The sequence below is a fragment of the Phyllobates terribilis genome, unplaced genomic scaffold (assembly GCF_046119375.1).
Source record: "Phyllobates terribilis strain yellow unplaced genomic scaffold, ASM4611937v1 Scaffold_25__1_contigs__length_18738178, whole genome shotgun sequence".
Classification (NCBI taxonomy): domain Eukaryota; kingdom Metazoa; phylum Chordata; class Amphibia; order Anura; family Dendrobatidae; genus Phyllobates; species Phyllobates terribilis.
This window is the reverse complement of record NW_027362785.1, coordinates 9,673,872-10,250,587: the sequence shown is the minus strand read 5'-3', so window position 1 is coordinate 10,250,587 and position 576,716 is coordinate 9,673,872. Positions and strand designations below refer to the sequence as shown.

Here is a 576,716-nt window from a genome sequence, read left to right as displayed (position 1 = left end):
GAAAACTCCAGTAAGAAGTCAGAAGTTTCTTGAAGGGAGAAAAAGAAGCGCTGTGATGGTCCCTATTGAGAGGAACAGAAGCCGCTATCTGCCGACCGGATATCGCCTCACGAGAAGTGTGCTGCTGTCTTCCAGGTGCCCAAATTAAAGATGTGTCTGATAGGCCAAGTTATTATACTCCTTGCATAACATACATTCTTTCCTTCTTTTCTCATGCAACTTTCCCACACTAACCTTTTCTCACAAGAACATTCAGTGAGACACTCTGCTCCTGGTCTGAGCCGGGATGTGTACAACCTTGTAAATTTCCACCATGCATCGAACTAACGATAATATGACCATATGTGTATTTCCGTAATAATTGTACTAACATTGGTTCAAGCCTGTAGTATGGCTGTAGGTGATTGGCTATTGATATACTCAAAACAATATAAAATGCTAAGTAGAAATAAACGAGATTAGAGATTCTCCGAATCCTCCCATACAGAGCACTGCCTCCGTTTGGTTTTCCGTTGGATTGCGCAATCAACATAATAATTTGACACTCACTTGGTCAACCGTGAAGGGACGTTGGTGCCCTCCCTCAACGTCTTCAGTGCTCCAGACGACCACCTATGTGTACTAATACACGTAGGAACAAATGTCACCGCAAAAAAGGACCTAGAAACTATGTGCAGAGACTGAAGACCTAGGCCGGAAAGTGAAGGAACTGGAAGCGCAGGTTGTCTTCTCATCCATCTTCCTTGTGGATTGATGTGGACCAAGGAGATTGAACAGGATTCTACAGGTGAACAACTGGCTGCGTCAGCAACGTTTCGGATTTCTTGACCGTGGAGTGAATTACCTGTATGATGGACTCCTTGCTAGAGATGGGCTGCATCTTAGGAAAACACTTATTTGGAAGACGCCTTGCTACACTCATCAGGAGGAAAAGAGATATGATGTCATAGGCATCACTGACACTTGGTGGGACGATACACATGATGGGAATACAAACCTAGAAGGCTACAACTTATGTCTAAGAAACAGGCTTAACAAGAGGGGAGGAGGTGTTACATTGTATGTTAGGAAAGCGTATACCTCCACAGAGATCCGAGCATCAGAGAATGGTAGCTCTGCAGGAACTGTTTGGGTAAGAATACAAGGAGAGGAGAACAGAAAGGATAGTATTGTAGGTGTTTACTATAGGCCACCTGGACAGACTGAAGATATGGCTGAGCTCTTTTTACATCAGATGTCTTTGTTCTTAAAGTACAATACAGTGATCATGGGAGAGATGTCTTTGTTCTTAAAAAAGTATGACATAGTGATCATTGGAGATTTTAACTATCCAGATATTTGTTGGGAATCTGTCTCAGGCAAAAGTAAAGGGTCCAGGAATTACAGGCCAGTGAGCCTTACTTCTATACCAGGAAAAGGCTGTGAACAAATTATTAAACAGCATGTATGTAAGTACTTGGATAAGACAGTAATTAACCAGAGCCATCACGGGTTAGTAGCAAACAAGTCATGCCAGACTCATCTAATTTCCTATAATCGAATCACTGACTGGGTGGATCAGGGAAATTAGTAGATATCAAATGCTTTGCTGAAGTCAAGATATACTATAACATAGCTCATACTATCCTTACTGAAAAAATGACCAAGTATGAGATTGCCAAGGCTTCGGTTAGGTGGATTCATAACTGGCTCAGTGATCGGACCCAAAATGTGGTCCTAAATGGTTGCACATCCAATTGGAAGAGTGTTTCTAGTGGGGTACCACAAGGCTCTGTCCTGGCCCCAGTGTTGTTCAACATCTTTATAAATGAGCTTGATGAGGGAACTGAAGGTAAACTAATCCTCTCTGCAGACGATGCGAAGCTAGAAGGGATAGCTAACACTAGAGAAGACACAGAAAGGATTGAGAAGGATCTAGATAAGCTTCAACAATGGGCAGTGACTAATAGAATGGTATTTAACAGGAAGAAATGCAAGATTCTACATCTGGGCAAGAAAAACAAAAATTAAAGCTACAGAATGGGAGGAATAGAACTAAGCAACAGCACGTGTGAAAAAGACTTGGGTATACTAATAGATCACAGCCTGTACATGAGTCAACAGTGTGATGCAGCAGCAAAAAAGGCAAACCCAATTCTGGGATGTATTAAGAGAAGCATACAGTCTAGATCACGTTAAGTAATTATCCCCTCTACTCCTCCTTGGTCAGTTCTCATCTGGATACTGTGTCCAGTTCTGGGAGGTATTAGGAGAAGCATAGAGTCTAGATCACGTGAAGTAATTATCCCCTCTACTCCTCCTTGGTCAGACCTCATCTGGATACTGTGTCCAGTTCTGGGAGGTATTAGGAGAAACATCGAGTCTAGATCACGTGAAGTAATTATCCCCTCTACTCCTCCTTGGTCAGACCTCATCTGGATACTGTGTCCAGTTCTGGGAGGTATTAGGAGAAGCATAGAGTCTAGATCACGTGAAGTAATTATCCCCCTCTACTCCTCCTTGGTCAGTCCTCATCTGGATACTGTGCCCAGTTCTGGGAGGTATTAGGAGAAGCATAGAGTCTAGATCACGTGAAGTAATTATCCCCCTCTACTCCTCCTTGGTCAGACCTCATCTGGATACTGTGCCCAGTTCTGGGAGGTATTAGGAGAAGCATAGAGTCTAGATCACGTGAAGTAATTATCCCCCTCTACTCCTCCTTAGTCAGTCCTCATCTGGATACTGTGCCCAGTTCTGGGAGGTATTAGGAGAAGCATAGAGTCTAGATCACGTGAAGTAATTATCCCCCTCTACTCCTCCTTGGTCAGACCTCATCTGGATACTGTGCCCAGTTCTGGGAGGTATTAGGAGAAGCATAGAGTCTAGATCACGTGAAGTAATTATCCCCCTCTACTCCTCCTTGGTCAGACCTCATCTGGATACTGTGCCCAGTTCTGGGAGGTATTAGGAGAAGCATAGAGTCTAGATCACGTGAAGTAATTATCCCCTCTACTCCTCCTTGGTCAGTCCTCATCTGGATACTGTGCCCAGTTCTGGGAGGTATTAGGAGAAGCATAGAGTCTAGATCACGTGAAGTAATTATCCCCCTCTACTCCTCCTTGGTCAGACCTCATCTGGATACTGTGCCCAGTTCTGGGAGGTATTAGGAGAAGCATAGAGTCTAGATCACGTGAAGTAATTATCCCCCTCTACTCCTCCTTAGTCAGTCCTCATCTGGATACTGTGCCCAGTTCTGGGAGGTATTAGGAGAAGCATAGAGTCTAGATCACGTGAAGTAATTATCCCCCTCTACTCCTCCTTGGTCAGACCTCATCTGGATACTGTGCCCAGTTCTGGGAGGTATTAGGAGAAGCATAGAGTCTAGATCACGTGAAGTAATTATCCCCCTCTACTCCTCCTTGGTCAGACCTCATCTGGATACTGTGCCCAGTTCTGGGAGGTATTAGGAGAAGCATAGAGTCTAGATCACGTGAAGTAATTATCCCCTCTACTCCTCCTTGGTCAGTCCTCATCTGGATACTGTGCCCAGTTCTGGGAGGTATTAGGAGAAGCATAGAGTCTAGATCACGTGAAGTAATTATCCCCCTCTACTCCTCCTTGGTCAGACCTCATCTGGATACTGTGCCCAGTTCTGGGAGGTATTAGGAGAAGCACAGAGTCTAGATCACGTGAAGTAATTATCCCCCTCTACTCCTCCTTGGTCAGACCTCATCTGGATACTGTGTCCAGTTCTGGGAGGTATTAGGAGAAGCATAGAGTCTAGATCACGTGAAGTAATTATCCCCTCTACTCCTCCTTGGTCAGTCCTCATCTGGATACTGTGTCCAGTTCTGGGAGGTATTAGGAGAAGCATAGAGTCTAGATCACGTGAAGTAATTATCCTCCTCTACTCCTCCTTGGTCAGACCTCATCTGGATACTGTGTCCAGTTCTGGGAGGTATTAGGAGAAGCATTGAGTCTAGATCACGTGAAGTAATTATCCCCCTCTACTCTTCCTTGGTCAGTCCTCATCTGGATACTGTGTCCAGTTCTGGGAGGTATTAGGAGAAGCATAGAGTCTAGATCACGTGAAGTAATTATCCCCCTCTACTCCTCCTTGGTCAGACCTCATCTGGATACTGTGCCCAGTTCTGGGAGGTATTAGGAGAAGCACAGAGTCTAGATCACGTGAAGTAATTACCCCCTCTACTCCTCCTTGGTCAGACCTCATCTGGATACTGTGTCCAGTTCTGGGAGGTATTAGGAGAAGCATAGAGTCTAGATCACGTGAAGTAATTATCCCCCTCTACTCCTCCTTGGTCAGACCTCATCTGGATACTGTGCCCAGTTCTGGGAGGTATTAGGAGAAGCACAGAGTCTAGATCACGTGAAGTAATTATCCCCCTCTACTCCTCCTTGGTCAGACCTCATCTGGATACTGTGTCCAGTTCTGGGAGGTATTAGGAGAAGCATAGAGTCTAGATCACGTGAAGTAATTATCCCCTCTACTCCTCCTTGGTCAGTCCTCATCTGGATACTGTGTCCAGTTCTGGGAGGTATTAGGAGAAGCATAGAGTCTAGATCACGTGAAGTAATTATCCTCCTCTACTCCTCCTTGGTCAGACCTCATCTGGATACTGTGTCCAGTTCTGGGAGGTATTAGGAGAAGCATTGAGTCTAGATCACGTGAAGTAATTATCCCCCTCTACTCTTCCTTGGTCAGTCCTCATCTGGATACTGTGTCCAGTTCTGGGAGGTATTAGGAGAAGCATAGAGTCTAGATCACGTGAAGTAATTATCCCCCTCTACTCCTCCTTGGTCAGACCTCATCTGGATACTGTGCCCAGTTCTGGGAGGTATTAGGAGAAGCACAGAGTCTAGATCACGTGAAGTAATTACCCCCTCTACTCCTCCTTGGTCAGACCTCATCTGGATACTGTGTCCAGTTCTGGGAGGTATTAGGAGAAGCATAGAGTCTAGATCACGTGAAGTAATTATCCCCTCTACTCCTCCTTGGTCAGTCCTCATCTGGATACTGTGTCCAGTTCTGGGAGGTATTAGGAGAAGCATAGAGTCTAGATCACGTGAAGTAATTATCCTCCTCTACTCCTCCTTGGTCAGACCTCATCTGGATACTGTGTCCAGTTCTGGGAGGTATTAGGAGAAGCATTGAGTCTAGATCACGTGAAGTAATTATCCCCCTCTACTCTTCCTTGGTCAGTCCTCATCTGGATACTGTGTCCAGTTCTGGGAGGTATTAGGAGAAGCATAGAGTCTAGATCACGTGAAGTAATTATCCCCCTCTACTCCTCCTTGGTCAGACCTCATCTGGATACTGTGCCCAGTTCTGGGAGGTATTAGGAGAAGCACAGAGTCTAGATCACGTGAAGTAATTACCCCCTCTACTCCTCCTTGGTCAGACCTCATCTGGATACTGTGTCCAGTTCTGGGAGGTATTAGGAGAAGCATAGAGTCTAGATCACGTGAAGTAATTATCCCCCTCTACTCCTCCTTGGTCAGACCTCATCTGGATACTGTGCCCAGTTCTGGGAGGTATTAGGAGAAGCACAGAGTCTAGATCACGTGAAGTAATTATCCCCCTCTACTCCTCCTTGGTCAGACCTCATCTGGATACTGTGTCCAGTTCTGGGAGGTATTAGGAGAAGCATAGAGTCTAGATCACGTGAAGTAATTATCCCCTCTACTCCTCCTTGGTCAGTCCTCATCTGGATACTGTGTCCAGTTCTGGGAGGTATTAGGAGAAGCATAGAGTCTAGATCACGTGAAGTAATTATCCTCCTCTACTCCTCCTTGGTCAGACCTCATCTGGATACTGTGTCCAGTTCTGGGAGGTATTAGGAGAAGCATTGAGTCTAGATCACGTGAAGTAATTATCCCCCTCTACTCTTCCTTGGTCAGTCCTCATCTGGATACTGTGTCCAGTTCTGGGAGGTATTAGGAGAAGCATAGAGTCTAGATCACGTGAAGTAATTATCCCCCTCTACTCCTCCTTGGTCAGACCTCATCTGGATACTGTGCCCAGTTCTGGGAGGTATTAGGAGAAGCACAGAGTCTAGATCACGTGAAGTAATTACCCCCTCTACTCCTCCTTGGTCAGACCTCATCTGGATACTGTGTCCAGTTCTGGGAGGTATTAGGAGAAGCATAGAGTCTAGATCACGTGAAGTAATTATCCCCTCTACTCCTCCTTGGTCAGTCCTCATCTGGATACTGTGTCCAGTTCTGGGAGGTATTAGGAGAAGCATAGAGTCTAGATCACGTGAAGTAATTATCCCCCTCTACTCCTCCTTGGTCAGTCCTCATCTGGATACTGTGTCCAGTTCTGGGAGGTATTAGGAAAAGCATAGAGTCTAGATCACGTGAAGTAATTATCCCCTCTACTCCTCCTTGGTCAGACCTCATCTAGATACTGTGTCCAGTTCTGGGAGGTATTAGGAGAAGCATAGAGTCTAGATCACGTGAAGTAATTATCTCCCTCTGCTCCTCCTTGGTCAGTCCTCATCTGGATACTGTGCCCAGTTCTGGGAGGTATTAGGAGAAGTATAGAGTCTAGATCACGTGAAGTAATTATCCTCCTCTACTCCTCCTTGGTCAGTCCTCATCTGAATACTGTGCCCAGTTCTGGGAGGTATTAGGAGAAGCATAGAGTCTACATCACGTGAAGTAATTATCCTCCTCTACTCCTCCTTGGTCAGACCTCATCTGGATACTGTGCCCAGTTCTGGGAGGTATTAGGAGAAGCATAGAGTCTAGATCACGTGAAGTAATTATCCCCTCTACTCCTCCTTGGTCAGACCTCATCTGGATACTGTGTCCAGTTCTGGGAGGTATTAGGAGAAGCATAGAGTCTAGATCACGTGAAGTAATTATCTCCCTCTACTCCTCCTTGGTCAGATCTCATCTGGATACTGTGTCCAGTTCTGGGAGGTATTAGGAGAAGCATATAGTCTAGATCACGTGAAGTAATTATCCCCTCTACTCCTCCTTGGTCAGACCTCATCTGGATACTGTGCCCAGTTCTGGGAGGTATTAGGAGAAGCATAGAGTCTAGATCACGTGAAGCAATTATCCCCTCTACTCCTCCTTGGTCAGACCTCATCTGGATACGGTCTCCAGTTCTGGGAGGTATTAGGAGAAGCATAGAGTCTAGATCATGTGAAGTAATTATCCACTCTACTCCTCTTTGGTCAGACCTCATCTGGATACTGTGTCCAGTTTTGGGAAGTATTAGGAGAAGCATAGAGTCTATATCACGTGAAGTAATTATCCCCTCCTCCTTGGTCAGACCTCATCTGGATACTGTGTCCAGTTCTGGGAGGTATTAGGAGAAGCACAGAGTCTAGATCACGTGAAGTAATTATCCCCTCTACTCCTTGGTCAGACCTCATCTGGATACTGTGTCCAGTTCTGGGAGGTATTAGGAGAAGCATAGAGTCTAGATCACGTGAAGTAATTACCCCCTCTACTCCTCATTGGTCAGTCCTCATCTGGATACTGTGCCCAGTTCTGGGAGGTATTAGGAGAAGCATAGAGTCTAGATCACGTGAAGTAATTATCCCCTCTACTCCTTGGTCAGACCTCATCTGGATACTGTGTCCAGTTCTGGGAGGTATTAGGAGAAGCATAGAGTCTAGATCACGTGAAGTAATTATCCTCCTCTACTCCTCTTTGGTCAGACCTCATCTGGATACTGTGTCCAGTTTTGGGAGGTATTAGGAGAAGCATAGAGTCTATATCACGTGAAGTAATTATCCCCTCTGCTCCTCTTTGGTCAGACCTCATCTGGATACTGTGTCCAGTTCTGGGAGGTATTAGGAGAAGCATAGAGTCAAGATCACGTGAAGTAATTATCCCCTCTACTCCTCCTTGGTCAGACCTCATCTGGATACTGTGTCCAGTTCTGGGAGGTATTAGGAGAAGCATAAAGTCTAGATCACATGAAGTAATTATCCTCCTCTAATCCTCCTTGATCAGACCTCATCTGGATACTGTGTCCAGTTCTGGGAGGTATTAGGAGAAGCACAGAGTCTAGATCAAGTGAAGTAATTACCCCCTCTACTCCTCATTGGTCAGACCTCATCTGGATACTGTGCCCAGTTCTGGGAGGTATTAGGAGAAGCATAGAGTCTAGATCACGTGAAGTAATTATCCCCTCTACTCCTCCTTGGTCAGACCTCATCTGGATACTGTGTCCAGTTCTGGGAGGTATTAGGAGAAGCATAGAGTCTAGATCACGTGAAGTAATTATCTCCCTCTACTCCTCCTTGGTCAGATCTCATCTGGATACTGTGTCCAGTTCTGGGAGGTATTAGGAGAAGCATATAGTCTAGATCACGTGAAGTAATTATCCCCTCTACTCCTCCTTGGTCAGACCTCATCTGGATACTGTGCCCAGTTCTGGGAGGTATTAGGAGAAGCATAGAGTCTAGATCACGTGAAGCAATTATCCCCTCTACTCCTCCTTGGTCAGACCTCATCTGGATACGGTCTCCAGTTCTGGGAGGTATTAGGAGAAGCATAGAGTCTAGATCATGTGAAGTAATTATCCACTCTACTCCTCTTTGGTCAGACCTCATCTGGATACTGTGTCCAGTTTTGGGAGGTATTAGGAGAAGCATAGAGTCTATATCACGTGAAGTAATTATCCCCTCCTCCTTGGTCAGACCTCATCTGGATACTGTGTCCAGTTCTGGGAGGTATTAGGAGAAGCACAGAGTCTAGATCAAGTGAAGTAATTACCCCCTCTACTCCTCATTGGTCAGACCTCATCTGGATACTGTGCCCAGTTCTGGGAGGTATTAGGAGAAGCATAGAGTCTAGATCACGTGAAGTAATTATCCCCTCTACTCCTTGGTCAGACCTCATCTGGATACTGTGTCCAGTTCTGGGAGGTATTAGGAGAAGCATAGAGTCTAGATCACGTGAAGTAATTACCCCCTCTACTCCTCATTGGTCAGACCTCATCTGGATACTGTGTCCAGTTTTGGGAGGTATTAGGAGAAGCATAGAGTCTATATCACGTGAAGTAATTATCCCCTCTGCTCCTCTTTGGTCAGACCTCATCTGGATACTGTGTCCAGTTCTGGGAGGTATTAGGAGAAGCATAGAGTCAAGATCACGTGAAGTAATTATCCCCTCTACTCCTCCTTGGTCAGACCTCATCTGGATACTGTGTCCAGTTCTGGGAGGTATTAGGAGAAGCATAAAGTCTAGATCACATGAAGTAATTATCCTCCTCTAATCCTCCTTGATCAGACCTCATCTGGATACTGTGTCCAGTTCTGGGAGGTATTAGGAGAAGCACAGAGTCTAGATCAAGTGAAGTAATTACCCCCTCTACTCCTCATTGGTCAGACCTCATCTGGATACTGTGCCCAGTTCTGGGAGGTATTAGGAGAAGCATAGAGTCTAGATCACGTGAAGTAATTATCCCCTCTACTCCTCCTTGGTCAGACCTCATCTGGATACTGTGTCCAGTTCTGGGAGGTATTAGGAGAAGCATAGAGTCTAGATCACGTGAAGTAATTACCCCCTCTACTCCTCCTTGGTCAGACCTCATCTGGATACTGTGTCCAGTTCTGGGAGGTATTAGGAGAAGCATAGAGTCTAGATCATGGGAAGTCATTATCCCCTCTACTCCTCCTTGGTCAGAGCTCATCTGGATACTGTGCCCAGTTCTGGGAGGTATTAGGAGAAGCATAGAGTCTAGATCACGTGAAGTAATTATCCTCCTCTACTCCTCCTTGGTCAGACCTCATCTGGATACTGCGTCCAGTTCTGGGAGGTATTAGGAGAAGCATAGAGTCTAGATCACGTGAAGTAATTATCCTCCTCTACTCCTCCTTGGTCAGATCTCATCTGGATACTGTGTCCAGTTCTGGGAGGTATTAGGAGAAGTATAGAGTCTAGGTCACTTGAAGTCATTATCCCCCTCTACTCCTCCTTGGTCAGACCTCATCTGGATACTGTGTCCAGTTCTGGGAGGTATTAGGAGAAGCATAGACTCTAGATCACATGAAGTAATTATCCCCTCTACTCCTCCTTGGTCAGACCTCATCTGGATACTGTGTCCAGTTCTGGGAGGTATTAGGAGAAGCATAGAGTCTAGATCACGTGAAGTAATTATCCTCCTCTACTCCTCTTTGGTCAGACCTCACCTGGATACTGTGTCCAGTTTTGGGAGGTATTAGGAGAAGCATAGAGTCTATATCACGTGAAGTAATTATCCCCTCTACTCCTCCTTGGTCAGACCTCATCTGGATACTGTGTCCAGTTCTGGGAGGTATTAGGAGAAGCATAGAGTCAAGATCACGTGAAGTAATTATCCCCTCTACTCCTCCTTGGTCAGACCTCATCTGGATACTGTGTCCAGTTCTGGGAGGTATTAGGAGAAGCATAGAGTCTAGATCACATGAAGTAATTATCCTCCTCTAATCCTCCTTGATCAGACCTCATCTGTATACTGTGTCCAGTTCTGGGAGGTATTAGGAGAAGCACAGAGTCTAGATCAAGTGAAGTAATTACCCCCTCTACTCCTCCTTGGTCAGACCTCATCTGGATACTGTGCCCAGTTCTGGGAGGTATTAGGAGAAGCACAGAGTCTAGATCACGTGAAGTAATTACCCCCTCTACTCCTCCTTGGTCAGACCTCATCTGGATACTGTGTCCAGTTCTGGGAGGTATTAGGAGAAGCATAGAGTCTAGATCACGTGAAGTAATTATCCCCTCTACTCCTCCTTGGTCAGTCCTCATCTGGATACTGTGTCCAGTTCTGGGAGGTATTAGGAGAAGCATAGAGTCTAGATCACGTGAAGTAATTATCCCCCTCTACTCCTCCTTGGTCAGTCCTCATCTGGATACTGTGTCCAGTTCTGGGAGGTATTAGGAGAAGCATTGAGTCTAGATCACGTGAAGTAATTATCCCCCTCTGCTCTTCCTTGGTCAGTCCTCATCTGGATACTGTGCCCAGTTCTGGGAGGTATTAGGAAAAGCATAGAGTCTAGATCACGTGAAGTAATTATCCCCCTCTACTCCTCCTTGGTCAGACCTCATCTGGATACTGTGCCCAGTTCTGGGAGGTATTAGGAGAAGCATAGAGTCTAGATCACGTGAAGTAATTATCCCCTCTACTCCTCCTTGGTCAGACCTCATCTGGATACTGTGTCCAGTTCTGGGAGGTATTAGGAGAAGCACAGAGTCTAGATCAAGTGAAGTAATTACCCCCTCTACTCCTCATTGGTCAGACCTCATCTGGATACTGTGCCCAGTTCTGGGAGGTATTAGGAGAAGCATAGAGTCTAGATCACGTGAAGTAATTATCCCCTCTACTCCTCCTTGGTCAGACCTCATCTGGATACTGTGTCCAGTTCTGGGAGGAATTAGGAGAAGCATAGAGTCTAGATCACGTGAAGTAATTATCCCCTCTACTCCTTGGTCAGACCTCATCTGGATACTGTGTCCAGTTCTGGGAGGTATTAGGAGAAGCATAGAGTCTAGATCACGTGAAGTAATTATCCTCCTCTACTCCTCTTTGGTCAGACGTCATCTGGATACTGTGTCCAGTTTTGGGAGGTATTAGGAGAAGCATAGAGTCAAGATCACGTGAAGTAATTATCCCCTCTACTCCTCCTTGGTCAGACCTCATCTGGATACTGTGTCCAGTTCTGGGAGGTATTAGGAGAAGCATAGAGTCTAGATCACATGAAGTAATTATCCTCCTCTAATCCTCCTTGATCAGACCTCATCTGGATACTGTGTCCAGTTCTGGGAGGTATTAGGAGAAGCATAGAGTCTAGATCACGTGAAGTAATTACCCCCTCTACTCCTCCTTGGTCAGACCTCATCTGGATACTGTGTCCAGTTCTGGGAGGTATTAGGAGAAGCATAGAGCCTAGATCATGGGAAGTCATTATCCCCTCTACTCCTCCTTGGTCAGAGCTCATCTGGATACTGTGCCCAGTTCTGGGAGGTATTAGGAGAAGCATAGAGTCTAGATCACGTGAAGTAATTATCCTCCTCTACTCCTCCTTGGTCAGACCTCATCTGGATACTGCGTCCAGTTCTGGGAGGTATTAGGATAAGCATAGAGTCTAGATCACGTGAAGTAATTATCCTCCTCTACTCCTCCTTGGTCAGATCTCATCTGGATACTGTGTCCAGTTCTGGGAGGTATTAGGAGAAGTATAGAGTCTAGATCACTTGAAGTCATTATCCCCCTCTACTCCTCCTTGGTCAGTCCTCATCTGGATACTGTGCCCAGTTCTGGGAGGTATTAGGAGAAGAATAGAGTCTAGATCACGTGAAGTAATTATCCCCTCTACTCCTCCTTGGTCAGACCTCATCTGGATACTGTGTCCAGTTCTGGGAGGTATTAGGAGAAGCATAGACTCTAGATCACATGAAGTAATTATCCCCTCTACTCCTCCTTGGTCAGACCTCATCTGGATACTGTGTCCAGTTCTGGGAGGTATTAGGAGAAGCATAGAGTCTAGATCACGTGAAGTAATTATCCTCCTCTACTCCTCTTTGGTCAGACCTCACCTGGATACTGTGTCCAGTTTTGGGAGGTATTAGGAGAAGCATAGAGTCTATATCACGTGAAGTAATTATCCCCTCTACTCCTCCTTGGTCAGACCTCATCTGGATACTGTGTCCAGTTCTGGGAGGTATTAGGAGAAGCATAGAGTCAAGATCACGTGAAGTAATTATCCCCTCTACTCCTCCTTGGTCAGACCTCATCTGGATACTGTGTCCAGTTCTGGGAGGTATTAGGAGAAGCATAGAGTCTAGATCACATGAAGTAATTATCCTCCTCTAATCCTCCTTGATCAGACCTCATCTGGATACTGTGTCCAGTTCTGGGAGGTATTAGGAGAAGCACAGAGTCTAGATCAAGTGAAGTAATTACCCCCTCTACTCCTCATTGGTCAGACCTCATCTGGATACTGTGCCCAGTTCTGGGAGGTATTAGGAGAAGCATAGAGTCTAGATCACGTGAAGTAATTATCCCCTCTACTCCTCCTTGGTCAGACCTCATCTGGATACTGTGTCCAGTTCTGGGAGGAATTAGGAGAAGCATAGAGTCTAGATCACGTGAAGTAATTATCCCCTCTACTCCTCCTTGGTCAGACCTCATCTGGATACTGTGTCCAGTTCTGGGAGGTATTAGGAGAAGCATAGAGTCTAGATCACGTGAAGTAATTATCCTCCTCTACTCCTCCTTGATAAGACCTCATCTGGATACTGTGTCCAGTTCTGGGAGGTATTAGGAGAAGCACAGAGTCTAGATCACGTGAAGTAATTACCCCCTCTACTCCTCATTGGTCAGACCTCATCTGGATACTGTGTCCAGTTCTGGGAGGTATTAGGAGAAGCATAGAGTCTAGATCATGTGAAGTAATTATCCTCCTCTACTCCTCCTTGGTCAGACCTCATCTGGATACTGTGTCCAGTTCTGGGAGGTATTAGGAGAAGCATAGAGTCTAGATCACGTGAAGTAATTATCCCCTCTACTCCTCCTTGGTCAGTCCTCATCTGGATACTGTGTCCACTTCTGGGAGGTATTAGGAGAAGCATAGAGTCTAGATCACGTGAAGTAATTACCCCCTCTACTCCTCCTTGGTCAGTCCTCATCTGGATACTGTGCCAGTTCTGGGAGGTATTAGGAGAAGCATAGAGTCTAGATCACGTGAAGTAATTATCCCCCTCTACTCCTCCTTGGTCAGACCTCATGATACTGTGCCCAGTTCTGGGAGGTATTAGGAGAAGCACAGAGTCTAGATCACGTGAAGTAATTACCCCCTCTACTCCTCCTTGGTCAGACCTCATCTGGATACTGTGTCCAGTTCTGGGAGGTATTAGGAGAAGCATAGAGTCTAGATCACGTGAAGTAATTATCCCCTCTACTCCTCCTTGGTCAGTCCTCATCTGGATACTGTGTCCAGTTCTGGGAGGTATTAGGAGAAGCATAGAGTCTAGATCACGTGAAGTAATTATCCCCCTCTACTCCTCCTTGGTCAGTCCTCATCTGGATACTGTGTCCAGTTCTGGGAGGTATTAGGAGAAGCATAGAGTCTAGATCACGTGAAGTAATTATCCCCCTCTGCTCTTCCTTGGTCAGTCCTCATCTGGATACTGTGCCCAGTTCTGGGAGGTATTAGGAAAAGCATAGAGTCTAGATCACGTGAAGTAATTATCCCTCTCTACTCCTCCTTGGTCAGACCTCATCTGGATACTGTGCCCAGTTCTGGGAGGTATTAGGAGAAGCATAGAGTCTAGATCACGTGAAGTAATTATCCCCTCTACTCCTCCTTGGTCAGACCTCATCTGGATACTGTGTCCAGTTCTGGGAGGTATTAGGAGAAGCATAGAGTCTAGATCACGTGAAGTAATTATCCCCTCTACTCCTCCTTGGTCAGACCTCATCTGGATACTGTGCCCAGTTCTGGGAGGTATTAGGAGAAGCATAGAGTCTACATCACGTGAAGTAATTATCCTCCTCTACTCCTCCTTGGTCAGACCTCATCTGGATACTGTGCCCAGTTCTGGGAGGTATTAGGAGAAGCATAGAGTCTAGATCACGTGAAGTAATTATCTCCCTCTACTCCTCCTTGGTCAGATCTCATCTGGATACTGTGTCCAGTTCTGGGAGGTATTAGGAGAAGCATATAGTCTAGATCACGTGAAGTAATTATCCCCTCTACTCCTCCTTGGTCAGACCTCATCTGGATACTGTGCCCAGTTCTGGGAGGTATTAGGAGAAGCATAGAGTCTAGATCACGTGAAGCAATTATCCCCTCTACTCCTCCTTGGTCAGACCTCATCTGGATACGGTCTCCAGTTCTGGGAGGTATTAGGAGAAGCATAGAGTCTAGATCATGTGAAGTAATTATCCACTCTACTCCTCTTTGGTCAGACCTCATCTGGATACTGTGTCCAGTTTTGGGAGGTATTAGGAGAAGCATAGAGTCTATATCACGTGAAGTAATTATCCCCTCTACTCCTCCTTGGTCAGACCTCATCTGGATACTGTGTCCAGTTCTGGGAGGTATTAGGAGAAGCATAGAGTCTAGATCACGTGAAGTAATTACCCCCTCTACTCCTCCTTGGTCAGACCTCATCTGGATACTGTGTCCAGTTCTGGGAGGTATTAGGAGAAGCATAGAGTCTAGATCATGGGAAGTCATTATCCCCTCTACTCCTCCTTGGTCAGAGCTCATCTGGATACTGTGCCCAGTTCTGGGAGGTATTAGGAGAAGCATAGAGTCTAGATCACGTGAAGTAATTATCCCCTCTACTCCTTGGTCAGACCTCATCTGGATACTGTGTCCAGTTCTGGGAGGTATTAGGAGAAGCATAGAGTCTAGATCACGTGAAGTAATTATCCTCCTCTACTCCTCTTTGGTCAGACCTCATCTGGATACTGTGTCCAGTTCTGGGAGGTATTAGGAGAAGCATAGAGTCAAGATCACGTGAAGTAATTATCCCCTCTACTCCTCCTTGGTCAGACCTCATCTGGATACTGTGTCCAGTTCTGGGAGGTATTAGGAGAAGCACAGAGTCTAGATCAAGTGAAGTAATTACCCCCTCTACTCCTCATTGGTCAGACCTCATCTGGATACTGTGCCCAGTTCTGGGAGGTATTAGGAGAAGCATAGAGTCTAGATCACGTGAAGTAATTATCCCCTCTACTCCTCCTTGGTCAGACCTCATCTGGATACTGTGTCCAGTTCTGGGAGGAATTAGGAGAAGCATAGAGTCTAGATCACGTGAAGTAATTATCCCCTCTACTCCTCCTTGGTCAGACCTCATCTGGATACTGTGTCCAGTTCTGGGAGGTATTAGGAGAAGCATAGAGTCTAGATCACGTGAAGTAATTATCCTCCTCTACTCCTCCTTGATAAGACCTCATCTGGATACTGTGTCCAGTTCTGGGAGGTATTAGGAGAAGCACAGAGTCTAGATCACGTGAAGTAATTACCCCCTCTACTACTCATTGGTCAGACCTCATCTGGATACTGTGTCCAGTTCTGGGAGGTATTAGGAGAAGCATAGAGTCTAGATCACGTGAAGTAATTATCCTCCTCTACTCCTCCTTGGTCAGACCTCATCTGGATACTGTGTCCAGTTCTGGGAGGTATTAGGAGAAGCATAGAGTCTAGATCACGTGAAGTAATTATCCCCTCTACTCTTCCTTGGTCAGACCTCATCTGTATACTGTGTCCAGTTCTGGGAGGTATTAGGAGAAGCATAGAGTCTAGATCACGTGAAGTAATTATCCCCTCTACTCTTCCTTGGTCAGAGCTCATCTGGATACTGTGTCCAGTTCTGGGAGGTATTAGGAGAAGCATAGAGTCTAGATCACGTGAAGTTATTATCCTCCTCTACTCCTCCTTGGTCAGACCTCATCTGGATACTGTGTCCAGTTCTGGGCGGTATTAGGAGAAGCACAGAGTCTAGATCACGTGAAGTAATTATCCCCCTCTACTCCTCCTTGGTCAGACCTCATCTGGATACTGTGTCCAGTTCTGGAAGGTATTAGGAGAAGCATAGAGTCTAGATCACGTGAAGTAATTATCCTCCTCTACTCCTCCTTGGTCAGATCTCATCTGGATACTGTGCCCAGTTCTGGGAGGTATTAGGAGAAGCATAGAGTCTAGATCACGTGAAGTCATTATCCCCTCTACTCCTCCTTGGTCAGAGCTCATCTGGATACTGTGCCCAGTTCTGGGAGGTATTAGAAGAAGCATAGGGTCTAGATCACGTGAAGGAATTATCCCCTCTACTCCTCCTTGGTCAGACCTCATCTGGATACTGTGCCCAGTTCTGGGAGGTATTAGGAGAGGCATAGAGTCTAGATCACGTGAAGTAATTATCCCCTCTACTCCTCCTTGGTCAGACCTCATCTGGATACTGTGTCCAGTTCTGGGAGGTATTAGGAGAAGCATAGAGTCTAGATCACGTGAAGTAATTATCCTTCTCTACTCCTCCTTGGTCAGACCTCATCTGGATACTGTGTCCAGTTCTGGGAGGTATTAGGAGAAGCATATAGTCTAGATCACGTGAAGTAATTATCCCCTCTACTCCTCCTTGGTCAGACCTCATCTGGATACTGTGCCCAGTTCTGGGAGGTATTAGGAGAAGCATAGAGTCTAGATCACGTGAAGTAATTATCCTCTCTACTCCTCCTTGGTCAGATCTCATCTGGATACTGTGTCCAGTTCTGGGAGATATTAGGAGAAGCACAGAGTCTAGATCATGTGAAGTAATTATCCCCCTCTACTCCTCCTTGGTCAGACCTCATCTGGATACTGTGCCCAGTTCTGGGAGGTATTAGTAGAAGCATAGAGTCTAGATCACGTGAAGTCATTAACCCCCTCTACTCCTCCTTGGTCAGACCTCATCTGGATACTGTGTCCAGTTCTGGGAGGTATTAGGAGAAGCATAGAGTCTAGATCACGTGAAGTAATTATCCCCTCTACTCCTCCTTGGTCAGACCTCATCTGGATACTGTGTCCAGTTCTGGGAGATATTAGAAGAAGCATAGAGTCTAGATCACGTGAAGTAATTATCCCCCTCTACTTCTCCTTGGTCAGACCTCATCTGGATACTGTGCCAAGTTCTGGGAGGTATTAGGAGAAGCATAGATTCTAGATCACGTGAAGTAATTATCCTCCTTTACTCCTCCTTGGTCAGACCTCATTTGGATACTTTGTCCAGTTCTGGGAGGTATTAGGAGAAGCATAGAGTCTAGATCACGTGAAGTAATTATCCCCTCTACTCCTCCTTGGTCAGACCTCATCTGGATACTGTGTCCAGTTCTGGGAGGTATTGGGAGAAGTATAGAGTCTAGATCACGTGAAGTAATTATCCCCTCTACTCGTCCTTGGTCAGACCTCATCTGGATACTGTGTCCAGTTCTGGGAGGTATTGGGAGAAGTATAGAGTCTAGATCACGTGAAGTAATTATCCCCTCTACTCGTCCTTGGTCAGTCCTCATCTGGATACTGTGTCCAGTTCTGGGAGGTATTAGGAGAAGCATAGAGTCTAGATTACGTGAAGTAATTACCCCCTCTACTCCTCCTTGGTCAGACCTCATCTGGATACTGTGTCCAGTTCTGGGAGGTATTAGGAGAAGCATAGAGTCTAGATCACGTGAAGTAATTATCCTCTCTACTCCTCCTTGGTCACACCTCATCTGGATACTGTGTCCAGTTCCGGGAGGTATTAGGAGAAGCATAGAGTCTAGATCACGTGAAGTAATTTCCCCTCTACTCCTCCTTGGTCAGACCTCATCTGGATACTGTGTCCAGTTCTGGGAGGTATTAGGAGAAGCATAGAGTCTAGATCACGTGAAGTAATTATCCCCTCTACTCCTCCTTGGTCAGACCTCATCTGGATACTGTGTCCAGTTCTGGGAGGTATTGGGAGAAGCATAGAGTCTAGATCACGTGAAGTAATTATCCCCTCTACTCCTCCTTGGTCAGACCTCATCTGGATACTGTGTCCAGTTCTGGGAGGTATTAGGAGAAGCATAGAGTCTAGATCACGTGAAGTAATTATCCGCTCTACTCCTCCTTGGTCAGACCTCATCTGGATACTGTGCCCAGTTCTGGGAGGTATTAAGAGAAGCATAGAGTCTAGATCACGTGAAGTAATTATCCCCATCTACTCCTCCTTGGTCAGACCTCATCTGGATACTGTGTCCAGTTCTGGGAGGTATTAGGAGAAGCATAGAGTCTAGATCATGTGAAGTAATTATCCCCCTCTACTCCTCCTAAGTCAGACCTCATCTGGATACCGTGTCCAGTTCTGGGAGGTATAAGGAGAAGCATAGGGTCTAGATCACGTGAAGTAATTATCCCCTCTACTCCTCCTTGGTCAGACCTCATCTGGATACTGTGTCCAGTTCTGGGAGGTATTAGGAGAAGCATAGAGTCTAGATCACATGAAGTAATTATCCTCCTCTAATCCTCCTTGATCAGACCTCATCTGGATACTGTGTCCAGTTCTGGGAGGTATTAGGAGAAGCACAGAGTCTAGATCAAGTGAAGTAATTACCCCCTCTACTCCTCATTGGTCAGACCTCATCTGGATACTGTGCCCAGTTCTGGGAGGTATTAGGAGAAGCATAGAGTCTAGATCACGTGAAGTAATTATCCCCTCTACTCCTCCTTGGTCAGACCTCATCTGGATACTGTGTCCAGTTCTGGGAGGTATTAGGAGAAGCATAGAGTCTAGATCACGTGAAGTAATTATCCTCCTCTACTCCTCCTTGATCAGACCTCATCTGGATACTGTGTCCAGTTCTGGGAGGTATTAGGAGAAGCACAGAGTCTAGATCACGTGAAGTAATTACCCCCTCTACTCCTCATTGGTCAGACCTCATCTGAATACTGTGTCCAGTTCTGGGAGGTATTAGGAGAAGCATAGAGTCTAGATCACGTGAAGTAATTATCCTCCTCTACTCCTCCTTGGTCAGACCTCATCTGTATACTGTGTCCAGTTCTGGGAGGTATTAGGAGAAGCATAGAGTCTAGATCACGTGAAGTAATTATCCCCTCTACTCTTCCTTGGTCAGAGCTCATCTGGATACTGTGTCCAGTTCTGGGAGGTATTAAGAGAAGCATAGAGTCTAGATCATGGGAAGTAATTATCCCCCTCTACTCCTCCTTGGTCAGTCCTCATCTGGATACTGTGTCCAGTTCTGGGAGGTATTAGGAGAAGCATAGAGTCTAGATCACGTGAAGTAATTATCCCCTCTACTCCTCCTTGGTCAGTCCTCATCTGGATACTGTGTCCAGTTCTGGGAGGTATTAGGAGAAGCATAGAGTCTAGATCACGTGAAGTAATTACCCCCTCTACTCCTCCTTGGTCAGTCCTCATCTGGATACTGTGCCCAGTTCTGGGAGGTATTAGGAGAAGAATAGAGTCTAGATCACGTGAAGTAATTATCCCCTCTACTCCTCCTTGGTCAGACCTCATCTGGATACTGTGTCCAGTTCTGGGAGGTATTAGGAGAAGCATAGACTCTAGATCACATGAAGTAATTATCCCCTCTACTCCTCCTTGGTCAGACCTCATCTGGATACTGTGTCCAGTTCTGGGAGGTATTAGGAGAAGCATAGAGTCTAGATCACGTGAAGTAATTATCCTCCTCTACTCCTCTTTGGTCAGACCTCACCTGGATACTGTGTCCAGTTTTGGGAGGTATTAGGAGAAGCATAGAGTCTATATCACGTGAAGTAATTATCCCCTCTACTCCTCCTTGGTCAGACCTCATCTGGATACTGTGTCCAGTTCTGGGAGGTATTAGGAGAAGCATAGAGTCTAGATCACATGAAGTAATTATCCTCCTCTAATCCTCCTTGATCAGACCTCATCTGGATACTGTGTCCAGTTCTGGGAGGTATTAGGAGAAGCACAGAGTCTAGATCAAGTGAAGTAATTACCCCTCTACTCCTCATTGGTCAGACCTCATCTGGATACTGTGCCCAGTTCTGGGAGGTATTAAGAGAAGCATAGAGTCTAGATCACGTGAAGTAATTATCCCCTCTACTCCTCCTTGGTCAGACCTCATCTGGATACTGTGTCCAGTTCTGGGAGGAATTAGGAGAAGCATAGAGTCTAGATCACGTGAAGTAATTATCCCCTCTACTCCTCCTTGGTCAGACCTCATCTGGATACTGTGTCCAGTTCTGGGAGGTATTAGGAGAAGCATAGAGTCTAGATCACGTGAAGTAATTATCCTCCTCTACTCCTCCTTGATCAGACCTCATCTGGATACTGTGTCCAGTTCTGGGAGGTATTAGGAGAAGCACAGAGTCTAGATCACGTGAAGTAATTACCCCCTCTACTCCTCATTGGTCAGACCTCATCTGGATACTGTGTCCAGTTCTGGGAGGTATTAGGAGAAGCATAGAGTCTAGATCACGTGAAGTAATTATCCTCCTCTACTCCTCCTTGGTCAGACCTCATCTGTATACTGTGTCCAGTACTGGGAGGTATTAGGAGAAGCATAGAGTCTAGATCACGTGAAGTAATTATCCCCTCTACTCTTCCTTGGTCAGAGCTCATCTGGATACTGTGTCCAGTTCTGGGAGGTATTAAGAGAAGCATAGAGTCTAGATCACGTGAAGTAATTATCCTCCTCTACTCCTCCTTGGTCAGACCTCATCTGGATACTGCGTCCAGTTCTGGGAGGTATTAGGAGAAGCATAGAGTCTAGATCACGTGAAGTAATTATCCTCCTCTACTCCTCCTTGGTCAGATCTCATCTGGATACTGTGTCCAGTTCTGGGAGGTATTAGGAGAAGTATAGAGTCTAGATCACTTGAAGTCATTATCCCCCTCTACTCCTCCTTGGTCAGTCCTCATCTGGATACTGTGCCCAGTTCTGGGAGGTATTAGGAGAAGAATAGAGTCTAGATCACGTGAAGTAATTATCCCCTCTACTCCTCCTTGGTCAGACCTCATCTGGATACTGTGTCCAGTTCTGGGCGGTATTAGGAGAAGCACAGAGTCTAGATCACGTGAAGTAATTATCCCCCTCTACTCCTTGGTCAGACCTCATCTGGATACTGTGTCCAGTTCTGGAAGGTATTAGGAGAAGCATAGAGTCTAGATCACGTGAAGTAATTATCCTCCTCTACTCCTCCTTGGTCAGATCTCATCTGGATGCTGTGTCCAGTTCTGGGAGGTATTAGGAGAAGCATAGAGTCTAGATCACGTGAAGTAATTATCCTCTCTACTCCTCCTTGGTCACACCTCATCTGGATACTGTGTCCAGTTCCGGGAGGTATTAGGAGAAGCATAGAGTCTAGATCACGTGAAGTCATTATCCCCTCTACTCCTCCTTGGTCAGACCTCATCTGGATACTGTGTCCAGTGCTGGGAGGTATTAGGAGAAGCATAGAGTCTAGATCACGTGAAGTAATTATCCCCTCTACTCCTCCTTGGTCAGACCTCATCTGGATACTGTGTCCAGTTCTGGGAGGTATTGGGAGAAGCATAGAGTCTAGATCACGTGAAGTAATTATCCCCTCTACTCCTCTTTGGTCAGACCTCATCTGGATACTGTGTCCAGTTCTGGGAGGTATTAGGAGAAGCATAGAGTCTAGATCACGTGAAGTAATTATCCGCTCTACTCCTCCTTGGTCAGACCTCATCTGGATACTGTGCCCAGTTCTGGGAGGTATTAAGAGAAGCATAGAGTCTAGATCACGTGAAGTAATTATCCCCATCTACTCCTCCTTGGTCAGACCTCATCTGGATACTGTGTCCAGTTCTGGGAGGTGTTAGGAGAAGCATACATTCTAGATCACGTGAAGTAATTATCCCCTCTACTCCTCCTTGGTCAGACCTCATCTGGATACCGTGTCCAGTTCTGGGAGGTATAAGGAGAAGCATAGGGTCTAGATCACGTGAAGTAATTATCCCCTCTACTCCTCCTTGGTCAGACCTCATCTGGATACCGTGTCCAGTTCTGGGCGGTATTAGGAGAAGCATAGAGTCTAGATCACGTGAAGTAATTATCCCCCTCTACTCCTCCTTGGTCAGACCTCATCTGGATACTGTGTCCAGTTCTGGGCGGTATTAGGAGAAGCATAGAGTCTAGATCACGTGAAGTAATTATCCCCCTCTACTCCTCCTTGGTCAGACCTCATCTGGATACTTTGTCCAGTTCTGGGAGGTATTAGGAGAAGCATAGAGTCTAGATCACGTGAAGTAATTATCCCCTCTACTCCTCCTTGGTCAGACCTCATCTGGATACTGTGTCCAGTTCTGGGAGGTATTAGGAGAAGCATAGAGTCTAGATCACATGAAGTAATTATCCTCCTCTAATCCTCCTTGATCAGACCTCATCTGGATACTGTGTCCAGTTCTGGGAGGTATTAGGAGAAGCACAGAGTCTAGATCAAGTGAAGTAATTACCCCCTCTACTCCTCATTGGTCAGACCTCATCTGGATACTGTGCCCAGTTCTGGGAGGTATTAGGAGAAGCATAGAGTCTAGATCACGTGAAGTAATTATCCCCTCTACTCCTCCTTGGTCAGACCTCATCTGGATACTGTGTCCAGTTCTGGGAGGTATTAGGAGAAGCATAGAGTCTAGATCACGTGAAGTAATTATCCTCCTCTACTCCTCCTTGATCAGACCTCATCTGGATACTGTGTCCAGTTCTGGGAGGTATTAGGAGAAGCACAGAGTCTAGATCACGTGAAGTAATTACCCCCTCTACTCCTCCTTGGTCAGACCTCATCTGTATACTGTGTCCAGTTCTGGGAGGTATTAGGAGAAGCATAGAGTCTAGATCACGTGAAGTAATTATCCCCTCTACTCTTCCTTGGTCAGAGCTCATCTGGATACTGTGTCCAGTTCTGGGAGGTATTAAGAGAAGCATAGAGTCTAGATCATGGGAAGTAATTATCCCCCTCTACTCCTACTTGGTCAGTCCTCATCTGGATACTGTGCCCAGTTCTGGGAGGTATTAGGAGAAGTATAGAGTCTAGATCACATGAAGTAATTATCCTCCTATACTCCTCCTTGGTCAGACCTCATCTGGATACTGCGTCCAGTTCTGGGAGGTATTAGGAGAAGCATAGAGTCTAGATCACGTGAAGTCATTATCCCCTCCACTCCTCCTTGGTCAGAGCTCATCTGGATACTGTGCCCAGTTCTGGGAGGTATTAGGAGAAGCATAGAGTCTAGATCACGTGAAGTAATTATCCTCCTCTACTCCTCCTTGGTCAGACCTCATCTGGATACTGCGTCCAGTTCTGGTAGGTATTAGGAGAAGCATAGAGTCTAGATCACGTGAAGTAATTATCCTCCTCTACTGCTCCTTGGTCAGATCTCATCTGGATACTGTGTCCAGTTCTGGGAGGTATTAGGAGAAGTATAGAGTCTAGATCACTTGAAGTCATTATCCCCCTCTACTCCTCCTTGGTCAGTCCTCATCTGGATACTGTGCCCAGTTCTGGGAGGTATTAGGAGAAGAATAGAGTCTAGATCACGTGAAGTAATTATCCCCTCTACTCCTCCTTGGTCAGACCTCATCTGGATACTGTGTCCAGTTCTGGGAGGTATTAGGAGAAGCATAGACTCTAGATCACATGAAGTAATTATCCCCTCTACTCCTCCTTGGTCAGACCTCATCTGGATACTGTGTCCAGTTCTGGGAGGTATTAGGAGAAGCATAGAGTCTAGATCACGTGAAGTAATTATCCTCCTCTACTCCTCTTTGGTCAGACCTCACCTGGATACTGTGTCCAGTTTTGGGAGGTATTAGGAGAAGCATAGAGTCTATATCACGTGAAGTAATTATCCCCTCTACTCCTCCTTGGTCAGACCTCATCTGGATACTGTGTCCAGTTCTGGGAGGTATTAGGAGAAGCATAGAGTCTAGATCACATGAAGTAATTATCCTCCTCTAATCCTCCTTGATCAGACCTCATCTGGATACTGTGTCCAGTTCTGGGAGGTATTAGGAGAAGCACAGAGTCTAGATCAAGTGAAGTAATTACCCCCTCTACTCCTCATTGGTCAGACCTCATCTGGATACTGTGCCCAGTTCTGGGAGGTATTAGGAGAAGCATAGAGTCTAGATCACGTGAAGTAATTATCCCCTCTACTCCTCCTTGGTCAGACCTCATCTGGATACTGTGTCCAGTTCTGGGAGGAATTAGGAGAAGCATAGAGTCTAGATCACGTGAAGTAATTATCCCCTCTACTCCTCCTTGGTCAGACCTCATCTGGATACTGTGTCCAGTTCTGGGAGGTATTAGGAGAAGCATAGAGTCTAGATCACGTGAAGTAATTATCCTCCTCTACTCCTCCTTGATCAGACCTCATCTGGATACTGTGTCCAGTTCTGGGAGGTATTAGGAGAAGCACAGAGTCTAGATCACGTGAAGTAATTACCCCCTCTACTCCTCATTGGTCAGACCTCATCTGGATACTGTGTCCAGTTCTGGGAGGTATTAGGAGAAGCATAGAGTCTAGATCACGTGAAGTAATTATCCTCCTCTACTCCTCCTTGGTCAGACCTCATCTGTATACTGTGTCCAGTACTGGGAGGTATTAGGAGAAGCATAGAGTCTAGATCACGTGAAGTAATTATCCCCTCTACTCTTCCTTGGTCAGAGCTCATCTGGATACTGTGTCCAGTTCTGGGAGGTATTAAGAGAAGCATAGAGTGTAGATCATGGGAAGTAATTATCCCCCTCTACTCCTCCTTGGTCAGTCCTCATCTGGATACTGTGCCCAGTTCTGGGAGGTATTAGGAGAAGTATAGAGTCTAGATCACGTGAAGTAATTATCCTCCTCTACTCCTCCTTGGTCAGACCTCATCTGGATACTGCGTCCAGTTCTGGGAGGTATTAGGAGAAGCATAGAGTCTAGATCACGTGAAGTCATTATCCCCTCTACTCCTCCTTGGTCAGAGCTCATCTGGATACTGTGCCCAGTTCTGGGAGGTATTAGGAGAAGCATAGAGTCTAGATCACGTGAAGTAATTATCCTCCTCTACTCCTCCTTGGTCAGACCTCATCTGGATACTGCGTCCAGTTCTGGGAGGTATTAGGAGAAGCATAGAGTCTAGATCACGTGAAGTAATTATCCTCCTCTACTGCTCCTTGGTCAGATCTCATCTGGATACTGTGTCCAGTTCTGGGAGGTATTAGGAGAAGTATAGAGTCTAGATCACTTGAAGTCATTATCCCCCTCTACTCCTCCTTGGTCAGTCCTCATCTGGATACTGTGCCCAGTTCTGGGAGGTATTATGAGAAGAATAGAGTCTAGATCACGTGAAGTAATTATCCCCTCTACTCCTCCTTGGTCAGACCTCATCTGGATACTGTGTCCAGTTCTGGGAAGTATTAGGAGAAGCATAGACTCTAGATCACATGAAGTAATTATCCCCTCTACTCCTCCTTGGTCAGACCTCATCTGGATACTGTGTCCAGTTCTGGGAGGTATTAGGAGAAGCATAGAGTCTAGATCACGTGAAGTAATTATCCTCCTCTACTCCTCTTTGGTCAGACCTCACCTGGATACTGTGTCCAGTTTTGGGAGGTATTAGGAGAAGCATAGAGTCTATATCACGTGAAGTAATTATCCCCTCTACTCCTCCTTGGTCAGACCTCATCTGGATACTGTGTCCAGTTCTGGGAGGTATTAGGAGAAGCATAGAGTCTAGATCACATGAAGTAATTATCCTCCTCTAATCCTCCTTGATCAGACCTCATCTGGATACTGTGTCCAGTTCTGGGAGGTATTAGGAGAAGCACAGAGTCTAGATCAAGTGAAGTAATTACCCCCTCTACTCCTCATTGGTCAGACCTCATCTGGATACTGTGCCCAGTTCTGGGAGGTATTAGGAGAAGCATAGAGTCTAGATCACGTGAAGTAATTATCCCCTCTACTCCTCCTTGGTCAGACCTCATCTGGATACTGTGTCCAGTTCTGGGAGGAATTAGGAGAAGCATAGAGTCTAGATCACGTGAAGTAATTATCCCCTCTACTCCTCCTTGGTCAGACCTCATCTGGATACTGTGTCCAGTTCTGGGAGGTATTAGGAGAAGCATAGAGTCTAGATCACGTGAAGTAATTATCCTCCTCTACTCCTCCTTGGTCAGATCTCATCTGGATACTGTGTCCAGTTCTGGGAGGTATTAGGAGAAGTATAGAGTCTAGATCACTTGAAGTCATTATCCCCCTCTACTCCTCCTTGGTCAGTCCTCATCTGGATACTGTGCCCAGTTCTGGGAGGTATTAGGAGAAGAATAGAGTCTAGATCACGTGAAGTAATTATCCCCTCTACTCCTCCTTGGTCAGACCTCATCTGGATACTGTGTCCAGTTCTGGGCGGTATTAGGAGAAGCACAGAGTCTAGATCACGTGAAGTAATTATCCCCCTCTACTCCTTGGTCAGACCTCATCTGGATACTGTGTCCAGTTCTGGAAGGTATTAGGAGAAGCATAGAGTCTAGATCACGTGAAGTAATTATCCTCCTCTACTCCTCCTTGGTCAGATCTCATCTGGATGCTGTGTCCAGTTCTGGGAGGTATTAGGAGAAGCACAGAGTCTAGATCACGTGAAGTAATTATCCCCCTCTACTCCTCCTTGGTCAGACCTCATCTGGATGCTGTGTCCAGTTCTGGGAGGTATTAGAAGAAGCATAGGGTCTAGATCACGTGAAGGAATTATCCCCTCTACTCCTCCTTGGTCAGACCTCATCTGGATACTGTGCCCAGTACTGGGAGGTATTAGGAGAGGCATAGAGTCTAGATCACGTGAAGTAATTATCCCCTCTACTCCTCCTTGGTCAGACCTCATCTGGATACTGTGTCCAGTTCTGGGAGGTATTAGGAGAAGCATGGAGTCTAGATCACGTGAAGTAATTATCCGCTCTACTCCTCCTTGGTCAGACCTCATCTGGATACTGTGCCCAGTTCTGGGAGGTATTAAGAGAAGCATAGAGTCTAGATCACGTGAAGTAATTATCCCCCTCTACTCCTCCTTGGTCAGACCTCATCTGGATACCGTGTCCAGTTCTGGGAGGTATAAGGAGAAGCATAGGGTCTAGATCACGTGAAGTAATTATCCCCTCTACTCCTCCTTGGTCAGACCTCATCTGGATACTGTGTCCAGTTCTGGGCGGTATTAGGAGAAGCATAGAGTCTAGATCACGTGAAGTAATTATCCCCCTCTACTCCTTCTTGGTCAGACCTCATCTGGATACTGTGTCCAGTTCTGGGCGGTATTAGGAGAAGCATAGAGTCTAGATCACGTCAAGTAATTATCCCCCTCTACTCCTCCTTGGTCAGACCTCATCTGGATACTGTGTCCAGTTCTGGGCGGTATTAGGAGAAGCATAGAGTCTAGATCACGTGAAGTAATTATCCCCCTCTACTCCTTCTTGGTCAGACCTCATCTGGATACTGTGTCCAGTTCTGGGCAGTATTAGGAGAAGCATAGAGTCTAGATCACGTGAAGTAATTATCCCCCTCTACTCCTTCTTGGTCAGACCTCATCTGGATACTGTGTCCAGTTCTGGGCGGTATTAGGAGAAGCATAGAGTCTAGATCACGTGAAGTAATTATCCCCTCTACTCCTCCTTGGTCAGACCTCATCTGGATACTTTGTCCAGTTCTGAGAGGTATTAGGAGAAGCATAGAGTCTAGATCACGTGAAGTAATTATCCCCTCTGCTCCTCCTTGGTCAGACCTCATCTGGTTACTGTGTCCAGTTCTGGGAGGTATTAGGAGAAGCATAGAGTCTAGATCACGTGAAGTAATTACTCATCTCTACTCCTCCTTGTTCAGACCTCATCTGGATACTGTGTCCAGTTCTAGGAGGTATTAGGAGAAGCATAGAGTCTAGATCACGTGAAGTAATTATCCCCCTCTACTCCTCCTTGGTCAGACCTCATCTGGATACTGTGCCCAGTTCTGGGAGGTATTAGGAGAAGCATAGAGTCTAGATCACGTGAAGTAATTATCCTCTCTACTCCTCCTTGGTCAGACCTCATCTGGATACTGTGTCCAGTTCTGGGAGGTATTAGGAGAAGCATAGAGTCTAGATCACGTGAAGCAATTATCCCCTCTACTCCTCCTTGGTCAGACCTCATCTGGATACGGTCTCCAGTTCTGGGAGGTATTAGGAGAAGCATAGAGTCTAGATCACGTGAAGTAATTATCTCCTCTACTCCTCCTTGGTCAGACCTCATCTGGATACTGTGCCCAGTTCTGGGAGGTATTAGGAGAAGCATAGAGTCTAGATCACGTGAAGTAATTATCCTCTCTACTCCTCCTTGGTCAGATCTCATCTGGATACTGTGTCCAGTTCTGGGAGATATTAGGAGAAGCACAGAGTCTAGATCATGTGATGTAATTATCCCCCTCTACTCCTCCTTGGTCAGACCTCATCTGGATACTGTGCCCAGTTCTGGGAGGTATTAGTAGAAGCATAGAGTCTAGATCACGTGAAGTCATTAACCCCCTCTACTCCTCCTTGGTCAGACCTCATCTGGATACTGTGTCCAGTTCTGGGAGGTATTAGGAGAAGCATAGAGTCTAGATCACGTGAAGTAATTATCCCCTCTACTCCTCCTTGGTCAGACCTCATCTGGATACTGTGTCCAGTTCTGGGAGGTATTAGGAGAAGCATAGAGTCTAGATCACGTAAAGTAATTATCCGCTCTACTCCTCCTTGGTCAGACCTCATCTGGATACTGTGCCCAGTTCTGGGAGGTATTAAGAGAAGCATAGAGTCTAGATCACGTGAAGTAATTATCCCCATCTACTCCTCCTTGGTCAGACCTCATCTGGATACTGTGTCCAGTTCTGGGAGGTATTAGGAGAAGCATAGAGTCTAGATCACGTGAAGTAATTATCCCCCTCTACTTCTCCTTGGTAAGACCTCATCTGGATACTGTGCCAAGTTCTGGGAGGTATTAGGAGAAGCATAGATTCTAGATCACGTGAAGTAATTATCCTCCTTTACTCCTCCTTGGTCAGACCTCATCTGGATACTTTGTCCAGTTCTGGGAGGTATTAGGAGAAGCATAGAGTCTAGATCACGTGAAGTAATTATCCCCTCTACTCCTCCTTGGTCAGACCTCATCTGGATACTGTGTCCAGTTCTGGGAGGTATTGGGAGAAGTATAGAGTCTAGATCACGTGAAGTAATTATCCCCTCTACTCCTCCTTGGTCAGACCTCATCTGGATACTGTGTCCAGTTCTGGGAGGTATTAGGAGAAGCATAGAGTCTAGATCACGTGAAGTAATTACCCCCTCTACTCCTCCTTGGTCAGACCTCATCTGGATACTGTGTCCAGTTCTGGGAGGTATTAGGAGAAGCATAGAGTCTAGATCACGTGAAGTAATTATCCTCTCTTCTCCTCCTTGGTCACACCTCATCTGGATACTGTGTCCAGATCCGGGAGGTATTAGAAGAAGCATAGTCTAGATCACGTGAAGTCATTATCCCCTCTACTCCTCCTTGGTCAGACCTCATCTGGATACTGTGTCCAGTTCTGGAAGGTATTAGGAGAAGCATAGAGTCTAGATCACGTGAAGTAATTATCCCCTCTACTCCTCCTTGGTCAGACCTCATCTGGATACTGTGTCCAGTTCTGGGAGGTATTGGGAGAAGCATAGAGTCTAGATCACGTGAAGTAATTATCCCCTCTACTCCTCCTTGGTCAGACCTCATCTGGATACTGTGTCCAGTTCTGGGAGGTATTAGGAGAAGCATAGAGTCTAGATCACGTGAAGTAATTATCCGCTCTACTACTCCTTGGTCAGACCTCATCTGGATACTGTGCCCAGTTCTGGGAGGTATTAAGAGAAGCATAGAGTCTAGATCACGTGAAGTAATTATCCCCATCTACTCCTCCTTGGTCAGACCTCATCTGGATACTGTGTCCAGTTCTGGGAGGTATTAGGAGAAGCATAGAGTCTAGATCACGTGAAGTAATTATCCCCCTCTACTGCTCCTTGGTCAGACCTCATCTGGATACCGTGTCCAGTTCTGGTAGGTATAAGGAGAAGCATAGGGTCTAGATCACGTGAAGTAATTATCCCCTCTACTCCTCCTTGGTCAGACCTCATCTGGATACTGTGTCCAGTTCTGGGCGGTATTAGGAGAAGCATAGAGTCTAGATCACGTGAAGTAATTATCCCCCTCTACTGCTCCTTGGTCAGACCTCATCTGGATACTGTGTCCAGTTCTGGGCGGTATTAGGAGAAGCATAGAGTCTAGATCACGTGAAGTAATTATCCCCCTCTACTCCTCCTTGGTCAGACCTCATCTGGATACTGTGTCCAGTTCTGGGAGGTATTAGGAGAAGCATAGAGTCTAGATCACGTGAAGTAATTATCCTCTCTACTCCTCCTTGGTCAGACCTCATCTGGATACTGTGTCCAGTTCCGGGAGGTATTAGGAGAAGCATAGAGTCTAGTTCACGTGAAGTCATTATCCCCTCTACTCCTCCTTGGTCAGATCTCATCTGGATACTGTGTCCAGTTCTGGGAGATATTAGGAGAAGCACAGAGTCTAGATCATGTGAAGTAATTATCCCCCTCTACTCCTCCTTGGTCAGACCTCATCTGGATACTGTGCCCAGTTCTGGGAGGTATTAGGAGAAGCATAGAGTCTAGATCACGTGAAGTCATTAACCCCCTCTACTCCTCCTTGGTCAGACCTCATCTGGATACTGTGTCCAGTTCTGGGAGGTATTAGGAGAAGCATAGAGTCTAGATCACGTGAAGTAATGATCCCCTCTACTCCTCCTTGGTCAGACCTCATCTGGATACTGTGTCCAGTTCTGGGAGATATTAGGAGAAGCATAGAGTCTAGATCACGTGAAGTAATTATCCCCCTCTACTCCTCCTTGGTCAGACCTCATCTGGATACTGTGCCCAGTTCTGGGAGGTATTAGGAGAAGCATAGATTCTAGATCACGTGAAGTAATTATCCTCCTTTACTCCTCCTTGGTCAGACCTCATCTGGATACTGTGTCCAGTTCTGGGAGGTATTAGGAGAAGCATAGAGTCTAGATCACGTGAAGTAATTATCCCCCTCTACTCCTCCCTTGGTCAGACCTCATCTGGATATTGTGCCCAGTTCTGGAAGGTATTAGGAGAAGCATAGAGTCTAGATCACGTGAAGTAATTACCCCCTCTACTCCTCCTTGGTCAGACCTCATCTGGATACTGTGTCCAGTTCTGGGAGGTATTAGGAGAAGCATAGAGTCTAGATCACGTGAAGTAATTATCCTATCTACTCCTCCTTGGTCACACCTCATCTGGATACTGTGTCCAGTTCCGGGAGGTATTAGGAGAAGCATAGAGTCTAGATCACGTGAAGTCATTATCCCCTCTACTCCTCCTTGGTCAGACCTCATCTGGATACTGTGTCCAGTTCTGGGAGGTATTAGAAGAAGCATAGAGTCTAGATCACATGAAGTAATTATCCCCTCTACTCCTCCTTGGTCAGACCTCATCTGGATACTGTGTCCAGTTCTGGGAGGTATTGGGAGAAGCATAGAGTCTAGATCACGTGAAGTAATTATCCCCTCTACTCCTCCTTCGTCAGACCTCATCTGGATACTGTGTCCAGTTCTGGGAGGTATTAGGAGAAGCATAGAGTCTAGATCACGTGAAGTAATTATCCGCTCTACTCCTCCTTGGTCAGACCTCATCTGGATACTGTGCCCAGTTCTGGGAGGTATTAAGAGAAGCATAGTGTCTAGATCACGTGAAGTAATTATCCCCATCTACTCCTCCTTGGTCAGACCTCATCTGGATACTGTGTCCAGTTCTGGGAGGTATTAGGAGAAGCATAGAGTCTAGATCACGTGAAGTAATAATCCCCCTCTACTCCTCCTTGGTCAGACCTCATCTGGATACCGTGTCCAGTTCTGGGAGGTATAAGGAGAAGCATAGAGTCTAGATCACGTGAAGTAATTATCCCCTCTACTCCTCCTTGGTCAGACCTCATCTGGATACTGTGTCCAGTTCTGGGCTTTATTAGGAGAAGCATAGAGTCTAGATCACCTGAAGTAATTATCCCCCTCTACTCCTCCTTGGTCAGACCTCATCTGGATACTGTGCCCAGTTCTGGGAGGTATTAGGAGAAGCATCGAGTCTAGATCACGTGAAGTAATTATACCCCTCTACTCCTCCTTGGTCAGTCCTCATCTGGATACTGTGCCAAGTTCTGGGAGGTATTAGGAGAAGCATAGAGTCTAGATCACGTGAAGTAATTATCTCCCTCTGCTCCTCCTTGGTCAGTCCTCATCTGGATACTGTGCCCAGTTCTGAGAGGTATTAGGAGAAGTATAGAGTCTAGATCACGTGAAGTAATTATCCTCCTCTACTCCTCCTTGGTCAGTCCTCATCTGGATACTGTGCCCAGTTCTGGGAGGTATTAGGAGAAGCATAGAGTCTACATCACGTGAAGTAATTATCCTCCTCTACTCCTCCTTGGTCAGACCTCATCTGGTTACTGTGCCCAGTTCTGGGAGGTATTAGGAGAAGCATCGAGTCTAGATCACGTGAAGTAATTATCCCCCTCTACTCCTCCTTGGTCAGTCCTCATCTGGATACTGTGCCCAGTTCTGGGAGGTATTAGGAGAAGTATAGAGTCTAGATCACGTGAAGTAATTATCCTCCTCTACTCCTCCTTGGTCAGACCTCATCTGGATACTGTGCCCAGTTCTGGGAGGTATTAGGAGAGGCATAGAGTCTAGATCACGTGAAGTAATTATCCCCTCTACTCCTCCTTGGTCAGACCTCATCTGGATACTGTGCCCAGTTCTGGGAGGTATTAGGAGAAGCATAGAGTCTACATCACGTGAAGTAATTATCCTCCTCTACTCCTCCTTGGTCAGACCTCATCTGGATACTGTGTCCAGTTCTGGGAGGTATTAGGAGAAGCATCGAGTCTAGATCACGTGAAGTAATTATCCTCCTCTACTCCTCCTTGGTCAGACCTCATCTGGATACTGTGCCCAGTTCTGGGAGGTATTAGGAGAAGCATAGAGTCTAGATCACGTGAAGTAATTATCTCCCTCTACTCCTCCTTGGTCAGATCTCATCTGGATACTGTGTTCAGTTCTGGGAGGTATTAGGAGAAGCATATAGTCTAGATCACGTGAAGTAATTATCCCCTCTACTCGTCCTTGGTCAGACCTCATCTGGATACTGTGCCCAGTTCTGGGAGGTATTAGGAGAAGCATAGAGTCTAGATCACGTGAAGCAATTATTCCCTCTACTCCTCCTTGGTCAGACCTCATCTGGATACGGTCTCCAGTTCTGGGAGGTATTAGGAGAAGCATAGAGTCTAGATCACGTGAAGTAATTGTCCCCTCTACTCCTCCTTGGTCAGACCTCATCTGGATACTGTGCCCAGTTCTGGGAGGTATTAGGAGAAGCATAGAGTCTAGATCACGTGAAGTAATTATCCTCTCTACTCCTCTTTGGCCAGACCTCATCTGGATACTGTGTCCAGTTCTGGGAGGTATTAGGAGAAGCATAGAGTCTAGATCACTTGAAGTAATTATCCCCTCTACTCCTCCTTGATCAGACCTCATCTGGATACTGTGTCCAGTTCTGGGAGGTATTAGGAGAAGCATAGAGTCTAGACCATGTTAAGTAATTATCCACTCTACTCCTCTTTGGTCAGACCTCATCTGGATACTGTGTCCAGTTCTGGGAGGTATTAGGAGAAGCATAGAGTCTAGATCATGTGAAGTAATTATCCACTCTACTCCTCTTTGGTCAGACCTCATCTGGATACTGTGTCCAGTTTTGGGAGGTATTAGGAGAAGCATAGAGTCTAGATCACGTGAAGTAATTATCTCCCTCTACTCCTCCTTGGTCAGACCTCATCTGGATACTGTGTCCAGTTCTGGGAGGTATTAGGAGAAGCATAGAGTCAAGATCACGTGAAGTAATTATCCCCTCTACTCCTCCTTGGTCAGACCTCATCTGGATACTGTGTCCAGTTCTGAGAGGTATTAGGAGAAGCATAGAGTCTAGATCACATGAAGTAATTATCCTCCTCTAATCCTCCTTGATCAGACCTCATCTGGATACTGTGTCCAGTTCTGGGAGGTATTAGGAGAAGCACAGAGTCTAGATCAAGTGAAGTAATTACCCCCTCTACTCCTCATTGGTCAGACCTCATCTGGATACTGTGCCCAGTTCTGGGAGGTATTAGGAGAAGCATAGAGTCTAGATCACGTGAAGTAATTATCCCCTCTACTCCTCTTTGGTCAGACCTCATCTGGATACTGTGTCCAGTTCTGGGAGGAATTAGGAGAAGCATAGAGTCTAGATCACGTGAAGTAATTATCCCCTCTACTACTCCTTGGTCAGACCTCATCTGGATACTGTGTCCAGTTCTGGGAGGTATTAGGAGAAGCATAGAGTCTAGATCACGTGAAGTAATTATCCTCCTCTACTCCTCTTTGGTCAGACCTCATCTGGATACTGTGTCCAGTTTTGGGAGGTATTAGGAGAAGCATAGAGTCTATATCACGTGAAGTAATTATCCCCTCAACTCCTCCTTGGTCAGACCTCATCTGGATACTGTGTCCAGTTCTGGGAGGTATTAGGAGAAGCATAGAGTCAAGATCACGTGAAGTAATTATCTCCCTCTACTCCTCCTTGGTCAGACCTCATCTGGATACTGTGTCCAGTTCTGGGAGGTATTAGGAGAAGCATAGAGTCTAGATCACATGAAGTAATTATCCTCCTCTAATCCTCCTTGATCAGACCTCATCTGGATACTGTGTCCAGTTCTGGGAGGTATTAGGAGAAGCACAGAGTCTAGATCAAGTGAAGTAATTACCCCCTCTACTCCTCATTGGTCAGACCTCATCTGGATACTGTGCCCAGTTCTGGGAGGTATTAGGAGAAGCATAGAGTCTAGATCACGTGAAGTAATTATCCTCCTCTACTCCTCCTTGGTCAGACCTCATCTGGATACTGTGTCCAGTTCTGGGAGGAATTAGGAGAAGCATAGAGTCTAGATCACGTGAAGTAATTATCCCCTCTACTCCTCCTTGGTCAGACCTCATCTGGATACTGTGTCCAGTTCTGGGAGGTATTAGGAGAAGCATAGAGTCTAGATCACGTGAAGTCATTATCCCCTCTACTCCTCCTTGGTCAGAGCTCATCTGGATACTGTGCCCAGTTCTGGGAGGTATTAGGAGAAGCATAGAGTTTAGATCACGTGAAGTAATTATCCTCCTCTACTCCTCCTTGGTCAGACCTCATCTGGATACTGCGTCCAGTTCTGGGAGGTATTAGGAGAAGCATAGAGTCTAGATCACGTGAAGTAATTATCCTCCTCTACTCCTCCTTGGTCAGATCTCATCTGGATACTGTGTCCAGTTCTGGGAGGTATTAGGAGAAGTATAGAGTCTAGATCACTTGAAGTCATTATCCCCCTCTACTCCTCCTTGGTCAGTCCTCATCTGGATACTGTGTCCAGTTCTGGGAGGTATTAGGAGAAGCATACATTCTAGATCACGTGAAGTAATTATCCCCTCTACTCCTCCTTGGTCAGACCTCATCTGGATACCGTGTCCAGTTCTGGGAGGTATAAGGAGAAGCATAGGGTCTAGATCACGTGAAGTAATTATCCCCTCTACTCCTCCTTGGTCAGACCTCATCTGGATACTGTGTCCAGTTCTGGGCGGTATTAGGAGAAGCATAGAGTCTAGATCACGTGAAGTAATTATCCCCCTCTACTCCTCCTTGGTCAGACCTCATCTGGATACTGTGTCCAGTTCTGGGCGGTATTAGGAGAAGCATAGAGTCTAGATCACGTGAAGTAATTATCCCCCTCTACTCCTCCTTGGTCAGACCTCATCTGGATACTTTGTCCAGTTCTGAGAGGTATTAGGAGAAGCATAGAGTCTAGATCACGTGAAGTAATTATCCCCTCTACTCCTCCTTGGTCAGACCTCATCTGGATACTGTGTCCAGTTCTGGGAGGTATTAGGAGAAGCATAGAGTCTAGATCACATGAAGTAATTATCCTCCTCTAATCCTCCTTGATCAGACCTCATCTGGATACTGTGTCCAGTTCTGGGAGGTATTAGGAGAAGCACAGAGTCTAGATCAAGTGAAGTAATTACCCCCTCTACTCCTCATTGGTCAGACCTCATCTGGATACTGTGCCCAGTTCTGGGAGGTATTAGGAGAAGCATAGAGTCTAGATCACGTGAAGTAATTATCCCCTCTACTCCTCCTTGGTCAGACCTCATCTGGATACTGTGTCCAGTTCTGGGAGGTATTAGGAGAAGCATAGAGTCTAGATCACGTGAAGTAATTATCCTCCTCTACTCCTCCTTGATCAGACCTCATCTGGATACTGTGTCCAGTTCTGGGAGGTATTAGGAGAAGCACAGAGTCTAGATCACGTGAAGTAATTACCCCCTCTACTCCTCATTGGTCAGACCTCATCTGGATACTGTGTCCAGTTCTGGGAGGTATTAGGAGAAGCATAGAGTCTAGATCACGTGAAGTAATTATCCTCCTCTAATCCTCCTTGATCAGACCTCATCTGGATACTGTGTCCAGTTCTGGGAGGTATTAGGAGAAGCACAGAGTCTAGATCAAGTGAAGTAATTACCCCCTCTACTCCTCATTGGTCAGACCTCATCTGGATACTGTGCCCAGTTCTGGGAGGTATTAGGAGAAGCATAGAGTCTAGATCACGTGAAGTAATTATCCCCTCTACTCCTCCTTGGTCAGACCTCATCTGGATACTGTGTCCAGTTCTGGGAGGAATTAGGAGAAGCATAGAGTCTAGATCACGTGAAGTAATTATCCCCTCTACTCCTCCTTGGTCAGACCTCATCTGGATACTGTGTCCAGTTCTGGAACGTATTAGGAGAAGCATAGAGTCTAGATCACGTGAAGTAATTATCCTCCTCTACTCCTCCTTGATCAGACCTCATCTGGATACTGTGTCCAGTTCTGGGAGGTATTAGGAGAAGCACAGAGTCTAGATCACGTGAAGTAATTATCCCCTCTACTCTTCCTTGGTCAGAGCTCATCTGGATACTGTGTCCAGTTCTGGGAGGTATTAAGAGAAGCATAGAGTCTAGATCATGGGAAGTAATTATCCCCCTCTACTCCTCCTTGGTCAGTCCTCATCTGGATACTGTGTCCAGTTCTGGGAGGTATTAGGAGAAGCATAGAGTCTAGATCACGTGAAGTAATTATCCTCCTCTACTCCTCCTTGGTCAGACCTCATCTGGATACTGCGTCCAGTTCTGGGAGGTATTAGGAGAAGCATAGAGTCTAGATCACGTGAAGTCATTATCCCCTCTACTCCTCCTTGGTCAGACCTCATCTGGATACTGTGCCCAGTTCTTTGAGGTATTAGGAGAAGCATAGAGTCTAGATCACGTGAAGTAATTATCCTCCTCTACTCCTCCTTGGTCAGACCTCATCTGGATACTGCGTCCAGTTCTGGGAGGTATTAGGAGAAGCATAGAGTCTAGATCACGTGAAGTAATTATCCTCCTCTACTCCTCCTTGGTCAGATCTCATCTGGATACTGTGTCCAGTTCTGGGAGGTATTAGGAGAAGTATAGAGTCTAGATCACTTGAAGTCATTATCCCCCTCTACTCCTCCTTGGTCAGTCCTCATCTGGATACTGTGCCCAGTTCTGGGAGGTATTGGGAGAAGAATAGAGTCTAGATCACGTGAAGTAATTATCCCCTCTACTCCTCCTTGGTCAGACCTCATCTGGATACTGTGTCCAGTTCTGGGCGGTATTAGGAGAAGCACAGAGTCTAGATCACGTGAAGTAATTATCCCCCTCTACTCCTTGGTCAGACCTCATCTGGATACTGTGTCCAGTTCTGGAAGGTATTAGGAGAAGCATAGAGTCTAGATCACGTGAAGTAATTATCCTCCTCTACTCCTCCTTGGTCAGATCTCATCTGGATGCTGTGTCCAGTTCTGGGAGGTATTAGGAGAAGCACAGAGTCTAGATCACGTGAAGTAATTATCCCCCTCTACTCCTCCTTGGTCAGACCTCATCTGGATGCTGTGTCCAGTTCTGGGAGGTATTAGAAGAAGCATAGGGTCTAGATCACGTGAAGGAATTATCCCCTCTACTCCTCCTTGGTCAGACCTCATCTGGATACTGTGCCCAGTACTGGGAGGTATTAGGAGAGGCATAGAGTCTAGATCACGTGAAGTAATTATCCCCTCTACTCCTCCTTGGTCAGACCTCATCTGGATACTGTGTCCAGTTCTGGGAGGTATTAGGAGAAGCATGGAGTCTAGATCACGTGAAGTAATTATCCGCTCTACTCCTCCTTGGTCAGACCTCATCTGGATACTGTGCCCAGTTCTGGGAGGTATTAAGAGAAGCATAGAGTCTAGATCACGTGAAGTAATTATCCCCCTCTACTCCTCCTTGGTCAGACCTCATCTGGATACCGTGTCCAGTTCTGGGAGGTATAAGGAGAAGCATAGGGTCTAGATCACGTGAAGTAATTATCCCCTCTACTCCTCCTTGGTCAGACCTCATCTGGATACTGTGTCCAGTTCTGGGCGGTATTAGGAGAAGCATAGAGTCTAGATCACGTGAAGTAATTATCCCCCTCTACTCCTTCTTGGTCAGACCTCATCTGGATACTGTGTCCAGTTCTGGGCGGTATTAGGAGAAGCATAGAGTCTAGATCACGTGAAGTAATTATCCCCCTCTACTCCTCCTTGGTCAGACCTCATCTGGATACTGTGTCCAGTTCTGGGCGGTATTAGGAGAAGCATAGAGTCTAGATCACGTGAAGTAATTATCCCCCTCTACTCCTTCTTGGTCAGACCTCATCTGGATACTGTGTCCAGTTCTGGGCGGTATTAGGAGAAGCATAGAGTCTAGATCACGTGAAGTAATTATCCCCCTCTACTCCTTCTTGGTCAGACCTCATCTGGATACTGTGTCCAGTTCTGGGCGGTATTAGGAGAAGCATAGAGTCTAGATCACGTGAAGTAATTATCCCCTCTACTCCTCCTTGGTCAGACCTCATCTGGATACTTTGTCCAGTTCTGAGAGGTATTAGGAGAAGCATAGAGTCTAGATCACGTGAAGTAATTATCCCCTCTGCTCCTCCTTGGTCAGACCTCATCTGGTTACTGTGTCCAGTTCTGGGAGGTATTAGGAGAAGCATAGAGTCTAGATCACGTGAAGTAATTACTCATCTCTACTCCTCCTTGTTCAGACCTCATCTGGATACTGTGTCCAGTTCTGGGAGGTATTAGGAGAAGCATAGAGTCTAGATCACGTGAAGTAATTATCCCCCTCTACTCCTCCTTGGTCAGACCTCATCTGGATACTGTGCCCAGTTCTGGGAGGTATTAGGAGAAGCATAGAGTCTAGATCACGTGAAGTAATTATCCTCTCTATTCCTCCTTGGTCAGACCTCATCTGGATACTGTGTCCAGTTCTGGGAGGTATTAGGAGAAGCATAGAGTCTAGATCACGTGAAGCAATTATCCCCTCTACTCCTCCTTGGTCAGACCTCATCTGGATACGGTCTCCAGTTCTGGGAGGTATTAGGAGAAGCATAGAGTCTAGATCACGTGAAGTAATTATCCCCCTCTACTCCTTCTTGGTCAGACCTCATCTGGATACTGTGTCCAGTTCTGGGCGGTATTAGGAGAAGCATAGAGTCTAGATCACGTGAAGTAATTATCCCCTCTACTCCTCCTTGGTCAGACCTCATCTGGATACTTTGTCCAGTTCTGAGAGGTATTAGGAGAAGCATAGAGTCTAGATCACGTGAAGTAATTATCCCCTCTGCTCCTCCTTGGTCAGACCTCATCTGGTTACTGTGTCCAGTTCTGGGAGGTATTAGGAGAAGCATAGAGTCTAGATCACGTGAAGTAATTACTCATCTCTACTCCTCCTTGTTCAGACCTCATCTGGATACTGTGTCCAGTTCTGGGAGGTATTAGGAGAAGCATAGAGTCTAGATCACGTGAAGTAATTATCCCCCTCTACTCCTCCTTGGTCAGACCTCATCTGGATACTGTGCCCAGTTCTGGGAGGTATTAGGAGAAGCATAGAGTCTAGATCACGTGAAGTAATTATCCTCTCTACTCCTCCTTGGTCAGACCTCATCTGGATACTGTGTCCAGTTCTGGGAGGTATTAGGAGAAGCATAGAGTCTAGATCACGTGAAGCAATTATCCCCTCTACTCCTCCTTGGTCAGACCTCATCTGGATACGGTCTCCAGTTCTGGGAGGTATTAGGAGAAGCATAGAGTCTAGATCACGTGAAGTAATTATCTCCTCTACTCCTCCTTGGTCAGACCTCATCTGGATACTGTGCCCAGTTCTGGGAGGTATTAGGAGAAGCATAGAGTCTAGATCACGTGAAGTAATTATCCTCTCTACTCCTCCTTGGTCAGATCTCATCTGGATACTGTGTCCAGTTCTGGGAGATATTAGGAGAAGCACAGAGTCTAGATCATGTGATGTAATTATCCCCCTCTACTCCTCCTTGGTCAGACCTCATCTGGATACTGTGCCCAGTTCTGGGAGGTATTAGTAGAAGCATAGAGTCTAGATCACGTGAAGTCATTAACCCCCTCTACTCCTCCTTGGTCAGACCTCATCTGGATACTGTGTCCAGTTCTGGGAGGTATTAGGAGAAGCATAGAGTCTAGATCACGTGAAGTAATTATCCCCTCTACTCCTCCTTGGTCAGACCTCATCTGGATACTGTGTCCAGTTCTGGGAGGTATTAGGAGAAGCATAGAGTCTAGATCACGTGAAGTAATTATCCGCTCTACTCCTCCTTGGTCAGACCTCATCTGGATACTGTGCCCAGTTCTGGGAGGTATTAAGAGAAGCATAGAGTCTAGATCACGTGAAGTAATTATCCCCATCTACTCCTCCTTGGTCAGACCTCATCTGGATACTGTGTCCAGTTCTGGGAGGTATTAGGAGAAGCATAGAGTCTAGATCACGTGAAGTAATTATCCCCCTCTACTTCTCCTTGGTCAGACCTCATCTGGATACTGTGCCAAGTTCTGGGAGGTATTAGGAGAAGCATAGATTCTAGATCACGTGAAGTAATTATCCTCCTTTACTCCTCCTTGGTCAGACCTCATCTGGATACTTTGTCCAGTTCTGGGAGGTATTAGGAGAAGCATAGAGTCTAGATCACGTGAAGTAATTATCCCCTCTACTCCTCCTTGGTCAGACCTCATCTGGATACTGTGTCCAGTTCTGGGAGGTATTGGGAGAAGTATAGAGTCTAGATCACGTGAAGTAATTATCCCCTCTACTCCTCCTTGGTCAGACCTCATCTGGATACTGTGTCCATTTCTGGGAGGTATTAGGAGAAGCATAGAGTCTAGATCACGTGAAGTAATTACCCCCTCTACTCCTCCTTGGTCAGACCTCATCTGGATACTGTGTCCAGTTCTGGGAGGTATTAGGAGAAGCATAGAGTCTAGATCACGTGAAGTAATTATCCTCTCTACTCCTCCTTGGTCACACCTCATCTGGATACTGTGTCCAGATCCGGGAGGTATTAGAAGAAGCATAGTCTAGATCACGTGAAGTCATTATCCCCTCTACTCCTCCTTGGTCAGACCTCATCTGGATACTGTGTCCAGTTCTGGAAGGTATTAGGAGAAGCATAGAGTCTAGATCACGTGAAGTAATTATCCCCTCTACTCCTCCTTGGTCAGACCTCATCTGGATACTGTGTCCAGTTCTGGGAGGTATTGGGAGAAGCATAGAGTCTAGATCACGTGAAGTAATTATCCCCTCTACTCCTCCTTGGTCAGACCTCATCTGGATACTGTGTCCAGTTCTGGGAGGTATTAGGAGAAGCATAGAGTCTAGATCACGTGAAGTAATTATCCGCTCTACTCCTCCTTGGTCAGACCTCATCTGGATACTGTGCCCAGTTCTGGGAGGTATTAAGAGAAGCATAGAGTCTAGATCACGTGAAGAAATTATCCCCATCTACTCCTCCTTGGTCAGACCTCATCTGGATACTGTGTCCAGTTCTGGGAGGTATTAGGAGAAGCATAGAGTCTAGATCACGTGAAGTAATTATCCCCCTCTACTGCTCCTTGGTCAGACCTCATCTGGATACCGTGTCCAGTTCTGGTAGGTATAAGGAGAAGCATAGGGTCTAGATCACGTGAAGTAATTATCCCCTCTACTCCTCCTTGGTCAGACCTCATCTGGATACTGTGTCCAGTTCTGGGCGGTATTAGGAGAAGCATAGAGTCTAGATCACGTGAAGTAATTATCCCCCTCTACTGCTCCTTGGTCAGACCTCATCTGGATACTGTGTCCAGTTCTGGGCGGTATTAGGAGAAGCATAGAGTCTAGATCACGTGAAGTAATTATCCCCCTCTACTCCTCCTTGGTCAGACCTCATCTGGATACTTTGTCCAGTTCTGAGAGGTATTAGGAGAAGCATAGAGTCTAGATCACGTGAAGTAATTATCCCCCTCTACTGCTCCTTGGTCAGACCTCATCTGGATACTGTGCCCAGTTCTGGGAGGTATTAGGAGAAGCATAGAGTCTAGATCACGTGAAGTAATTATCCCCATCTACTCCTCCTTGGTCAGACCTCATCTGGATACTGTGTCCAGTTCTGGGAGGTATTAGGAGAAGCATAGAGTCTAGATCACGTGAAGTAATTATCCCCCTCTACTTCTCCTTGGTCAGACCTCATCTGGATACTGTGCCAAGTTCTGGGAGGTATTAGGAGAAGCATAGATTCTAGATCACGTGAAGTAATTATCCTCCTTTACTCCTCCTTGGTCAGACCTCATCTGGATACTTTGTCCAGTTCTGGGAGGTATTAGGAGAAGCATAGAGTCTAGATCACGTGAAGTAATTATCCCCTCTACTCCTCCTTGGTCAGACCTCATCTGGATACTGTGTCCAGTTCTGGGAGGTATTAGGAGAAGCATAGAGTCTAGATCACGTGAAGTAATTACCCCCTCTACTCCTCCTTGGTCAGACCTCATCTGGATACTGTGTCCAGTTCTGGGAGGTATTAGGAGAAGCATAGAGTCTAGATCACGTGAAGTAATTATCCTCTCTACTCCTCCTTGGTCACACCTCATCTGGATACTGTGTCCAGATCCGGGAGGTATTAGAAGAAGCATAGTCTAGATCACGTGAAGTCATTATCCCCTCTACTCCTCCTTGGTCAGACCTCATCTGGATACTGTGTCCAGTTCTGGAAGGTATTAGGAGAAGCATAGAGTCTAGATCACGTGAAGTAATTATCCCCTCTACTCCTCCTTGGTCAGACCTCATCTGGATACTGTGTCCAGTTCTGGGAGGTATTGGGAGAAGCATAGAGTCTAGATCACGTGAAGTAATTATCCCCTCTACTCCTCCTTGGTCAGACCTCATCTGGATACTGTGTCCAGTTCTGGGAGGTATTAGGAGAAGCATAGAGTCTAGATCACGTGAAGTAATTATCCGCTCTACTCCTCCTTGGTCAGACCTCATCTGGATACTGTGCCCAGTTCTGGGAGGTATTAAGAGAAGCATAGAGTCTAGATCACGTGAAGTAATTATCCCCATCTACTCCTCCTTGGTCAGACCTCATCTGGATACTGTGTCCAGTTCTGGGAGGTATTAGGAGAAGCATAGAGTCTAGATCACGTGAAGTAATTATCCCCCTCTACTGCTCCTTGGTCAGACCTCATCTGGATACCGTGTCCAGTTCTGGTAGGTATAAGGAGAAGCATAGGGTCTAGATCACGTGAAGTAATTATCCCCTCTACTCCTCCTTGGTCAGACCTCATCTGGATACTGTGTCCAGTTCTGGGCGGTATTAGGAGAAGCATAGAGTCTAGATCACGTGAAGTAATTATCCCCCTCTACTGCTCCTTGGTCAGACCTCATCTGGATACTGTGTCCAGTTCTGGGCGGTATTAGGAGAAGCATAGAGTCTAGATCACGTGAAGTAATTATCCCCCTCTACTCCTCCTTGGTCAGACCTCATCTGGATACTTTGTCCAGTTCTGAGAGGTATTAGGAGAAGCATAGAGTCTAGATCACGTGAAGTAATTATCCCCCTCTACTGCTCCTTGGTCAGACCTCATCTGGATACTGTGCCCAGTTCTGGGAGGTATTAGGAGAAGCATAGAGTCTAGATCACGTGAAGTAATTATCCTCTCTACTCCTCCTTGGTCAGACCTCATCTGGATACTGTGTCCAGTTCTGGGAGGTATTAGGAGAAGCATAGAGTCTAGATCACGTGAAGTAATTACCCCCTCTACTACTCCTTGGTCAGACCTCATCTGGATACTGTGTCCAGTTCTGGGAGGTATTAGGAGAAGCATAGAGTCTAGATCACGTGAAGTAATTATCCTCTCTACTCCTCCTTGGTCATACCTCATCTGGATACTGTTTCCAGTTCCGGGAGGTATTAGGAGAAGCATAGAGTCTAGTTCACGTGAAGTCATTATCCCCTCTACTCCTCCTTGGTCAGATCTCATCTGGATACTGTGTCCAGTTCTGGGAGATATTAGGAGAAGCACAGAGTCTAGATCATGTGAAGTAATTATCCCCCTCTACTCCTCCTTGGTCAGACCTCATCTGGATACTGTGCCCAGTTCTGGGAGGTATTAGGAGAAACATAGAGTCTAGATCACGTGAAGTCATTAACCCCCTCTACTCCTCCTTGGTCAGACCTCATCTGGATACTGTGTCCAGTTCTGGGAGGTATTAGGAGAAGCATAGAGTCTAGATCACGTGAAGTAATGATCCCCTCTACTCCTCCTTGGTCAGACCTCATCTGGATACTGTGTCCAGTTCTGGGAGATATTAGGAGAAGCATAGAGTCTAGATCACGTGAAGTAATTATCCCCCTCTACTCCTCCTTGGTCAGACCTCATCTGGATACTGTGCCCAGTTCTGGGAGGTATTAGGAGAAGCATAGATTCTAGATCACGTGAAGTAATTATCCTCCTTTACTCCTCCTTGGTCAGACCTCATCTGGATACTGTGTCCAGTTCTGGGAGGTATTAGGAGAAGCATAGAGTCTAGATCACGTGAAGTAATTATCCCCCTCTACTCCTCCCTTGGTCAGACCTCATCTGGATATTGTGCCCAGTTCTGGAAGGTATTAGGAGAAGCATAGAGTCTAGATCACGTGAAGTCATTAACCCCCTCTACTCCTCCTTGGTCAGACCTCATCTGGATACTGTGTCCAGTTCTGGGAGGTATTAGGAGAAGCATAGAGTCTAGATCACGTGAAGTAATGATCCCCTCTACTCCTCCTTGGTCAGACCTCATCTGGATACTGTGTCCAGTTCTGGGAGATATTAGGAGAAGCATAGAGTCTAGATCACGTGAAGTAATTATCCCCCTCTACTCCTCCCTTGGTCAGACCTCATCTGGATATTGTGCCCAGTTCTGGAAGGTATTAGGAGAAGCATAGAGTCTAGATCACGTGAAGTAATTACCCCCTCTACTCCTCCTTGGTCAGACCTCATCTGGATACTGTGTCCAGTTCTGGGAGGTATTAGGAGAAGCATAGAGTCTAGATCACGTGAAGTAATTATCCTATCTACTCCTCCTTGGTCACACCTCATCTGGATACTGTGTCCAGTTCCGGGAGGTATTAGGAGAAGCATAGAGTCTAGATCACGTGAAGTCATTATCCCCTCTACTCCTCCTTGGTCAGACCTCATCTGGATACTGTGTCCAGTTCTGGGAGGTATTAGAAGAAGCATAGAGTCTAGATCACATGAAGTAATTATCCCCTCTACTCCTCCTTGGTCAGACCTCATCTGGATACTGTGTCCAGTTCTGGGAGGTATTGGGAGAAGCATAGAGTCTAGATCACGTGAAGTAATTATCCCCTCTACTCCTCCTTCGTCAGACCTCATCTGGATACTGTGTCCAGTTCTGGGAGGTATTAGGAGAAGCATAGAGTCTAGATCACGTGAAGTAATTATCCGCTCTACTCCTCCTTGGTCAGACCTCATCTGGATACTGTGCCCAGTTCTGGGAGGTATTAAGAGAAGCATAGTGTCTAGATCACGTGAAGTAATTATCCCCATCTACTCCTCCTTGGTCAGACCTCATCTGGATACTGTGTCCAGTTCTGGGAGGTATTAGGAGAAGCATAGAGTCTAGATCACGTGAAGTAATAATCCCCCTCTACTCCTCCTTGGTCAGTCCTCATCTGGATACCGTGTCCAGTTCTGGGAGGTATAAGGAGAAGCATAGAGTCTAGATCACGTGAAGTAATTATCCCCTCTACTCCTCCTTGGTCAGACCTCATCTGGATACTGTGTCCAGTTCTGGGCTTTATTAGGAGAAGCATAGAGTCTAGATCACGTGAAGTAATTATCCCCCTCTACTCCTCCTTGGTCAGACCTCATCTGGATACTGTGCCCAGTTCTGGGAGGTATTAGGAGAAGCATCGAGTCTAGATCACGTGAAGTAATTATACCCCTCTACTCCTCCTTGGTCAGTCCTCATCTGGATACTGTGCCAAGTTCTGGGAGGTATTAGGAGAAGCATAGAGTCTAGATCACGTGAAGTAATTATCTCCCTCTGCTCCTCCTTGGTCAGTCCTCATCTGGATACTGTGCCCAGTTCTGAGAGGTATTAGGAGAAGTATAGAGTCTAGATCACGTGAAGTAATTATCCTCCTCTACTCCTCCTTGGTCAGTCCTCATCTGGATACTGTGCCCAGTTCTGGGAGGTATTAGGAGAAGCATAGAGTCTACATCACGTGAAGTAATTATCCTCCTCTACTCCTCCTTGGTCAGACCTCATCTGGTTACTGTGCCCAGTTCTGGGAGGTATTAGGACAAGCATCGAGTCTAGATCACGTGAAGTAATTATCCCCCTCTACTCCTCCTTGGTCAGTCCTCATCTGGATACTGTGCCCAGTTCTGGGAGGTATTAGGAGAAGTATAGAGTCTACATCACGTGAAGTAATTATCCTCCTCTACTCCTCCTTGGTCAGACCTCATCTGGATACTGTGTCCAGTTCTGGGAGGTATTAGGAGAAGCATATAGTCTAGATCACGTGAAGTAATTATCCCCTCTACTCGTCCTTGGTCAGACCTCATCTGGATACTGTGCCCAGTTCTGGGAGGTATTAGGAGAAGCATAGAGTCTAGATCACTTGAAGTAATTATCCCCTCTACTCCTCCTTGATCAGACCTCATCTGGATACTGTGTCCAGTTCTGGGAGGTATTAGGAAAAGCATAGAGTCTAGATCACTTGAAGTAATTATCCCCTCTACTCCTCCTTGATCAGACCTCATCTGGATACTGTGTCCAGTTCTGGGAGGTATTAGGAGAAGCATAGAGTCTAGACCATGTGAAGTAATTATCCACTCTACTCCTCTTTGGTCAGACCTCATCTGGATACTGTGTCCAGTTCTGGGAGGTATTAGGAGAAGCATAGAGTCTAGATCATGTGAAGTAATTATCCACTCTACTCCTCTTTGGTCAGACCTCATCTGGATACTGTGTCCAGTTTTGGGAGGTATTAGGAGAAGCATAGTCTAGATCACGTGAAGTAATTATCTCCCTCTACTCCTCCTTGGTCAGACCTCATCTGGATACTGTGTCCAGTTCTGGGAGGTATTAGGAGAAGCATAGAGTCAAGATCACGTGAAGTAATTATCCCCTCTACTCCTCCTTGGTCAGACCTCATCTGGATACTGTGTCCAGTTCTGAGAGGTATTAGGAGAAGCATAGAGTCTAGATCACAAGAAGTAATTATCCTCCTCTAATCCTCCTTGATCAGACCTCATCTGGATACTGTGTCCAGTTCTGGGAGGTATTAGGAGAAGCACAGAGTCTAGATCAAGTGAAGTAATTACCCCCTCTACTCCTCATTGGTCAGACCTCATCTGGATACTGTGCCCAGTTCTGGGAGGTATTAGGAGAAGCATAGAGTCTAGATCACGTGAAGTAATTATCCCCTCTACTCCTCCTTGGTCAGACCTCATCTGGATACTGTGTCCAGTTCTGGGAGGAATTAGGAGAAGCATAGAGTCTAGATCACGTGAAGTAATTATCCCCTCTACTACTCCTTGGTCAGACCTCATCTGGATACTGTGTCCAGTTCTGGGAGGTATTAGGAGAAGCATAGAGTCTAGATCACGTGAAGTAATTATCCTCCTCTACTCCTCTTTGGTCAGACCTCATCTGGATACTGTGTCCAGTTTTGGGAGGTATTAGGAGAAGCATAGAGTCTATATCACGTGAAGTAATTATCCCCTCAACTCCTCCTTGGTCAGACCTCATCTGGATACTGTGTCCAGTTCTGGGAGGTATTAGGAGAAGCATAGAGTCAAGATCACGTGAAGTAATTATCCCCTCTACTCCTCCTTGGTCAGACCTCATCTGGATACTGTGTCCAGTTCTGGGAGGTATTAGGAGAAGCATAGAGTCTAGATCACATGAAGTAATTATCCTCCTCTAATCCTCCTTGATCAGACCTCATCTGGATACTGTGTCCAGTTCTGGGAGGTATTAGGAGAAGCACAGAGTCTAGATCAAGTGAAGTAATTACCCCCTCTACTCCTCATTGGTCAGACCTCATCTGGATACTGTGCCCAGTTCTGGGAGGTATTAGGAGAAGCATAGAGTCTAGATCACGTGAAGTAATTATCCCCTCTACTCCTCCTTGGTCAGACCTCATCTGGATACTGTGTCCAGTTCTGGGAGGAATTAGGAGAAGCATAGAGTCTAGATCACGTGAAGTAATTATCCCCTCTACTCCTCCTTGGTCAGACCTCATCTGGATACTGTGTCCAGTTCTGGGAGGTATTAGGAGAAGCATAGAGTCTAGATCACGTGAAGTCATTATCCCCTCTACTCCTCCTTGGTCAGAGCTCATCTGGATACTGTGCCCAGTTCTGGGAGGTATTCGGAGAAGCATAGAGTTTAGATCACGTGAAGTAATTATCCTCCTCTACTCCTCCTTGGTCAGACCTCATCTGGATACTGCGTCCAGTTCTGGGAGGTATTAGGAGAAGCATAGAGTCTAGATCACGTGAAGTAATTATCCTCCTCTACTCCTCCTTGGTCAGATCTCATCTGGATACTGTGTCCAGTTCTGGGAGGTATTAGGAGAAGTATAGAGTCTAGATCACGTGAAGGAATTATCCCCTCTACTTCTCCTTGGTCAGACCTCATCTGGATACTGTGCCCAGTTCTGGGAGGTATTAGGAGAGGCATAGAGTCTAGATCACGTGAAGTAATTATCCCCTCTACTCCTCCTTGGTCAGACCTCATCTGGATACTGTGTCCAGTTCTGGGAGGTATTAGGAGAAGCATAGAGTCTAGATCACGTGAAGTAATTATCCCCTCTACTCCTCCTTGGTCAGACCTCATCTGGATACTGTGTCCAGTTCTGGGAGGTATTAGGAGAAGCACAGAGTCTAGATCACGTGAAGTAATTATCCCCCTCTACTCCTCCTTGGTCAGACCTCATCTGGATACTGTGTCCAGTTCTGGGAGGTATTAGGAGAAGCATAGAGTCTAGATCACGTGAAGTAATTATCCTCCTCTACTCCTCCTTGGTCAGATCTCATCTGGATGCTGTGTCCAGTTCTGGGAGGTATTAGGAGAAGCACAGAGTCTAGATCACGTGAAGTAATTATCCCCCTCTACTCCTCCTTGGTCAGACCTCATCTGGATGCTGTGTCCAGTTCTGGGAGGTATTAGAAGAAGCATAGGGTCTAGATCACGTGAAGGAATTATCCCCTCTACTTCTCCTTGGTCAGACCTCATCTGGATACTGTGCCCAGTTCTGGGAGGTATTAGGAGAGGCATAGAGTCTAGATCACGTGAAGTAATTATCCCCTCTACTCCTCCTTGGTCAGACCTCATCTGGATACTGTGTCCAGTTCTGGGAGGTATTAGGAGAAGCATAGAGTCTAGATCACGTGAAGTAATTATCCTCCTCTACTCCTCCTTGGTCAGACCTCATCTGGATACTGTGTCCAGTTCTGGGAGGTATTAGGAGAAGCATAGAGTCTAGATCACGTGAAGTAATTATCCCCTCTACTACTCCTTGGTCAGACCTCATCTGGATACTGTGTCCAGTTCTGGGAGGTATTAGGAGAAGCATAGAGTCTAGATCACGTGAAGCAATTATCCCCTCTACTCCTCCTTGGTCAGACCTCATCTGGATACGGTCTCCAGTTCTGGGAGGTATTAGGAGAAGCATAGAGTCTAGATCACGTGAAGTAATTATCTCCTCTACTCCTCCTTGGTCAGACCTCATCTGGATACTGTGCCCAGTTCTGGGAGGTATTAGGAGAAGCATAGAGTCTAGATCACGTGAAGTAATTATCCTCTCTACTCCTCCTTGGTCAGATCTCATCTGGATACTGTGTCCAATTCTGGGAGATATTAGGAGAAGCACAGAGTCTAGATCATGTGAAGTAATTATCCCCCTCTACTCCTCCTTGGTCAGACCTCATCTGGATACTGTGCCCAGTTCTGGGAGGTATTAGGAGAAGCATAGAGTCTAGATCACGTGAAGTCATTAACCCCCTCTACTCCTCCTTGGTCAGACCTCATCTGGATACTGTGTCCAGTTCTGGGAGGTATTAGGAGAAGCATAGAGTCTAGATCACGTGAAGTAATTATCCCCTCTACTTCTCCTTGGTCAGACCTCATCTGGATACTGTGCCAAGTTGTGGGAGGTATTAGGAGAAGCATAGATTCTAGATCACGTGAAGTAATTATCCTCCTTTACTCCTCCTTGGTCAGACCTCATCTGGATACTGTGTCCAGTTCCGGGAGGTATTAGGAGAAGCATAGAGTCTAGATCACGTGAAGTCATTATCCCCTCTACTCCTCCTTGGTCAGACCTCATCTGGATACTGTGTCCAGTTCTGGGAGGTATTAGGAGAAGCATAGAGTCTAGATCACGTGAAGTAATTACCCCCTCTACTCCTCCTTGGTCAGACCTCATCTGGATACTGTGTCCAGTTCTGGGAGGTATTAGGAGAAGCATAGAGTCTAGATCACGTGAAGTAATTATCCTCTCTACTCCTCCTTGGTCACACCTCATCTGGATACTGTGTCCAGTTCCGGGAGGTATTAGGAGAAGCATAGAGTCTAGATCACGTGAAGTCATTATCCCCTCTACTCCTCCTTGGTCAGACCTCATCTGGATACTGTGTCCAGTTCTGGGAGGTATTAGGAGAAGCATAGAGTCTAGATCACGTGAAGTAATTATCCCCTCTACTCCTCCTTGGTCAGACCTCATCTGGATACTGTGTCCAGTTCTGGGAGGTATTGGGAGAAGCATAGAGTCTAGATCACGTGAAGTAATTATCCCCTCTACTCCTCCTTGGTCAGACCTCATCTGGATACTGTGTCCAGTTCTGGGAGGTATTAGGAGAAGCATAGAGTCTAGATCACGTGAAGTAATTATCCGCTCTACTCCTCCTTGGTCAGACCTCATCTGGATACTGTGCCCAGTTCTGGGAGGTATTAAGAGAAGCATAGAGTCTAGATCACGTGAAGTAATTATCCCCATCTACTCCTCCTTGGTCAGACCTCATCTGAATACTGTTTCCAGTTCTGGGAGGTATTAGGAGAAGCATAGAGTCTAGATCACGTGAAGTAATTATCCCCCTCTACTCCTCCTTGGTCAGACCTCATCTGGATACCGTGTCCAGTTCTGGGAGGTATAAGGAGAAGCATAGAGTCTAGATCACGTGAAGTAATTATCCCCTCTACTCCTCTTTGGTCAGACCTCATCTGGATACTGTGTCCAGTTCTGGGAGGTATTAGGAGAAGCATAGAGTCTAGATCATGTGAAGTAATTATCCACTCTACTCCTCTTTGGTCAGACCTCATCTGGATACTGTGTCCAGTTTTGGGAGGTATTAGGAGAAGCATAGAGTCTAGATCACGTGAAGTAATTATCTCCCTCTACTCCTCCTTGGTCAGACCTCATCTGGATACTGTGTCCAGTTCTGGGAGGTATTAGGAGAAGCATAGAGTCAAGATCACGTGAAGTAATTATCCCCTCTACTCCTCCTTGGTCAGACCTCATCTGGATACTGTGTCCAGTTCTGGGAGGTATTAGGAGAAGCATAGAGTCTAGATCACATGAAGTAATTATCCTCCTCTAATCCTCCTTGATCAGACCTCATCTGGATACTGTGTCCAGTTCTGGGAGGTATTAGGAGAAGCACAGAGTCTAGATCAAGTGAAGTAATAACCCCCTCTACTCCTCATTGGTCAGACCTCATCTGGATACTGTGCCCAGTTCTGGGAGGTATTAGGAGAAGCATAGAGTCTAGATCACGTGAATAATTATCCCCTCTACTCCTCCTTGGTCAGACCTCATCTGGATACTGTGTCCAGTTCTGGGAGGAATTAGGAGAAGCATAGAGTCTAGATCACGTGAAGTAATTATCCTCCTCTACTCCTCTTTGGTCAAACCTCATCTGGATACTGTGTCCAGTTTTGGGAGGTATTAGGAGAAGCATAGAGTCTATATCACGTGAAGTAATTATCCCCTCAACTCCTCCTTGGTCAGACCTCATCTGGATACTGTGTCCAGTTCTGGGAGGTATTAGAAGAAGCATAGGGTCTAGATCACGTGAAGGAATTATCCCCATCTACTCCTCCTTGGTCAGACCTCATCTGGATACTGTGTCCAGTTCTGGGAGGTATTAGGAGAAGCATAGAGTCTAGATCACGTGAAGTAATAATCCCCCTCTACTCCTCCTTGGTCAGACCTCATCTGGATACCGTGTCCAGTTCTGGGAGGTATAAGGAGAAGCATAGAGTCTAGATCACGTGAAGTAATTATCCCCTCTACTCCTCCTTGGTCAGACCTCATCTGGATACTGTGTCCAGTTCTGGGCTTTATTAGGAGAAGCATAGAGTCTAGATCACGTGAAGTAATTATCCCCCTCTACTCCTCCTTGGTCAGACCTCATCTGGATACTGTGCCCAGTTCTGGGAGGTATTAGGAGAAGCATCGAGTCTAGATCACGTGAAGTAATTATACCCCTCTACTCCTCCTTGGTCAGTCCTCATCTGGATACTGTGCCAAGTTCTGGGAGGTATTAGGAGAAGCATAGAGTCTAGATCACGTGAAGTAATTATCTCCCTCTGCTCCTCCTTGGTCAGTCCTCATCTGGATACTGTGCCCAGTTCTGAGAGGTATTAGGAGAAGTATAGAGTCTAGATCACGTGAAGTAATTATCCTCCTCTACTCCTCCTTGGTCAGTCCTCATCTGGATACTGTGCCCAGTTCTGGGAGGTATTAGGAGAAGCATCGAGTCTAGATCACGTGAAGTAATTATCCCCCTCTACTCCTCCTTGGTCAGTCCTCATCTGGATACTGTGCCCAGTTCTGGGAGGTATTAGGAGAAGTATAGAGTCTAGATCACGTGAAGTAATTATCCTCCTCTACTCCTCCTTGGTCAGATCTCATCTGGATGCTGTGTCCAGTTCTGGGAGGTATTAGGAGAAGCACAGAGTCTAGATCACGTGAAGTAATTATCTCCCTCTACTCCTCCTTGGTCAGACCTCATCTGGATGCTGTGTCCAGTTCTGGGAGGTATTAGAAGAAGCATAGGGTCTAGATCACGTGAAGGAATTATCCCCTCTACTCCTCCTTGGTCAGACCTCATCTGGATACCGTGTCCAGTTCTGGGAGGTATTAGGAGAAGCATAGAGTCTAGATCACGTGAAGTAATTATCCGCTCTACTCCTCCTTGGTCAGACCTCATCTGGATACTGTGCCCAGTTCTGGGAGGTATTAAGAGAAGCATAGAGTCTAGATCACGTGAAGTAATTATCCCCATCTACTCCTCCTTGGTCAGACCTCATCTGAATACTGTGTCCAGTTCTGGGAGGTATTAGGAGAAGCATAGAGTCTAGATCACGTGAAGTAATTATCCCCCTCTACTCCTCCTTGGTCAGACCTCATCTGGATACCGTGTCCAGTTCTGGGAGGTATAAGGAGAAGCATAGAGTCTAGATCACGTGAAGTAATTATCCCCTCTACTCCTCTTTGGTCAGACCTCATCTGGATACTGTGTCCAGTTCTGGGAGGTATTAGGAGAAGCATAGAGTCTAGATCATGTGAAGTAATTATCCACTCTACTCCTCTTTGGTCAGACCTCATCTGGATACTGTGTCCAGTTTTGGGAGGTATTAGGAGAAGCATAGAGTCTAGATCACGTGAAGTAATTATCTCCCTCTACTCCTCCTTGGTCAGACCTCATCTGGATACTGTGTCCAGTTCTGGGAGGTATTAGGAGAAGCATAGAGTCAAGATCACGTGAAGTAATTATCCCCTCTACTCCTCCTTGGTCAGACCTCATCTGGATACTGTGTCCAGTTCTGGGAGGTATTAGGAGAAGCATAGAGTCTAGATCACATGAAGTAATTATCCTCCTCTAATCCTCCTTGATCAGACCTCATCTGGATACTGTGTCCAGTTCTGGGAGGTATTAGGAGAAGCACAGAGTCTAGATCAAGTGAAGTAATTATCCCCCTCTACTCCTCCTTGGTCAGACCTCATCTGGATACTGTGCCCAGTTCTGGGAGGTATTAGGAGAAGCATCGAGTCTAGATCACGTGAAGTAATTATACCCCTCTACTCCTCCTTGGTCAGTCCTCATCTGGATACTGTGCCAAGTTCTGGGAGGTATTAGGAGAAGCATAGAGTCTAGATCACGTGAAGTAATTATCTCCCTCTGCTCCTCCTTGGTCAGTCCTCATCTGGATACTGTGCCCAGTTCTGAGAGGTATTAGGAGAAGTATAGAGTCTAGATCACGTGAAGTAATTATCCTCCTCTACTCCTCCTTGGTCAGTCCTCATCTGGATACTGTGCCCAGTTCTGGGAGGTATTAGGAGAAGCATAGAGTCTACATCACGTGAAGTAATTATCCTCCTCTACTCCTCCTTGGTCAGACCTCATCTGGTTACTGTGCCCAGTTCTGGGAGGTATTAGGAGAAGCATCGAGTCTAGATCACGTGAAGTAATTATCCCCCTCTACTCCTCCTTGGTCAGTCCTCATCTGGATACTGTGCCCAGTTCTGGGAGGTATTAGGAGAAGTATAGAGTCTAGATCACGTGAAGTAATTATCCTCCTCTACTCCTCCTTGGTCAGACCTCATCTGGATACTGTGCCCAGTTCTGGGAGGTATTAGGAGAGGCATAGAGTCTAGATCACGTGAAGTAATTATCCCCTCTACTCCTCCTTGGTCAGACCTCATCTGGATACTGTGCCCAGTTCTGGGAGGTATTAGGAGAAGCATAGAGTCTACATCACGTGAAGTAATTATCCTCCTCTACTCCTCCTTGGTCAGACCTCATCTGGATACTGTGTCCAGTTCTGGGAGGTATTAGGAGAAGCATCGAGTCTAGATCACGTGAAGTAATTATCCTCCTCTACTCCTCCTTGGTCAGACCTCATCTGGATACTGTGCCCAGTTCTGGGAGGTATTAGGAGAAGCATAGAGTCTAGATCACGTGAAGTAATTATCTCCCTCTACTCCTCCTTGGTCAGATCTCATCTGGATACTGTGTCCAGTTCTGGGAGGTATTAGGAGAAGCATATAGTCTAGATCACGTGAAGTAATTATCCCCTCTACTCGTCCTTGGTCAGACCTCATCTGGATACTGTGCCCAGTTCTGGGAGGTATTAGGAGAAGCATAGAGTCTAGATCACGTGAAGCAATTATCCCCTCTACTCCTCCTTGGTCAGACCTAATCTGGATACGGTCTCCAGTTCTGGGAGGTATTAGGAGAAGCATAGAGTCTAGATCACGTGAAGTAATTATCCCCTCTACTCCTCCTTGGTCAGACCTCATCTGGATACTGTGCCCAGTTCTGGGAGGTATTAGGAGAAGCATAGAGTCTAGATCACGTGAAGTAATTATCCTCTCTACTCCTCTTTGGTCAGACCTCATCTGGATACTGTGTCCAGTTCTGGGAGGTATTAGGAGAAGCATAGAGTCTAGATCACTTGAAGTAATTATCCCCTCTACTCCTCCTTGATCAGACCTCATCTGGATACTGTGTCCAGTTCTGGGAGGTATTAGGAGAAGCATAGAGTCTAGACCATGTGAAGTAATTATCCACTCTACTCCTCTTTGGTCAGACCTCATCTGGATACTGTGTCCAGTTTTGGGAGGTATTAGGAGAAGCATAGAGTCTAGATCACGTGAAGTAATTATCTCCCTCTACTCCTCCTTGGTCAGACCTCATCTGGATACTGTGTCCAGTTCTGGGAGGTATTAGGAGAAGCATAGAGTCAAGATCACGTGAAGTAATTATCCCCTCTACTCCTCCTTGGTCAGACCTCATCTGGATACTGTGTCCAGTTCTGAGAGGTATTAGGAGAAGCATAGAGTCTAGATCACATGAAGTAATTATCCTCCTCTAATCCTCCTTGATCAGACCTCATCTGGATACTGTGTCCAGTTCTGGGAGGTATTAGGAGAAGCACAGAGTCTAGATCAAGTGAAGTAATTACCCCCTCTACTCCTCATTGGTCAGACCTCATCTGGATACTGTGCCCAGTTCTGGGAGGTATTAGGAGAAGCATAGAGTCTAGATCACGTGAAGTAATTATCCCCTCTACTCCTCCTTGGTCAGACCTCATCTGGATACTGTGTCCAGTTCTGGGAGGAATTAGGAGAAGCATAGAGTCTAGATCACGTGAAGTAATTATCCCCTCTACTACTCCTTGGTCAGACCTCATCTGGATACTGTGTCCAGTTCTGGGAGGTATTAGGAGAAGCATAGAGTCTAGATCACGTGAAGTAATTATCCTCCTCTACTCCTCTTTGGTCAGACCTCATCTGGATACTGTGTCCAGTTTTGGGAGGTATTAGGAGAAGCATAGAGTCTATATCACGTGAAGTAATTATCCCCTCAACTCCTCCTTGGTCAGACCTCATCTGGATACTGTGTCCAGTTCTGGGAGGTATTAGGAGAAGCATAGAGTCAAGATCACGTGAAGTAATTATCCCCTCTACTCCTCCTTGGTCAGACCTCATCTGGATACTGTGTCCAGTTCTGGGAGGTATTAGGAGAAGCATAGAGTCTAGATCACATGAAGTAATTATCCTCCTCTAATCCTCCTTGATCAGACCTCATCTGGATACTGTGTCCAGTTCTGGGAGGTATTAGGAGAAGCACAAAGTCTAGATCAAGTGAAGTAATTACCCCCTCTACTCCTCATTGGTCAGACCTCATCTGGATACTGTGCCCAGTTCTGGGAGGTATTAGGAGAAGCATAGAGTCTAGATCACGTGAAGTAATTATCCCCTCTACTCCTCCTTGGTCAGACCTCATCTGGATACTGTGTCCAGTTCTGGGAGGAATTAGGAGAAGCATAGAGTCTAGATCACGTGAAGTAATTATCCCCTCTACTCCTCCTTGGTCAGACCTCATCTGGATACTGTGTCCAGTTCTGGGAGGTATTAGGAGAAGCATAGAGTCTAGATCACGTGAAGTCATTATCCCCTCTACTCCTCCTTGGTCAGAGCTCATCTGGATACTGTGCCCAGTTCTGGGAGGTATTAGGAGAAGCATAGAGTTTAGATCACGTGAAGTAATTATCCTCCTCTACTCCTCCTTGGTCAGACCTCATCTGGATACTGCGTCCAGTTCTGGGAGGTATTAGGAGAAGCATAGAGTCTAGATCACGTGAAGTAATTATCCTCCTCTACTCCTCCTTGGTCAGATCTCATCTGGATACTGTGTCCAGTTCTGGGAGGTATTAGGAGAAGTATAGAGTCTAGATCACTTGAAGTCATTATCCCCCTCTACTCCTCCTTGGTCAGTCCTCATCTGGATACTGTGCCCAGTTCTGGGAGGTATTAGGAGAAGCACAGAGTCTAGATCACGTGAAGTAATTATCCCCCTCTACTCCTCCTTGGTCAGACCTCATCTGGATGCTGTGTCCAGTTCTGGGAGGTATTAGAAGAAGCATAGGGTCTAGATCACGTGAAGGAATTATCCCCTCTACTTCTCCTTGGTCAGACCTCATCTGGATACTGTGCCCAGTTCTGGGAGGTATTAGGAGAGGCATAGAGTCTAGATCACGTGAAGTAATTATCCCCTCTACTCCTCCTTGGTCAGACCTCATCTGGATACTGTGTCCAGTTCTGGGAGGTATTAGGAGAAGCATAGAGTCTAGATCACGTGAAGTAATTATCCTCCTCTACTCCTCCTTGGTCAGACCTCATCTGGATACTGTGTCCAGTTCTGGGAGGTATTAGGAGAAGCATAGAGTCTAGATCACGTGAAGCAATTATCCCCTCTACTCCTCCTTGGTCAGACCTCATCTGGATACGGTCTCCAGTTCTGGGAGGTATTAGGAGAAGCATAGAGTCTAGATCACGTGAAGTAATTATCTCCTCTACTCCTCCTTGGTCAGACCTCATCTGGATACTGTGCCCAGTTCTGGGAGGTATTAGGAGAAGCATAGAGTCTAGATCACGTGAAGTAATTATCCTCTCTACTCCTCCTTGGTCAGATCTCATCTGGATACTGTGTCCAATTCTGGGAGATATTAGGAGAAGCACAGAGTCTAGATCATGTGAAGTAATTATCCCCCTCTACTCCTCCTTGGTCAGACCTCATCTGGATACTGTGCCCAGTTCTGGGAGGTATTAGGAGAAGCATAGAGTCTAGATCACGTGAAGTCATTAACCCCCTCTACTCCTCCTTGGTCAGACCTCATCTGGATACTGTGTCCAGTTCTGGGAGGTATTAGGAGAAGCATAGAGTCTAGATCACGTGAAGTAATTATCCCCTCTACTTCTCCTTGGTCAGACCTCATCTGGATACTGTGCCAAGTTGTGGGAGGTATTAGGAGAAGCATAGATTCTAGATCACGTGAAGTAATTATCCTCCTTTACTCCTCCTTGGTCAGACCTCATCTGGATACTGTGTCCAGTTCCGGGAGGTATTAGGAGAAGCATAGAGTCTAGATCACGTGAAGTCATTATCCCCTCTACTCCTCCTTGGTCAGACCTCATCTGGATACTGTGTCCAGTTCTGGGAGGTATTAGGAGAAGCATAGAGTCTAGATCACGTGAAGTAATTACCCCCTCTACTCCTCCTTGGTCAGACCTCATCTGGATACTGTGTCCAGTTCTGGGAGGTATTAGGAGAAGCATAGAGTCTAGATCACGTGAAGTAATTATCCTCTCTACTCCTCCTTGGTCACACCTCATCTGGATACTGTGTCCAGTTCCGGGAGGTATTAGGAGAAGCATAGATTCTAGATCACGTGAAGTAATTATCCTCCTTTACTCCTCCTTGGTCAGACCTCATCTGGATACTGTGTCCAGTTCCGGGAGGTATTAGGAGAAGCATAGAGTCTAGATCACGTGAAGTCATTATCCCCTCTACTCCTCCTTGGTCAGACCTCATCTGGATACTGTGTCCAGTTCTGGGAGGTATTAGGAGAAGCATAGAGTCTAGATCACGTGAAGTAATTACCCCCTCTACTCCTCCTTGGTCAGACCTCATCTGGATACTGTGTCCAGTTCTGGGAGGTATTAGGAGAAGCATAGAGTCTAGATCACGTGAAGTAATTATCCTCTCTACTCCTCCTTGGTCACACCTCATCTGGATACTGTGTCCAGTTCCGGGAGGTATTAGGAGAAGCATAGAGTCTAGATCACGTGAAGTCATTATCCCCTCTACTCCTCCTTGTTCAGACCTCATCTGGATACTGTGTCCAGTTCTGGGAGGTATTAGGAGAAGCATAGAGTCTAGATCACGTGAAGTAATTATCCCCTCTACTCCTCCTTGGTCAGACCTCATCTGGATACTGTGTCCAGTTCTGGGAGGTATTGGGAGAAGCATAGAGTCTAGATCACGTGAAGTAATTATCCCCTCTACTCCTCCTTGGTCAGACCTCATCTGGATACTGTGTCCAGTTCTGGGAGGTATTAGGAGAAGCATAGAGTCTAGATCACGTGAAGTAATTATCCGCTCTACTCCTCCTTGGTCAGACCTCATCTGGATACTGTGCCCAGTTCTGGGAGGTATTAAGAGAAGCATAGAGTCTAGATCACGTGAAGTAATTATCCCCATCTACTCCTCCTTGGTCAGACCTCATCTGAATACTGTGTACAGTTCTGGGAGGTATTAGGAGAAGCATAGAGTCTAGATCACGTGAAGTAATTATCCCCCTCTACTCCTCCTTGGTCAGACCTCATCTGGATACCGTGTCCAGTTCTGGGAGGTATAAGGAGAAGCATAGAGTCTAGATCACGTGAAGTAATTATCCCCTCTACTCCTCTTTGGTCAGACCTCATCTGGATACTGTGTCCAGTTCTGGGAGGTATTAGGAGAAGCATAGAGTCTAGATCACTTGAAGTAATTATCCCCTCTACTCCTCCTTGATCAGACCTCATCTGGATACTGTGTCCAGTTCTGGGAGGTATTAGGAGAAGCATAGAGTCTAGACCATGTGAAGTAATTATCCACTCTACTCCTCTTTGGTCAGACCTCATCTGGATACTGTGTCCAGTTCTGGGAGGTATTAGGAGAAGCATAGATTCTAGATCACGTGAAGTAATTATCCTCCTTTACTCCTCCTTGGTCAGACCTCATCTGGATACTGTGTCCAGTTCCGGGAGGTATTAGGAGAAGCATAGAGTCTAGATCACGTGAAGTCATTATCCCCTCTACTCCTCCTTGGTCAGACCTCATCTGGATACTGTGTCCAGTTCTGGGAGGTATTAGGAGAAGCATAGAGTCTAGATCACGTGAAGTAATTACCCCCTCTACTCCTCCTTGGTCAGACCTCATCTGGATACTGTGTCCAGTTCTGGGAGGTATTAGGAGAAGCATAGAGTCTAGATCACGTGAAGTAATTATCCTCTCTACTCCTCCTTGGTCACACCTCATCTGGATACTGTGTCCAGTTCCGGGAGGTATTAGGAGAAGCATAGAGTCTAGATCACGTGAAGTCATTATCCCCTCTACTCCTCCTTGTTCAGACCTCATCTGGATACTGTGTCCAGTTCTGGGAGGTATTAGGAGAAGCATAGAGTCTAGATCACGTGAAGTAATTATCCCCTCTACTCCTCCTTGGTCAGACCTCATCTGGATACTGTGTCCAGTTCTGGGAGGTATTGGGAGAAGCATAGAGTCTAGATCACGTGAAGTAATTATCCCCTCTACTCCTCCTTGGTCAGACCTCATCTGGATACTGTGTCCAGTTCTGGGAGGTATTAGGAGAAGCATAGAGTCTAGATCACGTGAAGTAATTATCCGCTCTACTCCTCCTTGGTCAGACCTCATCTGGATACTGTGCCCAGTTCTGGGAGGTATTAAGAGAAGCATAGAGTCTAGATCACGTGAAGTAATTATCCCCATCTACTCCTCCTTGGTCAGACCTCATCTGAATACTGTGTACAGTTCTGGGAGGTATTAGGAGAAGCATAGAGTCTAGATCACGTGAAGTAATTATCCCCCTCTACTCCTCCTTGGTCAGACCTCATCTGGATACCGTGTCCAGTTCTGGGAGGTATAAGGAGAAGCATAGAGTCTAGATCACGTGAAGTAATTATCCCCTCTACTCCTCTTTGGTCAGACCTCATCTGGATACTGTGTCCAGTTCTGGGAGGTATTAGGAGAAGCATAGAGTCTAGATCACTTGAAGTAATTATCCCCTCTACTCCTCCTTGATCAGACCTCATCTGGATACTGTGTCCAGTTCTGGGAGGTATTAGGAGAAGCATAGAGTCTAGACCATGTGAAGTAATTATCCACTCTACTCCTCTTTGGTCAGACCTCATCTGGATACTGTGTCCAGTTCTGGGAGGTATTAGGAGAAGCATAGAGTCTAGATCATGTGAAGTAATTATCCACTCTACTCCTCTTTGGTCAGACCTCATCTGGATACTGTGTCCAGTTTTGGGAGGTATTAGGAGAAGTATAGAGTCTAGATCACGTGAAGTAATTATCTCCCTCTACTCCTCCTTGGTCAGACCTCATCTGGATACTGTGTCCAGTTCTGGGAGGTATTAGGAGAAGCATAGAGTCAAGATCACGTGAAGTAATTATCCCCTCTACTCCTCCTTGGTCAGACCTCATCTGGATACTGTGTCCAGTTCTGGGAGGTATTAGGAGAAGCATAGAGTCTAGATCACATGAAGTAATTATCCTCCTCTAATCCTCCTTGATCAGACCTCATCTGGATACTGTGTCCAGTTCTGGGAGGTATTAGGAGAAGCACAGAGTCTAGATCAAGTGAAGTAATTACCCCCTCTACTCCTCATTGGTCAGACCTCATCTGGATACTGTGCCCAGTTCTGGGAGGTATTAGGAGAAGCATAGAGTCTAGATCACGTGAAGTAATTATCCCCTCTACTCCTCCTTGGTCAGACCTCATCTGGATACTGTGTCCAGTTCTGGGAGGAATTAGGAGAAGCATAGAGTCTAGATCACGTGAAGTAATTATCCTCCTATACTCCTCTTTGGTCAGACCTCATCTGGATACTGTGTCCAGTTTTGGGAGGTATTAGGAGAAGCATAGAGTCTATATCACGTGAAGTAATTATCCCCTCAACTCCTCCTTGGTCAGACCTCATCTGGATACTGTGTCCAGTTCTGGGAGGTATTAGAAGAAGCATAGGGTCTAGATCACGTGAAGGAATTATCCCCTCTACTTCTCCTTGGTCAGACCTCATCTGGATACTGTGCCCAGTTCTGGGAGGTATTAGGAGAGGCATAGAGTCTAGATCACGTGAAGTAATTATCCCCTCTACTCCTCCTTGGTCAGACCTCATCTGGATACTGTGTCCAGTTCTGGGAGGTATTAGGAGAAGCATAGAGTCTAGATCACGTGAAGTAATTATCCTCCTCTACTCCTCCTTGGTCAGACCTCATCTGGATACGGTCTCCAGTTCTGGGAGGTATTAGGAGAAGCATAGAGTCTAGATCATGTGAAGTAATTATCCCCCTCTACTCCTCCTTGGTCAGACCTCATCTGGATACTGTGCCCAGTTCTGGGAGGTATTAGGAGAAGCATAGAGTCTAGATCACGTGAAGTCATTAACCCCCTCTACTCCTCCTTGGTCAGACCTCATCTGGATACTGTGTCCAGTTCTGGGAGGTATTAGGAGAAGCATAGAGTCTAGATCACGTGAAGTAATTATCCCCTCTACTCCTCCTTGGTCAGACCTCATCTGGATACTGTGTCCAGTTCTGGGAGATATTAGGAGAAGCATAGAGTCTAGATCACGTGAAGTAATTATCCCCCTCTACTTCTCCTTGGTCAGACCTCATCTGGATACTGTGCCAAGTTGTGGGAGGTATTAGGAGAAGCATAGATTCTAGATCACGTGAAGTAATTATCCTCCTTTACTCTTCCTTGGTCAGACCTCATCTGGATACTTTGTCCAGTTCTGGGAGGTATTAGGAGAAGCATAGAGTCTAGATCACGTGAAGAAATTATCCCCCTCTACTCCTCCCTTGGTCAGACCTCATCTGGATATTGTGCCCAGTTCTGGAAGGTATTAGGAGAAGCATAGAGTCTAGATCACGTGAAGTAATTACCCCCTCTACTCCTCCTTGGTCAGACCTCATCTGGATACTGTGTCCAGTTCTGGGAGGTATTAGGAGAAGCATAGAGTCTAGATCACGTGAAGTAATTATCCCCCTCTACTCCTCCTTGGTCAGACCTCATCTGGATACCGTGTCCAGTTCTGGGAGGTATAAGGAGAAGCATAGAGTCTAGATCACGTGAAGTAATTATCCCCTCTACTCCTCCTTGGTCAGACCTCATCTGGATACTGTGTCCAGTTCTGGGCGGTATTAGGAGAAGCATAGAGTCTAGATCACGTGAAGTAATTATCCCCCTCTACTCCTCCTTGGTCAGACCTCATCTGGATACTGTGTCCAGTTCTGGGCGGTATTAGGAGAAGCATAGAGTCTAGATCACGTGAAGTAATTATCCCCCTCTACTCCTCCTTGGTCAGACCTCATCTGGATACTTTGTCCAGTTCTGAGAGGTATTAGGAGAAGCATAGAGTCTAGATCACGTGAAGTAATTATCCCCTCTGCTCCTCCTTGGTCAGACCTCATCTGGATACTGTGTCCAGTTCTGGGAGGTATTAGGAGAAGCATAGAGTCTAGATCACGTGAAGTAATTACACCTCTCTACTCCTCCTTGTTCAGACCTCATCTGGATACTGTGTCCAGTTCTGGGAGGTATTAGGAGAAGCATAGAGTCTAGATCACGTGAATTAATTATCCCCCTTTACTCCTCCTTGGTCAGACCTCATCTGGATACTGTGCCCAGTTCTGGGAGGTATTAGGAGAGGCATAGAGTCTAGATCACGTGAAGTAATTATCCTCCTTTACTCCTCCTTGGTCAGACCTCATCTGGATACTGCGTCCAGTTCTGGGAGGTATTAGGAGAAGCATAGAGTCTAGATCACGTGAAATAATTATCCCCCTCTACTCCTCCTTGGTCAGACCTCATCTGGATACTGTGCCCAGTTCTGGGAGGTATTAGGAGAAGCATAGAGTCTAGATCACGTGAAGTAATTACCCCCTCTACTCCTCCTTGGTCAGACCTCATCTGGATACTGTGTCCAGTTCTGGGAGGTATTAGGAGAAGCATAGAGTCTAGATCACGTGAAGTAATTATCCTCTCTACTCCTCCTTGGTCAGACCTCATCTGGATACTGTGTCCAGTTCTGGGAGGTATTAGGAGAAGCATAGAGTCTAGATCACGTGAAGTAATTACCCCCTCTACTACTCCTTGGTCAGACCTCATCTGGATACTGTGTCCAGTTCTGGGAGGTATTAGGAGAAGCATAGAATCTAGATCACGTGAAGTAATTATCCTCTCTACTCCTCCTTGGTCAGACCTCATCTGGATACTGTGTCCAGTTCCGGGAGGTATTAGGAGAAGCATAGAGTCTAGATCACGTGAAGTCATTATCCCCTCTACTCCTCCTTGGTTAGATCTCATCTGGATACTGTGTCCAGTTCTGGGAGATATTAGGAGAAGCACAGAGTCTAGATCATGTGAAGTAATTATCCCCCTCTACTCCTCCTTGGTCAGACCTCTTCTGGATACTGTGCCCAGTTCTGGGAGGTATTAGGAGAAGCATAGAGTCTAGATCACGTGAAGTCATTAACCCCCTCTACTCCTCCTTGGTCAGACCTCATCTGGATACTGTGTCCAGTTCTGGGAGGTATTAGGAGAAGCATAGAGTCTAGATCACGTGAAGTAATTACCCCCTCTACTACTCCTTGGTCAGACCTCATCTGGATACTGTGTCCAGTTCTGGGAGGTATTATTAGGAGAAGCATAGAGTCTAGATCACGTGAAGTAATTATCCTCTCTACTCCTCCTTGGTCAGACCTCATCTGGATACTGTGTCCAGTTCTGGGAGATATTAGGAGAAGCACAGAGTCTAGATCATGTGAAGTAATTATCCCCCTCTACTCCTCCTTGGTCAGACCTCATCTGGATACTGTGTCCAGTTCTGGGAGATATTAGGAGAAGCATAGAGTCTAGATCACGTGAAGTAATTATCCCCCTCTACTCCTCCTTGGTCAGACCTTATCTGGATACTGTGCCCAGTTCTGGGAGGTATTAGGAGAAGCATAGATTCTAGATCACGTGAAGTAATTATCCTCCTTTACTCCTCCTTGGTCAGACCTCATCTGGATACTGTGTCCAGTTCTGGGAGGTATTAGGAGAAGCATAGAGTCTAGATCACGTGAAGTAATTATCCCCCTCTACTCCTCCCTTGGTCAGACCTCATCTGGATATTGTGCCCAGTTCTGGAAGGTATTAGGAGAAGCATAGAGTCTAGATCACGTGAAGTAATTACCCCCTCTACTCCTCCTTGGTCAGACCTCATCTGGATACTGTGTCCAGTTCTGGGAGGTATTAGGAGAAGCATAGAGTCTAGATCACGTGAAGTAATTATCCTATCTACTCCTCCTTGGTCACACCTCATCTGGATACTGTGTCCAGTTCCGGGAGGTATTAGGAGAAGCATAGAGTCTAGATCACGTGAAGTCATTATCCCCTCTACTCCTCCTTGGTCAGACCTCATCTGGATACTGTGTCCAGTTCTGGGAGGTATTAGGAGAAGCATAGAGTCTAGATCACATGAAGTAATTATCCCCTCTACTCCTCCTTGGTCAGACCTCATCTGGATACTGTGTCCAGTTCTGGGAGGTATTGGGAGAAGCATAGAGTCTAGATCACGTGAAGTAATTATCCCCTCTACTCCTCCTTCGTCAGACCTCATCTGGATACTGTGTCCAGTTCTGGGAGGTATTAGGAGAAGCATAGAGTCTAGATCACGTGAAGTAATTATCCGCTCTACTCCTCCTTGGTCAGACCTCATCTGGATACTGTGCCCAGTTCTGGGAGGTATTAAGAGAAGCATAGTGTCTAGATCACGTGAAGTAATTATCCCCATCTACTCCTCCTTGGTCAGACCTCATCTGGATACTGTGTCCAGTTCTGGGAGGTATTAGGAGAAGCATAGAGTCTAGATCACGTGAAGTAATAATCCCCCTCTACTCCTCCTTGGTCAGACCTCATCTGGATACCGTGTCCAGTTCTGGGAGGTATAAGGAGAAGCATAGAGTCTAGATCACGTGAAGTAATTATCCCCTCTACTCCTCATTGGTCAGACCTCATCTGGATACTGTGTCCAGTTCTGGGCTTTATTAGGAGAAGCATAGAGTCTAGATCACGTGAAGTAATTATCCCCCTCTACTCCTCCTTGGTCAGACCTCATCTGGATACTGTGCCCAGTTCTGGGAGGTATTAGGAGAAGCATCGAGTCTAGATCACGTGAAGTAATTATACCCCTCTACTCCTCCTTGGTCAGTCCTCATGTGGATACTGTGCCAAGTTCTGGGAGGTATTAGGAGAAGCATAGAGTCTAGATCACGTGAAGTAATTATCTCCCTCTGCTCCTCCTTGGTCAGTCCTCATCTGGATACTGTGCCCAGTTCTGAGAGGTATTAGGAGAAGTATAGAGTCTAGATCACATGAAGTAATTATCCCCTCTACTCCTCCTTGGTCAGACCTCATCTGGATACTGTGTCCAGTTCTGGGAGGTATTGGGAGAAGCATAGAGTCTAGATCACGTGAAGTAATTATCCCCTCTACTCCTCCTTCGTCAGACCTCATCTGGATACTGTGTCCAGTTCTGGGAGGTATTAGGAGAAGCATAGAGTCTAGATCACGTGAAGTAATTATCCGCTCTACTCCTCCTTGGTCAGACCTCATCTGGATACTGTGCCCAGTTCTGGGAGGTATTAAGAGAAGCATAGTGTCTAGATCACGTGAAGTAATTATCCCCATCTACTCCTCCTTGGTCAGACCTCATCTGGATACTGTGTCCAGTTCTGGGAGGTATTAGGAGAAGCATAGAGTCTAGATCACGTGAAGTAATAATCCCCCTCTACTCCTCCTTGGTCAGACCTCATCTGGATACCGTGTCCAGTTCTGGGAGGTATAAGGAGAAGCATAGAGTCTAGATCACGTGAAGTAATTATCCCCTCTACTCCTCATTGGTCAGACCTCATCTGGATACTGTGTCCAGTTCTGGGCTTTATTAGGAGAAGCATAGAGTCTAGATCACGTGAAGTAATTATCCCCCTCTACTCCTCCTTGGTCAGACCTCATCTGGATACTGTGCCCAGTTCTGGGAGGTATTAGGAGAAGCATCGAGTCTAGATCACGTGAAGTAATTATACCCCTCTACTCCTCCTTGGTCAGTCCTCATCTGGATACTGTGCCAAGTTCTGGGAGGTATTAGGAGAAGCATAGAGTCTAGATCACGTGAAGTAATTATCTCCCTCTGCTCCTCCTTGGTCAGTCCTCATCTGGATACTGTGCCCAGTTCTGAGAGGTATTAGGAGAAGTATAGAGTCTAGATCACGTGAAGTAATTATCCTCCTCTACTCCTCCTTGGTCAGTCCTCATCTGGATACTGTGCCCAGTTCTGGGAGGTATTAGGAGAAGCATAGAGTCTACATCACGTGAAGTAATTATCCTCCTCTACTCCTCCTTGGTCAGACCTCATCTGGATACTGTGCCCAGTTCTGGGAGGTATTAGGAGAAGCATCGAGTCTAGATCACGTGAAGTAATTATCCCCCTCTACTCCTCCTTGGTCAGTCCTCATCTGGATACTGTGCCCAGTTCTGGGAGGTATTAGGAGAAGTATAGAGTCTAGATCACGTGAAGTAATTATCCTCCTCTACTCCTCCTTGGTCAGACCTCATCTGGATACTGTGCCCAGTTCTGGGAGGTATTAGGAGAGGCATAGAGTCTAGATCACGTGAAGTAATTATCCCCTCTACTCCTCCTTGGTCAGACCTCATCTGGATACTGTGCCCAGTTCTGGGAGGTATTAGGAGAAGCATAGAGTCTACATCACGTGAAGTAATTATCCTCCTCTACTCCTCCTTGGTCAGACCTCATCTGGATACTGTGTCCAGTTCTGGGAGGTATTAGGAGAAGCATCGAGTCTAGATCACGTGAAGTAATTATCCTCCTCTACTCCTCCTTGGTCAGACCTCATCTGGATACTGTGCCCAGTTCTGGGAGGTATTAGGAGAAGCATAGAGTCTAGATCACGTGAAGTAATTATCTCCCTCTACTCCTCCTTGGTCAGATCTCATCTGGATACTGTGTCCAGTTCTGGGAGGTATTAGGAGAAGCATATAGTCTAGATCACGTGAAGTAATTATCCCCTCTACTCGTCCTTGGTCAGACCTCATCTGGATACTGTGCCCAGTTCTGGGAGGTATTAGGAGAAGCATAGAGTCTAGATCATGTGAAGCAATTATCCCCTCTACTCCTCCTTGGTCAGACCTCATCTGGATACGGTCTCCAGTTCTGGGAGGTATTAGGAGAAGCATAGAGTCTAGATCACGTGAAGTAATTATCCCCTCTACTCCTCCTTGGTCAGACCTCATCTGGATACTGTGCCCAGTTCTGGGAGGTATTAGGAGAAGCATAGAGTCTAGATCACGTGAAGTAATTATCCTCTCTACTCCTCTTTGGTCAGACCTCATCTGGATACTGTGTCCAGTTCTGGGAGGTATTAGGAGAAGCATAGAGTCTAGATCACTTGAAGTAATTATCCCCTCTACTCCTCCTTGATCAGACCTCATCTGGATACTGTGTCCAGTTCTGGGAGGTATTAGGAGAAGCATAGAGTCTAGACCATGTGAAGTAATTATCCACTCTACTCCTCTTTGGTCAGACCTCATCTGGATACTGTGTCCAGTTCTGGGAGGTATTAGGAGAAGCATAGAGTCTAGATCATGTGAAGTAATTATCCACTCTACTCCTCTTTGGTCAGACCTCATCTGGATACTGTGTCCAGTTTTGGGAGGTATTAGGAGAAGCATAGAGTCTAGATCACATGAAGTAATTATCCTCCTCTAATCCTCCTTGATCAGACCTCATCTGGATACTGTGTCCAGTTCTGGGAGGTATTAGGAGAAGCACAGAGTCTAGATCAAGTGAAGTAATTACCCCCTCTACTCCTCATTGGTCAGACCTCATCTGGATACTGTGCCCAGTTCTGGGAGGTATTAGGAGAAGCATAGAGTCTAGATCACGTGAAGTAATTATCCCCTCTACTCCTCCTTGGTCAGACCTCATCTGGATACTGTGTCCAGTTCTGGGAGGAATTAGGAGAAGCATAGAGTCTAGATCACGTGAAGTAATTATCCCCTCTACTCCTCCTTGGTCAGACCTCATCTGGATACTGTGTCCAGTTCTGGGAGGTATTAGGAGAAGCATAGAGTCTAGATCACGTGAAGTCATTATCCCCTCTACTCCTCCTTGGTCAGAGCTCATCTGGATACTGTGCCCAGTTCTGGGAGGTATTAGGAGAAGCATAGAGTTTAGATCACGTGAAGTAATTATCCTCCTCTACTCCTCCTTGGTCAGACCTCATCTGGATACTGCGTCCAGTTCTGGGAGGTATTAGGAGAAGCATAGAGTCTAGATCACGTGAAGTAATTATCCTCCTCTACTCCTCCTTGGTCAGATCTCATCTGGATACTGTGTCCAGTTCTGGGAGGTATTAGGCGAAGTATAGAGTCTAGATCACTTGAAGTCATTATCCCCCTCTACTCCTCCTTGGTCAGTCCTCATCTCGATACTGTGCCCAGTTCTGGGAGGTATTAGGAGAAGCATAGACTCTAGATCACATGAAGTAATTATCCCCTCTACTCCTCCTTGGTCAGACCTCATCTGGATACTGTGTCCAGTTCTGGGAGGTATTAGGAGAAGCATAGAGTCTAGATCACGTGAAGTAATTATCCCCTCTACTCCTCCTTGGTCAGACCTCATCTGGATACTGTGTCCAGTTCTGGGAGGTATTAGGAGAAGCATAGAGTCTAGATCACGTGAAGTAATTATCCTCCTCTACTCCTCCTTGGTCAGATCTCATCTGGATGCTGTGTCCAGTTCTGGGAGGTATTAGGAGAAGCACAGAGTCTAGATCACGTGAAGTAATTATCCCCCTCTACTCCTCCTTGGTCAGACCTCATCTGGATGCTGTGTCCAGTTCTGGGAGGTATTAGAAGAAGCATAGGGTCTAGATCACGTGAAGGAATTATCCCCTCTACTTCTCCTTGGTCAGACCTCATCTGGATACTGTGCCCAGTTCTGGGAGGTATTAGGAGAGGCATAGAGTCTAGATCACGTGAAGTAATTATCCCCTCTACTCCTCCTTGGTCAGACCTCATCTGGATACTGTGTCCAGTTCTGGGAGGTATTAGGAGAAGCATAGAGTCTAGATCACGTGAAGTAATTATCCTCCTCTACTCCTCCTTGGTCAGACCTCATCTGGATACTGTGTCCAGTTCTGGGAGGTATTAGGAGAAGCATAGAGTCTAGATCACGTGAAGTAATTATCCCCTCTACTCCTCCTTGGTCAGACCTCATCTGGATACTGTGTCCAGTTCTGGGAGGTATTAGGAGAAGCATAGAGTCTAGATCACGTGAAGCAATTATCCCCTCTACTCCTCCTTGGTCAGACCTCATCTGGATACGGTCTCCAGTTCTGGGAGGTATTAGGAGAAGCATAGAGTCTAGATCACGTGAAGTAATTATCTCCTCTACTCCTCCTTGGTCAGACCTCATCTGGATACTGTGCCCAGTTCTGGGAGGTATTAGGAGAAGCATAGAGTCTAGATCACGTGAAGTAATTATCCTCTCTACTCCTCCTTGGTCAGATCTCATCTGGATACTGTGTCCAATTCTGGGAGATATTAGGAGAAGCACAGAGTCTAGATCATGTGAAGTAATTATCCCCCTCTACTCCTCCTTGGTCAGACCTCATCTGGATACTGTGCCCAGTTCTGGGAGGTATTAGGAGAAGCATAGAGTCTAGATCACGTGAAGTCATTAACCCCCTCTACTCCTCCTTGGTCAGACCTCATCTGGATACTGTGTCCAGTTCTGGGAGGTATTAAGAGAAGCATAGAGTCTAGATCACGTGAAGTAATTATCCCCTCTACTTCTCCTTGGTCAGACCTCATCTGGATACTGTGCCAAGTTGTGGGAGGTATTAGGAGAAGCATAGATTCTAGATCACGTGAAGTAATTATCCTCCTTTACTCCTCCTTGGTCAGACCTCATCTGGATACTGTGTCCAGTTCCGGGAGGTATTAGGAGAAGCATAGAGTCTAGATCACGTGAAGTAATTATCCCCTCTACTCCTCCTTGGTCAGACCTCATCTGGATACTGTGTCCAGTTCTGGGAGGTATTAGGAGAAGCATAGAGTCTAGATCACGTGAAGTAATTATCCTCCTCTACTCCTCCTTGGTCAGACCTCATCTGGATACTGTGTCCAGTTCTGGGAGGTATTAGGAGAAGCATAGAGTCTAGATCACGTGAAGTAATTATCCCCTCTACTCCTCCTTGGTCAGACCTCATCTGGATACTGTGTCCAGTTCTGGGAGGTATTAGGAGAAGCATAGAGTCTAGATCACGTGAAGCAATTATCCCCTCTACTCCTCCTTGGTCAGACCTCATCTGGATACGGTCTCCAGTTCTGGGAGGTATTAGGAGAAGCATAGAGTCTAGATCACGTGAAGTAATTATCTCCTCTACTCCTCCTTGGTCAGACCTCATCTGGATACTGTGCCCAGTTCTGGGAGGTATTAGGAGAAGCATAGAGTCTAGATCACGTGAAGTAATTATCCTCTCTACTCCTCCTTGGTCAGATCTCATCTGGATACTGTGTCCAATTCTGGGAGATATTAGGAGAAGCACAGAGTCTAGATCATGTGAAGTAATTATCCCCCTCTACTCCTCCTTGGTCAGACCTCATCTGGATACTGTGCCCAGTTCTGGGAGGTATTAGGAGAAGCATAGAGTCTAGATCACGTGAAGTCATTAACCCCCTCTACTCCTCCTTGGTCAGACCTCATCTGGATACTGTGTCCAGTTCTGGGAGGTATTAAGAGAAGCATAGAGTCTAGATCACGTGAAGTAATTATCCCCTCTACTTCTCCTTGGTCAGACCTCATCTGGATACTGTGCCAAGTTGTGGGAGGTATTAGGAGAAGCATAGATTCTAGATCACGTGAAGTAATTATCCTCCTTTACTCCTCCTTGGTCAGACCTCATCTGGATACTGTGTCCAGTTCCGGGAGGTATTAGGAGAAGCATAGAGTCTAGATCACGTGAAGTCATTATCCCCTCTACTCCTCCTTGGTCAGACCTCATCTGGATACTGTGTCCAGTTCTGGGAGGTATTAGGAGAAGCATAGAGTCTAGATCACGTGAAGTAATTACCCCCTCTACTCCTCCTTGGTCAGACCTCATCTGGATACTGTGTCCAGTTCTGGGAGGTATTAGGAGAAGCATAGAGTCTAGATCACGTGAAGTAATTATCCTCTCTACTCCTCCTTGGTCACACCTCATCTGGATACTGTGTCCAGTTCCGGGAGGTATTAGGAGAAGCATAGAGTCTAGATCACGGGAAGTCATTATCCCCTCTACTCCTCCTTGGTCAGACCTCATCTGGATACTGTGTCCAGTTCTGGGAGGTATTAGGAGAAGCATAGAGTCTAGATCACGTGAAGTAATTATCCCCTCTACTCCTCCTTGGTCAGACCTCATCTGGATACTGTGTCCAGTTCTGGGAGGTATTGGGAGAAGCATAGAGTCTAGATCACGTGAAGTAATTATCCCCTCTACTCCTCCTTGGTCAGACCTCATCTGGATACTGTGCCCAGTTCTGGGAGGTATTAAGAGAAGCATAGAGTCTAGATCACGTGAAGTAATTATCCCCATCTACTCCTCCTTGGTCAGACCTCATCTGAATACTGTGTCCAGTTCTGGGAGGTATAAGGAGAAGCATAGAGTCTAGATCACGTGAAGTAATTATCCCCTCTACTCCTCTTTGGTCAGACCTCATCTGGATACTGTGTCCAGTTCTGGGAGGTATTAGGAGAAGCATAGAGTCTAGATCACTTGAAGTAATTATCCCCTCTACTCCTCCTTGAGCAGACCTCATCTGGATACTGTGTCCAGTTCTGGGAGGTATTAGGAGAAGCATAGAGTCTAGACCATGTGAAGTAATTATCCACTCTACTCCTCTTTGGTCAGACCTCATCTGGATACTGTGTCCAGTTCTGGGAGGTATTAGGAGAAGCATAGAGTCTACATCATGTGAAGTAATTATCCACTCTACTCCTCTTTGGTCAGACCTCATCTGGATACTGTGTCCAGTTTTGGGAGGTATTAGGAGAAGCATAGAGTCTAGATCACGTGAAGTAATTATCTCCCTCTACTCCTCCTTGGTCAGACCTCATCTGGATACTGTGTCCAGTTCTGGGAGGTATTAGGAGAAGCATAGAGTCAAGATCACGTGAAGTAATTATCCCCTCTACTCCTCCTTGGTCAGACCTCATCTGGATACTGTGTCCAGTTCTGGGAGGTATTAGGAGAAGCATAGAGTCTAGATCACATGAAGTAATTATCCTCCTCTAATCCTCCTTGATCAGACCTCATCTGGATACTGTGTCCAGTTCTGGGAGGTATTAGGAGAAGCACAGAGTCTAGATCAAGTGAAGTAATTACCCCCTCTACTCCTCATTGGTCAGACCTCATCTGGATACTGTGCCCAGTTCTGGGAGGTATTAGGAGAAGCATAGAGTCTAGATCACGTGAAGTAATTATCCCCTCAACTCCTCCTTGGTCAGACCTCATCTGGATACTGTGTCCTGTTCTGGGAGGTATTAGAAGAAGCATAGGGTCTAGATCACGTGAAGGAATTATCCCCTCTACTTCTCCTTGGTCAGACCTCATCTGGATACTGTGCCCAGTTCTGGGAGGTATTAGGAGAGGCATAGAGTCTAGATCACGTGAAGTAATTATCCCCTCTACTCCTCCTTGGTCAGACCTCATCTGGATACTGTGTCCAGTTCTGGGAGGTATTAGGAGAAGCATAGAGTCTAGATCACGTGAAGTAATTATCCTCCTCTACTCCTCCTTGGTCAGACCTCATCTGGATACTGTGTCCAGTTCTGGGATGTATTAGGAGAAGCATAGAGTCTAGATCACGTGAAGTAATTATCCCCTCTACTCCTCCTTGGTCAGACCTCATCTGGATACTGTGTCCAGTTCTGGGAGGTATTAGGAGAAGCATAGAGTCTAGATCACGTGAAGCAATTATCCCCTCTACTCCTCCTTGGTCAGACCTCATCTGGATACGGTCTCCAGTTCTGGGAGGTATTAGGAGAAGCATAGAGTCTAGATCACGTGAAGTAATTATCTCCTCTACTCCTCCTTGGTCAGACCTCATCTGGATACTGTGCCCAGTTCTGGGAGGTATTAGGAGAAGCATAGAGTCTAGATCACGTGAAGTAATTATCCTCTCTACTCCTCCTTGGTCAGATCTCATCTGGATACTGTGTCCAATTCTGGGAGATATTAGGAGAAGCACAGAGTCTAGATCATGTGAAGTAATTATCCCCCTCTACTCCTCCTTGGTCAGACCTCATCTGGATACTGTGCCCAGTTCTGGGAGGTATTAGGAGAAGCATAGAGTCTAGATCACGTGAAGTCATTAACCCCCTCTACTCCTCCTTGGTCAGACCTCATCTGGATACTGCGTCCAGTTCTGGGAGGTATTAGGAGAAGCATAGAGTCTAGATCACGTGAAGTAATTATCCCCTCTACTCCTCCTTGGTCAGACCTCATCTGGATACTGTGTCCAGTTCTGGGAGATATTAGGAGAAGCATAGAGTCTAGATCACGTGAAGTAATTATCCCCCTCTACTTCTCCTTGGTCAGACCTCATCTGGATACTGTGCCAAGTTGTGGGAGGTATTAGGAGAAGCATAGATTCTAGATCACGTGAAGTAATTATCCTCCTTTACTCCTCCTTGGTCAGACCTCATCTGGATACTTTGTCCAGTTCTGGGAGGTATTAGGAGAAGCATAGAGTCTAGATCACGTGAAGAAATTATCCCCCTCTACTCCTCCCTTGGTCAGACCTCATCTGGATATTGTGCCCAGTTCTGGAAGGTATTAGGAGAAGCATAGAGTCTAGATCACGTGAAGTAATTACCCCCTCTACTCCTCCTTGGTCAGACCTCATCTGGATACTGTGTCCAGTTCTGGGAGGTATTAGGAGAAGCATAGAGTCTAGATCACGTGAAGTAATTATCCTCTCTACTCCTCCTTGGTCACACCTCATCTGGATACTGTGTCCAGTTCCGGGAGGTATTAGGAGAAGCATAGAGTCTAGATCACGTGAAGTCATTATCCCCTCTACTCCTCCTTGGTCAGACCTCATCTGGATACTGTGTCCAGTTCTGGGAGGTATTAGGAGAAGCATAGAGTCTTGATCACGTGAAGTAATTATCCCCTCTACTCCTCCTTGGTCAGACCTCATCTGGATACTGTGTCCAGTTCTGGGAGGTATTAGGAGAAGCATAGAGTCTAGATCACGTGAAGTAATTATCCCCTCTACTCCTCCTTGGTCAGACCTCATCTGGATACTGTGTCCAGTTCTGGGAGGTATTAGGAGAAGCATAGAGTCTAGATCACGTGAAGTTATTATCTGCTCTACTCCTCCTTGGTCAGACCTCATCTGGATACTGTGCCCAGTTCTGGGAGGTATTAAGAGAAGCATAGAGTCTAGATCACGTGAAGTAATTATCCCCATCTACTCCTCCTTGGTCAGACCTCATCTGAATACTGTGTCCAGTTCTGGGAGGTATTAGGAGAAGCATAGAGTCTAGATCACGTGAAGTAATTATCCCCCTCTACTCCTCCTTGGTCAGACCTCATCTGGATACCGTGTCCAGTTCTGGGAGGTATAAGGAGAAGCATAGAGTCTAGATCACGTGAAGTAATTATCCCCTCTACTCCTCCTTGGTCAGACCTCATCTGGATACTGTGTCCAGTTCTGGGCGGTATTAGGAGAAGCATAGAGTCTAGATCACGTGAAGTAATTATCCCCCTCTACTCCTCCTTGGTCAGACCTCATCTGGATACTGTGTCCAGTTCTGGGCGGTATTAGGAGAAGCATAGAGTCTAGATCACGTGAAGTAATTATCCCCCTCTACTCCTCCTTGGTCAGACCTCATCTGGATACTTTGTCCAGTTCTGAGAGGTATTAGGAGAAGCATAGAGTCTAGATCACGTGAAGTAATTATCCCCTCTGCTCCTCCTTGGTCAGACCTCATCTGGATACTGTGTCCAGTTCTGGGTGGTATTAGGAGAAGCATAGAGTCTAGATCACGTGAAGTAATTACACCTCTCTACTCCTCCTTGTTCAGACCTCATCTGGATACTGTGTCCAGTTCTGGGAGGTATTAGGAGAAGCATAGAGTCTAGATCACGTGAATTAATTATCCCCCTTTACTCCTCCTTGGTCAGACCTCATCTGGATACTGTGCCCAGTTCTGGGAGGTATTAGGAGAGGCATAGAGTCTAGATCACGTGAAGTAATTATCCTCCTTTACTCCTCCTTGGTCAGACCTCATCTGGATACTGCGTCCAGTTCTGGGAGGTATTAGGAGAAGCATAGAGTCTAGATCACGTGAAGTAATTATCCCCCTCTACTCCTCCTTGGTCACACCTCATCTGGATACTGTGCCCAGTTCTGGGAGGTATTAGGAGAAGCATAGAGTCTAGATCACGTGAAGTAATTACCCCCTCTACTCCTCCTTGGTCAGACCTCATCTGGATACTGTGTCCAGTTCTGGGAGGTATTAGGAGAAGCATAGAGTCTAGATCACGTGAAGTAATTATCCTCTCTACTCCTCCTTGGTCAGACCTCTTCTGGATACTGTGTCCAGTTCTGGGAGGTATTAGGAGAAGCATAGAGTCTAGATCACGTGAAGTAATTACCCCCTCTACTACTCCTTGGTCAGACCTCATCTGGATACTGTGTCCAGTTCTGGGAGGTATTAGGAGAAGCATAGAGTCTAGATCACGTGAAGTCATTATCCCCTCTACTCCTCCTTGGTCAGATCTCATCTGGATACTGTGTCCAGTTCTGGGAGATATTAGGAGAAGCACAGAGTCTAGATCATGTGAAGTAATTATCCCCCTCTACTCCTCCTTGGTCAGACCTCTTCTGGATACTGTGCCCAGTTCTGGGAGGTATTAGGAGAAGCATAGAGTCTAGATCACGTGAAGTCATTAACCCCCTCTACTCCTCCTTGGTCAGACCTCATCTGGATACTGTGTCCAGTTCTGGGAGGTATTAGGAGAAGCATAGAGTCTAGATCACGTGAAGTAATTATCCCCTCTACTCCTCCTTGGTCAGACCTCATCTGGATACTGTGTCCAGTTCTGGGAGATATTAGGAGAAGCATAGAGTCTAGATCACGTGAAGTAATTATCCCCCTCTACTCCTCCTTGGTCAGACCTCATCTGGATACTGTGCCCAGTTCTGGGAGGTATTAGGAGAAGCATAGATTCTAGATCACGTGAAGTAATTATCCTCCTTTACTCCTCCTTGGTCAGACCTCATCTGGATACTGTGTCCAGTTCTGGGAGTTATTAGGAGAAGCATAGAGTCTAGATCACGTGAAGTAATTATCCCCCTCTACTCCTCCCTTGGTCAGACCTCATCTGGATATTGTGCCCAGTACTGGAAGGTATTAGGAGAAGCATAGAGTCTAGATCACGTGAAGTAATTACCCCCTCTACTCCTCCTTGGTCAGACCTCATCTGGATACTGTGTCCAGTTTTGGGAGGTATTAGGAGAAGCATAGAGTCTAGATCACGTGAAGTAATTATCCTATCTACTCCTCCTTGGTCACACCTCATCTGGATACTGTGTCCAGTTCCGGGAGGTATTAGGAGAAGCATAGAGTCTAGATCACGTGAAGTCATTATCCCCTCTATTCCTCCTTGGTCAGACCTCATCTGGATACTGTGTTCAGTTCTGGGAGGTATTAGGAGAAGCATAGAGTCTAGATCACGTGAAGTAATTATCCCCTCTACTCCTCCTTGGTCAGACCTCATCTGGATACTGTGTCCAGTTCTGGGAGGTATTGGGAGAAGCATAGAGTCTAGATCACGTGAAGTAATTATCCCCTCTACTCCTCTTTCGTCAGACCTCATCTGGATACTGTGTCCAGTTCTGGGAGGTATTAGGAGAAGCATAGAGTCTAGATCACGTGAAGTAATTTCCGCTCTACTCCTCCTTGGTCAGACCTCATCTGGATACTGTGCCCAGTTCTGGGTGGTATTAAGAGAAGCATAGAGTCTAGATCACGTGAAGTAATTATCCCCATCTACTCCTCCTTGGTCAGACCTCATCTGGATACCGTGTCCAGTTCTGGGAGGTATTAGGAGAAGCATAGAGTCTAGATCACGTGAAGTAATTATCCCCCTCTACTCCTCCTTGGTCAGACCTCATCTGGATACCGTGTCCAGTTCTGGGAGGTATAAGGAGAAGCATAGAGTCTAGATCACGTGAAGTAATTATCCCCTCTACTCCTCCTTGGTCAGACCTCATCTGGATACTGTGTCCAGTTCTGGGCGGTATTAGGAGAAGCATAGAGTCTAGATCACGTGAAGTAATTATCCCCCTCTACTCCTCCTTGGTCAGACCTCATCTGGATACTGTGTCCAGTTCTGGAAGGTATTAGGAGAAGCATAGAGTCTAGATCACGTGAAGTAATTATCCCCCTCTACTCCTCCTTGGTCAGACCTCATCTGGATACTGTGTCCAGTTCTGAGAGGTATTAGGAGAAGCATAGAGTCTAGATCACGTGAAGTAATTATCCGCTCTACTCCTCCTTGGTCAGACCTCATCTGGATACTGTGTCCAGTTCTGGAATGTATTAGGAGAAGCATAGAGTCTAGATCACGTGAAGTAATTATCCGCTCTACTCCTCCTTGGTCAGACCTCATCTGGATACTGTGTCCAGTTCTGGGAAGTATTAGGAGACGCATAGAGTCTAGATCACGTGAAGTCATTATCCTCCTCTACTCCTCCTTGGTCAGACCTCATCTGGATGCTGTGTCCAGTTCTGGGAGGTATTAGGAGAAGCATAGAGTCTAGATCGCATGAAGTAATTATCCCTTCTACTCCTCCTTGGTCAGACCTCATCTGGATACTGTGTCCAGTTCTGGGAGGTATTAGGAGAAGCATAGATTCTAGACCATGTGAAGTAATTATCCCCTCTACTCCTCCTTGGTCGGACCTCATCTGGATACTGTGTCCAGTTCTGGGAGGTATTAGGAGAAGCATAGAGTCTAGATCACGTGAAGTAATTATCCTCCTCTACTCCTCCTTGGTCAGACCTCATCTGGATACTGTGCCCAGTTCTGGGAGGTATTAGGAGAAGCATAGAGTCTAGATCACGTGAAGTAATTATCCCCTCTACTCCTCCTTGGTCGGACCTCATCTGGATACTGTGTCCATTTCTGGGAGGTATTAGGAGAAGCATAGAGTCTAGATCACGTGAAGTAATTATCCCCTCTACTCCTCCTTGGTCAGACCTCATCTGAATACTGTGTCCAGTTTTGGGAGGTATTAGGAGAGGCATAGAATCTAGATCACGTGAAGTAATTATCCCCTCTACTCCTCCTTGGTCAGACCTCATCTGGATACTGTGTCCAGTTCTGGGAGGTATTAGGAGAAGCATAGAGTCTAGATCACATGAAGTAATTATCCTCCTTTACTCCTCCTTGGTCATACCTCATCTGGATACTGTGTCCAGTTCTGGGAGGTATTAGGAGAAGCATAGAGTCTAGATCACGTGAAGTAATTATCCCCTCTACTCCTCTTTCGTCAGACCTCATCTGGATACTGTGTCCAGTTCTGGGAGGTATTAGGAGAAGCATAGAGTCTAGATCACGTGAAGTAATTATCCTCTCTACTCCTCCTTGGTCAAACCTCATCTGGATACTGTGTCCAGTTCCGGGAGGTATTAGGAGAAGCATAGAGTCTAGATCACGTGAAGTCATTATCTCCTCTACTCCTCCTTGGTCAGACCTCATCTGGATACTGTGTCCAGTTCTGGGAGGTATTAGGAGAAGCATAGAGTCTAGATCACGTGAAGTAATTATCCCCTCTACTCCTCCTTGGTCAGACCTCATCTGGATACTGTGTCCAGTTCTGGGAGGTATTAGCAGAAGCATAGAGTCTAGATCACGTGAAGTAATTATCGTGAATTATCCCCTCTACTCCTCCTTGGTCAGACCTCATCTGGATACTGTGTCCAGTTCCGGGAGGTATTAGGAGAAGCATAGAGTCTAGATCACGTGAAGTCATTATCCCCTCTACTCCTCCTTGGTCAGACCTCATCTGGATACTGTGTCCAGTTCTGGGAGGTATTCGGAGAAGCATAGAGTCTAGATCACGTGAAGTAATTATCCCCTCTACTCCTCCTTGGTCAGACCTCATCTGGATACTGTGCCCAGTTCTGGGAGGTATTAGGAGAAGCATAGAGTCTAGATCACGTGAAGTAATTATCCGCTCTACTCCTCCTTGGTCAGACCTCATCTGGATACTGTGTCCAGTTCTGGGAGGTATTAGGAGAAGCATAGAGTCTAGATCACGTGAAGTCATTATCCCCCTCTACTCCTCCTTGGTCAGACCTCATCTGGATGCTGTGTCCAGCTCTGGGAGGTTTAAGGAGAAGCATAGAGTCTAGATCACGTGAAGTAATTATCCTCCTCTACTCCTCCTTGGTCAGACCTCATCTGGATACTGTGCCCAGTTCTGGGAGGTATTAGGAGAAGCATAGAGTCTAGATCACGTGAAGTAATTATCCGCTCTACTCCTCCTTGGTCAGACCTCATCTGGATACTGTGCCCAGTTCTGGGTGGTATTAAGAGAAGCATAGAGTCTAGATCACGTGAAGTAATTATCCCCATCTACTCCTCCTTGGTCAGACCTCATCTGGATACTGTGTCCAGTTCTGGGAGGTATTAGGAGAAGCATAGAGTCTAGATCACGTGAAGTAATTATCCCCCTCTACTCCTCCTTGGTCAGACCTCATCTGGATACTGTGCCCAGTTCTGGGAGGTATTAGGAGAAGCATAGAGTCTAGATCACGTGAAGTAATTATCCTCTCTACTCCTCCTTGGTCAGATCTCATCTGGATACTGTGTCCAATTCTGGGAGATATTAGGAGAAGCACAGAGTCTAGATCATGTGAAGTAATTATCCCCCTCTACTCCTCCTTGGTCAGACCTCATCTGGATACTGTGCCCAGTTCTGGGAGGTATTAGGAGAAGCATAGAGTCTAGATCACGTGAAGTCATTAACCCCCTCTACTCCTCCTTGGTCAGACCTCATCTGGATACTGCGTCCAGTTCTGGGAGGTATTAGGAGAAGCATAGAGTCTAGATCACGTGAAGTAATTATCCCCTCTACTCCTCCTTGGTCAGACCTCATCTGGATACTGTGTCCAGTTCTGGGAGATATTAGGAGAAGCATAGAGTCTAGATCACGTGAAGTAATTATCCCCCTCTACTTCTCCTTGGTCAGACCTCATCTGGATACTGTGCCAAGTTGTGGGAGGTATTAGGAGAAGCATAGATTCTAGATCACGTGAAGTAATTATCCTCCTTTACTCCTCCTTTGTCAGACCTCATCTGGATACTTTGTCCAGTTCTGGGAGGTATTAGGAGAAGCATAGAGTCTAGATCACGTGAAGAAATTATCCCCCTCTACTCCTCCCTTGGTCAGACCTCATCTGGATATTGTGCCCAGTTCTGGAAGGTATTAGGAGAAGCATAGAGTCTAGATCACGTGAAGTAATTACCCCCTCTACTCCTCCTTGGTCAGACCTCATCTGGATACTGTGTCCAGTTCTGGGAGGTATTAGGAGAAGCATAGAGTCTAGATCACGTGAAGTAATTATCCGCTCTACTCCTCCTTGGTCACACCTCATCTGGATACTGTGTCCAGTTCCGGGAGGTATTAGGAGAAGCATAGAGTCTAGATCACGTGAAGTCATTATCCCCTCTACTCCTCCTTGGTCAGACCTCATCTGGATACTGTGTCCAGTTCTGGGAGGTATTAGGAGAAGCATAGAGTCTAGATCACGTGAAGTAATTATCCCCTCTACTCCTCCTTGGTCAGACCTCATCTGGATACTGTGTCCAGTTCTGGGAGGTATTGGGAGAAGCATAGAGTCTAGATCACGTGAAGTAATTATCCCCTCTACTCCTCCTTGGTCAGACCTCATCTGGATACTGTGTCCAGTTCTGGGAGGTATTAGGAGAAGCATAGAGTCTAGATCACGTGAAGTAATTATCTGCTCTACTCCTCCTTGGTCAGACCTCATCTGGATACTGTGCCCAGTTCTGGGAGGTATTAAGAGAAGAATAGAGTCTAGATCACGTGAAGTAATTATCCCCATCTACTCCTCCTTGGTCAGACCTCATCTGAATACGGTGTCCAGTTCTGGGAGGTATTAGGAGAAGCATAGAGTCTAGATCACGTGAAGTAATTATCCCCCTCTACTCCTCCTTGGTCAGACCTCATCTGGATACCGTGTCCAGTTCTGGGAGGTATAAGGAGAAGCATAGAGTCTAGATCACGTGAAGTAATTATCCCCTCTACTCCTCCTTGGTCAGACCTCATCTGGATACTGTGTCCAGTTCTGGGCGGTATTAGGAGAAGCATAGAGTCTAGATCACGTGAAGTAATTATCCCCCTCTACTCCTCCTTGGTCAGACCTCATCTGGATACTGTGTCCAGTTCTGGGCGGTATTAGGAGAAGCATAGAGTCTAGATCACGTGAAGTAATTATCCCCCTCTACTCCTCCTTGGTCAGACCTCATCTGGATACTTTGTCCAGTTCTGAGAGGTATTAGGAGAAGCATAGAGTCTAGATCACGTGAAGTAATTATCCCCTCTGCTCCTCCTTGGTCAGACCTCATCTGGATACTGTGTCCAGTTCTGGGTGGTATTAGGAGAAGCATAGAGTCTAGATCACGTGAAGTAATTACACCTCTCTACTCCTCCTTGTTCAGACCTCATCTGGATACTGTGTCCAGTTCTGGGAGGTATTAGGAGAAGCATAGAGTCTAGATCACGTGAATTAATTATCCCCCTTTACTCCTCCTTGGTCAGACCTCATCTGGATACTGTGCCCAGTTCTGGGAGGTATTAGGAGAGGCATAGAGTCTAGATCACGTGAAGTAATTATCCTCCTTTACTCCTCCTTGGTCAGACCTCATCTGGATACTGCGTCCAGTTCTGGGAGGTATTAGGAGAAGCATAGAGTCTAGATCACGTGAAGTAATTATCCCCCTCTACTCCTCCTTGGTCAGACCTCATCTGGATACTGTGCCCAGTTCTGGGAGGTATTAGGAGAAGCATAGAGTCTAGATCACGTGAAGTAATTACCCCCTCTACTCCTCCTTGGTCAGACCTCATCTGGATACTGTGTCCAGTTCTGGGAGGTATTAGGAGAAGCATAGAGTCTAGATCACGTGAAGTAATTACCCCCTCTACTACTCCTTGGTCAGACCTCATCTGGATACTGTGTCCAGTTCTGGGAGGTATTAGGAGAAGCATAGAGTCTAGATCACGTGAAGTCATTATCCCCTCTACTCCTCCTTGGTCAGATCTCATCTGGATACTGTGTCCAGTTCTGGGAGATATTAGGAGAAGCACAGAGTCTAGATCATGTGAAGTAATTATCCCCCTCTACTCCTCCTTGGTCAGACCTCTTCTGGATACTGTGCCCAGTTCTGGGAGGTATTAGGAGAAGCATAGAGTCTAGATCACGTGAAGTCATTAACCCCCTCTACTCCTCCTTGGTCAGACCTCATCTGGATACTGTGTCCAGTTCTGGGAGATATTAGGAGAAGCATAGAGTCTAGATCACGTGAAGTAATTATCCCCCTCTACTCCTCCTTGGTCAGACCTCATCTGGATACTGTGCCCAGTTCTGGGAGGTATTAGGAGAAGCATAGATTCTAGATCACGTGAAGTAATTATCCTCCTTTACTCCTCCTTGGTCAGACCTCATCTGGATACTGTGTCCAGTTCTGGGAGTTATTAGGAGAAGCATAGAGTCTAGATCACGTGAAGTAATTATCCCCCTCTACTCCTCCCTTGGTCAGACCTCATCTGGATATTGTGCCCAGTACTGGAAGGTATTAGGAGAAGCATAGAGTCTAGATCACGTGAAGTAATTACCCCCTCTACTCCTCCTTGGTCAGACCTCATCTGGATACTGTGTCCAGTTCTGGGAGGTATTAGGAGAAGCATAGAGTCTAGATCACGTGAAGTAATTATCCTATCTACTCCTCCTTGGTCACACCTCATCTGGATACTGTGTCCAGTTCCGGGAGGTATTAGGAGAAGCATAGAGTCTAGATCACGTGAAGTCATTATCCCCTCTATTCCTCCTTGGTCAGACCTCATCTGGATACTGTGTCCAGTTCTGGGAGGTATTAGGAGAAGCATAGAGTCTAGATCACGTGAAGTAATTATCCCCTCTACTCCTCCTTGGTCAGACCTCATCTGGATACTGTGTCCAGTTCTGGGAGGTATTGGGAGAAGCATAGAGTCTAGATCACGTGAAGTAATTATCCCCTCTACTCCTCTTTCGTCAGACCTCATCTGGATACTGTGTCCAGTTCTGGGAGGTATTAGGAGAAGCATAGAGTCTAGATCACGTGAAGTAATTATCCGCTCTACTCCTCCTTGGTCAGACCTCATCTGGATACTGTGCCCAGTTCTGGGTGGTATTAAGAGAAGCATAGAGTCTAGATCACGTGAAGTAATTATCCCCATCTACTCCTCATTGGTCAGACCTCATCTGGATACTGTGTCCAGTTCTGGGAGGTATTAGGAGAAGCATAGAGTCTAGATCACGTGAAGTAATTATCCCCCTCTACTCCTCCTTGGTTAGACCTCATCTGGATACCGTGTCCAGTTCTGGGAGGTATAAGGAGAAGCATAGAGTCTAGATCACGTGAAGTAATTATCCCCTCTACTCCTCCTTGGTCAGACCTCATCTGGATACTGTGTCCAGTTCTGTGCGGTATTAGGAGAAGCATAGAGTCTAGATCACGTGAAGTAATTATCCCCCTCTACTCCTCCTTGGTCAGACCTCATCTGGATACTGTGTCCAGTTCTGGGCGGTATTAGAAGAAGCATAGAGCCTAGATCACGTGAAGTAATTATCCCCCTCTACTCCTCCTTGGTCAGACCTCATCTGGATACTGTGTCCAGTTCTGAGAGGTATTAGGAGAAGCATAGAGTCTAGATCACGTGAAGTAATTATCCCCTCTACTCCTCCTTGGTCAGACCTCATCTGGATACTGTGTCCAGTTTTGGGAGTTATTAGGAGAAGCATAGAGTCTAGATCACATGAAGTAATTATCCTCCTTTACTCCTCCTTGGTCAGACCTCATCTGGATACTGTGTCCAGTTCTGGGAGGTATTAGGAGAAGCATAGAGTCTAGATCACGTGAAGTAATTATCCCCCTCTACTCCTCCCTTCGTCAGACCTCATCTGGATACTGTGCCCAGTTCTGGGAGGTATTAGGAGAAGCATAGAGTCTAGATCACGTGAAGTCATTATCCCCTCTACTCCTCCTTGGTCAGACCTCATCTGGATACTGTGTCCAGTTCCGGGAGGTATTAGGAGAAGCATAGAGTCTAGATCACGTGAAGTCATTATCCCCTCTACTCCTCCTTGGTCAGACCTCATCTGGATACTGTGTCCAGTTCTGGGAGGTATTAGGAGAAGCATAGAGTCTAGATCACGTGAAGTAATTATCCCCTCTACTCCTCTCTGGTCAGACCTCATCTGGATACTGTGTCCAGTTCCGGGAGGTATTAGGAGAAGCATAGAGTCTAGATCACGTGAAGTCATTATCCCCTCTACTCCTCCTTGGTCAGACCTCATCTGGATACTGTGTCCAGTTCTGGGAGGTATTAGGAGAAGCATAGAGTCTAGATCACGTGAAGTAATTATCCCCCTCTACTCCTCCCTTCGTCAGACCTCATCTGGATACTGTGCCCAGTTCTGGGAGGTATTAGGAGAAGCATAGAGTCTAGATCACGTGAAGTAATTATCCTCTCTACTCCTCCTTGGTCAGACCTCATCTGGATACTGTGTCCAGTTCCGGGAGGTATTAGGAGAAGCATAGAGTCTAGATCACGTGAAGTCATTATCCCCTCTACTCCTCCTTGGTCAGACCTCATCTGGATACTGTGTCCAGTTCTGGGAGGTATTAGGAGAAGCATAGAGTCTAGATCACGTGAAGTAATTATCCCCTCTACTCCTCCTTGGTCAGACCTCATCTGGATACTGTGTCCAGTTCTGGGAGGTATTAGGAGAAGCATAGAGTCTAGATCACGTGAAGTAATTATCCCCTCTACTCCTCCTTGGTCAGACCTCATCTGGATACTGTGTCCAGTTCTGGGAGGTATTAGGAGAAGCATAGAGTCTAGATCACGTGAAGTAATTATCCCCTCTACTCTTCCTTGGTCAGAGCTCATCTGGATACTGTGTCCAGTTCTGGGAGGTATTAAGAGAATTATAGAGTCTAGATCATGGGACGTAATTATCCCCCTCTACTCCTCCTTGGTCAGACCTCATCTGGATGCTGTGTCCAGTTCTGGGAGGTATTAGGAGAAGCATAGAGTCTAGATCGCATGAAGTAATTATCCCTTCTACTCCTCCTTGGTCAGACCTCATCTGGATACTGTGTCCAGTTCTGGGAGGTATTAGGAGAAGCATAGATTCTAGACCATGTGAAGTAATTATCCCCTCTACTCCTCCTTGGTCGGACCTCATCTGGATACTGTGTCCAGTTCTGGGAGGTATTAGGAGAAGCATAGAGTCTAGATCACGTGAAGTAATTATCCTCCTCTACTCCTCCTTGGTCAGACCTCATCTGGATACTGTGCCCAGTTCTGGGAGGTATTAGGAGAAGCATAGAGTCTAGATCACGTGAAGTAATTATCCCCTCTACTCCTCCTTGGTCGGACCTCATCTGGATACTGTGTCCATTTCTGGGAGGTATTAGGAGAAGCATAGAGTCTAGATCACGTGAAGTAATTATCCCCTCTACTCCTCCTTGGTCAGACCTCATCTGAATACTGTGTCCAGTTTTGGGAGGTATTAGGAGAGGCATAGAATCTAGATCACGTGAAGTAATTATCCCCTCTACTCCTCCTTGGTCAGACCTCATCTGGATACTGTGTCCAGTTCTGGGAGGTATTAGGAGAAGCATAGAGTCTAGATCACATGAAGTAATTATCCCCTCTACTCCTCTTTCGTCAGACCTCATCTGGATACTGTGTCCAGTTCTGGGAGGTATTAGGAGAAGCATAGAGTCTAGATCACGTGAAGTAATTATCCTCTCTACTCCTCCTTGGTCAAACCTCATCTGGATACTGTGTCCAGTTCCGGGAGGTATTAGGAGAAGCATAGAGTCTAGATCACGTGAAGTCATTATCCCCTCTACTCCTCCTTGGTCAGACCTCATCTGGATACTGTGTCCAGTTCTGGGAGGTATTAGGAGAAGCATAGAGTCTAGATCACGTGAAGTAATTATCCCCTCTACTCCTCCTTGGTCAGACCTCATCTGGATACTGTGTCCAGTTCTGGGAGGTATTAGCAGAAGCATAGAGTCTAGATCACGTGAAGTAATTATCGTGAATTATCCCCTCTACTCCTCCTTGGTCAGACCTCATCTGGATACTGTGTCCAGTTCCGGGAGGTATTAGGAGAAGCATAGAGTCTAGATCACGTGAAGTCATTATCCCCTCTACTCCTCCTTGGTCAGACCTCATCTGGATACTGTGTCCAGTTCTGGGAGGTATTCGGAGAAGCATAGAGTCTAGATCACGTGAAGTAATTATCCCCTCTACTCCTCCTTGGTCAGACCTCATCTGGATACTGTGCCCAGTTCTGGGAGGTATTAGGAGAAGCATAGAGTCTAGATCACGTGAAGTAATTATCCGCTCTACTCCTCCTTGGTCAGACCTCATCTGGATACTGTGTCCAGTTCTGGGAGGTATTAGGAGAAGCATAGAGTCTAGATCACGTGAAGTAATTATCCTCCTCTACTCCTCCTTGGTCAGACCTCATCTGGATACTGTGCCCAGTTCTGGGAGCTATTAGGAGAAGCATAGAGTCTAGATCACGTGAAGTAATTATCCGCTCTACTCCTCCTTGGTCAGACCTCATCTGGATACTGTGTCCAGTTTTGGGAGTTATTAGGAGAAGCATAGAGTCTAGATCACATGAAGTAATTATCCTCCTTTACTCCTCCTTGGTCAGACCTCATCTGGATACTGTGTCCAGTTCTGGGAGGTATTAGGAGAAGCATAGAGTCTAGATCACGTGAAGTAATTATCCCCCTCTACTCCTCCCTTCGTCAGACCTCATCTGGATACTGTGCCCAGTTCTGGGTGGTATTAAGAGAAGCATAGAGTCTAGATCACGTGAAGTAATTATCCCCATCTACTCCTCCTTGGTCAGACCTCATCTGGATACTGTGTCCAGTTCTGGGAGGTATTAGGAGAAGCATAGAGTCTAGATCACGTGAAGTAATTATCCCCCTCTACTCCTCCTTGGTCAGACCTCATCTGGATACCGTGTCCAGTTATGGGAGGTATAAGGAGAAGCATAGAGTCTAGATCACGTGAAGTAATTATCCCCTCTACTCCTCCTTGGTCAGACCTCATCTGGATACTGTGTCCAGTTCTGTGCGGTATTAGGAGAAGCATAGAGTCTAGATCACGTGAAGTAATTATCCCCCTCTACTCCTCCTTGGTCAGACCTCATCTGGATACTGTGTCCAGTTCTGGGCGGTATTAGAAGAAGCATAGAGCCTAGATCACGTGAAGTAATTATCCCCCTCTACTCCTCCTTGGTCAGACCTCATCTGGATACTGTGTCCAGTTCTGAGAGGTATTAGGAGAAGCATAGAGTCTAGATCACGTGAAGTAATTATCCCCTCTACTCCTCCTTGGTCAGACCTCATCTGGATACTGTGTCCAGTTTTGGGAGTTATTAGGAGAAGCATAGAGTCTAGATCACATGAAGTAATTATCCTCCTTTACTCCTCCTTGGTCAGACCTCATCTGGATACTGTGTCCAGTTCTGGGAGGTATTAGGAGAAGCATAGAGTCAAGATCACGTGAAGTAATTATCCCCCTCTACTCCTCCCTTCGTCAGACCTCATCTGGATACTGTGCACAGTTCTGGGAGGTATTAGGAGAAGCATAGAGTCTAGATCACGTGAAGTCATTATCCCCTCTACTCCTCCTTGGTCAGACCTCATCTGGATACTGTGTCCAGTTCCGGGAGGTATTAGGAGAAGCATAGAGTCTAGATCACGTGAAGTCATTATCCCCTCTACTCCTCCTTGGTCAGACCTCATCTGGATACTGTGTCCAGTTCTGGGAGGTATTAGGAGAAGCATAGAGTCTAGATCACGTGAAGTAATTATCCCCTCTACTCCTCTCTGGTCAGACCTCATCTGGATACTGTGTCCAGTTCCGGGAGGTATTAGGAGAAGCATAGAGTCTAGATCACGTGAAGTCATTATCCCCTCTACTCCTCCTTGGTCAGACCTCATCTGGATACTGTGTCCAGTTCTGGGAGGTATTAGGAGAAGCATAAAGTCTAGATCACGTGAAGTAATTATCCCCCTCTACTCCTCCCTTCGTCAGACCTCATCTGGATACTGTGCCCAGTTCTGGGAGGTATTAGGAGAAGCATAGAGTCTAGATCACGTGAAGTAATTATCCTCTCTACTCCTCCTTGGTCAGACCTCATCTGGATACTGTGTCCAGTTCCGGGAGGTATTAGGAGAAGCATAGAGTCTAGATCACGTGAAGTCATTATCCCCTCTACTCCTCCTTGGTCAGACCTCATCTGGATACTGTGTCCAGTTCTGGGAGGTATTAGGAGAAGCATAGAGTCTAGATCACGTGAAGTAATTATCCCCTCTACTCCTCCTTGGTCAGACCTCATCTGGATACTGTGTCCAGTTCTGGGAGGTATTAGGAGAAGCATAGAGTCTAGATCACGTGAAGTAATTATCCCCTCTACTCCTCCTTGGTCAGACCTCATCTGGATACTGTGTCCAGTTCTGGGAGGTATTAGGAGAAGCATAGAGTCTAGATCACGTGAAGTAATTATCCCCTCTACTCTTCCTTGGTCAGAGCTCATCTGGATACTGTGTCCAGTTCTGGGAGGTATTAAGAGAATTATAGAGTCTAGATCATGGGAAGTAATTATCCCCCTCTACTCCTCCTTGGTCAGACCTCATCTGGATACTATGTCTAGTTCTGGGAGGTATTAGGAGAAGCATAGAGTCTAGATCACGTGAAGTAATTATCCCCCTCTACTCCTCCTTGGTCAGACCTCATCTGGATACTGTGTCCAGTTCTGGGAGGTATTAGGAGAAGCATAGAGTCTAGATCACGTGAAGTAATTATCCCCCTCTACTCCTCCTTGGTCAGACCTCATCTGGATACTGTGTCCAGTTCTGGGCGGTATTAGGAGAAGCATAGAGTCTAGATCATGTGAAGTAATTATCCCCTCTACTCCTCCTTGGTCAGACCTCATCTGGAATACTGCGTCCAGTTTTGGGAGGTATTAGGAGAAGCATAGAGTCTAGATCACGTGAAGTAATTATCCCCCTCTACTCCTCCTTGGTCAGACCTCATCTGGATGCTGTGTCCATTTCTGGTAGGTATTAGGAGAAGCATCGAGTCTAGATCACGTTAAGTAATTACCCCCTCTACTACTTCTTGGTCAGACCTCATCTGGATACTGTGTCCAGTTCTGGGAGGTATTAGGAGAAGCATAGAGTCTAGATCACGTGAAGTAATTATCCCCCTCTACTCCTCCTTGGTCAGACCTCATCTGGATACTGTGTCCAGTTCTGGAAGGTATTAGGAGAATCATAGAGTCTAGATCACGTGAAGTAATTATCCCCTCTACTCCTCCTTGGTCAGACCTCATCTGGATACTGTGTCCAGTTCTGGGAGGTATTAGGAGAAGCATAGAGTCTAGATCACGTGAAGTAATTATCTCCTCTACTCCTCCTTGGTCAGACCTCATCTGGATACTGTGTCCAGTTCTGGGAGGTATTAGGAGAAGCATAGAGTCTAGATCACGTGAAGTAATTATCCCCTCTACTCCTCCTTGGTCAGACCTCATCTGGATACTGTGTCTAGTTCTGGGAGGTATTAGGAGAAGCATAGAGTCTAGATCACGTGAAGTAATTATCCCCCTCTACTCCTCCTTGGTCAGACCTCATCTGGATACTGTGTCCAGTTCTCGGAGGTATTAGGAGAAGCATAGAGTCTAGATCACGTGAAGTAATTATCCCCCTCTACTCCTCCTTGGTCAGACCTCATCTGGATACTGTGTCCAGTTCTGGGAGGTATTTGGAGAAGCATAGAGTCTAGATCACGTGAAGTAATTATCCTCCTCTACTCCTCCTTGGTCAGATCTCATCTGGATACTGTGCCCAGTTCTGGGAGGTATTCGGAGAAGCATAGAGTCTAGATCACGTGAAGTAATTATCCCCCTCTACTCCTCCTTGGTCAGACCTCATCTGGATACTGTGTCCAGTTCTGGGCGGTATTAGGAGAAGCATAGAGTCTAGATCACGTGAAGTAATTATCCCCTCTACTCCTCCTTGGTCAGACCTCATCTGGATACTGTGCCCAGTTCTGGGAGGTATTATGAGAAGCATAGAGTCTAGATCACGTGAAGTAATTATCCCCCTCTAGTCCTCCTTGGTCAGACCTCATCTGGATACTATGTCTAGTTCTGGGAGGTATTAGGAGAAGCATAGAGTCTAGATCACGTGAAGTAATTATCCCCCTCTACTCCTCCTTGGTCAGACCTCATCTGGATACTGTGTCCAGTTCTGGGAGGTATTAGGAGAAGCATAGAGTCTAGATCACGTGAAGTAATTATCCCCCTCTACTCCTCCTTGGTCAGACCTCATCTGGATGCTGTGTCCAGTTCTGGTAGGTATTAGGAGAAGCATCGAGTCTAGATCACGTGAAGTAATTACCCCCTCTACTCCTTCTTGGTCAGACCTCATCTGGATACTGTGTCCAGTTCTGGGAGGTATTAGGAGAAGCATAGAGTCTAGATCACGTGAAGTAATTATCCCCCTCTACTCCTCCTTGGTCAGACCTCATCTGGATACTGTGTCCAGTTCTGGAAGGTATTAGGAGAATCATAGAGTCTAGATCACGTGAAGTAATTATCCCCTCTACTCTTCCTTGGTCAGACCTCATCTGGATACTGTGTCCAGTTCTGGGAGGTATTAGGAGAAGCATAGAGTCTAGATCACATGAAGTAATTATCCTCCTCTACTCCTCCTTGGTCAGATCTCATCTGGATACTGTGTCCAGTTCTGGGAGGTATTCGGAGAAGCATAGAGTCTAGATCACTTGAAGCAATTATCCCCTCTACTCCTCCTTGGTCAGACCTCATCTGGATACTGTGCCCAGTTCTGGGAGGTATTAGGAGAAGCACAGAGTCTAGATCACGTGAAGTAATTACCCCCTCTACTCCTCATTGGTCAGACCTCATCTGGATACTGTGTCCAGTTCTGGGAGGTATTAGGAGAAGCATAGAGTCTAGATCACGTGAAGTAATTATCCCCTCTACTCCTCCTTGGTCAGACCTCATCTGGATACTGTGTCTAGTTCTGGGAGGTATTAGGAGAAGCATAGAGTCTAGATCACGTGAAGTAATTATCCCCCTCTACTCCTCCTTGGTCAGACCTCATCTGGATACTGTGTCCAGTTCTCGGAGGTATTAGGAGAAGCATAGAGTCTAGATCACGTGAAGTAATTATCCCCCTCTACTCCTCCTTGGTCAGACCTCATCTGGATACTGTGTCCAGTTCTGAGCGGTATTAGGAGAAGCATAGAGTCTAGATCACGTGAAGTAATTATCCCCTCTACTCCTCCTTGGTCAGACCTCATCTGGATACTGTGCCCAGTTCTGGGAGGTATTAGGAGAAGCATAGAGTCTAGATCACGTGAAGTAATTATCCCCCTCTACTCCTCCTTGGTCAGACCTCATCTGGAATAATGCGTCCAGTTTTGGGAGGTATTAGGAGAAGCATAGAGTCTAGATCACGTGAAGTAATTATCCCCCTCTACTCCTCCTTGGTCAGACCTCATCTGGATACTGTGTCCAGTTCTGGGAGGTATTAGGAGAAGCATAGAGTCTAGATCACGTGAAGTAATTATCCCCCTCTACTCCTCCTTGGTCAGACCTCATCTGGATACTGTGTCCAGTTCTGGAAGGTATTAGGAGAAGCATAGAGTCTAGATCACGTGAAGTAATTATCCCCTCTACTCCTCATTGGTCAGACCTCATCTGGATACTGTGTCCAGTTCTGGGAGGTATTTGGAGAAGCATAGAGTCTAGATCACGTGAAGTAATTATCCTCCTCTACTCCTCCTTGGTCAGATCTCATCTAGATACTGTGCCCAGTTCTGGGAGGTATTAGGAGAAGCATAGAGTCTAGATCACGTGAAGTAATTATCCCCCTCTAATCCTCCTTGGTCAGACCTCATCTGGATACTGTGTCCAGTTCTGGGAGGTATTAGGAGAAGCATAGAGTCTAGATCACGTGAAGTAATTATCCCCTCTACTCTTTCTTGGTCAGAGCTCATCTGGATACTGTGCCCAGTTCTGGGAGGTATTAGGAGAAGCATAGAGTCTAGATCACGTGAAGTAATTATCCCCTCTACTCTTCCTTGGTCAGAGCTCATCTGGATACTGTGTCCAGTTCTGGGAGGTATTAAGAGAAGCATAGAGTCTAGATCATGGGAAGTAATTATCCCCCTCTACTCCTCCTTGGTCAGACCTCATCTGGATACTATGTCTAGTTCTGGGAGGTATTAGGAGAAGCATAGAGTCTAGATCACGTGAAGTAATTATCCCCCTCTACTCCTCCTTGGTCAGACCTCATCTGGATACTGTGTCCAGTTCTGGGAGGTATTAGGAGAAGCATAGAGTCTAGATCACGTGAAGTAATTATCCCCCTCTACTCCTCCTTGGTCAGACCTCATCTGGATACTGTGTCCAGTTCTGGGCGGTATTAGGAGAATCATAGAGTCTAGATCACGTGAAGTAATTATCCCCTCTACTCCTCCTTGGTCAGACCTCATCTGGATACTGTGTCCAGTTCTGGGAGGTATTAGGAGAAGCATAGAGTCTAGATCACATGAAGTAATTATCCTCCTCTACTCCTCCTTGGTCAGATCTCATCTGGATACTGTGTCCAGTTCTGGGAGGTATTCGGAGAAGCATAGAGTCTAGATCACTTGAAGCAATTATCCCCTCTACTCCTCCTTGGTCAGACCTCATCTGGATACTGTGCCCAGTTCTGGGAGGTATTAGGAGAAGAACAGAGTCTAGATCACGTGAAGTAATTACCCCCTCTACTCCTGATTGGTCAGACCTCATCTGGATACTGTGTCCAGTTCTGGGAGGTATTAGGAGAAGCATAGAGTCTAGATCACGTGAAGTAATTATCCTCCTCTACTCCTCCTTGGTCAGACCTCATCTGGATACTGTGTCCAGTTCTGGGAGGTATTAGGAGAAGCATAGAGTCTAGATTACGTGAAGTAATTATCCCCTCTACTCTTCCTTGGTCAGAGCTCATCTGGATACTGTGTCCAGTTCTGGGAGGTATTAAGAGAAGCATAGAGTCTAGATCATGGGAAGTAATTATCCCCCTCTACTCCTCCTTGGTCAGACCTCATCTGGATACTATGTCTAGTTCTGGGAGGTATTAGGAGAAGCATAGAGTCTAGATCACGTGAAGTAATTATCCCCCTCTACTCCTCCTTGGTCAGACCTCATCTGGATACTGTGTCCAGTTCTGGGAGGTATTAGGAGAAGCATAGAGTCTAGATCACGTGAAGTAATTATCCCCCTCTACTCCTCCTTGGTCAGACCTCATCTGGATACTGTGTCCAGTTCTGGGCGGTATTAGGAGAAGCATAGAGTCTAGATCACGTGAAGTAATTATCCCCCTCTACTCCTCCTTGGTCAGACCTCATCTGGATACTGTGTCCAGTTCTGGGCGGTATTAGGAGAAGCATAGAGTCTAGATCATGTGAAGTAATTATCCCCTCTACTCCTCCTTGGTCAGACCTCATCTGGAATACTGCATCCAGTTTTGGGAGGTATTAGGAGAAGCATCGAGTCTAGATCACGTGAAGTAATTACCCCCTCTACTCCTCCTTGGTCAGACCTCATCTGGATGCTGTGTCCAGTTCTGGTAGGTATTAGGAGAAGCATCGAGTCTAGATCACGTGAAGTAATTACCCCCTCTATTCCTTCTTGGTCAGACCTCATCTGGATACTGTGTCCAGTTCTGGGCGGTATTAGGAGAAGCATAGAGTCTAGATCACGTGAAGTAATTATCCCCTCTACTCCTCCTTGGTCAGACCTCATCTGGATACTGTGCCCAGTTCTGGGAGGTATTAGGAGAAGCATAGAGTCTAGATCACGTGAAGTAATTATCCCCCTCTACTCCTCCTTGGTCAGACCTCATCTGGAATACTGCGTCCAGTTTTGGGATGTATTAGGAGAAGCATAGAGTCTAGATCATGTGAAGTAATTATCCCCCTCTACTCCTCCTTGGTCAGACCTCATCTGGATACTGTGTCCAGTTCTGGGCGGTATTAGGAGAAGCATAGAGTCTAGATCACGTGAAGTAATTATCCCCTCTACTCCTCCTTGGTCAGACCTCATCTGGATACTGTGCCCAGTTCTGGGAGGTATTAGGAGAAGCATAGAGTCTAGATCACGTGAAGTATTTATCCCCCTCTACTCCTCCTTGGTCAGACCTCATCTGGAATACTGCTTCCAGTTTTGGGAGGTATTAGGAGAAGCATAGAGTCTAGATCACGTGAAGTAATTATCCCCCTCTACTCCTCCTTGGTCAGACCTCATCTGGATACTGTGTCCAGTTCTGGGAGGTATTAGGAGAAGCATAGATTCTAGATCACGTGAAGTAATTATCCCCCTCTACTCCTCCTTTGTCAGACCTCATCTGGATACTGTGTCCAGTTCTGGAAGGTATTAGGAGAAGCATAGAGTCTAGATCACGTGAAGTAATTATCCCCTCTACTCCTCATTGGTCAGACCTCATCTGGATACTGTGTCCAGTTCTGGGAGGTATTTGGAGAAGCATAGAGTCTAGATCACGTGAAGTAATTATCCTCCTCTACTCCTCCTTGGTCAGATCTCATCTGGATACTGTGCCCAGTTCTGGGAGGTATTCGGAGAAGCATAGAGTCTAGATCACGTGAAGTAATTATCCTCCTCTACTCCTCCTTGGTCAGACCTCATCTGGATACTGTGTCCAGTTCTGGGAGGTATTAGGAGAAGCATAGAGTCTAGATCACATGAAGTAATTATCCTCCTCTACTCCTCCTTGGTCAGATCTCATCTGGATACTGTGTCCAGTTCTGGGAGGTATTCGGAGAAGCATCGAGTCTAGATCACTTGAAGCAATTATCCCCTCTACTCCTCCTTGGTCAGACCTCATCTGCATACTGTGCCCAGTTCTGGGAGGTATTAGGAGAAGCATAGAGTCTAGATCACGTGAAGTAATTATCCCCCTCTAATCCTCCTTGGTCAGACCTCATCTGGATACTGTGTCCAGTTCTGGGAGGTATTAGGAGAAGCATAGAGTCTAGATCACGTGAAGTAATTATCCCCCTCTACTCCTCCTTGGTCAGAGCTCATCTGGATACTGTGTCCAGTTCTGGGAGGTATTAAGAGAAGCATAGAGTCTAGATCACGTGAAGTAATTATCCCCCTCTACTCCTCCTTGGTCAGACCTCATCTGGATACTGTGTCCAGTTCTGGGCGGTATTAGGAGAAGCATAGAGTCTAGATCATGTGAAGTAATTATCCCCTCTACTCCTCCTTGGTCAGACCTCATCTGGATACTGTGCCCAGTTCTGGGAGGTATTAGGAGAAGCATAGAGTCTAGATCACGTGAAGTAATTATCCCCCTCTACTCCCCCTTGGTCAGACCTCATCTGGATACTGTGTCCAGTTCTGGGAGGTATTAGGAGAAGCATAGAGTCTAGATCACGTGAAGTAATTATCCCCTCTACTCTTCCTTGGTCAGAGCTCATCTGGATACTGTGTCCAGTTCTGGGAGGTATTAAGAGAAGCATAGAGTCTAGATCATGGGAAGTAATTATCCCCCTCTACTCCTCCTTGGTCAGACCTCATCTGGATACTATGTCTAGTTCTGGGAGGTATTAGGAGAAGCATAGAGTCTAGATCACGTGAAGTAATTATCCCCCTCTACTCCTCCTTGGTCAGACCTCATCTGGATACTGTGTCCAGTTCTGGGAGGTATTAGGAGAAGCATAGAGTCTAGATCACGTGAAGTAATTAGCCCCCTCTACTCCTCCTTGGTCAGACCTCATCTGGATACTGTGTCCAGTTCTGGGCGGTATTAGGAGAAGCATAGAGTCTAGATCATGTGAAGTAATTATCCCCTCTACTCCTCCTTGGTCAGACCTCATCTGGAATACTGCGTCCAGTTTTGGGAGGTATTAGGAGAAGCATAGAGTCTAGATCACGCGAAGTAATTATCCCCCTCTACTCCTCCTTGGTCAGACCTCATCTGGATGCTGTGTCCAGTTCTGGTAGGTATTAGGAGAAGCATAGAGTCTAGATCACGTGAAGTAATTATCCCCCTCTACTCCTCCTTGGTCAGACCTCATCTGGATACTGTGTCCAGTTCTGGGAGGTATTAGGAGAAGCATAGAGTCTAGATCACTTGAAGTAATTATCCCCTCTACTCCTCCTTGGTCAGACCTCATCTGGATACTGTGCCCAGTTCTGGGAGGTATTAGGAGAAGCACAGAGTCTAGATCACGTGAAGCAATTACCCCCTCTACTCCTCCTTGGTCAGACCTCATCTGGATACTGTGTCCAGTTCTGGGAGGTATTAGGAGAAGCATAGAGTCTAGATCACGTGAAGTAATTAGCCCCCTCTACTCCTCCTTGGTCAGACCTCATCTGGATACTGTGTCCAGTTCTGGGCGGTATTAGGAGAAGCATAGAGTCTAGATCATGTGAAGTAATTATCCCCTCTACTCCTCCTTGGTCAGACCTCATCTGGAATACTGCGTCCAGTTTTGGGAGGTATTAGGAGAAGCATAGAGTCTAGATCACGTGAAGTAATTATCCCCCTCTACTCCTCCTTGGTCAGACCTCATCTGGATGCTGTGTCCAGTTCTGGTAGGTATTAGGAGAAGCATAGAGTCTAGATCACGTGAAGTAATTATCCCCCTCTACTCCTCCTTGGTCAGACCTCATCTGGATACTGTGTCCAGTTCTGGGAGGTATTAGGAGAAGCATAGAGTCTAGATCACTTGAAGCAATTATCCCCTCTACTCCTCCTTGGTCAGACCTCATCTGGATACTGTGCCCAGTTCTGGGAGGTATTAGGAGAAGCACAGAGTCTAGATCACGTGAAGCAATTACCCCCTCTACTCCTCATTGGTCAGACCTCATCTGGATACTGTGTCCAGTTCTGGGAGGTATTAGGAGAAGCATAGAGTCTAGATCACGTGAAGTAATTATCCTCCTCTACTCCTCCTTGGTCAGACCTCATCTAGATACTGTGTCCAGTTCTGGGAGGTATTAGGAGAAGCATAGAGTCTAGATCACGTGAAGTAATTATCCCCTCTACTCTTCCTTGGTCAGAGCTCATCTGGATACTGTGTCCAGTTCTGGGAGGTATTAAGAGAAGCATAGAGTCTAGATCATGGGAAGTAATTATCCCCCTCTACTCCTCCTTGGTCAGACCTCATCTGGATACTATGTCTAGTTCTGGGAGGTATTAGGAGAAGCATAGAGTCTAGATCACGTGAAGTAATTATCCCCCTCTACTCCTCCTTGGTCAGACCTCATCTGGATACTGTGTCCAGTTCTGGGAGGTATTAGGAGAAGCATAGAGTCTAGATCACGTGAAGTAATTATCCCCCTCTACTCCTCCTTGGTCAGACCTCATCTGGATACTGTGTCCAGTTCTGGGCGGTATTAGGAGAAGCATAGAGTCTAGATCATGTGAAGTAATTATCCCCTCTACTCCTCCTTGGTCAGACCTCATCTGGAATACTGCGTCCAGTTTTGGGAGGTATTAGGAGAAGCATAGAGTCTAGATCACGTGAAGTAATTATCCCCCTCTACTCCTCCTTGGTCAGACCTCATCTGGATACTGTGTCCAGTTCTGGAAGGTATTAGGAGAATCATAGAGTCTAGATCACGTGAAGTAATTATCCCCTCTACTCCTCCTTGGTCAGACCTCATCTGGATACTGTGTCCAGTTCTGGGAGGTATTAGGAGAAGCATAGAGTCTAGATCACGTGAAGTAATTATCCCCCTCTACTCCTCCTTGGTCAGACCTCATCTGGATACTGTGTCCAGTTCTGGGCGGTATTAGGAGAAGCATAGAGTCTAGATCACGTGAAGTAATTATCCCCTCTACTCCTCCTTGGTCAGACCTCATCTGGATACTGTGCCCAGTTCTGGGAGGTATTAGGAGAAGCATAGAGTCTAGATCACGTGAAGTAATTATCCCCCTCTACTCCTCCTTGGTCAGACCTCATCTGGAATACTGCGTCCAGTTTTGGGAGGTATTAGGAGAAGCATAGAGTCTAGGTCACGTGAAGTAATTATCCCCCTCTACTCCTCCTTGGTCAGACCTCATCTGGATACTGTGTCCAGTTCTGGGAGGTATTAGGAGAAGCATAGAGTCTAGATCACGTGAAGTAATTACCCCCTCTACTCCTTCTTGGTCAGACCTCATCTGGATACTGTGTCCAGTTCTGGGAGGTATTAGGAGAAGCATAGAGTCTAGATCACGTGAAGTAATTATCCCCCTCTACTCCTCCTTGGTCAGACCTCATCTGGATACTGTGTCCAGTTCTGGGAGGTATTAGGAGAAGCATAGAGTCTAGATCACATGAAGTAATTATCCTCCTCTACTCCTCCTTGGTCAGATCTCATCTGGATACTGTGTCCAGTTCTGGGAGGTATTAAGAGAAGCATAGAGTCTAGATCATGGGAAGTAATTATCCCCCTCTACTCCTCCTTGGTCAGACCTCATCTGGATACTATGTCTAGTTCTGGGAGGTATTAGGAGAAGCATAGAGTCTAGATCACGTGAAGTAATTATCCCCCTCTACTCCTCCTTGGTCAGACCTCATCTGGATACTGTGTCCAGTTCTGGGAGGTATTAGGAGAAGCATAGAGTCTAGATCACGTGAAGTAATTATCCCCCTCTACTCCTCCTTGGTCAGACCTCATCTGGATACTGTGTCCAGTTCTGGGCGGTATTAGGAGAAGCATAGAGTCTAGATCATGTGAAGTAATTATCCCCTCTACTCCTCCTTGGTCAGACCTCATCTGGAATACTGCGTCCAGTTTTGGGAGGTATTAGGAGAAGCATAGAGTCTAGATCACGTGAAGTAATTATCCCCCTCTACTCCTCCTTGGTCAGACCTCATCTGGATGCTGTGTCCAGTTCTGGTAGGTATTAGGAGAAGCATCGAGTCTAGATCACGTGAAGTAATTACCCCCTCTACTCCTTCTTGGTCAGACCTCATCTGGATACTGTGTCCAGTTCTGGGAGGTATTAGGAGAAGCATAGAGTCTAGATCACGTGAAGTAATTATCCCCCTCTACTCCTCCTTGGTCAGACCTCATCTGGATACTGTGTCCAGTTCTGGAAGGTATTAGGAGAATCATAGAGTCTAGATCACGTGAAGTAATTATCCCCTCTACTCCTCCTTGGTCAGACCTCATCTGGATACTGTGTCCAGTTCTGGGAGGTATTAGGAGAAGCATAGAGTCTAGATCACGTGAAGTAATTATCCCCCTCTACTCCTCCTTGGTCAGACCTCATCTGGATACTGTGTCCAGTTCTGGGCGGTATTAGGAGAAGCATAGAGTCTAGATCACGTGAAGTAATTATCTCCTCTACTCCTCCTTGGTCAGACCTCATCTGGATACTGTGCCCAGTTCTGGGAGGTATTAGGAGAAGCATAGAGTCTAGATCACGTGAAGTAATTATCCCCCTCTACTCCTCCTTGGTCAGACCTCATCTGGAATACTGCGTCCAGTTTTGGGAGGTATTAGGAGAAGCATAGAGTCTAGATCACGTGAAGTAATTATCCCCCTCTACTCCTCCTTGGTCAGACCTCATCTGGATACTGTGTCCAGTTCTGGGAGGTATTAGGAGAAGCATAGAGTCTAGATCACGTGAAGTAATTATCCCCCTCTACTCCTCCTTGGTCAGACCTCATCTGGATACTGTGTCCAGTTCTGGGAGGTATTTGGAGAAGCATAGAGTCTAGATCACGTGAAGTAATTATCCTCCTCTACTCCTCCTTGGTCAGACCTCATCTGGATACTGTGTCCAGTTCTGGGAGGTATTAGGAGAAGCATAGAGTCTAGATCACGTGAAGTAATTATCCCCTCTACTCCTCCTTGGTCAGACCTCATCTGGATACTGTGTCCAGTTCTGGGAGGTATTAGGAGAAGCATAGAGTCTAGATCACGTGAAGTAATTATCCCCCTCTACTCCTCCTTGGTCAGACCTCATCTGGAATACTGCGTCTAGTTTTGGGAGGTATTAGGAGAAGCATAGAGTCTAGATCATGTGAAGTAATTATCCCCCTCTACTCCTCCTTGGTCAGACCTCATCTGGATACTGTGTCCAGTTCTGGGGGGTATTAGGAGAAGCATAGAGTCTAGATCACGTGAAGTAATTATCCTCCTCTACTCCTCCTTGGTCAGACCTCATCTGGATACTGTGTCCAGTTCTGGGAGGTATTAGGAGAAGCATAGAGTCTAGATCACGTGAAGTAATTATCCCCTCTACTCCTCCTTGGTCAGACCTCATCTGGATACTGTGTCCAGTTCTGGGAGGTATTAGGAGGAGCATAGAGTCTAGATCATGTGAAGTAATTATCCCCTCTACTCCTCCTTGGTCAGATCTCATCTGGAATACTGCGTCCAGTTTTGGGAGGTATTAGGAGAAGCATAGAATCTAGATCACGTGAAGTAATTATCCCCTTTACTCCTCCTTGGTCAGACCTCATCTGGATTCTGTGTCCAGTTCTGGGCGGTATTAGGAGAAGCATAGAGTCTAGATCACGTGAAGTAATTATCCCCCTCTACTCCTCCTTGGTCAGACCTCATCTGGAATACTGCGTCCAGTTTTGGGAGGTATTAGGAGAAGCATAGAGTCTAGATCACGTGAAGTAATTATCCCCCTCTACTCCTCCTTGGTCAGACCTCATCTGGATACTGTGTCCAGTTCTGGAAGGTATTAGGAGAAGCATAGAGTCTAGATCACGTGAAGTAATTATCCCCTCTACTCCTCATTGGTCAGACCTCATCTGGATACTGTGTCCAGTTCTGGGAGGTATTAGGAGAAGCATAGAGTCTAGATCATGTGAAGTAATTATCCTCCTCTACTCCTCCTTGGTCAGATCTCATCTGGATACTGTGTCCAGTTCTGGGAGGTATTAGGAGAAGCATAGAGTCTAGATCACGTGAAGTAATTATCCCCTCTACTCCTCCTTGGTCAGACCTCATCTGGATACTGTGCCCAGTTCTGGGAGGTATTAGGAGAAGCATAGAGTCTAGATCACGTGAAGTAATTATCCTCCTCTACTCCTCCTTGATCAGACCTCATCTGGATACTGTGTCCAGTTCTGGGAGGTATTAGGAGAAGCACAGAGTCTAGATCAAGTGAAGTAATTACCCCCTCTACTCCAGATTGGTCAGATCTCATCTGGATACTGTGTCCAGTTCTGGGAGGTATTCGGAGAAGCATAGAGTCTAGATCACGTGAAGTAATTATCCTCCTCTACTCCTCCTTGGTCAGACCTCATCTGGATACTGTGTCCAGTTCTGGGAGGTATTAGGAGAAGCATAGAGTCTAGATCACATGAAGTAATTATCCTCCTCTACTCCTCCTTGGTCAGATCTCATCTGGATACTGTGTCCAGTTCTGGGAGGTATTCGGAGAAGCATAGAGTCTAGATCTCTTGAAGTAATTATCCCCTCTACTCCTCCTTGGTCAGACCTCATCTGGATACTGTGCCCAGTTCTGGGAGGTATTAGGAGAAGCATAGAGTCTAGATCACGTGAAGTAATTATCCTCCTCTACTCCTCCTTGATCAGACCTCATCTGGATACTGTGTCCAGTTCTGGGAGGTATTAGGAGAAGCATAGAGTCTAGATCATGTGAAGTAATTATCCTCCTCTACTCCTCCTTGGTCAGATCTCATCTGGATACTGTGTCCAGTTCTGGGAGGTATTCGGAGAAGCATAGAGTCTAGATCACGTGAAGTAATTATCCTCCTCTACTCCTCCTTGGTCAGACCTCATCTGGATACTGTGTCCAGTTCTGGGAGGTATTAGGAGAAGCATAGAGTCTAGATCACATGAAGTAATTATCCTCCTCTACTCCTCCTTGGTCAGATCTCATCTGGATACTGTGTCCAGTTCTGGGAGGTATTCGGAGAAGCATAGAGTCTAGATCTCTTGAAGTAATTATCCCCTCTACTCCTCCTTGGTCAGACCTCATCTGGATACTGTGCCCAGTTCTGGGAGGTATTAGGAGAAGCATAGAGTCTAGATCACGTGAAGTAATTATCCTCCTCTACTCCTCCTTGATCAGACCTCATCTGGATACTGTGTCCAGTTCTGGGAGGTATTAGGAGAAGCACAGAGTCTAGATCAAGTGAAGTAATTACCCCCTCTACTCCAGATTGGTCAGACCTCATCTGGATACTGTGCCCAGTTCTGGGAGGTATTAGGAGAAGCATAGAGTCTAGATCACGTGAAGTAATTATCCCCTCTACCCTTCCTTGGTCAGACCTCATCTGGATACTGTGTCCAGTTTTGGGAGGAATTAGGAGAAGCATAGAGTCTAGATCACGTGAAGTAATTATCCCCTCTACTCCTCATTGGTCAGACCTCATCTGAATACTGTGTCCAGTTCTGGGAGGTATTAGGAGAAGCATAGAGTCTAGATCATGTGAAGTAATTATCCTTCTCTACTCCTCCTTGGTCAGATCTCATCTGGATACTGTGTCCAGTTCTGGGAGGTATTCGGAGAAGCATAGAGTCTAGATCACGTGAAGTAATTATCCTCCTCTACTCCTCCTTGGTCAGACCTCATCTGGATACTGTGTCCAGTTCTGGGAGGTATTAGGAGAAGCATAGAGTCTAGATCACATGAAGTAATTATCCTCCTCTACTCCTCCTTGGTCAGATCTCATCTGGATACTGTGTCCAGTTCTGGGAGGTATTAGGAGAAGCATAGAGTCTAGATCACGTGAAGTAATTATCCCCCTCTACTCCTCCTTGGTCAGACCTCATCTGGATACTGTGTCCAGTTCTGGGCGGTATTAGGAGAAGCATAGAGTCTAGATCACGTGAAGTAATTATCCCCTCTACTCTTCCTTGGTCAGAGCTCATCTGGATACTGTGTCCAGTTCTGGGAGGTATTAAGAGAAGCATAGAGTCTAGATCATGGGAAGTAATTATCCCCCTCTACTCCTCCTTGGTCAGACCTCATCTGGATACTATGTCTAGTTCTGGGAGGTATTAGGAGAAGCATAGAGTCTAGATCACGTGAAGTAATTATCCCCCTCTACTCCTCCTTGGTCAGACCTCATCTGGATACTGTGTCCAGTTCTGGGAGGTATTAGGAGAAGCATAGAGTCTAGATCACGTGAAGTAATTATCCCCCTCTACTCCTCCTTGGTCAGACCTCATCTGGATACTGTGTCCAGTTCTGGGCGGTATTAGGAGAAGCATAGAGTCTAGATCATGTGAAGTAATTATCCCCTCTACTCCTCCTTGGTCAGACCTCATCTGGAATACTGCGTCCAGTTTTGGGAGGTATTAGGAGAAGCATAGAGTCTAGATCACGTGAAGTAATTATCCCCCTCTACTCCTCCTTGGTCAGACCTCATCTGGATGCTGTGTCCAGTTCTGGTAGGTATTAGGAGAAGCATAGAGTCTAGATCACGTGAAGTAATTATCCCCCTCTACTCCTTCTTGGTCAGACCTCATCTGGATACTGTGTCCAGTTCTGGAAGGTATTAGGAGAATCATAGAGTCTAGATCACGTGAAGTAATTATCCCCTCTACTCCTCCTTGGTCAGACCTCATCTGTATACTGTGTCCAGTTCTGGGAGGTATTAGGAGAAGCATAGAGTCTAGATCACGTGAAGTAATTATCCCCCTCTACTCCTCCTTGGTCAGACCTCATCTGGATACTGTGTCCAGTTCTGGGCGGTATTAGGAGAAGCATAGAGTCTAGATCACGTGAAGTAATTATCTCCTCTACTCCTCCTTGGTCAGACCTCATCTGGATACTGTGCCCAGTTCTGGGAGGTATTAGGAGAAGCATAGAGTCTAGATCACGTGAAGTAATTATCCCCCTCTACTCCTCCTTGGTCAGACCTCATCTGGAATACTGCGTCCAGTTTTGGGAGGTATTAGGAGAAGCATAGAGTCTAGATCACGTGAAGTAATTATCCCCCTCTACTCCTCCTTGGTCAGACCTCATCTGGATACTGTGTCCAGTTCTGGGAGGTATTAGGAGAAGCATAGAGTCTAGATCACGTGAAGTAATTATCCCCCTCTACTCCTCCTTGGTCAGACCTCATCTGGATACTGTGTCCAGTTCTGGAAGGTATTAGGAGAAGCATAGAGTCTAGATCACGTGAAGTAATTATCCCCTCTACTCCTCCTTGGTCAGACCTCATCTGGATTCTGTGTCCAGTTCTGGGAGGTATTTGGAGAAGCATAGAGTCTAGATCACGTGAAGTAATTATCCTCCTCTACTCCTCCTTGGTCAGACCTCATCTGGATACTGTGTCCAGTTCTGGGAGGTATTAGGAGAAGCATAGAGTCTAGATCACGTGAAGTAATTATCCCCTCTACTCCTCCTTGGTCAGACCTCATCTGGATACTGTGTCCAGTTCTGGGAGGTATTAGGAGAAGCATAGAGTCTAGATCACGTGAAGTAATTATCCCCCTCTACTCCTCCTTGGTCATACCTCATCTGGAATACTGCGTCTAGTTTTGGGAGGTATTAGGAGAAGCATAGAGTCTAGATCATGTGAAGTAATTATCCCCCTCTACTCCTCCTTGGTCAGACCTCATCTGGATACTGTGTCCAGTTCTGGGAGGTATTAGGAGAAGCATAGAGTCTAGATCACGTGAAGTAATTATCCTCCTCTACTCCTCCTTGGTCAGACCTCATCTGGATACTGCGTCCAGTTCTGGGAGGTATTAGGAGAAGCATAGAGTCTAGATCACGTGAAGTAATTATCCCCCTCTACTCCTCCTTGGTCAGACCTCATCTGGATACTGTGCCCAGTTCTGGGAGGTATTAGGAGAAGCATAGAGTCTAGATCACGTGAAGTAATTATCCTCCTCTACTCCTCCTTGGTCAGACCTCATCTGGATACTGTGTCCAGTTCTGGGAGGTATTAGGAGAAGCATAGAGTCTAGATCACGTGAAGTAATTATCCCCTCTACTCCTCCTTGGTCAGACCTCATCTGGATACTGTGTCCAGTTCTGGGCGGTATTAGGAGAAGCATAGAGTCTAGATCATGTGAAGTAATTATCCCCTCTACTCCTCCTTGGTCAGACCTCATCTGGATACTGTGCCCAGTTCTGGGAGGTATTAGGAGAAGCATAGAGTCTAGATCACGTGAAGTAATTATCCCCTTCTACTCCTCCTTGGTCAGACCTCATCTGGAATACTGCGTCCAGTTTTGGGAGGTATTAGGAGAAGCATAGAGTCTAGATCACGTGAAGTAATTATCCCCCTCTACTCCTCCTTGGTCAGACCTCATCTGGATACTGTGTCCAGTTCTGGAAGGTATTAGGAGAAGCATAGAGTCTAGATCACGTGAAGTAATTATCCCCTCTACTCCTCATTGGTCAGACCTCATCTGGATACTGTGTCCAGTTCTGGGAGGTATTAGGAGAAGCATAGAGTCTAGATCATGTGAAGTAATTATCCTCCTCTACTCCTCCTTGGTCAGATCTCATCTGGATACTGTGTCCAGTTCTGGGAGGTATTCGGAGAAGCATAGAGTCTAGATCACGTGAAGTAATTATCCTCCTCTACTCCTCCTTGGTCAGACCTCATCTGGATACTGTGTCCAGTTCTGGGAGGTATTAGGAGAAGCATAGAGTCTAGATCACATGAAGTAATTATCCTCCTCTACTCCTCCTTGGTCAGATCTCATCTGGATACTGTGTCCAGTTCTGGGAGGTATTCGGAGAAGCATAGAGTCTAGATCTCTTGAAGTAATTATCCCCTCTACTCCTCCTTGGTCAGACCTCATCTGGATACTGTGCCCAGTTCTGGGAGGTATTAGGAGAAGCATAGAGTCTAGATCACGTGAAGAAATTATCCTCCTCTACTCCTCCTTGATCAGACCTCATCTGGATACTGTGTCCAGTTCTGGGAGGTATTAGGAGAAGCACAGAGTCTAGATCAAGTGAAGTAATTACCCCCTCTACTCCTCATTGGTCAGACCTCATCTGGATACTGTGCCCAGTTCTGGGAGGTATTAGGAGAAGCATAGAGTCTAGATCACGTGAAGTAATTATCCCCTCTACCCTTCCTTGGTCAGACCTCATCTGGATACTGTGTCCAGTTCTGGGAGGAATTAGGAGAAGCATAGAGTCTAGATCACGTGAAGTAATTATCCCCTCTACTCCTCATTGGTCAGACCTCATCTGGATACTGTGTCCAGTTCTGGGAGGTATTAGGAGAAGCATAGAGTCTAGATCATGTGAAGTAATTATCCTTCTCTACTCCTCCTTGGTCAGATCTCATCTGGATACTGTGTCCAGTTCTGGGAGGTATTCGGAGAAGCATAGAGTCTAGATCACGTGAAGTAATTATCCTCCTCTACTCCTCCTTGGTCAGACCTCATCTGGATACTGTGTCCAGTTCTGGGAGGTATTAGGAGAAGCATAGAGTCTAGATCACATGAAGTAATTATCCTCCTCTACTCCTCCTTGGTCAGATCTCATCTGGATACTGTGTCCAGTTCTGGGAGGTATTAGGAGAAGCATAGAGTCTAGATCACGTGAAGTAATTATCCCCCTCTACTCCTCCTTGGTCAGACCTCATCTGGATACTGTGTCCAGTTCTGGGCGGTATTAGGAGAAGCATAGAGTCTAGATCATGTGAAGTAATTATCCCCTCTACTCCTCCTTGGTCAGACCTCATCTGGATACTGTGCCCAGTTCTGGGAGGTATTAGGAGAAGCATAGAGTCTAGATCACGTGAAGTAATTATCCCCCTCTACTCCTCCTTGGTCAGACCTCATCTGGAATACTGCGTCCAGTTTTGGGAGGTATTAGGAGAAGCATAGAGTCTAGATCACGTGAAGTAATTATCCCCCTCTACTCCTCCTTGGTCAGACCTCATCTGGATACTGTGCCCAGTTCTGGGAGGTATTAGGAGAAGCATAGAGTCTAGATCACGTGAAGTAATTATCCCCCTCTACTCCTCCTTGGTCAGACCTCATCTGGAATACTGCGTCCAGTTTTGGGAGGTATTAGGAGAAGCATAGAGTCTAGATCACGTGAAGTAATTATCCCCCTCTACTCCTCCTTGGTCAGACCTCATCTGGATACTGTGTCCAGTTCTGGGAGGTATTAGGAGAAGCATAGAGTCTAGATCACGTGAAGTAATTATCCCCCTCTACTCCTCCTTGGTCAGACCTCATCTGGATACTGTGTCCAGTTCTGGGAGGTATTAGGAGAAGCATAGAGTCTACATCACGTGAAGTAATTATCCCCCTCTACTCCTCCTTGGTCAGACCTCATCTGGATACTGTGTCCAGTTCTGGGCGGTATTAGGAGAAGCATAGAGTCTAGATCATGTGAAGTCATTATCCCCTCTACTCCTCCTTGGTCAGACCTCATCTGGAATACTGCGTACAGTTTTGGGAGGTATTAGGAGAAGCATAGAGTCTAGATCACGTGAAGTAATTATCCTCCTCTACTCCTCCTTGGTCAGACCTCATCTGGATACTGTGTCCAGTTCTGGGAGGTATTAGGAGAAGCATAGAGTCTAGATCACATGAAGTAATTATCCTCCTCTACTCCTCCTTGGTCAGATCTCATCTGGATACTGTGTCCAGTTCTGGGAGGTATTCGGAGAAGCATAGAGTCTAGATCACTTGAAATAATTATCCCCTCTACTCCTCCTTGGTCAGACCTCATCTGGATACTGTGCCCAGTTCTGGGAGGTATTAGGAGAAGCATAGAGTCTAGATCACGTGAAGTAATTATCCTCCTCTACTCCTCCTTGATCAGACCTCATCTGGATACTGTGTCCAGTTCTGGGAGGTATTAGGAGAAGCACAGAGTCTAGATCACGTGAAGTAATTATCCCCTCTACTCCTCATTGGTCAGACCTCATCTGGATACTGTGCCCAGTTCTGGGAGGTATTAGGAGAAGCATAGAGTCTAGATCACGTGAAGTAATTATCCCCTCTACCCTTCCTTGGTCAGACCTCATCTGGATACTGTGTCCAGTTCTGGGAGGAATTAGGAGAAGCATAGAGTCTAGATCACGTGAAGTAATTATCCCCTCTACTCCTCATTGGTCAGACCTCATCTGGATACTGTGTCCAGTTCTGGGCGGTATTAGGAGAAGCATAGAGTCTAGATCATGTGAAGTAATTATCCCCTCTACTCCTCCTTGGTCAGACCTCATCTGGATACTGTGCCCAGTTCTGGGAGGTATTAGGAGAAGCATAGAGTCTAGATCACGTGAAGTAATTATCCCCCTCTACTCCTCCTTGGTCAGACCTCATCTGGAATACTGCGTCCAGTTTTGGGAGGTATTAGGAGAAGCATAGAGTCTAGATCACGTGAAGTAATTATCCCCCTCTACTCCTCCTTGGTCAGACCTCATCTGGATACTGTGCCCAGTTCTGGGAGGTATTAGGAGAAGCATAGAGTCTAGATCACGTGAAGTAATTATCCCCCTCTACTCCTCCTTGTTCAGACCTCATCTGGAATACTGCGTCCAGTTTTGGGAGGTATTAGGAGAAGCATAGAGTCTAGATCACGTGAAGTAATTATCCCCCTCTACTCCTCCTTGGTCAGACCTCATCTGGATACTGTGTCCAGTTCTGGGAGGTATTAGGAGAAGCATAGAGTCTAGATCACGTGAAGTAATTATCCCCCTCTACTCCTCCTTGGTCAGACCTCATCTGGATACTGTGCCCAGTTCTGGGAGGTATTAGGAGAAGCATAGAGTCTACATCACGTGAAGTAATTATCCCCCTCTACTCCTCCTTGGTCAGACCTCATCTGGATACTGTGTCCAGTTCTGGGCGGTATTAGGAGAAGCATAGAGTCTAGATCATGTGAAGTAATTATCCCCTCTACTCCTCCTTGGTCAGACCTCATCTGGAATACTGCCTACAGTTTTGGGAGGTATTAGGAGAAGCATAGAGTCTAGATCACGTGAAGTAATTATCCCCCTCTACTCCTCCTTGGTCAGACCTCATCTGGATACTGTGTCCAGTTCTGGTAGGTATTAGGAGAAGCATCGAGTCTAGATCACGTGAAGTAATTACCCCCTCTACTCCTTCTTGGTCAGACCTCATCTGGATACTGTGTCCAGTTCTGGGAGGTATTAGGAGAAGCATAGAGTCTAGATCACGTGAAGTAATTATCCCCCTCTACTCCTCCTTGGTCAGACCTCATCTGGATACTGTGTCCAGTTCTGGGAGGTATTAGGAGAAGCATAGAGTCTAGATCACATGAAGTAATTATCCTCCTCTACTCCTCCTTGGTCAGATCTCATCTGGATACTGTGTCCAGTTCTGGGAGGTATTCGGAGAAGCATAGAGTCTAGATCACTTGAAGCAATTATCCCCTCTACTCCTCCTTGGTCAGACCTCATCTGGATACTGTGCCCAGTTCTGGGAGGTATTAGGAGAAGCACAGAGTCTAGATCACGTGAAGTAATTACCCCCTCTACTCCTCATTGGTCAGACCTCATCTGGATACTGTGTCCAGTTCTGGGAGGTATTAGGAGAAGCATAGAGTCTAGATCACGTGAAGTAATTATCCTCCTCTACTCCTCCTTGGTCAGACCTCATCTGGATACTGTGTCCAGTTCTGGGAGGTATTAGGAGAAGCATAGAGTCTAGATCACGTGAAGTAATTATCCCCTCTACTCTTCCTTGGTCAGAGCTCATCTGGATACTGTGTCCAGTTCTGGGAGGTATTAAGAGAAGCATAGAGTCTAGATCATGGGAAGTAATTATCCCCCTTTACTCCTCCTTGGTCAGACCTCATCTGGATACTATGTCTAGTTCTGGGAGGTATTAGGAGAAGCATAGAGTCTAGATCACGTGAAGTAATTATCCCCCTCTACTCCTCCTTGGTCAGACCTCATCTGGATACTGTGTCCAGTTCTGGGAGGTATTAGGAGAAGCATAGAGTCTAGATCACGTGAAGTAATTATCCCCCTCTACTCCTCCTTGGTCAGACCTCATCTGGATACTGTGTCCAGTTCTGGGCGGTATTAGGAGAAGCATAGAGTCTAGATCATGTGAAGTAATTATCCCCTCTACTCCTCCTTGGTCAGACCTCATCTGGAATACTGCGTCCAGTTTTGGGAGGTATGAGGAGAAGCATAGAGTCTAGATCACGTGAAGTAATTATCCCCCTCTACTCCTCCTTGGTCAGACCTCATCTGGATGCTGTGTCCAGTTCTGGTAGGTATTAGGAGAAGCATCGAGTCTAGATCACGTGAAGTAATTACCCCCTCTACTCCTTCTTGGTCAGACCTCATCTGGATACTGTGTCCAGTTCTGGGAGGTATTAGGAGAAGCATAGAGTCTAGGTCACGTGAAGTAATTATCCCCCTCTACTCCTCCTTGGTCAGACCTCATCTGGATACTGTGTCCAGTTCTGGAAGGTATTAGGAGAATCATAGAGTCTAGATCACGTGAAGTAATTATCCCCTCTACTCCTCCTTGGTCAGACCTCATCTGGATACTGTGTCCAGTTCTGGGAGGTATTAGGAGAAGCATAGAGTCTAGATCACGTGAAGTAATTATCCCCCTCTACTCCTCCTTGGTCAGACCTCATCTGGATACTGTGTCCAGTTCTGGGCGGTATTAGGAGAAGCATAGAGTCTAGATCACGTGAAGTAATTATCCCCTCTACTCCTCCTTGGTCAGACCTCATCTGGATACTGTGCCCAGTTCTGGGAGGTATTAGGAGAAGCATAGAGTCTAGATCACGTGAAGTAATTATCCCCCTCTACTCCTCCTTGGTCAGACCTCATCTGGAATACTGCGTCCAGTTTTGGGAGGTATTAGGAGAAGCATAGAGTCTAGATCACGTGAAGTAATTATCCCCCTCTACTCCTCCTTGGTCAGACCTCATCTGGATACTGTGTCCAGTTCTGGGAGGTATTAGGAGAAGCATAGAGTCTAGATCACGTGAAGTAATTATCCCCCTCTACTCCTCCTTGGTCAGACCTCATCTGGATACTGTGTCCAGTTCTGGAAGGTATTAGGAGAAGCATAGAGTCTAGATCACGTGAAGTAATTATCCCCTCTACTCCTCCTTGGTCAGACCTCATCTGGATACTGTGTCCAGTTCTGGGAGGTATTTGGAGAAGCATAGAGTCTAGATCACGTGAAGTAATTATCCTCCTCTACTCCTCCTTGGTCAGATCTCATCTGGATACTGTGTCCAGTTCTTGGAGGTATTCGGAGAAGCATAGAGTCTAGATCACGTGAAGTAATTATCCCCTTTACTGCTCCTTGGTCAGATCTCATCTGGATACTGTGTCCAGTTCTGGGCGGTATTAGGAGAAGCATAGAGTCTAGATCATGTGAAGTAATTATCCCCTCTACTCCTCCTTGGTCAGACCTCATCTGGATACTGTGCCCAGTTCTGGGAGGTATTAGGAGAAGCATAGAGTCTAGATCACGTGAAGTAATTATCCCCCTCTACTCCTCCTTGGTCAGACCTCATCTGTATACTGTGTCCAGTTCTGGAAGGTATTAGGAGAAGCATAGAGTCTAGATCATGTGAAGTAATTATCCGCTCTACTCCTCCTTGGTCAGACCTCATCTGGATACTGTGCCCAGTTCTGGGAGGTATTAGGAGAAGCATAGAGTCTAGATCATGTGAAGTAATTATCCTCCTCTACTCCTCCTTGGTCAGATCTCATCTGGATACTGTGTCCAGTTCTGGGAGGTATTAGGAGAAGCATAGAGTCTAGATCACGTGAAGTAATTATCCCCTCTACTCCTCCTTGGTCAGATCTCATCTGGAATACTGCGTCCAGTTTTGGGAGGTATTAGGAGAAGCATAGAATCTAGATCACGTGAAGTAATTATCCCCTTTACTCCTCCTTGGTCAGACCTCATCTGGATACTGTGTCCAGTTCTGGGCGGTATTAGGAGAAGCATAGAGTCTAGATCATGTGAAGTAATTATCCCCTCTACTCCTCCTTGGTCAGACCTCATCTGGATACTGTGCCCAGTTCTGGGAGGTATTAGGAGAAGCATAGAGTCTAGATCACGTGAAGTAATTATCCCCCTCTACTCCTCCTTGGTCAGACCTCATCTGGAATACTGCGTCCAGTTTTGGGAGGTATTAGGAGAAGCATAGAGTCTAGATCACGTGAAGTAATTATCCCCCTCTACTCCTCCTTGGTCAGACCTCATCTGGATACTGTGTCCAGTTCTGGAAGGTATTAGGGGAAGCATAGAGTCTAGATCACGTGAAGTAATTATCCCCTCTACTCCTCATTGGTCAGACCTCATCTGGATACTGTGTCCAGTTCTGGGAGGTATTAGGAGAAGCATAGAGTCTAGATCATGTGAAGTAATTATCCTCCTCTACTCCTCCTTGGTCAGATCTCATCTGGATACTGTGTCCAGTTCTGGGAGGTATTCGGAGAAGCATAGAGTCTAGATCACATGAAGTAATTATCCTCCTTGGTCAGATCTCATCTGGATACTGTGTCCAGTTCTGGGAGGTATTAGGAGAAGCATAGAGTCTAGATCACGTGAAGTAATTATCCCCCTCTACTCCTCCTTGGTCAGACCTCATCTGGATACTGTGTCCAGTTCTGGGCGGTATTAGGAGAAGCATAGAGTCTAGATCACGTGAAGTAATTATCCCCTCTACCCTTCCTTGGTCAGACCTCATCTGGATACTGTGTCCAGTTCTGGGAGGAATTAGGAGAAGCATAGAGTCTAGATCACGTGAAGTAATTATCCCCTCTACTCCTCATTGGTCAGACCTCATCTGGATACTGTGTCCAGTTCTGGGCGGTATTAGGAGAAGCATAGAGTCTAGATCATGTGAAGTAATTATCCCCTCTACTCCTCCTTGGTCAGACCTCATCTGGATACTGTGCCCAGTTCTGGGAGGTATTAGGAGAAGCATAGAGTCTAGATCACGTGAAGTAATTATCCCCCTCTACTCCTCCTTGGTCAGACCTCATCTGGAATACTGCGTCCAGTTTTGGGAGGTATTAGGAGAAGCATAGAGTCTAGATCACGTGAAGTAATTATCCCCCTCTACTCCTCCTTGGTCAGACCTCATCTGGATACTGTGCCCAGTTCTGGGAGGTATTAGGAGAAGCATAGAGTCTAGATCACGTGAAGTAATTATCCCCCTCTACTCCTCCTTGTTCAGACCTCATCTGGAATACTGCGTCCAGTTTTGGGAGGTATTAGGAGAAGCATAGAGTCTAGATCACGTGAAGTAATTATCCCCCTCTACTCCTCCTTGGTCAGACCTCATCTGGATACTGTGTCCAGTTCTGGGAGGTATTAGGAGAAGCATAGAGTCTAGATCACGTGAAGTAATTATCCCCCTCTACTCCTCCTTGGTCAGACCTCATCTGGATACTGTGCCCAGTTCTGGGAGGTATTAGGAGAAGCATAGAGTCTACATCACGTGAAGTAATTATCCCCCTCTACTCCTCCTTGGTCAGACCTCATCTGGATACTGTGTCCAGTTCTGGGCGGTATTAGGAGAAGCATAGAGTCTAGATCATGTGAAGTAATTATCCCCTCTACTCCTCCTTGGTCAGACCTCATCTGGAATACTGCCTACAGTTTTGGGAGGTATTAGGAGAAGCATAGAGTCTAGATCACGTGAAGTAATTATCCCCCTCTACTCCTCCTTGGTCAGACCTCATCTGGATACTGTGTCCAGTTCTGGTAGGTATTAGGAGAAGCATCGAGTCTAGATCACGTGAAGTAATTACCCCCTCTACTCCTTCTTGGTCAGACCTCATCTGGATACTGTGTCCAGTTCTGGGAGGTATTAGGAGAAGCATAGAGTCTAGATCACGTGAAGTAATTATCCCCCTCTACTCCTCCTTGGTCAGACCTCATCTGGATACTGTGTCCAGTTCTGGGAGGTATTAGGAGAAGCATAGAGTCTAGATCACATGAAGTAATTATCCTCCTCTACTCCTCCTTGGTCAGATCTCATCTGGATACTGTGTCCAGTTCTGGGAGGTATTCGGAGAAGCATAGAGTCTAGATCACTTGAAGCAATTATCCCCTCTACTCCTCCTTGGTCAGACCTCATCTGGATACTGTGCCCAGTTCTGGGAGGTATTAGGAGAAGCACAGAGTCTAGATCACGTGAAGTAATTACCCCCTCTACTCCTCATTGGTCAGACCTCATCTGGATACTGTGTCCAGTTCTGGGAGGTATTAGGAGAAGCATAGAGTCTAGATCACGTGAAGTAATTATCCTCCTCTACTCCTCCTTGGTCAGACCTCATCTGGATACTGTGTCCAGTTCTGGGAGGTATTAGGAGAAGCATAGAGTCTAGATCACGTGAAGTAATTATCCCCTCTACTCTTCCTTGGTCAGAGCTCATCTGGATACTGTGTCCAGTTCTGGGAGGTATTAAGAGAAGCATAGAGTCTAGATCATGGGAAGTAATTATCCCCCTTTACTCCTCCTTGGTCAGACCTCATCTGGATACTATGTCTAGTTCTGGGAGGTATTAGGAGAAGCATAGAGTCTAGATCACGTGAAGTAATTATCCCCCTCTACTCCTCCTTGGTCAGACCTCATCTGGATACTGTGTCCAGTTCTGGGAGGTATTAGGAGAAGCATAGAGTCTAGATCACGTGAAGTAATTATCCCCCTCTACTCCTCCTTGGTCAGACCTCATCTGGATACTGTGTCCAGTTCTGGGCGGTATTAGGAGAAGCATAGAGTCTAGATCATGTGAAGTAATTATCCCCTCTACTCCTCCTTGGTCAGACCTCATCTGGAATACTGCGTCCAGTTTTGGGAGGTATGAGGAGAAGCATAGAGTCTAGATCACGTGAAGTAATTATCCCCCTCTACTCCTCCTTGGTCAGACCTCATCTGGATGCTGTGTCCAGTTCTGGTAGGTATTAGGAGAAGCATCGAGTCTAGATCACGTGAAGTAATTACCCCCTCTACTCCTTCTTGGTCAGACCTCATCTGGATACTGTGTCCAGTTCTGGGAGGTATTAGGAGAAGCATAGAGTCTAGGTCACGTGAAGTAATTATCCCCCTCTACTCCTCCTTGGTCAGACCTCATCTGGATACTGTGTCCAGTTCTGGAAGGTATTAGGAGAATCATAGAGTCTAGATCACGTGAAGTAATTATCCCCTCTACTCCTCCTTGGTCAGACCTCATCTGGATACTGTGTCCAGTTCTGGGAGGTATTAGGAGAAGCATAGAGTCTAGATCACGTGAAGTAATTATCCCCCTCTACTCCTCCTTGGTCAGACCTCATCTGGATACTGTGTCCAGTTCTGGGCGGTATTAGGAGAAGCATAGAGTCTAGATCACGTGAAGTAATTATCCCCTCTACTCCTCCTTGGTCAGACCTCATCTGGATACTGTGCCCAGTTCTGGGAGGTATTAGGAGAAGCATAGAGTCTAGATCACGTGAAGTAATTATCCCCCTCTACTCCTCCTTGGTCAGACCTCATCTGGAATACTGCGTCCAGTTTTGGGAGGTATTAGGAGAAGCATAGAGTCTAGATCACGTGAAGTAATTATCCCCCTCTACTCCTCCTTGGTCAGACCTCATCTGGATACTGTGTCCAGTTCTGGGAGGTATTAGGAGAAGCATAGAGTCTAGATCACGTGAAGTAATTATCCCCCTCTACTCCTCCTTGGTCAGACCTCATCTGGATACTGTGTCCAGTTCTGGAAGGTATTAGGAGAAGCATAGAGTCTAGATCACGTGAAGTAATTATCCCCTCTACTCCTCCTTGGTCAGACCTCATCTGGATACTGTGTCCAGTTCTGGGAGGTATTTGGAGAAGCATAGAGTCTAGATCACGTGAAGTAATTATCCTCCTCTACTCCTCCTTGGTCAGATCTCATCTGGATACTGTGTCCAGTTCTTGGAGGTATTCGGAGAAGCATAGAGTCTAGATCACGTGAAGTAATTATCCCCTTTACTGCTCCTTGGTCAGATCTCATCTGGATACTGTGTCCAGTTCTGGGCGGTATTAGGAGAAGCATAGAGTCTAGATCATGTGAAGTAATTATCCCCTCTACTCCTCCTTGGTCAGACCTCATCTGGATACTGTGCCCAGTTCTGGGAGGTATTAGGAGAAGCATAGAGTCTAGATCACGTGAAGTAATTATCCCCCTCTACTCCTCCTTGGTCAGACCTCATCTGTATACTGTGTCCAGTTCTGGAAGGTATTAGGAGAAGCATAGAGTCTAGATCACGTGAAGTAATTATCCCCTCTACTCCTCATTGGTCAGACCTCATCTGGATACTGTGTCCAGTTCTGGGAGGTATTAGGAGAAGCATAGAGTCTAGATCACGTGAAGTAATTATCCGCTCTACTCCTCCTTGGTCAGACCTCATCTGGATACTGTGCCCAGTTCTGGGAGGTATTAGGAGAAGCATAGAGTCTAGATCATGTGAAGTAATTATCCTCCTCTACTCCTCCTTGGTCAGATCTCATCTGGATACTGTGTCCAGTTCTGGGAGGTATTAGGAGAAGCATAGAGTCTAGATCACGTGAAGTAATTATCCCCTCTACTCCTCCTTGGTCAGATCTCATCTGGAATACTGCGTCCAGTTTTGGGAGGTATTAGGAGAAGCATAGAATCTAGATCACGTGAAGTAATTATCCCCTTTACTCCTCCTTGGTCAGACCTCATCTGGATACTGTGTCCAGTTCTGGGCGGTATTAGGAGAAGCATAGAGTCTAGATCATGTGAAGTAATTATCCCCTCTACTCCTCCTTGGTCAGACCTCATCTGGATACTGTGCCCAGTTCTGGGAGGTATTAGGAGAAGCATAGAGTCTAGATCACGTGAAGTAATTATCCCCCTCTACTCCTCCTTGGTCAGACCTCATCTGGAATACTGCGTCCAGTTTTGGGAGGTATTAGGAGAAGCATAGAGTCTAGATCACGTGAAGTAATTATCCCCCTCTACTCCTCCTTGGTCAGACCTCATCTGGATACTGTGTCCAGTTCTGGAAGGTATTAGGGGAAGCATAGAGTCTAGATCACGTGAAGTAATTATCCCCTCTACTCCTCATTGGTCAGACCTCATCTGGATACTGTGTCCAGTTCTGGGAGGTATTAGGAGAAGCATAGAGTCTAGATCATGTGAAGTAATTATCCTCCTCTACTCCTCCTTGGTCAGATCTCATCTGGATACTGTGTCCAGTTCTGGGAGGTATTCGGAGAAGCATAGAGTCTAGATCACATGAAGTAATTATCCTCCTTGGTCAGATCTCATCTGGATACTGTGTCCAGTTCTGGGAGGTATTAGGAGAAGCATAGAGTCTAGATCACGTGAAGTAATTATCCCCCTCTACTCCTCCTTGGTCAGACCTCATCTGGATACTGTGTCCAGTTCTGGGCGGTATTAGGAGAAGCATAGAGTCTAGATCATGTGAAGTAATTATCCCCTCTACTCCTCCTTGGTCAGACCTCATCTGGATACTGTGCCCAGTTCTGGGAGGTATTAGGAGAAGCATAGAGTCTAGATCACGTGAAGTAATTATCCCCCTCTACTCCCCCTTGGTCAGACCTCATCTGGATACTGTGTCCAGTTCTGGGAGGTATTAGGAGAAGCATAGAGTCTAGATCACGTGAAGTAATTATCCCCTTTACTCTTCCTTGGTCAGAGCTCATCTGGATACTGTGTCCAGTTCTGGGAGGTATTAAGAGAAGCATAGAGTCTAGATCATGGGAAGTAATTATCCCCCTCTACTCCTCCTTGGTCAGACCTCATCTGGATACTATGTCTAGTTCTGGGAGGTATTAGGAGAAGCATAGATTCTAGATCACGTGAAGTAATAATCCCCCTCTACTCCTCCTTGGTCAGACCTCATCTGGATACTGTGTCCAGTTCTGGTAGGTATTAGGAGAAGCATCGAGTCTAGATCACGTGAAGTAATTACCCCCTCTTCTCCTTCTTGGTCAGACCTCATCTGGATACTGTGTCTAGTTCTGGGAGGTATTAGGAGAAGCATAGAGTCTAGATCACGTGAAGTAATTATCCCCCTCTACTCCTCCTTGGTCAGACCTCATCTGGATACTGTGTCCAGTTCTCGGAGGTATTAGGAGAAGCATAGAGTCTAGATCACGTGAAGTAATTATCCCCCTCTACTCCTCCTTGGTCAGACCTCATCTGGATACTGTGTCCAGTTCTGGGAGGTATTAGGAGAAGCATATAGTCTAGATCACGTGAAGTAATTATCCCCTCTACTCCTCCTTGGTCAGACCTCATCTGGATACTGTGCCCAGTTCTGGGAGGTATTAGGAGAAGCATAGAGTCTAGATCACGTGAAGTAATTATCCCCCTCTACTCCTCCTTGGTCAGACCTCATCTGGAATACTGCGTCCAGTTTTGGGAGGTATTAGGAGAAGCATAGAGTCTAGATCACGTGAAGTAATTATCCCCCTCTACTCCTCCTTGGTCAGACCTCATCTGGATACTGTGTCCAGTTCTGGGAGGTATTAGGAGAAGCATAGAGTCTAGATCACGTGAAGTAATTATCCCCCTCTACTCCTCCTTTGTCAGACCTCATCTGGATACTGTGTCCAGTTCTGGAAGGTATTAGGAGAAGCATAGAGTCTAGATCACGTGAAGTAATTATCCCCTCTACTCCTCATTGGTCAGACCTCATCTGGATTCTGTGTCCATTTCTGGGAGGTATTTGGAGAAGCATAGAGTCTAGATCACGTGAAGTAATTATCCTCCTCTACTCCTCCTTGGTCAGATCTCATCTGGATACTGTGTCCAGTTCTGGGAGGTATTCGGAGAAGCATAGAGTCTAGATCACGTGAAGTAATTATCCTCCTCTACTCCTCCTTGGTCAGACCTCATCTGGATACTGTGTCCAGTTCTGGGAGGTATTAGGAGAAGCATAGAGTCTAGATCACATGAAGTAATTATCCTCCTCTACTCCTCCTTGGTCAGATCTCATCTGGATACTGTGTCCAGTTCTGGGAGGTATTCGGAGAAGCATAGAGTCTAGATCACTTGAAGCAATTATCCCCTCTACTCCTCCTTGGTCAGACCTCATCTGGATACTGTGCCCAGTTCTGGGAGGTATTAGGAGAAGCACAGAGTCTAGATCACGTGAAGTAATTACCCCCTCTACTCCTCATTGGTCAGACCTCATCTGGATACTGTGTCCAGTTCTGGGAGGTATTAGGAGAAGCATAGAGTCTAGATCACGTGAAGTAATTATCCTCCTCTACTCCTCCTTGGTCAGACCTCATCTGGATACTGTGTCCAGTTCTGGGAGGTATTAGGAGAAGCATAGAGTCTAGATCACGTGAAGTAATTATCCCCTCTACTCTTCCTTGGTCAGAGCTCATCTGGATACTGTGTCCAGTTCTGGGAGGTATTAAGAGAAGCATAGAGTCTAGATCATGGGAAGTAATTATCCCCCTCTACTCCTCCTTGGTCAGACCTCATCTGGATACTATGTCTAGTTCTGGGAGGTATTAGGAGAAGCATAGAGTCTAGATCAAGTGAAGTAATTATCCCCCTCTACTCCTCCTTGGTCAGACCTCATCTGGATACTGTGTCCAGTTCTGGGAGGTATTAGGAGAAGCATAGAGTCTAGATCACGTGAAGTAATTATCCCCCTCTACTCCTCCTTGGTCAGACCTCATCTGGATACTGTGTCCAGTTCTGGGCGGTATTAGGAGAAGCATAGAGTCTAGATCATGTGAAGTAATTATCCCCTCTACTCCTCCTTGGTCAGACCTCATCTGGAATACTGCGTCCAGTTTTGGGAGGTATTAGGAGAAGCATAGAGTCTAGATCACGTGAAGTAATTATCCCCCTCTACTCCTCCTTGGTCAGACCTCATCTGGATGCTGTGTCCAGTTCTGGTAGGTATTAGGAGAAGCATCGAGTCTAGATCACGCGAAGTAATTACCCCCTCTACTCCTTCTTGGTCAGACCTCATCTGGATACTGTGTCCAGTTCTGGGAGGTATTAGGAGAAGCACAGAGTCTAGATCACGTGAAGTAATTATCCCCCTCTACTCCTCCTTGGTCAGACCTCATCTGGATACTGTGTCCAGTTCTGGAAGGTATTAGGAGAATCATAGAGTCTAGATCACGTGAAGTAATTATCCCCTCTACTCCTCCTTGGTCAGACCTCATCTGGATACTGTGTCCAGTTCTGGGAGGTATTAGGAGAAGCATAGAGTCTAGATCACGTGAAGTAATTATCCCCCTCTACTCCTCCTTGGTCAGACCTCATCTGGATACTGTGTCCAGTTCTGGGCGGTATTAGGAGAAGCATAGAGTCTAGATCACGTGAAGTAATTATCCCCTCTACTCCTCCTTGGTCAGACCTCATCTGGATACTGTGCCCAGTTCTGGGAGGTATTAGGAGAAGCATAGAGTCTAGATCACGTGAAGTAATTATCCCCCTCTACTCCTCTTTGGTCAGACCTCATCTGGAATACTGCGTCCAGTTTTGGGAGGTATTAGGAGAAGCATAGAGTCTAGATCACGTGAAGTAATTATCCCCCTCTACTCCTCCTTGGTCAGACCTCATCTGGATACTGTGTCCAGTTCTGGGAGGTATTAGGAGAAGCATAGAGTCTAGATCACGTGAAGTAATTATCCCCCTCTACTCCTCCTTGGTCAGACCTCATCTGGATACTGTGTCCAGTTCTGGAAGGTATTAGGAGAAGCATAGAGTCTAGATCACGTGAAGTAATTATCCCCTCTACTCCTCCTTGGTCAGACCTCATCTGGATACTGTGTCCAGTTCTGGGAGGTATTTGGAGAAGCATAGAGTCTAGATCACGTGAAGTAATTATCCTCCTCTACTCCTCCTTAGTCAGATCTCATCTGGATACTGTGTCCAGTTCTGGGAGGTATTCGGAGAAGCATAGAGTCTAGATCACGTGAAGTAATTATCCTCCTCTACTCCTCCTTGGTCAGACCTCATCTGGATACTGTGTCCAGTTCTGGGAGGTATTAGGAGAAGCATAGAGTCTAGATCACGTTTAGTAATTATCTCCTCTACTCCTCCTTGGTCAGACCTCATCTGGATACTGTGTCCAGTTCTGGGAGGTATTAGGAGAAGCATAGAGTCTAGATCACGTGAAGTAATTATCCCCTCTACTCCTCCTTGGTCAGACTTCATCTGGATACTGTGTCCAGTTCTGGGAGGTATTAGGAGAAGCATAGAGTCTAGATCACGTGAAGTAATTATCCCCTCTACTCCTCCTTGGTCAGACCTCATCTGGATACTGTGTCCAGTTCTGGGAGGTATTTGGAGAAGCATAGAGTCTAGATCACGTGAAGTAATTATCCTCCTCTACTCCTCCTTGGTCAGATCTCATCTGGATACTGTGTCCAGTTCTGGGAGGTATTCGGAGAAGCATAGAGTCTAGATCACGTGAAGTAATTATCCTCCTCTACTCCTCCTTGGTCAGACCTCATCTGGATACTGTGTCCAGTTCTGGGAGGTATTAGGAGAAGCATAGAGTCTTGATCACGTTTAGTAATTATCTCCTCTATTCCTCCTTGGTCAGACCTCATCTGGATACTGTGTCCAGTTCTGGGAGGTATTAGGAGAAGCATAGAGTCTAGATCACGTGAAGTAATTATCCCCTCTACTCCTCCTTGGTCAGACCTCATCTGGATACTGTGTCCAGTTCTGGGAGGTATTAGGAAAAGCATAGAGTCTAGATCACGTGAAGTAATTATCCCCCTCTACTCCTCCTTGGTCAGACCTCATCTGGAATACTGCCTCTAGTTTTGGGAGGTATTAGGAGAAGCATAGAGTCTAGATCATGTGAAGTAATTATCCCCCTCTACTCCTCCTTGGTCAGACCTCATCTGGATACTGTGTCCAGTTCTGGGAGGTATTAGGAGAAGCATAGAGTCTAGATCACGTGAAGTAATTATCCTCCTCTACTCCTCCTTGGTCAGACCTCATCTGGATACTGTGTCCAGTTCTGGGAGGTATTAGGAGAAGCATAGAGTCTAGATCACGTGAAGTAATTATCCCCTCTACTCCTCCTTGGTCAGACCTCATCTGGATACTGTGTCCAGTTCTGGGAGGTATTAGGAGAAGCATAGAGTCTAGATCACGTGAAGTAATTATCCCCTCTACTCCTCCTTGGTCAGATCTCATCTGGAATACTGCGTCCAGTTTTGGGAGGTATTAGGACAAGCATAGAATCTAGATCACGTGAAGTAATTATCCCCTTTACTCCTACTTGGTCAGACCTCATCTGGATACTGTGTCCAGTTCTGTGCGGTATTAGGAGAAGCATAGAGTCTAGATCATGTGAAGTAATTATCCCCTCTACTCCTCCTTGGTCAGACCTCATCTGGATACTGTGCCCAGTTCTGGGAGGTATTAGGAGAAGCATAGAGTCTAGATCACGTGAAGTAATTATCCCCCTCTACTCCTCCTTGGTCAGACCTCATCTGGATACTGTGTCCAGTTCTGGAAGGTATTAGGAGAAGCATAGAGTCTAGATCACGTGAAGTAATTATCCCCTCTACTCCTCATTGGTCAGACGTCATCTGGATACTGTGTCCAGTTCTGGGAGGTATTAGGAGAAGCATAGAGTCTAGATCATGTGAAGTAATTATCCTCCTCTACTCCTCCTTGGTCAGATCTCATCTGGATACTGTGTCCAGTTCTGGGAGGTATTCGGAGAAGCATAGAGTCTAGATCACGTGAAGTAATTATCCTCCTCTACTCCTCCTTGGTCAGACCTCATCTGGATACTGTGTCCAGTTCTGGGAGGTATTAGGAGAAGCATAGAGTCTAGATCACATGAAGTAATTATCCCCTCTACTCCTCCTTGGTCAGACCTCATCTGGATACTGTGCCCAGTTCTGGGAGGTATTAGGAGAAGCATAGAGTCTAGATCACGTGAAGTAATTATCCTCCTCTACTCCTCCTTGATCAGACCTCATCTGGATACTGTGTCCAGTTCTGGGAGGTATTAGGAGAAGCACAGAGTCTAGATCAAGTGAAGTAATTACCCCCTCTACTCCTCATTGGTCAGACCTCATCTGGATACTGTGCCCAGTTCTGGGAGGTATTCGGAGAAGAATAGAGTCTAGATCACGTGAAGTAATTATCCCCTCTACTCTTCCTTGGTCAGACCTCATCTGGATACTGTGTCCAGTTCTGGGATGAATTAGGAGAAGCATAGAGTCTAGATCACGTGAAGTAATTATCCCCTCTACTCCTCATTGGTCAGACCTCATCTGGATACTGTGTCCAGTTCTGGGAGGTATTAGGAGAAGCAGAGAGTCTAGATCATGTGAAGTAATTATCCTCCTCTACTCCTCCTTGGTCAGATCTCATCTGGATACTGTGTCTAGTTCTGGGAGGTATTCGGAGAAGCATAGAGTCTAGATCACGTGAAGTAATTATCCTCCTCTACTCCTCCTTGGTCAGACCTCATCTGGATACTGTGTCCAGTTCTGGGAGGTATTAGGAGAAGCATAGAGTCTAGATCACATGAAGTAATTATCCTCCTCTACTCCTCCTTGGTCAGATCTCATCTGGATACTGTGTCCAGTTCTGGGAGGTATTCGGAGAAGCATAGAGTCTAGATCACTTGAAGTAATTATCCCCTCTACTCCTCCTTGGTCAGACCTCATCTGGATACTGTGCCCAGTTCTGGGAGGTATTAGGAGAAGCATACAGTCTAGATCACGTGAAGTATTTATCCTCCTCTACTCCTCCTTGATCAGACGTCATCTGGATACTGTGTCCAGTTCTGGGAGGTATTAGGAGAAGCACAGAGTGTAGATCAAGTGAAGTAATTACCCCCTCTACTCCTCATTGGTCAGACCTCATCTGGATACTGTGCCCAGTTCTGGGAGGTATTAGGAGAAGCATAGAGTCTAGATCACGTGAAGTAATTACCCCCTCTACTCCTCATTGGTCAGACCTCATCTGGATACTGTGTCCAGTTCTGGGAGGTATTAGGAGAAGCATAGAGTCTAGATCACGTGAACTAATTATCCTCCTCTACTCCTCCTTGGTCAGACCTCATCTGGATACTGTGTCCAGTTCTGGGAGGTATTAGGAGAAGTATAGAGTCTAGATCACGTGAAGTAATTATCCCCTCTACTCTTCCTTGGTCAGAGCTCATCAGGATACTGTGTCCAGTTCTGGGAGGTATTAAGAGAAGCATAGAGTCTAGATCATGGGAAGTAATTATCCCCCTCTACTCCTCCTTGGTCAGACCTCATCTGGATACTGTGTCTAGTTCTGGGAGGTATTAGGAGAAGCATAGAGTCTAGATCACGTGAAGTAATTATCCCCCTCTACTCCTCCTTGGTCAGACCTCATCTGGATACTGTGTCCAGTTCTGGGAGGTATTAGGAGAAGCATAGAGTCTAGATCACGTGAAGTAATTATCCCCCTCTACTCCTCCTTGGTCAGACCTCATCTGGATACTGTGTCCAGTTCTGGAAGGTATTAGGAGAAGCATAGAGTCTAGATCACGTGAAGTAATTATCCCCTCTACTCCTCATTGGTCAGACCTCATCTGGATACTGTGTCCAGTTCTGGGAGGTATTAGGAGAAGCATAGAGTCTAGATCACGTAAAATAATTATCCTCCTCTACTCCTCCTTGGTCAGATCTCATCTGGATACTGTGTCCAGTTCTGGGAGGTATTCGGAGAAGCATAGAGTCTAGATCACGTGAAGTAATTATCCTCCTCTACTCCTCCTTGGTCAGACCTTATCTGGATACTGTGCCCAGTTCTGGGAGGTATTAGGAGAAGCATAGAGTCTAGATCACGTGAAGTAATTATCCCCCTCTAATCCTCCTTGGTCAGACCTCATCTGGATACTGTGTCCAGTTCTGGGAGGTATTAGGAGAAGCATAGAGTCTAGATCACGTGAAGTAATTATCTCCTCTACTCCTCCTTGGTCAGACCTCATCTGGATACTGTGTCCAGTTCTGGGAGGTATTAGGAGAAGCATAGAGTCTAGATCACGTGAAGTAATTATCCCCTTCTACTCCTCCTTGGTCAGACCTCATCTGGAATACTGCGTCTAATTTTTGGAGGTATTAGGAGAAGCATAGAGTCTAGATCATGTGAAGTAATTATCCCCCTCTACTCCTCCTTGGTTAGACCTCATCTGGATACTGTGTCCAGTTCTGGGAGGTATTAGGAGAAGCATAGAGTCTAGATCACGTGAAGTAATTATCCCCTCTACTCCTCCTTGGTAAGACCTAATCTGGATACTTTGTCCAGTTCTGGGAGGTATTAGGAGAATCATAGAGTCTAGATCACGTGAAGTAATTATCCCCCTCTACTCCTCCTTGGTCAGACCTCATCTGGAATACTGCGTCTAGTTTTGGGAGTTATTAGGAGAAGCATAGAGTCTAGATCATGTGAAGTAATTATCCCCCTCTACTCCTCCTTGGTCAGACCTCATCTGGATACTGTGTCCAGTTCTGGGAGGTATTAGGAGAAGCATAGAGTCTAGATCACGTGAAGTAATTATCCTCCTCTACTCCTCCTTGGTCAGACCTCATCTGGATACTGTGTCCATTTCTGGGAGGTATTAGGAGAAGCATAGAGTCTAGATCACGTGAAGTAATTATCCCCTCTACTCCTCCTTGGTCAGACCTCATCTGGATACTGTGTCCAGTTCTGGGAGGTATTAGGAGGAGCATAGAGTCTAGATCACGTGAAGTAATTATCCCCTCTACTCCTCCTTGGTCAGATCTCATCTGGAATACTGCGTCCAGTTTTGGGAGGTATTAGGAGAAGCATAGAATCTAGATCACGTGAAGTAATTATCCCCTCTACTCCTCCTTGGTCAGACCTCATCTGGATACTGTGTCCAGTTCTGGGCGGTATTAGGAGAAGCATAGAGTCTAGATTATGTGAAGTAATTATCCCCTCTACTCCTCCTTGGTCAGACCTCATCTGGATACTGTGCCCAGTTCTGGGAGGTATTAGGAGAAGCATAGAGTCTAGATCACGTGAAGTAATTATCCCCCTCTACTCCTCCTTTGTCAGACCTCATCTGGAATACTGCGTCCAGTTTTGGGAGGTATTAGGAGAAGCATAGAGTCTAGATCACGTGAAGTAATTATCCCCCTCTACTCCTCCTTGGTCAGACCTCATCTGGATACTGTGTCCAGTTCTGGGAGGTATTAGGAGAAGCATAGAGTCTAGATCACGTGAAGTAATTATCCCCTCTACTCCTCATTGGTCAGACCTCATCTGGATACTGTGTCCAGTTCTGGGAGGTATTAGGAGAAGCATAGAGTCTAGATCACGTGAAGTAATTATCCTCCTCTACTCCTCCTTGGTCAGACCTCATCTGGATACTGTGTCCAGTTCTGGGAGGTATTAGGAGAAGCATAGAGTCTAGATCACATGAAGTAATTATCCTCCTCTACTCCTCCTTGGTCAGATCTCATCTGGATACTGTGTCCAGTTCTGGAAGGTATTCGGAGAAGCATAGAGTCTAGATCACTTGAAGTAATTATCCCCTCTACTCCTCCTTGATCAGACCTCATCTGGATACTGTGTCCAGTTCTGGGAGGTATTAGGAGAAGCACAGAGTCTAGATCAAGTGAAGTAATTACCCCCTCTACTCTTCCTTGGTCAGACCTCATCTGGATACTGTGTCCAGTTCTGGGAGGTATTAGGAGAAGCATAGAGTCTAGATCACATGAAGTAATTATCCTCCTTGGTCAGACCTCATCTGGATACTGTGCCCAGTTCTGGGAGGTATTAGGAGAAGCATAGAGTCTAGATCACGTGAAGTAATTATCCCCCTCTAATCCTCCTTAGTCAGACCTCATCTGGATACTGTGTCCAGTTCTGGGAGGTATTAGGAGAAGCATAGAGTCTAGATCACGTGAAGTAATTATCCCCTCTACTCCTCCTTGGTCAGACCTCATCTGGATACTGTGTCCAGTTCTGGGAGGTATTAGGAGAAGCATAGAGTCTAGATCACGTGAAGTAATTATCCCCTCTACTCCTCCTTGGTCAGACCTCATATGGATACTGTGTCCAGTTCTGGGAGGTATTAGGAGAAGCATAGAGTCTAGATCACGTGAAGTAATTATCCCCCTCTACTCCTCCTTGGTCAGACCTCATCTGGAATACTGCGTCTAATTTTGGGAGGTATTAGGAGAAGCATAGAGTCTAGATCATGTGAAGTAATTATCCCCCTCTACTCCTCCTTGGTTAGACCTCATCTGGATACTGTGTCCAGTTCTGGGAGGTATTAGGAGAAGCATAGAGTCTAGATCACGTGAAGTAATTATCCTCCTCTACTCCTCCTTGGTCAGACCTCATCTGGAATACTGCGTCTAGTTTTGGGAGTTATTAGGAGAAGCATAGAGTCTAGATCATGTGAAGTAATTATCCCCCTCTACTCCTCCTTGGTCAGACCTCATCTGGATACTGTGTCCAGTTCTGGGAGGTATTAGGAGAAGCATAGAGTCTAGATCACGTGAAGTAATTATCCCCTCTACTCCTCCTTGGTCAGATCTCATCTGGAATACTGCGTCCAGTTTTGGGAGGTATTAGGACAAGCATAGAATCTAGATCACGTGAAGTAATTATCCCCTTTACTCCTACTTGGTCAGACCTCATCTGGATACTGTGTCCAGTTCTGTGCGGTATTAGGAGAAGCATAGAGTCTAGATCATGTGAAGTAATTATCCCCTCTACTCCTCCTTGGTCAGACCTCATCTGGATACTGTGCCCAGTTCTGGGAGGTATTAGGAGAAGCATAGAGTCTAGATCACGTGAAGTAATTATCCCCCTCTACTCCTCCTTGGTCAGACCTCATCTGGATACTGTGTCCAGTTCTGGAAGGTATTAGGAGAAGCATAGAGTCTAGATCACGTGAAGTAATTATCCCCTCTACTCCTCATTGGTCAGACGTCATCTGGATACTGTGTCCAGTTCTGGGAGGTATTAGGAGAAGCATAGAGTCTAGATCATGTGAAGTAATTATCCTCCTCTACTCCTCCTTGGTCAGATCTCATCTGGATACTGTGTCCAGTTCTGGGAGGTATTCGGAGAAGCATAGAGTCTAGATCACGTGAAGTAATTATCCTCCTCTACTCCTCCTTGGTCAGACCTCATCTGGATACTGTGTCCAGTTCTGGGAGGTATTAGGAGAAGCATAGAGTCTAGATCACATGAAGTAATTATCCCCTCTACTCCTCCTTGGTCAGACCTCATCTGGATACTGTGCCCAGTTCTGGGAGGTATTAGGAGAAGCATAGAGTCTAGATCACGTGAAGTAATTATCCTCCTCTACTCCTCCTTGATCAGACCTCATCTGGATACTGTGTCCAGTTCTGGGAGGTATTAGGAGAAGCACAGAGTCTAGATCAAGTGAAGTAATTACCCCCTCTACTCCTCATTGGTCAGACCTCATCTGGATACTGTGCCCAGTTCTGGGAGGTATTCGGAGAAGAATAGAGTCTAGATCACGTGAAGTAATTATCCCCTCTACTCTTCCTTGGTCAGACCTCATCTGGATACTGTGTCCAGTTCTGGGATGAATTAGGAGAAGCATAGAGTCTAGATCACGTGAAGTAATTATCCCCTCTACTCCTCATTGGTCAGACCTCATCTGGATACTGTGTCCAGTTCTGGGAGGTATTAGGAGAAGCAGAGAGTCTAGATCATGTGAAGTAATTATCCTCCTCTACTCCTCCTTGGTCAGATCTCATCTGGATACTGTGTCTAGTTCTGGGAGGTATTCGGAGAAGCATAGAGTCTAGATCACGTGAAGTAATTATCCTCCTCTACTCCTCCTTGGTCAGACCTCATCTGGATACTGTGTCCAGTTCTGGGAGGTATTAGGAGAAGCATAGAGTCTAGATCACATGAAGTAATTATCCTCCTCTACTCCTCCTTGGTCAGATCTCATCTGGATACTGTGTCCAGTTCTGGGAGGTATTCGGAGAAGCATAGAGTCTAGATCACTTGAAGTAATTATCCCCTCTACTCCTCCTTGGTCAGACCTCATCTGGATACTGTGCCCAGTTCTGGGAGGTATTAGGAGAAGCATACAGTCTAGATCACGTGAAGTATTTATCCTCCTCTACTCCTCCTTGATCAGACGTCATCTGGATACTGTGTCCAGTTCTGGGAGGTATTAGGAGAAGCACAGAGTGTAGATCAAGTGAAGTAATTACCCCCTCTACTCCTCATTGGTCAGACCTCATCTGGATACTGTGCCCAGTTCTGGGAGGTATTAGGAGAAGCATAGAGTCTAGATCACGTGAAGTAATTACCCCCTCTACTCCTCATTGGTCAGACCTCATCTGGATACTGTGTCCAGTTCTGGGAGGTATTAGGAGAAGCATAGAGTCTAGATCACGTGAACTAATTATCCTCCTCTACTCCTCCTTGGTCAGACCTCATCTGGATACTGTGTCCAGTTCTGGGAGGTATTAGGAGAAGTATAGAGTCTAGATCACGTGAAGTAATTATCCCCTCTACTCTTCCTTGGTCAGAGCTCATCAGGATACTGTGTCCAGTTCTGGGAGGTATTAAGAGAAGCATAGAGTCTAGATCATGGGAAGTAATTATCCCCCTCTACTCCTCCTTGGTCAGACCTCATCTGGATACTGTGTCTAGTTCTGGGAGGTATTAGGAGAAGCATAGAGTCTAGATCACGTGAAGTAATTATCCCCCTCTACTCCTCCTTGGTCAGACCTCATCTGGATACTGTGTCCAGTTCTGGGAGGTATTAGGAGAAGCATAGAGTCTAGATCACGTGAAGTAATTATCCCCCTCTACTCCTCCTTGGTCAGACCTCATCTGGATACTGTGTCCAGTTCTGGAAGGTATTAGGAGAAGCATAGAGTCTAGATCACGTGAAGTAATTATCCCCTCTACTCCTCATTGGTCAGACCTCATCTGGATACTGTGTCCAGTTCTGGGAGGTATTAGGAGAAGCATAGAGTCTAGATCACGTAAAATAATTATCCTCCTCTACTCCTCCTTGGTCAGATCTCATCTGGATACTGTGTCCAGTTCTGGGAGGTATTCGGAGAAGCATAGAGTCTAGATCACGTGAAGTAATTATCCTCCTCTACTCCTCCTTGGTCAGACCTTATCTGGATACTGTGCCCAGTTCTGGGAGGTATTAGGAGAAGCATAGAGTCTAGATCACGTGAAGTAATTATCCCCCTCTAATCCTCCTTGGTCAGACCTCATCTGGATACTGTGTCCAGTTCTGGGAGGTATTAGGAGAAGCATAGAGTCTAGATCACGTGAAGTAATTATCTCCTCTACTCCTCCTTGGTCAGACCTCATCTGGATACTGTGTCCAGTTCTGGGAGGTATTAGGAGAAGCATAGAGTCTAGATCACGTGAAGTAATTATCCCCTTCTACTCCTCCTTGGTCAGACCTCATCTGGAATACTGCGTCTAATTTTTGGAGGTATTAGGAGAAGCATAGAGTCTAGATCATGTGAAGTAATTATCCCCCTCTACTCCTCCTTGGTTAGACCTCATCTGGATACTGTGTCCAGTTCTGGGAGGTATTAGGAGAAGCATAGAGTCTAGATCACGTGAAGTAATTATCCCCTCTACTCCTCCTTGGTAAGACCTAATCTGGATACTTTGTCCAGTTCTGGGAGGTATTAGGAGAATCATAGAGTCTAGATCACGTGAAGTAATTATCCCCCTCTACTCCTCCTTGGTCAGACCTCATCTGGAATACTGCGTCTAGTTTTGGGAGTTATTAGGAGAAGCATAGAGTCTAGATCATGTGAAGTAATTATCCCCCTCTACTCCTCCTTGGTCAGACCTCATCTGGATACTGTGTCCAGTTCTGGGAGGTATTAGGAGAAGCATAGAGTCTAGATCACGTGAAGTAATTATCCTCCTCTACTCCTCCTTGGTCAGACCTCATCTGGATACTGTGTCCATTTCTGGGAGGTATTAGGAGAAGCATAGAGTCTAGATCACGTGAAGTAATTATCCCCTCTACTCCTCCTTGGTCAGACCTCATCTGGATACTGTGTCCAGTTCTGGGAGGTATTAGGAGGAGCATAGAGTCTAGATCACGTGAAGTAATTATCCCCTCTACTCCTCCTTGGTCAGATCTCATCTGGAATACTGCGTCCAGTTTTGGGAGGTATTAGGAGAAGCATAGAATCTAGATCACGTGAAGTAATTATCCCCTCTACTCCTCCTTGGTCAGACCTCATCTGGATACTGTGTCCAGTTCTGGGCGGTATTAGGAGAAGCATAGAGTCTAGATTATGTGAAGTAATTATCCCCTCTACTCCTCCTTGGTCAGACCTCATCTGGATACTGTGCCCAGTTCTGGGAGGTATTAGGAGAAGCATAGAGTCTAGATCACGTGAAGTAATTATCCCCCTCTACTCCTCCTTTGTCAGACCTCATCTGGAATACTGCGTCCAGTTTTGGGAGGTATTAGGAGAAGCATAGAGTCTAGATCACGTGAAGTAATTATCCCCCTCTACTCCTCCTTGGTCAGACCTCATCTGGATACTGTGTCCAGTTCTGGGAGGTATTAGGAGAAGCATAGAGTCTAGATCACGTGAAGTAATTATCCCCTCTACTCCTCATTGGTCAGACCTCATCTGGATACTGTGTCCAGTTCTGGGAGGTATTAGGAGAAGCATAGAGTCTAGATCACGTGAAGTAATTATCCTCCTCTACTCCTCCTTGGTCAGACCTCATCTGGATACTGTGTCCAGTTCTGGGAGGTATTAGGAGAAGCATAGAGTCTAGATCACATGAAGTAATTATCCTCCTCTACTCCTCCTTGGTCAGATCTCATCTGGATACTGTGTCCAGTTCTGGAAGGTATTCGGAGAAGCATAGAGTCTAGATCACTTGAAGTAATTATCCCCTCTACTCCTCCTTGATCAGACCTCATCTGGATACTGTGTCCAGTTCTGGGAGGTATTAGGAGAAGCACAGAGTCTAGATCAAGTGAAGTAATTACCCCCTCTACTCTTCCTTGGTCAGACCTCATCTGGATACTGTGTCCAGTTCTGGGAGGTATTAGGAGAAGCATAGAGTCTAGATCACATGAAGTAATTATCCTCCTTGGTCAGACCTCATCTGGATACTGTGCCCAGTTCTGGGAGGTATTAGGAGAAGCATAGAGTCTAGATCACGTGAAGTAATTATCCCCCTCTAATCCTCCTTAGTCAGACCTCATCTGGATACTGTGTCCAGTTCTGGGAGGTATTAGGAGAAGCATAGAGTCTAGATCACGTGAAGTAATTATCCCCTCTACTCCTCCTTGGTCAGACCTCATCTGGATACTGTGTCCAGTTCTGGGAGGTATTAGGAGAAGCATAGAGTCTAGATCACGTGAAGTAATTATCCCCTCTACTCCTCCTTGGTCAGACCTCATATGGATACTGTGTCCAGTTCTGGGAGGTATTAGGAGAAGCATAGAGTCTAGATCACGTGAAGTAATTATCCCCCTCTACTCCTCCTTGGTCAGACCTCATCTGGAATACTGCGTCTAATTTTGGGAGGTATTAGGAGAAGCATAGAGTCTAGATCATGTGAAGTAATTATCCCCCTCTACTCCTCCTTGGTTAGACCTCATCTGGATACTGTGTCCAGTTCTGGGAGGTATTAGGAGAAGCATAGAGTCTAGATCACGTGAAGTAATTATCCTCCTCTACTCCTCCTTGGTCAGACCTCATCTGGAATACTGCGTCTAGTTTTGGGAGTTATTAGGAGAAGCATAGAGTCTAGATCATGTGAAGTAATTATCCCCCTCTACTCCTCCTTGGTCAGACCTCATCTGGATACTGTGTCCAGTTCTGGGAGGTATTAGGAGAAGCATAGAGTCTAGATCACGTGAAGTAATTATCCTCCTCTACTCCTCCTTGGTCAGACCTCATCTGGATACTGTGCCCAGTTCTGGGAGGTATTAGGAGAAGCATAGAGTCTAGATCACGTGAAGTAATTATCCCCTCTACTCTTCCTTGGTCAGACCTCATCTGGATACTGTGTCCAGTTCTGGGAGGAATTAGCAGAAGCATAGAGTCTAGATCACGTGAAGTAATTATCCCCTCTACTCCTCCTTGGTCAGACCTCATCTGGATACTGTGTCCAGTTCTGGGAGGTATTAGGAGAAGCATAGAGTCTAGATCACGTGAAGTAATTATCCCCTCTACTCCTCCTTGGTCAAACCTCATCTGGATACTGTGTCCAGTTCTGGGATGTATTCGGAGAAACATAGAGTCTAGATCACGTGAAGTAATTATCCTCCTCTACTCCTCCTTGGTCAGACCTCATCTGGATACTGTGTCCAGTTCTGGGAGGTATTAGGAGAAGCATAGAGTCTAGATCACGTGAAGTAATTATCCCCCTCTACTCCTCCTTGGTCAGACCTCATCTGGAATACTGCGTCTAGTTTTGGGAGGTATTAGGAGAAGCATAGAGTCTAGATCATGTGAAGTAATTATCCCCCTCTACTCCTCCTTGGTTAGACCTCATCTGGATACTGTGTCCAGTTCTGGGAGGTATTAGGAGAAGCATAGAGTCTAGATCACGTGAAGTAATTATCCTCCTCTACTCCTCCTTGGTCAGACCTCATCTGGATGCTGTGTCCAGTTCTGGGAGGTATTAGGAGAAGCATAGAGTCTAGATCACGTGAAGTAATTATCCCCTCTACTCCTCCTTGGTCAGACCTCATCTGGATACTGTGTCCAGTTCTGGAAAGTATTGAGAGAAGCATAGAGTCTAGATCACGTGAAATAATTATCCTCCTCTACTCCTCCTTGGTCAGATCTCATCTGGATACTGTGTCCAGTTATGGGAGGTATTCGGAGAAGCATAGAGTCTAGATCACGTGAAGTAATTATCCTCCTCTACTCCTCCTTGGTCAGACCTCATCTGGATACTGTGCCCAGTTCTGGGAGGTATTAGGAGAAGCATAGAGTCTAGATCACGTGAAGTAATTATCCCCCTCTACTCCTCCTTGGTCAGACCTCATCTGGAATACTGTGTCTAGTTTTGGGAGGTATTAGGAGAAGCATAGAGTCTAGATCATGTGAAGTAATTATCCCCCTCTACTCCTCCTTGGTCAGACCTCATCTGGATACTGTGTCCAGTTCTGGGAGGTATTAGGAGAAGCATAGAGTCAAGATCACGTGAAGTAATTATCCTCTCTACTCCTCCTTGGTCAGACCTCATCTGGATACTGTGTCCAGTTCTGGGAGGTATTAGGAGAATCATAGAGTCTAGATCACGTGAAGTAATTATCCCCCTCTACTCCTCCTTGGTCAGACCTCATCTGGAATACTGCGTCTAGTTTTGGGAGTTATTAGGAGAAGCATAGAGTCTAGATCATGTGAAGTAATTATCCCCCTCTACTCCTCCTTGGTCAGACCTCATCTGGATACTGTGTCCAGTTCTGGGAGGTATTAGGAGAAGCATAGAGTCTAGATCACGTGAAGTAATTATCCTCCTCTACTCCTCCTTGGTCAGACCTCATCTGGATACTGTGTCCATTTCTGGGAGGTATTAGGAGAAGCATAGAGTCTAGATCACGTGAAGTAATTATCCCCTCTACTCCTCCTTGGTCAGACCTCATCTGGATACTGTGTCCAGTTCTGGGAGGTATTAGGAGAAGCATAGAGTCTAGATCACGTGAAGTAATTATCCCCTCTACTCCTCCTTGGTCAGACCTCATCTGGATACTGTGTCCAGTTCTGGGAGGTATTAGGAGAAGCATAGAGTCTAGATCACGTGAAGTAATTATCCCCTCTACTCCTCCTTGGTCAGATCTCATCTGGAATACTGCGTCCAGTTTTGGGAGGTATTAGGACAAGCATAGAATCTAGATCACGTGAAGTAATTATCCCCTTTACTCCTCCTTGGTCAGACCTCATCTGGATACTGTGTCCAGTTCTGTGCGGTATTAGGAGAAGCATAGAGTCTAGATCATGTGAAGTAATTATCCCCTCTACTCCTCCTTGGTCAGACCTCATCTGGATACTGTGCCCAGTTCTGGGAGGTATTAGGAGAAGCATAGAGTCTAGATCACGTGAAGTAATTATCCCCCTCTACTCCTCCTTGGTCAGACCTCATCTGGATACTGTGTCCAGTTCTGGAAGGTATTAGGAGAAGCATAGAGTCTAGATCACGTGAAGTAATTATCCCCTCTACTCCTCATTGGTCAGACGTCATCTGGATACTGTGTCCAGTTCTGGGAGGTATTAGGAGAAGCATAGAGTCTAGATCATGTGAAGTAATTATCCTCCTCTACTCCTCCTTGGTCAGATCTCATCTGGATACTGTGTCCAGTTCTGGGAGGTATTCGGAGAAGCATAGAGTCTAGATCACGTGAAGTAATTATCCTCCTCTACTCCTCCTTGGTCAGGCCTCATCTGGATACTGTGTCCAGTTCTGGGAGGTATTATGAGAAGCATAGAGTCTAGATCACATGAAGTAATTATCCCCTCTACTCCTCCTTGGTCAGACCTCATCTGGATACTGTGCCCAGTTCTGGGAGGTATTAGGAGAAGCATAGAGTCTAGATCACGTGAAGTAATTATCCTCCTCTACTCCTCCTTGATCAGACCTCATCTGGATACTGTGTCCAGTTCTGGGAGGTATTAGGAGAAGCACAGAGTCTAGATCAAGTGAAGTAATTACCCCCTCTACTCCTCATTGGTCAGACCTCATCTGGATACTGTGCCCAGTTCTGGGAGGTATTCGGAGAAGAATAGAGTCTAGATCACGTGAAGTAATTATCCCCTCTACTCTTCCTTGGTCAGACCTCATCTGGATACTGTGTCCAGTTCTGGGATGAATTAGGAGAAGCATAGAGTCTAGATCACGTGAAGTAATTATCCCCTCTACTCCTCATTGGTCAGACCTCATCTGGATACTGTGTCCAGTTCTGGGAGGTATTAGGAGAAGCATAGAGTCTAGATCACGTGAAGTAATTATCCTCCTCTACTCCTCCTTGGTCAGACCTCATCTGGATACTGTGTCCAGTTCTGGGAGGTATTAGGAGAAGCATAGAGTCTAGATCACATGAAGTAATTATCCTCCTCTACTCCTCCTTGGTCAGATCTCATCTGGATACTGTGTCCAGTTCTGGGAGGTATTAGGAGAAGCATAGAGTCTAGATCACTTGAAGTAATTATCCCCTCTACTCCTCCTTGGTCAGACCTCATCTGGATACTGTGTCCAGTTCTGGGAGGTATTAGGAGAAGCATAGAGTCTAGATCACGTGAAGTAATTATCCTCCTCTACTCCTCCTTGGTCAGACCTCATCTGGATACTGTGTCCAGTTCTGGGAGGTATTAGGAGAAGTATAGAGTCTAGATCACGTGAAGTAATTATCCCCTCTACTCTTCCTTGGTCAGAGCTCATCTGGATACTGTGTCCAGTTCTGGGAGGTATTAAGAGAAGCATAGAGTCTAGATCATGGGAAGTAATTATCCCCCTCTACTCCTCCTTGGTCAGACCTCATCTGGATACTGTGTCTAGTTCTGGGAGGTATTAGGAGAAGCATAGAGTCTAGATCACGTGAAGTAATTATCCCCCTCTACTCCTCCTTGGTCAGACCTCATCTGGATACTGTGTCCAGTTCTGGGAGGTATTAGGAGAAGCATAGAGTCTAGATCACGTGAAGTAATTATCCCCCTCTACTCCTCCTTGGTCAGACCTCATCTGGATACTGTGTCCAGTTCTGGAAGGTATTAGGAGAAGCATAGAGTCTAGATCACGTGAAGTAATTATCCCCTCTACTCCTCATTGGTCAGACCTCATCTGGATACTGTGTCCAGTTCTGGGAGGTATTAGGAGAAGCATAGAGTCTAGATCACGTAAAATAATTATCCTCCTCTACTCCTCCTTGGTCAGATCTCATCTGGATACTGTGTCCAGTTCTGGGAGGTATTCGGAGAAGCATAGAGTCTAGATCACGTGAAGTAATTATCCCCCTCTAATCCTCCTTGGTCAGACCTCATCTGGAATACTGCGTCTAGTTTTGGGAGGTATTAGGAGAAGCATAGAGTCTAGATCATGTGAAGTAATTATCCCCCTCTACTCCTCCTTGGTTAGACCTCATCTGGATACTGTGTCCAGTTCTGGGAGGTATTAGGAGAAGCATGGAGTCTAGATCACGTGAAGTAATTATCCTCCTCTACTCCTCCTTGGTCAGACCTCATCTGGATACTGTGTCCAGTTCTGGGAGGTATTAGGAGAAGCATAGAGTCTAGATCACGTGAAGTAATTATCCCCTCTACTCCTCCTTGGTCAGACCTCATCTGGATACTGTGTCCAGTTCTGGAAGGTATTAGGAGAAGCATAGAGTCTAGATCACGTGAAGTAATTATCCCCTCTACTCCTCATTGGTCAGACCTCATCTGGATACTGTGTCCAGTTCTGGGAGGTATTAGGAGAAGCATAGAGTCTAGATCACGTGAAATAATTATCCTCCTCTACTCCTCCTTGGTCAGATCTCATCTGGATACTGTGTCCAGTTCTGGGAGATATTCGGAGAAGCATAAAGTCTAGATCACGTGAAGTAATTATCCTCCTCTACTCCTCCTTGGTCAGACCTCATCTGGATACTGTGCCCAGTTCTGGGAGGTATTAGGAGAAGCATAGAGTCTAGATCACGTGAAGTAATTATCCCCATCTACTCCTCCTTGGTCAGACCTCATCTGGAATACTGCGTCTAGTTTTGGGAGGTATTAGGAGAAGCATAGAGTCTAGATCACGTGAAGTAATTATCCTCCTCTACTCCTCCTTGGTCAGACCTCATCTGGATACTGTGTCCAGTTCTGGGAGGTATTAGGAGAAGCATAGAGTCTAGATCACGTGAAGTAATTATCCCCTCTACTCCTCCTTGGTCAGACCTCATCTGGATACTGTGTCCAGTTCTGGGAGGTATTAGGAGGAGCATAGAGTCTAGATCACGTGAAGTAATTATCCCCCTCTAATCCTCCTTGGTCAGACCTCATCTGGATACTGTGTCCAGTTCTGGGAGGTATTAGGAGAAGCATAGAGTCTAGATCACGTGAAGTAATTATCCCCCTCTACTCCTCCTTGGTCAGACCTCATCTGGATACTGTGTCCAGTTCTGGGAGGTATTAGGAGAAGCATAGAGTCTAGATCACGTGAAGTAATTATCCCCTCTACTCCTCCTTGTTAAGACCTCATCTGGATACTGTGTCCAGTTCTGGGAGGTATTAGGAGAAGCATAGAGTCTAGATCACGTGAAGTAATTATCCCCCTCTACTCCTCCTTGGTCAGACCTCATCTGGAATACTGCGTCTAGTTTTGGGAGTTATTAGGAGAAGCATAGAGTCTAGATCATGTGAAGTAATTATCCCCCTCTACTCCTCCTTGGTCAGACCTCATCTGGATACTGTGTCCAGTTCTGGGAGGTATTAGGAGAAGCATAGAGTCTAGATCACGTGAAGTAATTATCCTCCTCTACTCCTCCTTGGTCAGACCTCATCTGGATACTGTGTCCATTTCTGGGAGGTATTAGGAGAAGCATAGAGTCTAGATCACGTGAAGTAATTATCCCCTCTACTCCTCCTTGGTCAGACCTCATCTGGATACTGTGTCCAGTTCTGGGAGGTATTAGGAGGAGCATAGAGTCTAGATCACGTGAAGTAATTATCCCCTCTACTCCTCCTTGGTCAGATCTCATCTGGAATACTGCGTCCAGTTTTGGGAGGTATTAGGAGAAGCATAGAATCTAGATCACGTGAAGTAATTATCCCCTCTACTCCTCCTTGGTCAGACCTCATCTGGATACTGTGTCCAGTTCTGGGCGGTATTAGGAGAAGCATAGAGTCTAGATTATGTGAAGTAATTATCCCCTCTACTCCTCCTTGGTCAGACCTCATCTGGATACTGTGCCCAGTTCTGGGAGGTATTAGGAGAAGCATAGAGTCTAGATCACGTGAAGTAATTATCCCCCTCTACTCCTCCTTGGTCAGACCTCATCTGGATACTGTGTCCAGTTCTGGAAGGTATTAGGAGAAGCATAGAGTCTAGATCACGTGAAGTAATTATCCCCTCTACTCCTCATTGGTCAGACGTCATCTGGATACTGTGTCCAGTTCTGGGAGGTATTAGGAGAAGCATAGAGTCTAGATCATGTGAAGTAATTATCCTCCTCTACTCCTCCTTGGTCAGATCTCATCTGGATACTGTGTCCAGTTCTGGGAGGTATTCGGAGAAGCATAGAGTCTAGATCACGTGAAGTAATTATCCTCCTCTACTCCTCCTTGGTCAGGCCTCATCTGGATACTGTGTCCAGTTCTGGGAGGTATTAGGAGAAGCATAGAGTCTAGATCACATGAAGTAATTATCCCCTCTACTCCTCCTTGGTCAGACCTCATCTGGATACTGTGCCCAGTTCTGGGAGGTATTAGGAGAAGCATAGAGTCTAGATCACGTGAAGTAATTATCCTCCTCTACTCCTCCTTGATCAGACCTCATCTGGATACTGTGTCCAGTTCTGGGAGGTATTAGGAGAAGCACAGAGTCTAGATCAAGTGAAGTAATTACCCCCTCTACTCCTCATTGGTCAGACCTCATCTGGATACTGTGCCCAGTTCTGGGAGGTATTCGGAGAAGAATAGAGTCTAGATCACGTGAAGTAATTATCCCCTCTACTCTTCCTTGGTCAGACCTCATCTGGATACTGTGTCCAGTTCTGGGATGAATTAGGAGAAGCATAGAGTCTAGATCACGTGAAGTAATTATCCCCTCTACTCCTCATTGGTCAGACCTCATCTGGATACTGTGTCCAGTTCTGGGAGGTATTAGGAGAAGCATAGAGTCTAGATCATGTGAAGTAATTATCCTCCTCTACTCCTCCTTGGTCAGATCTCATCTGGATACTGTGTCCAGTTCTGGGAGGTATTCGGAGAAGCATAGAGTCTAGATCACGTGAAGTAATTATCCTCCTCTACTCCTCCTTGGTCAGACCTCATCTGGATACTGTGTCCAGTTCTGGGAGGTATTAGGAGAAGCATAGAGTCTAGATCACATGAAGTAATTATCCTCCTCTACTCCTCCTTGGTCAGATCTCATCTGGATACTGTGTCCAGTTCTGGGAGGTATTCGGAGAAGCATAGAGTCTAGATCACTTGAAATAATTATCCCCTCTACTCCTCCTTGGTCAGACCTCATCTGGATACTGTGCCCAGTTCTGGGAGGTATTAGGAGAAGCATACAGTCTAGATCACGTGAAGTATTTATCCTCCTCTACTCCTCCTTGATCAGACCTCATCTGGATACTGTGTCCAGTTCTGGGAGGTATTAGGAGAAGCACAGAGTCTAGATCAAGTGAAGTAATTACCCCCTCTACTCCTCATTGGTCAGACCTCATCTGGATACTGTTCCCAGTTCTGGGCGGTATTAGGAGAAGCATAGAGTCTAGATCACGTGAAGTAATTACCCCCTCTACTCCTCATTGGTCAGACCTCATCTGGATACTGTGTCCAGTTCTGGGAGGTATTAGGAGAAGCATAGAGTCTAGATCACGTGAAGTAATTATCCTCCTCTACTCCTCCTTGGTCAGACCTCATCTGGATACTGTGTCCAGTTCTGGGAGGTATTAGGAGAAGTATAGAGTCTAGATCACGTGAAGTAATTATCCCCTCTACTCTTCCTTGGTCAGAGCTCATCTGGATACTGTGTCCAGTTCTGGGAGGTATTAAGAGAAGCATAGAGTCTAGATCATGGGAAGTAATTATCCCCCTCTACTCCTCCTTGGTCAGACCTCATCTGGATACTGTGTCTAGTTCTGGGAGGTATTAGGAGAAGCATAGAGTCTAGATCACGTGAAGTAATTATCCCCCTCTACTCCTCCTTGGTCAGACCTCATCTGGATACTGTGTCCAGTTCTGGGAGGTATTAGGAGAAGCATAGAGTCTAGATCACGTGAAGTAATTATCCCCCTCTACTCCTCCTTGGTCAGACCTCATCTGGATACTGTGTCCAGTTCTGGAAGGTATTAGGAGAAGCATAGAGTCTAGATCACGTGAAGTAATTATCCCCTCTACTCCTCATTGGTCAGACCTCATCTGGATACTGTGTCCAGTTCTGGGAGGTATTAGGAGAAGCATAGAGTCTAGATCACGTAAAATAATTATCCTCCTCTACTCCTCCTTGGTCAGATCTCATCTGGATACTGTGTCCAGTTCTGGGAGGTATTCGGAGAAGCATAGAGTCTAGATCACGTGAAGTAATTATCCTCCTCTACTCCTCCTTGGTCAGACCTCATCTGGATACTGTGCCCAGTTCTGGGAGGTATTAGGAGAAGCATAGAGTCTAGATCACGTGAAGTAATTATCCCCCTCTAATCCTCCTTGGTCAGACCTCATCTGGATACTGTGTCCAGTTCTGGGAGGTATTAGGAGAAGCATAGAGTCTAGATCACGTGAAGTAATTATCTCCTCTACTCCTCCTTGGTCAGACCTCATCTGGATACTGTGTCCAGTTCTGGGAGGTATTAGGAGAAGCATAGAGTCTAGATCACGTGAAGTAATTATCCCCTCTACTCCTCCTTGGTCAGACCTCATCTGGATACTGTGTCCAGTTCTAGGAGGTATTAGGAGAAGCATAGAGTCTAGATCACGTGAAGTAATTATCCCCCTCTACTCCTCCTTGGTCAGACCTCATCTGGAATACTGCGTCTAGTTTTGGGAGGTATTAGGAGAAGCATAGAGTCTAGATCATGTGAAGTAATTATCCCCCTCTACTCCTCCTTGGTTAGACCTCATCTGGATACTGTGTCCAGTTCTGGGAGGTATTAGGAGAAGCATAGAGTCTAGATCACGTGAAGTAATTATCCTCCTCTACTCCTCCTTGGTCAGACCTCATCTGGATACTGTGTCCAGTTCTGGGAGGTATTAGGAGAAGCATAGAGTCTAGATCACGTGAAGTAATTATCCCCTCTACTCCTCCTTGGTCAGACCTCATCTGGATACTGTGTCCAGTTCTGGAAGGTATTAGGAGAAGCATAGAGTCTAGATCACGTGAAGTAATTATCCCCTCTACTCCTCATTGGTCAGACCTCATCTGGATACTGTGTCCAGTTCTGGGAGGTATTAGGAGAAGCATAGAGTCTAGATCACGTGAAATAATTATCCTCCTCTACTCCTCCTTGGTCAGATCTCATCTGGATACTGTGTCCAGTTCTGGGAGATATTCGGAGAAGCATAAAGTCTAGATCACGTGAAGTAATTATCCTCCTCTACTCCTCCTTGGTCAGACCTCATCTGGATACTGTGCCCAGTTCTGGGAGGTATTAGGAGAAGCATAGAGTCTAGATCACGTGAAGTAATTATCCCCATCTACTCCTCCTTGGTCAGACCTCATCTGGAATACTGCGTCTAGTTTTGGGAGGTATTAGGAGAAGCATAGAGTCTAGATCACGTGAAGTAATTATCCTCCTCTACTCCTCCTTGGTCAGACCTCATCTGGATACTGTGTCCAGTTCTGGGAGGTATTAGGAGAAGCATAGAGTCTAGATCACGTGAAGTAATTATCCCCTCTACTCCTCCTTGGTCAGACCTCATCTGGATACTGTGTCCAGTTCTGGGAGGTATTAGGAGAAGCATAGAGTCTAGATCACGTGAAGTAATTATCCCCTCTACTCCTCCTTGTTAAGACCTCATCTGGATACTGTGTCCCGTTCTGGGAGGTATTAGGAGAAGCATAGAGTCTAGATCACGTGAAGTAATTATCCCCCTCTACTCCTCCTTGGTCAGACCTCATCTGGAATACTGCGTCTAGTTTTGGGAGTTATTAGGAGAAGCATAGAGTCTAGATCATGTGAAGTAATTATCCCCCTCTACTCCTCCTTGGTCAGACCTCATCTGGATACTGTGTCCAGTTCTGGGAGGTATTAGGAGAAGCATAGAGTCTAGATCACGTGAAGTAATTATCCTCCTCTACTCCTCCTTGGTCAGACCTCATCTGGATACTGTGTCCATTTCTGGGAGGTATTAGGAGAAGCATAGAGTCTAGATCACGTGAAGTAATTATCCCCTCTACTCCTCCTTGGTCAGACCTCATCTGGATACTGTGTCCAGTTCTGGGAGGTATTAGGAGGAGCATAGAGTCTAGATCACGTGAAGTAATTATCCCCTCTACTCCTCCTTGGTCAGATCTCATCTGGAATACTGCGTCCAGTTTTGGGAGGTATTAGGAGAAGCATAGAATCTAGATCACGTGAAGTAATTATCCCCTCTACTCCTCCTTGGTCAGACCTCATCTGGATACTGTGTCCAGTTCTGGGCGGTATTAGGAGAAGCATAGAGTCTAGATTATGTGAAGTAATTATCCCCTCTACTCCTCCTTGGTCAGACCTCATCTGGATACTGTGCCCAGTTCTGGGAGGTATTAGGAGAAGCATAGAGTCTAGATCACGTGAAGTAATTATCCCCCTCTACTCCTCCTCGGTCAGACCTCATCTGGAATACTGCGTCCAGTTTTGGGAGGTATTAGGAGAAGCATAGAGTCTAGATCACGTGAAGTAATTATCCCCCTCTACTCCTCCTTGGTCAGACCTCATCTGGATACTGTGTCCAGTTCTGGGAGGTATTAGGAGAAGCATAGAGTCTAGATCACGTGAAGTAATTATCCCCCTCTACTCCTCCTTGGTCAGACCTCATCTGGATACTGTGTCCAGTTCTGGGAGGTATTAGGAGAAGCATAGAGTCTAGATCACGTGAAGTAATTATCCCCTCTACTCCTCATTGGTCAGACCTCATCTGGATACTGTGTCCAGTTCTGGGAGGTATTAGGAGAAGCATATAGTCTAGATCACGTGAAGTAATTATCCTCCTCTACTCCTCCTTGGTCAGATCTCATTTGGATACTGTGTCCAGTTCTGGGAGGTATTCGGAGAAGCATAGAGTCTAGATCACGTGAAGTAATTATCCTCCTCTACTCCTCCTTGGTCAGACCTCATCTGGATACTGTGTCCAGTTCTGGGAGGTATTAGGAGAAGCATAGAGTCTAGATCACATGAAGTAATTATCCTCCTTGGTCAGACCTCATCTGGATACTGTGCCCAGTTCTGGGAGGTATTAGGAGAAGCATAGAGTCTAGATCACGTGAAGTAATTATCCCCCTCTAATCCTCCTTGGTCAGACCTCATCTGGATACTGTGTCCAGTTCTGGGAGGTATTAGGAGAAGCATAGAGTCTAGATCACGTGAAGTAATTATCTCCTCTACTCCTCCTTGGTCAGACCTCATCTGGATACTGTGTCCAGTTCTGGGAGGTATTAGGAGAAGCATAGAGTCTAGATCACGTGAAGTAATTATCCCCTTCTACTCCTCCTTGGTCAGACCTCATCTGGAATACTGCGTCTAATTTTTGGAGGTATTAGGAGAAGCATAGAGTCTAGATCATGTGAAGTAATTATCCCCCTCTACTCCTCCTTGGTTAGACCTCATCTGGATACTGTGTCCAGTTCTGGGAGGTATTAGGAGAAGCATAGAGTCTAGATCACGTGAAGTAATTATCCTCCTCTACTCCTCCTTGGTCAGACCTCATCTGGATGCTGTGTCCAGTTCTGGGAGGTATTAGGAGAAGCATAGAGTCTAGATCACGTGAAGTAATTATCCCCCTCTACTCCTCCGTGGTCAGACCTCATCTGGAATACTGCGTCTAGTTTTGGGAGGTATTAGGAGAAGCATAGAGTCTAGATCATGTGAAGTAATTATCCCCCTCTACTCCTCCTTGGTTAGACCTCATCTGGATACTGTGTCCAGTTCTGGGAGGTATTAGGAGAAGCATAGAGTCTAGATCACGTGAAGTAATTATCTCCTCTACTCCTCCTTGGTCAGACCTCATGTGGATACTGTGTCCAGTTCTGGGAGGTATTAGGAGAAGCATAGAGTCTAGATCACGTGAAGTAATTATCCCCTCTACTCCTCCTTGGTAAGACCTAATCTGGATACTTTGTCCAGTTCTGGGAGGTATTAGGAGAATCATAGAGTCTAGATCACATGAAGTAATTATCCTCCTCTACTCCTCCTTGGTCAGATCTCATCTGGATACTGTGTCCAGTTCTGGGAGGTATTCGGAGAAGCATAGAGTCTAGATCACTTGAAATAATTATCCCCTCTACTCCTCCTTGGTCAGACCTCATCTGGATACTGTGCCCAGTTCTGGGAGGTATTAGGAGAAGCATACAGTCTAGATCACGTGAAGTATTTATCCTCCTCTACTCCTCCTTGATCAGACCTCATCTGGATACTGTGTCCAGTTCTGGGAGGTATTAGGAGAAGCACAGAGTCTAGATCAAGTGAAGTAATTACCCCCTCTACTCCTCATTGGTCAGACCTCATCTGGATACTGTGCCCAGTTCTGGGCGGTATTAGGAGAAGCATAGAGTCTAGATCACGTGAAGTAATTACCCCCTCTACTCCTCATTGGTCAGACCTCATCTGGATACTGTGTCCAGTTCTGGGAGGTATTAGGAGAAGCATAGAGTCTAGATCACGTGAAGTAATTATCCTCCTCTACTCCTCCTTGGTCAGACCTCATCTGGATACTGTGTCCAGTTCTGGGAGGTATTAGGAGAAGTATAGAGTCTAGATCACGTGAAGTAATTATCCCCTCTACTCTTCCTTGGTCAGAGCTCATCTGGATACTGTGTCCAGTTCTGGGAGGTATTAAGAGAAGCATAGAGTCTAGATCATGGGAAGTAATTATCCCCCTCTACTCCTCCTTGGTCAGACCTCATCTGGATACTGTGTCTAGTTCTGGGAGGTATTAGGAGAAGCATAGAGTCTAGATCACGTGAAGTAATTATCCCCCTCTACTCCTCCTTGGTCAGACCTCATCTGGATACTGTGTCCAGTTCTGGGAGGTATTAGGAGAAGCATAGAGTCTAGATCACGTGAAGTAATTATCCCCCTCTACTCCTCCTTGGTCAGACCTCATCTGGATACTGTGCCCAGTTCTGGGAGGTATTAGGAGAAGCATAGAGTCTAGATCACGTGAAGTAATTATCCCCCTCTAATCCTCCTTGGTCAGACCTCATCTGGATACTGTGTCCAGTTCTGGGAGGTATTAGGAGAAGCATAGAGTCTAGATCACGTGAAGTAATTATCTCCTCTACTCCTCCTTGGTCAGACCTCATCTGGATACTGTGTCCAGTTCTGGGAGGTATTAGGAGAAGCATAGAGTCTAGATCACGTGAAGTAATTATCCCCTCTACTCCTCCTTGGTCAGACCTCATCTGGATACTGTGTCCAGTTCTAGGAGGTATTAGGAGAAGCATAGAGTCTAGATCACGTGAAGTAATTATCCCCCTCTACTCCTCCTTGGTCAGACCTCATCTGGAATACTGCGTCTAGTTTTGGGAGGTATTAGGAGAAGCATAGAGTCTAGATCATGTGAAGTAATTATCCCCCTCTACTCCTCCTTGGTTAGACCTCATCTGGATACTGTGTCCAGTTCTGGGAGGTATTAGGAGAAGCATAGAGTCTAGATCACGTGAAGTAATTATCCTCCTCTACTCCTCCTTGGTCAGACCTCATCTGGATACTGTGTCCAGTTCTGGGAGGTATTAGGAGAAGCATAGAGTCTAGATCACGTGAAGTAATTATCCCCTCTACTCCTCCTTGGTCAGACCTCATCTGGATACTGTGTCCAGTTCTGGAAGGTATTAGGAGAAGCATAGAGTCTAGATCACGTGAAGTAATTATCCCCTCTACTCCTCATTGGTCAGACCTCATCTGGATACTGTGTCCAGTTCTGGGAGGTATTAGGAGAAGCATAGAGTCTAGATCACGTGAAATAATTATCCTCCTCTACTCCTCCTTGGTCAGATCTCATCTGGATACTGTGTCCAGTTCTGGGAGATATTCGGAGAAGCATAAAGTCTAGATCACGTGAAGTAATTATCCTCCTCTACTCCTCCTTGGTCAGACCTCATCTGGATACTGTGCCCAGTTCTGGGAGGTATTAGGAGAAGCATAGAGTCTAGATCACGTGAAGTAATTATCCCCATCTACTCCTCCTTGGTCAGACCTCATCTGGAATACTGCGTCTAGTTTTGGGAGGTATTAGGAGAAGCATAGAGTCTAGATCACGTGAAGTAATTATCCTCCTCTACTCCTCCTTGGTCAGACCTCATCTGGATACTGTGTCCAGTTCTGGGAGGTATTAGGAGAAGCATAGAGTCTAGATCACGTGAAGTAATTATCCCCTCTACTCCTCCTTGGTCAGACCTCATCTGGATACTGTGTCCAGTTCTGGGAGGTATTAGGAGAAGCATAGAGTCTAGATCACGTGAAGTAATTATCCCCTCTACTCCTCCTTGTTAAGACCTCATCTGGATACTGTGTCCCGTTCTGGGAGGTATTAGGAGAAGCATAGAGTCTAGATCACGTGAAGTAATTATCCCCCTCTACTCCTCCTTGGTCAGACCTCATCTGGAATACTGCGTCTAGTTTTGGGAGTTATTAGGAGAAGCATAGAGTCTAGATCATGTGAAGTAATTATCCCCCTCTACTCCTCCTTGGTCAGACCTCATCTGGATACTGTGTCCAGTTCTGGGAGGTATTAGGAGAAGCATAGAGTCTAGATCACGTGAAGTAATTATCCTCCTCTACTCCTCCTTGGTCAGACCTCATCTGGATACTGTGTCCATTTCTGGGAGGTATTAGGAGAAGCATAGAGTCTAGATCACGTGAAGTAATTATCCCCTCTACTCCTCCTTGGTCAGACCTCATCTGGATACTGTGTCCAGTTCTGGGAGGTATTAGGAGGAGCATAGAGTCTAGATCACGTGAAGTAATTATCCCCTCTACTCCTCCTTGGTCAGATCTCATCTGGAATACTGCGTCCAGTTTTGGGAGGTATTAGGAGAAGCATAGAATCTAGATCACGTGAAGTAATTATCCCCTCTACTCCTCCTTGGTCAGACCTCATCTGGATACTGTGTCCAGTTCTGGGCGGTATTAGGAGAAGCATAGAGTCTAGATTATGTGAAGTAATTATCCCCTCTACTCCTCCTTGGTCAGACCTCATCTGGATACTGTGCCCAGTTCTGGGAGGTATTAGGAGAAGCATAGAGTCTAGATCACGTGAAGTAATTATCCCCCTCTACTCCTCCTCGGTCAGACCTCATCTGGAATACTGCGTCCAGTTTTGGGAGGTATTAGGAGAAGCATAGAGTCTAGATCACGTGAAGTAATTATCCCCCTCTACTCCTCCTTGGTCAGACCTCATCTGGATACTGTGTCCAGTTCTGGGAGGTATTAGGAGAAGCATAGAGTCTAGATCACGTGAAGTAATTATCCCCCTCTACTCCTCCTTGGTCAGACCTCATCTGGATACTGTGTCCAGTTCTGGGAGGTATTAGGAGAAGCATAGAGTCTAGATCACGTGAAGTAATTATCCCCTCTACTCCTCATTGGTCAGACCTCATCTGGATACTGTGTCCAGTTCTGGGAGGTATTAGGAGAAGCATATAGTCTAGATCACGTGAAGTAATTATCCTCCTCTACTCCTCCTTGGTCAGATCTCATTTGGATACTGTGTCCAGTTCTGGGAGGTATTCGGAGAAGCATAGAGTCTAGATCACGTGAAGTAATTATCCTCCTCTACTCCTCCTTGGTCAGACCTCATCTGGATACTGTGTCCAGTTCTGGGAGGTATTAGGAGAAGCATAGAGTCTAGATCACATGAAGTAATTATCCTCCTTGGTCAGACCTCATCTGGATACTGTGCCCAGTTCTGGGAGGTATTAGGAGAAGCATAGAGTCTAGATCACGTGAAGTAATTATCCCCCTCTAATCCTCCTTGGTCAGACCTCATCTGGATACTGTGTCCAGTTCTGGGAGGTATTAGGAGAAGCATAGAGTCTAGATCACGTGAAGTAATTATCTCCTCTACTCCTCCTTGGTCAGACCTCATCTGGATACTGTGTCCAGTTCTGGGAGGTATTAGGAGAAGCATAGAGTCTAGATCACGTGAAGTAATTATCCCCTTCTACTCCTCCTTGGTCAGACCTCATCTGGAATACTGCGTCTAATTTTTGGAGGTATTAGGAGAAGCATAGAGTCTAGATCATGTGAAGTAATTATCCCCCTCTACTCCTCCTTGGTTAGACCTCATCTGGATACTGTGTCCAGTTCTGGGAGGTATTAGGAGAAGCATAGAGTCTAGATCACGTGAAGTAATTATCCTCCTCTACTCCTCCTTGGTCAGACCTCATCTGGATGCTGTGTCCAGTTCTGGGAGGTATTAGGAGAAGCATAGAGTCTAGATCACGTGAAGTAATTATCCCCCTCTACTCCTCCGTGGTCAGACCTCATCTGGAATACTGCGTCTAGTTTTGGGAGGTATTAGGAGAAGCATAGAGTCTAGATCATGTGAAGTAATTATCCCCCTCTACTCCTCCTTGGTTAGACCTCATCTGGATACTGTGTCCAGTTCTGGGAGGTATTAGGAGAAGCATAGAGTCTAGATCACGTGAAGTAATTATCTCCTCTACTCCTCCTTGGTCAGACCTCATGTGGATACTGTGTCCAGTTCTGGGAGGTATTAGGAGAAGCATAGAGTCTAGATCACGTGAAGTAATTATCCCCTCTACTCCTCCTTGGTAAGACCTAATCTGGATACTTTGTCCAGTTCTGGGAGGTATTAGGAGAATCATAGAGTCTAGATCACGTGAAGTAATTATCCCCCTGTACTCCTCCTTGGTCAGACCTCATCTGGAATACTGCGTCTAGTTTTGGGAGTTATTAGGAGAAGCATAGAGTCTAGATCACGTGAAGTAATTATCCTCCTCTACTCCTCCTTGGTCAGACCTCATCTGGATACTGTGTCCATTTCTGGGAGGTATTAGGAGAAGCATAGAGTCTAGATCACGTGAAGTAATTATCCCCTCTACTCCTCCTTGGTCAGACCTCATCTGGATACTGTGTCCAGTTCTGGGAGGTATTAGGAGGAGCATAGAGTCTAGATCACGTGAAGTAATTATCCCCTCTACTCCTCCTTGGTCAGATCTCATCCGGAATACTGCGTCCAGTTTTGGGAGGTATTAGGAGAAGCATAGAATCTAGATCACGTGAAGTAATTATCCCCTCTACTCCTCCTTGGTCAGACCTCATCTGGATACTGTGTCCAGTTCTGGGCGGTATTAGGAGAAGCATAGAGTCTAGATTATGTGAAGTAATTATCCCCTCTACTCCTCCTTGGTCAGACCTCATCTGGATACTGTGCCCAGTTCTGGGAGGTATTAGGAGAAGCATAGAGTCTAGATCACGTGAAGTAATTATCCCCCTCTACTCCTCCTTGGTCAGACCTCATCTGGAATACTGCGTCCAGTTTTGGGAGGTATTAGGAGAAGCATAGAGTCTAGATCACGTGAAGTAATTATCCCCCTCTACTCCTCCTTGGACAGACCTCATCTGGATACTGTGTCCAGTTCTGGGAGGTATTAGGAGAAGCATAGAGTCTAGATCACGTGAAGTAATTATCCCCTCTACTCCTCATTGGTCAGACCTCATCTGGATACTGTGTCCAGTTCTGGGAGGTATTAGGAGAAGCATAGAGTCTAGATCACGTGAAGTAATTATCCTCCTCTACTCCTCCTTGGTCAGACCTCATCTGGATACTGTGTCCAGTTCTGGGAGGTATTAGGAGAAGCATAGAGTCTAGATCACATGAAGTAATTATCCTCCTCTACTCCTCCTTGGTCAGATCTCATCTGGATACTGTGTCCAGTTCTGGGAGGTATTCGGAGAAGCATAGAGTCTAGATCACTTGAAGTAATTATCCCCTCTACTCCTCCTTGATCAGACCTCATCTGGATACTGTGTCCAGTTCTGGGAGGTATTAGGAGAAGCACAGAGTCTAGATCAAGTGAAGTAATTACCCCCTCTACTCCTCATTGGTCAGACCTCATCTGGATACTGTGCCCAGTTCTGGGAGGTATTAGGAGAAGCATAGAGTCTAGATCACGTGAAGTAATTATCCCCTCTACTCTTCCTTGGTCAGACCTCATCTGGATACTGTGTCCAGTTCTGGGAGGTATTAGGAGAAGCATAGAGTCTAGATCACATGAAGTAATTATCCTCCTTGGTCAGACCTCATCTGGATACTGTGCCCAGTTCTGGGAGGTATTAGGAGAAGCATAGAGTCTAGATCACGTGAAGTAATTATCCCCCTCTAATCCTCCTTGGTCAGACCTCATCTGGATACTGTGTCCAGTTCTGGGAGGTATTAGGAGAAGCATAGAGTCTAGATCACGTGAAGTAATTATCCCCTCTACTCCTCCTTGGTCAGACCTCATCTGGATACTGTGTCCAGTTCTGGGAGGTATTAGGAGAAGCATAGAGTCTAGATCACGTGAAGTAATTATCCCCTCTACTCCTCCTTGGTCAGACCTCATATGGATACTGTGTCCAGTTCTGGGAGGTATTAGGAGAAGCATAGAGTCTAGATCACGTGAAGTAATTATCCCCCTCTACTCCTCCTTGGTCAGACCTCATCTGGAATACTGCGTCTAATTTTGGGAGGTATTAGGAGAAGCATAGAGTCTAGATCATGTGAAGTAATTATCCCCCTCTACTCCTCCTTGGTTAGACCTCATCTGGATACTGTGTCCAGTTCTGGGAGGTATTAGGAGAAGCATAGAGTCTAGATCACGTGAAGTAATTATCCCCCTCTACTCCTCCTTGGTCAGACCTCATCTGGATACTGTGTCCAGTTCTGGAAGGTATTAGGAGAAGCATAGAGTCTAGATCACGTGAAGTAATTATTCCCTCTACTCCTCATTGGTCAGACCTCATCTGGATACTGTGTCCAGTTCTGGGAGGTATTAGGAGAAGCATAGAGTCTAGATCACGTAAAATAATTATCCTCCTCTACTCCTCCTTGGTCAGATCTCATCTGGATACTGTGTCCAGTTCTGGGAGGTATTCGGAGAAGCATAGAGTCTAGATCACGTGAAGTAATTATCCTCCTCTACTCCTCCTTGGTCAGACCTCATCTGGATACTGTGCCCAGTTCTGGGAGGTATTAGGAGAAGCATAGAGTCTAGATCACGTGAAGTAATTATCCCCCTCTAATCCTCCTTGGTCAGACCTCATCTGGATACTGTGTCCAGTTCTGGGAGGTATTAGGAGAAGCATAGAGTCTAGATCACGTGAAGTAATTATCTCCTCTACTCCTCCTTGGTCAGACCTCATCTGGATACTGTGTCCAGTTCTGGGAGGTATTAGGAGAAGCATAGAGTCTAGATCACGTGAAGTAATTATCCCCTCTACTCCTCCTTGGTCAGACCTCATCTGGATACTGTGTCCAGTTCTGGAAGGTATTAGGAGAAGCATAGAGTCTAGATCACGTGAAGTAATTATCCCCTCTACTCCTCATTGGTCAGACCTCATCTGGATACTGTGTCCAGTTCTGGGAGGTATTAGGAGAAGCATAGAGTCTAGATCACGTGAAATAATTATCCTCCTCTACTCCTCCTTGGTCAGATCTCATCTGGATACTGTGTCCAGTTCTGGGAGATATTCGGAGAAGCATAAAGTCTAGATCACGTGAAGTAATTATCCTCCTCTACTCCTCCTTGGTCAGACCTCATCTGGATACTGTGCCCAGTTCTGGGAGGTATTAGGAGAAGCATAGAGTCTAGATCACGTGAAGTAATTATCCCCATCTACTCCTCCTTGGTCAGACCTCATCTGGAATACTGCGTCTAGTTTTGGGAGGTATTAGGAGAAGCATAGAGTCTAGATCACGTGAAGTAATTATCCTCCTCTACTCCTCCTTGGTCAGACCTCATCTGGATACTGTGTCCAGTTCTGGGAGGTATTAGGAGAAGCATAGAGTCTAGATCACGTGAAGTAATTATCCCCTCTACTCCTCCTTGGTCAGACCTCATCTGGATACTGTGTCCAGTTCTGGGAGGTATTAGGAGGAGCATAGAGTCTAGATCACGTGAAGTAATTATCCCCCTCTAATCCTCCTTGGTCAGACCTCATCTGGATACTGTGTCCAGTTCTGGGAGGTATTAGGAGAAGCATAGAGTCTAGATCACGTGAAGTAATTATCTCCTCTACTCCTCCTTGGTCAGACCTCATCTGGATACTGTGTCCAGTTCTGGGAGGTATTAGGAGAAGCATAGAGTCTAGATCACGTGAAGTAATTATCCCCTCTACTCCTCCTTGTTAAGACCTCATCTGGATACTGTGTCCAGTTCTGGGAGGTATTAGGAGAAGCATAGAGTCTAGATCACGTGAAGTAATTATCCCCCTCTACTCCTCCTTGGTCAGACCTCATCTGGAATACTGCGTCTAGTTTTGGGAGTTATTAGGAGAAGCATAAAGTCTAGATCATGTGAAGTAATTATCCCCCTCTACTCCTCCTTGGTCAGACCTCATCTGGATACTGTGTCCAGTTCTGGGAGGTATTAGGAGAAGCATAGAGTCTAGATCACGTGAAGTAATTATCCTCCTCTACTCCTCCTTGGTCAGACCTCATCTGGATACTGTGTCCATTTCTGGGAGGTATTAGGAGAAGCATAGAGTCTAGATCACGTGAAGTAATTATCCCCTCTACTCCTCCTTGGTCAGACCTCATCTGGATACTGTGTCCAGTTCTGGGAGGTATTAGGAGGAGCATAGAGTCTAGATCACGTGAAGTAATTATCCCCTCTACTCCTCCTTGGTCAGATCTCATCTGGAATACTGCGTCCAGTTTTGGGAGGTATTAGGAGAAGCATAGAATCTAGATCACGTGAAGTAATTATCCCCTCTACTCCTCCTTGGTCAGACCTCATCTGGATACTGTGTCCAGTTCTGGGCGGTATTAGGAGAAGCATAGAGTCTAGATTATGTGAAGTAATTATCCCCTCTACTCCTCCTTGGTCAGACCTCATCTGGATACTGTGCCCAGTTCTGGGAGGTATTAGGAGAAGCATAGAGTCTAGATCACGTGAAGTAATTATCCCCCTCTACTCCTCCTCGGTCAGACCTCATCTGGAATACTGCGTCCAGTTTTGGGAGGTATTAGGAGAAGCATAGAGTCTAGATCACGTGAAGTAATTATCCCCCTCTACTCCTCCTTGGTCAGACCTCATCTGGATACTGTGTCCAGTTCTGGGAGGTATTAGGAGAAGCATAGAGTCTAGATCACGTGAAGTAATTATCCCCCTCTACTCCTCCTTGGTCAGACCTCATCTGAATACTGTGTCCAGTTCTGGGAGGTATTAGGAGAAGCATAGAGTCTAGATCACGTGAAGTAATTATCCCCTCTACTCCTCATTGGTCAGACCTCATCTGGATACTGTGTCCAGTTCTGGGAGGTATTAGGAGAAGCATATAGTCTAGATCACGTGAAGTAATTATCCTCCTCTACTCCTCCTTGGTCAGATCTCATCTGGATACTGTGTCCAGTTCTGGGAGGTATTCGGAGAAGCATAGAGTCTAGATCACGTGAAGTAATTATCCTCCTCTACTCCTCCTTGGTCAGACCTCATCTGGATACTGTGTCCAGTTCTGGGAGGTATTAGGAGAAGCATAGAGTCTAGATCACATGAAGTAATTATCCTCCTTGGTCAGACCTCATCTGGATACTGTGCCCAGTTCTGGGAGGTATTAGGAGAAGCATAGAGTCTAGATCACGTGAAGTAATTATCCCCCTCTAATCCTCCTTGGTCAGACCTCATCTGGATACTGTGTCCAGTTCTGGGAGGTATTAGGAGAAGCATAGAGTCTAGATCACGTGAAGTAATTATCTCCTCTACTCCTCCTTGGTCAGACCTCATCTGGATACTGTGTCCAGTTCTGGGAGGTATTAGGAGAAGCATAGAGTCTAGATCACGTGAAGTAATTATCCCCTTCTACTCCTCCTTGGTCAGACCTCATCTGGAATACTGCGTCTAATTTTTGGAGGTATTAGGAGAAGCATAGAGTCTAGATCATGTGAAGTAATTATCCCCCTCTACTCCTCCTTGGTTAGACCTCATTTGGATACTGTGTCCAGTTCTGGGAGGTATTAGGAGAAGCATAGAGTCTAGATCACGTGAAGTAATTATCCTCCTCTACTCCTCCTTGGTCAGACCTCATCTGGATGCTGTGTCCAGTTCTGGGAGGTATTAGGAGAAGCATAGAGTCTAGATCACGTGAAGTAATTATCCCCCTCTACTCCTCCGTGGTCAGACCTCATCTGGAATACTGCGTCTAGTTTTGGGAGGTATTAGGAGAAGCATAGAGTCTAGATCATGTGAAGTAATTATCCCCCTCTACTCCTCCTTGGTTAGACCTCATCTGGATACTGTGTCCAGTTCTGGGAGGTATTAGGAGAAGCATAGAGTCTAGATCACGTGAAGTAATTATCTCCTCTACTCCTCCTTGGTCAGACCTCATGTGGATACTGTGTCCAGTTCTGGGAGGTATTAGGAGAAGCATAGAGTCTAGATCACGTGAAGTAATTATCCCCTCTACTCCTCCTTGGTAAGACCTAATCTGGATACTTTGTCCAGTTCTGGGAGGTATTAGGAGAATCATAGAGTCTAGATCACGTGAAGTAATTATCCCCCTGTACTCCTCCTTGGTCAGACCTCATCTGGAATACTGCGTCTAGTTTTGGGAGTTATTAGGAGAAGCATAGAGTCTAGATCATGCGAAGTAATTATCCCCCTTTACTCCTCCTTGGTCAGACCTCATCTGGATACTGTGTCCAGTTCTGGGAGGTATTAGGAGAAGCATAGAGTCTAGATCACGTGAAGTAATTATCCTCCTCTACTCCTCCTTGGTCAGACCTCATCTGGATACTGTGTCCATTTCTGGGAGGTATTAGGAGAAGCATAGAGTCTAGATCACGTGAAGTAATTATCCCCTCTACTCCTCCTTGGTCAGACCTCATCTGGATACTGTGTCCAGTTCTGGGAGGTATTAGGAGGAGCATAGAGTCTAGATCACGTGAAGTAATTATCCCCTCTACTCCTCCTTGGTCAGATCTCATCTGGAATACTGCGTCCAGTTTTGGGAGGTATTAGGAGAAGCATAGAATCTAGATCACGTGAAGTAATTATCCCCTCTACTCCTCCTTGGTCAGACCTCATCTGGATACTGTGTCCAGTTCTGGGCGGTATTAGGAGAAGCATAGAGTCTAGATTATGTGAAGTAATTATCCCCTCTACTCCTCCTTGGTCAGACCTCATCTGGATACTGTGCCCAGTTCTGGGAGGTATTAGGAGAAGCATAGAGTCTAGATCACGTGAAGTAATTATCCCCCTCTACTCCTCCTTGGTCAGACCTCATCTGGAATACTGCGTCCAGTTTTGGGAGGTATTAGGAGAAGCATAGAGTCTAGATCACGTGAAGTAATTATCCCCCTCTACTCCTCCTTGGTCAGACCTCATCTGGATACTGTGTCCAGTTCTGGGAGGTATTAGGAGAAGCATAGAGTCTAGATCACGTGAAGTAATTATCCCCTCTACTCCTCATTGGTCAGACCTCATCTGGATACTGTGTCCAGTTCTGGGAGGTATTAGGAGAAGCATAGAGTCTAGATCACGTGAAGTAATTATCCTCCTCTACTCCTCCTTGGTCAGACCTCATCTGGATACTGTGTCCAGTTCTGGGAGGTATTAGGAGAAGCATAGAGTCTAGATCACATGAAGTAATTATCCTCCTCTACTCCTCCTTGGTCAGATCTCATCTGGATACTGTGTCCAGTTCTGGGAGGTATTCGGAGAAGCATAGAGTCTAGATCACTTGAAGTAATTATCCCCTCTACTCCTCCTTGATCAGACCTCATCTGGATACTGTGTCCAGTTCTGGGAGGTATTAGGAGAAGCACAGAGTCTAGATCAAGTGAAGTAATTACCCCCTCTACTCCTCATTGGTCAGACCTCATCTGGATACTGTGCCCAGTTCTGGGAGGTATTAGGAGAAGCATAGAGTCTAGATCACGTGAAGTAATTATCCCCTCTACTCTTCCTTGGTCAGACCTCATCTGGATACTGTGTCCAGTTCTGGGAGGTATTAGGAGAAGCATAGAGTCTAGATCACATGAAGTAATTATCCTCCTTGGTCAGACCTCATCTGGATACTGTGCCCAGTTCTGGGAGGTATTAGGAGAAGCATAGAGTCTAGATCACGTGAAGTAATTATCCCCCTCTAATCCTCCTTGGTCAGACCTCATCTGGATACTGTGTCCAGTTCTGGGAGGTATTAGGAGAAGCATAGAGTCTAGATCACGTGAAGTAATTATCCCCTCTACTCCTCCTTGGTCAGACCTCATCTGGATACTGTGTCCAGTTCTGGGAGGTATTAGGAGAAGCATAGAGTCTAGATCACGTGAAGTAATTATCCCCTCTACTCCTCCTTGGTCAGACCTCATATGGATACTGTGTCCAGTTCTGGGAGGTATTAGGAGAAGCATAGAGTCTAGATCACGTGAAGTAATTATCCCCCTCTACTCCTCCTTGGTCAGACCTCATCTGGAATACTGCGTCTAATTTTGGGAGGTATTAGGAGAAGCATAGAGTCTAGATCATGTGAAGTAATTATCCCCCTCTACTCCTCCTTGGTTAGACCTCATCTGGATACTGTGTCCAGTTCTGGGAGGTATTAGGAGAAGCATAGAGTCTAGATCACGTGAAGTAATTATCCTCCTCTACTCCTCCTTGGTCAGACCTCATCTGGAATACTGCGTCTAGTTTTGGGAGTTATTAGGAGAAGCATAGAGTCTAGATCATGTGAAGTAATTATCCCCCTCTACTCCTCCTTGGTCAGACCTCATCTGGATACTGTGTCCAGTTCTGGGAGGTATTAGGAGAAGCATAGAGTCTAGATCACGTGAAGTAATTATCCTCCTCTACTCCTCCTTGGTCAGACCTCATCTGGATACTGTGCCCAGTTCTGGGAGGTATTAGGAGAAGCATAGAGTCTAGATCACGTGAAGTAATTATCCCCTCTACTCTTCCTTGGTCAGACCTCATCTGGATACTGTGTCCAGTTCTGGGAGGAATTAGCAGAAGCATAGAGTCTAGATCACGTGAAGTAATTATCCCCTCTACTCCTCCTTGGTCAGACCTCATCTGGATACTGTGTCCAGTTCTGGGAGGTATTAGGAGAAGCATAGAGTCTAGATCACGTGAAGTAATTATCCCCTCTACTCCTCCTTGGTCAAACCTCATCTGGATACTGTGTCCAGTTCTGGGATGTATTCGGAGAAGCATAGAGTCTAGATCACATGAAGTAATTATCCTCCTTGGTCAGACCTCATCTGGATACTGTGCCCAGTTCTGGGAGGTATTAGGAGAAGCATAGAGTCTAGATCACGTGAAGTAATTATCCCCCTCTACTCCTCCTTGGTCAGACCTCATCTGGAATACTGCGTCTAGTTTTGGGAGGTATTAGGAGAAGCATAGAGTCTAGATCACGTGAAGTAATTATCCCCTCTACTCCTCCTTGGTCAGACCTCATCTGGATACTGTGTCCAGTTCTGGGAGGTATTAGGAGAAGCATAGAGTCTAGATCACGTGAAGTAATTATCCCCCTCTACTCCTCCTTGGTCAGACCTCATCTGGATACTGTGTCAAGTTCTGGGAGGTATTAGGAGAAGCATAGAGTCTAGATCACGTGAAGTAATTATCCCCTCTACTCCTCCTTGGTCAGACCTCATCTGGATACTGTGTCCAGTTCTGGGAGGTATTAGGAGAAGCATAGAGTCTAGATCACGTGAAGTAATTATCCCCCTCTACTCCTCCTTGGTCAGACCTCATCTGGATACTGTGTCAAGTTCTGGGAGGTATTAGGAGAAGCATAGAGTCTAGATCACGTGAAGTAATTATCCCCTCTACTCCTCCTTGGTCAGACCTCATCTGGATACTGCGTCCAGTTCTGGGAGGTATTGGGAGAAGCATAGAGTCCAGATCACGTGAAGTAATTATCCCCCTCTACTCCTCCTTGGTCAGACCTCATCTGGATACTGTGTCCAGTTCTGGGAGGTATTAGGAGAAGCATAGAGTCTAGATCATGTGAAGTAATTATCCTCCTCTACTCCTCCTTGGTCAGATCTCATCTGGATACTGTGTCCAGTTCTGGGAGGTATTAGGAGAAGCATAGAGTCTAGATCACGTGAAGTAATTATCCCCCTCTACTCCTCCTTGGTCAGACCTCATCTGGATACTTTGTCCAGTTCTGGGAGGTATTAGGAGAAGCATAGAGTCTAGATCACTTGAAGTAATTATCCCCTCTACTCCTCCTTGATCAGACCTCATCTGGATACTGTGTCCAGTTCTGGGAGGTATTAGGAGAAGCACAGAGTCTAGATCAAGTGAAGTAATTACCCCCTCTACTCCTCATTGGTCAGACCTCATCTGGATACTGTGCCCAGTTCTGGGAGGTATTAGGAGAAGCATAGAGTCTAGATCACGTGAAGTAATTATCCCCTCTACTCTTCCTTGGTCAGACCTCATCTGGATACTGTGTCCAGTTCTGGGAGGTATTAGGAGAAGCATAGAGTCTAGATCACATGAAGTAATTATCCTCCTTGGTCAGACCTCATCTGGATACTGTGCCCAGTTCTGGGAGGTATTAGGAGAAGCATAGAGTCTAGATCACGTGAAGTAATTATCCCCCTCTAATCCTCCTTGGTCAGACCTCATCTGGATACTGTGTCCAGTTCTGGGAGGTATTAGGAGAAGCATAGAGTCTAGATCACGTGAAGTAATTATCCCCTCTACTCCTCCTTGGTCAGACCTCATCTGGATACTGTGTCCAGTTCTGGGAGGTATTAGGAGAAGCATAGAGTCTAGATCACGTGAAGTAATTATCCCCTCTACTCCTCCTTGGTCAGACCTCATATGGATACTGTGTCCAGTTCTGGGAGGTATTAGGAGAAGCATAGAGTCTAGATCACGTGAAGTAATTATCCCCCTCTACTCCTCCTTGGTCAGACCTCATCTGGAATACTGCGTCTAATTTTGGGAGGTATTAGGAGAAGCATAGAGTCTAGATCATGTGAAGTAATTATCCCCCTCTACTCCTCCTTGGTTAGACCTCATCTGCATACTGTGTCCAGTTCTGGGAGGTATTAGGAGAAGCATAGAGTCTAGATCACGTGAAGTAATTATCCTCCTCTACTCCTCCTTGGTCAGACCTCATCTGGAATACTGCGTCTAGTTTTGGGAGTTATTAGGAGAAGCATAGAGTCTAGATCATGTGAAGTAATTATCCCCCTCTACTCCTCCTTGGTCAGACCTCATCTGGATACTGTGTCCAGTTCTGGGAGGTATTAGGAGAAGCATAGAGTCTAGATCACGTGAAGTAATTATCCTCCTCTACTCCTCCTTGGTCAGACCTCATCTGGATACTGTGCCCAGTTCTGGGAGGTATTAGGAGAAGCATAGAGTCTAGATCACGTGAAGTAATTATCCCCTCTACTCTTCCTTGGTCAGACCTCATCTGGATACTGTGTCCAGTTCTGGGAGGAATTAGCAGAAGCATAGAGTCTAGATCACGTGAAGTAATTATCCCCTCTACTCCTCCTTGGTCAGACCTCATCTGGATACTGTGTCCAGTTCTGGGAGGTATTAGGAGAAGCATAGAGTCTAGATCACGTGAAGTAATTATCCTCCTCTACTCCTCCTTGGTCAGATCTCATCTGGATACTGTGTCCAGTTCTGGGAGGTATTAGGAGAAGCATAGAGTCTAGATCACGTGAAGTAATTATCCCCCTCTACTCCTCCTTGGTCAGACCTCATCTGGATACTGTGTCAAGTTCTGGGAGGTATTAGGAGAAGCATAGAGTCTAGATCACGTGAAGTAATTATCCCCTCTACTCCTCCTTGGTCAGACCTCATCTGGATACTGCGTCCAGTTCTGGGAGGTATTAGGAGAAGCATAGAGTCCAGATCACGTGAAGTAATTATCCCCCTCTACTCCTCCTTGGTCAGACCTCATCTGGATACTGTGTCCAGTTCTGGGAGGTATTAGGAGAAGCATAGAGTCTAGATCATGTGAAGTAATTATCCTCCTCTACTCCTCCTTGGTCAGATCTCATCTGGATACTGTGTCCAGTTCTGGGAGGTATTAGGAGAAGCATAGAGTCTAGATCACGTGAAGTAATTATCCCCCTCTACTCCTCCTTGGTCAGACCTCATCTGGATACTTTGTCCAGTTCTGGGAGGTATTAGGAGAAGCATAGAGTCTAGATCACGTGAAGTAATTATCCCCTCTACTCCTCCTTGGTCAGACCTCATCTGGATACTGTGTCCAGTTCTGGGAGGTATTAGGAGAAGCATAGAGTCTAGATCACGTGAAGTAATTATCCTCCTCTACTCCTCCTTGGTCAGACCTCATCTGGATACTGTGTCCAGTTCTGGGAGGTATTAGGAGAAGCATAGAGTCCAGATCACGTGAAGTAATTATCCCCCTCTACTCCTCCTTGGTCAGACCTCATCTGGATACTTTGTCCAGTTCTGGGAGGTATTAGGAGAAGCATAGAGTCTAGATCACGTGAAGTAATTATCCCCTCTACTCCTCCTTGGTCAGACCTCATCTGGATACTGTGTCCAGTTCTGGGAGGTATTAGGAGAAGCATAGAGTCTAGATCACGTGAAGTAATTATCCTCCTCTACTCCTCCTTGGTCAGACCTCATCTGGATACTGTGTCCAGTTCTGGGAGGTATTAGGAGAAGCATAGAGTCCAGATCACGTGAAGTAATTATCCCCCTCTACTCCTCCTTGGTCAGACCTCATCTGGATACTTTGTCCAGTTCTGGGAGGTATTAGGAGAAGCATAGAGTCTAGATCACGTGAAGTAATTATCCCCTCTACTCCTCCTTGGTCAGACCTCATCTGGATACTGTGTCCAGTTCTGGGAGGTATTAGGAGAAGCATAGAGTCTAGATCACGTGAAGTAATTATCCTCCTCTACTCCTCCTTGGTCAGATCTCATCTGGATACTGTGTCCAGTTCTGGGAGGTATTAGGAGAAGCATAGAGTCTAGATCACGTGAAGTAATTATCCCCCTCTACTCCTCCTTGGTCAGACCTCATCTGGATACTGTGTCAAGTTCTGGGAGGTATTAGGAGAAGCATAGAGTCTAGATCACGTGAAGTAATTATCCCCTCTACTCCTCCTTGGTCAGACCTCATCTGGATACTGCGTCCAGTTCTGGGAGGTATTAGGAGAAGCATAGAGTCCAGATCACGTGAAGTAATTATCCCCCTCTACTCCTCCTTGGTCAGACCTCATCTGGATACTGTGTCCAGTTCTGGGAGGTATTAGGAGAAGCATAGAGTCTAGATCATGTGAAGTAATTATCCTCCTCTACTCCTCCTTGGTCAGATCTCATCTGGATACTGTGTCCAGTTCTGGGAGGTATTAGGAGAAGCATAGAGTCTAGATCACGTGAAGTAATTATCCCCCTCTACTCCTCCTTGGTCAGACCTCATCTGGATACTTTGTCCAGTTCTGGGAGGTATTAGGAGAAGCATAGAGTCTAGATCACGTGAAGTAATTATCCCCTCTACTCCTCCTTGGTCAGACCTCATCTGGATACTGTGTCCAGTTCTGGGAGGTATTAGGAGAAGCATAGAGTCTAGATCACGTGAAGTAATTATCCTCCTCTACTCCTCCTTGGTCAGACCTCATCTGGATACTGTGTCCAGTTCTGGGAGGTATTAGGAGAAGCATAGAGTCTAGATCACGTGAAGTAATTATCCCCTCTACTCCTCCTTGGTCAGACCTCATCTGGATACTGTGTCCAGTTCTGGGAGGTATTAGGAGAAGCATAGAGTCCAGATCACGTGAAGTAATTATCCCCCTCTACTCCTCCTTGGTCATACCTCATCTGGATACTTTGTCCAGTTCTGGGAGGTATTAGGAGAAGCATAGAGTCTAGATCACGTGAAGTAATTATCCCCTCTACTCCTCCTTGGTCAGACCTCATCTGGATACTGTGTCCAGTTCTGGGAGGTATTAGGAGAAGCATAGAGTCTAGATCACGTGAAGTAATTATCCCCCTCTACTCCTCCTTGGTCAGACCTCATCTGGATACTTTGTCCAGTTCTGGGAGGTATTAGGAGAAGCATAGAGTCTAGATCACGTGAAGTAATTATCCCCTCTACTCCTCCTTGGTCAGACCTCATCTGGATACTGTGTCCAGTTCTGGGAGGTATTAGGAGAAGCATAGAGTCTAGATCACGTGAAGTCATTATCCCCTCTACTCCTCCTTGGTCAGACCTCATCTGGATACTGTGTCCAGTTCTGGGAGGTATTAGGAGAATAATAGAGTCTAGATCACGTGAAGTAATTATCCCCCTCTACTCCTCCTTGGTCAGACCTCATCTGGATACTGTGCCCAGTTCTGGGAGGTATTAGGAGAAGCATAGAGTCTAGATCACGTGAAGTAATTATCCCCTCTACTCTTCCTTGGTCAGACCTCATCTGGATACTGTGTCCAGTTCTGGGAGGAATTAGGAGAAGCATAGAGTCTAGATCACGTGAAGTAATTATCCCCTCTACTCTTCCTTGGTCAGACCTCATCTGGATACTGTGTCCAGTTCTGGGAGGTATTAGGAGAAGCATAGAGTCTAGATCACGTGAAGTCATTATCCCCTCTACTCCTCCTTGGTCAGACCTCATCTGGATACTGTGTCCAGTTCTGGGAGGTATTAGGAGAAGCATAGAGTCTAGATCACGTGAAGTAATTATCCCCCTCTACTCCTCCTTGGTCAGACCTCATCTGGATACTTTGTCCAGTTCTGGGAGGTATTAGGAGAAGCATAGAGTCTAGATCACGTGAAGTAATTATCCCCTCTACTCCTCCTTGGTCAGACCTCATCTGGATACTGTGTCCAGTTCTGGGAGGTATTAGGAGAAGCATAGAGTCTAGATCACGTGAAGTCATTATCCCCTCTACTCCTCCTTGGTCAGACCTCATCTGGATACTGTGTCCAGTTCTGGGAGGTATTAGGAGAATAATAGAGTCTAGATCACGTGAAGTAATTATCCCCCTCTACTCCTCCTTGGTCAGACCTCATCTGGATACTGTGCCCAGTTCTGGGAGGTATTAGGAGAAGCATAGAGTCTAGATCACGTGAAGTAATTATCCCCTCTACTCTTCCTTGGTCAGACCTCATCTGGATACTGTGTCCAGTTCTGGGAGGAATTAGGAGAAGCATAGAGTCTAGATCACGTGAAGTAATTATCCCCTCTACTCTTCCTTGGTCAGACCTCATCTGGATACTGTGTCCAGTTCTGGGAGGTATTAGGAGAAGCATAGAGTCTAGATCACGTGAAGTAATTATCCCCCTCTACTCCTCCTTGGTCAGACCTCATCTGGATACTGTGTCCAGTTCTGGGAGGTATTAGGAGAAGCATAGAGTCTAGATCACGTGAAGTAATTATCCCCTCTACTCCTCTTTGGTCAGTCCTCATCTGGATACTGTGTCCAGTTCTGGGAGGTATTAGGAGAAGCATAGAGTCTAGATCACGTGAAGTAATTATCTCCTCTACTCCTCCTTGGTCAGACCTAATCTGGATACTGTGTCCAGTTCTGGGAGGTATTAGGAGAAGCATAGAGTCTAGATCACGTGAAGTAATTATCCCCTCTACTCCTCTTTGGTCAGTCCTCATCTGGATACTGTGTCCAGTTCTGGGAGGTATTAGGAGAAGCATAGAGTCTAGATCACGTGAAGTAATTATCTCCTCTACTCCTCCTTGGTCAGTCCTCATCTGGATACTGTGTCCAGTTCTGGGAGGTATTAGAAGAAGCACAGAGTCTAGATCACGTGAAGTCATTATCCCCTCTACTCCTCCTTGGTCAGACCTCATCTGGATACTGTGTCCAGTTCTGGGAGGTATTAGGAGAAGCATAGAGTCTAGATCACGTGAAGTAATTATCTCCTCTACTCCTCCTTGGTCAGACCTCATCTGGATACTGTGTCCAGTTCTGGGAGGTATTAGGAGAAGCATAGAGTCTAGATCACGTGAAGTAATTATCTCCTCTACTCCTCCTTGGTCAGTCCTCATCTGGATACTGTGTCCAGTTCTGGGAGGTATTAGAAGAAGCACAGAGTCTAGATCACGTGAAGTCATTATCCCCTCTACTCCTCCTTGGTCAGACCTCATCTGGATACTGTGTCCAGTTCTGGGAGGTATTAGGAGAAGCATACAGTCTAGATCTCGTGAAGTAATTATCCCCTCTACTCCTCCTTGGTCAGACCTCATCTGGATGCTGTGTCCAGTTCTGGGAGGTATTAGGAGAAGCATAGAGTCTAGATCACGTGAAGTAATTATCCCCCTCTACTCCTCCTTGGTCAGACCTCATCTGGATACTGTGTCCAGTTCTGGGAGGTATTAGGAGAAGCATAGAGTCTAGATCACGTGAAGTAATTATCCCCCTCTACTCCTCCTTGGTCAGACCTCATCTGGATACTGCGTCCAGTTTTGGGAGGTATTAGGAGAAGCATAGAGTCTAGATCACGTGAAGTAATTATCCCCCTCTACTCCTCCTTGGTCAGACCTCATCTGGATACTGTGTCCAGTTCTGGGAGGTATTAGGAGAAGCATAGAGTCTAGATCACGTGAAGTAATTATCCCCCTCTACTCCTCCTTGGTCAGACCTCATCTGGATACTGTGTCCAGTTCTGGGAGGTATTAGGAGAAGCACAGAGTCTAGGTCACGTGAAGTAATTATCCCCTCTACTCCTCCTTGGTCAGACCTCATCTGGATACTGCGTCCAGTTTTGGGAGGTATTAGGAGAAGCATAGAGTCTAGATCACGTGAAGTAATTATCCCCCTCTACTCCTCCTTGGTCAGACCTCATCTGGATACTGTGTCCAGTTCTGGGAGGTATTAGGAGAAGCATAGAGTCTAGATCATGTGAAGTAATTATCCCCCTCTACTCCTCCTTGGTCAGACCTCATCTGGATGCTGTGTCCAGTTCTGGGCGGTATTAGGAGAAGCATAGAGTCTAGATCATGTGAAGTAATTATCCCCCTCTACTCCTCCTTGGTCAGACCTCATCTGGATACTGTGTCCAGTTCTGGGAGGTATTAGGAGAAGCATAGAGTCTAGATCACGTGAAGTAATTATCCTCCTCTACTCCTCCTTGGTCAGACCTCATCTGGATACTGTGTCCAGTTCTGGGAGGTATTAGGAGAAGCATAGAGTCTAGATCATGTGAAGTAATTATCCCCTCTACTCCTCCTTGGTCAGACCTCATCTGGATGCTGTGTCCAGTTCTGGGAGGTATTAGGAGAAGCATAGAGTCTAGATCATGTGAAGTAATTATCCCCTCTACTCCTCCTTGGTCAGACCTCATCTGGATACTGCGTCCAGTTCTGGGAGGTATTAGGAGAAGCACAGAGTCTAGATCACGTGAAGTAATTATCCCCCTCTACTCCTCCTTGGTCAGACCTCATCTGGATACTGTGTCCAGTTCTGGGAGGTATTAGGAGAAGCATAGAGTCTAGATCACGTGAAGTAATTATCCCCTCTACTCCTCCTTGGTCAGACCTCATCTGGATGCTGTGTCCAGTTCTGGGAGGTATTAGGAGAAGCATAGAGTCTAGATCACGTGAAGTAATTATCCCCCTCTACTCCTCCTTGGTCAGACCTCATCTGGATACTGTGTCCAGTTCTGGGAGGTATTAGGAGAAGCATAGAGTCTAGATCACGTGAAGTAATTATCCCTCTCTACTCCTCCTTGGTCAGACCTCATCTGGATACTGTGCCCAGTTCTGGGAGGTATTAGGAGAAGCATAGAGTCTAGATCACGTGAAGTAATTATCCCTCTCTACTCCTCCTTGGTCAGACCTCATCTGGATACTGTGTCCAGTTCTGGGAGGTATTAGGAGAAGCATAGAGTCTAGATCACGTGAAGTAATTATCCTCCTCTACTCCTCCTTGGTCAGACCTCATCTGGATACTGTGTCCAGTTCTGGGAGGTATTAGGAGAAGCATAGAGTCTAGATCATGTGAAGTAATTATCCCCTCTACTCCTCCTTGGTCAGACCTCATCTGGATGCTGTGTCCAGTTCTGGGAGGTATTAGGAGAAGCATAGAGTCTAGATCATGTGAAGTAATTATCCCCTCTACTCCTCCTTGGTCAGACCTCATCTGGATACTGCGTCCAGTTCTGGGAGGTATTAGGAGAAGCACAGAGTCTAGATCACGTGAAGTAATTATCCCCCTCTACTCCTCCTTGGTCAGACCTCATCTGGATACTGTGTCCAGTTCTGGGAGGTATTAGGAGAAGCATAGAGTCTAGATCACGTGAAGTAATTATCCCCTCTACTCCTCCTTGGTCAGACCTCATCTGGATGCTGTGTCCAGTTCTGGGAGGTATTAGGAGAAGCATAGAGTCTAGATCACGTGAAGTAATTATCCCCCTCTACTCCTCCTTGGTCAGACCTCATCTGGATACTGTGTCCAGTTCTGGGAGGTATTAGGAGATGCATAGAGTCTAGATCACGTGAAGTAATTATCCCTCTCTACTCCTCCTTGGTCAGACCTCATCTGGATACTGTGCCCAGTTCTGGGAGGTATTAGGAGAAGCATAGAGTCTAGATCACGTGAAGTAATTATCCCTCTCTACTCCTCCTTGGTCAGACCTCATCTGGATACTGTGTCCAGTTCTGGGAGGTATTAGGAGAAGCATAGAGTCTAGATCACGTGAAGTAATTACCCCCTCTACTCCTCCTTGGTCAGACCTCATCTGGATACTGTGTCCAGTTCTGGGAGGTATTAGGAGAAGCATAGAGTCTAGATCACGTGAAGTAATTATCCCCCTCTACTCCTCTTTGGTCAGTCCTCATCTGGATACTGTGTCCAGTTCTGGGAGGTATTAGGAGAAGCATAGAGTCTAGATCACGTGAAGTAATTATCCTCCTCTACTCCTCCTTGGTCAGACCTCATCTGGATACTGTGTCCAGTTCTGGGAGGTATTAGGAGAAGCATAGAGTCTAGATCACGTGAAGTCATTATCCTCCTCTACTCCTCCTTGGTCAGACCTCATCTGGATACTGTGTCCAGTTCTGGGAGGTATTAGGAGAAGCATAGAGTCTAGATCATGTGAAGTAATTATCCCCTTCTACTCCTCCTTGGTCAGACCTCATCTGGAATACTGCGTCCAGTTCTGGGAGGTATTAGGAGAAGCATAGAGTCTAGATCATGTGAAGTAATTATCCCCTCTACTCCTCCTTGGTCAGACCTCATCTGGATACTGTGTCCAGTTCTGGGAGGTATTAGGAGAAGCATAGAGTCTAGATCATGTGAAGTAATTATCCCCTCTACTCCTCCTTGGTCAGACCTCATCTGGATACTGTGTCCAGTTCTGGGAGCCACATTTTAAAAAAAGACATTGAAAAACTGGAGCAAGTTCAGAGAAGAGCGACCAGGATGGTGGACGGACTGTAAACTATGTCCTACGATGAATGGTTAAAGGATCTGAGAATTTTTAGCTGCGACGACTGAGAGGAGACTTAATAGCCGTCTACAGATATCTGCAGGGCTGTCACACTGTAGAGGGATCATCCTTATTCTCATTTGCACATGGAAACACTAGAAGAAATGGGATGAAACTGAAAGGGAGAAGATACAGATTAGAGATTAGAAGACACTGTATGACAGTGAGGAGATCAATGAGAGGAACAGGCGGCCACGAGAGGTGGTGAGTTCCCCTTCAATGGACGTCTTCACACAGAGGCTGGACAGACATCTATCCGAGATGGTTTAGTGACTCCTGCATTGAGCCGGGGGTTGGACACGAGGACCCTGGAGGTCCCCTCCAACGAGAACATTCTAGGAAAATATGACACTCGGGCTACAGGATAATAATGCTGACACTCTGGGTAGTGAATGATGACAATGATACAGGATAATATTTATTCATTGTGCCATGTACTAAGTATTTTCATCATCCTGCAGACAATGATGGGTGTATTTCTTCTATTAATCCTCTATGTGAGGAGACATCTACTCTGTGCAATGATCTTCTGGGAATTTAAATATGGAAATTGCCTGATCAGAGAGGAAGATGGGAGCTCTAGCGCCACCTGTTGGAAGTAGCAATTCTAAAGCTCAGCTGCTCCAGACCTTTTGCTTTGCAGTGATGAGGAGCAAACACCCTGAAACATGATTCTGCACATAGAGCTCCTGGTTTGGCTTCTTACTCTTCCATGTGGTCAGGTAAATGTAGCCGTATTGAGTATGTCCCTCTAGTGTCCAGGAGGAGGTATCGCGGCCGCCTGTTGGCCCTGGAATAGACAATGACACATTGGTAATGTTCTCCCTCTACAAAAATGGCAATTATTTTTTTCAGTAATCTATTATAATATGTTACCGAGAGCAAAGTCCCCCACAAAAACACACACATGAGCTTCCTGTATACAGAGATACCTGATAAGACTCTGTCTGCAGCCACCACTAGGGGGAGCTCCCAGTATACAGAGATACCTGATTAGACTCTGTCTGCAGCCACCACTAGGGGGAGCTTCCTGTATACAGAGATACCTGATAAGACTGTCTGAAGCCACCACTAGGGGGGGCTCCCTGTATACAGAGATACATGATAAGATCCTGTCTGCAGCCACCACTAGGGGGAGCTCCCTGTATACAGAGATACATGATAAGATCCTGTCTGCAGCCAGCACTAGGGGGAGCTCCCTGTATACAGAGATACATGATAAGATCCTGTCTGCAGTCACCACTAGGGGGAGCTCCCTGTATACAGAGATACATGATAAGATCATGTCTGCAGCCACCACTAGGGGGAGCTCCCTGTATACAGAGATACATGATAAGATCCTGTCTGCAGTCACCACTAGGGGGAGCTCCCTGTATACAGAGATAAATGATAACATCCTGTCTGCCGCCACCACTAGAGGTAGCTCCCTGTATACAGAGATACATGATAAGATCATGTCTGCAGCCACCACTAGGGGGAGCTCCCTGTATACAGAGATACATGATAAGATCCTGTCTGCAGTCACCACTAGGGGGAGCTCCCTGTATACAGATATACATGATAAGATTCTGTCTGCAGTCACCACTAGAGGGAGCTCCCTGTATACAGAGAAACATGATAAGATCCTGTCTGCAGCCACCACTAGGGGGAGCTCCCTGTATACAGAGATACATGATAAGATTCTGTCTGCAGCCACCGCTAGGGGGAGCACCCTGTACACAGAGATAAATGATAAGATCCTGTCTGCAGCCACCACTAGGGGGAGCTCCCTGTATACAGAGATACATGATAAGATCCTGTCTGCAGCCACCACTAGGGGGAGCTTCCTGTATACAGAGATACCTGATAAGACTCTGTCTGCAGCCACCACTAGGGGGAGCTCCCTGTATACAGAGAAACATGATAAGATCCTGTCTGCAGCCACCACTAGGGGGAGCTTCCTGTATACAGAGATACATGATAAGATTCTGTCTGCAGTCACCACTAGGGGGAGCTCCCTGTATACAGAGATACATGATAAGATCCTGTCTGCAGCCACCACTAGGGGGAGCTCCTGTATACATAGATACATGATAAGATCCTGTCTGCAGCCACCACTAGGGGGAGCTCCCTGTATACAGAGATACATGATAAGATCCTGTCTGCAGCCACCACTAGGGGGAGCTCCCTGTATACAGAGATACATGATAAGATCCTGTCTGCAGCCACCACTAGGGGGAGCACCCTGTATACAGAGATACATGATAAGATTCTGTCTGCAGCCACCACTAGGGGGAGCTCCCTGTATACAGAGATACATGATAAGATTCTGTCTGCAGCCACCACTAGTAGGAGCTCTCTGTATACAGAGATACATGATAAGATCCTGTCTGCAGCCACCACTAGGGGGAGCTCCCTGTATACAGAGATACATGATAAGACCCTGTCTGCAGCCACCACTAGGGGGAGCTCCCTGTATACAGAGATACATGATAAGATCCTGTCTGCAGCCACCACTAGGGGGAGCTCCCTGTATACAGAGATACATGATAAGATCCTGTCTGCAGCTACCACTAGGGGGAGCTCCCTGTATACAGAGATACATGATAAGATCCTGTCTGCAGTCACCACTAGGGGGAGCTCCCTGTATACAGAGATACATGATAAGATTCTGCCTGCAGCCACCACTAGGGGGAGCTCCCTGTATACAGAGATACATGATAAGATCCTGTCTGCAGCCACCACTATGGGGAGCTCCCTGTATACAGAGACCCTATTTTCTGTTACAGTGTGTCAGGGTAACGTACCTCAGGACCATCTTTTGGCAACCTGCACGTATTCCACCGACTCCTCCGTCTTTTTTATAGCTGGAATTGCACAAATGTTTTCCCGTCAGATTACTTCCTGTGTAGAATTGATATTTAAAGGGAATGTGTCAGTGATCGTCCTCCTGAGCCGTCTATACGGACACGTAGGTCATGGGAAGATGAGTAAAATGACGCCTTGATATCTGTGATCCGATGTCGTATTCCAGAGAAATCCTTGGTTTTCTTAATATGCAAATGAGCTGTTGGTGAGATCTATGCCCCGCCCATAGATCTTAACAGCTCATTTCCATATTAAGAAAACCAAGGATTTCTCTGGAATACGACATCGGATCACAGATATCAAGGCGTCATTTTACTCAGCTTCCCATGACCTACGTGTCCGTATAGACGGCCCAGGAGGACGATCACTGACACATTCCCTTTAAAAGGCTAGTAGCCTAAAAGTACAGTGGCTGACAACAGAGAACAGTTGCTCATTTTCCACTGGAGCTGAGTACTTACATGCAGCTCCTTTCCCTATCACCACGTTACAGTACATCACGTCCTGATCCTCAACATTCGGGTTTACATCTGCAAATAGGAAAATACAGAATCATTCCCATAACAGGAGGAATAAAGGGCAACCGGCGCCCCCTGCTGGTACAGTGTCTGCACAACATGGCGCGCCTCCACCTCACCTCCAATGCCACGCATGGGTTCCACCGCACAATACCGATCCTCTTCACTCTCAGCCCGGCCTGAAAACAACAATATAATGTCCAGCTGCCGTAATAAGCAACACAATGATAAGCATGCCAGCTGTGTGCACATAGGGGGCGGTATTATAGTAGTTATATTCATGTACATAGGGGGCAGTATTATAGTAGTTATATTCTTGTACATAGGGGCAGTATTATAGTAGTTATATTCTTGTACATAGGGGGCAGTATTATAGTAGTTATATTCTTGTACATAGGGGCAGTATTATAGTAGTTATATTCCTGTACATAGGGGGCAGTATTATAGTGGTTATATTCTTGTACATAGGGGGCAGTATTATAGTAGTTATATTCCTGTACATAGGGGGCAGTATTATAGTGGTTATATTCTTGTACATAGGGAGCAGTATTATAGTAGTTATATTCTTGTACATAGGAGCAGTATTATAGTAGTTATATTCTTGTACACAGGGGGCAGTATTATAGTAGTTATATTCTTGTATATAGGAGCAGTATTATAGTAGTTATATTCTTGTACATAGGAGCAGTATTATAGTAGTTATATTCTTGTACACAGGGGGCAGTATTATAGTAGTTACATTCTTGTATATAGGAGCAGTATTATAGTAGTTATATTCTTGTACATAGGAGCGGTATTATAGTAGTTATATTGTTGCACATAAGAGCAGTATTATAGTAGTTATATTCCTGTACATAGGGGGCAGTATTATAGTAGTTATATTCTTGTACATAGGAGGCAGTATTATAGTAGTTATATTCTGGTACATAGGGGGCAGTATTATAGTAGTTATATTCTTGTACATAGGGGGCAGTATTATAGTAGTTATATTCTTGTACATAGGGGGCAGTATTATAGTAGTTATATTCTTGTACATAGGGGCAGTATTATAGTAGTTATATTCTTGTACATAGGGGGCAGTATTATAGTAGTTATATTCTTGTACATAGGGAGGAGTATTATAGTAGTTATATTCTTGTACATAGGGCCAGTATTATAGTAGTTATATTCTTGTACATAGGGGGCAGTATTATAGTAGTTATATTCCTGTACATAGGAGCAGTATTATAGTAGTTATATTCTTGTACATAGGGGGTAGTATTATAGTAGTTATATTCTTGTACATAGGGGGCAGTATTATAGTAGCTATATTCTTGTACATAGGGGCAGTATTATAGTAGTTATATTCTTGTACATAGGAGCAGTATTATAGTAGTTATATTCTAGTACATAGGGGGCAGTATTATAGTAGTTATATTCTTGTACATAGGGGGTAGTATTATAGTAGTTATATTCTTGTACATAGGGGGCAGTATTATAGTAGCTATATTCTTGTACATAGGGGCAGTATTATAGTAGTTATATTCTTGTACATAGGAGCAGTATTATAGTAGTTATATTCTTGTACATAGGGGCAGTATTATAGTAGTTATATTCTTGTACATAGGAGCAGTATTATAGTAGCTATATTTTTGTACATAGGGGGCAGTATTATAGTAGCTATATTCTTGTACATAGGGGGCAGTATTATAGTAGTTATATTCTAGTACATAGGGGGCAGTATTATAGTAGTTATATTCTTGTACATAGAGGGCAGTATTATAGTAGTTATATTCTTGTACATAGGGGGCAGTATTATAGTAGCTATATTCTTGTACATAGGGGGCAGTATTATAGTAGTTATATTCTAGTACATAGGGGGCAGTATTATAGTAGTTATATTCTGGTACATAGGAGCAGTATTATAGTAGTTATATTCTTGTACATAGGGGGCAGTATTATAGTAGTTATATTCTTGTACATAGGAGCAGTATTATAGTAGCTATATTCTTGTACATAGGGGGCAGTATTATAGTAGCTATATTCTTGTACATAGGGGGCAGTATTATAGTAGTTATATTCTTGTACATAGGGGCAGTATTATAGTAGTTATATTCTGGTACATAGGGGGCAGTATTATAGTAGTTATATTCTTGTACATAGAGGGCAGTATTATAGTAGTTATATTCTTGTGCATAGGGGGCAGTATTATAGTAGTTATATTCTTGTACATAGGGGGCAGTATTATAGTAGTTATATTCTTGTACATAGGGGGCAGTATTATAGTAGTTATATTCTTGTACATAGAGGGCAGTATTATAGTAGTTATATTCTTGTACATAGGGGGCAGTATTATAGTAGTTATATTCTTGTACATAGGAGCAGTATTATAGTAGTTATATTCTTGTACATAGGGGGCAGTATTATAGTATTTATATTCTTGTACATAGGAGCAGTATTATAGGAGTTATATTCTTGTACATAGGAGCAGTATTAAAGTAGTTATATTCTTGTACATAGGGGGCAGTATTATAGTGGTTATATTCTTGTACATAGGAGCAGTATTATAGTAGTTATATTCTTGTACATAGGAGCAGTATTATAGTAGTTATATTCTTGTACATAGGGGCAGTATTATAGTAGTTATATTCTTGTACATAGGGGGCAGTATTATAGTAGTTATATTCTTGTACATAGGGGGCAGTATTATAGTAGTTATATTCTTGTATATAGGAGCAGTATTATGGTAGTTATATTCTTGTACATAGGAGCAGTATTATAGTAGTTATATTCTTGTACATAGGGGGCAGTATTATAGTATTTATATTCTTGTACATAGGAGCAGTATTATAGGAGTTATATTCTTGTACATAGGAGCAGTATTAAAGTAGTTATATTCTTGTACATAGGGGGCAGTATTATAGTGGTTATATTCTTGTACATAGGGGGCAGTATTATAGTAGTTATATTCTAGTACATAGGGGGCAGTATTATAGTAGTTATATTCTTGTACATAGAGGGCAGTATTATAGTAGTTATATTCTTGTACATAGGGGGCAGTATTATAGTAGCTATATTCTTGTACATAGGGGGCAGTATTATAGTAGTTATATTCTAGTACATAGGGGGCAGTATTATAGTAGTTATATTCTTGTACATAGGAGCAGTATTATAGTAGTTATATTCTTGTACATAGGGGGCAGTATTATAGTAGTTATATTCTTGTATATAGGAGCAGTATTATAGTAGTTATATTCTTGTACATAGGAGCAGTATTATAGTAGTTATATTCTTGTACATAGGGGGCAGTATTATAGTAGTTATATTCTTGTACATAGGAGCAGTATTATAGTAGCTATATTCTTGTACATAGGGGGCAGTATTATAGTAGCTATATTCTTGTACATAGGGGGCAGTATTATAGTAGTTATATTCTAGTACATAGGGGGCAGTATTATAGTAGTTATATTCTGGTACATAGGAGCAGTATTATAGTAGTTATATTCTTGTACATAGGGGGCAGTATTATAGTAGTTATATTCTTGTACATAGGAGCAGTATTATAGTAGCTATATTCTTGTACATAGGGGGCAGTATTATAGTAGCTATATTCTTGTACATAGGGGGCAGTATTATAGTAGTTATATTCTTGTACATAGGGGCAGTATTATAGTAGTTATATTCTGGTACATAGGGGGCAGTATTATAGTAGTTATATTCTTGTACATAGAGGGCAGTATTATAGTAGTTATATTCTTGTACATAGGGGGCAGTATTATAGTAGTTATATTCTTGTACATAGGGGGCAGTATTATAGTAGTTATATTCTTGTACATAGGGGGCAGTATTATAGTAGTTATATTCTTGTACATAGAGGGCAGTATTATAGTAGTTATATTCTTGTACATAGGGGGCAGTATTATAGTAGTTATATTCTTGTACATAGGAGCAGTATTATAGTAGTTATATTCTTGTACATAGGAGCAGTATTATAGTAGTTATATTCTTGTACATAGGGGGCAGTATTATAGTATTTATATTCTTGTACATAGGAGCAGTATTATAGGAGTTATATTCTTGTTCATAGGGGCAGTATTATAGTAGTTATATTCTTGTACATAGGGGGCAGTATTATAGTAGTTATATTCTTGTACATAGGGGGCAGTATTATAGTAGTTATATTCTTGTACATAGGGGGCAGTATTATAGTAGTTATATTCTTGTACATAGGGGGCAGTATTATAGTAGTTATATTCTTGTACATAGGGAGGAGTATTATAGTAGTTATATTCTTGTACATAGGGGCAGTATTATAGTAGTTATATTCTTGTACATAGGGGGCAGTATTATAGTAGTTATATTCCTGTACATAGGAGCAGTATTATAGTAGTTATATTCTTGTACATAGGGGGTAGTATTATAGTAGTTATATTCTTGTACATAGGGGGCAGTATTATAGTGGTTATATTCTTGTACATAGGAGCAGTATTATAGTAGTTATATTCTTGTACATAGGAGCAGTATTATAGTAGCTATATTCTTGTACATAGGGGGCAGTATTATAGTAGCTATATTCTTGTACATAGGGGGCAGTATTATAGTAGTTATATTCTTGTACATAGGGGCAGTATTATAGTAGTTATATTCTGGTACATAGGGGGCAGTATTATAGTAGTTATATTCTTGTACATAGAGGGCAGTATTATAGTAGTTATATTCTTGTACATAGGGGGCAGTATTATAGTAGTTATATTCTTGTACATAGGGGGCAGTATTATAGTAGTTATATTGTTGTACATAGGGGGCAGTATTATAGTAGTTATATTCTTGTACATAGAGGGCAGTATTATAGTAGTTATATTCTTGTACATAGGGGGCAGTATTATAGTAGTTATATTCTTGTACATAGGATCAGTATTATAGTAGTTATATTCTTGTACATAGGAGCAGTATTATAGTAGTTATATTCTTGTACATAGGGGGCAGTATTATAGTATTTATATTCTTGTACATAGGAGCAGTATTATAGGAGTTATATTCTTGTACATAGGAGCAGTATTAAAGTAGTTATATTCTTGTACATAGGGGGCAGTATTATAGTGGTTATATTCTTGTACATAGGAGCAGTATTATAGTAGTTATATTCTTGTACATAGGAGCAGTATTATAGTAGTTATATTCTTGTTCATAGGGGCAGTATTATAGTAGTTATATTCTTGTACATAGGGGGCAGTATTATAGTAGTTATATTCTTGTACATAGGGGGCAGTATTATAGTAGTTATATTCTTGTACATAGGGGGCAGTATTATAGTAGTTATATTCTTGTACACAGGGGGCAGTATTATAGTAGTTACATTCTTGTATATAGGAGCAGTATTATAGTAGTTATATTCTTGTACATAGGAGCGGTATTATAGTAGTTATATTGTTGCACATAAGAGCAGTATTATAGTAGTTATTTTCCTGTACATAGGGGGCAGTATTATAGTAGTTATATTCTTGTACATAGGAGGCAGTATTATAGTAGTTATATTCTGGTACATAGGGGGCAGTATTATAGTAGTTATATTCTTGTACATAGGGGGCAGTATTATAGTAGTTATATTCTTGTACATAGGGGGCAGTATTATAGTAGTTATATTCTTGTACATAGGGGCAGTATTATAGTAGTTATATTCTTGTTCATAGGGGGCAGTATTATAGTAGTTATATTCTTGTACATAGAGGGCAGTATTATAGTAGTTATATTCTTGTACATAGGGGGCAGTATTATAGTAGTTATATTCTTGTACATAGGGGCAGTATTATAGTAGTTATATTCTTGTACATAGGGGGCAGTATTATAGTAGTTATATTCTTGTACATAGGGGGCAGTATTATAGTAGTTATATTCTTGTATATAGGAGCAGTATTATGGTAGTTATATTCTTGTACATAGGAGCAGTATTATAGTAGTTATATTCTTGTACATAGGGGGCAGTATTATAGTATTTATATTCTTGTACATAGGAGCAGTATTATAGGAGTTATATTCTTGTACATAGGAGCAGTATTAAAGTAGTTATATTCTTGTACATAGGGGGCAGTATTATAGTGGTTATATTCTTGTACATAGGAGCAGTATTATAGTAGTTATATTCTTGTACATAGGAGCAGTATTATAGTAGTTATATTCTTGTTCATAGGGGCAGTATTATAGTAGTTATATTCTTGTACATAGGGGGCAGTATTATAGTAGTTATATTCTTGTACATAGGGGGCAGTATTATAGTAGTTATATTCTTGTATATAGGAGCAGTATTATAGTAGTTATATTCTTGTACATAGGGAGGAGTATTATAGTAGTTATATTCTTGTACATAGGGGCAGTATTATAGTAGTTATATTCTTGTACATAGGGGGCAGTATTATAGTAGTTATATTCCTGTACATAGGAGCAGTATTATAGTAGTTATATTATTGTACATAGGGGGTAGTATTATAGTAGTTATATTCTTGTACATAGGGGGCAGTATTATAGTGGTTATATTCTTGTACATAGGAGCAGTATTATAGTAGTTATATTCTTGTACATAGGAGCAGTATTATAGTAGTTATATTCCTGTACATAGGAGCAGTATTATAGTAGTTATATTCTTGTACATAGGGGCAGTATTATAGTAGTTATATTCTTGTACATAGGAGCAGTATTATAGTAGTTATATTCTTGTACATAGGGGCAGTATTATAGTAGTTATATTCTTGTACATAGGAGCAGTATTATAGTAGCTATATTTTTGTACATAGGGGGCAGTATTATAGTAGCTATATTCTTGTACATAGGGGGCAGTATTATAGTAGTTATATTCTAGTACATAGGGGGCAGTATTATAGTAGTTATATTCTTGTACATAGAGGGCAGTATTATAGTAGTTATATTCTTGTACATAGGGGGCAGTATTATAGTAGCTATATTCTTGTACATAGGGGGCAGTATTATAGTAGTTATATTCTAGTACATAGGGGGCAGTATTATAGTAGTTATATTCTGGTACATAGGAGCAGTATTATAGTAGTTATATTCTTGTACATAGGGGGCAGTATTATAGTAGTTATATTCTTGTACATAGGAGCAGTATTATAGTAGCTATATTCTTGTACATAGGGGGCAGTATTATAGTAGCTATATTCTTGTACATAGGGGGCAGTATTATAGTAGTTATATTCTTGTACATAGGGGCAGTATTATAGTAGTTATATTCTGGTACATAGGGGGCAGTATTATAGTAGTTATATTCTTGTACATAGAGGGCAGTATTATAGTAGTTATATTCTTGTACATAGGGGGCAGTATTATAGTAGTTATATTCTTGTACATAGGGGGCAGTATTATAGTAGTTATATTCTTGTACATAGGGGGCAGTATTATAGTAGTTATATTCTTGTACATAGGGGGCAGTATTATAGTAGTTATATTCTTGTACATAGGGGGCAGTATTATAGTAGTTATATTCTTGTACATAGGGAGGAGTATTATAGTAGTTATATTCTTGTACATAGGGGCAGTATTATAGTAGTTATATTCTTGTACATAGGGGGCAGTATTATAGTAGTTATATTCCTGTACATAGGAGCAGTATTATAGTAGTTATATTCTTGTACATAGGGGGTAGTATTATAGTAGTTATATTCTTGTACATAGGGGGCAGTATTATAGTGGTTATATTCTTGTACATAGGAGCAGTATTATAGTAGTTATATTCTTGTACATAGGAGCAGTATTATAGTAGCTATATTCTTGTACATAGGGGGCAGTATTATAGTAGCTATATTCTTGTACATAGGGGGCAGTATTATAGTAGTTATATTCTTGTACATAGGGGCAGTATTATAGTAGTTATATTCTGGTACATAGGGGGCAGTATTATAGTAGTTATATTCTTGTACATAGAGGGCAGTATTATAGTAGTTATATTCTTGTACATAGGGGGCAGTATTATAGTAGTTATATTCTTGTACATAGGGGGCAGTATTATAGTAGTTATATTGTTGTACATAGGGGGCAGTATTATAGTAGTTATATTCTTGTACATAGAGGGCAGTATTATAGTAGTTATATTCTTGTACATAGGGGGCAGTATTATAGTAGTTATATTCTTGTACATAGGATCAGTATTATAGTAGTTATATTCTTGTACATAGGAGCAGTATTATAGTAGTTATATTCTTGTACATAGGGGGCAGTATTATAGTATTTATATTCTTGTACATAGGAGCAGTATTATAGGAGTTATATTCTTGTACATAGGAGCAGTATTAAAGTAGTTATATTCTTGTACATAGGGGGCAGTATTATAGTGGTTATATTCTTGTACATAGGAGCAGTATTATAGTAGTTATATTCTTGTACATAGGAGCAGTATTATAGTAGTTATATTCTTGTTCATAGGGGCAGTATTATAGTAGTTATATTCTTGTACATAGGGGGCAGTATTATAGTAGTTATATTCTTGTACATAGGGGGCAGTATTATAGTAGTTATATTCTTGTACATAGGGGGCAGTATTATAGTAGTTATATTCTTGTACACAGGGGGCAGTATTATAGTAGTTACATTCTTGTATATAGGAGCAGTATTATAGTAGTTATATTCTTGTACATAGGAGCGGTATTATAGTAGTTATATTGTTGCACATAAGAGCAGTATTATAGTAGTTATTTTCCTGTACATAGGGGGCAGTATTATAGTAGTTATATTCTTGTACATAGGAGGCAGTATTATAGTAGTTATATTCTGGTACATAGGGGGCAGTATTATAGTAGTTATATTCTTGTACATAGGGGGCAGTATTATAGTAGTTATATTCTTGTACATAGGGGGCAGTATTATAGTAGTTATATTCTTGTACATAGGGGCAGTATTATAGTAGTTATATTCTTGTTCATAGGGGGCAGTATTATAGTAGTTATATTCTTGTACATAGAGGGCAGTATTATAGTAGTTATATTCTTGTACATAGGGGGCAGTATTATAGTAGTTATATTCTTGTACATAGGGGCAGTATTATAGTAGTTATATTCTTGTACATAGGGGGCAGTATTATAGTAGTTATATTCTTGTACATAGGGGGCAGTATTATAGTAGTTATATTCTTGTATATAGGAGCAGTATTATGGTAGTTATATTCTTGTACATAGGAGCAGTATTATAGTAGTTATATTCTTGTACATAGGGGGCAGTATTATAGTATTTATATTCTTGTACATAGGAGCAGTATTATAGGAGTTATATTCTTGTACATAGGAGCAGTATTAAAGTAGTTATATTCTTGTACATAGGGGGCAGTATTATAGTGGTTATATTCTTGTACATAGGAGCAGTATTATAGTAGTTATATTCTTGTACATAGGAGCAGTATTATAGTAGTTATATTCTTGTTCATAGGGGCAGTATTATAGTAGTTATATTCTTGTACATAGGGGGCAGTATTATAGTAGTTATATTCTTGTACATAGGGGGCAGTATTATAGTAGTTATATTCTTGTATATAGGAGCAGTATTATAGTAGTTATATTCTTGTACATAGGGAGGAGTATTATAGTAGTTATATTCTTGTACATAGGGGCAGTATTATAGTAGTTATATTCTTGTACATAGGGGGCAGTATTATAGTAGTTATATTCCTGTACATAGGAGCAGTATTATAGTAGTTATATTATTGTACATAGGGGGTAGTATTATAGTAGTTATATTCTTGTACATAGGGGGCAGTATTATAGTGGTTATATTCTTGTACATAGGAGCAGTATTATAGTAGTTATATTCTTGTACATAGGAGCAGTATTATAGTAGTTATATTCCTGTACATAGGAGCAGTATTATAGTAGTTATATTCTTGTACATAGGGGCAGTATTATAGTAGTTATATTCTTGTACATAGGAGCAGTATTATAGTAGTTATATTCTTGTACATAGGGGCAGTATTATAGTAGTTATATTCTTGTACATAGGAGCAGTATTATAGTAGCTATATTTTTGTACATAGGGGGCAGTATTATAGTAGCTATATTCTTGTACATAGGGGGCAGTATTATAGTAGTTATATTCTAGTACATAGGGGGCAGTATTATAGTAGTTATATTCTTGTACATAGAGGGCAGTATTATAGTAGTTATATTCTTGTACATAGGGGGCAGTATTATAGTAGCTATATTCTTGTACATAGGGGGCAGTATTATAGTAGTTATATTCTAGTACATAGGGGGCAGTATTATAGTAGTTATATTCTGGTACATAGGAGCAGTATTATAGTAGTTATATTCTTGTACATAGGGGGCAGTATTATAGTAGTTATATTCTTGTACATAGGAGCAGTATTATAGTAGCTATATTCTTGTACATAGGGGGCAGTATTATAGTAGCTATATTCTTGTACATAGGGGGCAGTATTATAGTAGTTATATTCTTGTACATAGGGGCAGTATTATAGTAGTTATATTCTGGTACATAGGGGGCAGTATTATAGTAGTTATATTCTTGTACATAGAGGGCAGTATTATAGTAGTTATATTCTTGTACATAGGGGGCAGTATTATAGTAGTTATATTCTTGTACATAGGGGGCAGTATTATAGTAGTTATATTCTTGTACATAGGGGGCAGTATTATAGTAGTTATATTCTTGTACATAGAGGGCAGTATTATAGTAGTTATATTCTTGTACATAGGGGGCAGTATTATAGTAGTTATATTCTTGTACATAGGAGCAGTATTATAGTAGTTATATTCTTGTACATAGGAGCAGTATTATAGTAGTTATATTCTTGTACATAGGGGGCAGTATTATAGTATTTATATTCTTGTACATAGGAGCAGTATTATAGGAGTTATATTCTTGTACATAGGAGCAGTATTATAGTAGTTATATTCTTGTTCATAGGGGCAGTATTATAGTAGTTATATTCTTGTACATAGGGGGCAGTATTATAGTAGTTATATTCTTGTACATAGGGGGCAGTATTATAGTAGTTATATTCTTGTACATAGGGGGCAGTATTATAGTAGTTATATTCTTGTACATAGGGGGCAGTATTATAGTAGTTATATTCTTGTACATAGGGAGGAGTATTATAGTAGTTATATTCTTGTACATAGGGGCAGTATTATAGTAGTTATATTCTTGTACATAGGGGGCAGTATTATAGTAGTTATATTCCTGTACATAGGAGCAGTATTATAGTAGTTATATTCTTGTACATAGGGGGTAGTATTATAGTAGTTATATTCTTGTACATAGGGGGCAGTATTATAGTGGTTATATTCTTGTACATAGGAGCAGTATTATAGTAGTTATATTCTTGTACATAGGAGCAGTATTATAGTAGTTATATTCCTGTACATAGGAGCAGTATTATAGTAGTTATATTCTTGTACATAGGGGCAGTATTATAGTAGTTATATTCTTGTACATAGGAGCAGTATTATAGTAGTTATATTCTTGTACATAGGGGCAGTATTATAGTAGTTATATTCTTGTACATAGGAGCAGTATTATAGTAGCTATATTTTTGTACATAGGGGGCAGTATTATAGTAGCTATATTCTTGTACATAGGGGGCAGTATTATAGTAGTTATATTCTAGTACATAGGGGGCAGTATTATAGTAGTTATATTCTTGTACATAGAGGGCAGTATTATAGTAGTTATATTCTTGTACATAGGGGGCAGTATTATAGTAGCTATATTCTTGTACATAGGGGGCAGTATTATAGTAGTTATATTCTAGTACATAGGGGGCAGTATTATAGTAGTTATATTCTGGTACATAGGAGCAGTATTATAGTAGTTATATTCTTGTACATAGGGGGCAGTATTATAGTAGTTATATTCTTGTACATAGGAGCAGTATTATAGTAGCTATATTCTTGTACATAGGGGGCAGTATTATAGTAGCTATATTCTTGTACATAGGGGGCAGTATTATAGTAGTTATATTCTTGTACATAGGGGCAGTATTATAGTAGTTATATTCTGGTACATAGGGGGCAGTATTATAGTAGTTATATTCTTGTACATAGAGGGCAGTATTATAGTAGTTATATTCTTGTACATAGGGGGCAGTATTATAGTAGTTATATTCTTGTACATAGGGGGCAGTATTATAGTAGTTATATTCTTGTACATAGGGGGCAGTATTATAGTAGTTATATTCTTGTACATAGAGGGCAGTATTATAGTAGTTATATTCTTGTACATAGGGGGCAGTATTATAGTAGTTATATTCTTGTACATAGGAGCAGTATTATAGTAGTTATATTCTTGTACATAGGAGCAGTATTATAGTAGTTATATTCTTGTACATAGGGGGCAGTATTATAGTATTTATATTCTTGTACATAGGAGCAGTATTATAGGAGTTATATTCTTGTACATAGGAGCAGTATTAAAGTAGTTATATTCTTGTACATAGGGGGCAGTATTATAGTGGTTATATTCTTGTACATAGGAGCAGTATTATAGTAGTTATATTCTTGTACATAGGAGCAGTATTATAGTAGTTATATTCTTGTTCATAGGGGCAGTATTATAGTAGTTATATTCTTGTACATAGAGGGCAGTATTATAGTAGTTATATTCTTGTACATAGGGGGCAGTATTATAGTAGTTATATTCTTGTACATAGGGGGCAGTATTATAGTAGTTATATTCTTGTACATAGGGGGCAGTATTATAGTAGTTATATTCTTGTACATAGGGGGCAGTATTATAGTAGTTATATTCTTGTTCATAGGGGCAGTATTATAGTAGTTATATTCTTGTACATAGGGGGCAGTATTATAGTAGTTATATTCTTGTACATAGGGGGCAGTATTATAGTAGTTATATTCTTGTACATAGGGGGCAGTATTATAGTAGTTATATTCTTGTACATAGGGGCAGTATTATAGTAGTTATATTCTAGTACATAGGAGCAGTATTATAGTAGTTATATTCTAGTACATAGGAGCAGTATTATAGTAGTTATATTCTTGTACATAGGAGCAGTATTATAGTAGTTATATTCTTGTACATAGGGGCCGTATTATAGTAGTTATATTCTTGTACATAGGAGCAGTATTATAGTAGTTATATTCTTGTACATAGGGGCAGTATTACAGTAGTTATATTCTTGTACATAGGGGACAGTATTATAGTAGTTATATTCTTGTACATAGGAGCAGTATTATAGTAGTTATATTCTTGTATATAGGAGCAGTATTATAGTAGTTATATTCTTCTACATAGGAGCAGTATTATAGTAGTTATATTCTTGTACATAGGGGCAGTATTATAGTAGTTATATTCTTGTACATAGGGGACAGTATTATAGTAGTTATATTCTTGTACATAGGGGGCAGTATTATAGTAATTATATTCTTGTACATAGGAGCAGTATTATAGTAGTTATATTCTTGTACATAGGGGCAGTATTTTAGTAGTTATATTCTTGTACATAGGGGCAGTATTTTAGTAGTTATATTCTTGTACATAGGGGCAGTACTATAGTAGTTATATTCTTGTACATAGGGGCAGTATTATAGTAGTTATATTCTTGTACATAGGAGCAATATTATAGTAGTTATATTCTTGTACATAGGGGCAGTATTATAGTAGTTATATTCTTGTACATAGGGGCAGTATTATAGTAGTTATTTTCTTGTACATAGGAGCAGTATTATAGTAGCTATATTCTTGTACATAGGGGGCAGTATTATAGTAGTTATATTCTGGTACATAGGGGGCAGTATTATAGTAGTTATATTCTTCTACATAGGGGGCAGTATTATAGTAATTATATTCTTCTACATAGGGGGCAGTATTATAGTAGTTATATTCTTGTACATAGGAGCAGTATTATAGTAGTTATATTCTTGTACATAGAGGGCAGTATTATAGTAGTTATATTCTTGTACATAGAGGGCAGTATTATAGTAGTTATATTCTTGTACATAGGGGGCAGTATTATAGTAGTTATATTCTTGTACATAGCAGCAGTATTATAGTAGTTATATTCTTGTACATAGGAGCAGTATTATAGTAGTTATATTCTTGTACATAGGGGGCAGTATTATGGTATTTATATTCTTGTACATAGGAGCAGTATTATAGTAGTTATATTCCTGTAAATACGGGCAGTATTATAGTATTTATATTCTTGTACATAGGGGGCAGTATTATAGTAGATATATTCTTGTACATAGGAGCAGTATTATAGTAGTTATATTCTTGTACATAGGGGAGCAGTATTATAGTAGTTATATTCTTGTACATAGGAGCAGTATTATAGTAGTTATATTCCTGTACATAGGGGCAGTATTATAGTAGTTATATTCTTGTACATAGGGGCAGTATTATAGTAGTTATATTCTTGTACATAGGAGCAGTATTATAGTAGTTATATTCTTGTACATAGGGGCAGTATTATAGTAGTTATATTCTTGTACATAGGGGCAGTATTATAGTAGTTATATTCTTATACATAGGAGCAGTATTATAGTAGCTATATTCTTGTACATAGGGGGCAGTATTATAGTAGCTATATTCTTGTACATAGGAGCAGTATTATAGTAGTTATATTCTTGTACATAGGAGCAGTATTATAGTGGTTATATTCTTGTACATAGGGGAGCAGTATTATAGTAGTTATATTCTTGTACATAGGAGCAGTATTATAGTAGTTATATTCCTGTACATAGGGGCAGTATTATAGTAGTTATATTCTTGTACATAGGGGAGCAGTATTATAGTAGTTATATTCTTGTACATAGGGGGCAGTATTATTGTAGTTATATTCTTGTACATAGGGGCAGTATTATAGTAGTTATATTCTTGTACATAGGGGCAGTATTATAGTAGTTATATTCTTGTACATAGGAGCGGTATTATAGTAGTTATATTGTTGCACATAAGAGCAGTATTATAGTAGTTATATTCTTGTACATAGGGGGCAGTATTATAGTAGTTATATTCTTGTATATAGGAGCAGTATTATAGTAGTTATATTCTTGTACATAGGAGCGGTATTATAGTAGTTATATTGTTGCACATAAGAGCAGTATTATAGTAGTTATATTCTTGTACATAGGAGGCAGTATTATAGTAGTTATATTCTTGTATATAGGAGCAGTATTATAGTAGTTATATTCTTGTACATAGGGGGCAGTATTATAGTAGTTATATTCTGGTACATAGGGGGCAGTATTATAGTAGTTCTTGTACATAGGGGGCAGTATTATAGTAGTTATATTCTTGTACATAGGGGGCAGTATTATAGTAGTTATATTCTTGTACATAGTGGGCAGTATTATAGTAGTTATATTCTTGTACATAGGGGCAGTATTATAGTAGTTATATTCTTGTACATAGGGGGCAGTATTATAGTAGTTATATTCCTGTACATAGGAGCAGTATTATAGTAGTTATATTCTTGTACATAGGGGGTAGTATTATAGTAGTTATATTCTTGTACATAGGGGGCAGTATTATAGTGGTTATATTCTTGTACATAGGAGCAGTATTATAGTAGTTATATTCTTGTACATAGGAGCAGTATTATAGTAGTTATATTCCTGAACATAGGAGCAGTATTATAGTAGTTATATTCTTGTACATAGGGGCAGTATTATAGTAGTTATATTCTTGTACATAGGAGCAGTATTATAGTAGTTATATTCTTGTACATAGGGGCAGTATTATAGTAGTTATATTCTTGTACATAGGGGCAGTATTATAGTAGTTATATTCTTGTACATAGGAGCAGTATTATAGTAGCTATATTCTTGTACATAGGGGGCAGTATTATAGTAGCTATATTCTTGTACATAGGGGGCAGTATTATAGTAGTTATATTCTAGTACATAGGGGCCAGTATTATAGTAGTTATATTCTTGTACATAGGGGGCAGTATTATAGTAGTTATATTCTTGTACATAGGGGGCAGTATTATAGTAGTTATATTCTTGTACATAGAGGGCAGTATTATAGTAGTTATATTCTTGTACATAGGGGGCAGTATTATAGTAGTTATATTCTTGTACATAGGAGCAGTATTATAGTAGTTATATTCTTGTACATAGGAGCAGTATTATAGTAGTTATATTCTTGTACATAGGGGGCAGTATTATAGTAGTTATATTCTTGTACATAGGAGCAGTATTATAGTAGTTATATTCTTGTACATAGGGGGCAGTATTATAGTAGTTATATTCTTGTACATAGGAGCAGTATTATAGTAGTTATATTCTTGTACATAGGGGGCAGTATTATAGTAGTTATATTCTAGTACATAGGAGCAGTATTATAGTAGTTATATTCTTGTACATAGGGGGCAGTATTATAGTAGTTATATTCTAGTACATAGGAGCAGTATTATAATAGTTATATTCTTGTACATAGGAGCAGTATTATAGTAGTTATATTCTTGTACATAGGAGCAGTATTATAGTAGTTATATTCTTGTACATAGGAGCAGTATTATAGTAGTTATATTCTAGTACATAGGAGCAGTATTATAGTAGTTATATTCTAGTACATAGGAGCAGTATTATAGTAGTTATATTCTTGTACATAGGGGGCAGTATTATAGTAGTTATATTCTAGTACATAGGAGCAGTATTATAGTAGTTATATTCTTGTACATAGGGGGCAGTATTATAGTAGTTATATTCTTGTACATAGGAGCAGTATTATAGTAGTTATATTCTTGTACATGGGAGCAGTATTATAGTAGTTATATTCTTGTACATGGGAGCAGTATTATAATAGTTATAGTCTTGTACATAGGAGCAGTATTATAGTAGTTATATTCTTGTACATAGGAGCAGTATTATAATAGTTATATTCTTGTACATAGGAGCAGTATTATAGCAGTTATATTCTTGTACATAGGGGACAGTATTATAGTAGTTATATTCTTCTACATAGGGGGCAGTATTATAGTAGTTATATTCTTGTACATAGGGGGCAGTATTATAGTAGTTATATTCTTGTACATAGAGGGCAGTATTATAGTAGTTATATTCTTGTACATAGGGAGCAGTATTATAGTAGTTATATTCTTGTACATAGGAGCAGTATTATAGTAGTTATATTCTTGTACATAGGAGCAGTATTATAGCAGTTATATTCTTGTACATAGGGGGCAGTATTATAGTATTTATATTCTTGTACATAGGAGCAGTATTATAGGAGTTATATTCTTGTACATAGGAGCAGTATTAAAGTAGTTATATTCTTGTACATAGGGGGCAGTATTATAGTGGTTATATTCTTGTACATAGGAGCAGTATTATAGTAGTTATATTCTTGTACATAGGAGCAGTATTATAGTAGTTATATTCTTGTACATAGGGGCAGTATTATGGTAGTTATATTCTTGTACATAGGGGGCAGTATTATAGTAGTTATATTCTTGTATATAGGAGCAGTATTATAGTAGTTATATTCTTGTACATAGGGGGCAGTATTATGGTATTTATATTCTTGTACATAGGAGCAGTATTATAGTAGTTATATTCTTGTACATAGGGGCAGTATTATGGTAGTTATATTCTTGTACATAGGGGGCAGTATTATAGTAGTTATATTCTTGTATATAGGAGCAGTATTATAGTAGTTATATTCTTTTACATAGGAGCAGTATTATAGTAGTTATATTCTTGTACATAGGGTGCAGTATTATAGTATTTATATTCTTGTACATAGGAGCTGTATTATAGGAGTTATATTCTTGTACATAGGAGCAGTATTAAAGTAGTTATATTCTTGTACATAGGGGGCAGTAATATAGTGGTTATATTCTTGTACATAGGAGCAGTATTATAGTAGTTATATTCTTGTACATAGGAGCAGTATTATAGTAGTTATATTCTTGTTCATAGGGGCAGTATTATAGTAGTTATATTCTTGTACATAGGGGGCAGTATTATAGTAGTTATATTCTTGTATATAGGAGCAGTATTATGGTAGTTATATTCTTGTACATAGGGGCAGTATTATAGTAGTTATATTCTTGTACATAGGGGCAGTATTATAGTAATTATATTCTTGTACATAGGGGGCAGTATTATAGTAGTTATATTCTTGTACATAGGGGCAGTATTATAGTAGTTATATTCTAGTACATAGGAGCAGTATTATAGTAGTTATATTCTAGTACATAGGAGCAGTTTTATAGTAGTTATATTCTTGTACATAGGAGCAGTATTATAGTAGTTATATTCTTGTACATAGGGGCCGTATTATAGTAGTTATATTCTTGTACATAGGAGCAGTATTATAGTAGTTATATTCTTGTACATAGGGGCAGTATTACAGTAGTTATATTCTTGTACATAGGGGACAGTATTACAGTAGTTATATTCTTGTACATAGGAGCAGTATTATAGTAGTTATATTCTTGTACATAGGAGCAGTATTATAGTAATTATATTCTTGTACATAGGAGCAGTATTATAGTAGTTATATTCTTCTACATAGGAGCAGTATTATAGTAGTTATATTCTTGTACATAGGGGCAGTATTATAGTAGTTATATTCTTGTACATAGGGGACAGTATTATAGTAGTTATATTCTTGTACATAGGGGGCAGTATTATAGTAATTATATTCTTGTACATAGGAGCAGTATTATAGTAGTTATATTCTTGTACATAGGGGCAGTATTTTAGTAGTTATATTCTTGTACATAGGGGCAGTATTTTAGTAGTTATATTCTTGTACATAGGGGCAGTATTATAGTAGTTATATTCTTATACATAGGGGCAGTACTATAGTAGTTATATTCTTGTACATAGGGGCAGTATTATAGTAGTTATATTCTTGTACATAGGAGCAGTTTTATAGTAGTTATATTCCTGTACATAGGAGCAGTATTATAGTAGTTATATTCTTGTACATAGGAGCAGTATTATAGTAGTTATATTCTTGTACATAGGAGCAATATTATAGTAGTTATATTCTTGTACATAGGGGCAGTATTATAGTAGTTATATTCTTGTACATAGGGGCAGTATTATAGTAGTTATTTTCTTGTACATAGGAGCAGTATTATAGTAGCTATATTCTTGTACATAGGGGGCAGTATTATAGTAGCTATATTCTTGTACATAGGGGGCAGTATTATAGTAGTTATATTCTGGTACATAGGGGGCAGTATTATAGTAGTTATATTCTTCTACATAGGGGGCAGTATTATAGTAGTTATATTCTTCTACATAGGGGGCAGTATTATTGTAGTTATATTCTTGTACATAGAGGGCAGTATTATAGTAGTTATATTCTTGTACATAGCAGCAGTATTATAGTAGTTATATTCTTGTACATAGGAGCAGTATTATAGTAGTTATATTCTTGTACATAGGGGGCAGTATTATAGTAGTTATATTCTTGTATATAGGAGCAGTATTATAGTAGTTATATTCTTTTACATAGGAGCAGTATTATAGTAGTTATATTCTTGTACATAGGGGGCAGTATTATAGTAGATATATTCTTGTACATAGGAGCAGTATTATAGTAGTTATATTCTTGTACATAGGGGAGCAGTATTATAGTAGTTATATTCTTGTACATAGGAGCAGTATTATAGTAGTTATATTCCTGTACATAGGGGCAGTATTATAGTAGTTATATTCTTGTACATAGGGGCAGTATTATAGTAGTTATATTCTTGTACATAGGAGCTGTATTATAGTAGTTATATTCTTGTACATAGGGGCAGTATTATAGTAGGTATATTCTTGTACATAGGGGCAGTATTATAGTAGTTATATTCTTATACATAGGAGCAGTATTATAGTAGCTATATTCTTGTACATAGGGGGCAGTATTATAGTAGCTATATTCTTGTACATAGGAGCAGTATTATAGTAGTTATATTCTTGTACATAGGAGCAGTATTATAGTAGTTATATTCTTATACATAGGGAGCAGTATTATAGTAGTTATATTCTTGTACATAGGGGGCAGTATTATAGTAGCTATATTCTTGTACATAGGGGCAGTATTATAGTAGTTATATTCTTGTACATAGGGAGCAGTATTATAGTAGTTATATTCTTGTACATAGGAGCAGTATTATAGTAGTTATATTCTTATACATAGGGAGCAGTATTATAGTAGTTATATTCTTATACATAGGGAGCAGTATTATAGTAGCTATATTCTTGTACATAGGGGCAGTATTATAGTAGTTATATTCTTGTACATAGGGAGCAGTATTATAGTAGTTATATTCTTGTACATAGGGGGCAGTATTATAGTAGTTATATTCTTGTACATAGGGGAGCAGTATTATAGTAGTTATATTCTTGTACATAGGAGCAGTATTATAGTAGTTATATTCCTGTACATAGGGGCAGTATTATAGTAGTTATATTCTTGTACATAGGGGAGCAGTATTATAGTAGTTATATTCTTGTACATAGGAGCAGTATTATAGTAGTTATATTCCTGTACATAGGGGCAGTATTATAGTAGTTATATTCTTGTACATAGGGGAGCAGTATTATAGTAGTTATATTCTTGTACATAGGGGAGCAGTATTATAGTAGTTATATTCCTGTACATAGGGGCAGTATTATAGTAGTTATATTCCTGTACATAGGGGCAGTATTATAGTAGTTATATTCTTGTACATAGGAGCAGTATTATAGTAGTTATATTCTTATACATAGGGAGCAGTATTATAGTAGTTATATTCTTATACATAGGGAGCAGTATTATAGTAGCTATATTCTTGTACATAGGGGCAGTATTATAGTAGCTATATTCTTGTACATAGGGAGCAGTATTATAGTAGTTATATTCTTGTACATAGGGGGCAGTATTATAGTAGTTATATTCTTGTACATAGGGGAGCAGTATTATAGTAGTTATATTCTTGTACATAGGAGCAGTATTATAGTAGTTATATTCCTGTACATAGGGGCAGTATTATAGTAGTTATATTCTTGTACATAGGGGAGCAGTATTATAGTAGTTATATTCTTGTACATAGGAGCAGTATTATAGTAGTTATATTCCTGTACATAGGGGCAGTATTATAGTAGTTATATTCCTGTACATAGGGGCAGTATTATAGTAGTTATATTCTTGTACATAGGGGCAGTATTATAGTAGTTATATTCTTGTACATAGGGGCAGTATTATAGTAGTTATATTCTTGTACATAGGAGCGGTATTATAGTAGTTATATTGTTGCACATAAGAGCAGTATTATAGTAGTTATATTCTTGTACATAGGGGGCAGTATTATAGTAGTTATATTCTTGTACATAGGGGGCAGTATTATAGTAGTTATATTCTGGTACATAGGGGGCAGTATTATAGTAGTTATATTCTTGTACATCGGGGGCAGTATTATAGTAGTTATATTCTTGTACATAGGGGGCAGTATTATAGTAGTTATATTCTTGTATATAGGAGCAGTATTATGGTAGTTATATTCTTGTACATAGGGGCAGTATTATAGTAGTTATATTCTTGTACATAGGGGCAGTATTATAGTAGTTATATTCTTGTAAATAGGGGGCAGTATTATAGTAGTTATATTCTTGTACATAGGGGCAGTATTATAGTAGTTATATTCTAGTACATAGGAGCAGTATTATAGTAGTTATATTCTTGTACATAGGAGCAGTATTATATTAGTTATATTCTTGTACATAGGGGCCGTATTATAGTAGTTATATTCTTGTACATAGGAGCAGTATTATAGTAGTTATATTCTTGTACATAGGGGCAGTATTACAGTAGTTATATTCTTGTACATAGGGGACAGTATTATAGTTGTTATATTCTTGTACATAGGAGCAGTATTATAGTAGTTATATTCTTGTACATAGGAGCAGTATTATAGTAATTATATTCTTGTACATAGGAGCAGTATTATAGTAGTTATATTCTTGTACATAGGAGCAGTATTATAGTGGTTATATTCTTGTATATAGGGGCAGTATTATAGTAGTTATATTCTTTTACATAGGAGCAGTATTATAGTAGTTATATTCTTGTATATAGGGGAAGTATTATAGTAGTTATATTCTTGTACATAGGAGCAGTATTATAGTAGTTATATTCTTGTACATAGGAGCAGTATTATAGTAGTTATATTCTTGTACATAGGGGCAGTATTTTAGTAGTTATATTCTTGTACATAGGGGCAGTATTATAGTAGTTATATTCTTATACATAAGGACAGTACTATAGTAGTTATATTCTTGTACATAGGGGCAGTATTATAGTAGTTATATTCTTGCACATAGGAGCAGTATTATAGTAGTTATATTCTTGTACATAGGGGCAGTATTATAGTATATTCTTGCACATAGGAGCAGTATTATAGTAGTTATATTCTTGTACATAGGGGCAGTATTATAGTAGTTATATTCTTGTACATAGGGGCAGTATTATAGTAGTTATATTCTTGTACATAGGGGGCAGTATTATAGTGGTTATATTCTTGCACATAGGAGCAGTATTATAGTAGTTATATTCTTGTACATAGGGGGCAGTATTATAGTAGTTATATTCTTGTATATAAGGAGCAGTATTATAGTAATTATAATCTTGTACATAGGAGCAGTATTACAGTAGTTATATTCTTGTACATAGGAGCAGTATTATAGTAGTTATATTCTTGTACATAGGAGCAGTATTATAGTAGTTATATTCGTGTACATAGGGGCAGTATTATAGTAGTTATATTCTTGTACATAGGAGCGGTATTATAGTAGTTATATTGTTGCACATAAGAGCGGTATTATAGTAGTTATATTCTTGTACATAGGGGGCAGTATTATAGTAGTTATATTCTTGTATATAGGGGCGGTATTATAGTAGTTATATTCTTATACATAGGAGCAGTATTATAGTAGCTATATTCTTGTACATAGGGGGCAGTATTATAGTAGCTATATTCTGGTACATAGGAGCAGTATTATAGTAGTTATATTCTTGTACATAGGAGCAGTATTATAGTAGTTATATTCTTGTACATAGGGGAGCAGTATTATAGTAGTTATATTCTTGTACATAGGAGCAGTATTATAGTAGTTATATTCCTGTACATAGGGGCAGTATTATAGTAGTTATATTCTTGTACATAGGGGAGCAGTATTATAGTAGTTATATTCTTGTACATAGGAGCAGTATTATAGTAGTTATATTCCTGTACATAGGGGCAGTATTATAGTAGTTATATTCTTGTACATAGGGGCAGTATTATAGTAGTTATATTCTTGTACATAGGAGCAGTATTATAGTAGTTATATTCTTGTACATATGGGCAGTATTATAGTAGTTATATTCTTGTACATAGGGGCAGTATTATAGTAGTTATATTCTTATACATAGGAGCAGTATTATAGTAGCTATATTCTTGTACATAGGGGGCAGTATTATAGTAGCTATATTCTTGTACATAGGGGGCAGTATTATAGTAGCTATATTCTTGTACATAGGGGGCAGTATTGTAGTAGTTATATTCTGGTACATGGGGGCAGTATTATAGTAGTTATATTCATCTACATAGGGGGCAGTATTATAGTAGTTATATTCTTGTACATAGAGGGCAGTATTATAGTAGTTATATTCTTGTACATAGGGGGCAGTATTATAGTAGTTATATTCTTGTACATAGGAGCAGTATTATAGTAGTTATATTCTTGTACATAGGAGCAGTATTATAGTAGTTATATTCTTGTACATAGGGGCAGTATTATAGTAGTTACATTCTTGTACATAGGGGGCTGTATTATAGTAGTTATATTCTTGTACATAGGGGGCAGTATTATAGTAGTTATATTCTTGTACATAGGAGCAGTATTATAGTAGTTATATTCTTGTACATAGGAGCAGTATTATAGTAGTTATATTCTTGTACATAGGGGCAGTATTATAGTAGTTACATTCTTGTACATAGGGGGCTGTATTATAGTAGTTATATTCTTGTACATAGGGGGCAGTATTATAGTAGTTATATTCCTGTACATAGTGGGCAGTATTATAGTAGTTATATTCTTGTACATAGGAGCAATATTATAGTAGTTATATTCTTGTACATAGGAGCAGTATTATAGTAGTTATATTCTTGTATATAGGGGCAGTATTATAGTAGTTATATTCTTGTACATAGGAGCAGTATTATAGTAGTTATATTCTTGTACATAGGAGCAGTATTATAGTAGTTATATTCTTGTACATAGGGGCAGTATTATAGTAGTTATATTCTTGTACATAGGAGGCAGTATTATAGTAGTTACATTCTTGTACATAGCGGGCAGCATTATAGTAGTTATATTCTTGTAGATAGCGGGCAGTATTATAGTAGTTATATTCTTGTACATAGGGAGCAGTATTATAGTAGTTATATTCTTGTACATAGGGGGCAGTATTATAGTAGTTATATTCTTGTACATAGGAGGCAGTATTATAGTAGTTATATTCTTGTACATAGGGGGCAGTATTATAGTAGTTATATTCTTGTACATAGGGGCAGTATTATAGTAGTTATATTCTTGTACATAGGGGGCAGTATTATGGTAGTTATATTCTTGTACATAGGGGACAGTATTATAGTAGTTATATTCTTGTACATAGGAGCAGTATTATAGTAGTTATATTCTTGTACATAGGGGGCAGTATTATGGTAGTTATATTCTTGTACATAGGGGACAGTATTATAGTAGTTATATTCTTGTACATAGGGGCAGTACTATAGTAGTTATATTCTTTTACATAGGGGCAGTATTATAGTAGTTATATTCTTGCACATAGGAGCAGTATTATAGTAGTTATATTCTTGTACATAGGGGCAGTATTATAGTAGTTATATTCTTGCACATAGGAGCAGTATTATAGTAGTTATATTCTTGTACATAGGGGCAGTATTATAGTAGTTATATTCTTGTACATAGGGGCAGTATTATAGTAGTTATATTCTTGTACATAGGGGGCAGTATTATAGTAGTTATATTCTTGTACATAGGAGCAGTATTATAGTAGATATATTCTTGTACATAGGGGGCAGTATTATAGTAGTTATATTCTTGTACATAGGAGCAGTATTATAGTAGATATATTCTTGTACATAGGGGGCAGTATTATAGTAGTTATATTCTTGTACATAGGAGCAGTATTATAGTATTTATATTCTTGTACATAGGGAGCAGTATTACAGTAGTTATATTCTTGTACATAGGAGCAGTATTATAGTAGTTATATTCTTGTACATAGGAGCAGTATTATAGTAGTTATATCCCTGTACAAAGGGGGCAGTATTATAGTAGTTATATTCTTGTACATAGGGGGCAGTATTATAGTAGTTATATTCCAGTACATAGGGGCAGTATTATAGTAGCTATATTCTTGTACATAATGACAGTATTATAGTAGTTATATTCTTGTATATAGGGGGCAGTATTACAGTAGTTATTTTCTTGTACATAGGGGCAGTATTATAGTAGTTATATTCTTGTACATAGGGGCAGTATTATAGTAGTTATATTCTTGTACATAGGGGTAGTATTATAGTAGTTATATTCTTGTACATAGGAGCAGTATTATAGTAGTTATATTCTTGTACATAATGACAGTATTATAGTAGTTATATTCTTGTATATAGGGGGCAGTATTATAGTAGTTATTTTCTTGTACATAGGGGCAGTATTATAGTAGTTATATTCTTGTACATAGGGGCAGTATTATAGTAGTTATATTCTTGTACATAGGAGCAGTATTATAGTAGATATATTCTTGTACATAGGGGGCAGTATTATAGTAGTTATATTCTTGTACATAGGGGGCAGTATTATAGTAGTTATATTCCAGTACATAGGGGCAGTATTATAGTAGTTATATTCTTGTACATAGGAGCAGTATTATAGTAGATATATTCTTGTACATAGGAGCAGTATTATAGTAGTTATATTCTTGTACATAGGGAGCAGTATTATAGTAGTTATATTCTTGTACATAGGAGCAGTATTATAGTAGTTATATTCTTGTACATAGGAGCAGTATTATAGTAGTTATATCCCTGTACATAGGGGGCAGTATTATAGTAGTTATATTCTTGTACATAGGGGGCAGTATTATAGTAGTTATATTCCAGTACATAGGGGCAGTATTATAGTAGCTATATTCTTGTACATAATGACAGTATTATAGTAGTTATATTCTTGTATATAGGGGGCAGTATTATAGTAGTTATATTCTTGTACATAGGGGCAGTATTATAGTTGTTATATTCTTGTACATAGGGGCAGTATTATAGTAGTTATATTCTTGTACATAGGAGCAGTATTATAGTAGTTATATTCTTGTACATAATGACAGTATTATAGTAGTTATATTCTTGTATATAGGGGGCAGTATTACAGTAGTTATTTTCTTGTACATAGGGGCAGTATTATAGTAGTTATATTCTTGTACATAGGGGCAGTATTATAGTAGTTATATTCTTGTACCTAGGAGCAGTATTATAGTAGTTATATTCCAGTACATAGGGGCAGCATTATAGTAGATATATTCTTGTACATAGGGGGCAGTATTATGGTAGTTATATTCTTGTATATAGGGGGCAGTATTATAGTAGTTATATTCTTGTGTATAGGGGGGCAGTATTATATTAGTTATATTCTTGTACATAGGGGCAGTATTATAGTAGTTATATTCTTGTACATAGGGGCAGTATTATAGTAGTTATATTCTTGTACATAGGAGCAGTATTATAGTAGTTATATTCTTGTACATAATGAGAGTATTATAGTAGTTATATTCTTGTACATAGGGGCAGTATTATAGTAGTTATATTCTTGTACATAGGGGGCAGTATTATAGTAGTTATATTCTTGTACATAGGGGCAGTATTATAGTAGTTATATTCTTGTACTTAGGGGCAGTATTATAGTAGTTATATTCTTGTACATAGGAGCAGTATTATAGTAGTTATATTCTTGTACATAATGACAGTATTATAGTAGTTATATTCTTGATTATAGGGGGCAGTATTATAGTAGTTATATTCTTGTACATAGGGGCAGTATTATAGTAGTTATGTTCTTGTACATAGGGGCAGTATTATAGTAGTTATATTCTTGTACATAGGAGCAGTATTATAGTAGTTATATTCTTGTACATAGGGGGCAGTATTATAGTAGTTATATTCTTGTACATAGGGGCAGTATTATAGTAGTTATATTCTTGTACATAGGAGCAGTATTATAGTAGTTATATTCTTGTTCATAGGGGGCAGTATTATAGTAGTTATATTCTTGTACATAGGGGGCAGTATTATAGTAGTTATATTCTTGTACATAGGAGCAGTATTATAGTAGTTATATTCTTGTACATAGGGGCAGTATTATAGTAGTTATATTCTTGTACATAGGAGCAGTATTATAGTAGTTATATTCTCGTACATAGGAGCAGTATTATTGTAGTTATATTCTTGTACATAGGGGGCAGTATTATAGTAGTTATATTCTTGCACATAGGAGCAGTATTATAGTAGATATATTCTTGTACATAGGGGCAGTATTATAGTAGTTTTATTCTTGTACATAATGACAGTATTATAGTAGTTATATTCTTGTATATAGGGGCAGTATTATAGTAGTTATATTCTTGTACATAGGGGGCAGTATTATAGTAGTTATATTCTTGTACATAGGAGCAGTATTATAGTAGTTATATTCTTGTACATAGGGGCAGTATTATAGTAGTTATATTCTTGTACATAGGAGCAGTATTATAGTAGTTATATTCTCGTACATAGGAGCAGTATTATTGTAGTTATATTCTTGTACATAGGGGGCAGTATTATAGTAGTTATATTCTTGCACATAGGAGCAGTATTATAGTAGTTATATTCTTGTACATAGGGGGCAGTATTATGGTAGTTATATTCTTGTACATAGGAGCAGTATTATAGTAGTTATATTCCAGTACATAGGGGCAGTATTATAGTAGTTATATTCTTGTACATAGGAGCAGTATTATAACAAATATATTTTTGTACATAGGGGGCAGTATTATAGTAGTTATATTCTTGTACATAGGAGCAGTATTATAGTAGTTATATTCTTGTATATAGGAGCAGTAATATGGTAGTTATATTCTTGTACATAGGGGGCAGTATTATAGTAGTTATATTCTTGTATATAGGGGGCAGTATTATAGTAGTTATATTCTTGTTCATAGGGGGCAGTATTATAGTAGTTATATTCTTGTACATAGGGGCAGTATTATAGTAGTTATATTCTTGTATATAGGAGCAGTAATATGGTAGTTATATTCTTGTACATAGGGGGCAGTATTATAGTGGTTATATTATTGTATATAGGGGGCAGTATTATAGTAGCTATATTCCTGTACATAGGAGCAGTATTATAGTAGTTATATTCTTGTACATAGGAGCAGTATTATAGTAGTTATATTCTTGTACATAGGAGCAGTATTATAGTAGTTATACTCTTGTATATAGGGGGCGGTATTATAGTAGTTATATTCTTGTACATAGGAGCAGTATTATAGTAGTTATATTCTTGTACATAGGGGCAGTATTATAGTAGTTATATTCTTTTACATAGGAGCAGTATTTTAGTAGTTATATTCTTGTACATAGGGGGCAGTATTATAGTAGTTATATTCTTGTACATAGGGGGCAGTATTATAGTAGTTATATTCTTGTACATAGGAGCAGTATTATAGTAGTTATATTCTTGTACATTGGAGCAGTATTATAGTAGTTATATTCTTGTACATAGGAGCAGTATTATAGTAGTTATACTCTTGTATATAGGGGGCAGTATTATAGTAGTTATATTCTTGTACATAGGGGCAGTATTATAGTAGTTATATTCTTGTATATAGGAGCAGTAATATGGTAGTTATATTCTTGTACATAGGGGGCAGTATTATAGTAGTTATATTCTTGTATATAGGGGGCAGTATTATAGTAGCTATATTCCTGTACATAGGAGCAGTATTATAGTAGTTATATTCTTGTACATAGGAGCAGTATTATAGTAGTTATATTCTTGTACATAGGAGCAGTATTATAGTAGTTATACTCTTGTATATAGGGGGCGGTATTATAGTAGTTATATTCTTGTACATAGGAGCAGTATTATAGTAGTTATATTCTTGTACATAGGGGCAGTATTATAGTAGTTATATTCTTTTACATAGGAGCAGTATTTTAGTAGTTATATTCTTGTACATAGGGGGCAGTATTATAGTAGTTATATTCTTGTACATAGGGGGCAGTATTATAGTAGTTATATTCTTGTACATAGGAGCAGTATTATAGTAGTTATATTCTTGTACATAGGGGGCAGTATTATAGTAGTTATATTCTTGTACATAGGAGCAGTATTATAGTAGTTATATTCTTGTACATTGGGGGGCAGTATTATGGTAGTTATATTCTTGTACATAGGGGCAGTATTATAGTAGTTATATTCTTGTACATAGGGGCAGTATTATAGTAGTTATATTCTTGTATATAGGGGCAGTATTATAGTAGTTATATTCTTGTACACAGGGGGCAGTATTATAGTAGTTATATTCTTGTACATAGGAGCAGTATTATAGTAGTTATATTCTTGTACATAGGGGGCAGTATTATGGTAGTTATATTCTTGTACATAGGGGGCAGTATTATGGTAGTTATATTCTTGTTCATAGGGGCAGTATTATAGTAGTTATATTCTTGTACATAGGGGCAGTATTATTGTAGTTATATTCTTGTACATAGGGGGCAGTATTATAGTAGTTATATTCTTGTACATAGGGGGCAGTATTATAGTAGTTATATTCTTGTACATAGGAGCAGTATTATAGTAGTTATATTCTTGTACATAGGGAGCAGTATTATAGTAGTTATATTCTTGTACATAGGAGCAGTATTATAGTAGTTATATTCTTGTACATAGGGAGCAGTATTATAGTGGTTATATTCTTGTACATAGGGGGCAGTATTTTAGTAGTTATATTCTTGTACATAGGGGGCAGTATTATAGTAGTTATATTCTTGTTCATAGGAGCAGTATTATAGTAGTTATATTCTTGTACATAGGGGCAGTATTATAGTAGTTATATTCTTGTACATAGGGGGCAGTATTATAGTAGTTATATTCTTGTATATAGGGGGCAGTATTATGGTAGTTATATTCTTGTACATAGGAGCAGTATTATAGTAGTTATATTCTTTTATATAGGGGCAGTATTATAGTAGTTATATTCTTGTACATAGGGGCAGTATTATGGTAGTTATATTCTTGTACATAGGGGCAGTATTATAGTAGTTATATTCTTGTACATAGGGGCAGTATTATAGTAGTTATATTCTTGTACACAGGGGGCAGTATTATAGTAGTTATATTCTTGTACATAGGAGCAGTATTATAGTAGTTATATTCTTGTACATAGGGGGCAGTATTATGGTAGTTATATTCTTGTTCATAGGGGCAGTATTATAGTAGTTATATTCTTGTACATAGGGGCAGTATTATTGTAGTTATATTCTTGTACATAGGGGGCAGTATTATAGTAGTTATATTCTTGTACATAGGGGGCAGTATTATAGTAGTTATATTCTTGTACATAGGGGGCAGTATTATGGTAGTTATATTCTTGTACATAGGAGCAGTATTATAGTAGTTATATTCTTGTACATAGGAGCAGTATTATAGTAGTTATATTCTTGTAAATAGGGGGCAGTATTATAGTAGTTATATTCTTGTACATAGGAGCAGTATTATAGTAGTTATATTCTTGTACATTGGGGGGCAGTATTATGGTAGTTATATTCTTGTACATAGGGGCAGTATTATAGTAGTTATATTCTTGTACATAGGGGCAGTATTATAGTAGTTATATTCTTGTATATAGGGGCAGTATTATAGTAGTTATATTCTTGTACACAGGGGGCAGTATTATAGTAGTTATATTCTTGTACATAGGAGCAGTATTATAGTAGTTATATTCTTGTACATAGGGGGCAGTATTATGGTAGTTATATTCTTGTTCATAGGGGCAGTATTATAGTAGTTATATTCTTGTACATAGGGGCAGTATTATTGTAGTTATATTCTTGTACATAGGGGGCAGTATTATAGTAGTTATATTCTTGTATATAGGGGGCAGTATTATGGTAGTTATATTCTTGTACATAGGAGCAGTATTATAGTAGTTATATTCTTGTATATAGGGGCAGTATTATAGTAGTTATATTCTTGTACATAGGGGGCAGTATTATGGTAGTTATATTCTTGTACATAGGGGCAGTATTATAGTAGTTATATTCTTGTACATAGGGGCAGTATTATAGTAGTTATATTCTTGTACACAGGGGGCAGTATTATAGTAGTTATATTCTTGTACATAGGAGCAGTATTATAGTAGTTATATTCTTGTACATAGGGGGCAGTATTATGGTAGTTATATTCTTGTTCATAGGGGCAGTATTATAGTAGTTATATTCTTGTACATAGGGGCAGTATTATTGTAGTTATATTCTTGTACATAGGGGGCAGTATTATAGTAGTTATATTCTTGTACATAGGGGGCAGTATTATGGTAGTTATATTCTTGTACATAGGAGCAGTATTATAGTAGTTATATTCTTGTACATAGGGGGCAGTATTATAGTAGTTATATTCTTGTACATAGGGGGCAGTATTATAGTAGTTATATTCTTGTACATAGGGGGCAGTATTATAGTAGTTATATTCTTGTACATAGCAGCAGTATTATAGTAGTTATATTCTTGTACATAGGGGGCAGTATTATAGTAGTTATATTCTTGTACATAGGAGCAGTATTATAGTAGTTATATTCTTGTACATAGGGGGCAGTATTATAGTAGTTATATTCTTGTACATAGCAGCAGTATTATAGTAGTTATATTCTTGTACATAGGGGGCAGTTTTATAGTAGTTATATTTTTGTACATAGGGGGCAGTATTATAGTAGTTATATTCTTGTACATAGGAGCAGTATTATAGTAGTTATATTCTTGTACATAGGGGGCAGTATTATAGTAGTTATATTCTTGTACATAGGAGCAGTATTATAGTAGTTATATTCTTATACATAGGGGCAGTATTATAGTAGTTATATTCTTGTACATAGGGGGCAGTATTATAGTAGTTATATTCTTGTACATAGCAGCAGTATTATAGTAGTTATATTCTTGTACATAGGGGCAGTTTTATAGTAGTTATATTCTTGTACATAGGAGCAGTATTATAGTAGTTATATTCTTGTACATAGGGGGCAGTATTATAGTAGTTATATTCTTGTACATAGGAGCAGTATTATAGTAGTTATATTCTTGTACATAGGGGGCAGTATTATAGTAGTTATATTCTTGTACATGGGGGCAGTATTATAGTAGTTATATTCTTGTACATAGGGGGCAGTATTATAGTAGTTATATTCTTGTACATAGGAGCAGTATTATAGTAGTTATATTCTTGTACATAGGAGCAGTATTATAGTAGTTATATTCTTGTACATAGGAGCAGTATTATAGTAGTTATATTCTTGTACATAGGAGCAGTATTATAGTAGTTATATTCTTGTACATAGGAGCAGTATTATAGTAGTTATATTCTTGTACATAGGAGCAGTATTATAGTAGTTATATTCTTGTACATAGGAGCAGTATTATAGTAGTTATATTCTTGTACATAGGGAGCAGTATTATAGTAGTTATATTCTTGTACATAGGAGCAGTATTATAGTAGTTATATTCTTGTACATAGGAGCAGTATTATAGTAGTTATATTCTTGTACATAGGAGCAGTATTATAGTAGTTATATTCTTGTACATAGGGGCAGTATTATAGTAGTTATATTCTTTTACATAGGAGCAGTATTTTAGTAGTTATATTCTTGTACATAGGGGGCAGTATTATAGTAGTTATATTCTTGTACATAGGGGGCAGTATTATAGTAGTTATATTCTTGTACATAGGAGCAGTATTATAGTAGTTATATTCTTGTACATTGGAGCAGTATTATAGTAGTTATATTCTTGTACATAGGAGCAGTATTATAGTAGTTATACTCTTGTATATAGGGGGCAGTATTATAGTAGTTATATTCTTGTACATAGGGGCAGTATTATAGTAGTTATATTCTTGTATATAGGAGCAGTAATATGGTAGTTATATTCTTGTACATAGGGGGCAGTATTATAGTAGTTATATTCTTGTATATAGGGGGCAGTATTATAGTAGCTATATTCCTGTACATAGGAGCAGTATTATAGTAGTTATATTCTTGTACATAGGAGCAGTATTATAGTAGTTATATTCTTGTACATAGGAGCAGTATTATAGTAGTTATACTCTTGTATATAGGGGGCGGTATTATAGTAGTTATATTCTTGTACATAGGAGCAGTATTATAGTAGTTATATTCTTGTACATAGGGGCAGTATTATAGTAGTTATATTCTTTTACATAGGAGCAGTATTTTAGTAGTTATATTCTTGTACATAGGGGGCAGTATTATAGTAGTTATATTCTTGTACATAGGGGGCAGTATTATAGTAGTTATATTCTTGTACATAGGAGCAGTATTATAGTAGTTATATTCTTGTACATAGGGGGCAGTATTATAGTAGTTATATTCTTGTACATAGGAGCAGTATTATAGTAGTTATATTCTTGTACATTGGGGGGCAGTATTATGGTAGTTATATTCTTGTACATAGGGGCAGTATTATAGTAGTTATATTCTTGTACATAGGGGCAGTATTATAGTAGTTATATTCTTGTATATAGGGGCAGTATTATAGTAGTTATATTCTTGTACACAGGGGGCAGTATTATAGTAGTTATATTCTTGTACATAGGAGCAGTATTATAGTAGTTATATTCTTGTACATAGGGGGCAGTATTATGGTAGTTATATTCTTGTACATAGGGGGCAGTATTATGGTAGTTATATTCTTGTTCATAGGGGCAGTATTATAGTAGTTATATTCTTGTACATAGGGGCAGTATTATTGTAGTTATATTCTTGTACATAGGGGGCAGTATTATAGTAGTTATATTCTTGTACATAGGGGGCAGTATTATAGTAGTTATATTCTTGTACATAGGAGCAGTATTATAGTAGTTATATTCTTGTACATAGGGAGCAGTATTATAGTAGTTATATTCTTGTACATAGGAGCAGTATTATAGTAGTTATATTCTTGTACATAGGGAGCAGTATTATAGTGGTTATATTCTTGTACATAGGGGGCAGTATTTTAGTAGTTATATTCTTGTACATAGGGGGCAGTATTATAGTAGTTATATTCTTGTTCATAGGAGCAGTATTATAGTAGTTATATTCTTGTACATAGGGGCAGTATTATAGTAGTTATATTCTTGTACATAGGGGGCAGTATTATAGTAGTTATATTCTTGTATATAGGGGGCAGTATTATGGTAGTTATATTCTTGTACATAGGAGCAGTATTATAGTAGTTATATTCTTTTATATAGGGGCAGTATTATAGTAGTTATATTCTTGTACATAGGGGCAGTATTATGGTAGTTATATTCTTGTACATAGGGGCAGTATTATAGTAGTTATATTCTTGTACATAGGGGCAGTATTATAGTAGTTATATTCTTGTACACAGGGGGCAGTATTATAGTAATATTCTTGTACATAGGAGCAGTATTATAGTAGTTATATTCTTGTACATAGGGGGCAGTATTATGGTAGTTATATTCTTGTTCATAGGGGCAGTATTATAGTAGTTATATTCTTGTACATAGGGGCAGTATTATTGTAGTTATATTCTTGTACATAGGGGGCAGTATTATAGTAGTTATATTCTTGTACATAGGGGGCAGTATTATAGTAGTTATATTCTTGTACATAGGGGGCAGTATTATGGTAGTTATATTCTTGTACATAGGAGCAGTATTATAGTAGTTATATTCTTGTACATAGGAGCAGTATTATAGTAGTTATATTCTTGTAAATAGGGGGCAGTATTATAGTAGTTATATTCTTGTACATAGGAGCAGTATTATAGTAGTTATATTCTTGTACATTGGGGGGCAGTATTATGGTAGTTATATTCTTGTACATAGGGGCAGTATTATAGTAGTTATATTCTTGTACATAGGGGCAGTATTATAGTAGTTATATTCTTGTATATAGGGGCAGTATTATAGTAGTTATATTCTTGTACACAGGGGGCAGTATTATAGTAGTTATATTCTTGTACATAGGAGCAGTATTATAGTAGTTATATTCTTGTACATAGGGGGCAGTATTATGGTAGTTATATTCTTGTTCATAGGGGCAGTATTATAGTAGTTATATTCTTGTACATAGGGGCAGTATTATTGTAGTTATATTCTTGTACATAGGGGGCAGTATTATAGTAGTTATATTCTTGTATATAGGGGGCAGTATTATGGTAGTTATATTCTTGTACATAGGAGCAGTATTATAGTAGTTATATTCTTGTATATAGGGGCAGTATTATAGTAGTTATATTCTTGTACATAGGGGGCAGTATTATGGTAGTTATATTCTTGTACATAGGGGCAGTATTATAGTAGTTATATTCTTGTACATAGGGGCAGTATTATAGTAGTTATATTCTTGTACACAGGGGGCAGTATTATAGTAGTTATATTCTTGTACATAGGAGCAGTATTATAGTAGTTATATTCTTGTACATAGGGGGCAGTATTATGGTAGTTATATTCTTGTTCATAGGGGCAGTATTATAGTAGTTATATTCTTGTACATAGGGGCAGTATTATTGTAGTTATATTCTTGTACATAGGGGGCAGTATTATAGTAGTTATATTCTTGTACATAGGGGGCAGTATTATGGTAGTTATATTCTTGTACATAGGAGCAGTATTATAGTAGTTATATTCTTGTACATAGGGGGCAGTATTATAGTAGTTATATTCTTGTACATAGGGGGCAGTATTATAGTAGTTATATTCTTGTACATAGGGGGCAGTATTATAGTAGTTATATTCTTGTACATAGCAGCAGTATTATAGTAGTTATATTCTTGTACATAGGGGGCAGTATTATAGTAGTTATATTCTTGTACATAGGAGCAGTATTATAGTAGTTATATTCTTGTACATAGGGGGCAGTATTATAGTAGTTATATTCTTGTACATAGCAGCAGTATTATAGTAGTTATATTCTTGTACATAGGGGGCAGTTTTATAGTAGTTATATTTTTGTACATAGGGGGCAGTATTATAGTAGTTATATTCTTGTACATAGGAGCAGTATTATAGTAGTTATATTCTTGTACATAGGGGGCAGTATTATAGTAGTTATATTCTTGTACATAGGAGCAGTATTATAGTAGTTATATTCTTATACATAGGGGCAGTATTATAGTAGTTATATTCTTGTACATAGGGGGCAGTATTATAGTAGTTATATTCTTGTACATAGCAGCAGTATTATAGTAGTTATATTCTTGTACATAGGGGCAGTTTTATAGTAGTTATATTCTTGTACATAGGAGCAGTATTATAGTAGTTATATTCTTGTACATAGGGGGCAGTATTATAGTAGTTATATTCTTGTACATAGGAGCAGTATTATAGTAGTTATATTCTTGTACATAGGGGGCAGTATTATAGTAGTTATATTCTTGTACATGGGGGCAGTATTATAGTAGTTATATTCTTGTACATAGGGGGCAGTATTATAGTAGTTATATTCTTGTACATAGGAGCAGTATTATAGTAGTTATATTCTTGTACATAGGAGCAGTATTATAGTAGTTATATTCTTGTACATAGGAGCAGTATTATAGTAGTTATATTCTTGTACATAGGAGCAGTATTATAGTAGTTATATTCTTGTACATAGGAGCAGTATTATAGTAGTTATATTCTTGTACATAGGAGCAGTATTATAGTAGTTATATTCTTGTACATAGGAGCAGTATTATAGTAGTTATATTCTTGTACATAGGGAGCAGTATTATAGTAGTTATATTCTTGTACATAGGAGCAGTATTATAGTAGTTATATTCTTGTACATAGGAGCAGTATTATAGTAGTTATATTCTTGTACATAGGAGCAGTATTATAGTAGTTATATTCTTGTACATAGGGAGCAGTATTATAGTAGTTATATTCTTGTACATAGGAGCCGTATTATAGTAGTTATATTCTTGTACATAGGAGCAGTATTATAGTAGTTATATTCTCTTACATAGGGGGCAGTATTATAGTAGTTATATTCTTGTACATAGGGGGCAGTATTATGGTAGTTATAGTCTTGTACATAGGAGTAGTGTTATTACACCATGGCATTACATTGAAGTAGTAATGAGGTTAGTCTGACATTTTATATTCATGGCTGATATTATTTTTCATTACTTTTCTTACTGTAAGGACATCATAGTTATAATAGAGGGAATGTTTCCTAATGTTGGTGAATCTTGGGCCATTGGCGGCAGATGATTTTGTGCTCACCGTTCTTGCGTCTGGCAAATCTTATAACGACAATGATCACCAGGATCCCGGTCAGGATGAGGATGGGGATCAGCCATGCCAGGTGGCCATGTTGGCTTCTCTGCCCTGAAAATAGAAAGTCAGAAGATGTTGGATAATTCTTATTCTATTGCTTACACATGTGAACTCCCCATACATGTAATATTCTGCCTCTGAAGAGCTTCCCGGGAACTGTCCTGCAGAATATCGCAGGTCTAGGGGATCTGTTAGGAGGCGGAAATAAAGTTGATTTAAATGCTGGCACATTTGGGTCCTGTCCCATTACAGGCGTCTTTGGTCCCTGAGATCTGGAGATTATGGTTGTTCACATCCTCCCTGGGGAGATTACGGTTGTCCACATCCTCCCTGGGGAGATTACGGTTGTTCGCATCCTCCCTGGGGAGATTACGGTTGTTCGCATCCTCCCTGGGGAGATTACGGTTGTTCGCATCCTCCCTGGTGAGATTACGGTTGTTCACATCCTCCCTGGGGAGATTACAGTTGTTCGCATCCTCCCTGGGGAGATTACGGTTGTTCGCATCCTCCCTGGGGAGATTACGGTTGTTCGCATCCTCCCTGGGGAGATTACGGTTGTTCGCATCCTCCCTGGGGAGATTACGGTTGTTCGCATCCTCCCTGGGGAGATTACAGTTGTCCACATCCTCCCTGGGGAGATTACAGTTGTCCACATCCTCCCTGGGGAGATTACGGTTGTTCACATTCTCCCTTGGGAGATTACAGTTGTTCACATCCTCCCTTAGGAGATTACGGTTGTCCACATCCTCCCTGGGGAGATTATGGTTGTTCACATGCTCCCTGGGGAGATTATGGTTGTCCACATCCTCCCTGGGGAGATTACGGTTGTGCACATCCTCCCTGGGGAGATTATGGTTGTCCACATCCTCCCTGGTGAGATTACGGTTGTCCACATCCTCCCTGGTAAGATTACGGTTGTCCACATCCTCCCTGGGGAGATTACTGTTGTCCACATCCTCCCTGGGGAGATTACTGTTGTCCACATCCTCCCTGGGGAGATTACGGTTGTCCACATCCTCCCTGGGGAGATTACTCTTGTCTACATTCCGTCTGGGGAGATTACGGTTGTCCACATCCTCCCTGGTGAGATTACGGTTGTCCACATCCTCCCTGGGGAGATTACTGTTGTCCACATCCTCCCTGGGGAGATTACGGTTGTTCACATGCTCCCTGGGGAGATTATGGTTGTCCGCATCCTCCCTGGGGAGATTACGGTTGTTCGCATCCTCCCTGGTAAGATTACGGTTGTCCACATCCTCCCTGGGGAGATTACTGTTGTCCACATCCTCCCTGGGGAGATTACGGTTGTTCACATGCTCCCTGGGGAGATTACGGTTGTCCACATCCTCCCTGGGGAGATTACGGTTGTCCGCATCCTCCCTGGGGAGATTACGGTTGTTCGCATCCTCCCTGGTGAGATTACGGTTGTTCACATCCTCCCTGGGGAGATTACAGTTATTCGCATCCTCCCTGGGGAGATTACAGTTGTCCACATCCTCCCTGGGGAGATTACAGTTGTCCACATCCTCCCTGGGGAGATTACGGTTGTTCACATCCTCCCTTGGGAGATTACGGTTGTCCACGTCCTCCCTGGGGAGATTACGGTTGTTCACATCCTCCCTGGGGAGATTACGGTTGTTCACATCCTCCCTGGGGAGATTACAGTTGTTCACATCCTCCCTTGGGAGATTACGGTTGTCCACATCCTCCCTGGGGAGATTACGGTTGTTCACATGCTCCCTGGGGAGATTATGGTTGTCCACATCCTCCCTGGGGAGATTACGGTTGTGCACATCCTCCCTGGGGAGATTACGGTTGTCCACATCCTCCCTGGTGAGATTACGGTTGTCCACATCCTCCCTGGTAAGATTACGGTTGTCCACATCCTCCCTGGGGAGATTACTGTTGTCCACATCCTCCCTGGGGAGATTACTGTTGTCCACATCCTCCCTGGGGAGATTACGGTTGTCCACATCCTCCCTGGGGAGATTACTCTTGTCCACATTCCGTCTGGGGAGATTACGGTTGTACACATCCTCCCTGGGGAGATTACGATTGTACACATCCTCCCTGGGGAGATTACAGTTGTCCACATCCTCCCTGAGGAGATTACGGTTGTCCACATCCTCCCTGAGGAGATTACGGTTGTCCACATCCTCCCTGGGGAGATTACGGTTGTTCACATCCTCCCTTGGGAGATTACGGTTGTTCACATCCTCCCTGGGGAGATTACGGTTGTTCACATCCTCCCTTGGGAGATTACGGTTGTCCACATCCTCCCTGGGGAGATTACGGTTGTCCACATCCTCCCTGGGGGGATTACGGTTGTCCACATCCTCCCTGGGGAGATTACTCTTGTCCACATTCCGTCTGGGGAGATTACGGTTGTACACATCCTCCCTGGGGAGATTACGGTTGTCCACATCCTCCCTGAGGAGATTACGGTTGTCCACATCCTCCCTGGGGAGATTACGGTTGTTCACATCCTCCCTTGGGAGATTACGGTTGTCCACATCCTCCCTGGGTAGATTACGGTTGTTCACATGCTCCCTTGGGAGATTACGGTTGTCCACATCCTCCCTTGGGAGATTAGGGTTATCCACATCCTCCCTTGGGAGATTAGGGTTGTCCACATCCTCCCTTGGGAGATTACGGTTGTCCACATCCTCCCTGGGGAGATTACGGTTGTCCACATCCTCCCTTAGGAGATTAGGGTTGTTCACATCCTCCCTTGGGAGATTACGGTTGTTCACATCCTCCCTTGGGAGATTAGGGTTGTCCACATGCTCCCTTGAGAGATTAGGGTTGTTCACATCCTCCCTTGGGAGATTACGGTTGTCCACATCCTCCCTTGGGAGATTACGGTTGTCCACATCCTCCCTTGGGAGATTACGGTTGTCCACATCCTCCCTTGGGAGATTACGGTTGTTCACATCCTCCCTTGGGAGATTACGGTTGTCCACATCCTCCCTTGGGAGATTACGGTTGTTCACATCCTCCCTGGGGAGATTACTCTTGTCCACATTCCGTCTGGGGAGATTACGGTTGTACACATCCTCCCTGGGGAGATTACGGTTGTCCACATCCTCCCTGAGGAGATTACGGTTGTCCACATCCTCCCTGTGGAGATTACGGTTGTTCACATCCTCCCTTGGGAGATTACGGTTGTCCACATCCTCCCTGGGTAGATTACGGTTGTTCACATCCTCCCTTGGGAGATTACGGTTGTCCACATCCTCCCTGGGGAGATTAGGGTTGTCCACATCCTCCCTTGGGAGATTAGGGTTGTTCTCATCCTCCCTTGGGAGATTACGGTTGTCCACATCCTCCCTGGGGAGATTACGGTTGTCCACATCCTCCCTTGGGAGATTAGGGTTGTTCACATCCTCCCTTGGGAGATTAGGGTTGTTCACATCCTCCCTTGGGAGATTACGGTTGTTCACATCCTCCCTTGGGAGATTACGGTTGTCCACATCCTCCCTTGGGAGATTACGGTTGTCCACATGCTCCCTTGAGAGATTAGGGTTGTTCACATCCTCCCTTGGGAGATTACGGTTGTCCACATCCTCCCTTGGGAGATTACGGTTGTCCACATCCTCCCTTGGGAGATTACGGTTGTTCACATCCTCCCTTGGGAGATTACGGTTGTCCACATCCTCCCTTGGGAGATTACGGTTGTACACATCCTCCCTGGGTAGATTACGGTTGTTCACATCCTCCCTTGGGAGATTACGGTTGTCCACATCCTCCCTGGGTAGATTACGGTTGTTCACATCCTCCCTTGGGAGATTACGGTTGTCCACATCCTCCCTGGGGAGATTACGGTTGTCCACATCCTCCCTTGGGAGATTAGGGTTGTCCACATCCTCCCTTGGGAGATTACGGTTGTCCACATCCTCCCTGGGGAGATTACGGTTGTCCACATCCTCCCTTGGGAGATTAGGGTTGTTCACATCCTCCCTTGGGAGATTAGGGTTGTTCACATCCTCCCTTGGGAGATTACGGTTGTCCACATGCTCCCTTGAGAGATTACGGTTGTTCACATCCTCCCTTGGGAGATTACGGTTGTCCACATCCTCCCTTGGGAGATTACGGTTGTCCACATCCTCCCTTGGGAGATTACGGTTGTTCACATCCTCCCTTGGGAGATTACGGTTGTTCACATCCTCCCTTGGGAGATTACGGTTGTCCACATCCTCCCTTGGGAGATTACGGTTGTCCACATCCTCCCTTGGGAGATTACGGTTGTACACATCCTCCCTGGGTAGATTACGGTTGTTCACATCCTCCCTTGGGAGATTACGGTTGTCCACATCCTCCCTTGGGAGATTACGGTTGTCCACATGCTCCCTTGAGAGATTAGGGTTGTTCACATCCTCCCTTGGGAGATTACGGTTGTCCACATCCTCCCTTGGGAGATTACGGTTGTTCACATCCTCCCTTGGGAGATTACGGTTGTCCACATCCTCCCTGGGTAGATTACGGTTGTTCACATCCTCCCTTGGGAGATTACGGTTGTCCACATCCTCCCTGGGGAGATTAGGGTTGTCCACATCCTCCCTGGGGAGATTAGGGTTGTCCACATCCTCCCTTGGGAGATTACGGTTGTCCACATCCTCCCTGGGGAGATTACGGTCGTTCACATCCTCCCTGAGGAGAGTACGGTTGTTCACATCCTCCCTTGGGAGATTACGGTTGTTCACATCCTCCCTGAGGAGATTACGGTTGTTCACATCCTCCCTTGGGAGATTAGGGTTGTTCACATCCTCCCTGGGGAGATTACGGTTGTTCACATCCTCCCTGGGGAGATTACGGTTGTTCACATCCTCCCTTGGGAGATTAGGGTTGTCCACATCCTCCCTCACAGCACAAAATAATAACCCATAAAGAGAAAAGTAAAAAAAAAATGTTACCGGTCTCAAAGTCCTAAAGTTGGAGAGGACGCATTTCCTTTATATTTTAGGCAAAAAAAATACATATTGTCATTTTTTTCATTTCAAAAATTACAAAAAGGAAAATAGACTCATGGAAAAGTTGGAGATTAGAGATGCACAAACGTTTGCATCCGTCCATTTTCCTTTTTTTTGTGATTTTTAAAATGTAAAAGATGACAATATATATATATTTTTTTCTGCCCAAAATACAATGTGTCCTCTGTAACTTTAGGCTTTTTAGATCATCTCATCCTCAACTTGCTTAACTGTTCACAATAACAGGAATTTTTACCTAAACTTTTGCCTAAACTTCAACATTCCACTCTATATACAGTACAGACCAAAAGTTTGGACACACCTTCTCATTTAAAGATTTTTCTGTATTTTCATGACTATGAAAATTGTACATTCACACTGAAGGCATCAAAACTATGAATTACCACATGTGGAATTATATACTTAACAAAAAAGTGTGAAACAACTGAAAATATGTCTTATATTCTAGGTTCTTCACAGTAGCCACCTTTTGCTTTGATGACTGCTTTGCACACTCTTGGCATTCTCTTGATGAGCTTCAAGATGTAGTCACCGGAAATGATCTTCACTTCACAGGTGTGCCCTGTCAGGTTTAATAAGTGGGATTTCTTGCCTTATAAATGGGGTTGGGACCATCAGTTGTGTTGTGCAGAAGTCTGGTGGATACACAGCTGATAGTCCTACTGAATAGACTGTTAGAATTTGTTTTATGGCAAGAAAAAAGCAGCTAAGTAAAGAAAAACGAGTGGCCATCATTACTTTAAGAAATGAAGGTCAGTCAGTCCGAAAAATTGGGCAAACTTTGAAAGTGTCCCCAAGTGCAGTTGCATCAAGCGCTACAGAGAAACTGGCTCACTTGAGGACCGCCCCAGGAAAGGAAGACCAAGAGTCACCTCTGCTTCTGAGGATAAGTTTATCCAAGTCACCAGCCTCAGAAATCGCAGGTTAACAGCAGCACAGATTAGAGACCAGGTCAATGCCACACAGAGTTCAAGCAGCAGACACATCTGTACAACAACTGTTAAGAGGAGACTTTGCGCAGCAGGCCTTCATGGTAAAATAGCTGCTAGGAAACCACTGCTAAGGACAGGCAACAAGCAGAAGAGACTTGTTTGGGCTAACGAACACAAGGAATGGACATTAGACCAATGGAAATCTGTGCTTTGGTCTGATGAGTCCAAATTTGAGATCTTTGGTTCCAACCACCGTGTCTTTGTGCGACGCAGAAAAGGTGAACGGATGGTCTCTACATGCCTGGTTCCCACCGTGAAGCATGGAGGAGGAGGTGTGATGGTGTGGGGGGGCTTTGCTGGTGACACTGGTGGGGATTTATTCAAAATTGAAGGCATACTGAACCAGCATGGCTACCACAGCATCTTGCAGCGGCATGCTATTCCATCCGGTTTGCGTTTAGTTGGACCATCATTTATTTTTCAACAGGACAATGACCCCAAACACACCTCCAGGCTGTGTAAGGGCTATTTGACCAAGAAGGAGAGTGATGGGGGGCTACGCCAGATGACCTGGCCTCCACAGTCACCAGACCTGAACCCAATCGAGATGGTTTGGGGTGAGCTGGACCGCATAGTGAAGGCAAAAGGGCCAACAAGTGCTAAGCATCTCTGGGAACTCCTTCATGATTGTTGGAAGACCATTTCCGGTGACTACCTCTTGAAGCTCATCAAGAGAATGCCAGGAGTGTGCAAAGCAGTCATCAAAGCAAAAGGGGGCTACTGTGAAGAACCTAGAATATAAGACATATTTTCAGCTGTTTCACCCTTTTTTGTTAAGTATATAATTCCACATGTGTTAATTCATAGTTTTGATGCCTTCAGTGTGAATGTACAATTTTCATAGTCAAGAAAATATAGAAAAATCTTTAAATGAGGTGTGTCCAAACTTTTGGTCTGTACTATATATATATATACCGCCCTGTGCCATCTCTGATCTTTATATTCACCGCCATATTGATAATTTTATCTACACGTATAGGAACTCCCTTGAGTATAAGCAGAAAAACAGGAAACGCCCGGCTGTGCCCACTTCCTATTTCACCATGCCACCCTCTCCTCAATCATATGTGTCTCTTGGAGATAAACAATTGCGGAAAGATGGTCACTGATTAAATCAAACACAGCCGATCACATTCCCCCCATGTTACATAGCAGTCAGTGCTCGGCCAACATCATTTACAGCGATTCTCATTAACCCCTGAGAAAGAGTTGCTCTTCTAGGAGGATTTTCCTGACTTTTTTTGGTCCGTAAACAGCTGACAACACAGCAAAGGATCTCATTGTGGAAAGTTGTCTGTCAGGAGAAGGAACAAAAACATTTCCAAGGCATTAGGATATACCATGGACACTGTTAAGACGTCATCAAGGAAAGGCTGAAATCTGGCACAACAGTGACATTAGCCAGAATTAGACGTCCCTCAAACATTGATAGAAAAATATGAAGAAAATTGGTGCTGGAGGCTGCCAAGAGGCCGACATCAACATTAAAGGAGCTGCAGGAATTTATTGCCAGTCCTGAATGTGTCCTGCTTGTGACCACAATCTCCCATATTCTTCATACTGTATATCTGGCCCGAGGGTTCAGGGGCAACACAGAAGCCTTTTCTTACGGAAAAAAACATCTAGGCCCGGTTGTCTTCTGCTAAAACCTCCAACGTGTTCTGTCTGATGAGACCTAGGGGGAATTGTTTGGCCATAATTCCAAAAGGTGCAAAGCTGACACTTGCGCATCATCAGAAGATTACCATCCCCACAGTGAGGCATGGTGGGGGCAGCACTGTACTCTGGGGCTGTGTTTTTGCAGCTGGAACTGGGGCTGTAGACAAGGGGGAGGGAATTATGAACATTTACAAATATCAGTCAATTTTGCATCCAAACCTTCGGGTCTCTGCTAAAAAATTAAAGATGAAGAGGAATTTAACCTTTCAGCATGACAACAACCCTAAGTGACCTCCAAATCACCAAAAGAACGGCTTCACCAGGAGAAGATGGAAGTTCTGGAATGGCCGAGCCCAGACCTGAACCCAAGGGGCAATCTGTTGTGACCTAAAGAGGGCGCTGTAGACACAGGAGGTGCACCCGCAATCTGACAGATGTGGAACTACTGCAAGGAGGAGCCGGCAAAGGTCGTCAATTCTAGATGTTCCACGCTGATAGACCCCGATACAAAAAGACTGAATGCTGCCAGAAATTCACAGGGGACTGCAGCAAAGTATTAGTGTAAGGGCGTGCAGATTTATGCAACCACATTATTTTACATCTTTATTTTTCAATGGACTAGTACAGATTATGGGGACACTACAGGGGGAAAATATTCTGAAATTCTTCTTCTTGGTAGAATTTTTTTTTCACGTGATAAAAACCTGTAGACTTTTTATATCAGTTGTGTTCTCCAGAGAGAGAAGAACTGATAGGAGGCAAAAAGAGAGATGGGAAGACAATATATAAATCCCATCAATTTTCCAAATCCAAAGAAGGCCAGATTCAAACGCACAGCAGGCACTCGCTGGGAATTCTACCAGACCCACCCCCGAGGATCGCCCACCAGAACCACCACTGAGGGTTGCCTACCAGACCCACCTCTGAGGGTCACCCCACCAGATCCACCCTTGAGGGTCACCCACCAGACCCACGAGGGTCGCCCGCCAGACCCATCTTTGAGGGTCACCCACCAGACCCACCCCCGAGGGTCACCCACTAGACCTATGAACACAGCCCCATATCATTAAATACAATTAACACCCAAACATTCCCCATCACTTTACACCTTCATAATTTATGTTACTAAACATTGTTTCTAAGGCTACTAAATTTCGTAAAATGTTGATCTACCTCCTCTCACCAGGATTATAAAAGAAGTAAAATCTTGCCAAATTACCTTCAGTTTGGCAGGAAAACTCATGGCGTCTTGTGCTCCGTGTAATTGAAGGGTAATTTTTTTCCCCAATCACTTTGACCTGTGTGATGCACATTCCTCAAAACCATCGACGTATATAGATTTTCAGCCGGACACTCAAACCTCCACTGACAAGCTGCTAAATCCACTGATCTATACAGATACTATGGTTGTCCACATCCTCCATGGGGAGATTATGGTTGTCCACATCCTCCAAGGGGAGATTATGGTTGTCCACATCCTCCCTGGGGAGATTATGGGTGTCCACATCCTCCAAGGGGAGATAATGGTTGTCCACATCCATCATGGGGAGATTATGGTTGTCAACATCCTCCTTAGGGAGTTGATGGTTGTCTGGTTGTCCAGATCCTCCATGTTGTCCACATCCACCATGGGGAGATTATGGTTGTCCACATCCTCCATGGGGAGATTATGGTTGTCCACATCCTCCAATGGGAGATTATGGTTGTCCACATCCACCATGGGGAGATTATGGTTGTCCACATCCACGATGGGGAGATTATGGTTGTCCACATCCTCCATCGGGAGATTATGGTTGTCCAGATCCTCCATGTTGTCCACATCCTACATGGGGAGATTATGGTTGTCCACATCCTCCATCAGGAAATTATGGTTGTCCACATCCTCCATCGGGAGATTATGGTTGTCCAGATCCTCCATATTGTCCACATCCTCCATGGGGAGATTATGGTTGTCCACATCCTCCCTGGGGAGATTATGGTTGTCCACATCCTCCTTGTAGAGATTATGGGTGTCCACATTCTCTGTGGGGAGATTATGGTTGTCCACATCCTCCATGGGGAGATTATGGTTGTCCACATGCTCCCTGGGGAGATAATGGTTGTCCACATTCACCATGGGGAGATTATGGTTGTCCACATCCTCCTTCGGGAGTTGATGGTTGTCTGGTTGTCCAGATCCTCCATGTTGTCCACATCCACCATAGGGAGATTATGGTTGTCCACATCCTCCATGTTGTCGACATCCTCCATGTGGAGATTATGGTTGTCCACATCCTCCATGGGGAGATAATGATTGTCCATATCCTCTATAGAGAGTTTATGGTTATACAAATCCTCCATGGGGAGATTACGGTTGTCCACATCCTCTGTAGAGAGTTTATGGTTGTCCACATCCTCCATGCGGATATTATGGTTGTCCACATCCTCCATGGAAATATTATGGTTGTCCACATCCTCCATAGGGATATTATGATTGTCCACATCCTCCATGGGGAGTGGAGCGCCGGCGTCTCTGCCTCCTGCCGGGCAGAGACGCCGCTCCCCTCACCGCCGCAGTCCTGGTTCGGTGTCCTCCAGCTCCCCTGCTGCTGTAGCGCGCACCTGCCACAGCTTCCCGGGCACTGTGCTTAGGGCGCGCACGCTCCCTCCCTCTTAAAGGGGCCACGCGCGCCGTCCTAAAGAGTCCCCGGCCAATGGCCGGAGGACCACTCCTGTTTAAAGCACCTCCAAAATGGAGGTGCCTGTGCAAGGTTGCTGTTTGTGAGCCTGTCTATCAGCCGTGCCCGCCAGCCTGTCTATCCGCCGTGCCCGCCGGTTTGCCTACCCAGATCACCTGTCAGGTTACCTGCTGTGTCCGCCTGCTTGTCTACCCGGATCACCTGTCTGGCTACCAGCTGTACCTGCCTGTTTGCCTACCCGGAACACCCGTCAAGCTACCTGCCGCTGTCACCTGCTCTCACACAAGGTCAGTCCCAGAGTGGCACCTGGTTCCCCTGCCCGGTCCCTCCTTGGTTCACGGAGTCAACTAAGCCGCCGTGTGGCCAGGGTCAGTCCGAGTAGGCGCTTAGTTATTCCCCTCTGGTCCCTCCTTGCATCCCAACACAGAGGTTCCACCACCCGACCCTGTAACAGTTTGCACAGGACATGGAACCCGGTGGCTCCCAGGCTCCTTTGCTCTCAGACCTGTACCAAGAGGTCTCCCGCCAGAGAGCCAAACAGGATACTATCCTGTCCTACCTGCGGACAGTCAACTCCCGCCTGGTCGTGCTGTCCACCCCGACTGTGCCTGCCTCTAACCGAGCGGCACCCGCTCCGGCGGCACCTCAACCCAGTGGCACTGTGGCATCCGGCTTTGGACCCCAGCTATCTGTTCCTCCACGTTATGGTGGTGACCTGGCCCTATGTAGGGGCTTCTTGAATCAATGCGTGCTGCACTTTGAACTCCTGGCACACCAGTTCACCTCCGACCGGGCCAAGGTGGGCATTCATCATGTCTCACCTCACCGGAGAGGCGTTGGCGTGGCTTAACCCTCTGTGGGAGAGAGGGGATCCTCTGGTGTCCGATCTCCAGGCTTTCCTCGCGGCTTTCCGGAAGGTGTTCGATGACCCTGGACGAAAATCTTCTACTGCCTCCTCACTTCTCCGCCTCCGCCAAAGGAGTCTTTCTGTGGGCCAGTATGCCGTGCGTTTCCGAACCCTGAACATCTGAACTTGCCTGGAACAATGAGGCCCTGGTGTCCACCTTTTGGGAGGGCCTTACCGGACGGATCAAGGATGAGCTAGCCGGTCGTGATATACCTTCCTCCCTGGACGACCTGGTGTCATTAGCTACCCGGATTGACATCCGTTTTCTGGAACGCGCTAAGGAGATGTCCCATGAGAGGAAACCTCTGCGCCTTGCTCCTGTCTTCCAAAGTCCAGTCTCGCAACCTGCACTCCCCCTGGTGTCTTCTCCAGAGCCTATGCAAATTGACCAAGTAAAGATGGTCAAGTCTCGCCAGGAGACCCCTCGTACTGAGGGGAGTTGCTTCTATTGTAGCAATATAGAGCATCACATCCACTCTTGCCCGGTGAGACCGGGAAACTCCAGAGTCTAAGACAGCTTGGAGATGTCGTCCTAGGCAAGAGTTCTTCCTCTCTGCCCTTGACTCTGTCCGTTTCCGTTACCAGTGGTGAGACACGCTTCTTCGAGATTGCCCATCTGGATTCCGGAGCCGCAGGGAATCTCATCCAACAAGCCGTTGTGGAGTGTTTTCAGATTCCTACCATACGTCTGGCGGATCCTTTAGCGGTTTCCTCTGTGGATGGAAAGCTTCTCCCTGAAACCATCTTGTTGGTCACTGAGCCGGTAACTCTTCAGGTGGGAATGCTGCACTCGGAGAAGATCTCCTTTTACGTACCATCCGGTCTCTCTCATCCCCTCTTGCTTGGCCTGCTTTGGTTACAAAGGCTTGAGCCTGTCCTGAATTGGAGCTCGGGTGTGGTGCTCCGTTGGGGTCAGGAATGCCATAAAACCTGTCTGGTTCCGGTTCGTCCTACTCGACCCCCATCTACTCCGGCTAACCTACCTGGCCTGCCGGCACCCTACTGGTCCTACGCGGACGTCTTCGATAAAAAGGAGGCAGAGACACAACCACCTCATAGGCCGTATGATTGCCCCATCGACCTAATACCTGGTGCTTCACTTCCTCGTGGGTGAATCTACCCCTTGTTGCTGGCTGAGACCCGAGCCATGTCTGAATACATTGAAGAAAATCTTGCTAGGGGATTTATCCAGAAATCCACCTCTCCGGCTGGAGAAGGATTCTTCTTTGTCAAAAAGAAAGACGGCTCTCTTCGCCCTTGCATCGACTATAGGAGTCTAAACCAGATTACCATCGAGAATAAGTATCCCCTGCCTCTCATCTCGGAGCTGTTTGATCGCCTAAAAGGTGCAAGGATTTTCACTAAGCTCGACCTGCGTGGGGCAAACAATCTGGTCCAGATTCGCCAAGGAGACGAATAGAAGATGGCATTCAACACTCGGAATGGTCACTACGAGTACTGTGTGGTGCCCTTCGGTCTCTGTAATGCTCCAGCCATCTCCAAGGAGTTAGTAAACAATATCTTTCGAGATCTCCTGTATTCTTGCTTGGTGGTGTACCTGGACGATATCTTGGTGTTCTCCCCTGATCTGCCCTCTCACCGGAGGGATGTTCGTCAGGTCCTGCTGAGGCTCCGGAAGAATCGCCTGTATGCTAAGTTCGGGAAATGCCTCTTTGAGCAGACCTCCCTGCCGTTTCTGGGGTATGTCATCTCTGAGACCGGGCTGCGGATGGATCCTGAGAAGGTCTCTGCCGTCTTGAAGTGGCCCTGACCGGAGGGGTTGAAGGCTATTCAGCGATTTCTGTGATTTGATAACTATTACCGCCTCTTCATTCCTCATTTCTCCTCCCGGCCAGCGCCCATCTCTGCTCTTACCCGTAAGGGAGCAAATCCCAAGGAGTGGTCTTCCGAGGAAGAGAATGCCTTTATCTCTTTTAAACAAGCCTTCTCCTCCGCTCCTGTGCTACACCATCCGGATTGCAACAAACAGTTCTTCCTGAAGGTTGATGCCTCTTCCTCCGGAGACGGAGCAGTGCTTACCCAGAAATCTTCATCCGGACGAATGGTGACCAGCGGCTTCTTTTCCAAACTCTTCTCTCCGTCTGAGCGCAATTACTCCATAGGGGATTGAGAACTGCTGGGCATCAAATTAGCGCTGGAGGAAAGGCGCTACTTGCTTGAGGAGGCTCTGCACCTACTTATTTACAGACCGCCCAAAGACTAAACCCGCGTGGGGCCAGATGGTCTTTGTTCTTTGCTCAATTCTGCTTCAATCTGCATTACCGCCCGGCAGACAAGAACATTAAAGCCGACGCTCTATCCCACTCTTTTCTGTCTTCCGACCTGGAGAAGGAGCCTCTACACATCATTGATCCCTCCAGAATTATGACTGTTGCTCCGTTTGACCTGTCTCATCTACCTCCTGGTAAGACCTTTTGTAGCGGCTCAGGATCGGAAGAAGGTCTTACTCTGGGGCCATTCGTCCAAACTGGCTGGCCATGCCGGTCAGAAGAAGACACTTCTGCTCATTGCCCGGCACTATTGGTGGCCCACCCTGCGCAAGGATGTTGCGAATTTTGTCGCGGCTTGTTACTCTTGTGCCCATAACAAGATACCTAGGCACCTTCCAGCCGGTCGTCTCCTTCCTCTTCCCGTGCCTTCCGCTGCGTGGCAACATATTGCAATGAATTTCATCACGGATCTCCCTGTATCGGCCAGTTGTACAGTCATTTGGGTGGTCGCCGACCGCTTCTCCAAGATGGCTCACTTCATCCCTCTGTCTGGTCTTCCATCTGCACCTGTACTGGCTAAGGACTTCATCCATCACATATTCCGTCTCCTCGGCTTACCCCTCCACATTGTTTCGGACCAAGTAGTTCAGTTCACTTCTTGCTTTTGAAGGGCCACGTGCAAGCTGCTGGATCTCTCTTTGGATTTTTCTTCGCCCTATCATCCTCTGTCCAATGGTCAAGTGGAACGCATCAATCAGATTCTTACCAACTTTCTTCGGCACTTTGTCAATGTTCATCATAGCGATTGGGTTGAGCTCCTGCCCTGGGCCGAGTTTTCCTATAACAACCATGTGAGTGAGTCTTCTGCTAAGTCTCCATTTTTGTGGTCTACGGTCAACACCCCCGGATTCTGTTTCCCGTCTCCTCTTCAGTGGACAATCCTGCCGCGGAGTCTCTCGTCTCTGCGATTTGGGAAGACACTAAATCTGCTCTCCTTCAGTCCTCCGAGTGGATGAAGAAGCATGCTGATAAGAGACGTCTGGATCTGTCTCAATTCGGTCTGGGAGACAAGGTCTGGCTTTCCTCCAAATATGTTCGCCTCAAGATACCATCTTACAAGTTGGGTCCGCGGTTCATCTGACCGTTCGAGATTCTGAACCAAATAAATCCAGTGGCTTACAAGCTGAAACTCCCAGCCTCCTTACGGATACCCAACTCCTTTTACGTGTCTCTCCTCAAACCGGTTGTCTTTAATTCTTTCTCTGACGATCCAGGTACCACTCCAGCTCCAGTCTCCGCTGAGGACGTCTTTGAGGTAGAAAACATTTTGGCCATCAAGAGGGTAAGAGGATAGACTTTCTTTCTTGTGGATTGGAAGGGGTTTGGCGCTGAGGAGAGATCTTGGGAGCCCAGGGAGAACATTCATGCCCCTCGTCTTCTAGAAAAATTTCTTGCGGGCCTAAACAAGAGGGGGCGTAAAGGGGGGGGGGTACTGTAGCGCCGGTGTCTCTGCCTCCTGCCGGGCAAAGGCGCCGCTCCCCTCACCGCCGCAGTCCTGGTCCGGCATCCTCCAGCTCCCCTGCTGCTGTAGCGCACACCGCGCGCAGCTTCCCAGGCACTGTGCTTAGGGTGCGTGCGCGCTCCCTCCCTCTTAAAGGGGCCGCGTGCGCCGTCCTAAAGAGTCCCCGGCCAATGGCCGGAGGACCACTCCTATTTAAAGCACCTCCTCCAAAATGGAGGTGCCTGTGCAAGGTTGTTGTTTGTGTGCTAACACTCTCCTCAGCCCTAAGGTTCCAGTGCCCGCCAGCCTGTCTATCAGCCGTGCCCGCCAGCCTGTCTATCCGCCGTGCCCGCCAGCCTGTCTACCGGCCGTGCCCGCCAGTCTGTCTATCAGCCGTGCCCGCCAGCCTCTCTATCTGTCGTGCCCGCCAGCCTGTCTACCTGCCGTGCCCGCCGGCTTGCCTACCCGTATCACCTGTCAGGTTACCTGCTGTGTCCGCCTGATTGTCTACCCAGATCACCTGTATGGCTACCAGCCGTACCCGCCTGCTTGCCTACCCGGAACACCCGTCAAGCTACCTGCCGCTGTACCTGTCAGCCTCATCCACCTGACCCGTGGGAGTCACCTGCTCTCACACAAGGTCGGTCCCAGAGTGGCACCTGGTTGCCCTGCCCGGTCCCTCCTTGGTTCACGGAGTCGACTAAGCCGCCGTGTGGCCAGGGTCAGTCCGAGTAGGCACTTAGTTACGCCCCTCTGGTCCCTCCTTGCATCCCAGCACAGAGGTTCCACCACCCGACCCGTAACGGAGATTATGGATGGCCACATCCTCCATGGGGAGATTATAATTGTCCACATCCTCCATGGGGAGATTATGATTGTCCACATCCTCCATGGAGAGATTATGGTTGTCTGCATCCTCCATGGAGAGATTATAGTTGTCCGCATCCTCCATGGGGAGATTATGGTTGTCCGCATCCTCCATGGGGAGATTATGGTTGTCCACCTCCTCAATGGGGAGATTATGGTTGTCCACATCCTCCATGGGGAGATTATGATTGTCCATATCCTCTAAAGAGAGTTAATGGTCGTCCAAATCCTCCATGGGGAGATTATGGTTGTCCACAACCTCTGTAGAAAGTTTATGGTTGTTCACATCCTCCATGGGGAGATGATGGTCGTCTGGTTGTCCAGATCCTCCATGTTGTCCACATCCACCATGGGGAGATTATGATTGTCCACATCCTCCATGGGATGATTATGATTGTCCATATCCTCTAAAGAGAGTTAATGGTCGTCCAAATCCTCCATGGGGAGATTATGGTTGTCCACAACCTCTGTAGAAAGTTTATGGTTGTTCACATCCTCCATGGGGAGATGATGGTCGTCTGGTTGTCCAGATCCTCCATGTTGTCCACATCCACCATGGGGAGATTATGATTGTCCACATCCTCCATGGGATGATTATGGTTGTCCACATCCTCCATGGGATGATTATGGTTGTCCACATCCTCCAAGGGGAGATTATAGTTGTCCACATCCTCCAAGGGGAGATTATAGTTGTCCACATCCTCCAAGGGGAGATTATGGTTGTCCACATCCACCATGGGGAGATTATGGTTGTCCAAATCCACCATGGGGAGATTATGGTTGTCTACATCCTCCATCGGGAGATTATGGTTGCCCACATCCTCCCTGGGGAGATTATGGCTGTCCTCATCCTTTGTAGAGAGTTTATGGAGCTCCTGTATGAAGAGCTGAGAGTTCTCCACATTATCTATGGGGGGCTGTTGCAATGGTCAGGGTCAGTGCTGGCATTGAACTCGACCCTTTTAACCCCTTACGTGCCACAGTCAACTGTATCCCCCTGGCATCTGCATCACAGGTGCAAGGTGGCAATTGTTCATATGACAAATAGAGACCCCAGTGGGGTCGAATTAGCTCTTTTAACCTTGATGGCACGTTACAAAAGCCTTTTTTTGGATGTGTTTTTTGGTTTTGGCACATCAAGGCCTTTGAAAAATTATACTGGTGTCTAGAAAACATTCTAAAAAAGTAAGACCGTCCACTGCATTTATTGGTTTCATATCCGCAATGCTTTAAACACTATGAAAGCCCTAAAGGTTAGAAAATGTCTTTAATGTTATTCTGACTACTTTAAAGAGGATTTGTAACTTGTCATAAAAATAGATTTTTTATTTCTGGAGTAAATGCTGCCGTTCTCCTGAATCAGACGCCGTTTTTCTTTTTTTCCTGTGACTTCCTGAGATATTGTGCCCTTTTCCCTATGTAGAAATCTACTAATTTTTCCACTAGGCGTGGCCCTCAAGAACACGCCCACTGAGGAGGGATGAGAACCACGCCCACTGAGGAGGGATGAGAACCACGCCCACTGAGGAGGGATGAGAACCACGCCCACTGAGGAGGGATGAGAACCACGCCCACTGAGGAGGGATGAGAACTATGCCCACTGAGGAGGAATGAGAACCATGCCCACTGAGGAGGGATGAGAACCACGCCCACTGAGGAGGGACGATAACCACGCCCACTGAGGAGGGACGAGAACCACGCCCACTGAGGAGGGACGAGAACCACGCCCACTGAGGAGGGACGAGAACCACGCCCACTGAGGAGGGACGAGAACCACGCCCACTGAGGAGGGACGAGAACCACGCCCACTGAGGAGGGATGAGAACCACGCCCACTGAGGAGGGATGAGAACCACGCCCACTGAGGAGGGATGAGAACCACGCCCACTGAGGAGGGACGATAACCACGCCCACTGAGGAGGGACAAGAACCACGCCCACTGAGGAGGGACGAGAACCACGCCCACTGAGGAGGAATGAGAACCATGCCCACTGAGGAGGGATGAGAAACATGCCCACTGAGGAGGGCCGAGAACCACGCCCACTGAGGAGGGATGAGAACCACGCCCACTGAGGAGGGATGAGAAACATGCCCACTGAGGAGGGCCGAGAACCACGCCACTGAGGAGGGATGAGAACCACGCCCACCGAGGAGGGATGAGAACCACGCCCACCGAGGAGGGATGAGAACCACGCCCACCGAGGAGGGATGAGAACCACCATGCCCACCGAGGAGGGATGAGAACAACCACGCCCACCGAGGAGGCATGAGAACCACCACGCCCACCGAGGAGGCATGAGAACCACCACGCCCACCGAGGAGGGATGAGAACAACCACGCCCACCGAGGAGGGATGAGAACAACCACGCCCACCGAGGAGGGATGAGAACAACCACGCCCACCGAGGAGGGATGAGAACAACCACGCCCACCGAGGAGGGATGAGAACCACCATGCCCACCGAGGAGGGATGAGAACCACCATGCCCACCGAGGAGGGATGAGAACCACGCCCACCGAGGAGGCATGAGAACCACCATGCCCACCGAGGAGGGATGAGAACAACCACGCCCACCGAGGAGGGATGAGAACAACCACGCCCACCGAGGAGGGATGAGAACCACCACGCCCACCGAGGAGGGATGAGAACCACGCCCACCGAGGAGGGATGAGAACCACCACGCCCACCGAGGAGGGATGAGAACAACCACGCCCACCGAGGAGGGATGAGAACCATGCCCACCGAGGAGGGATGAGAACCACCATGCCCACCGAGGAGGGATGAGAACAACCATGCCCACTGAGGAGGGATGAGAACCACGCCCACCGAGCAGGGATGAGAACCACCATGCCCACCGAGCAGGGATGAGAACCACGCCCACCGAGCAGGGATGAGAACCACGCCCACCGAGCAGGGATGAGAACCACCATGCCCACCGAGGAGGGATGAGAACAACCACGCCCACCGAGGAGGGATGAGAACCACCATGCCCACCGAGGAGGGATGAGAACCACGCCCACCGAGGAGGGATGAGAACAACCACGCCCACCGAGGAGGGATGAGAACCACGCCCACCGAGGAGGGATGAGAACCACCACGCCCACCGAGGAGGGATGAGAACCACCATGCCCACCGAGGAGGGATGAGAACAACCATGCCCACTGAGGAGGGATGAGAACCACGCCCACCGAGCAGGGATGAGAACCACGCCCACCGAGCAGGGATGAGAACCACGCCCACCGAGCAGGGATGAGAACCACGCCCACCGAGCAGGGATGAGAACCACCATGCCCACCGAGCAGGGATGAGAACCACGCCCACCGAGCAGGGATGAGAACAACCATGCCCACCGAGCAGGGATGAGAACAACCATGCCCACCGAGGAGGGATGAGAACCACGCCCACCGAGGAGGGATGAGAACAACCATGCCCACCGAGCAGGGATGAGAACCACGCCCACCGAGGAGGGATGAGAACCACGCCCACTTTGCTATGAAGACCAGGAAAGAGGCCTTATCTCATGAACGGAGAGGCGCAGAAACAAAAGATAAACAGCGCGGGATTCAGGAGAACAGCGGCGTTTACACCAGGTTAATAAGTTAAATTGTGACAAGTCCTCTTTAAGGACGTCACTTTTTAAAATGGGGCGATTTCTTACCTTGCAGTATAAAGGAGAACCCCGCACTGTATGGACTGTACTTCAGGCTGTTATTGGCTTTACATTTATACGGTCCCAGTCTTGTCTCATCATAGATGGTGACATCGAAAGCGGCTCCTCTGTCCTCTGATACCGTCCTTTTATCCAAAGTCACCTCATTAAGTGTTAAGGTGTAAGTGATGGGGAGAGATCCATTCCCGGCGGTGCAGTGGATCCTCTCCGTGTGTCCCACTATCGTATTGAGGGAACCAGGAAAGAGATCTACCTGGAATAACCTATCTGAGACATAAAAGCTGAGAATAATACAACTAGATAACTAGATCCAGGCATAGAAGAAGGTAGTTATATTCTTGAGCATAGGGGGCAGTATTATCATAGTTATATTCTTGTACATAGGGGGCAGTATTATAGTAGTTATATTCTTGTACATAGGGGCAGTATTATAGTAGTTATATTCTTGTACATAGGAGCAGTATTATAGTAGTTATATTCTTGTACATAGGAGCAGTATTATAGTAGTTATATTCTTGTACATAGAGGGCAGTATTATCATAGTTATATTCTTCTACATAGGGGGCAGTATTATAGTAGTTATATTCTTGTACATAGGGGGCAGTATTATAGTAGTTATATTCTTGTACATAGGAGCAGTATTATAGTAGTTATATTCTTGTACATAGGAGCAGTATTATAGTAGTTATATTCTTGTACATAGGAGCAGTATTATAGTAGTTATATTCTTGAGTTCGCCCACACAGGTTATGTCCAGCCTCCAGCTCCTTCCTGAGCTATGGCTGTCCAGTCTGGAGACCTTCGCCTCTCCAAACACAACATAACACACAGAAAAAAAAAAAAGGACTGAACATTTAAACCTTGCTCAGCCACACCCTGAGGTGGAGGTATGGGGAATGACTTCCCTCCCATCTCTACATCATTCCCATAAAACCACACCCTTTAAAAGAGTTAACCCCCAGCATATAACATGCTGGCAGAAATTCAGTAGGTCTCAGGTCACACAGGAAAGCATCCTGAGTGACACATACCTCCCCTCGCATATAATACCAGTGATCCTGTCACAGTAGTTATATTTTTATACATAGGGGCAGTATTATAGTAGTTATATTCTTGTACATAGGAGCAGTATTATAGTAGTTATATTCTTGTACATAGGAGGCAGTATTATAGTAGTTATATTCTTGTACATAGGGAGCAGTATTATAGTAGTTATATTCTTATACATAGGGGACAGTATTATAGTAGTTAAATTCTTGTACATAGGGGCAGTATTATAGTAGTTATATTCTTGTACATAGGGAGCAGTATTATAGTAGTTATATTCTTGTACATAGGAGCAGTATTATAGTAGTTATATTCTTGTACATAGGGGGCAGTATTATAGTAGTTATATTCTTATACATAGGGGCAGTATTATAGTAGTTATACTGTTGTACATAGGAGCAGTATTATAGTAGTTATATTCTTGTACATAGGGGGCAGTATTATAGTAGTTATATTCTTGTACATAGGGGCAGTATTATAGTAGTTATATTCTTGTACATAGGAGCAGTATTATAGTAGTTATATTCTTGTATATAGGAGCAGTATTATAGTAGTTATATTCTTGTACACAGGGCAGTATTACATAGGATAGTCTTCTACTTGGCGCTGTATGATATACTGACCTTGCAGTATAAAGGAGAGCTCCGCACTGTATGGACTGTACTTCAGGCTGTTATTGGCTTTACATTTATACGGCCCCAGACTCTTCGCATCGTGGATGGTGACATTGAAGGCGGCTCCTCTCTCTTGTGTTACCGTCCTTTTACCCACAGTCGTCTGGTTGAGGAATAAGGTGTAAGTGATGGGGAGAGATCCGTTCCCGCAGATGCAGTAGATCCTCTCCGTATCTCCAATCATCATGAAGAGAGATTCAACCTTCAGCTCAGTTCTTGTCAACTGTTCTAAAAGAGACACCAGAAGAGTCGGACCTCGGTCTTTGCAATTGTATCTATCTACTGTGTAAACCTTTCAGGCAGGTGTAGGAGCAGTATTATAGTAGTTATATTCTTGTACATAGGGGGCAGTATTATAGTAGTTATATTCTTGTACATAGGAGCAGTATTATAGTAGTTATATTCTTGTACATAGGGGGCAGTATTATAGTAGTTATATTCTTGTACATAGGAGCAGTATTATAGTAGTTATATTCTTGTACATAGGAGCAGTATTATAGTAGTTATATTCTTGTACATAGGGGGCAGTATTATAGTAGTTATATTCTTGTACATAGGAGCAGTATTATAGTAGTTATATTCTTGTACATAAGGGGCAGTATTATAGTAGTTATATTCTTGTATATAGGAGCAGTATTATAGTAGTTATATTCTTGTACATAGGGGCAGTATTATAGTAGTTATATTCTTGTACATAGGGGGCAGTATTATAGTAGTTAGATTCTTGTACATAGGGGGCAGTATTATAGTAGATATACTCTGGTACATAGGAGCAGTATTATAGTAGTTATATACTTATACATAGGAGCAGTATTATAGTAGTTATATTCTTGTACATAAGGGGCAGTATTATAGTAGTTATATTCTTGTATATAGGAGCAGTATTATAGTAGTTATATTCTTGTACATAGGAGCAGTATTATAGTAGTTATATTCTTGTACATAAGGGGCAGTATTATAGTAGTTATATTCTTGTATATAGGAGCAGTATTATAGTAGTTATATTCTTGTACATAGGGGCAGTATTATAGTAGTTATATTCTTGTACATAGGGGGCAGTATTATAGTAGTTAGATTCTTGTACATAGGGGGCAGTATTATAGTAGATATACTCTGGTACATAGGAGCAGTATTATAGTAGTTATATTCTTGTATATAGGAGCAGTATTATAGTAGTTATATTCTTGTACATAGGGGCAGTATTATAGTAGTTATATTCTTGTACATAGGGGGCAGTATTATAGTAGTTATATTCTTGTACATAGGGGGCAGTATTATAGTAGATATACTCTGGTACATAGGAGCAGTATTATAGTAGTTATATTCTTATACATAGGGGCAGTATTATAGTAGTTATATTCTTGTACATAGGGGGCAGTATTATAGTAGTTATATTCTTGTACATAGGAGCAGTATTATAGTAGTTATATTCTTATACATAGGAGCAGTATTATAGTAGTTATATTCTTGTACATAGGAGCAGTATTATAGTAGTTAGATTCTTGTACATAGGAGGCAATATTATAGTAGTTATATTCTTGTACATAGGGGCAGTATTATAGTAGTTATATTCTTGTACATAAGGGGCAGTATTATAGTAGTTATATTCTTGTATATAGGAGCAGTATTATAGTAGTTATATTCTTGTACATAGGGGCAGTATTATAGTAGTTAGATTCTTGTACATAGGAGCAGTATTATAGTAGTTATATTCTTGTACATAGGGGGCAGTATTATAGTAGTTAGATTCTTGTACATAGGAGCAGTATTATAGTAGTTATATTCTTGTACATAGGGGGCAGTATTATAGTAGTTATATTCTAGTACATAGGGGGCAGTATTATAGTAGTTAGATTCTTGTACATAGGAGCAGTATTATAGTAGTTATATTCTTGTACATAGGGGGCAGTATTATAGTAGTTAGATTCTTGTACATAGGAGGCAGTATTATAGTAATTATATTCTTGTACATAGGGGCAGTATTATAGTAGTTATATTCTTGTACATAGGAGCAGTATTATAGTAGTTATATTCTTGTACATAGGAGCAGTATTATAGTAGTTATATTCTTATACATAGGAGCAGTATTATAGTAGTTATATTCTTGTATATAGGGGCAGTATTATAGTAGTTATATTCTTGTACATAGGGGGCAGTATTATAGTAGTTATATTCTGGTACATAGGAGCAGTATTATAGTAGTTATATTCTTGTACATAGGGGCAGTATTATAGTAGTTATATTCTGGTACATAGGAGCAGTATTATAGTAGTTATATTCTTATACATAGGAGCAGTATTATAGTAGTTAGATTCTTGTACATAGGAGGCAGTATTATAGTAGTTATATTCTTGTACATAGGGAGCAGTATTATAGTAGTTATATTCTTGTACATAAGGGGCAGTATTATAGTAGTTATATTCTTGTATATAGGAGCAGTATTATAGTAGTTATATTCTTGTACATAGGGGCAGTATTATAGTAGTTATATTCTTGTACATAGGGGGCAGTATTATAGTAGTTAGATTCTTGTACATAGGAGCAGTATTATAGTAGTTATATTCTTGTACATGGGCAGTATTATAGTAGTTAGATTCTTGTACATAGGAGGCAGTATTATAGTAATTATATTCTTGTACATAGGGGCAGTATTATAGTAGTTATATTCTTGTACATAGGAGCAGTATTATAGTAGTTATATTCTTATACATAGGAGCAGTATTATAGTAGTTATATTCTTGTATATAGGGGCAGTATTATAGTAGTTATATTCTTGTACATAGGGGGCAGTATTATAGTAGTTATATTCTGGTACATAGGAGCAGTATTATAGTAGTTATATTCTTATACATAGGAGCAGTATTATAGTAGTTAGATTCTTATACATAGGAGGCAGTATTATAGTAGTTATATTCTTGTACATAGGAGCAGTATTATAGTAGTTATATTCTCGTACATAGGGGCAGTATTATAGTAGTTATATTCTGGTACATAGGAGCAGTATTATAGTAGTTATATTCTTATACATAGGAGCAGTATTATAGTAGTTAGATTCTTGTACATAGGAGGCAGTATTATAGTAGTTATATTCTTGCACATAGGAGCAGTATTATAGTAGTTATATTCTTGTACATAGGGGCAGTATTATAGTAGTTATATTCTTGTACATAGGGGGCAGTATTATAGTAGTTAGATTCTTGTACATAGGGGGCAGTATTATAGTAGATATACTCTGGTACATAGGAGCAGTATTATAGTAGTTATATTCTTATACATAGGAGCAGTATTATAGTAGTTATATTCTTGTACATAAGGGGCAGTATTATAGTAGTTATATTCTTGTATATAGGAGCAGTATTATAGTAGTTATATTCTTGTACATAGGAGCAGTATTATAGTAGTTATATTCTTGTACATAAGGGGCAGTATTATAGTAGTTATATTCTTGTATATAGGAGCAGTATTATAGTAGTTATATTCTTGTACATAGGGGCAGTATTATAGTAGTTATATTCTTGTACATAGGGGGCAGTATTATAGTAGTTAGATTCTTGTACATAGGGGGCAGTATTATAGTAGATATACTCTGGTACATAGGAGCAGTATTATAGTAGTTATATTCTTGTATATAGGAGCAGTATTATAGTAGTTATATTCTTGTACATAGGGGCAGTATTATAGTAGTTATATTCTTGTACATAGGGGGCAGTATTATAGTAGTTATATTCTTATACATAGGGGGCAGTATTATAGTAGATATACTCTGGTACATAGGAGCAGTATTATAGTAGTTATATTCTTATACATAGGGGCAGTATTATAGTAGTTATATTCTTGTACATAGGGGGCAGTATTATAGTAGTTATATTCTTGTACATAGGAGCAGTATTATAGTAGTTATATTCTTATACATAGGAGCAGTATTATAGTAGTTATATTCTTGTACATAGGAGCAGTATTATAGTAGTTAGATTCTTGTACATAGGAGGCAGTATTATAGTAGTTATATTCTTGTACATAGGGGCAGTATTATAGTAGTTATATTCTTGTACATAAGGGGCAGTATTATAGTAGTTATATTCTTGTATATAGGAGCAGTATTATAGTAGTTATATTCTTGTACATAGGGGCAGTATTATAGTAGTTATATTCTTGTACATAGGAGCAGTATTATAGCAGTTATATTCTTGTACATAGGAGGCAGTATTATAGTAGTTATATTCTTGTACATAGGAGCAGTATTATAGTAGTTATATTCTTGTACATAGGGGGCAGTATTATAGTAGTTAGATTCTTGTACATAGGAGCAGTATTATAGTAGTTATATTCTTGTACATAGGGGGCAGTATTATAGTAGTTATATTCTAGTACATAGGGGGCAGTATTATAGTAGTTAGATTCTTGTACATAGGAGCAGTATTATAGTAGTTATATTCTTGTACATAGGGGGCAGTATTATAGTAGTTAGATTCTTGTACATAGGAGGCAGTATTATAGTAATTATATTCTTGTACATAGGGGCAGTATTATAGTAGTTATATTCTTGTACATAGGAGCAGTATTATAGTAGTTATATTCTTGTACATAGGAGCAGTATTATAGTAGTTATATTCTTATACATAGGAGCAGTATTATAGTAGTTATATTCTTGTACATAAGGGGCAGTATTATAGTAGTTATATTCTTGTATATAGGAGCAGTATTATAGTAGTTATATTCTTGTACATAGGGGCAGTATTATAGTAGTTATATTCTTGTACATAGGGGGCAGTATTATAGTAGTTATATTCTGGTACATAGGAGCAGTATTATAGTAGTTATATTCTTGTACATAGGGGCAGTATTATAGTAGTTATATTCTTGTACATAAGGGGCAGTATTATAGTAGTTATATTCTTGTATATAGGAGCAGTATTATAGTAGTTATATTCTTGTATATAGGAGCAGTATTATAGTAGTTATATTCTTGTACATAGGAGCAGTATTATAGCAGTTATATTCTTGTACATAGGAGGCAGTATTATAGTAGTTATATTCTTGTACATAGGAGCAGTATTATAGTAGTTATATTCTTGTACATAGGGGGCAGTATTATAGTAGTTAGATTCTTGTACATAGGAGCAGTATTATAGTAGTTATATTCTTGTACATAGGGGGCAGTATTATAGTAGTTATATTCTAGTACATAGGGGGCAGTATTATAGTAGTTAGATTCTTGTACATAGGAGCAGTATTATAGTAGTTATATTCTTGTACATAGGGGGCAGTATTATAGTAGTTAGATTCTTGTACATAGGAGGCAGTATTATAGTAATTATATTCTTGTACATAGGGGCAGTATTATAGTAGTTATATTCTTGTACATAGGAGCAGTATTATAGTAGTTATATTCTTGTACATAGGAGCAGTATTATAGTAGTTATATTCTTATACATAGGAGCAGTATTATAGTAGTTATATTCTTGTACATAAGGGGCAGTATTATAGTAGTTATATTCTTGTATATAGGAGCAGTATTATAGTAGTTATATTCTTGTACATAGGGGCAGTATTATAGTAGTTATATTCTTGTACATAGGGGGCAGTATTATAGTAGTTATATTCTGGTACATAGGAGCAGTATTATAGTAGTTATATTCTTGTACATAGGGGCAGTATTATAGTAGTTATATTCTGGTACATAGGAGCAGTATTATAGTAGTTATATTCTTATACATAGGAGCAGTATTATAGTAGTTAGATTCTTGTACATAGGAGGCAGTATTATAGTAGTTATATTCTTGTACATAGGGAGCAGTATTATAGTAGTTATATTCTTGTACATAAGGGGCAGTATTATAGTAGTTATATTCTTGTATATAGGAGCAGTATTATAGTAGTTATATTCTTGTACATAGGGGCAGTATTATAGTAGTTATATTCTTGTACATAGGGGGCAGTATTATAGTAGTTAGATTCTTGTACATAGGAGCAGTATTATAGTAGTTATATTCTTGTACATGGGCAGTATTATAGTAGTTAGATTCTTGTACATAGGAGGCAGTATTATAGTAATTATATTCTTGTACATAGGGGCAGTATTATAGTAGTTATATTCTTGTACATAGGAGCAGTATTATAGTAGTTATATTCTTGTACATAGGAACAGTATTATAGTAGTTATATTCTTATACATAGGAGCAGTATTATAGTAGTTATATTCTTGTATATAGGGGCAGTATTATAGTAGTTATATTCTTGTACATAGGGGGCAGTATTATAGTAGTTATATTCTGGTACATAGGAGCAGTATTATAGTAGTTATATTCTTATACATAGGAGCAGTATTATAGTAGTTAGATTCTTATACATAGGAGGCAGTATTATAGTAGTTATATTCTTGTACATAGGAGCAGTATTATAGTAGTTATATTCTCGTACATAGGGGCAGTATTATAGTAGTTATATTCTGGTACATAGGAGCAGTATTATAGTAGTTATATTCTTATACATAGGAGCAGTATTATAGTAGTTAGATTCTTGTACATAGGAGGCAGTATTATAGTAGTTATATTCTTGCACATAGGAGCAGTATTATAGTAGTTAGATTCTTGTACATAGGAGGCAGTATTATAGTAGTTATATTCTTGTACATAGGGGGCAGTATTATAGTAGTTATATTCTTGTACATGGGAGCAGTATTATAGTAGTTATATTCTTGTACATAGGGGGCAGTATTATAGTAGTTATATTCTTGAACATAGGAGCAGTATTATAGTAGTTATATTCTTGTACATAGGGGCAGTATTATAGTAGGTATATTCTTGTACATAGGGGGCAGTATTATAGTAGTTATATTCTTGTACATAGGGGGCAGTATTATAGTAGTTAGATTCTTGTACATAGGAGCAGTATTATAGTAGTTATATTCTTGTACATAGGGGGCAGTATTATAGTAGTTTTATTCTTGTACATAGGGGGCAGTATTATAGTAGTTAGATTCTTGTACATAGGAGCAGTATTATAGTAGTTATATTCTTGTACATAGGGGGCAGTATTATAGTAGTTAGATTCTTGTACATAGGAGGCAGTATTATAGTAATTATATTCTTGTACATAGGGGCAGTATTATAGTAGTTATATTCTTGTACATAGGAGCAGTATTATAGTAGTTATATTCTTATACATAGGAGCAGTATTATAGTAGTTATATTCTTGTATATAGGGGCAGTATTATAGTAGTTATATTCTTGTACATAGGGGGCAGTATTATAGTAGTTATATTCTGGTACATAGGAGCAGTATTATAGTAGTTATATTCTTGTACATAGGGGCAGTATTATAGTAGTTATATTCTGGTACATAGGAGCAGTATTATAGTAATATTCTTATACATAGGAGCAGTATTATAGTAGTTAGATTCTTGTACATAGGAGGCAGTATTATAGTAGTTATATTCTTGTACATAGGGAGCAGTATTATAGTAGTTATATTCTTGTACATAAGGGGCAGTATTATAGTAGTTATATTCTTGTATATAGGAGCAGTATTATAGTAGTTATATTCTTGTACATAGGGGCAGTATTATAGTAGTTATATTCTTGTACATAGGGGGCAGTATTATAGTAGTTAGATTCTTGTACATAGGAGCAGTATTATAGTAGTTATATTCTTGTACATGGGCAGTATTATAGTAGTTAGATTCTTGTACATAGGAGGCAGTATTATAGTAATTATATTCTTGTACATAGGGGCAGTATTATAGTAGTTATATTCTTGTACATAGGAGCAGTATTATAGTAGTTATATTCTTGTACATAGGAACAGTATTATAGTAGTTATATTCTTATACATAGGAGCAGTATTATAGTAGTTATATTCTTGTATATAGGGGCAGTATTATAGTAGTTATATTCTTGTACATAGGGGGCAGTATTATAGTAGTTATATTCTGGTACATAGGAGCAGTATTATAGTAGTTATATTCTTATACATAGGAGCAGTATTATAGTAGTTAGATTCTTATACATAGGAGGCAGTATTATAGTAGTTATATTCTTGTACATAGGAGCAGTATTATAGTAGTTATATTCTCGTACATAGGGGCAGTATTATAGTAGTTATATTCTGGTACATAGGAGCAGTATTATAGTAGTTATATTCTTATACATAGGAGCAGTATTATAGTAGTTAGATTCTTGTACATAGGAGGCAGTATTATAGTAGTTATATTCTTGCACATAGGAGCAGTATTATAGTAGTTAGATTCTTGTACATAGGAGGCAGTATTATAGTAGTTATATTCTTGTACATAGGGGGCAGTATTATAGTAGTTATATTCTTGTACATGGGAGCAGTATTATAGTAGTTATATTCTTGTACATAGGGGGCAGTATTATAGTAGTTATATTCTTGAACATAGGAGCAGTATTATAGTAGTTATATTCTTGTACATAGGGGCAGTATTATAGTAGGTATATTCTTGTACATAGGAGCAGTATTATAGTAGTTATATTCTTGTACATAGGGGCAGTATTATAGTAGTTATATTCTTGTACATAGGAGCAGTATTATAGTAGTTATATTCTTGTACATAGGGGGCAGTATTATAGTAGTTATATTCTTGTACATAGGGGGCAGTATTATAGTAGTTATATTCTTGTACATAGGGGTAGTATTATAGTAGTTATATTCTTGTATATAGGAGCATTATTATAGTAGTTATATTCTTGTATATAGGAGCAGTATTATAGTAGTTATATTCTTGAACATAGGAGCAGTATTATAGTAGTTATATTCTTGTACATAGGGGCAGTATTATAGTAGTTATATTCTTGTACATAGGGGCAGTATTATAGTAGTTATATTCTTGTACATAGGAGCAGTATTATAGTAGTTATATTCTTGTGCATAGGGGGCAGTATTATAGTAGTTAGATTCTTGTACATAGGAGCAGTATTATAGTAGTTATATTCTTGTACATAGGGGGCAGTATTATAGTAGTTAGATTCTTGTACATAGGAGGCAGTATTATAGTAATTATATTCTTGTACATAGGGGCAGTATTATAGTAGTTATATTCTTGTACATAGGAGCAGTATTATAGTAGTTATATTCTTCTACATAGGAGCAGTATTATAGTAGTTATATTCTTATACATAGGAGCAGTATTATAGTAGTTATATTCTTGTATATAGGGGCAGTATTATAGTAGTTATATTCTTGTACATAGGAGCAGTATTATAGTAGTTATATTCTTGTACATAGGGAGCAGTATTATAGTAGTTATATTCTTGTACATAAGGGGCAGTATTATAGCAGTTATATTCTTGTATATAGGAGCAGTATTATAGTAGTTATATTCTTGTACATAGGGGCAGTATTATAGTAGTTATATTCTTGTACATAGGAGCAGTATTATAGTAGTTATATTCTTATACATAGGAGCAGTATTATAGTGGTTATATTCTTGTATATAGGGGCAGTATTATAGTAGTTATATTCTTGTACATAGGGGGCAGTATTATAGTAGTTATATTCTGGTACATAGGAGCAGTATTATAGTAGTTATATTATTATACATAGGAGCAGTATTATAGTAGTTAGATTCTTATACATAGGAGCAGTATTATAGTAGTTAGATTCTTGTACATAGGGGCAGTATTATAGTAGTTATATTCTTGTACATAGGAGGCAGTATTATAGTAGTTATATTCTTGTACATAGGAGCAGTATTATAGTAGTTATATTCTTGTACATAGGGGCAGTATTATAGTAGTTATATTCTGGTACATAGGAGCAGTATTATAGTAGTTATATTCTTATACATAGGAGCAGTATTATAGTAGTTATATTCTTGTACATAGGAGCAGTATTATAATAGTTATATTCTTGTACATAGGAGGCAGTATTATAGTAGTTATATTCTTGTACATAGGAGGCAGTATTATAGTAGTTATATTCTTGTACATAGGAGGCAGTATTATAGTAGTTATATTCTTGTACATAGGAGCAGTATTATAGTAGTTATATTCTTGTACATAGGGGCAGTATTATAGTAGTTATATTCTGGTACATAGGAGCAGTATTATAGTAGTTATATTCTTATACATAGGAGCAGTATTATAGTAGTTAGATTCTTGTACATAGGAGCAGTATTATAGTAGTTATATTCTTGTACATAGGGGCAGTATTATAGTAGTTATATTCTTGTACATAGGGGCAGTATTATAGTAGTTATATTCTTGTACAAAGGAGCAGTATTATAGTAGTTATATTCTTGTACATGGGGGCAGTATTATAGTAGTTAGATTCTTGTACATAGGAGCAGTATTATAGTAGTTATATTCTTGTACATAGGGGGCAGTATTATAGTAGTTAGATTCTTGTACATAGGAGGCAGTATTATAGTAATTATATTCTTGTACATAGGGGCAGTATTATAGTAGTTATATTCTTGTACATAGGAGCAGTATTATAGTAGTTATATTCTTGTACATAGGAGCAGTATTATAGTAGTTATATTCTTATACATAGGAGCAGTATTATAGTAGTTATATTCTTGTATATAGGGGCAGTATTATAGTAGTTATATTCTTGTACATAGGGGGCAGTATTATAGTAGTTATATTCTGGTACATATGAGCAGTATTATAGTAGTTATATTCTTATACATAGGAGCAGTATTATAGTAGTTAGATTCTTGTACATAGGGGGCAGTATTATAGTAGTTATATTCTTGTAGATAGGAGACAGTATTATAGTAGTTATATTCTTGTACATAGGAGCAGTATTATAGTAGTTATATCCTTGTAGATAGGAGACAGTATTATAGTAGTTATATTCTTGTACATAGGAGCAGTATTATAGTAGTTATATTCTTGTACATAGGGGCAGTATTATAGTAGTTATATTCTGGTACATAGGAGCAGTATTATAGTAGTTATATTCTTATACATAGGAGCAGTATTATAGTAGTTATATTCTTGTACATAGGAGGCAGTATTATAGTAGTTATATTCTTGTACATAGGGAGCAGTATTATAGTAGTTATATTCTTGTACATAAGGGGCAGTATTATAGTAGTTATATTCTTGTATATAGGAGCAGTATTATAGTAGTTATATTCTTGTACATAGGGGCAGTATTATAGTAGTTATATTCTTGTACATAGGGGGCAGTATTATAGTAGTTAGATTCTTGTACATAGGAGCAGTATTATAGTAGTTATATTCTTGTACATGGGCAGTATTATAGTAGTTAGATTCTTGTACATAGGAGGCAGTATTATAGTAATTATATTCTTGTACATAGGGGCAGTATTATAGTAGTTATATTCTTGTACATAGGAGCAGTATTATAGTAGTTATATTCTTGTACATAGGAGCAGTATTATAGTAGTTATATTCTTATACATAGGAGCAGTATTATAGTAGTTATATTCTTGTATATAGGGGCAGTATTATAGTAGTTATATTCTTGTACATAGGGGGCAGTATTATAGTAGTTATATTCTGGTACATAGGAGCAGTATTATAGTAGTTATATTCTTATACATAGGAGCAGTATTATAGTAGTTAGATTCTTATACATAGGAGCAGTATTATAGTAGTTAGATTCTTGTACATAGGAGGCAGTATTATAGTAGTTATATTCTTGTACATAGGGGGCAGTATTATAGTAGTTATAGTCTTGTACATAGGGGGCAGTATTATAGTAGTTATATTCTTGTACATAGGAGCAGTATTATAGTAGTTATATTCTTGTACATAGGGGGCAGTATTATAGTAGTTATATTCTTGAACATAGGAGCAGTATTATAGTAGTTATATTCTTGTACATAGGGGCAGTATTATAGTAGGTATATTCTTGTACATAGGAGCAGTATTATAGTAGTTATATTCTTGTACATAGGGGCAGTATTATAGTAGTTATATTCTTGTACATAGGAGAAGTATTATAGTAGTTATATTCTTGTACATAGGGGGCAGTATTATAGTAGTTATATTCTTGTACATAGGGGGCAGTATTATAGTAGTTATATTCTTGTACATAGGGGTAGTATTATAGTAGTTATATTCTTGTATATAGGAGCATTATTATAGTAGTTATATTCTTGTATATAGGAGCAGTATTATAGTAGTTATATTCTTGAACATAGGAGCAGTATTATAGTAGTTATATTCTGGTACATAGGAGCAGTATTATAGTAGTTATATTCTTATACATAGGAGCAGTATTATAGTAGTTAGATTCTTATACATAGGAGGCAGTATTATAGTAGTTATATTCTTGTACATAGGAGCAGTATTATAGTAGTTATATTCTCGTACATAGGGGCAGTATTATATTAGTTATATTCTGGTACATAGGAGCAGTATTATAGTAGTTATATTCTTATACATAGGAGCAGTATTATAGTAGTTAGATTCTTATACATAGGAGGCAGTATTATAGTAGTTATATTCTTGTACATAGGAGCAGTATTATAGTAGTTATATTCTCGTACATAGGGGCAGTATTATAGTAGTTATATTCTGGTACATAGGAGCAGTATTATAGTAGTTATATTCTTATACATAGGAGCAGTATTATAGTAGTTAGATTCTTGTACATAGGAGGCAGTATTATAGTAGTTATATTCTTGCACATAGGAGCAGTATTATAGTAGTTAGATTCTTGTACATAGGAGGCAGTATTATAGTAGTTATATTCTTGTACATAGGGGGCAGTATTATAGTAGTTATATTCTTGTACATGGGAGCAGTATTATAGTAGTTATATTCTTGTACATAGGGGGCAGTATTATAGTAGTTATATTCTTGAACATAGGAGCAGTATTATAGTAGTTATATTCTTGTACATAGGGGCAGTATTATAGTAGGTATATTCTTGTACATAGGAGCAGTATTATAGTAGTTATATTCTTGTACATAGGGGCAGTATTATAGTAGTTATATTCTTGTACATAGGAGCAGTATTATAGTAGTTATATTCTTGTACATAGGGGGCAGTATTATAGTAGTTATATTCTTGTACATAGGGGGCAGTATTATAGTAGTTATATTCTTGTACATAGGGGTAGTATTATAGTAGTTATATTCTTGTATATAGGAGCATTATTATAGTAGTTATATTCTTGTATATAGGAGCAGTATTATAGTAGTTATATTCTTGAACATAGGAGCAGTATTATAGTAGTTATATTCTTGTACATAGGGGCAGTATTATAGTAGTTATATTCTTGTACATAGGGGCAGTATTATAGTAGTTATATTCTTGTACATAGGAGCAGTATTATAGTAGTTATATTCTTGTGCATAGGGGGCAGTATTATAGTAGTTAGATTCTTGTACATAGGAGCAGTATTATAGTAGTTATATTCTTGTACATAGGGGGCAGTATTATAGTAGTTAGATTCTTGTACATAGGAGGCAGTATTATAGTAATTATATTCTTGTACATAGGGGCAGTATTATAGTAGTTATATTCTTGTACATAGGAGCAGTATTATAGTAGTTATATTCTTCTACATAGGAGCAGTATTATAGTAGTTATATTCTTATACATAGGAGCAGTATTATAGTAGTTATATTCTTGTATATAGGGGCAGTATTATAGTAGGTATATTCTTGTACATAGGAGCAGTATTATAGTAGTTATATTCTTGTACATAGGGGCAGTATTATAGTAGTTATATTCTGGTACATAGGAGCAGTATTATAGTAGTTATATTCTTATACATAGGAGCAGTATTATAGTAGTTAGATTCTTGTACATAGGAGCAGTATTATAGTAGTTATATTCTTGTACATAGGGGCAGTATTATAGTAGTTATATTCTTGTACATAGGGGCAGTATTATAGTAGTTATATTCTTGTACAAAGGAGCAGTATTATAGTAGTTATATTCTTGTACATGGGGGCAGTATTATAGTAGTTAGATTCTTGTACATAGGAGCAGTATTATAGTAGTTATATTCTTGTACATAGGGGGCAGTATTATAGTAGTTAGATTCTTGTACATAGGAGGCAGTATTATAGTAATTATATTCTTGTACATAGGGGCAGTATTATAGTAGTTATATTCTTGTACATAGGAGCAGTATTATAGTAGTTATATTCTTGTACATAGGAGCAGTATTATAGTAGTTATATTCTTATACATAGGAGCAGTATTATAGTAGTTATATTCTTGTATATAGGGGCAGTATTATAGTAGTTATATTCTTGTACATAGGGGGCAGTATTATAGTAGTTATATTCTGGTACATATGAGCAGTATTATAGTAGTTATATTCTTATACATAGGAGCAGTATTATAGTAGTTAGATTCTTGTACATAGGGGGCAGTATTATAGTAGTTATATTCTTGTAGATAGGAGACAGTATTATAGTAGTTATATTCTTGTACATAGGAGCAGTATTATAGTAGTTATATCCTTGTAGATAGGAGACAGTATTATAGTAGTTATATTCTTGTACATAGGAGCAGTATTATAGTAGTTATATTCTTGTACATAGGGGCAGTATTATAGTAGTTATATTCTGGTACATAGGAGCAGTATTATAGTAGTTATATTCTTATACATAGGAGCAGTATTATAGTAGTTATATTCTTGTACATAGGAGGCAGTATTATAGTAGTTATATTCTTGTACATAGGGAGCAGTATTATAGTAGTTATATTCTTGTACATAAGGGGCAGTATTATAGTAGTTATATTCTTGTATATAGGAGCAGTATTATAGTAGTTATATTCTTGTACATAGGGGCAGTATTATAGTAGTTATATTCTTGTACATAGGGGGCAGTATTATAGTAGTTAGATTCTTGTACATAGGAGCAGTATTATAGTAGTTATATTCTTGTACATGGGCAGTATTATAGTAGTTAGATTCTTGTACATAGGAGGCAGTATTATAGTAATTATATTCTTGTACATAGGGGCAGTATTATAGTAGTTATATTCTTGTACATAGGAGCAGTATTATAGTAGTTATATTCTTGTACATAGGAGCAGTATTATAGTAGTTATATTCTTATACATAGGAGCAGTATTATAGTAGTTATATTCTTGTATATAGGGGCAGTATTATAGTAGTTATATTCTTGTACATAGGGGGCAGTATTATAGTAGTTATATTCTGGTACATAGGAGCAGTATTATAGTAGTTATATTCTTATACATAGGAGCAGTATTATAGTAGTTAGATTCTTATACATAGGAGCAGTATTATAGTAGTTAGATTCTTGTACATAGGAGGCAGTATTATAGTAGTTATATTCTTGTACATAGGGGGCAGTATTATAGTAGTTATAGTCTTGTACATAGGGGGCAGTATTATAGTAGTTATATTCTTGTACATAGGAGCAGTATTATAGTAGTTATATTCTTGTACATAGGGGGCAGTATTATAGTAGTTATATTCTTGAACATAGGAGCAGTATTATAGTAGTTATATTCTTGTACATAGGGGCAGTATTATAGTAGGTATATTCTTGTACATAGGAGCAGTATTATAGTAGTTATATTCTTGTACATAGGGGCAGTATTATAGTAGTTATATTCTTGTACATAGGAGAAGTATTATAGTAGTTATATTCTTGTACATAGGGGGCAGTATTATAGTAGTTATATTCTTGTACATAGGGGGCAGTATTATAGTAGTTATATTCTTGTACATAGGGGTAGTATTATAGTAGTTATATTCTTGTATATAGGAGCATTATTATAGTAGTTATATTCTTGTATATAGGAGCAGTATTATAGTAGTTATATTCTTGAACATAGGAGCAGTATTATAGTAGTTATATTCTGGTACATAGGAGCAGTATTATAGTAGTTATATTCTTATACATAGGAGCAGTATTATAGTAGTTAGATTCTTATACATAGGAGGCAGTATTATAGTAGTTATATTCTTGTACATAGGAGCAGTATTATAGTAGTTATATTCTCGTACATAGGGGCAGTATTATATTAGTTATATTCTGGTACATAGGAGCAGTATTATAGTAGTTATATTCTTATACATAGGAGCAGTATTATAGTAGTTAGATTCTTATACATAGGAGGCAGTATTATAGTAGTTATATTCTTGTACATAGGAGCAGTATTATAGTAGTTATATTCTCGTACATAGGGGCAGTATTATAGTAGTTATATTCTGGTACATAGGAGCAGTATTATAGTAGTTATATTCTTATACATAGGAGCAGTATTATAGTAGTTAGATTCTTGTACATAGGAGGCAGTATTATAGTAGTTATATTCTTGCACATAGGAGCAGTATTATAGTAGTTAGATTCTTGTACATAGGAGGCAGTATTATAGTAGTTATATTCTTGTACATAGGGGGCAGTATTATAGTAGTTATATTCTTGTACATGGGAGCAGTATTATAGTAGTTATATTCTTGTACATAGGGGGCAGTATTATAGTAGTTATATTCTTGAACATAGGAGCAGTATTATAGTAGTTATATTCTTGTACATAGGGGCAGTATTATAGTAGGTATATTCTTGTACATAGGAGCAGTATTATAGTAGTTATATTCTTGTACATAGGGGCAGTATTATAGTAGTTATATTCTTGTACATAGGAGCAGTATTATAGTAGTTATATTCTTGTACATAGGGGGCAGTATTATAGTAGTTATATTCTTGTACATAGGGGGCAGTATTATAGTAGTTATATTCTTGTACATAGGGGTAGTATTATAGTAGTTATATTCTTGTATATAGGAGCATTATTATAGTAGTTATATTCTTGTATATAGGAGCAGTATTATAGTAGTTATATTCTTGAACATAGGAGCAGTATTATAGTAGTTATATTCTTGTACATAGGGGCAGTATTATAGTAGTTATATTCTTGTACATAGGGGCAGTATTATAGTAGTTATATTCTTGTACATAGGAGCAGTATTATAGTAGTTATATTCTTGTGCATAGGGGGCAGTATTATAGTAGTTAGATTCTTGTACATAGGAGCAGTATTATAGTAGTTATATTCTTGTACATAGGGGGCAGTATTATAGTAGTTAGATTCTTGTACATAGGAGGCAGTATTATAGTAATTATATTCTTGTACATAGGGGCAGTATTATAGTAGTTATATTCTTGTACATAGGAGCAGTATTATAGTAGTTATATTCTTCTACATAGGAGCAGTATTATAGTAGTTATATTCTTATACATAGGAGCAGTATTATAGTAGTTATATTCTTGTATATAGGGGCAGTATTATAGTAGTTATATTCTTGTACATAGGAGCAGTATTATAGTAGTTATATTCTTGTACATAGGGAGCAGTATTATAGTAGTTATATTCTTGTACATAAGGGGCAGTATTATAGCAGTTATATTCTTGTATATAGGAGCAGTATTATAGTAGTTATATTCTTGTACATAGGGGCAGTATTATAGTAGTTATATTCTTGTACATAGGAGCAGTATTATAGTAGTTATATTCTTATACATAGGAGCAGTATTATAGTGGTTATATTCTTGTATATAGGGGCAGTATTATAGTAGTTATATTCTTGTACATAGGGGGCAGTATTATAGTAGTTATATTCTGGTACATAGGAGCAGTATTATAGTAGTTATATTATTATACATAGGAGCAGTATTATAGTAGTTAGATTCTTATACATAGGAGCAGTATTATAGTAGTTAGATTCTTGTACATAGGGGCAGTATTATAGTAGTTATATTCTTGTACATAGGAGGCAGTATTATAGTAGTTATATTCTTGTACATAGGAGCAGTATTATAGTAGTTATATTCTTGTACATAGGGGCAGTATTATAGTAGTTATATTCTGGTACATAGGAGCAGTATTATAGTAGTTATATTCTTATACATAGGAGCAGTATTATAGTAGTTATATTCTTGTACATAGGAGCAGTATTATAATAGTTATATTCTTGTACATAGGAGGCAGTATTATAGTAGTTATATTCTTGTACATAGGAGGCAGTATTATAGTAGTTATATTCTTGTACATAGGAGGCAGTATTATAGTAGTTATATTCTTGTACATAGGAGCAGTATTATAGTAGTTATATTCTTGTACATAGGGGCAGTATTATAGTAGTTATATTCTGGTACATAGGAGCAGTATTATAGTAGTTATATTCTTATACATAGGAGCAGTATTATAGTAGTTAGATTCTTGTACATAGGAGCAGTATTATAGTAGTTATATTCTTGTACATAGGGGCAGTATTATAGTAGTTATATTCTTGTACATAGGGGCAGTATTATAGTAGTTATATTCTTGTACAAAGGAGCAGTATTATAGTAGTTATATTCTTGTACATAGGGGGCAGTATTATAGTAGTTAGATTCTTGTACATAGGAGGCAGTATTATAGTAATTATATTCTTGTACATAGGGGCAGTATTATAGTAGTTATATTCTTGTACATAGGAGCAGTATTATAGTAGTTATATTCTTGTACATAGGAGCAGTATTATAGTAGTTATATTCTTATACATAGGAGCAGTATTATAGTAGTTATATTCTTGTATATAGGGGCAGTATTATAGTAGTTATATTCTTGTACATAGGGGGCAGTATTATAGTAGTTATATTCTGGTACATATGAGCAGTATTATAGTAGTTATATTCTTATACATAGGAGCAGTATTATAGTAGTTAGATTCTTGTACATAGGGGGCAGTATTATAGTAGTTATATTCTTGTAGATAGGAGACAGTATTATAGTAGTTATATTCTTGTACATAGGAGCAGTATTATAGTAGTTATATCCTTGTAGATAGGAGACAGTATTATAGTAGTTATATTCTTGTACATAGGAGCAGTATTATAGTAGTTATATTCTTGTACATAGGGGCAGTATTATAGTAGTTATATTCTGGTACATAGGAGCAGTATTATAGTAGTTATATTCTTATACATAGGAGCAGTATTATAGTAGTTATATTCTTGTACATAGGAGGCAGTATTATAGTAGTTATATTCTTGTACATAGGGAGCAGTATTATAGTAGTTATATTCTTGTACATAAGGGGCAGTATTATAGTAGTTATATTCTTGTATATAGGAGCAGTATTATAGTAGTTATATTCTTGTACATAGGGGCAGTATTATAGTAGTTATATTCTTGTACATAGGGGGCAGTATTATAGTAGTTAGATTCTTGTACATAGGAGCAGTATTATAGTAGTTATATTCTTGTACATGGGCAGTATTATAGTAGTTAGATTCTTGTACATAGGAGGCAGTATTATAGTAATTATATTCTTGTACATAGGGGCAGTATTATAGTAGTTATATTCTTGTACATAGGAGCAGTATTATAGTAGTTATATTCTTGTACATAGGAGCAGTATTATAGTAGTTATATTCTTATACATAGGAGCAGTATTATAGTAGTTATATTCTTGTATATAGGGGCAGTATTATAGTAGTTATATTCTTGTACATAGGGGGCAGTATTATAGTAGTTATATTCTGGTACATAGGAGCAGTATTATAGTAGTTATATTCTTATACATAGGAGCAGTATTATAGTAGTTAGATTCTTATACATAGGAGCAGTATTATAGTAGTTAGATTCTTGTACATAGGAGGCAGTATTATAGTAGTTATATTCTTGTACATAGGGGGCAGTATTATAGTAGTTATAGTCTTGTACATAGGGGGCAGTATTATAGTAGTTATATTCTTGTACATAGGAGCAGTATTATAGTAGTTATATTCTTGTACATAGGGGGCAGTATTATAGTAGTTATATTCTTGAACATAGGAGCAGTATTATAGTAGTTATATTCTTGTACATAGGGGCAGTATTATAGTAGGTATATTCTTGTACATAGGAGCAGTATTATAGTAGTTATATTCTTGTACATAGGGGCAGTATTATAGTAGTTATATTCTTGTACATAGGAGAAGTATTATAGTAGTTATATTCTTGTACATAGGGGGCAGTATTATAGTAGTTATATTCTTGTACATAGGGGGCAGTATTATAGTAGTTATATTCTTGTACATAGGGGTAGTATTATAGTAGTTATATTCTTGTATATAGGAGCATTATTATAGTAGTTATATTCTTGTATATAGGAGCAGTATTATAGTAGTTATATTCTTGAACATAGGAGCAGTATTATAGTAGTTATATTCTTGTACATAGGGGCAGTATTATAGTAGTTATATTCTTGTACATAGGGGCAGTATTATAGTAGTTATATTCTTGTACATAGGAGCAGTATTATAGTAGTTATATTCTTGTACATAGGAGCAGTATTATAGTAGTTATATTCTTGAACATAGGGGGCAGTATTATAGTAGTTATATTCTTGTACATAGGGGTAGTATTATAGTAGTTATATTCTTGTATATAGGAGCAGTATTATAGTAGTTATATTCTTGTATATAGGAGCATTATTATAGTAGTTATATTCTGGTACATAGGGGGCAGTATTATAGTAGTTATATTCTTGTACATAGGGGCAGTATTATAGTAGTTATATTCTTGTACATAGGGAACAGTATTATAGTAGTTATATTCTTGTACATAGGGGCAGTATTATAGTAGTTATATTCTTGTACATAGGGGGCAGTATTATAGTAGTTATATTCTTGAACATATGAGCAGTATTATAGTAGTTATATTCTTGTACATAGGGGGCAGTATTATAGTAGCTATATTCTTGTACATAGGGGCAGTATTATAGTAGTTATATTCTTGTACATAGGGGGCAGTATTATAGTAGTTATATTCTTGAACATATGAGCAGTATTATAGTAGTTATATTCTTGTACATAGGGGCAGTATTATAGTAGTTATATTCTTGTACATAGGGGCAGTATTATAGTAGTTATATTCTTGTACATAGGAGCAGTATTATAGTATTTATATTCTTGTACATAGGGGGCAGTATTATAGTAGTTATATTCTTGAACATAGGAGCAGTATTATGGTAGTTATATTCTTGTACATAGTGGCAGTATTATAGTAGTTATATTCTTGTACATAGGGGGCAGTATTATAGTAGTTATATTCTTGTACATAGGGGGCAGTATTATAGTAGTTATATTCTTGTACATAGGAGCAGTATTATAGTAGTTATATTCTTGTACATAGGAGCAGTATTATAGTAGTTATATTCTTGTACATAGGGGGCAGTATTATAGTAGTTATATTCTTGTACATAGGGGGCAGTATTATAGTAGTTATATTCTTGTACATAGGAGCAGTATTATAGTAGTTATATTCTTGTACATAGAGGGCAGTATTATAGTAGTTATATTCTTGTACATAGGAGCAGTATTATAGTAGTTATATTCTTGTACATAGGGGGCAGTATTATAGTAGTTATATTCTTGTACATAGGGGGCAGTATTATAGTAGTTATATTCTTGTACATAGGAGCAGTATTATAGTAGTTATATTCTTGGACATAGGAGCAGTATTATAGTAGTTATATTCTTGTACATAGGGGCAGTATTATAGTAGTTATATTCTTGTATATAGGAGCAGTATTATAGTAGTTATATTCTTGTAGATAGGGGACAGTATTATAGTAGTTATATTCTTGTACATAGGAGCAGTATTATAGTAGTTATATTCTTGTACATAGGGGCAGTATTATAGTAGTTATATTCTTGTACATAGGAGCAGTATTATAGTAGTTATATTCTTGTACATAGGGGGCAGTATTATAGTAGTTATATTCTTGAACATAGGAGCAGTATTATAGTAGTTATATTCTTGTACATAGGGGCAGTATTATAGTAGTTATATTCTTGTACATAGGAGCAGTATTATAGTAGTTATATTCTTGTACATAGGGGGCAGTATTATAGTAGTTATATACTTGAACATAGGAGCAGTATTATGGTAGTTATATTCTTGTACATAGTGGCAGTATTATAGTAGTTATATTCTTGTACATAGGGGGCAGTATTATAGTAGTTATATTCTTGTACATAGGAGCAGTATTATAGTAGTTATATTCTTGTACATAGGAGCAGTATTATAGTAGTTATATTCTTGTACATAGGAGCAGTATTATAGTAGTTATATTCTTGTACATAGGAGCAGTATTATAGTAGTTATATTCTTGTACATAGGGGGCAGTATTATAGTAGTTATATTCTTGTACATAGGGGCAGTATTATAGTAGTTATATTCTTGTACATAGGAGCAGTATTATAGTAGTTATATTCTTGTACATAGGGGGCAGTATTATAGTAGTTATATTCTTGTACATAGGAGCAGTATTATAGTAGTTATATTCTTGTACATAGGGGGCAGTATTATAGTAGTTATATACTTGAACATAGGAGCAGTTATATGGTAGTTATATTCTTGTACATAGTGGCAGTATTATAGTAGTTATATTCTTGTACATAGGGGGCAGTATTATAGTAGTTATATTCTTGTACATAGGAGCAGTATTATAGTAGTTATATTCTTGTACATAGGAGCAGTATTATAGTAGTTATATTCTTGTACATAGGAGCAGTATTATAGTAGTTATATTCTTGTACATAGGAGCAGTATTATAGTAGTTATATTCTTGTACATAGGGGGCAGTATTATAGTAGTTATATTCTTGTACATAGGGGGCAGTATTATAGTAGTTATATTCTTGTACATAGGAGCAGTATTATAGTAGTTATATTCTTGTACATAGGGGGCAGTATTATAGTAGTTATATTCTTGTACATAGGGGCAGTATTATAGTAGTTATATTCTTGTAGATAGGGGACAGTATTATAGTAGTTATATTCTTGTACATAGGGGCAGGATTATAGTAGTTATATTCTTGTACATAGGAGTAGTATTATAGTAGTTATATTCTTGTACATAGCTGCAGTATTATAGTAGTTATATTCTTGTAGATAGGGGACAGTATTATAGTAGTTATATTCTTGTACATAGGAGCAGTATTATAGTAGTTATATTCTTGTACATAGGGGTCAGTATTATAGTAGTTATATTCTTGTACATAGGAGCAGTATTATAGTAGTTATATTCTTGTAGATAGGGGACAGTATTATAGTAGTTATATTCTTGTACATAGGGGCAGTATTATAGTAGTTATATTCTTGTACATAGGGGCAGTATTATAGTAGTTATATTCTTGTACATAGGAGCAGTGTTATAGTAGTTATATTCTTGTACATAGGGGGCAGTATTATAGTAGTTATATTCTTGTACATAGGAGCAGTATTATGGTAGTTATATTCTTGTACATAGTGGCAGTATTATAGTAGTTATATTCTTGTACATAGGAGCAGTATTATAGTAGTTATATTCTTGTACATAGGAGCAGTATTATAGTAGTTATATTCTTGTACATAGGGGGCAGTATTATAGTAGTTATATTCTTGAACATAGGAGCAGTATTATGGTAGTTATATTCTTGTACATAGGGGGCAGTATTATAGTAGTTATATTCTTGTACATAGGGGCAGTATTATAGTAGTTATATTCTTGAACATAGGAGCAGTATTATAGTAGTTATATTCTTGTACATAGGGGCAGTATTATAGTAGTTATATTCTTGTACATAGGGGCAGTAGTATAGTAGTTATATTCTTGTACATAGGAGCAGTATTATAGTAGTTATATTCTTGTACATAGGGGGCAGTATTATAGTAGTTATATTCTTGAACATAGGAGCAGTATTATGGTAGTTATATTATTGTACATAGTGGCAGTATTATAGTAGTTATATTCTTGTACATAGGGGGCAGTATTATAGTAGTTATATTCTTGTACATAGGAGCAGTATTATAGTAGTTATATTCTTGTACATAGGGAGCAGTATTATAGTAGTTATATTCTTGTACATAGGAGCAGTATTATAGTAGTTATATTCTTGTACATAGGGAGCAGTATTATAGTAGTTATATTCTTGTACATAGGGGCAGTATTATAGTAGTTATATTCTTGTACATAGGGGGCAGTATTATAGTAGTTATATTCTTATACATAGGAGGCAGTATTATAGTAGTTATATTCTTGTACATAGCAGCAGTATTATAGTAGTTATATTCTTGTACATAGGAACAGTATTAAAGTAGTTACTGCTCCTATGTACAAGAATATAACTACTATAATACTGCTCCTATGTACAAGAATATATTATAGTAGTTATATTCCTGTACATAGGGGGCAGTATTATAGTAGTTATATTCTTGTACATAGGAGCAGTATTATAGTAGTTATATTCTTGAACATAGGGGCAGTATTATAGTAGTTATATTCTTGTACATAGGAGCAGTATTATAGTAGTTATATTCTTGTACATCGGAGCAGTATTATAGTAGTTATATTCTTGTACATAGGGAGCAGTATTATACTAGTTATATTCTTGTACATAGGGAGCAGTATTATAGTAGCTATATTCCTGTACATAGTGGCAGTATTATAGTAGTTACATCCTTGTACATAGGGGGCAGTATTATAGTAGTTATATTCTTATACATAGTGGCAGTGTTATAGTAGTTACATCCTTGTACATAGGGGGCAGTATTATAGTAGTTATATTCTTATACATAGGAGCAGTATTATAGTAGTTATATTCTTGTACATAGAGGCAGTATTATAGTAGTTATATTCTTGTACATAGGAGCAGTATTATAGTAGTTATATTCCTGTACGTAGGGGGCAGTATTATAGTAGTTAGATTCTTGTACATAGGAGCAGTATTATAGTAGTTATATTCTTGTACATAGGGGGCAGTATTATAGTAGTTAGATTCTTGTACATAGGAGCAGTATTATAGTAGTTAGATTCTTGTACATAGGAGCAGTATTATAGTAGTTATATTCTTGTACATAGGGGGCAGTATTATAGTAGTTAGATTCTTGTACATAGGAGCAGTATTATAGTAGTTATATTCTTGTACATAGGAGCACTATTATAGTAGTTACATTCTTGTACATAGGGGCAGTATTATAGTAGTTATATTCTTGTACATAGGGGGCAGTATTATAGTAGTTGTATTCTTGTACATAGGGAGCAGTATTATAGTAGTTATATTCTTGTACATAGGAGCAGTATTATAGTAGTTATATTCTTGTACATAGGGGGCAGTATTATAGTAGTTATATTCTTGTACATAGGGGGCAGTATTATAGTAGTTATATTCTTGTACATAGGGAGCAGTATTATAGTAGTTATATTCTTGTACATAGGGGGCAGTATTATAGTAGTTAGATTCTTGTACATAGGAGGCAGTATTATAGTAATTATATTCTTGTACATAGGGGCAGTATTATAGTAGTTATATTCTTGTACATAGGAGCAGTATTATAGTAGTTATATTCTTGTACATAGGAGCAGTATTATAGTAGTTATATTCTTATACATAGGAGCAGTATTATAGTAGTTTTATTCTTGTATATAGGGGCAGTATTATAGTAGTTATATTCTTGTACATAGGGGGCAGTATTATAGTAGTTATATTCTGGTACATAGGAGCAGTATTATAGTAGTTATATTCTTATACATAGGAGCAGTATTATAGTAGTTAGATTCTTGTACATAGGAGGCAGTATTATAGTAGTTATATTCTTGTACATAGGAGCAGTATTATAGTAGTTATATTCTTGTACATAGGGGCAGTATTATAGTAGTTATATTCTGGTACATAGGAGCAGTATTATAGTAGTTATATTCTTATACATAGGAGCAGTATTATAGTAGTTAGATTCTTGTACATAGGAGGCAGTATTATAGTAGTTATATTCTTGTACATAGGGAGCAGTATTATAGTAGTTATATTCTTGTACATAAGGGGCAGTATTATAGTAGTTATATTCTTGTATATAGGAGCAGTATTATAGTAGTTATATTCTTGTACATAGGGGCAGTATTATAGTAGTTATATTCTTGTACATAGGGGGCAGTATTATAGTAGTTATATTCTTGTACATAGGAGCAGTATTATAGTAGTTATATTCTTGTACATAGGGGGCAGTATTATAGTAGTTATATTCTTGTACATAGGAGCAGTATTATAGTAGTTATATTCTTGCACATAGGAGCAGTAGTATAGTAGTTATATTCTTGAACATAGGAGCAGTATTATGGTAGTTATATTCTTGTACATAGTGGCAGTATTATAGTAGTTATATTCTTGTACATAGGGGCAGTATTATAGTAGTTATATTCTTGTACATAGGGGCAGTATTATAGTAGTTATATTCTTGAACATAGGGGCAGTATTATAGCAGTTATATTCTTGTACATAGGGGTCAGTATTATAGTAGTTATATTCTTGTACATAGGGGGCAGTATTATAGTAGTTATATTCTTGTACATAGGGGGCAGTATTATAGTAGTTATATTCTTGTACATAGGAGCAGTATTATAGTAGTTAGATTCTTGTACATAGGAGGCAGTATTATAGTAGTTATATTCTTGTACATAGGGGGCAGTATTATAGTAGTTATATTCTTGTACATAGGGGACATTATTATAGTAGTTATATTCTTGTACATAGGAGCAGTATTATAGTAGTTATATTCTTGTACATAGGGGGCAGTATTATAGTAGTTATATTCTTGTACATAGGGAGCAGTATTATAGTAGTTATATTCTTGTACATAGGGAGCAGTATTATAGTAGTTATATTCTTGTACATAGGAGCAGTATTATAGTAGTTATATTCTTGTACATAGGGGGCAGTATTATAGTAGTTATATTCCTGTACATAGGAGCAGTATTATAGTAGTTATATTCTTGTACATAGGGGCAGTATTATAGTAGTTATATTCTTGTACATAGGGGCAGTATTATAGTAGTTATATTCTTGTATATAGGAGCAGTATTATAGTAGTTATATTCTTGTACATAGGGAGCAGTATTATAGTAGTTATATTCTTGTACATAGGGAGCAGTATTATAGTAGTTATATTCTTGTACATAGGGGGCAGTATTATTGTAGTTATATTCTTGTACATAGGAGCAGTATTATAGTAGTTATATTCTTGTACATAGGGGGCAGTATTATAGTAGTTATATTCTTGTACATAGGGAGCAGTATTATAGTAGTTATATTCTTGTACATAGGGGCAGTATTATAGTAGTTATATTCCTGTACATAGGAGCAGTATTATAGTAGTTATATTCTTGTACATAAGGGGCAGTATTATAGTAGTTATATTCTTGTATATAGGAGCAGTATTATAGTAGTTATATTCTTGTATATAGGAGCAGTATTATAGTAGTTATATTCTTGTACATAGGGGCAGTATTATAGTAGTTATATTCTTGTACATAGGGGGCAGTATTATAGTAGTTATATTCTTGTACATAGGGGCAGTATTATAGTAGTTATATTCTTGCACATAGGAGCAGTATTATAGTAGTTATATTCTTGTACATAGGGAGCAGTATTATAGTAGTTATATTCTTGTACATAGGGGCAGTATTATAGTAGTTATATTCCTGTACATAGGAGCAGTATTATAGTAGTTATATTCTTGTACATAAGGGGCAGTATTATAGTAGTTATATTCTTGTACATAGGGGCAGTATTATAGTAGTTATATTCTTGTACATAGGGGGCAGTATTATAGTAGTTAGATTCTTGTACATAGGGGGCAGTATTATAGTAGTTATATTCTGGTACATAGGAGCAGTATTATAGTAGTTATATTCTTATACATAGGAGCAGTATTATAGTAGTTAGATTCTTGTACATAGGAGGCAGTATTATAGTAGTTATATTCTTGTATATAGGGGCAGTATTATAGTAGTTATATTCTTGTACATAGGCGCAGTATTATAGTAGTTATATTCTTGTACATAGGGGCAGTATTATAGTAGTTATATTCTGGTACATAGGAGCAGTATTATAGTAGTTATATTCTTATACATAGGAGCAGTATTATAGTAGTTAGATTCTTGTACATAGGAGGCAGTATTATAGTAGTTATATTCTTGTACATAGGGAGCAGTATTATAGTAGTTAGATTCTTGTACATAGGAGGCAGTATTATAGTAGTTATATTCTTGTACATAGGAGCAGTATTATAGTAGTTAGATTCTTGTACATAGGAGGCAGTATTATAGTAGTTATATTCTTGTACATAGGGGCAGTATTATAGTAGTTATATTCTTGTACATAAGGGGCAGTATTATAGTAGTTATATTCTTGTATATAGGAGCAGTATTATAGTAGTTATATTCTTGTACATAGGAGCAGTATTATAGTAGTTATATTCTTGTACATAGGGGGCAGTATTATAGTAGTTAGATTCTTGTACATAGGAGCAGTATTATAGTAGTTATATTCTTGTACATAGGGGGCAGTATTATAGTAGTTAGATTCTTGTACATAGGAGGCAGTATTATAGTAATTATATTCTTGTACATAGGGGCAGTATTATAGTAGTTATATTCTTGTACATAGGAGCAGTATTATAGTAGTTATATTCTTGTACATAGGAGCAGTATTATTGTAGTTATATTCTTATACATAGGAGCAGTATTATAGTAGTTATATTCTTGTATATAGGAGCAGTATTATAGTAGTTATATTCTTGTACATAGGGGGCAGTATTATAGTAGTTATATTCTGGTACATAGGAGCAGTATTATAGTAGTTATATTCTTATACATAGGAGCAGTATTATAGTAGTTAGATTCTTGTACATACGAGGCAGTATTATAGTAGTTATATTCTTGTACATAGGAGCAGTATTATAGTAGTTATATTCTTATACATAGGAGCAGTATTATAGTAGTTATATTCTTGTATATAGGGGCAGTATTATAGTAGTTATATTCTTGTACATAGGGGGCAGTATTATAGTAGTTATATTCTGGTACATAGGAGCAGTATTATAGTAGTTATATTCTTATACATAGGAGCAGTATTATAGTAGTTAGATTCTTATACATAGGAGGCAGTATTATAGTAGTTATATTCTTGTACATAGGAGCAGTATTATAGTAGTTATATTCTTGTACATAGGGGCAGTATTATAGTAGTTATATTCTGGTACATAGGAGCAGTATTATAGTAGTTATATTCTTATACATAGGAGCAGTATTATAGTAGTTAGATTCTTGTACATAGGAGGCAGTATTATAGTAGTTATATTCTTGTACATAGGGAGCAGTATTATAGTAGTTATATTCTTGTACATAGGGGGCAGTATTATAGTAGTTATATTCTTGAACATAGGAGCAGTATTATAGTAGGTATATTCTTGTACATAGGGGCAGTATTATAGTAGGTATATTCTTGTACATAGGAGCAGTATTATAGTAGTTATATTCTTGTACATAGGGGCAATATTATAGTAGTTATATTCTTGTACATAGGAGCAGTATTATAGTAGTTATATTCTTGTACATAGGGGGCAGTATTATAGAAGTTATATTCTTGTACATAGGGGGCAGTATTATAGTAGTTATATTCTTGTACATAGGGGTAGTATTATAGTAGTTATATTCTTGTATATAGGAGCATTATTATAGTAGTTATATTCTTGTATATAGGAGCAGTATTATAGTAGTTATATTCTTGAACATAGGAGCAGTATTATAGTAGTTATATTCTTGTACATAGGGGCAGTATTATAGCAGTTATATTCTTGTACATAGGGGCAGTATGATAGTAGTTATATTCTTGTACATAGGAGCAGTATTATAGTAGTTATATTCTTGTACATAGGAGCAGTATTATAGTAGTTATATTCTTGAACATAGGGGGCAGTATTATAGTAGTTATATTCTTGTACATAGGGGTAGTATTATAGTAGTTATATTCTTGTATATAGGAGCAGTATTATAGTAGTTATATTCTTGTATATAGGAGCATTATTATAGTAGTTATATTCTGGTACATAGGGGGCAGTATTATAGTAGTTATATTCTTGTACATAGGAGCAGTATTATAGTAGTTATATTCTTGTATATAGGAGCATTATTATAGTAGTTATATTCTGGTACATAGGGGGCAGTATTATAGTAGTTATATTCTTGTACATAGGGGCAGTATTATAGTAGTTATATTCTGGTACATATGGGGCAGTATTATAGTAGTTATATTCTTGTACATAGGGGCAGTATTATAGTAGTTATATTCTTGTACATAGGGGGCAGTATTATAGTAGTTATATTATTGTACATAGGGGGCAGTATTATAGTAGCTATATTCTTGTACATAGGGGCAGTATTATAGTAGTTATATTCTTGTACATAGGGGGCAGTATTATAGTAGTTATATTCTTGAACATATGAGCAGTATTATAGTAGTTATATTCTTGTACATAGGGGCAGTATTATAGTAGTTATATTCTTGTACATAGGGGCAGTATTATAGTAGTTATATTCTTGTACATAGGAGCAGTATTATAGTAGTTATATTCTTGTACATAGGGGGCAGTATTATAGTAGTTATATTCTTTAACATAGGAGCAGTATTATGGTAGTTATATTCTTGTACATAGTGGCAGTATTATAGTAGTTATATTCTTGTACATAGGGGGCAGTATTATAGTAGTTATATTCTTGTACATAGGGGGCAGTATTATAGTAGTTATATTCTTGTACATAGGAGCAGTATTATAGTAGTTATATTCTTGTACATAGGAGCAGTATTATAGTAGTTATATTCTTGTACATAGGAGCAGTATTATAGTAGTTATATTCTTGTACATAGGGGGCAGTATTATAGTAGTTATATTCTTGTACATAGGGGGCAGTATTATAGTAGTTATATTCTTGTACATAGGAGCAGTATTATAGTAGTTATATTCTTGTACATAGAGTGCAGTATTATAGTAGTTATATTCTTGTACATAGAGGGCAGTATTATAGTAGTTATATTCTTGTACATAGGAGCAGTATTATAGTAGTTATATTCTTGTACATAGAGGGCAGTGTTATAGTAGTTATATTCCTGTACATAGGGGGCAGTATTATAGTAGTTATATTCTTGGACATAGGAGCAGTATTATAGTAGTTATATTCTTGGACATAGGAGCAGTATTATAGTAGTTATATTCTTGTACATAGGGGCAGTATTATAGTAGTTATATTCTTGTATATAGGAGCAGTATTATAGTAGTTATATTCTTGTAGATAGGGCACAGTATTATAGTAGTTATATTCTTGTACATAGGAGCAGTATTATAGTAGTTATATTCTTGTACAGAGGGGCAGTATTATAGTAGTTATATTCTTGTACATAGGAGCAGTATTATAGTAGTTATATTCTTGTACATAGGGGGCAGTATTATAGTAGTTATATTCTTGAACATAGGAGCAGTATTATAGTAGTTATATTCTTGTACATAGGGCAGTATTATAGTAGTTATATTCTTGTACATAGGGGCAGTATTATAGTAGTTATATTCTTGTACATAGGAGCAGTATTATAGTAGTTATATTCTTGTACATAGGGGGCAGTATTATAGTAGTTATATACTTGAACATAGGAGCAGTATTATGGTAGTTATATTCTTGTACATAGTGGCAGTATTATAGTAGTTATATTCTTGTACATAGGGGGCAGTATTATAGTAGTTATATTCTTGTACATAGGAGCAGTATTATAGTAGTTATATTCTTGTACATAGGAGCAGTATTATAGTAGTTATATTCTTGTACATAGGAGCAGTATTATAGTAGTTATATTCTTGTACATAGGGGGCAGTATTATAGTAGTTATATTCTTGTACATAGGGGCAGTATTATAGTAGTTATATTCTTGTACATAGGAGCAGTATTATAGTAGTTATATTCTTGTACATAGGGGGCAGTATTATAGTAGTTATATTCTTGTACATAGGAGCAGTATTATAGTAGTTATATTCTTGTACATAGGGGGCAGTATTATAGTAGTTATATACTTGAACATAGGAGCAGTATTATGGTAGTTATATTCTTGTATATAGTGGCAGTATTATAGTAGTTATATTCTTGTACATAGGGGGCAGTATTATAGTAGTTATATTCTTGTACATAGGAGCAGTATTATAGTAGTTATATTCTTGTACATAGGAGCAGTATTATAGTAGTTATATTCTTGTACATAGGAGCAGTATTATAGTAGTTATATTCTTGTACATAGGAGCAGTATTATAGTAGTTATATTCTTGTACATAGGGGGCAGTATTATAGTAGTTATATTCTTGTACATAGGGGGCAGTATTATAGTAGTTATATTCTTGTACATAGGGGGCAGTATTATAGTAGTTATATTCTTGTACATAGGAGCAGTATTATAGTAGTTATATTCTTGTACATAGGGGGCAGTATTATAGTAGTTATATTCTTGTACATAGGGGCAGTATTATAGTAGTTATATTCCTGTAGATAGGGGACAGTATTATAGTAGTTATATTCTTGTACATAGGGGCAGGATTATAGTAGTTATATTCTTGTACATAGGGGTCAGTATTATAGTAGTTATATTCTTGTACATAGGAGCAGTATTATAGTAGTTATATTCTTGTAGATAGGGGACAGTATTATAGTAGTTATATTCTTGTACATAGGGGCAGTATTATAGTAGTTATATTCTTGTACATAGGGGGCAGTATTATAGTAGTTATATTCTTGTACATAGGGGCAGTATTATAGTAGTTATATTCTTGTAGATAGGGGACAGTATTATAGTAGTTATATTCTTGTACATAGGAGCAGTATTATAGTAGTTATATTCTTGTACATAGGGGTCAGTATTATAGTAGTTATATTCTTGTACATAGGAGCAGTATTATAGTAGTTATATTCTTGTAGATAGGGGACAGTATTATAGTAGTTATATTCTTGTACATAGGGGCAGTATTATAGTAGTTATATTCTTGTACATAGGAGCAGTATTATAGTAGTTATATTCTTGTACATAGGGGGCAGTATTATAGTAGTTATATTCTTGTACATAGGAGCAGTATTATGGTAGTTATATTCTTGTACATAGTGGCAGTATTATAGTAGTTATATTCTTGTACATAGGAGCTGTATTATAGTAGTTATATTCTTGTACATAGGGGCAGTATTATAGTAGTTATATTCTTGTACATAGGAGCAGTATTATAGTAGTTATATTCTTGTACATAGGGGCAGTATTATAGTAGTTATATTCTTGAACATAGGAGCAGTATTATGGTAGTTATATTCTTGTACATAGGGGGCAGTATTATAGTAGTTATATTCTTGTACATAGGGGCAGTATTATAGTAGTTATATTCTTGAACATAGGAGCAGTATTATAGTAGTTATATTCTTGTACATAGGGGCAGTATTATAGTAGTTATATTCTTGTACATAGGGGCAGTAGTATAGTAGTTATATTCTTGTACATAGGAGCAGTATTATAGTAGTTATATTCTTGTACATAGGGGGCAGTATTATAGTAGTTATATTCTTGTACATAGGGGGCAGTATTATAGTAGTTATATTCTTGTACATAGGGGGCAGTATTATAGTAGTTATATTCTTGTACATAGGGGGCAGTATTATAGTAGTTATATTCTTGTACATAGGAGCAGTATTATAGTAGTTATATTCTTGTACATAGGGGGCAGTATTATAGTAGTTATATTCTTGTACATAGGGGCAGTATTATAGTAGTTATATTCCTGTAGATAGGGGACAGTATTATAGTAGTTATATTCTTGTACATAGGGGCAGGATTATAGTAGTTATATTCTTGTACATAGGGGTCAGTATTATAGTAGTTATATTCTTGTACATAGGAGCAGTATTATAGTAGTTATATTCTTGTAGATAGGGGACAGTATTATAGTAGTTATATTCTTGTACATAGGGGCAGTATTATAGTAGTTATATTCTTGTACATAGGAGCAGTATTATAGTAGTTATATTCTTGTACATAGGGGGCAGTATTATAGTAGTTATATTCTTGTACATAGGGGCAGTATTATAGTAGTTATATTCTTGTAGATAGGGGACAGTATTATAGTAGTTATATTCTTGTACATAGGAGCAGTATTATAGTAGTTATATTCTTGTACATAGGGGTCAGTATTATAGTAGTTATATTCTTGTACATAGGAGCAGTATTATAGTAGTTATATTCTTGTAGATAGGGGACAGTATTATAGTAGTTATATTCTTGTACATAGGGGCAGTATTATAGTAGTTATATTCTTGTACATAGGAGCAGTATTATAGTAGTTATATTCTTGTACATAGGGGGCAGTATTATAGTAGTTATATTCTTGTACATAGGAGCAGTATTATGGTAGTTATATTCTTGTACATAGTGGCAGTATTATAGTAGTTATATTCTTGTACATAGGAGCTGTATTATAGTAGTTATATTCTTGTACATAGGGGCAGTATTATAGTAGTTATATTCTTGTACATAGGAGCAGTATTATAGTAGTTATATTCTTGTACATAGGGGGCAGTATTATAGTAGTTATATTCTTGAACATAGGAGCAGTATTATGGTAGTTATATTCTTGTACATAGGGGGCAGTATTATAGTAGTTATATTCTTGTACATAGGGGCAGTATTATAGTAGTTATATTCTTGAACATAGGAGCAGTATTATAGTAGTTATATTCTTGTACATAGGGGCAGTATTATAGTAGTTATATTCTTGTACATAGGGGCAGTAGTATAGTAGTTATATTCTTGTACATAGGAGCAGTATTATAGTAGTTATATTCTTGTACATAGGGGGCAGTATTATAGTAGTTATATTCTTGAACATAGGAGCAGTATTATGGTAGTTATATTCTTGTACATAGGGGTCAGTATTATAGTAGTTATATTCTTGTACATAGGAGCAGTATTATAGTAGTTATATTCTTGTACATAGTGGCAGTATTATAGTAGTTATATTCTTGTACATAGGGGGCAGTATTATAGTAGTTATATTCTTGTACATAGGAGCAGTATTATAGTAGTTATATTCTTGTACATAGGGAGCAGTATTATAGTAGTTATATTCTTGTACATAGGAGCAGTATTATAGTAGTTATATTCTTGTACATAGGGAGCAGTATTATAGTAGTTATATTCTTGTACATAGGGGCAGTATTATAGTAGTTATATTCTTGTACATAGGGGGCAGTATTATAGTAGTTATATTCTTATACATAGGAGGCAGTATTATAGTAGTTATATTCTTGTACATCGGAGCAGTATTATAGTAGTTATATTCTTGTACATAGGGAGCAGTATTATAGTAGTTATATTCTTGTACATAGGGAGCAGTATTATAGTAGCTATATTCCTGTACATAGTGGCAGTATTATAGTAGTTACATCCTTGTACATAGGGGGCAGTATTATAGTAGTTATATTCTTATACATAGTGGCAGTGTTATAGTAGTTACATCCTTGTACATAGGGGGCAGTATTATAGTAGTTAGATTCTTGTACATAGGAGCAGTATTATAGTAGTTATATTCCTGTACGTAGGGGGCAGTATTATAGTAGTTAGATTTTTGTACATAGGAGCAGTATTATAGTAGTTATATTCTTGTACATAGGGGGCAGTATTATAGTAGTTAGATTCTTGTACATAGGAGGCAGTATTATAGTAGTTATATTCTTGTACATAGGGAGCAGTTTTATAGTAGTTATATTCTTGTACATAGGGGGCAGTATTATAGTAGTTATATTCTTGAACATAGGAGCAGTATTATAGTAGTTATATTCTTGTACATAGGGGCAGTATTATAGTAGTTATATTCTTGTACATAGGGGCAGTATTATAGTAGTTATATTCTTGTACATAGGAGCAGTATTATAGTAGTTATATTCTTGTACATAGGGGGCAGTATTATAGTAGTTATATTCTTGTACATAGGGGGCAGTATTATAGTAGTTATATTCTTGTACATAGGGGTAGTATTATAGTAGTTATATTCTTGTATATAGGAGCATTATTATAGTAGTTATATTCTTGTATATAGGAGCAGTATTATAGTAGTTATATTCTTGAACATAGGAGCAGTATTATAGTAGTTATATTCTTGTACATAGGGGCAGTATTATAGTAGTTATATTCTTGTACATAGCGGCAGTATTATAGTAGTTATATTCTTGTACATAGGAGCAGTATTATAGTAGTTATATTCTTGTACATAGGAGCAGTATTATAGTAGTTATATTCTTGAACATAGGGGGCAGTATTATAGTAGTTATATTCTTGTACATAGGGGTAGTATTATAGTAGTTATATTCTTGTATATAGGAGCAGTATTATAGTAGTTATATTCTTGTATATAGGAGCATTATTATAGTAGTTATATTCTGGTACATAGGGGGCAGTATTATAGTAGTTATATTCTTGTACATAGGGGCAGTATTATAGTAGTTATATTCTTGTACATAGGGAGCAGTATTATAGTAGTTATATTCTTGTACATAGGGGCAGTATTATAGTAGTTATATTCTTGTACATAGGGGGCAGTATTATAGTAGTTATATTCTTGTACATAGGGGGCAGTATTATAGTAGCTATATTCTTCTACATAGGGGCAGTATTATAGTAGTTATATTCTTGTACATAGGGGGCAGTATTATAGTAGTTATATTCTTGAACATATGAGCAGTATTATAGTAGTTATATTCTTGTACATAGGGGCAGTATTATAGTAGTTATATTCTTGTACATAGGGGCAGTATTATAGTAGTTATATTCTTGTACATAGGAGCAGTATTATAGTAGTTATATTCTTGTACATAGGGGGCAGTATTATAGTAGTTATATTCTTGAACATAGGAGCAGTATTATGGTAGTTATATTCTTGTACATAGTGGCAGTATTATAGTAGTTATATTCTTGTACATAGGGGGCAGTATTATAGTAGTTATATTCTTGTACATAGGGGGCAGTATTATAGTAGTTATATTCTTGTACATAGGAGCAGTATTATAGTAGTTATATTCTTGTACATAGGAGCAGTATTATAGTAGTTATATTCTTGTACATAGGAGCAGTATTATAGTAGTTATATTCTTGTACATAGGGGGCAGTATTATAGTAGTTATATTCTTGTACATAGGGGGCAGTATTATAGTAGTTATATTCTTGTACATAGGAGCAGTATTATAGTAGTTATATTCTTGTACATAGAGGGCAGTATTATAGTAGTTATATTCTTGTACATAGAGGGCAGTATTATAGTAGTTATATTCTTGTACATAGGGGGCAGTATTATAGTAGTTATATTCTTGTACATAGGAGCAGTATTATAGTAGTTATATTCTTGTACATAGAGGGCAGTGTTATAGTAGTTATATTCTTGTACATAGGGGGCAGTATTATAGTAGTTATATTCTTGTACATAGGGGCAGTATTATAGTAGTTATATTCTTGTACATAGGAGCAGTATTATAGTAGTTATATTCTTGTACATAGGGGGCAGTATTATAGTAGTTATATTCTTGAACATAGGAGCAGTATTATGGTAGTTATATTCTTGTACATAGTGGCAGTATTATAGTAGTTATATTCTTGTACATAGGGGGCAGTATTATAGTAGTTATATTCTTGTACATAGGTGGCAGTATTATAGTAGTTATATTCTTGTACATAGGAGCAGTATTATAGTAGTTATATTCTTGTACATAGTAGCAGTATTATAGTAGTTATATTCTTGTACATCGGAGCAGTATTATAGTAGTTATATTCTTGTACATAGGGGGCAGTATTATAGTAGTTATATTCTTGTACATAGGGGCAGTATTATAGTAGTTATATTCTTGTACATAGGAGCAGTATTATAGTAGTTATATTCTTGTACATAGAGGGCAGTATTATAGTAGTTATATTCTTGTACATAGAGGGCAGTATTATAGTAGTTATATTCTTGTACATAGGAGCAGTATTATAGTAGTTATATTGTTGTACATAGAGGGCAGTGTTATAGTAGTTATATTCCTGTACATAGGAGCTGTATTATAGTAGTTATATTCTTGTACATAGTGGCAGTATTATAGTAGTTATATTCTTGTACATAGGAGCTGTATTATAGTAGTTATATTCTTGTACATAGGGGCAGTATTATAGTAGTTATATTCTTGTACATAGGAGCAGTATTATAGTAGTTATATTCTTGTACATAGGGGCAGTATTATAGTAGTTATATTCTTGAACATAGGAGCAGTATTATGGTAGTTATATTCTTGTACATAGGGGGCAGTATTATAGTAGTTATATTCTTGTACATAGGGGCAGTATTATAGTAGTTATATTCTTGAACATAGGAGCAGTATTATAGTAGTTATATTCTTGTACATAGGGGCAGTATTATAGTAGTTATATTCTTGTACATAGGGGCAGTAGTATAGTAGTTATATTCTTGTACATAGGAGCAGTATTATAGTAGTTATATTCTTGTACATAGGGGGCAGTATTATAGTAGTTATATTCTTGTACATAGGGGGCAGTATTATAGTAGTTATATTCTTGTACATAGGGGGCAGTATTATAGTAGTTATATTCTTGTACATAGGGGGCAGTATTATAGTAGTTATATTCTTGTACATAGGAGCAGTATTATAGTAGTTATATTCTTGTACATAGGGGGCAGTATTATAGTAGTTATATTCTTGTACATAGGGGCAGTATTATAGTAGTTATATTCCTGTAGATAGGGGACAGTATTATAGTAGTTATATTCTTGTACATAGGGGCAGGATTATAGTAGTTATATTCTTGTACATAGGGGTCAGTATTATAGTAGTTATATTCTTGTACATAGGAGCAGTATTATAGTAGTTATATTCTTGTAGATAGGGGACAGTATTATAGTAGTTATATTCTTGTACATAGGGGCAGTATTATAGTAGTTATATTCTTGTACATAGGAGCAGTATTATAGTAGTTATATTCTTGTACATAGGGGGCAGTATTATAGTAGTTATATTCTTGTACATAGGGGCAGTATTATAGTAGTTATATTCTTGTAGATAGGGGACAGTATTATAGTAGTTATATTCTTGTACATAGGAGCAGTATTATAGTAGTTATATTCTTGTACATAGGGGTCAGTATTATAGTAGTTATATTCTTGTACATAGGAGCAGTATTATAGTAGTTATATTCTTGTAGATAGGGGACAGTATTATAGTAGTTATATTCTTGTACATAGGGGCAGTATTATAGTAGTTATATTCTTGTACATAGGAGCAGTATTATAGTAGTTATATTCTTGTACATAGGGGGCAGTATTATAGTAGTTATATTCTTGTACATAGGAGCAGTATTATGGTAGTTATATTCTTGTACATAGTGGCAGTATTATAGTAGTTATATTCTTGTACATAGGAGCTGTATTATAGTAGTTATATTCTTGTACATAGGGGCAGTATTATAGTAGTTATATTCTTGTACATAGGAGCAGTATTATAGTAGTTATATTCTTGTACATAGGGGGCAGTATTATAGTAGTTATATTCTTGAACATAGGAGCAGTATTATGGTAGTTATATTCTTGTACATAGGGGGCAGTATTATAGTAGTTATATTCTTGTACATAGGGGCAGTATTATAGTAGTTATATTCTTGAACATAGGAGCAGTATTATAGTAGTTATATTCTTGTACATAGGGGCAGTATTATAGTAGTTATATTCTTGTACATAGGGGCAGTAGTATAGTAGTTATATTCTTGTACATAGGAGCAGTATTATAGTAGTTATATTCTTGTACATAGGGGGCAGTATTATAGTAGTTATATTCTTGAACATAGGAGCAGTATTATGGTAGTTATATTCTTGTACATAGGGGTCAGTATTATAGTAGTTATATTCTTGTACATAGGAGCAGTATTATAGTAGTTATATTCTTGTACATAGTGGCAGTATTATAGTAGTTATATTCTTGTACATAGGGGGCAGTATTATAGTAGTTATATTCTTGTACATAGGAGCAGTATTATAGTAGTTATATTCTTGTACATAGGGAGCAGTATTATAGTAGTTATATTCTTGTACATAGGAGCAGTATTATAGTAGTTATATTCTTGTACATAGGGAGCAGTATTATAGTAGTTATATTCTTGTACATAGGGGCAGTATTATAGTAGTTATATTCTTGTACATAGGGGGCAGTATTATAGTAGTTATATTCTTATACATAGGAGGCAGTATTATAGTAGTTATATTCTTGTACATCGGAGCAGTATTATAGTAGTTATATTCTTGTACATAGGGAGCAGTATTATAGTAGTTATATTCTTGTACATAGGGAGCAGTATTATAGTAGCTATATTCCTGTACATAGTGGCAGTATTATAGTAGTTACATCCTTGTACATAGGGGGCAGTATTATAGTAGTTATATTCTTATACATAGTGGCAGTGTTATAGTAGTTACATCCTTGTACATAGGGGGCAGTATTATAGTAGTTAGATTCTTGTACATAGGAGCAGTATTATAGTAGTTATATTCCTGTACGTAGGGGGCAGTATTATAGTAGTTAGATTTTTGTACATAGGAGCAGTATTATAGTAGTTATATTCTTGTACATAGGGGGCAGTATTATAGTAGTTAGATTCTTGTACATAGGAGGCAGTATTATAGTAGTTATATTCTTGTACATAGGGAGCAGTTTTATAGTAGTTATATTCTTGTACATAGGGGGCAGTATTGTAGTAGTTATATTCTTGAACATAGGAGCAGTATTATAGTAGTTATATTCTTGTACATAGGGGCAGTATTATAGTAGTTATATTCTTGTACATAGGGGCAGTATTATAGTAGTTATATTCTTGTACATAGGAGCAGTATTATAGTAGTTATATTCTTGTACATAGGGGGCAGTATTATAGTAGTTATATTCTTGTACATAGGGGGCAGTATTATAGTAGTTATATTCTTGTACATAGGGGTAGTATTATAGTAGTTATATTCTTGTATATAGGAGCATTATTATAGTAGTTATATTCTTGTATATAGGAGCAGTATTATAGTAGTTATATTCTTGAACATAGGAGCAGTATTATAGTAGTTATATTCTTGTACATAGGGGCAGTATTATAGTAGTTATATTCTTGTACATAGCGGCAGTATTATAGTAGTTATATTCTTGTACATAGGAGCAGTATTATAGTAGTTATATTCTTGTACATAGGAGCAGTATTATAGTAGTTATATTCTTGAACATAGGGGGCAGTATTATAGTAGTTATATTCTTGTACATAGGGGTAGTATTATAGTAGTTATATTCTTGTATATAGGAGCAGTATTATAGTAGTTATATTCTTGTATATAGGAGCATTATTATAGTAGTTATATTCTGGTACATAGGGGGCAGGATTATAGTAGTTATATTCTTGTACATAGGGGCAGTATTATAGTAGTTATATTCTTGTACATAGGGAGCAGTATTATAGTAGTTATATTCTTGTACATAGGGGCAGTATTATAGTAGTTATATTCTTGTACATAGGGGGCAGTATTATAGTAGTTATATTCTTGTACATAGGGGGCAGTATTATAGTAGCTATATTCTTCTACATAGGGGCAGTATTATAGTAGTTATATTCTTGTACATAGGGGGCAGTATTATAGTAGTTATATTCTTGAACATATGAGCAGTATTATAGTAGTTATATTCTTGTACATAGGGGCAGTATTATAGTAGTTATATTCTTGTACATAGGGGCAGTATTATAGTAGTTATATTCTTGTACATAGGAGCAGTATTATAGTAGTTATATTCTTGTACATAGGGGGCAGTATTATAGTAGTTATATTCTTGAACATAGGAGCAGTATTATGGTAGTTATATTCTTGTACATAGTGGCAGTATTATAGTAGTTATATTCTTGTACATAGGGGGCAGTATTATAGTAGTTATATTCTTGTACATAGGGGGCAGTATTATAGTAGTTATATTCTTGTACATAGGAGCAGTATTATAGTAGTTATATTCTTGTACATAGGAGCAGTATTATAGTAGTTATATTCTTGTACATAGGAGCAGTATTATAGTAGTTATATTCTTGTACATAGGGGGCAGTATTATAGTAGTTATATTCTTGTACATAGGGGGCAGTATTATAGTAGTTATATTCTTGTACATAGGAGCAGTATTATAGTAGTTATATTCTTGTACATAGAGGGCAGTATTATAGTAGTTATATTCTTGTACATAGAGGGCAGTATTATAGTAGTTATATTCTTGTACATAGGGGGCAGTATTATAGTAGTTATATTCTTGTACATAGGAGCAGTATTATAGTAGTTATATTCTTGTACATAGAGGGCAGTGTTATAGTAGTTATATTCTTGTACATAGGGGGCAGTATTATAGTAGTTATATTCTTGTACATAGGGGCAGTATTATAGTAGTTATATTCTTGTACATAGGAGCAGTATTATAGTAGTTATATTCTTGTACATAGGGGGCAGTATTATAGTAGTTATATTCTTGAACATAGGAGCAGTATTATGGTAGTTATATTCTTGTACATAGTGGCAGTATTATAGTAGTTATATTCTTGTACATAGGGGGCAGTATTATAGTAGTTATATTCTTGTACATAGGTGGCAGTATTATAGTAGTTATATTCTTGTACATAGGAGCAGTATTATAGTAGTTATATTCTTGTACATAGTAGCAGTATTATAGTAGTTATATTCTTGTACATCGGAGCAGTATTATAGTAGTTATATTCTTGTACATAGGGGGCAGTATTATAGTAGTTATATTCTTGTACATAGGGGGCAGTATTATAGTAGTTATATTCTTGTACATAGGAGCAGTATTATAGTAGTTATATTCTTGTACATAGAGGGCAGTATTATAGTAGTTATATTCTTGTACATAGAGGGCAGTATTATAGTAGTTATATTCTTGTACATAGGAGCAGTATTATAGTAGTTATATTGTTGTACATAGAGGGCAGTGTTATAGTAGTTATATTCCTGTACATAGGGGGCAGTATTATAGTAGTTATATTCTTGGACATAGGAGCAGTATTATAGTAGTTATATTCTTGGACATAGGAGCAGTATTATAGTAGTTATATTCTTGTACATAGGGGCAGTATTATAGTAGTTATATTCTTGTATATAGGAGCAGTATTATAGTAGTTATATTCTTGTAGATAGGGGACAGTATTATAGTAGTTATATTCTTGTACATAGGAACAGTATTATAGTAGTTATATTCTTGTACATAGGGGCAGTATTATAGTAGTTATATTCTTGTACATAGGAGCAGTATTATAGTAGTTATATTCTTGTACATAGGGGGCAGTATTATAGTAGTTATATTCTTGAACATAGGAGCAGTATTATAGTAGTTATATTCTTGTACATAGGGCAGTATTATAGTAGTTATATTCTTGTACATAGGGGCAGTATTATAGTAGTTATATTCTTGTACATAGGGGCAGTATTATAGTAGTTATATACTTGAACATAGGAGCAGTATTATGGTAGTTATATTCTTGTACATAGTGGCAGTATTATAGTAGTTATATTCTTGTACATAGGGGGCAGTATTATAGTAGTTATATTCTTTTACATAGGAGCAGTATTATAGTAGTTATATTCTTGTACATAGGAGCAGTATTATAGTAGTTATATTCTTGTACATAGGAGCAGTATTATAGTAGTTATATTCTTGTACATAGGAGCAGTATTATAGTAGTTATATTCTTGTACATAGAGGGCAGTATTATAGTAGTTATATTCTTGTACATAGAGGGCAGTATTATAGTAGTTATATTCTTGTACATAGGAGCAGTATTATAGTAGTTATATTCTTGTAAATAGGAGCAGTATTATAGTAGTTATATTCTTGTACATAGGGGGCAGTATTATAGTAGTTATATTCTTGTACATAGGGGGCAGTATTATAGTAGTTATATTCTTGTACATAGGAGCAGTATTATAGTAGTTATATTCTTGTACATAGGAGCAGTATTATAGTAGTTATATTCTTGTACATAGGGGGCAGTATTATAGTAGTTATATTCTTGTACATAGGGGGCAGTATTATAGTAGTTATATTCTTGTACATAGGAGCAGTATTATAGTAGTTATATTCTTGTACATAGAGGGCAGTATTATAGTAGTTATATTCTTGTACATAGAGGGCAGTATTATAGTAGTTATATTCTTGTACATAGGAGCAGTATTATAGTAGTTATATTCTTGTACATAGGAGCAGTATTATAGTAGTTATATTCTTGTACATAGGAGCAGTATTATAGTAGTTATATTCTTGTACATAGGGGGCAGTATTATAGTAGTTATATTCTTGTACATAGGGGGCAGTATTATAGTAGTTATATTCTTGTACATAGGAGCAGTATTATAGTAGTTATATTCTTGTACATAGAGGGCAGTATTATAGTAGTTATATTCTTGTACATAGAGGGCAGTATTATAGTAGTTATATTCTTGTACATAGGGGGCAGTATTATAGTAGTTATATTCTTGTACATAGGAGCAGTATTATAGTAGTTATATTCTTGTACATAGAGGGCAGTGTTATAGTAGTTATATTCCTGTACATAGGGGGCAGTATTATAGTAGTTATATTCTTGGACATAGGAGCAGTATTATAGTAGTTATATTCTTGGACATAGGAGCAGTATTATAGTAGTTATATTCTTGTACATAGGGGCAGTATTATAGTAGTTATATTCTTGTATATAGGAGCAGTATTATAGTAGTTATATTCTTGTAGATAGGGGACAGTATTATAGTAGTTATATTCTTGTACATAGGAGCAGTATTATAGTAGTTATATTCTTGTACATAGGAGCAGTATTATAGTAGTTATATTCTTGTACATAGGGGGCAGTATTATAGTAGTTATATTCTTGAACATAGGAGCAGTATTATAGTAGTTATATTCTTGTACATAGGGCAGTATTATAGTAGTTATATTCTTGTACATAGGGGCAGTATTATAGTAGTTATATTCTTGTACATAGGAGCAGTATTATAGTAGTTATATTCTTGTACATAGGGGCAGTATTATAGTAGTTATATTCTTGTACATAGGAGCAGTATTATAGTAGTTATATTCTTGTACATAGGAGCAGTATTATAGTAGTTATATTCTTGTACATAGGGGGCAGTATTATAGTAGTTATATTCTTGTACATAGGAGCAGTATTATAGTAGTTATATTCTTGTAGATAGGGGACAGTATTATAGTAGTTATATTCTTGTACATAGGGGCAGTATTATAGTAGTTATATTCTTGTACATAGGAGCAGTATTATAGTAGTTATATTCTTGTACATAGGGGGCAGTATTATAGTAGTTATATTCTTGTACATAGGAGCAGTATTATGGTAGTTATATTCTTGTACATAGGAGCAGTATTATGGTAGTTATATTCTTGTACATAGTGGCAGTATTATAGTAGTTATATTCTTGTACATAGGGGCAGTATTATAGTAGTTATATTCTTGTACATAGGAGCAGTATTATAGTAGTTATATTCTTGTACATAGGGGGCAGTATTATAGTAGTTATATTCTTGAACATAGGAGTAGTATTATGGTAGTTATATTCTTGTACATAGGGGGCAGTATTATAGTAGTTATATTCTTGTGCATAGGGGCAGTATTATAGTATTTATATTCTTGAACATAGGAGCAGTATTATAGTAGTTATATTCTTGTACATAAGGGCAGTATTATAGTAGTTATATTCTTGTACATAGGGGCAGTAGTATAGTAGTTATATTCTTGTACATAGGAGCAGTATTATAGTAGTTATATTCTTGTACATAGGGGGCAGTATTATAGTAGTTATATTCTTGAACATAGGAGCAGTATTATGGTAGTTATATTCTTGTACATAGTGGCAGGATTATAGTAGTTATATTCTTGTACATAGGGGGCAGTATTATAGTAGTTATATTCTTGTACATAGGAGCAGTATTATAGTAGTTATATTCTTGTACATAGGGAGCAGTCTTATAGTAGTTATATTCTTGTATATAGGGGCAGTATTATAGTAGTTATATTCTTGTATATAGGGGCAGTATTATAGTAGTTATATTCTTGTACATAGGGAGCAGTATTATAGTAGTTATATTCTTGTACATAGGAGCAGTATTATAGTAGTTATATTCTTGTATATAGGGGCAGTATTATAGTAGTTATATTCTTGTACATAGGGAGCAGTATTATAGTAGTTATATTCTTGTACATAGGAGCAGTATTATAGTAGTTATATTCTTGTTCATAGGGAGCAGTATTATAGTAGTTATATTCTTGTACATAGGAGCAGTATTATAGTAGTTATATTCTTGTACATAGGGAGCAGTATTATAGTAGTTATATTCTTGTACATAGGGGCAGTATTATAGTAGTTATATTCTTATACATAGGAGGCAGTATTATAGTAGTTATATTCTTGTACATAGCAGCAGTATTATAGTAGTTATATTCTTATACATAGGAGCAGTATTATAGTAGTTATATTCTTGTACATAGGAGCAGTATTAAAGTAGTTATATTCTTGTACATAGGAGCAGTATTATAGTAGTTATATTCCTGTACATAGGGGGCAGTATTATAGTAGTTATATTCTTGTACATAGGAGCAGTATTATAGTAGTTATATTCTTGAACATAGGGGCAGTATTATAGTAGTTATATTCTTGTACATAGGGAGCAGTATTATAGTAGTTATATTCTTGAACATAGGAGCAGTATTATAGTAGTTATATTCTTGTACATCGGAGCAGTATTATAGTAGTTATATTCTTGTACATAGGGAGCAGTATTATAGTAGCTATATTCCTGTACATAGTGGCAGTATTATAGTAGTTACATCCTTGTACATAGGGGGCAGTATTATAGTAGTTATATTCTTATACATAGTGGCAGTGTTATAGTAGTTACATCCTTGTACATAGGGGGCAGTATTATAGTAGTTATATTCTTATACATAGGAGCAGTATTATAGTAGTTATATTCTTGTACATAGTGGCAGTATTATAGTAGTTAAATTCTTGTACATAGGAGCAGTATTATAGTAGTTATATTCTTGTACATAGGGGCAGTATTATAGTAGTTATATTCTTGTACATAGGAGCAGTATTATAGTAGTTATATTCTTGTACATAGGGGGCAGTATTATAGTAGTTATATTCTTGAACATAGGAGTAGTATTATGGTAGTTATATTCTTGTACATAGGGGGCAGTATTATAGTAGTTATATTCTTGTGCATAGGGGCAGTATTATAGTATTTATATTCTTGAACATAGGAGCAGTATTATAGTAGTTATATTCTTGTACATAAGGGCAGTATTATAGTAGTTATATTCTTGTACATAGGGGCAGTAGTATAGTAGTTATATTCTTGTACATAGGAGCAGTATTATAGTAGTTATATTCCTGTACATAGGGGGCAGTATTATAGTAGTTATATTCTTGAACATAGGAGCAGTATTATGGTAGTTATATTCTTGTACATAGTGGCAGTATTATAGTAGTTATATTCTTGTACATAGGGGGCAGTATTATAGTAGTTATATTCTTGTACATAGGAGCAGTATTATAGTAGTTATATTCTTGTACATAGGGAGCAGTCTTATAGTAGTTATATTCTTGTACATAGGGAGCAGTATTATAGTAGTTATATTCTTGTACATAGGAGCAGTATTATAGTAGTTATATTCTTGTACATAGGGAGCAGTATTATAGTAGTTATATTCTTGTACATAGGAGCAGTATTATAGTAGTTATATTCTTGTACATAGGGAGCAGTATTATAGTAGTTATATTCTTGTACATAGGGGCAGTATTATAGTAGTTATATTCTTGTACATAGGGGGCAGTATTATAGTAGTTATATTCTTATACATAGGAGGCAGTATTATAGTAGTTATATTCTTGTACATAGCAGCAGTATTATAGTAGTTATATTCTTATACATAGGAGCAGTATTATAGTAGTTATATTCTTGTACATAGGAGCAGTATTAAAGTAGTTATATTCTTGTACATAGGAGCAGTATTATAGTAGTTATATTCCTGTACATAGGGGGCAGTATTATAGTAGTTATATTCTTGTACATAGGAGCAGTATTATAGTAGTTATATTCTTGAACATAGGGGCAGTATTATAGTAGTTATATTCTTGTACATAGGAGCAGTATTATAGTAGTTATATTCTTGTACATCGGAGCAGTATTATAGTAGTTATATTCTTGTACATAGGGAGCAGTATTATAGTAGCTATATTCCTGTACATAGTGGCAGTATTATAGTAGTTACATACTTGTACATAGGGGGCAGTATTATAGTAGTTATATTCTTATACATAGGAGCAGTATTATAGTAGTTATATTCTTGTACATAGAGGCAGCATTATAGTAGTTATATTCTTGTACATAGGAGCAGTATTATAGTAGTTATATTCCTGTACGTAGGGGGCAGTATTATAGTAGTTATATTCTTGTATATAGGAGCAGTATTATAGTAGTTATATTCTTGTACATAGGGGCAGTATTATAGTTGTTATATTCTTGTACATAGGGGCGGTATTATAGTAGTTATATTCTTGTACAAAAGGGGCAGTATTATAGTAGTTATATTCTTGTACATAGCGGGCAGTATTATAGTAGTTATATTCTTGTACATAGGGGCAGTATTATAGTAGTTATATTCTTGTACATAGGAGCAGTATTATAGTAGTTATATTCTTGTACATAGGGGCAGTATTATAGTAGTTATATTCTTGTACATAGGGGCAGTATTATAGTAGTTATATTCTTGTACATAGGGGGCAGTATTATAGTAGTTATATTCTTGTACATAGGGGGCAGTATTATAGTAGTTATATTCTTGTACATAGGGGGCAGTATTATAGTAGTTATATTCTTGTACATAGGGGCAGTATTATAGTAGTTATATTCTTGTACATAGGGGGCAGTATTATAGTAGTTATATTCTTGTACATAGGGGGCAGTATTATAGTAGTTATATTCTTGTACATAGGGGCAGTATTATAGTAGTTATATTCTTGTACATAGGAGCAGTATTATAGTAGTTATATTCTTGAACATAGGAGCAGTATTATAGTAGTTATATTCTGGTACATAGGGGGCAGTATTATAGTAGTTATATTCTTATACATAGGAGCAGTATTATAGTAGTTATATTCTTGTACATAGGGAGCAGTATTATAGTAGTTATATTCTTGTATATAGGAGCAGTATTATAGTAGTTATATTCTTGTACATAGGGGGCAGTATTATAGTAGTTATATTCTTGTACATAGGGGCAGTATTATAGTAGTTATATTCTTGTACATAGGGGGCAGTATTATAGTAGTTATATTCTTATACATAGGAGGCAGTATTATAGTAGTTATATTCTTGTACATAGCAGCAATATTATAGTCGTTATATTCTTATACATAGGAGCAGTATTATAGTAGTTATATTCTTGTACATAGGAGCAGTATTATAGTAGTTATATTCCTGTACATAGGGGGCAGTATTATAGTAGTTATATTCTTGTACATAGGAGCAGTATTATAGTAGTTATATTCTTGAACATAGGGGCAGTATTATAGTAGTTATATTCTTGTACATAGGAGCAGTATTATAGTAGTTATATTCTTGTACATAGGGAGCAGTATTATAGTAGCTATATTCCTGTATATAGTGGCAGTATTATAGTAGTTAAATCCTTGTACATATTGGGCAGTATTATAGTAGTTATATTCTTATACATAGTGGCAGTGTTATAGTAGTTACATCCTTGTACATAGGGGGCAGTATTATAGTAGTTATATTCTTATACATAGGAGCAGTATTATAGTAGTTATATTCTTGTACATAGAGGCAGTATTATAGTAGTTATATTCCTGTACGTAGGGGGCAGTATTATAGTAGTTATATTCTTGTACATAGGAGCAGTATTATAGTAGTTATATTCTTGTACATAGGAGCAGTATTATAGTAGTTATATTCCTGTACGTAGGGGGCAGTATTATAGTAGTTATATTCTTATACATAGGAGCAGTATTATAGTAGTTATATTCTTGTACATAGAGGCAGTATTATAGTAGTTATATTCTTGTACATAGGGAGCAGTATTATAGTAGTTATATTCTTGTATATAGAGGCAGTATTATAGTAGTTATATTCTTGTACATAGGAGCAGTATTATAGTAGTTATATTCTTGTACATAGAGGCAGTATTATAGTAGTTATATTCTTGTACATAGGAGCAGTATTATAGTAGTTATATTCCTGTACGTAGGGGGCAGTATTATAGTAGTTATATTCTTATACATAGGAGCAGTATTATAGTAGTTATATTCTTGTACATAGAGGCAGTATTATAGTAGTTATATTCTTGTACATAGGGAGCAGTATTATAGTAGTTATATTCTTGTATATAGAGGCAGTATTATAGTAGTTATATTCTTGTACATAGGAGCAGTATTATAGTAGTTATATTCTTGTACATAGAGGCAGTATTATAGTAGTTATATTCTTGTACATAGGGAGCAGTATTATAGTAGTTATATTCTTGTACATAGGGAGCAGTATTATAGTAGTTATATTCTTGTATATAGAGGCAGTATTATAGTAGTTATATTCTTGTACATAGGAGCAGTACTATAGTAGTTATATTCCTGTACGTAGGGGGCAGTATTATAGTAGTTATATTCTTGTATATAGGAGCAGTATTATAGTAGTTATATTCTTGTACATAGGGGCAGTATTATAGTTGTTATATTCTTGTACATAGGGGCAGTATTATAGTAGTTATATTCTTGTACAAAAGGGGCAGTATTATAGTAGTTATATTCTTGTACATAGGAGCAGTATTATAGTAGTTATATTCTTGTACATAGGGGCAGTATTATAGTAGTTATATTCTTGTACATAGGGGCAGTATTATAGTAGTTATATTCTTGTACATAGGAGCAGTATTATAGTAGTTATATTCTTGTACATAGGGGCAGTATTATAGTAGTTATATTCTTGTACATAGGGGGCAGTATTATAGTAGTTATATTCTTGTACATAGGTTCAGTATTATAGTAGTTATATTCTTGTACATAGGGGACAGTATTATAGTAGTTATATTCTTGTACATAGGGGCAGTATTATAGTAGTTATATTCTTGTACATAGGGGGCAGTATTATAGTAGTTATATTCTTGTACATAGGGGGCAGTATTATAGTAGTTATATTCTTGTACATAGGGGCAGTATTATAGTAGTTATATTCTTGTACATAGGAGCAGTATTATAGTAGTTATATTCTTGAACATAGGAGCAGTATTATAGTAGTTATATTCTTGTACATAGGGGGCAGTATTATAGTAGTTATATTCTTGTACATAGGAGCAGTATTATAGTAGTTATATTCTTGTACATAGGGAGCAGTATTATAGTAGTTATATTATTGTACATAGGAGCAGTATTATAGTAGTTATATTCTTGTAGATAGGGGACAGTATTATAGTAGTTATATTCTTGTACATAGGGGCAGTATTATAGTAGTTATATTCTTGTACATAGGAGCAGTATTATAGTAGTTATATTCTTGTACATAGGGGGCAGTATTATAGTAGTTATATTCTTGTACATAGGAGCAGTATTATGGTAGTTATATTCTTGTACATAGGAGCAGTATTATGGTAGTTATATTCTTGTACATAGTGGCAGTATTATAGTAGTTATATTCTTGTACATAGGGGCAGTATTATAGTAGTTATATTCTTGTACATAGGAGCAGTATTATAGTAGTTATATTCTTGTACATAGGGGGCAGTATTATAGTAGTTATATTCTTGAACATAGGAGTAGTATTATGGTAGTTATATTCTTGTACATAGGGGGCAGTATTATAGTAGTTATATTCTTGTGCATAGGGGCAGTATTATAGTATTTATATTCTTGAACATAGGAGCAGTATTATAGTAGTTATATTCTTGTACATAAGGGCAGTATTATAGTAGTTATATTCTTGTACATAGGGGCAGTAGTATAGTAGTTATATTCTTGTACATAGGAGCAGTATTATAGTAGTTATATTCTTGTACATAGGGGGCAGTATTATAGTAGTTATATTCTTGAACATAGGAGCAGTATTATAGTAGTTATATTCTTGTACATAGGGAGCAGTATTATAGTAGTTATATTCTTGTACATAGGAGCAGTATTATAGTAGTTATATTCTTGTTCATAGGGAGCAGTATTATAGTAGTTATATTCTTGTACATAGGAGCAGTATTATAGTAGTTATATTCTTGTACATAGGGAGCAGTATTATAGTAGTTATATTCTTGTACATAGGGGCAGTATTATAGTAGTTATATTCTTGTACATAGGAGCAGTATTATAGTAGTTATATTCTTGTACATAGGAGCAGTATTATAGTAGTTATATTCTTGTACATAGGAGCAGTATTATAGTAGTTATATTCTTGTACATAGCAGCAGTATTATAGTAGTTATATTCTTATACATAGGAGCAGTATTATGGTAGTTATATTCTTGTACATAGTGGCAGGATTATAGTAGTTATATTCTTGTACATAGGGGGCAGTATTATAGTAGTTATATTCTTGTACATAGGAGCAGTATTATAGTAGTTATATTCTTGTACATAGGGAGCAGTATTATAGTAGTTATATTCTTGTACATAGGGAGCAGTATTATAGTAGTTATATTCTTGTACATAGGAGCAGTATTATAGTAGTTATATTCTTGTTCATAGGGAGCAGTATTATAGTAGTTATATTCTTGTACATAGGAGCAGTATTATAGTAGTTATATTCTTGTACATAGGGAGCAGTATTATAGTAGTTATATTCTTGTACATAGGGGCAGTATTATAGTAGTTATATTCTTATACATAGGAGGCAGTATTATAGTAGTTATATTCTTGTACATAGCAGCAGTATTATAGTAGTTATATTCTTATACATAGGAGCAGTATTATAGTAGTTATATTCTTGTACATAGGAGCAGTATTATAGTAGTTATATTCTTGTACATAGGGGCAGTATTATAGTAGTTATATTCTTGTACATAGGAGCAGTATTATAGTAGTTATATTCCTGTACATAGGGGGCAGTATTATAGTAGTTATATTCTTGTACATAGGAGCAGTATTATAGTAGTTATATTCTTGAACATAGGGGCAGTATTATAGTAGTTATATTCTTGTACATAGGGAGCAGTATTATAGTAGTTATATTCTTGAACATAGGAGCAGTATTATAGTAGTTATATTCTTGTACATAGGGAGCAGTATTATAGTAGCTATATTCCTGTACATAGTGGCAGTATTATAGTAGTTACATCCTTGTACATAGGGGGCAGTATTATAGTAGTTATATTCTTATACATAGTGGCAGTGTTATAGTAGTTACATCCTTGTACATAGGGGGCAGTATTATAGTAGTTATATTCTTATACATAGGAGCAGTATTATAGTAGTTATATTCTTGTACATAGTGGCAGTATTATAGTAGTTAAATTCTTGTACATAGGAGCAGTATTATAGTAGTTATATTCTTGTACATAGGGGCAGTATTATAGTAGTTATATTCTTGTACATAGGAGCAGTATTATAGTAGTTATATTCTTGTACATAGGGGGCAGTATTATAGTAGTTATATTCTTGAACATAGGAGTAGTATTATGGTAGTTATATTCTTGTACATAGGGGGCAGTATTATAGTAGTTATATTCTTGTGCATAGGGGCAGTATTATAGTATTTATATTCTTGAACATAGGAGCAGTATTATAGTAGTTATATTCTTGTACATAAGGGCAGTATTATAGTAGTTATATTCTTGTACATAGGGGCAGTAGTATAGTAGTTATATTCTTGTACATAGGAGCAGTATTATAGTAGTTATATTCCTGTACATAGGGGGCAGTATTATAGTAGTTATATTCTTGAACATAGGAGCAGTATTATGGTAGTTATATTCTTGTACATAGTGGCAGTATTATAGTAGTTATATTCTTGTACATAGGAGCAGTATTATAGTAGTTATATTCTTGTACATAGGAGCAGTATTATAGTAGTTATATTCTTGTACATAGGAGCAGTATTATAGTAGTTATATTCTTGTACATAGGGGGCAGTATTATAGTAGTTATATTCTTGTACATAGGAGCAGTATTATAGTAGTTATATTCTTGTACATAGGGAGCAGTCTTATAGTAGTTATATTCTTGTACATAGGGAGCAGTATTATAGTAGTTATATTCTTGTACATAGGAGCAGTATTATAGTAGTTATATTCTTGTACATAGGGAGCAGTATTATAGTAGTTATATTCTTGTACATAGGAGCAGTATTATAGTAGTTATATTCTTGTACATAGGGAGCAGTATTATAGTAGTTATATTCTTGTACATAGGGACAGTATTATAGTAGTTATATTCTTGTACATAGGGGGCAGTATTATAGTAGTTATATTCTTATACATAGGAGGCAGTATTATAGTAGTTATATTCTTGTACATAGCAGCAGTATTATAGTAGTTATATTCTTATACATAGGAGCAGTATTATAGTAGTTATATTCTTGTACATAGGAGCAGTATTAAAGTAGTTATATTCTTGTACATAGGAGCAGTATTATAGTAGTTATATTCCTGTACATAGGGGGCAGTATTATAGTAGTTATATTCTTGTACATAGGAGCAGTATTATAGTAGTTATATTCTTGAACATAGGGGCAGTATTATAGTAGTTATATTCTTGTACATAGGAGCAGTATTATAGTAGTTATATTCTTGTACATCGGAGCAGTATTATAGTAGTTATATTCTTGTACATAGGGAGCAGTATTATAGTAGCTATATTCCTGTACATAGTGGCAGTATTATAGTAGTTACATCCTTGTACATAGGGGGCAGTATTATAGTAGTTATATTCTTATACATAGTGGCAGTGTTATAGTAGTTACATCCTTGTACATAGGGGGCAGTATTATAGTAGTTATATTCTTATACATAGGAGCAGTATTATAGTAGTTATATTCTTGTACATAGAGGCAGCATTATAGTAGTTATATTCTTGTACATAGGAGCAGTATTATAGTAGTTATATTCCTGTACGTAGGGGGCAGTATTATAGTAGTTATATTCTTGTATATAGGAGCAGTATTATAGTAGTTATATTCTTGTACATAGGGGCAGTATTATAGTTGTTATATTCTTGTACATAGGGGCGGTATTATAGTAGTTATATTCTTGTACAAAAGGGGCAGTATTATAGTAGTTATATTCTTGTACATAGCGGGCAGTATTATAGTAGTTATATTCTTGTACATAGGGGCAGTATTATAGTAGTTATATTCTTGTACATAGGAGCAGTATTATAGTAGTTATATTCTTGTACATAGGGGCAGTATTATAGTAGTTATATTCTTGTACATAGGGGCAGTATTATAGTAGTTATATTCTTGTACATAGGGGGCAGTATTATAGTAGTTATATTCTTGTACATAGGGGGCAGTATTATAGTAGTTATATTCTTGTACATAGGGGGCAGTATTATAGTAGTTATATTCTTGTACATAGGGGCAGTATTATAGTAGTTATATTCTTGTACATAGGGGGCAGTATTATAGTAGTTATATTCTTGTACATAGGGGCAGTATTATAGTAGTTATATTCTTGTACATAGGGGCAGTATTATAGTAGTTATATTCTTGTACATAGGAGCAGTATTATAGTAGTTATATTCTTGAACATAGGAGCAGTATTATAGTAGTTATATTCTGGTACATAGGGGGCAGTATTATAGTAGTTATATTCTTATACATAGGAGCAGTATTATAGTAGTTATATTCTTGTACATAGGGAGCAGTATTATAGTAGTTATATTCTTGTATATAGGAGCAGTATTATAGTAGTTATATTCTTGTACATAGGAGCAGTATTATAGTAGTTATATTCTTGTACATAGGGAGCAGTATTATATTAGTTATATTCTTGTACATAGGGAACAGTATTATAGTAGTTATATTCTTGTACATAGGGGCAGTATTATAGTAGTTATATTCTTGTACATAGGGGGCAGTATTATAGTAGTTATATTCTTATACATAGGAGGCAGTATTATAGTAGTTATATTCTTGTACATAGCAGCAGTATTATAGTCGTTATATTCTTATACATAGGAGCAGTATTATAGTAGTTATATTCTTGTACATAGGAGCAGTATTATAGTAGTTATATTCCTGTACATAGGGGGCAGTATTATAGTAGTTATATTCTTGTACATAGGAGCAGTATTATAGTAGTTATATTCTTGAACATAGGGGCAGTATTATAGTAGTTATATTCTTGTACATAGGAGCAGTATTATAGTAGTTATATTCTTGTACATAGGGAGCAGTATTATAGTAGCTATATTCCTGTATATAGTGGCAGTATTATAGTAGTTAAATCCTTGTACATATTGGGCAGTATTATAGTAGTTATATTCTTATACATAGTGGCAGTGTTATAGTAGTTACATCCTTGTACATAGGGGGCAGTATTATAGTAGTTATATTCTTGTACATAGGAGCAGTATTATAGTAGTTATATTCTTGTACATAGGGGGCAGTATTATAGTAGTTATATTCTTATACATAGGAGGCAGTATTATAGTAGTTATATTCTTGTACATAGCAGCAGTATTATAGTCGTTATATTCTTATACATAGGAGCAGTATTATAGTAGTTATATTCTTGTACATAGGAGCAGTATTATAGTAGTTATATTCCTGTACATAGGGGGCAGTATTATAGTAGTTATATTCTTGTACATAGGAGCAGTATTATAGTAGTTATATTCTTGAACATAGGGGCAGTATTATAGTAGTTATATTCTTGTACATAGGAGCAGTATTATAGTAGTTATATTCTTGTACATAGGGAGCAGTATTATAGTAGCTATATTCCTGTATATAGTGGCAGTATTATAGTAGTTAAATCCTTGTACATATTGGGCAGTATTATAGTAGTTATATTCTTATACATAGTGGCAGTGTTATAGTAGTTACATCCTTGTACATAGGAGCAGTATTATAGTAGTTATATTCTTGTACATAGGAGCAGTATTATAGTAGTTATATTCTTGTACATAGGAGCAGTATTATAGTAGTTATATTCTTGTACATAGGAGCAGTATTATAGTAGTTATATTCCTGTACGTAGGGGGCAGTATTATAGTAGTTATATTCTTATACATAGGAGCAGTATTATAGTAGTTATATTCTTGTACATAGAGGCAGTATTATAGTAGTTATATTCTTGTACATAGGGAGCAGTATTATAGTAGTTATATTCTTGTATATAGAGGCAGTATTATAGTAGTTATATTCTTGTACATAGGAGCAGTATTATAGTAGTTATATTCTTGTACATAGAGGCAGTATTATAGTAGTTATATTCTTGTACATAGGAGCAGTATTATAGTAGTTATATTCCTGTACGTAGGGGGCAGTATTATAGTAGTTATATTCTTGTATATAGGAGCAGTATTATAGTAGTTATATTCTTGTACATAGGGGCAGTATTATAGTTGTTATATTCTTGTACATAGGGGCAGTATTATAGTAGTTATATTCTTGTACAAAAGGGGCAGTATTATAGTAGTTATATTCTTGTACATAGGAGCAGTATTATAGTAGTTATATTCTTGTACATAGGGGCAGTATTATAGTAGTTATATTCTTGTACATAGGGGCAGTATTATAGTAGTTATATTCTTGTACATAGGAGCAGTATTATAGTAGTTATATTCTTGTACATAGGGGCAGTATTATAGTAGTTATATTCTTGTACATAGGGGGCAGTATTATAGTAGTTATATTCTTGTACATAGGTTCAGTATTATAGTAGTTATATTCTTGTACATAGGGGACAGTATTATAGTAGTTATATTCTTGTACATAGGGGCAGTATTATAGTAGTTATATTCTTGTACATAGGGGGCAGTATTATAGTAGTTATATTCTTGTACATAGGGGGCAGTATTATAGTAGTTATATTCTTGTACATAGGGGCAGTATTATAGTAGTTATATTCTTGTACATAGGAGCAGTATTATAGTAGTTATATTCTTGAACATAGGAGCAGTATTATAGTAGTTATATTCTTGTACATAGGGGGCAGTATTATAGTAGTTATATTCTTGTACATAGGAGCAGTATTATAGTAGTTATATTCTTGTACATAGGGAGCAGTATTATAGTAGTTATATTATTGTACATAGGAGCAGTATTATAGTAGTTATATTCTTGTACATAGGGAGCAGTATTATAGTAGTTATATTCTTGTACATAGGGGCAGTATTATAGTAGTTATATTCTTGTACATAGGGGGCAGTATTATAGTAGTTATATTCTTATACATAGGAGGCAGTATTATAGTAGTTATATTCTTGTACATAGCAGCAGTATTATAGTAGTTATATTCTTGTACATAGGAGCAGTATTAAAGTAGTTATATTCTTGTACATAGGAGCAGTATTATAGTAGTTATATTCCTGTACATAGGGGGCAGTATTATAGTAGTTATATTCTTGTACATAGGAGCAGTATTATAGTAGTTATATTCTTGAACATAGGGGCAGTATTATAGTAGTTATATTCTTGTACATAGGAGCAGTATTATAGTAGTTATATTCTTGTACATAGGGAGCAGTATTATAGTAGCTATATTCCTGTATATAGTGGCAGTATTATAGTAGTTACATCCTTGTACATAGGGGGCAGTATTATAGTAGTTATATTCTTATACATAGTGGCAGTGTTATAGTAGTTACAACCTTGTACATAGGGGGCAGTATTATAGTAGTTATATTCTTATACATAGGAGCAGTATTATAGTAGTTATATTCTTGTACATAGAGGCCGTATTATAGTAGTTATATTCTTGTACATAGGAGCAGTATTATAGTAGTTATATTCTTGTACATAGGAGCAGTATTATAGTAGTTATATTCTTGTACATAGGAGCAGTATTATAGTAGTTATATTCTTGTACATAGGGGCAGTATTATAGTAGTTATATTCTTGTACATAGGAGCAGTATTATAGTAGTTATATTCTTGTACATAGGGGGCAGTATTATAGTAGTTATATTCTTCTACATAGGAGCAGTATTATAGTAGTTATCTTCTTGTACATAGGAGCGGTATTATAGCAGTTATATTCTTGTACATAGAGGGAAGTATTATGGTAGTTATATTCTTCTACATAGGAGCAGTATTATAGTAGTTATATTCTTGTATATAGGAGCAGTATTATAGTAGTTATATTCTTGTACATAGGAGCCGTATTATAGTAGTTATATTCTTGTACATAGGGGCAGTATTATAGTAGTTATATTCTTGTATATAGGAACAGTATTATAGTAGTTATATTCTTGTACATAGGGGCAGTACTATAGTAGTTATATTCTTGTATATAGAGGGCAGTATTATAGTAATTATATTCTTGTATATAGGAGCAGTATTATAGTAGTTATATTCTTGTATATAGGAGCAGTATTATAGTAGTTATATTCTTGTACATAGGGGGCAGTATTATAGTAGTTATATTCTTGTACATAGGGGCAGTATTTTAGTAGTTATATTCTTGTACATAGGGGCAGTATTATAGTAGTTATATTCTTGTACATAGGAGCAGTATTATAGTAGTTATATTCTTGTATATAGGAGCAGTATTATAGTAGTTATATTCTTGTACATAGGGGGCAGTATTATAGTAGTTATATTCTTCTATATAGGAGCAGTATTATAGTAGTTATATTCTTGTATATAGGAGCCGTATTATAGTAGTTATATTCTTGTACATAGGGGGCAGTGTTATAGTAGTTATATTCTTGTATATAGGAGCAGTATTATAGTAGTTATATTCTTGTATATAGGAGCAGTATTATAGTAGTTATATTCTTGTATATAGGAGCAGTATTATAGTAGTTATATTCTTGTATATAGGAGCAGTATTATAGTAGTTATATTCTTGTATATAGGAGCAGTATTATAATAGTTATATTCTTGTATATAGGAGCAGTATTATAGTAGTTATATTCTTGTACATAGGAGCAGTATTATAGTAGTTATATTCTTGTACATAGGAGCAGTATTATAGTAGTTATATTCCTGTATATAGGGGCAGTATTATAGTAGTTATATTCTTGTACATAGGGGCAGCATTATAGTAGTTATATTCTTGTACATAGGGGGCAGTATTATAGTAGTTATATTCTTGTATATTGGAGCAGTATTATAGTAGTTATATTCTTGTACATAGGGGCAGTATTATAGTAGTTATATTCTTGTACATAGGGGGCAGTATTATAGTAGTTATATTCTTGTACATAGGGGGCAGTATTATAGTAGTTATATTCTTGTACATAGGGGGCAGTATTATAGTAGTTATATTCTTCTACATAGGAGCAGTATTATAGTAGATATATTCTTGTATATAGGAGCAGTATTATAGTAGTTATATTCTTGTACATAGGGGGCAGTATTATAGTAGTTATATTCCTGTATATAGGGGCTGTATTATAGTAGTTATATTCTTGTACATAGGGGGCAGTATTATAGTAGTTATATTCTTGTACATAGGAGCAGTATTATAGTACTTATATTCTTGTACATAGGGGGCAGTATTATAGCAGTTATATTCTTGTACATAGGGGGCAGTATTCTAGTATTTATATTCTTGTACATAGAGGGCAGTATTATAGTAGTTATATTCTTGTACATAGGGGCAGTATTATAGTAGTTATATTCTTGTACAAAGGGGCAGTGTTATAGTAGTTATATTCTTGTACATAGGAGCAGTATTATAGTAGTTATATTCTTGTACAAAGGAGCAGTTTTATAGTAGTTATATTCTTGTACATAGGGGGCAGTATTATAGTAGTTATATTCTTGTATATAGGGGCAGTATTATAGTAATTATATCCTTGTAGATAGGGGACAGTATTATAGTAGTTATATTCTTGTACATAGGAGCAGTATTATAGTAGTTATATTCTTTATATAGAGGACAGTATTATAGTAATTATATTCTTGTACATAGGAGCAGTATTATAGTAGTTATATTCTTGTAGATAGGAGCAGTATTATAGTAGTTATATTCTTGTACATAGGAGCAGTATTATAGTAGTTATATTCTTGTACATAGGGGTCAGTATTATAGTAGTTATATTCTTGTACATAGGGGGCAGTATTATAGTAGTTATATTCTTGTACATAGGGGGCAGTATTATATTAGTTATATTCTTGTACATAGGAGCAGTATTATACTAGTTATATTCTTGTACATAGGGGCAGTGTTATAGTAGTTATATTCTTGTACATAGGGTCAGTATTATAGTAGTTATATTCTTGTACAAAAGGGGCAGTATTATAGTAGTTATATTATTGTACATAGCGGGCAGTATTATAGTAGTTATATTCTTGTACATAGGGGCAGTATTATAGTAGTTATATTCTTGTACATAGGAGCAGTATTATAGTAGTTATATTCTTGTACATAGGGGCAGTATTATAGTAGTTATATTCTTGTACATAGGGGCAGTATTATAGTATTTATACTCTTGTACATAGGGGCAGTATTATAGTAGTTATATTCTTGTACATAGGGGGCAGTATTATAGTAGTTATATTCTTGTACATAGGGGCAGTATTATAGTAGTTATATTCTTGTACATAGGGGGCAGTATTATAGTAGTTATATTCTTGTACATAGGGGGCAGTATTATAGTAGTTATATTCTTGTACATAGGAGCAGTATTATAGTAGTTATATTCTTGTACATAGGGGGCAGTATTATAGTAGTTATATTCTTGTACATAGGGGGCAGTATTATAGTAGTTATATTCTTCTACATAGGAGCAGTATTATAGTAGATATATTTTTGTATATAGGAGCAGTATTATAGTAGTTATAATCTTGTACATAGGGGGCAGTATTATAGTAGTTATATTCCTGTATATAGGGGCTGTATTATAGTAGTTATATTCTTGTACATAGGGGGCAGTATTATAGTAGTTATATTCTTGTATATAGGGAGCAGTATTATAGTAGTTTTATCCTTGTACATAGGGGGCAGTATTATAGTAGTTATATTCTTGTACATAGGGGCAGTATTATAGTAGTTATATTCTTGTACATAGGGGGCAGTATTATAGTAGTTATATTCTTCTACATAGGAGCAGTATTATAGTAGTTATACTCTTGTACATAGGGGCAGTGTTATAGTAGTTATATTCTTGTACATAGGAGCAGTATTATAGTAGTTACATTCTTGTACATAGGATCAGTATTATAGTAGTTATATTCCTGTACATAGGGGTCAGTATTATAGTAGTTATATTCTTGTACATAGGAGCAGTATTATAGTAGTTATATTCTTGTATATAGGAGCAGTATTATAGTAGTTATATTCTTGTACATAGGGGCAGCATTATAGTAGTTATATTCTTGTACGTAGGGGGCAGTATTATAGTAGTTATATTCTTCTACATAGGAGCAGTATTATAGTAGTTATATTCTTGTACATAGGGGCAGTATTATAGTAGTTATATTCTTGTACATAGGGGCAGTATTATAGTAGTTATATTCTTGTACATAGGGGCAGTATTATAGTAGTTATATTCTTGTACATAGGGGGAAGTATTATAGTAGTTATATTCTTGTACATAGGAGCAGTATTATAGTAGTTATATTCTTGTACATAGGGGCAGTATTATAGTAGTTATATTCTTGTACATAGGGGCAGTATTATAGTAGTTATATTCTTGTACATAGGGGCAGTATTATAGTAGTTATATTCTTGTACATAGGGGCAGTATTATAGTAGTTATATTCCTGTATATAGGGGCAGTATTATAGTAGTTATATTCTTGTACATAGAGGGCAGTATTATAGTAGTTATATTCTTGTACATAGGGGCAGTATTATAGTAGTTATATTCTTGTACATAGGGGCAGTGTTATAGTAGTTATATTCTTGTACATAGGAGCAGTATTATAGTAATTATATTCTTGTATATAGGGGCAGTATTATAGTAGTTATATTCTTGTACATAGGAGCAGTATTGTAGTAGTTATATTCTTGTACAAAGGAGCAGTTTTATAGTAGTTATATTCCTGTATATAGGGGCTGTATTATAGTAGTTATATTCTTGTACATAGGGGCAGTGTTGTAGTAGTTATATTCTTGTACATAGGGGCAGTATTATAGTAATTATATTCTTGTATATAGGGGCAGTATTATAGTAGTTATATTCTTGTACATAGGAGCAGTATTGTAGTAGTTATATTCTTGTACAAAGGAGCAGTTTTATAGTAGTTATATTCCTGTATATAGGGGCTGTATTATAGTAGTTATATTCTTGTACATAGGGGGCAGTATTATAGTAGTTATGTTCTTGTATATAGGGAGCAGTATTATAGTAGTTTTATCCTTGTACATAGGGGGCAGTATTATAGTAGTTATATTCTTGTACATAGGGGCAGTATTATAGTTGTTATATTCTTGTACATAGGGGGCAGTATTATAGTATTTATATTCTTCTACATAGGAGCAGTATTATAGTAGTTATATTCTTGTACATAGTAGCAGTATTATAGTAGTTATATTCTTGTACATAGGAGCAGTATTATAGTAGTTACATTCTTGTACATAGGATCAGTATTATAGTAGTTATATTCCTGTACATAGGGGTCAGTATTATAGTAGTTATATTCTTGTACATAGGAGCAGTATTATAGTAGTTATATTCTTGTATATAGGAGCAGTATTATAGTAGTTATATTCTTCTACATAGGAGCAGTTTTATAGTAGTTATATTCTTATATATAGGGGCAGTATTATAGTAGTTATATTCTTGTACATAGGGGCAGCATTATAGTAGTTATATTCTTGTACGTAGGGGGCAGTATTATAGTAGTTATATTCTTCTACATAGGAGCAGTATTATAGTAGTTATATTCTTGTACATAGGGGCAGTATTATAGTAGTTATATTCTTGTACATAGGAGCAGTATTGTAGTAGTTATATTCTTGTACAAAGGAGCAGTTTTATAGTAGTTATATTCTTGTACATAGGGGGCAGTATTATAGTAGTTATATTCTTGTACATAGGGGCAGTGTTATAGTAGTTATATTCTTGTACATAGGGGCAGTATTATAGTAGTTATATTCTTGTACACAGGAGCAGTATTATAGTAGTTATATTCTTGTACATAGGAGCAGTATTATAGTAGTTATATTCTTGTACAAAGGAGCAGTATTATAGTAGTTATATTCTTGTACATAGGAGCAGTATTGTAGTAGTTATATTCTTGTACAAAGGAGCAGTTTTATAGTAGTTATATTCTTGTACATAGGGGGCAGTATTATAGTAGTTATATTCTTGTATATAGGGGCAGTATTATAGTAATTATATCCTTGTAGATAGGGGACAGTATTATAGTAGTTATATTCTTGTACATAGGAGCAGTATTATAGTAGTTATATTCTTTATATAGAGGACAGTATTATAGTAGTTATATTCTTGTAGATAGGAGCAGTATTATAGTAGTTATATTCTTGTACATAGGGGTCAGTATTATAGTAGTTATATTCTTGTACATAGGGGGCAGTATTATAGTAGTTATATTCTTGTACATAGGGGGCAGTATTATACAAGTTATATTCTTGTACATAGGGGGCAGTATTCTATTAGTTATATTCTTGTACATAGGAGCAGTATTATAGTAGTTATATTCTTGTACATAGGCGCAGTGTTATAGTAGTTATATTCTTGTATATAGGGGGCAGTATTATAGTTGTTATATTCTTGTACATAGGGTCAGTATTATAGTAGTTATATTCTTGTACAAAAGGGGCAGTATTATAGTAGTTATATTCTTGTACATAGAGGGCAGTATTATAGTAGTTATATTCTTGTACATAGGGGCAGTATTATAGTAGTTATATTCTTGTACATAGGAGCAGTATTATAGTAGTTATATTCTTGTACATAGGGGCAGTATTATAGTAGTTATATTCTTGTACATAGGGGCAGTATTATAGTAGTTATATTCTTGTACATAGGGGCAGTATTATAGTAGTTATATTCTTGTACATAGTAGCAGTATTATAGTAGTTATATTCTTGTACATAGGGAGCAGTATTATAGTAGTTATATTCTTGTACATAGAGGGCAGTATTATAGTAGTTATAATCTTGTACATAGGGGGCAGTATTATAGTAGTTATATTCCTGTATATAGGGGCAGTATTATAGTAGTTTTATTCTTGTACATAGGAGCAGTATTATAGTACTTATATTCTTGTACATAGGGGCAGTATTATAGTAGTTATATTCTTGTACTTAGGAGCAGTATTATAGTAGTTATATTCTTGTGCACAGGGGGCAATATTATAATAGTTATATTCTTGTACATAGGAGCAGTATTATAGTAAATATATTCTTGTACATAGGAGCAGTATTATAGTAGTTATATTCTTGTATATAGGGGCAGTATTATAGTAGTTATATTCTTGTATATAGGAGCAGTATTATAGTAGTTATATTCTTGTACATAGGAGCAGTATTATAGTAGTTATATTCTTGTACATAGGAGCAGTATTGTAGTATTTATATTCTTGTATATAGGAGCAGTATTATAGTAGTTATATTCTTGCATATAGGGGCAGTATTATAGTAGTTATATTCTTGTATATAGGAGCAGTATTATAGAAGTTATATTCTTGTACATAGGAGCAGTATTATAGTAGTTATATTCTTGTACATAGGAGCAGTATTGTAGTAGTTATATTCTTGTACATAGGAGCAGTATTATAGTAGTTATATTCTTGTACATAGGAGCAGTATTATAGTGTTATATTCTTGTACATAGGGGCAGTATTATAGTAGTTATATTCTTGTACATAGGGGCAGTGTTATAGTAGTTATATTCTTGTATATAGGGGCAGTATTATAGTAGTTATATTCTTGTATATAGGGGCAGTATTATAGTAGTTATATTCTTATACATAGGGGCAGTATTATAGTAGTTATATTCTTGTACATAGGAGCAGTATTATAGTGTTATATTCTTGTACATAGGAGCAGTATTATAGTGTTATATTCTTGTACATAGGGGCAGTATTATACTTGTTATATTCCTGTACGTAGAGTGCAGTAATATAGTAGTTATATTCTTGTATATAGGGGCAGTATTATAGTAGTTATATTCTTGTACATAGGAGCAGTATTATAGTAGTTATATTCTTGTACACAGGGGACAATATTATAGTAGTTATATTCTTGTACATAGGAGCAGTATTATAGCAGTTATATTCTTGTACATAGGAGCAGTAATATAGAGTTATATTCTTGTACATAGGGGGCAGTATTATAGTAGTTATATTCTTCTACATAGGAGCAGTATTATAGTAGTTATACTCTTGTACATAGGGGCAGTGTTATAGTAGTTATATTCTTGTACATAGGAGCAGTATTATAGTAGTTACATTCTTGTACATAGGATCAGTATTATAGTAGTTATATTCCTGTACATAGGGGTCAGTATTATAGTAGTTATATTCTTGTACATAGGAGCAGTATTATAGTAGTTATATTCTTGTATATAGGAGCAGTATTATAGTAGTTATATTCTTGTACATAGGGGCAGCATTATAGTAGTTATATTCTTGTACGTAGGGGGCAGTATTATAGTAGTTATATTCTTCTACATAGGAGCAGTATTATAGTAGTTATATTCTTGTACATAGGGGCAGTATTATAGTAGTTATATTCTTGTACATAGGGGCAGTATTATAGTAGTTATATTCTTGTACATAGGGGCAGTATTATAGTAGTTATATTCTTGTACATAGGGGGAAGTATTATAGTAGTTATATTCTTGTACATAGGAGCAGTATTATAGTAGTTATATTCTTGTACATAGGGGGCAGTATTATAGTAGTTATATTCCTGTATATAGGGGCAGTATTATAGTAGTTATATTCTTGTACATAGAGGGCAGTATTATAGTAGTTATATTCTTGTACATAGGGGCAGTATTATAGTAGTTATATTCTTGTACATAGGGGCAGTGTTATAGTAGTTATATTCTTGTACATAGGAGCAGTATTATAGTAGTTATATTCTTGTACATAGGAGCAGTATTGTAGTAGTTATATTCTTGTACAAAGGAGCAGTTTTATAGTAGTTATATTCCTGTATATAGGGGCTGTATTATAGTAGTTATATTCTTGTACATAGGGGGCAGTATTATAGTAGTTATATTCTTGTATATAGGGAGCAGTATTATAGTAGTTTTATCCTTGTACATAGGGGGCAGTATTATAGTAGTTATATTCTTGTACATAGGGGCAGTATTATAGTTGTTATATTCTTGTACATAGGGGGCAGTATTATAGTAGTTATATTCTTCTACATAGGAGCAGTATTATAGTAGTTATATTCTTGTACATAGTAGCAGTATTATAGTAGTTATATTCTTGTACATAGGAGCAGTATTATAGTAGTTACATTCTTGTACATAGGATCAGTATTATAGTAGTTATATTCCTGTACATAGGGGTCAGTATTATAGTAGTTATATTCTTGTACATAGGAGCAGTATTATAGTAGTTATATTCTTGTATATAGGAGCAGTATTATAGTAGTTATATTCTTGTACATAGGAGCAGTTTTATAGTAGTTATATTCTTATATATAGGGGCAGTATTATAGTAGTTATATTCTTGTACATAGGGGCAGCATTATAGTAGTTATATTCTTGTACGTAGGGGGCAGTATTATAGTAGTTATATTCTTCTACATAGGAGCAGTATTATAGTAGTTATATTCTTGTACATAGGGGCAGTATTATAGTAGTTATATTCTTGTACATAGGGGCAGTATTATAGTAGTTATATTCTTGTACATAGGGGCAGTATTATAGTAGTTATATTCTTGTACATAGGGGGAAGTATTATAGTAGTTATATTCTTGTACATAGGAGCAGTATTATAGTAGTTATATTCTTGTACATAGGGGGCAGTATTATAGTAGTTATATTCCTGTATATAGGGGCAGTATTATAGTAGTTATATTCTTGTACATAGAGGGCAGTATTATAGTAGTTATATTCTTGTACATAGGGGCAGTATTATAGTAGTTATATTCTTGTACATAGGGGCAGTGTTATAGTAGTTATATTCTTGTACATAGGAGCAGTATTATAGTAGTTATATTCTTGTACATAGGAGCAGTATTGTAGTAGTTATATTCTTGTACAAAGGAGCAGTTTTATAGTAGTTATATTCTTGTACATAGGGGGCAGTATTATAGTAGTTATATTCTTGTACATAGGGGCAGTGTTATAGTAGTTATATTCTTGTACATAGGAGCAGTATTATAGTAGTTATATTCTTGTACATAGGAGCAGTATTGTAGTAGTTATATTCTTGTACAAAGGAGCAGTATTATAGTAGTTATATTCTTGTACATAGGAGCAGTATTATAGTAGTTATATTCTTGTACATAGGGGCAGTGTTATAGTAGTTATATTCTTGTACATAGGAGCAGTATTATAGTAGTTATGTTCTTGTACATAGGAGCTGTATTATAGTAGTTATATTCTTGTACATAGGAACAGTATTATAGTAGTTATATTCTTGTACATAGGAGCAGTATTATAGTACTTATATTCTTGTACATAGGGGCAGTGTTATAGTAGTTATATTCTTGTACACAGGAGCAGTATTATAGTAGTTATATTCTTGTACATAGGAGCAGTATTATAGTAGTTATATTCTTGTACAAAGGAGCAGTATTATAGTAGTTATATTCTTGTACATAGGAGCAGTATTGTAGTAGTTATATTCTTGTACAAAGGAGCAGTTTTATAGTAGTTATATTCTTGTACATAGGGGGCAGTATTATAGTAGTTATATTCTTGTATATAGGGGCAGTATTATAGTAATTATATCTTTGTAGATAGGGGACAGTATTATAGTAGTTATATTCTTGTACATAGGAGCAGTATTATAGAAGTTATATTCTTTATATAGAGGACATTATTATAGTAGTTATATTCTTGTAGATAGGAGCAGTATTGTAATAGTTATATTCTTGTACATAGGGGTCAGTATTATAGTAGTTATATTCTTGTACATAGGGGGCAGTATTATAGTAGTTATATTCTTGTACATAGGGGGCAGTATTATACAAGTTATATTCTTGTACATAGGGGGCAGTATTATATTAGTTATATTCTTGTACATAGGAGCAGTATTATAGTAGTTATATTCTTGTACATAGGCGCAGTGTTATAGTAGTTATATTCTTGTATATAGGGGGCAGTATTATAGTTGTTATATTCTTGTACATAGGGTCAGTATTATAGTAGTTATATTCTTGTACAAAAGGGGCAGTATTATAGTAGTTATATTCTTGTACATAGAGGGCAGTATTATAGTAGTTATATTCTTGTACATAGGGGCAGTATTATAGTAGTTATATTCTTGTACATAGGAGCAGTATTATAGTAGTTATATTCTTGTATATAGGGGGCAGTATTATAGTTGTTATATTCTTGTACATAGGGTCAGTATTATAGTAGTTATATTCTTTTACAAAAGGGGCAGTATTATAGTAGTTATATTCTTGTACATAGAGGACAGTATTATAGTAGTTATATTCTTGTACATAGGGGCAGTATTATAGTAGTTATATTCTTGTACATAGGAGCAGTATTATAGTAGTTATATTCTTGTACATAGGGGCAGTATTATAGTAGTTATATTCTTGTACATAGGGGCAGTATTATAGTAGTTATATTCTTGTACATAGGGGCAGTATTATAGTAGTTATATTCTTGTACATAGAGGGCAGTATTATAGTAGTTATATTCTTGTACATAGGGAGCAGTATTATAGTAGTTATATTCTTGTACATAGAGGGCAGTATTATAGTAGTTATAATCTTGTACATAGGGGGCAGTATTATAGTAGTTATATTCCTGTATATAGGGGCAGTATTATAGTAGTTTTATTCTTGTACATAGGAGCAGTATTATAGTAGTTATATTCTTGTACATAGGGGCAGTATTATAGTAGTTATATTCTTGTACTTAGGAGCAGTATTATAGTAGTTATATTCTTGTGCACAGGGGGCAATATTATAATAGTTATATTCTTGTACATAGGAGCAGTATTATAGTAAATATATTCTTGTACATAGGAGCAGTATTATAGTAGTTATATTCTTGTATATAGGGGCAGTATTATAGTAGTTATATTCTTGTATATAGGAGCAGTATTATAGTAGTTATATTCTTGTACATAGGAGCAGTATTATAGTAGTTATATTCTTGTACATAGGAGCAGTATTGTAGTATTTATATTCTTGTATATAGGAGCAGTATTATAGTAGTTATATTCTTGCATATAGGGGCAGTATTATAGTAGTTATATTCTTGTATATAGGAGCAGTATTATAGTAGTTATATTCTTGTACATAGGAGCAGTATTATAGTAGTTATATTCTTGTACATAGGAGCAGTATTGTAGTAGTTATATTCTTGTACATAGGAGCAGTATTATAGTAGTTATATTCTTGTACATAGGAGCAGTATTATAGTGTTATATTCTTGTACATAGGGGCAGTATTATAGTAGTTATATTCTTGTACATAGGGGCAGTGTTATAGTAGTTATATTCTTGTATATAGGGGCAGTATTATAGTAGTTATATTCTTGTATATAGGGGCAGTATTATAGTAGTTATATTCTTGTACATAGGGGCAGTATTATAGTAGTTATATTCTTGTACATAGGAGCAGTATTATAGTGTTATATTCTTGTACATAGGAGCAGTATTATAGTGTTATATTCTTGTACATAGGGGCAGTATTATACTTGTTATATTCCTGTACGTAGAGTGCAGTAATATAGTAGTTATATTCTTGTATATAGGGGCAGTATTATAGTAGTTATATTCTTGTACATAGGAGCAGTATTATAGTAGTTATATTCTTGTACACAGGGGACAATATTATAGTAGTTATATTCTTGTACATAGGAGCAGTATTATAGCAGTTATATTCTTGTACATAGGAGCAGTAATATAGAGTTATATTCTGGTACATAGGGGGCAGTATTATAGTAGTTATATTCTTGTATATAGGAGCAGTATTATAGTAGTTATATTCTTGTACATAGGGGGCAGTATTATAGTAGTTATATTCTTGTATATAGGGGCAGTATTATAGTAGTTATATTCTAGTACATAGGGGCAGTATTATAGTAGTTATATTCTTGTACATAGGAGCAGTATTATAGTAGTTATATTCTTTATATAGAGGACAGTATTATAGTAGTTATATTCTTGTAGATAGGAGCAGTATTATAGTAGTTATATTCTTGTACATAGGGGTCAGTATTATAGTAGTTATATTTTTGTACATAGGGGCAGTATTATAGTAGTTATATTCTTGTACATAGGGGGCAGTATTATATAAGTTATATTCTTGTACATAGGGGGCAGTATTATATTAGTTATATTCTTGTACATAGGAGCAGTATTATAGTAGTTATATTCTTGTACATAGGGGCAGTGTTATAGTAGTTATATTCTTGTACATAGGAGCAGTATTATAGTAGTTATATTCTTGTACATAGGAGCAGTATTATAGTAGTCATATTCTTGTACATAGGAGCAGTATTATAGTAGTTATATTCTTGTATATAGGGGGCAGTATTATAGTTGTTATATTCTTGAACATAGGGTCAGTATTATAGTAGTTATATTCTTGTACAAAAGGGGCAGTATTATAGTAGTTATATTCTTGTACATAGCGGGCAGTATTATAGTAGTTATATTCTTGTATATAGGGGACAGTATTGTAGTTATATTCTTGTAGATAGGAGCAGTATTATAGTAGTTATATTCTTGTATATAGGGGGCAGTATTATAGTAGTTATATTCTTGTACATAGGGGCAGTATTATAGTAGTTATATTCTTGTACATAGGGGGCAGTATTATAGTAGTTATATTCTTGTACATAGGGAGCAGTATTATAGTAGTTATATTATTGTACATAGGGGGCAGTATTATAGTAGTTATATTCTTGTATATAGGGGCAGTATTATAGTAGTTATATTCTTGTACATAGGGGGCAGTATTATAGTAGTTATATTCTTGTATATAGGGGACAGTATTATAGTAGTTATATTCTTGTACATAGGGAGCAGTATTATAGTAGATATATTCTTGTACATAGGGGCAGTATTATAGTAGTTATATTCTTGTACATAGGGGCAGTATTATAGTAATTATATTCCTGTACGTAGAGGGCAGTGTTATAGTAGTTATATTCTTGTATATAGGGGCAGTATTATAGTAGTTATATTCTTGTACATAGGAGCAGTATTATAGTAGTTATATTCTTGTACACAGGGGACAATATTATAGTAGTTATATTCTTGTACATAGGAGCAGTATTATAGCAGTTATATTCTTGTACATAGGAGCAGTAATATAGTGTTATATTCTTGTACATAGGGGCAGTATTATAGTAGTTATATTCTTGTACATAGAGGGCAGTGTTATAGTAGTTATATTCTTGTATATAGGGGTAGTATTATAGTAGTTATATTCTTGTACATAGGAGCAGTATTATAGTAGTTATATTCTTGTACATAGGGGCAGTATTATAGTAGTTATATTCTTGTATATAGGGGACAGTATTATAGTAGTTATATTCTTGTATATAGGGGACAGTATTATAGTAGTTATATTCTTGTATATAGGGGACAGTATTATAGTAGTTATATTCTTGTACATAGGGGGCAGTATTATAGTAGTTATATTCTTGTACATAGGGGGCAGTATTATAGTAGTTATATTCTTGTACATAGGGAGCAGTATTATAGTAGTTATATTATTGTACATAGGGGGCAGTATTATAGTAGTTATATTCTTGTATATAGGGGCAGTATTATAGTAGTTATATTCTTGTATATAGGGGCAGTATTATAGTAGTTATATTCTTGTACATAGGGAGCAGTATTATAGTAGTTATATTCTTGTACAAAGGAGCTGTTTTATAGTAGTTATATTCTTGTACATAGGGGGCAGTATTATAGTAGTTATATTCTTGTATATAGGGGCAGTATTATAGTAGTTATATTCTAGTACATAGGGGCAGTATTATAGTAGTTATATTCTTGTACATAGGAGCAGTATTATAGTAGTTATATTCTTTATATAGAGGACAGTATTATAGTAGTTATATTCTTGTAGATAGGAGCAGTATTATAGTAGTTATATTCTTGTACATAGGGGTCAGTATTATAGTAGTTATATTTTTGTACATAGGGGCAGTATTATAGTAGTTATATTCTTGTACATAGGGGGCAGTATTATATAAGTTATATTCTTGTACATAGGGGGCAGTATTATATTAGTTATATTCTTGTACATAGGAGCAGTATTATAGTAGTTATATTCTTGTACATAGGGGCAGTGTTATAGTAGTTATATTCTTGTACATAGGAGCAGTATTATAGTAGTTATATTCTTGTACATAGGAGCAGTATTATAGTAGTCATATTCTTGTACATAGGAGCAGTATTATAGTAGTTATATTCTTGTATATAGGGGGCAGTATTATAGTTGTTATATTCTTGTACATAGGGTCAGTATTATTGTAGTTATATTCTTGTACAAAAGGGGCAGTATTATAGTAGTTATATTCTTGTACATAGCGGGCAGTATTATAGTAGTTATATTCTTGTACATAGGGGCAGTATTATAGTAGTTATATTCTTGTACATAGGAGCAGTATTATAGTAGTTATATTCTTGTACATAGGGGCAGTATTATAGTAGTTATATTCTTGTACATAGGGGCAGTATTATAGTAGTTATATTCTTGTACATAGGGGCAGTATTATAGTAGTTATATTCTTGTACATAGGGGGCAGTATTATAGTAGTTATATTCTTGTACATAGGGGCAGTATTATAGTAGTTATATTCTTGTACATAGGGGCAGTATTATAGTAGTTATATTCTTGTACATAGGGGGCAGTATTATAGTAGTTATATTCTTGTACATAGGGGCAGTATTATAGTAGTTATATTCTTGTACATAGGAGCAGTATTATAGTAGTTATATTCTTGTACATAGGGAGCAGTATTATAGTAGTTATATTCTTGTACATAGAGGGCAGTATTATAGTAGTTATAATCTTGTACATAGGGTGCAGTATTATAGTAGTTATATTCTTGTACATAGGGGCAGTATTATAGTAGTTATATTCTTGTACTTAGGAGCAGTATTATAGTAGTTATATTCTTGTACATAGGAGCAGTATTGTAGTAGTTATATTATTGTACACAGGGGGCAGTATTATAGTAGTTATATTCTTGTACATAGGGAGCAGTATTATAGTAGTTATATTATTGTACACAGGGGGCAGTATTATAGTAGTTATATTTTTGTACATAGGAGCAGTATTATAGTAGTTATATTATTGTACACAGGGGCAGTATTATAGTAGTTATATTCTTGTATATGGGAGCAGTATTATAGTTATATTCTTGTACATAGGGGGCAGTATTATAGTAGTTATATTCTTGTACATAGGGGCAGTATTATAGTAGTTATATTCTTGTACACAGGGGGCAATATTATAATAGTTATATTCTTGTACATAGGAGCAGTATTATAGTAAATATATTCTTGTACATAGAAGCAGTATTGTAGTAGTTATATTATTGTACACAGGGGGCAGTATTATAGTAGCTATATTCTTGTACACAGGGGGCAGTATTATAGTAGTTATATTCTTGTACATAGGAGCAGTATTATAGTAGTTATATTCTTGTACAACGGAGCAGTATTATAGTAGTTATATTCTTGTACATAGGAGCAGTATTATAGTAGTTATATTCTTGTACATAGGAGCAGTATTATAGTGTTATATTCTTGTACATAGGAGCAGTATTATAGTACTTATATTCTTGTACATAGGGGCAGTGTTATAGTAGTTATATTCTTGTATATAGGGGCAGTATTATATTAGTTATATTCTTGTATATAGGAGCAGTATTATAGTAGTTGTATTCTTGTGCACAGGGGACAATATTATAGTAGTTATATTCTTGTACATAGGAGCAGTATTATAGTGTTATATTCTTGTACATAGGAGCAGTATTATAGTAGTTATATTATTGTACACAGGGGGCAGTATTATAGTAGTTATATTCTTGTACATAGGGAGCAGTATTATAGTAGTTATATTATTGTACACAGGGGGCAGTATTATAGTAGTTATATTTTTGTACGTAGGAGCAGTATTATAGTAGTTATATTATTGTACACAGGGGCAGTATTATAGTAGTTATATTCTTGTATATAGGAGCAGTATTATAGTAGTTATATTCTTGTACATAGGGGGCAGTATTATAGTAGTTATATTCTTGTACATAGGGGGCAGTATTATAGTAGTTATATTCTTGTACATAGGGGCAGTATTATAGTAGTTATATTCTTGTACATAGGAGCAGTATTATAGTAGCTATATTCTTGTACATAGGGGCAGTATTATAGTAGTTATATTCTTGTACATAGGGGCAGTATTATAGTAGTTATATTCTTGTACATAGGAGCAGTATTATAGTAAATATATTCTTGTACATAGGAGCAGTATTGTAGTAGTTATATTATTGTACACAGGGGGCAGTATTATAGTAGCTATATTCTTGTACACAGGGGGCAGTATTATAGTAGTTATATTCTTGTACATAGGAGCAGTTTTATAGTAGTTATATTCTTGTACAACGGAGCAGTATTATAGTAGTTATATTCTTGTACATAGGAGCAGTATTATAGTAGTTATATTCTTGTACATAGGAGCAGTATTATAGTGTTATATTCTTGTACATAGGGGCAGTATTATAGTAGTTATATTCTTGTACATAGAGGGCAGTGTTATAGTAGTTATATTCTTGTATATAGGGGACAGTTTTATAGTTGTTATATTCTTGTATATAGGGGACAGTATTATAGTAGTTATATTCTTGTATATAGGGGACAGTATTATAGTAGTTATATTCTTGTACATAGGGGGCAGTATTATAGTAGTTATATTCTTGTACATAGGGGGCAGTATTATAGTAGTTATATTCTTGTACATAGGGAGCAGTATTATAGTAGTTATATTATTGTACATAGGGGGCAGTATTATAGTAGTTATATTCTTGTATATAGGGGGCAGTATTATAGTAGTTATATTCTTGTACATAGGGGGCAGTATTATAGTAGTTATATTCTTGAACATAGAAGCAGTATTATAGTAGCTATATTCTTGTAAATAGGAGCAGTATTATAGTAGTTATATTCTTGTACATAGAGGGCAGTATTATAGTAGTTATATTCCTGTATATAGGGGCAGTATTATAGTAGTTATATTCTTGTACATAGGGGCAGTATTATAGTAGTTATATTCCTGTATATAGGGGCAGTATTATAGTAGTTATATTCTTGTACACAGGGGGCAGTATTATAGTAGTTATATTCCTTTATATAGGGGCAGTATTATAGTAGTTATATTCTTGTACACAGGGGGCAGTATTATAGTAGTTATATTCTTGTACATAGGGAGCAGTATTATAGTAGTTATATTCTTGTACATAGGAGTAGTATTATAGTAGTTATATTCCTGTATATAGGGGCAGTATTATAGTAGTTATATTCTTGTATATAGGGGCAGTATTATATTAGTTATATTCTTGTACATAGGAGCAGTATTATAGTTGTTATATTCTTGTACATAGAGGGCAGTATTATAGTAGTTATATTCTTGTACATAGGGGCAGTATTATAGTAGTTATATTCTTGTACATAGGAGCAGTATTATAGTAGTTATATTCTTGTACATAGGAGCAGTATTATAGTAGTTATATTCTTGTACATAGGGGGAAGTATTATAGTAGTTATATTCTTCTACATAGGAGCAGTATTATAGTAGTTATATTCTTGTACATAGGGGGAAGTATTATAGTAGTTATATTCTTGTACATAGGAGTAGTATTATAGTAGTTATATTCCTGTATATAGGGGCAGTATTATAGTAGTTATATTCTTGCATATAGGGGCAGTATTATAGTAGTTATATTCTTGTACATAGGAGCAGTATTATAGTTGTTATATTCTTGTACATAGAGGGCAGTATTATAGTAGTTATATTCCTGTATATAGGGGCAGTATTATAGTTGTTATATTCTTGTACATAGGAGCAGTATTATAGTAGTTATATTCTTGTACATAGGGGGAAGTATTATAGTAGTTATATTCTTGTACATAGGGGGAAGTATTATAGTAGTTTTATTCTTCTACATAGGAGCAGTATTATAGTAGTTATATTCTTGTACATAGGGGCAGTATTATAGTAGTTATATTCTTGTACATAGGATCAGTATTATAGTAATTATATTCCTGTATATAGGGGCAGTATTATAGTGGTTATATTCTTTTACATAGGGGCAGCATTAATATAGTTATATTCCTGTACATAGGGGGCAGTATTATAGTAATTATATTCTTGTACATTGGAGCAGTATTATAGTAGTTATATTCTTATACATAGGAGCAGTATTATAGTAGTTATATTCTTGTATATAGGAGCAGTATTATAGTAGTTATATTCTTGTACATAGGGGCAGTATTATAGTAGTTATATTCTTGTACATAGGGGGCAGTATTATAGTAGATATATTCTTGTACACAGGGGGCAGTATTATAGTAGTTATATTCTTGTACATAGGAGCAGTATTATAGTAGTTATATTCTTATACATAGGAGCAGTATTATAGTAGTTATATTCTTGTATATAGGAGCAGTATTATAGTAGTTATATTCTTGTACATAGGGGCAGTATTATAGTAGTTATATTCTTGTACATAGGGGGCAGTATTATAGTAATTATATTCTTCTACATAGGAGCAGTATTATAGTAGTTATATTCTTGTACATAGGGGCAGTATTATAGTAGTTATATTCTTGTATATAGGAGACAGTATTATAGTAGTTATATTCTTGTATATAGGGGACAGTATTATAGTAGTTATATTCTTGTACATAGGGGACAGTATTATAGTAGTTATATTCTTGTACATAGGGGGCAGTATTATAATAGTTATATTCTTGTACATAGGGAGCAGTATTATAGTAGTTATATTATTGTACATAGGGGGCAGTATTATAGTAGTTATATTCTTGTATATAGGGGCAGTATTATAGTAGTTATATTCTTCTATATAGGGGCAGTATTATAGTAGTTATATTCTTGTACATAGGGAGCAGTATTATAGTAGTTATATTCTTGTACATAGGGGGCAGTATTATAGTTGTTATATTCTTGTACATAGGGAGCAGTATTATAGTAGTTATATTCTTGAACATAGAAGCAGTATTATAGTAGCTATATTCTTGTACATAGGAGCAGTATTATAGTAGTTATATTCTTGTACATAGGGGGAAGTATTATAGTAGTTATATTCTTGTACATAGAGGGAAGTATTATAGTAGCTATATTCTTGTACATAGGAGCAGTATTATAGTAGTTATATTCCTGTATATAGGGGCAGTATTATAGTAGTTATATTCTTGTACATAGGAGCAGTATTATAGTAGTTATATTCTTGTACATAGGGGCAGTATTATAGTAGTAATATTCCTGTATATAGGGGCAGTATTATAGTAGTTATATTCTTGTACACAGGGGGCAGTATTATAGTAGTTATATTCCTGTATATAGGGGCAGTATTATAGTAGTTATATTCTTGTACACAGGGGGCAGTATTATAGTAGTTATATTCTTGTACATAGGGAGCAGTATTATAGTATTTATATTCATGTACATAGGAGCAGTATTATAGTAGTTATATTCTTGTATATAGGGGCAGTATTATAGTAGTTATATTCATGTATATAGGGGCAGTATTATATTAGTTATATTCTTGAACATAGAAGCAGTATTATAGTAGCTATATTCTTGTACATAGGAGCAGTATTATAGTAGTTATATTCTTGTACATAGGGGGAAGTATTATAGTAGTTATATTCTTGTACATAGGGGGAAGTATTATAGTAGCTATATTCTTGTACATAGGAGCAGTATTATAGTAGTTATATTCCTGTATATAGGGGCAGTATTATAGTAGTTATATTCTTGTACATAGGAGCAGTATTATAGTAGTTATATTCTTTATATAGAGGACAGTATTATAGTAGTTATATTCTTGTAGATAGGAGCAGTATTATAGTAGTTATATTCTTGTACATAGGGGTCAGTATTATAGTAGTTATATTCTTGTACATAGGGGGCAGTATTATAGTAGTTATATTCTTGTACATAGGGGGCAGTATTATACAAGTTATATTCTTGTACATAGGGGGCAGTATTATATTAGTTATATTCTTGTACATAGGCGCAGTATTATAGTAGTTATATTCTTGTACATAGGCGCAGTGTTATAGTAGTTATATTCTTGTATATAGGGGGCAGTATTATAGTTGTTATATTCTTGTACATAGGGTCAGTATTATAGTAGTTATATTCTTGTACAAAAGGGGCAGTATTATAGTAGTTATATTCTTGTACATAGAGGGCAGTATTATAGTAGTTATATTCTTGTACATAGGGGCAGTATTATAGTAGTTATATTCTTGTACATAGGAGCAGTATTATAGTAGTTATATTCTTGTATATAGGGGGCAGTATTATAGTTCTTATATTCTTGTACATAGGGTCAGTATTATAGTAGTTATATTCTTTTACAAAAGGGGCAGTATTATAGTAGTTATATTCTTGTACATAGAGGGCAGTATTATAGTAGTTATATTCTTGTACATAGGGGCAGTATTATAGTAGTTATATTCTTGTACATAGGAGCAGTATTATAGTAGTTATATTCTTGTACATAGGGGCAGTATTATAGTAGTTATATTCTTGTACATAGGGGCAGTATTATAGTAGTTATATTCTTGTACATAGGGGTAGTATTATAGTAGTTATATTCTTGTACATAGTAGCAGTATTATAGTAGTTATATTCTTGTACATAGGGAGCAGTATTATAGTAGTTATATTCTTGTACATAGAGGGCAGTATTATAGTAGTTATAATCTTGTACATAGGGGGCAGTATTATAGTAGTTATATTCCTGTATATAGGGGCAGTATTATAGTAGTTTTATTCTTGTACATAGGAGCAGTATTATAGTAGTTATATTCTTGTACATAGGGGCAGTATTATAGTAGTTATATTCTTGTAGTTAGGAGCAGTATTATAGTAGTTATATTCTTGTGCACAGGGGGCAATATTATAATAGTTATATTCTTGTACATAGGAGCAGTATTATAGTAAATATATTCTTGTACATAGGAGCAGTATTATAGTAGTTATATTCTTGTATATAGGGGCAGTATTATAGTAGTTATATTCTTGTATATAGGAGCAGTATTATAGTAGTTATATTCTTGTACATAGGAGCAGTATTATAGTAGTTATATTCTTGTACATAGGAGCAGTATTGTAGTATTTATATTCTTGTATATAGGAGCAGTATTATAGTAGTTATATTCTTGCATATAGGGGCAGTATTATAGTAGTTATATTCTTGTATATAGGAGCAGTATTATAGTAGTTATATTCTTGTACATAGGAGCAGTATTATAGTAGTTATATTCTTGTACATAGGAGCAGTATTATAGTAGTTATATTCTTGTATATAGGAGCAGTATTATAGTAGTTATATTCTTGTACATAGGAGCAGTATTATAGTAGTTATATTCTTGTACATAGGAGCAGTATTGTAGTAGTTATATTCTTGTACATAGGAGCAGTATTATAGTAGTTATATTCTTGTACATAGGAGCAGTATTATAGTGTTATATTCTTGTACATAGGGGCAGTATTATAGTAGTTATATTCTTGTACATAGGGGCAGTGTTATAGTAGTTATATTCTTGTATATAGGGGCAGTATTATAGTAGTTATATTCTTGTATATAGGGGCAGTATTATAGTAGTTATATTCTTATACATAGGGGCAGTATTATAGTAGTTATATTCTTGTACATAGGAGCAGTATTATAGTGTTATATTCTTGTAGATAGGAGCAGTATTATAGTGTTATATTCTTGTACATAGGGGCAGTATTATACTTGTTATATTCCTGTACGTAGAGTGCAGTAATATAGTAGTTATATTCTTGTATATAGGGGCAGTATTATAGTAGTTATATTCTTGTACATAGGAGCAGTATTATAGTAGTTATATTCTTGTACACAGGGGACAATATTATAGTAGTTATATTCTTGTACATAGGAGCAGTATTATAGCAGTTATATTCTTGTACATAGGAGCAGTAATATAGAGTTATATTCTTGTACATAGGGGGCAGTATTATAGTAGTTATATTCTTGTATATAGGAGCAGTATTATAGTAGTTATATTCTTGTATATAGGGGGCAGTATTATAGTAGTTATATTCTTGTACATAGGGGCAGTATTATAGTAGTTATATTCTTGTACATAGGGGGCAGTATTATAGTAGTTATATTCTTGTACATAGGGGGCAGTATTATAGTAGTTATATTCTTGTATATAGGGGCAGTATTATAGTAGTTATATTCTTGTACATAGGAGCAGTATTATAGTAGTTATATTCTTGTACATAGGGGGCAGTATTATAGTAGTTATATTCTTGTATATAGGGGACAGTATTGTAGTTATATTCTTGTAGATAGGAGCAGTATTATAGTAGTTATATTCTTGTATATAGGGGGCAGTATTATAGTAGTTATATTCTTGTACATAGGGGCAGTATTATAGTATTTATATTCTTGTACATAGGGGGCAGTATTATAGTAGTTATATTCTTGTACATAGGGAGCAGTATTATAGTAGTTATATTATTGTACATAGGGGGCAGTATTATAGTAGTTATATTCTTGTATATAGGGGCAGTATTATAGTAGTTATATTCTTGTACATAGGGGGCAGTATTATAGTAGTTATATTCTTGCATATAGGGGACAGTATTATAGTAGTTATATTCTTGTACATAGGGAGCAGTATTATAGTAGATATATTCTTGTACATAGGGGCAGTATTATAGTAGTTATATTCTTGTACATAGGGGCAGTATTATAGTAATTATATTCCTGTACGTAGAGGGCAGTGTTATAGTAGTTATATTCTTGTATATAGGGGCAGTATTATAGTAGTTATATTCTTGTACATAGGAGCAGTATTATAGTAGTTATATTCTTGTACACATGGGACAATATTATAGTAGTTATATTCTTATACATAGGAGCAGTATTATAGCAGTTATATTCTTGTACATAGGAGCAGTAATATAGTGTTATATTCTTGTACATAGGGGCAGTATTATAGTAGTTATATTCTTGTACATAGAGGGCAGTGTTATAGTAGTTATATTCTTGTATATAGGGGTAGTATTATAGTAGTTATATTCTTGTACATAGGAGCAGTATTATAGTAGTTATATTCTTGTACATAGGGGCAGTATTATAGTAGTTATATTCTTGTATATAGGGGACAGTATTATAGTAGTTATATTCTTGTATATAGGGGACAGTATTATAGTAGTTATATTCTTGTATATAGGGGACAGTATTATAGTAGTTATATTCTTGTACATAGGGGGCAGTATTATAGTAGTTATATTCTTGTACATAGGGGGCAGTATTATAGTAGTTATATTCTTGTACATAGGGAGCAGTATTATAGTAGTTATATTATTGTACATAGGGGGCAGTATTATAGTAGTTATATTCTTGTATATAGGGGCAGTATTATAGTAGTTATATTCTTGTATATAGGGGCAGTATTATAGTAGTTATATTCTTGTACATAGGGAGCAGTATTATAGTAGTTATATTCTTGTACAAAGGAGCTGTTTTATAGTAGTTATATTCTTGTACATAGGGGGCAGTATTATAGTAGTTATATTCTTGTATATAGGGGCAGTATTATAGTAGTTATATTCTAGTACATAGGGGCAGTATTATAGTAGTTATATTCTTGTAGATAGGAGCAGTATTATAGTAGTTATATTCTTGTACATAGGGGTCAGTATTATAGTAGTTATATTTTTGTACATAGGGGCAGTATTATAGTAGTTATATTCTTGTACATAGGGGGCAGTATTATATAAGTTATATTCTTGTACATAGGGGGCAGTATTATATTAGTTATATTCTTGTACATAGGAGCAGTATTATAGTAGTTATATTCTTGTACATAGGGGCAGTGTTATAGTAGTTATATTCTTGTACATAGGAGCAGTATTATAGTAGTTATATTCTTGTACATAGGAGCAGTATTATAGTAGTCATATTCTTGTACATAGGAGCAGTATTATAGTAGTTATATTCTTGTATATAGGGGGCAGTATTATAGTTGTTATATTCTTGTACATAGGGTCAGTATTATAGTAGTTATATTCTTGTACAAAAGGGGCAGTATTATAGTAGTTATATTCTTGTACATAGCGGGCAGTATTATAGTAGTTATATTCTTGTACATAGGAGCAGTATTATAGTAGTTATATTCTTGTACATAGGGGCAGTATTATAGTAGTTATATTCTTGTACATAGGGGCAGTATTATAGTAGTTATATTCTTGTACATAGGGGCAGTATTATAGTAGTTATATTCTTGTACATAGGGGGCAGTATTATAGTAGTTATATTCTTGTACATAGGGGCAGTATTATAGTAGTTATATTCTTGTACATAGGGGCAGTATTATAGTAGTTATATTCTTGTACATAGGGGACAGTATTATAGTAATTATATTCTTGTACTTAGGAGCAGTATTATAGTAGTTATATTCTTGTACATAGGAGCAGTATTATAGTAGTTATATTCTTGTACATAGGGAGCAGTATTATAGTAGTTATATTCTTGTACATAGAGGGCAGTATTATAGTAGTTATAATCTTGTACATAGGGTGCAGTATTATAGTAGTTATATTCTTGTACATAGGGGCAGTATTATAGTAGTTATATTCTTGTACTTAGGAGCAGTATTATAGTAGTTATATTCTTGTACATAGGAGCAGTATTATAGTAGTTATATTATTGTACACAGGGGGCAGTATTATAGTAGTTATATTCTTGTACATAGGGAGCAGTATTATAGTAGTTATATTATTGTACACAGGGGGCAGTATTATAGTAGTTATATTTTTGTACATAGGAGCAGTATTATAGTAGTTATATTATTGTACACAGGGGCAGTATTATAGTAGTTATATTCTTGTATATGGGAGCAGTATTATAGTTATATTCTTGTACATAGGGGGCAGTATTATAGTAGTTATATTCTTGTACATAGGGGCAGTATTATAGTAGTTATATTCTTGTACACAGGGGGCAATATTATAATAGTTATATTCTTGTACATAGGAGCAGTATTATAGTAAATATATTCTTGTACATAGGAGCAGTATTGTAGTAGTTATATTATTGTACACAGGGGGCAGTATTATAGTACCTATATTCTTGTACACAGGGGGCAGTATTATAGTAGTTATATTCTTGTACAACGGAGCAGTATTATAGTAGTTATATTCTTGTACATAGGAGCAGTATTATAGTAGTTATATTCTTGTACATAGGAGCAGTATTATAGTGTTATATTCTTGTACATAGGGGCAGTATTATAGTACTTATATTCTTGTACATAGGGGCAGTGTTATAGTAGTTATATTCTTGTATATAGGGGCAGTATTAAAGTAGTTGTATTCTTGTGCACAGGGGACAATATTATAGTAGTTATATTCTTGTACATAGGAGCAGTATTATAGTGTTATATTCTTGTACATAGGAGCAGTATTATAGTAGTTATATTATTGTACACAGGGGGCAGTATTATAGTAGTTATATTCTTGTACATAGGGAGCAGTATTATAGTAGTTATATTATTGTACACAGGGGGCAGTATTATAGTAGTTATATTTTTGTACGTAGGAGCAGTATTATAGTAGTTATATTATTGTACACAGGGGCAGTATTATAGTAGTTATATTCTTGTATATAGGAGCAGTATTATAGTTATATTCTTGTACATAGGGGGCAGTATTATAGTAGTTATATTCTTGTACATAGGGGGCAGTATTATAGTAGTTATATTCTTGTACATAGGGGCAGTATTATAGTAGTTATATTCTTGTACATAGGAGCAGTATTATAGTAGCTATATTCTTGTACATAGGGGCAGTATTATAGTAGTTATATTCTTGTACATAGGGGCAGTATTATAGTAGTTATATTCTTGTACATAGGAGCAGTATTATAGTAAATATATTCTTGTACATAGGAGCAGTATTGTAGTAGTTATATTATTGTACACAGGGGGCAGTATTATAGTAGCTATATTCTTGTACACAGGGGGCAGTATTATAGTAGTTATATTCTTGTACATAGGAGCAGTTTTATAGTAGTTATATTCTTGTACAACGGAGCAGTATTATAGTAGTTATATTCTTGTACATAGGAGCAGTATTATAGTAGTTATATTCTTGTACATAGGAGCAGTATTATAGTAGTTATATTCTTGTACATAGGGGCAGTATTATAGTACTTATATTCTTGTACATAGGGGCAGTATTATAGTAGTTATATTCCTGTATATAGGGGCAGTATTATAGTAGTTATATTCTTGTACACAGGGGGCAGTATTATAGTAGTTATATTCTTGTATATAGGGGCAGTATTATAGTAGTTGTATTCTTGTGCACAGGGGACAATATTATAGTAGTTATATTCGTGTACATAGGAGCAGTATTATAGTGTTATATTCTTGTACATAGGAGCAGTATTATAGTGTTATATTCTTGTACATAGGGGCAGTATTATACTAGTTATATTCCTTTACGTAGAGGGCAGTAATATAGTAGTTATATTCTTGTATATAGGGGGCAGTATTATAGTAGTTATATTCTTGTACACAGGGGACAATATTATAGTAGTTATATTCTTGTACATAGGAGCAGTAATATAGTGTTATATTCATGTACATAGGGGCAGTATTATAGTAGTTATATTCTTGTACATGGGGGGCAGTATTATAGTAGTTATATTCTTGTATATAGGGGACAGTATTATAGTAGTTATATTCTTGTAGATAGGAGCAGTATTATAGTAGTTATATTCTTGTACACAGGGGACAATATTATAGTAGTTATATTCTTGTACATAGGAGCAGTATTATAGCAGTTATATTCTTGTACATAGGAGCAGTAATATAGTGTTATATTCTTGTACATAGGGGCAGTATTATAGTAGTTATATTCTTGTACATAGAGGGCAGTGTTATAGTAGTTATATTCTTGTATATAGGGGACAGTTTTATAGTAGTTATATTCTTGTATATAGGGGACAGTATTATAGTAGTTATATTCTTGTATATAGGGGACAGTATTATAGTAGTTATATTCTTGTACATAGGGGGCAGTATTATAGTAGTTATATTCTTGTACATAGGGGACAGTATTATAGTAGTTATATTCTTGTACATAGGGAGCAGTATTATAGTAGTTATATTATTGTACATAGGGGGCAGTATTATAGTAGTTATATTCTTGTATATAGGGGGCAGTATTATAGTAGTTATATTCTTGTACATAGGGGGCAGTATTATAGTAGTTATATTCTTGAACATAGAAGCAGTATTATAGTAGCTATATTCTTGTAAATAGGAGCAGTATTATAGTAGTTATATTCTTGTACATAGAGGGCAGTATTATAGTAGTTATATTCCTGTATATAGGGGCAGTATTATAGTAGTTATATTCTTGTACATAGGGGCAGTATTATAGTAGTTATATTCCTGTATATAGGGGCAGTATTATAGTAGTTATATTCTTGTACACAGGGGGCAGTATTATAGTAGTTATATTCCTTTATATAGGGGCAGTATTATAGTAGTTATATTCTTGTACACAGGGGGCAGTATTATAGTAGTTATATTCTTGTACATAGGGAGCAGTATTATAGTAGTTATATTCTTGTACATAGGAGTAGTATTATAGTAGTTATATTCCTGTATATAGGGGCAGTATTATAGTAGTTATATTCTTGTATATAGGGGCAGTATTATAGTAGTTATATTCTTGTACATAGGAGCAGTATTATAGTTGTTATATTCTTGTACATAGAGGGCAGTATTATAGTTGTTATATTCCTGTATATAGGGGCAGTATTATAGTAGTTATATTCTTGTACATAGGAGCAGTATTATAGTAGTTATATTCTTGTACATAGGGGGAAGTATTATAGTAGTTATATTCTTCTACATAGGAGCAGTATTATAGTAGTTATATTCTTGTACATAGGGGGAAGTATTATAGTAGTTATATTCTTGTACATAGGAGTAGTATTATAGTAGTTATATTCCTGTATATAGGGGCAGTATTATAGTAGTTATATTCTTGTATATAGGGGCAGTATTATAGTAGTTATATTCTTGTACATAGGAGCAGTATTATAGTTGTTATATTCTTGTACATAGAGGGCAGTATTATAGTAGTTATATTCCTGTATATAGGGGCAGTATTATAGTTGTTATATTCTTGTACATAGGAGCAGTATTATAGTAGTTATATTCTTGTACATAGGGGGAAGTATTATAGTAGTTATATTCTTGTACATAGGGGGAAGTATTATAGTAGTTTTATTCTTCTACATAGGAGCAGTATTATAATAGTTATATTCTTGTACATAGGGGCAGTATTATAGTAGTTATATTCTTGTACATAGGGGGCAGTATTATAGTAGTTATATTCTTGTACATAGGGGGCAGTATTATACAAGTTATATTCTTGTACATAGGGGGCAGTATTATATTAGTTATATTCTTGTACATAGGCGCAGTATTATAGTAGTTATATTCTTGTACATAGGCGCAGTGTTATAGTAGTTATATTCTTGTATATAGGGGGCAGTATTATAGTTGTTATATTCTTGTACATAGGGTCAGTATTATAGTAGTTATATTCTTGTACAAAAGCGGCAGTATTATAGTAGTTATATTCTTGTACATAGAGGGCAGTATTATAGTAGTTATATTCTTGTACATAGGGGCAGTATTATAGTAGTTATATTCTTGTACATAGGAGCAGTATTATAGTAGTTATATTCTTGTATATAGGGGGCAGTATTATAGTTCTTATATTCTTGTACATAGGGTCAGTATTATAGTAGTTATATTCTTTTACAAAAGGGGCAGTATTATAGTAGTTATATTCTTGTACATAGAGGGCAGTATTATAGTAGTTATATTCTTGTACATAGGGGCAGTATTATAGTAGTTATATTCTTGTACATAGGAGCAGTATTATAGTAGTTATATTCTTGTACATAGGGGCAGTATTATAGTAGTTATATTCTTGTACATAGGGGCAGTATTATAGTAGTTATATTCTTGTACATAGGGGTAGTATTATAGTAGTTATATTCTTGTACATAGTAGCAGTATTATAGTAGTTATATTCTTGTACATAGGGAGCAGTATTATAGTAGTTATATTCTTGTACATAGAGGGCAGTATTATAGTAGTTATAATCTTGTACATAGGGGGCAGTATTATAGTAGTTATATTCCTGTATATAGGGGCAGTATTATAGTAGTTTTATTCTTGTACATAGGAGCAGTATTATAGTAGTTATATTCTTGTACATAGGGGCAGTATTATAGTAGTTATATTCTTGTAGTTAGGAGCAGTATTATAGTAGTTATATTCTTGTGCACAGGGGGCAATATTATAATAGTTATATTCTTGTACATAGGAGCAGTATTATAGTAAATATATTCTTGTACATAGGAGCAGTATTATAGTAGTTATATTCTTGTATATAGGGGCAGTATTATAGTAGTTATATTCTTGTATATAGGAGCAGTATTATAGTAGTTATATTCTTGTACATAGGAGCAGTATTATAGTAGTTATATTCTTGTACATAGGAGCAGTATTGTAGTATTTATATTCTTGTATATAGGAGCAGTATTATAGTAGTTATATTCTTGCATATAGGGGCAGTATTATAGTAGTTATATTCTTGTATATAGGAGCAGTATTATAGTAGTTATATTCTTGTACATAGGAGCAGTATTATAGTAGTTATATTCTTGTACATAGGAGCAGTATTATAGTAGTTATATTCTTGTATATAGGAGCAGTATTATAGTAGTTATATTCTTGTACATAGGAGCAGTATTATAGTAGTTATATTCTTGTACATAGGAGCAGTATTGTAGTAGTTATATTCTTGTACATAGGAGCAGTATTATAGTAGTTATATTCTTGTACATAGGAGCAGTATTATAGTGTTATATTCTTGTACATAGGGGCAGTATTATAGTAGTTATATTCTTGTACATAGGGGCAGTGTTATAGTAGTTATATTCTTGTATATAGGGGCAGTATTATAGTAGTTATATTCTTGTATATAGGGGCAGTATTATAGTAGTTATATTCTTATACATAGGGGCAGTATTATAGTAGTTATATTCTTGTACATAGGAGCAGTATTATAGTGTTATATTCTTGTAGATAGGAGCAGTATTATAGTGTTATATTCTTGTACATAGGGGCAGTATTATACTTGTTATATTCCTGTACGTAGAGTGCAGTAATATAGTAGTTATATTCTTGTATATAGGGGCAGTATTATAGTAGTTATATTCTTGTACATAGGAGCAGTATTATAGTAGTTATATTCTTGTACACAGGGGACAATATTATAGTAGTTATATTCTTGTACATAGGAGCAGTATTATAGCAGTTATATTCTTGTACATAGGAGCAGTAATATAGAGTTATATTCTTGTACATAGGGGGCAGTATTATAGTAGTTATATTCTTGTATATAGGAGCAGTATTATAGTAGTTATATTCTTGTATATAGGGGGCAGTATTATAGTAGTTATATTCTTGTACATAGGGGCAGTATTATAGTAGTTATATTCTTGTACATAGGGGGCAGTATTATAGTAGTTATATTCTTGTACATAGGGGGCAGTATTATAGTAGTTATATTCTTGTATATAGGGGCAGTATTATAGTAGTTATATTCTTGTACATAGGAGCAGTATTATAGTAGTTATATTCTTGTACATAGGGGGCAGTATTATAGTAGTTATATTCTTGTATATAGGGGACAGTATTGTAGTTATATTCTTGTAGATAGGAGCAGTATTATAGTAGTTATATTCTTGTATATAGGGGGCAGTATTATAGTAGTTATATTCTTGTACATAGGGGCAGTATTATAGTATTTATATTCTTGTACATAGGGGGCAGTATTATAGTAGTTATATTCTTGTACATAGGGAGCAGTATTATAGTAGTTATATTATTGTACATAGGGGGCAGTATTATAGTAGTTATATTCTTGTATATAGGGGCAGTATTATAGTAGTTATATTCTTGTACATAGGGGGCAGTATTATAGTAGTTATATTCTTGCATATAGGGGACAGTATTATAGTAGTTATATTCTTGTACATAGGGAGCAGTATTATAGTAGATATATTCTTGTACATAGGGGCAGTATTATAGTAGTTATATTCTTGTACATAGGGGCAGTATTATAGTAATTATATTCCTGTACGTAGAGGGCAGTGTTATAGTAGTTATATTCTTGTATATAGGGGCAGTATTATAGTAGTTATATTCTTGTACATAGGAGCAGTATTATAGTAGTTATATTCTTGTACACATGGGACAATATTATAGTAGTTATATTCTTATACATAGGAGCAGTATTATAGCAGTTATATTCTTGTACATAGGAGCAGTAATATAGTGTTATATTCTTGTACATAGGGGCAGTATTATAGTAGTTATATTCTTGTACATAGAGGGCAGTGTTATAGTAGTTATATTCTTGTATATAGGGGTAGTATTATAGTAGTTATATTCTTGTACATAGGAGCAGTATTATAGTAGTTATATTCTTGTACATAGGGGCAGTATTATAGTAGTTATATTCTTGTATATAGGGGACAGTATTATAGTAGTTATATTCTTGTATATAGGGGACAGTATTATAGTAGTTATATTCTTGTATATAGGGGACAGTATTATAGTAGTTATATTCTTGTACATAGGGGGCAGTATTATAGTAGTTATATTCTTGTACATAGGGGGCAGTATTATAGTAGTTATATTCTTGTACATAGGGAGCAGTATTATAGTAGTTATATTATTGTACATAGGGGGCAGTATTATAGTAGTTATATTCTTGTATATAGGGGCAGTATTATAGTAGTTATATTCTTGTATATAGGGGCAGTATTATAGTAGTTATATTCTTGTACATAGGGAGCAGTATTATAGTAGTTATATTCTTGTACAAAGGAGCTGTTTTATAGTAGTTATATTCTTGTACATAGGGGGCAGTATTATAGTAGTTATATTCTTGTATATAGGGGCAGTATTATAGTAGTTATATTCTAGTACATAGGGGCAGTATTATAGTAGTTATATTCTTGTAGATAGGAGCAGTATTATAGTAGTTATATTCTTGTACATAGGGGTCAGTATTATAGTAGTTATATTTTTGTACATAGGGGCAGTATTATAGTAGTTATATTCTTGTACATAGGGGGCAGTATTATATAAGTTATATTCTTGTACATAGGGGGCAGTATTATATTAGTTATATTCTTGTACATAGGAGCAGTATTATAGTAGTTATATTCTTGTACATAGGGGCAGTGTTATAGTAGTTATATTCTTGTACATAGGAGCAGTATTATAGTAGTTATATTCTTGTACATAGGAGCAGTATTATAGTAGTCATATTCTTGTACATAGGAGCAGTATTATAGTAGTTATATTCTTGTATATAGGGGGCAGTATTATAGTTGTTATATTCTTGTACATAGGGTCAGTATTATAGTAGTTATATTCTTGTACAAAAGGGGCAGTATTATAGTAGTTATATTCTTGTACATAGCGGGCAGTATTATAGTAGTTATATTCTTGTACATAGGAGCAGTATTATAGTAGTTATATTCTTGTACATAGGGGCAGTATTATAGTAGTTATATTCTTGTACATAGGGGCAGTATTATAGTAGTTATATTCTTGTACATAGGGGCAGTATTATAGTAGTTATATTCTTGTACATAGGGGGCAGTATTATAGTAGTTATATTCTTGTACATAGGGGCAGTATTATAGTAGTTATATTCTTGTACATAGGGGCAGTATTATAGTAGTTATATTCTTGTACATAGGGGACAGTATTATAGTAATTATATTCTTGTACTTAGGAGCAGTATTATAGTAGTTATATTCTTGTACATAGGAGCAGTATTATAGTAGTTATATTCTTGTACATAGGGAGCAGTATTATAGTAGTTATATTCTTGTACATAGAGGGCAGTATTATAGTAGTTATAATCTTGTACATAGGGTGCAGTATTATAGTAGTTATATTCTTGTACATAGGGGCAGTATTATAGTAGTTATATTCTTGTACTTAGGAGCAGTATTATAGTAGTTATATTCTTGTACATAGGAGCAGTATTATAGTAGTTATATTATTGTACACAGGGGGCAGTATTATAGTAGTTATATTCTTGTACATAGGGAGCAGTATTATAGTAGTTATATTATTGTACACAGGGGGCAGTATTATAGTAGTTATATTTTTGTACATAGGAGCAGTATTATAGTAGTTATATTATTGTACACAGGGGCAGTATTATAGTAGTTATATTCTTGTATATGGGAGCAGTATTATAGTTATATTCTTGTACATAGGGGGCAGTATTATAGTAGTTATATTCTTGTACATAGGGGCAGTATTATAGTAGTTATATTCTTGTACACAGGGGGCAATATTATAATAGTTATATTCTTGTACATAGGAGCAGTATTATAGTAAATATATTCTTGTACATAGGAGCAGTATTGTAGTAGTTATATTATTGTACACAGGGGGCAGTATTATAGTACCTATATTCTTGTACACAGGGGGCAGTATTATAGTAGTTATATTCTTGTACAACGGAGCAGTATTATAGTAGTTATATTCTTGTACATAGGAGCAGTATTATAGTAGTTATATTCTTGTACATAGGAGCAGTATTATAGTGTTATATTCTTGTACATAGGGGCAGTATTATAGTACTTATATTCTTGTACATAGGGGCAGTGTTATAGTAGTTATATTCTTGTATATAGGGGCAGTATTAAAGTAGTTGTATTCTTGTGCACAGGGGACAATATTATAGTAGTTATATTCTTGTACATAGGAGCAGTATTATAGTGTTATATTCTTGTACATAGGAGCAGTATTATAGTAGTTATATTATTGTACACAGGGGGCAGTATTATAGTAGTTATATTCTTGTACATAGGGAGCAGTATTATAGTAGTTATATTATTGTACACAGGGGGCAGTATTATAGTAGTTATATTTTTGTACGTAGGAGCAGTATTATAGTAGTTATATTATTGTACACAGGGGCAGTATTATAGTAGTTATATTCTTGTATATAGGAGCAGTATTATAGTTATATTCTTGTACATAGGGGGCAGTATTATAGTAGTTATATTCTTGTACATAGGGGGCAGTATTATAGTAGTTATATTCTTGTACATAGGGGCAGTATTATAGTAGTTATATTCTTGTACATAGGAGCAGTATTATAGTAGCTATATTCTTGTACATAGGGGCAGTATTATAGTAGTTATATTCTTGTACATAGGGGCAGTATTATAGTAGTTATATTCTTGTACATAGGAGCAGTATTATAGTAAATATATTCTTGTACATAGGAGCAGTATTGTAGTAGTTATATTATTGTACACAGGGGGCAGTATTATAGTAGCTATATTCTTGTACACAGGGGGCAGTATTATAGTAGTTATATTCTTGTACATAGGAGCAGTTTTATAGTAGTTATATTCTTGTACAACGGAGCAGTATTATAGTAGTTATATTCTTGTACATAGGAGCAGTATTATAGTAGTTATATTCTTGTACATAGGAGCAGTATTATAGTAGTTATATTCTTGTACATAGGGGCAGTATTATAGTACTTATATTCTTGTACATAGGGGCAGTATTATAGTAGTTATATTCCTGTATATAGGGGCAGTATTATAGTAGTTATATTCTTGTACACAGGGGGCAGTATTATAGTAGTTATATTCTTGTATATAGGGGCAGTATTATAGTAGTTGTATTCTTGTGCACAGGGGACAATATTATAGTAGTTATATTCGTGTACATAGGAGCAGTATTATAGTGTTATATTCTTGTACATAGGAGCAGTATTATAGTGTTATATTCTTGTACATAGGGGCAGTATTATACTAGTTATATTCCTTTACGTAGAGGGCAGTAATATAGTAGTTATATTCTTGTATATAGGGGGCAGTATTATAGTAGTTATATTCTTGTACACAGGGGACAATATTATAGTAGTTATATTCTTGTACATAGGAGCAGTAATATAGTGTTATATTCATGTACATAGGGGCAGTATTATAGTAGTTATATTCTTGTACATGGGGGGCAGTATTATAGTAGTTATATTCTTGTATATAGGGGACAGTATTATAGTAGTTATATTCTTGTAGATAGGAGCAGTATTATAGTAGTTATATTCTTGTACACAGGGGACAATATTATAGTAGTTATATTCTTGTACATAGGAGCAGTATTATAGCAGTTATATTCTTGTACATAGGAGCAGTAATATAGTGTTATATTCTTGTACATAGGGGCAGTATTATAGTAGTTATATTCTTGTACATAGAGGGCAGTGTTATAGTAGTTATATTCTTGTATATAGGGGACAGTTTTATAGTAGTTATATTCTTGTATATAGGGGACAGTATTATAGTAGTTATATTCTTGTATATAGGGGACAGTATTATAGTAGTTATATTCTTGTACATAGGGGGCAGTATTATAGTAGTTATATTCTTGTACATAGGGGGCAGTATTATAGTAGTTATATTCTTGTACATAGGGAGCAGTATTATAGTAGTTATATTATTGTACATAGGGGGCAGTATTATAGTAGTTATATTCTTGTATATAGGGGGCAGTATTATAGTAGTTATATTCTTGTACATAGGGGGCAGTATTATAGTAGTTATATTCTTGAACATAGAAGCAGTATTATAGTAGCTATATTCTTGTAAATAGGAGCAGTATTATAGTAGTTATATTCTTGTACATAGAGGGCAGTATTATAGTAGTTATATTCCTGTATATAGGGGCAGTATTATAGTAGTTATATTCTTGTACATAGGGGCAGTATTATAGTAGTTATATTCCTGTATATAGGGGCAGTATTATAGTAGTTATATTCTTGTACACAGGGGGCAGTATTATAGTAGTTATATTCCTTTATATAGGGGCAGTATTATAGTAGTTATATTCTTGTACACAGGGGGCAGTATTATAGTAGTTATATTCTTGTACATAGGGAGCAGTATTATAGTAGTTATATTCTTGTACATAGGAGTAGTATTATAGTAGTTATATTCCTGTATATAGGGGCAGTATTATAGTAGTTATATTCTTGTATATAGGGGCAGTATTATAGTAGTTATATTCTTGTACATAGGAGCAGTATTATAGTTGTTATATTCTTGTACATAGAGGGCAGTATTATAGTTGTTATATTCCTGTATATAGGGGCAGTATTATAGTAGTTATATTCTTGTACATAGGAGCAGTATTATAGTAGTTATATTCTTGTACATAGGGGGAAGTATTATAGTAGTTATATTCTTCTACATAGGAGCAGTATTATAGTAGTTATATTCTTGTACATAGGGGGAAGTATTATAGTAGTTATATTCTTGTACATAGGAGTAGTATTATAGTAGTTATATTCCTGTATATAGGGGCAGTATTATAGTAGTTATATTCTTGTATATAGGGGCAGTATTATAGTAGTTATATTCTTGTACATAGGAGCAGTATTATAGTTGTTATATTCTTGTACATAGAGGGCAGTATTATAGTAGTTATATTCCTGTATATAGGGGCAGTATTATAGTTGTTATATTCTTGTACATAGGAGCAGTATTATAGTAGTTATATTCTTGTACATAGGGGGAAGTATTATAGTAGTTATATTCTTGTACATAGGGGGAAGTATTATAGTAGTTTTATTCTTCTACATAGGAGCAGTATTATAATAGTTATATTCTTGTACATAGGGGCAGTATTATAGTAGTTATATTCTTGTATATAGGAGCAGTATTATAGTAGTTATATTCTTGTACATAGGATCAGTATTATAGTAATTATATTCCTGTATATAGGGGCAGTATTATAGTGGTTATATTCTTTTACATAGGGGCAGCATTAATATAGTTATATTCCTGTACATAGGGGGCAGTATTATAGTAATTATATTCTTGTACATTGGAGCAGTATTATAGTAGTTATATTCTTATACATAGGAGCAGTATTATAGTAGTTATATTCTTGTATATAGGAGCAGTATTATAGTAGTTATATTCTTGTACATAGGGGCAGTATTATAGTAGTTATATTCTTGTACATAGGGGGCAGTATTATAGTAGATATATTCTTGTACACAGGGGGCAGTATTATAGTAGTTATATTCTTGTACATAGGAGCAGTATTATAGTAGTTATATTCTTATACATAGGAGCAGTATTATAGTAGTTATATTCTTGTATATAGGAGCAGTATTATAGTAGTTATATTCTTGTACATAGGGGCAGTATTATAGTAGTTATATTCTTGTACATAGGGGGCAGTATTATAGTAATTGTATTCTTGTATATAGGAGCAGTATTATAGTAGTTATATTCTTGTACATAGGGGCAGTATTATAGTAGTTATATTCTTGTACATAGGGGGCAGTATTATAGTAGTTATATTCTTCTACATAGGAGCAGTATTATAGTAGTTATATTCTTGTAAATAGGGGGCAGAATTATAGTAGTTATATTCTTGTACATAGGGGCAGTATTATAGTAGTTATATTCTTGTATATAGGAGACAGTATTATAGTAGTTATATTCTTGTATATAGGGGACAGTATTATAGTAGTTATATTCTTGTACATAGGGGACAGTATTATAGTAGTTATATTCTTGTACATAGGGGGCAGTATTATAGTAGTTATATTCTTGTACATAGGGAGCAGTATTATAGTAGTTATATTATTGTACATAGGGGGCAGTATTATAGTAGTTATATTCTTGTATATAGGGGCAGTATTATAGTAGTTATATTCTTCTATATAGGGGCAGTATTATAGTAGTTATATTCTTGTACATAGGGGGCAGTATTATAGTTGTTATATTCTTGTACATAGGGAGCAGTATTATAGTAGTTATATTCTTGAACATAGAAGCAGTATTATAGTAGCTATATTCTTGTACATAGGAGCAGTATTATAGTAGTTATATTCTTGTACATAGGGGGAAGTATTATAGTAGTTATATTCTTGTACATAGAGGGCAGTATTATAGTAGTTATATTCCTGTATATAGGGGCAGTATTATAGTAGTTATATTCTTGTACATAGGAGCAGTATTATAGTAGTTATATTCTTGTACATAGGGGCAGTATTATAGTAGTTATATTCCTGTATATAGGGGCAGTATTATAGTAGTTATATTCTTGTACACAGGGGGCAGTATTATAGTAGTTATATTCCTGTATATAGGGGCAGTATTATAGTAGTTATATTCTTGTACACAGGGGGCAGTATTATAGTAGTTATATTCTTGTACATAGGGAGCAGTATTATAGTAGTTATATTCATGTACATAGGAGTAGTATTATAGTAGTTATATTCCTGTATATAGGGGCAGTATTATAGTAGTTATATTCATGTATATAGGGGCAGTATTATATTAGTTATATTCTTGTACATAGGAGCAGTATTATAGTTGTTATATTCTTGTACATAGAGGGCAGTATTATAGTTGTTATATTCCTGTATATAGGGGCAGTATTATAGTAGTTATATTCTTGTACATAGGAGCAGTATTATAGTAGTTATATTCTTCTACATAGGGGGAAGTATTATAGTAGTTATATTCTTCTACATAGGAGCAGTATTATAGTAGTTATATTCTTGTACATAGGGGGAAGTATTATAGTATTTATATTCATGTACATAGGAGTAGTATTATAGTAGTTATATTCCTGTATATAGGGGCAGTATTATAGTAGTTATATTCTTGTATATAGGGGCAGTATTATAGTAGTTATATTCTTGTACTTAGGAGCAGTATTATAGTTGTTATATTCTTGTACATAGAGGGCAGTATTATAGTAGTTATATTCCTGTATATAGGGGCAGTATTATAGTAGTTATATTCTTGTACATAGGAGCAGTATTATAGTAGTTATATTCTTGTACATAGGGGGAAGTATTATAGTAGTTATATTCTTCTACATAGGAGCAGTATTATAGTAGTTATATTCTTGTACATAGGGGCACTATTATAGTAGTTATATTCTTGTACATAGGAGCAGTATTATAGTAGTTATATTCTTGTACATAGGATCAGTATTATAGTAGTTATATTCCTGTATATAGGGGCAGTATTATAGTGGTTATATTCTTTTACATATGGGCAGCATTAATATAGTTATATTCCTGTACATAGGGGGCAGTATTATAGTAGTAATATTCTTGTATATAGGAGCAGTATTATAGTAGTTATATTCTTGTACATAGGGGCAGTATTATAGTAGTTATATTCTTGTACATAGGGGGCAGTATTATAGTAGTTATATTCTTCTACATAGGAGCAGTATTATAGTAGTTATATTCTTGTACATAGGGGCAGTATTATAGTAGTTATATTCTTGTACATAGGAGCAGTATTATAGTAGTTATATTCTTGTACACATGGGACAATATTATAGTAGTTATATTCTTATACATAGGAGCAGTATTATAGCAGTTATATTCTTGTACATAGGAGCAGTAATATAGTGTTATATTCTTGTACATAGGGGCAGTATTATAGTAGTTATATTCTTGTACATAGAGGGCAGTGTTATAGTAGTTATATTCTTGTATATAGGGGTAGTATTATAGTAGTTATATTCTTGTACATAGGAGCAGTATTATAGTAGTTATATTCTTGTACATAGGGGCAGTATTATAGTAGTTATATTCTTGTATATAGGGGACAGTATTATAGTAGTTATATTCTTGTATATAGGGGACAGTATTATAGTAGTTATATTCTTGTATATAGGGGACAGTATTATAGTAGTTATATTCTTGTACATAGGGGGCAGTATTATAGTAGTTATATTCTTGTACATAGGGGGCAGTATTATAGTAGTTATATTCTTGTACATAGGGAGCAGTATTATAGTAGTTATATTATTGTACATAGGGGGCAGTATTATAGTAGTTATATTCTTGTATATAGGGGCAGTATTATAGTAGTTATATTCTTGTATATAGGGGCAGTATTATAGTAGTTATATTCTTGTACATAGGGAGCAGTATTATAGTAGTTATATTCTTGTACAAAGGAGCTGTTTTATAGTAGTTATATTCTTGTACATAGGGGGCAGTATTATAGTAGTTATATTCTTGTATATAGGGGCAGTATTATAGTAGTTATATTCTAGTACATAGGGGCAGTATTATAGTAGTTATATTCTTGTACATAGGAGCAGTATTATAGTAGTTATATTCTTTATATAGAGGACAGTATTATAGTAGTTATATTCTTGTAGATAGGAGCAGTATTATAGTAGTTATATTCTTGTACATAGGGGTCAGTATTATAGTAGTTATATTTTTGTACATAGGGGCAGTATTATAGTAGTTATATTCTTGTACATAGGGGGCAGTATTATATAAGTTATATTCTTGTACATAGGGGGCAGTATTATATTAGTTATATTCTTGTACATAGGAGCAGTATTATAGTAGTTATATTCTTGTACATAGGGGCAGTGTTATAGTAGTTATATTCTTGTACATAGGAGCAGTATTATAGTAGTTATATTCTTGTACATAGGAGCAGTATTATAGTGGTCATATTCTTGTACATAGGAGCAGTATTATAGTAGTTATATTCTTGTATATAGGGGGCAGTATTATAGTTGTTATATTCTTGTACATAGGGTCAGTATTATAGTAGTTATATTCTTGTACAAAAGGGGCAGTATTATAGTAGTTATATTCTTGTACATAGCGGGCAGTATTATAGTAGTTATATTCTTGTACATAGGAGCAGTATTATAGTAGTTATATTCTTGTACATAGGGGCAGTATTATAGTAGTTATATTCTTGTACATAGGGGCAGTATTATAGTAGTTATATTCTTGTACATAGGGAAAGTATTATAGTAGTTATATTCTTGTACATAGGGGGCAGTATTATAGTAGTTATATTCTTGTACATAGGGGCAGTATTATAGTAGTTATATTCTTGTACATAGGGGCAGTATTATAGTAGTTATATTCTTGTACATAGGGGGCAGTATTATAGTAGTTATATTCTTGTACATAGGGGCAGTATTATAGTAGTTATATTCTTGTACATAGGAGCAGTATTATAGTAGTTATATTCTTGTACATAGGAGCAGTATTATAGTAGTTATATTCTTGTACATAGGGAGCAGTATTATAGTAGTTATATTCTTGTACATAGAGGGCAGTATTATAGTAGTTATAATCTTGTACATAGGGTGCAGTATTATAGTAGTTATATTCTTGTACATAGGGGCAGTATTATAGTAGTTATATTCTTGTACTTAGGAGCAGTATTATAGTAGTTATATTCTTGTACATAGGAGCAGTATTATAGTAGTTATATTATTGTACACAGGGGGCAGTATTATAGTAGTTATATTCTTGTACATAGGGAGCAGTATTATAGTAGTTATATTATTGTACACAGGGGGCAGTATTATAGTAGTTATATTTTTGTACATAGGAGCAGTATTATAGTAGTTATATTATTGTACACAGGGGCAGTATTATAGTAGTTATATTCTTGTATATGGGAGCAGTATTATAGTTATATTCTTGTACATAGGGGGCAGTATTATAGTAGTTATATTCTTGTACATAGGGGCAGTATTATAGTAGTTATATTCTTGTACACAGGGGGCAATATTATAATAGTTATATTCTTGTACATAGGAGCAGTATTATAGTGTTATATTCTTGTACATAGGAGCAGTATTATAGTAGTTATATTATTGTACACAGGGGGCAGTATTATAGTAGTTATATTCTTGTACATAGGGAGCAGTATTATAGTAGTTATATTATTGTACACAGGGGGCAGTATTATAGTAGTTATATTTTTGTACGTAGGAGCAGTATTATAGTAGTTATATTATTGTACACAGGGGCAGTATTATAGTAGTTATATTCTTGTATATAGGAGCAGTATTATAGTTATATTCTTGTACATAGCGGGCAGTATTATAGTAGTTATATTCTTGTACATAGGGGGCAGTATTATAGTAGTTATATTCTTGTACATAGGGGCAGTATTATAGTAGTTATATTCTTGTACATAGGAGCAGTATTATAGTAGCTATATTCTTGTACATAGGGGCAGTATTATAGTAGTTATATTCTTGTACATAATGGCAGTATTATAGTAGTTATATTCTTGTACATAGGAGCAGTATTATAGTAAATATATTCTTGTACATAGGAGCAGTATTGTAGTAGTTATATTATTGTACACAGGGGGCAGTATTATAGTAGCTATATTCTTGTACACAGGGGGCAGTATTATAGTAGTTATATTCTTGTACATAGGAGCAGTTTTATAGTAGTTATATTCTTGTACAACGGAGCAGTATTATAGTAGTTATATTCTTGTACATAGGAGCAGTATTATAGTAGTTATATTCTTGTACATAGGAGCAGTATTATAGTAGTTATATTCTTGTACATAGGGGCAGTATTATAGTACTTATATTCTTGTACATAGGGGCAGTATTATAGTAGTTATATTCCTGTATATAGGGGCAGTATTATAGTAGTTATATTCTTGTACACAGGGGGCAGTATTATAGTAGTTATATTCTTGTATATAGGGGCAGTATTATAGTAGTTGTATTCTTGTGCACAGGGGACAATATTATAGTAGTTATATTCGTGTACATAGGAGCAGTATTATAGTGTTATATTCTTGTACATAGGAGCAGTATTATAGTGTTATATTCTTGTACATAGGGGCAGTATTATACTAGTTATATTCCTTTACGTAGAGGGCAGTATTATAGTAGTTATATTCTTGTACATAGGAGCAGTATTATAGTAGTTATATTCTTGTATATAGGGGGCAGTATTATAGTAGTTATATTCTTGTACACAGGGGACAATATTATAGTAGTTATATTCTTGTACATAGGAGCAGTAATATAGTGTTATATTCATGTACATAGGGGCAGTATTATAGTAGTTATATTCTTGTACATGGGGGGCAGTATTATAGTAGTTATATTCTTGTATATAGGGGACAGTATTATAGTAGTTATATTCTTGTAGATAGGAGCAGTATTATAGTAGTTATATTCTTGTACACAGGGGACAATATTATAGTAGTTATATTCTTGTACATAGGAGCAGTATTATAGCAGTTATATTCTTGTACATAGGAGCAGTAATATAGTGTTATATTCTTGTACATAGGGGCAGTATTATAGTAGTTATATTCTTGTACATAGAGGGCAGTGTTATAGTAGTTATATTCTTGTATATAGGGGACAGTTTTATAGTAGTTATATTCTTGTATATAGGAGACAGTATTATAGTAGTTATATTCTTGTATATAGGGGACAGTATTATAGTAGTTATATTCTTGTACATAGGGGACAGTATTATAGTAGTTATATTCTTGTACATAGGGGGCAGTATTATAGTAGTTATATTCTTGTACATAGGGAGCAGTATTATAGTAGTTATATTATTGTACATAGGGGGCAGTATTATAGTAGTTATATTCTTGTATATAGGGGCAGTATTATAGTAGTTATATTCTTCTATATAGGGGCAGTATTATAGTAGTTATATTCTTGTACATAGGGGGCAGTATTATAGTTGTTATATTCTTGTACATAGGGAGCAGTATTATAGTAGTTATATTCTTGAACATAGAAGCAGTATTATAGTAGCTATATTCTTGTACATAGGAGCAGTATTATAGTAGTTATATTCTTGTACATAGGGGGAAGTATTATAGTAGTTATATTCTTGTACATAGAGGGCAGTATTATAGTAGTTATATTCCTGTATATAGGGGCAGTATTATAGTAGTTATATTCTTGTACATAGGAGCAGTATTATAGTAGTTATATTCTTGTACATAGGGGCAGTATTATAGTAGTTATATTCCTGTATATAGGGGCAGTATTATAGTAGTTATATTCTTGTACACAGGGGGCAGTATTATAGTAGTTATATTCCTGTATATAGGGGCAGTATTATAGTAGTTATATTCTTGTACACAGGGGGCAGTATTATAGTAGTTATATTCTTGTACATAGGGAGCAGTATTATAGTAGTTATATTCATGTACATAGGAGTAGTATTATAGTAGTTATATTCCTGTATATAGGGGCAGTATTATAGTAGTTATATTCATGTATATAGGGGCAGTATTATATTAGTTATATTCTTGTACATAGGAGCAGTATTATAGTTGTTATATTCTTGTACATAGAGGGCAGTATTATAGTTGTTATATTCCTGTATATAGGGGCAGTATTATAGTAGTTATATTCTTGTACATAGGAGCAGTATTATAGTAGTTATATTCTTGTACATAGGGGGAAGTATTATAGTAGTTATATTCTTCTACATAGGAGCAGTATTATAGTAGTTATATTCTTGTACATAGGGGGAAGTATTATAGTATTTATATTCTTGTACATAGGAGTAGTATTATAGTAGTTATATTCCTGTATATAGGGGCAGTATTATAGTAGTTATATTCTTGTATATAGGGGCAGTATTATAGTAGTTATATTCTTGTACTTAGGAGCAGTATTATAGTTGTTATATTCTTGTACATAGAGGGCAGTATTATAGTAGTTATATTCCTGTATATAGGGGCAGTATTATAGTAGTTATATTCTTGTACATAGGAGCAGTATTATAGTAGTTATATTCTTGTACATAGGGGGAAGTATTATAGTAGTTATATTCTTCTACATAGGAGCAGTATTATAGTAGTTATATTCTTGTACATAGGGGCACTATTATAGTAGTTATATTCTTGTACATAGGAGCAGTATTATAGTAGTTATATTCTTGTACATAGGATCAGTATTATAGTAGTTATATTCCTGTATATAGGGGCAGTATTATAGTGGTTATATTCTTTTACATATGGGCAGCATTAATATAGTTATATTCCTGTACATAGGGGGCAGTATTATAGTAGTTATATTCTTGTATATAGGAGCAGTATTATAGTAGTTATATTCTTGTACATAGGGGCAGTATTATAGTAGTTATATTCTTGTACATAGGGGGCAGTATTATAGTAGTTATATTCTTCTACATAGGAGCAGTATTATAGTAGTTATATTCTTGTACATAGGGGCAGTATTATAGTAGTTATATTCTTGTACATAGGAGCAGTATTATAGTAGTTATATTCTTGTACACATGGGACAATATTATAGTAGTTATATTCTTATACATAGGAGCAGTATTATAGCAGTTATATTCTTGTACATAGGAGCAGTAATATAGTGTTATATTCTTGTACATAGGGGCAGTAATATAGTGTTATATTCTTGTACATAGGGGCAGTATTATAGTAGTTATATTCTTGTACATAGAGGGCAGTGTTATAGTAGTTATATTCTTGTATATAGGGGTAGTATTATAGTAGTTATATTCTTGTACATAGGAGCAGTATTATAGTAGTTATATTCTTGTACATAGGGGCAGTATTATAGTAGTTATATTCTTGTATATAGGGGACAGTATTATAGTAGTTATATTCTTGTATATAGGGGACAGTATTATAGTAGTTATATTCTTGTATATAGGGGACAGTATTATAGTAGTTATATTCTTGTACATAGGGGGCAGTATTATAGTAGTTATATTCTTGTACATAGGGGGCAGTATTATAGTAGTTATATTCTTGTACATAGGGAGCAGTATTATAGTAGTTATATTATTGTACATAGGGGGCAGTATTATAGTAGTTATATTCTTGTATATAGGGGCAGTATTATAGTAGTTATATTCTTGTATATAGGGGCAGTATTATAGTAGTTATATTCTTGTACATAGGGAGCAGTATTATAGTAGTTATATTCTTGTACAAAGGAGCTGTTTTATAGTAGTTATATTCTTGTACATAGGGGGCAGTATTATAGTAGTTATATTCTTGTATATAGGGGCAGTATTATAGTAGTTATATTCTAGTACATAGGGGCAGTATTATAGTAGTTATATTCTTGTACATAGGAGCAGTATTATAGTAGTTATATTCTTTATATAGAGGACAGTATTATAGTAGTTATATTCTTGAAGATAGGAGCAGTATTATAGTAGTTATATTCTTGTACATAGGGGTCAGTATTATAGTAGTTATATTTTTGTACATAGGGGCAGTATTATAGTAGTTATATTCTTGTACATAGGGGGCAGTATTATATAAGTTATATTCTTGTACATAGGGGGCAGTATTATATTAGTTATATTCTTGTACATAGGAGCAGTATTATAGTAGTTATATTCTTGTACATAGGGGCAGTGTTATAGTAGTTATATTCTTGTACATAGGAGCAGTATTATAGTAGTTATATTCTTGTACATAGGAGCAGTATTATAGTAGTCATATTCTTGTACATAGGAGCAGTATTATAGTAGTTATATTCTTGTATATAGGGGGCAGTATTATAGTTGTTATATTCTTGTACATAGGGTCAGTATTATAGTAGTTATATTCTTGTACAAAAGGGGCAGTATTATAGTAGTTATATTCTTGTACATAGCGGGCAGTATTATAGTAGTTATATTCTTGTACATAGGAGCAGTATTATAGTAGTTATATTCTTGTACATAGGGGCAGTATTATAGTAGTTATATTCTTGTACATAGGGGCAGTATTATAGTAGTTATATTCTTGTACATAGGGAAAGTATTATAGTAGTTATATTCTTGTACATAGGGGGCAGTATTATAGTAGTTATATTCTTGTACATAGGGGCAGTATTATAGTAGTTATATTCTTGTACATAGGGGCAGTATTATAGTAGTTATATTCTTGTACATAGGGGGCAGTATTATAGTAGTTATATTCTTGTACATAGGGGCAGTATTATAGTAGTTATATTCTTGTACATAGGAGCAGTATTATAGTAGTTATATTCTTGTACATAGGAGCAGTATTATAGTAGTTATATTCTTGTACATAGGGAGCAGTATTATAGTAGTTATATTCTTGTACATAGAGGGCAGTATTATAGTAGTTATAATCTTGTACATAGGGTGCAGTATTATAGTAGTTATATTCTTGTACATAGGGGCAGTATTATAGTAGTTATATTCTTGTACTTAGGAGCAGTATTATAGTAGTTATATTCTTGTACATAGGGGCAGTATTATAGTAGTTATATTCTTGTACTTAGGAGCAGTATTATAGTAGTTATATTCTTGTACATAGGAGCAGTATTATAGTAGTTATATTATTGTACACAGGGGGCAGTATTATAGTAGTTATATTCTTGTACATAGGGAGCAGTATTATAGTAGTTATATTATTGTACACAGGGGGCAGTATTATAGTAGTTATATTTTTGTACATAGGAGCAGTATTATAGTAGTTATATTATTGTACACAGGGGCAGTATTATAGTAGTTATATTCTTGTATATGGGAGCAGTATTATAGTTATATTCTTGTACATAGGGGGCAGTATTATAGTAGTTATATTCTTGTACATAGGGGCAGTATTATAGTAGTTATATTCTTGTACACAGGGGGCAATATTATAATAGTTATATTCTTGTACATAGGAGCAGTATTATAGTGTTATATTCTTGTACATAGGAGCAGTATTATAGTAGTTATATTATTGTACACAGGGGGCAGTATTATAGTAGTTATATTCTTGTACATAGGGAGCAGTATTATAGTAGTTATATTATTGTACACAGGGGGCAGTATTATAGTAGTTATATTTTTGTACGTAGGAGCAGTATTATAGTAGTTATATTATTGTACACAGGGGCAGTATTATAGTAGTTATATTCTTGTATATAGGAGCAGTATTATAGTTATATTCTTGTACATAGGGGGCAGTATTATAGTAGTTATATTCTTGTACATAGGGGGCAGTATTATAGTAGTTATATTCTTGTACATAGGGGGCAGTATTATAGTAGTTATATTCTTGTACATAGGGGCAGTATTATAGTAGTTATATTCTTGTACATAGGAGCAGTATTATAGTAGCTATATTCTTGTACATAGGGGCAGTATTATAGTAGTTATATTCTTGTACATAGGGGCAGTATTATAGTAGTTATATTCTTGTACATAGGAGCAGTATTATAGTAAATATATTCTTGTACATAGGAGCAGTATTGTAGTAGTTATATTATTGTACACAGGGGGCAGTATTATAGTAGCTATATTCTTGTACACAGGGGGCAGTATTATAGTAGTTATATTCTTGTACATAGGAGCAGTTTTATAGTAGTTATATTCTTGTACAACGGAGCAGTATTATAGTAGTTATATTCTTGTACATAGGAGCAGTATTATAGTAGTTATATTCTTGTACATAGGAGCAGTATTATAGTAGTTATATTCTTGTACATAGGGGCAGTATTATAGTACTTATATTCTTGTACATAGGGGCAGTATTATAGTAGTTATATTCCTGTATATAGGGGCAGTATTATAGTAGTTATATTCTTGTACACAGGGGGCAGTATTATAGTAGTTATATTCTTGTATATAGGGGCAGTATTATAGTAGTTGTATTCTTGTGCACAGGGGACAATATTATAGTAGTTATATTCGTGTACATAGGAGCAGTATTATAGTGTTATATTCTTGTACATAGGAGCAGTATTATAGTGTTATATTCTTGTACATAGGGGCAGTATTATACTAGTTATATTCCTTTACGTAGAGGGCAGTATTATAGTAGTTATATTCTTGTACATAGGAGCAGTATTATAGTAGTTATATTCTTGTATATAGGGGGCAGTATTATAGTAGTTATATTCTTGTACACAGGGGACAATATTATAGTAGTTATATTCTTGTACATAGGAGCAGTAATATAGTGTTATATTCATGTACATAGGGGCAGTATTATAGTAGTTATATTCTTGTACATGGGGGGCAGTATTATAGTAGTTATATTCTTGTATATAGGGGACAGTATTATAGTAGTTATATTCTTGTAGATAGGAGCAGTATTATAGTAGTTATATTCTTGTACACAGGGGACAATATTATAGTAGTTATATTCTTGTACATAGGAGCAGTATTATAGCAGTTATATTCTTGTACATAGGAGCAGTAATATAGTGTTATATTCTTGTACATAGGGGCAGTATTATAGTAGTTATATTCTTGTACATAGAGGGCAGTGTTATAGTAGTTATATTCTTGTATATAGGGGACAGTTTTATAGTAGTTATATTCTTGTATATAGGGGACAGTATTATAGTAGTTATATTCTTGTATATAGGGGACAGTATTATAGTAGTTATATTCTTGTACATAGGGGGCAGTATTATAGTAGTTATATTCTTGTACATAGGGGGCAGTATTATAGTAGTTATATTCTTGTACATAGGGAGCAGTATTATAGTAGTTATATTATTGTACATAGGGGGCAGTATTATAGTAGTTATATTCTTGTATATAGGGGGCAGTATTATAGTAGTTATATTCTTGTACATAGGGGGCAGTATTATAGTAGTTATATTCTTGAACATAGAAGCAGTATTATAGTAGCTATATTCTTGTAAATAGGAGCAGTATTATAGTAGTTATATTCTTGTACATAGAGGGCAGTATTATAGTAGTTATATTCCTGTATATAGGGGCAGTATTATAGTAGTTATATTCTTGTACATAGGGGCAGTATTATAGTAGTTATATTCCTGTATATAGGGGCAGTATTATAGTAGTTATATTCTTGTACACAGGGGGCAGTATTATAGTAGTTATATTCCTTTATATAGGGGCAGTATTATAGTAGTTATATTCTTGTACACAGGGGGCAGTATTATAGTAGTTATATTCTTGTACAACGGAGCAGTATTATAGTAGTTATATTCTTGTACATAGGAGCAGTATTATAGTAGTTATATTCTTGTACATAGGAGCAGTATTATAGTAGTTATATTCTTGTACATAGGGGCAGTATTATAGTACTTATATTCTTGTACATAGGGGCAGTATTATAGTAGTTATATTCCTGTATATAGGGGCAGTATTATAGTAGTTATATTCTTGTACACAGGGGGCAGTATTATAGTAGTTATATTCTTGTATATAGGGGCAGTATTATAGTAGTTGTATTCTTGTGCACAGGGGACAATATTATAGTAGTTATATTCGTGTACATAGGAGCAGTATTATAGTGTTATATTCTTGTACATAGGAGCAGTATTATAGTGTTATATTCTTGTACATAGGGGCAGTATTATACTAGTTATATTCCTTTACGTAGAGGGCAGTATTATAGTAGTTATATTCTTGTACATAGGAGCAGTATTATAGTAGTTATATTCTTGTATATAGGGGGCAGTATTATAGTAGTTATATTCTTGTACACAGGGGACAATATTATAGTAGTTATATTCTTGTACATAGGAGCAGTAATATAGTGTTATATTCATGTACATAGGGGCAGTATTATAGTAGTTATATTCTTGTACATGGGGGGCAGTATTATAGTAGTTATATTCTTGTATATAGGGGACAGTATTATAGTAGTTATATTCTTGTAGATAGGAGCAGTATTATAGTAGTTATATTCTTGTACACAGGGGACAATATTATAGTAGTTATATTCTTGTACATAGGAGCAGTATTATAGCAGTTATATTCTTGTACATAGGAGCAGTAATATAGTGTTATATTCTTGTACATAGGGGCAGTATTATAGTAGTTATATTCTTGTACATAGAGGGCAGTGTTATAGTAGTTATATTCTTGTATATAGGGGACAGTTTTATAGTAGTTATATTCTTGTATATAGGGGACAGTATTATAGTAGTTATATTCTTGTATATAGGGGACAGTATTATAGTAGTTATATTCTTGTACATAGGGGGCAGTATTATAGTAGTTATATTCTTGTACATAGGGGGCAGTATTATAGTAGTTATATTCTTGTACATAGGGAGCAGTATTATAGTAGTTATATTATTGTACATAGGGGGCAGTATTATAGTAGTTATATTCTTGTATATAGGGGGCAGTATTATAGTAGTTATATTCTTGTACATAGGGGGCAGTATTATAGTAGTTATATTCTTGAACATAGAAGCAGTATTATAGTAGCTATATTCTTGTAAATAGGAGCAGTATTATAGTAGTTATATTCTTGTACATAGAGGGCAGTATTATAGTAGTTATATTCCTGTATATAGGGGCAGTATTATAGTAGTTATATTCTTGTACATAGGGGCAGTATTATAGTAGTTATATTCCTGTATATAGGGGCAGTATTATAGTAGTTATATTCTTGTACACAGGGGGCAGTATTATAGTAGTTATATTCCTTTATATAGGGGCAGTATTATAGTAGTTATATTCTTGTACACAGGGGGCAGTATTATAGTAGTTATATTCTTGTACATAGGGAGCAGTATTATAGTAGTTATATTCTTGTACATAGGAGTAGTATTATAGTAGTTATATTCCTGTATATAGGGGCAGTATTATAGTAGTTATATTCTTGTATATAGGGGCAGTATTATAGTAGTTATATTCTTGTACATAGGGGGCAGTATTATAGTAGATATATTCTTGTACACAGGGGGCAGTATTATAGTAGTTATATTCTTGTACATAGGAGCAGTATTATAGTAGTTATATTCTTATACATAGGAGCAGTATTATAGTAGTTATATTCTTGTATATAGGAGCAGTATTATAGTAGTTATATTCTTGTATATAGGAGCAGTATTATAGTAGTTATATTCTTGTACATAGGAGCAGTATTATAGTTGTTATATTCTTGTACATAGAGGGCAGTATTATAGTTGTTATATTCCTGTATATAGGGGCAGTATTATAGTAGTTATATTCTTGTACATAGGAGCAGTATTATAGTAGTTATATTCTTGTACATAGGGGGAAGTATTATAGTAGTTATATTCTTCTACATAGGAGCAGTATTATAGTAGTTATATTCTTGTACATAGGGGGAAGTATTATAGTAGTTATATTCTTGTACATAGGAGTAGTATTATAGTAGTTATATTCCTGTATATAGGGGCAGTATTATAGTAGTTATATTCTTGTATATAGGGGCAGTATTATAGTAGTTATATTCTTGTACATAGGAGCAGTATTATAGTTGTTATATTCTTGTACATAGAGGGCAGTATTATAGTAGTTATATTCCTGTATATAGGGGCAGTATTATAGTTGTTATATTCTTGTACATAGGAGCAGTATTATAGTAGTTATATTCTTGTACATAGGGGGAAGTATTATAGTAGTTATATTCTTGTACATAGGGGGAAGTATTATAGTAGTTTTATTCTTCTACATAGGAGCAGTATTATAATAGTTATATTCTTGTACATAGGGGCAGTATTATAGTAGTTATATTCTTGTATATAGGAGCAGTATTATAGTAGTTATATTCTTGTACATAGGATCAGTATTATAGTAATTATATTCCTGTATATAGGGGCAGTATTATAGTGGTTATATTCTTTTACATAGGGGCAGCATTAATATAGTTATATTCCTGTACATAGGGGGCAGTATTATAGTAATTATATTCTTGTACATTGGAGCAGTATTATAGTAGTTATATTCTTATACATAGGAGCAGTATTATAGTAGTTATATTCTTGTATATAGGAGCAGTATTATAGTAGTTATATTCTTGTACATAGGGGCAGTATTATAGTAGTTATATTCTTGTACATAGGGGGCAGTATTATAGTAGTTATATTCTTCTACATAGGAGCAGTATTATAGTAGTTATATTCTTGTAAATAGGGGGCAGAATTATAGTAGTTATATTCTTGTACATAGGGGCAGTATTATAGTAGTTATATTCTTGTATATAGGAGACAGTATTATAGTAGTTATATTCTTGTATATAGGGGACAGTATTATAGTAGTTATATTCTTGTACATAGGGGACAGTATTATAGTAGTTATATTCTTGTACATAGGGGGCAGTATTATAGTAGTTATATTCTTGTACATAGGGGCAGTATTATAGTAGTTATATTCTTGTACATAGGGGTAGTATTATAGTAGTTATATTCTTGTACATAGGGAGCAGTATTATAGTAGTTATATTATTGTACATAGGGGGCAGTATTATAGTAGTTATATTCTTGTATATAGGGGCAGTATTATAGTAGTTATATTCTTCTATATAGGGGCAGTATTATAGTAGTTATATTCTTGTACATAGGGGGCAGTATTATAGTTGTTATATTCTTGTACATAGGGAGCAGTATTATAGTAGTTATATTCTTGAACATAGAAGCAGTATTATAGTAGCTATATTCTTGTACATAGGGGGCAGTATTATAGTAGTTATATTCTTGTACATAGGGGCAGTATTATAGTAGTTATATTCTTGTACATAGGGGGAAGTATTATAGTAGTTATATTCTTGTACATAGAGGGCAGTATTATAGTAGTTATATTCCTGTATATAGGGGCAGTATTATAGTAGTTATATTCTTGTACATAGGAGCAGTATTATAGTAGTTATATTCTTGTACATAGGGGCAGTATTATAGTAGTTATATTCCTGTATATAGGGGCAGTATTATAGTAGTTATATTCTTGTACACAGGGGGCAGTATTATAGTAGTTATATTCCTGTATATAGGGGCAGTATTATAGTAGTTATATTCTTGTACACAGGGGGCAGTATTATAGTAGTTATATTCTTGTACATAGGGAGCAGTATTATAGTAGTTATATTCATGTACATAGGAGTAGTATTATAGTAGTTATATTCCTGTATATAGGGGCAGTATTATAGTAGTTATATTCATGTATATAGGGGCAGTATTATATTAGTTATATTCTTGTACATAGGAGCAGTATTATAGTTGTTATATTCTTGTACATAGAGGACAGTATTATAGTTATATTCCTGTATATAGGGGCAGTATTATAGTAGTTATATTCTTGTACATAGGAGCAGTATTATAGTAGTTATATTCTTGTACATAGGGGGAAGTATTATAGTAGTTATATTCTTCTACATAGGAGCAGTATTATAGTAGTTATATTCTTGTACATAGGGGGAAGTATTATAGTATTTATATTCTTGTACATAGGAGTAGTATTATAGTAGTTATATTCCTGTATATAGGGGCAGTATTATAGTAGTTATATTCTTGTATATAGGGGCAGTATTATAGTAGTTATATTCTTGTACTTAGGAGCAGTATTATAGTTGTTATATTCTTGTACATAGAGGGCAGTATTATAGTAGTTATATTCCTGTATATAGGGGCAGTATTATAGTAGTTATATTCTTGTACATAGGAGCAGTATTATAGTAGTTATATTCTTGTACATAGGGGGAAGTATTATAGTAGTTATATTCTTCTACATAGGAGCAGTATTATAGTAGTTATATTCTTGTACATAGGGGCACTATTATAGTAGTTATATTCTTGTACATAGGAGCAGTATTATAGTAGTTATATTCTTGTACATAGGATCAGTATTATAGTAGTTATATTCCTGTATATAGGGGCAGTATTATAGTGGTTATATTCTTTTACATATGGGCAGCATTAATATAGTTATATTCCTGTACATAGGGGGCAGTATTATAGTAGTTATATTCTTGTATATAGGAGCAGTATTATAGTAGTTATATTCTTGTACATAGGGGCAGTATTATAGTAGTTATATTCTTGTACATAGGGGGCAGTATTATAGTAGTTATATTCTTCTACATAGGAGCAGTATTATAGTAGTTATATTCTTGTACATAGGGGCAGTATTATAGTAGTTATATTCTTGTACATAGGGGCAGTATTATAGTAGTTATATTCTTGTACATAGGGGCAGTATTATAGTAGTTATATTCTTCTACATAGGAGCAGTATTATAGTAGTTATATTCTTGTATATAGGAGCAGTATTATAGTAGTTATATTCTTGTACAAAGGGGTAAGTATTACAGTAGTTATATTCCTGTATATAGAGGCCGTATTATAGCAGTTATATTCTTGTACATAGGGGGCAGTATTATAGTAGTTATATTCTTGTACATAGGAGCAGTAATATAGTAGTTATATTCTTGTACATAGGGGTCAGTATTATAGTAGTTATATTCTTCTACATAGGAGCAGTATTATAGTAGTTATATTCTTGTACATAGGAGCAGTATTATAGTAGTTATATTCTTGTACATAGGATCAGTATTATAGTAGTTATATTCCTTTATATAGGGGCAGCATTATAGTAGTTATATTCTTGTACATAGTATCAGTATTATAGTAGATATATTCTTGTACATAGGAGAAGTATTATAGTAGTTATATTCTTGTACATAGGGGGCAGTATTATAGTAGTTATATTCTTGTACATAGGAGCAGTATTATAGTAGTTATATTCTTGTACATGGGGGCAGTATTATAGTAGTTATATTCTTGTACATAGGGGCAGTATTATAGTAGTTATATTCTTGTACATAGGGGCAGTATTATAGTAGTTATATTCTTGTACATAGGGGGCAGTATTATAGTAGTTATATTCTTGTACATAGGAGCAGTATTATAGTAGTTATATTCTTGTACATATGTGCAGTATTATAGTAGTTATATTCTTGTACATAGGATCAGTATTATAGTAGTTATATTCCTGTACATAGGAGCAGTATTATAGTAGTTATATTCTTGTACATAGGGGGCAGTATTATAGTAGTTATATTCTTGTATATTGGAGCAGTATTATAGTAGTTATATTCTTGTACATAGGGGCAGTATTATAGTAGTTATATTCCTGTACATAGGAGCAGTATTATAGTAGTTATATTCTTGTACATAGGGGGCAGTATTATAGTAGTTATATTCTTGTATATTGGAGCAGTATTATAGTAGTTATATTCTTGTACATAGGGGCAGTATTATAGTAGTTATATTCTTGTACATAGGAGCAGTATTATAGTAGTTATATTCTTGTACATAGGGGCAGTATTATAGTAGTTATATTCTTGTACATAGGAGCAGTATTATAGTAGTTATATTCTTGTACATAGGAGAAGTATTATAGTAGTTATATTCTTGTACATAGGGGGCAGGATTATAGTAGTTATATTCTTGTACATAGGAGCAGTATTATAGTAGTTATATTCTTGTACATGGGGGCAGTATTATAGTAGTTATATTCTTGTACATAGGGGCAGTATTATAGTAGTTATATTCTTGTACATAGGGGCAGTATTATAGTAGTTATATTCTTGTACATAGGGGGCAGTATTATAGTAGTTATATTCTTCTACATAGGAGCAGTATTATAGTAGTTATATTCTTGTATATAGGAGCAGTATTATAGTAGTTATATTCTTGTACATAGGGGGAAGTATTATAGTAGTTATATTCTTGTATATAGGGGCAGTATTATAGTAGTTATATTCTTGTACATAGGAGCAGTATTATAGTAGTTATATTCTTGTACATAGGGGGCAGTATTATAGTAGTTATATTCCTGTATATAGGGGCAGTATTATAGTAGTTATATTCTTGTACATAGGGGGCAGTATTATAGTAGTTATATTCTTGTACATAGGAGCAGTATTATAGTAGTTATATTCTTGTACATAGGGGGCAGTATTATAGTAGTTATAGTCTTCTACATAGGAGCAGTATTATAGTAGTTATATTCTTGTACATAGTATCAGTATTATAGTAGTTATATTCTTCTACATAGGAGCAGTTTTATAGTAGTTATATTCTTGTACATAGGGGGCAGTATTATAGTAGTTATATTCTTGTACATAGGGGACAGTATTATAGTAGTTATATTCTTGTACATAGGAGCAGTATTATAGTAGTTATATTCTTGTACATAGGGGCAGTATTATAGTAGTTATATTCTTGTACATAGGGGCAGTATTATAGTAGTTATATTCTTGTACATAGGTGGCAGTATTATAGTAGTTATATTCTTGTACATAGGAGCAGTATTATAGTAGTTATATTCTTGTACATGGGGGCAGTATTATAGTAGTTATATTCTTGTACATAGGGGCAGTATAATAGTAGTTATATTCTTGTACATAGGGGCAGTATTATAGTAGTTATATTCTTGTACATAGGGGGCAGTATTATAGTAGTTATATTCTTCTACATAGGAGCAGTATTATAGTAGTTATATTCTTGTATATAGGAGCAGTATTATAGTAGTTATATTCTAGTACATAGGGGGAAGTATTATAGTAGTTATATTCTTGTATATAGGGGCAGTATTATAGTAGTTATATTCTTGTACATAGGGGGCAGTATTATAGTAGTTATATTCTTGTACATAGGGGACAGTATTATAGTAGTTATATTCTTGTACATAGGAGCAGTATTATAGTAGTTATATTCTTGTACATAGGGGCAGTATTATAGTAGTTATATTCTTGTACATAGGGGCAGTATTATAGTAGTTATATTCTTGTACATAGGGGGCAGTATTATAGTAGTTATATTCTTGTACATAGGAGCAGTATTATAGTAGTTATATTCTTGTACATAGGGGGCAGTATTATAGTAGTTATATTCCTGTATATAGGGGCAGTATTATAGTAGTTATATTCTTGTACATAGGGGGCAGTATTATAGTAGTTATATTCTTGTACATAGGAGCAGTATTATAGTAGTTATATTCTTGTACATAGGGGGCAGTATTATAGTAGTTATATTCTTCTACATAGGAGCAGTATTATAGTAGTTATATTCTTGTACATAGTATCAGTATTATAGTAGTTATATTCTTGTACATAGGGGCAGCATTATAGTAGTTATATTCTTGTACATAGGGGGCAGTATTATAGTAGTTGTATTCTTGTATATAGGAGCAGTATTATAGTAGTTATATTCTTGTACATAGGGGCAGTATTATAGTAGTTATATTCTTGTACATAGGGGGCAGTATTATAGTAGTTATATTCTTCTACATAGGAGCAGTATTATAGTAGTTATATTCTTGTAAATAGGGGGCAGAATTATAGTAGTTATATTCTTGTACATAGGGGACAGTATTATAGTAGTTATATTCTTGTACATAGGAGCAGTATTATAGTAGTTATATTCTTGTACATAGGGGCAGTATTATAGTAGTTATATTCTTGTACATAGGGGCAGTATTATAGTAGTTATATTCTTGTACATAGGTGGCTGTATTATAGTAGTTATATTCTTGTACATAGGGGCAGCATTATAGTAGTTATATTCTTGTACATAGGGGGCAGTATTATAGTAGTTGTATTCTTGTATATAGGAGCAGTATTATAGTAGTTATATTCTTGTACATAGGGGCAGTATTATAGTAGTTATATTCTTGTACATAGGGGGCAGTATTATAGTAGTTATATTCTTCTACATAGGAGCAGTATTATAGTAGTTATATTCTTGTACATAGGGGGCAGTATTATAGTAGTTATATTCTTGTACATAGGGGACAGTATTATAGTAGTTATATTCTTGTACATAGGAGCAGTATTATAGTAGTTATATTCTTGTACATAGGGGCAGTATTATAGTAGTTATATTCTTGTACATAGGGGCAGTATTATAGTAGTTATATTCTTGTACATAGGGGCAGTATTATAGTAGTTATATTCTTGTACATAGGGGCAGTATTATAGTAGTTATATTCTTGTACATAGGGGCAGTATTATAGTAGTTATATTCTTGTACATAGGGGCAGTATTATAGTAGTTATATTCTTGTACATAGGAGCAGTATTATAGTAGTTATATTCTTGTACATAGGGGCAGTATTATAGTATTTATATTCTTGTACATAGGGGGCAGTATTATAGTAGTTATATTCTTGTACATAGGGGGCAGTATTATAGTAGTTATATGCCTGTATATAGGGGCAGTATTATAGTAGTTATATTCTTGTACATAGGAGCAGTATTATAGTAGTTATATTCTTGTACATAGGAGCAGTATTATAGTAGTTATATTCTTGTACATAGGAGCAGTATTATAGTAGTTATATTCTTGTACATAGGGGGCAGTATTATAGTAGTTACATTCTTGTACATAGAGGGCAGTATTATAGTAGTTATATTCTTGTACATAGGGGCAGTATTATAGTAGTTATATTCTTGTAGATAGGGGACAGTATTATAGTAGTTATATTCTTGTACATAGGAGCAGTATTATAGTAGTTATATTCTTGTACATAGGGGGCAGTATTATAGTAGTTATATTCTTGTACATAGGAGCAGTATTATAGTAGTTATATTCTTGTAGATAGGGAGCAGTATTATAGTAGTTATATTCTTGTACATAGGGGCAGTATTTTAGTAGTTATATTCTTGTACATAGGAGCAGTATTATAGTAGTTATATTCTTGTACATAGGGGGCAGTATTATAGTAGTTATATTCTTGTACATAGGAGCAGTATTATGGTAGTTATATTCTTGTACATAGTGGCAGTATTATAGTAGTTATATTCTTGTACATAGGAGCAGTATTATAGTAGTTATATTCTTGTACATAGGTGGCAGTATTATAGTAGTTATATTCTTGTACATAGGAGCAGTATTATAGTAGTTATATTCTTGTACATAGGAGCAGTATTATAGTAGTTATATTCTTGTACATGCGGGCAGTATTATAGTAGTTATATTCTTGTACATAGGGGCAGTATAATAGTAGTTATATTCTTGTACATAGGGGCAGTATTATAGTAGTTATATTCTTGTACATAGGGGGCAGTATTATAGTAGTTATATTCTTCTACATAGGAGCAGTATTATAGTAGTTATATTCTTCTACATAGGAGCAGTATAATAGTAGTTATATTCTTGTACATAGGGGCAGTATTATAGTAGTTATATTCTTGTACATAGGGGGCAGTATTATAGTAGTTATATTCTTGTACATAGGGGGCAGTATTATAGTAGTTATATTCTTGTACATAGGGGCAGTATTATAGTAGTTATATTCTTGTACATAGGGGCAGTATTATAGTAGTTATATTCTTGTACATAGTGGCAGTATTATAGTAGTTATATTCTAGTACATAGGGGGAAGTATTATAGTAGTTATATTCTTGTATATAGGGGCAGTATTATAGTAGTTATATTCTTGTACATAGGGGGCAGTATTATAGTAGTTATATTCTTGTACATAGGGGACAGTATTATAGTAGTTATATTCTTGTACATAGGAGCAGTATTATAGTAGTTATATTCTTGTACATAGGGGCAGTATTATAGTAGTTATATTCTTGTACATAGGGGCAGTATTATAGTAGTTATATTCTTGTACATAGGGGGCAGTATTATAGTAGTTATATTCTTGTACATAGGAGCAGTATTATAGTAGTTATATTCTTGTACATAGGGGGCAGTATTATAGTAGTTATATTCCTGTATATAGGGGCAGTATTATAGTAGTTATATTCTTGTACATAGGGGGCAGTATTATAGTAGTTATATTCTTGTACATAGGAGCAGTATTATAGTAGTTATATTCTTGTACATAGGGGGCAGTATTATAGTAGTTATATTCTTCTACATAGGAGCAGTATTATAGTAGTTGTATTCTTGTACATAGTATCAGTATTATAGTAGTTATATTCTTGTACATAGGGGCAGCATTATAGTAGTTATATTCTTGTACATAGGGGGCAGTATTATAGTAGTTGTATTCTTGTATATAGGAGCAGTATTATAGTAGTTATATTCTTGTACATAGGGGCAGTATTATAGTAGTTATATTCTTGTACATAGGGGGCAGTATTATAGTAGTTATATTCTTCTACATAGGAGCAGTATTATAGTAGTTATATTCTTGTAAATAGGGGGCAGAATTATAGTAGTTATATTCTTGTACATAGGGGACAGTATTATAGTAGTTATATTCTTGTACATAGGAGCAGTATTATAGTAGTTATATTCTTGTACATAGGGGCAGTATTATAGTAGTTATATTCTTGTACATAGGGGCAGTATTATAGTAGTTATATTCTTGTACATAGGTGGCTGTATTATAGTAGTTATATTCTTGTACATAGGGGCAGCATTATAGTAGTTATATTCTTGTACATAGGGGGCAGTATTATAGTAGTTGTATTGTTGTATATAGGAGCAGTATTATAGTAGTTATATTCTTGTACATAGGGGCAGTATTATAGTAGTTATATTCTTGTACATAGGGGGCAGTATTATAGTAGTTATATTCTTCTACATAGGAGCAGTATTATAGTAGTTATATTCTTGTACATAGGGGGCAGTATTATAGTAGTTATATTCTTGTACATAGGGGACAGTATTATAGTAGTTATATTCTTGTACATAGGAGCAGTATTATAGTAGTTATATTCTTGTACATAGGGGCAGTATTATAGTAGTTATATTCTTGTACATAGGGGCAGTATTATAGTAGTTATATTCTTGTACATAGGGGCAGTATTATAGTAGTTATATTCTTGTACATAGGGGCAGTATTATAGTAGTTATATTCTTGTACATAGGGGCAGTATTATAGTAGTTATATTCTTGTACATAGGGGCAGTATTATAGTAGTTATATTCTTGTACATAGGAGCAGTATTATAGTAGTTATATTCTTGTACATAGGGGCAGTATTATAGTATTTATATTCTTGTACATAGGGGGCAGTATTATAGTAGTTATATTCTTGTACATAGGGGGCAGTATTATAGTAGTTATATGCCTGTATATAGGGGCAGTATTATAGTAGTTATATTCTTGTACATAGGAGCAGTATTATAGTAGTTATATTCTTGTACATAGGAGCAGTATTATAGTAGTTATATTCTTGTACATAGGAGCAGTATTATAGTAGTTATATTCTTGTACATAGGGGGCAGTATTATAGTAGTTACATTCTTGTACATAGAGGGCAGTATTATAGTAGTTATATTCTTGTACATAGGGGCAGTATTATAGTAGTTATATTCTTGTAGATAGGGGACAGTATTATAGTAGTTATATTCTTGTACATAGGAGCAGTATTATAGTAGTTATATTCTTGTACATAGGGGGCAGTATTATAGTAGTTATATTCTTGTACATAGGAGCAGTATTATAGTAGTTATATTCTTGTAGATAGGGAGCAGTATTATAGTAGTTATATTCTTGTACATAGGAGCAGTATTATAGTAGTTATATTCTTGTAGATAGGGGGCAGTATTATAGTAGTTATATTGTACATAGCAGCAGTATTACAGTAGTTATATTCTTGTACATAGGGGCAGTATTTTAGTAGTTATATTCTTGTACATAGGAGCAGTATTATAGTAGTTATATTCTTGTACATAGGGGGCAGTATTATAGTAGTTATATTCTTGTACATAGGAGCAGTATTATAGTAGTTATATTCTTGTACATAGGGGCAGTATTATAGTAGTTATATTTTTGTACATAGGAGCAGTATTATAGTAGTTATATTCTTGTACATAGGGGGCAGTATTATAGTAGTTATATTCTTGTACATAGGAGCAGTATTATGGTAGTTATATTCTTGTACATAGTGGCAGTATTATAGTAGTTATATTCTTGTACATAGTGGCAGTATTATAGTAGTTATATTCTTGTACATAGGAGCAGTATTATAGTAGTTATATTCTTGTACATAGGGGCAGTATTATAGTAGTTATATTTTTGTACATAGGAGCAGTATTATAGTAGTTATATTCTTGTACATAGGGGGCAGTATTATAGTAGTTATATTCTTGTACATAGGAGCAGTATTATGGTAGTTATATTCTTGTACATAGTGGCAGTATTATAGTAGTTATATTCTTGTACATAGTGGCAGTATTATAGTAGTTATATTCTTGTACATAGGAGCAGTATTATAGTAGTTATATTCTTGTACATAGGAGCAGTATTATAGTAGTTATATTCTTGTACATAGGAGCAGTATTATAGTAGTTATATTCTTGTACATAGGGGGCAGTATTATAGTAGTTATATTCTTGTACATAGGAGCAGTATTATGGTAGTTATATTCTTGTACATAGTGGCAGTATTATAGTAGCTATATTCTTGTACATAGGGGCAGTATTATAGTAGTTATATTCTTGTACATAGGAGCAGTATTATAGTAGTTATATTCTTGTACATAGGGGGCAGTATTATAGTAGTTACATTCTTGTACATAGAGGGCAGTATTATAGTAGTTATATTCTTGTACATAGGGGCAGTATTATAGTAGTTATATTCTTGTACATAGGGAGCAGTATTATAGTAGTTATATTCTTGTACATAGGAGCAGTATTATAGTAGTTATATTCTTGTACATAGGGAGCAGTATTATAGTAGTTATATTCTTGTACATAGGAGCAGTATTATAGTAGTTATATTCTTGTACATAGGAGCAGTATTATAGTAGTTATATTCTTGTACATAGGGGCAGTATTATAGTAGTTATATTCTTGTACATAGGGAGCAGTATTATAGTAGTTATATTATTGTACACAGGGGGCAGTATTATAGTAGTTATATTTTTGTACATAGGAGCAGTATTATAGTAGTTATATTATTGTACACAGGGGCAGTATTATAGTAGTTATATTCTTGTATATAGGAGCAGTATTATAGTTATATTCTTGTACATAGGGGGCAGTATTATAGTAGTTATATTCTTGTACATAGGGGCAGTATTATAGTAGTTATATTCTTGTACACAGGGGGCAATATTATAATAGTTATATTCTTGTACATAGGAGCAGTATTATAGTAAATATATTCTTGTACATAGGAGCAGTATTGTAGTAGTTATATTATTGTACACAGGGGGCAGTATTATAGTAGCTATATTCTTGTACACAGGGGGCAGTATTATAGTAGTTATATTCTTGTACATAGGAGCAGTATTATAGTAGTTATATTCTTGTACAACGGAGCAGTATTATAGTAGTTATATTCTTGTACATAGGAGCAGTATTATAGTAGTTATATTCTTGTACATAGGAGCAGTATTATAGTGTTATATTCTTGTACATAGGGGCAGTATTATAGTACTTATATTCTTGTACATAGGGGCAGTGTTATAGTAGTTATATTCTTGTATATAGGGGCAGTATTATATTAGTTATATTCTTGTATATAGGAGCAGTATTATAGTAGTTGTATTCTTGTGCACAGGGGACAATATTATAGTAGTTATATTCTTGTACATAGGAGCAGTATTATAGTGTTATATTCTTGTACATAGGAGCAGTATTATAGTAGTTATATTATTGTACACAGGGGGCAGTATTATAGTAGTTATATTCTTGTACATAGGGAGCAGTATTATAATAGTTATATTATTGTACACAGGGGGCAGTATTATAGTAGTTATATTTTTGTACATAGGAGCAGTATCATAGTAGTTATATTATTGTACACAGGGGCAGTATTATAGTAGTTATATTCTTGTATATAGGAGCAGTATTATAGTTATATTCTTGTACATAGGGGGCAGTATTATAGTAGTTATATTCTTGTACATAGGGGCAGTATTATAGTAGTTATATTCTTGTACACAGGGGGCAATATTATAATAGTTATATTCTTGTACATAGGAGCAGTATTATAGTAAATATATTCTTGTACATAGGAGCAGTATTGTAGTAGTTATATTATTGTACACAGGGGGCAGTATTATAGTAGCTATATTCTTGTACACAGGGGGCAGTATTATAGTAGTTATATTCTTGTACATAGGAGCAGTATTATAGTAGTTATATTCTTGTACAGCGGAGCAGTATTATAGTAGTTATATTCTTGTACATAGGAGCAGTATTATAGTAGTTATATTCTTGTACATAGGGAGCAGTATTATAGTAGTTATATTCTTGTACATAGGAGCAGTATTATAGTAGTTATATTCTTGTACATAGGGAGCAGTATTATAGTAGTTATATTCTTGTACATAGGAGCAGTATTATAGTAGTTATATTCTTGTACATAGGGAGCAGTATTATAGTAGTTATATTCTTGTACATAGGGGCAGTATTATAGTAGTTATATTCTTGTACATAGGGGGCAGTATTATAGTAGTTATATTCTTATACATAGGAGGCAGTATTATAGTAGTTATATTCTTGTACATAGCAGCAGTATTATAGTAGTTATATTCTTATACATAGGGCAGTATTATAGTAGTTATATTCTTGTACATAGTAGCAGTATTATAGTAGTTATATTATTGTACACAGGGGGCAGTATTATAGTAGTTATATTCTTGTACATAGGGAGCAGTATTATAGTAGTTATATTATTGTACACAGGGGGCAGTATTATAGTAGTTATATTTTTGTACATAGGAGCAGTATTATAGTAGTTATATTATTGTACACAGGGGCAGTATTATAGTAGTTATATTCTTGTATATAGGAGCAGTATTATAGTTATATTCTTGTACATAGGGGGCAGTATTATAGTAGTTATATTCTTGTACATAGGGGCAGTATTATAGTAGTTATATTCTTGTACACAGGGGGCAATATTATAATAGTTATATTCTTGTACATAGGAGCAGTATTATAGTAAATATATTCTTGTACATAGGAGCAGTATTGTAGTAGTTATATTATTGTACACAGGGGGCAGTATTATAGTAGCTATATTCTTGTACACAGGGGGCAGTATTATAGTAGCTATATTCTTGTACACAGGGGGCAGTATTATAGTAGTTATATTCTTGTACATAGGAGCAGTATTATAGTAGTTATATTCTTGTACAACGGAGCAGTATTATAGTAGTTATATTCTTGTACATAGGAGCAGTATTATAGTAGTTATATTCTTGTACATAGGGGCAGTATTATAGTACTTATATTCTTGTACATAGGGGCAGTGTTATAGTAGTTATATTCTTGTATATAGGGGCAGTATTATATTAGTTATATTCTTGTATATAGGAGCAGTATTATAGTAGTTGTATTCTTGTGCACAGGGGACAATATTATAGTAGTTATATTCTTGTACATAGGAGCAGTATTATAGTGTTATATTCTTGTACATAGGAGCAGTATTATAGTAGTTATATTATTGTACACAGGGGGCAGTATTATAGTAGATATATTCTTGTACATAGGGAGCAGTATTATAGTAGTTATATTATTGTACACAGGGGGCAGTATTATAGTAGTTATATTTTTGTACATAGGAGCAGTATTATAGTAGTTATATTATTGTACACAGGGGCAGTATTATAGTAGTTATATTCTTGTATATAGGAGCAGTATTATAGTAGTTATATTCTTGTACATAGGAGCAGTATTATAGTAGTTATATTCTTGTACACAGGGGGCAATATTATAATAGTTATATTCTTGTACATAGGAGCAGTATTATAGTAGTTATATTCTTGTACATAGGGGCAGTATTATAGTAGTTATATTCTTGTACACAGGGGGCAATATTATAATAGTTATATTCTTGTACATAGGAGCAGTATTATAGTAGTTATATTCTTGTACATAGGAGCAGTATTATAGTAGTTATATTCTTGTACACAGGGGTCAGTATTATAGTAGTTATATTCTTGTACATAGGAGCAGTATTATAGTAGTTATATTCTTGTACAACGGAGCAAGTATTATAGTAGTTATATTCTTGTACATAGGAGCAGTATTATAGTAGTTATATTCTTGTACATAGGAGCAGTATTATAGTGTTATATTCTTGTACATAGGGGCAGTATTATAGTACTTATATTCTTGTACATAGGGGCAGTGTTATAGTAGTTATATTCTTGTATATAGGGGCAGTATTATATTAGTTATATTCTTGTATATAGGAGCAGTATTATAGTAGTTGTATTCTTGTGCACAGGGGACAATATTATAGTAGTTATATTCGTGTACATAGGAGCAGTATTATAGTGTTATATTCTTGTACATAGGAGCAGTATTATAGTGTTATATTCTTGTACATAGGGGCAGTATTATACTAGTTATATTCCTGTACGTAGAGGGCAGTAATATAGTAGTTATATTCTTGTATATAGGGGCAGTATTATAGTAGTTATATTCTTGTACACAGGGGGCAGTATTATAGTAGTTATATTCTTGTATATAGGGGACAGTATTATAGTAGTTATATTCTTGTAGATAGGAGCAGTATTATAGTAGTTATATTCTTGTACATAGGAGCAGTAATATAGTGTTATATTCATGTACATAGGGGCAGTATTATAGTAGTTATATTCTTGTACATGGGGGGCAGTATTATAGTAGTTATATTCTTGTATATAGGGGACAGTATTATAGTAGTTATATTCTTGTAGATAGGAGCAGTATTATAGTAGTTAAATTCTTGTATATAGGGGGCAGTATTATAGTAGCTATATTATTGTACATAGGGGCAGTATTATAGTAGTTATATTCTTGTACATAGGGGGCAGTATTATAGTAGTTATATTCTTGTACATAGGGAGCAGTATTATAGTAGTTATATTATTGTACATAGGGGGCAGTATTATAGTAGTTATATTCTTGTATATAGGGGCAGTATTATAGTAGTTATATTCTTGTACATAGGGGGCAGTATTATAGTAGTTATATTCTTGTATATAGGGGATAGTATTATAGTAGTTATATTCTTGTACATAGGGGGCAGTATTATAGTAGTTATATTCTTGTATATAGGGGCAGTATTATAGTAGTTATATTCTTGTACATAGGAGCAGTGTTATAGTAGTTATATTCTTGTACATAGGGGGCAGTATTATACTAGTTATATTCTTGTATATAGGGGACAGTATTATAGTAGTTATATTCTTGTAGATAGGAGCAGTATTATAGTAGTTATATTCTTGTATATAGGGGGTAGTATTATAGTAGTTATATTCTTGTACATAGGGGCAGTATTATAGTAGTTATATTCTTGTACATAGGGGGCAGTATTATAGTAGTTATATTCTTGTACATAGGGAGCAGTATTATAGTAGTTATATTATTGTACATAGGGGGCAGTATTATAGTAGTTATATTCTTGTATATAGGGGCAGTATTATAGTAGTTATATTCTTGTACATAGGAGGCAGTATTATAGTAGTTATATTCTTGTATATAGGGGACAGTATTATAGTAGTTATATTCTTGTACATAGGGAGCAGTATTATAGTAGATATATTCTTGTACATAGGGGCAGTATTATAGTAGTTATATTCTTGTACACAGGTTCAGTATTATAGTAATTATATTCCTGTACGTAGAGGGCAGTGTTATAGTAGTTATATTCTTGTATATAGGGGCAGTATTATAGTAGTTATATTCTTGTACATAGGAGCAGTATTATAGTAGTTATATTCTTGTACACAGGGGACAATATTATAGTAGTTATATTCTTGAACATAGAAGCAGTATTATAGTAGCTATATTCTTGTAAATAGGAGCAGTATTATAGTAGTTATATTCTTGTACATAGGGAGCAGTATTATAGTAGTTATATTTTTGTACATAGGGGCAGTATTATAATAGTTATATTCTTGTAAATAGGAGCAGTATTATAGTAGTTATATTTTTGTACATAGGGGCAGTATTATAGTAGTTATATTCCTGTATATAGGAGCAGTATTATAGTTGTTATATTCTTGTACATAGGGAGCAGTATTATAGTAGTTATATTCTTGAACATAGAAGCAGTATTATAGTAGTTATATTCCTGTATATAGGGGCAGTATTATAGTAGTTATATTCTTGTACACAGGGGGCAGTATTATAGTAGTTATATTCCTTTATATAGGGGCAGTATTATAGTAGTTATATTCTTGTACACAGGGGGCAGTATTATAGTAGTTATATTCTTGTACATAGGAGCAGTATTATAGTAGTTATATTCTTGTACATAGGAGCAGTATTATAGTAGTTATATTCTTGTACATAGGGGGCAGTATTATAGTAGTTACATTCTTGTACATAGAGGGCAATATTATAGTAGTTATATTCTTGTACATAGGGGCAGTATTATAGTAGTTATATTCTTGTACATAGGGAGCAGTATTATAGTAGTTATATTCTTGTACATAGGAGCAGTATTATAGTAGTTATATTCTTGTACATAGGGAGCAGTATTATAGTAGTTATATTCTTGTACATAGGAGCAGTATTATAGTAGTTATATTCTTGTACATAGGAGCAGTATTATAGTAGTTATATTCTTGTACATAGGGGCAGTATTATAGTAGTTATATTCTTGTACATAGGGAGCAGTATTATAGTAGTTATATTATTGTACACAGGGGGCAGTATTATAGTAGTTATATTTTTGTACATAGGAGCAGTATTATAGTAGTTATATTATTGTACACAGGGGCAGTATTATAGTAGTTATATTCTTGTATATAGGAGCAGTATTATAGTTATATTCTTGTACATAGGGGGCAGTATTATAGTAGTTATATTCTTGTACATAGGGGCAGTATTATAGTAGTTATATTCTTGTACACGGGGCAATATTATAATAGTTATATTCTTGTACATAGGAGCAGTATTATAGTAAATATATTCTTGTACATAGGAGCAGTATTGTAGTAGTTATATTATTGTACACAGGGGGCAGTATTATAGTAGCTATATTCTTGTACACAGGGGGCAGTATTATAGTAGTTATATTCTTGTACATAGGAGCAGTATTATAGTAGTTATATTCTTGTACAACGGAGCAATATTATAGTAGTTATATTCTTGTACATAGGAGCAGTATTATAGTAGTTATATTCTTGTACATAGGAGCAGTATTATAGTGTTATATTCTTGTACATAGGGGCAGTATTATAGTACTTATATTCTTGTACATAGGGGCAGTGTTATAGCAGTTATATTCTTGTATATAGGGGCAGTATTATATTAGTTATATTCTTGTATATAGGAGCAGTATTATAGTAGTTGTATTCTTGTGCACAGGGGACAATATTATAGTAGTTATATTCTTGTACATAGGAGCAGTATTATAGTAGTTATGTTCTTGTACATAGGAGCAGTATTATAGTAGTTATATTATTGTACACAGGGGGCAGTATTATAGTAGTTATATTCTTGTACATAGGGAGCAGTATTATAGTAGTTATATTATTGTACACAGGGGGCAGTATTATAGTAGTTATATTCTTGTATATAGGAGCAGTATTATAGTAGTTATATTCTTGTACATAGGAGCAGTATTATAGTAGTTATATTCTTGTACACAGGGGGCAATATTATAATAGTTATATTCTTGTACATAGGAGCAGTATTATAGTAGTTATATTCTTGTACATAGGGGCAGTATTATAGTAGTTATATTCTTGTACACAGGGGGCAATATTATAATAGTTATATTCTTGTACATAGGAGCAGTATTATAGTAGTTATATTCTTGTACATAGGAGCAGTATTATAGTAGTTATATTCTTGTACACAGGGGTCAGTATTATAGTAGTTATATTCTTGTACATAGGAGCAGTATTATAGTAGTTATATTCTTGTACAACGGAGCAAGTATTATAGTAGTTATATTCTTGTACATAGGAGCAGTATTATAGTAGTTATATTCTTGTACATAGGAGCAGTATTATAGTGTTATATTCTTGTACATAGGGGCAGTATTATAGTACTTATATTCTTGTACATAGGGGCAGTGTTATAGTAGTTATATTCTTGTATATAGGGGCAGTATTATATTAGTTATATTCTTGTATATAGGAGCAGTATTATAGTAGTTGTATTCTTGTGCACAGGGGACAATATTATAGTAGTTATATTCGTGTACATAGGAGCAGTATTATAGTGTTATATTCTTGTACATAGGAGCAGTATTATAGTGTTATATTCTTGTACATAGGGGCAGTATTATACTAGTTATATTCCTGTACGTAGAGGGCAGTAATATAGTAGTTATATTCTTGTATATAGGGGCAGTATTATAGTAGTTATATTCTTGTACACAGGGGGCAGTATTATAGTAGTTATATTCTTGTATATAGGGGACAGTATTATAGTAGTTATATTCTTGTAGATAGGAGCAGTATTATAGTAGTTATATTCTTGTACATAGGAGCAGTAATATAGTGTTATATTCATGTACATAGGGGCAGTATTATAGTAGTTATATTCTTGTACATGGGGGGCAGTATTATAGTAGTTATATTCTTGTATATAGGGGACAGTATTATAGTAGTTATATTCTTGTAGATAGGAGCAGTATTATAGTAGTTAAATTCTTGTATATAGGGGGCAGTATTATAGTAGCTATATTATTGTACATAGGGGCAGTATTATAGTAGTTATATTCTTGTACATAGGGGGCAGTATTATAGTAGTTATATTCTTGTACATAGGGAGCAGTATTATAGTAGTTATATTATTGTACATAGGGGGCAGTATTATAGTAGTTATATTCTTGTATATAGGGGCAGTATTATAGTAGTTATATTCTTGTACATAGGGGGCAGTATTATAGTAGTTATATTCTTGTATATAGGGGATAGTATTATAGTAGTTATATTCTTGTACATAGGGGGCAGTATTATAGTAGTTATATTCTTGTATATAGGGGCAGTATTATAGTAGTTATATTCTTGTACATAGGAGCAGTGTTATAGTAGTTATATTCTTGTACATAGGGGGCAGTATTATACTAGTTATATTCTTGTATATAGGGGACAGTATTATAGTAGTTATATTCTTGTAGATAGGAGCAGTATTATAGTAGTTATATTCTTGTATATAGGGGGTAGTATTATAGTAGTTATATTCTTGTACATAGGGGCAGTATTATAGTAGTTATATTCTTGTACATAGGGGGCAGTATTATAGTAGTTATATTCTTGTACATAGGGAGCAGTATTATAGTAGTTATATTATTGTACATAGGGGGCAGTATTATAGTAGTTATATTCTTGTATATAGGGGCAGTATTATAGTAGTTATATTCTTGTACATAGGAGGCAGTATTATAGTAGTTATATTCTTGTATATAGGGGACAGTATTATAGTAGTTATATTCTTGTACATAGGGAGCAGTATTATAGTAGATATATTCTTGTACATAGGGGCAGTATTATAGTAGTTATATTCTTGTACACAGGTTCAGTATTATAGTAATTATATTCCTGTACGTAGAGGGCAGTGTTATAGTAGTTATATTCTTGTATATAGGGGCAGTATTATAGTAGTTATATTCTTGTACATAGGAGCAGTATTATAGTAGTTATATTCTTGTACACAGGGGACAATATTATAGTAGTTATATTCTTGAACATAGAAGCAGTATTATAGTAGCTATATTCTTGTAAATAGGAGCAGTATTATAGTAGTTATATTCTTGTACATAGGGAGCAGTATTATAGTAGTTATATTTTTGTACATAGGGGCAGTATTATAATAGTTATATTCTTGTAAATAGGAGCAGTATTATAGTAGTTATATTTTTGTACATAGGGGCAGTATTATAGTAGTTATATTCCTGTATATAGGAGCAGTATTATAGTTGTTATATTCTTGTACATAGGGAGCAGTATTATAGTAGTTATATTCTTGAACATAGAAGCAGTATTATAGTAGTTATATTCCTGTATATAGGGGCAGTATTATAGTAGTTATATTCTTGTACACAGGGGGCAGTATTATAGTAGTTATATTCCTTTATATAGGGGCAGTATTATAGTAGTTATATTCTTGTACACAGGGGGCAGTATTATAGTAGTTATATTCTTGTACATAGGAGCAGTATTATAGTAGTTATATTCTTGTACATAGGAGCAGTATTATAGTAGTTATATTCTTGTACATAGGGGGCAGTATTATAGTAGTTACATTCTTGTACATAGAGGGCAATATTATAGTAGTTATATTCTTGTACATAGGGGCAGTATTATAGTAGTTATATTCTTGTACATAGGGAGCAGTATTATAGTAGTTATATTCTTGTACATAGGAGCAGTATTATAGTAGTTATATTCTTGTACATAGGGAGCAGTATTATAGTAGTTATATTCTTGTACATAGGAGCAGTATTATAGTAGTTATATTCTTGTACATAGGAGCAGTATTATAGTAGTTATATTCTTGTACATAGGGGCAGTATTATAGTAGTTATATTCTTGTACATAGGGAGCAGTATTATAGTAGTTATATTATTGTACACAGGGGGCAGTATTATAGTAGTTATATTTTTGTACATAGGAGCAGTATTATAGTAGTTATATTATTGTACACAGGGGCAGTATTATAGTAGTTATATTCTTGTATATAGGAGCAGTATTATAGTTATATTCTTGTACATAGGGGGCAGTATTATAGTAGTTATATTCTTGTACATAGGGGCAGTATTATAGTAGTTATATTCTTGTACACGGGGCAATATTATAATAGTTATATTCTTGTACATAGGAGCAGTATTATAGTAAATATATTCTTGTACATAGGAGCAGTATTGTAGTAGTTATATTATTGTACACAGGGGGCAGTATTATAGTAGCTATATTCTTGTACACAGGGGGCAGTATTATAGTAGTTATATTCTTGTACATAGGAGCAGTATTATAGTAGTTATATTCTTGTACAACGGAGCAATATTATAGTAGTTATATTCTTGTACATAGGAGCAGTATTATAGTAGTTATATTCTTGTACATAGGAGCAGTATTATAGTGTTATATTCTTGTACATAGGGGCAGTATTATAGTACTTATATTCTTGTACATAGGGGCAGTGTTATAGTAGTTATATTCTTGTATATAGGGGCAGTATTATATTAGTTATATTCTTGTATATAGGAGCAGTATTATAGTAGTTGTATTCTTGTGCACAGGGGACAATATTATAGTAGTTATATTCTTGTACATAGGAGCAGTATTATAGTAGTTATGTTCTTGTACATAGGAGCAGTATTATAGTAGTTATATTATTGTACACAGGGGGCAGTATTATAGTAGTTATATTCTTGTACATAGGGAGCAGTATTATAGTAGTTATATTATTGTACACAGGGGGCAGTATTATAGTAGTTATATTTTTGTACATAGGAGCAGTATCATAGTAGTTATATTATTGTACACAGGGGCAGTATTATAGTAGTTATATTCTTGTATATAGGAGCAGTATTATAGTTATATTCTTGTACATAGGGGGCAGTATTATAGTAGTTATATTCTTGTACATAGGGGCAGTATTATAGTAGTTATATTCTTGTACACAGGGGGCAATATTATAATAGTTATATTCTTGTACATAGGAGCAGTATTATAGTAAATATATTCTTGTACATAGGAGCAGTATTGTAGTAGTTATATTATTGTACACAGGGGGCAGTATTATAGTAGCTATATTCTTGTACACAGGGGGCAGTATTATAGTAGTTATATTCTTGTACATAGGAGCAGTATTATAGTAGTTATATTCTTGTACAGCGGAGCAGTATTATAGTAGTTATATTCTTGTACATAGGAGCAGTATTATAGTAGTTATATTCTTGTACATAGGGAGCAGTATTATAGTAGTTATATTCTTGTACATAGGAGCAGTATTATAGTAGTTATATTCTTGTACATAGGGAGCAGTATTATAGTAGTTATATTCTTGTACATAGGAGCAGTATTATAGTAGTTATATTCTTGTACATAGGGAGCAGTATTATAGTAGTTATATTCTTGTACATAGGGGCAGTATTATAGTAGTTATATTCTTGTACATAGGGGGCAGTATTATAGTAGTTATATTCTTATACATAGGAGGCAGTATTATAGTAGTTATATTCTTGTACATAGCAGCAGTATTATAGTAGTTATATTCTTATACATAGGGCAGTATTATAGTAGTTATATTCTTGTACATAGTAGCAGTATTATAGTAGTTATATTATTGTACACAGGGGGCAGTATTATAGTAGTTATATTCTTGTACATAGGGAGCAGTATTATAGTAGTTATATTATTGTACACAGGGGGCAGTATTATAGTAGTTATATTTTTGTACATAGGAGCAGTATTATAGTAGTTATATTATTGTACACAGGGGCAGTATTATAGTAGTTATATTCTTGTATATAGGAGCAGTATTATAGTTATATTCTTGTACATAGGGGGCAGTATTATAGTAGTTATATTCTTGTACATAGGGGCAGTATTATAGTAGTTATATTCTTGTACACAGGGGGCAATATTATAATAGTTATATTCTTGTACATAGGAGCAGTATTATAGTAAATATATTCTTGTACATAGGAGCAGTATTATAGTAGTTATATTCTTGTACAACGGAGCAGTATTATAGTAGTTATATTCTTGTACATAGGAGCAGTATTATAGTAGTTATATTCTTGTACATAGGAGCAGTATTATAGTGTTATATTCTTGTACATAGGGGCAGTATTATAGTACTTATATTCTTGTACATAGGGGCAGTGTTATAGTAGTTATATTCTTGTATATAGGGGCAGTATTATATTAGTTATATTCTTGTATATAGGAGCAGTATTATAGTAGTTGTATTCTTGTGCACAGGGGACAATATTATAGTAGTTATATTCTTGTACATAGGAGCAGTATTATAGTGTTATATTCTTGTACATAGGAGCAGTATTATAGTAGTTATATTATTGTACACAGGGGGCAGTATTATAGTAGATATATTCTTGTACATAGGGAGCAGTATTATAGTAGTTATATTATTGTACACAGGGGGCAGTATTATAGTAGTTATATTTTTGTACATAGGAGCAGTATTATAGTAGTTATATTATTGTACACAGGGGCAGTATTATAGTAGTTATATTCTTGTATATAGGAGCAGTATTATAGTTATATTGTTGTACATAGGGGGCAGTATTATAGTAGTTATATTCTTGTACATAGGGGCAGTATTATAGTAGTTATATTCTTGTACACAGGGGGCAATATTATAATAGTTATATTCTTGTACATAGGAGCAGTATTATAGTAGTTATATTCTTGTACATAGGAGCAGTATTATAGTAGTTATATTCTTGTACACAGGGGGCAGTATTATAGTAGTTATATTCTTGTACATAGGAGCAGTATTATAGTAGTTATATTCTTGTACAACGGAGCAGTATTATAGTAGTTATATTCTTGTACATAGGAGCAGTATTATAGTAGTTATATTCTTGTACTTAGGAGCAGTATTATAGTGTTATATTCTTGTACATAGGGGCAGTATTATAGTACTTATATTCTTGTACATAGGGGCAGTGTTATAGTAGTTATATTCTTGTATATAGGGGCAGTATTATATTAGTTATATTCTTGTATATAGGAGCAGTATTATAGTAGTTGTATTCTTGTGCACAGGGGACAATATTATAGTAGTTATATTCGTGTACATAGGAGCAGTATTATAGTGTTATATTCTTGTACATAGGAGCAGTATTATAGTGTTATATTCTTGTACATAGGGGCAGTATTATACTAGTTATATTCCTGTACGTAGAGGGCAGTAATATAGTAGTTATATTCTTGTATATAGGGGCAGTATTATAGTAGTTATATTCTTATACACAGGGGGCAGTATTATAGTAGTTATATTCTTGTATATAGGGGACAGTATTATAGTAGTTATATTCTTGTAGATAGGAGCAGTATTATAGTAGTTATATTCTTGTACATAGGAGCAGTAATATAGTGTTATATTCATGTACATAGGGGCAGTATTATAGTAGTTATATTCTTGTACATGGGGGGCAGTATTATAGTAGTTATATTCTTGTATATAGGGGACAGTATTATAGTAGTTATATTCTTGTAGATAGGAGCAGTATTATAGTAGTTAAATTCTTGTATATAGGGGGCAGTATTATAGTAGCTATATTATTGTACATAGGGGCAGTATTATAGTAGTTATATTCTTGTACATAGGGGGCAGTATTATAGTAGTTATATTCTTGTACATAGGGAGAAGTATTATAGTAGTTATATTATTGTACATAGGGGGCAGTATTATAGTAGTTATATTCTTGTATATAGGGGCAGTATTATAGTAGTTATATTCTTGTACATAGGGGGCAGTATTATAGTAGTTATATTCTTGTATATAGGGGATAGTATTATAGTAGTTATATTCTTGTACATAGGGGGCAGTATTATAGTAGTTATATTCTTGTATATAGGGGCAGTATTATAGTAGTTATATTCTTGTACATAGGAGCAGTGTTATAGTAGTTATATTCTTGTACATAGGGGGCAGTATTATACTAGTTATATTCTTGTATATAGGGGACAGTATTATAGTAGTTATATTCTTGTAGATAGGAGCAGTATTATAGTAGTTATATTCTTGTATATAGGGGGCAGTATTATAGTAGTTATATTCTTGTACATAGGGGCAGTATTATAGTAGTTATATTCTTGTACATAGGGGGCAGTATTATAGTAGTTATATTCTTGTACATAGGGAGCAGTATTATAGTAGTTATATTATTGTACATAGGGGGCAGTATTATAGTAGTTATATTCTTGTACATAGGAGCAGTATTATAGTAGTTATATTCTTGTATATAGGGGCAGTATTATAGTAGTTATATTCTTGTACATAGGAGGCAGTATTATAGTAGTTATATTCTTGTATATAGGGGACAGTATTATAGTAGTTATATTCTTGTACATAGGGAGCAGTATTATAGTAGATATATTCTTGTACATAGGGGCAGTATTATAGTAGTTATATTCTTGTACATAGGTTCAGTATTATAGTAATTATATTCCTGTACGTAGAGGGCAGTGTTATAGTAGTTATATTCTTGTATATAGGGGCAGTATTATAGTAGTTATATTCTTGTACATAGGAGCAGTATTATAGTAGTTATATTCTTGTACACAGGGGACAATATTATAGTAGTTATATTCTTGTACATAGGAGCAGTATTATAGCAGTTATATTCTTGTACATAGGAGCAGTATTATAGTAGTTATATTCTTGTACACAGGGGACAATATTATAGTAGTTATATTCTTGTACATAGGAGCAGTATTATAGTGTTATATTCTTGTACATAGAGGGCAGTGTTATAGTAGTTATATTCTTGTATATAGGGGACAGTTTTATAGTAGTTATATTCTTGTATATAGGGGACAGTATTATAGTAGTTATATTCTTGTATATAGGGGGCAGTATTATAGTAGTTATATTCTTGTATATAGGGGCAGTATTATAGTAGTTATATTCTTGTACATAGGGGGCAGTATTATAGTAGTTATATTCTTGTATATAGGGGATAGTATTATAGTAGTTATATTCTTGTACATAGGGGGCAGTATTATAGTAGTTATATTCTTGTATATAGGGGCAGTATTATAGTAGTTATATTCTTGTACATAGGAGCAGTGTTATAGTAGTTATATTCTTGTACATAGGGGGCAGTATTATACTAGTTATATTCTTGTATATAGGGGACAGTATTATAGTAGTTATATTCTTGTAGATAGGAGCAGTATTATAGTAGTTATATTCTTGTATATAGGGGGCAGTATTATAGTAGTTATATTCTTGTACATAGGGGCAGTATTATAGTAGTTATATTCTTGTACATAGGGGGCAGTATTATAGTAGTTATATTCTTGTACATAGGGAGCAGTATTATAGTAGTTATATTATTGTACATAGGGGGCAGTATTATAGTAGTTATATTCTTGTACATAGGAGCAGTATTATAGTAGTTATATTCTTGTATATAGGGGCAGTATTATAGTAGTTATATTCTTGTACATAGGGGGCAGTATTATAGTAGTTATATTATTGTACATAGGGGGCAGTATTATAGTAGTTATATTCTTGTACATAGGAGCAGTATTATAGTAGTTATATTATTGTACATAGGGGGCAGTATTATAGTAGTTATATTATTGTACATAGGGGGCAGTATTATAGTAGTTATATTATTGTACATAGGGGGCAGTATTATAGTAGTTATATTCTTGTACATAGGAGCAGTATTATAGTAGTTATATTATTGTACATAGGGGGCAGTATTATAGTAGTTATATTATTGTACATAGGGGGCAGTATTATAGTAGTTATATTCTTGTACATAGGAGCAGTATTATAGTAGTTATATTCTTGTACATAGGAGGCAGTATTATAGTAGTTATATTCTTGTATATAGGGGACAGTATTATAGTAGTTATATTCTTGTACATAGGGAGCAGTATTATAGTAGATATATTCTTGTACATAGGGGCAGTATTATAGTAGTTATATTCTTGTACATAGGTTCAGTATTATAGTAATTATATTCCTGTACGTAGAGGGCAGTGTTATAGTAGTTATATTCTTGTATATAGGGGCAGTATTATAGTAGTTATATTCTTGTACATAGGAGCAGTATTATAGTAGTTATATTCTTGTACACAGGGGACAATATTATAGTAGTTATATTCTTGTACATAGGAGCAGTATTATAGCAGTTATATTCTTGTACATAGGAGCAGTATTATAGTAGTTATATTCTTGTACACAGGGGACAATATTATAGTAGTTATATTCTTGTACATAGGAGCAGTATTATAGTGTTATATTCTTGTACATAGAGGGCAGTGTTATAGTAGTTATATTCTTGTATATAGGGGACAGTTTTATAGTAGTTATATTCTTGTATATAGGGGACAGTATTATAGTAGTTATATTCTTGTATATAGGGGACAGTATTATAGTAGTTATATTCTTGTACATAGGGGGCAGTATTATAGTAGTTATATTCTTGTACATAGGGGGCAGTATTATAGTAGTTATATTCTTGTACATAGGGAGCAGTATTATAGTAGTTATTTTATTGTACATAGGGGGCAGTATTATAGTAGTTATATTCTTATACATAGGGGGCAGTATTATAGTAGTTATATTCTTGAACATAGAAGCAGTATTATAGTAGCTATATTCTTGTAAATAGGAGCAGTATTATAGTAGTTATATTCTTGTACATAGGGAGCAGTATTATAGTAGTTATATTTTTGTACATAGGGGCAGTATTATAGTAGTTATATTCTTGTACATAGGAGCAGTATTATAGTAGTTATATTCTTGTACATAGGGGCAGTATTATAGTAGTTATATTCTTGTACATAGGAGCAGTATTATAGTAGTTATATTTTTGTACATAGGGGCAGTATTATAGTAGTTATATTCCTGTATATAGGGGCAGTATTATAGTAGTTATATTCTTGTACACAGGGGGCAGTATTATAGTAGTTATATTCCTTTATATAGGGGCAGTATTATAGTAGTTATATTCTTGTACACAGGGGGCAGTATTATAGTAGTTATATTCTTGTACATAGGGAGCAGTATTATAGTAGTTATATTCTTGTACATAGGAGTAGTATTATAGTAGTTATATTCCTGTATATAGGGGCAGTATTATAGTAGTTATATTCTTGTATATAGGGGCAGTATTATATTAGTTATATTCTTGTACATAGGAGCAGTATTATAGTTGTTATATTCTTGTACATAGAGGGCAGTATTATAGTTGTTATATTCCTGTATATAGGGGCAGTATTATAGTAGTTATATTCTTGTACATAGGAGCAGTATTATAGTAGTTATATTCTTGTACATAGGGGGAAGTATTATAGTAGTTATATTCTTCTACATGGGAGCAGTATTATAGTAGTTATATTCTTGTACATAGGGGGAAGTATTATAGTAGTTATATTCTTGTACATAGGAGTAGTATTATAGTAGTTATATTCCTGTATATAGGGGCAGTATTATAGTAGTTATATTCTTGTATATAGGGGCAGTATTATAGTAGTTATATTCTTGTACATAGGAGCAGTATTATAATTGTTATATTCTTGTACATAGAGGGCAGTATTATAGTAGTTATATTCTTGTACATAGGAGCAGTATTATAGTAGTTATATTCTTGTACATAGGGGGAAGTATTATAGTAGTTATATTCTTGTACATAGGGGGAAGTATTATAGTAGTTATATTCTTCTACATAGGAACAGTATTATAGTAGTTATATTCTTGTACATAGGGGCAGTATTATAGTAGTTATATTCTTGTATATAGGAGCAGTATTATAGTAGTTATATTCTTGTACATAGGATCAGTATTATAGTAATTATATTCCTGTATATAGGGGCAGTATTATAGTGGTTATATTCTTTTACATAGGGGGCAGTATTATAGTAGTTATATTCCTGTACATAGGGGGCAGTATTATAGTAATTATATTCTTGTACATAGGAGCAGTATTATAGTAGTTATATTCTTATACATAGCAGCAGTATTATAGTAGTTATATTCTTGTATATAGGAGCAGTATTATAGTAGTTATTTTCTTGTACATAGGGGCAGTATTATAGTAGTTATATTCTTGTACATAGGGGGCAGTATTATAGTAGATATATTCTTGTACACAGGGGGCAGTATTATAGTAGTTATATTCTTGTACATAGGAGCAGTATTATAGTAGTTATATTCTTGTACATAGGAGCAGTATTATAGTAGTTATATTCTTATACATAGGAGCAGTATTATAGTAGTTATATTCTTGTATATAGGAGCAGTATTATAGTAGTTATATTCTTGTACATAGGGGCAGTATTATAGTAGTTATATTCTTGTACATAGGGGGCAGTATTATAGTAATTATATTCTTCTACATAGGAGCAGTATTATAGTAGTTATATTCTTGTACATAGGGGCAGTATTATAGTAGTTATATTCCTGTATATAGGGGACAGTATTATAGTAGTTATATTCTTGTATATAGGGGACAGTATTATAGTAGTTATATTCTTGTATATAGGGGACAGTATTATAGTAGTTATATTCTTGTACATAGGGGACAGTATTATAGTTGTTATATTCTTGTACATAGGGAGCAGTATTTTAGTAGTTATATTCTTGTATATAGGGGCAGTATTATAGTAGTTATATTCTTGTACATAGGGGGCAGTATTATAGTTGTTATATTCTTGTACATAGGGAGCAGTATTTTAGTAGTTATATTCTTGAACATAGAAGCAGTATTATAGTAGCTATATTCTTGTACATAGGAGCAGTATTATAGTAGTTATATTCTTGTACATAGGGGGAAGTATTATAGTAGTTATATTCTTGTACATAGAGGGCAGTATTATAGTAGTTATATTCCTGTATATAGGGGCAGTATTATAGTAGTTATATTCTTGCACATAGGTGCAGTATTATAGTAGTTATATTCTTGTACATAGGGGCAGTATTATAGTAGTTATATTCCTGTATATAGGGGCAGTATTATAGTAGTTATATTCTTGTACACAGGGGGCAGTATATAGTAGTTATATTCCTGTATATAGGGGCAGTATTATAGTAGTTATATTCTTGTACACAGGGGGCAGTATTATAGTAGTTATATTCTTGTACATAGGGAGCAGTATTATAGTAGTTATATTCCTGTATATAGGGGCAGTATTATAGTAGTTATATTCATGTATATAGGGGCAGTATTATATTAGTTATATTCTTGTACATAGGAGCAGTATTATAGTTGTTATATTCTTGTACATAGAGGGCAGTATTATAGTTGTTATATTCCTGTATATAGGGGCAGTATTATAGTAGTTATATTCTTGTACATAGGAGTAGTATTATAGTAGTTATATTCTTGTACATAGGGGGAAGTATTATAGTAGTTATATTCTTCTACATAGGAGCAGTATTATAGTAGTTATATTCTTGTACATAGGGAGCAGTATTATAGTAGTTATATTCTTGTACATAGGGGGCAGTATTATAGTAGTTATATTCTTGTACATAGGAGCAGTATTATAGTAGTTATATTCTTGTACATAGGGGGCAGTATTATAGTAGTTATATTCTTGTACATAGGAGCAGTATTATAGTAGTTATATTCTTGTACATAGGAGCAGTATTATAGTAGTTATATTCTTGTACATAGGAGTAGTATTATAGTAGTTATATTCCTGTATATAGGGGCAGTATTATAGTAGTTATATTCTTGTATATAGGGGCAGTATTATATTAGTTATATTCTTGTACATAGGAGCAGTATTATAGTTGTTATATTCTTGTACATAGAGGGCAGTATTATAGTTGTTATATTCCTGTATATAGGGGCAGTATTATAGTAGTTATATTCTTGTACATAGGAGCAGTATTATAGTAGTTATATTCTTGTACATAGGGGGAAGTATTATAGTAGTTATATTCTTCTACATGGGAGCAGTATTATAGTAGTTATATTCTTGTACATAGGGGGAAGTATTATAGTAGTTATATTCCTGTACATAGGAGTAGTATTATAGTAGTTATATTCCTGTATATAGGGGCAGTATTATAGTAGTTATATTCTTGTATATAGGGGCAGTATTATAGTAGTTATATTCTTGTACATAGGAGCAGTATTATAGTTGTTATATTCTTGTACATAGAGGGCAGTATTATAGTAGTTATATTCTTGTACATAGGAGCAGTATTATAGTAGTTATATTCTTGTACATAGGGGGAAGTATTATAGTAGTTATATTCTTGTACATAGGGGGAAGTATTATAGTAGTTATATTCTTCTACATAGGAACAGTATTATAGTAGTTATATTCTTGTACATAGGGGCAGTATTATAGTAGTTATATTCTTGTATATAGGAGCAGTATTATAGTAGTTATATTCTTGTACATAGGATCAGTATTATAGTAATTATATTCCTGTATATAGGGGCAGTATTATAGTGGTTATATTCTTTTACATAGGGGGCAGTATTATAGTAGTTATATTCCTGTACATAGGGGGCAGTATTATAGTAATTATATTCTTGTACATAGGAGCAGTATTATAGTAGTTATATTCTTATACATAGCAGCAGTATTATAGTAGTTATATTCTTGTATATAGGAGCAGTATTATAGTAGTTATTTTCTTGTACATAGGGGCAGTATTATAGTAGTTATATTCTTGTACATAGGGGGCAGTATTATAGTAGATATATTCTTGTACACAGGGGGCAGTATTATAGTAGTTATATTCTTGTACATAGGAGCAGTATTATAGTAGTTATATTCTTGTACATAGGAGCAGTATTATAGTAGTTATATTCTTATACATAGGAGCAGTATTATAGTAGTTATATTCTTGTATATAGGAGCAGTATTATAGTAGTTATATTCTTGTACATAGGGGCAGTATTATAGTAGTTATATTCTTGTACATAGGGGGCAGTATTATAGGAATTATATTCTTCTACATAGGAGCAGTATTATAGTAGTTATATTCTTGTACATAGGGGCAGTATTATAGTAGTTATATTCCTGTATATAGGGGACAGTATTATAGTAGTTATATTCTTGTATATAGGGGACAGTATTATAGTAGTTATATTCTTGTATATAGGGGACAGTATTATAGTAGTTATATTCTTGTACATAGGGGACAGTATTATAGTAGTTATATTCTTGTACATAGGGGGAAGTATTATAGTAGTTATATTCTTGTACATAGGGAGCAGTATTATAGTAGTTATATTATTGTACATAGGGGGCAGTATTATAGTAGTTATATTCTTGTATATAGGGGCAGTATTATAGTAGTTATATTCTTGTACATAGGGGGCAGTATTATAGTTGTTATATTCTTGTACATAGGGAGCAGTATTTTACTAGTTATTTTCTTGAACATAGAAGCAGTATTATAGTAGCTATATTCTTGTACATAGGAGCAGTATTATAGTAGTTATATTCTTGTACATAGGGGGAAGTATTATAGTAGTTATATTCTTGTACATAGAGGGCAGTATTATAGTAGTTATATTCCTGTATATAGGGGCAGTATTATAGTAGTTATATTCTTGCACATAGGTGCAGTATTATAGTAGTTATATTCTTGTACATAGGGGCAGTATTATAGTAGTTATATTCCTGTATATAGGGGCAGTATTATAGTAGTTATATTCTTGTACACAGGGGGCAGTATATAGTAGTTATATTCCTGTATATAGGGGCAGTATTATAGTAGTTATATTCTTGTACACAGGGGGCAGTATTATAGTAGTTATATTCTTGTACATAGGGAGCAGTATTATAGTAGTTATATTCCTGTATATAGGGGCAGTATTATAGTAGTTATATTCATGTATATAGGGGCAGTATTATATTAGTTATATTCTTGTACATAGGAGCAGTATTATAGTTGTTATATTCTTGTACATAGAGGGCAGTATTATAGTTGTTATATTCCTGTATATAGGGGCAGTATTATAGTAGTTATATTCTTGTACATAGGAGCAGTATTATAGTAGTTATATTCTTGTACATAGGGGGAAGTATTATAGTAGTTATATTCTTCTACATAGGAGCAGTATTATAGTAGTTATATTCTTGTACATAGGGAGCAGTATTATAGTAGTTATATTCTTGTACATAGGGGGCAGTATTATAGTAGTTATATTCTTGTACATAGGAGCAGTATTATAGTAGTTATATTCTTGTACATAGGGGGCAGTATTATAGTAGTTATATTCTTGTACATAGGAGCAGTATTATAGTAGTTATATTCTTGTACATAGGAGCAGTATTATAGTAGTTATATTCTTGTACATAGGAGTAGTATTATAGTAGTTATATTCCTGTATATAGGGGCAGTATTATAGTAGTTATATTCTTGTATATAGGGGCAGTATTATAGTAGTTATATTCTTGTACTTAGGAGCAGTATTATAGTTGTTATATTCTTGTACATGGAGGGCAGTATTATAGTAGTTATATTCCTGTATATAGGGGCAGTATTATAGTAGTTATATTCTTGTACATAGGGGCAGTATTATAGTAGTTATATTCTTGTACATAGGGAGCAGTATTATAGTAGTTATATTCTTGTACATAGGGGCAGTATTATAGTAGTTATATTCTTGTACATAGGAGCAGTATTATAGTAGTTATATTCTTGTACATAGGGGGCATTATTATAGTAGTTATATTCTTGTACATAGGAGCAGTATTATAGTAGTTATATTCTTGTACATAGGGGGAAGTATTATAGTAGTTATATTCTTCTACATAGGAGCAGTATTATAGTAGTTATATTCTTGTACATAGGGGCACTATTATAGTAGTTATATTCTTGTACATAGGAGCAGTATTATAGTAGTTCTATTCTTGTACATAGGAGCAGTATTATAGTAGTTATATTCCTGTATATAGGGGCAGTATTATAGTGGTTATATTCTTTTACATATGGGCAGCATTAATATAGTTATATTCCTGTACATAGGGGGCAGTATTATAGTAGTTATATTCTTGTATATAGGAGCAGTATTATAGTAGTTATATTCTTGTACATAGGGGCAGTATTATAGTAGTTATATTCTTGTACATAGGGGGCAGTATTATAGTAGTTATATTCTTCTACATAGGAGCAGTATTATAGTAGTTATATTCTTGTACATAGGGGCAGTATTATAGTAGTTATATTCTTGTACATAGGGGCAGTATTATAGTAGTTATATTCTTGTACATAGGGAGCAGTATTTTAGTAGTTATATTCTTGAACATAGAAGCAGTATTATAGTAGCTATATTCTTGTACATAGGAGCAGTATTATAGTAGTTATATTCTTGTACATAGGGGGAAGTATTATAGTAGTTATATTCTTGTACATAGAGGGCAGTATTATAGTAGTTATATTCCTGTATATAGGGGCAGTATTATAGTAGTTATATTCTTGCACATAGGTGCAGTATTATAGTAGTTATATTCTTGTACATAGGGGCAGTATTATAGTAGTTATATTCCTGTATATAGGGGCAGTATTATAGTAGTTATATTCTTGTACACAGGGGGCAGTATATAGTAGTTATATTCCTGTATATAGGGGCAGTATTATAGTAGTTATATTCTTGTACACAGGGGGCAGTATTATAGTAGTTATATTCTTGTACATAGGGAGCAGTATTATAGTAGTTATATTCCTGTATATAGGGGCAGTATTATAGTAGTTATATTCATGTATATAGGGGCAGTATTATATTAGTTATATTCTTGTACATAGGAGCAGTATTATAGTTGTTATATTCTTGTACATAGAGGGCAGTATTATAGTTGTTATATTCCTGTATATAGGGGCAGTATTATAGTAGTTATATTCTTGTACATAGGAGCAGTATTATAGTAGTTATATTCTTGTACATAGGGGGAAGTATTATAGTAGTTATATTCTTCTACATAGGAGCAGTATTATAGTAGTTATATTCTTGTACATAGGGGGAAGTATTATAGTAGTTATATTCTTGTACATAGGAGTAGTATTATAGTAGTTATATTCCTGTATATAGGGGCAGTATTATAGTAGTTATATTCTTGTATATAGGGGCAGTATTATAATAGTTATATTCTTGTACTTAGGAGCAGTATTATAGTTGTTATATTCTTGTACATGGAGGGCAGTATTATAGTAGTTATATTCCTGTATATAGGGGCAGTATTATAGTAGTTATATTCTTGTACATAGGGGACACTATTATAGTAGTTATATTCTTGTACATAGGAGCAGTATTATAGTAGTTATATTCTTGTACATAGGGGGAAGTATTATAGTAGTTATATTCTTTTACATAGGAGCAGTATTATAGTAGTTATATTCCTGTATATAGGGGCAGTATTATAGTGGTTATATTCTTTTACATATGGGCAGCATTAATATAGTTATATTCCTGTACATAGGGGGCAGTATTATAGTAGTTATATTCTTGTATATAGGAGCAGTATTATAGTAGTTATATTCTTGTACATAGGGGCAGTATTATAGTAGTTATATTCTTGTACATAGGGGGCAGTATTATAGTAGTTATATTCTTCTACATAGGAGCAGTATTATAGTAGTTATATTCTTGTACATAGGGGCAGTATTATAGTAGTTATATTCTTCTACATAGGAGCAGTATTATAGTAGTTATATTCTTGTACATAGGGGCAGTATTATAGTAGTTATATTCTTGTACATAGGGAGCAGTATTTTAGTAGTTATATTCTTGAACATAGAAGCAGTATTATAGTAGCTATATTCTTGTACATAGGAGCAGTATTATAGTAGTTATATTCTTGTACATAGGGGGAAGTATTATAGTAGTTATATTCTTGTACATAGAGGGCAGTATTATAGTAGTTATATTCCTGTATATAGGGGCAGTATTATAGTAATTATATTCTTGCACATAGGTGCAGTATTATAGTAGTTATATTCTTGTACATAGGGGCAGTATTATAGTAGTTATATTCCTGTATATAGGGGCAGTATTATAGTAGTTATATTCTTGTACACAGGGGGCAGTATATAGTAGTTATATTCCTGTATATAGGGGCAGTATTATAGTAGTTATATTCTTGTACACAGGGGGCAGTATTATAGTAGTTATAGTCTTGTACATAGGGAGCAGTATTATAGTAGTTATATTCCTGTATATAGGGGCAGTATTATAGTAGTTATATTCATGTATATAGGGGCAGTAATATATTAGTTATATTCTTGTACATAGGAGCAGTATTATAGTTGTTATATTCCTGTATATAGGGGCAGTATTATAGTAGTTATATTCTTGTACATAGGAGCAGTATTATAGTAGTTATATTCTTGTACATAGGGGGAAGTATTATAGTAGTTATATTCTTCTACATAGGAGCAGTATTATAGTAGTTATATTCTTGTACATAGGGGGAAGTATTATAGTAGTTATATTCTTGTACATAGGAGTAGTATTATAGTAGTTATATTCCTGTATATAGGGGCAGTATTATAGTAGTTATATTCTTGTATATAGGGGCAGTATTATAATAGTTATATTCTTGTACTTAGGAGCAGTATTATAGTTGTTATATTCTTGTACATGGAGGGCAGTATTATAGTAGTTATATTCCTGTATATAGGGGCAGTATTATAGTAGTTATATTCTTGTACATAGGGGACACTATTATAGTAGTTATATTCTTGTACATAGGAGCAGTATTATAGTAGTTATATTCTTGTACATAGGGGGAAGTATTATAGTAGTTATATTCTTGTACATAGGAGCAGTATTATAGTAGTTATATTCCTGTATATAGGGGCAGTATTATAGTAGTTATATTCTTGTACATAGGGGACACTATTATAGTAGTTATATTCTTGTACATAGGGGCACTATTATAGTAGTTATATTCTTGTACATAGGAGCAGTATTATAGTAGTTCTATTCTTGTACATAGGATCAGTATTATAGTAGTTATATTCCTGTATATAGGGGCAGTATTATAGTGGTTATATTCTTTTACATATGGGCAGCATTAATATAGTTATATTCCTGTACATAGGGGGCAGTATTATAGTAGTTATATTCTTGTATATAGGAGCAGTATTATAGTAGTTATATTCTTGTACATAGGGGCAGTATTATAGTAGTTATATTCTTGTACATAGGGGCAGTATTATAGTAGTTACATTCTTGTACATAGGAGCAGTATTATAGTAGTTATATTCTTGTACATAGGGGGCAGTATTATAGTAGTTATATTCTTGTATATAGGGGACAGTATTGTAGTTATATTCTTGTAGATAGGAGCAGTATTATAGTAGTTATATTCTTGTATATAGGGGGCAGTATTATAATAGTTATATTCTTGTACATAGGGGCAGTATTATAGTAGTTATATTCTTGTACATAGGGGGCAGTATTATAGTAGTTATATTCTTGTACATAGGGAGCAGTATTATAGTAGTTATATTATTGTACATAGGGGGCAGTATTATAGTAGTTATATTCTTGTACATAGGAGCAGTAATATAGTAGTTTTATTCTTGTACATGGGGGTCAGTATTATAGTAGTTATATTCTTGTACATAGGAGCAGTATTATAGTAGTTATATTCTTGTACATAGGAGCAGTATTATAGTAGTTATATTCTTGTACATAGGATCAGTATTATAGTAGTTATATTCCTTTATATAGGGGCAGCATTATAGTAGTTATATTCTTTTACATAGGAGCAGTATTATAGTAGTTATATTCCTGTACATAGGAGCAGTATTATAGTAGTTATATTCTTGTACATAGGGGGCAGTATTATAGTAGTTATATTCTTGTACAGAGCAGCAGTATTATAGTAGTTATATTCTTGTACATAGGGGCAGTATTATAGTAGTTATATTCTTGTACATAGGAGCAGTATTATAGTAGTTATATTCTTGTACATAGGGGGCAGTATTATAGTAGTTATATTCTTGTACATAGGAGCAGTATTATAGTAGTTATATTCTTGTACATGGGGGCAGTATTATAGTAGTTATATTCTTGTACATAGGGGCAGCATTATAGTAGTTATATTCTTGTACATAGGAGAAGTATTATAGTAGTTATATTCTTGTACATAGGAGAAGTATTATAGTAGTTATATTCTTGTACATAGGGGCAGTATTATAGTAGTTATATTCTTGTACATAGGAGAAGTATTATAGTAGTTATATTCTTGTACATAGGGGGCAGTATTATAGTAGTTATATTCTTGTACATAGGAGCAGTATTATAGTAGTTATATTCTTGTACATGGGGGCAGTATTATAGTAGTTATATTCTTGTACATAGGGGCAGCATTATAGTAGTTATATTCTTGTACATAGGGGCAGTATTATAGTAGTTATATTCTTGTACATAGGGGGCAGTATTATAGTAGTTATATTCTTGTACATAGGAGCAGTATTATAGTAGTTATATTCTTGTACATATGTGCAGTATTATAGTAGTTATATTCTTGTACATAAGATCAGTATTATAGTAGTTATATTCCTTTATATAGGGGCAGCATTATAGTAGTTATATTCTTGTACATAGGAGCAGTATTATAGTAGTTATATTCCTGTACATAGGAGCAGTATTATAGTAGTTATATTCTTGTACATAGGGGGCAGTATTATAGTAGTTATATTCTTGTATATTGGAGCAGTATTATAGTAGTTATATTCTTGTACATAGGGGCAGTATTATAGTAGTTATATTCTTGTACATAGGAGCAGTATTATAGTAGTTATATTCTTGTACATAGGGGCAGTATTATAGTAGTTATATTCTTGTACATAGGAGCAGTATTATAGTAGTTATATTCTTGTACATAGGGGCAGTATTATAGTAGTTATATTCTTGTACATAGGAGAAGTATTATAGTAGTTATATTCTTGTACATAGGGGGCAGTATTATAGTAGTTATATTCTTGTACATAGGAGCAGTATTATAGTAGTTATATTCTTGAACATGGGGGCAGTATTATAGTAGTTATATTCTTGTACATAGGGGTAGTATTATAGTAGTTATATTCTTGTACATAGGGGCAGTATTATAGTAGTTATATTCTTGTACATAGGGGGCAGTATTATAGTAGTTATATTCTTCTACATAGGAGCAGTATTATAGTAGTTATATTCTTGTATATAGGAGCAGTATTATAGTAGTTATATTCTTGTACATAGGGGGAAGTATTATAGTAGTTATATTCTTGTATATAGGGGCAGTATTATAGTAGTTATATTCTTGTACATAGGAGCAGTATTATAGTAGTTACATTCTTGTACATAGGGGGCAGTATTATAGTAGTTATATTCCTGTATATAGGGGCAGTATTATAGTAGTTATATTCTTGTACATAGGGGGCAGTATTATAGTAGTTATATTCTTGTATATAGGAGCAGTATTATAGTAGTTATATTCTTGTACATAGGGGGAAGTATTATAGTAGTTATATTCTTGTACATAGGAGCAGTATTATAGTAGTTATATTCTTGTACATAGGAGCAGTATTATAGTAGTTACATTCTTGTACATAGGGGGCAGAATTATAGTAGTTATATTCCTGTATATAGGGGCAGTATTATAGTAGTTATATTCTTGTACATAGGGGGCAGTATTATAGTAGTTATATTCTTCTACATAGGAGCAGTATTATAGTAGTTATATTCTTGTACATAGTATCAGTATTATAGTAGTTATATTCTTGTACATAGGGGCAGCATTATAGTAGTTATATTCTTGTACATAGGGGGCAGTATTATAGTAGTTGTATTCTTGTATATAGGAGCAGTATTATAGTAGTTATATTCTTGTACATAGGGGCAGTATTATAGTAGTTATATTCTTGTACATAGGGAGCAGTATTATAGTAGTTATATTCTTCTACATAGGAGCAGTTTTATAGTAGTTATATTCTTGTACATAGGGGGCAGTATTATAGTAGTTATATTCTTGTACATAGGGGACAGTATTATAGTAGTTATATTCTTGTACATAGGAGCAGTATTATAGTAGTTATATTCTTGTGCATAGGAGCAGTATTATAGTAGTTATATTCTTGTACATATGGGCAGTATTATAGTAGTTATATTCTTGTACATAGGTGGCAGTATTATAGTAGTTATATTCTTGTACATAGGAGCAGTATTATAGTAGTTATATTCTTGTACATAGGGGCAGTATTATAGTATTTATATTCTTGTACATAGGGGGCAGTATTATAGTAGTTATATTCTTGTACATAGGGGGCAGTATTATAGTAGTTATATTCCTGTATATAGGGGCAGTATTATAGTATTTATATTCTTGTACATAGGGGGCAGTATTATAGTAGTTATATTCTTCTACATAGGAGCAGTATTATAGTAGTTATATTCTTGTATATAGGAGCAGTATTATAGTAGTTATATTCTGGTACATGGGGCAGTATTATAGTAGTTATATTCTTGTACATAGGGGGCAGTATTATAGTAGTTATATTCTTCTACATAGGAGCAGTATTATAGTAGTTATATTCTTGTACATAGGGGGCAGTATTATAGTAGTTATATTCTTGTACATAGGGGACAGTATTATAGTAGTTATATTCTTGTACATAGGAGCAGTATTATAGTAGTTATATTCTTGTACATAGGGGCAGTATTATAGTAGTTATATTCTTGTACATAGGGGCAGTATTATAGTAGTTATATTCTTGTACATAGGTGGCAGTATTATAGTAGTTATATTCTTGTGCATAGGAGCAGTATTATAGTAGTTATATTCTTGTACATAGGAGCAGTATTATAGTAGTTATATTCTTGTACATGGGGGCAGTATTATAGTAGTTATATTCTTGTACATAGGGGCAGTATAATAGTAGTTATATTCTTGTACATAGGGGCAGTATTATAGTAGTTATATTCTTGTACATAGGGGGCAGTATTATAGTAGTTATATTCTTCTACATAGGAGCAGTATTATAGTAGTTATATTCTTGTATATAGGAGCAGTATTATAGTAGTTATATTCTAGTACATAGGGGGAAGTATTATAGTAGTTATATTCTTGTATATAGGGGCATTATTATAGTAGTTATATTCTTGTACATAGGAGCAGTATTATAGTAGTTATATTCTTGTACATAGGGGGCAGTATTATAGTAGTTATATTCCTGTATATAGGGGCAGTATTATAGTAGTTATATTCTTGTACATAGGGGGCAGTATTATAGTAGTTATATTCTTGTACATAGGAGCAGTATTATAGTAGTTATATTCTTGTACATAGGGGGCAGTATTATAGTAGTTATATTCTTCTACATAGGAGCAGTATTATAGTAGTTATATTCTTGTACATAGTATCAGTATTATAGTAGTTATATTCTTGTACATAGGGGCAGCATTATAGTAGTTATATTCTTGTACATAGGGGGCAGTATTATAGTAGTTGTATTCTTGTATATAGGAGCAGTATTATAGTAGTTATATTCTTGTACATAGGGGCAGTATTATAGTAGTTATATTCTTGTACATAGCGGGCAGTATTATAGTAGTTATATTCTTCTACATAGGAGCAGTATTATAGTAGTTATATTCTTGTACATAGGGGGCAGTATTATAGTAGTTATATTCTTGTACATAGGGGGCAGTATTATAGTAGTTATATTCTTGTACATAGGGGACAGTATTATATTAGTTATATTCTTGTACATAGGAGCAGTATTTTAGTAGTTATATTCTTGTACATAGGGGCAGTATTATAGTAGTTATATTCTTGTACATAGGGGCAGTATTATAGTAGTTATATTATTGTACATAGGTGGCTGTATTATAGTAGTTATATTCTTGTACATAGGGGCAGCATTATAGTAGTTATATTCTTGTACATAGGGGGCAGTATTATAGTAGTTATATTCTTGTACATAGGAGCAGTATTATAGTAGTTATATTCTTGTACATAGGGGCAGTATTATAGTAGTTATATTCTTGTAGATAGGGGACAGTATTATAGTAGTTATATTCTTGTACATAGGAGCAGTATTATAGTAGTTATATTCTTGTACATAGGGGGCAGTATTATAGTAGTTATATTCTTGTACATAGGAGCAGTATTATAGTAGTTATATTCTTGTAGATAGGGAGCAGTATTATAGTAGTTATATTCTTGTACATAGGGGCAGTATTATAGTAGTTATATTCTTGTACATAGGAGCAGTATTATAGTAGTTATATTCTTGTACATAGGGGCAGTATTATAGTAGTTATATTCTTGTACATAGGAGCAGTATTATAGTAGTTATATTCTTGTACATAGGGGGCAGTATTATAGTAGTTATATTCTTGAACATAGGAGCAGTATTATAGTAGTTATATTCTTGTACATAGGGGCAGTATTATAGTAGTTATATTCTTGTACATAGGGGCAGTACTATAGTAGTTATATTCTTGTACATAGGAGCAGTATTATAGTAGTTATATTCTTGTACATAGGGGGCAGTATTATAGTAGTTATATTCTTGAACATAGGAGCAGTATTATGGTAGTTATATTCTTGTACATAGTGACAGTATTATAGTAGTTATATTCTTGTACATAGGGGGCAGTATTATAGTAGTTATATTCTTGTACATAGGAGCAGTATTATAGTAGTTATATTCTTGTACATAGGGAGCAGTATTATAGTAGTTATATTCTTGTACATAGGAGCAGTATTATAGTAGTTATATTCTTGTACATAGGGAGCAGTATTATAGTAGTTATATTCTTGTACATAGGAGCAGTATTATAGTAGTTATATTCTTGTACATAGGGAGCAATGTTATAGTAGTTATATTCTTGTACATAGGGGCAGTATTATAGTAGTTATATTCTTGTACATAGGGGGCAGTATTATAGTAGTTATATTCTTATACATAGGAGGCAGTATTATAGTAGTTATATTCTTGTACATAGCAGCAGTATTATAGTAGTTATATTCTTATACATAGGAGCAGTATTATAGTAGTTATATTCTTGTACATAGGAGTAGTATTAAAGTAGTTATATTCTTGTACATAGGAGCAGTATTATAGTAGTTATATTCCTGTACATAGGGGGCATTATTATAGTAGTTATATTCTTGTACATAGGAGCAGTATTATAGTAGTTATATTCTTGAACATAGGGGCAGTATTATAGCAGTTATATTCTTGTACATAGGAGCAGTATTATAGTAGTTATATTCTTGTACATCGGAGCAGTATTATAGTAGTTATATTCTTGTACATAGGGAGCAGTATTATAGTAGCTATATTCCTGTACATAGTGGCAGTATTATAGTAGTTACATCCTTGTACATAGGGGGCAGTATTATAGTAGTTATATTCTTATACATAGGAGCAGTATTATAGTAGTTATATTCTTGTACATAGAGGCAGTATTATAGTAGTTATATTCTTGTACATAGGAGCAGTATTATAGTAGTTATATTCTTGTACATAGGAGCAGTATTATAGTAGTTATATTCTTGTACATAGGAGCAGTATTATAGTAGTTATATTCTTGTACATAGAGGCAGTATTATAGTAGTTATATTCTTGTACATAGGAGCAGTATTATAGTAGTTATATTCTTACACATAGGGGGCAGTATTATAGTAGTTATATTCTTGTACATAGGAGCAGTATTATAGTAGTTATATTCTTGTACATAGGAGCAGTATTATAGTAGTTATATTCTTGTACATAGAGGCAGTATTATAGTAGTTATATTCTTGTACATAGGAGCAGTATTATAGTAGTTATAATCTTATACATAGGGGGCAGTATTATAGTAGTTATATTCTTGTACATAGGGGGCAGTATTATAGTAGTTATATTCTTCTACATAGGAGCAGTATTATAGTAGTTATATTCTTGTACATAGGAGCAGTATTATAGTAGTTATATTCTTGTACATAGGGGGCAGTATTATAGTAGTTATATTCCTGTATATAGGGGCAGTATTATAGTAGTTATATTCTTGTACATAGGGGCAGTATTATAGTAGTTATATTCTTGTACATAGGGGGCAGTATTATAGTAGTTATATTCTTGTACATAGGAGCAGTATTATAGTAGTTATATTCTTGTACATAGGGAGCAGTATTATAGTAGTTATATTCTTGTACATAGGAGCAGTATTATAGTAGTTATAGTCTTGAACATAGGGGCAGTATTATAGTAGTTATATTCTTGTACATAGGAGCAGTATTATAGTAGTTATATTCTTGTACATCGGAGCAGTATTATAGTAGTTATATTCTTGTACATAGGGAGCAGTATTATAGTAGGTATATTCCTGTACATAGTGGCAGTATTATAGTAGTTACATCCTTGTACATAGGGGGCAGTATTATAGTAGTTATATTCTTATACATAGGAGCAGTATTATAGTAGTTATATTCTTGTACATAGGAGCAGTATTATAGTAGTTATATTCTTGTACATAGGAGCAGTATTATAGTAGTTATATTCTTGTACATAGGAGCAGTATTATAGTAGTTATATTCTTATACATAGTGGCAGTGTTATAGTAGTTACATCCTTGTACATAGGGGGCAGTATTATAGTAGTTATATTCTTGTACATAGAGGCAGTATTATAGTAGTTATATTCTTGTACATAGGAGCAGTATTATAGTAGTTATATTCTTGTACATAGGAGCAGTATTATAGTAGTTATATTCTTGTACATAGGAGCAGTATTATAGTAGTTATATTCTTGTACATAGAGGCAGTATTATAGTAGTTATATTCTTGTACATAGGAGCAGTATTATAGTAGTTATATTCTTACACATAGGGGGCAGTATTATAGTAGTTATATTCTTGTACATAGGAGCAGTATTATAGTAGTTATATTCTTGTACATAGGAGCAGTATTATAGTAGTTATATTCTTGTACATAGAGGCAGTATTATAGTACTTATATTCTTGTACATAGGAGCAGTATTATAGTAGTTATATTCTTATACATAGGGGGCAGTATTATAGTAGTTATATTCTTGTACATAGGGGGCAGTATTATAGTAGTTATATTCTTCTACATAGGAGCAGTATTATAGTAGTTATATTCTTGTACATAGGAGCAGTATTATAGTAGTTATATTCTTGTACATAGGGGGCAGTATTATGGTAGTTATATTCTTCTACATAGGAGCAGTATTATAGTAGTTATATTCTTGCATATAGGAGCAGTATTATAGTAGTTATATTCTTGTACATAGGAGCCGTATTATAGTAGTTATATTCTTGTACATAGGGGCAGTATTATAGTAGTTATATTCTTGTACATAGGAGCAGTATTATAGTAGTTATATTCTTGTACATAGGGGGCAGTATTATAGTAGTTATATTCCTGTATATAGGGGCAGTATTATAGTAGTTATATTCTTGTACATAGGGGCAGTATTATAGTAGTTATATTCTTGTACATAGGGGGCAGTATTATAGTAGTTATATTCTTGTACATAGGAGCAGTATTATAGTAGTTATATTCTTGTACATAGGGAGCAGTATTATAGTAGTTATATTCTTGTACATAGGAGCAGTATTATAGTAGTTATATTCTTGTACATAGGGAGCAGTATTATAGTAGTTATATTCTTGTACATAAGGGCAGTATTATAGTAGTTATATTCTTGTACATTGGGGGCAGTATTATAGTAGTTATATTCTTATACATAGGAGGCAGTATTATAGTAGTTGTATTCTTGTACATAGCAGCAGTATTATAGTAGTTATATTCTTATACATAGGAGCAGTATTATAGTAGTTATATTCTTGTACATAGGAGCAGTATTAAAGTAGTTATATTCTTGTACATAGGAGCAGTATTATAGTAGTTATATTCTTGTACATAGGAGCAGTATTATAGTAGTTATATTCCTGTACATAGGGGGCAGTATTATAGTAGTTATATTCTTGTACATAGGAGCAGTATTATAGTAGTTATATTCTTGAACATAGGGGCAGTATTATAGTAGTTATATTCTTGTACATAGGAGCAGTATTATAGTAGTTATATTCTTGTACATCGGAGCAGTATTATAGTAGTTATATTCTTGTACATGGGGAGCAGTATTATAGTAGCTATATTCCTGTACATAGTGGCAGTATTATAGTAGTTACATCCTTGTACATAGGGGGCAGTATTATAGTAGTTATATTCTTATACATAGTGGCAGTGTTATAGTAGTTACATCCTTGTACATAGGGGGCAGTATTATAGTAGTTATATTCTTATACATAGGAGCAGTATTATAGTAGTTATATTCTTGTACATAGAGGCAGTATTATAGTAGTTATATTCTTGTACATAGGATCAGTATTATAGTAGTTATATTCCTTTATATAGGGGCAGCATTATAGTAGTTATATTCTTGTACATAGGAGCAGTATTATAGTAGTTATATTCTTGTACATAGGGGGTACTATTATAGTAGTTATATTCTTGTATATTGGAGCAGTATTATAGTAGTTATATTCTTGTACATAGGAGCAGTATTATAGTAGTTATATTCTTGTACATAGGAGCAGTATTATAGTAGTTATATTCTTGTACATATGTGCAGTATTATAGTAGTTATATTCTTGTACATAGGATCAGTATTATAGTAGTTATATTCCTTTATATAGGGGCAGCATTATAGTAGTTATATTCTTGTACATAGGAGCAGTATTATAGTAGTTATATTCTTGTACATAGGAGCAGTATTATAGTAGTTATATTCTTGTACATAGAGGCAGTATTATAGTAGTTATATTCTTGTACATAGGAGCAGTATTATAGTAGTTATAATCTTATACATAGGGGGCAGTATTATAGTAGTTATATTCTTGTACATAGGAGCAGTATTATAGTAGTTATATTCTTGTACATAGGAGCAGTATTATAGTAGTTATATTCTTGTACATAGAGGCAGTATTATAGTAGTTATATTCTTGTACATAGGAGCAGTATTATAGTAGTTATATTCTTGTACATAGGGGGCAGTATTATAGTAGTTATATTCTTCTACATAGGAGCAGTATTATAGTAGTTATATTCTTGTACATAGGAGCAGTATTATAGTAGTTATATTCTTGTACATAGAGGCAGTATTATAGTAGTTATATTCTTGTACATAGGAGCAGTATTATAGTAGTTATATTCTTGTACATAGGAGCAGTATTATAGTAGTTATATTCTTGTACATAGGAGCAGTATTATAGTAGTTATATTCTTGTACATAGAGGCAGTATTATAGTAGTTATATTCTTGTACATAGGAGCAGTATTATAGTAGTTATAATCTTATACATAGGGGGCAGTATTATAGTAGTTATATTCTTGTACATAGGAGCAGTATTATAGTAGTTATATTCTTGTACATAGGAGCAGTATTATAGTAGTTATATTCTTGTACATAGAGGCAGTATTATAGTAGTTATATTCTTGTACATAGGAGCAGTATTATAGTAGTTATATTCTTGTACATAGGGGGCAGTATTATAGTAGTTATATTCTTCTACATAGGAGCAGTATTATAGTAGTTATATTCTTGTACATAGGAGCAGTATTATAGTAGTTATATTCTTGTACATAGAGGCAGTATTATAGTAGTTATATTCTTGTACATAGGAGCAGTATTATAGTAGTTATATTCTTGTACATAGGAGCAGTATTATAGTAGTTATATTCTTGTACATAGGAGCAGTATTATAGTAGTTATATTCTTGTACATAGAGGCAGTATTATAGTAGTTATATTCTTGTACATAGGAGCAGTATTATAGTAGTTATATTCTTGTACATAGGGGGCAGTATTATAGTAGTTATATTCTTCTACATAGGAGCAGTATTATAGTAGTTATATTGTTGTATATAGGAGCAGTATTATAGTAGTTATATTCTTGTACATAGGAGCAGTATTATAGTAGTTATATTCTTGTACATAGAGGCAGTATTATAGTACTTATATTCTTGTACATAGGAGCAGTATTATAGTAGTTATATTCTTATACATAGGGGGCAGTATTATAGTAGTTATATTCTTGTACATAGGGGGCAGTATTATAGTAGTTATATTCTTCTACATAGGAGCAGTATTATAGTAGTTATATTCTTGTACATAGGAGCAGTATTATAGTAGTTATATTCTTGTACATAGGGGGCAGTATTATGGTAGTTATATTCTTCTACATAGGAGCAGTATTATAGTAGTTATATTCTTGCATATAGGAGCAGTATTATAGTAGTTATATTCTTGTACATAGGAGCCGTATTATAGTAGTTATATTCTTGTACATAGGGGCAGTATTATAGTAGTTATATTCTTGTACATAGGAGCAGTATTATAGTAGTTATATTCTTGTACATAGGGGGCAGTATTATAGTAGTTATATTCCTGTATATAGGGGCAGTATTATAGTAGTTATATTCTTGTACATAGGGGCAGTATTATAGTAGTTATATTCCTGTATATAGGGGGCAGTATTATAGTGGTTATATTCTTGTACATAGGGGCAGCATTATAGTAGTTATATTCCTGTACGTAGGGGGCAGTATTATAGTAGTTATATTCTTGTATATAGGAGCAGTATTTTAGTAGTTATATTCCTGTATATAGGGGCAGTATTATAGTGGTTATATTCTTGTACATAGGGGCAGCATTATAGTAGTTATATTCCTGTACGTAGGGGGCAGTATTATAGTAGTTATATTCTTGTATATAGGAGCAGTATTTTAGTAGTTATATTCTTGTACATAGGGGCAGTATTATAGTTGTTATATTCTTGTACATAGGGGCAGTATTATAGTAGTTATATTCTTGTACATAGGAGCAGTATTATAGTAGTTATATTCTTGTACATAGGGGCAGTATTATAGTAGTTATATTCTTGTACATAGGGGGCAGTATTATAGTAGTTATATTCTTGTACATAGGGGCCAGTATTATAGTAGTTATATTATTGTACATAGGGGCAGTATTATAGTAGTTATATTCTAGTACATAGGAGCAGTATTATAGTAGTTTAATACTGCTCCTATGTTCAAGTATATTAGTAGTTATATTCTTGTACATAGGGGGCAGTATTATAGTAGTTATATTCTTGTACATAGGAGCAGTATTATAGTAGTTATATTCTTGTACATAGGGAGCAGTATTATAGTAGTTATATACTTGTACATAGGAGCAGTTTTATAGTAGTTATATTCTTGTACATAGGGAGCAGTATTATAGTAGTTATATTCTTGTACATAGGGGCAGTATTATAGTAGTTATATTTTTGTACATAGGAGGCAGTATTATAGTAGTTATATTCTTATGCATAGGAGGCAGTATTATAGTAGTTATATTCTTATACATAGGAGGCAGTATTATAGTAGTTATATTCTTGTACATAGCAGCAGTATTATAGTAGTTATATTCTTATACATAGGAGCAGTATTATAGTAGTTATATTCTTGTACATAGGAGCAGTATTAAAGTAGTTATATTCTTGTACATAGGAGCAGTATTATAGTAGTTATATTCTTGTACATAGGGAGCAGTATTATAGTAGCTATATTCCTGTATATAGTGGCAGTATTATAGTAGTTACATCCTTGTACATAGGGGGCAGTATTATAGTAGTTATATTCTTATACATAGTGGCAGTGTTATAGTAGTTACATCCTTGTACATAGGGGGCAGTATTATAGTAGTTATATTCTTATACATAGGAGCAGTATTATAGTAGTTATATTCTTGTACATAGAGGCAGTATTATAGTAGTTATATTCTTGTACATAGGAGCAGTATTATAGTAGTTATATTCTTGTACATAGGAGCAGTATTATAGTAGTTATATTCTTGTACATAGGAGCAGTATTATAGTAGTTATATTCTTGTACATAGAGGCAGTGTTATAGTAGTTATATTCTTGTACATAGGAGCAGTATTATAGTAGTTATATTCTTATACATAGGGGGCAGTATTATAGTAGTTATATTCTTGTACATAGGAGCAGTATTATAGTAGTTATATTCTTGTACATAGGGGGCAGTATTATAGTAGTTATATTCTTCTACATAGGAGCAGTATTATAGTAGTTATATTGTTGTATATAGGAGCAGTATTATAGTAGTTATATTCTTGTACATAGGAGCCGTATTATAGTAGTTATATTCCTGTACATAGGGGCAGTATTATAGTAGTTATATTCTTGTATATAGGAACAGTATTATAGTAGTTATATTCTTGTACATAGGGGCAGTACTATAGTAGTTATAATCTTGTATATAGAGGGCAGTATTATAGTAGTTATATTCTTGTACATAGGAGCAGTATTATAGTAGTTATATTCTTGTACATAGGAGCAGTATTATAGTAGTTATATTCTTGTACATAGGGGGCAGTATTACAGTAGTTATATTCTTCTACATAGGAGCAGTATTATAGTAGTTATATTCTTGTACATAGGGGCAGTATTATAGTAGTTATATTCTTGTACATAGGGTCAGTATTATAGTAGTTATATTCTTGTACATAGGGGCAGTATTATAGTAGTTATATTCTTGTACATAGGAGCAGTATTATAGTAGTTATATTCTTGTACATAGGGGCAGTATTATAGTAGTTATATTCTTGTACATAGGGGCTGTATTATAGTAGTTATATTCTTGTATATAGGGGGCAGTATTATAGTAGTTATATTCTTGTATATAGGAGCAGTATTATAGTAGTTATATTCTTGTACATAGGAGCCGTATTATAGTAGTTATCTTCTTGTTCATATGGGGCAGTATTATAGTAGTTATATTCTTCTACATAGGAGCAGTATTATAGTAGTTATATTCTTGTATATAGGAGCCGTATTATAGTAGTTATATTCTTGTACATAGGGGGCAGTATTATAGTAGTTATATTCTTGTATATAGGAGCAGTATTATAGTAGTTATATTCTTGTATATAGGAGCAGTATTATAGTAGTTATATTCTTGTATATAGGAGCAGTATTATAGTAGTTATATTCTTGTATATAGGAGCAGTATTATAGTAGTTATATTCTTGTATATAGGAGCAGTATTATAATAGTTATATTCTTGTATATAGGAGCAGTATTATAGTAGTTATATTCTTGTACATAGGAGCAGTATTATAGTAGTTATATTCTTGTACATAGGAGCAGTATTATAGTAGTTATATTCCTGTATATAGGGGCAGTATTATAGTAGTTATATTCTTGTACATAGGGGCAGCATTGTAGTAGTTATATTCTTGTACATAGGGGGCAGTATTATAGTAGTTATATTCTTGTATATTGGAGCAGTATTATAGTAGTTATATTCTTGTACATAGGGGGAAGTATTATAGTAGTTATATTCTTGTATATAGGAGCAGTATTATAGTAGTTATATTCTTGTATATAGGAGCAGTATTATAGTAGTTATATTCTTGTATATAGGAGCAGTATTATAGTAGTTATATTCTTGTATATAGGAGCAGTATTATAGTAGTTATATTCTTGTATATAGGAGCAGTATTATAATAGTTATATTCTTGTATATAGGAGCAGTATTATAGTAGTTATATTCTTGTACATAGGAGCAGTATTATAGTAGTTATATTCCTGTATATAGGGGCAGTATTATAGTAATTATATTCTTGTACATACGGGCAGCATTGTAGTAGTTATATTCTTGTACATAGGGGGCAGTATTATAGTAGTTATATTCTTGTATATTGGAGCAGTATTATAGTAGTTATATTCTTGTACATAGGGGCAGTATTATAGTAGTTATATTCTTGTACATAGGGGGCAGTATTATAGTAGTTATATTCTTGTACATAGGAGCAGTATTATAGTAGTTATATTCTTGTACATAGGGGCAGTATTATAGTAGTTATATTCTTCTGCATAGGAGCAGTATTATAGTAGATATATTCTTGTATATAGGAGCAGTATTATAGTAGTTATATTCTTGTACATAGGAGCAGTATTATAGTAGTTATATTCTTGTACATAGGGGCAGCATTATAGTAGTTATATTCTTGTACGTAGGGGCAGTATTATAGTAGTTATATTCTTCTACATAGGAGCAGTATTATAGTAGTTATATTCTTGTACATAGGGGCAGTATTATAGTAGTTATATTCTTGTACATAGGGGCAGTATTATAGTAGTTATATTCTTGTACATAGGGGGCAGTATTATAGTAGTTATATTCTTCTACATAGGAGCAGTATTATAGTAGTTATCTTCTTGTATATAGGAGCAGTATTATAGTAGTCATATCCTTGTACATAGGGGGAAGTATTATAGTAGTTATATTCTTGTACATAGGAGCAGTATTATAGTAGTTATATTCTTGTACATAGGGGGCAGTATTATAGTAGTTATATTCCTGTATATAGGGGCAGTATTATAGTAGTTATATTCTTGTACATAGGGGGCAGTATTATAGTAGTTATATTCTTGTACATAGGAGCAGTATTATAGTAGTTATATTCTTGTACATAGGGGGAAGTATTATAGTAGTTATATTCTTGAACATAGGAACAGTATTACAGTAGTTATATTCTTGTACATAGGGGGCAGTATTGTAGTAGTTATATTCTTGTACATAGGAGCAGTATTATAGTAGTTATATTCTTGTACATAGGAGCAGTTTTATCGCAGTTATATTCTTGTACATAGGGGGCAGTATTATAGTAGTCATATTCCTGTATATAGGGGCAGTATTATAGTAGTTATATTCTTGTACATAGGGGGCAGTATTATAGTAGTTATATTCTTGTACATAGGGGGCAGTATTATAGTAGTTATATTCTTGTACATAGGGGCAGTATTATAGTAGTAATATTCTTCTACATAGGAGCAGTATTATAGTAGTTATATTCTTGTACATAGGGGGCAGTATTATAGTAGTTATATTACTGTATATAGGGGAAGTATTATAGTAGTTATATTCTTGTACATAGGGGGCAGTATTATAGTAGTTATATTCTTCTACATAGGAGCAGTATTATGGTAGTTATATTCTTGTACATAGGGGCAGTATTATAGTAGTTATATTCTTCTACATAGGAGCAGTATTATTGTAGTTATATTCTTGTATATAGGAGCAGTATTATAGTAGTTATATTCTTCTACATAGGAGCAGTATTATAGTAGTTATATCCTTGTACATAGGGGGCAGTATTATAGTAGTTATATTCTTGTACATAGGAGCATTATTATAGTAGTTAGTTTCTTGTACATAGGAACAGTTTTATAGTAGTTATATTCTTGTATATAGGGGCAGTATTATAGCAATTATATCCTTGTAGATAGGGGACAGTATTATAGTAGTTATATTCTTGTACATAGGAGCAGTATTATAGTACTTATATTCTTGTACATAGGGGGCAGTATTATAGCAGTTATATTCTTGTACATAGGAGCAGTATTATAGTAGTTATATTCTTGTACATAGGGGGCAGTATTATATTATTTATATTCTTGTACATAGAGGGCAGAATTATAGTAGTTATATTCTTGTACATAGGGGCAGTATTATAGTAGTTATATTCTTGTATATAGGAGCAGTATTATAGTAGTCATATTCTTGTACATAGGGGGAAGTATTATAGTAGTCATATTCTTGTACATAGGAGCAGTATTATAGTAGTTATATTCTTGTACATAGGGGCAGTATTATAGTAGTTATATTCTTGTATATAGGGGCAGTATTATAGTAGTTATATTCTTTTACATAGGAGCAGTATTATAGTAGTTATATTCTTGTACATAGGAGGCAGTATTATAGTAGTTATATTCTTGTACATAGGGGGAAGTATTATAGTAGTTATATTCTTCTACATAGGAGCAGTATTATAGTAGTTATATTCTTTTACATAGGAGCAGTATTATAGTAGTTATATTCTTGTACATAGGAGCAGTATTATAGTAGTTATATTCTTGTACATAGGAGGCAGTATTATAGTAGTTATATTCTTGTACATAGGGGGAAGTATTATAGTAGTTATATTCTTGAACATAGGAACACTATTACAGTAGTTATATTCTTGTACATAGTGGGCAGTATTATAGTAGTTATATTCTTGTACATAGGAGCAGTATTATAGTAGTTATATTCTTGTACATAGGAGCAGTTTTATAGCAGTTATATTCTTGTACATAGGGGGCAGTATTATAGTAGTCATATTCCTGTATATAGGGGCAGTATTATAGTAGATATATTCTTGTACATAGGGGGCAGTATTATAGTAGTTATATTCTTGTACATAGGGGGCAGTATTATAGTAGTTATATTCTTGTACATAGGGGGCAGTATTATAGTAGTTATATTCCTGTACATAGGGGGAGTATTATAGTAGTTATATTCTTGTACATAGGGGGCAGTATTATAGTAGTTATATTCCTGTATATAGGGGCAGTATTATAGTAGTTATATTCTTGTACATAGGAGCAGTATTATAGTAGTTATATTCTTGTACATAGGGGGCATTATTATAGTAGTTATATTACTGTATATTGGAAAAGTATTATAGTAGTTATATTCTTGTACATAGGGGGCAGTATTATAGTAGTTATATTCTTGTATATAGGGGCAGTATTATAGTAATTATATCCTTGTAGATAGGGGACAGTATTATAGTAGTTATATTCTTGTACATAGGAGCAGTATTATAGTACTTATATTCTTGTACATAGGGGGCAGTATTATAGCAGTTATATTCTTGTACATAGGGGGCAGTATTATAGTATTTATATTCTTGTACATAGAGGGCAGTATTATAGTAATTATATTCTTGTATATAGGAGCAGTATTATAGTAGTTATATTCTTGTACATAGGAGCAGTATTATAGTAGTTATATTCTTGTACATAGGAGCAGTATTATAGTAGTTATATTCTTGTACATAGGAGCAGTATTATAGTAGTTATATTATTGTACATAGGGGCAGTATTATAGTAGTTATATTCTTGTACATAGGGGCAGTATTATAGTAGTTATATTCTTGTACATAGGAGCAGTATTATAGTAGTTATATTCTTGTATATAGGGGGCAGTATTATAGTAGTTATATTCTTGTATATAGGAGCAGTATTATAGTAGTTATATTCTTGTACATAGGGGCAGTGTTATAGTAGTTATATTCTTGTACATAGGGGGCAGTATTATAGTAGTTATATTCTTGTATATAGGGGCAGTATTATAGTAATTATATTATTGTACATAGGAGCAGTATTATAGTAGTTATATTCTTGTACATAGGAGCAGTATTATAGTAGTTATATTCTTGTACATAGGAGCAGTATTATAGTAGTTATATTCTTGTACATAGGGGTCAGTATTATAGTAGTTATATTCTTGTACATAGGGGGCAGTATTATAGTAGTTATATTCTTGTACATAGGGGGCAGTATTATATAAGTTGTTTTCTTGTACATAGGGGGCAGTATTATATTAGTTATATTCTTGTACATAGGAGCAGTATTATAGTAGTTATATTCTTGTACATAGGGGCAGTGTTATAGTAGTCATATTCTTGTACATAGGAGCAGTATTATAGTAGTTATATTCTTGTACATAGGAGCAGTATTATAGTAGTTATATTCTTGTATATACGGGGCAGTATTATAGTAGTTATATTCTTGTATATAGGAGCAGTATTATAGTAGTTATATTCTTGTACATAGGGGCAGTATTATAGTAGTCATATTCTTGTACATAGGAGCAGTATTATAGTAGTTATATTCTTGTACATAGGGGCAGTGTTATAGTAGTCATATTCTTGTACATAGGAGCAGTATTATAGTAGTTATATTCTTGTACATAGGGAGCAGTATTATAGTAGTTATATTCTTGTACATAGGGGCAGTGTTATAGTAGTTATATTCTTGTACATAGGGGGCAGTATTATAGTAGTTATATTCTTGTATATAGGGGCAGTATTATAGTAATTATATTATTGTACATAGGAGCAGTATTATAGTAGTTATATTCTTGTACATAGGAGCAGTATTATAGTAGTTATATTCTTGTACATAGGAGCAGTATTATAGTAGTTATATTCTTGTACATAGGGGTCAGTATTATAGTAGTTATATTCTTGTACATAGGGGGCAGTATTATAGTAGTTATATTCTTGTACATAGGGGGCAGTATTATATAAGTTATTTTCTTGTACATAGGGGGCAGTATTATATTAGTTATATTCTTGTACATAGGAGCAGTATTATAGTAGTTATATTCTTGTACATAGGAGCAGTATTATAGTAGTCATATTCTTGTACATAGGAGCAGTATTATAGTAGTTATATTCTTGTATATAGGGGGTAGTATTATAGTTGTTATATTCTTGTACATAGGGTCAATATTATAGTAGTTATATTCTTGTACAAAAGGGGCAGTATTTTAGTAGTTATATTCTTGTACATAGCGGACAGTATTATAGTAGTTATATTCTTGTACATAGGGGCAGTATTATAGTAGTTATATTCTTGTACATAGGGGCAGTATTATAGTAGTTATATTCTTGTACATAGGAGCAGTATTATAGTAGTTATATTCTTGTACATAGGGGCAGTATTATAGTAGTTATATTCTTGTACATAGGGGCAATATTATAGTAGTTATATTCTTGTACATAGGGGCAGTATTATAGTAGTTATATTCTTGTACATAGGGGGCAGTATTATAGTAGTTATATTCTTGTACATAGGGGCAGTATTATAGTAGTTATATTCTTGTACATAGGGTCAGTATTATAGTAGTTATATTCTTGTACATAGGGGGCAGTATTATAGTAGTTATATTCTTGTACATAGGGGCAGTATTATAGTAGTTATATTCTTGTACATAGGGTCAGCATTATAGTAGTTATATTCTTGTACATAGGGGGCAGTATTATAGAAGTTATATTCTTCTACATAGGAGCAGTATTATAGTAGATATTTTCTTGTATATAGGAGCCGTATTATAGTTGTTATATTCTTGTACATAGGGAGCAGTATTATAGTAGTTATATTCCTGTATATAGGGGCTGTATTATAGTAGTTATATTCTTGTACATAGGGGGCAGTATTATAGTAGTTATATTCTTCTACATAGGAGCAGTATTATAGTACTTATATTCATGTACATAGGATCAGTATTATAGTAGTTATATTCCTGTACATAGGGGTCAGTATTATAGTAGTTATATTCTTGTACATAGGAGCAGTATTATAGTAGTTATATTCTTGTACATAGGAGCAGTATTATAGTAGTTACATTCTTGTACATAGGATCAGTATTATAGTAGTTATATTCCTGTACATAGGGGTCAGTATTATAGTAGTTATATTCTTGTACATAGGAGCAGTATTATAGTAGTTATATTCTTGTATATAGGAGCAGTATTATAGTAGTTATATTCTTGTACATAGGGGCAGCATTATAGTAGTTATATTCTTGTACATAGGGGGCAGTATTATAGTAGTTATATTCTTGTACATAGGGGGCAGTATTATAGTAGTTATATTCTTGTACATAGGAGCAGTATTATAGTAGTTATATTCTTGTACATAGGAGTAGTATTATAGTAGTTATATTCTTGTATATAGGAGCAGTATTATAGTAGTTATATTCTTGTACATAGGGTTCAGTATTATAGTAGTTATATTCTTGTACATAGGAGCAGTATTATAGTAGTTATATTCTTGTACATAGGGGGCAGTATTATAGTAGTTATATTCTTCTACATAGGAGCAGTATTATAGTAGTTATATTCTTGTATATAGGAGCAGTATTATAGTAGTCATATTCTTGTACATAGGGGGAAGTATTATAATAGTTATATTCTTGTACATAGGAGCAGTATTATAGTAGTTATATTCTTGTACATAGGGGGCAGTATTATAGTAGTTATATTCCTGTATATAGGGGCAGTATTATAGTAGTTATATTCTTGTACATAGAGGGCAGTATTATAGTAGTTATATTCTTGTACATAGGGGCAGTATTATAGTAGTTCTATTCTTGTACATAGGAGCAGTATTATAGTAGATATATTCTTGTACATAGGGGGAAGTATTATAGTAGTTATATTCTTGAACATAGGAACAGTATTACAGTAGTTATATTCTTGTACATAGGGGGCAGTATTATAGTAGTTATATTCTTGTACATAGGAGCAGTATTATAGTAGTTATATTCTTGTACATAGGAGCAGTTTTATAGCAGTTATATTCTTGTACATAGGGGGCAGTATTATAGTAGTCATATTCCTGTATATAGGGGCAGTATTATAGTAGTTATATTCTTGTACATAGGGGGCAGTATTATAGTAGTTATATTCTTGTACATAGGGGGCAGTATTATAGTAGTTATATTCTTGTACATAGGGGGCAGTATTATAGTAGTTATATTCTTGTACATAGGGGGAGTATTATAGTAGTTATATTCTTGTACATAGGAGCAGTATTATAGTAGTTATATTCTTGTACATAGGGGGCAGTATTATAGTAGTTATATTACTGTATATAGGGGAAGTATTATAGTAGTTATATTCTTGTACATAGGGGCAGTATTATAGTAGTTATATTCTTCTACATTGGAGCAGTATTATTTTAGTTATATTCTTGTATATAGGAGCAGTATTATAGTAGTTATATTCTTCTACATTGAAGCAGTATTATTTTAGTTATATTCTTGTATATAGGAGCAGTATTATAGTAGTCATATTCCTGTATATAGGGGCAGTATTATAGTAATTATATCCTTGTAGATAGGGGACAGTATTATAGTAGTTATATTCTTGTACATAGGAGCAGTATTATAGTACTTATATTCTTGTACATAGGGGGCAGTATTATTGCAGCTATATTCTTGTACATAGGGGGCAGTATTATAGTATTTATATTCTTGTACATAGAGGGCAGTATTATAGTAGTTATATTCTTGTACATAGGGGCAGTATTATAGTAGTTATATTCTTGTATATAGGAGCAGTATTATAGTAGTCATATTCTTGTACATAGGGAAAAGTATTATAGTAGTTATATTCTTGTACATAGGAGCAGTATTATAGTAGTTATATTATTGTACATAGGGGGCAGTATTATAGTAGTTATATTCCTGTATATAGGGGCAGTATTATAGTAGTTATATTCTTGTACATAGGGGGCAGTATTATAGTAGTTATATTCTTGTACATAGGAGCAATATTATAGTAGTTATATTCTTGTACATAGGGGGAAGTATTATAGTAGTTATATTCTTGAACATAGGAACAGTATTACAGTAGTTATATTCTTGTACATAGAGGGCAGTATTATAGTAGTTATATTCTTGTACATAGGAGCAGTATTATAGTAGTTATATTCTTGTACATAGGGGGCAGTATTATAGTAGTCATATTCCTGTATATAGGGGCAGTATTATAGTAGTTATATTCTTGTACATAGGGGGCAGTATTATAGTAGTTATATTCTTGTACATAGGGGGCACTGTTATAGTAGTTATATTCTTGTACATAGGGGGCAGTATTATAGTAGTTATATTCTTGTACATAGGGGGAGTATTATAGTAGTTATATTGTTGTACATAGGGGCAGTCTTATAGTAGTTATATTCCTGTATATAGGGGCAGTATTATAGTAGTTATATTCTTGTACATAGGAGCAGTATTATAGTAGTTATATTCTTGTACATAGGGGGCAGTATTATAGTAGTTATATTACTGTATATAGGGGAAGTATTATAGTAGTTATATTCTTGTACATAGGGAGCAGTATTATAGTAGTTATATTCTTCTACATAGGAGCAGTATTATAGTAGTTATATTCTTGTACATAGGGGCAGTATTATAGTAGTTATATTCTTCTACATAGGAGCAGTATTATTGTAGTTATATTCTTGTATATAGGAGCAGTATTATAGTAGTTATATTCTTCTACATAGGAGCAGTATTATAGTAGTTAGATTCTTGTACATAGGAGCAGTATTATAGTAGTTAGATTCTTGTACATAGGAACAGTTTTATAGTAGTTATATTCTTGTACATAGGGGGCAGTATTATAGTAGTTATATTCTTGTATATAGGGGCAGTATTATAGTACTTATATTCTTGTACATAGGGGGCAGTATTATAGCAGTTATATTCTTGTACATAGGGGGCAGTATTATAGTATTTATATTCTTGTACATAGAGGGCAGTATTATAATAGTTATATTCTTGTATATAGGGGCAGTATTATAGTAATTATATCCTTGTAGATAGGGGACAGTATTATAGTAGTTATATTCTTGTACATAGGAGCAGTATTATAGTACTTATATTCTTGTACATAGGGGGCAGTATTATAGCAGTTATATTCTTGTACATAGGGGGCAGTATTATAGTATTTATATTCTTGTACATAGAGGGAAGTATTATAGTAGTTATATTCTTGTACATAGGGGCAGTATTATAGTAGTTATATTCTTGTACATAGGGGCAGTGTTATAGTAGTTATATTCTTGTACATAGGAGCAGTATTATAGTAGTTATATTCTTGTACATAGGGGGCAGTATTATAGTAGTTATATTCTTGTACATAGGAGCAGTATTATAGTAGTTATATTCTTGTACAAAGGAGCAGTTTTATAGTAGTTATATTCTTGTACATAGGGGGCAGTATTATAGTAGTTATATTCTTGTATATAGGGGCAGTATTATAGTAATTATATCCTTGTAGATAGGGGACAGTATTATAGTAGTTATATTCTTGTACATAGGAGCAGTATTATAGTAGTTATATTCTTGTAGATAGGAGCAGTATTATAGTAGTTATATTCTTGTACATAGGGGTCAGTATTATAGTAGTTATATTCTTGTACATAGGGGGCAGTATTATAGTAGTTATATTCTTGAACATAGGGGGCAGTATTATATAAGTTATATTCTTGTACATAGGGGGCAGTATTATATTAGTTATATTCTTGTACATAGGAGCAGTATTATAGTAGTTATATTCTTGTACATAGGGGAAGTGTTATAGTAGTTATATTCTTGTACATAGGAGCAGTATTATAGTAGTTATATTCTTGTATATAGGGGGCAGTATTATAGTTGTTATATTCTTGTACATAGGGTCAGTATTACAGTAGTTATATTCTTGTACAAAAGGGGCAGTATTATAGTAGTTATATTCTTGTACATAGGAGCAGTATTATAGTAGATATATTCTTGTATATTGGAGCAGTATTATAGTAGTTATATTCTTGTACATAGGGGGCAGTATTATAGTAGTTATATTCCTGTATATAGGGGCTGTATTATAGTAGTTATATTCTTGTACATAGGGGGCAGTATTATAGTAGTTATATTCTTGGACATAGGGGGCAGTATTATAGTAGTTATATTCTTGTATATAGGGAGCAGTATTATAGTAGTTTTATCCTTGTACATAGGGGGCAGTATTATAGTAGTTATATTCTTGTACATAGGGGCAGTATTATTATAGTTATATTCTTGTACATAGGGGGCAGTATTATAGTAGTTATATTCTTCTACATAGGGGCAGTATTATAGTAGTTATACTCTTGTACATAGGGGCAGTGTTATAGTAGTTATATTCTTGTACATAGGGGGCAGTATTATAGTAGTTATATTCTTGTATATAGGGGCAGTATTATAGTAATTATATCCTTGTAGATAGGGGACAGTATTATAGTAGTTATATTCTTGTACATAGGAGCAGTATTATAGTAGTTATATTCTTTATATAGAGGACAGTATTATAGTAGTTATATTCTTGTAGATAGGAGCAGTATTATAGTAGTTATATTCTTGTAGATAGGAGCAGTATTATAGTAGTTATATTCTTGTACATAGGGGGCAGTGTTATATAAGTTATATTCTTGTACATAGGGGGCAGTATTATATTAGTTATATTCTTGGACATAGGAGCAGTATTATAGTAGTTATATTCTTGTACATAGGGGCAGTATTATAGTAGTTATATTCTTGTACATAGGGGCAGTGTTATAGTAGTTATATTCTTGTACATAGGAACAGTATTATAGTAGTTATATTCTTGTACATAGGGGCAGTATTATAGTAGTTATATTCTTGTACATAGGGGCAGTATTATAGTAGTTATATTCTTGTACATAGGGGGCAGTATTATAGTACTTATATTCTTGTACATAGGGGCAGTTTTATAGTAGTTATATTCTTGTACATGGGGGCAGTATTATAGTAGTTATATTCTTGTACATAGGGGGCAGTATTATAGTAGTTATATTCTTGTACATAGGGGGCAGTATTATAGTTGTTATATTCTTGTACATAGGGGCAGTATTATAGTAGTTATATTCTTGTACATAGGGGCAGTATTATAGTAGTTATATTCTTGTACATAGGGGCAGTATTATAGTAGTTATATTCTTGTACATAGGGGGCAGTATTATAGTACTTAGGGGCAGTTTTATAGTAGTTATATTCTTGTACATGGGGGCAGTATTATAGTAGTTATATTCTTGTACATAGGGGGCAGTATTATAGTAGTTATATTCTTGTACATAGGGGGCAGTATTATAGTAGTTATATTCTTGTACATAGGGGGCAGTATTATAGTAGTTATATTCTTCTACATAGGAGCAGTATTATAGTAGATATATTCTGGTATATAGGAGCAGTATTATAGTAGTTATATTCTTGTACATAGGGGGCAGTATTATAGTAGTTATATTCCTGTATATAGGGGCTGTATTATAGTAGTTATATTCTTGTACATAGGGGGCAGTATTATAGTAGTTATATTCTTGGACGTAGGGGGCAGTATTATAGTAGTTATATTCTTGTATATAGGGGCAGTATTATAGTAGTTTTATCCTTGTACATAGGGGGCAGTATTATAGTAGTTATATTCTTGTACATAGGGGCAGTATTATAGTATTTATATTCTTGTACATAGAGGGCAGTATTATAGTAGTTATATTCTTGTACATAGGGGCAGTATTATAGTAGTTATATTCTTGTATATAGGAGCAGTATTATAGTAGTCATATTCTTGTACATAGGGGAAAGTATTATAGTAGTTATATTCTTGTACATAGGAGCAGTATTATAGTAGTTATATTCTTGTATATAGGAGCAGTATTATAGTAGTTATATTCTTGTACATAGGGGCAGCATTATAGTAGTTATATTCTTGTACATAGGGGGCAGTATTATAGTAGTTATATTCTTGTACATAGGGGGCAGTATTATAGTAGTTATATTCATGTACATAGGAGCAGTATTATAGTAGTTATATTCTTGTACATAGGAGCAGTATTATAGTAGTTATATTCTTGTATATAGGAGCAGTATTATAGTAGTTATATTCTTGTACATAGGGGTCAGTATTATAGTAGTTATATTCTTGTACATAGGAGCAGTATTATAGTAGTTATATTCTTCTACATAGGAGCAGTATTATAGTAGTTATATTCTTGTATATAGGAGCAGTATTATAGTAGTTATATTCTTGTACATAGGGGCAGCATTATAGTAGTTATATTCCTGTACGTAGGGGGCAGTATTATAATAGTTATATTCTTCTACATAGGAGCAGTATTATAGTAGTTATATTCTTGTACATAGCGGCAGTATTATAGTAGTTATATTCTTGTACATAGGGGCAGTATTATAGTAGTTATATTCTTGTACATAGGGGCAGTATTATAGTAGTTATATTCTTGTACATAGGGGGCAGTATTATAGTAGTTATATTCTTGTACATAGGGGGCAGTATTATAGTATTTATATTCTTGTACATAGAGGGCAGTATTATAGTAGTTATATTCCTGTATATAGGGGCAGTATTATAGTAGTTATATTCTTGTACATAGAGGGCAGTATTATAGTAGTTATATTCTTGTATATAGGAGCAGTATTATAGTAGTTATATTCTTGTACATAGAGGCAGTATTATAGTAGTTATATTCTTGTACATAGGGGCAGTGTTATAGTAGTTATATTCTTGTACATAGGAGCAGTATTATAGTAGTTATATTCTTGTACATAGGGGGCAGTATTATAGTAGTTATATTCTTGTACATAGGAGCAGTATTATAGTAGTTATATTCTTGTACAAAGGAGCAGTTTTATAGTAGTTATATTCTTGTACATAGGGGGCAGTATTATAGTAGTTATATTCTTGTATATAGGGGCAGTATTATAGTAATTATATCCTTGTAGATAGGGGACAGTATTATAGTAGTTATATTCTTGTACATAGGAGCAGTATTATAGTAGTTATATTCTTTATATAGAGGACAGTATTATAGTAGTTATATTCTTGTAGATAGGAGCAGTATTATAGTAGTTATATTCTTGTACATAGGGGTCAGTATTATAGTAGTTATATTCTTGTACATAGGGGGCAGTATTATAGTAGTTATATTCTTGTACATAGGGGGCAGTATTATATAAGTTATATTCTTGTACATAGGGGGCAGTATTAGTTATATTCTTGTACATAGGAGCAGTATTATAGTAGTTATATTCTTGTACATAGGGGCAGTGTTATAGTAGTTATTTTCTTGTACATAGGAGCAGTATTATAGTAGTTATATTCTTGTACATAGGAGCAGTATTATAGTAGTCATATTCTTGTACATAGGAGCAGTATTATAGTAGTTATATTCTTGTATATAGGGGGCAGTATTATAGTTGTTATATTCTTGTACATAGGGTCAGTATTATAGTAGTTATATTCTTGTGCAAAAGGGGCAGTATTATAGTAGTTATATTCTTGTACATAGCGGGCAGTATTATAGTAGTTATATTCTTGTACATAGGGGCAGTATTATAGTAGTTATATTCTTGTACATAGGGGCAGTATTATAGTAGTTATATTCTTGTACATAGGGGGCAGTATTATAGTAGTTATATTCTTGTACATAGGGGCAGTATTATAGTAGTTATATTCTTCTACATAGGAGCAGTATTATAGTAGATATATTCTTGTATATTGGAGCAGTATTATAGTAGTTATATTCTTGTACATAGGGGGCAGTATTATAGTAGTTATATTCCTGTATATAGGGGCTGTATTATAGTAGTTATATTCTTGTACATAGGGGGCAGTATTATAGTAGTTATATTCTTGGACATAGGGGGCAGTATTATAGTAGTTATATTCTTGTATATAGGGGCAGTATTATAGTAATTATATCCTTGTAGATAGGGGCAGTATTATAGTAGTTATATTCTTGTACATAGGAGCAGTATTATAGTAGTTATATTCTTGTACATAGGGGCAGTATTATAGTAGTTATATTCTTGTACATAGGGGGCAGTATTATAGTAGTTATATTCTTGAACATAGGGGGCAGTATTATATAAGTTATATTCTTGTACATAGGGGGCAGTATTATATTAGTTATATTCTTGTACATAGGAGCAGTATTATAGTTGTTATATTCTTGTACATAGGGGCAGTGTTATAGTAGTTATATTCTTGTACATAGGGGCAGTATTATAGTAGTTATATTCTTGTACATAGGGGGCAGTATTATAGTAGTTATATTCTTGTACATAGGGGCAGTGTTATAGTAGTTATATTCTTGTACATAGGAGCAGTATTATAGTAGTTATATTCTTGTACATAGGGGGCAGTATTATAGTAGTTATATTCTTGTACATAGGGGGCAGTATTATAGTAGTTATATTCTGTACATAGGAGCAGTATTATAGTAGTTATATTCTTGTACATAGGAGCAGTATTATAGTAGTTATATTCTTGTACAAAGGAGCAGTTTTATAGTAGTTATATTCTTGTACATAGGGGGCAGTATTATAGTAGTTATATTCTTGTATATAGGGGCAGTATTATAGTAATTATATCCTTGTAGATAGGGGACAGTATTATAGTAGTTATATTCTTGTACATAGGAGCAGTATTATAGTAGTTATATTCTTGTAGATAGGAGCAGTATTATAGTAGTTATATTCTTGTACATAGGGGGCAGTATTATAGTAGTTATATTCTTGTACATAGGAGCAGTATTATAGTAGTTATATTCTTCTACATAGGAGCAGTATTATAGTAGTTATATTCTTGTACATAGGGGGCAGTATTATAGTAGTTATATTCTTGTACATAGGAGCAGTATTATAGTAGTTATATTCTTCTACATAGGAGCAGTATTATAGTAGTTATATTCTTGTACATAGGGGGCAGTATTATAGTAGTTATATTCTTGTACATAGGGGTCAGTATTATAGTAGTTATATTCTTGTATATAGGGGCAGTATTATAGTAATTATATCCTTGTAGATAGGGGACAGTATTATAGTAGTTATATTCTTGTACATAGGAGCAGTATTATAGTAGTTATATTCTTGTAGATAGGAGCAGTATTATAGTAGTTATATTCTTGTACATAGGGGGCAGTATTATAGTAGTTATATTCTTGTACATAGGAGCAGTATTATAGTAGTTATATTCTTCTACATAGGAGCAGTATTATAGTAGTTATATTCTTGTACATAGGGGGCAGTATTATAGTAGTTATATTCTTGTACATAGGAGCAGTATTATAGTAGTTATATTCTTCTACATAGGAGCAGTATTATAGTAGTTATATTCTTGTACATAGGGGGCAGTATTATAGTAGTTATATTCTTGTACATAGGGGTCAGTATTATAGTAGTTATATTCTTGTACATAGGGGGCAGTATTATAGTAGTTATATTCTTGAACATAGGGGGCAGTATTATATAAGTTATATTCTTGTACATAGGGGGCAGTATTATATTAGTTATATTCTTGTACATAGGAGCAGTATTATAGTAGTTATATTCTTGTACATAGGGGCAGTGTTATAGTAGTTATATTCTTGTACATAGGAGCAGTATTATAGTAGTTATATTCTTGTATATAGGGGGCAGTATTATAGTTGTTATATTCTTGTACATAGGGTCAGTATTATAGTAGTTATATTCTTGTACAAAAGGGGCAGTATTATAGTAGTTATATTCTTGTACATAGCGGGCAGTATTATAGTAGTTATATTCTTGTACATAGGGGGCAGTATTATAGTAGTTATATTCTTGTACATAGGGGGCAGTATTATAGTAGTTATATTCTTGTACATAGGGGGCAGTATTATAGTAGTTATATTCTTCTACATAGGAGCAGTATTATAGTAGATATATTCTTGTATATTGGAGCAGTATTATAGTAGTTATATTCTTGTACATAGGGGCAGTATTATAGTAGTTATATTCCTGTATATAGGGGCTGTATTATAGTAGTTATATTCTTGTACATAGGGGGCAGTATTATAGTAGTTATATTCTTGGACATAGGGGGCAGTATTATAGTAGTTATATTCTTGTATATAGGGAGCAGTATTATAGTAGTTTTATCCTTGTACATAGGGGGCAGTATTATAGTAGTTATATTCTTGTACATAGGGGCAGTATTATTATAGTTATATTCTTGTACATAGGGGGCAGTATTATAGTAGTTATATTCTTCTACATAGGGGCAGTATTATAGTAGTTATACTCTTGTACATAGGGGCAGTGTTATAGTAGTTATATTCTTGTACATAGGGGGCAGTATTATAGTAGTTATATTCATGTACATAGGAGCAGTATTATAGTAGTTATATTCTTTATATAGAGGACAGTATTATAGTAGTTATATTCTTGTAGATAGGAGCAGTATTATAGTAGTTATATTCTTGTAGATAGGAGCAGTATTATAGTAGTTATACTCTTGTACATAGGGGTCAGTATTATAGTAGTTATATTCTTGTACATAGGGGGCAGTGTTATATAAGTTATATTCTTGTACATAGGGGGCAGTATTATAGTAGTTATATTCTTGTACATAGGGGCAGTATTATAGTAGTTATATTCTTGTACATAGGAGCAGTATTATAGTAGTTATATTCTTGTACATAGGGGCAGTATTATAGTAGTTATATTCTTGTACATAGGGGCATTATTATATTAGTTATATTCTTGGACATAGGAGCAGTATTATAGTAGTTATATTCTTGTACATAGGGGCAGTATTATAGTAGTTATATTCTTGTACATAGGGGCAGTGTTATAGTAGTTATATTCTTGTACATAGGAGCAGTATTATAGTAGTTATATTCTTGTACATAGGGGCAGTATTATAGTAGTTATATTCTTGTACATAGGGGCAGTATTATAGTAGTTATATTCTTGTACATAGGGGGCAGTATTATAGTACTTATATTCTTGTACATAGGGGCAGTTTTATAGTAGTTATATTCTTGTACATGGGGGCAGTATTATAGTAGTTATATTCTTGTACATAGGGGGCAGTATTATAGTAGTTATATTCTTGTACATAGGGGGCAGTATTATAGTAGTTATATTCTTGTACATAGGGGCAGTATTATAGTAGTTATATTCTTGTACATAGGGGCAGTATTATAGTAGTTATATTCTTGTACATAGGGGCAGTATTATAGTAGTTATATTCTTGTACATAGGGGGCAGTATTATAGTACTTAGGGGCAGTTTTATAGTAGTTATATTCTTGTACATGGGGGCAGTATTATAGTAGTTATATTCTTGTACATAGGGGGCAGTATTATAGTAGTTATATTCTTGTACATAGGGGGCAGTATTATAGTAGTTATATTCTTGTACATAGGGGGCAGTATTATAGTAGTTATATTCTTCTACATAGGAGCAGTATTATAGTAGATATATTCTGGTATATAGGAGCAGTATTATAGTAGTTATATTCTTGTACATAGGGGGCAGTATTATAGTAGTTATATTCCTGTATATAGGGGCTGTATTATAGTAGTTATATTCTTGTACATAGGGGGCAGTATTATAGTAGTTATATTCTTGGACGTAGGGGGCAGTATTATAGTAGTTATATTCTTGTATATAGGGGCAGTATTATAGTAGTTTTATCCTTGTACATAGGGGGCAGTATTATAGTAGTTATATTCTTGTACATAGGGGAAAGTATTATAGTAGTTATATTCTTGTACATAGGAGCAGTATTATAGTAGTTATATTCTTGTACATAGGGGGCAGTATTATAGTAGTTATATTCCTGTATATAGGGGCAGTATTATAGTAGTTATATTCTTGTACATAGGGGGCAGTATTATAGTAGTTATATTCTTGTACATAGGAGCAGTATTATAGTAGTTATATTCTTGTACATAGGGGGAAGTATTATAGTAGTTATATTCTTGTACATAGGAGCCGTATTATAGTAGTTATATTCTTGTACATAGGGGGAAGTATTATAGTAGTTATATTCTTGAACATAGGAACAGTATTACAGTAGTTATATTCTTGTACATAGGGGGCAGTATTATAGTAGTTATATTCTTGTACATAGGAGCAGTATTATAGTAGTTATATTCTTGTACATAGGAGCAGTTTTATAGCATTTATATTCTTGTACATAGGGGACAGTATTATAGTAGTCATATTTCTGTATATAGGGGCAGTATTATAGTAGTTATATTCTTGTACATAGGGGGCAGTATTATAGTAGTTATATTCTTGTACATAGGGGGCAGTATTATAGTAGTTATATTCTTGTACATAGGGGGCAGTATTATAGTAGTTATATTCTTGTACATAGGGGGAGTATTATAGTAGTTATATTGTTGTACATAGGGGGCAGTATTATAGTAGTTATATTCCTGTATATAGGGGCAGTATTATAGTAGTTATATTCTTGTACATAGGAGCAGTATTATAGTAGTTATATTCTTGTACATAGGGGGCAGTATTATAGTAGTTATATTACTGTATATAGGGGAAGTATTATAGTAGTTATATTCTTGTACATAGGGGGCAGTATTATAGTAGTTATATTCTTCTACATAGGAGCAGTATTATTGTAGTTATATTCTTGTACATAGGGGCAGTATTATAGTCGTTATATTCTTCTACATAGGAGCAGTATTATTGTAGTTATATTCTTGTATATAGGAGCAGTATTATAGTAGTTATATTCTTCTACATAGGAGCAGTATTATAGTAGTTATATCCTTGTACATAGGGGGCAGTATTATAGTAGTTATATTCTTGTACATAGGAGCAGTATTATAGTAGTTAGATTCTTGTACATAGGAACAGTTTTATAGTAGATATATTCTTGTACATAGGGGGCAGTATTATAGTAGTTATATTCTTGTATATAGGGGCAGTATTATAGTAATTATATCCTTGTAGATAGGGGACAGTATTATAGTAGTTACATTCTTGTACATAGGAGCAGTATTATAGTACTTATATTCTTGTACATAGGGGGCAGTATTATAGCAGTTATATTCTTGTACATAGGGGGCAGTATTATAGTATTTATATTCTTGTACATAGAGGGCAGTATTATAGTAGTTATATTCTTGTACATAGGGGCAGTATTATAGTAGTTATATTCTTGTACATAGGGGCAGTGTTATAGTAGTTATATTCTTGTACATAGGAGCAGTATTATAGTAGTTATATTCTTGTACATAGGGGGCAGTATTATAGTAGTTATATTCTTGTACATAGGAGCAGTATTATAGTAGTTATATTCTTGTACAAAGGAGCAGTTTTATAGTAGTTATATTCTTGTACATAGGGGGCAGTATTATAGTAGTTATATTCTTGTATATAGGGGCAGTATTATAGTAATTATATCCTTGTAGATAGGGGACAGTATTATAGTAGTTATATTCTTGTACATAGGAGCAGTATTATAGTAGTTATATTCTTGTAGATAGGAGCAGTATTATAGTAGTTATATTCTTGTACATAGGGGCAGTATTATAGTAGTTATATTCTTGTACATAGGGGGCAGTATTATAGTAGTTATATTCTTGAACATAGGGGGCAGTATTATATAAGTTATATTCTTGTACATAGGGGGCAGTATTATATTAGTTATATTCTTGTACATAGGAGCAGTATTATAGTAGTTATATTCTTGTACATAGGGGGCAGTATTATAGTAGTTATATTCTTGTACATAGGAGCAGTATTATAGTAGTTATATTCTTGTACATAGGGAGCAGTATTATAGTAGTTATATTCTTGTACATAGGAGAAGTATTATAGTAGTTATATTCTTGTACATAGGGGGCAGTATTATAGTAGTTATATTCTTGTACATAGGGTCAGTATTATAGTAGTTATATTCTTGTACAAAAGGGGCAGTATTATAGTAGTTATATTCTTGTACATAGCGGGCAGTATTATAGTAGTTATATTCTTGTACATAGGGGCAGTATTATAGTAGTCATATTCTTGTACATAGGAGCAGTATTATAGTAGTTATATTCTTGTACATAGGGGCAGTATTATAGTAGTTATATTCTTGTACATAGGGGCAGTATTATAGTAGTTATATTCTTGTACATAGGGGCGGTATTATAGTAGTTATATTCTTGTACATAGGGGGCAGCATTATAGTAGTTATATTCTTGTACATAGGGGCAGTATTACAGTAGTTATATTCTTGTACATAGGGGGCAGTATTATAGTAGTTATATTCTTGTACATAGGGGGCAGTATTATAGTAGTTATATTCTTGTACATAGGGGGCAGTATTATAGTAGTTATATTCTTGTACATAGGGGGCAGTATTATAGTAGTTATATTCTTCTACATAGGAGCAGTATTATAGTAGATATATTCTTGTATATTGGAGCAGTATTATAGTAGTTATATTCTTGTACATAGGGGGCAGTATTATAGTAGTTATATTCCTGTATATAGGGGCTGTATTATAGTAGTTATATTCTTGTACATAGGGGGCAGTATTATAGTAGTTATATTCTTGGACATAGGGGGCAGTATTATAGTAGTTATATTATTGTATATAGGGGCAGTATTATAGTAATTATATCCTTGTAGATAGGGGACAGTATTATAGTAGTTATATTCTTGTACATAGGAGCAGTATTATAGTAGTTATATTCTTGTAGATAGGAGCAGTATTATAGTAGTTATATTCTTGTACATAGGGGTCAGTATTATAGTAGTTATATTCTTGTACATAGGGGGCAGTATTATAGTAGTTATATTCTTGAACATAGGGGGCAGTATTATATAAGTTATATTCTTGTACATAGGGGGCAGTATTATATTAGTTATATTCTTGTACATAGGAGCAGTATTATAGTAGTTAAATTCTTGTACATAGGGGCAGTGTTATAGTAGTTATATTCTTGTACATAGGAGCAGTATTATAGTAGTCATATTCTTGTACATAGGAGCAGTATTATAGTAGTTATATTCTTGTATATAGGGGGCAGTATTATAGTTGTTATATTCTTGTACATAGGGTCAGTATTATAGTAGTTATATTCTTGTACAAAAGGGGCAGTATTATAGTAGTTATATTCTTGTACATAGTGGGCAGTATTATAGTAGTTATATTCTTGTACATAGGGGCAGTATTATAGTAGTTATATTCTTGTACATAGGGGCAGTATTATAGTAGTTATATTCTTGTACATAGGGGCAGTATTATAGTAGTTATATTCTTGTACATAGGGGCAGTATTATAGTAGTTATATTCTTGTACATAGGGGGCAGTATTATAGTAGTTATATTCTTGTACATAGGGGGCAGTATTATAGTAGTTATATTCTTGTACATAGGGGGCAGTATTATAGTAGTTATATTCTTGTACATAGGGGGCAGTATTATAGTAGTTATATTCTTCTACATAGGAGCAGTATTATAGTAGATATATTCTTGTATATTGGAGCAGTATTATAGTAGTTATATTCTTGTACATAGGGGGCAGTATTATAGTAGTTATATTCCTGTATATAGGGGCTGTATTATAGTAGTTATATTCTTGTACATAGGGGGCAGTATTATAGTAGTTATATTCTTGGACATAGGGGGCAGTATTATAGTAGTTATATTCTTGTATATAGGGAGCAGTATTATTGTAGTTTTATCCTTGTACATAGGGGGCAGTATTATAGTAGTTATATTCTTGTACATAGGGGCAGTATTATAGTAGTTATATTCTTGTACATAGGGGGCAGTATTATAGTAGTTATATTCTTTTACATAGGAGCAGTATTATAGTAGTTATACTCTTGTACATAGGGGCAGTGTTATAGTAGTTACATTCTTGTACATTGGATCAGTATTATAGTAGTTATATTCCTGTACATAGGGGTCAGTATTATAGTAGTTATATTCTTGTACTTAGGGGCAGCATTATAGTAGTTATATTCTTGTACATAGGAGCAGTATTATAGTAGTTATATTCTTGTATATAGGAGCAGTATTATAGTAGTTATATTCTTGTACTTAGGGGCAGCATTATAGTAGTTATATTCTTGTACATAGGGGGCAGTATTATAGTAGTTATATTCTTGTATATAGGAGCAGTATTATAGTAGTTATATTCTTGTACATAGGGGTCAGTATTATAGTAGTTATATTCTTGTACATAGGAGCAGTATTATAGTAGTTATATTCTTGTACATAGGAGCAGTATTATAGTAGTTATATTCTTGTACATAGGGGGCAGTATTATAGTAGTTATATTCTTGTACATAGGGGCAGCATTATAGTAGTTATATTCTTGTACGTAGGGGGCAGTATTATAGTAGTTATATTCTTCTACATAGGAGCAGTATTATAGTAGTTATATTCTTGTACAAAGCGGCAGTATTATAGTAGTTATATTCTTGTACATAGGGGCAGTATTATAGTAGTTATATTCTTGTACATAGGGGCAGTATTATAGTAGTTATATTCTTGTACATAGGGGGCAGTATTATAGTAGTTATATTCTTGTACATAGGGGGCAGTATTATAGTATTTATATTCTTGTACATAGAGGGCAGTATTATAGTAGTTATATTCCTGTATATAGGGGCAGTATTATAGTAGTTATATTCTTGTACATAGAGGGCAGTATTATAGTAGTTATATTCTTGTACATAGGGGCAGTATTATAGTAGTTATATTCTTGTACATAGGGGCAGTGTTATAGTAGTTATATTCTTGTACATAGGAGCATTATTATAGTAGTTATATTCTTGTACAAAGGAGCAGTTTTATAGTAGTTATATTCTTGTACATAGGGGGCAGTATTATAGTAGTTATATTCTTGTATATAGGGGCAGTATTATAGTAATTATATCCTTGTAGATAGGGGACAGTATTATAGTAGTTATATTCTTGTACATAGGAGCAGTATTATAGTAGTTATATTCTTTATATAGAGGACAGTATTATAGTAGTTATATTCTTGTAGATAGGAGCAGTATTATAGTAGTTATATTCTTGTAGATAGGAGCAGTATTATAGCAGTTATACTCTTTTACATAGGGGTCAGTATTATAGTAGTTATATTCTTGTACATAGGGGGCAGTATTATAGTAGTTATATTCTTGTACATAGGGGGCAGTATTATATAAGTTATATTCTTGTACATAGGGGGCAGTATTATATTAGTTATATTCTTGTACATAGGAGCAGTATTATAGTAGTTATATTCTTGTACATAGGGGCAGTATTATAGTAGTTATATTCTTGTACATAGGAGCAGTATTATAGTAGTTATATTCTTGTACATAGGAGCAGTATTATAGTAGTTATATTCTTGTACATAGGAGCAGTATTATAGTAGTTATATTCTTGTATATAGGGGGCAGTATTATAGTTGTTATATTCTTGTACATAGGGTCAGTATTATAGTAGTTATATTCTTGTACAAAAGGGGCAGTATTATAGTAGTTATATTCTTGTACATAGCGGGCAGTATTATAGTAGTTATATTCTTGTACATAGGGGCAGTATTATAGTAGTTATATTCTTGTACATAGGAGCAGTATTATAGTAGTTATATTCTTGTACATAGGGGCAGTATTATAGTAGTTATATTCTTGTACATAGGGGCAGTATTATAGTAGTTATATTCTTGTACATAGGGGCAGTATTATAGTAGTTATATTCTTGTACATAGGGGACAGTATTATAGTAGTTATATTCTTGTACATAGGGGCAGTATTATAGTAGTTATATTCTTGTACTTGGGGGCAGTATTATAGTAGTTATATTCTTGTACATAGGGGGCAGTATTATAGTAGTTATATTCTTGTACATAGGGGGCAGTATTATAGTAGTTATATTCTTGTACATAGGGGGCAGTATTATAGTAGTTATATTCTTCTACATAGGAGCAGTATTATAGTAGATATATTCTTGTATATAGGAGCAGTATTATAGTGGTTATATTCTTGTACATAGGGGGCAGTATTATAGTAGTTATATTCCTGTATATAGGGGCTGTATTATAGTAGTTATATTCTTGTACATAGGGGGCAGTATTATAGTAGTTATATTCTTGGACATAGGGGGCAGTATTATAGTAGTTATATTCTTGTACATAGGGGCAGTATTATAGTAGTTATATTCTTGTACATAGGGGGCAGTATTATTGTAGTTATATTCTTCTACATAGGAGCAGTATTATAGTAGTTATACTCTTGTACATAGGGACAGTGTTATAGTAGTTATATTCTTGTACATAGGAGCAGTATTATAGTAGTTACATTCTTGTACATAGGATCAGTATTATAGTAGTTATATTCCTGTACATAGGGGTCAGTATTATAGTAGTTATATTCTTGTACATAGGAGCAGTATTATAGTAGTTATATTCTTGTATATAGGAGCAGTATTATAGTAGTTATATTCTTGTACATAGGGGCAGCATTATAGTAGTTATATTCTTGTACATAGGGGGCAGTATTATAGTAGTTATATTCTTGTATATAGGAGCAGTAATATAGTAGTTATATTCTTGTACATAGGGGTCAGTATTATAGTAGTTATATTCTTGTACATAGGAGCAGTATTATAGTAGTTATATTCTTGTACATAGGAGCAGTATTATAGTAGTTATATTCTTGTATATAGGAGCAGTATTATAGTAGTTATATTCTTGTATATAGGGGCAGCATTATAGTAGTTATATTCTTGTACGTAGGGGGCAGTAATATAGTAGTTATATTCTTTTACATAGGAGCAGTATTATAGTAGTTATATTCTTGTACATAGAGGCGGTATTATAGTAGTTATATTCTTGTACATAGGGGCAGTATTATAGTAGTTATATTCTTGTACATAGGGGCAGTATTATAGTAGTTATATTCTTGTACATAGGGGGCAGTATTATAGTAGTTATATTCCTGTATATAGGGGCAGTATTATAGTAGTTATATTCTTGTACATAGAGGGCAGTATTATAGTAGTTATATTCTTGTACATAGGGGCAGTATTATAGTAGTTATATTCTTGTACATAGGGGCAGTGTTATAGTAGTTATATTCTTGTACATAGGAGCAGTATTATAGTAGTTATATTCTTGTACATAGGGGGCAGTATTATAGTAGTTATATTCTTGTACATAGGGGCAGTATTATAGTAGTTATATTCTTGTACATAGGGGCAGTATTATAGTAGTTATATTTTTGTACATAGGGGGCAGTATTATAGTAGTTATATTCTTGTACATAGGGGGCAGTATTATAGTATTTATATTCTTGTACATAGAGGGCAGTATTATAGTAGTTATATTCCTGTATATAGGGGCAGTATTATAGTAGTTATATTCTTGTACATAGAGGGCAGTATTATAGTAGTTATATTCTTGTACATAGGGGCAGTATTATAGTAGTTATATTATTGTACATAGGGGCAGTGTTATAGTAGTTATATTCTTGTACATAGGAGCAGTATTATAGTAGTTATATTCTTGTACATAGGGGGCAGTATTATAGTAGTTATATTCTTGTACATAGGAGCAGTATTATAGTAGTTATATTCTTGTACAAAGGAGCAGTTTTATAGTAGTTATATTCTTGTACATAGGGGGCAGTATTATGGGGCAGTATTATAGTAATTATATCCTTGTAGATAGGGGACAGTATTATAGTAGTTATATTCTTGTACATAGGAGCAGTATTATAGTAGTTATATTCTTTATATAGAGGACAGTATTATAGTAGTTATATTCTTGTAGATAGGAGCAGTATTATAGCAGTTATACTCTTGTACATAGGGGTCAGTATTATAGTAGTTATATTCTTGTACATAGAGGGCAGTATTATAGTAGTTATATTCTTGTACATAGGAGCAGTATTATAGTAGTTATATTCTTTATATAGAGGACAGTATTATAGTAGTTATATTCTTGTAGATAGGAGCAGTATTATAGTAGTTATATTCTTGTACATAGGGGTCAGTATTATAGTAGTTATATTCTTGTACATAGGGGGCAGTATTATAATAGTTATATTCTTGTACATAGGGGGCAGTATTATATAAGTTATATTCTTGTACATAGGAGCAGTATTATAGTAATTATATTCTTGTACATAGGGGGCAGTGTTATAGTAGTTATATTCTTGTACATAGGAGCAGTATTATAGTAGTCATATTCTTGTACATAGGAGCAGTATTATAGTAGTTATATTCTTGTATATAGGGGGCAGTATTATCGTTGTTATATTCTTGTACATAGGGTTAGTATTATAGTAGTTATATTCTTGTACAAAAGGGGCAGTATTATAGTAGTTATATTCTTGTACATAGGAGCAGTATTATAGTAGTTATATTCTTGTACATAGGAGCAGTATTATAGTAGTTATATTCTTGTACATAGGGGCAGTATTATAGTAGTTATATTCTTGTACATAGGGGCAGTATTATAGTAGTTATATTCTTGTACATAGGGGCAGTATTATAGTAGTTATATTCTTGTACATAGGGGCAGTATTATATTAGTTATATTCTTGTACATAGGGGCAGTATTATAGTAGTTATATTCTTGTACATAGGGGCAGTATTATAGTAGTTATATTCTTGTACATAGGGGGCAGTAATATAGTAGTTATATTCTTGTACATAGGGGCAGTATTATAGTAGTTATATTCTTGTACATAGGAGCAGTATTATAGTAGTTATATTCTTGTACATAGGAGCAGTATTATAGTAGTTATATTCTTGTACATAGGAGCAGTATTATAGTAGTTATATTCTTGTACATAGGGAGCAGTATTATAGTAGTTATATTCTTGTACATAGAGGGCAGTATTATAGTAGTTATAATCTTGTACATAGGGGGCACTATTATAGTAGTTATATTCCTGTATATAGGGGCAGTATTATAGTAGTTATATTCTTGTACATAGGAGCAGTATTATAGTAGTTATATTCTTGTACATAGGGGCAGTATTATAGTAGTTATATTCTTGTACTTAGGAGCAGTATTATTGTAGTTATATTCTTGTACATAGGAGAAGTATTATAGTAGTTATATTATTGTACACAGGGGGCAGTATTATAGTAGTTATATTCTTGTACATAGGGAGCAGTATTATAGTAGTTATATTATTGTACACAGGGGGCAGTATTATAGTAGTTATATTTTTGTACATAGGAGCAGTATTATAGTAGTTATATTATTGTACACAGGGGCAGTATTATAGTAGTTATATTCTTGTACACAGGGGGCAATATTATAATAGTTATATTCTTGTACATAGGAGCAGTATTATAGTAAATATATTCTTGTACATAGGAGCAGTATTATAGTAGTTGTATTATTGTACACAGGGGGCAGTATTATAGTAGCTATATTCTTGTACACAGGGGGCAGTATTATAGTAGTTATATTCTTGTACAACGGAGCAGTATTATACTAGTTATATTCTTGTACATAGGAGCAGTATTATAGTAGTTATATTCTTGTACATAGGAGCAGTATTATAGTGTTATATTCTTGTACATAGGGGCAGTATTATAGTAGTTATATTCTTGTACATAGGGGCAGTGTTATAGTAGTTATATTCTTGTATATAGGGGCAGTATTATAGTAGTTATATTCTTGTATATAGGAGCAGTATTATAGTAGTTGTATTCTTGTGCACAGGGGACAATATTATAGTAGTTATATTCTTGTACATAGGAGCAGTATTATAGTGTTATATTCTTGTACATAGGAGCAGTATTATAGTGTTATATTCTTGTACATAGGGGCAGTATTATACTAGTTATATTCCTGTACGTAGAGGGCAGTAATATAGTAGTTATATTCTTGTATATAGGGGCAGTATTATAGTAGTTATATTCTTGTACATAGGAGCAGTATTATAGTAGTTATATTCTTGTACACAGGGGACAATATTATAGTAGTTATATTCTTGTACATAGGAGCAGTATTATAGTAGTTATATTCTTGCACATAGGGGCAGTATTATAGTAGTTATATTCTTGTACATAGGAGCAGTAATATAGTGTTATATTCTTGTACATAGGGGCAGTATTATATTAGTTATATTCTTGTACATAGGGGGCAGTATTATAGTAGTTATATTCTTGTATATAGGGGACAGTATTATAGTAGTTATATTCTTGTAGATAGGAGCAGTATTATAGCAGTTATATTCTTGTATATAGGGGGCAGTATTATAGTAGTTATATTCTTGTACATAGGGGCAGTATTATAGTAGTTATATTCTTGTACATAGGGGGCAGTATTATAGTAGTTTTATTCTTGTACATAGGGGGCAGTATTATAGTAGTTATATTCTTGTACATAGGGAGCAGTATTATAGTAGTTATATTATTGTACATAGGGGGCAGTATTATAGTAGTTATATTCTTGTATATAGGGGCAGTATTATAGTAGTTATATTCTTGTACATAGGGGGCAGTATTATAGTAGTTATATTCTTGTATATAGGGGACAGTATTATAGTAGTTATATTCTTGTACATAGGGGGCAGTATTATAGTAGTTATATTCTTGTACATAGGGGGCAGTATTATAGTAGTTATATTCTTGTATATAGGGGCAGTATTATAGTAGTTATATTCTTGTACATAGGAGCAGTATTATAGTAGTTATATTCTTGTACATAGGGGGCAGTATTATAGTAGTTATATTCTTGTATATAGGGGACAGTATTATAGTAGTTATATTCTTGTAGATAGGAGTAGTATTATAGTAGTTATATTCTTGTATATAGGGGGCAGTATTATCGTAGTTATATTCTTGTATGTAGGGGACAGTATTATAGTAGTTATATTCTTGTACATAGGGGGCAGTATTATAGTAGTTATATTCTTGTATATAGGGGACAGTATTATAGTAGTTATATTCTTGTACATAGGGGGCAGTATTATAGTAGTTATATTCTTGTACATAAGGGGCAGTATTATAGTAGTTATATTCTTGTACATAGGGGGCAGTATTATAGTAGTTATATTCTTGTACATAGGGAGCAGTATTATAGTAGTTATATTATTGTACATAGGGGGCAGTATTATAGTAGTTATATTCTTGTATATAGGGGCAGTATTATAGTAGTTATATTCTTGTACATAGGGGGCAGTATTATAGTAGTTATATTCTTGTATGTAGGGGACAGTATTATAGTAGTTATATTCTTGTACATAGGGAGCAGTATTATAGTAGATATATTCTTGTACATAGGGGCAGTATTATAGTAGTTATATTCTTGTACATAGGGGCAGTATTATAGTAATTATATTCCTGTACGTAGAGGGCAGTGTTATAGTAGTTATATTCTTGTACATAGGATTAGTATTATAGTAGTTATATTCTTGTACATAGGAGCAGTATTAGAGCAGTTATATTCTTGTACATAGGAGCAGTAATATAGTGTTATATTCTTGTACATAGGGGACAATATTATAGTAGTTATATTCTTGTACATAGTGGGCAGTATTATAGTAGTTATATTCTTGTACATAGGAGCAGTATTATAGTAGTTATATTCTTGTACATAGGGGCAGTATTATAGTAGTTATATTCTTGTATATAGGGGACAGTATTATAGTAGTTATATTCTTGTATATAGGGGACAGTATTATAGTAGTTATATTCTTGTATATAGGGGACAGTATTATATTAGTTATATTCTTGTACATAGGGGGCAGTATTATAGTAGTTATATTCTTGTACATAGGGGGCAGTATTATAGTAGTTATATTCTTGTACATAGGGGCAGTATTATAGTAGTTATATTCTTGTACAAAGGAGCAGTATTATAGTAGTTATATTCTTGTACATAGGGGCAGTATTATAGTAGTTATATTCTTGTACATAGGAGCAGTATTATAGTAGTTATATTCTTGTACATAGGAGCAGTATTATAGTAGTTATATTCTTGTACACAGGGGACAATATTATAGTAGTTATATTCTTGTACATAGGAGCAGTATTATAGTAGTTATATTCTTGCACATAGGGGCAGTATTATAGTAGTTATATTCTTGTACATAGGAGCAGTAATATAGTGTTATATTCTTGTACATAGGGGCAGTATTATATTAGTTATATTCTTGTACATAGGGGGCAGTATTATAGTAGTTATATTCTTGTATATAGGGGACAGTATTATAGTAGTTATATTCTTGTAGATAGGAGCAGTATTATAGCAGTTATATTCTTGTATATAGGGGGCAGTATTATAGTAGTTATATTCTTGTACATAGGGGCAGTATTATAGTAGTTATATTCTTGTACATAGGGGGCAGTATTATAGTAGTTTTATTCTTGTACATAGGGGGCAGTATTATAGTAGTTATATTCTTGTACATAGGGAGCAGTATTATAGTAGTTATATTATTGTACATAGGGGGCAGTATTATAGTAGTTATATTCTTGTATATAGGGGCAGTATTATAGTAGTTATATTCTTGTACATAGGGGGCAGTATTATAGTAGTTATATTCTTGTATATAGGGGACAGTATTATAGTAGTTATATTCTTGTACATAGGGGGCAGTATTATAGTAGTTATATTCTTGTACATAGGGGGCAGTATTATAGTAGTTATATTCTTGTATATAGGGGCAGTATTATAGTAGTTATATTCTTGTACATAGGAGCAGTATTATAGTAGTTATATTCTTGTACATAGGGGGCAGTATTATAGTAGTTATATTCTTGTATATAGGGGACAGTATTATAGTAGTTATATTCTTGTAGATAGGAGTAGTATTATAGTAGTTATATTCTTGTATATAGGGGGCAGTATTATCGTAGTTATATTCTTGTATGTAGGGGACAGTATTATAGTAGTTATATTCTTGTACATAGGGGGCAGTATTATAGTAGTTATATTCTTGTATATAGGGGACAGTATTATAGTAGTTATATTCTTGTACATAGGGGGCAGTATTATAGTAGTTATATTCTTGTACATAAGGGGCAGTATTATAGTAGTTATATTCTTGTACATAGGGGGCAGTATTATAGTAGTTATATTCTTGTACATAGGGAGCAGTATTATAGTAGTTATATTATTGTACATAGGGGGCAGTATTATAGTAGTTATATTCTTGTATATAGGGGCAGTATTATAGTAGTTATATTCTTGTACATAGGGGGCAGTATTATAGTAGTTATATTCTTGTATGTAGGGGACAGTATTATAGTAGTTATATTCTTGTACATAGGGAGCAGTATTATAGTAGATATATTCTTGTACATAGGGGCAGTATTATAGTAGTTATATTCTTGTACATAGGGGCAGTATTATAGTAATTATATTCCTGTACGTAGAGGGCAGTGTTATAGTAGTTATATTCTTGTACATAGGATTAGTATTATAGTAGTTATATTCTTGTACATAGGAGCAGTATTAGAGCAGTTATATTCTTGTACATAGGAGCAGTAATATAGTGTTATATTCTTGTACATAGGGGACAATATTATAGTAGTTATATTCTTGTACATAGTGGGCAGTATTATAGTAGTTATATTCTTGTACATAGGAGCAGTATTATAGTAGTTATATTCTTGTACATAGGGGCAGTATTATAGTAGTTATATTCTTGTATATAGGGGACAGTATTATAGTAGTTATATTCTTGTATATAGGGGACAGTATTATAGTAGTTATATTCTTGTATATAGGGGACAGTATTATATTAGTTATATTCTTGTACATAGGGGGCAGTATTATAGTAGTTATATTCTTGTACATAGGGGGCAGTATTATAGTAGTTATATTCTTGTACATAGGGGCAGTATTATAGTAGTTATATTCTTGTACAAAGGAGCAGTATTATAGTAGTTATATTCTTGTACATAGGGGCAGTATTATAGTAGTTATATTCTTGTACATAGGAGCAGTATTATAGTAGTTATATTCTTGTACATAGGGGGCAGTATTATAGTAGTTATATTCTTGTACATAGGGAGCAGTATTATAGTAGTTATATTCTTGAACATAGAAGCAGTATTATAGTAGCTATATTCTTCTACATAGGAGCAGTATTATAGTAGTTATATTCTTCTACATAGGAGCAGTATTATAGTAGTTATATTCTTGTACATAGGGGCAGTATTATAGTAGTTATATTCTTGTACATAGTAGCAGTATTATAGTAGTTATATTCTTGTACATAGGAGTAGTATTATAGTAGTTATATTCCTGTATATAGGGGCAGTATTATAGTAGTTATATTCTTGTATATAGGGGCAGTATTATAGTAGTTATATTCTGGTAGATAGGAGCAGTATTATAGTAGTTATATTCTTGTATATAGGGGGCAGTATTATAGTAGTTATATTCTTGTACATAAGGTGCAGTATTATAGTAGTTATATTCTTGTACATAGGGGGCTGTATTATAGTAGTTATATTCTTGTACATAGGGAGCAGTATTATAGTAGTTATATTATTGTACATAGGGGGCAGTATTATAGTAGTTATATTCTTGTATATAGGGGCAGTATTATAGTAGTTATATTCTTGTACATAGGGGGCAGTATTATAGTAGTTATATTCTTGTACATAGGGGCAGTATTATAGTAATTATATTCCTGTACGTAGAGGGCAGTGTTATAGTAGTTATATTCTTGTACATAGGAGCAGTATTATAGCAGTTATATTCTTGTACATAGGGGCAGTAATATAGTGTTATATTCTTGTACACAGGGGACAATATTATAGTAGTTATATTCTTGTACATAGGAGCAGTATTATAGCAGTTATATTCTTGTACATAGGGGCAGTATTATAGTAGTTATATTCTTGTACAAAGGGGCAATATTATAGTAGTTATTTTCTTGTACATAGAGAGCAGTGTTATAGTAGTTATATTCTTGTATATAGGGGTAGTATTATAGTAGTTATATTCTTGTACACAGGGGACAATATTATAGTAGTTATATTCTTGTACATAGGGGCAGTATTATAGTAGTTATATTCTTGTATATAGGGGACAGTATTATAGTAGTTATATTCTTGTATATAGGGGACAGTATTATAGTAGTTATATTCTTGTATATAGGGGACAGTATTATAGTAGTTATATTCTTGTACATAGGGGGCAGTATTATAGTAGTTATATTCTTGTACATAGGGGGCAGTATTATAGTAGTTATATTCTTGTACATAGGGAGCAGTATTATAGTAGTTATATTATTGTACATAGGGGGCAGTATTATAGTAGTTATATTCTTGTATATAGGGGCAGTATTATAGTAGTTATATTCTTGTACATAGGGGGCAGTATTATAGAAGTTATATTCTTGTACATAGGGAGCAGTATTATAATAGTTATATTCTTGAACATAGAAGCAGTATTATAGTAGCTATATACTTGCACATAGGAGCAGTATTATAGTAGTTATATTCTTGTACATAGGGGGAAGTATTATAGTAGTTATATTCTTGTACATAGAGGGCAGTATTATAGTAGTTATATTCTTGTACATAGGGAGCAGTATTATAGTAGTTATATTATTGTACATAGGGGGCAGTATTATAGTAGTTATATTCTTGTATATAGGGGCAGTATTATAGTAGTTATATTCTTGTACATAGGGGGCAGTATTATAGTAGTTATATTCTTGTATATAGGGGACAGTATTATAGTAGTTATATTCTTGTACATAGGGAGCAGTATTATAGTAGATATATTCTTGTACATAGGGGCAGTATTATAGTAGTTATATTCTTGTACATAGGGGCAGTATTATAGTAATTATATTCCTGTACGTAGAGGGCAGTGTTATAGTAGTTATATTCTTGTACATAGGAGCAGTATTATAGCAGTTATATTCTTGTACATAGGGGCAGTAATATAGTGTTATATTCTTGTACACAGGGGACAATATTATAGTAGTTATATTCTTGTACATAGGAGCAGTATTATAGCAGTTATATTCTTGTACATAGGGGCAGTATTATAGTAGTTATATTCTTGTACAAAGGGGCAATATTATAGTAGTTATTTTCTTGTACATAGAGAGCAGTGTTATAGTAGTTATATTCTTGTATATAGGGGTAGTATTATAGTAGTTATATTCTTGTACACAGGGGACAATATTATAGTAGTTATATTCTTGTACATAGGGGCAGTATTATAGTAGTTATATTCTTGTACATAGGGGCAGTATTATAGTAGTTATATTCTTGTACATAGGGGCAGTATTATAGTAGTTATATTCTTGTACATAGGGGCAGTATTATAGTAGTTATATTCTTGTATATAAGAGCAGTATTATAGTAGTTATATTCTTGTACATAGGGGCAGTATTATAGTAGTTATATTCTTGAACATAGAAGCAGTATTATAGTAGCTATATACTTGCACATAGGAGCAGTATTATAGTAGTTATATTCTTGTACATAGGGGGAAGTATTATAGTAGTTATATTCTTGTACATAGAGGGCAGTATTATAGTAGTTATATTCCTTTATATAGGGGCAGTATTATAGTAGTTATATTCTTGTACATAGGAGCAGTATTATAGTAGTTATATTCTTGTACATAGGGGCAGTATTATAGTAGTTATATTCCTGTATATAGGGGCAGTATTATAGTAGTTATATTCTTGTACACAGGGGGCAGTATTATAGTAGTTATATTCCTGTATATAGGGGCAGTATTATAGTAGTTATATTCTTGTACACAGGGGGCAGTATTATAGTAGTTATATTCCTGTATATAGGGGCAGTATTATAGTAGTTATATTCTTGTATATAGGGGCAGTATTATAGTAGTTATATTCTTGTACATAGGAGTAGTATTATAGTAGTTATATTCCTGTATATAGGGGCAGTATTATAGTAGTTATATTCTTGTATATAGGGGCAGTATTATAGTAGTTATATTCTTGTACATAGGAGCAGTATTATAGTTGTTATATTCTTGTACATAGGAGCAGTATCATAGTAGTTATATTCTTGTACATAGGGGGCAGTATTATAGTAGTTATATTCCTGTATATAGGGGCAGTATTATAGTAGTTATCATCTTGTACATAGGAGCAGTATTATAGTAGTTATATTCTTGTACATAGGGGCAGTATTATAGTAGTTATATTCTTGTACATAGGGGGCAGTTTTATAGTAGTTATATTCTTCTACATAGGAGCAGTATTATAGTAGTTATATTCTTGTACATAGGGGCAGTATTATAGTAGTTATATTCTTGTACATAGGGGCAGTATTATAGTAGTTATATTCTTGTACATAGGGGCAGTATTATAGTAGTTATATTCTTGTACATAGGGGCAGTATTATAGTAGTTATATTCTTGTATATAAGAGCAGTATTATAGTAGTTATATTCTTGTACATAGGGGCAGTATTATAGTAGTTATATTCTTGTACATAGGGGCAGTATTATAGTAGTTATATTCTTGTACATAGGGGCAGTATTATAGTAGTTATATTCTTGTACATAGGGGCAGTATTATAGTAGTTATATTCTTCTACATAGGAGCAGTATTATAGTAGTTATATTCTTCTACATAGGAGCAGTATTATAGTAGTTATATTCTTGTACAAAGGGGTAAGTATTACAGTAGTTATATTCTTGTACATAGGGGCAGTATTATAGTAGTTATATTCTTGTACATAGGGGGCAGTATTATAGTAGTTATATTCCTGTATATAGGGGCCGTATTATAGCAGTTATATTCTTGTACATAGGGGGCAGTATTATAGTAGTTATATTCTTGTATATAGGGGACAGTATTATAGTAGTTATATTCTTGTAGATAGGAGCAGTATTATAGTAGTTATATTCTTGTATATAGGGGGCAGTATTATAGTAGTTATATTCTTGTACATAAGGGGCAGTATTATAGTAGTTATATTCTTGTACATAGGGGGCAGTATTATAGTAGTTATATTCTTGTACATAGGGAGCAGTATTATAGTAGTTATATTATTGTACATAGGGGGCAGTATTATAGTAGTTATATTCTTGTATATAGGGGCAGTATTATAGTAGTTATATTCTTGTACATAGGGGGCAGTATTATAGTAGTTATATTCTTGTATGTAGGGGACAGTATTATAGTAGTTATATTCTTGTACATAGGGAGCAGTATTATAGTAGATATATTCTTGTACATAGGGGCAGTATTATAGTAGTTATATTCTTGTACATAGGGGCAGTATTATAGTAATTATATTCCTGTACGTAGAGGGCAGTGTTATAGTAGTTATATTCTTGTACATAGGGGCAGTATTATAGCAGTTATATTCTTGTACATAGGAGCAGTAATATAGTGTTATATTCTTGTACACAGGGGACAATATTATAGTAGTTATATTCTTGTACATAGGGGGCAGTATTATAGTAGTTATATTCTTGTACATAGGAGCAGTATTATAGCAGTTATATTCTTGTACATAGGAGCAGTAATATAGTGTTATAATCTTGTACATAGGGGCAGTATTATAGTAGTTATATTCTTGTACATAGAGGGCAGTGTTATAGTAGTTATATTCTTGTATATAGGGGTAGTATTATAGTAGTTATATTCTTGTACATAGGAGCAGTATTATAGTAGTTATATTCTTGTACATAGGGGCAGTATTATAGTAGTTATATTCTTGTATATAGGGGACAGTATTATAGTAGTTATATTCTTGTATATAGGGGACAGTATTATAGTAGTTATATTCTTGTATATAGGGGACAGTATTATAGTAGTTATATTCTTGTACATAGGGGGCAGTATTATAGTAGTTATATTCTTGTACATAGGGGGCAGTATTATAGTAGTTATATTCTTGTACATAGGGAGCAGTATTATAGTAGTTATATTATTGTACATAGGGTGCAGTATTATAGTAGTTATATTCTTGTATATAGGGGCAGTATTATAGTAGTTATATTCTTGTACATAGGGGGCAGTATTATAGTAGTTATATTCTTGTACATAGGGAACAGTATTATAGTAGTTATATTCTTGAACATAGAAGCAGTATTATAGTAGCTATATTCTTCTACATAGGAGCAGTATTATAGTAGTTATATTCTTCTACATAGGAGCAGTATTATAGTAGTTATATTCTTGTACATAGGGGCAGTATTATAGTAGTTATATTCTTGTACATAGGAGCAGTATTATAGTAGTTATATTCTTGTACATAGGGGGAAGTATGATAGTAGTTATATTCTTGTACATAGGAGTAGTATTATAGTAGTTATATTCCTGTATATAGGGGCAGTATTATAGTAGTTATATTCTTGTATATAGGGGCAGTATTATAGTAGTTATATTCTTGTATATAGGAGCAGTATTATAGTAGTTATATTCTTGTATATAGGGGGCAGTATTATAGTAGTTATATTCTTGTACATAAGGTGCAGTATTATAGTAGTTATATTCTTGTACATAGGGGGCAGTATTATAGTAGTTATATTCTTGTACATAGGGAGCAGTATTATAGTAGTTATATTATTGTACATAGGGGGCAGTATTATAGTAGTTATATTCTTGTATATAGGGGCAGTATTATAGTAGTTATATTCTTGTACATAGGGGGCAGTATTAAAGTAGTTATATTCTTGTATATAGGGGACAGTATTATAGTAGTTATATTCTTGTACATAGGGAGCAGTATTATAGTAGATATATTCTTGTACATAGGGGCAGTATTATAGTAGTTATATTCTTGTACATAGGGGCAGTATTATAGTAATTATATTCCTGTACGTAGAGGGCAGTGTTATAGTAGTTATATTCTTGTACATAGGAGCAGTATTATAGTAGTTATATTCTTGTACACAGGGGACAATATTATATTAGTTATATTCTTGTACATAGGAGCAGTATTATAGTAGTTATATTCTTGTACACAAGGGACAATATTATAGTAGTTATATTCTTGTACATAGGGGGCAGTATTATAGTAGTTATATTCTTGTACACAGGGGACAATATTATAGTAGTTATATTCTTGTACATAGGGGGCATTATTATAGTAGTTATATTCTTGTACATAGGAGCAGTATTATAGTAGTTATATTCTTGTACATAGGAGCAGTATTATAGCAGTTATATTCTTGTACATAGGAGCAGTAATATAGTGTTATATTCTTGTACATAGGGGGCAGTATTATAGTAGTTATATTCTTGTACATAGGAGCAGTATTATAGTAGTTATATTCTTGTACATAGGGGCAGTATTATAGTAGTTATATTCTTGTACATAGAGGGCAGTGTTATAGTAGTTATATTCTTGTATATAGGGGTAGTATTATAGTAGTTATATTCTTGTACACTGGGGACAATATTATAGTAGTTATATTCTTGTACATAGGAGCAGTATTATAGCAGTTATATTCTTGTACATAGGGGCAGCATTATAGTAGTTATATTCTTGTACATAGGGGGCAGTATTATAGTAGTTATATTCTTGTATATAGGGGACAGTATTATAGTAGTTATATTCTTGTAGATAGGAGCAGTATTATAGCAGTTATATTCTTGTATATAGGGGGCAGTATTATAGTAGTTATATTCTTGTACATAGGGGCAGTATTATAGTAGTTATATTCTTGTACATAGGGGGCAGTATTATAGTAGTTTTATTCTTGTACATAGGGGGCAGTATTATAGTAGTTATATTCTTGTACATAGGGAGCAGTATTATAGTAGTTATATTATTGTACATAGGGGGCAGTATTATAGTAGTTATATTCTTGTATATAGGGGCAGTATTATAGTAGTTATATTCTTGTACATAGGGGGCAGTATTATAGTAGTTATATTCTTGTATATAGGGGACAGTATTATAGTAGTTATATTCTTGTACATAGGGGGCAGTATTATAGTAGTTATATTCTTGTACATAGGGGGCAGTATTATAGTAGTTATATTCTTGTATATAGGGGCAGTATTATAGTAGTTATATTCTTGTACATAGGAGCAGTATTATAGTAGTTATATTCTTGTTCATAGGGGGCAGTATTATAGTAGTTATATTCTTGTATATAGGGGACAGTATTATAGTAGTTATATTCTTGTAGATAGGAGTAGTATTATAGTAGTTATATTCTTGTATATAGGGGGCAGTATTATCGTAGTTATATTCTTGTATGTAGGGGACAGTATTATAGTAGTTATATTCTTGTACATAGGGGGCAGTATTATAGTAGTTATATTCTTGTATATAGGGGACAGTATTATAGTAGTTATATTCTTGTACATAGGGAGCAGTATTATAGTAGTTATATTCTTGTACATAAGGGGCAGTATTATAGTAGTTATATTCTTGTACATAGGGGGCAGTATTATAGTAGTTATATTCTTGTACATAGGGAGCAGTATTATAGTAGTTATATTATTGTACATAGGGGGGCAGTATTATAGTAGTTATATTCTTGTATATAGGGGCAGTATTATAGTAGTTATATTCTTGTACATAGGGGGCAGTATTATAGTAGTTATATTCTTGTATGTAGGGGACAGTATTATAGTAGTTATATTCTTGTACATAGGGAGCAGTATTATAGTAGATATATTCTTGTACATAGGGGCAGTATTATAGTAGTTATATTCTTGTACATAGGGGCAGTATTATAGTAATTATATTCCTGTACGTAGAGGGCAGTGTTATAGTAGTTATATTCTTGTACATAGGATTAGTATTATAGTAGTTATATTCTTGTACATAGGAGCAGTATTAGAGCAGTTATATTCTTGTACATAGGAGCAGTAATATAGTGTTATATTCTTGTACATAGGGGACAATATTATAGTAGTTATATTCTTGTACATAGTGGGCAGTATTATAGTAGTTATATTCTTGTACATAGGAGCAGTATTATAGTAGTTATATTCTTGTACATAGGGGCAGTATTATAGTAGTTATATTCTTGTATATAGGGGACAGTATTATAGTAGTTATATTCTTGTATATAGGGGACAGTATTATAGTAGTTATATTCTTGTATATAGGGGACAGTATTATATTAGTTATATTCTTGTACATAGGGGGCAGTATTATAGTAGTTATATTCTTGTACATAGGGGGCAGTATTATAGTAGTTATATTCTTGTACATAGGGGGCAGTATTATAGTAGTTATATTCTTGTATATAGGGGACAGTATTATAGTAGTTATATTCTTGTACATAGGGGGCAGTATTATAGTAGTTATATTCTTGTACATAGGGGGCAGTATTATAGTAGTTATATTCTTGTATATAGGGGCAGTATTATAGTAGTTATATTCTTGTACATAGGAGCAGTATTATAGTAGTTATATTCTTGTACATAGGGGGCAGTATTATAGTAGTTATATTCTTGTATATAGGGGCAGTATTATAGTAGTTATATTCTTGTACAAAGGAGCAGTATTATAGTAGTTATATTCTTGTACATAGGGGCAGTATTATAGTAGTTATATTCTTGTACATAGGAGCAGTATTATAGTAGTTATATTCTTGTACATAGGGGGCAGTATTATAGTAGTTATATTCTTGTACATAGGGAGCAGTATTATAGTAGTTATATTCTTGAACATAGAAGCAGTATTATAGTAGCTATATTCTTCTACATAGGAGCAGTATTATAGTAGTTATATTCTTCTACATAGGAGCAGTATTATAGTAGTTATATTCTTGTACATAGGGGCAGTATTATAGTAGTTATATTCTTGTACATAGTAGCAGTATTATAGTAGTTTTATTCTTGTACGTAGGGGGAAGTATGATAGTAGTTATATTCTTGTACATAGGAGTAGTATTATAGTAGTTATATTCCTGTATATAGGGGCAGTATTATAGTAGTTATATTCTTGTATATAGGGGCAGTATTATAGTAGTTATATTCTGGTAGATAGGAGCAGTATTATAGTAGTTATATTCTTGTATATAGGGGGCAGTATTATAGTAGTTATATTCTTGTACATAAGGTGCAGTATTATAGTAGTTATATTCTTGTACATAGGGGGCTGTATTATAGTAGTTATATTCTTGTACATAGGGAGCAGTATTATAGTAGTTATATTATTGTACATAGGGGGCAGTATTATAGTAGTTATATTCTTGTATATAGGGGCAGTATTATAGTAGTTATATTCTTGTACATAGGGGGCAGTATTATAGTAGTTATATTCTTGTATATAGGGGACAGTATTATAGTAGTTATATTCTTGTACATAGGGAGCAGTATTATAGTAGATATATTCTTGTACATAGGGGCAGTATTATAGTAGTTATATTCTTGTACATAGGGGCAGTATTATAGTAATTATATTCCTGTACGTAGAGGGCAGTGTTATAGTAGTTATATTCTTGTACATAGGAGCAGTATTATAGCAGTTATATTCTTGTACATAGGAGCAGTAATATAGTGTTATATTCTTGTACAAAGGGGCAATATTATAGTAGTTATATTCTTGTACATAGAGGGCAGTGTTATAGTAGTTATATTCTTGTATATAGGGGTAGTATTATAGTAGTTATATTCTTGTACACAGGGGACAATATTATAGTAGTTATATTCTTGTACATAGGGGCAGTATTATAGTAGTTATATTCTTGTATATAGGGGACAGTATTATAGTAGTTATATTCTTGTATATAGGGGACAGTATTATAGTAGTTATATTCTTGTACATAGGGGGCAGTATTATAGTAGTTATATTCTTGTACATAGGGGGCAGTATTATAGTAGTTATATTCTTGTACATAGGGAGCAGTATTATAGTAGTTATATTATTGTACATAGGGGGCAGTATTATAGTAGTTATATTCTTGTATATAGGGGCAGTATTATAGTAGTTATATTCTTGTACATAGGGGGCAGTATTATAGAAGTTATATTCTTGTACATAGGGAGCAGTATTATAGTAGTTATATTCTTGAACATAGAAGCAGTATTATAGTAGCTATATACTTGCACATAGGAGCAGTATTATAGTAGTTATATTCTTGTACATAGGGGGAAGTATTATAGTAGTTATATTCTTGTACATAGAGGGCAGTATTATAGTAGTTATATTCCTTTATATAGGGGCAGTATTATAGTAGTTATATTCTTGTACATAGGAGCAGTATTATAGTAGTTATATTCTTGTACATAGGGGCAGTATTATAGTAGTTATATTCCTGTATATAGGGGCAGTATTATAGTAGTTATATTCTTGTACACAGGGGGCAGTATTATAGTAGTTATATTCCTGTATATAGGGGCAGTATTATAGTAGTTATATTCTTGTACACAGGGGGCAGTATTATAGTAGTTATATTCCTGTATATAGGGGCAGTATTATAGTAGTTATATTCTTGTATATAGGGGCAGTATTATAGTAGTTATATTCTTGTACATAGGAGTAGTATTATAGTAGTTATATTCCTGTATATAGGGGCAGTATTATAGTAGTTATATTCTTGTATATAGGGGCAGTATTATAGTAGTTATATTCTTGTACATAGGAGCAGTATTATAGTTGTTATATTCTTGTACATAGAGGGCAGTATTATAGTAGTTATATTCCTGTATATAGGGGCAGTATTATAGTAGTTATCTTCTTGTACATAGGAGCAGTATTATAGTAGTTATATTCTTGTACATAGGGGGAAGTATTATAGTAGTTATATTCTTCTACATAGGAGCAGTATTATAGTAGTTATATTCTTGTACATAGGGGCAGTATTATAGTAGTTATATTCTTGTACATAGGGGGCAGTTTTATAGTAGTTATATTCTTCTACATAGGAGCAGTATTATAGTAGTTATATTCTTGTACATAGGGGCAGTATTATAGTAGTTATATTCTTGTACATAGGGGCAGTATTATAGTAGTTATATTCTTGTACATAGGGGCAGTATTATAGTAGTTATATTCTTGTACATAGGGGCAGTATTATAGTAGTTATATTCTTGTATATAGGAGCAGTATTATAGTAGTTATATTCTTGTACATAGGGGCAGTATTATAGTAGTTATATTTTTGTACATAGGGGCAGTATTATAGTAGTTATATTCTTGTACATAGGGGCAGTATTATAGTAGTTATATTCTTGTACATAGGGGCAGTATTATAGTAGTTATATTCTTCTACATAGGAGCAGTATTATAGTAGTTATATTCTTCTACATAGGGGCAGTATTATAGTAGTTATATTCTTGTATATAGGAGCAGTATTATAGTAGTTATATTCTTGTACATAGGGGCAGTATTATAGTAGTTATATTCTTGTACAAAGGGGTAAGTATTACAGTAGTTATATTCTTGTACATAGGGGCAGTATTATAGTAGTTATATTCTTGTACATAGGGGGCAGTATTATAGTAGTTATATTCCTGTATATAGGGGCCGTATTATAGCAGTTATATTCTTGTACATAGGGGGCAGTATTATAGTAGTTATATTCTTGTATATAGGGGACAGTATTATAGTAGTTATATTCTTGTAGATAGGAGCAGTATTATAGTAGTTATATTCTTGTATATAGGGGGCAGTATTATAGTAGTTATATTCTTGTACATAAGGGGCAGTATTATAGTAGTTATATTCTTGTACATAGGGGGCAGTATTATAGTAGTTATATTCTTGTACATAGGGAGCAGTATTATAGTAGTTATATTATTGTACATAGGGGGCAGTATTATAGTAGTTATATCCTTGTATATAGGGGCAGTATTATAGTAGTTATATTCTTGTACATAGGGGGCAGTATTATAGTAGTTATATTCTTGTATGTAGGGGACAGTATTATAGTAGTTATATTCTTGTACATAGGGAGCAGTATTATAGTAGATATATTCTTGTACATAGGGGCAGTATTATAGTAGTTATATTCTTGTACATAGGGGCAGTATTATAGTAATTATATTCCTGTACGTAGAGGGCAGTGTTATAGTAGTTATATTCTTGTACATAGGGGCAGTATTATAGCAGTTATATTCTTGTACATAGGAGCAGTAATATAGTGTTATATTCTTGTACACAGGGGACAATATTATAGTAGTTATATTCTTGTACATAGGGGGCAGTATTATAGTAGTTATATTCTTGTACATAGGAGCAGTATTATAGCAGTTATATTCTTGTACATAGGAGCAGTAATTTAGTGTTATAATCTTGTACATAGGGGCAGTATTATAGTAGTTATATTCTTGTGCATAGAGGGCAGTGTTATAGTAGTTATATTCTTGTATATAGGGGTAGTATTATAGTAGTTATATTCTTGTACATAGGAGCAGTATTATAGTAGTTATATTCTTGTACATAGGGGCAGTATTATAGTAGTTATATTCTTCTATATAGGGGACAGTATTATAGTAGTTATATTCTTGTATATAGGGGACAGTATTATAGTAGTTATATTCTTGTATATAGGGGACAGTATTATAGTAGTTATATTCTTGTACATAGGGGGCAGTATTATAGTAGTTATATTCTTGTACATAGGGGGCAGTATTATAGTAGTTATATTCTTGTACATAGGGAGCAGTATTATAGTAGTTATATTATTGTACATAGGGTGCAGTATTATAGTAGTTATATTCTTGTATATAGGGGCAGTATTATAGTAGTTATATTCTTGTACATAGGGGGCAGTATTATAGTAGTTATATTCTTGTACATAGGGAACAGTATTATAGTAGTTATATTCTTGAACATAGAAGCAGTATTATAGTAGCTATATTCTTCTACATAGGAGCAGTATTATAGTAGTTATATTCTTCTACATAGGAGCAGTATTATAGTAGTTATATTCTTGTACATAGGGGCAGTATTATAGTAGTTATATTCTTGTACATAGGAGCAGTATTATAGTAGTTATATTCTTGTACATAGGGGGAAGTATGATAGTAGTTATATTCTTGTACATAGGAGTATTATTATAGTAGTTATATTCCTGTATATAGGGGCAGTATTATAGTAGTTATATTCTTGTATATAGGGGCAGTATTATAGTAGTTATATTCTTGTAGATAGGAGCAGTATTATAGTAGTTATATTCTTGTATATAGGGGGCAGTATTATAGTAGTTATATTCTTGTACATAAGGTGCAGTATTATAGTAGTTATATTCTTGTACATAGGGGGCAGTATTATAGTAGTTATATTCTTGTACATAGGGAGCAGTATTATAGTAGTTATATTATTGTACATAGGGGGCAGTATTATAGTAGTTATATTCTTGTATATAGGGGCAGTATTATAGTAGTTATATTCTTGTACATAGGGGGCAGTATTATAGTAGTTATATTCTTGTATATAGGGGACAGTATTATAGTAGTTGTATTCTTGTACATAGGGAGCAGTATTATAGTAGATATATTCTTGTACATAGGGGCAGTATTATAGTAGTTATATTCTTGTACATAGGGGCAGTATTATAGTAATTATATTCCTGTACGTAGAGGGCAGTGTTATAGTAGTTATATTCTTGTACATAGGAGCAGTATTATAGTAGTTATATTCTTGTACACAGGGGACAATATTATATTAGTTATATTCTTGTACATAGGAGCAGTATTATAGTAGTTATATTCTTGTACACAGGGGACAATATTATAGTAGTTATATTCTTGTACATAGGGGGCAGTATTATAGTAGTTATATTCTTGTACACAGGGGACAATATTATAGTAGTTATATTCTTGTACATAGGGCGCAGTATTATAGTAGTTATATTCTTGTACATAGGAGCAGTATTATAGCAGTTATATTCTTGTACATAGGAGCAGTAATATAGTGTTATATTCTTGTACAAAGGAGCAGTATTATAGTAGTTATATTCTTGTACACAGGGGACAATATTATAGTAGTTATATTCTTGTACATAGGCGCAGTATTATAGTAGTTATATTCTTGTACATAGGGGCAGTATTATAGCAGTTATATTCTTGTACATAGGAGCAGTAATATAGTGTTATATTCTTGTACAAAGGGGCAATATTATAGTAGTTATATTCTTGTACATAGAGGGCAGTGTTATATTAGTTATATTCTTGTATATAGGGGTAGTATTATAGTAGTTATATTCTTGTACACAGGGGACAATATTATAGTAGTTATATTCTTGTACATAGGAGCAGTATTATAGCAGTTATATTCTTGTACATAGGAGCAGTAATATAGTGTTATATTCTTGTACATAGGGGCAGTATTATAGTAGTTATATTCTTGTACATAGGCGCAGTATTATAGTAGTTATATTCTTGTACATAGGGGCAGTATTATAGTAGTTATATTCTTGTATATAGGGGACAGTATTATAGTAGTTATATTCTGGTATATAGGGGACAGTATTATAGTAGTTATATTCTTGTATATAGGGGACAGTATTATAGTAGTTATATTCTTGTACATAGGGGGCAGTATTATAGTAGTTATATTCTTGTACATGGGGGCAGTATTATAGTAGTTATATTCTTGTACATAGGGAGCAGTATTATAGTAGTTATATTCTTGTATATAGGGGGCAGTATTATAGTAGTTATATTCTTGTATATAGGGGACAGTATTATAGTAGTTATATTCTTGTACATAGGGGGCAGTATTATAGTAGTTATATTATTGTACATAGGGGGCAGTATTATAGTAGTTATATTCTGGTATATAGGGGACAGTATTATAGTAGTTATATTCTTGTATATAGGGGACAGTATTATAGTAGTTATATTCTTGTACATAGGGGGCAGTATTATAGTAGTTATATTATTGTACATATGGGGCAGTATTATAGTAGTTATATTCTTGTACATAGGGAGCAGTATTATAGTAGTTATATTATTGTACATAGGGGGCAGTATTATAGTAGTTATATTCTTGTATATAGGGGCAGTATTATATTAGTTATATTCTTGTACATAGGGGGCAGTATTATAGTAGTTATATTCTTGTACATAGGGAGCAGTATTATAGTAGTTATATTCTTGAACATAGAGGCAGTATTATAGTAGCTATATTCTTGCACATAGGAGCAGTATTATAGTAGTTATATTCTTGTACATAGGGGGCAGTATTATAGTAGTTATATTCTTGTACATAGGGGGAAGTATTATAGTAGTTATATTCTTGTACATAGAGGGCAGTATTATAGTAGTTATATTCCTGTATATAGGGGCAGTATTATAGTAGTTATATTCTTGTACATAGGAGCAGTATTATAGTAGTTATATTCTTGTACATAGGGGCAGTATTATAGTAGTTATATTCCTGTATATAGGGGCAGTATTATAGTAGTTATATTCTTGTACACAGGGGGCAGTATTATAGTAGTTATATTCCTGTATATAGGGGCAGTATTATAGTAGTTATATTCTTGTACACAGGGGGCAGTATTATAGTAGTTATATTCTTGTACATAGGGAGCAGTATTATAGTAGTTATATTCTTGTACATAGGAGTAGTATTATAGTAGTTATATTCCTGTATATAGGGGCAGTATTATAGTAGTTATATTCTTGTATATAGGGGCAGTATTATATTAGTTATATTCTTGTACATAGGAGCAGTATTATAGTTGTTATATTCTTGTACATAGAGGGCAGTATTATAGTAGTTATATTCCTGTATATAGGGGCAGTATTATAGTAGTTATATTCTTGTACATAGGAGCAGTATTATAGTAGTTATATTCTTGTACATAGGGGGCATTATTATAGTAGTTATATTCTTGTACATAGGAGCAGTATTATAGTAGTTATATTGTTGTACATAGGGGGAAGTATTATAGTAGTTATATTCTTGTACATAGGAGTAGTATTATAGTAGTTATATTCCTGTATATAGGGGCAGTATTATAGTAGTTATATTCTTGTACATAGGAGCAGTATTATAGTTGTTATATTCTTGTACATAGAGGGCAGTATTATAGTAGTTATATTCCTGTATATAGGGGCAGTATTATAGTAGTTATATTCTTGTACATAGGAGCAGTATTATAGTAGTTATATTCTTGTACATAGGGGGAAGTATTATAGTAGTTATATTCTTCTACATAGGAGCAGTATTATAGTAGTTATATTCTTGTACATAGGGGCAGTATTATAGTAGTTATATTCTTGTACATAGGGGGCAGTTTTATAGTAGTTATATTCTTCTACATAGGAGCAGTATTATAGTAGTTATATTCTTGTACATAGGGGCAGTATTATAGTGGTTATATTCTTGTACATAGGGGCAGTATTATAGTAGTTATATTCTTGTACATAGGGGCAGTATTATAGTAGTTATATTCTTGTATATAGGAGCAGTATTATAGTAGTTATATTCTTGTACATAGGGGCAGTATTATAGTAGTTATATTCTTGTACATAGGGGCAGTATTATAGTAGTTATATTCTTGTACATAGGGGCAGTATTATCGTAGTTATATTCTTCTACATAGGAGCAGTATTATAGTAGTTATATTCTTCTACATAGGAGCAGTATTATAGTAGTTATATTCTTGTACATAGGGGCAGTATTATAGTAGTTATATTCTTGTACATAGGGGGCAGTATTATAGTAGTTATATTCCTGTATATAGGGGCCGTATTATAGCAGTTATATTCTTGTACATAGGGGGCAGTATTATAGTAGTTATATTCTTGTACATAGGAGCAGTAATATAGTAGTTATATTCTTGTACATAGGGGGCAGTATTATAGTAGTTATATTCTTCTACATAGGAGCAGTATTATAGTAGTTATATTCTTGTACATAGGGGCAGTATTATAGTAGTTATATTCTTGTACATAGGAGCAGTATTATAGTAGTTATATTCTTGTACATATGTGCAGTATTATAGTAGTTATATTCTTGTACATAGGATCAGTATTATAGTAGTTATATTCCTTTATATAGGGGCAGCATTATAGTAGTTATATTCTTGTACATAGGAGCAGTATTATAGTAGTTATATTCCTGTACATAGGAGCAGTATTATAGTAGTTATATTCTTGTACATAGGGGGCAGTATTATAGTAGTTATATTCTTGTATATTGGAGCAGTATTATGGTAGTTATATTCTTGTACATAGGGGCAGTATTATAGTAGTTATATTCTTGTACATAGGAGCCGTATTATAGTAGTTATATTCTTGTACATAGGGGGCAGTATTATAGTAGTTATATTCTTGTACATAGGAGCAGTATTATAGTAGTTATATTCTTGTACATAGGGGCAGTATTATAGTAGTTATATTCTTGTACATAGGAGAAGTATTATAGTAGTTATATTCTTGTACATAGGGGGCAGTATTATAGTAGTTATATTCTTGTACATAGGAGCAGTATTATAGTAGTTATATTCTTGTACATGGGGGCAGTATTATAGTAGTTATATTCTTGTACATAGGGGCAGTATTATAGTAGTTATATTCTTGTACATAGGGACAGTATTATAGTAGTTATATTCTTGTACATAGGGGGCAGTATTATAGTAGTTATATTCTTCTACATAGGAGCAGTATTATAGTAGTTATATTCTTGTATATAGGAGCAGTATTATAGTAGTTATATTCTTGTACATAGGGGGAAGTATTATAGTAGTTATATTCTTGTATATAGGGGCAGTATTATAGTAGTTATATTCTTGTACATAGGAGCAGTATTATAGTAGTTATATTCTTGTACATAGGGGGCAGTATTATAGTAGTTATATTCCTGTATATAGGGGCAGTATTATAGTAGTTATATTCTTGTACATAGGGGGCAGTATTATAGTAGTTATATTCTTGAACATAGGAGCAGTATTATAGTAGTTATATTCTTGTACATAGGGGGCAGTATTATAGTAGTTATATTCTTCTACATAGGAGCAGTATTATAGTAGTTATATTCTTGTACATAGGATCAGTATTATAGTAGTTATATTCTTGTACATAGGGGCAGCATTATAGTAGTTATATTCTTGTACATAGGGGCAGTATTATAGTAGTTATATTCTTGTATATAGGAGCAGTATTATAGTAGTTATATTCTTGTACATAGGGGCAGTATTATAGTAGTTATATTCTTCTACATAGGAGCAGTATTATAGTAGTTATATTCTTGTACATAGGGGGCAGTATTATAGTAGTTATATTCTTGTACATAGGGGACAGTATTATAGTAGTTATGTTCTTGTACATAGGAGCAGTATTATAGTAGTTATATTCTTGAACATAGGGGCAGTATTATAGTAGTTATATTCTTGTACATAGGGGCAGTATTATAGTAGTTATATTCTTGTACATAGGTGGCAGTATTATAGTAGTTATATTCTTGTACATAGGAGCAGTATTATAGTAGTTATATTCTTGTACATAGGGGCAGTATTATAGTATTTATATTCTTGTACATAGGGGGCAGTATTATAGTAGTTATATTCTTGTACATAGGGGGCAGTATTATAGTAGTTATATTCCTGTATATAGGGGCAGTATTATAGTAGTTATATTCTTGTACATAGGGGGCAGTATTATAGTAGTTATATTCTTCTACATAGGAGCAGTATTATAGTAGTTATATTCTTGTACATAGGGGGCAGTATTATAGTAGTTATATTCCTGTATATAGGGGCAGTATTATAGTAGTTATATTCTTGTACATAGGGGGCAGTATTATAGTAGTTATATTCTTCTACATAGGAGCAGTATTATAGTAGTTATATTCTTGTACATAGGGGCAGTATTATAGTAGTTATATTCTTCTACATAGGAGCAGTATTATAGTAGTTATATTCTTGTATATAGGAGCAGTATTATAGTAGTTATATTATTGTACACAGGGGGCAGTGTTATCGTAGCTATATTCTTGTACACAGGGGGCAGTATTATAGTACTTATATTATTGTACATAGGGGGCAGTATTATAGTAGTTATATTCTCGTACACGGGGCAGTATTATAGTAGCTATATTCTTGTACACAGGGGGCAGTATTATAGCAGTTATATTCTTGTACATAGGGGGCAGTATTATAGTAGTTATATTATTGTACACAGGGGGCAGTATTATAGTAGCTATATTCTTGTACACAGGGGGCAGTATTATAGCAGTTATATTCTTGTACATAGTGGGCAGTATTATAGTAGTTATATTCTTGTACAAAGGAGCAGTATTATAGTAGTTATATTCTTGTACATAGGGGCAGTATTATAGTAGTTATATTCTTGTACATAGGAGCAGTATTATAGTAGTTATATTCTTGTACATAGGGGGCAGTATTATAGTAGTTATATTCTTGTACACAGGAGCAGTATTATAGTAGTTATATTCTTGTACATAGGGGCAGTGTTATAGTAGTTATATTCTTGTACATAGGGGGAAGTATTATAGTAGTTATATTCTTGTACATAGGAGTAGTATTATAGTAGTTATATTCCTGTATATAGGGGCAGTATTATAGTAGTTATATTCTTGTATATAGGGGCAGTATTATAGTAGTTATATTCTTGTAGATAGGAGCAGTATTATAGTAGTTATATTCTTGTATATAGGGGGCAGTATTATAGTAGTTATATTCTTGTACATAAGGGGCAGTATTATAGTAGTTATATTCTTGTACATAGGGGGCAGTATTATAGTAGTTATATTCTTGTACATGGGGGCAGTATTATAGTAGTTATATTCTTGTATATAGGGGCAGTATTATAGTAGTTATATTCTTGTACATAGGGGGCAGTATTATAGTAGTTATATTATTGTACATAGGGGGCAGTATTATAGTAGGTATATTCTTGTATATAGGGGCAGTATTATAGTAGTTATATTCTTGTACATAGGGGGCAGTATTATAGTAGTTATATTCTTGTATATAGGGGACAGTATTATAGTAGTTATATTCTTGTACATAGGGAGCAGTATTATAGTAGATATATTCTTGTACATAGGGGCAGTATTATAGTAGTTATATTCTTGTACATAGGGGCAGTATTATAGTAATTATATTCCTGTACGTAGAGGGCAGTGTTATAGTAGTTATATTCTTGTACATAGGAGCAGTATTATAGTAGTTATATTCTTGTACACAGGGGACAATATTATAGTAGTTATATTCTTGTACATAGGAGCAGTATTATAGCAGTTATATTCTTGTACATAGGAGCAGTAATATAGTGTTATATTCTTGTACACAGGGGACAATATTATAGTAGTTATATTCTTGTACATAGGAGCAGTATTATAGCAGTTATATTCTTGTACATAGGAGCAGTAATATAGTGTTATATTCTTGTACATAGGGGCAGTATTATAGTAGTTATATTCTTGTACATAGAGGACAGTGTTATAGTAGTTATATTCTTGTATATAGGGGTAGTATTATAGTAGTTATATTCTTGTACATAGGAGCAGTATTATAGTAGTAATATTCTTGTACATAGGGGACAATATTATAGTAGTTATATTCTTGTATATAGGGGTAGTATTATAGTAGTTATATTCTTGTACATAGGAGCAGTATTATAGTAGTTATATTCTTGTACATAGGGGCAGTATTATAGTAGTTATATTCTTGTATATAGGGGACAGTATTATAGTAGTTATATTCTTGTATATAGGGGACAGTATTATAGTAGTTATATTCTTGTATATAGGGGACAGTATTATAGTAGTTATATTCTTGTACATAGGGGGCAGTATTATAGTAGTTATATTCTTGTACATAGGGGGCAGTATTATAGTAGTTATATTCTTGTACATAGGGAGCAGTATTATAGTAGTTATATTATTGTACATAGGGGGCAGTATTATAGTAGTTATATTCTTGTATATAGGGGCAGTATTATAGTAGTTATATTCTTGTACATAGGGAGCAGTATTATAGTAGTTATATTCTTGAACATAGAAGCAGTATTATAGTAGTTATATTCTTGTACATAGGGGGCAGTATTATAGTAGTTATATTCTTGTACATAGGGGCAGTGTTATAGTAGTTATATTCTTGTACATAGGGTCAGTATTATAGTAGTTATATTCTTGTACATAGGGGGAAGTATTATAGTAGTTATATTCTTGTACATAGAGGGCAGTATTATAGTAGTTATATTCCTGTATATAGGGGCAGTATTATAGTAGTTATATTCTTGTACATAGGAGCAGTATTATAGTAGTTATATTCTTGTACATAGGGGCAGTATTATAGTAGTTATATTCCTGTATATATTGGCAGTATTATAGTAGTTATATTCTTGTACACAGGGGGCAGTATTATAGTAGTTATATTCCTGTATATAGGGGCAGTATTATAGTAGTTATATTCTTGTACACAGGGGGCAGTATTATAGTAGTTATATTCCTGTACATAGGGAGCAGTATTATAGTAGTTATATTCTTGTACATAGGAGCAGTATTATAGTAGTTATATTCTTGTACATAGGGGCAGTATTATAGTAGTTATATTCTTGTACATAGGAGCAGTATTATAGTAGTTATATTCTTGTACATAGGGATAGTATTATAGTAGTTATATTCCTGTATATAGGGGCAGTATTATAGTAGTTATATTCTTGTACATAGGAGCAGTATTATAGTAGTTATATTCTTGTACATAGGGGCAGTATTATAGTAGTTATATTCCTGTATATAGGGGCAGTATTATAGTAGTTATATTCTTGTACACAGGGGGCAGTATTATAGTAGTTATATTCCTGTATATAGGGGCAGTATTATAGTAGTTATATTCTTGTACACAGGGGGCAGTATTATAGTAGTTATATTCTTGTACATAGGGGGCAGTATTATAGTAGTTATATTCTTGTACATAGGAGCAGTATTATATTAGTTATATTCTTGTACATAGGGGCAGTATTATAGTAGTTATATTCTTGTACATAGGAGCAGTATTATAGTAGTTATATTCTTGTATATTGGAGCAGTTTTATAGTAGTTATATTCCTGTACATAGCAGCAGTATTATAGTAGTTATATTCTTGTATATAGGGGCAGTATTATAGTAGTTATATTCTTATACATAGGAGCAGTATTATAGTACTTATATTCTTGTACATAGGAGCAGTATTATAGTAGTTATATTCTTGTACATAGGGGCAGTATTATAGTAGTTATATTCTTGTACATAGGAGCAGTATTATAGTAGTTATATTCTTGTACATAGGGGGCAGTATTATAGTAGTTATATTCTTGTACATAGGAGCAGTATTATAGTAGTTATATTCTTGTACATGGGGCAGTATTATAGTAGTTATATTCTTGTACATAGGAGAAGTATTATACTAGTTATATTCTTGTACATAGGGGGCAGTATTATAGTAGTTATATTCTTGTACATAGGGGCAGTATTATAGTAGTTATATTCTTGTACATAGGAGCAGTATTATAGTAGTTATATTCTTGTACATATGTGCAGTATTATAGTAGTTATATTCTTGTACAAAGGATCAGTATTATAGTAGTTATATTCCTTTATATAGGGGCAGCATTATAGTAGTTATATTCTTGTACATAGGAGCAGTATTATAGTAGTTATATTCTTGTACATAGGGAGCAATATTATAGTAGTTATATTCCTGTACATAGGAGCAGTATTATAGTGGTTATATTCTTGTACATAGGGAGCAATATTATAGTAGTTATATTCTTGTACATAGGGGGCAGTATTATAGTAGTTATATTCTTGTATATAGGGGCAGTATTATAGTAGTTATATTCTTATACATAGGAGCAGTATTATAGTACTTATATTCTTGTACATAGGAGCAGTATTATAGTAGTTATATTCTTGTACATAGGGGCAGTATTATAGTAGTTATATTCTTGTACATAGGAGCAGTATTATAGTAGTTATATTCTTGTACATAGGGGGCAGTATTATAGTAGTTATATTCTTGTACATAGGAGCAGTATTATAGTAGTTATATTCTTGTACATGGGGCAGTATTATAGTAGTTATATTCTTGTACATAGGAGAAGTATTATAGTAGTTATATTCTTGTACATAGGGGGCAGTATTATAGTAGTTATATTCTTGTACATAGGAGCAGTATTATAGTAGTTATATTCTTGTACATGGGTGCAGTATTATAGTAGTTATATTCTTGTACATAGGGGCAGTATTATAGTAGTTATATTCTTGTACATAGGGGCAGTATTATAGTAGTTATATTCTTGTACATAGGGGGCAGTATTATAGTAGTTATATTCTTCTACATAGGAGCAGTATTATAGTAGTTATATTCTTGTATATAGGAGCAGTATTATAGTAGTTATATTCTTGTACATAGGGGGAAGTATTATAGTAGTTATATTCTTGTATATAGGGGCAGTATTATAGTAGTTATATTCTTGTACATAGGAGCAGTATTATAGTAGTTATATTCTTGTACATAGGGGGCAGTATTATAGTAGTTATATTCTTCTACATAGGAGCAGTATTATAGTAGTTATATTCTTGTACATAGGAGCAGTATTATAGTAGTTATATTCTTGTACATGGGGGCAGTATTATAGTAGTTATATTCTTCTACATAGGAGCAGTATTATGGTAGTTATATTCTTGTATATAGGAGCAGTATTATAGTAGTTATATTTTTGTACATAGGGGGAAGTATTATAGTAGTTATATTCTTGTATATAGGAGCAGTATTATAGTAGTTATATTCCTGTATATAGGGGCAGTATTATAGTAGTTATATTCTTGTACATAGGGGGCAGTATTATAGTAGTTATATTCTTGTACATAGGAGCAGTATTATAGTAGTTATATTCTTGTACATAGGGGGCAGTATTATAGTAGTTATATTCTTCTACATAGGAGCAGTATTATAGTAGTTATATTCTTGTACATAGGATCAGTATTATAGTAGTTATATTCTTGTACATAGGAGCAGTATTATAGTAGTTATATTCTTGTACATAGGGGGCAGTATTATAGTAGTTATATTCTTCTACATAGGAGCAGTATTATAGTAATTATATTCTTGTATATAGGAGCAGTATTATAGTAGTTATATTCTTGTACATAGGGGGCAGTATTATAGTAGTTATATTCTTGTACATAGGGGGCAGTATTATAGTAGTTATATTCTTGTACATAGGGGCAGTATTATAGTAGTTATATTCTTGTACATAGGGGGCAGTATTATAGTAGTTATATTCTTCTACATAGGAGCAGTATTATAGTAGTTATATTCTTGTACATAGGGGGCAGTATTATAGTAGTTATATTCTTGTACATAGGGGACAGTATTATAGTAGTTATATTCTTGTACATAGGGGACAGTATTATAGTAGTTATATTCTTGTACATAGGGGACAGTATTATAGTAGTTATATTCTTGTACATAGGAGCAGTATTATAGTAGTTATATTCTTGTACATAGGGGCAGTATTATAGTAGTTATATTCTTGTACATAGGGGGCAGTATTATAGTAGTTATATTCTTGTACATAGGGTGCAGTATTATAGTAGTTATATTCTTCTACATAGGAGCAGTATTATGGTAGTTATATTCTTGTATATAGGAGCAGTATTATAGTAGTTATATTCTTGTACATAGGGGGAAGTATTATAGTAGTTATATTCTTGTATATAGGGGCAGTATTATAGTAGTTATATTCTTGTACATAGGAGCAGTATTATAGTAGTTATATTCTTGTACATAGGGGGCAGTATTATAGTAGTTATATTCCTGTATATAGGGGCAGTTTTATAGTAGTTATATTCTTGTACATAGGGGGCAGTATTATAGTAGTTATATTCTTGTACATAGGAGCAGTATTATAGTAGTTATATTCTTGTACATAGGGGGCAGTATTATAGTAGTTATATTCTTCTACATAGGAGCAGTATTATAGTAGTTATATTCTTGTACATAGGATCAGTATTATAGTAGTTATATTCTTGTACATAGGAACAGTATTATAGTAGTTATATTCTTGTACATAGGGGGCAGTATTATAGTAGTTATATTCTTCTACATAGGAGCAGTATTATAGTAGTTATATTCTTGTACATAGGGGGCAGTATTATAGTAGTTATATTCTTGTACATAGGGGACAGTATTATAGTAGTTATATTCTTGTACATAGGAGCAGTATTATAGTAGTTATATTCTTGTACATAGGGGCAGTATTATAGTAGTTATATTCTTGTACATAGGGGCAGTATTATAGTAGTTATATTCTTGTACATAGGTGGCAGTATTATAGTAGTTATATTCTTGTACATAGGAGCAGTATTATAGTAGTTATATTCTTGTACATAGGGGCAGTATTATAGTATTTATATTCTTGTACATAGGGGGCAGTATTATAGTAGTTATATTCTTGTACATAGGGGGCAGTATTATAGTAGTTATATTCCTGTATGTAGGGGCAGTATTATAGTAGTTATATACTTGTACATAGGGGGCAGTATTATAGTAGTTATATTCTTCTACATAGGAGCAGTATTATAGTAGTTATATTCTTGTACATAGGGGGCAGTATTATAGTAGTTATATTCCTGTATATAGGTTCAGTATTATAGTAGTTATATTCTTGTACATAGGGGGCAGTATTATAGTAGTTATATTCTTCTACATAGGAGCAGTATTATAGTAGTTATATTCTTGTACATAGGGGCAGTATTATAGTAGTTATATTCTTCTACATAGGAGCAGTATTATAGTAGTTATATTCTTGTATGTAGGAGCAGTATTGTAGTAGTTATATTATTGTACACAGGGGGCAGTATTATAGTAGCTATATTCTTGTACACAGGGGGCAGTATTATAGTACTTATATTATTGTACATAGGGGGCAGTATTATAGTAGTTATATTCTCGTACACAGGGGGCAGTATTATAGTAGCTATATTCTTGTACACAGGGGGCAGTATTATAGCAGTTATATTCTTGTACATAGGGGGCAGTATTATAGTAGATATATTATTGTACACAGGGGGCAGTATTATAGTAGCTATATTCTTGTACACAGGGGGCAGTATTATAGCAGTTATATTCTTGTACATAGGGGCAGTATTATAGTAGTTATATTCTTGTACATAGGAGCAGTATTATAGTAGTTATATTCTTGTACATAGGGGGCAGTATTATAGTAGTTATATTCTTGTACATAGGGGCAGTGTTATAGTAGTTATATTCTTGTATATAGGGGCAGTATTATAGTAGTTATATTCTTGTACATAGGAGCAGTATTATAGTAGATATATTCTTATACACGGGGACAATATTATAGTAGTTATATTCTTGTACATAGTAGCAGTATTATAGTGTTATATTCTTGTACATAGGGGCAGTATTATAGTAGTTATATTCTTGTATATAGGGGCAGTATTATAGTAGTTATATTCTTGTACATAGGGGCAGTATTATAGTAGTTATATTCTTGTACATAGGCGGCAGTATTATAGTACTTATATTCTTGTACATAGGAGCAGTATTATAGTAGTTATATTCTTGTACATAGGGGGCAGTATTATAGTAGTTATATTCTTGTACATAGGGGGCAGTATTATAGTAGTTATATTCTTGTACATAGGGGCAGTATTATAGTAGTTATATTCTTGTACATAGGGGCAGTATTATAGTAGTTATATTCTTGTACATATGAGGCAGTATTATAGTAGGTATATTCCTGTACATAGGAGCAATATTATAGTAGTTATATTCTTGTACATAGGAGCAGTATTATAGTAGTTATATTCTTGTACATAGGGGCAGTATTATAGTAGTTATATTCTTGTACATAGGAGCAGTATTATAGTAGTTATATTCTTGTACATAGGGGGCAGTATTATAGTAGTTATATTCTTGTACATAGGAGCAGTATTATAGTAGTTATATTCTGGTACATAGGGCGCAGTATTATATTAGTTATATTCTTGTACATAGGAGAAGTATTATAGTGTTACATTCTTGTACATAGGGGCAGTATTATAGTAGTTATTTTCTTGTACATAGGGGCAGTGTTATAGTAGTTATATTCTTGTATATAGGGGCAGTATTATAGTAGTTATATTCTGGTATATAGGAGCAGTATTATAGTAGTTATATTCTTGTACACAGGGGACAGTATTATAGTAGTTATATTCTTGTACATAGGGGCAGTATTATAGTAGTTATATTCTTGTACATAGGGGGCAGTATTATAGTAGTTATATTCTTGTACATAGGAGCAGTATTATAGTGTTATATTCTTGTACATAGGGGCAGAATTATAGTAGTTATATTCTTGTGCATAGGGGGCAGTATTATAGTAGTTATATTATTGTACATAGGAGCAGTATTATAGTAGTTATATTCTTGTACATAGGGGGCAGTATTATAGTAGTTATATTCTTGTACATAGGAGCAGTATTATAGTAGTTATATTCTTGTACATAGGGGGCAGTATTATAGTAGTTATATTCTTGTACATAGGGGGCAGTATTATAGTAGTTATATTCTTGTACATAGGGGGCAGTATTATAGTAGTTATATTCTTGTACATAGGGGGCAGTATTATAGTAGTTATATTCTTGTACATAGGAGCAGTTTTATAGTAGTTATATTCTTATATATAGGGGCAGTATTATAGTAGTTATTTTCTTGTACATAGGAGCAGTATTATAGTAGTTATATTCTTGTACATAGGAGCAGTATTATAGTAGTTATATTCTTGTACATAGGAGCAGTATTATAGTAGTTATATTCTTGTACATAGGAGCAGTATTATAGTAGTTATATTCTTGTACATAGGGGCAGTATTATAGTAGTTATATTCTTGTACATAGGGGGCAGTATTATAGTAGTTATATTCTTGTACATAGGGGGCAGTATTATAGTAGTTATATTCTTGTACATAGGGGGCAGTATTATAGTAGTTATATTCTTGTACATAGGGGGCAGTATTATAGTAGTTATATTCTTGTACATAGGGGGCAGTATTATAGTAGTTATATTCTTGTACATAGGGGACAGTATTATAGTAGTTATATTCTTGTCCATAGGGGGCAGTATTATAGTAGTTATATTCTTGTACATAGGAGCAGTATTATAGTAGTTATATTCTTGTATATAGGGGCAGTATTATAGTAGTTACATTCTTGTACATAGGGGCAGTATTATAGTAGTTATTTTCTTGTACATAGGGGCAGTGTTATAGTAGTTATATTCTTGTACATAGGGGGCAGTATTATAGTAGTTATATTCTTGTACATAGGGGCAGTATTATAGTAGTTATATTCTTGTACATAGGAGCAGTATTATAGTAGTTTTATTCTTGTACATAGGGGCAGTATTATAGTAGTTACATTCTTGTACATAGGGGCAGTATTATAGTAGTTATTTTCTTGTACATAGGGGCAGTGTTATAGTAGTTATATTCTTGTACATAGGGGGCAGTATTATAGTAGTTATATTCTTGTACATAGGGAGCAGTGTTATAGTAGTTATATTCTTGTATATAGGGGCAGTATTATAGTAGTTATATTCTTGTACATAGGAGCAGTATTATAGTAGTTATATTCTTGTATATAGGGGCAGTATTATAGTAGTTATATTCTTGTACATAGGAGCAGTATTATAGTAGTTATATTCTTGTATATAGGAGCAATATTATAGTAGTTATATTCTTGTACATAGGAGCAGTATTATAGTAGTTATATTCTTGTATATAGGGGCAGTATTATAGTAGTTACATTCTTGTACATAGGGGCAGTATTATAGTAGTTATTTTCTTGCACATAGGGGCAGTGTTATAGTAGTTATATTCTTGTACATAGGAGCAGTATTATAGTAGTTATATTCTTGTATATAGGGGCAGTATTATAGTAGTTATATTCTTGTACATAGGGGCAGTATTATAGTAGTTATATTCTTGTACATAGGAGCAGTATTATAGTAGTTTTATTCTTGTACATAGGGGCAGTATTATAGTAGTTACATTCTTGTACATAGGGGCAGTATTATAGTAGTTATTTTCTTGTACATAGGGGCAGTGTTATAGTAGTTATATTCTTGTACATAGGGGGCAGTATTATAGTAGTTATATTCTTGTACATAGGGGCAGTATTATAGTAGTTATATTCTTGTACATAGGAGCAGTATTATAGTAGTTTTATTCTTGTACATAGTGGGCAGTATTATAGTAGTTATATTCTTGTACATAGGGGCAGTATTATAGTAGTTACATTCTTGTACATAGGGGCAGTATTATAGTAGTTATTTTCTTGTACATAGGGGCAGTGTTATAGTAGTTATATTCTTGTACATAGGGGGCAGTATTATAGTAGTTATATTCTTGTACATAGGGGCAGTATTATAGTAGTTATATTCTTATACATAGGAGCAGTATTATAGTAGTTTTATTCTTGTACATAGGGGGCAGTATTATAGTAGTTATATTCTTGTACATAGTGAGCAGTGTTATAGTAGTTATATTCTTGTATATAGGGGCAGTATTATAGTAGTTATATTCTTGTACATAGGAGCAGTATTATAGTAGTTATATTCTTGTATATAGGGGCAGTATTATAGTAGTTATATTCTTGTACATAGGAGCAGTATTATAGTAGTTATATTCTTGTATATAGGAGCAGTATTATAGTAGTTATATTCTTGTACATAGGAGCAGTATTATAGTAGTTATATTCTTGTATATAGGGGCAGTATTATAGTAGTTATATTCTTGTATATAGGGGCAGTATTATAGTAGTTATATTCTTGTACATATGGAGCAGTATTATAGTAGTTATATTCTTGTATATAGGGGCAGTATTATAGTAGTTATATTCTTGTACATAGAGGGCAGTGTTATAGTAGTTATATTCTTGTATATAGGGGCAGTGTTATAGTAGTTATATTCTTGTACATATGGAGCAGTATTATAGTAGTTATATTCTTGTATATAGGGGCAGTATTATAGTAGTTATATTCTTGTATATAGGGGCAGTATTATAGTAGTTATGTTCTTGTATATAGGGGCAGTATTATAGTAGTTATATTCTTGTATATAGGGGCAGTATTATAGTAGTTATATTCCTGTACATAGGAGCAGTATTATAGTAGTTATATTCTTGTACATATGGAGCAGTATTATAGTAGTTATATTCTTGTACATAGGAGCAGTATTATAGTAGTTATATTCTTGTATATAGGGGCAGTATTATAGTAGTTATATTCTTGTATATAGGGGCAGTATTATAGTAGTTATATTCTTGTATATAGGGGCAGTATTATAGTAGTTATATTCTTGTACATAGAGGGCAGTGTTATAGTACTTATATTCTTGTATATAGGGGCAGTATTATAGTAGTTATATTCCTGTACATAGGAGCAGTATTATAGTAGTTATATTCTTGTACATAGGAGCAGTATTATAGTAGTTATATTCTTGTACATAGGAGCAGTATTATAGTAGTTATATTCTTGTACATAGGGGGCAGTATTATAGTAGTTATATTCTTGTATATAGGGGCAGTATTATAGTAGTTATATTCTTGTACATAGGGGGCAGTATTATAGTAGTTATATTATTGTACATAGGAGCAGTATTATAGTAGTTATATTCTTGTATATAGGGGCAGTATTATAGTAGTTATATTCTTGTATATAGGGGCAGTATTATAGTAGTTATATTCTTGTACATAGAGGGCAGTGTTATAGTAGTTATATTCTTGTATATAGGGGCAGTATTATAGTAGTTATATTCCTGTACATAGGAGCAGTATTATAGTAGTTATATTCTTGTACATAGGAGCAGTATTATAGTAGTTATATTCTTGTACATAGGAGCAGTATTATAGTAGTTATATTCTTGTACATAGGGGGCAGTATTATAGTAGTTATATTCTTGTACATAGGGAGCAGTATTATAGTAGTTATATTATTGTACATAGGGGGCAGTATTATAGTAGCTATATTCTTGTACATAGGGGCAGTATTATAGTAGTTATATTCTTGTACAAAGGGGCTGTATTATAGTAGTTATATTCTTGTACATAGGGGGCAGTATTATAGTAGTTATATTCTTGTATATAGGGGCAGTATTATAGTAGTTATATTCTTGTACATAGAGGGCAGTGTTATAGTAGTTATATTCTTGTACATATGGAGCAGTATTATAGTAGTTATATTCTTGTATATAGGGGCAGTATTATAGTAGTTAGAAACTTGTATATAGGGGCAGTATTATAGTAGTTATATTCTTGTACATAGAGGGCAGTGTTATAGTGGTTATATTCTTGTATATAGGGGCAGTATTATAGTAGTTATATTCCTGTACATAGGAGCAGTATTATAGTAGTTATATTCTTGTGCATAGGAGCAGTATTATAGTAGTTATATTCTTGTACATAGGAGCAGTATTATAGTAGTTATATTCTTGTACATAGGGGGCAGTATTATAGTAGTTATATTCCTGTATATAGGGGCAGTATTATAGTAGTTATATTCTTGTACATAGGGGGCAGTATTATAGTAGTTATATTATTGTACATAGGAGCAGTATTATAGTAGTTATATTCTTGTATATAGGGGCAGTATTATAGTAGTTATATTCTTGTATATAGGGGCAGTATTATAGTAGTTATATTCTTGTACATAGAGGGCAGTGTTATAGTAGTTATATTCTTGTACATAGGGGGCAGTATTATAGTAGTTATATTCTTGTATATTGGAGCAGTATTATAGTAGTTATATTCTTGTACATAGGGGGCAGTATTATAGTAGTTATATTCTTGTACATAGGGGGCAGTATTATAGTAGTTATATTCTTGTATATTGGAGCAGTATTATAGTAGTTATATTCTTGTATATAGGGGCAGTATTATAGTAGTTATATTCCTGTACATAGGAGCAGTATTATAGTAGTTATATTCTTGTACATAGGAGCAGTATTATAGTAGTTATATTCTTGTACATAGGAGCAGTATTATAGTAGTTATATTCTTGTACATAGGGGGCAGTATTATAGTAGTTATATTCTTGTACATAGGGAGCAGTATTATAGTAGTTATATTATTGTACATAGGGGGCAGTATTATAGTAGCTATATTCTTGTACATAGGGGCAGTATTATAGTAGTTATATTCTTGTACAAAGGGGCAGTATTATAGTAGTTATATTCTTGTACATAGGGGGCAGTATTATAGTAGTTATATTCTTGTACATAAGGGCAGTATTATAGTAGTTATATTCTTGTACATAGGGAGCAGTGTTATAGTAGTTATATTCTTGTATATAGGGGCAGTATTATAGTAGTTATATTCTTGTACATAGAGGGCAGTGTTATAGTAGTTATATTCTTGTATATAGGGGCAGTATTATAGTAGTTATATTCTTGTACATAGCAGCAGTATTATAGTAGTGATATTCTTGTACACATGGGACAATATTATAGTAGTTATGTTCTTGTACATAGTAGCAGTATTATAGTAGTTATATTCTTGTACATAGGAGCAGTATTATAGTAGTTATATTCTTGTACATAGGGAGCAGTATTATAGTAGTTATATTATTGTACATAGGGGGCAGTATTATAGTAGCTATATTCTTGTACATAGGGGCAGTATTATAGTAGTTATATTCTTGTACAAAGGGGCAGTATTATAGTAGTTATATTATTGTATATAGGGGCAGTATTATAGTAGTTATATTCTTGTATATAGGGGCAGTATTATAGTAGTTATATTCTTGTACAAAGGGGGCAGAATTATAGTAGTTATATTCTTGTACATAGGGGGCTGTATTATAGTAGTTATATTCTTGTACATCGGGGGCAGTATTATAGTAGTTATATTCTTGTACATAGGAGCAGTAATATAGTAGTTATATTCTTGTACATAGGAGGCAGTATTATAGTAGTTATGTTCTTGTACATAGGGGGCTGTATTATAGTAGTTATATTCTTGTACATCGGGGGCAGTATTATAGTGGTTATATTCTAGTACATAGGGGCAGTATTATAGTAGTTATATTCTTATACATAGGGGGCAGTATTATAGTAGTTATATTCTTGTACATAGGGAGCAGTATTATAGTAGTTATATTCCTGTACGTAGGGGCAGTATTATAGTAGTTATATTCTTGTACATAGGGGGCAGTATTATAGTAGTTATATTCTTGTACATAGGGGGCAGTATTATAGTAGTTATATTCTTGTACATAGGAGCAGTATTATAGTAGTTATATTCTTGTACATAGGAGCAGTATTATAGTAGTTATATTCTTGTATATAGGGGCAGTATTATAGTAGTTATATTCCTGTACATAGGGGCAGTATTATAGTAGTTATATTCTTGTACATAGGAGCAGTATTATAGTAGTTATATTCTTGTACATAGGAGCAGTATTATAGTAGTTATATTCTTGTACATAGGGGGCAGTATTATAGTAGTTATATTCTTGTACATAGGGAGCAGTATTATAGTAGCTATATTATTGTACATAGGGGGCAGTATTATAGTAGCTATATTCTTGTACATAGGGGCAGTATTATAGTAGTTATATTCTTGTACAAAGGGGCAGTATTATAGTAGTTATATTCTTGTACATAGGGGGCAGTATTATAGTAGATATATTCTTGTACATAGGGGCAGTATTATAGTAGTTATATTCTTGTACATAGGGAGCAGTGTTATAGTAGTTATATTCTTGTATATAGGGGCAGTATTATAGTAGTTATATTCTTGTACATAGAGGGCAGTGTTATAGTAGTTATATTCTTGTATATAGGGGCAGTATTATAGTAGTTATATTCTTGTACATAGGGGCAGTATTATAGTAGATATATTCTTGTACATAGGGGGCAGTATTATAGTAGTTATATTCTTGTACATAGGGAGCAGTATTATAGTAGTTATATTCTTGTACATAGGGGCAGTATTATAGTAGTTATATTCTTGTCCATAGGGGCAGTATTATAGTAGTTATATTCTTGTACATAGGGGGCAGTATTATAGTAGTTATATTATTGTACACAGGGGCAGTATTATAGTAGTTATATTCTTGCACATAGGAGTAGTATTATAGTAGTTATATTCTTGTACATAGGGGCAGTATTATAGTAGATATATTCTTGTACATAGGGGGCAGTATTATAGTAGTTATATTCTTGTACATAGGGGCAGTATTATAGTAGTTATATTCTAGCACATAGGAGCAGTATTATAGTAGTTATATTCTGGTACATAGGGAGCAGTATTATAGTAGTTATATTCTTGTACATAGGGGCAGTATTATAGTAGTTATATTCTTGTTCATAGGAGCAGTATTATAGTAGTTATATTCTTGTACATAGGAGCAGTATTATAGTAGTTATATTCTTGTACATAGGAGCAGTATTATAGTAGTTATTTTCTTGTACATAGGGGCAGTATTATAGTAGTTATATTCTTGTACATAGGAGCAGTATTATAGTAGTTATATTCTTGTACATAGGAGCAGTATTATAGTAGTTATATTCTTGTACATAGGGGGCAGTATTATAGTAGTTATATTCTTGTACATAGGGGGCAGTATTATAGTAGTTATATTCTAGTACATAGGAGCAGTATTATAGTAGCTATATTCTTGTAGATAGGAGCAGTATTATAGTAGTTATATTCTTGTACATAGGAGCAGTATTATAGTAGTTATATTCTGGTACATAGGGAGCAGTATTATAGTAGTTATATTCTTGTACATAGGGGCAGTATTATAGTAGTTATATTCTTGTACATAGGAGCAGTATTATAGTAGTTATATTCTTGTACATAGGGGGTAGTATTATAGTAGTTATATTCTTGTACATAGGGAGCAGTATTATAGTAGTTATATTCTTGTACATAGGGAGCAGTATTATAGTAGTTATATTCTTGTACATAGGAGCAGTATTATAGTAGTTATATTCTTGTACATAGGAGCAGTATTATAGTGGTTATATTCTTGTACATAGGGGGTAGTATTATAGTAGTTATATTCTTGTATATAGGGGAAGTAATATAGTAGTTATATTCTTTTATATAGGGGCAGTATTATAGTAGTTATATTCTTGTATATAGGGGGCAGTATTATAGTAGTTATATTCTTGTACATAGGGGCAGTATTATAGTAGTTATATTCTTGTACATAGGAGCAGTATTATAGTAGTTATATTCTTGTATATAGGGGGCAGTATTATAGTAGATATATTCTTGTACATAGGGGCAGTATTATAGTAGTGATATTCTTGTACATAGGGGCAGTATTATAGTAGTTATATTCTTGTACATAGGGGCAGTATTATAGTAGTTATATTCTTGTATATAGGGGGCAGTATTATAGTAGTTATATTCTTGTACATAGGGGCAGTATTATAGTAGTTATATTCTTGTACATAGGGGCAGTATTATAGTAGTTATATTCTTGTATATAGGGGGCAGTATTATAGTAGATATATTCTTGTACATAGGGGCAGTATTATAGTAGTGATATTCTTGTACATAGGGGCAGTATTATAGTAGTTATATTCTTGTACATAGGGGCAGTATTATAGTAGTTATATTCTTGTACATAGGGGCAGTATTATAGTAGTTATATTCTTGTACATTGGAGCAGTATTATAGTAGTTATATTCTTGTACATAGGGGGCAGTATTATAGTAGATATATTCTTGTACATAGGAGCAGTATTATAGTAGTTATATTCTTGTATATAGGGGGCAGTATTATAGTAGATATATTCTTGTACATAGGGGCAGTATTATAGTAGTGATATTCTTGTACATAGGGGCAGTATTATAGTAGTTATATTCTTGTACATAGGGGCAGTATTATAGTAGTTATATTCTTGTACATAGGGGCAGTATTATAGTAGTTATATTCTTGTACATTGGAGCAGTATTATAGTAGTTATATTCTTGTACATAGGGGGCAGTATTATAGTAGATATATTCTTGTACATAGGAGCAGTATTATAGTAGTTATATTCTTGTATATAGGGGGCAGTATTATAGTAGATATATTCTTGTACATAGGGGCAGTATTATAGTAGTGATATTCTTGTACATAGGGGCAGTATTATAGTGGTTATATTCTTGTACATAGGGGCAGTATTATAGTAGTTATATTCTTGTACATAGGGGCAGTATTATAGTAGTTATATTCTTGTACATATGGGGCAGTATTATAGTAGTTATATTCTTGTACATAGGAGCAGTATTATAGTAGTTATATTCTTGTACATAGGGGGCAGTATTATAGTAGTTATATTCTTGTACATAGGAGCAGTATTATAGTAGTTATATTCTGGTACATAGGGCGCAGTATTATATTAGTTATATTCTTGTACATAGGAGCAGTATTATAGTGTTACATTCTTGTACATAGGGGCAGTATTATAGTAATTATTTTCTTGTACATAGGGGCAGTGTTATAGTAGTTATATTCTTGTATATAGGAGCATTATTATAGTAGTTATATTCTTGTACACATGGGACAATATTATAGTAGTTATATTCTTGTACATAGGAGCAGTATTATAGTAGTTATATTCTTGCACATAGGAGCAGTATTATAGTAGTTATATTCTTGTACATAGGGGGCAGTATTATAGTAGTTATATATTCTTGTACATAGGAGCAGTGTTATAGTAGTTATATTCTTGTACATAGGGGGTAGTATTATAGTAGTTATATTCTTGTACATAGGGAGCAGTATTATAGTAGTTATATTCTTGTACATAGGAGCAGTATTATAGTAGTTATATTCTTGTACATAGGGGGTAGTATTATAGTAGTTATATTCTTGTACATAGGGAGCCGTATTATAGTAGTTATATTCTTGTACATAGGGAGCAGTATTATAGTAGTTATATTCTTGTACATAGGAGCAGTATTATAGTAGTTATATTCTTGAACATAGGAGCAGTATTATAGTAGTTATATTCTTGTACATAGGGGGTAGTATTATAGTAGTTATATTCTTGTACATAGGGAGCAGTATTATAGTAGTTATATTCTTGTACATAGGGGGCAGTATTATAGTAGTTATATTCTTGTACATAGGGAGCAGTATTATAGTAGTTATATTATTGTACATAGGGGGCAGTATTATAGTAGCTATATTCTTGTACATAGGGGCAGTATTATAGTAGTTATATTCTTGTACAAAGGGGCAGTATTATAGTAGTTATATTCTTGTACATAGGGGGCAGTATTATAGTAGTTATATTCTTGTACATAGAGGGCAGTGTTATAGTAGTTATATTCTTGTACATATGGAGCAGTATTATAGTAGTTATATTCTTGTACATAGAGGGCAGTGTTATAGTGGTTATATTCTTGTATATAGGGGCAGTATTATAGTAGTTATATTCCTGTACATAGGAGCAGTATTATAGTAGTTATATTCTTGTACATAGGAGCAGTATTATAGTAGTTATATTCTTGTACATAGGAGCAGTATTATAGTAGTTATATTCTTGTACATAGGGGGCAGTATTATAGTAGTTATATTCCTGTATATAGGGGCAGTATTATAGTAGTTATATTCTTGTACATAGGGGGCAGTATTATAGTAGTTATATTATTGTACATAGGAGCAGTATTATAGTAGTTATATTCTTGTATATAGGGGCAGTATTATAGTAGTTATATTCTTGTATATAGGGGCAGTATTATAGTAGTTATATTCTTGTACATAGAGGGCAGTGTTATAGTAGTTATATTCTTGTACATAGGGGGCAGTATTATAGTAGTTATATTCTTGTACATAGGGGCAGTATTATAGTAGTTATATTCTTGTTCATAGGAGCAGTATTATAGTAGTTATATTCTTGTACATAGGAGCAGTATTATAGTAGTTATATTCTTGTACATAGGAGCAGTATTATAGTAGTTATTTTCTTGTACATAGGGGCAGTATTATAGTAGTTATATTCTTGTACATAGGAGCAGTATTATAGTAGTTATATTCTTGTACATAGGAGCAGTATTATAGTAGTTATATTCTTGTACATAGGGGGCAGTATTATAGTAGTTATATTCTTGTACATAGGGGGCAGTATTATAGTAGTTATATTCTAGTACATAGGAGCAGTATTATAGTAGCTATATTCTTGTAGATAGGAGCAGTATTATAGTAGTTATATTCTTGTACATAGGAGCAGTATTATAGTAGTTATATTCTGGTACATAGGGAGCAGTATTATAGTAGTTATATTCTTGTACATAGGGGCAGTATTATAGTAGTTATATTCTTGTACATAGGAGCAGTATTATAGTAGTTATATTCTTGTACATAGGGGGTAGTATTATAGTAGTTATATTCTTGTACATAGGGAGCAGTATTATAGTAGTTATATTCTTGTACATAGGGAGCAGTATTATAGTAGTTATATTCTTGTACATAGGAGCAGTATTATAGTAGTTATATTCTTGTACATAGGAGCAGTATTATAGTGGTTATATTCTTGTACATAGGGGGTAGTATTATAGTAGTTATATTCTTGTATATAGGGGAAGTAATATAGTAGTTATATTCTTTTATATAGGGGCAGTATTATAGTAGTTATATTCTTGTATATAGGGGGCAGTATTATAGTAGTTATATTCTTGTACATAGGGGCAGTATTATAGTAGTTATATTCTTGTACATAGGAGCAGTATTATAGTAGTTATATTCTTGTATATAGGGGGCAGTATTATAGTAGATATATTCTTGTACATAGGGGCAGTATTATAGTAGTGATATTCTTGTACATAGGGGCAGTATTATAGTAGTTATATTCTTGTACATAGGGGGCAGTATTATAATAGTTATATTCTTGTACATAGGGGCAGTATTATAGTAGTTATATTCTTGTATATAGGGGGCAGTATTATAGTAGATATATTCTTGTACATAGGGGCAGTATTATAGTAGTGATATTCTTGTACATAGGGGCAGTATTATAGTAGTTATATTCTTGTACATAGGGGCAGTATTATAGTAGTTATATTCTTGTACATAGGGGCAGTATTATAGTAGTTATATTCTTGTACATTGGAGCAGTATTATAGTAGTTATATTCTTGTACATAGGGGGCAGTATTATAGTAGATATATTCTTGTACATAGGAGCAGTATTATAGTAGTTATATTCTTGTATATAGGGGGCAGTATTATAGTAGATATATTCTTGTACATAGGGGCAGTATTATAGTAGTGATATTCTTGTACATAGGGGCAGTATTATAGTAGTTATATTCTTGTACATAGGGGCAGTATTATAGTAGTTATATTCTTGTACATAGGGGCAGTATTATAGTAGTTATATTCTTGTACATTGGAGCAGTATTATAGTAGTTATATTCTTGTACATAGGGGGCAGTATTATAGTAGATATATTCTTGTACATAGGAGCAGTATTATAGTAGTTATATTCTTGTATATAGGGGGCAGTATTATAGTAGATATATTCTTGTACATAGGGGCAGTATTATAGTAGTGATATTCTTGTACATAGGGGCAGTATTATAGTGGTTATATTCTTGTACATAGGGGCAGTATTATAGTAGTTATATTCTTGTACATAGGGGCAGTATTATAGTAGTTATATTCTTGTACATATGGGGCAGTATTATAGTAGTTATATTCTTGTACATAGGAGCAGTATTATAGTAGTTATATTCTTGTACATAGGGGGCAGTATTATAGTAGTTATATTCTTGTACATAGGAGCAGTATTATAGTAGTTATATTCTGGTACATAGGGCGCAGTATTATATTAGTTATATTCTTGTACATAGGAGCAGTATTATAGTGTTACATTCTTGTACATAGGGGCAGTATTATAGTAGTTATTTTCTTGTACATAGGGGCAGTGTTATAGTAGTTATATTCTTGTATATAGGAGCATTATTATAGTAGTTATATTCTTGTACACATGGGACAATATTATAGTAGTTATATTCTTGTACATAGGAGCAGTATTATAGTAGTTATATTCTTGCACATAGGAGCAGTATTATAGTAGTTATATTCTTGTACATAGGGGGCAGTATTATAGTAGTTATATATTCTTGTACATAGGAGCAGTGTTATAGTAGTTATATTCTTGTACATAGGGGGTAGTATTATAGTAGTTATATTCTTGTACATAGGGAGCAGTATTATAGTAGTTATATTCTTGTACATAGGAGCAGTATTATAGTAGTTATATTCTTGTACATAGGGGGTAGTATTATAGTAGTTATATTCTTGTACATAGGGAGCCGTATTATAGTAGTTATATTCTTGTACATAGGGAGCAGTATTATAGTAGTTATATTCTTGTACATAGGAGCAGTATTATAGTAGTTATATTCTTGAACATAGGAGCAGTATTATAGTAGTTATATTCTTGTACATAGGGGGTAGTATTATAGTAGTTATATTCTTGTACATAGGGAGCAGTATTATAGTAGTTATATTCTTGTACATAGGGGGCAGTATTATAGTAGTTATATTCTTGTACATAGGGAGCAGTATTATAGTAGTTATATTATTGTACATAGGGGGCAGTATTATAGTAGCTATATTCTTGTACATAGGGGCAGTATTATAGTAGTTATATTCTTGTACAAAGGGGCAGTATTATAGTAGTTATATTCTTGTACATAGGGGGCAGTATTATAGTAGTTATATTCTTGTACATAGAGGGCAGTGTTATAGTAGTTATATTCTTGTACATATGGAGCAGTATTATAGTAGTTATATTCTTGTATATAGGGGCAGTATTATAGTAGTTAGAAACTTGTATATAGGGGCAGTATTATAGTAGTTATATTCTTGTACATAGAGGGCAGTGTTATAGTGGTTATATTCTTGTATATAGGGGCAGTATTATAGTAGTTATATTCCTGTACATAGGAGCAGTATTATAGTAGTTATATTCTTGTACATAGGAGCAGTATTATAGTAGTTATATTCTTGTACATAGGAGCAGTATTATAGTAGTTATATTCTTGTACATAGGGGGCAGTATTATAGTAGTTATATTCCTGTATATAGGGGCAGTATTATAGTAGTTATATTCTTGTACATAGGGGGCAGTATTATAGTAGTTATATTATTGTACATAGGAGCAGTATTATAGTAGTTATATTCTTGTATATAGGGGCAGTATTATAGTAGTTATATTCTTGTATATAGGGGCAGTATTATAGTAGTTATATTCTTGTACATAGAGGGCAGTGTTATAGTAGTTATATTCTTGTACATAGGGGGCAGTATTATAGTAGTTATATTCTTGTATATTGGAGCAGTATTATAGTAGTTATATTCTTGTACATAGAGGGCAGTATTATAGTAGTTATATTCTTGTATATTGGAGCAGTATTATAGTAGTTATATTCTTGTATATAGGGGCAGTATTATAGTAGTTATATTCCTGTACATAGGAGCAGTATTATAGTAGTTATATTCTTGTACATAGGAGCAGTATTATAGTAGTTATATTCTTGTACATAGGAGCAGTATTATAGTAGTTATATTCTTGTACATAGGGGGCAGTATTATAGTAGTTATATTCTTGTACATAGGGAGCAGTATTATAGTAGTTATATTATTGTACATAGGGGGCAGTATTATAGTAGCTATATTCTTGTACATAGGGGCAGTATTATAGTAGTTATATTCTTGTACAAAGGGGCAGTATTATAGTAGTTATATTCTTGTACATAGGGGGCAGTATTATAGTAGTTATATTCTTGTACATAGGGGCAGTATTATAGTAGTTATATTCTTGTACATAGGGAGCAGTGTTATAGTAGTTATATTCTTGTACATAGGGGGTAGTATTATAGTAGTTATATTCTTGTACATAGGGAGCAGTATTATAGTAGTTATATTCTTGCACATAGAGGGCAGTGTTATAGTAGTTATATTCTTGTATATAGGGGCAGTATTATAGTAGTTATATTCTTGTACATAGCAGCAGTATTATAGTAGTGATATTCTTGTACACATGGGACAATATTATAGTAGTTATATTCTTGTACATAGGAGCAGTATTATAGTAGTTATATTCTTGTACATAGGGAGCAGTATTATAGTAGTTATATTATTGTACATAGGGGGCAGTATTATAGTAGCTATATTCTTGTACATAGGGGCAGTATTATAGTAGTTATATTCTTGTACAAAGGGGCAGTATTATAGTAGTTATATTATTGTATATAGGGGCAGTATTATAGTAGTTATATTCTTGTATATAGGGGCAGTATTATAGTAGTTATATTCTTGTACATAGGGGCAGTATTATAGTAGTTATATTCTTGTACAAAGGGGGCAGAATTATAGTAGTTATATTCTTGTACATAGGGGGCTGTATTATAGTAGTTATATTCTTGTACATCGGGGGCAGTATTATAGTAGTTATATTCTTGTACATAGGAGCAGTAATATAGTAGTTATATTCTTGTACATAGGAGGCAGTATTATAGTAGTTATATTCTTGTACATAGGGGGCTGTATTATAGTAGTTATATTCTTGTACATCGGGGGCAGTATTATAGTGGTTATATTCTAGTACATAGGGGCAGTATTATAGTAGTTATATTCTTATACATAGGGGGCAGTATTATAGTAGTTATATTCTTGTACATAGGGAGCAGTATTATAGTAGTTATATTCCTGTACGTAGGGGCAGTATTATAGTAGTTATATTCTTGTACATAGGGGGCAGTATTATAGTAGTTATATTCTTGTACATAGGGGGCAGTATTATAGTAGTTATATTCTTGTACATAGGAGCAGTATTATAGTAGTTATATTCTTGTACATAGGAGCAGTATTATAGTAGTTATATTCTTGTATATAGGGGCAGTATTATAGTAGTTATATTCCTGTACATAGGGGCAGTATTATAGTAGTTATATTCTTGTACATAGGAGCAGTATTATAGTAGTTATATTCTTGTACATAGGAGCAGTATTATAGTAGTTATATTCTTGTACATAGTGGGCAGTATTATAGTAGTTATATTCTTGTACATAGGGAGCAGTATTATAGTAGTTATATTATTGTACATAGGGGGCAGTATTATAGTAGCTATATTCTTGTACATAGGGGCAGTATTATAGTAGTTATATTCTTGTACAAAGGGGCAGTATTATAGTAGTTATATTCTTGTACATAGAGGGCAGTGTTATAGTAGTTATATTCTTGTACATAGGGGGCAGTATTATAGTAGTTATATTCTTGTACATAGGGAGCAGTATTATAGTAGTTATATTCTTGTACATAGGGGCAGTATTATAGTAGTTATATTCTTGTCCATAGGGGCAGTATTATAGTAGTTATATTCTTGTACATAGGGGCAGTATTATAGTAGTTATATTATTGTACACAGGGGCAGTATTATAGTAGTTATATTCTTGCACATAGGAGCAGTATTATAGTAGTTATATTCTTGTACATAGGGGCAGTATTATAGTAGATATATTCTTGTACATAGGGGGCAGTATTATAGTAGTTATATTCTTGTACATAGGGGCAGTATTATAGTAGTTATATTCTAGCACATAGGAGAAGTATTATAGTATTTATATTCTGGTACATAGGGAGCAGTATTATAGTAGTTATATTCTTGTACATAGGGGCAGTATTATAGTAGTTATATTCTTGTTCATAGGAGCAGTATTATAGTAGTTATATTCTTGTACATAGGAGCAGTATTATAGTAGTTATATTCTTGTACATAGGGGGCAGTATTATAGTAGTTATATTCTTGTACATAGGGGGCAGTATTATAGTAGTTATATTCTAGTACATAGGAGCAGTATTATAGTAGCTATATTCTTGTAGATAGGAGCAGTATTATAGTAGTTATATTCTTGTACATAGGAGCAGTATTCTAGTAGTTATATTCTTGTACATAGGGAGCAGTATTATAGTAGTTATATTCTTGTACATAGGGGCAGTATTATAGTAGTTATATTCTTGTACATAGGAGCAGTATTATAGTAGTTATATTCTTGTACATAGGGGGTAGTATTATAGTAGTTATATTCTTGTACATAGGGAGCAGTATTATAGTAGTTATATTCTTGTACATAGGGAGCAGTATTATAGTAGTTATATTCTTGTACATAGGAGCAGTATTATAGTAGTTATATTCTTGTACATAGGAGCAGTATTATAGTGGTTATATTCTTGTACATAGGGGGTAGTATTATAGTAGTTATATTCTTGTATATAGGGGAAGTAATATAGTAGTTATATTCTTGTACATAGGGAGCAGTATTATAGTAGTTATATTCTTGTAGATAGGAGCAGTATTATAGTAGTTATATTCTTGTACATAGGAGCAGTATTCTAGTAGTTATATTCTGGTACATAGGGAGCAGTATTATAGTAGTTATATTCTTGTACATAGGGGCAGTATTATAGTAGTTATATTCTTGTACATAGGAGCAGTATTATAGTAGTTATATTCTTGTACATAGGGGGTAGTATTATAGTAGTTATATTCTTGTACATAGGGAGCAGTATTATAGTAGTTATATTCTTGTACATAGGGAGCAGTATTATAGTAGTTATATTCTTGTACATAGGAGCAGTATTATAGTAGTTATATTCTTGTACATAGGAGCAGTATTATAGTGGTTATATTCTTGTACATAGGGGGTAGTATTATAGTAGTTATATTCTTGTATATAGGGGAAGTAATATAGTAGTTATATTCTTTTATATAGGGGCAGTATTATAGTAGTTATATTCTTGTACACAGGGGACAATATTATAGTAGTTATATTCTTGTACATAGGAGCAGTATTATATTGTTATATTCTTGTACATAGGGGCAGTATTATAGTAGTTATATTCTTGTATATAGGGGCAGTATTATAGTAGTTATATTCTTGTACATAGGAGCAGTATTATAGTAGTTATATTCTTGTACATAGGAGCAGTATTATAGTAGTTATATTCTTGTACATAGGGGGCAGTATTATAGTAGATATATTCTTGTACATAGGGGCAGTATTATAGTAGTTATATTCTTGTATATAGGGGGCAGTATTATAGTAGATATATTCTTGTACATAGGGGCAGTATTATAGTAGTGATATTCTTGTACATAGGGGCAGTATTATAGTAGCTATATTCTTGTACATAGGGGCAGTATTATAGTAGTTATATTCTTGTACATAGGAGCAGTATTATAGTAGTTATATTCTTGTATATAGGGGGCAGTATTATAGTAGTGATATTCTTGTACATAGGGGCAGTATTATAGTAGTGATATTCTTGTACATAGGGGCAGTATTATAGTAGTTATATTCTTGTACATAGGGGGCAGTATTATAATAGTTATATTCTTGTACATAGGGGCAGTATTATAGTAGTTATATTCTTGTATATAGGGGGCAGTATTATAGTAGATATATTCTTGTACATAGGGGCAGTATTATAGTAGTGATATTCTTGTACATAGGGGCAGTATTATAGTAGTTATATTCTTGTACATAGGGGCAGTATTATAGTAGTTATATTCTTGTACATAGGGGCAGTATTATAGTAGTTATATTCTTGTACATAGGAGCAGTATTATAGTAGTTATATTCTTGTACATAGGGGGCAGTATTATAGTAGATATATTCTTGTACATAGGAGCAGTATTATAGTAGTTATATTCTTGTATATAGGGGGCAGTATTATAGTAGATATATTCTTGTACATAGGGGCAGTATTATAGTAGTGATATTCTTGTACATAGGGGCAGTATTATAGTAGTTATATTCTTGTACATAGGGGCAGTATTATAGTAGTTATATTCTTGTACATAGGGGCAGTATTATAGTAGTTATATTCTTGTACATATGGGGCAGTATTATAGTAGGTATATTCCTGTACATAGGAGCAGTATTATAGTAGTTATATTCTTGTACATAGGAGCAGTATTATAGTAGTTATATTCTTGTACATAGGGGCAGTATTATAGTAGTTATATTCTTGTACATAGGAGCAGTATTATAGTAGTTATATTCTTGTACATAGGAGCAGTATTATAGTAGTTATATTCTGGTACATAGGGCGCAGTATTATATTAGTTATATTCTTGTACATAGGAGCAGTATTATAGTGTTACATTCTTGTACATAGGGGCAGTATTATAGTAGTTATTTTCTTGTACATAGGGGCAGTGTTATAGTAGTTATATTCTTGTATATAGGAGCATTATTATAGTAGTTATATTCTTGTACACATGGGACAATATTATAGTAGTTATATTCTTGTACATAGGAGCAGTATTATAGTAGTTATATTCTTGCACATAGGAGCAGTATTATAGTAGTTATATTCTTGTACATAGGGGGCAGTATTATAGTAGTTATATATTCTTGTACATAGGAGCAGTGTTATAGTAGTTATATTCTTGTACATAGGGGGTAGTATTATAGTAGTTATATTCTTGTACATAGGGAGCAGTATTATAGTAGTTATATTCTTGTACATAGGAGCAGTATTATAGTAGTTATATTCTTGTACATAGAGGGTAGTATTATAGTAGTTATATTCTTGTACATAGGGAGCCGTATTATAGTAGTTATATTCTTGTACATAGGGAGCAGTATTATAGTAGTTATATTCTTGTACATAGGAGCAGTATTATAGTAGTTATATTCTTGAACATAGGAGCAGTATTATAGTAGTTATATTCTTGTACATAGGGGGTAGTATTATAGTAGTTATATTCTTGTACATAGGGAGCAGTATTATAGTAGTTATATTCTTGTACATAGGGGGCTGTATTATAGTAGTTATATTATTGTACATAGGGGGCAGTATTATAGTAGTTATATTCTTGTACATAGGGAGCAGTATTATAGTAGTTATATTCCTGTACCTAGGGGCAGTATTATAGTAGTTATATTCTTGCACATAGGGGCAGTATTATAGTAGTTATATTCTTGTACAAAGGGGCAGTATTATAGTAGTTATATTCTTGTACATAGGAGCAGTATTATAGTAGTTATATTCTTATACATAGGGGGCAGTATTATAGTAGTTATATTCTTGTACATAGGAGCAGTATTATAGTAGTTATATTCTTGTACAAAGGAGCAGTATTATAGTAGTTATATTCTTGTACATAGGGACAGTATTATAGTAGTTATATTCTTGTACATAGGGGGCAGTATTGTAGTAGTTATATTCTTGTACATAGGAGCAGTATTATAGTAGTTATATTCTTGTACATAGGAGCAATATTATAGTAGTTATATTCTTGTACATAGGGGGCAGTATTATAGTAGTTATAGTCTTGTACATAGGGTCAGTATTATAGTAGTTATATTCTTGTACATAGGGGCAGTGTTATAGTAGTTATATTCTTCTATATAGGGGCAGTATTATAGTAGTTATATTCTTGTACATAGGGGCAGTATTATAGTAGTTATATTCTTGTACATAGGAGCAGTATTATAGTGTTATATTCTTGTACATAGGGGCAGTATTATAGTAGTTATATTCTTGTATATAGGGGAAGTAATATAGTAGTTATATTCTTGTATATAGGGGCAGTATTATAGTAGTTATATTCTTGTACACAGGGGACAATATTATAGTAGTTATATTCTTGTACATAGGAGCAGTATTATAGTGTAATATTCTTGTACATAGGGGCAGTATTATAGTAGTTATATTCTTGTATATAGGGGCAGTATTATAGTAGTTATATTCTTGTACATAGGAGCAGTATTATAGTAGTTATATTCTTGTACATACTAGCAGTATTATAGTAGTTATATTCTTGTACATAGGGGGCAGTATTATAGTAGATATATTCTTGTACATAGGGGCAGTATTATAGTAGTTATATTCTTGTATATAGGGGGCAGTATTATAGTAGATATATTCTTGTACATAGGGGCAGTATTATAGTAGTGATATTCTTGTACATAGGGGCAGTATTATAGTAGCTATATTCTTGTACATAGGGGCAGTATTATAGTAGTTATATTCTTGTACATAGGAGCAGTATTATAGTAGTTAGATTCTTGTATATAGGGGGCAGTATTATAGTAGATATATTCTTGTACATAGGGGCAGTATTATAGTAGTGATATTCTTGTACATAGGGGCAGTATTATAGTAGTTATATTCTTGTACATATGGGCAGTATTATAGTAGTTATATTCTTGTACATAGGGGCAGTATTATAGTAGTTATATTCTTGTACATAGGGGGCAGTATTATAGTAGATATATTCTTGTACATAGGAGCAGTATTATAGTAGTTATATTCTTGTATATAGGGGGCAGTATTATAGTAGATATATTCTTGTACATAGGGGCAGTATTATAGTAGTGATATTCTTGTACATAGGGGCAGTATTATAGTAGTTATATTCTTGTACATAGGGGCAGTATTATAGTAGTTATATTCTTGTACATAGGGGCAGTATTATAGTAGTTATATTCTTGTACATATGGGGCAGTATTATAGTAGGTATATTCCTGTACATAGGAGCAGTATTATAGTAGTTATATTCTTGTACATAGGGGCAGTATTATAGTAGTTATATTCTTGTACATAGGGGGCAGTATTTTAGTAGTTATATTCTTGTACATAGGAGCAGTATTATAGTAGTTATATTCTGGTACATAGGGGGCAGTATTATAGTAGTTATTTTCTTGTACATAGGGGCAGTGTTATAGTAGTTATATTCTTGTATATAGGAGCAGTATTATAGTAGTTATATTCTTGTACACATGGGACAATATTATAGTAGTTATATTCTTGTACATAGGAGCAGTATTATAGTAGTTATATTCTTGCACATAGGAGCAGTATTATAGTAGTTATATTCTTGTACATAGGGGCAGTATTATAGTAGTTATATATTCTTGTACAAAGGAGCAGTGTTATAGTGGTTATATTCTTGTACATAGGAGCAGTATTATAGTAGTTATATTCTTGTACATAGGGGCAGTATTATAGTAGTTATATTCTTGTACATAGGGGGCAGTATTATAGTAGTTATATACTTGTACATAGGAGCAGTATTATAGTAGTTATATTCTTGTACATAGGGGTCAGTATTATAGTAGTTATATTCTTGTACATAGGGGGCAGTATTATAGTAGTTATATTCTTGTACATAGGAGCAGTATTATAGTAGTTATATTCTTGTACATAGGGGCAGTATTATAGTAGTTATATTCTTGTACATAGGGGGCAGTATTATAGTAGTTATATTCTTGTACATGGGGGCAGTATTATAGTAGTTATATTCTTGTACATAGGGGCAGTATTATAGTAGTTATATTCTTGTACATAGGGGGCAGTATTATAGTAGTTATATTCTTGTACATAGGAGCAGTATTATAGTAGTTATATTCTTGTACATAGGGGCAGTATTGTAGTTATATTCTTGTATATAGGGGAAGTACTATCGTAGTTATATTCTTGTATATAGGGGCAGTATTATAGTAGTTATATTCTTGTACACAGGGGACAATATTATAGTAGTTATATTCTTGTACATAGGAGCAGTATTATAGTGTTATATTCTTGTACATAGGAGCAGTATTATAGTAGTTATATTCTTGTATATAGGGGCAGTATTATAGTAGTTATATTCTTGTATATAGGAGCAGTATTATAGTAGTTATATTCTTGTACATAGGAGCAGTATTATAGTAGTTATATTCTTGTACATAGGGGGCAGTATTATAGTAGTTATATTCTTGTACATAGGGGCAGTATTATAGTAGTTATATTCTTGTACATAGGGGCAGTATTATAGTAGTTATATTCTTGTACATATGGGGCAGTATTATAGTAGGTATATTCCTGTACATAGGAGCAGTATTATAGTAGTTATATTCTTGCACATAGGGGCAGTGTTATAGTAGTTATATTCTTGTACATAGGAGCAGTATTATAGTAGTTATATTCTTGTACATAGGGGGCAGTATTATAGTAGTTATATTCTTGTACATAAGGGCAGTATTATAGTAGTTATATTCTTGTATATAGGAGCAGTATTATAGTAGTTATATTCTTGTACATAGGAGCAGTATTATAGTAGTTATACTCTTGTACATAGGAGCAGTATTATAGTAGTTATATTCTGGTACATAGGGCGCAGTATTATATTAGTTATATTCTTGTACATAGGAGCAGTATTATAGTGTTACATTCTTGTACATAGGGGCAGTATTATAGTAGTTATTTTCTTGTACATAGGGGCAGTGTTATAGTAGTTATATTCTTGTATATAGGAGCAGTATTATAGTAGTTATATTCTTGTACACAGGGGACAATATTATAGTAGTTATATTCTTGTACATAGGAGCAGTATTATAGTAGTTATATTCTTGCACATAGGAGCAGTATTACAGTAGTTATATTCTTGTACATAGGGGGCAGTATTATAGTAGTTATATATTCTTATACATAGGAGCAGTGTTATAGTGGTTATATTCTTGTACATAGGAGCAGTATTATAGTAGTTATATTCTTGTACATAGGGGTCAGTATTATAGTAGTTATATTCTTGTACATAGGGGCAGTATTATAGTAGTTATATTCTTGTACATAGGGGCAGTATTATAGTAGTTATATTCTTGTACATAGGGGCAGTATTATAGTAGTTATATTCTTGTACATAGGGGGCAGTATTATAGTAGTTATATTCTTGTACAAAGGAGCAGTATTATAGTAGTTATATTCTTGTACATAGGGGGCAGTATTATAGTAGTTATATTCTTGTACATAGGGGGCAGTATTATAGTAGTTATATTCTTGTACATAGGGGGCAGTATTATAGTAGTTATATTCTTGTATATAGGAGCAGTATTATAGTAGTTATATTCTTGTACATAGGGGCAGTATTATAGTAGTTATATTCTTGTACATAGGGGGCAGTATTATAGTAGTTATATTCTTCTATATAGGAGCAGTATTATAGTAGTTATATTCTTGTACATAGGGGGCAGTATTATAGTAGTTATATTCTTGTACATAGGGGCAGTATTATAGTAGTTATATTCTTGTACATAAGAGCAGTATTATAGTAGTTATATTCTTGTACATAGGGGGCAGTATTATAGTAGTTATATTCTTGTACATAGGGAGCAGTGTTATAGTAGTTATATTCTTGTATATAGGGGCAGTATTATAGTAGTTATATTCTTGTACATAGGAGCAGTATTATAGTAGTTATATTCTTGTACATAGGGGGCAGTATTATAATAGTTATATTCTTGTACATAGGAGCAGTATTATAGTAGTTATATTCTTGTACATAGGGGGCAGTATTATAGTAGTTATATTCTTGAACATAGGCGCAGTATTATAGTAGTTATATTCTTGCACATAGGGGCAGTAATATAGTAGTTATATTCTTGCACATAGGGGCAGTAATATAGTAGTTATATTCTTGTACATAGGGGCAGTATTATAGTAGTTAGATTCTTGTACATAGGAGCAGTATTATGGTAGTTATATTCTTGTATATAGGGGCAGTATTATAGTAGTTATATTCTTGTACATAGGAGCAGTATTATAGTAGTTATATTCTTGAATATAGGAGCAGTATTATAGTAGTTATATTCTTGAATATAGGAGCAGTATTATAGTAGTTATATTCTTGTACATATGGGGCAGTATTATAGTAGTTATATTCTTGTACGTAGGAGCAGTATTATAGTAGTTATATTCTTGTATATAGGGGCAGTATTATAGTAGTTATATTCTTGTACATAGGAGCATTATTATAGTAGTTATATTCTTGTACACAGGGGACAATATTATAGTAGTTATATTCTTGTACATAGGGAGCAGTGTTATAGTAGTTATATTCTTGTACATAGGAGCAGTATTATAGTAGTTATTTTCTTGTATATAGGGGCAGTATTATAGTAGTTATATTCTTGTACATAGAGGGCAGTGTTATAGTAGTTATATTCTTGTATATAGGGGCAGTTTTATAGTAGTTATATTCTTGTACATAGAGGGCAGTATTATAGTAGTTATATTCTTGTATATAGGGGCAGTATTATAGTAGTTATATTCTTGTACATAGAGGGCAGTGTTATAGTAGTTATATTCTTGTATATAGGGGCAGTATTATAGTAGTTATATTCTTGTACATAGAGGGCAGTGTTATAGTAGTTATATTCTTGTATATAGGGGCAGTATTATAGTAGTTATATTCTTGTATATAGGGGCAGTATTATAGTAGTTATATTCTTGTACATAGCAGCAGTATTATAGTAGTTATATTCTTGTACATAGAGGGCAGTGTTATAGTAGTTATATTCTTGTATATAGGAGCAGTATTATAGTAGTTATATTCTTGTACATAGAGGGCAGTGTTATAGTAGTTATATTCTTGTATATAGGAACAGTATTATAGTAGTTATATTCTTGTACACAGGGGACAATATTATAGTAGTTATATTCTTGTACATAGGAGCAGTATTATAGTAGTTATATTCTTTCACATAGGAGCAGTATTATAGTAGTTATATTCTTGTACATAGGGGGCAGTATTATAGTAGTTATATTCTTGTACATAGGGGCAGTATTATAGTAGTTATATTCTTGTACATAGGGGGCAGTATTATAGTAGATATATTCTTGTACATAGGAGCAGTATTATAGTAGTTATATTCTTGTATATAGGGGGCAGTATTATAGTAGATATATTCTTGTACATAGGGGCAGTATTATAGTAGTGATATTCTTGTACATAGGGGCAGTATTATAGTAGTTATATTCTTGTACATAGGGGCAGTATTATAGTAGTTATATTCTTGTACATAGGGGCAGTATTATAGTAGTTATATTCTTGTACATATGGGGCAGTATTATAGTAGGTATATTCCTGTACATAGGAGCAGTATTATAGTAGTTATATTCTTGTACATAGGGGCAGTATTATAGTAGTTATATTCTTGTACATAGGAGCAGTATTATAGTAGTTATATTCTTGTACATAGGGGGCAGTATTATAGTAGTTATATTCTTGTACATAGGAGCAGTATTATAGTAGTTATATTCTGGTACATAGGGGGCAGTATTATAGTAGTTATTTTCTTGTACATAGGGGCAGTGTTATAGTAGTTATATTCTTGTATATAGGAGCAGTATTATAGTAGTTATATTCTTGTACACATGGGACAATATTATAGTAGTTATATTCTTGTACATAGGAGCAGTATTATAGTAGTTATATTCTTGCACATAGGAGCAGTATTATAGTAGTTATATTCTTGTACATAGGGGCAGTATTATAGTAGTTATATATTCTTGTACAAAGGAGCAGTGTTATAGTGGTTATATTCTTGTACATAGGAGCAGTATTATAGTAGTTATATTCTTGTACATAGGGGCAGTATTATAGTAGTTATATTCTTGTACATAGGGGGCAGTATTATAGTAGTTATATACTTGTACATAGGAGCAGTATTATAGTAGTTATATTCTTGTACATAGGGGTCAGTATTATAGTAGTTATATTCTTGTACATAGGGGGCAGTATTATAGTAGTTATATTCTTGTACATAGGAGCAGTATTATAGTAGTTATATTCTTGTACATAGGGGCAGTATTATAGTAGTTATATTCTTGTACATAGGGGGCAGTATTATAGTAGTTATATTCTTGTACATGGGGGCAGTATTATAGTAGTTATATTCTTGTACATAGGGGCAGTATTATAGTAGTTATATTCTTGTACATAGGGGGCAGTATTATAGTAGTTATATTCTTGTACATAGGAGCAGTATTATAGTAGTTATATTCTTGTACATAGGGGCAGTATTGTAGTTATATTCTTGTATATAGGGGAAGTACTATAGTAGTTATATTCTTGTATATAGGGGCAGTATTATAGTAGTTATATTCTTGTACACAGGGGACAATATTATAGTAGTTATATTCTTGTACATAGGAGCAGTATTATAGTGTTATATTCTTGTACATAGGAGCAGTATTATAGTAGTTATATTCTTGTATATAGGGGCAGTATTATAGTAGTTATATTCTTGTATATAGGAGCAGTATTATAGTAGTTATATTCTTGTACATAGGAGCAGTATTATAGTAGTTATATTCTTGTACATAGGGGGCAGTATTATAGTAGTTATATTCTTGTACATAGGGGCAGTATTATAGTAGTTATATTCTTGTACATAGGGGCAGTATTATAGTAGTTATATTCTTGTACATATGGGGCAGTATTATAGTAGGTATATTCCTGTACATAGGAGCAGTATTATAGTAGTTATATTCTTGCACATAGGGGCAGTATTATAGTAGTTATATTCTTGTACATAGGAGCAGTATTATAGTAGTTATATTCTTGTACATAGGGGGCAGTATTATAGTAGTTATATTCTTGTACATAAGGGCAGTATTATAGTAGTTATATTCTTGTATATAGGAGCAGTATTATAGTAGTTATATTCTTGTACATAGGAGCAGTATTATAGTAGTTATACTCTTGTACATAGGAGCAGTATTATAGTAGTTATATTCTGGTACATAGGGCGCAGTATTATATTAGTTATATTCTTGTACATAGGAGCAGTATTATAGTGTTACATTCTTGTACATAGGGGCAGTATTATAGTAGTTATTTTCTTGTACATAGGGGCAGTGTTATAGTAGTTATATTCTTGTATATAGGAGCAGTATTATAGTAGTTATATTCTTGTACACAGGGGACAATATTATAGTAGTTATATTCTTGTACATAGGAGCAGTATTATAGTAGTTATATTCTTGCACATAGGAGCAGTATTACAGTAGTTATATTCTTGTACATAGGGGGCAGTATTATAGTAGTTATATATTCTTATACATAGGAGCAGTGTTATAGTGGTTATATTCTTGTACATAGGAGCAGTATTATAGTAGTTATATTCTTGTACATAGGGGTCAGTATTATAGTAGTTATATTCTTGTACATAGGGGCAGTATTATAGTAGTTATATTCTTGTACATAGGGGCAGTATTATAGTAGTTATATTCTTGTACATAGGGGCAGTATTATAGTAGTTATATTCTTGTACATAGGGGGCAGTATTATAGTAGTTATATTCTTGTACAAAGGAGCAGTATTATAGTAGTTATATTCTTGTACATAGGGGGCAGTATTATAGTAGTTATATTCTTGTACATAGGGGGCAGTATTATAGTAGTTATATTCTTGTACATAGGGGGCAGTATTATAGTAGTTATATTCTTGTATATAGGAGCAGTATTATAGTAGTTATATTCTTGTACATAGGGGCAGTATTATAGTAGTTATATTCTTGTACATAGGGGGCAGTATTATAGTAGTTATATTCTTCTATATAGGAGCAGTATTATAGTAGTTATATTCTTGTACATAGGGGGCAGTATTATAGTAGTTATATTCTTGTACATAGGGGCAGTATTATAGTAGTTATATTCTTGTACATAAGAGCAGTATTATAGTAGTTATATTCTTGTACATAGGGGGCAGTATTATAGTAGTTATATTCTTGTACATAGGGAGCAGTGTTATAGTAGTTATATTCTTGTATATAGGGGCAGTATTATAGTAGTTATATTCTTGTACATAGGAGCAGTATTATAGTAGTTATATTCTTGTACATAGGGGGCAGTATTATAATAGTTATATTCTTGTACATAGGAGCAGTATTATAGTAGTTATATTCTTGTACATAGGGGGCAGTATTATAGTAGTTATATTCTTGAACATAGGGGCAGTATTATAGTAGTTATATTCTTGCACATAGGGGCAGTAATATAGTAGTTATATTCTTGCACATAGGGGCAGTAATATAGTAGTTATATTCTTGTACATAGGGGCAGTATTATAGTAGTTATATTCTTGTACATAGGAGCAGTATTATGGTAGTTATATTCTTGTATATAGGGGCAGTATTATAGTAGTTATATTCTTGTATATAGGGGCAGTATTATAGTAGTTATATTCTTGTACATAGGGGGCAGTATTATAGTAGTTATATTCTTGTACAAAGGAGCAGTATTATAGTAGTTATATTCTTGTACATAGGGGGCAGTATTATAGTAGTTATATTCTTGTACATAGGGGGCAGTATTATAGTAGTTATATTCTTGTACATAGGGGGCAGTATTATAGTAGTTATATTCTTGTATATAGGAGCAGTATTATAGTAGTTATATTCTTGTACATAGGGGCAGTATTATAGTAGTTATATTCTTGTACATAGGGGGCAGTATTATAGTAGTTATATTCTTCTATATAGGAGCAGTATTATAGTAGTTATATTCTTGTACATAGGGGGCAGTATTATAGTAGTTATATTCTTGTACATAGGGGCAGTATTATAGTAGTTATATTCTTGTACATAAGAGCAGTATTATAGTAGTTATATTCTTGTACATAGGGGGCAGTATTATAGTAGTTATATTCTTGTACATAGGGAGCAGTGTTATAGTAGTTATATTCTTGTATATAGGGGCAGTATTATAGTAGTTATATTCTTGTACATAGGAGCAGTATTATAGTAGTTATATTCTTGTACATAGGGGGCAGTATTATAATAGTTATATTCTTGTACATAGGAGCAGTATTATAGTAGTTATATTCTTGTACATAGGGGGCAGTATTATAGTAGTTATATTCTTGAACATAGGGGCAGTATTATAGTAGTTATATTCTTGCACATAGGGGCAGTAATATAGTAGTTATATTCTTGCACATAGGGGCAGTAATATAGTAGTTATATTCTTGTACATAGGGGCAGTATTATAGTAGTTATATTCTTGTACATAGGAGCAGTATTATAGTAGTTATATTCTTGTATATAGGGGCAGTATTATAGTAGTTATATTCTTGTATATAGGGGCAGTATTATAGTAGTTATATTCTTGTACATAGGAGCAGTATTATAGTAGTTATATTCTTGAATATAGGAGCAGTATTATAGTAGTTATATTCTTGAATATAGGAGCAGTATTATAGTAGTTATATTCTTGTACATATGGGGCAGTATTATAGTAGTTATATTCTTGTACGTAGGAGCAGTATTATAGTAGTTATATTCTTGTATATAGGGGCAGTATTATAGTAGTTATATTCTTGTACATAGGAGCATTATTATAGTAGTTATATTCTTGTACACAGGGGACAATATTATAGTAGTTATATTCTTGTACATAGGGAGCAGTGTTATAGTAGTTATATTCTTGTACATAGGAGCAGTATTATAGTAGTTATTTTCTTGTATATAGGGGCAGTATTATAGTAGTTATATTCTTGTACATAGAGGGCAGTGTTATAGTAGTTATATTCTTGTATATAGGGGCAGTTTTATAGTAGTTATATTCTTGTACATAGAGGGCAGTATTATAGTAGTTATATTCTTGTATATAGGGGCAGTATTATAGTAGTTATATTCTTGTACATAGAGGGCAGTGTTATAGTAGTTATATTCTTGTATATAGGGGCAGTATTATAGTAGTTATATTCTTGTACATAGAGGGCAGTGTTATAGTAGTTATATTCTTGTATATAGGGGCAGTATTATAGTAGTTATATTCTTGTATATAGGGGCAGTATTATAGTAGTTATATTCTTGTACATAGCAGCAGTATTATAGTAGTTATATTCTTGTACATAGAGGGCAGTGTTATAGTAGTTATATTCTTGTATATAGGAGCAGTATTATAGTAGTTATATTCTTGTACATAGAGGGCAGTGTTATAGTAGTTATATTCTTGTATATAGGAACAGTATTATAGTAGTTATATTCTTGTACACAGGGGACAATATTATAGTAGTTATATTCTTGTACATAGGAGCAGTATTATAGTAGTTATATTCTTTCACATAGGAGCAGTATTATAGTAGTTATATTCTTGTACATAGGGGGCAGTATTATAGTAGTTATATTCTTGTACATAGGGGGCAGTATTATAGTAGTTATATTATTGTACATAGGGGGCAGTATTATAGTAGCTATATTCTTGTACATAGGGGCAGTATTATAGTGTTATATTCTTGTACATAGGGAGCAGTATTATAGTAGTTATATTATTGTACATAGGGGGCAGTATTATAGTAGCTATATTCTTGTACATAGGGGCAGTATTATAGTAGTTATATTCTTGTACAAAGGGGCAGTATTATAGTAGTTATATTCTTGTACATAGGGGGCAGTATTATAGTAGTTATATTCTTGTACATAGGGGCAGTATTATAGTAGTTATATTCTTGTACAAAGGGGGCAGTATTATAGTAGTTATATTCTTGTACATAGGGGCAGTATTATAGTAGTTATATTCTTGTACATAGGGGGCTGTATTATAGTAGTTATATTCTTGTACATAGGGGGCAGTATTATAGTAGTTATATTCTTGTACATAGGGGCAGTATTATAGTAGTTATATTCTTGTACATAGGAGCAGTATTATAGTAGTTATATTCTTGTACATAGGGGCAGTATTATAGTAGTTATATTCTTGTACATAGTGGCAGTATTATAGTAGTTATATTCTTGTACATAGGGGCAGTATTATAGTAGTTATATTATTATACATAGGGGGCAGTGTTATAGTAGTTATATTCTTGTATATAGGGAGCAGTATTATAGTAGTTATATTCCTGTACGTAGGGGCAGTATTATAGTAGTTATATTCTTGTACATAGGGGGCAGTATTATAGTCGTTATATTCTTGTACATAGGAGCAGTATTATAGTAGTTATATTCTTGTACATAGGAGCAGTATTATAGTAGTTATATTCTTGTACATAGGAGCAGTATTATAGTAGTTATATTCTTGTACATAGGAGCAGTATTATAGTAGTTATATTCTTGTACATAGGGGCAGTATTATAGTAGTTATATTCTTGTACATAGTGGCAGTATTATAGTAGTTATATTCTTGTACATAGGAGCAGTATTATAGTAGTTATATTCTTGTACATAGGGGCAGTATTATAGTAGTTATATTCTTGTACATAGGAGCAGTATTATAGTAGTTATATTATTGTACACAGGGGCAGTATTATAGTAGTTATATTCTTGTATATAGGAGCAGTATTATAGTAGTTATATTCTTGTACATAGAGGCAGTATTATAGTAGTTATATTCTTGTACATAGAGGCAGTATTATAGTAGTTATATTCTTGTACATAGGAGCAGTATTATAGTAGTTATATTCTTGTACATAGGAGCAGTATTATAGTAGTTATATTCTTGTACATAGGGGCAGTATTATAGTAGTTATATTCTTGTACATAGTGGCAGTATTATAGTAGTTATATTCTTGTACATAGGAGCAGTATTATAGTAGTTATATTCTTATACATAGGGGGCAGTATTATAGTAGTTATATTCTTGTACATAGGAGCAGTATTATAGTAGTTATATTCTTGTACATAGGGGGCAGTATTATAGTAGTTATATTCTTGTACATAGGGAGCAGTATTATAGTAGTTATTTTCTTGTACATAGGGGCAGTGTTATAGTAGTTATATTCTTGTACATAGGGGGCAGTATTATAGTAGTTATATTCTTGTACATAGGGGCAGTATTATAGTAGTTATATTCTTGTACATAGGAGCAGTATTATAGTAGTTTTATTCTTGTACATAGGGGCAGTATTATAGTAGTTACATTCTTGTACATAGGGGCAGTATTATAGTAGTTATTTTCTTGTACATAGGGGCAGTGTTATAGTAGTTATATTCTTGTACATAGGGGGCAGTATTATAGTAGTTATATTCTTGTACATAGGGAGCAGTGTTATAGTAGTTATATTCTTGTATATAGGGGCAGTATTATAGTAGTTATATTCTTGTACATAGGAGCAGTATTATAGTAGTTATATTCTTGTATATAGGGGCAGTATTATAGCAGTTATATTCTTGTACATAGGAGCAGTATTATAGTAGTTATATTCTTGTATATAGGAGCAGTATTATAGTAGTTATATTCTTGTACATAGGAGCAGTATTATAGTAGTTATATTCTTGTATATAGGGGCAGTATTATAGTAGTTACATTCTTGTACATAGGGGCAGTATTATAGTAGTTACTTTCTTGTACATAGGGGCAGTGTTATAGTAGTTATATTCTTGTACATAGGAGCAGTATTATAGTAGTTATATTCTTGTATATAGGGGCAGTATTATAGTAGTTATATTCTTGTACATAGGGGCAGTATTATAGTAGTTATATTCTTGTACATAGGAGCAGTATTATAGTAGTTTTATTCTTGTACATAGGGGCAGTATTATAGTAGTTACATTCTTGTACATAGGGGCAGTATTATAGTAGTTATTTTCTTGTACATAGGGGCAGTGTTATAGTAGTTATATTCTTGTACATAGGGGGCAGTATTATAGTAGTTATATTCTTGTACATAGGGGCAGTATTATAGTAGTTATATTCTTGTACATAGGAGCAGTATTATAGTAGTTTTATTCTTGTACATAGTGGGCAGTATTATAGTAGTTATATTCTTGTACATAGGGGCAGTATTATAGTAGTTACATTCTTGTACATAGGGGCAGTATTATAGTAGTTATTTTCTTGTACATAGGGGCAGTGTTATAGTAGTTATATTCTTGTACATAGGGGGCAGTATTATAGTAGTTATATTCTTGTACATAGGGGCAGTATTATAGTAGTTATATTCTTATACATAGGAGCAGTATTATAGTAGTTTTATTCTTGTACATAGGGGGCAGTATTATAGTAGTTATATTCTTGTACATAGTGAGCAGTGTTATAGTAGTTATATTCTTGTATATAGGGGCAGTATTATAGTAGTTATATTCTTGTACATAGGAGCAGTATTATAGTAGTTATATTCTTGTATATAGGGGCAGTATTATAGTAGTTATATTCTTGTACATAGGAGCTGTATTATAGTAGTTATATTCTTGTATATAGGAGCAGTATTATAGTAGTTATATTCTTGTACATAGGAGCAGTATTATAGTAGTTATATTCTTGTATATAGGGGCAGTATTATAGTAGTTATATTCTTGTATATAGGGGCAGTATTATAGTAGTTATATTCTTGTACATATGAAGCAGTATTATAGTAGTTATATTCTTGTATATAGGGGCAGTATTATAGTAGTTATATTCTTGTACATAGAGGGCAGTGTTATAGTAGTTATATTCTTGTATATAGGGGCAGTGTTATAGTAGTTATATTCTTGTACATATGGAGCAGTATTATAGTAGTTATATTCTTGTATATAGGGGCAGTATTATAGTAGTTATATTCTTGTATATAGGGGCAGTATTATAGTAGTTATATTCTTGTATATAGGGGCAGTATTATAGTAGTTATATTCTTGTATATAGGGGCAGTATTATAGTAGTTATATTCCTGTACATAGGAGCAGTATTATAGTAGTTATATTCTTGTACATATGGAGCAGTATTATAGTAGTTATATTATTGTACATAGGAGCAGTATTATAGTAGTTATATTCTTGTATATAGGGGCAGTATTATAGTAGTTATATTCTTGTATATAGGGGCAGTATTATAGTAGTTATATTCTTGTATATAGGGGCAGTATTATAGTAGTTATATTCTTGTACATAGAGGGCAGTGTTATAGTACTTATATTCTTGTATATAGAGGCAGTATTATAGTAGTTATATTCCTGTACATAGGAGCAGTATTATAGTAGTTATATTCTTGTACATAGGAGCAGTATTATAGTAGTTATATTCTTGTACATAGGAGCAGTATTATAGTAGTTATATTCTTGTACATAGGGGGCAGTATTATAGTAGTTATATTCTTGTATATAGGGGCAGTATTATAGTAGTTATATTCTTGTACATAGGGGGCAGTATTATAGTAGTTATATTATTGTACATAGGAGCAGTATTATAGTAGTTATATTCTTGTATATAGGAGCAGTATTATAGTAGTTATATTCTTGTATATAGGGGCAGTATTATAGTAGTTATATTCTTGTATATAGGGGCAGTATTATAGTAGTTATATTCTTGTACATAGAGGGCAGTGTTATAGTAGTTATATTCTTGTATATAGGGGCAGTATTATAGTAGTTATATTCTTGTACATAGGAGCAGTATTATAGTAGTTATATTCTTGTACATAGGAGCAGTATTATAGTAGTTATATTCTTGTACATAGGGGGCAGTATTATAGTAGTTATATTCTTGTACATAGGGAGCAGTATTATAGTAGTTATATTATTGTACATAGGGGGCAGTATTATAGTAGCTATATTCTTGTACATAGGGGCAGTATTATAGTAGTTATATTCTTGTACAAAGGGGCAGTATTATAGTAGTTATATTCTTGTACATAGGAGGCAGTATTATAGTAGTTATATTCTTGTATATAGGGGCAGTATTATAGTAGTTATATTCTTGTACATAGAGGGCAGTGTTATAGTAGTTATATTCTTGTACATATGGAGCAGTATTATAGTAGTTATATTCTTGTATATAGGGGCAGTATTATAGTAGTTAGAAACTTGTATATAGGGGCAGTATTATAGTAGTTATATTCTTGTACATAGAGGGCAGTGTTATAGTGGTTATATTCTTGTATATAGGGGCAGTATTATAGTAGTTATATTCTTGTACATAGGGAGCAGTATTATAGTAGTTATATTCCTGTACATAGGAGCAGTATTATAGTAGTTATATTCTTGTACATAGGAGCAGTATTATAGTAGTTATATTCTTGTACATAGGAGCAGTATTATAGTAGTTATATTCTTGTACATAGGGGGCAGTATTATAGTAGTTATATTCCTGTATATAGGGGCAGTATTATAGTAGTTATATTCTTGTACATAGGGGGCAGTATTATAGTAGTTATATTATTGTACATAGGAGCAGTATTATAGTAGTTATATTCTTGTATATAGGGGCAGTATTATAGTAGTTATATTCTTGTATATAGGGGCAGTATTATAGTAGTTATATTCCTGTACATAGGAGCAGTATTATAGTAGTTATATTCTTGTACATAGGAGCAGTATTATAGTAGTTATATTCTTGTACATAGGAGCAGTATTATAGTAGTTATATTCTTGTACATAGGGGGCAGTATTATAGTAGTTATATTCTTGTACATAGGGAGCAGTATTATAGTAGTTATATTATTGTACATAGGGGGCAGTATTATAGTAGCTATATTCTTGTACATAGGGGCAGTATTATAGTAGTTATATTCTTGTACAAAGGGGCAGTATTATAGTAGTTATATTCTTGTACATAGGGGGCAGTATTATAGTAGTTATATTCTTCTACATAGGGGCAGTATTATAGTAGTTATATTCTTGTACATAGGGAGCAGTGTTATAGTAGTTATATTCTTGTATATAGGGGCAGTATTATAGTAGTTATATTCTTGTACATAGAGGGCAGTGTTATAGTAGTTATATTCTTGTATATAGGGGCAGTATTATAGTAGTTATATTCTTGTACATAGAGGGCAGTGTTATAGTAGTTATATTGTATATAGGGGCAGTATTATAGTAGTTATATTCTTGTACATAGCAGCAGTATTATAGTAGTGATATTCTTGTACACATGGGACAATATTATAGTAGTTATGTTCTTGTACATAGGGAGCAGTATTATAGTAGTTATATTCTTGTATATAGGGGGCAGTATTATAGTAGTTATATTCTTGTACATAGGAGCAGTATTATAGTAGTTATATTCTTGTACATAGGAGCAGTATTATAGTAGTTATATTCTTGTACATAGGGAGCAGTATTATAGTAGTTATATTATTGTACATAGGGGGCAGTATTATAGTAGCTATATTCTTGTACATAGGGGCAGTATTATAGTAGTTATATTCTTGTACAAAGGGGCAGTATTATAGTAGTTATATTATTGTATATAGGGGCAGTATTATAGTAGTTATATTCTTGTATATAGGGGCAGTATTATAGTAGTTATATTCTTGTACATAGGGGCAGTATTATAGTAGTTATATTCTTGTACAAAGGGGGCAGAATTATAGTAGTTATATTCTTGTACATAGGGGGCTGTATTATAGTAGTTATATTCTTGTACATCGGGGGCAGTATTATAGTAGTTATATTCTTGTACATAGGAGCAGTAATATAGTAGTTATATTCTTGTACATAGGAGGCAGTATTATAGTAGTTATATTCTTGTACATAGGGGGCTGTATTATAGTAGTTATATTCTTGTACATCGGGGGCAGTATTATAGTGGTTATATTCTAGTACATAGGGGCAGTATTATAGTAGTTATATTCTTATACATAGGGGGCAGTATTATAGTAGTTATATTCTTGTACATAGGGAGCAGTATTATAGTAGTTATATTCCTGTACGTAGGGGCAGTATTATAGTAGTTATATTCTTGTACATAGGGGGCAGTATTATAGTAGTTATATTCTTGTACATAGGGGGCAGTATTATAGTAGTTATATTCTTGTACATAGGAGCAGTATTATAGTAGTTATATTCTTGTACATAGGAGCAGTATTATAGTAGTTATATTCTTGTATATAGGGGCAGTATTATAGTAGTTATATTCCTGTACATAGGGGCAGTATTATAGTAGTTATATTCTTGTACATAGGAGCAGTATTATAGTAGTTATATTCTTGTACATAGGGGGCAGTATTATAGTAGTTATATTCTTGTACATAGGGGGCAGTATTATAGTAGTTATATTCTTGTACATAGGGAGCAGTATTATAGTAGTTATATTATTGTACATAGGGGGCAGTATTATAGTAGCTATATTCTTGTACATAGGGGCAGTATTATAGTAGTTATATTCTTGTACAAAGGGGCAGTATTATAGTAGTTATATTCTTGTACATAGGGGGCAGTATTATAGTAGTTATATTCTTGTACATAGGGGCAGTATTATAGTAGTTATATTCTTGTACATAGGGAGCAGTGTTATAGTAGTTATATTCTTGTATATAGGGGCAGTATTATAGTAGTTATATTCTTGTACATAGAGGGCAGTGTTATAGTAGTTATATTCTTGTATATAGGGGCAGTATTATAGTAGTTATATTCTTGTACATAGGGGCAGTATTATAGTAGATATATTCTTGTACATAGGGGGCAGTATTATAGTAGTTATATTCTTGTACATAGGGAGCAGTATTATAGTAGTTATATTCTTGTACATAGGGGCAGTATTATAGTAGTTATATTCTTGTCCATAGGGGCAGTATTATAGTAGTTATATTCTTGTACATAGGGGGCAGTATTATAGTAGTTATATTATTGTACACAGGGGCAGTATTATAGTAGTTATATTCTTGCACATAGGAGCAGTATTATAGTAGTTATATTCTTGTACATAGGGGCAGTATTATAGTAGATATATTCTTGTACATAGGGGGCAGTATTATAGTAGTTATATTCTTGTACATAGGGGCAGTATTATAGTAGCTATATTCTAGCACATAGGAGCAGTATTATAGTAGTTATATTCTGGTACATAGGGAGCAGTATTATAGTAGTTATATTCTTGTACATAGGGGCAGTATTATAGTAGTTATATTCTTGTTCATAGGAGCAGTATTATAGTAGTTATATTCTTGTACATAGGAGCAGTATTATAGTAGTTATATTCTTGTACATAGGAGCAGTATTATAGTAGTTATATTCTTGTACATAGGGGGCAGTATTATAGTAGTTATATTCTTGTACATAGGGGGCAGTATTATAGTAGTTATATTCTAGTACATAGGAGCAGTATTATAGTAGCTATATTCTTGTAGATAGGAGCAGTATTATAGTAGTTATATTCTTGTACATAGGAGCAGTATTATAGTAGTTATATTCTGGTACATAGGGAGCAGTATTATAGTAGTTATATTCTTGTACATAGGGGCAGTATTATAGTAGTTATATTCTTGTACATAGGAGCAGTATTATAGTAGTTATATTCTTGTACATAGGGGGTAGTATTATAGTAGTTATATTCTTGTACATAGGGAGCAGTATTATAGTAGTTATATTCTTGTACATAGGGAGCAGTATTATAGTAGTTATTTTCTTGTACATAGGAGCAGTATTATAGTAGTTATATTCTTGTACATAGGAGCAGTATTATAGTGGTTATATTCTTGTACATAGGGGGTAGTATTATAGTAGTTATATTCTTGTATATAGGGGAAGTAATATAGTAGTTATATTCTTGTACATAGGAGCAGTATTATAGTAGTTATATTCTTGTACATAGGGGGCAGTATTATAGTAGATATATTCTTGTACATAGGGGCAGTATTATAGTAGTTATATTCTTGTACATAGGAGCAGTATTATAGTAGTTATATTCTTGTATATAGGGGGCAGTATTATAGTAGATATATTCTTGTACACAGGGGACAATATTATAGTAGTTATATTCTTGTACATAGGAGCAGTATTATAGTGTTATATTCTTGTACATAGGGGCAGTATTATAGTAGTTATATTCTTGTATATAGGGGCAGTATTATAGTAGTTATATTCTTGTACATAGGAGCAGTATTATAGTAGTTATATTCTTGTACATAGGAGCAGTATTATAGTAGTTATATTCTTGTACATAGGGGGCAGTATTATAGTAGATATATTCTTGTACATAGGGGCAGTATTATAGTAGTTATATTCTTGTATATAGGGGCAGTATTATAGTAGATATATTCTTGTACATAGGGGCAGTATTATAGTAGTGATATTCTTGTACATAGGGGCAGTATTATAGTAGCTATATTCTTGTACATAGGGGCAGTATTATAGTAGTTATATTCTTGTACATAGGAGCAGTATTATAGTAGTTATATTCTTGTATATAGGGGGCAGTATTATAGTAGATATATTCTTGTACATAGGGGCAGTATTATAGTAGTGATATTCTTGTACATAGGGGCAGTATTATAGTAGTTATATTCTTGTACATAGGGGGCAGTATTATAATAGTTATATTCTTGTACATAGGGGCAGTATTATAGTAGTTATATTCTTGTATATAGGGGGCAGTATTATAGTAGATATATTCTTGTACATAGGGGCAGTATTATAGTAGTGATATTCTTGTACATAGGGGCAGTATTATAGTAGTTATATTCTTGTACATAGGGGCAGTATTATAGTAGTTATATTCTTGTACATAGGGGCAGTATTATAGTAGTTATATTCTTGTACATAGGAGCAGTATTATAGTAGTTATATTCTTGTACATAGGGGGCAGTATTATAGTAGATATATTCTTGTACATAGGAGCAGTATTATAGTAGTTATATTCTTGTATATAGGGGGCAGTATTATAGTAGATATATTCTTGTACATAGGGGCAGTATTATAGTAGTGATATTCTTGTACATAGGGGCAGTATTATAGTAGTTATATTCTTGTACATAGGGGCAGTATTATAGTAGTTATATTCTTGTACATAGGAGCAGTATTATAGTAGTTATATTCTTCTACATATGGGGCAGTATTATAGTAGGTATATTCCTGTACATAGGAGCAGTATTATAGTAGTTATATTCTTGTACATAGGAGCAGTATTATAGTAGTTATATTCTTGTACATAGGGGCAGTATTATAGTAGTTATATTCTTGTACATAGGAGCAGTATTATAGTAGTTATATTCTTGTACATAGGGGGCAGTATTATAGTAGTTATATTCTTGTACATAGGAGCAGTATTATAGTAGTTATATTCTGGTACATAGGGCGCAGTATTATATTAGTTATATTCTTGTACATAGGAGCAGTATTATAGTAGTTATATTCTTGTACATAGGGGGCAGTATTATAGTAGTTATATTCTTGTACATAGGAGCAGTATTATAGTAGTTATATTCTGGTACATAGGGCGCAGTATTATAGTAGTTATATTCTTGTACATAGGAGCAGTATTATAGTAGTTATATTCTTGTACATAGGGGCAGTATTATAGTAGTTATTTTCTTGTAAATAGGGGCAGTGTTATAGTAGTTATATTCTTGTATATAGGAGCATTATTATAGTAGTTATATTCTTGTACACATGGGACAATATTATAGTAGTTATATTCTTGTACATAGGAGCAGTATTATAGTAGTTATATTCTTGCACATAGGAGCAGTATTATAGTAGTTATATTCTTGTACATAGGGGGCAGTATTATAGTAGTTATATATTCTTGTACATAGGAGCAGTGTTATAGTAGTTATATTCTTGTACATAGGGGGTAGTATTATAGTAGTTATATTCTTGTACATAGGGAGCAGTATTATAGTAGTTATATTCTTGTACATAGGAGCAGTATTATAGTAGTTATATTCTTGTACATAGGGGGTAGTATTATAGTAGTTATATTCTTGTACATAGGGAGCCGTATTATAGTAGTTATATTCTTGTACATAGGGAGCAGTATTATAGTAGTTATATTCTTGTACATAGGAGCAGTATTATAGTAGTTATATTCTTGAACATAGGAGCAGTATTATAGTAGTTATATTCTTGTACATAGGGGGTAGTATTATAGTAGTTATATTCTTGTACATAGGGAGCAGTATTATAGTAGTTATATTGTTGTACATAGGGGGCTGTATTATAGTAGTTATATTATTGTACATAGGGGGCAGTATTATAGTAGTTATATTCTTGTACATAGGGAGCAGTATTATAGTAGTTATATTCCTGTACGTAGGGGCAGTATTATAGTAGTTATATTCTTGCACATAGGGGCAGTATTATAGTAGTTATATTCTTGTACAAAGGGGCAGTATTATAGTAGTTATATTCTTGTACATAGGAGCAGTATTATAGTAGTTATATTCTTATACATAGGGGGCAGTATTATAGTAGTTATATTCTTGTACATAGGAGCAGTATTATAGTAGTTATATTCTTGTACATAGGGGGCAGTATTATAGTAGTTATATTCTTGTACATAGGAGCAGTATTATAGTAGTTATATTCTTGTACATAGGGGCAGTATTATAGTAGTTATATTCTTGTACATAGGGGGCAGTATTATAGTAGTTATATTCTTGTACATAGGAGCAGTATTATAGTAGTTATATTCTTGTACATAGGAGCAATATTATAGTAGTTATATTCTTGTACATAGGGGGCAGTATTATAGTAGTTATATTCTTGTACATAGGGTCAGTATTATAGTAGTTATATTCTTGTACATAGGGGCAGTGTTATAGTAGTTATATTCTTCTATATAGGGGCAGTATTATAGTAGTTATATTCTTGTACATAGGAGCAGTATTATAGTGTTATATTCTTGTACATAGGGGCAGTATTATAGTAGTTATATTCTTGTATATAGGGGAAGTAATATAGTAGTTATATTCTTGTATATAGGGGCAGTATTATAGTAGTTATATTCTTGTACACAGGGGACAATATTATAATAGTTATATTCTTGTACATAGGAGCAGTATTATAGTGTAATATTCTTGTACATAGGGGCAGTATTATAGTAGTTATATTCTTGTATATAGGGGCAGTATTATAGTAGTTATATTCTTGTACATAGGAGCAGTATTATAATAGTTATATTCTTGTACATACTAGCAGTATTATAGTAGTTATATTCTTGTACATAGGGGGCAGTATTATAGTAGATATATTCTTGTACATAGGGGCAGTATTATAGTAGTTATATTCTTGTATATAGGGGGCAGTATTATAGTAGATATATTCTTGTACATAGGGGCAGTATTATAGTAGTGATATTCTTGTACATAGGGGCAGTATTATAGTAGCTATATTCTTGTACATAGGGGCAGTATTATAGTAGTTATATTCTTGTACATAGGAGCAGTATTATAGTAGTTATATTCTTGTATATAGGGGGCAGTATTATAGTAGATATATTCTTGGACATAGGGGCAGTATTATAGTAGTGATATTCTTGTACATAGGGGCAGTATTATAGTAGTTATATTCTTGTACATAGGGGCAGTATTATAGTAGTTATATTCTTGTACATAGGGGCAGTATTATAGTAGTTATATTCTTGTACATATGGGGCAGTATTATAGTAGGTATATTCCTGTACATAGGAGCAGTATTATAGTAGTTATATTCTTGTACATAGGAGCAGTATTATAGTAGTTATATTCTTGTACATAGGGGCAGTATTATAGTAGTTATATTCTTGTACATAGGAGCAGTATTATAGTAGTTATATTCTTGTACATAGGGGGCAGTATTATAGTAGTTATATTCTTGTACATAGGAGCAGTATTATAGTAGTTATATTTTGGTACATAGGGGGCAGTATTATAGTAGTTATTTTCTTGTACATAGGGGCAGTGTTATAGTAGTTATATTCTTGTATATAGGAGCAGTATTATAGTAGTTATATTCTTGTACACATTTGACAATATTATAGTAGTTATATTCTTGTACATAGGAGCAGTATTATAGTAGTTATATTCTTGCACATAGGAGCAGTATTATAGTAGTTATATTCTTGTACATAGGGGCAGTATTATAGTAGTTATATATTCTTGTACATAGGAGCAGTGTTATAGTGGTTATATTCTTGTACATAGGAGCAGTATTATAGTAGTTATATTCTTGTACATAGGGGCAGTATTATAGTAGTTATATTCTTGTACATAGGGGGCAGTATTATAGTAGTTATATACTTGTACATAGGAGCAGTATTATAGTAGTTATATTCTTGTACATAGGGGTCAGTATTATAGTAGTTATATTCTTGTACATAGGGGGCAGTATTATAGTAGTTATATTCTTGTACATAGGAGCAGTATTATAGTAGTTATATTCTTGTACATAGGGGCAGTATTATAGTAGTTATATTCTTGTACATAGGGGGCAGTATTATAGTAGTTATATTCTTGTACATGGGGGCAGTATTATAGTAGTTATATTCTTGTACATAGGGGCAGTATTATAGTAGTTATATTCTTGTACATAGGGGGCAGTATTATAGTAGTTATATTCTTGTACATAGGAGCAGTATTATAGTAGTTATATTCTTGTACATAGGGGCAGTATTGTAGTTATATTCTTGTATATAGGGGAAGTACTATAGTAGTTATATTCTTGTATATAGGGGCAGTATTATAGTAGTTATATTCTTGTACACAGGGGACAATATTATAGTAGTTATATTCTTGTACATAGGAGCAGTATTATAGTGTTATATTCTTGTACATAGGAGCAGTATTATAGTAGTTATATTCTTGTATATAGGGGCAGTATTATAGTAGTTATATTCTTGTATATAGGAGCAGTATTATAGTAGTTATATTCTTGTACATAGGAGCAGTATTATAGTAGTTATATTCTTGTACATAGGGGGCAGTATTATAGTAGTTATATTCTTGTACATAGGGGCAGTATTATAGTAGTTATATTCTTGTACATAGGGGCAGTATTATAGTAGTTATATTCTTGTACATATGGGGCAGTATTATAGTAGGTATATTCCTGTACATAGGAGCAGTATTATAGTAGTTATATTCTTGCACATAGGGGCAGTATTATAGTAGTTATATTCTTGTACATAGGAGCAGTATTATAGTAGTTATATTCTTGTACATAGGGGGCAGTATTATAGTAGTTATATTCTTGTACATAAGGGCAGTATTATAGTAGTTATATTCTTGTATATAGGAGCAGTATTATAGTAGTTATATTCTTGTACATAGGAGCAGTATTATAGTAGTTATACTCTTGTACATAGGAGCAGTATTATAGTAGCTATATTCTGGTACATAGGGCGCAGTATTATATTAGTTATATTCTTGTACATAGGAGCAGTATTATAGTGTTACATTCTTGTACATAGGGGCAGTATTATAGTAGTTATTTTCTTGTACATAGGGGCAGTGTTATAGTAGTTATATTCTTGTATATAGGAGCAGTATTATAGTAGTTATATTCTTGTACACGGGACAATATTATAGTAGTTATATTCTTGTACATAGGAGCAGTATTATAGTAGTTATATTCTTGCACATAGGAGCAGTATTACAGTAGTTATATTCTTGTACATAGGGGGCAGTATTATAGTAGTTATATATTCTTATACATAGGAGCAGTGTTATAGTGGTTATATTCTTGTACATAGGAGCAGTATTATAGTAGTTATATTCTTGTACATAGGGGTCAGTATTATAGTAGTTATATTCTTGTACATAGGGGCAGTATTATAGTAGTTATATTCTTGTACATAGGGGCAGTATTATAGTAGTTATATTCTTGTACATAGGGGCAGTATTATAGTAGTTATATTCTTGTACATAGGGGGCAGTATTATAGTAGTTATATTCTTGTACAAAGGAGCAGTATTATAGTAGTTATATTCTTGTACATAGGGGGCAGTATTATAGTAGTTATATTCTTGTACATAGGGGGCAGTATTATAGTAGTTATATTCTTGTACATAGGGGGCAGTATTATAGTAGTTATATTCTTGTATATAGGAGCAGTATTATAGTAGTTATATTCTTGTACATAGGGGCAGTATTATAGTAGTTATATTCTTGTACATAGGGGGCAGTATTATAGTAGTTATATTCTTCTATATAGGAGCAGTATTATAGTAGTTATATTCTTGTACATAGGGGGCAGTATTATAGTAGTTATATTCTTGTACATAGGGGCAGTATTATAGTAGTTATATTCTTGTACATAAGAGCAGTATTATAGTAGTTATATTCTTGTACATAGGGGGCAGTATTATAGTAGTTATATTCTTGTACATAGGGAGCAGTGTTATAGTAGTTATATTCTTGTATATAGGGGCAGTATTATAGTAGTTATATTCTTGTACATAGGAGCAGTATTATAGTAGTTATATTCTTGTATATAGGGGCAGTATTATAGTAGTTATATTCTTGTACATAGGAGCAGTATTATAGTAGTTATATTCTTGTACATAGGGGGCAGTATTATAGTAGTTATATTCTTGTATATAGGAGCAGTATTATAGTAGTTATATTCTTGTACATAGGGGGCAGTATTATAGTAGTTATATTCTTGTACATAGGAGCAGTATTATAGTAGTTATATTCTTGTATATAAGGGGCAGTATTATAGTAGTTATATTCTTGTACATAGGAGCAGTATTATAGTAGATATATTCTTGTACATAGGGGCAGTATTATAGTAGTTATATTCTTGTACATAGGAGCAGTATTATAGTAGTTATATTCTTGTACATAGGGGGCAGTGTTATAGTAGTTATATTCTTGTACATAGGGAGCAGTGTTATAGTAGTTATTTTCTTGTACATAGGGGCAGTGTTATAGTAGTTATATTCTTGTACATAGGGGGCAGTATTATAATAGTTATATTCTTGTACATAGGAGCAGTATTATAGTAGTTATATTCTTGTACATAGGGGGCAGTATTATAGTAGTTATATTCTTGAACATAGGGGCAGTATTATAGTAGTTATATTCTTGCACATAGGGGCAGTAATATAGTAGTTATATTCTTGCACATAGGGGCAGTAATATAGTAGTTATATTCTTGTACATAGGGGCAGTATTATAGTAGTTATATTCTTGTACATAGGAGCAGTATTATGGTAGTTATATTCTTGTATATAGGGGCAGTATTATAGTAGTTATATTCTTGTACATAGGAGCAGTATTATAGTAGTTATATTCTTGAATATAGGAGCAGTATTATAGTAGTTATATTCTTGAATATAGGAGCAGTATTATAGTAGTTATATTCTTGTACATAGGGGGCAGTATTATAGTAGTTATATTCTTGTACGTAGGAGCAGTATTATAGTAGTTATATTCTTGTATATAGGGGCAGTATTATAGTAGTTATATTCTTGTACATAGGAGCATTATTATAGTAGTTATATTCTTGTACACAGGGGACAATATTATAGTAGTTATATTCTTGTACATAGGGAGCAGTGTTATAGTAGTTATATTCTTGTACATAGGAGCAGTATTATAGTAGTTATATTCTTGTATATAGGGGCAGTATTATAGTAGTTATATTCTTGTACATAGAGGGCAGTGTTATAGTAGTTATATTCTTGTATATAGGGGCAGTTTTATAGTAGTTATATTCTTGTACATAGAGGGCAGTATTATAGTAGTTATATTCTTGTATATAGGGGCAGTATTATAGTAGTTATATTCTTGTACATAGAGGGCAGTGTTATAGTAGTTATATTCTTGTATATAGGGGCAGTATTATAGTAGTTATATTCTTGTACATAGAGGGCAGTGTTATAGTAGTTATATTCTTGTATATAGGGGCAGTATTATAGTAGTTATATTCTTGTATATAGGGGCAGTATTATAGTAGTTATATTCTTGTACATAGCAGCAGTATTATAGTAGTTATATTCTTGTACATAGAGGGCAGTGTTATAGTAGTTATATTCTTGTATATAGGAGCAGTATTATAGTAGTTATATTCTTGTACATAGAGGGCAGTGTTATAGTAGTTATATTCTTGTATATAGGAACAGTATTATAGTAGTTATATTCTTGTACACAGGGGACAATATTATAGTAGTTATATTCTTGTACATAGGAGCAGTATTATAGTAGTTATATTCTTTCACATAGGAGCAGTATTATAGTAGTTATATTCTTGTACATAGGGGGCAGTATTATAGTAGTTATATTCTTGTACATAGGAGCAGTATTATAGTAGTTATATTCTTGTACATAGGGGGCAGTATTATAGTAGTTATATTCTTGTACATAGGGGGCAGTATTATAGTAGTTATATTATTGTACATAGGGGGCAGTATTATAGTAGCTATATTCTTGTACATAGGGGCAGTATTATAGTGTTATATTCTTGTACATAGGGAGCAGTATTATAGTAGTTATATTATTGTACATAGGGGGCAGTATTATAGTAGCTATATTCTTGTACATAGGGGCAGTATTATAGTAGTTATATTCTTGTACAAAGGGGCAGTATTATAGTAGTTATATTCTTGTACATAGGGGGCAGTATTATAGTAGTTATATTCTTGTACATAGGGGCAGTATTTAAGTAGTTATATTCTTGTACAAAGGGGGCAGTATTATAGTAGTTATATTCTTGTACATAGGGGCAGTATTATAGTAGTTATATTCTTGTACATAGGGGGCTGTATTATAGTAGTTATATTCTTGTACATAGGGGGCAGTATTATAGTAGTTATATTCTTGTACATAGGTGCATTATTATAGTAGTTATATTATTATACATAGGGGGCAGTGTTATAGTAGTTATATTCTTGTATATAGGGAGCAGTATTATAGTAGTTATATTCCTGTACGTAGGGGCAGTATTATAGTAGTTATATTCTTGTACATAGGGGGCAGTATTATAGTAGTTATATTCTTGTACATAGGAGCAGTATTATAGTAGTTATATTCTTGTACATAGGAGCAGTATTATAGTAGTTATATTCTTGTACATAGGAGCAGTATTATAGTAGTTATATTCTTGTACATAGGGGCAGTATTATAGTAGTTATATTCTTGTACATAGTGGCAGTATTATAGTAGTTATATTCTTGTACATAGGAGCAGTATTATAGTAGTTATATTCTTGTACATAGGGGCAGTATTATAGTAGTTATATTCTTGTACATAGGAGCAGTATTATAGTAGTTATATTATTGTACACAGGGGCAGTATTATAGTAGTTATATTCTTGTATATAGGAGCAGTATTATAGTAGTTATATTCTTGTACATAGAGGCAGTATTATAGTAGTTATATTCTTGTACATAGAGGCAGTATTATAGTAGTTATATTCTTGTACATAGGAGAAGTATTATAGTAGTTATATTCTTGTACATAGGAGCAGTATTATAGTAGTTATATTCTTGTACATAGGGGCAGTATTATAGTAGTTATATTCTTGTACATAGTGGCAGTATTATAGTAGTTATATTCTTGTACATAGGAGCAGTATTATAGTAGTTATATTCTTATACATAGGGAGCAGTATTATAGTAGTTATATTCTTGTACATAGGGGCAGTATTATAGTAGATATATTCTTGTACATAGGGGGCAGTATTATAGTAGTTATATTCTTGTACATAGGGAGCAGTATTATAGTAGTTATATTCTTGTACATAGGGAGCAGTATTATAGTAGTTATATTCTTGTCCATAGGGGCAGTATTATAGTAGTTATATTCTTGTACATAGGGGGCAGTATTATAGTAGTTATATTATTGTACACAGGGGCAGTATTATAGTAGTTATATTCTTGCACATAGGAGCAGTATTATAGTAGTTATATTCTTGTACATAGGGGCAGTATTATAGTAGATATATTCTTGTACATAGGGGGCAGTATTATAGTAGTTATATTCTTGTACATAGGGGGCAGTATTATAGTAGTTATATTCTAGTACATAGGAGCAGTATTATAGTAGTTATATTCTGGTACATAGGGAGCAGTATTATATTAGTTATATTCTTGTACATAGGGGCAGTATTATAGTAGTTATATTCTTGTACATAGGAGCAGTATTATAGTAGTTATATTCTTGTAGATAGGAGCAGTATTATAGTAGTTATATTCTTGTACATAGGAGCAGTATTATAGCAGTTATATTCTTGTACATAGGAGCAGTATTATAGTAGTTATATTCTTGTACATAGGGGGTAGTATTATAGTAGTTATATTCTTGTGCATAGGGAGCAGTATTATAGTAGTTATATTCTTGTACATAGGAGCAGTATTATAGTAGTTATATTCTTGTACATAGGAGCAGTATTATAGTAGTTATATTCTTGTACATAGGGGGTAGTATTATAGTAGTTATATTCTTGTACATAGGGAGCAGTATTATAATAGTTATATTCTTGTACATAGGGGGCTGTATTATAGTAGTTATATTATTGTACATATGGGGCAGTATTATAGTAGTTATATTCTTGTACATAGTGAGCAGTATTATAGTAGTTATATTCCTGTACGTAGGGGCAGTATTATAGTAGTTATATTCTTGTCCATAGGGGCAGTATTATAGTAATTATATTCTTGTACATAGGGGGCAGTATTCTAGTAGTTATATTATTGTACACAGGGGCAGTATTATAGTAGCTATATTCTTGTACATAGGGGGCAGTATTATAGTAGTTATATTCTTGTACATAGGGAGCAGTATTATAGTAGTTATATTCTTGCACATAGGAGCAGTATTATAGTAGTTATATTCTTGTACATAGGGGCAGTATTATAGTAGTTATATTTTTGTACATAGGGGCAGTATTATAGTAGTTATATTCTTGCATATAGGGGGCAGTATTATAGTAGCTATATTCTTGTACATAGGAGCAGTATTATAGTAGTTATATTCTTGTACATAGGGAGCAGTATTATAGTAGTTATATTCTTGTACATAGAAGCAGTATTATAGTAGTTATATTCTTGTACATAGGGGGCAGTATTATAGTACTTATAGTCTTGTACATAGGAGCAGTATTATAGTAGTTATATTCTTGTACATAGGGGCAGTATTATAGTAGTTATATTCTTGTACATAGGGGGCAGTATTATAGTAGTTATATTATTGTACACAGGAGCAGTATTATAGTAGTTATATTCTTACATAGGAGCAGTATTATAGTAGTTATATTCTTGTACATAGGAGCAGTATTATAGTAGTTATATTCTTGTACATAGGGGGCAGTATTATAGTAGTTATATTCTTGTACATAGAAGCAGTATTATAGTAGTTATATTCTTGTACATAGGAGCAGTATTATAGTAGTTATATTCTTGTACACAGGGGCAGTATTATAGTAGTTATATTCTTGTACATAGAAGCAGTATTATAGTAGTTATATTCTTGTACATAGGGGGCATATTATAGTACTTATAGTCTTGTACATAGGAGCAGTATTATAGTAGTTATATTTTTGTACATAGGGGCAGTATTATAGTAGTTATATTCTTGTACATAGGGGGCAGTATTATAGTAGTTATATTATTATACACAGGAGCAGTATTATAGCAGTTATATTCTTGTACACAGGGGACAATATTATAGTAGTTATATTCTTGTACATAGGAGCAGTATTATAGTAGTTATATTCTTGTACATAGGAGCAGTATTATAGTAGTTATATTCTTGTACATAGGAGCAGTATTATAGTAGTTATATTCTTGTACATAGGGAGCAGTATTATAGTAGTTATATTCTTGTACATAGGGGGCAGTATTATAGTAGTTATATTCTTGTACATAGGAGCAGTATTATAGTAGTTATATTCTTGTACATAGGGGGCAGTATTATAGTAGTTATATTCTTGTACATAGGGGGCAGTATTATAGTAGTTATATTCTTGTACATAGGAGCAGTATTATAGTGTTATATTCTTGTACATAGGGAGCAGTATTATAGTAGTTATATTCTTGTACATAGGGGCAGTATTATAGTAGCTATATTCTTGTACATAGGGGCAGTATTATAGTAGTTATATTCTTGTACAAAGGGGCAGTATTATAGTAGTTATATTCTTGTACAAAGGGGCAGTATTATAGTAGTCATATTCTTGTACATAGGGGGCAGTATTATAGTAGTTATATTCTTGTACATAGGGGCAGTATTATAGTAGTTATATTCTTGTACAAAGGGGGCAGTATTATAGTAGTTATATTCTTGTACATAGGGGCAGTATTATAGTAGTTATATTCTTGTACATAGGGGGCTGTATTATAGTAGTTATATTCTTGTACATAGGGGGCAGTATTATAGTAGTTATATTCTTGTACATAGGGGCAGTATTATAGTATTTATATTCTTATACATAGGGGGCAGTATTATAGTAGTTATATTCCTGTACGTAGGGGCAGTATTATAGTAGTTATATTCTTGTACATAGGGGGCAGTATTATAGTAGTTATATTCTTGTACATAGGGGGCAGTATTATAGTAGTTATATTCTTGTACATAGGAGCAGTATTATAGTAGTTATATTCTTGTACATAGGGAGCAGTATTATAGTAGTTATATTCCTGTACGTAGGGGCAGTATTATAGTAGTTATATTCTTGTACATAGGGGGCACTATTATAGTAGTTATATTCTTGTACATAGGGGGCAGTATTATAGTAGTTATATTCTTGTACATAGGGGGCAGTATTATAGTAGTTATATTCTTGTACATAGGGAGCAGTATTATAGTAGTTATATTCTTGTACATAGGGAGCAGTATTATAGTAGTTATATTCCTGTACGTAGGGGCAGTATTATAGTAGTTATATTCTTGTCCATAGGGGCAGTATTATAGTAGTTATATTCTTGTACATAGGGGGCAGTATTATAGTAGTTATATTATTGTACATAGGAGCAGTATTATAGTAGTTATATTCTTGTACATAGGGAGCAGTATTATAGTAGTTATATTCCTGTACGTAGGGGCAGTATTATAGTAGTTATATTCTTGTACATAGGGGGCAGTATTATAGTAGTTATATTCTTGTACATAGGGGGCAGTATTATAGTAGTTATATTCTTGTACATAGGAGCAGTATTATAGTAGTTATATTCTTGTACATAGGAGCAGTATTATAGTAGTTATATTCTTGTACATAGGAGCAGTATTATAGTAGTTATATTCTTGTACATAGGAGCAGTATTATAGTAGTTATATTCTTGTACATAGGGGCAGTTTTATAGTAGTTATATTCTTGTACATAGGGGCAGTATTATAGTAGTTATATTCTTGTACATAGGGAGCAGTATTATAGTAGTTATATTCCTGTACGTAGGGGCAGTATTATAGTAGTTATATTCTTGTACATAGCGGGCAGTATTATAGTAGTTATATTCTTGTACATAGGGGACAGTATTATAGTAGTTATATTCTTGTACATAGGAGCAGTATTATAGTAGTTATATTCTTGTACATAGGAGCAGTATTATAGTAGTTATATTCTTGTACATAGGAGCAGTATTATAGTAGTTATATTCTTGTACATAGCAGTATTATAGTAGTTATATTCTTGTACATAGGGGCAGTATTATAGTAGTTATATTGTTGTACATAGTGGCAGTATTATAGTAGTTATATTCTTGTACATAGGAGCAGTATTATAGTAGTTATATTCTTATACATTGGGGGCAGTATTATAGTAGTTATATTCTTGTACATAGGAGCAGTATTATAGTAGTTATATTCTTATACATGGGGGGCAGTATTATAGTAGTTATATTCTTATACATGGGGGGCAGTATTATAGTAGTTATATTCTTGTACATAGGGGCAGTATTATAGTAGTTATATTCTTGTACATAGGGGGCAGTATTATAGTAGTTATATTATTGTACACAGGGGCAGTATTATAGTAGTTATATTCTTGCACATATGAGCAGTATTATAGTAGTTATATTCTTGTACATAGGGGCAGTATTATAGTAGATATATTCTTGTACATAGGGGGCAGTATTATAGTAGCTATATTCTTGTACATAGGGAGCAGTATTATAGTAGTTATATTCTTGTCCATAGGGACAGTATTATAGTAGTTATATTCTTGTACATAGGGGGCAGTATTATAGTAGTTATATTCTTGTACATAGGGGGCAGTATTATAGTAGTTATATTATTGTACATAGGGGCAGTATTATTGTAGATATATTCTTGTACATAGGGGGCAGTATTATAGTAGTTATATTCTTGTACATAGGGAGCAGTATTATAGTAGTTATATTCTTGTACATAGGGGCAGTATTATAGTAGTTATATTCTTGTACATAGGAGCAGTATTATAGTAGTTATATTCTTGTAGATAGGAGCAGTATTATAGTAGTTATATTCTTGTACATACGAGCAGTATTATAGTAGTTATATTCTTGTACATAGGGGGCAGTATTATAGTAGTTATATTCTTGTACATAGGGGGCAGTATTATAGTAGTTATATTCTAGTACATAGCAGCAGTATTATAGTAGTTTTATTCTTGTAGATAGGAGCAGTATTATAGTAGTTATATTCTTGTACATAGGAGCAGTATTATAGTAGTTATATTCTGGTACATAGGGAGCAGTATTATAGTAGTTATATTCTTGTACATAGGGGCAGTATTATAGTAGTTATATTCCTGTACATAGGTGCAGTATTATAGTAGTTATATTCCTGTACATAGGGGTCAGTATTATAGTAGTTATATTCTTGTACATAGGAGCAGTATTATAGTAGTTATATTCTTGTACATAGGGGGTAGTATTATAGTAGTTATATTCTTGTACATAGGGGGCAGTATTATAGTAGTTATATTCCTGTACATAGGGGTCAGTATTATAGTAGTTATATTCTTGTACATAGGGGGCAGTATTATAGTAGTTATATTCTTGTACATAGGAGCAGTATTATAGTAGTTATATTCTTGTACATAGGGGGTAGTATTATAGTAGTTATATTCTTGTGCATAGGGAGCAGTATTATAGTAGTTATATTCTTGTACATAGGGAGCAGTATTATAGTAGTTATATTCTTGTACATAGGAGCAGTATTATAGTAGTTATATTCTTGTACATAGGAGCAGTATTATAGTAGTTATATTCTTGTACATAGGGGGTAGTATTATAGTAGTTATATTCTTTTACATAGGGAGCAGTATTATAGTAGTTATATTCTTGTACATAGGGGGCTGTATTATAGTAGTTATATTATTGTACATAGGGGGCAGTATTATAGTAGTTATATTCTTGTACATAGGGAGCAGTATTATAGTAGTTATATTCCTGTACGTAGGGGCAGTATTATAGTAGTTATATTCTTGTCCATAGGGGCAGTATTATAGTAGTTATATTCTTGTACATAGGGGGCAGTATTATAGTAGTTATATTATTGTACACAGGGGCAGTATTATAGTAGTTATATTCTTGCACATAGGAGCAGTATTATAGTAGTTATATTCTTGTACATAGGGGCAGTATTATAGTAGTTATATTTTTGTACATAGGGGCAGTATTATAGTAGTTATATTCTTGCATATAGGGGGCAGTATTATAGTAGCTATATTCTTGTATATAGGAGCAGTATTATAGTAGTTATATTCTTGTACATAGGGAGCAGTATTATAGTAGTTATATTTTTGTACATAGAATCATTATTATAGTAGTTATATTCTTGTACATAGGGGGCAGTATTATAGTACTTATAGTCTTGTACATAGGAGCAGTATTATAGTAGTTATATTCTTGTACATAGGGGCAGTATTATAGTAGTTATATTCTTGTACATAGGGGGCAGTATTATAGTAGTTATATTATTGTACACAGGAGCAGTATTATAGTAGTTATATTCTTGTACATAGGGGCAGTATTATAGTAGTTATATTCTTACATAGGAGCAGTATTATAGTAGTTATATTCTTGTACATAGGAGCAGTATTATAGTAGTTATATTCTTGTACATAGGGGGCAGTATTATAGTAGTTATATTCTTGTACATAGGGGGCAGTATTATAGTAGTTATATTCTTGTACATAGGGGGCAGTATTATAGTAGTTATATTCTTGTACATAGGAGCAGTATTATAGTAGTTATATTCTTGTACATAGGGGGCAGTATTATAGTAGTTATATTCTTGTACATAGGGGACAGTATTATAGTAGTTATATTCTTGTACATAGGGGCAGTATTATAGTAGTTATATTCTTGTACATAGGAGCAGTATTATAGTGTTATATTCTTGTATATAGGAGCAGTATTATAGTAGTTATATTCTTGTACATAGGGAGCAGTATTATAGTAGTTATATTCTTGTACAAAGGGGCAGTATTATAGTAGTTATATTCTTGTACAAAGGGGCAGTATTATAGTAGTTATATTCTTGTACATAGGGGGCAGTATTATAGTAGTTATATTCTTGTACATAGGGGCAGTATTATAGTAGTTATATTCTTGTACATAGGGGCAGTATTATAGTAGTTATATTCTTGTACAAAGGGGGCAGTATTATAGTAGTTATATTCTTGTACATAGGGGCAGTATTATAGTAGTTATATTCTTGTACATAGGGGGCTGTATTATAGTAGTTATATTCTTGTACATAGGGGGCAGTATTATAGTAGTTATATTCTTGTACATAGGGGCAGTATTATAGTATTTATATTCTTATACATAGGGGGCAGTATTATAGTAGTTATATTCCTGTACGTAGGGGCAGTATTATAGTAGTTATATTCTTGTACATAGGGGGCAGTATTATAGTAGTTATATTCTTGTACATAGGGGGCAGTATTATAGTAGTTATATTCTTGTACATAGGAGCAGTATTATAGTAGTTATATTCTTGTACATAGGGAGCAGTATTATAGTAGTTATATTCCTGTACGTAAGGGCAGTATTATAGTAGTTATATTCTTGTACATAGGAGCAGTATTATAGTAGTTATATTCTTGTACATAGGAGCAGTATTATAGTAGTTATATTCTTGTACATAGGGGCAGTATTATAGTAGTTATATTCTTGTACATAGGGGCAGTATTATAGTAGTTATATTCTTGTACATAGGGGGCAGTATTATAGTAGTTATATTCTTGTACATAGGAGCAGTATTATAGTAGTTATATTCTTGTACATAGGAGCAGTATTATAGTAGTTATATTCTTGTACATAGGAGCAGTATTATAGTAGTTATATTCTTGTACATAGCAGTATTATAGTAGTTATATTCTTGTACATAGGGGCAGTATTATAGTAGTTATATTGTTGTACATAGTGGCAGTATTATAGTAGTTATATTCTTGTACATAGGAGCAGTATTATAGTAGTTATATTCTTATACATAGGGGGCAGTATTATAGTAGTTATATTCTTGTACATAGGAGCAGTATTATAGTAGTTATATTCTTATACATAGGGGGCAGTATTATAGTAGTTATATTCTTGTACATAGGGGGCAGTATTATAGTAGTTATATTCTTGTACATAGCAGTATTATAGTAGTTATATTCTTGTACATAGGAGCAGTATTATAGTAGTTATATTCTTGTACATAGCAGTATTATAGTAGTTATATTCTTGTACATAGGGGCAGTATTATAGTAGTTATATTGTTGTACATAGTGGCAGTATTATAGTAGTTATATTCTTGTACATAGGAGTAGTATTATAGTAGTTATATTCTTATACATAGGGGGCAGTATTATAGTAGTTATATTCTTGTACATAGGAGCAGTATTATAGTAGTTATATTCTTGTACATAGGGGCAGTATTATAGTAGTTATATTCTTGTACATAGGGGCAGTATTATAGTAGTTATATTATTGTACACAGGGGCAGTATTATAGTAGTTATATTCTTGCACATATGAGCAGTATTATAGTAGTTATATTCTTGTACATAGGGGCAGTATTATAGTAGATATATTCTTGTACATAGGGGGCAGTATTATAGTAGTTATATTCTTGTACATAGGGAGCAGTATTATAGTAGTTATATTCTTGTCCATAGGGGCAGTATTATAGTAGTTATATTCTTGTACATAGGGGGCAGTATTATAGTAGTTATATTATTGTACACAGGGGCAGTATTATAGTAGTTATATTCTTGCACATAGGAGCAGTATTATAGTAGTTATATTCTTGTACATAGGGGCAGTATTATTGTAGATATATTCTTGTACATAGGGGGCAGTATTATAGTAGTTATATTCTGGTACATAGGGGGCAGTATTATAGTAGTTATATTCTGGTACATAGGGGGCAGTATTATAGTAGCTATATTCTTGTACATAGGGGGCAGTATTATAGTAGTTATATTCTGGTACATAGGGAGCAGTATTATAGTAGTTATATTCTTGTACATAGGGGCAGTATTATAGTAGTTATATTCTTGTACATAGGAGCAGTATTATAGTAGTTATATTCTTGTAGATAGGAGCAGTATTATAGTAGTTATATTCTTGTACATACGAGCAGTATTATAGTAGTTATATTCTTGTACATAGGGGGCAGTATTATAGTAGTTATATTCCTGTACATAGGGGTCAGTATTATAGTAGTTATATTCTTGTACATAGGGGGCAGTATTATAGTAGTTATATTCTTGTACATAGGAGCAGTATTATAGTAGTTATATTCTTGTACATAGGAGCAGTATTATAGTAGTTATATTCTTGTACATAGGAGCAGTATTATAGTAGTTATATTCTTGTACATAGCAGTATTATAGTAGTTATATTCTTGTACATAGGGGCAGTATTATAGTAGTTATATTGTTGTACATAGTGGCAGTATTATAGTAGTTTTATTCTTGTAGATAGGAGCAGTATTATAGTAGTTATATTCTTGTACATAGGAGCAGTATTATGGTAGTTATATTCTGGTACATAGGGAGCAGTATTATAGTAGTTATTTTCTTGTACATAGGGGCAGTATTATAGTAGTTATATTCCTGTACATAGGAGCAGTATTATAGTAGTTATATTCCTGTACATAGGGGTCAGTATTATAGTAGTTATATCCTTGTACATAGGAGCAGTATTATAGTAGTTATATTCTTGTACATAGGGGGTAGTATTATAGTAGTTATATTCTTGTACATAGGGGGCAGTATTATAGTAGTTATATTCCTGTACATAGGGGTCAGTATTATAGTAGTTATATTCTTGTACATAGGGGGCAGTATTATAGTAGTTATATTCTTGTACATAGGAGCAGTATTATAGTAGTTATATTCTTGTACATAGGGGGTAGTATTATAGTAGTTATATTCTTGTGCATAGGGAGCAGTATTATAGTAGTTATATTCTTGTACATAGGGAGCAGTATTATAGCAGTTATATTCTTGTACATAGGAGCAGTATTATAGTAGTTATATTCTTGTACATAGGAGCAGTATTATAGTAGTTATATTCTTGTACATAGGGGGTAGTATTATAGTAGTTATATTCCTGTACATAGGGAGCAGTATTATAGTAGTTATATTCTTGTACATAGGGGGCTGTATTATAGTAGTTATATTATTGTACATAGGGGGCAGTATTATAGTAGTTATATTCTTGTACATAGGGAGCAGTATTATAGTAGTTATATTCCTGTACGTAGGGGCAGTATTATAGTAGTTATATTCTTGTCCATAGGGGCAGTATTATAGTAGTTATATTCTTGTACATATGGGGCAGTATTATAGTAGTTATATTATTGTACACAGGGGCAGTATTATAGTAGTTATATTCTTGTACATAGGGGGCAGTATTATAGTACTTATAGTCTTGTACATAGGAGCAGTATTATAGTAGTTATATTCTTGTACATAGGGGCAGTATTATAGTAGTTATATTCTTGTACATAGGGGGCAGTATTATAGTAGTTATATTATTGTACACAGGAGCAGTATTATAGTAGTTATATTCTTACATAGGAGCAGTATTATAGTAGTTATATTCTTGTACATAGGAGCAGTATTATAGTAGTTATATTCTTGTACATAGGGGGCAGTATTATAGTAGTTATATTCTTGTACATAGGGGGCAGTATTATAGTAGTTATATTCTTGTACATAGGGGGCAGTATTATAGTAGTTATATTCTTGTACATAGGAGCAGTATTATAGTAGTTATATTCTTGTACATAGGGGGCAGTATTATAGTAGTTATATTCTTGTACATAGGGGGCAGTATTATAGTAGTTATATTCTTGTACATAGGGGGCAGTATTATAGTAGTTATATTCTTGTACATAGGAGCAGTATTATAGTGTTATATTCTTGTATATAGGAGCAGTATTATAGTAGTTATATTCTTGTACATAGGGAGCAGTATTATAGTAGTTATATTCTTGTACAAAGGGGCAGTATTATAGTAGTTATATTCTTGTACAAAGGGGCAGTATTATAGTAGTTATATTCTTGTACATAGGGGGCAGTATTATAGTAGTTATATTCTTGTACATAGGGGCAGTATTATAGTAGTTATATTCTTGTACATAGGGGCAGTATTATAGTAGTTATATTCTTGTACAAAGGGGGCAGTATTATAGTAGTTATATTCTTGTACATAGGGGCAGTATTATAGTAGTTATATTCTTGTACATAGGGGGCTGTATTATAGTAGTTATATTCTTGTACATAGGGGGCAGTATTATAGTAGTTATATTCTTGTACATAGGGGCAGTATTATAGTATTTATATTCTTATACATAGGGGGCAGTATTATAGTAGTTATATTCCTGTACGTAGGGGCAGTATTATAGTAGTTATATTCTTGTACATAGGGGGCAGTATTATAGTAGTTATATTCTTGTACATAGGGGGCAGTATTATAGTAGTTATATTTTTGTACATAGGAGCAGTATTATAGTAGTTATATTCTTGTACATAGGGAGCAGTATTATAGTAGTTATATTCCTGTACGTAAGGGCAGTATTATAGTAGTTATATTCTTGTACATAGGAGCAGTATTATAGTAGTTATATTCTTGTACATAGGAGCAGTATTATAGTAGTTATATTCTTGTACATAGGGGCAGTATTATAGTAGTTATATTCTTGTACATAGGGGCAGTATTATAGTAGTTATATTCTTGTACATAGGGGGCAGTATTATAGTAGTTATATTCTTGTACATAGGAGCAGTATTATAGTAGTTATATTCTTGTACATAGGAGCAGTATTATAGTAGTTATATTCTTGTACATAGGAGCAGTATTATAGTAGTTATATTCTTGTACATAGGAGCAGTATTATAGTAGTTATATTCTTGTACATAGCAGTATTATAGTAGTTATATTCTTGTACATAGGGGCAGTATTATAGTAGTTATATTGTTGTACATAGTGGCAGTATTATAGTAGTTATATTCTTGTACATAGGAGCAGTATTATAGTAGTTATATTCTTATACATAGGGGGCAGTATTATAGTAGTTATATTCTTGTACATAGGAGCAGTATTATAGTAGTTATATTCTTATACATAGGGGGCAGTATTATAGTAGTTATATTCTTGTACATAGGGGGCAGTATTATAGTAGTTATATTCTTGTACATAGCAGTATTATAGTAGTTATATTCTTGTACATAGGAGCAGTATTATAGTAGTTATATTCTTGTACATAGCAGTATTATAGTAGTTATATTCTTGTACATAGGGGCAGTATTATAGTAGTTATATTGTTGTACATAGTGGCAGTATTATAGTAGTTATATTCTTGTACATAGGAGTAGTATTATAGTAGTTATATTCTTATACATAGGGGGCAGTATTATAGTAGTTATATTCTTGTACATAGGAGCAGTATTATAGTAGTTATATTCTTGTACATAGGGGCAGTATTATAGTAGTTATATTCTTGTACATAGGGGGCAGTATTATAGTAGTTATATTATTGTACACAGGGGCAGTATTATAGTAGTTATATTCTTGCACATATGAGCAGTATTATAGTAGTTATATTCTTGTACATAGGGGCAGTATTATAGTAGATATATTCTTGTACATAGGGGGCAGTATTATAGTAGTTATATTCTTGTACATAGGGAGCAGTATTATAGTAGTTATATTCTTGTCCATAGGGGCAGTATTATAGTAGTTATATTCTTGTACATAGGGGGCAGTATTATAGTAGTTATATTATTGTACACAGGGGCAGTATTATAGTAGTTATATTCTTGCACATAGGAGCAGTATTATAGTAGTTATATTCTTGTACATAGGGGCAGTATTATTGTAGATATATTCTTGTACATAGGGGGCAGTATTATAGTAGTTATATTCTTGTACATAGGGGGCAGTATTATAGTAGTTATATTCTGGTACATAGGGGGCAGTATTATAGTAGTTATATTCTTGTATATAGGAGCTGTATTATAGTAGCTATATTCTTGTACATAGGGGGCAGTATTATAGTAGTTATATTCTGGTACATAGGGAGCAGTATTATAGTAGTTATATTCTTGTAGATAGGAGCAGTATTATAGTAGTTATATTCTTGTACATACGAGCAGTATTATAGTAGTTATATTCTTGTACATAGGGGGCAGTATTATAGTAGTTATATTCTTGTACAAAGGGGCAGTATTATAGTAGTTATATTCTTGTACAAAGGGGCAGTATTATAGTAGTTATATTCTTGTACATAGGGGGCAGTATTATAGTAGTTATATTCTTGTACATAGGGGCAGTATTATAGTAGTTATATTCTTGTACAAAGGGGGCAGTATTATAGTAGTTATATTCTTGTACATAGGGGCAGTATTATAGTAGTTATATTCTTGTACATAGGGGGCTGTATTATAGTAGTTATATTCTTGTACATAGGGGGCAGTATTATAGTAGTTATATTCTTGTACATAGGGGCAGTATTATAGTATTTATATTCTTATACATAGGGGGCAGTATTATAGTAGTTATATTCCTGTACGTAGGGGCAGTATTATAGTAGTTATATTCTTGTACATAGGGGGCAGTATTATAGTAGTTATATTCTTGTACATAGGGGGCAGTATTATAGTAGTTATATTCTTGTACATAGGAGCAGTATTATAGTAGTTATATTCTTGTACATAGGGAGCAGTATTATAGTAGTTATATTCCTGTACGTAAGGGCAGTATTATAGTAGTTATATTCTTGTACATAGGAGCAGTATTATAGTAGTTATATTCTTGTACATAGGAGCAGTATTATAGTAGTTATATTCTTGTACATAGGGGCAGTATTATAGTAGTTATATTCTTGTACATAGGGGCAGTATTATAGTAGTTATATTCTTGTGCATAGGGGGCAGTATTATAGTAGTTATATTCTTGTACATAGGAGCAGTATTATAGTAGTTATATTCTTGTACATAGGAGCAGTATTATAGTAGTTATATTCTTGTACATAGGAGCAGTATTATAGTAGTTATATTCTTGTACATAGCAGTATTATAGTAGTTATATTCTTGTACATAGGGGCAGTATTATAGTAGTTATATTGTTGTACATAGTGGCAGTATTATAGTAGTTATATTCTTGTACATAGGAGCAGTATTATAGTAGTTATATTCTTATACATAGGGGGCAGTATTATAGTAGTTATATTCTTGTACATAGGAGCAGTATTATAGTAGTTATATTCTTATACATAGGGGGCAGTATTATAGTAGTTATATTCTTGTACATAGGGGGCAGTATTATAGTAGTTATATTCTTGTACATAGCAGTATTATAGTAGTTATATTCTTGTACATAGGAGCAGTATTATAGTAGTTATATTCTTGTACATAGCAGTATTATAGTAGTTATATTCTTATACATAGGAGTAGTATTATAGTAGTTATATTCTTGTACATAGGAGTAGTATTATAGTAGTTATATTCTTGTACATAGGGGCAGTATTATAGTAGTTATATTCTTGTACATAGCAGTATTATAGTAGTTATATTCTTATACATAGGAGTAGTATTATAGTAGTTATATTCTTGTACATAGGAGCAGTATTATAGTAGTTATATTCTTGTACATAGCAGTATTATAGTAGTTATATTCTTATACATAGGAGTAGTATTATAGTAGTTATATTCTTATACATAGGAGTAGTATTATAGTAGTTATATTCTTGTACATAGTGGCAGTATTATAGTAGTTATATTCTTGTACATAGGAGTAGTATTATAGTAGTTATATTCTTATACATAGGGGGCAGTATTATAGTAGTTATATTCTTGTACATAGGAGCAGTATTATAGTAGTTATATTCTTGTACATAGGGGCAGTATTATAGTAGTTATATTCTTGTACATAGGGGGCAGTATTATAGTAGTTATATTATTGTACACAGGGGCAGTATTATAGTAGTTATATTCTTGCACATATGAGCAGTATTATAGTAGTTATATTCTTGTACATAGGGGCAGTATTATAGTAGATATATTCTTGTACATAGGGGGCAGTATTATAGTAGTTATATTCTTGTACATAGGGAGCAGTATTATAGTAGTTATATTCTTGTCCATAGGGGCAGTATTATAGTAGTTATATTCTTGTACATAGGGGGCAGTATTATAGTAGTTATATTATTGTACACAGGGGCAGTATTATAGTAGTTATATTCTTGCACATAGGAGCAGTATTATAGTAGTTATATTCTTGTACATAGGGGCAGTATTATTGTAGATATATTCTTGTACATAGGGGGCAGTATTATAGTAGTTATATTCTGGTACATAGGGGGCAGTATTATAGTAGTTATATTCTGGTACATAGGGGGCAGTATTATAGTAGTTATATTCTTGTATATAGGAGCTGTATTATAGTAGCTATATTCTTGTACATAGGGGGCAGTATTATAGTAGTTATATTCTGGTACATAGGGAGCAGTATTATAGTAGTTATATTCTTGTACATAAGGGCAGTATTATAGTAGTTATATTCTTGTACATAGGAGCAGTATTATAGTAGTTATATTCTTGTAGATAGGAGCAGTATTATAGTAGTTATATTCTTGTACATACGAGCAGTATTATAGTAGTTATATTCTTGTACATAGGGGGCAGTATTATAGTAGTTATATTCTTGTACATAGGGGGCAGTATTATAGTAGTTATATTCTAGTACATAGGAGCAGTATTATAGTAGTTTTATTCTTGTAGATAGGAGCAGTATTATAGTAGTTATATTCTTGTACATAGGAGCAGTATTATGGTAGTTATATTCTGGTACATAGGGAGCAGTATTATAGTAGTTATTTTCTTGTACATAGGGGCAGTATTATAGTAGTTATATTCCTGTACATAGGAGCAGTATTATAGTAGTTATATTCCTGTACATAGGGGTCAGTATTATAGTAGTTATATCCTTGTACATAGGAGCAGTATTATAGTAGTTATATTCTTGTACATAGGGGGTAGTATTATAGTAGTTATATTCTTGTACATAGGGGGCAGTATTATATTAGTTATATTCCTGTACATAGGGGTCAGTATTATAGTAGTTATATTCTTGTACATAGGGGGCAGTATTATAGTAGTTATATTCTTGTACATAGGAGCAGTATTATAGTAGTTATATTCTTGTACATAGGGGGTAGTATTATAGTAGTTATATTCTTGTGCATAGGGAGCAGTATTATAGTAGTTATATTCTTGTACATAGGGAGCAGTATTATAGCAGTTATATTCTTGTACATAGGAGCAGTATTATAGTAGTTATATTCTTGTACATAGGAGCAGTATTATAGTAGTTATATTCTTGTACATAGGGGGTAGTATTATAGTAGTTATATTCCTGTACATAGGGAGCAGTATTATAGTAGTTATATTCTTGTACATAGGGGGCTGTATTATAGTAGTTATATTATTGTACATAGGGGGCAGTATTATAGTAGTTATATTCTTGTACATAGGGAGCAGTATTATAGTAGTTATATTCCTGTACGTAGGGGCAGTATTATAGTAGTTATATTCTTGTCCATAGGGGCAGTATTATAGTAGTTATATTCTTGTACATATGGGGCAGTATTATAGTAGTTATATTATTGTACACAGGGGCAGTATTATAGTAGTTATATTCTTGTACATAGGGGGCAGCATTATAGTAGTTATATTCTTGTACATAGGGGCAGTATTATAGTAGTTATATTCTTGTACAAAGGGGGCAGTATTATAGTAGTTATATTCTTGTACATAGGAGCAGTATTATAGTAGTTATATTCTTGTACATAGGGAGCAGTATTATAGTAGTTATATTCTTGTACATAGAATCAGTATTATAGTAGTTATATTCTTGTACATAGGGGGCAGTATTATAGTACTTATAGTCTTGTACATAGGAGCAGTATTATAGTAGTTATATTCTTGTACATAGGGGCAGTATTATAGTAGTTATATACTTGTACATAGGGGGCAGTATTATAGTAGTTATATTATTGTACACAGGAGCAGTATTATAGTAGTTATATTCTTACATAGGAGCAGTATTATGGTAGTTATATTCTTGTACATAGGAGCAGTATTATAGTAGTTATATTCTTGTACATAGGGGGCAGCATTATAGTAGTTATATTCTTGTACATAGAAGCAGTATTATAGTAGTTATATTCTTGTACATAGGGGGCAGTATTATAGTACTTATAGTCTTGTACATAGGAGCAGTATTATAGTAGTTATATTTTTGTACATAGGGGCAGTATTATAGTAGTTATTTTCTTGTACATAGGGGGCAGTATTATAGTAGTTATATTATTGTACACAGGAGCAGTATTATAGTAGTTATATTCTTACATAGGAGCAGTATTATAGTAGTTATATTCTTGTACATAGGAGCAGTATTATAGTAGTTATATTCTTGTACATAGGAGTAGTATTATAGTAGTTATATTCTTGTACATAGGGGGCAGTATTATAGTAGTTATATTCTTGTACATAGAGGGCAGTGTTATAGTAGTTATATTCTTGTATATAGGAGCAGTATTATAGTAGTTATATTCTTGTCCATAGGGGCAGTATTATAGTAGTTATATTCTTGTACATAGGGGGCAGTATAATAGTAGTTATATTCTTGTACATAGGGGGCAGTATTATAGTAGTTATATTATTGTACACAGGGGCAGTATTATAGTAGTTATATTCTTGCACATAGGAGCAGTATTATAGTAGTTATATTCTTGTACACAGGGGCAGTATTATAGTAGATATATTCTTGTACATAGGGGGCAGTATTATAGTAGTTATATTCTTGTACATAGGGGCAGTATTATAGTAGTTATATTCTTGTCCATAGGGGCAATATTATAGTAGTTATATTCTTGTACATAGGGGGCAGTATTATAGTAGTTATATTATTGTACACAGGGGCAGTATTATAGTAGTTATATTCTTGCACATAGGAGCAGTATTATAGTAGTTATATTCTTGTACATAGGGGGCAGTATTATAGTAGTAATATTCTTGTACATAGGGGGCAGTATTATAGTAGTTATATTCTTGTACATAGGGAGCAGTATTATAGTAGTTATATTCTTGTACATAGGGGGCAGTATTATAGTAGTTATATTCTTGTACATAGGGGGCAGTATTATACTAGTTATATTCTATTACATAGGAGCAGTATTATAGTAGTTATATTCTGGTACATAGGGAGCAGTATTATAGTATTTATATTCTTGTACATAGGGGCAGTATTATAGTAGTTATATTCTTGTATATAGGAGCTGTATTATAGTAGCTATATTCTTGTACATAGGGGGCAGTATTATAGTAGTTATATTCTGGTACATAGGGAGCAGTATTATAGTAGTTATATTCTTGTACATAGGGGCAGTATTATAGTAGTTATATTCTTGTACATAGGAGCAGTATTATAGTAGTTATATTCTAGTACATAGTAGCAGTATTATAGTAGTTATTTTCTAGTACATAGTAGCAGTATTATAGTAGTTATATTCTTGTAGATAGGAGCAGTATTATAGTAGTTATATTCTTGTACATAGGGGCAGTATTATAGTAGTTATATTCTTATACATAGGGGCAGTATTATAGTAGTTATATTCTTGTACATAGGGGGCAGTATTATAGTAGTTATATTCTTGTACATAGGAGCAGTATTATAGTAGTTATATTCTTGTACATAGGAGCAGTATTATAGTAGTTATATTCTTGTACAAAGGAGCAGTATTATAGTAGTTATATTCTTGTACATAGGAGCAGTATTATAGTAGTTATATTCTTGTACATAGGGGCAGTATTATAGTAGTTATATTCTTGTACATAGTGGCAGTATTATAGTAGTTATATTCTTGTATATAGGAGCTGTATTATAGTAGCTATATTCTTGTACATAGGGGGCAGTATTATAGTAGTTATATTCTTGTACATAGGGGCAGTATTATAGTAGTTATATTCTTGTACATAGGAGCAGTATTATAGTAGTTATATTCTTATACATAGGGAGCAGTATTATAGTAGTTATATTCTTGTACATAGGGGCAGTATTATAGTAGATATATTCTTGTACATAGGGGGCAGTATTATAGTAGTTATATTCTTGTACATAGGAGCAGTATTATAGTAGTTATATTCTTATACATAGGGAGCAGTATTATAGTAGTTATATTCTTGTACATAGGGGCAGTATTATAGTAGTTATATTCTTGTACATAGGGAGCAGTATTATAGTAGTTATATTCTTGTACATAGGAGCAGTATTATAGTAGTTATATTCTTATACATAGGGAGCAGTATTATAGTAGTTATATTCTTGTACATAGGGAGCAGTATTATAGTAGTTATATTCTTGTACATAGGAGCAGTATTATAGTAGTTATATTCTTGTACATAGGGGGCAGTATTATAGTAGTTATATTCTTGTACATAGGGGCAGTATTATAGTAGTTATATTCTTGTACATAGGAGCAGTATTATAGTAGTTATATTCTTATACATAGGGAGCAGTATTATAGTAGTTATATTCTTGTACATAGGGGCAGTATTATAGTAGATATATTCTTGTACATAGGGGGCAGTATTATAGTAGTTATATTCTTGTACATAGGGAGCAGTATTATAGTAGTTATATTCTTGTTCATAGGGGCAGTATTATAGTAGTTATATTCCTGTACATAGGGGGCAGTATTATAGTAGTTATATTATTGTACACAGGGGCAGTATTATAGTAGTTATATTCTTGCACATAGGAGCAGTATTATAGTAGTTATATTCTTGTACATAGGGGCAGTATTATAGTAGATATATTCTTGTACATAGGGGGCAGTATTATAGTAGTTTTATTCTTGTACATAGGGGACAGTATTATAGTAGTTATATTCTAGTACATAGGAGCAGTATTATAGTAGTTATATTCTGGTACATAGGGAGCAGTATTATAGTAGTTATATTCTTGTACATAGGGGCAGTATTATAGTAGTTATATTCTTGTATATAGGAGCTGTATTATAGTAGCTATATTCTTGTACATAGGGGGCAGTATTATAGTAGTTATGTTCTGGTACATAGGGAGCAGTATTATAGTAGTTATATTCTTGTACATAGGGGCAGTATTATAGTAGTTATATTCTTGTACATAGGAGCAGTATTATATTAGTTACATTCTTGTAGATAGGAGCAGTATTATAGTAGTTATATTCTTGTACATAGGAGCAGTATTATAGTAGTTATATTCTTGTACATAGGGGGCAGTATTATAGTAGTTATATTCTTGTACATAGGGGGCAGTATTATAGTAGTTATATTCTAGTACATAGGAGCAGTATTATAGTAGTTATATTCTTGTAGATAGGAGCAGTATTATAGTAGTTATATTCTTGTACATAGGGGGCAGTATTATAGTGGTTATATTCTGGTACATAGGGAGCAGTATTATAGTAGTTATATTCTTGTACATAGGGGCAGTATTATAGTAGTTATATTCTTGTACATAGGAGCAGTATTATAGTAGTTATATTCTTGTACACAGGGGCAGTATTATAGTAGTTATATTCTTGCACATAGGAGCAGTATTATAGTAGTTATATTCTTGTAGATAGGAGCAGTATTATAGTAGTTATATTCTTGTACATAGGGGGTAGTATTATAATAGTTATATTCTTGTACATAGGGAGCAGTATTATAGTAGTTATATTCTTGTACATAGGGAGCAGTATTATAGTAGTTATATTCTTGTACATAGGAGCAGTATTATAGTAGTTATATTCTTGTACATAGGGGGTAGTATTATAGTAGTTATATTCTTGTACATAGGGAGCAGTATTATAATAGTTATATTCTTGTACATAGGGGGCTGTATTATAGTAGTTATATTATTGTACATAGGAGCAGTATTATAGTAGTTATATTCTTGTACATAGGAGCAGTATTATAGTAGTTATATTCTTGTACATAGGGAGCAGTATTATAATAGTTATATTCTTGTACATAGGGGGCTGTATTATAGTAGTTATATTATTGTACATAGGAGCAGTATTATAGTAGTTATATTCTTGTACATAGGAGCAGTATTATAGTAGTTATATTCTTGCACATAGGAGCAGTATTATAATAGTTATATTCTAGTACATAGTAGCAGTATTATAGTAGTTATATTCTTGTAGATAGGAGCAGTATTATAGTAGTTATATTCTTGTACATAGGGGGCAGTATTATAGTAGTTATATTCTTATACATAGGGGCAGTATTATAGTAGTTATATTCTTGTACATAGGGGGTAGTATTATAGTAGTTATATTCTTGTACATAGTGGGCAGTATTATAGTAGTTATATTCTAGTACATAGGAGCAGTATTATAGTAGTTATATTCTTGTAGATAGGAGCAGTATTATAGTAGTTATATTCTTGTACATAGGAGCAGTATTATAGTAGTTATATTCTTGTACATAGGGGGTAGTATTATAATAGTTATATTCTTGTACATAGGGAGCAGTATTATAGTAGTTATATTCTTGTACATAGGAGCAGTATTATAGTAGTTATATTCTTATACATAGGAGCAGTATTATAGTAGTTATATTCTTGTACATAGGGGGTAGTATTATAGTAGTTATATTCTTGTACATAGGGAGCAGTATTATAGTAGTTATATTCTTGTACATAGGGGGCTGTATTATAGTAGTTATATTACTGTACATAGGGGGCAGTATTATAGTAGTTATATTCTTGTACATAGGGAGCAGTATTATAGTAGTTATATTCCTGTACGTAGGGGGCAGTATTTTAGTAGTTATATTCTTGTCCATAGGGGCAGTATTATAGTAGTTATATTCTTGTACATAGGGGGCAGTATTATAGTAGTTATATTATTGTACACAGGGGCAGTATTATAGTAGTTATATTCTTGCACATAGGAGCAGTATTATAGTAGTTATATTCTTGTACATAGGGGCAGTATTATAGTAGTTATATTCTTGTACATAGGGGCAGTATTATAGTAGTTATATTCTTGCATATAGGGGGCAGTATTATAGTAGCTATATTCTTGTACATAGGAGCAGTATTATAGTAGTTTTATTCTTGTACATAGAAGCAGTATTATAGTAGTTATATACTTGTACATAGTGGGCAGTATTATAGTACTTATAGTCTTGTACATAGGAGCAGTATTATAGTAGTTATATTCTTGTACATAGGGGCAGTATTATAGTAGTTATATTCTTGTACATAGGGGGCAGTATTATAGTAGTTATATTATTGTACACAGGAGCAGTATTATAGTAGTTATATTCTTACATAGGAGCAGTATTATAGTAGTTATATTCTTGTACATAGGAGCAGTATTATAGTAGTTATATTCTTGTACATAGGGGGCAGTATTATAGTAGTTATGTTCTTGTACATAGGGGCAGTATTATAGTGTTATATTCTTGTACATAGGGGCAGTATTATAGTAGTTATATTCTTGTACATAGGGGCAGTATTATAGTAGTTATATTTCTGTATATAGGGGCAGTATTATAGTAGCTATATTCTTGTACATAGGGGCAGTATTATAGTAGTTATATTCTTGTACATAGGGGCAGTATTATAGTAGTTATATTCCTGTATATAGGGGCAGTATTATAGTAGTTATATTCTTGTACATAGGGGGCAGTATTATAGTAGTTATATTCTTGTACATAGGAGCAGTATTATAGTAGTTATATTATTGTACATAGGGGGCAGTATTATAGTAGTTATATTCTTGTACATAGGAGCAGTATTATAGTAGTTATATTCTTGTACATAGGGGCAGTATTATAGTAGTTATATTCTTGTACATAGGGGCAGTATTATAGTAGTTATATTCTTGTACATAGGGGCAGTATTATAGTAGTTATATTCTTGTACATAGGAGCAGTATTATAGTAGTTATATTCTTGTACATAGGGGCAGTATTATAGTAGTTATATTTCTGTATATAGGGGCAGTATTATAGTAGTTATATTTCTGTATATAGGGGCAGTATTATAGTAGCTATATTCTTGTACATAGGGGCAGTATTATAGTAGTTATATTCTTGTACATAGGGGCAGTATTATAGTAGTTATATTTCTGTATATAGGGGCAGTATTATAGTAGCTATATTCTTGTACATAGGGGCAGTATTATAGTAGTTATATTCTTGTACATAGGGGCAGTATTATAGTAGTTATATTCCTGTATATAGGGGCAGTATTATAGTAGTTATATTCTTGTACATAGGGGCAGTATTATAGTAGTTATATTCTTGTACATAGGGGCAGTATTATAGTAGCTATATTCTTGTACATAGGGGCAGTATTATAGTAGTTATATTCTTGTACATAGGGGCAGTATTATAGTAGTTATATTCCTGTATATAGGGGCAGTATTATAGTAGTTATATTCTTGTACATAGGGGGCAGTATTATAGTAGTTATATTCCTGTATATAGGGGCAGTATTATAGTAGTTATATTCTTGTACATAGGGGGTAGTATTATAGTAGTTATATTCTTGTACATAGGAGCAGTATTATAGTAGTTATATTCTTGTACATAGGGGCAGTATTATAGTAGTTATATTCTTGTACATAGGGGGCAGTATTATAGTAGTTATATTATTGTACACAGGAGCAGTATTATAGTAGTTATATTCTTACATAGGAGCAGTATTATAGTAGTTATATTCTTGTACATAGGAGCAGTATTATAGTAGTTATATTCTTGTACATAGGGGGCAGTATTATAGTAATATTCTTGTACATAGGGGCAGTATTATAGTAGTTATATTCTTGTACATAGGGGCAGTATTATAGTAGTTATATTCTTGTACATAGGGGCAGTATTATAGTAGTTATATTTCTGTATATAGGGGCAGTATTATAGTAGCTATATTCTTGTACATAGGGGCAGTATTATAGTAGTTATATTCTTGTACATAGGGGCAGTATTATAGTAGTTATATTCCTGTATATAGGGGCAGTATTATAGTAGTTATATTCTTGTACATAGGGGGCAGTATTATAGTAGTTATATTCTTGTACATAGGAGCAGTATTATAGTAGTTATATTATTGTACATAGGGGGCAGTATTATAGTAGTTATATTCTTGTACATAGGAGCAGTATTATAGTAGTTATTTTCTTGTACATAGGGGCAGTATTATAGTAGTTATATTCTTGTACATAGGGGCAGTATTATAGTAGTTATATTCTTGTACATAGGGGCAGTATTATAGTAGTTATATTCTTGTATATAGGGGTCAGTATTATAGTAGTTATATTCTTGTACATAGGGGGCAGTATTATAGTAGTTATATTCTTGTACATAGGGGGCAGTATTATAGTAGTTATATTATTGTACATAGGGGCAGTATTATAGTAGTTATATTCTTGTACTTAGGGGCAGAATTATAGCAGTTATATTCTTGTACATAGGGGCAGTAATATAGTAGTTATATTCTTGTTCATAGGGGGCAGTATTATAGTAGTTATATTCTTGTACATAGGGGGCAGTATTATAGTAGTTATATTCTTGTACATAGGAGCAGTATTATAGTAGTTATATTCTTGTATATAGGGGCAGTATTATAGTAGTTATATTCCTGTACACAGGGGCACTATTATAGTAGTTATATTATTGTACACAGTGGCAGTATTATAGTAGTTATATTCTTGTACATAGGGGGCAGTATTATAGTAGTTATATTCTTGTATATAGGGGGCAGTATTATAGTAGTTATATTCTTGTACATAGGGGCAGTAATGTAGTAGTTATATTCTTGTACATAGGGGGCAGTATTATAGTAGTTATATTCTTGTTCATAGGGGGCAGTATTATAGTAGTTATATTCTTGTACATAGGGGGCAGTATTATAGTAGTTATATTCTTGTTCATAGGGGGCAGTTTTATAGTAGTTATATTCTTGTACATAGGGGGCAGTATTATAGTAGTTATATTCTTGTACATAGGGGCAGTATTATAGTAGTTATATTCTTGTACATAGGAGCAGTATTATAGTAGTTATATTCTAGTACATAGTAGCAGTATTATAGTAGTTATATTCTAGTACATAGTAGCAGTATTATAGTAGTTATATTCTTGTAGATAGGAGCAGTATTATAGTAGTTATATTCTTATACATAGGGGCAGTTTTATAGTAGTTATATTCTTGTACATAGGGGGCAGTATTTTATTAGTTATATTCTTGTACATAGGGGGCAGTATTATAGTAGTTATGTTCTTGTACATAGGAGCAGTATTATAGTAGTTATATTCTTGTACATAGGAGCAGTATTATAGTAGTTATATTATTGTACATAGGAGCAGTATTATAGTAGTTATATTCTTGCACATAGGAGCAGTATTATAGTAGTTATATTCTAGTACATAGCAGTATTATAGTAGTTATATTCTTGTAGATAGGAGCAGTATTATAGTAGTTATATTCTTGTACATAGGGGGCAGTATTATAGTAGTTATATTCTTATACATAGGGGCAGTATTATAGTAGTTATATTCTTGTACATAGGGGGCAGTATTATAGTAGTTATATTCTTGTACATAGGGGGCAGTATTATAGTAGTTATATTCTAGTACATAGGAGCAGTATTATAGTAGTTATATTCTTGTAGATAGGAGCAGTATTATAGTAGTTATATTCTTGTACATAGGAGCAGTATTATAGTAGTTATATTCTTGTACATAGGGGGTAGTATTATAATAGTTATATTCTTGTACATAGGGAGCAGTATTATAGTAGTTATATTCTTGTACATAGGGAGCAGTATTATAGTAGTTATATTCTTGTACATAGGAGCAGTATTATAGTAGTTATATTCTTGTACATAGGAGCAGTATTATAGTAGTTATATTCTTATACATAGGGGGTAGTATTATAGTAGTTATATTCTTGTACATAGGGAGCAGTATTATAGTAGTTATATTCTTGTACATAGGGGGCTGTATTATAGTAGTTATATTATTGTACATAGGGGGCAGTATAATAGTAGTTATATTCTTGTACATAGGGAGCAGTATTATAGTAGTTATATTCCTGTACGTAGGGGGCAGTATTATAGTAGTTATATTCTTGTCCATAGGGGCAGTATTATAGTAGTTATATTCTTGTACATAGGGGGCAGTATTATAGTAGTTATATTATTGTACACAGGGGCAGTATTATAGTAGTTATATTCTTGCACATAGGAGCAGTATTATAGTAGTTATATTCTTGTACATAGGGGCAGTATTATAGTAGTTATATTCTTGTACATAGGGGCAGTATTATAGTAGTTATATTCTTGCATATAGGGGGCAGTATTATAGTAGCTATATTCTTGTACATAGGAGCAGTATTATAGTAGTTATATTCTTGTACATAGGGAGCAGTATTATAGTAGTTTTATTCTTGTACATAGAAGCAATATTATAGTAGTTATATTCTTGTACATAGGGGGCAGTATTATAGTACTTATAGTCTTGTACATAGGAGCAGTATTATAGTAGTTATATTCTTGTACATAGGGGCAGTATTATAGTAGTTATATTCTTGTACATAGGGGGCAATATTATAGTAGTTATATTATTGTACACAGGAGCAGTATTATAGTAGTTATATTCTTACATAGGAGCAGTATTATAGTAGTTATATTCTTGTACATAGGAGCAGTATTATAGTAGTTATATTCTTGTACATAGGGGGCAGTATTATAGTAGTTATATTCTTGTACATAGGGGCAGTATTATAGTAGTTATATTCTTGTACATAGGGGCAGTATTATAGTAGTTATATTCTTGTACATAGGGGCAGTATTATAGTAGTTATATTTCTGTATATAGGGGCAGTATTATAGTAGCTATATTCTTGTACATAGGGGCAGTATTATAGTAGTTATATTCTTGTACATAGGGGCAGTATTATAGTAGTTATATTCCTGTATATAGGGGCAGTATTATAGTAGTTATATTCTTGTACATAGGGGGCAGTATTATAGTAGTTATATTCTTGTACATAGGAGCAGTATTATAGTAGTTATATTATTGTACATAGGGGGCAGTATTATAGTAGTTATAGTCTTGTACATAGGAGCAGTATTATAGTAGTTATATTCTTGTACATAGGGGCAGTATTATAGTAGTTATATTGTACATAGGGGTCAGTATTATAGTAGTTATATTCTTGTACATAGGGGGCAGTATTATAGTAGTTATATTCTTGTACATAGGGGGCAGTATTATAGTAGTTATATTATTGTACATAGGGGCAGTATTATAGTAGTTATATTCTTGTACATAGGGGCAGAATTATAGCAGTTATATTCTTGTACATAGGGGCAGTAATATAGTAGTTATATTCTTGTTCATAGGGGGCAGTATTATAGTAGTTATATTCTTGTACATAGGGGGCAGTATTATTGTAGTTATATTCTTGTACATAGGAGCAGTATTATAGTAGTTATATTCTTGTATATAGGGGCAGTATTATAGTAGTTATATTCCTGTACACAGGGGCAGTATTATAGTAGTTATATTATTGTACACAGGGGCAGTATTATAGTAGTTATATTCTTGTACATAGGGGTCAGTATTATAGTAGTTATATTCTTGTACATAGGAGGCAGTATTATAGTAGTTATATTCTTGAACATAGGGGCAGTATTATAGTAGCTATATTCTTGTACATAGGGGGCAGTATTATAGTAGTTATATTCTTGTACATAGGGGACATTATTATAGTAGTTATATTCTTGTACATAGGAGCAGTATTATAGTAGTTATATTCTTGTACATAGGGGCAGTATTATAGTAGTTATATTCTTGTATATAGGAGCAGTATTATAGTAGTTATATTCTTGTACATAGGGGCAGTATTATAGTAGTTATATTCTTGTATATAGGGGGCAGTATTATAGTAGTTATATTCTTGTACATAGGGGCAGTAATATAGTAGTTATATTCTTGTTCATAGGGGGCAGTATTATAGTAGTTATATTCTTGTACATAGGGGGCAGTATTATAGTAGTTATATTCTTGTACATAGGAGCAGTATTATAGTAGTTATATTCTTGTACATAGGGAGCAGTATTATAGTAGTTTTATTCTTGTACATAGAAGCAGTATTATAGTAGTTATATTCTTGTACATAGGGGGCAGTATTATAGTACTTATAGTCTTGTACATAGGAGCAGTATTATAGTAGTTATATTCTTGTACATAGGGGCAGTATTATAGTAGTTATATTCTTGTACATAGGGGGCAATATTATAGTAGTTATATTATTGTACACAGGAGCAGTATTATAGTAGTTATATTCTTACATAGGAGCAGTATTATAGTAGTTATATTCTTGTACATAGGAGCAGTATTATAGTAGTTATATTCTTGTACATAGGGGGCAGTATTATAGTAGTTATATTCTTGTACATAGGGGCAGTATTATAGTAGTTATATTCTTGTACATAGGGGCAGTATTATAGTAGTTATATTCTTGTACATAGGGGCAGTATTATAGTAGTTATATTTCTGTATATAGGGGCAGTATTATAGTAGCTATATTCTTGTACATAGGGGCAGTATTATAGTAGTTATATTCTTGTACATAGGGGCAGTATTATAGTAGTTATATTCCTGTATATAGGGGCAGTATTATAGTAGTTATATTCTTGTACATAGGGGGCAGTATTATAGTAGTTATATTCTTGTACATAGGAGCAGTATTATAGTAGTTATATTATTGTACATAGGGGGCAGTATTATAGTAGTTATAGTCTTGTACATAGGAGCAGTATTATAGTAGTTATATTCTTGTACATAGGGGCAGTATTATAGTAGTTATATTCTTGTACATAGGGGTCAGTATTATAGTAGTTATATTCTTGTACATAGGGGGCAGTATTATAGTAGTTATATTCTTGTACATAGGGGGCAGTATTATAGTAGTTATATTATTGTACATAGGGGCAGTATTATAGTAGTTATATTCTTGTACATAGGGGCAGAATTATAGCAGTTATATTCTTGTACATAGGGGCAGTAATATAGTAGTTATATTCTTGTTCATAGGGGGCAGTATTATAGTAGTTATATTCTTGTACATAGGGGGCAGTATTATTGTAGTTATATTCTTGTACATAGGAGCAGTATTATAGTAGTTATATTCTTGTATATAGGGGCAGTATTATAGTAGTTATATTCCTGTACACAGGGGCAGTATTATAGTAGTTATATTATTGTACACAGGGGCAGTATTATAGTAGTTATATTCTTGTACATAGGGGTCAGTATTATAGTAGTTATATTCTTGTACATAGGAGGCAGTATTATAGTAGTTATATTCTTGAACATAGGGGCAGTATTATAGTAGCTATATTCTTGTACATAGGGGGCAGTATTATAGTAGTTATATTCTTGTACATAGGGGACATTATTATAGTAGTTATATTCTTGTACATAGGAGCAGTATTATAGTAGTTATATTCTTGTACATAGGGGCAGTATTATAGTAGTTATATTCTTGTATATAGGAGCAGTATTATAGTAGTTATATTCTTGTACATAGGGGCAGTAATATAGTAGTTATATTCTTGTTCATAGGGGGCAGTATTATAGTAGTTATATTCTTGTACATAGGGGGCAGTATTATAGTAGTTATATTCTTGTACATAGGAGCAGTATTATAGTAGTTATATTCTTGTACATAGGGGCAGTATTATAGTAGTTATATTATTGTACATAGGGGGCAGTATTATAGTAGTTATATTCTTGTACATAGGGGGCAGTATTATAGTAGTTATATTCTTGTACATAGGAGCAGTATTATAGTAGTTATATTCTTGTACATAGGGGTCAGTATTATAGTAGTTATATTCTTGTACATAGGGGTCAGTATTATAGTAGTTATATTCTTGTACATAGGGGGCAGTATTATAGTAGTTATATTCTTGTACATAGGGGCAGTATTATAGTAGTTATATTCTTGTACATAGGGGTCAGTATTATAGTAGTTATATTCTTGTACATAGGGGGCAGTATTATAGTAGTTATATTCTTGTACATAGGAGCAGTATTATAGTAGTTATATTATTGTACATAGGGGGCAGTATTATAGTAGTTATATTCTTGTACATAGGGGCAGTATTATAGTAGATATATTCTTGTCTATAGGGAGCAGTATTATAGTACTTATAGTCTTGTACATAGGGGCAGTATTATAGTAGTTATATTCTTGTACATAGGGGGCAGAATTATAGTAGTTATATTCTTGTACATAGGGGCAGTATTATAGTAGTTATATTCTTGTATATAGGGGGCAGTATTATAGTAGTTATATTCTTGTACATAGGGGCAGTAATATAGTAGTTATATTCTTGTTCATAAGGGGCAGTAATATAGTAGTTATATTCTTGTTCATAGGGGGCAGTATTATAGTAGTTATATTCTTGTACATAGGGGCAGTAATATAGTAGTTATATTCTTGTTCATAGGGGGCAGTATTATAGTACTTATAGTCTTGTACATAGGGGCAGTATTATAGTCGTTATATTCTTGTACATAGGAGCAGTATTATAGTAGTTATATTATTGTACATAGGGGGCAGTATTATAGTAGTTATATTCTTGTACATAGGGGCAGTATTGTAGTAGTTATATTCTTGTCTATAGGGAGCAGTATTATAGTACTTATAGTCTTGTACATAGGGGCAGTATTATAGTAGTTATATTCTTGTATATAGGAGCAGTATTATAGTAGTTATATTCTTGTACATAGGGGCAGTATTATAGTAGTTATATTCTTGTATATAGGGGGCAGTATTATAGTAGTTATATTCTTGTACATAGGGGCAGTAATATAGTAGTTATATTCTTGTTCATAGGGGGCAGTATTATAGTAGTTATATTCTTGTTCATAGGGGGCAGTATTATAGTAGTTATATTCTTGTACATAGGGGGCAGTATTATAGCAGTTATATTCTTGTACATAGGAGCAGTATTATAGTAGTTATATTCTTGTACATAGGGGCAGTATTATAGTAGTTATATTCTTGTACATAGGGGTCAGTATTATAGTAGTTATATTCTTGTACATAGGGGGCAGTATTATAGTAGTTATATTCTTGTACATAGGAGCAGTATTATAGTAGTTATATTATTGTACATAGGGGGCAGTATTATAGTAGTTATATTCTTGTACATAGGGGCAGTATTATAGTAATTATATTCTTGTCTATAGGGAGCAGTATTATAGTACTTATAGTCTTGTACATAGGGGCAGTATTATAGTAGTTATATTCTTGTACATAGGGGCAGTATTATAGTAGTTATATTCCTGTATATAGGGGCAGTATTATAGTAGTTATATTCTTGTACATAGGAGCAGTATTATAGTAGTTATATTATTGTACATAGGGGGCAGTATTATAGTAGTTATATTCTTGTACATAGGAGCAGTATTATAGTAGTTATATTCTTGTACATAGGGGCAGTATTATAGTAGTTATATTCTTGTACATAGGGGCAGTATTATAGTAGTTATATTCTTGTATATAGGGGTCAGTATTATAGTAGTTATATTCTTGTACATAGGGGGCAGTATTATAGTAGTTATATTCTTGTACATAGGGGGCAGTATTATAGTAGTTATATTATTGTACATAGGGGCAGTATTATAGTAGTTATATTCTTGTACATAGGGGCAGAATTATAGCAGTTATATTCTTGTACATAGGGGCAGTAATATAGTAGTTATATTCTTGTTCATAGGGGGCAGTATTATAGTAGTTATATTCTTGTACATAGGGGGCAGTATTATAGTAGTTATATTATTGTACACAGGGGCAGTATTATAGTAGTTATATTCTTGTACATATGGGTCAGTATTATAGTAGTTATATTCTTGTACATAGGAGGCAGTATTATAGTAGTTATATTCTTGAACATAGGGGCAGTATTATAGTAGCTATATTCTTGTACATAGGGGGCAGTATTATAGTAGTTATATTCTTGTACATAGGGGACATTATTATAGTAGTTATATTCTTGTACATAGGAGCAGTATTATAGTAGTTATATTCTTGTACATAGGAGCAGTATTATAGTAGTTATATTCTTGTACATAGGGGCAGTATTATAGTAGTTATATTCTTGTATATAGGAGCAGTATTATAGTAGTTATATTCTTGTACATAGGGGCAGTATTATAGTAGTTATATTCTGGTATATAGGGGGCAGTATTATAGTAGTTATATTCTTGTACATAGGGGCAGTAATATAGTAGTTATATTCTTGTTCATAGGGGGCAGTATTATAGTAGTTATATTCTTGTACATAGGGGGCAGTATTATAGTAGTTATATTCTTGTACATAGGAGCAGTATTATAGTAGTTATATTCTTGTACATAGGGGCAGTATTATAGTAGTTATATTCTTGTACATAGGGGTCAGTATTATAGTAGTTATATTCTTGTACATAAGGGGCAGTATTATAGTAGTTATATTCTTGTACATAGGGGCAGTATTATAGTAGTTATATTCATGTATATAGGGGGCAGTATTATAGTAGTTATATTCTTGTACATAGGGGCAGTAATATAGTAGTTATATTCTTGTTCATAGGGGGCAGTATTATAGTCGTTATATTCTTGTACATAGGAGCAGTATTATAGTAGTTATATTATTGTACATAGGGGGCAGTATTATAGTAGTTATATTCTTGTACATAGGGGCAGTATTATAGTAGTTATATTCTTGTCTATAGGGAGCAGTATTATAGTACTTATAGTCTTGTACATAGGGGCAGTATTATAGTAGTTATATTCTTGTATATAGGAGCAGTATTATAGTAGTTATATTCTTGTACATAGGGGCAGTATTATAGTAGTTATATTCTTGTATATAGGGGCAGTATTATAGTAGTTATATTCTTGTACATAGGGGCAGTAATATAGTAGTTATATTCTTGTTCATAGGGGGCAGTATTATAGTAGTTATATTCTTGTACATAGGGGGCAGTATTATAGTAGTTATATTCTTGTACATAGGAGCAGTATTATAGTAGTTATATTCTTGTACATAGGGGCAGTATTATAGTAGTTATATTCTTGTACATAGGGGTCAGTAGTTATATTCTTGTACATAGGGGGCAGTATTATAGTAGTTATATTCTTGTACATAGGAGCAGTATTATAGTAGTTATATTATTGTACATAGGGGGCAGTATTATAGTAGTTATATTCTTGTACATAGGGGCAGTATTATAGTAGTTATATTCTTGTATATAGGGGGCAGTATTATAGTAGTTATATTCTTGTACATAGGGGCAGTATTATAGTAGTTATATTCTTGTATATAGGGGCAGTATTATAGTAGTTATATTCTTGTACATAGGGGCAGTAATATAGTAGTTATATTCTTGTTCATAGGGGCAGTAATATAGTAGTTATATTCTTGTTCATAGGGGGCAGTATTATAGTCGTTATATTCTTGTACATAGGAGCAGTATTATAGTAGTTATATTATTGTACATAGGGGGCAGTATTATAGTATTTATATTCTTGTACATAGGGGCAGTATTATAGTAGTTATATTCTTGTCTATAGGGAGCAGTATTATAGTACTTATAGTCTTGTACATAGGGGCAGTATTATAGTAGTTATATTCTTGTACATAGGAGCAGTATTATAGTAGTTATATTCTTGTACATAGGGGCAGTATTATAGTAGTTATATTCTTGTATATAGGGGCAGTATTATAGTAGTTATATTCTTGTACATAGGGGCAGTAATATAGTAGTTATATTCTTGTTCATAGGGGGCAGTATTATAGTAGTTATATTCTTGTACATAGGGGGCAGTATTATAGTAGTTATATTCTTGTACATAGGAGCAGTATTATAGTAGTTATATTCTTGTACATAGGGGCAGTATTATAGTAGTTATATTCTTGTACATAGGGGTCAGTATTGTAGTAGTTATATTCTTGTACATAGGGGGCAGTATTATAGTAGTTATATTCTTGTACATAGGAGCAGTATTATAGTAGTTATATTATTGTACATAGGGGGCAGTATTATAGTAGTTATATTCTTGTACATAGGGGCAGTATTATAGTAGTTATATTCTTGTATATAGGGGGCAGTATTATAGTAGTTATATTCTTGTACATAGGGGCAGTAATATAGTAGTTATATTCTTGTTCATAGGGGGCAGTTTTATAGTAGTTATATTCTTGTACATAGGGGCAGTAATATAGTAGTTATATTCTTGTTCATAGGGGGCAGTATTATAGTCGTTATATTCTTGTACATAGGAGCAGTATTATAGTAGTTATATTATTGTACATAGGGGGCAGTATTATAGTAGTTATATTCTTGTACATAGGGGCAGTATTATAGTAGTTATATTCTTGTCTATAGGGAGCAGTATTATAGTACTTATAGTCTTGTACATAGGGGCAGTATTATAGTAGTTATATTCTTGTATATAGGAGCAGTATTATAGTAGTTATATTCTTGTACATAGGGGCAGTATTATAGTAGTTATATTCTTGTATATAGGGGCAGTATTATAGTAGTTATATTCTTGTACATAGGGTCAGTATTATAGTAGTTATATTCTTGTACATAGGGTGCAGTATTATAGTAGTTATATTCTTGTACATAGGAGCAGTATTATAGTAGTTATATTATTGTACATAGGGGGCAGTATTATAGTAGTTATATTCTTGTACATAGGGGCAGTATTATAGTAGATATATTCTTGTCTATAGGGAGCAGTATTATAGTACTTATAGTCTTGTACATAGGGGCAGTATTATAGTAGTTATATTCTTGTACATAGGGGGCAGAATTATAGTAGTTATATTCTTGTACATAGGGGCAGTATTATAGTAGTTATATTCTTGTATATAGGGGGCAGTATTATAGTAGTTATATTCTTGTACATAGGGGCAGTAATATAGTAGTTATATTCTTGTTCATAGGGGGCAGTATTATAGTAGTTATAGTCTTGTACATAGGAGCAGTATTATAGTAGTTATATTCTTGTACATAGGGGCAGTATTATAGTAGTTATATTCTTGTACATAGGGGTCAGTATTATAGTAGTTATATTCTTGTACATAGGGGGCAGTATTATAGTAGTTATATTCTTGTACATAGGGGGCAGTATTATAGTAGTTATATTATTGTACATAGGGGCAGTATTATAGTAGTTATATTCTTGTACATAGGGGCAGAATTATAGCAGTTATATTCTTGTACATAGGGGCAGTAATATAGTAGTTATATTCTTGTTCATAGGGGGCAGTATTATAGTAGTTATATTCTTGTACATAGGGGGCAGTATTATTGTAGTTATATTCTTGTACATAGGAGCAGTATTATAGTAGTTATATTCTTGTATATAGGGGCAGTGTTATAGTAGTTATATTCCTGTACACAGGGGCAGTATTATAGTAGTTATATTCTTGAACATAGGGGCAGTATTATAGTAGCTATATTCTTGTACATAGGGGGCAGTATTATAGTAGTTATATTCTTGTACATAGGGGACATTATTATAGTAGTTATATTCTTGTACATAGGAGCAGTATTATAGTAGTTATATTCTTGTACATAGGGGCAGTATTATAGTAGTTATATTCTTGTATATAGGAGCAGTATTATAGTAGTTATATTCTTGTACATAGGGGCAGTATTATAGTAGTTATATTCTTGTATATAGGGGGCAGTATTATAGTAGTTATATTCTTGTACATAGGGGCAGTAATATAGTAGTTATATTCTTGTTCATAGGGGGCAGTATTATAGTAGTTATATTCTTGTACATAGGGGGCAGTATTATAGTAGTTATATTCTTGTACATAGGAGCAGTATTATAGTAGTTATATTCTTGTACATAGGGGCAGTATTATAGTAGTTATATTATTGTACATAGGGGGCAGTATTATAGTAGTTATATTCTTGTACATAGGGGGCAGTATTATAGTAGTTATATTCTTGTACATAGGAGCAGTATTATAGTAGTTATATTCTTGTACATAGGGGTCAGTATTATAGTAGTTATATTCTTGTACATAGGGGTCAGTATTATAGTAGTTATATTCTTGTACATAGGGGCAGTATTATAGTAGTTATATTCTTGTACATAGGGGCAGTATTATAGTAGTTATATTCTTGTACATAGGGGTCAGTATTATAGTAGTTATATTCTTGTACATAGGGGGCAGTATTATAGTAGTTATATTCTTGTACATAGGAGCAGTATTATAGTAGTTATATTATTGTACATAGGGGGCAGTATTATAGTAGTTATATTCTTGTACATAGGCTCAGTATTATAGTAGATATATTCTTGTCTATAGGGAGCAGTATTATAGTACTTATAGTCTTGTACATAGGGGCAGTATTATAGTAGTTATATTCTTGTACATAGGGGGCAGAATTATAGTAGTTATATTCTTGTACATAGGGGCAGTATTATAGTAGTTATATTCTTGTATATAGGGGGCAGTATTATAGTAGTTATATTCTTGTACATAGGGGCAGTAATATAGTAGTTATATTCTTGTTCATAGGGGGCAGTATTATAGTAGTTATATTCTTGTACATAGGGGCAGTAATATAGTAGTTATATTCTTGTTCATAGGGGGCAGTATTATAGTCGTTATATTCTTGTACATAGGAGCAGTATTATAGTAGTTATATTATTGTACATAGGGGGCAGTATTATAGTAGTTATATTCTTGTACATAGGGGCAGTATTATAGTAGTTATATTCTTGTCTATAGGGAGCAGTATTATAGTACTTATAGTCTTGTACATAGGGGCAGTATTATAGTAGTTATATTCTTGTATATAGGAGCAGTATTATAGTAGTTATATTCTTGTACATAGGGGCAGTATTATAGTAGTTATATTCTTGTATATAGGGGGCAGTATTATAGTAGTTATATTCTTGTACATAGGGGCAGTAATATAGTAGTTATATTCTTGTTCATAGGGGGCAGTATTATAGTAGTTATATTCTTGTTCATAGGGGGCAGTATTATAGTAGTTATATTCTTGTACATAGGGGGCAGTATTATAGTAGTTATATTCTTGTACATAGGAGCAGTATTATAGTAGTTATATTCTTGTACATAGGGGCAGTATTATAGTAGTTATATTCTTGTACATAGGGGTCAGTATTATAGTAGTTATATTCTTGTACATAGGGGGCAGTATTATAGTAGTTATATTCTTGTACATAGGAGCAGTATTATAGTAGTTATATTATTGTACATAGGGGGCAGTATTATAGTAGTTATATTCTTGTACATAGGGGCAGTATTATAGTAATTATATTCTTGTCTATAGGGAGCAGTATTATAATACTTATAGTCTTGTACATAGGGGCAGTATTATAGTAGTTATATTCTTGTACATAGGGGCAGTATTATAGTAGTTATATTCCTGTATATAGGGGCAGTATTATAGTAGTTATATTCTTGTACATAGGGGGCAGTATTATAGTAGTTATATTCTTGTACATAGGAGCAGTATTATAGTAGTTATATTATTGTACATAGGGGGCAGTATTATAGTAGTTATATTCTTGTACATAGGAGCAGTATTATAGTAGTTATATTCTTGTACATAGGGGCAGTATTATAGTAGTTATATTCTTGTATATAGGGGTCAGTATTATAGTAGTTATATTCTTGTACATAGGGGCAGTATTATAGTAGTTATATTATTGTACATAGGGGCAGTATTATAGTAGTTATATTCTTGTACATAGGGGCAGAATTATAGCAGTTATATTCTTGTACATAGGGGCAGTAATATAGTAGTTATATTCTTGTTCATAGGAGGCAGTATTATAGTAGTTATATTCTTGTACATAGGGGGCAGTATTATAGTAGTTATATTCTTGTACATAGGAGCAGTATTATAGTAGTTATATTCTTGTACATAGGGGCAGTATTATAGTAGTTATATTCTTGTACATAGGGGTCAGTATTATAGTAGTTATATTCTTGTACATAGGGGGCAGTATTATAGTAGTTATATTCTTGTACATAGGAGCAGTATTATAGTAGTTATATTATTGTACATAGGGGGCAGTATTATAGTAGTTATATTCTTGTACATAGGGGCAGTATTATAGTAATTATATTCTTGTCTATAGGGAGCAGTATTATAGTACTTATAGTCTTGTACATAGGGGCAGTATTATAGTAGTTATATTCTTGTACATAGGGGCAGTATTATAGTAGTTATATTCCTGTATATAGGGGCAGTATTATAGTAGTTATATTCTTGTACATAGGGGGCAGTATTATAGTAGTTATATTCTTGTACATAGGAGCAGTATTATAGTAGTTATATTATTGTACATAGGGGGCAGTATTATAGTAGTTATATTCTTGTACATAGGAGCAGTATTATAGTAGTTATATTCTTGTACATAGGGGCAGTATTATAGTAGTTATATTCTTGTATATAGGGGTCAGTATTATAGTAGTTATATTCTTGTACATAGGGGGCAGTATTATAGTAGTTATATTCTTGTACATAGGGGCAGTATTATAGTAGTTATATTATTGTACATAGGGGCAGTATTATAGTAGTTATATTCTTGTACATAGGGGCAGAATTATAGCAGTTATATTCTTGTACATAGGGGCAGTAATATAGTAGTTATATTCTTGTTCATAGGAGGCAGTATTATAGTAGTTATATTCTTGTACATAGGGGGCAGTATTATAGTAGTTATATTCTTGTACATAGGAGCAGTATTATAGTAGTTATATTCTTGTATATAGGGGCAGTATTATAGTAGTTATATTCCTGTACACAGGGGCAGTATTATAGTAGTTATATTATTGTACACAGGGGCAGTATTATAGTAGTTATATTCTTGTACATATGGGTCAGTATTATAGTAGTTATATTCTTGTACATAGGAGGCAGTATTATAGTAGTTATATTCTTGAACATAGGGGCAGTATTATAGTAGCTATATTCTTGTACATAGGGGGCAGTATTATAGTAGTTATATTCTTGTACATAGGGGACATTATTATAGTAGTTATATTCTTGTACATAGGAGCAGTATTATAGTAGTTATATTCTTGTACATAGGGGCAGTATTATAGTAGTTATATTCTTGTATATAGGAGCAGTATTATAGTAGTTATATTCTTGTACATAGGGGCAGTATTATAGTAGTTATATTCTTGTATATAGGGGGCAGTATTATAGTAGTTATATTCTTGTACATAGGGGCAGTAATATATTAGTTATATTCTTGTTCATAGGGGGCAGTATTATAGTAGTTATATTCTTGTACATAGGGGGCAGTATTATAGTAGTTATATTCTTGTACATAGGAGCAGTATTATAGTAGTTATATTCTTGTACATAGGGGCAGTATTATAGTAGTTATATTCTTGTACATAGGGGTCAGTATTATAGTAGTTATATTCTTGTACATAGGGGGCAGTATTATAGTAGTTATATTCTTGTACATAGGAGCAGTATTATAGTAGTTATATTATTGTACATAGGGAGCAGTATTATAGTAGTTATATTCTTGTGCATAGGGGCAGTATTATAGTAGATATATTCTTGTCTATAGGGAGCAGTATTATAGTACTTATAGTCTTGTACATAGGGGCAGTATTATAGTAGTTATATTCTTGTACATAGGGGGCAGTATTATAGTAGTTATATTCTTGTACATAGGGGCAGTATTATAGTAGTTATATTCATGTATATAGGGGGCAGTATTATAGTAGTTATATTCTTGTACATAGGGGCAGTAATATAGTAGTTATATTCTTGTTCATAGGGGCAGTATTATAGTAGTTATATTCTTGTACATAGGGGCAGTAATATAGTAGTTATATTCTTGTTCATAGGGGGCAGTATTATAGTCGTTATATTCTTGTACATAGGAGCAGTATTATAGTAGTTATATTCTTGTACATAGGGGCAGTATTATAGTAGTTATATTCTTGTCTATAGGGAGCAGTATTATAGTACTTATAGTCTTGTACATAGGGGCAGTATTATAGTAGTTATATTCTTGTATATAGGAGCAGTATTATAGTAGTTATATTCTTGTACATAGGGGCAGTATTATAGTAGTTATATTCTTGTATATAGGGGGCAGTATTATAGTAGTTATATTCTTGTACATAGGGGCAGTATTATAGTAGTTATATTATTGTACATAGGGGGCAGTATTATAGTAGTTATATTCTTGTACATAGGGGCAGTATTATAGTAGTTATATTATTGTACATAGGGGGCAGTATTATAGTAGTTATATTATTGTACATAGGGGGCAGTATTATAGTAGTTATATTCTTGTACATAGGGGCAGTATTATAGTAGTTATATTCTTGTCTATAGGGAGCAGTATTATAGTACTTATAGTCTTGTACATAGGGGCAGTATTATAGTAGTTATATTCTTGTATATAGGAGCAGTATTATAGTAGTTATATTCTTGTACATAGGGGCAGTATTATAGTAGTTATATTCTTGTATATAGGGGGCAGTATTATAGTAGTTATATTCTTGTACATAGGGGCAGTAATATAGTAGTTATATTCTTGTTCATAGGGGGCAGTATTATAGTAGTTATATTCTTGTACATAGGGGGCAGTATTATAGTAGTTATATTCTTGTACATAGGAGCAGTATTATAGTAGTTATATTCTTGTACATAGGGGCAGTATTATAGTAGTTATATTCTTGTACATAGGGGTCAGTATTATAGTAGTTATATTCTTGTACATAGGGGGCAGTATTATAGTAGTTATATTCTTGTACATAGGAGCAGTATTATAGTACTTATAGTCTTGTACATAGGGGCAGTATTATAGTAGTTATATTCTTGTATATAGGAGCAGTATTATAGTAGTTATATTCTTGTACATAGGGGCAGTATTATAGTAGTTATATTCTTGTATATAGGGGGCAGTATTATAGTAGTTATATTCTTGTACATAGGGGCAGTATTATAGTAGTTATATTCTTGTATATAGGAGCAGTATTATAGTAGTTATATTCTTGTACATAGGGGCAGTATTATAGTAGTTATATTCTTGTATATAGGGGGCAGTATTATAGTAGTTATATTCTTGTACATAGGGGCAGTAATATAGTAGTTATATTCTTGTTCATAGGGGGCAGTATTATAGTAGTTATATTCTTGTACATAGGGGGCAGTATTATAGTAGTTATATTCTTGTACATAGGAGCAGTATTATAGTAGTTATATTCTTGTATATAGGGGGCAGTATTATAGTAGTTATATTCTTGTACATAGGGGCAGTATTATAGTAGTTATATTCTTGTATATAGGGGGCAGTATTATAGTAGTTATATTCTTGTACATAGGGGCAGTATTATAGTAGTTATATTCTTGTACATAGGGGTCAGTATTATAGTAGTTATATTCTTGTACATAGGGGGCAGTATTATAGTAGTTATATTCTTGTACATAGGAGCAGTATTATAGTAGTTATATTATTGTACATAGGGGGCAGTATTATAGTAGTTATATTCTTGTACATAGGGGCAGTATTATAGTAGATATATTCTTGTCTATAGGGAGCAGTATTATAGTACTTATAGTCTTGTACATAGGGGCAGTATTATAGTAGTTATATTCTTGTACATAGGGGGCAGTATTATAGTAGTTATATTCTTGTACATAGGGGCAGTATTATAGTAGTTATATTCTTGTATATAGGGGGCAGTATTATAGTAGTTATATTCTTGTACATAGGGGCAGTAATATAGTAGTTATATTCTTGTTCATAGGGGGCAGTATTATAGTAGTTATATTCTTGTACATAGGGGCAGTAATATAGTAGTTATATTCTTGTTCATAGGGGGCAGTATTATAGTCGTTATATTCTTGTACATAGGAGCAGTATTATAGTAGTTATATTATTGTACATAGGGGGCAGTATTATAGTAGTTATATTCTTGTACATAGGGGCAGTATTATAGTAGTTATATTCTTGTCTATAGGGAGCAGTATTATAGTACTTATAGTCTTGTACATAGGGGCAGTATTATAGTAGTTATATTCTTGTATATAGGAGCAGTATTATAGTAGTTATATTCTTGTACATAGGGGCAGTATTATAGTAGTTATATTCTTGTATATAGGGGGCAGTATTATAGTAGTTATATTGTACATAGGGGCAGTAATATAGTAGTTATATTCTTGTTCATAGGGGGCAGTATTATAGTAGTTATATTCTTGTTCATAGGGGGCAGTATTATAGTAGTTATATTCTTGTACATAGGGGGCAGTATTATAGTAGTTATATTCTTGTACATAGGAGCAGTATTATAGTAGTTATATTCTTGTACATAGGGGCAGTATTATAGTAGTTATATTCTTGTACATAGGGGTCAGTATTATAGTAGTTATATTCTTGTACATAGGGGGCAGTATTATAGTAGTTATATTCTTGTACATAGGAGCAGTATTATAGTAGTTATATTATTGTACATAGGGGGCAGTATTATAGTAGTTATATTCTTGTACATAGGGGCAGTATTATAGTAATTATATTCTTGTCTATAGGGAGCAGTATTATAGTATTTATAGTCTTGTACATAGGGAGCAGTATTATAGTAGTTATATTCTTGTACATAGGAGCAGTATTATAGTAGTTATATTCTTGTACATAGGGGGCAGTATTATAGTAGTTATATTCTTGTACATAGGGGGCAGTATTATAGTAGTTATATTCTTGTACATAGGAGCAGTATTATAGTAGTTATATTATTGTACATAGGGGGCAGTATTATAGTAGTTATATTCTTGTACATAGGAGCAGTATTATAGTAGTTATATTCTTGTACATAGGGGCAGTATTATAGTAGTTATATTCTTGTACATAGGGGCAGTATTATAGTAGTTATATTCTTGTATATAGGGGTCAGTATTATAGTAGTTATATTCTTGTACATAGGGGGCAGTATTATAGTAGTTATATTCTTGTACATAGGGGGCAGTATTATAGTAGTTATATTATTGTACATAGGGGCAGTATTATAGTAGTTATATTCTTGTACATAGGGGCAGAATTATAGCAGTTATATTCTTGTACATAGGGGCAGTAATATAGTAGTTATATTCTTGTTCATAGGGGGCAGTATTATAGTAGTTATATTCTTGTACATAGGGGGCAGTATTATAGTAGTTATATTCTTGTACATAGGGGCAGTATTATAGTAATTATATTCTTGTCTATAGGGAGCAGTATTATAGTACTTATAGTCTTGTACATAGGGGCAGTATTATAGTAGTTATATTCTTGTTCATAGGGGGCAGTATTATAGTAGTTATATTCTTGTATATAGGGGGCAGTATTATAGTAGTTATATTCTTGTACATAGGGGCAGTATTATAGTAATTATATTCTTGTCTATAGGGAGCAGTATTATAGTACTTATAGTCTTGTACATAGGGGCAGTATTATAGTAGTTATATTCTTGTTCATAGGGGGCAGTATTATAGTAGTTATATTCTTGTATATAGGGGGCAGTATTATAGTAGTTATATTCTTGTACATAGGGGCAGTAATATAGTAGTTATATTCTTGTTCATAGGGGGCAGTATTATAGTAGTTATATTCTTGTACATAGGGGGCAGTATTATAGTAGTTATATTCTTGTACATAGGAGCAGTATTATAGTAGTTATATTCTTGTACATAGGGGCAGTATTATAGTAGTTATATTCTTGTACATAGGGGTCAGTATTATAGTAGTTATATTCTTGTACATAGGGGGCAGTATTATAGTAGTTATATTCTTGTACATAGGAGCAGTATTATAGTAGTTATATTATTGTACATAGGGAGCAGTATTATAGTAGTTATATTCTTGTACATAGGGGCAGTATTATAGTAGATATATTCTTGTCTATAGGGAGCAGTATTATAGTACTTATAGTCTTGTACATAGGGGCAGTATTATAGTAGTTATATTCTTGTACATAGGGGGCAGTATTATAGTAGTTATATTCATGTATATAGGGGGCAGTATTATAGTAGTTATATTCTTGTACATAGGGGCAGTAATAAAGTAGTTATATTCTTGTTCATAGGGGGCAGTATTATAGTAGTTATATTCTTGTACATAGGGGCAGTAATATAGTAGTTATATTCTTGTTCATAGGGGGCAGTATTATAGTCGTTATATTCTTGTACATAGGAGCAGTATTATAGTAGTTATATTATTGTACATAGGGGGCAGTATTATAGTAGTTTTTTTCTTGTACATAGGGGCAGTATTATAGTAGTTATATTCTTGTCTATAGGGAGCAGTATTATAGTACTTATAGTCTTGTACATAGGGGCAGTATTATAGTAGTTATATTCTTGTATATAGGAGCAGTATTATAGTAGTTATATTCTTGTACATAGGGGCAGTATTATAGTAGTTATATTCTTGTATATAGGGGGCAGTATTATAGTAGTTATATTCTTGTACATAGGGGCAGTAATATAGTAGGTATATTCTTGTTCATAGGGGGCAGTATTATAGTAGTTATATTCTTGTACATAGGGGGCAGTATTATAGTAGTTATATTCTTGTACATAGGAGCAGTATTATAGTAGTTATATTCTTGTACATAGGGGCAGTATTATAGTAGTTATATTCTTGTACATAGGGGTCAGTATTATAGTAGTTATATTCTTGTACATAGGGGGCAGTATTATAGTAGTTATATTCTTGTACATAGGAGCAGTATTATAGTAGTTATATTATTGTACATAGGGAGCAGTATTATAATAGTTATATTCTTGTACATAGGGGCAGTATTATAGTAATTATATTCTTGTCTATAGGGAGCAGTATTATAGTACTTATAGTCTTGTACATAGGGGCAGTATTATAGTAGTTATATTCTTGTACATAGGGGGCAGTATTATAGTAGTTATATTATTGTACATAGGGGCAGTATTATAGTAGTTATATTCTTGTATATAGGAGCAGTATTATAGTAGTTATATTCTTGTACATAGGGGGCAGTATTATAGTAGTTATATTCTTGTACATAGGAGCAGTATTATAGTAGTTATATTCTTGTACATAGGGGGCAGTATTTTAGTAGTTATATTCTTGTACATAGGGGCAGTATTATAGTAGTTATATTCTTGTACATAGGAGCAGTATTATAGTAGTTATATTCTTGTATATAGGAGCAGTATTATAGTAGTTATATTCTTGTACACAGGGCAGTATTACATAGGATAGTCTTCTACTTGGCGCTGTATGATATACTGACCTTGCAGTATAAAGGAGAGCTCCGCACTGTATGGACTGTACTTCAGGCTGTTATTGGCTTTACATTTATACGGCCCCAGACTCTTCGCATCGTGGATGGTGACATTGAAGGCGGCTCCTCTCTCTTGTGTTACCGTCCTTTTACCCACAGTCGTCTGGTTGAGGAATAACATGTAAGTGATGGGGAGAGATCCGTTCCCGCAGATGCAGTAGATCCTCTCCGTTTGTCCGATCACCGTGTGCGGTGATTCAACCTTCAGCTCAGTTTTTGACAGTCGCTCTGAGAGAGATACTGGGAGAACAATGGAGTCAGCCGTTGGTCTTTGTCTAATGTGTATACATATATATATGTCTATGTGAGTTTGTATTGTGTGAATGTGTGTATTAGAGATGATCGAACCTTTTCCACATTTGCCGGTTTTTGCAGAATTTTCCTGAACAATTGGATTTATAGAGATTTTTTTTTCACCGTCACATTATTGCAAATCCTCTAATTGCACTGAAAACAGGTGTAAAACAATTCTCATGGTAAATTACAGCCCGCTAATAATAACATAAATCGTAAAACAGTCCAAAAATTATGTTTTTTGAGGGCGGATGCTTTCCCTGCTGGAGTGGTACGAACAGAAGAAGTCACGGCTTTTTTTTACATGGGATTTTCAAAAATGATCACTGTTTGGGGAGTACCATCAGCTTTGTTCTTTACTAAATATAGTTGCAATAGCTTTTTTCAGAAGCCGTCCAAAAATTATCTCTTATTTAGGAAACAAAACCACGTGGGCTCATCATGAAGAAGAAGTAATGTCGTCAGAACTAGAAATGAAAAAATTATTATTTTTGGGGGGGGGTTGCTCTTCTCAAAACAATTAAACAATTACCAGGGCTTTTTATCATGCCTTCAAAAAATTATCCTTTTTTTTTTTGGGTGAGCAGGAACAGGTTAGTTGTTATCAAAGTGAAGAAAGCATGATCAACAAGCCTTCCTTTAACAAAAAATTAGCCTTACTTTGTCAGCTGTTTGATTTTTGCGTACCCTCGAGAGCAGTGGACAGTCAGGAGATTCTGTGAACTGTGCAGGTAAATACCGTGACCCTTTTTTGTGTGTTTATTTACATGGGGTTTCCAAAAATTATCCCTGTTTATGGCATCCTGTAGTATCTAGCTAAAGGTAACCAGATGTTTCTGGTGGTAAATAACAGCCTGTTAAGCAACACACTACAGTGTCAGGCATTGTAGACTAGATAAATCATAAAACGGTCCAAAAATTATGCCTTCATGGGGGCAAGCCTGCTGGTGTATATAAAAGGTGGTACTAATAGAAGAAGTCATGGCTTTTTTGCATTGGGTTTACAAAAAGTGATCTCTGTTTGTGGTGTATTATGAGCTTTGTTCTTTGCTGAAAATAGTAGTGATGGCTTTTTCACAAGTCTGTCAAAATTATCCCTTTATATAGGAAATTATCCCTTTATATAGGGAGCAAAACCTGGTGTGCTCATCACTACTGACAGTGAAGAAGTTATGGCTTTTCAACTAGAAGTGAAAAAAAAACATTTTGGGGGGTTTGTTCATCACAAAACATTAATTAAACAATTGCTAAGGCTTTATCATGCCATCCAAAAATTATCCCTTTATATAGGAAATTATCCCTTTATATAGGGAGTAAAACCTGGTGTGCTCAACACTGCTGACAGTGAAGAAGTTATGGCTTTTCAACTAGAAGTGAAAAAAAAACATTTTTGGGGGGGTTTGCTCTTCACAAAACATTAATTAAACAATTGCTAAGGCTTGATCATGCCATCCAAAAATTATCCCTTTATATAGGAAATTATCCCTTTATATAGGGACTCGTAAGCAAAACCTGGTGTGCTCATCACTACTGACAGTGAAGAAGTTATGGCTTTTCAACTAGAAGTGAAAAAAAACATTTTTGGGGGGGTTTGCTCATCACAAAACATTAATTAAACAATTGCTAAGGCTTTATCATGCCATCCAAAAATTATCCCTTTATATAGGAAATTATCCCTTTATATAGGGACTCGTAAGCAAAACCTGGTGTGCTCATCACTACTGACAGTGAAGAAGTTATGGCTTTTCAACTAGAAGTGAAATAAAAACATTTTTTGGGGGGTTTGCTCATCACAAAACATTAATGATACAATTGCTAAGGCTTTATCATGCCATCCAAAAATTATCCTTTGGTTAATTTTTTTTTTTTTTTTTTTGAGAGTAGAAACAGGTTAGTTGTTTTCAAAGAAGTAATGGCTTCTCAACTAGCAGTGAAAAAATATCTTCTTTTTTTGGTGGTATGCTCTTCACAAAATGATTAAACAGTTATCAAGGCTTTTTATTATGCTGTCCAAAAATTATCCCTTTTTTTTTAGCAAGCAGGAACAGAATAGTCATTTTTAAATTGATGAACCCATGCTCAAGAAGCCTTTAATAAAAATTAGTCTCATTTTGTCAGCTGTTTGATGTATTGTGTACCTTCAGGAGAGCAGTGGCCAGCCAAGAGATGTGTGACTGGTGTGGCTGAGTATTGGAACAGAGCAGTCAAGGAGATGTCTGGCAGTTTAGGTCCAGCATGGCCGCTTCGGCAGTGGTACTACAGTATAGATGACAAGATGGATAGGAAGTTGATGCCCCTCTATAACTCTTGCAGCGCGATGTGCTGGAGGGAAGGTATGTTTCACTGAGGCTATTAGCTTCAGTGATTTGAAACCCAGAAGTTTTGCTCCAGCACACTATGTGCTGTGAGGGGTTAAGCAGCCATTTTAAAAGGGATGGGTTTTTGAGAACAACCATAGAGCGGGTGGGAGGTTGTTCTCCATATCTCCACCCCAGGGTGTGGTCTGGGGATTAAATAGATGGCTTGCTGAGGCATTCAGTGTTCGGTGTATCTGGGGAGGCTAGCTCCAGAGAGAGGAGTGTTGTGCTAAACCCTGAGCGGCCTGATTACCGCGGACATATAGACTATGCTGTATTGTTATTTTTGTTTTGCCGTTATGCCAGAAAGGCCGTGTTTGTTTTTTATGAACTTTATGTTGGTTTATGTCGTCTTTTAATAAACCAACAAAATATTCAAAGAGACGGTGTTCCTGAATCTACCTCCGAGTGCAGCCGAGAGAGCTGATCTACCACAATACATATATATACAGTTGAAACCAGAAGTTTCCATCCACTATATAAAAGACACAGCTCCATATTTTTCTCAGTATCCGACATGAGATCAGAATAAACCTTTCCCGTTTTAGGACAATTAGGATTTTACCATAATGTTTAATATTTGCCAAATGCCGGAATAATGAGAGAGAGAGAAGGTTTAAGACATTTTTATTACTTACTGCAAAGTCAGAAGTTTCCATACACTAAGAGTACTGTGCCTTTAAACAATTCTGGACGGCCCATGTGATGTCATGGGTTTGGAAGCTTCTGTTTTTTTGCAAAATCTGAGTTAATTAGAGACACACCTGTGGATGTATTTTAATGCACACCTGAAACACACTGCTTTTTTGTGTAGCATCATGGGAAAGTCTAAAAAAATCAGTCAATACATCAGGAAGAGAATTGTGGACTTGCACAAGTCTGGCTCATCCTTGGGTACAATTACAAGATCCGTGAAGGTGCCTCATTCATCTGAACAAACAATTATACGCAAGTACAAACAAGATGGGAATGTCCAGCCATCATTCCGCTCAGGAAGGAGACGGCTTCTGTGCCCCAGAGATGAACGTGCTTTGGTCCGGCATATTAACCCAAGGACAAAAGCAAAAGACCTTGTGAATATGATGGCAGAAGCTAGTAAGATTGTGTCAATATCCACAGTGAAACGAGTACTGTATCAACATGGGCTGAAAGGCCACTCTGCCAGGAAGAAGCCATTACTCCAAAAGAAACATAAAAAGCAAGAATAATGTTTACAAATGCACACAGGAACAGAGACATTAATTTTTGGAGACATGTCCTGTGGTCTTATGAAACTAGAATTGAACTTTTTTGGGCATAATGACCATCGTTACGTTTGGAGGAAAAAGGGAGAAGCTTGGAAGCCTAAGAACACCCTTCCAACTGTGAAACACGGGGGTGGCAGCATCATGTTGTGGGGTTGTTTTGCTGCACTGACTTGTGCACTTCACAAAAGAGATGGCATCATAAGAAAAGAAGATTATGTTGCAAGACTGAAGCAACATCTCAAGACATCAGCCAGGAAGTTAAAGCTTGGGTGGAAATGGGTCTTCCAAATGGACAATGACCCGAAGCATACTGCCAAAATGGTAACAAAGTGGCTTAAGGAAGTCAATGTTTTGGAGTGGCCATCACAAAGCCCTGATCTCGATCCTATTGAAAATTTATGGGCAAAGCTGAAAAGGCTGCGAGCGCCGAGCAAGGCGACCTACAAACCTGGATCAGTTACACCAGTTTTGTCGGGAGGAATCGGCAAATATTAAAAATTATGGTAATTGACCTAAAACGGGAAAGGTTTATTCTGATTTCATGTCAGATATTGAGAAGAACGTGCAGATGTGTCTTTATATATAGTGGATGGAAACTTCTGGTTTCAACTGTATATACATAACATACACCGTGTGGAAGATAAGTATTTGATACACTGACGATTTTGCAAGTTTTCCACCTACAAAAAATGGAGAGATCTGTAATTGTTCTCGTCGGTCACTTCACCTGTGAGAAACAGAATCTTAAAAAAAATCCAGAAAAATCACATTGTTCGATTTTTACTAATTAATTTGCATTTTATTGCATGAAATAAGTATTTGATACAATAGAAAAATAGAACTTAATATTTGGTCCAGAAACCTTTGTTTGCAATTACAGAGGTCAGAAGTTTCCTGTAGTTCTTGACCAGGTTTGCACACACTGCAGCAGGGATTTTGGCCCCCACCTCCATACGGATCTTCTCCAGATCTTTCAGGTTTCGGGGCTGTCGCTGGACAACACTGAGTTTCACCTCCCTCCAAAGATTTTCTATTGGGTTCAGGTCTGGAGACTGGCTAGGCCACTCCAGGACCTGGAAATGCTTATTATGGATTTACTCCTCAGTTGCCCTGGCATTTTCGGGTCATTGTCATGCTTGAAGACCCAGCTACGACCAATCTTCAAAGCTCTTACTGAGGGAAGGAGGTTCTTGGCCAAAATGTTGCGATTCATCCTCCCTTCAATACGGTGACGTCCTGTCCCCTTTGCAGAAAAGCACCCCCAAAGTATGATGTTTCCCCACCATGCTTCACAGTTGGGACGGTGTTCTTGGGGTTGTACTAATCTTTCTTCTTCCTCCAAACACGGCAAGTGGAGTTGATACCAAAAAGTTCTATTTTGGTTTCATCTGACCATATTACCTTTTCCCATGCCTCTTCTGGATCATCCAGATGGTCATAGGCGAAGTTCAAACGGGCCTGGACATGTGCTGGCATAAGCAGAGGTGCTTTGTGTGCCCTGCAGGATTTTAATCCATGATGGCATAGTGTGTTACTAGTAGAGATGAGCGGTGTTCGACTAGAACTGTTCGCCAATCTCAAATTCGAGCTGTTTTGGGCAGTGTTCGAGTTGTTCGACGAACCCGAACGATTTGCAAAAAATTCGGCTGTTCGAGGTTATGTTCGATAACTGTTCGTGCACCAAAAGCGTGTCCTGCATGTCTGGCGCTATTTAGAGCACCAAACATGCAGGGATTGTCTGCCACTCACTGTAATGTCACAGCCATGGTGGTTGTGGCATTACAGTGATTGCCCAAATCGATGGGAACAGTGCCAACAGTGAAACATGAAAAGCCGGCAATTCAGCAGCGGCATACACCGGTACCCGACAATTTAGAACCGAAAGAATAGAGCTTCACACACAGATTAGATAGATAGAAACATGTCAGTCACATATATAAGAAGTACAGTGACAGTGTTGATTACTGTACTTGTCATTTAGCGTAAAGGATTTATCAAAAAAAATAATAGTGTTTTCATGCACCGTCTCTTTAAAAAAGCCGGCCGGCAATTCAGCATCTGTACCCGACAATTTATAACAGACAGAATAGAGCTTCACACATAGATTAGATAGATAGAAACATGTCAGTCACATATATATGAAGTACAGTGACAGTGTTGGTTACTGTACTTGTCATTTAGTATTAAAATAAAGGATTTATTATTAAAAAAATTGGCGTGGGGTTCCCCTTAATTTTAGGCTCTAGCGGAGATTAAGCAGACAGCTGGGGCAGATGTTTTTAGCCTGGGAAGGGGGTAATACCCACGGAGCTTCCCAGGCTACTAATATCAGCCCCCAGCTGAATACATAGCCTTTACTAGCTATTAAAATGGGGGACCCCCCCAAAAAAATGACGTGGGGTCCCCCCTAATTTAATAGCTAGCAAAGGCTAGGCAGACAGCTGGGGGCTGATATTAATAGCCCAGGAAGGGTGCCATGAATATTGGCCCCCTCCCAGGCTAGAAACACCAGCCGTCAGCCGCTCCAGAAATGGCGCATTCATAGGATGCGCCAATTCTGGCACTTAGCCTCGCTCTTCCCACTACACTGTAGCGGTGGCAGTGGGGTAATAGGGCTGGGGTTGATGTCAGCTTATAATGCCAGCTGACATCAAGCCCAGGTTAGTAATGGAGAGGCGTCTATAAGACACCCCCATTACTAACCCCATAGTCAAAGTTAAAAAAAACACAAACACCCAGAATAAAGTCCTTTAATTGAAATAAAGACACAATTGTTTATTGTTCTAAATTAAACCATACTTACCGTCACGCCCATTCCAGCTGAAGCCAACGATCTCCTGCAATAAAAGAAAAATAATAAACCAACCTCATCCTTACCTTTCCATGGTTCCCACGACAGCTTCAGCTCTGCTACATCGAGATGACTGGCTGGACCGCAGCAGAACGCCGCCATCCAGCCTGTCATCCCGCAGACACTGAGAAGAGCAGGCATGCTTGCGCTCCACATTGTCTCTCTGTGACGGCATAAAGATGAGCCGAGGTCATGTCCAATGAACTCGGCTCACCTCATGCACGTCACTGACAGCGTGGGAGAATTCTCCTGCACTCAGCGCTTCAGCGTGAGAATTTTCCCAGAAAGCGTCTTCTGAGCAGTTTGTCAGCTTTTGGACACCTTTGAAGGTGTTTTCTATGTGTTTCTATGTGTTTTTGTTTGCCTGCCATTGGTTTTAACGGTGTTCGACGGTGTTCTAAGGTGTTCGACGAACCGAACCGAACCCGAACACTACGGGGGTGGCTCAACACTAGTTACTAGCAGTAATGTTTGAGACTGTGGTCCCAGCTCTCTTCAGGTCATTGAACAGGTCCTCCTGTGTAGTTCTGGGCTGATTCCTGACTTTTCTCAGAATCATCCTTACCCCACAAGGCAAGATCTTGCATGTAGCCCCAAACCGAGGAAGATTGACAGGCACCTTATGTTTCTTCAATTTTCTAATAATTGTGCCAGCAGTTGTTGTCTTCTCACAAAGCTGCTTGCCTATTGTCCCGTAGCCCATCCCAGCCTTGTCTACAATTTTGTCCCTGGTGTCCTCAGACGGCTCTTTGGTCTTGGCCATGGTGGAGAGGTTGGAGCGTGATTGACTGAGTGTGTGGACAGGTGTCTTTTATACAGGTAACGAGTTCAAACAGGTGCAATTAATACAGGTAATGAGTGCAGAGTAGGAGGGCTTTTTAAAGAAAAACTAACAGGTCTATGCTATCCAGAATTCTTTTTGGTTGGTAGGTGATCAAATACTTATTTCATGCAATAAAATGCAAATTAATTATATAAAAAATTATACAATGTGAGCTTCTGAATTTTTTTTAAGATTGTCTCTCACGGGTGAAGTGACCTATGATTAGAATTACAGACCTCTCCATTCTTTGTAGGTGGGAACATTTTCAAAATTGGCAGGGTATCTGTGAGGAGCTGGCCACTTACTAAAGACTTTTTTCAGCACGGAGCACCGATTTTTGTCGATCTTATTGTCGTGTTTTGTTAGAAATTTGCTTGCTGTGTTTTAATTAGTGATTTGTTTGCTCATTTGTTTCAGCTTCAGGAATCAATGCTTCCATTCAATGACCATATCTCACAAGCCTTAAACCATTGTTCTCTCAGAGGAGCCATCACCACAGGGGTCACCTGTGATGGGCGTCTGAAAGATTTTTGATTCTTACAGCTAAAAGCAAATATCTAAGGGGGAGGGGGCTGATTGCAGGGAGGGAGAAAAGAGAAGCCACATGTTTAGTTAGGGAGTTAGTGGAATGATGTTGGAGGGGTAGGATCTAGTCTGAGGACCTGGACCATGGATGGATCGATGGGTTATGGAGTAGAGATCGTTTTTCGACTGGGCTGGATAAACATGCCTAGGTGATTATTAAAACCCAAAGTCTCAGATCTTTACAGTATCAAATACTTATTTTCCTCACTGTATATATCTGGTTTCCAATGAAAACAATGCTCACAGAACCAAGGGTGTCAGTATAACCATACTTTTTATCTTCTAGGCCCTATTGGGGGTCTCCGGTTTTTCCCGCAAGTCCTTTTGATAGCCAATAGATGCTCTCTGGGCCTCCCGCACTCTAGAAGGATCCACCCCGTCTGTTGCATCACCAGAGACTGTTCCTTGTACCATACGTCAATGTCGAAAGTAATGGCCCAGTTCACTCATGCCTCCTGGTCACTCCCACAGACGTTCACTCCCGGTTTAGCGTCCTCACCAGATCTTCGGGGGCATTTGTAAGGTCCGGATGGATGAGAGCTGGGCCTTGGGTCTTGCCTGGTGCAGTCTGGTCTCCAGATCATGACTGGATAAGGGCTGGGCCACAGGTCTTCACCGGCGTGGTCTGGTCCACGGATCTTACCTGGCACAGTCTTGATCTCACTCGCGGGCGCACAGCTGTACACCAGTCTTGTCTCTCGACTGCGGCCTTGTGTTTTGCCCGCGACGTACCACTTTTGTGCCAATTACGTTCCCGCCTCTGCTCCGGCCTTTTATATGGGGGAACTGCGCCATGGAAGTCACCTGACCTCCTGACCTGGTGCTCCATCTAAACTCGTCCTTCTGTAAACACTTCCCCTTCTTATTGGTTCCGCAGAATCCAGGTTGGACAGTAGGGGGCAGCCATCGATTCATTTATTTGGATGGTGGGATGTTTCTTAGTTTTCCCTTAATATGGCGGATTGGTGCAGAAATGCTGCAGAAAACGACCCTGCAGCCCCAACAAAGTAATTTTATTGCTATTGAAGCAACTTAATGTTCCCACATACAAGATACCCCTTTCATGGCCCCCATAAAGTATGATGCCAACAAAAGTGCCCCCCATACACAGTATGTTAACCACACAGAGAATTCCACCACATTACCCTCCACACACACAGTATGATGACCCTACAGTAGCCTCCACAAGGTATGATGACCCCAACACAGTATGATAGCGCTACAGTCCCCCACACACAATCATCCACACTGTATAATAACCCCACATAGTCCTCCATACAGTATAATAACCCCACATAGTCCTCCATACAGTATAATGGCCACACATAGTCCTCCATACAGTATAATGGCCACACATAGTCCTCCATACAGTATAATGGTAACACATAGTCCTCTATACAGTATAATGGCCCCGAATAGCCCTCCATACAGTATAATGGGTCCCACATAGTCCTCCATATATTATAATGGGCCCCACATAGTCCTCCATACAGTATAATGGCCCCACATAGCCCTCCATACAGTATAATGGCCCACATAGTCCTCCATACAGTATAATGGTCCCACATAGTCCTCGATATAGAAGAATGGGCCCCACATAGTCCTCCATACAGTATAATGGGCCCCACATAGTCCTCCATACAGAATAATGGGCCCTACATTGCCCTCCATACAGTATAATGGACCCCACATAGCCCTCCATACAGTATAATGGGTCCGACATAGTCCTCAATACAGTATAATGGCCCCACATAGTCCTCCATACAGTATAATGGGCCCCACATAGTCCTCCATACAGTATAATGGCCCCACATAGTCCTCCATACAGTATAATGGCCCCACATAGTCCTCCGTAAAGTATAATGGCCCCACATAGTCCTCCATACAGTATAATGGTCCCACATAGCCCTCCATACAGTATAATGGCCCACATAGTCCTCCATACAGTATAATGGTACCACATAGTCCTCCATACAGTATAATGGCCCCACATAGTCCTCCATACAGTATAATGGCCCCACATAGTCCTCCATACAGTATAATGGCCCCACATAGTCCTCCATACAGTATAATGGCCCCACATAGTCCTTCATACAGGATAATGGCCTCACATAGTCCTCCATACAGTATAATGGCCCGACATAGTCCTCCATACAGTATAATGGCCCCACATAGTCCTCCATACAGTATAATGGGCTCCACATAGTCCTCCATACAGTATAATGGGCTCCACATAGTCCTCCATACAGTATAATGGGCCCCATGTAGTCCTCCATACAGTATAATGGCCCCAAGTAGTCCTCCATACAGTATAATGGCCCCGCGTAGTCCTCCATACAGTATAATGGGCCCCACATAGTCCTCCATACTGGATAATGGGCCCCACATAGTCCTCCATAAAGTATAATGGTCCCACATAGTCCTGCATACAGTATAATGGCCAAACATAGTCCTCCATACAGTATAATGGGCACCACATAGTCCTCCATACAGTATAATGGGTCACACATAGTTCTCCATACAGTATAATGGCCCCACATAGTCCTCCATACAGTATAATGGGCCCGACATAGTCCTCCATACAGTATAATGGGCCCCACATAGTCCTCCATACAGTATAATGGGCCCCACATAGTCCTCCATACAGAATAATGGGCCCTACATTGCCCTCCATACAGTATAATGGGCCCCACATAGCCCTCCATACAGTATAATGGGCCCCACATAGCCCTCCATATAGTATAATGGCCGCACATAGTCCTCCATACAGTATAATGGCCCCACATAGCGCTCCATACAGTATAATGGCCCCACATAGCCCTCCATGCAGTATAATTGCCCCACATAGTCCTCCATACAGTATAATGGTCCCACATAGTCCTCCATACAGTATAATGGTACCACAAAGTCCTCCATACAGTATAATGGTCCTACATAGCCCTCCATACAGTATAATGGCCCACATAGTCCTCCATACAGTATAATGGTACCACATAGTCCTCCATAGAGTATAATGACCCCACATAGTCCTCCATAGAGTATAATGGCCCCATATAGTCCTCCATACATTATAATGGGCCCACATAGTCCTCCATACAGTATAATGGGTCCACATAGTCCTCCATACAGTATAATGGCCCCACATAGTCCTCCATGCAGTATAATGGGCCCCACATAGTCCTTCATACAGTATAATGGCCTCACATAGTTCTCCATACAGTATAATGGCCCACATAGTCCTCCATACAGTATAATGGCCCACATAGTCCTCCATACAGTATAATGGGCCCCACACCGCGCTCCATACAGTATAATGGGCCCACATAGTCCTCCATACAGTATAATGGGCCCACATAGTCCTCCATACAGTAGAATGGGCCCCACATAGTCCTCCATACAGTAGAATGGGCCCCACATAGTCCTCCATACAGTAGAGTGGGCCCCACATAGTCCTCCGTACAGTATAATGGGCCCCACATAGCCCTCCATACAGTATAATGGTACCACATAGTCCTCCATACAGTATAATGGTACCACATAGTCCTCCATACAGTATAATGGTACCACATAGTCCTCCATACAGTATAATGTTACCACATAGTCCTCCATACAGTATAATGACCCCACATAGTCCTCCATACAGTATAATGGCCCCACATAGCGCTCCATACAGTATAATGGGCTCACATAGCCCTCCATACAGTACAATGGCCCCACATAGACCTCCATACAGTATAATGGTCCCACATAGCCCTCCATACAGTATAATGGTCCCACATAGTGCTCCATATAGTATAATGGTCCCACATAGTCCTCCATACAGTATAATGGCCCCACATATCCCTCCATACAGTATAATGGCCCCACATAGCCCTCCATACAGTATAATGGCCCCACATAGTCCTCCATACAGTATAATGGTCCCATATAGCTCTCCATACAGTATAATGGCCCACATAGTTCTCCATACAGTATAATGGCTCCACATAGTCCTCCATACAGTATAATGGGCTCACATAGCCCTCCATACAGTACAATGGCCCCACATAGCTCTCCATACAGTATAATGGCCCCACATAGTCCTCCATACAGTATAATGATCCCACATAGTCCTCCATACAGTATAATGGCCCCACATAGTCCTCCGTAAAGTATAATGGCCCTACATAGTCCTCCATACAGTATAATGGTCCCACATAGCCTTCCATACAGTATAATGGCCCCACGTAGTCCTTCGTAAAGTATAATGGCCCCACATAGTTCTCCATACAGTATAATGGTCCCACATAGCCCTCCATACAGTATAATGGCCCACATAGTCCTCCATACAGTATAATGGTAACACATAGTCCTCCATACAGTATAATGGGCACCACATAGTCCTACATACAGAATAATGGCCCACATAGTCCTCCATACAGTATAATGGTACCACATAGTCCTCCATACAGTATAATGGTCCTACATAGCCCTCCATGCAATATAATGGCCCACATAGTCCTCCATACAGTATAATGGTACCACATAGTCCTCCATACAGTATAATTACCCCACATAGTCCTCCATACAGTATAATGGCCGCACATAGTCCTCCATACAGTATAATGGCCACACATAGCGCTCCATACAGTATAATGGCCCAACATAGCCCTCCATACAGTATAATTGCCCCACATAGTCCTCCATACAGTATAATGGTCCCACATAGTCCTCCATACAGTATAATGGTACCACATAGTCCTCCATACAGTATAATGGTCCTACATAGCCCTCCATACAGTATAATGGCCCACATAATCCTCCATACAGTATAATGGTACCACATAGTCCTCCATACAGTATAATGACCCCGCATAGTCCTCCATAGAGTATAATGGCCCCACATAGTCCTCCATACATTATAATGGGCCCACATAGTCCTCCATACAGTATAATGGGTCCACATAGTCCTCCATACAGTATTTTGGCCACACATAGTCCTCCATACAGTATAATGGGTCCACATAGTCCTACATACAGTATAATGGCCCCACATAGTCCTCCATACAGTATAATGGGCCCCACATAGTCCTCCATACAGTATAATGGCCCCACATAGTTCTCTATACAGTATAATGGCCCCACATAGTCCTCCATACAGTATAATGGGCCCCACACCGCTCTTCATACAGTATAATGGCCCCATATAGTCCTCCATACAGTATAATGGCCCCACATAGTCCTCCATACAGTATAATGGCCCCACATAGTCATTCATGCAGTATAATGGGCCCCACATAGTCCTACTTACAGTATAATGGGCCCCACATAGTCCTCCATACAGTATAATGGCCCACATAGTCCTCCATACAGTATAGTGGTACCACATAGTCCTCCATGCAGTATAATGGTCCTACATAGCCCTCCATACAGTATAATGGTCCTACATAGCCCTCCATACAGTATAATGGTACCACATAGTCCTCCATACAGTATAATGGCCGCACATAGTCTTCCATACAGTATAATGGCCCCACATAGCGCTCCATACAGTATAATGGCCCCACATAGCCCTCCATACAGTATAATTGCCCCACATAGTCCTCCATACATTATAATGGGCCCATATAGTACTCCATACAGTATAATGGTACCACATAGTCCTCCATACAGTATAATGACCCCACATAGTCCTCCATAGAGTATAATGGCCCCACATAGTCCTCCATACATTATAATGGGCCCACATAGTCCTCCATACAGTATAATGGGCCCCACATAGTCCTCCATATAGTATAATGGCCCCACATAGTCCTCCATACAGTATAATGGTACCACATAGTCCTCCATACAGTATAATGGCCCACATAGTCCACTATGCAGTATAATGGCCCCACATAGCCCTTCATACAGTATAATGGCCCCACATAGTCCTCCTTACAGTATAATGGCCCACATAGTCCTCCATACAGTATAATGGGCCCACATAGTCCTCCATACATTATAATGGCCCCACATAGTCCTCCATACAGTATAATGGCCCACATAGTCCACTATGCAGTATAATGGCCCCACATAGCCCTTCATACAGTATAATGGCCCCACATAGTCCTCCATACATTATAATGGGCCCACATAGTCCTCCATACAGTATAATGGGCCCACATAGTCCTCCATACATTATAATGGCCCCACATAGTCCTCCATACAGTACAATGGTACCACATAGTCCTCCATACAGTATAATGGCCCACATAGTCCACTATGCAGTATAATGGCCCCACATAGCCCTTCATACAGTATAATGGCCCCACATAGTCCTCCTTACAGTATAATGGGCCCCACATAGCCCCCCATACAGTATAATGGCCCACATAGTCCTCCATACAGTATAGTGGTACCACATAGTCCTCCATGCAGTATAATGGTCCTACATAGCCCTCCATACAGTATAATGGCCCACATAGTCCTCCATACAGTATAATGGTACCACATAGTCCTCCATACAGTATAATGGCCGCACATAGTCTTCCATACAGTATAATGGCCCCACATAGCGCTCCATACAGTATAATGGCCCCACATAGCCCTCCATACAGTATAATGGGCCCCACACCGCTCTTCATACAGTATAATGGCCCCACATAGTCCTCCATACAGTATAATGGCCCCACATAGTCCTCCATACAGTTTAATGGCCCTACATAGTCCTCCATACAGTATAATGGCCCCACATAGTCCTTCATACAGTATAATGGCCGCACCTAGTCTTCCATACACTATAATGGCCCCACATAGCGCTCCATACAGTATAATGGCCCCACATAGCCCTCCATACAGTATAATTGCCCCACATACTCCTCCAAACAGTATAATGGGCCCACATAGTCCTCCATACAGTATAATGGTACCACATAGTCCTCCATACAGTATAATGACCCCACATAGTCCTCCCTAGAGTATAATGGCCCCACATAGTCCTCCATACATTATAATAGGCCCACATAGTCCTCCATACAGTATAATGGGTCCACATAGTCCTCCATACAGTATAATGGCCCCACATAGTCCTCCATGCAGTATAATGGGCCCCACATAGTCCTTCATACAGTATAATGGCCTCACATAGTTCTCCATACAGTATAATGGCCCACATAGTCCTCTATACAGTTTAATGGGCCCCACGTAGTCCTCCATACAGTATAATGGGTCCACATAGTCCTCCATACAGTATAATGGCCCCACATAGTCCTCCGTAAAGTATAATGGCCCTACATAGTCCTCCATACAGTATAATGGTCCCACATAGCCTTCCATACAGTATAATGGCCCCACGTAGTCCTTCGTAAAGTATAATGGCCCCACATAGTTCTTCATACAGTATAATGGTCCCACATAGCCCTCCATACAGTATAATGGTCCACATAGTCCTCCATACAGTATAATGGTAACACATAGTCCTCCATACAGTATAATGGGCACCACATAGTCCTCCATACAGAATAATGGCTCACATAGTCCTCCATACAGTATAATGGTACCACATAGTCCTCCATACAGTATAATGGTCCTACATAGCCCTCCATGCAATATAATGGCCCACATAGTCCTCCATACAGTATAATGGTACCACATAGTCCTCCATACAGTATAATTACCCCACATAGTCCTCCATACAGTATAATGGCCGCACATAGTCCTCCATACAGTATAATGGCCGCACATAGCGCTCCATACAGTATAATGGCCCAACATAGCCCTCCATACAGTATAATTGCCCCACATTGTCCTCCATACAGTATAATGGTCCCACATAGTCCTCCATACAGTATAATGGTACCACATAGTCCTCCATACAGTATAATGGTACCACATAGCCCTCCATACAGTATAATGGCCCACATAATCCTCCATACAGTATAATGGTACCACATAGTCCTCCATACAGTATAATGGCCGCACATAGTCTTCCATACAGTATAATGGCCCCACATAGCGCTCCATACAGTATAATGGCCCCACATAGCCCTCCATACAGTATAATTGCCCCACATACTCCTCCAAACAGTATAATGGGCCCACATAGTCCTCCGACAGTATAATGGTACCACATAGTCCTCCATACAGTATAATGACCCCACATAGTCCTCCATACATTATAATAGGCCCACATAGTCCTCCATACAGTATAATGGGTCCACATAGTCCTCCATACAGTATATTGGCCACACATAGTCCTCCATACAGTATAATGGGTCCACATTGTCCTCCATACAGTATAATGGCCCCACATAGTCCTCCATACAGTATAATGGGCCCCACATAGCACTCCATACAGTATAATGGCCCACATAGTCCTCCATACAGTATAATGGCCCCACATAGTCCTCCATACAGTATAATCGTCCCACATAGCTCTCCATACAGTATAATGGCCCACGTAGTCCTCCATACAGTATAATGGCCCCACATAGTCCTCCATACAGTATAATGGGCTCACATAGCCCTCCATACAGTATAATGGCCCCACATAGCTCTCCATACAGTATAATGGCCCCACATAGTCCTCCATACAGTATAATGGTCCCACATAGTCCTCCATACAGTATAATAGGCCCCACATAGTCCTCCAGACAGTATAATGGCCCCACATAGTCCTCCATACAGTATAATGGGCTCACATAGCCCTCCATACAGTATAATGGCCCCACATAGCTGTCCATGCAGTATAATGGTCCCACATAGCCCTCCATACAGTATAATGGTCCCACATAGTCCTCCATACAGTATAATGGGCTCACATAGCCCTCCATACAGTATAATGGCCCCACATAGCCCTCCATACAGTATAATGGCCCCACATAGCTCTCCATACAGTATAATGGCCCCACATAGCTCTCCATACAGTATAATGGCCACACATAGTCCTCCATACAGTATAATGGCCCCACATAGCTCTCCATACAGTATAATGGCCCCACATAGCTCTCCATACAGTATAATGGCCACACATAGTCCTCCATACAGTATAATGGGTCCACATAGTCCTCCATACAGTATAATGGCCCCACATAGTCCTCCATACAGTATAATGGTCCCACATAGTCCTCCATACAGTATAATGGGCCCCACATAGCCCTCCATACAGTATAATGGCCCACATAGTCCTCCATACAGTATAATGGCCCCACATAGTCCTCCATACAGTATAATGGTCCCACATAGTCCTCCATACAGTATAATAGGCCCCACATAGTCCTCTATACAGTATAATGGCCCCACATAGTCCTCCATACAGTATAATGGGCTCACATAGCCCTCCATACAGTATAATGGCCCCACATAGCTCTCCATACAGTATAATGGTCCCACATAGCCCTCCATACAGTATAATGGTCCCACATAGCTTTCCATAGAGTATTTTGGCCCACATAGTCCTCCATACAGTATAATGGCCCCACATAGTCCTCATACAGTATAATGGGCTCACATAGCCCTCCATACAGTATAATGGCCCCACATAGCCCTCCATACAGTATAATGGCCCCACATAGCTCTCCATACAGTATAATGGCCCCACATAGCTCTCCATACAGTATAATGGCCACACATAGTCCTCCATACAGTATAATGGGTCGACATAGTCCTCCATACAGTATAATGGCCCCACATAGTCCTCCGTACAGTATAATGGGCCCCACATAGTCCTCCATACAGTATAATGGGCCCCACATAGCCTTCCATACAGTATAATGGCCCCACATAGTCCTCCATACAGTATAATGGCCCCACATAGTCCTCCATACAGTATAATGGGCCCCACATAGTCCTCCATACAGTATAATGGCCCCACATAGTCCTCCATACAGTATAATGGGCCCCACATAGTCCTCCATACAGTATAATGGGCCCCACATAGCCCTCCATACAATATAATGGCCCCACATAGTCCTCCATATAGTATAATGGCCCCACATAGTCCTCCATACAGTATAATGGTCCCACATAGCTCTCCATACAGTATAATGGGCTCACATAGCTCTCCATACAGTATAATGGCCCCACATAGTCCTCCATACAGTATAGTGCTCCCACATAGTCCTCCGTACAGTATAATGGCCCCACATAGTCCTCCATACAGTATAATGGCCCACATAGTCCTCCATACAGTATAATGGCCCCACATAGTCCTCCATACAGTATAATGGCCCCACATAGTCCTCCATACAGTATAATGGCCCCACATAGTCCTCCATACAGTATAATGGTCCCACATAGCTCTCCATACAGTATAATGGCCCACATAGTCCTCCATACAGTATAATGGCCCCACATAGTCCTCCATACAGTATAATGGCCTCACATAGTCCTCCATACAGTATAATGGCCCCGCATAGTCCTCCATACAGTATAATGGGCACCACATAGCCCTCCATATAGTATAATGGGCTCCACATAGTCCTCCATACAGTATAATGGGCTCACATAGCCCTCCATACAGTATAATGGCCCCACATAGCCCTCCATACTTTATAATGGCCCCACATAGACCTCCATACAGTATAATGTTCCCACATAGCCCTCCATACAGTATAATGGTCCCATATAGCGGTCCATATAGTATAATGGTCCCACATCGTGCTCCATACAGTATAATGGTCCCACATAGTGCTCCATACAGTATAATGGCCCCACATATCCCTCCATACAGTATAATGGCCCCACATAGCCCTCCATACAGTATAATGGCCCCACATAGTCCTCCATACAGTATAATGGTCCCATATAGCCCTCCATACAGTATAATGGCCCCACATAGTCCTCCATACAGTATAATGGTACCACATAGTCCTCCATACAGTATAATGGGCTCCACATAGTCCTCTATACATTAAAATGCTCCCACATCGTCCTCCATACTGTATAATGGGCCCCACATAACCCTCCATACAGTATAATGGCCCACATAGTCCTCCATACAGTATAATGGCCCACATAGTTCTCCATACAGTATAATGGCCCCACATAGTCCTCCATACAGTATAATGGGCTCACATAGCCCTCCATACAGTATAATGGCCCCACATAGTCCTCTATACAGTATAATGCTCCCACATAGTCCTCCGTACAGTATAATGGCCCCACATAGTCCTCCATACAGTATAATGGCCCACATAGTCCTCCATACAGTATAATGGCCCCACATAGTCCTCCATACAGTATAATGGCCCCACATAGTCCTCCATACAGTATAATGGCCCCACATAGTCCTCCATACAGTATAATGGCCCCACATAGTCCTCCATACAGTATAATGGCCCCACATAGTCCTCCATACAGTATAATGGCCCACATAGTCCTCCATACAGTATAATGGCTCCACATAGTCCTCCCTACAGTATAATGGTCCCACATAGCTCTCCATACAGTATAATGGCCCACATAGTCCTCCATACAGTATAATGGCCCCACATAATCCTCCATACAGTATAATGGCCTCACATAGTCCTCCATACAGTATAATGGCCCCGCATAGTCCTCCATACAGTATAATGGGCACCACATAGCCCTCCATACAGTATAATGGGCTCCACATAGTCCTCCATACAGTATAATGGGCTCACATAGCCCTCCATACAGTATAATTGCCCCACATAGCCCTCCATACTTTATAATGGCCCCACATAGACTTCCATACAGTATAATGGTCCCACATAGCCCTCCATACAGTATAATGGTCCCACATAGTGGTCCATATAGTATAATGGTCCCACATAGTGCTCCATACAGTATAATGGCCCCACATATCCCTCCATACAGTATAATGGCCCCACATAGCCCTCCATACAGTATAATGGCCCCACATAGCCCTCCATACAGTATAATGGTCCCATATAGCCCTCCATACAGTATAATGGCCCCACATAGTCCTCCATACAGTATAATGGTACCACATAGTCCTCCATACAGTATAATGGGCTCCACATAGTCCTCTATACAGTATAATGCTCCCACATAGTCCTCCATACAGTATAATGGGCCCCACATAACCCTCCATACAGTATAATGGCCCACATAGTCCTCCATACAGTATAATGGCCCACATAGTTCTCCATACAGTATAATGGCCCCACATAGTCCTCCATACAGTATAATGGGCTCACATAGCCCTCCATACAGTATAATGGCCCCACATAGCTCTCCATACAGTATAATGGCCCCACATAGCTCTCCATACAGTATAATCGCCCCACATAGTCTTCCATACAGTACAATGGTCCCACATAGTCATCCATACAGTATAATGGGCCCCACATAGCCCTTCATACAGTATAATGGCCCACATAGTCCTCCATACAGTATAATGGCCCCACATAGCCCTCCATACTTTATAATGGCCCCACATAGACCTCCATACAGTATAATGTTCCCACATAGCCCTCCATACAGTATAATGGCCCCACATAGCGCTCCATACAGTATAATGTTCCCACATAGCCCTCCATACAGTATAATGGCCCCACATAGCGCTCCATACAGTATAATGGTCCCACATAGTCCTCCATACAGTATAATGAGCCCCACATAGTCCTCCATACAGTGTAATGGCCCCACATAGTCCTCCATACAGTATAATGGGCCCACATAGTGCTCCATACAGTATAATGGTCCCACATAGTCCTCCATACAGTGTAATGGCCCCACATAGTCCTCCATACAGTATAATGTTCCCACATAGCCCTCCATACAGTATAATGGCCCCACATAGCGCTCCATACAGTATAATGGTCCCACATAGTCCTCCATACAGTATAATGAGCCCCACATAGTCCTCCATACAGTGTAATGGCCCCACATAGTCCTCCATACAGTATAATGGGCCCACATAGTCCTCCATACAGTATAATGGTCCCACATAGTGCTCCATACAGTATAATGGTCCCACATAGTCCTCCATACAGTATAATGGCCCCACATAGCCCTCCATACAGTATAATGGCCCCACATAGCGCTCCATACAGTATAATGTTCCCACATAGTCCTCCATACAGTATAATGGTCCCACATAGTGCTCCATACAGTATAATGGTCCCACATAGTCCTCCATACAGTATAATGAGCCCCACATAGTCCTCCATACAGTGTAATGGCCCCACATAGTCCTCCATACAGTATAATGGGCCCTACAATGGCCTTATTGATTTACAATAAATCATCTCACCTCCCCCATGCTTCCTTGCTGCCCCTGTCTGTGTACTGCTGGTTGGAAGCTCTGCACAGTGGGTGCAGTGTCGCGACATCATTCCGCCTGTCGTGAAGAGACGACAGAGATCACAAGCACTGAGAGAATAATGGAAGAGGGAGCTAATAACAGCCACGTGGTCTTCTGATATTAGTGGTCCAGCGACAGTCCACAGCTGTTGTGGGGCGTATGCTTGGCAAATTGGAATAGTCTAAAAAGTGAAACATGAGTTTAAAGTTTTCGGAGCATTTTTGGGATGCTCACCTTTTTCCAATTATGATGGTGTATCTTTCATAACTGGGAAACCACCAGAAACCTAGGAAATGGGTTCTGAGCTTCTGAACATCATAGAAATATCATATTTGATATCTATCTTCGTGAATATTGGTGACGGCAAACATGATGTATCCATCTTGGATGTGGTGCCCCCCCATACCAAGATATGAAAGATGAAGGATTTTTATGTCTTGTGCAGCTGGGTGGGTTCACAAAACCGAGCCCCCTTGTGAGGTAAACAAGATGGGTATGTCCTAGTGTTTTGCCTCTTTACTAAAAACCAGAATGTCCATTTTGACTGATTCCAACCCAGGGACGTCAGACGCATGCACTCCCCGCTGCGTGGAGGAATCACACCTAATTTCCGGGGAGCCGTCCCCCCCACAGAATCTGAGACCATCACCTCGCTGCGCAGGTTTTGCTATTATTTACCCCTTATATTTTAATAACTGTTTATGCATATATGTAAATTGTCTCTTTTGTAATATCTTGTATATCTTTTGTAAACACTGCTCACTTTAGGGAGTAAATCATTATTATTTACCAGCTTCGTTCTTCTTGTCCTATGTCGAGCAAACACGTTCCTCACCCGCTAATTCACGAGATCAACAATGCAACCCTGTTTAAACCCTGTCCAGAGCATTTTCCTGTGATGGAAAAGGACTGGATTCACTGGCACTCTGACTCTGCAGGTCTGACACCTTTTCAATTCACATTCACACTGACTATGCAGGTCCAACTCGATATATATCACACTAACTCTGCCGGTCCATGAACTCTCTATATATCACGCTGACTGATTCTGCAGAGCCAGCATCTCCTGATTCACAGGGACTCTAACTCTGCAGGTCCAGCACCCCCCCACAATTCACAGGTACACTGACGCAGCAGGTCCAGCACCTCCTGATTCACAGACACTCTGATTCTGCTGGTCCAGTACCTCCCTATTCACAGTCACACTGACTCTGCAGGTCCAGAACCACCCCATTCACAGTCACACTGACTGCAGAGCCAGGACCTCTTGATTCACAGGCACTCTGGCTCTGCAGGTCTAGCACCTCCTGATTCACAGTCATACTGACTCTGCAGGTCCAGCACCTAGCGAGTCAGAGTGCCTTTGAATAAGGAGGTGCTGGACCTGGACTCACACTGACTCTGCAGGTCCAGCACCCCCCCAATTCACAGGTACACTGATGCTGCAGGTCCAGCACCTCCTGATTCACAGGCACTCTGACTCTGCAGGTCCAGCACCTTTTGATTCACAGGCACTCTGACTCTGCAGGTCCAGCACCCCCCAATTCACAGGCACACTGACTCTGCAGGTCCAGCACCTTTTGATTCACAGGCACTCTGACTCTGCAGGTCCAGCACCCCCCAATTCACAGGCACACTGACTCTGCAGGTCCAGCACCTCCTGATTCACAGTCACACTGACTCTGCAGGTCCAGAACCTCCTGATTCAAAGGCACTCTGACTCGTTAGGTCCAGCATCCCCCAATTCACATTCACACTGACTATGCAGGTCCAGCAACTCTTTATATATCACACTAACTCTGCAGGTCCATGAACTCTATATATCACGCTGACTGACTCTGCAGAGCCAGCACCCCCCAATTCACAGGCACACTGACTATGCAGGTCCAGCAACTCTTTATATATCACACTAACTCTGCAGGTCCATGAACTCTATATATCACGCTGACTGACTCTGCAGGTCCAGCACCCCCCAATTCACAGGCACACTGACTCTGCAGGTCCAGCACCTCCTGATTCACAGTCACACTGACTCTGCAGGTCCAGAACCTCCTGATTCAAAGGCACTCTGACTCGTTAGGTCCAGCATCCCCCAATTCACATTCACACTGACTATGCAGGTCCAGCAACTCTTTATATATCACACTAACTCTGCAGGTCCATGAACTCTATATATCACGCTGACTGACTCTGCAGAGCCAGCATCTCCTGATTCACAGACACTCTAACTCTGCAGGTCCAGCACCCCCCCAATTCACAGGTACACTGATGCTGCAGGTCCAGCACCTCCTGATTCACAGGCACTCTGACTCTGCAGATCCAGCACCTCCCGATTCACAGACACACTGACTCTGCAGGTCCAGCACCTCCCCATTCACAGTCACACTGACTCTGCAGATCCAGCACCTCCTGATTCACAGGCACTCTGGCTCTGCAAATCTAGCACCTCCTGATTCACAGTCACACTGATTCTGCAGCTTCAGCACCTTTTGATTCACAGGCACACTGACTCTGCAGGTCCAGCACCTCCTGATTCAAAGGCACTCTGACTGTCTAGGTCCAGCACCTCCTGATTCACAGTCACACTGACTCTGCAGGTCCAGCACCTCCTGATTCAAAGGCACTCTGACTCTCTAGGTCCAGCACCCCCCAATTCACATTCACACTGACTATGCAAGTCCAGAACCTTCCTACATCACTTGAATCTTTGGATTATTATTCACAGACTGACTACCACTCCCATTTTGAATGTGTTTCAGCATTGCATTAGTACACCATAACCAGATTAGTGCACTTTAACGTCCTATCTCCACAACATGAAGGCATAAAATGGCGTTGCTTGACAAGCCCTCATCTATTATTCTGTCTGTGATCGCTCGCAACGTGCGACATAGCACCGGGAATTTATTTTTGGACGATTCACGCGGAACAAATCACAAACAGAGACCTGAAAATGTCAGGAAATGGATCTGATCATCTCTGATACGTATACATCTGTACTATATATCATATTAACCTCTTACTGACATGGTATTGCTCTCGGCATCTTACCTGCACAGAAGAGCAGCATACACGGCAGGTGGAGCGGCGCCATCTCTGAATTTGAAGACTGGGCATAGAGAGGAAGGCCGCCTCGAGGAGGAAGTGGCCGCTCTTCCCCTTCTTATGTGGCGAAATCCTCCAGAAAGTTCTTTTTCTTCTTGTCATGCAATAAATTAGTACGTGTTATAACCGCATGAGCGCCACTGTGACCACCAGTGCGGTGTATAAAAACCGTGCACTGTATGATCACCAGCGTATAATTGCCAGCGCAGTGTCCAAAAATTATCATGCAGAGCACACGTTACGATGGTACAGTTGTGCTCAAAAGTTTACATACCCCGGCAGAATTTTTCCTTTCTTGGCCTTGTTTCAGAGAATATGAATGATAACCATAAACCTTTTCCTCCACTCATGGTTATTGGTTGGGTGAAGCCATTTATTGTGTTTTCTCTTTTTAAATCTTAATGACAACCAAAAACATCCAAATGACCCTGATCAGAAGTTCCCATACCCCAGTCCTTAATACCGTGTGTTGCCCCCTCTAACATCAATGGCAGCTTGAAGTCTTTTGTGGTAGTTGTGGATGAGGGTCTTTATTTTCTCAGATGGTAAAGCTGCTCATTCTTCTTGGGTAAAAAGTCTCCAGTTCCTGTAAATTCCTGGGCTGTCGAGCATGAACTGCGCGCTTGAGATCTCCCCAGAGTGGCTCAATGATATTGAGGTCAGGAGACTGAGATGGCCACTCCAGAGCCTTCACTTTGCTCTGCTGTAGCCAATGACAGGTCGACTTGGCCTTGTGTTTTGGATCGTTGTCATGTTGGAACGTCCAAGTACGTCCCATGCGCAGCTTCCGGGCTGATGAGTGCAAATTTGCCTCCAGTATTTGCTGATAACGTGCTGCATTCATCTTTCCTTCAACTTTTACCAAGTTTCCTGTGCCTTTGTAGCTCACACATCCCTAAAACATCAGCGATCCACCTCCATGCTTTACTGTTGGAATGGTGTTCCTTTCATCATAGGCCTTGTTGACCTCTCTCCAAATGTAATGTTTATCGTTGTGGCAAAAAATTCAATTTTGGTCTCATCACTCCAAATTACCTTGTTCCAGTAGTTTTGAGGCTTGTCTCTGTGCTGTATGGCGTATTGTAGGCGAGATACTTTGTGGCATTTGTGCAGTATTGGCTTTCTTCTGATGACTCGACCATGCAGCCCATTTTTCTTCAAGTGCATCTTGAAACAACCACACCGCTAGTTTTCAGAGAGTCCTGATGTTCAGCTGATGTTATTTTTGGGTTTTTCTTTGCATCCCGAACAATTTTCCTGGCAGTTGTGTCCGAAATCTTTGTTGGTCTACCTGACCGTGGTTTGGTTTTTACAGAGCCCCTGATTTTCCATTTGTTAATCACAGTTTGAACGCTGCTGACCGGCATTATCAATTCCTTAGATATTTTTTTGTATCCCTTTCCGGTGTTATTCAGTTCAACTACCTTTTCCCGTAGATCCGTTGACAATTCTGTTGCTTTCCCCATAACTCACAATCCAGAAACATCAGTGGCTGGATGAAAGATGCAAGAGTCTGACTGGATCCCAGAAACTCACTCAACTTTTATGCACACACACTGATTACAAGCAAACAGGTCACAGGTGAGGATGTTACCTTTAGTAGCCATTCAAACCCATTTGTGTCAAATTCTGTGCATGTTATCAGGCCAAAATCACCAGGGTATGGGAACTTCTGATCAGGGTCATTTGGATGTTTTTGGTTGTCATTAAGATTTAAAAAGAGAAAACACAATAAATGGCTTCACCCAACCAATAACCATGAGTGGAGGAAAAGGTTTATGGTTATCATTCATATTCCCTGAAACAAGGCCAAGAAAGTAAAAATTCTGCCGGGGTATGTAAACTTTCCAGCACAACTGTATGATCTCCCTAACAGTGTGGGAACAATAAGAATCAATATAGTCTATTGTTCCCTGTTATCAGCCAGGGCACATGGGATTCATCACAGTAGACTCATTGTCCTGGCCATCAAGGCTGCATTAAAGTGCGGGGTTGACGTTTCCAAAAATGTGATTTCTGTTGTTCTCTGTCCCTCCACTAGGTGGCAGAGCCGTCCCACTATCAGATGGGGCTGAGTGTTACTCAGATGGTGACATACTAGGTGCTATGTGCCCACCAGCATTGTAGAAGACCCTTGCCCACCGGTGTAGCTCCAGACCTATCACTGGGGGTGGGCTATCTAGCGTGATGTCATCGGTGCAGACTGTGGGACCCCCTGCTCTGTGCCGAGCCCCCAGAGCCATCACTTCTGGATCATAGGAATAGCGGGGTGGAGTGTCCCTTTAATAAATCAAGTTTCCAGAGAACCTGACGTGTTTGGCCCCCGACGCTCGGGGAAAGTAAAGTCCAAAAAAGATGGAAGACGTGATTGTCTTCTCCTTCCGGAATATTCCACAAACATGTTGTTTTGTCCCCTGGCGAAGGCTTCGGTACACGGAGTCATCATCGTCCCCCCCCCATGACGCAGTCGCTCAGGGTGTGGTGAACCCGCAAACGCTCCTCGCCATTGTTATCGGCAGTGACCACTTATCCAACAATGGACAATCGAGGTCCCGAGACCACCTTACGGAAAATACCCATTGTCCTCGGAGGGGTCAGAATATCCCAAAAGCTTTGGTCCTGAGCGCCGTGCCAGCAAGTGACCTTAAAGGGTTAATATTATTCAGAACGTCTTAAAGCAGAAAATAATGTCCTCATAAAGATGGCCGTCTGAGAGCTCAGTGCCAGGCAGCTGCTGTAAAGCACATACATTATTGTAGTGCTAAGAAAGTGTATCAGCTGGGAGATAAGGCTTTCCTATTATAACTATTGGAAGGAGTCTTTTCAGTAACTGTGCATTAAGTAATCATTTTGGTTTGCTCAGAACACACCTCTGAAAATACCGTTTTTTTCGTGACTGTGAGCATCACTTCCCCATACACTTTGTAAGACACGATGACCAAAGAGCAGGGGTTCTTTACAGTAACAGTGATTAAACTATGAAAGTTCATGACAGTAATCATACTTATGAGAAGGGATTCTCTACTTTAACAGCTGTCGTGCATTTCTTACATG

At 36.8% G+C, this 576,716-nt stretch overlaps 1 protein-coding gene across 2 annotated transcripts; it reads right to left on the bottom strand.

The window, feature by feature from the left end:
- Nucleotides 1-171,295: 171,295 nt before the first annotated feature.
- On the bottom strand, nt 171,296-573,715 carry LOC141176362 (Fc receptor-like protein 5). Of its 2 annotated transcripts, XM_073660312.1 has the most exons (9): nt 573,609-573,715; nt 549,098-549,388; nt 233,170-233,448; nt 231,488-231,766; nt 211,952-212,056; nt 174,578-174,637; nt 174,402-174,470; nt 173,880-173,939; nt 171,296-171,883 (listed from the first exon to the last, which is right to left on the bottom strand). In XM_073660312.1, the coding sequence occupies exons 1-8, from the start codon at nt 573,649-573,651 to the stop codon at nt 173,881-173,883; spliced, it is 1,185 nt and encodes a 394-aa protein (XP_073516413.1). In that variant the 5' UTR covers nt 573,652-573,715; the 3' UTR covers nt 171,296-171,883; nt 173,880. The 2 variants fall into 2 exon arrangements, with proteins under 2 accessions (XP_073516413.1, XP_073516414.1); XM_073660313.1 differs by lacking the exon at nt 171,296-171,883 and having other exon boundaries at nt 173,924-173,976.
- Nucleotides 573,716-576,716: the final 3,001 nt, after the last annotated feature.

Bases quoted from the DNA above. Each gene is read 5' to 3' on its own strand.
- LOC141176362 (XM_073660312.1), bottom strand. From the start codon at position 573,651: ATGGCGCCGCTCCACCTGCCGTGTATGCTGCTCTTCTGTGCAG. The intron at 174,638-211,951 runs GTGAGCACAAAA...TGTTGTTTTCAG, and splicing joins ATTTGCCAGACGCAAGAACG to GCCGGGCTGAGAGTGAAGAG. The intron at 174,471-174,577 runs GTGAGGTGGAGG...TCCTATTTGCAG, and splicing joins ACCCATGCGTGGCATTGGAG to ATGTAAACCCGAATGTTGAG.